Source organism: Eumetopias jubatus, unplaced genomic scaffold (genome assembly GCF_037043125.1).
Source record: "Eumetopias jubatus isolate StellerSeaLion01/CBP00866 unplaced genomic scaffold, mEumJub1_p1.0 scaffold_6, whole genome shotgun sequence".
NCBI classification, from domain to species: domain Eukaryota; kingdom Metazoa; phylum Chordata; class Mammalia; order Carnivora; family Otariidae; genus Eumetopias; species Eumetopias jubatus.
This window is the reverse complement of record NW_028274812.1, coordinates 107,159,027-107,718,123: the sequence shown is the minus strand read 5'-3', so window position 1 is coordinate 107,718,123 and position 559,097 is coordinate 107,159,027. Positions and strand designations below refer to the sequence as shown.

At 49.3% G+C, this 559,097-nt stretch overlaps 23 protein-coding genes and 1 pseudogene across 52 annotated transcripts; 15 read left to right on the top strand and 9 right to left on the bottom strand.

Moving 5' to 3' along the window:
* The first annotated feature begins 9,537 nt into the window (after positions 1-9,537).
* On the top strand, positions 9,538-79,390 carry BICRAL (BICRA like chromatin remodeling complex associated protein). Of its 4 annotated transcripts, XM_028097468.2 has the most exons (13): positions 31,675-34,645; positions 44,076-44,222; positions 45,063-45,108; positions 45,652-45,700; positions 45,789-45,857; positions 48,300-49,976; positions 66,704-66,809; positions 67,621-67,721; positions 69,465-69,526; positions 70,698-70,843; positions 72,146-72,240; positions 73,827-73,929; positions 78,006-79,390. In XM_028097468.2, the coding sequence occupies exons 3-13, from the start codon at positions 45,068-45,070 to the stop codon at positions 78,791-78,793; spliced, it is 3,237 nt and encodes a 1,078-aa protein (XP_027953269.2). In that variant the 5' UTR covers positions 31,675-34,645; positions 44,076-44,222; positions 45,063-45,067; the 3' UTR covers positions 78,794-79,390. The 4 variants fall into 4 exon arrangements, with proteins under 4 accessions (XP_087880110.1, XP_087880109.1, XP_027953269.2 ...); XM_088023984.1 differs by lacking the exons at positions 31,675-34,645; positions 44,076-44,222 and adding an exon at positions 9,538-9,617 and having other exon boundaries at positions 78,051-79,390; XM_088023983.1 differs by lacking the exons at positions 31,675-34,645; positions 44,076-44,222 and adding an exon at positions 9,538-9,617.
* Positions 79,391-88,394: 9,004 nt separating this feature from the next.
* On the top strand, positions 88,395-96,424 carry RPL7L1 (ribosomal protein L7 like 1). Of its 4 annotated transcripts, none has more exons than XM_088023982.1 (7): positions 88,395-88,593; positions 89,310-89,418; positions 90,124-90,287; positions 91,695-91,832; positions 92,783-92,892; positions 93,089-93,303; positions 94,009-96,034. In XM_088023982.1, exons 1-6 carry the CDS (start codon positions 88,586-88,588, stop codon positions 93,295-93,297), a joined length of 738 nt encoding a protein of 245 aa, XP_087880108.1. In that variant the 5' UTR covers positions 88,395-88,585; the 3' UTR covers positions 93,298-93,303; positions 94,009-96,034. The 4 variants fall into 4 exon arrangements, with proteins under 4 accessions (XP_087880108.1, XP_087880107.1, XP_027953574.1 ...); XM_088023981.1 differs by lacking the exons at positions 88,395-88,593; positions 94,009-96,034 and adding exons at positions 88,600-88,681; positions 96,197-96,424; XM_028097773.2 differs by lacking the exon at positions 88,395-88,593 and adding an exon at positions 88,600-88,681 and having other exon boundaries at positions 90,127-90,287.
* Positions 96,422-97,025, bottom strand: PEX39 (peroxisomal biogenesis factor 39). The gene has a single exon (XM_028097712.2). The coding sequence runs from the start codon at positions 96,986-96,988 to the stop codon at positions 96,749-96,751; it is 240 nt and encodes a 79-aa protein (XP_027953513.1). The 5' UTR covers positions 96,989-97,025; the 3' UTR covers positions 96,422-96,748.
* Positions 97,026-106,262: 9,237 nt separating this feature from the next.
* PTCRA (pre T cell antigen receptor alpha) lies at positions 106,263-111,482 on the top strand. The gene is made up of 5 exons (XM_088024360.1): positions 106,263-106,323; positions 108,649-108,708; positions 109,089-109,409; positions 110,290-110,334; positions 111,014-111,482. Exons 1-5 carry the CDS (start codon positions 106,266-106,268, stop codon positions 111,322-111,324), a joined length of 795 nt encoding a protein of 264 aa, XP_087880486.1. The 5' UTR covers positions 106,263-106,265; the 3' UTR covers positions 111,325-111,482.
* A 2,703-nt stretch (positions 111,483-114,185) lies between these two features.
* Positions 114,186-127,929, top strand: CNPY3 (canopy FGF signaling regulator 3). 2 transcript variants are annotated; one of them, XM_088023980.1, is made up of 6 exons: positions 114,186-114,484; positions 118,663-118,786; positions 119,453-119,549; positions 122,005-122,127; positions 122,396-122,513; positions 123,044-127,929. In XM_088023980.1, exons 1-6 carry the CDS (start codon positions 114,322-114,324, stop codon positions 123,100-123,102), a joined length of 684 nt encoding a protein of 227 aa, XP_087880106.1. In that variant the 5' UTR covers positions 114,186-114,321; the 3' UTR covers positions 123,103-127,929. The 2 variants fall into 2 exon arrangements, with proteins under 2 accessions (XP_087880106.1, XP_027953507.1); XM_028097706.2 differs by having other exon boundaries at positions 114,187-114,484; positions 122,848-127,929.
* Positions 127,930-132,972: 5,043 nt separating this feature from the next.
* Positions 132,973-135,799, top strand: GNMT (glycine N-methyltransferase). The gene is made up of 6 exons (XM_028097705.2): positions 132,973-133,246; positions 134,086-134,213; positions 134,653-134,769; positions 134,985-135,127; positions 135,232-135,353; positions 135,438-135,799. Exons 1-6 carry the CDS (start codon positions 133,041-133,043, stop codon positions 135,607-135,609), a joined length of 888 nt encoding a protein of 295 aa, XP_027953506.1. The 5' UTR covers positions 132,973-133,040; the 3' UTR covers positions 135,610-135,799.
* Positions 135,800-135,929: 130 nt separating this feature from the next.
* Positions 135,930-147,954, bottom strand: PEX6 (peroxisomal biogenesis factor 6). 3 transcript variants are annotated; one of them, XM_028097758.2, is made up of 18 exons: positions 147,027-147,953; positions 145,170-145,333; positions 144,614-144,697; positions 141,199-141,301; positions 140,981-141,114; positions 140,230-140,341; positions 139,424-139,632; positions 138,815-139,010; positions 138,588-138,664; positions 138,311-138,443; positions 138,024-138,229; positions 137,837-137,898; positions 137,492-137,600; positions 137,070-137,186; positions 136,868-136,945; positions 136,586-136,725; positions 136,227-136,404; positions 135,930-136,063 (listed from the first exon to the last, which is right to left on the bottom strand). In XM_028097758.2, exons 1-17 carry the CDS (start codon positions 147,906-147,908, stop codon positions 136,268-136,270), a joined length of 2,943 nt encoding a protein of 980 aa, XP_027953559.1. In that variant the 5' UTR covers positions 147,909-147,953; the 3' UTR covers positions 135,930-136,063; positions 136,227-136,267. The 3 variants fall into 3 exon arrangements, with proteins under 3 accessions (XP_027953559.1, XP_027953560.1, XP_087880105.1); XM_028097759.2 differs by lacking the exon at positions 138,024-138,229 and having other exon boundaries at positions 138,288-138,443; positions 147,027-147,954; XM_088023979.1 differs by lacking the exon at positions 145,170-145,333 and adding an exon at positions 145,506-145,638 and having other exon boundaries at positions 135,975-136,404; positions 144,614-144,692; positions 147,027-147,954.
* A 4,571-nt stretch (positions 147,955-152,525) lies between these two features.
* PPP2R5D (protein phosphatase 2 regulatory subunit B'delta) lies at positions 152,526-174,553 on the top strand. Its single transcript, XM_028097511.2, has 16 exons — positions 152,526-152,684; positions 157,364-157,441; positions 168,983-169,199; positions 169,454-169,653; positions 169,742-169,852; positions 169,982-170,074; positions 170,505-170,635; positions 170,770-170,829; positions 170,936-171,044; positions 171,259-171,312; positions 171,626-171,796; positions 171,903-172,030; positions 172,686-172,787; positions 172,885-172,957; positions 173,097-173,213; positions 173,356-174,553. The coding sequence occupies exons 1-16, from the start codon at positions 152,658-152,660 to the stop codon at positions 173,491-173,493; spliced, it is 1,809 nt and encodes a 602-aa protein (XP_027953312.2). The 5' UTR covers positions 152,526-152,657; the 3' UTR covers positions 173,494-174,553.
* MEA1 (male-enhanced antigen 1) lies at positions 174,435-176,158 on the bottom strand. Of its 4 annotated transcripts, none has more exons than XM_028097517.2 (4): positions 176,073-176,158; positions 175,325-175,605; positions 175,140-175,239; positions 174,435-174,832 (listed from the first exon to the last, which is right to left on the bottom strand). In XM_028097517.2, exons 2-4 carry the CDS (start codon positions 175,592-175,594, stop codon positions 174,681-174,683), a joined length of 522 nt encoding a protein of 173 aa, XP_027953318.1. In that variant the 5' UTR covers positions 175,595-175,605; positions 176,073-176,158; the 3' UTR covers positions 174,435-174,680. The 4 variants fall into 4 exon arrangements, with proteins under 4 accessions (XP_027953318.1, XP_027953316.1, XP_087880104.1 ...); XM_028097515.2 differs by having other exon boundaries at positions 176,039-176,126; XM_088023978.1 differs by having other exon boundaries at positions 176,102-176,124.
* Positions 176,159-176,327: 169 nt separating this feature from the next.
* On the top strand, positions 176,328-187,792 carry KLHDC3 (kelch domain containing 3). Of its 4 annotated transcripts, XM_088023977.1 has the most exons (15): positions 176,394-176,536; positions 178,851-179,063; positions 179,241-179,417; positions 179,577-179,692; positions 179,875-179,946; positions 180,076-180,289; positions 180,367-180,453; positions 180,586-180,694; positions 180,868-180,941; positions 181,064-181,142; positions 185,914-185,980; positions 186,055-186,159; positions 186,516-186,590; positions 186,702-186,819; positions 187,263-187,792. In XM_088023977.1, exons 2-15 carry the CDS (start codon positions 178,910-178,912, stop codon positions 187,397-187,399), a joined length of 1,584 nt encoding a protein of 527 aa, XP_087880103.1. In that variant the 5' UTR covers positions 176,394-176,536; positions 178,851-178,909; the 3' UTR covers positions 187,400-187,792. The 4 variants fall into 4 exon arrangements, with proteins under 4 accessions (XP_027953314.1, XP_087880103.1, XP_027953313.1 ...); XM_028097513.2 differs by lacking the exons at positions 176,394-176,536; positions 185,914-185,980; positions 186,055-186,159; ... (1 more) ...; positions 186,702-186,819; positions 187,263-187,792 and adding exons at positions 176,328-176,374; positions 182,426-183,062; XM_028097512.2 differs by lacking the exons at positions 185,914-185,980; positions 186,055-186,159; positions 186,516-186,590; positions 186,702-186,819; positions 187,263-187,792 and adding an exon at positions 182,426-183,062 and having other exon boundaries at positions 176,396-176,536.
* A 5,071-nt stretch (positions 187,793-192,863) lies between these two features.
* CUL7 (cullin 7) lies at positions 192,864-207,575 on the bottom strand. 3 transcript variants are annotated; one of them, XM_028097722.2, is made up of 26 exons: positions 207,225-207,574; positions 205,813-206,400; positions 205,116-205,267; positions 204,472-204,972; positions 203,825-203,963; positions 203,529-203,725; positions 203,006-203,234; positions 202,050-202,287; positions 201,854-201,959; positions 200,664-200,891; positions 200,276-200,366; positions 200,004-200,175; positions 199,730-199,835; positions 199,340-199,435; positions 198,975-199,150; positions 198,537-198,670; positions 198,033-198,215; positions 197,660-197,766; positions 197,393-197,575; positions 195,702-195,862; positions 195,312-195,528; positions 194,933-195,209; positions 194,041-194,186; positions 193,766-193,892; positions 193,484-193,689; positions 192,864-193,241 (listed from the first exon to the last, which is right to left on the bottom strand). In XM_028097722.2, the coding sequence occupies exons 2-26, from the start codon at positions 206,390-206,392 to the stop codon at positions 192,918-192,920; spliced, it is 5,076 nt and encodes a 1,691-aa protein (XP_027953523.1). In that variant the 5' UTR covers positions 206,393-206,400; positions 207,225-207,574; the 3' UTR covers positions 192,864-192,917. The 3 variants fall into 3 exon arrangements, with proteins under 3 accessions (XP_027953523.1, XP_027953524.1, XP_027953525.1); XM_028097723.2 differs by having other exon boundaries at positions 203,024-203,234; positions 207,225-207,573; XM_028097724.2 differs by lacking the exon at positions 192,864-193,241 and having other exon boundaries at positions 193,501-193,615; positions 207,225-207,575.
* Positions 207,576-207,958: 383 nt separating this feature from the next.
* MRPL2 (mitochondrial ribosomal protein L2) lies at positions 207,959-212,292 on the bottom strand. Its single transcript, XM_028097456.2, has 7 exons — positions 212,109-212,292; positions 210,069-210,237; positions 209,360-209,501; positions 209,132-209,247; positions 208,945-209,055; positions 208,565-208,638; positions 207,959-208,208 (listed from the first exon to the last, which is right to left on the bottom strand). Exons 1-7 carry the CDS (start codon positions 212,199-212,201, stop codon positions 207,996-207,998), a joined length of 918 nt encoding a protein of 305 aa, XP_027953257.1. The 5' UTR covers positions 212,202-212,292; the 3' UTR covers positions 207,959-207,995.
* A 173-nt stretch (positions 212,293-212,465) lies between these two features.
* Positions 212,466-262,686, top strand: KLC4 (kinesin light chain 4). 4 transcript variants are annotated; one of them, XM_028097652.2, is made up of 17 exons: positions 212,466-212,529; positions 214,137-214,419; positions 215,616-215,846; positions 217,240-217,321; positions 217,918-218,128; positions 218,613-218,700; positions 219,892-219,993; positions 220,207-220,380; positions 220,686-220,785; positions 221,118-221,170; positions 221,371-221,441; positions 221,603-221,711; positions 222,307-222,447; positions 222,937-223,052; positions 223,402-223,465; positions 224,145-224,214; positions 262,618-262,686. In XM_028097652.2, exons 2-16 carry the CDS (start codon positions 214,162-214,164, stop codon positions 224,193-224,195), a joined length of 1,851 nt encoding a protein of 616 aa, XP_027953453.1. In that variant the 5' UTR covers positions 212,466-212,529; positions 214,137-214,161; the 3' UTR covers positions 224,196-224,214; positions 262,618-262,686. The 4 variants fall into 4 exon arrangements, with proteins under 4 accessions (XP_027953453.1, XP_027953452.1, XP_027953454.1 ...); XM_028097651.2 differs by lacking the exon at positions 262,618-262,686 and having other exon boundaries at positions 224,145-224,607; XM_028097653.2 differs by lacking the exons at positions 212,466-212,529; positions 262,618-262,686 and adding an exon at positions 212,536-213,076 and having other exon boundaries at positions 224,145-224,607.
* On the top strand, positions 225,890-285,220 carry PTK7 (protein tyrosine kinase 7 (inactive)). Its single transcript, XM_028097650.1, has 20 exons — positions 225,890-226,114; positions 262,618-262,905; positions 263,393-263,495; positions 263,863-264,053; positions 264,147-264,297; positions 265,298-265,446; positions 265,702-265,968; positions 267,892-268,025; positions 268,178-268,313; positions 268,447-268,566; positions 270,405-270,554; positions 270,680-270,830; positions 270,927-271,054; positions 272,254-272,457; positions 273,239-273,394; positions 274,011-274,243; positions 275,446-275,526; positions 282,258-282,409; positions 283,710-283,888; positions 284,388-285,220. The coding sequence occupies exons 1-20, from the start codon at positions 226,036-226,038 to the stop codon at positions 284,546-284,548; spliced, it is 3,213 nt and encodes a 1,070-aa protein (XP_027953451.1). The 5' UTR covers positions 225,890-226,035; the 3' UTR covers positions 284,549-285,220.
* Positions 285,221-291,015: 5,795 nt separating this feature from the next.
* Positions 291,016-300,540, top strand: SRF (serum response factor). The gene is made up of 7 exons (XM_028097683.2): positions 291,016-291,892; positions 293,433-293,699; positions 295,279-295,540; positions 296,108-296,227; positions 297,253-297,444; positions 297,826-297,902; positions 298,133-300,540. Exons 1-7 carry the CDS (start codon positions 291,383-291,385, stop codon positions 298,226-298,228), a joined length of 1,524 nt encoding a protein of 507 aa, XP_027953484.1. The 5' UTR covers positions 291,016-291,382; the 3' UTR covers positions 298,229-300,540.
* A 585-nt stretch (positions 300,541-301,125) lies between these two features.
* CUL9 (cullin 9) lies at positions 301,126-338,174 on the top strand. 2 transcript variants are annotated; one of them, XM_028097477.2, is made up of 41 exons: positions 301,126-301,225; positions 302,894-303,497; positions 304,054-304,208; positions 304,543-305,052; positions 305,552-305,687; positions 305,835-306,028; positions 306,287-306,692; positions 307,079-307,271; positions 309,393-309,600; positions 311,426-311,622; positions 312,006-312,223; positions 312,886-313,132; positions 313,222-313,327; positions 313,875-314,102; positions 314,376-314,466; positions 314,588-314,759; positions 316,519-316,624; positions 317,133-317,228; positions 317,517-317,692; positions 318,404-318,537; positions 318,888-319,067; positions 319,229-319,338; positions 319,437-319,619; positions 319,752-319,912; positions 320,192-320,420; positions 320,517-320,706; positions 327,022-327,167; positions 327,319-327,448; positions 327,596-327,795; positions 328,261-328,511; positions 329,533-329,878; positions 334,209-334,349; positions 334,515-334,679; positions 334,905-335,068; positions 335,391-335,484; positions 335,939-336,013; positions 336,132-336,242; positions 336,392-336,509; positions 336,899-337,032; positions 337,684-337,757; positions 337,851-338,174. In XM_028097477.2, exons 2-41 carry the CDS (start codon positions 302,903-302,905, stop codon positions 338,035-338,037), a joined length of 7,557 nt encoding a protein of 2,518 aa, XP_027953278.1. In that variant the 5' UTR covers positions 301,126-301,225; positions 302,894-302,902; the 3' UTR covers positions 338,038-338,174. The 2 variants fall into 2 exon arrangements, with proteins under 2 accessions (XP_027953278.1, XP_027953277.2); XM_028097476.2 differs by lacking the exon at positions 301,126-301,225 and having other exon boundaries at positions 302,717-303,497; positions 312,883-313,132.
* Positions 338,175-338,611: 437 nt separating this feature from the next.
* DNPH1 (2'-deoxynucleoside 5'-phosphate N-hydrolase 1) lies at positions 338,612-341,760 on the bottom strand. The gene is made up of 4 exons (XM_028097478.2): positions 341,554-341,760; positions 339,320-339,388; positions 339,043-339,153; positions 338,612-338,865 (listed from the first exon to the last, which is right to left on the bottom strand). Exons 1-4 carry the CDS (start codon positions 341,747-341,749, stop codon positions 338,750-338,752), a joined length of 492 nt encoding a protein of 163 aa, XP_027953279.1. The 5' UTR covers positions 341,750-341,760; the 3' UTR covers positions 338,612-338,749.
* Positions 341,761-360,158: 18,398 nt separating this feature from the next.
* TTBK1 (tau tubulin kinase 1) lies at positions 360,159-394,316 on the top strand. The gene is given in 16 exon segments (XM_088024358.1): positions 360,159-360,266; positions 365,134-365,281; positions 365,523-365,596; positions 365,790-365,930; positions 366,728-366,832; positions 367,279-367,344; positions 367,818-367,910; positions 367,997-368,122; positions 369,425-369,579; positions 370,521-370,752; positions 371,005-371,183; positions 373,815-374,376; positions 378,987-379,256; positions 391,654-391,959; positions 391,962-393,241; positions 393,926-394,316. Coding segments are annotated over 16 exon segments (4,236 nt in total).
* Positions 394,317-406,297: 11,981 nt separating this feature from the next.
* SLC22A7 (solute carrier family 22 member 7) lies at positions 406,298-412,251 on the top strand. 2 transcript variants are annotated; one of them, XM_028097535.2, is made up of 10 exons: positions 406,298-406,690; positions 407,333-407,436; positions 407,575-407,729; positions 407,854-408,022; positions 408,820-408,943; positions 409,291-409,400; positions 409,909-410,123; positions 410,287-410,395; positions 411,575-411,778; positions 412,197-412,251. In XM_028097535.2, exons 1-10 carry the CDS (start codon positions 406,298-406,300, stop codon positions 412,249-412,251), a joined length of 1,638 nt encoding a protein of 545 aa, XP_027953336.1. The 2 variants fall into 2 exon arrangements, with proteins under 2 accessions (XP_027953336.1, XP_027953335.1); XM_028097534.2 differs by having other exon boundaries at positions 407,309-407,436.
* A 733-nt stretch (positions 412,252-412,984) lies between these two features.
* On the bottom strand, positions 412,985-419,244 carry CRIP3 (cysteine rich protein 3). 2 transcript variants are annotated; one of them, XM_028097536.2, is made up of 8 exons: positions 415,775-419,244; positions 415,425-415,519; positions 414,927-414,984; positions 414,699-414,830; positions 413,917-413,988; positions 413,698-413,792; positions 413,542-413,599; positions 412,985-413,367 (listed from the first exon to the last, which is right to left on the bottom strand). In XM_028097536.2, the coding sequence occupies exons 1-8, from the start codon at positions 415,902-415,904 to the stop codon at positions 413,306-413,308; spliced, it is 702 nt and encodes a 233-aa protein (XP_027953337.1). In that variant the 5' UTR covers positions 415,905-419,244; the 3' UTR covers positions 412,985-413,305. The 2 variants fall into 2 exon arrangements, with proteins under 2 accessions (XP_027953337.1, XP_087880101.1); XM_088023975.1 differs by lacking the exon at positions 413,542-413,599 and having other exon boundaries at positions 413,286-413,367.
* An 18,146-nt stretch (positions 419,245-437,390) lies between these two features.
* ZNF318 (zinc finger protein 318) lies at positions 437,391-466,074 on the bottom strand. The gene is made up of 10 exons (XM_028097533.2): positions 465,564-466,074; positions 461,808-461,959; positions 456,813-457,452; positions 454,322-455,764; positions 451,565-451,664; positions 448,689-448,993; positions 443,743-443,946; positions 443,185-443,284; positions 442,098-442,216; positions 437,391-441,803 (listed from the first exon to the last, which is right to left on the bottom strand). The coding sequence occupies exons 1-10, from the start codon at positions 466,017-466,019 to the stop codon at positions 438,471-438,473; spliced, it is 6,852 nt and encodes a 2,283-aa protein (XP_027953334.1). The 5' UTR covers positions 466,020-466,074; the 3' UTR covers positions 437,391-438,470.
* A 13,280-nt stretch (positions 466,075-479,354) lies between these two features.
* Positions 479,355-479,557, top strand: LOC148164122 (NADH dehydrogenase [ubiquinone] 1 beta subcomplex subunit 1 pseudogene; annotated as a pseudogene).
* A 40,838-nt stretch (positions 479,558-520,395) lies between these two features.
* On the top strand, positions 520,396-540,216 carry ABCC10 (ATP binding cassette subfamily C member 10). Of its 5 annotated transcripts, none has more exons than XM_028097568.2 (22): positions 520,396-520,483; positions 520,850-521,021; positions 523,051-524,269; positions 525,774-526,001; positions 526,591-526,747; positions 527,021-527,130; positions 528,409-528,488; positions 529,346-529,517; positions 530,660-530,758; positions 531,149-531,338; positions 532,084-532,161; positions 532,298-532,492; positions 532,927-533,080; positions 533,280-533,469; positions 535,771-536,114; positions 536,410-536,579; positions 537,073-537,233; positions 537,545-537,798; positions 538,750-538,895; positions 538,993-539,090; positions 539,322-539,434; positions 539,739-540,216. In XM_028097568.2, the coding sequence occupies exons 2-22, from the start codon at positions 520,861-520,863 to the stop codon at positions 539,890-539,892; spliced, it is 4,473 nt and encodes a 1,490-aa protein (XP_027953369.2). In that variant the 5' UTR covers positions 520,396-520,483; positions 520,850-520,860; the 3' UTR covers positions 539,893-540,216. The 5 variants fall into 5 exon arrangements, with proteins under 5 accessions (XP_027953369.2, XP_087880100.1, XP_087880099.1 ...); XM_088023974.1 differs by having other exon boundaries at positions 538,711-538,895; XM_088023972.1 differs by lacking the exon at positions 520,396-520,483 and having other exon boundaries at positions 520,715-521,021.
* Positions 540,217-540,330: 114 nt separating this feature from the next.
* On the bottom strand, positions 540,331-543,894 carry DLK2 (delta like non-canonical Notch ligand 2). Of its 3 annotated transcripts, none has more exons than XM_028097888.2 (5): positions 543,819-543,894; positions 543,484-543,547; positions 542,372-542,502; positions 541,784-541,928; positions 540,331-541,066 (listed from the first exon to the last, which is right to left on the bottom strand). In XM_028097888.2, the coding sequence occupies exons 1-5, from the start codon at positions 543,892-543,894 to the stop codon at positions 540,331-540,333; spliced, it is 1,152 nt and encodes a 383-aa protein (XP_027953689.1). The 3 variants fall into 3 exon arrangements, with proteins under 3 accessions (XP_027953689.1, XP_027953686.1, XP_027953687.1); XM_028097885.1 differs by having other exon boundaries at positions 542,390-542,502; XM_028097886.1 differs by having other exon boundaries at positions 541,784-541,835; positions 542,390-542,502.
* Positions 543,895-559,097: the final 15,203 nt, after the last annotated feature.

The following is a 559,097-nucleotide window of genomic DNA, read 5'->3' as shown; positions in this document are numbered from 1 at the left end:
CCCTGGTACGAGGTGGGAGGGGGGTACACAAAGGTGAGAATACGAGGAGGTGAGACTCCCTGGGAATCATCTTGAAGATTAGTCATACTCAGGACTTACCATACTCAATCAAACATTTATTTAGTGCCTACTTGTGTGCCAGATGCTAGGAATTCAGAGCAATGTGACTGAGTTTCTGTCCTAGAGGATGTCCCTGTCTAGTGTGGGGGAGCCTTACAGGACCACACGGCCGTGTGTCCCCTGAGCTCTCTTTCACCTTCCTGCAGCCATCCTTCACACTACCGCCACACTTACCCTCATGAAATTCCAGTCTGTTCATAGCAGTCTTTTATTTAAACCATCCTCAAGTGGCACCCCCTTTTTGCCTAGACAGGTGTTTGGGGGGTTGTTTTTATTTTTTAGGATTTTATTTATTTATTTGAGAGAGAGTGAGCGAGGGAGAGAAGGAGCAGGGGGAGGGGCAGAGGGAGAGGGAGAAGCAGACTCCCAACTGAGCAGAGAGCCCGATGCGGGGCTTGATCCCAGGACCCTGGGATCATGACCTGAGCCGAAGGCAGACCCTTTACCGACTGAGCCACCCAGGCGCCCCTGTTTGTTTTTTTTAAATTTTAATCACTACCACAGGACGATTTAAAATACTTTTTTTTTACTTAAGCATAGACAAAATACCATATGATTTCAGGCGCCTGGGTGGCTCAGTTGGTTAAGCGACTGCCTTCGGCTCAGGTCATGATCCTGGAGTCCCAGGATCGAGTCCCACATCGGGCTCCCTGCTCGGCGGGGAGTCTGCTTCTCCCTCTGACCCTCTTCCCTCTCGTGCTCTCTATCTCTCAGTCTCTCTCTCTCAAATAAATAAATAAAATCTTTAAAAAAAATACCATATGATTTCACTTATGTATGGAATCTAAAAAATAAAACAAATGAATAAACAAACAAAAAGCAGAAACAGAACCATAAATACGGAGAGCAAACCAGTGGTTGCAGAGGGAAGGAGGATGGAGGGATGGGCAAAATGGGTGAAGAAGATTGGGAGATACCGGCTTCCAGTTATGAAAAGACTTAGTCACAGGGATGAAAGGAACAGCAGAGGGAATATAGTCAGTGGTATTGTAGTAACATGATGCGGTGACAGATGGTGGCTACTCTTGTGGTGAGCACAGCATAACGTAGAGGGTTGTTGAATCACTGACTTGTACACCTGAAATTAATGTAACATTGTGTGTCAACTATATTGCAATAAAAATAACAATAACAAAATTTTTAAAGATTTAATCACCACCACAGTAATATATATATATTTTAATCGAAGTATAGTTGACATATGGTATTATATTAGTTTCAGGTGTACAACACAATGATTCAACATTGATATACATTACGAAGTGATCACCAGGATAAATCTCGCTACCATCTGTCAGCAGAGAAAGTTGTTACATATTATTAACCTATATTCCTATGCTGTACATTGTATCCTCGTGTCTTATTTATTTTATTTTTTTAAAGATTTTATTTATTTATTTGACAGAGAGAGACACAGGGAGAGAGGGAATACAAGCAGGGGGAGTGGGAGAGGGAGAAGCAGACTCCCCACTGAGCAGGGAGCCCGATGCGGGGCTCGATCCCAGGACCGTGGGATCACGACCCAAGCCAAAGGCAGACGCTTAACGACTGAGCCACCCAGACGCCCCTTATTTATTTATTTATTTATTTATTTATTTATTTATTTATTTATTTTTAAAGATTTTATTTATTTATTCATGAGAGACAGAGAGAGAGAGAGAGAGGGGCAGAGGGAGAAGCAGACTCCCAAGGAGTAGGGAGCCCGATGTGGGACTTGATCCCAGGACTCTGGGATCATGACCTGAGCCGAAGGCAGAGGCTTAACCATCTGAGCCACCCAGGCACCTGCCCCTTATTTATTTTATATCACAAACCAGCACACACATATATAGACGGGTTTATAATGAAAACAAATTTCACAAAAAAGTTTACACTACCTTACTACCTGTGATATATTCAGATATTTTCTATTCTAGGCTTTCATTTTTTTATGGGAAAGCTGGTCACAATCTCATGAGTTTTACAACCTATTGAATTGTGGGCTGCAGTGTGAAAAGCAACCACCTAAAGAATCACCCAGACTCCCTGCCATGAGCCACAAAGCCCCACATACAGTTCCTCTACCTGGAGCTCTCTCCTCTCTTTCCGCACATTATTTAGAGAACTCTTACGCATCCTTTAAAACCCAGCTTTAAAGTGTCTCCTCTTCCCCTCTCTTCTGGCATAGAATTGCTGCTCCCTCCTCTGGCCCTCAGAGCATTTCACTTGGTGACTATATCCCTCTTTGCTTCCAGCCTGCTCTGGGACCAGCTCCCAGAGTCCACAATACATTTTCATAAAGTCTCTCCCAATATGTTTACCAAGATGTGGAGCAAATTAGCATCACACGAATGACAGTGCTGTGAACGAGCCCAAGCGGTGTGCAGGGGGGAGTGTCGCACACAGGTTTCCTGTTGCTGGAGCCATGTGCTGCAGAAACAGGATCCCTCCCCCTGCGGGCCACTGTCTCGCCCTGTGCAGGCAACTCAGGTACATTTCGCACTAGAACTTGCCACCCGGGTTCTTTGCCGTGGTTCATTTTAGCTGCTCTGGTTTCTTTTTGTTTTGTGGTTTGGTTTTTTGTTGGTTTTTTTTTTTTCTACTTTTTTCATTTGTTTGTGTTGATGGGGACAGCCTAGTGAGAAACGGAGCTTCAGGCGGCACGCATAGAAAGGCCTCTGGACCCGCCCCAGGGAGGGGGGGATTCCTCTCTGAAGTGGTATGGAAGGAGGGTTTTGAGGTATTTGAATATTCGCTGCTAAGTATCTAAGAAAAAGATTTGTTTGCCCACATTTGCACTATCTCGGCAGGCTAACAACCTGACAAAATATTTTCTGGGTTTTTTTTTTTTTGCCTCTCCGTGGTTTTTATTTTTGAGGGGGAGAAGAATTGACACCTTTGTTCAGTGCTACAGAAATACAATGGCTGTTTCCTTTTAACTTAAGGATTCAGGCTAATATGATTCCTAAGCCCAGCCTCTTGGGAGTTGCTGATAGACTATGCTGTGAGCCATAACCAGAAAAGGAAAAAAAAAAAAGCAATTAAATTATTCCTTCTCTAGTATTCTCATTTCTGCATCTGTCAACAGCTGTGTAACTGCCCAAGGATATGTTGACTTGGTTGTGGTGTGTGCATATTTGGGGGAGGGAAAGGAGGGACGAAGACAGACTGTAAGCAGATAATTACTGTGGAATATGATAAATAGTATGATAGATGTATCGCATGCATAGAGAAGGGAGGTATTTATTCCCTTCAAGTGGTATTTTTCAAATGAGGGTCACCTCCATTAGTGGATCATGAAATCCATTTACAAGGTGGCTTAATAGCACTTCTAAAAGTGAGATAGAATAGACTGAAATATGGTTGCCCCTTGAACAACATGGGGGTTAGGGGCCCCAACTCCCCCACACCCTCCACTATTTAGTCAAAAATCCATGCATAACTTGACTCCCCCTCTATTTCTTGGGAGTGAGTGTCAGGCAAAGATGTCTGAAAGCCACTTGTAGGGGATGGAAGAAGGCACCCCAGAGGAGGTTGCATTTGAGCTGGGTTTTGGAGAATGGTGGACTTGCCCCAGAGGAGGAAGGGCATTCCAGGCAGAGGGAAAAGCTTATTGCCCACATTGGGCAGGTTTGTTCAGGGGCAGGCTGTCCTCCTTGATTGCACTGCAGGGTACTGGGAGAGGAGCGGCTGGGGGTGTTCCTGGGGGGCAGGTGGAGTAATTCATGGGCCACTTGAAAATATAAATGTTGGCCCCTCAGCTCTCCCTAGAAATTCCAAGTCTCCAGTAACGGGTTTGGCTTTGGGAATCTGTATTTCTGATAAGCTTCCTTGGGCAGTGAGGTGCTAATGGACGTGTGACACAAGCCGTGCTGGGTTTGCGAAAGGTGATTTTTGCAGTACTTTAGATACAAGATTGAATGGGGAGGCCAGGCAGAGAGATGAGGACCTGAAGTGAGGTGAAGGCAGTTGGAGAAGAGGGACTAGATTTGAGGGAGATTTGAAAGGTGGGTTGCATGGGCTAAGGGAAGTAAGAGAATGAGAAGGAATCCTAGACAATCCTAAAATATCTAGGTGAACACAGAGACCAGAGAGAAGACCAAATTCAGGAAGGGAGAGGATTACTTGAGTTTTGGTTTTTGCCCTAGGACAGGGCAGCAATAACTCATCAAGCTTTCACCAGGCCCCATGCGAACTATACCTCCAGAGCATACGTGTCCTTTGCTCAGATTACCCATCTCTGGACAATCTCCTGTTTTAGACCTGACTCCAGTTCATCTAATTCACAAGAGATTGATTCATACACGCACCTTCCTAGTTGACTGGTATGATTTACAGTGAGGGGATATATAAACCTTTTCAGGTACAAGAGTACTTACCTCTTTGCTCAGGGTGTCACCTTTATAGTATCAGAATACCTGGGAATGGAAGCAGTCATTAAGAGACGTAGGTGAGAGAGAATTGTGTAGTCTGAGGGGTGTCACATGTGGGCTCTAAAAATGCCTGATTAACTTTCCTGTGCTCAAAGAAGAATGTGGCTCTTCATTGATCAAAATACTTGCAGAGGTTACAGTGTCAATACTCCCTAAGTGTTTTTCTTCTGCGTTGAGGACATATCTCCGTGCCTGTTTAGCGCCTATTGATTTCTTTGTCTTCAGCTTGTATCAACGAGTCATCTTTTAGGGGTGGTTCCTTATCAGATATCTAACCTCTTAGTAGTTTCATTTTCAGAAAGGACACTGACCTTTATTGAGCAAGCCCCCTTTACATGGGAATCCTATCTTAGAGGCTGACTTTCTCAGCAAAACCTGAGGGTGCTTTAGAGTAGCAGCCTGAAGCCTCAGAGACCCCTGTTCTGCTGCCTCTCCTGTCCACCATCCTCCTGGGCATGGTGGTGGGGAAGGAGTGCTCTGTTTAGGACAGGTTAGGAGTTCTGGCAGAGCGCCAGAGGGGCTGGGGACTTAGCGAGTGACACATCCCAGCCATGCCTTCCAGTAGTGCTGGCATGGGGTATCTTAACCTGATGAGTGTCCTCCCCCTCTCATACTCTGTGGGGAAGCCGGCTGGATGTGTAAGACAGCAAGGCCAGTGGGAGTGCCGACTGCCTCTTTTTTTTTTTTTTTTTTTTTTATAGTTCTGTTACACTCCTTATCCTTGTACTCGAAGCTTGTGGGAGTTCAGACTTTAAAATCTGTCAAGGAAAATAACCAGCTTGAAATATGTCATGACTAGAATAGCCTTAGTCTCTACAAAGATGACTTAAAGTGTTTATATTCATGTATCAAATAATGTAGGCAAGGTTTTGAAAACAGTTGTAATCACTCCAATAAATTGCTTGTTTACCATTGCTTTGAAAACAGTTACTTCTAATGATAGCATTAACAGTCATAACACTAAGGGTAACTATTATTAAATATTTACTATATATCTGGTTCTAAAGCAAGGATTTTGTATACCTAATGTCATTTAACTCTCCCTCCACCAACCTGAGATACAGGTATTGTTATCTTCACGTTACAGATAAGGAAACAGAGGTGAGAGAAGTTTAAAAAGTTGGCAAAGAGACCACAGGGCTAAAAAGTGGCAATGACAGAGAGAGAGAGGGAGAGAGAGAGAGAGAGGAGTGGGGGGGGGGGAGGAAGAACTCTAAACTATTAGCCTCTTCTGCCTGTGATCCATCGGGCAATGGTTTTATGTGGTTCTAGGAGACTTAACTGCACTCCCTTAATATATAGGTCTCTAGATATAGATCGATTTCTTGTGTTCTTACACATCTTGTGGACTGGGCTGTTTTTCTGTTATCCCACAAGTACTGACTGTGAGCTAACTCTATACAGAATACTCTGCTAGGCCCTTAGAGAATAGAAAGCCCTTGAGGAGCTCCCTATCTGGGAGGGAACATAAGAGAGAGATAATTAGGTTGAATCATATGAGATTGCCATTGGGAAATTACAAGGGACATACTAAAATAAATTACTGATGCATAACTAAAATAAGACAATGTAATATTAGCTAAATACTGTGACATCTCCTGTTTCAGGTACCTTGCTAAACATTTTGCATGCACTAGTTCCTGAATCTTTAAAATAACTCTCAGACATGATTATAATTACCCCATTTTATAGATGAGGAAGTTGAGGCTCTGAAGGGTGAAGCCACATACCTGGTTGTGATAAAGGTGGGATTTGAACCCAGGTCAGCCTGAATACAGAGCTAGTGCACTTAAGCCCCAGACTATAACTATTTCTAGAGGTACAAATAAAGGTATACACTTTCTTTATGCACATTGGCAATTTTTCAATTTTTATTTCACACACACTATATAGAGCATTTACTAACACATCTGGTATATTTTGGCATTTCTGTGATGGGGGCACATCTGGTCATGTGCATCACCACTTAATCTCAGCATCTGCTTTCTTCCCCTTCTGAGAATGGCCCACCAACCAAGGGGAACATATGAAGGGAAAAGACAAAAAACATATATTTCAACTTGTGTTATCTGAACACTGGGCCTGTTTATTTGGACGCCCAAACACATGCTAGAACATTTCAATTATAATTTAATTACTTCCTTTTTTTTTTCCTGTGTCCACTTGCCCTTCTTTTTTTCTAAGTCACACATGCAGATGGGAATCAGGAATGACCATTTCAATTGTACATAATTAAATTACAGGCAATACTATTAAAGTTATTTGTGTACAATCAAGCCATTTTAAAAAGTTTCCTGATTTCACATTCAGATACCAAAATCCTGTTTATATAAACCATAATTTTAAATTTTATGTACAAAGTCATATCCCTTATTTAAAAATGTTAAGTTTTTTTAATCACGTGGGAAAAAAATAAAGAAGCTTTTGTTTTGCTATATTAGTAAGTGATGTCAATTTTGGTGGTGTCTGGTGAATCTGAGATTCTTCCCACTGCTGTCCCAGGATTTTGCAACACCTCCCAAAATTTAAAATTAGATTTGAGGGCTGGCATTCTCAAAGTAGGTGGTCACAAATTAGACAGTTGTCCTGTCTGCCTATGCCACAGTACTGAACTCTGTTTATATTAAAACAGGGAGGACCGCTTGTTCCCAAGATCCTTTTCAGGTCTTGAAGAGGGAAGTTTTAGCATCAACCTGACTTGGGCTCCCTCACCAGCCCTATTAGACCAATGACCTCAGGCAAATTACTGAAACCATTGGGAGTCTCAGCTACAAAATCAGGTTGATTAAACCTTATTCTACAGGTTTGTGGGAAGGTTCATCCAATAATGTATATAAAGCATCTAGATGGTTAATAGGCTTTCAGGAAATGTCAGTGTTCTTATATGTGGACATTCTTTTAAAAATCCTGCAATGCCCTATACTCTTTATAAGTATATAAATTCAGTTTTGTTTGGTGATCTGTTGAAGTCAAATTTGTGTGTCTTTGGGGTTTCGGGCGACTTGGGAGACTAGCTTTCTGAAATCCATTAATATTTCATTGGAGCTGTGGGGCCACAACTGTATAACTTGCTTGGTGGGGCCTAATTGCAGTGAATAATCCATGAACTCTTTTGAAATGTAATTCTTTGAAATAGGTATTATAATTAAATTCCAGCCAATCCAAGAGCACTTTAAAACATGTTTAAAAATTTCCCAAGCCAATTAGAAAACTGGTTGGTCCAACTGTCAAGTGTAGAGAAATATGCTAATTTATGCAAAGAGTACTATTCCAGGAAGGCCTTGGCTGAACGTGAAGCACATTTTCTGAGAAAACACCTGGATGATACTATGTGATACTAAATCACTGAATATATTTTTAAGGCATGTCCAAATACAAAGCATACATTGTGAATGACAGGGCAGCAGTTACTAGAGCAAGATATGGTTTGTTTTTTAAAAAGATTTTCTATCTGGACTATGACAACATTGTATGCCAACCTTGACATATTTATCTTGTGCAATACAGTGTAGTTACAGTATCCTTATAAAAGCAAGCAAGGTGTACTACTATTGTGTTTTTCAATTCTAAGGGAATATAGAAACTAAACAATTTCACTTAAATAATTTAAATCTAGAGATAATTTGATTTAAAACTCACCAAATATCTGGGGGACATGAGTCCGAACATTCTGTTTATCAGCAGGACCCCCACTGCTGTATGTATTACAAACTAATTTAAAATAGTATTTGAACATTTCTGGAGCTTACACATGTAGTTTTTTAAAAATCTGAGTCACATTCTTGTATAATTCATCTTTTACCTGCCCTTGGTATTTATTTAAAAGATAACAAGACCCCCACTATATTTTCTTGGATATTTACAGGAAAAGTAAATACAATTAACCTAGACACAAAGGCACCCCCTCCCAATCCACACTGTCATAATTAACATTTACATAAACGCTCTGAGGGCTAGATGGTTTATGGAGACGTCTCAACAAATTGAGATTTGAGATTAAAAACGGGTGGTAATTATAAACTTGCACCAAAGAGTGTTAAAAGATTGCGTACTCCCTTTTTAAGAATGGGGATCACGTAATGAAAATTTCACAAATTTGGAATATTGGTGATGATAAAGGATATCTACGTAAAGAGAAGGCAGAGAAGGCAATAGGAATTGGACGTTTCGAGTGACTTAATCAGCTCCTCACCTTCATCTTGGCCGCTAAAGTTGTGTTGTGTTGTGTTGTGTTGTGTTGTGTTTTGTTTTTAATGCTGATTTACAGATTTCACAGATAAGGTTTCCCGGCATTCTGGAATGGAAAGAGAGGGTGTTGCAAAGGAAAGCCTAGCACATTTGAAAGTTAGAATGAATCAGTTATTTGCCAAATAACTAAGTGAAAGTGTTGTTTTCCTTTTTAAAAAACATATGCAAAAAAGGTATTTACTGATTCTAATCAGAGTTCTAAACAAATATTGTGTTTTTTGTTTTTAACCCCCGGCGCCCCCCATCCCCTGTCGCGCTAAAACTGGAGGGAGAGAGAGAGAGGAAGAGAGAGAGAGAGAGAGAGAGAGAGAGAGAGTGTGTGTGTGTGTGTGTGTGTGTGTGTGTGTGTGTGTGTGCCCGGCGCCTGCAGAGAATAGCACGCATCTTGTAGATCTTAAAAAAAAAAAAAGCCAAATAAACCTGTTTCTTGAATAAACCAATACATTTCTGAAGTTAAAAAGAATCCCAAAGGAAACAGGAATTGACAGCTTGGGAGCTTGATTTTTGAAAAAAAAATTTTTTTTAATTAAAAAAACCCTAATCTCCACATTTTTTGCTAGGCGAGAACCGAAGTTTGGAGGTAGACGAGCAGGCGAGCGGTTTGCCCGGGCGCAGAGCATGAAGGCCGGGCGGGCGCGGGGAGCGGGCGCCCGCCGCCCGGCGCGGGGGTGAGCGAGAGAGAGAGCGGAGCGCGTGTGGCCGGCGCCGCTCGGCCGGGAGCTCCCGCGCCCGCGCCCCGCGCCCCGCGCCCGCCGCCGCCGCCGCCGCCGCCGCCGCCGCCGCCCCTGGTGCGATGGCGCAGAAACCCCGTTGACAAGGCACTGCTTTTTCATGACGGTGAGTTTCCCTTTGAGTGTATTATAATTTTGTGATAAAAATTTCAAGGAGAAAAAAAAACACACACAACCTCCTTCCTCTGCCTCTTTCCTTCGGGGAGGGGAAAAGCGAGGGAGGGGGGGCTGGAGATCTATCTCCAGACAGACAGAAAAGAAAGAGGAGCAAATTAAACACCGAGTTGCCAAAACCAGGATATTAGGTTTCAGCCCAGAGAGCTATTGGCTAAGGCTGTGTTTTTTTTTGGGGGGGGTGGGTTTGTGGGTGGGTGATGGTAGTGGTGGGTGGATGTTTAATGGACACGGAGAAAAGGGGAATCGAGTGTTTATGCCTTTCCCAGCGCCGCCCGGGCCCCGGGAAGACCAAGTTCAGTGTCTCGGGCGGGGGCGCGGGCGGGCAGGGGGCGGCGGGGCCGGGCTGGGGGCGCCTCGGCGGGGTGGGGGCCCCGGCGCTTTTTTTTTTTTTTTTTCCTTTTCCGCGGATGCAAATTTCTGGAGCGGGGAGAGGGAGAGCCTGGGAAGGGGGGTGGCGTGGCGGTTGGTGGTGGGGAGGAGAGGGGAGGGAAGCCTTTTAATGACTCATTGATTGAGCCGGTTTAAAATTAGTTGTGTGCGCGAATGTGAGTGTGTTTTCCGCCCCCCGGAGCCGCCGGGAGCCGGGAAGGAGGGAGCGGGGCTCGGCGAGGGGAGGACGGCGCGGCGAGGCCGCGAGCAGGGGGCAGGGAGGGCCAGGAGTGACGGCGGGCGAGGAAGAAAAATAAGCTTTTCCAATCTCCTCCCCTCGGTTTTCCCCCCCTCATTTCTTTTCTCTCGGCAGCTCTTGGGTGTGAATCGCATTTTCTTTCTTCTCGGCAAAATGGACCCCGCGTCTCGGGAGGGGGAGGGGAGAGGGTGGAGAGAGAGGCGGCGGCGGGCACCGGGTTTCTTTTTCATCCTGGCTTCCTCCTTTCCTCCGCTTCTGCGGGCAGCCGCGGCGAGAGCTCGGAGCCGGCCGCCCATCCCCGCCGGGGCCCGGTCCGGCCCGGTGACCGACGCGCGCCCGCCGGCAGACTGGCCCTTCCCTGTCGCCTCGTCGCCTGGCTCCCAAGCTCCGCCGAGGACCCGCGGCCGGGGCCGGATGAGCCCTCGCGCTGCGCCGAGGACCCGCGGCCCAACCAGGAGTCTCTTGCTGGGCCCGCGCGGCCGGGCCGAAGAGACGAGAGGCCGTGGCGGCACTATTTTGGCCGAGAGCGCGCGGGCCCGACGTGGTTCGCGCCCCCCGAGTCGCCCCGAATGCGGGATCTTGGGGGGGGGTGCGGCTGGAAGGCACTAAGATGGCGCTGGGCCTGGCCCGTTGCCAGGGCTGGTGGCGCAGTTGCTCCGCGGGCGCCATCTTCCCTGGCGGCGCGGGCGGCGCCCTTCGTGGACGCTTCGCCGGCCGGGGCGCCGGGAGGTCGGGGCAACGGGGAGCTACGCTTAGGGTGTGGGATTCTGTAAATGAGGACGGGGACGGGGCCGGCCTGCGGAACCCGGGGCCGCGTAGCCTTGGTCTGCCCCAGGCCCCCAGACCCCCAGACCCAAAAGACGAGGCGGCCGGCTGGGAGCGGGAAGGGGCCGGGGCTGGCGGCGTCTGGCTCCTTAGCACTTGTGTTTGAGGGAAGAAGTGGGCCAGGGGTCGGGCCTTGCAGCTGGTGGGTTCCCTCCTGAGCCCGCATCCCCCTCCGGTCAAAATTGGAGGCGAGGGGGGTTCTCGTCATCCCTCCTAGGGCCTAAAACTGGACGGCTTTGTCTTTCCCGACCTGGCTGGGGGCAGGGCATGGAGGCTTTCCCTTCACCCTCTTCCAGTTAGCTTACAAGAGTGGAGTCAAACCAGGTTACAAAATTGCAAGAAACAGTCGAGGACAGTGTCTGCCTTATAGTGACAGGGTTCTCCAAAGGCACCCTACCTTAGTTTTCTTTCTTTAGTTGCTTTATTATAAAACAACCCTGGGGAGACGTTGATCTAGTCAAACTGTGGAAAGGTTCTGTGTTCCAGTGATTTGAAACATCTTGTTGGCTTTCATCTTAATTATTCCAAATGGTAGCGACTTAGAACAGTTGGTTTTAGAACTCTGATCTGAAAAATAAAACTCGCTTTGAAACAGACTTTTTTTCCCTTTCCCTTTCTAAAAAAAGCCCTGCGCTGTTTTGTCTGTTCTTTCTTATGAATATAATAAGGCCTCTCAGTTCCCTGACTCCCTGAAGTGTTTCCTTAAAACCACCCAGACAAGTATTGATCTGTCCTGTTGTAGCTCTGTATGAAGAGGTGTGTGGGTTTTAACTGTTTTCAATTGTAACTGAAAAGATTATTGCGAGGAGGAGAGGAGGAAACAAGTCCCTAAAACTGATCTCTTTAGGAGTCCACAGAGATGGAAAGTAAGTAGTTAACTTCTAGTGGGTAAAAGTAACATAGTGGCACCAGTAGGTGCGTCCTTGTGCTTATAAACACAATACATAGAGTGGCTGTTTTAGACGCCTTAATAAGACCTGCCATATATTGAACACTGCTATATGTATGTGCCTGGTGCATTACTTAACTCTTATTTATATCAGTCCTGCAATATTGGTTTTATTATCTATTTATACCAGAGAAGGAATTAGTGTTCACCCAGATACACAAATTGTTCTAGGTCTTGCCGTTTTAAATCGTAGAATTGACATTAGATCCCAAAAGCCATGTTCTTGGCTCTACACCCGTGGTGTCCAAATCTGAGTTTCAGGAGCAAACTGGGGGGAGATAATTTTTAAATACAGATTTGTAACATCACTTTTTTCCCCATTATTTGTTAAGGCCTGTTGGGTGTGTGTGTGTGTGTTTGTGTCTGTGTCTGTGTGTGTGTGTTTCCTCAAAACATCTAGTGTGTTAGGCAATCTCAGTTTTAAGCTTCTGACTTTCAACTTTCCGATGCCCCAACTCCCAATTTTGAAATTCTGGCCCATCCAGCACCCCCTAAATCTATGTAGGAGTGTCTTATTCCAGAGCTCTCCAGGTGATTCCACTGTGACAGATGTGGAGTTGGAATATCAATGTATTACACTATGCACTGTGCTGCTGGCTCTCTTTTGAATTGGAGTGTGAGACTTGAGGCCCATATCGTTTTGAGTTTCAACAGTTATTGCTCATTCTCTTATTTTTTTCTAGCTGCCGTTTATCAAATTATTGAAACCATTTTCTTACAGAGAGAAGGTTTACCTAGTCTAAGACTAAAATCTCTGTACATTTTCAAAAGTATATCTCATTCAGCTGAGAAGTTATAAAACATGCAAGCATCTAGGTCCTTCTGGGCCATCTAGTTTAGTCCAGATAGCTGTGCAACAAAAATAGAATTGAATCTAGGATTGAGATAGAAATTAGGAATAGGGTAGAAAAGATCCTGGGGGAGAGGGGGGAATCTAGAGGTAAATCCTTGGAAGAAAGGATTTTTTTCAGAATTTTGAATTGTGAAGGTATCTTTTGTCTTTTGGGAAGTAGGATGGTGAAATTATTCTAAACATGAGACCATTTCAGGAACAGCGTATGCATACAGGACACAGGGTCAGAAAGAAACATCCAGAGCAGGTGATGAATAGCTGACCTGACCAAAATAAAAGAGAACCAAGTCAGTGATGTAATCTTTTAACTTCTCTGGAGCAAGAACCATGTATACTTACTTTGTGCTTTCCTTTCTTTGTTCTCAAATCACTGTTGTGTTTAGTAATTGCTGGGGGAATGGTTAAAAACTTTGATTTTTGATGCAGATGACAAAATTATATTATCTTTGCATATGTTTACATTTCTCTTTCCCTCCACATTTGAAAAATTTTAAAGGAACAGCTACTGAATACCTGTGTGCAGTCCGTGTCCAGTCTAGATCAATAGGCAGATGGAGGTCTAGGCTTTGACTCTCCTGTGTGCTTTTTCTCCCATTGTGTTTCATGATAAATGCCCAAGTAATTATATTCTTTGACTAAAATCCAATAAAGCTTGAAAGGAGGGGAAATCTAAAATAAACCTGCTTGAACAGGAGGTATAGGTTCTTTATTTTAAAGTAGCTTTTATTGGGGATGCCTGGTTGGCTCAGTCAGTAGAACATGCGACTCTTGATCTTGGGGTCATGAGTTTAAACCCCTCGTTGGGTGTAAAGGTTACTTTAAAAATAAAAATAATAAAAAAAAATAAAGTAGCCTTTGGTGGAATTCAAGACAGGCAAGATCTCTGCCTTCATGGAATTTATAGTATAGTGGGGAAGACAGGAAATAAGTTAAACGCCAATAATCAAGATAATTACAGATTAAGAAAAATTGTAAAAAGTTAATAAGTTGGTAAATCTAAAAGAGCGTGGTATGGGGAATGGCTTTCTTGGCTAGTGAGAGTCAGGGCGCATCCCTTTGAAGAGGTGATATTTGAGCTGAGGCTTGAAACTTGAGCTTGTGCTAGCCATGTGAGAAGCTGGGGAGACTGTGCTAGCCTGTGAACAAATGCAAAGACCTGGAAGGCCCAGAAGGGCATGGGTGTTAGAACATAGAGAGGCAAGAGGAGAATAGAATGAGATGGAAGTTGAGAGATCCTTTGGGGCTTCCTGTATTAGGCTGTACCAGGAGTTTGGGGTTTTATTTTATTCAAAATGACAAGCTATTGAAGGGCTTTCCTTAGGGCAGTGATGTTTTTGTTTTTAGAGATCACTGCCGCTCTGTGGAGCAAGGAAGGAAGCCGAGAGGGGAGGGCTAGTGCAGTGGCCAGCTCAAGACTGGTGGTATCAGGCAAATACAGTGGCAGTGGGGATGGAGCAAAGTGGATGGGGCGTTCCAGATAGGTTATGGAGGTGGAATCAGAAGTATTTACTTAATGGGTTGGCTGTGGAGACAGGGAGGAATCAAGGAAGCCTTCAGGGTTCTAGCCTAAGTGTTGGTGACTGACAGTGCCATTTGCTGGTGGAGAAGATTGGAAGAACAGGTAGGGAGGGGTGGGTAATAAGAGCTCCATGTGGAACCTGTTGTGTTTTTTAAATACTTGCAAGACATCCAAATGGAAAGTCAAGTAGGCTGTGGATAATTCAGATTGGACTGATAGGAGTGGCCTTAAATGGTGGGAGTCACTAGCAATGGTATGTCATGGAACTGGTTGAGATCATTTATGATCTTAGAAGCCTTAACCTCAAACCATAAAACACTTTCAGTGCCTCAAGGTTGGACAAAAGAAAGAAGGTTTAGCCATGAAAGTGAAAGAGTGGATTATTCTTTTCAAGAACGAGGGAATGGTCTCTGCCAAATGCTGCTGAGAAGAGACGGGAATGGGGGTGGGGGCCATGAGGTTAATCATGAAGATCATTCTTTGTCAATAAAAAATGAATTAATGGGTACAGAATCTCAAGGTGAGCTGATGAAAAATCCTGGAGTCGGGTAGTGGCAGCCCCTGCTCAGCAGTGTGAACAGACGGAAGGCCACGGAGCCGTACGCTTAAAGATGGTACATCGGGTATTTTACCCACAATAAAAATGAGTTAACATCGAAACATTATGTGGCAGGTACAGATGTTATTGGCATGCTGCCTTGGACAATTTGCAGAGTACTGTATTTTCTGTGGAAGAAAGTAGCTTTAAAAATCGAATCTCATATTCCTGGGGCTAGGGACAGCGTCTCCACTTATCACGGTCCCAATCTTGTGTGTGCAGAACAGTGACCTAGAGATTCTGGAGTGGGACCAAGAAACCTTATACTTTTTCTTTCCCTGTTCACTGACTTGTTCTGACCCTTTAGCATAGCATTTAAAACAAGCCAGGCACTCAGTAAAGATTTGGTGACTAGTTTGACAACCCAGGTAGAGTAAAATGATAGGAACCAAAGGGAAAGGTTTTTCAGATAGGTTGAGATCTACAGTGCCTTATACATTCTGATCTCTGTGGGTGATGAGAAAAAGATTACAGGCAAGGAGGGAGAAGGTAAATACTGGGGAAATCATTTTTTAAAAGTTTTTATTTGTTTTTTGAGAGAGAGAGAGCACATGCACAATATGCACGAGGGCAAGGGAGGGGGAAAGAATCTCAAGCAGATGAGCGCAGAGCCCAAGCCTGACTTGGGGCTGGATCTCATGACCCTGAGATCATGATCTGAGCCCAAATGGACTGAGCTACCCAGGCGCCCCATGGAAAATAATTTTTTAAAGATTCAAACAATACCAAGTGGTAGTGTGTAGCACTCCCCTCAACCTCCCTGTCTGCATTCTTGCCTCTGAGTGAGGTCATTGACCTTTTCATAAGGTCCTCTGTTCCCCAACTTGCCTATGGAGTAACAGTAAAATGAAATTAGAGAAAAGGAGAACAGGGTAGATGATAGGATTCAAAATAGATGTCTGTGGTCTTTACTGAGAAGATAGCAAGGTCATTTGTCAGGGGCGGAGGCAAAAGGCTTTGAGTTTAAGGAGAGAGGAGTAAACTTGTGGAGTGTATCAGATGTGGGGGAAAATGGACAAAAGAAATGGTACCTGGCTGTCATGAGGCAACGTGAATTAAGTAACGTACCAGATCCACCTACAGGGCATGGTTCCATGGTTCATAATGTTCTAGAGTAGAAGTGGAAAATACAGTAAGTGAGGGGGCTGACAGAAAAGGAGGGGTTGTTAAATGAGCGTGGGGAAGTGGCAGTGCTGACAGTAAAGGAATGGGATGTGGACTTTAAAGGAAGGCCCTGTAATGGAAACCTCGTATATGGTACCTCGCTTCGTGGGGGTAGGAGCCCAGGCTGTGGCTCTGCTGGGGATGGCTTGTCCATTTGTAGTGCAGTTCAGGAGAGCTCAGAGGGTGGTACCCGTGTTTGTATAGGAAAGTGGAAGAAAGTTGTTTTGGGGAGAAGCAGATGGAGGCTTTGATCTCCTTTTTTCTTACCTTCTTTGTGCTTGCGCTCAGGAAAAGATCCTGAGACCTCACTGTACCAGATCTTAAACCTAGGTTCCCCTTCCTCTTAATCCTCATCGACTTTATCTGGTTGTGACTAAATGATAAATTTCTTCATAATAAAGTTGTAAAGTTGAACATTTTCTGGTTTTGTGGGTTCTTTGGCTGTCTTGCAAACACATTAAACACTTATATTACCTGAAATAAAAACCCTATGTGTGAGAATGTGAGGGAATGAAGTATGAAAAGTACTGTCTTTTTAGGAAAGGCTTATCTCAGTTGAACCAAAATCCAGGATGCTTCCTTGTATCATCAGAAATTATGTTTTATGTATGTCCTGACCTGTAATTGAAACATTTTCACAAGGAGGAAAACGGAGGGAAAGAAAAAAATATTTGTTAAACCTTAACATTATTTCAGGCCCTAATGGGTGTTTAATATTATTAAATTCTCATGAATAACCCTGGAAGTAGATTTTGTCTCTCTTTTATAGATAATGAAACAGGTTTACTGAAGATAAATAACTTACCCAAGTTTGCTTTACTAAGGGTCAGAGCCGGGATCTTAATATATACTGTAGATCCGTTCATCATACATTTTGCCATTGGTATTAAGCCTGTGTATAAATTTAACCTACAGATGACTGCCTACTGAACGTTTTAATATCTTATAATTGGATGACCATTATTTCAATAGGAGGAATAGGGAAAAGTAGTGTTTTTATGGATAAGTAAAAATTGTGATTAAAAAAACCCAAGAGTCTCTTCTGGTGATAGTTAAATTCTAGGTCAAAGCAGTTATTCTCCTTCTGCAGATAATTCAGTTTTTATTTGCATAGTATGGTTAGTCAAACATGGGGACCATTTTAGCTCTATATTTGGTAGCAATCAGAGATTATGAATCATATCTTTCACTTAAAAAAAAAATCCTAATCAGAAAAGAACACTTAGGACCTTAATTAAAGATGATATGGTACAGCTCAAGTTGTTCTTTGCTTAGAATGTCAATGTAAGCACAGTAATTAGAAGTACAGATTTTGGGGAGAAAGTATTTAAAAGGCTCCAAGTGTGATTCACTTGAAGGAAATGTTCTTGTAAAGAGGCCGTACTATAGATAGAATGTAAGGGGTATTTAAGTGTGGCCAGTAAGGTAACATGTCAAAAGTAAGTATTTTTTTTCCTTTTTGACTGTACAAGAAAGCTTAGCCCTGAAAAGCCACAGTAGTAAAAGATCATGAAACATTCTCACTGTAGATTTGAGTTCACCAGGGCTGACCTGCAGCTATTGAGCCTCACGCGGCTCACCCAACAGTTTGAGGTAGTTCTTCACGCCAGGCTGCAAGCACTAACTAGAATTTTCTGCCTTGCCCAATGAGAACCAACGTGTTAGCACTACGTATTAGTGGGAAGCCTCGGCTAGGGAGATGAAGAATTTCAAAATCTTGCGGTAAGTGTCATGTCAGAGAGAATTTCAAAATTTGTTATGTGGACTGTAAATATTTTGACATAACTAAGGAGTAAGAAGACTGCTATTGTATGTATCAGAATCCACCATCCTTAAAAGTTGCTTGCAGCATATTTCAGACATGACTGCTGTTATAATGTTTTAAAAGATAAATCAGCTTATCTGGTTTCATGGTTAAATTTTTATTTTAGAATAGTTTAGTGCTCCTAGGAAATTTTTTACAGTGTTAGGGCCACTCCCATCAGTATATTTTTAGCAATAAGTTTTAAAGCCCTACGCGTTTCCCCTGAATTTAAAAAAAAGTCATAGTTGTTGAATAAGTTTAGTTTCAGTGCAGTATAACTGATAGTTTTATGAATATAAAATAAATTAGGGTAGTTTATAATTTATTTTTTTCAAAAATCATTTCTCAGGGTGCCTGGCTGCCTCAGTCAGTAGAGTATGTGACTTTTGATCTCAGGGTCGTGAGTTCAAGCCCCACACTGGGTGTAGAATTACTTAAAAATAAAATATTTTTTATTATTATTATTTTTTTAAGATTTTATTTATTTGACAGAGAGACAGCAAGAGAGGGAACACAAGCAGAGGGGAGCGGGAGAGGGAGAAGCAGGCTTCCCGTCGAGCAGGGAGCCCGATTCGGGGCTCGATCCCAGGACCCTGAGATCATGGCCTGAGCCGAAGGCAGACGTTTAACGACTGAGCCACCCAGGTGCCCAAAAGATAAAATATTTTTTAAAAAAAACATTTCTCAATAAACAGTAGAACTGGAGAAACCTGGATGCCATTTTGAGAGATTAAATTTAAAATCTTTGTGTTTGGGGCGCCTGGGTGGCTCAGATGGTTAAGCATCTGCCTTCGGCTCAGGTCATGATCCCAGGGTCCTGGGATCGAGTCCCGCATCGGGCTCCCTGCTCCTTGGGAGACTGCTTCTCCCTCTGCCTCTCTCTCTCTCTCGTCTCTCATGAATAAATAAATAAAATCTTTAAAAAAATAAAATAAAATAAAATCTTTGTGTTTGGCAAACACGTTTGTTACATACAAAGTTAGAATTCACATCAAAGAAAGTTTTCTAGAGTAAATTTTAGTTTTTTAAACTGGAAATAACCTAAGAAGTAGAATACTAGATATATATTTTTTTTAATGTGGAGAAATGTCTTAAAATTTAGAAGTAACTCTTTCCATGTAGAGACTATTACCCACACACACACACAAAATAAGATTTTTTTCCTCTGATTACTGAGAGTAAAAGTTTTTTTTTTTTAAAAGATTTTATGTATTTGACAGAGACACAGCGAAAGAGGGAACACAAGCAGGGGGTGTGGGAGAGGGAGAAGCAGGCTTTCCACTAAGCAGAGAGCCCGATGCGGGGCTCAATCCCAGGACCCTGGGATCATGACCTGAGCCGGAGGCAGATGCTTAACGACTGAGCCACCCAGGCACCCTGTAAAAGTTTTTTTTTTTTTTAAATATGGTTGATTTAGATTTTATTTATTTATCTGACAGAGAGAGAGAGTGAGAGAGGGAACACAAGCAGGGGGCGTGGGAGAGGGAGAAGCAGGCTCCACGCCAAGCAGGGAGCCCGATACGGGCCTCCATCCCAGGACCCTGGGATCACGACCCGAGGCGAAGGCAGACGCTTAACAACTGAGCCACCCAGGCGCCCCCATAAAAGTTATTTTTGTGTGGTTTTGATTTGGAAGTATTTCTTCTAGGATTTAAAATAAAAATGAATGCTGCTATATTTAGATTTGTTTTAACTCGCATTTCCTAGAAGTGCAAAGAAATATATTTAAAAATAGGTCACTTTATTCTTCCTATTTGTATTCTGATTCTCCAGATCTGTGAGAATCTCAGGATTGGAGAGATCCATGGGAGCCCAACCCCTTTTTTCTAGGTGTGATCACACTTAAAAGATGAATATTTACAACTCGATATGTTTGGAGCTGCGTCTATCCATAGACCTTAGGATGGTTTTATTTTCAAATTTTACAACTGTTTTGCTTATTCATCTGACTTTATATGGCACATGATATCCTTATTATTTTCTGTTATAGCATATATCATCTAGATAAAACAACCTGAAAGAAATTGTTAAGAATAATACAAAGAGAAATGAAATTTGGGTAACCATGCTGTTTGAAAAAAAAAAGGGGGTGGGGAGGACCTTCACATACTTAGATATGTAAAGTTGACATTATGCCAGAGGGAGGGCAGAGGGGTTGGGGGGCAGAGAGAGCATTGCAGGTAATGTTACAAAGTTGTCTCAACTGGTTTTCGGTTGAGTGTAGAAAAGGACTTTGTTTTTTACAGTGAAGAAAGTGGGGATTCGTTGGACGGTTTTGGCTTATGTTTTATTTTATTTTATTGTTTTTTTAAAGATTTATTTATTTTAGAGAGTGCACACGAGCACCGGTTGGGGCAAAGGGAGAGGGAGATAGAGAAACCCTTAGTGGACTCCGCACTGAGCTCAGAGCCTGATGCAGAGCCTGATCCTACGATCCTGAGATCATGACCTGAGCCAAAACCAAGAGTCGGACACTTAATAGTCTGTACCACCCAAGGGCCCCTTGGCTTATGTTTTAAAGGGATTATTCAGGAGGTTGGGATGGGAATAGATTGTAGGGGGTAAAAGAATGGAAGCAGAGAGACCAGGTGAGATATGGTGATGGCTTGGATTAGGAAGATGGCAGTGGCGGTGGTATGTGGTAGGATTCTGGATCTATTTGGGAAGTGGAGCCAAGAGGCTTTCTTGCTGGCTGTGGAACATAAGAGAGTGAGCGGTCAAGGGTTACATATAGAAGATGGAATTTGAACTGGAGCCTGGAGGAATTTGTTGACCATGAAAAGATGGCATAAGCAGAGGAATTTAGGTGGGCAAGAACCAAATTAGGTGAGAAGTTAAGAAAGGGGCAGGACAGTGAGGAATGCTCTTTGATGGAGTGAGAAGTTTGTAAAAGAGAAAAGAAAGAGGAGGGGAAAGACAGGCTGGGAAGGGACTTTGGGATCAGTTTGTGAAATGCACTAAATGCAAAGTCAAAGTATATGAAGTTTTTTTCTCTTACATGTTAAAAAATCATAAAAGTTTTCAAACAGGGCAGTGGTGCGACTTAGAAAGCATCACTGTAGTTAATAACAGCTTTGGAACCAGGCAGATTGGGGTTCCGCCCCTTGCTCTTTTCCTTTCTGTGCTGTCTTTGAGTAAATTACATAACCTCCCTGAGGGAATGTGCCCAGTTTCTCCCCTGGATTGAGAACTTACCATTATGAGGAAGTTTGTAAGGATCAAGTGAGATCATGCATATAAAGATTTACACAGTGCCTGACCCACATGGGTCTCAGCTATCACTGCTGTTGAAAATTATTATTGCTATAAAAAGTAACATTAAAGCAGTGTTTCATTGCACGTGTCTACTAACAGTGAATGAATGGTTCCTTTAGGAAATGAAATGGACTTTTTGTCTAAAGTGAATTATTCCTGTCAGCCAGTATTTCCTTCTAAGACTGGGCATTGCTCCTTGAAATTCCTATTAGTTGTCCAGGAGTGTACTTTTATCAGAACAGCAGGGGATGTAATGCAGAGTTTACCTGAAACATTTAGAGATCAAATCTAACAGATTCCCATCTTGATATTCCCAGTTTAGTGCAGAAAAGCCTCTGAGAAATTTAGCAGCAGAAACCTGATGTCACTTTAAAATCCAACTGTCGGGGCACCTGGGTGGCTCAGTCATTAAGCGTCTGCCTTCGGCTTGGGTCATGATCCCAGGGTCCTGGGCTCGAGCCCCACATCGGGCTCCCTGCTCCGCGGGAAGCCTGCTTCTCCCTCTCCCACTCCCCCTACTTGTGTTCCCTCTCTCGCTGTGTCTCTCTGTGTCAAATAAATAAATAAAATCTTAAAAAAAAAAAAATAAAACCCAGTTGCCAAAACTTAAGGTCCTGCTGAATGCTATTCTGCAGAACACAGATTTAGAAAATGCTGAGAAAGGGAAAAACAGCATATGGGCTTTGATTTCATTTACATATAAAAATATACCTTACATGTAAAAATGTACTAAAGAAAAAGACTAAAAAAAGCATGTTCCATGGTATCAGTTCAGGATGCCATAACAAAATAGCATAGACTTATGGGTGGCTTAAATAACCGAAATTTATTTTCTCCCAGTTCTAGAGGCTGGGTAGTCCAAGATCCAGGTCCTGGCCAATTTGGTTGCTGGGCAGGGCCTTCTTCCTCGTTTGCAGACAGCTGTTTTCTCCCTGTGTCCTCATGTGAGCGCTGGTGTCTCTTCCTCTTATAAAAGCACCAGCCTTGGGGCGCCTGGGTGGCTCCGTCAGTTAAGCGTCTGATTCTTGATTTCAGCTCAGGTGATGATCTTAGGGTCCTGGGACCGAGCCCCGTGTTGGGCTCCGCACTTGGCAGGGAGTCTGCTTAAGATTCTCTTTCTCCCTCAGCCCCTCCCCCGTGACCTCCTCTCCCTCCCTCTCTCTCTCTCTCTTTTTTTTAAGATTTTATTTATTTGACACAGAGAGAGGGAGCATAAGCAGGGGGAGTGGCAGGCAGAGGGAGAGGGAGAAGCAGGCTCCCTGCTGAGCAGGGAGCCCAATGTGGGGCTCGATCCCAGGACCCCGGGATCATGACCTGAGCCAAAGGCAGACGTTCAACCAACTGAGCCACCCAGGCATCCCTCTCCCTCCCTCTCTTAAAAAAAAAAAAAAAGAAAGCACCAGCCTTATCCTATTAGGGCCCTGCCATTATGACCTCATTTAACCGCAGTTACCTCCTAAAGACCCTGTCTACAAATCCAGTCATACTGGGGTTTAGGGTTTCAAACATGAGCTTTGGGAGAGGCACAGTTCAGTTCATAGCAGTCACCTCTAGGCAGTGGAATCATAAGTGATCTTCATTTTCCTCTTTTTACACTTCTGTACTTTCCAAACTTTCTGCAGTCGTAGGGATTGAGTGAAACTAGATTCTATTTCTAGATTCCATTTATATGAGGTACCTAGAGGAGTCAAATTCATAGAGACAGAAAGTGCAGCGGTGGTTGCCAGGGGCCAGAGGAAGAGCAGAATGGAGAATTAGTGTTGAATGTGTACAGAGTTTCAGATTTTTCGGATGAAGACTTCTGGAGGTGGATGGTGGAGATGGTTGCACAACAATGTGAATGTACTTAATACCACTAAACTGTACACTTAAAAATAGTTCAGGTGGGGGCGCCTGGGTGACTTAGTCGGTTAACCATCTGCCTTCAGTTCAGGTCATGATCCCAGGGTCCTGGGATCAAGTCCTGAGTCGGGCTCCCTGCTCAGCAGGGAGCCTGCTTCTCCCTCCCCCTCTGCCCCTGCCCCCCTCCTCCCTCATGCTTGCTCCTTCTCTCTCTCTCAAATAAATAAAATCTTTTAAAAAAAATAGTTAAGATGGTAGATTTTATGTTATGTGTACTTTTTACACACACACACACACACACACACACACACACATTCCCAAGACCCTCCATCAGAAAAAAAACCAAAAAACTTCTAAAAAAATAGATGGCTTTTAGAGTTAAAGAGGTGGTTAAGTACTAGTTCTGTGTTGATCTAGTGGTTCTCAAACTTGAATACACATTAGAATTACGCAGGTGGCTTGTTTGACACTCCCTGAGTTCCCGATCCAGTAGGTCTGGGATGGGCCTGAGAATTTGCATTTTTAACAAGCCCCCAGGTGGTTGAGAACCACTGGCTAAGAGCAAGTCTTCATTCCTGGTTTATAAAAATGGAGATGTGAGTCAGATGTGAGGCTTCCGTGAAGATACTGATCCAGAAGCTCTCAGCATCAGCTTTAGTTTCTTTTTAACAAATCGTTTGCTTGCTTTTATTTTCAAATAATTTAGTTTTGGATTTTTCCCCCATGGAATAATTATGGTCATTTTACACAAACAGAAATAACTTATTTTTATTTTACTTTATTGTTTTAGTAAGCTGTACGTGGGGCTTGAACTCAGAACCCCAGAGATCGAGTCACATGCTCTAGCCATTGAGCCAGAAATAACTTATTTTTAGAAACATATTAAAGTATTTAAATATGTGACAGGCAATGTAACATTAACTTTGTTTCTTAGATTAGGATTATTTCAGTCCAGTGACTAGACTAGGGTTATCTATTTTTTTTTTTAAGGATTTTATTTATTTTATTTGACAGAGAGAGACACAGTAAGAGAGGGAACACAAGCAGGAGGAGTGGGAGAGGGAGAAGCAGGCTCCCCGCGGAGCAGGAAGCCCCATGCGGGACTCGATCCCTGGACCCCGGGACCATGACCTGAGCCGAAGGCAGACGCTTAACAACTGAGCCACCCAGGCGCCCCTAGGGTTATCTATTTAATGATCAGCGTTGTTCTTTGTAAATCTGCACATGTACGTATGGCAGGCAGGGTTATATTCTGGTGAAAATAAGGGTTATGGCAATTCCCCTCCCTCCATTCCCTTCTGTAAAAAAAAAACGACAAAACCTCTGGGAAACCCTATGTAAATAACTAGGGTAAATATTATTCATACCACTTTAGCTGTTCTTAATTCTCAAAGATTTCCACCTTGTGGCTCTCCATAAGAGCTAACAAGGGAAAAGTGACCCCCTAAACCAGTGTTGTACCGACACTAAATTCTGTAAACATCTCTAGGCCTGGACTATCCAATATCGTGGCCACTAGCCATATATGGCCATTAGCACTTGAAATGTGACTAGTACCAGTTGGCATATGCTCTAAGTGTAAAGCTCACACCAGATTTTAAAGACTTTGTGTGAAAAAAAGGATGTAAACTATCTCATTAGGTTTATACTAATTACATGTTGAAATGATTAAATAAATATTAAAATATTAAATTAATATATTTATATTAATATTTTCCATTTAGTTCAAAATATTGTTTGGATATTCTGGACCAAATAAAATATATTAAAATTAATTACACTTAAAAACTTTTGGCTACTAGAAAATTTTAAATCAGATATGTGGCTCTCACTGACTCATTTCTGTTGGACAGCTGAGCTTCTCTAGACCTAGGAGTTTAGAAGTGTTGAGTGTGGAGTTGGGGGAGAAAGGAGGGCTCTGTGGCAAAGTCAACGTATGAAACTGAGTTTTAAAGAGCAAGAGGTCTGATATGCGTTATGAATTACCAAGAAATATATATAATATGTAGCATTTCCCAAAGTAGTTTCATTATGGAACCCTGCCATCCTTTTTTGTTTAAAGAACTCCTTTACCTGCAGTCCTACATGGAAAAGACTGTAAAATGCTACTCTGAGCCTATGTTCCCGAAGCTCCTTTCTACAGGCCAGTGCCAATATATTTCTCCTTACTCATGCATACCTTTTTATAGTGATCGGTTTAAAATAATATGCTTCACTTTTCTCAGCAAAAATACCATATAACTAGTTGATTTAAAATTGTAGAATTTTAATTGATGGGATAGTGAGGTTTTTTGCTGTGGGAGAAAATGTTTTAAGATTCTCAATTGCTATCTTTTGGCATGGGAAATGTTTCTAGAAATCAAACCTTCCAAAAATCATGATTCCACCCACAGAGATGAGAAGCAGCACAGGCTTGGGAATTAGAGATTTGAGTTCAGACCTCTGTCTTGCTACTTACAGACTCTGCCATGTTGGACAAGCATCTTACATTCTCTGTAAAAATTGGGGTAATAGTGCATACCTGCCAGGATTGTGTTGGAAGGGTTAGAACTGTGTGATGTGCCTGGCAGAGGGAAGGCACTTAGTAAATGTTAGCTATTACAATTTTTTTAAAGATTTTATTTATTTGGAAGAGTGAGCAAGCTAGAGAGAGCATGAGTAGGGGAGGAGCAGAGGGAGAAGCAGACTCCCTGCTGAGCAAGGAGCCTGACATGAGGCTCAATCCCAGGACCCTGGGATCATGACCTGAGCCAAAGGCAGACATTGAACTGACTGAGCCACCCAGGCACCCCTGCTGTTACAATTTTTATTACCTCATGTGCCTTGGGATATTAATTAATAGTACAAGGGGCTTAATATTACTGTAAATATCCATACTAGTATATGTTTATTTTCATGCATACTGTTAATGCTTTCTGTAGTTTGGAAAGTTATTTCAGATGTAGGTCTTGCCTTTCTAATAAGATTATCAGCTACTCGAGAGCTGGGACATATTATTATATTTGTTTAGCCCTCCAGGACAAGGCTTACCCAATAAATAAATAATCATTGAGTCCAGGCCTCATTGTCATTAGTACGATAAATTATAATGGTACTGCTTAATATATCATGCTATATTAATGTGCTTTCTTAAAGAAAAATTATATGGATATTAAGAGAATCATTAACAGAAGTTGCAAGCTATCATTAGAAGTTTAAGAAAAAGTTGAATAATGACAAACCTTCCTAGAGAAAAAGTTTTACTCAGTGAGGCAAAATCTAAGAACTTAAATATTTAGAGAGGGAAATAGGGTGTTCTTTAGGCAAGACCGTGAAGACATAATGAAGCAAGAAAAAATTATTCTAATTTGTCCAAAAGAATGTCCTGAATAATGGCAAGAATGGAGCTGTGGTTCTGTCCTATCTTTTCTTACTAAGTATAATTGACAGTGTTGCATTATTTTCAGGTGTACAACACAGTGATTCAACAACTCTATTCGTTATGCTGTGTTCATCGCAAGCGTAGCTACCATTCATCACCAGCCAACACTATTACAGTCCCACAATAGACTATATTCCTGATGCTGTACTTTTACTCCCGAGACTTATTCCTGTATCTCCCACTTCCCTTCACGCATCTTGCCCATCCCCCCCCCACTCACGCCCCTCTGGCACCCACCAGTTTGTTCTCTGTATTTATGGTTCTGTTGCTAGTTTTTTGTTTATTTGTTCGCTTTTTTAGATTCCACATATAAGTGAAATCATATGGTATTTTTCTTTGTCTGACGTTACTTAGCATACTACCTTCTAGGTTCATCCATGTTGTTGTCACAAATGGCAAGATCTCAGTAATATTGTCAAGTGTGCACACGTGTGCATCTGTGTGTGTGTGTGTGTGTTTATATATCACATCGTCATTCATCTATCAGTGAGCATTTAGATTGCTTCCATATCTTGGTTATTGCAGATAATGATGCAGTGAACATAGGTGTGTTCTCATTTTCTTTGGGTAGTGGGTTGTATGGTATTTCTATTTTTACTTTTTTGAGGAACCTCTGTACTGTTTTCTGTAGTGGTTGTACCAGTTCACATTCCCACAAACAGTTCGTGAGAGTTCCCTTTTCCCCACCTTGCCAACACTTGTTATTTCTTGTCTGTTTTTATACTAGCCATTCTGGCTGGTGTGAAGTGATACCTCATTGTGATTATGGTGTGCATTTGCCTGATGATCAGTGATGTTGAGGATCTTTTCATGTGTCTGTTGGCAGGCTGTATGTTTTCTTTGGAAAAATGTCTATTTGGATGGATCTGTCCTGTTTTAAATGACCAGAAATGATATAAGATATGGTCAAACAAAATGAAAAGTTTTTATCTCTTTCCTGAGGAAAAGGGTTGTGTTGTAGGCACAGATACCTCAGAAGATGGAACTGGGTTCTAAATCATTAGACAGTTTCTCCTAACATTCAGTTCTTGCACATGTGACTGCCACCTTGAGAGTGATGTGGTCTTAAGTAAATAATAGTAATAATTTATTATTATTTTATTATTTAAGGACAATTATTAAAATTATTATTATTATCATTAACCATAGTGAGTTGTCCTGAAAAGTAAATTGAGTCTTTTATTCTTAGACCACTAAAGGCTGTCTATAAGTTACCTGATTCCCTTATTTGAGGGTTCAGTAATCTATAGCTGGATAGCCCAGAAGTGAGTATAGAAAAAGGTATTAATTCAGATGTCATTCAGTTCCAAGCACTCATATAAAAACTAGAAAAGTACATGATTTATTTATGTACCTGTCTTCCACTTTGGATGTTTGGGAGAATGAAGATGTGAATTTTGACTAAGCTTTCCAGAAGATTGTTACATATTTATCAGATGAAATTTGCCTTTGCGTCTCACTCTGGTCCAAGGTTGAGAATTTGATGAGCTTTTCCACTGCAGTTTTAGGCTTTTTAAGTTATAAAATGTATTTCTGTTGTTCTCCACTGAGCATACAAAAAATTAGCTTTACTTGCTCTTTCTTACCCAGGAATTTTTTGATAAGTTTGGTGATACTGAAGACTGTCCTTTCTGCACTGTTGAATCAACAGCTTGCTGCTACCATCCTGTGTATCTGGCAGCACCTTCAGCATCTTTGCATTGCAAAAATTACACCAAACAGTGTTTAGAAATGACCAGTCTGCGCTTAGCAAGTATAAAAATAGCTTGTGGATTATATTCAGATGTTTAGAATCCCATTGTTTGTTACTGGATTGAGTTTATTCACTTCTCATGTTGAACAATGGCCCTGGGCCCTAGCAATGTGCAAGGGCCCTATGGACTGACCCCTAAGAGATCTGTGGATAGAATTGTGGGGAGCATAGACCATGACCTTGGATATGAAAAAAATTGCATGTTATTTTCTTTAGACTCCAGTGAAATTTATCATTTCCTAAATCTGTGAATGAAGGCCACAGACCATAGTGGTTATTAACAGTGCGTGGGAATTTGTTACTAGTAGAAATATTTTTTTATCGCCTTATGTTTACAGATATCTGGAAAGATTACTGTCTTCTAAATGACAGTAGTTACTAGACTCACCACTAAATCTTGTATATGAACACATTGACAAAGAATCACATATACAACCTTATCACAATTTTTAAATACCTTCTATAAATGTATTTTTTAATAAATGCATTTTTAAAAATCCTACATATATTATGCACCTTGAAATATTACTCTGCAAAGGGACCCATAGGCTTCACCAGACAGCCAAAGGCACACAGAGGGTCAAGAACCCTTGTCCTTCCTTTGGGAGATTTCTTCTCACAGCCACATCTGGTACCTGTCAGGAGTTGTGGGGTAAACTGCCTCAACTTCTCTCATCACTTACTGGGGTTAATTTTAACTGATGAGCCACGGGTCCTTCATCTCACTTCAGTGAGCATCTGTCCTAAAATTGCCAGCTTGGAGAATGCTTTTCCGGAAATAAGAAGGTTTTTTGATCATGGATCTACTAGTTATGGTCTTTTTTTTTTTTTGTAAGAATATTCATATATGCTTTATATTTTATTGTTATTATTTTTAAAATGTTTTTCAGAACAAAGTTTTCCCTCTTAGCCATTTTAAGTACAGTTCTGTGGCATTAAGACATTCACAATATTGTGCAACTTTCACCACCATCCTTCTCCAGAACTTTCTCATCTTCTCCAACTGAAACTCTGTTCCTTATGGTCTTTTGATAGGAATAAGTATAAATATAAATTCTCTTCACATGGCATTTCTTAGGGTTTACAAAAGATTTTACACCAGATAGAAGTTTATGTCTCTCTTTTTTTTTTAAGATTTTATTTATTTATTTGACAGAGAGATGAGAGACAGCGAGAGAGGGAACACAAGCAGGGGCAGAGGGAGAGGGAGAAGCAGGCTCCCCGCTGAGCAGGGAGCCCGATGCGGGGCTGGATTCCAGGACCCTGGGATCATGACCTGAGCCGAAGGCAGATGTTTAACCGACTGAGCCACCCAGGCGCCCTGAAGTTTATGTCTCTTAAATGGAATATAGAAAGATGAGATTAATTCAACTTTAAAATTTTTTGTAGAAACTGAAATCTTGTTTGGAATAATATGCTACATGTATATTCATATTCTTTCTTACGTCATTTTTAAAAAATATTTCTTCATTTTGGATTTTTTTAATTATTTTTTTAAATCAGGCTCCATACCCAACATGGAGCTTAAACTCGGGATCCTGAGATCAAGAGTCACACGCTCTACCGACTAAGTCAGCCAAGCGCCCCTTAAATCATTTTTAAGCTTAAAAAATGTTTCTCTCATTTTCTTCTCCTTAAATAATTGCTTTTGTGCACACATCTTCCTTGTGAGTCCACTTTTACAAGAGGGGACCCTGGACATCTCTTGCTTGGTACCATCATTGACTTCGTAAAATGGAATTTTGTTTGTTAATATTGTTAGTTTTTACAGGGCTTGTTTTTCTTGGAACATACCATAAAACCAAAATATTTTGAATGTTACTCATTGAGAGAGAGCAGTGAGAGTCAAGAGTTTGCATAATAACTTTAACCAGATTGCTAATAAATATTTTTTGCTTATAACTACTGCCCCTTCAAAGTATCTTTTAAAAGCAGTCCTATACATAGAGACAATAATACATACAAACTACCCTGACGGATAGCAATAGTGTCCTATTATATTTGAGGAAATATAGAGAAAGATTCATTAGTTTTTATTTTAATAGCTTAATTATTACCACACTGTATTTTAGTGAATTCTTAACTGTGGGTTGGGAAAGCAAACAGCCGTCCCTTTTACTCTTTGCTGTGACTGGTACTGTATAATAATACCTGTTGTTTTCAAAAGTAGAAAAAGTCACATTGGTAGGGTTTTTGCTTTTACTTCATTTAAAATGTTCTCTGGAAGAAGTCCCCTTTCCCTGAGGAAGAACACAAATGACTTAGATACATTTCCATTTCATTTAAAAAAAGATCTCAGATTTTTCTGAATAAAACTAAAGTCAGAAAAATATCAGCACAGTTTCTGTTTATCATTCAGGTATTTTGTTTTTATAAAGAGGATGCAAGTATGACTTGCTTTTGGTGCTTCTAGTTTTTAATTCCTACTCCTAAAAGTTTTGCTAACGTGTTTTTGGTTGTCATCTTCATGGGTGGTTAGTTTCAACATTGGCATTGCTTCCTCTCGCTAGGTCAGTGTGTCGTTGGAGCTGAGTCCCTAAATGACCGTTTTTAGTGGAAGAAAGTAGTAAATGTGGTAATCTGTGATTAAAACAGAAACTCACCTTTTATTTGGAAGTAAAATACAAGAATTCTTTAACTGAAACAATCGTGTAACCAGAGAGAACTGACTCATCTTTTTAATACATATTATTCTACATACTGAAGTACTGTGATTTATCACAAAGATAGATTCAATTTCATTTTACTTAATATTTAATAGCAATCAGGCTAGCAGCATTTCTTTGTATCATTTGTCAATCATTTCCTGTATATTGTTTTCCATAATCATTAAAATGTTCAGTCACTCTTTTTTTTTTTTTTTTTTCAGTCACTCTTAAAACGCAGTAAATTATAAAAACATTTTTGGCAGGGCATCTGTTTTTTTCCTACATTATAGAGTAGGTTTTTTTTCCTGTAAAGTCCAGTGTTGGTGCCCTCAAAAAGCCATACATGGCTGTAGCAGAGACTCTTCGACTTAGACTTTTACTTCTGAGTCTTTTAATGAACGCAATTATTATTAATATAGTAAATTACTGTGCTGGGGTGCCTGGGTGGCTCAGTCGTTAAGTGTCTGCCTTCGGCTCAGGTCATGATCCCAGGGTCCTGGGGTCGAACCCCACATCAGGCTCCCTGCTCCGTGGGAAGCCTGCTTCTCCCTCTCTCACTCCCCCTGCTTGTGTTCCCTCTCTCACTGTGTCTCTCTCTGTCAAATAAATAAATGAAATCTTTAAAAAATAAAAATTAAATTACTGTGCTAAAGATTTGGGGACTCCAAGGGATTATTTTATATTTATGTTTAGTACATAAATCCCTGTTTGAGGGAGGTTTATTTAATACTAAATAGATTATTATGGGAGGATACGCAATCTTGCCCTATGAATCTTAGAAAATGACACTTCCTTATGCCTGAGGGATGGAGTCATCTGATCTGGAGCAGAGATGGAGAGTCAGCTGACTTCTCATGGCTTTTTTTTCCCAACAGGAATGCCTGGCTAGATGCATAAGGGCCCAGCGTAAGGCTGCAAGTCCTGGGCGATGGATGCCCAGCCCTGCATCCCAAATCCTGTGCATTATGATGTGGAAAAGTGCTCGTGTGTAGCCTAGCTGCCTGTTTTTGGAAACTAAATAATAAGGAACTGACATCACCCTTAGAAAAGTTAGACCAAAATCTTAGTAAAGTAATTCAATAGAGTAAGAGACATTTACTAGGCACATTTATATCAGGCGTTGCACTAAACTCTAATAATACAAAGATGGAAAAAACTGCCCCAGCTTTCATGGAACTTGTAAGCTAACGAGGGGATCAGAAAAACACAGTTTGTCATACACCTGTCAGATGCTAGTAACACGTCAGACATGCTCTGGGGATACAAATGAGTGAACAACTAATATTACTTGGGGATTAAAAATAGAGGCAGTGTAATTTTACTCAAAGCCTTAAAAAATAAACAGGCATCATTAGTTGACCACTTGGAGGTGAGTGGGGAGGTCTTTTTGTCTTCTCAAAAAGGTGCAAAGCCAAAGAATTTAAAAAGTGATGTAGTAATTTTGAGGGATATCAAATGGTCAAGATGGCAAAGAGCCAGTCTTGGTGGGTAGAGGTTCAAAGTGAAACTAGAACCTATTGCAATGAGCCAGTATTTCCAGTTCACTGATGTCAAAAAACCATGCAGTCTAAAAGTTGCTCAGCTTTGAGATGGTGACTTACTTATATTTACATTCGAATACATTGCTCTTCATCAGTATTCTCAAAGCACTGTAGACTCTTTTTACTTAAATTTGGGCTGTGCTTTAGTTGAGAGCAAAAGATAGGCGTAATGAAGATAATCATAGAGAGCATTGACTGATCAGTGTCAAAAGACATGGTTGTGGCTTTTAGAATTCTAGCTAGAGACTCTGAAGGACCGCCCAAGGTTGTCAGAGAAGGATTCACAGAGGTAGATTCAAGCTAAATTTTGAATAATGGATGGGATTTGAATAGATTATGGAAGAGGAAGAGGAGCATTTCAGGTAAGAAGATTGTCTCCTGGGGGCAGGAGAGTGGCAGTTGGGCTAGAATAGGGTGTAGGGGAATAGCGGGAAATGACTATTTAATTCTGGGCTTAAATAGAATTATTTTCCACTTTGGATTGTTCTTGCATAGGAATAACCTCGTCTCCAAAATAAGCATACTTTCTTGGAAAACCGAAGTAGGTTTTAGGGAAAAGGGAATGAGCACACTTTCCCTGGTGTGCCTGATCCTGTTGGAGGTTTTGCCATCTTATGGCCAACATACTGGAAAGGGTGATAGATTCATTTAGAAAAATGTTCACTGACAACAATGAGATATCACCTCATACCTGTTAGAATGGCTATTATAAAAAGACAAGAGGTGTCTGACTGGCTCAGTCAGTAGAGCATGTGATTCTTGATCTCGGGGTTGTGATTTCGAGCCCCATGTTGGGTGTAGAGATTACTGAAAAATACAGTCTTAAAAAAAAAAAAGATGTTGGCAGGGAGGTGGACAAAAGGGAACCCTAGTGCACTTTGGTGGAAACGTAAATTGGTGCAGCCAATATGGGGAACAGTATGGAGGATGCTCAAAAAATTAAAAATAGAGCCGCTATATGATCTAGCAATCCCACTTCTAGATATATATAGGAAGGAAATGAAATCACTGTCTCAAAGAGACATCTGCATCCTCCCTGTTCTTTGCAGCATTATTCACAATAGCTAAGATATAGAAACAACCTAAGTGTCTGTCAGTGGATAAATGGATAAAAAAATTGTTTTACACACACACATAACACACACGTATATACAATGGAATATTACTCAACCCTAAGAAAGAAAGAAACCCTGCCATTTGTGACAACATGGATGAACATTGAGGACATAAGCATAAGCCAAGTGAAATAAGTCAGACAAAGATCAACAAATACTATATGGTCTCACTTACAGGCAGAATCTGAAAGAGTCAAACTTGCGGAAACTAGTAGACTGGTGGTTGCCAGAAGCTGGGGGCTGGGAAATGGGGAGATGTTGGTCAGAGGGTACAGACTTTCAGTTATAAGATGAATAAGTTCTGGGGACCTAATGCATAACATGGTGACCGTAGTGTATTGTATACTTGAAATTTGTTAAGACAGTAGATTTTGAATATTTTCACCACATAAAAAATTGGTAACTATGTGAGGTGATGGAGGTGTTAACTAACCTTATTGGGGTGATCATTTCACTTTATACATATATATCAAAACATTACACTGTATACCTTAAACTTAAACTTAAATCTCAATGAAGCTGGGGGTAAGGAAGAAATTTTTTAAATGTTCATTGAGCTCCCATTATGGGCCAGGTGCTATTCTGGGTGCTGAGGTTTATCGGTGAAGCTGGTGGAGCTGACTTTCTAATGTAAATATAAGTAAATGTAGTCAGGAGGGGAAGGAAGAAATAAAGGAATTATTTGATGGCAAGGAGTGGAAAGAGTGATACTGAAGGTGGTCTAGAGTAATACACTCCCAAATAAGATTTCACCTATGACATTTTCCTTCAGTCAAATTACCAAAAAACTGAACCCTGCCTCTGAGTTTGAAGAGTAAGGAGCCTCAATTTGTGTCTCTGAGCTGACCTGAGGCCGTTGTTTGCAGGGCCCACCTGACAAGTTCTCCAATTTGCCTGAAATTCGCCTGAGTATGTGTTATAGCACGAGGGAAAGAGTGACCTACCTCAGGGGGTCACGGAGAAAACCCCACAGCAACCCCAGATTCCTGGTGAATCTTCTGGAAGAGACTGGGGAAACAGGATTCCATATTTGATTTGTTTGGTGGGTTTTTGTTTTGTTTTGATTTGATTTGTTTTGTTTGGTGTACTATATTTCCTTTTAGGCTTTTTTTCTTTGTATGTATTTTTTAAATTTTTAATTCCAGTGTAGTTAACATATGGTGTTATATTAGTTTTAGTGTAGCAGGATTCCATGTTTTCAGTAACCAACTTTATATTATTTTGAATCTATCCTAGACATCATAGTAGTTCATTCATACCTATTTCAGTATTGATCTCTAAAAGATATGTGGGTATTTTTTTAATATAACCCTAGTTTCGGGGCACCTGGGTGGCTCAGTCGGTTATGCATCTGCCTTCAGCTTAGGTCATGATCCCAGGGTCCTGGGATTGAGCCCTGCATCAGGCTCCCTGCTCAGCCAGGAGCCTTCTTCTCCCTCTCCCTCTGCCTGCCATTCCCCCTGCTTGTGCGCTCTCTCGCTCTCTCTCTCTCTGACAAATAAATAAATAAAATCTTTTAAAAAAAAACCCAATTTCATTATTACATCTGAAAATCTAAATAGTATATATATCTCCCATCAGGAATTATGAAATTTCAATGTTGATTGTCTCTAGGAAATTGTAAATTTGTCAGGATTAATCTAGAATTATGTGAGTAATTATGCAAGGTCTTTGGGCACACAATCCTTGTATAAGACGCAGCTGTGCTATATTTAAACCCTGGATATTTATTCACTATTTCTTATACTTACTTATCTGCGGTTTGCTGGGGATATGCAAATGAATATGACAAGATCCCTGCTTCTGAGGGTAGCACTATAATACTGTCTTATATTGTTAATTTCTAGATGATAGTCCATTAGTAACATTTAAATTTGAAGTCAGTCTAGTCTGTTAGCCCACTATAATTTTTTTTTAAGATTTTATTTATTTATTTGACAGAGAGATAGGGAGAGCAGAAACATAAGCAGGGGGAATGGGAGAGGGAGACGCAGGCTTCCCGCTGAGCAGGGAGCCCGATGTGGGGCTCGATCCCAGGATCCTGGGACCATGGCCTGAGCTGAAGGCAGACGCTTAACAACTGAGCCACCCAGGTGCCCCTAGCCCACTATAATTGAGCCATAACTTAATACTCATAGCTCTTTCCCACTCTGAGCTACACAGTGTGAGTTAAGAGCAGCCTCCATTGCTGCAGGGTTTCGCTACTTTCAGAGTTTGGTGCCTCTTGAACCATCCCGGCTCTGAATCTAGATTCAGCAAAGACTTTTGGGACTCAGCCAATACTCTCTTTTGACGCCCTCCTTTGTTTAGACCTGGGACCCCCCACCCTGGCACACAATTGGCAACTGAGATTGAAGGAAGATGAAGAAGAAAGGCCTGGAAAGATTTTCCACAGGACCATCTTTGCATCAGTCAGACAATGTGTGCACAGGTCTTCCATCTATAGATTCCTAGTGGATCTTAAGATTTTTTTTAATATTTTTATTTTTTTTAAGATTTTATTTATTTGAGAGAGAAAGAATGAGAGAGAGAGAGCATGAGGGGGGAGGGTGAGAGGGAGAAGCATACTCCCCACTGAGCAGGGAGCCCGATATGGGACTCGATCCCGGGACTCTGAGATCACGACCTGAGCCGAAGGCAGTCGCTTAACCAACTGAGCCACCCAGGTGCCCCTGTTTTGAGAGGTCTTTAGCAAACATGTTTAGCACAATTTTTATGAGCCCTGAAGTTTTTCAGTGTGTATATTTCTGGACAGTTTTAGAATCTGTCAGTTTCTCAAACTTGAGAACTCAGACCACCTGAGATTATTTTCTCAGACCCCAGTTTGAGAAACACTGATTTGTGTGGTTAATGATTCTATAGTCAGTAAACTTAAGGTTATTGTCACTGTGTTGGAATTTATCTTAAAGAAGTCTGATTTTTTTTTTAAGATTTTTTTATTTGAGAAAGAGAGACAGATAGTAAGAGAGAGAGCACGAGTGGGGAGGAGAGGGAGAAGCAGGCTCCCCACTGAGGAGGGAGCCCAATGCAGGACTCGATCCTAGGACCCTGGGATCATGACCTGAGCCGTAGGCAGACGCTTAACTGACTGAGCCACCCAGGTGCCCCAGAAGTTTGATATGTTTGTCAAACTATATTTATCACTATTCTGTCGCTTGCTAAAATAATCATGAATGCCTTGCTATCTACGGATCCTTGGGTTTTCATTTTCAGATTGACCACTGGTGATGATCATTCTTTCACAACACAGGGCAAACCACTGCATTCTGGGAGTTGGATAAGTTAAATGGTTTTCAAACTTTTTTCTCCTAGTTGAATAAGAATTGAGTCGCTGAGATGAAGGGGAGAAGTGGGAGTATCAGAGTGTCTCTCTGACCAACAGGCCTTCAAGAAAGCTCCTGGACACCTTGGAGAATCCTAGGTCACCAGGGAACAAAGTTTAAAAATCATAGCTGTGGCTCTTAATTTCATTTAGAGATGGAAAAATGGGCCCTGAGAGATTGGAGCTTGTCGGTAACACACAGTAGTTAGGTCAATGTCAGATATCTAAAACAAGCCCTTGGTTTCCAAATTCAGTGTTCTCCCCCATACGTCCCCAGTCTCTATAAAGCCTTGCCAAAATTGGCCCTGACCCCCTGAGGTTGGCCACTCTTCCCCCCATGGTATAGCACATTGTGTAGCCAGCTGGATCGCTTATTATGTGAGGTTTATTTCTGCCCTACCTTATTCTAAGTAGGAATTAAAGCAGCTTTAAGGCCTTCAAATTCTGCATTTTGTGAGTTGAACCAAGGCCCAGCATCTTTTCTGATGGAGGAATTTTTTAATTCCCAAGTTTTTCTTCTAATAATATTTCTTAGTCTTTTCTATCTTCTCTTCATTGCTGCTAGAAAGCTATAGCCAATGACAAAATGCCGGAAGTTCTTTGTTGAATAATAACAGAAAAACTCAGAGCCCATCATGTTAAGTTTGACCCTTCTTATTGCAAATGGGTATAATTGTGAAAATATCATCATGTTTTTTTTTCTAGTAAAATGTTCTATTATGTCACCAAAAAAAAAAAAAAAAAAAAAAGCCCAGGGGCTTCACCTGAAGAAGCTTGAAAACCCCTGCCAAAAACTCTTAGCACTTGTCACATTACATTGTAATAAACTATTGAATGTCTCTCTTCCCGAAGAAAGTGAGTACCTTAAAGTAACCTTTAAGGTTACTGAAAGGTTACTTAAAGTACCTTCAGGAACCATGCCAGAAGGTTTCACACTGTGTTGCAATTATAAAATTTAACAGCGGGTAACAATCACAATAGAGTAAAAGGAGTAAGTGAGAATACTTTATATCTTAGTAGACTAACAGTTACTTGCCCTGGGTAAGTGGCTATTCTATGGCATAGCTTTTTGATCATGACACACATTGGAAAACCATTTGCTAAAACACAATAATTCACTTTTCAGCATTGCTTTGACAGTCCTACAAAAAATATTAGGTGTGTTTACATTTTTTTTTACATTTTTTGTCACACTCATTTGATAGTCCCAGCCTTAACACAGTACCTGGCACATAGTAGGTGCTAAATGTTTACTAAATGAGTAATGAATATTGTTTTCATCCACTGACCAACTTTATTAAAGATTGGAATTAAAGAAGCAGCTTTCCTCTTTCCCTAAGCTATTCTTCAGGGTAGAAAACAAAAGGAGGCAAGGCGCCTGGGTGGCTCAGATGTTAAGCGTCTGCCTTCGGCTCAGGTCATGGGCCCAGGGTCCTGGGATCGAGCCCTGCATCGGGCTTCCTGCTCTGCAGGAAGCCTGCTTCTCACTCTCCCACTCACCCTGCTTGTGTTCCTGCTCTTGCTATCTCTCTCTCTCTCTCTTTGTCAAATAAATAAATAAAACCTTTAAAGCAACAAAACAAAACAAAAGGAGGCATGGGATAAAACTGTATGATTTACTCTCCTCTTTTACCCCCCTTTCAGTATAATGTGATCTTATAATTCATGCCAATTAACTCACAGAAACTGTTGTTACCGCCTAAAGTGATTTCTTCCAAAACCTTAAACATGACTATAGGGCCAAGATGGAGAAATGGGGACTGGATTTACCTTCCTGCATAAAAAAAGTTAAAAGTTAAAATAGGATAAAATATATTAAACAGTGGCTTTGAGACATGGGAAATCAGGCAGCATGGACAGGGACTCCTGAGAAATGGCAAATGGATGAGGTGAGCCCTATATTGCCCCAGCATACTGTCTGGAGAAAGTTGCCACACCACAGCCTAGGGAATGGGATGCCAGATGGAGTCTGATCATCTTCCAGGCTTGAGCTGATGTGGCTGGTAGGTGAAAGTGGCTAAAACACATGGCAGAGTACCAGAGAGGAGAGCGCTGCCCAGAGAGAAAACCCCTGAGTCCTCAGCTGATGACTGGTCAGTACCTGGAGTGTGGGGGAGAGACCCAAGTCCTGGGAGAGAACCACCCAAAAGGATTAGAGGAAACAATACTCAGAGCACAATTTTTGTGAGCCTGAAGTTTTTCAGTGTGTATATTTCTGAATGACTCTAGAATCTGTTAATGTTTCTCAAACTTGGGAACTCAGACCACCCAAGATTATATTCTCAGACCCAAGTTTGAGCAACATTGCTTTGTGTGGTTAATGATTCTATAGTCAGTAAACCTAAGGTTATTGTCACTGTGTTGGAATCTATCTTAAACAAGCTTTTTTTTTTTTTAAAGACTTCACCTATTTATTTGAGAGAGAGAGAGTGCACGAGTAGGGAGGAAGAGCAGAGTGAGAGGGAGAAGCAGACTACCCACTGAGTGGTGAGCAGGGAGGCCCATGTGGGGCTGACCCCAGGGACCCTGAGACCACAATCTGAGCCGAAGGCAGTTGCCCAACTGACTGAGCCACCCAGGTGCCCCTTAAAGAAGTTTGATATGTCAAATCAAACAGTATTTATCCAGGACAGAAATGGTTTGTGTTCCTACTTGTGAGAGTGCAGAAATCCTTGTAATTCATGAGACATCAAGTGAAGTACTCATCAAGTGAAGAGTATTGCCTCAGAATAGGACAAAATTAGCCCTAAAGATTGACAAAACTTAAAAGCAAGCCTCAAGAGGATCAAATGATTTATAAGTAACTTAATTGAGGGGTGCCTGTCAGTTAAGCATCTGGCTCTTGGTCTCAGCTCAGGTCATGATCTCAGGGTCATGGTATCAAGCCCCACATCAGGCTCTGCACTGGGTGTGGAGTCCGCTTGGGATTCTTTCTCTCCTGCTCCCTCTGCCCCTCCCCCTACTCCCTCTCTCTCTAAAATAAATAAATAAATCTTAAAAAAAAAAAAATAAGTAACTTAATTGTGTCCTAGACAAAATTTAAGAATATCTATAGGGATACAAAAATATCCAGTACTCAATAACATAAAATTAACAATGTCTGGCATCCAATAAAAATTTATCAGATATGCAAAGCATCAGGAAAATACCACCAGTAATGAAGAGGAAAAAAAAAAATCAATTAATTGAAACAGACCCAGGCATGATACAAATGATAGAATTAGTGGAGAAGGATATTAAAAATTTATCGCTAGTTTTCTTAAGTTCAAGAAGGTAGAGGAAAGATTGAACATACTATAATGTACACAATGTTCTGTACCTTTTTCCTTTTTTTTAACTTTTTTTAAGTTTTTTTTTTTTTTTTTGAGAGAGAGAACACAAGTGGGGAGGAGGGACAGAGGGAGAGGGAGAAGCAGACTCTCCGCTGAGTAGGGAACCCAATGCCAGACTCGATCCTAGGACCCTGGGATCACGACCTAAGGCGAAGGCAGACGCTTAACCAACTGAGCCACCCAGGCGCCACGGTATCTTTTACTTTTGACCGTGTATCTTTCCAAGTCAGTTTGTATAAAGCTTCCCCATTGTTTTTTTTTTTTTAAAGGATGTTGCAGTCTTTTTTTTTTTTTAATGATTTTATTTATTTATTCATGAGCGACAGAGGTGGGGAGAGAGAGAGAGAGAGAGAAGCAGAGGGAGAAGCAGGCTCCCAAGGAGCAGGGAGCCCAATGCGGGACTCGATCCCAGGACCCTGGGATCATGACCTGAGCCGAAGGCAGACGCTTAACCATCTGAGCCACCCAGGCGCCCTTCCCCATTGTTTTTAATGGCTATGTGGGTAAACCAACCTGATTTAACAAGTCTCTCATTAGGACATCTAGGGGTTTTTTTTTAATATTTTACAAGTTATAATTTATATACCATAAAATTCACCCTTTTAAAGTGTACAGTTCAGTGATTTAATTCCAGAACATTTTCATTATCCCCAAAAAGAAACCCCATACCCATGACATCTAGGTCTTTTACAGTCTTTTGCTAAAGGCAATAATGCTGCACTGGATATTCTCATACACATATATTTACACACATGGGCAAGAATATCTGTAGGACACGTACCTGGAAATATTTGCTAAGTAGAGTGATTTGTGCACCTAAAATTTTGGAAGGTACTGCTAAATTATCCTCCCCAGAGGTTATGGAGTATACACTCTTACTAGCAAGGTATAAAAGTTCCCATTTCCCCACTTACTGATCAGCATAGTCCTTCACCAAAGCTTTTTATCTTTGCCAGTCTGATAATAGTATCTCACTGAAATTTTAATTTATATTTCTCTTATTCAAAGTGAGGTTGATTATTTTTATATGTTTAAGGGCTACTTTCCTTTTTTAATGAATGATTGTTCATACCCTTCAGTTTTCTGCAGGATAACTTTTTCTTGGTTATAGGAGCTCTTAATGTATTAGGGAGAAAAGCCTTTTGTGATATAAATTGGGAGTATTTTTCTCACTTAGATTTTTTGGACTTTTTTTAGCCTTTGACTTTGTTTATAGTTTTTTTCCTTTACCATGCAGAATTTTAAGAATTTGTCATCAGATTTGTCAATCTTTTATACTTCTGTATCTTTTGACAGACTTTCCCTACTCCAAGATTATAAAAAAACAGTATCTCGGGGCACCTGGCTGGCTCAGTTGGAGGAATATGTGACTATGCTATGTACTTATTATGCTAGTACATTAAGGTTCCCCTCCCCTCACTGCCCCCATTTAACTGTTTGATTGATCTAGAATTTATTTTTGTGTAAGATGTAAAGTATGGATCCACCATATTTTCTCCATACAGCTAACATCTTTCCGCCACTGATTTAAAATGTCATTTTTATACTGTGTCCTCTTGATTAAAAGCTATTATTAAACGTGTTGACTTGGATAAGGACAATTTCATAGTAGCTTTAATTTTTTTTTTTTAAGAGTGGTAATCAGAGGGCACCAGGGTGACTCAATCAGTTAAGCTTCCGACTTTTGATCTCAGCTCAGGTCTTGATCTCAGAGTCGTGAGTTCAAGCCCCATGTTGGGCATGGAGCCTACTTAAAAAAAAAAAAAAGTGGTAATCAGGTGTCTGGGGTAGTGTTTTCTGACCTCTTGGGATGCCTATCAGGATTCTGTAAGAACTGCAGTCTCCGTCCCTCTGTGACAAATCCTACTGTCATTAAGCTGCTGTTACTGAGGGGAATGTGTCTCGCTCAAGTGTGCTGAGCCAAGAAGTAGTTTTTAACCACTGATCTAAAGGTTTTCCCTAAGAGGGAAAAAGAGGGGGACTCCTCTTTCCCACGTTATAAATTTCATTTGTGGCGAGAAGCCCACTTAGTGATTCCAGGGTTGTTACTTTCAGGAGAAAAGAGTCTCAGCAAGGAAAGGGAGAACCTTTCCAAAGAGAACTGAACTCTTCACTTTTGAAGTCATTAGTTTCTGATCCTCAGTTTGTCTTCCCACTTCCGAATTGTCAGTTTCTACACCTCTCCTTTGGTAAGTTGATTTTGGTGGACGGTGTGTCCTCCTGGGGAAAAGAACTGCTGGATTAGGTGGAGGATGACTAATGTTTTGGCCAGACGTAGAGCTGGAGACATAGGGATAGGAGTCATCTCTTTTAATTTGAAACTGTTTAAAGTCAGAAAAGAGGGGCGCCTGGGTGGCTCGGTCGGTCAGGCGTCTGCCTTCGGCTCAGGTCGTGATCCCGGGGTCCTGGGATCGAGCCCCACATCGGGCTCCCTGCTCAGCGGAAAGCCTGCTTCTCCCTCTCCCACTCCCCCTGCTTGTGTTCCTGCTCTCATTATCTCTCTCTGGGTCAAATAAATAAATAAAATCTTAAAAAATAATAATAATAAATAAAGTCAGAAAAGAGTATCGCCCTTTAAAAAGTAGAATTCTCAGGGTACCCCTGACTATAAAGGTTCATGGAGTTCTACCCAAAGGGGGCTAGAGGCAGAGACCTGTCTGGTAGGACAGATGCCACTGACTGGGACAGACATCCCGGGGGGTGTTTTGTCAACTGTTTGAGCAGCCTGTTCGGTTTGATAGGGGAGGGTCCACAATGGCTGTTAATTTAATCCAGTATTATAAAATTGTTCTCTTACTTGTGCTACTCAAGGAGTGGCTTGTCAACTTCAAACTTTGGCAAATGTTCTCTGTGCTTGAAAGTCCCAGTGGTGGTGACACCTTGGTGGAGTGACTGGTGCTGACTTCCTCTCTCAGTGTGTTAACCCCTGGGTGTCTCCTCTGCTAGAGGAGCTCATACAGGTGTAAAATAGTGAGGGAAGCTGGGATAGTTGTGAAAGGTGGTTTTGGTACAGGCTAGTTTTCACTTACATTTTTCTTAGTTTGTTCCAGAAACTGTTCAACACTCTAAAAAATAATTTACAAAGGATATAATGGAACTCCATTTCAAAAGTCACATCAGAGTAAAGAAATAATATCCACTTTATGGGCTTGGTAATATGTCGAAATTGCCCAATTTATTCCATGTGATTGTGATATCTGGGAGACAAGCTCATGGCACAATAATGAGCTGTGGGCTGATGCAATTCTGCCGTATTAAGTATCAGGATTTAAGGGAAGCCCTTCCCACAGAATTCTATATATCTACTTAATTATAGTTTCCTCGCTTTCCCTTCCTGTGACATTTTCACTCCTCAGAAGTACTGTCGTGCTAGCATGTTCCTTTATAACTACACATCTGAGTCCTCAAAGCAGATTTCACCTGGTCTGCTGCCCCTTTCACAGTTTTAGCCTGGAAGTTACCCTTGGATCAGCTTTCCCCCTCTTCTTCTTCCTGTCCCACCAAGTCATCTCACCTCTCCACCAGAGTTCCACTTCTCATCACCCCAAGCCATTCAGCAACTGCACGAATTCACCCCCTCCCAACGGGAAGGTCTCACATCAGGGGATACTTACCCCTTCCAGACCCTTCCTGGAGGAAGCAAGTTTCCTTCCATGTGGCAGGAGCCAGTTTTATATTTGTTTGGCCTTGTGACTGATAGGATGGGGAGTTTGGGGGAACTGGAGAGGAGATGACAGTTTTAACCAAGAAAAAACATTGAGTAGAAATTATCCCTTCTGCCTTCTTCGGGCGTGTCCCTCTTCTGGGCATCTCTTCAGGATTTCATTCCTCCGTCCAACTGCCGTTCACAACTGCCCTTTCCAACTGCTCCAGAACTCTTGGCCCCGGCATTCCGTGATGTAAATTATTCCACGCATGGCTCGAAATGGGTGCGAAGCAGTGTTGCCAGGTGTCGGATCACTAGTGTAAGTTTACCGGATCTCGGGGGAGGGAGGAGAAAGGGGGAGAACTGCTCTTGGAACTTGTCCAGTTGTTATTGTTTCAGCCAGAGCACAGTAATCGAGCTGGCTGAGCTTGATGCTGTCGGTAGCTGGGGAGAGAGGGAGCTTGGGGCCCGGAGCTGGGGGAAGTTGGGGGTTGAGATTTTCTACTTTAAAGATTCTAGCGATGGGATATAGATTGTTTGGAATCAAACAGTTGGTGGTGCTGCTGCCTGGGGAGGAACCTGGGACCTCTGGGGCCAAGCCTGAGGCAGAACTGCTTGGGGCTATGGTGTCTCCTCTGTCTCAAAAAGTAGGGAGAACCGGCTTTTTCTGTTGTTGTAAAGAGAGCCAAAATATGGCAAGAAATCCAGATTGCTCACCATGTTTGGAAACAGTCAGCCATAAAACGCAACAGTCCTCTGCATACGTGAGATTTTTTTTTCTAAAACAAAAATATTATTTCTCCCCCTTTTTCATGATACATTTTGTGGAAGTGGCTGTTCCTGGTTTACAGTCCCTTTGGGGAATCTGTGTGGGAAGGGTTGCTGCCAGCTATCTTCGATTTATCTAGATTCCTTTTTGACTTGTAAGTTAAGGATTTGCATTCAATAAAAACAATTTAAATTGAATATTTAGTCTCTTGAATGACCACAAAATTTTAAAAATCCCATTAAAAACAAGCAGGTTAGAGAAAAAAACGTACATGAATTACACAGTTACTTATCTAGGAAAGTAAAGAGTGCATTTTTATGTTGTACTGATGCTTTATTCTGCTTTAATGTGCTTGGCTAACCAGCACTTTCTTTATTCCTTTTCTTATAGTTGTCATGGATGATGATGATGACTCGTGTCTCCTTGATCTTATCGGGTAAGATGCTCATTCCAAAAGCAGGGTAAATCAAATGTGTGAGGTTTGCTGTACTAAAACAACCTAATTATCATATTAAAAACTGGGTGGATTTTTGGGGTGCCCAGCTGGCTCAGTTGGTGGAGCATGTGACTCTTGATCTCAGGGTCATGAGTTCAAGCCCCAGGTTGGGAGTAGAGATTATTTAAAAAAAAAAAAAAAACAACACAAACCGGGTGGGTTTTTAAAATGAAAGTCAACATAGAATATGGATTAGCAAATAAAGAGACAAAAATATTTGGATATGACAAGGTTCATAATTAGGCCATCCTTTATTAAATTTACCTTCTAACAAATCCCAGGAGGCAGAAATGAGTGATAATAGGAAATGGAACAACATCAAGAAATCAATAATAAAACAAACTATTAATAAAATTGTTTGAAAATAGGGCGAGAATGTTTCTCAGGCTAATACGTCATTTTCTTTTTACCCTAGTGAAAATGAATCCAAATATAGGTCACGTATTTATTTGCTGTTTTCCTTTCTTTGTTGCTGTTTTCCAGAGACCCACAAGCATTGAACTATTTTCTACATGGACCTAGTAATAAGTCTGTAAGTAATATTTAGAGCATCACAGATATAAATTTTGTCTCTTCTTTACAGTTAAAGTAATCACTTTATCAAATTTGTACCTTTGCAGAGCAATGATGACTTGACTAATGCAGGATATTCTGCAGCCAATTCAAATTCAATTTTCGCCAACTCCAGTGTGAGTATTGGAAACTGAATCCAGTGATAAAGTGTTTCTGTCTCATTGATGGCTTGTGAACCGAGGCTTTCCTTGCCTTTGGATGCTGATAAGAGTTATTACCTTGTCTCTTGTAATTGACACAGAGGGAGGATCTACTGAATGGTGTTGACATTGTCTCCTTTTAACTTCGTGGACTCAGATAAGCTATATGAGATTTACTTTGCCATTTTCCGAAGCTCTCACCTGTCTTTCTAAAATGACTCCAAAATGTGATAACCTAAGAAAGTCGTATTAGAATGTTTTAGACCTTATCACAAAGCTTTAAAGAAATTGTTCTTAATTGTAGTTACTTACTAAACATTTCCATCTTAAGCGAGAAAAAAAAGGTAATAACTAAAACTTACTGAGCACTTAGTATGTTCTTGGCGCCAAGGGTTTAGCATGATTAACCACATTAATCCACACAGCAACTCCGTGAAGTAGGTTCTTTTATGATCAGTATTTTATACGTGAGGAAACTAAAGCGGAGAGGTTAGTACTTACTCAAAAGTCTACAGCCAGGAGTTGCAGAGCTAGGCTTCTCCCTCAGGTTGCCCATTCTGGATTCATATTCTCAAGCTCTAGGAGCATCTGGACAAGAGACCTGACCTCTGGGGGACAGGGAAGTCCTGTTTGTGGATGACATCCAGATAACTATGGTTAAGCCTGTGTTACTTTCATCTTTTCAAGTGCCTTCTTCTATCATGGATGGTAGCCAGAGTCAGACTGCCCAAGTTTGAATCCTCACTCTACCACTTACTAGACATGTAACCTTGGATCTATCACTACATCTCTGTAAGGTTCAGTTTCCTTATTTATGAAACCAGGAGAATAATAGAACTATTTCCTAGGTTGGTTAACATTAATTGACTAGTCTGTGGAAATTACTTGGTACAGTGCTCAATAAATGTTAACTTATCAGCGGGGCCTTTATTTTCTTCATCTATAACATGGAATAGTATTCGGAAGGTCCTTGGGGGTGCACAGTTCTTTCAAGTATTTGAGTGTGTGTAAGTTAGGTCAGATCATACCATGCGAGACACCTCCACATGCTAGGGGTGGTTTTAAAGTCACAACACTGATCTCCAGTAAGGCTTGCGAACCAGGAGCATTTCTGAAATTCATTCTGAACAAGTAATAACTTCATGTGGTGCCATGAAGCCCATAAAGTAGATATTTAGCCCGCCCCTCAATGTTCATGATTTTTATTTACCAACCTTCCTCCTTCCATGTTAGTATTAATTCTAACTTTTCAGACTGTTTCATTCAGTATGTATTTATTGGGTACTTCTATTCCATCATGTCAGGTATAGTAGAAATTTTTTTTAGTAGAAATATATTTTTTTAAAGGATTTTATTTATTTGACAGAGAGAGACATAGTGAGAGAGGGTACACAAGCAGCGGGAGTGGGAGAGGGAGAAGCAGGCTTCCCACTGAGCAGGGAGCCCGATGTGGGCTTGATCCCAGGACCCTGGGATCATGACCTGAGCCGAAGGCAGACGCTTAACGACTGAGTCACTCAGGCGCCCCCCCCACCTTATTTTAAATAGCTGTTGATGCCATATCTTTTCTTTTCTAATCTTGACCTGTCCCCATAAAACCTGCTGGACAGTGGAGTGTATCTTACTTATCATGTTCTGTTTTCTTCATATGCCTGTGTTGTCTCTAGTTGGAATGCCCATTCCTAAGGGCTCCTTGAGGACAGAAACTAACACACAAGTGGGTGCTTGATAAATAAACTGTTGATGGACCTTTACTTTTGAATAGGACACTAAAAGTAGCTTTGAAAGCGTCATAATAGGCTGATTCCTTCTAAGAAGTCAAACGACCGTTCACTCATTTTATGTGGGGAGCTTGTTTTTGTGTGAACCAGTCTTTTTTGGGGTGTTAGGGGTTAGAACGGCAGGGGGTCTGAGAAGCCTCAAAAGACAGGGCTAACTCTGGGCTACCTTCTGGACCTCTAACAGAACAATACCCAGAACGCCCAAAAGTCACTCGGACTACTGTCATACAGGGGACTAGACATGGCCATCTCCTGGATGCACACACACCCTGGGCTGAGTCTCGCTCAAGCCCTGGACTGGGGGCAATCCTGAAAAATCAAGTGTGTGCCAGTATATCAAAAAATGAAGCTAAACTCCAGGTAGTCATCAGTATGTTCCTGTTATTTATCTATTTTCTATAAAATAATTTACCAGAGCAATGAATAGATACACTTAACAGAAACAGTGTTAGATATTACTAAGGAAATAGAATATCAGAATAAGCTGAGCACTTTGGAGAGTTGTACCTGAAAAGCAGACTGTTAGGCTTTATTCTCTTCAAAAGTGAGGTGCTTTTTATTATTATCATTTTTTTTTTTTTTAAGACTCTCTTTCAAAGGTTCTATATGCCAGGTAACACACTGCTTATTCTTTTAGAATGCTGATCCTAAGTCATCCCTCAAAGCTGTAAGCAACCAGCTTGGAGAAGGGCCCAGTGATGGACTGCCACTCTCAAGTAGCCTTCAGTTTCTGGAGGATGAACTTGAGTCTTCTCCTCTTCCTGATCTCAGTGAGGACCAACCTTTCGACATTCTTCAGAAATCCTTGCAGGAGGCCAATATCACTGAACAGACACTGGCCGAAGAGGCATATTTGGATGCCAGTATAGGTTCAAGCCAACAGTTTGCACAAGCTCAGCTTCATCCTTCTTCATCAGCATCCTTTACTCAGGCTTCTAATGTTTCGAATTACTCAGGTCAGACACTGCAGCCTATAGGGGTGACTCACGTGCCTGTCGGAGCATCATTTGCAAGCAATACAGTGGGTGTGCAACATGGCTTTATGCAGCACGTGGGGATCAGTGTTCCCAGCCAGCATCTGTCTAACAGCAGTCAGATTAGCGGCTCTGGTCAAATACAGCTAATTGGGTCATTTGGTAATCAACCTTCCATGATGACTATTAATAACCTAGATGGATCTCAAATCATATTGAAGGGCAGCGGGCAGCAAGCCCCATCAAATGTGAGTGGAGGGCTCCTGGTCCATAGACAGACTCCTAATGGCAACTCATTGTTTGGGAACTCCAGTTCCAGTCCAGTAGCACAGCCTGTCACCGTTCCATTTAACAGCACAAACTTTCAGACATCTTTACCCGTGCATAACATCATCATACAGAGGGGTCTTGCACCAAATTCAAATAAAGTTCCAATTAATATCCAGCCAAAGCCTATCCAGATGGGCCAGCAGAATACATACAATGTGAACAATTTGGGAATACAGCAGCACCATGTTCAACAAGGGATCTCTTTTGCCTCTGCCAGCTCACCCCAGGGCTCCGTAGTTGGTCCGCACATGTCTGTGAACATTGTAAACCAACAGAACACAAGAAAACCGGTCACCTCACAGGCTGTGAGCAGTGCTGGCAGTAGTATCGTTATTCATTCTCCCATGGGCCAGCCTCACACACCCCAAAGTCAGTTCCTCATACCCACAAGCCTTTCCGTCAGTTCCAACTCGGTACACCATGTCCAGACCATAAATGGGCAACTGCTTCAGACTCAACCTTCTCAGCTTATCTCCGGCCAAGTGGCCTCAGAGCATGTCATGTTGAACAGAAACTCTTCCAACATGCTCAGGACCAACCAACCATATTCTGGGCAGATGCTGAACAACCAGAATGCTGCTGTCCAGTTAGTGTCTGGGCAGACGTTTGCCGCCTCTGGAAGCCCAGTGATAGTCAATCATGCCTCTCCTCAGATCGTCAGTGGACAGATGCCCTTGCAGCAGGCGTCGCCAACCGTATTACACCTGTCACCTGGGCAGAGCAGCGTCTCCCAAGGAAGACCTGGCTTCACCCCCATGCCCTCGGTGACCAGCATGTCAGGACCTAGTCGGTTCCCTATTGTCAGCTCCTCCAGCACTGCCCATCCTAGTCTTGGGTCTGTGGTTCAGTCGGGCGCAACAGGATCAAACTTTACAGGAGACCAGCTGACCCAGCCAAACAGGACTCCAGTACCGGTCAGCGTGTCTCATCGTCTTCCAGTTTCTTCTTCCAAATCTAGCAGCACCTTTAGTAACACACCTGGAGCAGGAACCCAGCAGCTCTTCTGTCAGGTATGTTTGCTTTATCATGTGAATGTTTGGAAGATTACAGAACAGAAAAATGGAATATGTATTTCACAGAATATCATTTTCATCCTAAGCTCCCAGTTTATTAACTTCCAGTTTTCAATTTATGATTGATTCCCTTTTTTCTTCCTAATTAAAATGTTTTATCCATCCCAGCATTGCGGCTTGGAGTGGGGACTCTAGAGTCAAACTCATGGATTTGACTCTAAGCTTTATGACATACAGCAAGTCTTACTTTAACTTACCTCTCTACACTTAATTTTCCTCATCATTTGAATGGACATATACTAGTACCATTCCATGAGGGTATTGGGAGGATTAAATGAGATAATCCACCTAAAGCACTTAGTGTAGTTGACCTCTAGCAGCAAATGGTAAATACTCAATGAGAGCCCACTGATACATATACTTGATGAAATGTATTATGGGCATTTAAAATGAAAGCTTAGTGTAGATTATTTACTTACATCATGGAGTAATCCACTAGGTCATAACTATGGACTGGGTGAAGAAGTTGGGGCTGCTTCTTGAGTGCCAACGGGAAAGGCTCAGGGACTCAATGTGACTCATCAGTGGGTAACTGGCCTGCACCAGAGGGATGCATACCGAGGGAAGGATCCCAGATTACCTCGGGCAGTTGGTAAACCCACAGGATTATGTTTCTGAAAAGCATCTCAAATGTCATCAGCTTTGGTTCTCAACCCGCTGCCCCCATCTGCTGATCCTTGAACTCTAGCTTCTGGTTCCTGCTCATCCTGAGCACAGCCCATAGTTGCAGCTCCACAGCCCCGCCTTCACCCCTGTGATTGGCCCTCCTTTGTCCTCCTTTTCCACTGCCTTGCTCCTCCACATCTACAGGTATTCAAAAACCTCTCTGTGCCAGGTACCTCGATATTCCCTAAGGAAACAAAGATTATTTATGATCAAGGATATTCAGTGTATTACTTTCAGTGTCAAAGGTGTATATGTGTTATGAGATCATGTCAGACTTCTAGAAAAGTTAAAGTTGCAAGGATAGAATAAGGAATTTCATATACCTTTCACCAAGATTCCCCAAATGTTCACGTTTTACTACCATTCGTTTTATCCTTCTCTTCCTCCCCCCTGCACTCTCTCTCTTTCTCTCTCTCTCACACATATACACGCAAACACACACACAATTTTGAGAGTAAATTATGGGCATGGTGCCTCTTTACCCCTAAATACTTTGGACTTCAGTGTGTATTTTCTAAAAATGGAGACATTCTCCCATATAACCATAGGTTATACAATTATCAAAATCAAGAAATTAGCATGATGACAGTATTATCACCGAATCTACAGACCTTAGCCAGATTTAGTTGATTTTCCCAAGAATGTCCCTTACAGCAAAAGGGGAAAAAAATTATATTGTTTTGTGTTTATGATCCAGGATCACTGTCTAATTTTGTTGCCATGTCTTTAAATCTGGAACAGGTTATCCATCTTTCTTTGTCTTTTATGACCTTGAAATTTTTGAAAAGTACAAACCAATTATTTTGTAGAATGTCCCTCAATTCAGGTTTCTCTGCTGTTTCCTCATGACTAGATTCAGGTCATACATTTTTGGTAGCATGGCCACAGAAGTGATATGTCCTCACAGTATGGACTTGTCCCATCGATTGAGGAATTTAGTAAATATATTGTGGAGCTGCCTTTCTCACTGTTAGAAAAGAGGAAACATGGAAGATGTTTGGAAATGGAAAAGAAGGAGACTCGAATAATGAACCCAGTGGTCCTGGATTAGAATCCAAAGTATCAATATGAACTCACTGTTTTTATTGATTGATTGACTGATAGGAGGGGGGAGGGGCAGAGGGAGAGGGAAAGAGAATCTTAAGCAAGTTCCATGCCCAGCGCAGATCCTGACATGGGGCTCCATCTCATGACCCTGAGATCATGACCTGAGCCAAAATCAAGAGTGGGATACTTGTCCCATTACTGGTGGTGTAAACTTTGAACACTTGCTTAAGATAGTATCTGATGCTTCTTTTTTTTTAAGATTTTATTTATTTATTTGACAGAGAGAGACATAGTGAGAGCAGGAACACAAGCAGGGGGAGTGGGAGAGGGAGAAGCAGGCTTCCCGCTGAGCAGGGAGCCCGACAGGGGCCTCGATCCCAGGACTCTGAGATCATGACCTGAGCCAAAGGCAGACACTTAACCAACTGAGTCATCCAGGCACCCCTCATAAATTCTTATTTTATTCAGTGAGTTAAAAATTGTTGTAGTCACTTCTCTGATGCTCGTTACTTTGATGGCCATTTGGCACCCCTCCAAATTGGCTGACTGGTCCTTCTGACACGTTTCCATCATGCCTTGAGCACTTTCTTTAATTTCTGGCAAAACAAGATGTTCCATGTTCATTTTTTACCTTCTCTCCTCTGCCCGGAAGCAACCATTTCCTTAAGGAGCCTTATTCCTTCTAGCAGAGAACAGTATTTAGAAACCAAGATCTGAGCACTACATATTCATTGCGACTGTCTTGGATTTCTTTATACACACCCAACATCTGTAGCTATTTATAGATCAATCTACAGATCAATTTATAGATCAATCAGTGTGTTAAAAACAGTGAGTTCAGGGGCACCTGGGTGGCAAGCCCCACATTAGGCTCTGTGTTCAGCAGGGAGTCTGCTAAAGAGTCTCACTCCCTCTCCCTCTGCCCCTCCCCCCAGCACATGCATGCTCTCTCTCTCTAAAATAAATCTTTTTTTTTTTAAGATTTTATTTATTTGTCAGAAAGAGAGAGAGAGCACAAGCAGGGGGAGTGGCAGACAGAGGGAGTAGCAGGCTCTCCGCTGAGTAAGGAGACCAATGAGGGACTCGATCCCAGGACCCTGGGACCATGATCTGAGCCGAAGCAGGCACTTAACCTGCTAAGACACGCAGGCATCCCTAAATAAATAAAGATTTCAAAATACTGCATTTGACAGTTACTTGGCTTAGTACTTTCCCCGCTCCCCTGGTGTAGTTATGCTATTCATTTGAAATATAGTTCTGCTTATTTGTTTCTGTTCGTATTTCATTGTAGGAGTCTTTCCCCACTATCCTTGTTGATTTTACCTATTTAATTTCTTTTGAAAGTGTGACCCATTAGCATGGTTCCAAAAGTCAGGGCTCTGCAGAAAGTGTACCTGGAGCACCTCACTCCACCCTTCTCCCAGCCTTCCATCCTTCCCCGCCAGTTCTCAGCCGCGTCTGTCATCACCGATCTCCTTCATCTCTAGTTGACTTATCCTATGTTTATTTTCATACAAATGAGTAGATACATGTATGTTTTCTTATTTCCCTTCCTTTCTTGTTCAAAGTATAGGGTGCTGTAGATACTCTTCCACACTTCAGTTGCTAAAAAGTTTTTTAAATACCCAAATGTCTAGGGACGCCTGGGTGGCTCAGTCACTTAAGTGTCTGCCTTTAGCTCAGGTCATGATCCTGGGGTCCTGGGATCGAGCCCCACATCAGGCTCCCTGCTCAGGGGGAGCCTGCCTCTCCCTCTGCCTCCCGCTCCCTCTGCTTGTGCTCTCTCTCTCTCTGACAAATAAATAAATAAAATCTTCAAAAAAAATTTTTCTAAACATAATAAAAATTAAAAAATAAAAGCCCAAGTGTCTAATAATAGAATCATGGGCTGTAATGAATGCTATGCAGCTACTTAAAATGTTTTCAAAGGGTACCTGGCTATCTTAGTGGAGTGTGTGACCCTTGATCTTGGGGTTGTAGGTTCGAGCCCCATGTTGGGCATAGAAATTACTTTAAAAAAATAAAATCTTGGGGTACCTGGGTGACACAGTTGGTTAAGCATCCAACTCAGTCTCAGCTCAGATCTTAATCTCAGGGTCATGAGTTCAAGCCTCCTGTTGGGCTCCACACTGGGCATGGAGCCAACTTATAAAAATAAATAAAACAAAATCTTTGTATATAAAAGTAAGTAAATAAAGAAAATAAAATGTTTTAAAAAAAATAACTTGGTCAGTTGAGCCTCCAGCTCTTGGTTTTGGCTCAGGTAGTGATCTTAAGGTCATGAGATTGAGCCCTGCATTGGGCTCTGTACTCAGCATGGAGTCTGCTTGAGATTCTCTCTCCCTCTCCCTACCCCTCCCACTTGTACTCTCTCTCTAAAATAAATAAATAAATCGTAAAAAATAACTTAAAAAATTTTTTTAAAAAACTTAAAGATTTGGGGAAAGGCTTACAAAATAATTTTAAGTGTACATTTAAATTTGAAATATTTAAAATGTGCTTTTAAATGTATGATAAAGATGGGCACCTGACTGGTTCAGTCAGTAGAGCATAGGACTCTTGATCTCAGGGTCATGGGCTCAAGCGTAGAGCTTACTTGATAAATGTAGGGGTACCTGGGTAGATCAGTTGAGTGACTGACTCTTGGTCTCAGCTCAGGTCTTGATCTTGGTGGTCTAGAGTTCAAGCCCCACACTGGGCTCCACGCTGGGTGTGGAGCCTACTTTAAAAAAAAAAAAAATGTATACTTCATAAACAATTTGTTTTCACTTTTAGAAAAATAATTAGGGAGAGATATTATGTTGAATTAGAAAACAGAAAACCTATTTGCTTACAAAACACACAGAAATTTCATTAGAAAGAAATGCAATATAACATTAATAGCAGTTCTCTGGATAGTAGAATTACAGATTATTCTCATTTTCTTCTAGTTTTAAAAACTTGCCCCAAGGGGCGCCTGGGTGGCTCAGTCATTGGCTGAGGTCAGGTCATGACCCCAGGGTCCTGGGATGGAGCCGACATCAGGCTCTCTGCTCAGTGGGAAGCCTGCTTCTCCCTCTCCCACTCCCCCTGCTTGTGCTCCCTCTCTCTCTGTCTCTCTGTCAAAATAAATAAATAAAATCTTTAAAAAATAAATAAATAAAGATAAAAAATAAAAACTTGCCCCACATAGAAGACATGATACCTGGACAGCATTTATCAAAACTATATATTTTTTAAAAATAAGTAGAACATGCAGTTGGTAAAAACTTAAAACAGTTCCAGAATAGTTTACGGTGAAAAGTAAGTCTTCCCACCAGTCCCCACGTTTCCCTCCCAGAGGCTGCCATCATTTCTAGGTTCTTTATATTCTTCCAGAGATGTCCTCTGCACATATGGTAACAAATATCACATAGACCTACTTACCTCTGCAAAATACCATGGATGTTTAATTACATAAATTGAGGATCATTTTATATCAGTATGTATAGTTCTGCTTTATGTTTGTTGTTGTAATTAATTATATATAATCAGCCATAGCATGATTTCTTTCTCTTTTTTTTTATTTTCTGTGTATAAGTAATGGCTTGATTAAGGAGAAAAATCTCTCTGACTCCCAAAAGTTTCAATATCCAAAGGTAACAAGAAGCCTCCACTGTTAGCTCCAAAGTAACTTTTTTGTGACTTTTAATGCCAAAAGGTATTGGGAACTAGGTCAGTTGTATTATGTCAAGTGTGTTACTGCTGTAGGTTTTCTGGAACAATTAAGGTATCAGGCGTATTGGAATAAGGAGGATACAGCCTTGGAGGCAGCATGAGTTAGAAAAGTAATGTTGAGGTGTTATCTAACATTAAAGCCCCAGGACATCCAGAAACACTCACAGTGACTCTATTTTACTTTATAATTTCTGTACAAATTACTTTATAGAATGTCATAATAAACAAAAACACCATAATAAACAACACCGTTACAGGGACTTTCCATGTTTACCTATTCGGGAAAATTTAACTCAGCAAGTTTTGATCCTAGAAAGGGTTAATTCTAGGGAGGAATAAGTTTCTAAATACAAATTTTGGTTTTGGTATAGGAAATACATTTATTTGGTTCAAAATTCAAAAGGTACAAAAAGGTATATATAATAGTGAAAATTTCCCTCCTCCTGTCCCCCAGCCACCCAGTTCTCTGCAAGCAACCAATGTAACCAGCTTCTTATAGAATGAATGTAAAAGTCCCCACCCCACCTTTTGTATTGTGAAAACTTCCCAAACCCACAGAAAAATTGGAAGAGTACAGTGAACGCATTCACCTAGATTTACCCATTGTTTTGCAACATTTGCTTTAACTGTGTGTCTCTTTCTCTCCCTCTCTCTCTCTACACAAACACACACACACACACACACACACACACACACACTCTTTTTTCTCTGAACCACCTCGAAAGTAAGTTACTAATGTCATGACCCCTTAGTCCTAAATACTTCACCAGCTATCTCATAAGAACAAGGACCTTCTTTAACACAGCCACAATATCACTATCACACCCAGAAAAGTTAACAGTAATACAGTAAAATTGTATCAGATTTCTTCCAGTCTACCTAATAATGGCCTTTCCAACAATGTTTCACTCCGGAATCCAGTCAGAGGGCACTGATTCATCTGTTGTCACGTCTCTAGGCTAGAGCAACCCAGATCATTTGTCTTGTAGAGTGGCCTCAGTGTGGAGTTGTCTGATTGTGTCCTCATGAGCAGAGGCAAGCTAAACAGTTTTGGCAAGAAACAAAGTGTCGGGTGGGCCTGTTATTGGTGGTTCTGGGTGTGATCACTTGGTTAAGGTGGCTTCTGCCAGGTTTCTCCTCCAGGTCCTATACCTTTTTCCCTTTGTAAAGCAGAAATGACCGCTAGGATAGTGCTTTGGGACCATGTGACTATCCTCCCCCCACCCCCACCTCGTGATTTGCGACTCCATAAGTGAGCCTCACCTGAATATTACATTGGTGGTTGCAAAACGGTGATTTTCTAACTGTATTATCCTATCTAGAGTATTTGGCTGGGACTGTTCCATAAAGAAGAGCTTTTTCTCCTTCTCCCGCTCTCTCTCCCTCCCTCTCTCTCTCTCTCTTTGGGGCTGTCAGCTTCAGTGCTTACTGACTCGTGGCTGTGCTTACTTACTCCATCCGTCCCCGGCTAACTCTCCCTCTGCCCAATATCATTTTGAGGCTAAGCCAGACATATAAATTCATCTGTGATATTTAGATATTTTCTCTAAAAGATCATGTATTCATTTTGTAGTTAGTGTTGCAGTCTGTTGCTTTCATTATTCTTCTTAATGCCTAAAATGTCCCAAATGTGGTCAGTGGAGGCCTGCTGAAGCTGGCTCCTATCCTTTTGATGCTGCCCCATCTATTTTGAGCTCTTTGTGGCCCAAGATATGGTGCTCATGTCTTCTGATTTTCACCTTGCCTTGGACCTAGAATCAGCCATTCCTCCAGAGAGCTCTGTGAACTTAAATCCCTTAATGCAGAGATAATTTATAGGATTTAAACTTTCTTGTAAATAGATTAATATTCAAAAGTCAGCGATTAAAGCAGGCAATTTACAAGAGTTTAGCCTATTAAGCAAAAGTAAATTATTTTAAGTCCAAATCTCCTTAGATCACTAGAAGATTTAGTAGATCAAAAATCCCTTGAGAACAATAAAAAAAATTTTTTAAAAAAATCCCTTGAGAGCAGGACCCACCCTGCTTTCCAGCCCCTCCCTGCCCCTCCCTACTTCCCTCCTCCCTCTAGCTCAGCCTGCCAACCTGACAGCGGAGCCACTGGATTTTCAGACACCCAGGCTTCGAAATCTAGGTGTTGTTTGTTCCTCACCTTCTATACTTTTAATAAGTTACTAAATTGTACAGATTCGTCTTTGAATGCCTCACACCTGTTCTTTCCAATAATAATAAAAGTAATGATCATATTATTAACAACTGGTACAGTGGCCAGAGGCTCTCCATATTATTGCTAAGCCTTACCTTGGGGCTACAAGGAGTGACTATTTCCATTTCACAGTCAAGGAGATGGAGGTTCAGAGCATGGCCAAATTGCTCAGAAAGGCAGATTTTACCTGCCAGCTGGCTCTGCTAGTACAGCATTCCCATTTCTCTCCTTTTATGCATCCTTACCCCGAGCTAGACTTTAAGAGGGACTGCAGTGTCATGGAAAAAACAAGAGTTGGGTTAGGAATCAGAGCTCGCTTGTAGGTCCCGCTCTGCCAGGGACTGATTTGGTCATCTAAGTTTATATCTTAAACTCTCTGAGGCCTAATTTTCTCTTCTCTAAAATGAGGAACTCTAGCTATGCAATTGAACCACCTGGGGAGCTTTTTAAAAATATGGGTGCTTGGGCCTCTCCTTCATAAATTCTGATTTAAATTTAAGGTCTGGAGAAAGGGCTGTAAGCATCAGCATTTTTCAGAAGCTCCCCAAGTGATTCTAAAGAGCAACCAGGATAGAGAAGCACTGGGCTAGATGATTTCCAAGGCCCATTCTGACCCTAACACATCAACAAATTTAGCAATTATCTGGGTGATTGATTTGCCTTCGGCCTCTTTGTAAAGGCAGATTTCTACCACATTAATCTTCCTAAAACATTTGCTTGGTGACCTGAACCAAATCATCTGAGACTCCCCATCGCCACAAGAGAAAGTACAAACCCCTGGCTGGCAGTTAAGCTTCTCTGGTTGGAAACCCTCCATTTTAGCCAGGCTGACCCCTCCTCCCCGCCTCCCTCATTGTGAGCCCACATCTTTACTGACACGGGTATTCATTAAACTTCCTTTCCTAGCAGGTAGAAATGTTTCCTGTCCTTCGGAGCCCCTTCAAAGCCCCTAAAAGAAAGAAGCCTTTTCCAGTCACCCCAGATATCTTCTCTGCACTTTTTGTTCATAGTGCTCACTGGGTGCATAATCACTGACAGTGCTTGCTTCCTTCCTTCCCTCCTTCCTTCCCTCCTTCCTTCCCTCCTTCCTTCCTTCCTTCCTTCCTTCCTTCCTTCCTTCCTTCCTTCCTTCCTTCCTTCCTTCCTTCAGCAGTACTTCAGTACCTGCCACAGCCAGCCCTGGGCCAAGTCCCAGGGAGACAACATTCTGTTGCAGGGTAGGAGGCAGACAGATAAACTGACAACCACAGTGCAGAGTTTTCAGTGCTCTGGTAGAAGTAATCCAGAGTGCCAGGCTCAGAAAAGAAGCCTCTAACCCAGATGGGATGGTTGGGGAAGGTTTCCTTGAAATAGTGGTTTCTGACTGAGACCTTACCCAGGTAGCAAGGGCCTGAGTGAAGAATTTTCCAGCAGTAGGAACAGCCGTGCAAAGGCTGGTGAGAGAAGAGACCGTGATACTGAGGGGACAGGAAGACCTATTCAGGTGAGGTGCAGAAGATTTAGGCGGGAAAGGCGAGCAAGGACCAAATCATACGGGACCTTTGTCATGTTAAGGAGCCAGTGTCATAATCAAAGCATGAAATACTGAAGCCCTACACCAGCCTGGTGGCACGAGAGAGAGTGAGAATGGAATGGATTTGAGATTGATTGGCTGTCGTGGAGAAATAAGGATGATACATAGACTCTTGACCGTCACACCAGCTTCACTGAGCTAGAGAACATGAAAAGAAATTGTTGTTTGAAGGGAAGTTAGGAGTTTAGGATATGTTCGTCAAGTCTCACAACCCAGGGGACAATCCAGCTGTACGGTAAACAGCTATAGTCGCCGAAGCATAAGACCAAAATGTGGACTCAGTGGGACTGACCAGCCTATAAATTGTAACTGAAGTGGTACAAATGGGTGAAATGGATTAGGGAGGGTGCATGAGTAAAGAAAAAAAGTGGCCAGAAGAGAACCCCAAAGCACCTCAATATTTAGGGGATGGACACAGAAAGAAGAGTCCACAAGTGAGACTCAGAAGGTTCCAGAGAAGAGGAACCTTTCCGCTTCAGCATTTTGGAAGCTAAGGAAAGAGAATGTTACAGGCAGGAGGGCAGAGGTCCACAGAACAAAGTGCCACTGAGAAGCCAGTGGAGGTAAGGATCAGAATGTTTCTGACAGATTTAGCAACAAGGAGACAGCTGTCGACCTTGGTAAGACTTGTTTCCCTGGAGTGTTAGGTGCAGAAGCCAGACTTAAGTAGACCCAGGAGAGAGTGGGAGGTGTGGTAATGAGTAGACAACATTCAGAAAAACGAAGGTGACTGATAGCCACAGGGTGGGTAGGGTCAAGGGAATTTGTTTTTTAAGATATGGGAAAGGCTTGAGCTTTTTTCAGAGCTGATGGCAAGGAGACGGACATGAATTCCAGAGCACTGGTGGGATTCTTTGTAGAAGAGAGGAGGGATGCGTCCACCATTGTAGCAGAAGCAAGGAAAGGTAGAATGGGGATGTGGGTAAGGTTGTAGCTGTGGCGGGAAAGAGCTGAACAAGCTCTCACCTGGCTTACGGGTTTGAAGATAATGAAATAGCATTCAGTGGAAAATGGGCAAAGGAGCTGGCTAGGGGAAAGAAAGGATTGCTGGACAGGCATGAGGGCCCAGTTGAGGTTGGAGGCCAGAATTACAGTGCACTGCTCAGTTGCGTTTGGGTGGGCCTGGGTGTTTGCTGGATGGTCAGCTTTCAGAGGGCGGACACTGTGCTGGTGTCCTTCAGCCACCTTCCTGTGGTGCCCACAGTGCCGTGTACGCCGCTGACACCCACACGCCTCAGTCACGGTACCTTAGGTTCAGCTCTCGGAAACTCATCCGAACATGTTTAGCCAAAAGGGAGAATGTCCAGGAGGTATAGTGTATCTCCTTATAAGGTCAGAAATCAGGCTCTCTGCTATTCTCTTAACCTATTCAAGATATCATGGCCTTCTGTCTGTCTTCATTGTTCTCTCTCACTCTTCTTCTCCACCAAAATGGCCACCCCAGTCCAGCTCTACATTATTATCCAAGCATTTAACAGAAACTGGCAAATGCAGTGGTTTCCACAACTTAGCAATGCATCAGAATCAACTGGAGAGCTTTTTAGATTTGTAAATTCCTAAGTCCCACATCGGATTTCTGAACCTTGTGGATGGAACCCAGAAACTTGGTATTTCTGAAGTTCCCCAGGTGATCTTGATGCAACTAGCCTATAAACCTGCATTTGAGAACCACTGCCCTTGGGTATCCACTCCCTACCACCACTCTAAATTCCCAGGAGAGTCTGGATGATGGTTCAGGAAGGCGCGTCCAGAGGAGCGGGGGCACAGGGGATGTGAGGCAGTAGCCGGACAGGGTCTCTGCTGCTCTATCCAAGGCCTTTGTTCAAATTAAGAAAAAGTGCCCCTCTGGGTAGATAAACTGCTCCACTGACAGGCTTTGTGCTTTTATTTATTTATTTTTTTAAGATTTATTTATTTATTGGGGGTAGTGAGGGGTAGAGGGAGAGGGAAAGAGAATCTCAAGCACACTCCCCCCCCTAGCGTGGAGCCCAATGTGTGGCTCCATCTCACGACCCTGAGATCACGTCCTGAGCAAAAATCAAGAGTCAGACGCTCAACCCACTGAGCCTCCCAGACACCCCAGACTTGGCACTTTTAGATGGAAGAAAAAGTGCTCCTTCCCTTCCTGAAGTTTAGCTCTCAGTGCCTCTGGCAGGTCACACATCTTTGTGTGTTCTCCAACCTTGCCGGCTCCAGCCCATTTCTGTGGCAATGGGGCAACTCCCAGACGAGAGTGTGGCTGGGGAGACTCCAAACGTCTCCCTCATTCAGTAAATGCCTGTTGTAGGATGAATCTCGTCTTGCTAGGTTGGAATTGGTTTCTTTCAAAGTGTACCACAGAAGGGGGAATTGACACATTAAATATTTTGATTTGTTGGGTTTTTCTATATGTGTATATGGTATCAAGATAATCCATAGGATCTAAAGAATTAAGATGCATACTGATATTAGCAGAGTTCTTAGAGCCAAGTTCTCAACAAAGTATCCTTAATCTATTTGTGAAGAATATATATATATATATTTTTTTTTTTTTAAGATTTTATTTATTTATTTGACAGAGAAAGAGAGCAAAAGCGGGAACACAAGCAGGGGCAGAGGGAGAGGGAGAAGCAGGCTCCCCGCTGAGCAGGGAGCCCAATGTGGGACTCAATCCCAGGACCCCAGGATCATAACCTGAGCCGAAGGCAGACGCTTAACAAGAATGAGCCACCCAGCTGCCCCATATATATATATTTTTTAAGATACAAAAAATATATATATATGTATTTTATTTTTTTAAAGACAACTGCTTTTCAAATAATACCAAATGGATTCTTTTTTTTTTTAAGATTTTATTTATTTATTTGACAGAGAGAGACACAGCGAGAGAGGGAACACAAGCAGGGGGAGCGGGAGAGGGAGAAGCAGGCTCCCCGCTGAGCCGGGAGCCCGATGTGGGGCTCGATCCCAGGACCCTGGAATCATGACCTGGGCCGAAGGCAGCCGCTTAACCGACTGAGCCACGCAACTGCCCCTATATATATTTTAGAAAATGTATTTAAAGAGTAAGTCTTCTCTACGAGTTCAAGAAAAACAATAGAATGATAAATTTTATTTCTGGAAAAGATTGTCAACTGCAAGCAACCTGAAGTTTTGGGGAATGGGGGAAAGTTGCTGTCTCCTGGGGGCGCAGGGGTTGCTGGACCGGGAGGGAGGGACAGACGCCCATGACTTCCACTGCACTCAGTTTATTTCACAACTGTTTACCGTGCACTTACCATGGTGCCAGGCCTGTTCCAGTGCTGGGAACACAGCAGGGAACCAGACGGATAAGAGGCCTGCCTGGGAATGAGTAGGCTGGGCACAACCAGTGAACTTCTAGAGACAAAGCAGTCCTGAGGCAGTGGGGCTTTCCAAACATACAGAGCCGCTGAATTGAGGTGATTCCACTGTGGGGACCGGGACAGGTTCCCCCCTTGGATCCTGATTGGTCTACCGCCACCCTGGCCCTGGCCACCCCATCCCGACCTCTGCAGTCGCCCCAAGGGAAGGGGTCCAGTGAGGAGCACAGGCAGTGGTAAGAGGATGAAAACACGGCTGGTGCCAATGCTTAGCCGCAGACAGGTGGGCAAGGGGACTATAAATCACTCCCAACTGTGCTCAGACAAGGGTGGCCCCTTCAGAGAGTATCCTTGTTTTTAGACACAACAGTGCTTCATACCCTCAATTTGATGCTGAATTTTCAGGCTTTGGCATAAGATTGTTCTGGGTTTTTTTCCCTTTTACTCTTCTGTATTGTGAAAGCCAACACATTTAGAAAAAATACGTAAAACGTCAGCGTACAATTAACAGAATTTTTTTTTAAGATTTTTATTTATTTGTGAGAGAGAGTGAGCAAGAGAGAGAGAGAGCACAAAGTGGAGGGAAGAGGCAGAGGGAGAGGGAGAAGCAGGCTTCCCGCTGAGCAGGGAGCCCAATGTGGGGCTCGATCCCAGGACCCCGGTATCGTGACCTGAGCTGAAGGCAGACACTTAACCGACTGAGCCACCCAGGCGCCCCCAGTTAACAAAGAATTATAAAGCAAATTCCCATCCATGTGAACACTCAAGAAATAAAATATTTCCAGTAGTCCCGGAAACCAGCCCCCTCCATAGGCCTTCCCAACCTCGGCCCTTCTCCTGGCTTTTGTAGTGATCTCTCCCTTGCTTTTCTTTTAGTTTTACTAATGTATGCATGGAATTTGTTTTATTCATCTGTTTAGTAGCTATAAATCATTTTAGGTCATGTCTGATTAACAAGGTAGAGGATCAGGCTGGGTAATGCCATTTTTATTAAAAAAAAAAAAAAAAGTCGGGACGCCTGGGTGGCTCAGTCGTTAAGCATCTGCCTTCGGCTCGGGTGGATCGAGCCCCGCATCAGGCTCCCTGCTCAGCGGGAGGCCTGCTTCTCCCTCTGCCACTCCCCTTGCTTCCCTCTCTCACTGTGTCTCTCTCTCTGTCAAATAAATAAATAAATAAATCTTTAACAAAAAATAAAAATAAAAAAGTCGTGTGCGGTAAAGCAATAAGGATGATATTCTCTGTTCTACGTGAACTAGGCACATTGGAAAAAATCCCCAAACTGTCGTGTACTAACAGCACTGCTGTAAGGACTATGGTCATTTGAACATCTTCACTCTGCTTCATCTATTCATCTGTGGATCTGGTTAGTTCAGAATCCCACCTAGTGTATAGCGTTGCCCTGTTAAACCGCATTTTTCCAACTTTTACCTGTTTTGTTTTTTATTCGAAGTGGCCTTTAGTGTTCATCCCCTGGAAGTATTTGTGAGGAAGGCCTGTGCTCACTGTTTGCCCCAGGCCTCCCCACAACCCCAGTGTCCTCTGTGTGAACAGCTTCCTACAGTAGGAGAGTGGAGTTACGTTTTAGTGGAAATGCTGTGAACATTGGAAAATGTTCCCCTTGTGGTTTTGTTACTAAGAATGTATTACCTGTCTGCCTGGAATGGTGCAGGTCTGACCTTCCCTGCTAATGGAAGGATGAGCAAGGTGACCATTTCCAACTTTGTAATGACCTCCTCCAGTCCTTCTTGGGTACTGTCAAATCCTTCTCCATTTTTATATTAGAAAGGGGAACCAAATAATTAATTGTTTCAAATAATTGTTTAGAATAGAAATGTTAACATGGGCTTACTTGGCCAATGGTCAGATATTGCCAAGGTCTCATATGAATGGTTGGTGGGAACATTTTATTTTATTTTATTTTATTTTGTTTCATTTTATTTTAAAGAATTTATTTATTTGGCAGAGAGAGATACAGCGAGAGAGGGAACACAAGCAGGGAGAGTGGGAGAGGCAGAAGCAGGCTTCCCGCTGAGCTAGGAGCCCAATGTAGGGCTTGATCCCAGGACCCTGGGATCATGACCTGAGCCGAAGGCAGATGCTTAACCTGGGCACCCCTGGTGGGAACATTCTCATCAGGCCAAGGTCATAGTTTAAGTCCCCCATGGGGATGGTTGGACTAAACTCTAAACCTACTTGTGATATACAAAATATAAAACTAGAGAGGGACACCTGGGTGGCTCAGTCGGTTAAGGCAGCTGCCTTCAGCTCAGGTCATGATCCCAGGGTTCTGGGATCAGGTCCCACATCGGGTCCCCTGCTCAGCGGGGAGCATGCTCCTCCCTCTCCCTCTGCCTGCCGCTGCCCCTGCTTGTGCGTGCTCTCTCTCTCTGACAAGTAAATAAATAAAATCTTCAAAACAATAAAATAAATAAAACTAGAGAAAAAACTGAAAACTTACTGCACTATGAAGTGATAATGACATGGAAGGTTAAAAATTGAAAGTAATTTAAAAGCCCTTTATCATCTTACTTTATTTTTTTAAGATTTAATTTATTTATTAGAGAGAGCAAGTGTACATGTGCATGAGTGGGGGAGGGGCAGAGGGAGAGGGAAAAGCAAACCCCCTCACCTCAGCCCTGCTGAGCAGGAAACCCAACACAGGACTCTGGGATCATGACTGAATGGAAGGCAGAGCTTAACCAACTGAGCCACCCGGGTGCCCCTATCATCTTACTTTAAATGGATAATGGGGGTGCCTGGGTGGCTCAGTTGGTTAAGAGTTGGCCTCAGCTCAGGTCATGATCCCAGGGTCCTGGGATCGAGTCCCACATTGGGCTCCCTGCTCACGGGGGAGTCTGCTTCTCTCTCTGTCAAATAAATAAATAAAATCTTTAAAAATAAGTAAAGATAAATGGATAACAGATTTTTTTAGAGCTAAAAGGAACTTGCCAGTCCTTAAACATCATCCAATTCATCTTCTTCATTTACAGAAAAGAAGCACACACCCATTAAAACATCAGATTAATTCCGTCCCCCCTCTCATGTGCTCTCTCTCTCTCTCTCGTTCTGTCTCAAATAAATAAATAAATAAATAAATAGATAAATAAATAAATAAATCTTTAAAAAAAGAAGGGCACCTGGGTGGCTCAGTTGGTTAAGTGACTGCCTTCGGCTCAGGTCATGATCCAGGAGTCCCGGGATCGAGTCCCGCATCGGGCTCCCTGCTCGGCAGAGAGTCTGCTTCTCCCTCTGACCCTCCCCCATCTCATGTGCTCTCTCTCTCTCTCTCTCTCTCATTCTCTCTGTCTCAAATAAATAAATAAATAAATAATCTTTAAAAAAATCAGATTAATTTATCTAATAGTGTTTTCCTCAGGCTAATATTCGGTTGAAATTACATTTCCCAAGTACACGTGATGTTGATATGACGTGAACGAGAGACATACCGGCGGCGGGGTGACACACACAGCAAGCAGTGAGTGCTGACAGTAGGTTTGGGGTTGGCACTTGGGCCCTGACCAGGTGCTCAGAGTCCATGCAGACCCCATATAGGATCTGTTAGTCAGATTTATAATCCTTGTAGGCATGATGGAAAATTACTGGGGACAGAAACTATTAGGGATAGAAACTGAGTTTCTGGCTCAGCCTTTGCATCTGAGTACCACCAACACAGCAGTTCCGGGGCAAGAAAGCAGTCTGGTATCAACTCAGCATCCCTGTGAATGGCATCCAGAAAATTCAACATGCCCATAGATTCTTTTTTTTTTTAAGATTTTATTTATTTATTTGACAGAGAGAGAGACACAGCGAGAGCAGGAACACAAGCAGGGGGAGTGGGAGAGGGAGAAGCAGGCTTCCCGCTGAGCAGGGAGCCCGATGCGGGGCTCGATCCCAGGACCCTGGGATCTTGACCTGAGCCAAAGGCAGGCGCTTAACGACTGAGCCACCCAGGCACCCCATGCCCATAGATTCTTAAAGGGTGCTCTTTGCAATCCTCCCAGTGTGATAGGAGAGTAAAGTAAAATTCTTGTTTCGCTTTGTAGTCTAAACTGAAGTGATGCCATGTAGGCATTAACAGGCTTGATTGGTGTTTTAGCTAATCTATGAAAACTTTTAGTCATGAAATTAACTTCTCATCTTGGCCATATTTTTCACAGGCTCAGAAAAAAAGTTTGAATCAGACTTCCCCCATTGCTGCTTCCAAGACCACAGATGGCCTGAGGCAGACGCAGATCCCTGGCCTCCTGAACACCCCACTGCCAGGTCAGGAGCCTTTGTTGTAAGCTCCCCTCTGCTGTCCCCTGTCTCCCCAAACCCATCCCTCATCCTGCTTGCAACCTTTCCCATTCCACCTCATGCCCACTCTGACCTTGCCTCCTGTATCTTTTCTACCCAAATAACAGACCATGTTGCATCTGTACCTTCCTTTTATGTACTACTAAGGAAAAAAAAAACACTTCTAATTAAATTATGACACACTAAATTATATGGAAAAAATGTGCTGCTTAGAAACAATAAAATCTAGTACCATATGGCACAGGTGACTTTGTAACTATCCTCATGTCCCTTTATTTATGTATATTTGGAATCCCCCCCAAGACTAAAAATATTGTGGGCTATGTCTTCCATTTCTTCTAATACTTTGAATATCTGCACTGCTCAATAAATACTAGAAAAGACAAAAACAGGAACACTCCTAATCAGCCCCCTATTTGGGCCTCCATCCCTTAATTTATGAGTGTTTTGGGGGTTTGGTAATACTGACAGATTACTGGTTTGAGGCTTATTCCTCAGACCTTAGATAATTTGAAACTGTAGCATTGACAGCTTTTATTTACTACCATTTATTTATGTATTTGTTTCTATTTACTACCTAAATAGGCTTTGCTAACCCTGACCTCTGCCTTAGAGCTTTTGTAGATGAATGTACTACCTGCTCTCCTCCCTCAGAGCAAGCATCCATGATAAAGAAATCCCTTTCAGAATGGTCAGTAATCCATATACATTGGACTCTACGGGTTATATAAGAGGCTTGCTTGACTGTTCCTGTTGTCTTATGTGTTCATTCTAATAGGGCAGGATTCTGGAAGCAAAGTTATGCCGGTGTCCTTAGGAACTGCACAACCACAGCAGGAAAAAGTAGTTGGATCATCTCCTGGCCGGCCAGCTGTGCAGGTAGAAGCCAGTTTGCATAGCTGCTTCTTAATGTTGAGCATAGAGAGAAAATGTAGTCATGTCATCTTCAGCTTGGTAGTTGCTGCCTGGCATCATCTGCCCCCAAAAGTGTGCTCACTGAAGACCTTCCCCTCAGCCAGGCCGTGTTATGTTCATGTTTGTGGGATTAATGTGTCTGTTCTATTTCTCACATTACAACACTGTCATTTCCTCATGAATTAATACTATACTGGCAGTCAATACATAGAAGGTACTCAAAAAAATGTAGTTTACTGTTGATCACTCATTATCATAGCCAAAGTGGATCTGTTCCTCTTGTTTCTTTAAATTAATTTATTTGAGAAAGACAGCAAGAGAGCACGCACGTGTGAGTGGCAGGGAGGGGGAGAGGGTGGCAGAGGAAAAGAATCTCAAGCAGACTCCCCACTGAGCACCGAGCCCCACGTGGGGCTCGATCTCATGACCCTGAGATCATGACCTGAGCAGAAATCAAGAGTTGACTGCTTAGCTGACTGAGCCACCCAGGCGCCCCTGGATCTGTTCATCCTAGTTATACTGAGAGGTTTCTTTTTTTTAAAGATTTTATCTATTGGGGCACCTGGGTGGCTCAGTTGGTTAAGCGTCTGCCTTCGGCTCAGGTCATAATCCCAGGGTCCTGGGATCGAGCCCTACATTGGGCTCCCTGCTTGGCGGGGAGTCTGCTTCTCCCTCTCCCTCTGACCCTCCCCCTGATTGTGCTCTCTCTCTCTCTGTCAAATCTTTATAATACATACATACCTAAAATCTTAAAAAAAAAAAAAAAAGATTTTATCTCTTTGAGAGAGAAAGTGAGTGTATGGGACGGGGGGGACGGGTAAAGGGACAAGCAGACTCCCCGCCTCCCCATTGAGCATGGAGCCCAACTTGGGGCTCCATCCCAGGACCCCGAGATCATGACCTGAGCCTAAGTCGGACACTCAACCCACTGAGCCACCCAGGTGCCTCTATACTGAGAGTTTTTTTATTTTTCTGCTGTAGCAACCAGGAATGTTATGAAATACCCAATCCCTGTGGTCTTTTAACCCAACCACTGATCTGAAAAGGAAGGAAAAAAATCTTATTTTCAGCTTACGGAGCCCTTAGTTTCTTCTTCATCAAACACCAATTAATAGTTTGAAACTTGTTATAGTCTCTGCCTGCCTAGAATACCCAGTGAAGGATCTGGTTCAGTTCTCAGGTTCTGACTTAAGTCATGTTTGTGTCCTTAACATTGATATAAGAAGTGCTACTATGGGCACCTGGCTGTCTCAGTCAGTAGAGTATGCGACTCTTGATCTCACGGTTGTGTGTTTAGAGGTTACTTAAAGGAAAAAAGAAAGAAAGAGATTCCCTACTAGATCATACACCTAGACTGTAACAGCAACTGAATTTTCAGATGTTCATGGAGTTAGTACCCACAAAATATACTTCTCCAAAAATCTAATGATACATTTAGAGAGTTGGGGTTTCAGGCTTTAAATACAAGCTGAGTCCTTCCAAGAAACTGATAGCACAGCTTTCCATGATCTTGAACACAGTATGACTTTGCTACATGGGTCTATGGCCTTGCTTGTTTTATTTTTTAGCAGGACACCTTCTACATTCTTAGACTATGCTCTTGATAAGGAGTTGAAAATATTCACAACATAGTGACCTTTATGTGTAACTGTATTCTGCATATTTTTTCTACAGAAGGGAGTAACAAGAGGTGTGTTTTGTCTTTAGGTGGATAGTCACTCAGGAGGACAAAAGCGACCTGCTGCAAAACAGCTAACTAAAGGAGCTTTGTGAGTGACCCCTGGAAATGACTCATTTTGAACATTTCTCTAGGTTCCTAACCTTCAATAACTATACAACAGAAGTCAGGTTATAATAATATATGTAATATTTTTTAAAATATGCTTTGAAAATAATTTCCTACAGTTTGCTTCTATTGGGACCCATAAATACAGTGACCCTTGAACAACATGGATTTGAACTCTGCAGGTCTGCTTATATGCAGATGTTTTCTGATAAATACAGCGCAGCACTGTAAATGTATTTTCTCTTCCTTACGAGTTTTTTTTATTATTATTATTTATTTATTTAATTGACAGAGAGAGAGACACACACACAGCGAGAGCAGGAACACAAGCAGTGGGAGCAGGAGAGGGGGAAGCAGGCCTCCCGCCGAGCAGGGAGCCCGATGTGGGGCTCGATCCCAGGACCCCGGGATCATGACCTGAGCCGAAGGCAGACGCTCAACGACTGAGCCACCCAGGCGCCCCTTCCTTACGAGTTTCTTAATGACATTTTTCTTAGCTTCCTTTTTTGTAAGCATACAGTATATAATACATATACTATACAAAATATATATTAGTCAACCATGTAATCAATAAGGCTTCCAGTCAACAGGAGACTCTTGGTAAAGTTTTGGAAAAGTCAAGTTACATACTGATATCTGACTGTGCGGGGAGTCCGTGCCCCCAACCCCCTCATGTTGTTGAAGGATCAACTGTGTACCAAATACAGTTTGAGTCTACTGTTTGCTCTTTTGTTCTCAGGGAGAATAGTTCTCTGTCTTTTTAGCATACCACATACCCTTTGATTGGCCAAAGGGTCTCTGAGGAGAAGCGTGGTTTGATAAACTCCTGTGTTTGGGACAGAAATATTAGCATAAGTTTAGTTGGCCAATGGTCAGGCATTGCCAAGATCTGTGTGAGCACCCCCATGTGAGGGGTTGGTGGCAACACCGTGGTTTTGAGGCCATGGTCATAGTGTGAGTCCCCTGTGGAGACAGTTCGACCAAACTCTACTCCCACCATGGTGTACAAAGTATAAAACTGAAGAAAACACAGAACCACTGTCCTGTGAATAATAACGTTCCTGTAGATCTTATTTTCTTGGCATGCAAATAGCCATCATGATTAGATTTCCTACCATGGATCTCCACTGACACTGGCAATTTCTCTTTTAAAGCATTCTCCAGCAGTTACAGAGGGACCAAGCCCACGCTGTGACACCTGACAAAAGTCAGTTCCGATCACTGAGTGAGGCGGTGCAGAGGCTCCTCTCCTACCACGTGTGCCAGGGCTCCATGCCCACGGAGCAAGACCTGAAGAAAGGTAAACAGGCTGCCCCCCCAGAGTGCCCCTGTCACACCACGCACCATCCTATGGATGCCCCACAGGAGAGCGAGAGCCCCGGGGCTCCCAGAGAGTAGTCGTGTTTGTGTTTTTCATTGTAGACCTAACTTATTCCCAATTTACTCAATTTCCTGATCCCTCTTTAGGGTTGTGACTTACTCTTCTCAGTATTCGGTGAGGGGATACCCAAATGTCAGAGTATTTTATTGACCAATCCGGGGGCACTGAACCCAAAACATTGTTTGGACAGCTGGCTGCAGATGGATGGCCCTGAAGGCAATACTCTACACAGTGATTTCTCGTGTTTGGGCAGAATGCGACCCCTTAGCTGCTACCAGCAGTTTTATGAATGAGATAGATACTTTAGCCCCCACAACCGTTCTTCGAGCTCCAAAGTGAGTCTAGGGCATTGCTGTATGGTCAAGAAACTGGCAAAAATGCTAAGGATAAGGGCCCCTTTATGCCAGCTTGGAATTCTGCCCGTTCTGAGACCTGGCCCTGCTGCCCCTCCCAGCTGTGCCGCTTAGTTCTACCCTCCTTCCCCCCACCCCGTTCGCAAGCCTAGACTCCATCAGTTCCCCTCCCCTGCTTTCAGTCAGGCGACTCAGCTGCCCTTGGCCGTGCTGACCTGGCTTCGGTCTCTGATCTGAGTGCAGATCGGTCCCGGTCAGTCCCCTGGGAGCTTCCCTGGGCAGTCCAGGGAGTACGGTCCAGGTCCAGTATGACACAGGGATGTGAAGACTCGGAGTGACTAGAAAATGCAAAACCTTTGGAGACTGGCAGGCAAAGGACGGAGCCGCAGCACTGTGAACTGCAAGATGTCATGAACTAGTTTGTGTCCTTACATAAAACTGATCCGCCCAGCCCAGACTATGGGACTTTCTTGTTCAACTGTTTCCGTTTTTCATACCATTGGAAGGGAGTGGAGGTTTGACCATCTAGACCAACAGATCCTTCTCTATTCATTGATATTTATTGCATGTCTGTGCTATATGGTTTCCTTTTATCGGTGATGTTAAAAGTATTCTGGTTTTGGCCTCCTAATTAAAGTTAAAATAAGCTAGTATTGGGATGAGTTGCCCAGTCACCTAACAGTGGACAGTGAGGGAAAGTGCAGAAACACGTTTAAACAAGGAAAGCTAACCTAAGAAGAGAAGATTGTTACAGGCAAGACATGTTTGAGTAATGGAAGAGTAATGCATTTCGGTCCTGAGAAAGAAAAGACCTAGTGAGTGATTTGCACTCTCTTACCATTTTCTCTCTCTCTCTCTTTTTTTAAAGTCGACAGTGAATTTGAAACAGTTGCCACTCAGCTCCTAAAAAGGACCCAAGCTATGCTTAACAAATACAGATGCCTGCTTCTAGAAGATGCCATGGTAAAATTCATGCTACTAAGCATATTTGTTTTTTAAAACCCCACAGGTCACAGCTAGTAATTCAGAGAGAAAAAAACTTCAGGGAATTACATTCTCCCAACATAATTTCAAAGGCACAGATACTGAAGATTGTAGAAAACCTTCCACCTGACTGGTACTCCTGACACTTGGCATTCGCTGCACTTGACATGTTCGCTCACACCTAATGCATGCTATGGTTCTCCTGGTTCCAAGTGAGGAAACCAGGGCTTTGGTTAAGTAATTTGCCTAACATCCTACATCAGTTTGGAGAGCAATTAGCAGAGCTAGGGGACAGACCAGGACCATCTGAGACCCCAGCCCCCATGCATACTCTGATGCTGTCAGCTACCTCTCACCAGCCCAGAAGTGTGGGGAAAACTGTTCAGAGTAACATCTGAAAAGACCAGGTGATGACAAGTGTTAAAATTAGCTTTATCTTGTTTTAAACTGAGTGATCATTAACGTGCCATAAAGTTCATGCATGATGTAAAAATGTACAACTTGATGGTTTTTAGTATGTTCATAGGGTTGTGCAACCATCAACCACTGTCTAATTCCAGAACGTTTTCATCATTCCAAATAGAAACTAAACTTAGTTTTAAAGCTCCGGTTAATTAGAGACAGAAGATAATTCAGGAAATGATAGAAAGACCAAACCTATTCTGAGATTTTAGAAGCAATTCTGAAATCATACAGGCTTTCACTTATAAATTGGCCTCTTACAAGCAGTTTCCAATTTAAGATCAACTTTGAAATGTACCTTGGGAGCTTAGTTGAATTACATTATATACATATACAATACAGTATAAAATATGTGTGTGTGTTAAATATATATATTTACTTATTTATATTTACTTAAAATTATGCTTCCAAAATTTGGAATGTTGTTCTTACATTGACAACCATTTCAGGAAAAAAATGCTGAGATATCAAAAAGACTTAACTCTTACCATTTTTGAGGAAAGGACCACTTATTTCCTCAAGTTATCTTATATCTGCTATGAATTTTCATGTTAAATAGGACTCACAATATAATTTAAGCTTCAATTCTGTAGAGCAAAAAATAATTTTAAGGAAAGCCTTACTAAAAAACACATTGAAAGTATAGTAGAATATGAAGAAACATGTTATCCTAATGAAAAGATTTCTAACGTATTGTTAGGCAGAAGGGGGAAATAAGACTGAACAGTGTGTACAGTTGCTACCATTTGCGTGCAGAAATAAACCAAGATGAATGTCAATGCATGTGTGTGCATAAAATCACTCTGTAAGAGTCTATTAAACTGCTAGGTGCAGGTGCCTGCAGAGACAGGCCGAGGAAGCAAAGAAGGCAGGCTTAGTTTTCACATGCTCTCTAGAAATCAGTGTAAATCACCTTTTCCCCAAAAATGCAATTTTAAAAAATGCATCCCTACGTGACAAGGATAAATGGGACTAAATGGGATGCTACTAGAACCTAGACACCAAATTTTCAGGTCTGGTTGCTTCGTTTGTTTCAAAGATGCAGTGGGATGTTTGCACTTTGTTAAAAAGGCATTTGAAATGACCAGACTCTTCGTTTTCAGCGGATCAACCCCTCTGCTGAGATGGTGATGATTGACAGGATGTTCAACCAGGAGGAAAGAGCTTCTCTGTCCCGAGACAAGCGTCTGGCACTTGTAGATCCTGGTAAGAAACGTCAGAGGAAAAGTAGAGGAGAGGTGCTGCCAGGGTTCCAGGCCGTGGGCCTGTGGGGAGTCTCTCTGAACCACCGCTGGGTATGAAACCTGAAGGTACAGAATGCATTCTGGGGAGAAAAAACCCAGAGCGAGAACAGTGCATGAATACTGTGAGAAGGTCCATAGTCTAGAAAATCCAAGCTGGAATTCCACATTCGTTATATGATTGTGTTTCCCCATTATAAACATTCTTTCTCTATTTCTTGAGAACTAAATTATTTTTTTTAAGATTTTATTTATTTATTTGATAGAGAGACAGCGGGAGAGGGAACACAAGCAGGGGGAGTGGAAGCGGGAGAAGCAGGCTTCCCACTGAGCAGGGAGCCTGATGCAGAGCTCAATCCCAGGACCCTATGATCATGACCTGAGCCAAAGGCAGCCGCTTAATGACTGAGCCACCCAGGTGCCCCTAGAGAACTAAATTAAGTCAGAAGCCTTCCCGGAAGCATTTAAGCCTCAGCAAATTATCGAGTTGTCTTACCACGTGCAAGGCATCCTTAGGGGCCCTGCCCGCAAGCTCATAAATTAAGATGCTTCATTAAGTACCTTTCTTTCACCCCGCAGTTTCCCACCGACTGCGCAGGAAGAAATTTTCCTCCGGCCAAGGTTTTTCTAGCTGGACAAATTAAATTTACATGAAACATATGAATAGGAGAGAAAAAAAGTTTTATTACATGTGTACAGAGGCCCAGTAATGAAACTGAAACCCAAAGAATGACCAAGGCAGGCAGTTTTTACACTTTTTAGACAGAGACAATAAATCTATGAGAAATTGACAGGATAAAGAAGACTTAACTCTGGGAGCTTCAGTTAGTAAGGAATTCTAAACAGAATTTGGACTGGAGTAGTAAATTAGTGAAACTAATAAGGACTGTTTCTACACCTCTGGGCCCTGAATTCTCTATTTCTGGTGATAAGGATGTCTCTCTCTCCTGGTACAGGGAGGGCACTTTTCACGTGGGAGATTTATTTCCTGCTCTCAGGGGGACAGAGGAGGGTCTAAGTGTCCTTCTTGCAATGGCTGGGTTTTTGTTTGTTTTTGTGCTGTTGGTTTTTTTTTTTTGAGAGAGAGAGAGAGAGCGCGCGCACACGTGGCTGGGGAGGGGCAGTAGGCAGAGGAGAAAGAATCCTAAGCAGGCTCCATGCTCAGTGTCCCCCAACACATTCTGCCTTTTAAAAATGAATCCTCAGGGTACCTGGGTGGCTCAGTTGGTTGAGCATCTGCCTTCGGCTTGGGTTGTGACCTCGTGGTCCTGGGATCGAGTCCTGAATCAGGCTTCCTGCTCAGTGGGGAGTCTGCTTCTCTCTCTCACTCTCCCTCTGTGTGCTCTTCCTCTCTCTTTCTCTCTCAAATAAATAAATAAAATTTTTAAAAATAAATTAAAATTAAAAAATAAAAATAAAATAAAACTGAATCCTCCTGGGGCGCCTGGGTGGCTCAGACTGAACCCCGTGTAGGGCTCCCCACTCAGCGGGGAGTCTGCTTCTCCCTCTCCTCCCAATGCCCCTCCCGCCGCTTATGCTCTCTCTCAAATAAATAAAAGATTTTAAAAATAAAAATAGAGACGCCTGGGTGGCTCAGTCAGTTAAACATCTGCTTTTGGCTCAGGTCATGATCCTGGGGTCCTGGGATCGAGCCCTGCATGGGGCTCCCTGCTCAGTGGGAAGCCTGCTTCTCCCTCTGACCCCCCCCCCCGCTTGTGCTTTCTCTCTCTCTCTCTCTCCCTCTCTCTCTCAAATAAATAAATAAATATCTTCAAAAAAAAATCCTCCCTGGGATGCCTGAGTGCTCAGTCCGTTGAGCATCTGCCTTCAGCTAGGGTCATGATCCCAGGGTCCTGGGAGGGCTCCTTGCTCAGCGGGGAGCCTGCTTTTCCCTCTGCCTGCCATTCCCCCTGCTTGTGCTCTTTCTCTCTAACAAATAAATAACTAAAAAAACTTTAAAAAAAAATCCTCCTTACTTTTTTCTGGCCTCTAAATTTTTTTTAAATCTAATAACATTATAACAATTCGTGGAGTATAAATTTTACCATACTTGCACCATCCTATAAACAAAAAGTTTTTATTTCTCCCAGTTTTTGTCCAGTTCTGGTTCCCATTTGCATACATCATTTATGTATACTTAAAATCATATCTACATATGATTTTGTTCTAATTTTCTTCCATTTAACACATCTGAAGTTCTTAACATTTTCTAGGGTCTTCAAAATAATATTTAATCAATTTTTAATACATTAATTTGAGAATTTAGCTAAACCATTCCCCTAGGGATGCCTGGGTGGCTCAGTCGGTTAAGCGTCTGCCTTCCGCTCAGGTCATGATCCCAGGGTGCTGGGATCGAGTCCTGCGTCGGGCTCCTTGCTCAGCGGGGAGGCTGCTTCTCCCTCTGCCTGCTCATGCTCTCTCTCCCTCTCCCTCTCTCTGACAAATAAATAAATAAATCTTTAATAAAAAAAAATAAAGGGGCTCCTGGGTGGCTCAGTCGTTGAGCATCTGCCTTCGGCTCAGGTCATGGTCCCAGGGTCCTGGGATCGAGCCCCACATCGGGCTCCCTGCTCGGCAGGAAGCCTGCTTCTCCCTCTCCCGCTCCCCCTGCTTGTGTTCCCTCTCTCACTGTGTCTCTGTCTGTCAAATGGATAAATAAAATCTTTAAAAAAATTTTTTTAATTAAAAAAAAGAAAATAAATAAACCATCCCCCTACTGTTAGACTGTTATTTTCCAGTGGCTTTATTTCCATTCCCCTAACTTCTTTTCTGACTCTTAAATATCAAGATTCTGCCTTATGTTTAGTGTGGCTCATGAAATCCCTCAAAAGAATAAATGATCCTTACACTCGGTCTAAAGGGAGAGTCTGAAAGAAATGCTGTGTAGCTAGGAGAATCCGCAACTCTTTCCAGAAAGGAAGAGAATGATGTAGGATATATTTCTGTCCCTTTTTCCTAGAACCTGCAATCTTCTATTGCCTTATGACGAATTGGGCGTTATGGATAAAGGCTCATACACTGTCCCAGCCCCCAGCCGAGGACACGGATGTGCCTCAGCCCCGTATCTGGTGCCCGCACAGCCGGTGTTGGGGGGGGTGGAGTCTTCTTTTTAGATGTGAAGGCTGTGTCCCCTACATCTCACATTTTGTGATTTGGTGAAGGAATTGACATTTTGGTTTTACAGATGTCATCGAAGCCCTGTTTCACCTTTTCTGCCCTTCTGTGACAGCAGGCTGCCTCTGTGCCCTCCACCTCCCACATCCCCCTAACATTTCTCTTGCCACCCTGGGCTCCTCAAGCCTGGCACAGTGCAGGGCTCACTCACAGACCTGGTTACTGCACACGCCATTGTCCTTCCAAGAGATATCATTTGACCATTTGTTTTGTGCTCCTGGCAGAGTGCAGCTTTATAACGCCTGGTCCCCTCACACGTGTCTACCAGGACTGAAGTGCCATCACCCAAAGACAAGCAGTTGTGTCCACTCCCCACCCCTGCCCTAAAGCCTCATTCCCGGGCCCTCTGCTCCAAGGGAGAAACCAGGCTGATACCAGCATCAAATTTGTTTTCAGACTGTTTCAAAGCAGCCATTAATAAAAAACGAGCTAAAGATAACGCTAAGAGGGACGCCTAGCTGGCTCAGTCGGTAGAGCATGCGACTCTTGATGTCAGGGTTGTGGGTTCAAGCCCCAAGTGTAGCCAATACTTAAATAAATAAGTAAATAAATTAAAAAAAAAACACTAAGAGATCAAGACAAAGCGGAACTTTTGGCCCATCTGGTTTTCCATGTGTCACCAAGCAGCTACCTTGTCAAAGAGGTTAAGCTTCGTGTCTGGAAGCCCTGGCTACCGTTATAGGAAGCCCCCTCAAGCGTTGTGCACCCCCCTCCCCCCCACCGCGCGTTCCTGGCCATGAAAGACTGGCTCGCTGGGCCGGGCTTGAACCCGACCCACTGGGGTGTCTGTTGTAGAGTTCTCCCCCCACCCCCACCCCCACCCCCACCCCCGCGTTCACTCAGTGTTCTTTTTGTTCCCATTTCCAGAGGGTTTTCAGGCTGATTTCTGTTGTTCTTTCAAACTTGATAAAGCTGCTCACGAGACGCAGTTTGGCCGGAGTGACCAGCACGGCAGTAAAGCAACCAGCTCTTTCCACCTGACGGCCAAGGCCCAGAGCCGAGACCGAGCCAGACCAGGCATGGCAGAACCCACGAATCATGACCAGTTTCATCTAGTGCCTAATCACCTCGTGGTCTCCGCAGAAGGAAACATTTCTAAAAAAACTGAATGCCTCGGCAGGGCGCTAAAGTTCGACAAGGCGGGTTTAGCTCAGTACCGGAGTGCGTCCGAAGAGAAAAGCAGCAGGCGGGAGTCGGTGAAGGCCAGCGAGTGCCCTCCCGGCCCCGAAGGGCCCCGAAAATCCTCATCCCGACTGGACCATGGTACTGACAGCAAACTCTCCAGTATCCTAGGGGAGTCTCATTTGGAGATGACGTGTAACAATTCCTTCCAGGACAAAACTCTGAAGAATTCTCCAAAGAATGAAGTTTTACACACAGACATCATGAAAGGGTCGGGCGAACCCCAGCCAGATCTCCAGCTCACCAAGAGTTTAGAAACAACGTTTAAGAACATCTTGGAACTCAAAAAGGCCGGGCGGCAGCCCCAGAGTGACCCCACGGTTAGCGGCTCTGTCGAGTTGGATTTCCCCAACTTTTCTCCAATGGCTTCGCAGGAAAACTGCCTGGAAAAGTTCATCCCGGACCACAGTGAAGGCATTGTAGAAACGGACTCCATTTTAGAAGCAGCTGTAAATAGTATCCTAGAGTGTTAATAGCCTCAGCCCTTCCCCGCCCCGTCCCGAGACCCCGCCCCGTCCCGAGACCCCGCCCCGAGGCCCCGCCCCGGACAAGTTACATTCTTTCCTGGCAAAAGCAAACGGAAGTGGTCTCCTGTCTCCAGCCAGCTTGATCTTTCATCACAGGTTGTCCTTTCTGATCTCGATCTCATTCTTTGTTTCAGAGCAATACTCGTCGTGGTTACAGGGAGATCCCTTCGCGAAACGAATCTTTGTTAGAAAGCAGTCTGATAGGCCCGACACATTTCAAGTGTTACGAAAGTGCTTATAGTCATTTCTGTGTTTGTTTACTTGTTTTAATTTTTCAAAACAAAACACCGCTGAGATCACAGTACACTTGGCCCTGGGTAAAAATCTGACAATCATAAGTCATTTGAAAGGAAAAGACTTATTAAAGAAAATCAAACAGGACCGATAGAAGCTACTTTTTAAAGAATAGCCCACCGCATCTCCCAGTTTTGCCGTTTGGGGTCTGTTGTCCTTGTTGTTGGGAGGGCAGATCGCCGGGTCATGCCCCCTCAGGCCATCTCTGAGCTCCTCTGCCAGGGTTGCCGCAAGGACGACTCCCCCCCCCCCCCCGCGCCCCGAAGCTGCCAGTAGCGCACAAGCAGGGCATTTGCAGGGTTTCCTTGCTCATCGTTCAAGTGCTTTTCTGACGCTCCCGGAGCAAAGCGTCACGCTTTTCAGCCGATGCGCGTTGAGTTTCATCTAGGGAATGCTCTCTCTGTTCTTAGTTGCAACAGCATGACTTGAGATCATTTCATCAGGCTAAATAAAGGAAAACGGAAACCAGTTAAGTGGCACAGTGTACAGGGGAGGCCGGGATAGAGCCTTGAGGAATATAATATGTATATATGTAAAAGCATATATATATGTGAACTATTGAGAAAAAAAAACAAGCATTTTCGCATTTTCTAATTGGATATAGTCAACATAATGCTATATGTTTTTGTTTGTTGCTGGGTTTCTTTTCATTTAACCTCTCTGGCCCCTCTCCCACAAATAGCCAAGCGTCTAAAGCACTTTCGTTTGAAAACTGTGTTGTAATTTTTCAGTTTAAACTTTAAGGGGACTTTGGCCTTGTTTATGCTTCTTGTCTGAGAACAGTAGTCACCCCACCACCCCCACCCCCACCCCCACCCCCGGCAGCAATCATTACCAAAACACGGACAAACCAAAGTAACCAGCCAGCCCCCCCACTGAAAGAAAAGATCTAAGACACGGGAGTCCCACTTGAGAGTCAAAGGACATGCCCTGTCATGGTCTGTGTGTGGCCCGTGTTCATATTAGTGAACATGACTTACTGCTTTATTTATTTATATTTCTTTTCAGGGAACTTTCCCCATTTTCCTTCCTTGTGTTCCTACCCCAGGTCATCCCACCTCTGCTGTTCCCTTCATCCTCAGTGTCATTGTAACCAGCCGGTCTCTCCCATCATCGGGAAGGCCACGTAACGGTATTTCATACGTGCCCTCCCCCCACGTGTGTGTGTGTACCTGAGCTGTTCAGATCCAGAGGTCACTCTGGTGACAGTGTGGACACACCCACTCTTCCTCCCACTTCCTGCGTGCACTCTCATTTCTTCGGTTGATCTCTCTGGGCTTTAGAGGTGCACCCACTGGTCTCCACTCTCACACGGTGCCAGCATCTGTTTCTGGCTGTTTCCAGAACGGGGATGACCCCCATTGTCATCATGTTGGGCGCTGCTTCTCCAGATTGGCCCGCGATGGAAAGGAAGGCTTCTGATTATTGGAAAACACCACAACAGAAGACCCAGACTCTCCCTGTCCCGCTCTGTCCCTGCACTGTCCTTGAAGGAACCCCCCTCAGACAGCCAGTCTTCTTAAGAGCAAAGTACCTTCTTCCTACCCTCACCCCCACCCTGGCCAATAGAACTTGGAAAATCTGGGCCATTTTAGGGTTCCCATTTTTTCCTTATTTGTGCCAATGTCCAAGTTGCAGATTTCCCCTTTTTCCTGTATTGTAACATATTAGAAGGATAAGTTGGTATTGCCAGTTGGAACTTTCTGTTTGGGCAGCCCTGGGGTAACACCCTGCCCTGAACCCCATGATTTCATAGGCTCTTCTTCTCTTAGGACTCGTGCTCCCCTCATTCCTAGCAAGACTTAAAGATGGTCCCTCTTAATCAAATTCTTCTCATTGTGGAACTCTCTACCTGGAAACCTTCACGTAGGCTACTAATTAATTACGCCAATCAGTGGAATTCTTAAGAGAAAAGATAAACTTCATGTACATTGGTCACCTCCCTTCCTTCCCTATCCTGCCCTGCTACCCCAGCCCCCACTTTTCTAAATTCCATCTCAAAGGGTCTTTCAAGCCCTAACACTTGTCTAGCAAACAGAGAGCCTAATTCACCAAAATGAAACTTGTAAATTTTTGTGTCCTTGTATGTAAGTTTACTTTCTATGGAGGAAAGATTCTAGATAATGACAAATGAAAATTACGAAAATGTATTTTACTCCTGTGATTAGATTATGCGCACATGGGTCCTAACTCGCACGTCGAGCCCCCTCTGGCGAAGGGTAAGAGAGCTCCACCTTGGACGGCCAACTTTCAGTTGTTTAGGTTCGTTAGTCAAGGTTAAGTTTTAGAACTACTTGTACTCAGTAACAAAAATCATTTTCTTTCTTTCTTTTTTTCCTGTTGTGGAAAAGTGTGCATTTGTTATTAAGCATTTGATTTTCTGTGTCCTTAAATACTGCCTAAAGATAAAGCAAATTTTAAACTGGCAATTACGAAAAAGAACTATTTTAGCTCTGAAGAATTTAGTAGATTTTGTTAGATTAGGGAGGCCTTACAGACTGACTTGACTTATAGAGGACGCGTCACTCACTGTCAGTGTGGTGTGGGCTTTATTTGCTTAAATACCTTCATTTGTATAGTATGTCTCACTTGAAATTGCTTTGTATACATTTTGTAAAAATATTTATAAAATGTTTTGTAAAAAAAAGTATAACAAATTGCAGTTTATTTTGTTATGTTGGATAAATACTGTTAAAAGAAACCAGTCAGTAACTATATTGTTAATCCATGGTTAGGAAATGTTTAGTTGGAGATTACGAAATGAAACAACCATTGCAATACAGCCAAAGATTTGGGAAAATGTGCAACTGTGATTGTCTTGATTTTGCAAATAGGAATGGCTCTTTCTCCAGAAGAAAAGTGTAAGTAAGTGTTCAGTGGGAGTTCAACTGAAATAGATTTACCATCCCCAAACAGGAGCCTAAACTAGTGAGGGGATAGGACTGTAATTTATTGGCCTTTCCAAACAGTTTCCAACTCAACAGGGTTGGTCAGTGAGAAAGTTTAGTCATGTACATCTCTGGCCTCCATCCCTACTCTTTTCACATGGGTCCTTAACTGAGGAAGGGAAAATGGGGTCATTTGAGAAGTTACATAAATGAGCCTCAGTCTGCAGGAGGTTTTCTCAAATCATACTTTTGTTTCAGTGAAGGACAAGAAGGCTAAAAGGGATAGGGCCGGAAAACTATTTTACACAAGACTTATGCCAGAATTAACATGTTTCTCTCTGGATTCACACATTTGATCCACTGAGAAGTACCTCTGTAACCTTAGCTGTAAAGTCAGCCCCCTGAGGCCCTTCTGAGTTCTTGCCCTCACAAGTGGGACTCTGCCCAAATTGTTAGGGAAATCACCATAGGGTGAAATGTATTTCTGGGGGTGAGGTAGAAGGCTCCTTAAATTTTTCTTTGGGGCCTAGGATTTACACTTACATTCCTTATGGTTTAATTGTGCCGCCTTCACACACACACACACACACATACACACACCCTTAAAGCAGTAGTAGTTAGGAAATCAAGATTCTGCTGTAATCAATATATATACAGGAAGTTGTTCTCCTAGAACTAACAGCAGTCAGAATCATTACGGCTAGAATAGTTACATCACTCAATGCATCCCTTAATGTCTTCTGCAGTGTTGCCCTGATGTCAAGATTCTCTTGCTAAGGACAAATATGTGCCCATCATGACATTCCTTCCCCTCCCCCTTCAGGCCATTTGCAATGGGAGTGCCCCATGAATGAAGAAGGCAGGATGATCTGGCTGCTTGATTAGGATCTGTCTCTGTTCCCCAAGGGAATGCCCAGAGGAAAGACCAGGCATCTTCTCTAAGGATGGTTAAAGCCTTCAGTCCTGTGTAGGGGGGGCTGTGTTCCAGGAAGGGGGCCAGGGGATTATTTGGGGGCAAAGAGAAAAGAAAGAAACCACAGGCTGGGGGCACTGAAACAGCATCGCTCAGGCAAGACTCTGGCTGTGCTGTCCCCCCAGGGGCTAGCTGGTTTCACGCTCTGACTCTGCTTTAGCCTGTGTATGTTCTCCGAGACACAGGGAGGGCTCCTGGGTATCCACCTGCAGGTGGAGAGCATCAGCCACCATACGTTGCTTGAGCAGTTGACAGGCACTGGGCTGGGCACTGAGGATACACGGATAATTCAGGTCTGACCTACTCTCAAGGAGCTTGCAGTCTAGAGAGGAAACAAGCACAAAAATAATTGCATTCCATTTGGGAATTGGTGAGTTCAGGAGAGAAGAAACTAGGGCTAAAATTCTTTCCAGCCTACCACTTCAGTAGAGTTGCAGTCTATATTCCAATGTCCTGCTTCTTGGTACATCCTGTATGGTGCTTTGTGCAGGAATAAAGGTAAAGGCATTTTGTAATCATAGGGTTAAATATGTGGAGAAATCTGGTTCATACAAATGGTAGGAGCACCTTTGTAGTCTAAAGTGGATTCTGTAATATGGATAGCCCGTGTCTGTGTTGCTGCCCATAAAAGGCCTTGAAGCCCTAATCTACATTTCCCATGGGCATGTGCTGGAGCCTGGCCTTTGAACACACTTGCAAAGGCAAGAAGATCCTCAGGGAAAAAAAAAATCACTTCTGTGAAGGTCCAGGGAGGCAGTACAACAAGATGGGCAGAAAGTGCCTTTGGCAGCAGAACCTAGAAATGGGTTCTAGGACCTTGTCTAACACATAGAGATCTCAGCGTAAGTTCCTCTCAGCCTCAACTTCTTTGCCTATAAAGATTTGTCATGTCCCTCTAACTCCTTACAGTGTAAAATAAGGTGTTACTGAAGAAGTGGGAAAGGTGGAAGAAGCTAAGTGCCATTACCCCTGAAATAATTCAGGGGCGGTTTGAGTTTTTGTTTTGCCTTTGGTCATACCTCCTGCACACTGCTTCCTACTCTAGCTTTCCTGGGTCCAGCCTGGCCTCTCAGAAGTCGGCTGCCCTTCACAGGTTCTGTCCTTTTTCTCACATGTTTGCCCCCTTATGCTTGTCTTTCATCAGGATCAAAAGCTGTTGGCCATGTTGTCTTCCCCAACTCTAGGCTCATCTGGCTGCTTTCACACTAATCTCTTTCCCACCTGATTCCTGGTAACCCCATGTCACTCGCTGAGGAAGCAACAAAGAAAACTTGAAACAAAACGAAGTCAACTTCAAAAAGGCTCATCATCCAAGAGGTTTGGGACCGATGGGAAATTGCAGATGGAACCCCCTTTTGGGTGCGGTGGGTGTGGTGGTTTTGCCTCACTGAGAAAGCACTGCTCAATTTATCTCCTAAATGATTCCAAATAATCCCAAAGTGCAGACAGTACAGAAGTAACTTGTTGTGGAATATGCTAGGAAAGGAACGCTGGAGTCAAGCCAGAGAGCCACAGAATGTCCTGAAAGGACTCTTAAAAAAAGAGTCAAGTGATTTCTAAAACAGGCAAATCAAAATAAACAAAGAAAAGGCAAATCAAAATAATAAACAGGCAAATCACAAGAACATAATTACCTAGACAGTTTTTTCTTTTTTTTTAAGATTTTTTTTTTTTAATTTTCTTATTTGAGAGAGAGAGCAAGAGAGCACAAGCAGGGGGAGCGGCAGAGGGAGAAGGAGAAGCAGTCTCCCCGCTGAGCAGGGTGCCGGATGCAGGGCTCCACCCCAGGACCCTGAGATCATGACCTGAGCCAAAGGCAGATGCTTAACCGACTGAACCACCCAGGCACCCGGACAGTTTTTTTCTTAAACCAATACACACGGGATAAATGAAAAAAAACAGCATAAAATATAAGTCTTCCTATTTCAGGACCCACTCCCATTTCCCAAAAATAACCCCCATCAACACTTTCTTGTATATACTTCCAAAATTGTTACATACAAATACATCTATAGCCAAAAAACAAAAACCACAAAACAACCAGGGACCACTCTTTTACACCCTATTCTGTATCTTGCTTTTTCAAATGTAACCAAATATCTCCGAGTATTTTAGCCTGGTTGCAAGCAACAGAAACTGATCTGCTTGGTTAACCAGCATAATGGAGTTTTATAGAAAAGATAAGGATTGAAGGGAAGATGGAAGAACCACTAGATTTGAGAAAGACAGGAACAAGGAAACTTCGTAGGTCTTTGTAGGTAGAAATTCTTTTTTTTTTAAGATTTTATTTATTTATTTGAGAGAAAGAATGAGAGAGAGAGAACACATGAGAGGGGGGAGGGTCAGAGGGAGAAGCAGACTCCCTGCTGAGCAGGGAGCCCGATGCGGGACTCGATCCCGGGACTCCAGGATCATGACCTGAGTCGGAGGCAGTCGCTTAACCAACTGAGCCACCCAGGTGCCCCGTAGGTAGAAATTCTTAAAAGTCTTGCCCCGAACCTCCAATGTTTCTTCCATCGTCACCCTGCTCAAGATTCAAAACCCAGAGGGGAGAAGCTTTTTGTTTTTTTAAGATTATTTGAGAGAGAGAGGGAGGGAGAAACAGCCTGAACAGGGGGAAGAGCACAGGGAGAGGGAGAGAATCTCCAGCTGGCTTCCCGATGAGTGTGGAGCCCGACGTGGGGCTCAATCCCACAACCCTGAGATCATGACCTGAGCCAAAACCAAGAGTCAGACAAGTCCGATGTTAAACTGACTGAGCCACCCAGGCGCCCCCCCACCCACAGGAGAGGTTTATAGCATCTCATGCCCCCTCCCAATGGAGAGATGGAAGGAGTTGAAAAGATCTTCCAGAGACCCCTTCAACTTATGTATTGGGAGGACATTTATATTTGATACCCTACTCCACTCCAATAATGTACATGATGAAGGAGAGACCAGTCCACAAGAGAAATAGGATACTGTTAGGAAATGGAAATGGAGATCAGCAGGCCAAAAAATAGAAAATACCATTAAGATTTCAGGACATGAAAACCTACCTCATTGCATATAATTGCATTGTCTTCCATAATTTATTTAATCATTCCCTCGTGATGGACAACGAAAGCAGTCAAGAAAAAAGAAGCCTATGACAACAGGCTAAAAGAATAAGATTCTCGGGGCACCTGGGTGGTTCAGGCGGTTAAGTGTCCAACTCTTGGTTTCAGCTCAGGTCGTGATCTCAGGGTGGTGAGATCAAGCCTGTGTGGGGCTCTGCGCTCAGCGGGGAGTCTGCTTAAGATTCTCTGCCTCTCCCTCTCCCCCTCCCCACCCCTCTAAAATAAATAAAATCTTAAAAAAAAAAAAAAAGAGGGGCACCTGGGTGGCTCAGTCAGTTGAGCATTTGACTCTTGATTTCAGCCCAGGTCATGGTCGCAGGGTTGTGGGATCGAGCCTATGTGGGGCTCCGCCCTCAGTGCGGAGTCAGCTTGTCCTCCCTCTGCTCCATCCCCTACTCTCACACACGCATTTTTTCTCTAAAATAAATAAATAAAATCGTTTAAAAAAAGATTGAGGCTGTAAACGACCATTCCTCATTCTCACTCACTATCCTCACTTTGAAATAAAAAGTCGTGTATCTTGCCTAGCCGCTGGAGCGTATGGTCAGTGCTCAGTAAACAACATGTATTCAGTTAGTGAATAATTTGGGGTTGAAGAGGTCTCAATGTCTTTTCCTCTGGATGTTTGTAGAATGATGACTTGGGCACTGAGAATAAGTACTCTCCTAGCACCATCTGCTGGCATTGGAAAACCTTTCCTGAATCATGGCCTCCAAGTCTCTTTCAGCCAGTATTAATAGCCCTGAAATGCCTCCTCTTATTACCTTCAGTACTGCAAAACTTACCTTTTATCTGTACATAGATACAGTTACAAAATAGTGACTTATTTTTGTTCCTTGTTTACTAATAAATGTTTTACACTTTGGTGATCCTTGTTTTTGCCTTTTTACAAAGTCAGACACATGTGAGACACTGAGTGAGTGAGTGAGGAGCCTCACACCAGTCTTTGACTCCAAACTGTTGTCCTTTGACGTTTGTTCATCAGGTAATGAACTCTGTGTATGGCACTATCTTTCTGGTTGGACTAGTTACATAGCACACACCGATATGATGCTTTGAGCTTATTTAAAAAAGCCCCTGTAGGTGCCCACTATTGTGACAGGAGCTATAGAAGACAAAGAAGTATGAGATAAGTTCCCTGCCTTCGGAGCACCCAATCTAATCAGGGAAGCAGTAAGTCAAACAGCACAGGACAGTCTATGGTGATGCCTGTAAGCGCCCAGTGCCGAGTAATGACACTGGAATACATACTGTGCTATGTATATATGGCACTAGACATCCAAAGCCTGGAGACATTTTTGTCACATCTGGGGTGGGGGTGCTACTGGCATGTAGTTGGTAGAAGCCTAGAATGATGCTAAACATACCACGATGCACAGGACGGCCCCCCATAATAAAGAATTATCTGGCCCCAAAAAGCCAATAGTACTGCGATTGAGAAACCTGTGCTAGACCTTTAGCAACTGCCATGAGGGAGGCAGGCATGGTCCCTGCCCTCCTAGTATCATGAAAAAATGTTGAAAATATAATAATACCGTGTTGAAGGAATTCAAAGAAAGGAAAGAGACTACTCTAGAGTCTTGTTAAAGTACAATCCATAGACCTGAAGCATGGCATCACTCTGAAGCATGCTAAAAAAGGGGAATATCAACCCCCCCCACCTCTCACTGAATGAAAATCTGCATTTTTAACAAGACCCTCAGGTGACTACTTATGCGTATTAGTGCTGGAGACAGCGCTGCACTGGAGGTTTCCAGAAGACAGGACATGAGTTATTTTTCATTGTTTTATGAAGCAGGAAAGGAAGCAAATTCCAGGTGGTGAGAGCTATATGAGGGAAGATTCTGAGATGGCGAGGGGCAATTTCTGTTTTTCGATCCAGCACTAATAACTAACATAGTGTTGCCTGCTTACAGTCAGACATTGTGCTTTATACGAAATATTTCACATAAAACTCGTAACACTATTGGGCAGGTCCATTTTAGGGGTAAAGCAAACCAAGGTACAGAGGGGTTAAATAACTTGCTCCGGGACCCACTGACCGAGCCGGGCTGATGGAATCGAAGCTGCATTCTCTCCCACCCGAAGTCCTCCACAAACACCTCCACCCACACGTGAGAGCCAAGGTCGAGGCCCCAGCTCTCTCCACCAGCGAAAAGCCAATCACGCCAGCCAGTCTTCCTTCCCGGACTCGCGCCGCGGAAGGGAAGCCGGAGGAGTGGCGCGCCCTCCACACCGGAAGTCGTAGGTGCAACGTGAGAAGTGTTTTTATAAGCCCCGCCACCGGCGTTAAACGAATATAGCGTAAAGGAAGAGGGCGGGATTTTGAGAAGCACACAGACCCTAAAGTGCTTGGAAGCGGTGCGAAGAACGTTTTGTGCAGCATTTGGCAGGAATCGGTGTTAGTGAGACTGCAGCCGTTCACTGCAGCTCGCTGGGCGCTGGCTGTTAGGGAAGTACACCCGGAGCTAGACGACACATCTCTATGGTCAGGTAAAGATAGAGTGGGCCTCTCTTCCCCCCACGTGGTGGGCCTGCGCATGAGCAGTAGCCGCAGCTTCGGAAACATGGCGGAGGAAGAGTGAGTGATTGGGCTTTGACTCTCTCGAGTGGGGTCTTGAGCATCTGGTGCCATCCACAATGTATATTCCTGAGCGGCGGGAAATAGGCTACTTGTGGACTGAAGGAAGAGAATAGAAAAGACTCCAGGTTACAGAGGGTGGGATGAGGAGGAAGGAGCCAGTCGTAGGGTTCGGGCTGACGGTCAGACGGAGGGAGCCGCAGTCAAGTTCGGGTTACCCCGAGCGGCGAGGGTTGAGTTTCTGGCGGCGGGCTGAAGAATGCCAGACTTGGGTTCACTCAGCTTGACTTAAGTATTGCTCCTGCCGATGGGACTGCACCCGTCCCAACCCCACGGAGTTTTACTAGAATCACGTAGCTGCTAGTGTCTTTAAAAGGCTGTGGCAGTAAACCTTCCGTGGAGGCGTACGAGGGCCAGTGGCTAAGGGGTTCATGACTTTTTACTGCTTTAGGGAAGAGTGAATGTTAAGGGGTCCATTTTGAGGACTGGAGTCAGAAACCACAGGTTTCAGGGAAGTCTGTCTTTAGGAATTTGAAGAGAGTGATGTTTCTCAGGCCCAGAGATGGTTTAGAAATATATTGAGATTTGTTTTTTAAACATTATAGCTGATTGCAGTTCTCTCTATCAGGCAAAGAAAAAAGATCCCATTGGTTCCAGAAAATCTCCTGAAAAAGAGGAAGGTTTATCAGGCCCTTAAAGCCACTCAAGCAAAGCAGGCACTTTTGGACAAGAGGGAGGTAATGATGGGGAACCAAGAGAAGGGAATTAGAATGTGTATTTGGTGAGTTATATCTAACACGTGTAGAACTAGACTTGGTATTGACAGCCCTTTCCCCATAGATTCTAACAGGTATACGGTTCATGTCTTCCTTTAACAGGTGTTTATAAAACACTTTCTGCAGGTAAAATACTGGAGTGGAGTTTGTTAAGGAAGTGGAGTAGAGATTGTACTATTTATTTAGGTTCATAGCAAGTGATTTGATAGACCAAACATGCTTGTGTACCTGGGAGAATATATATATATATATATATATATATATTTTTTTTTTTTTTTTTTTTTAATATGCCAGACAGTTTTTGCTATTTGCTAAACGTTTTTGGAAAATACATATTTTGGAGTCAGGAAAATGAAGCAAAGCTCGTGCTTATTCTGTACTTTGTGATGCTTAACCCAATGTTAAGTTCCATAAACATGTTGGTAAATGTTGACTAACAGCATGTAAACTAACTTGTTTATTCATCAGAGGCTTTTCCTAGTAGTTTCTGAGTTTTCACAACTCCACCTTTACTTGGGTGTCTCATTTTTCCCTTATATAGAAGATGTGCTTCTGTTTCCGGAACACAGTGGGAAATACACTCAGTCGATAGTGACTAATGAATTACTATTGTAGAAATAAAAAATAGAGGCACAAAATGGTGACGATGGTCTGCCTTCTCTGTAGCAGAAGAAAGGAAAACAGCTCAAGTTTAAGCGACTGGAGTGGTTTCTACATGACTCCTGGCGGCAGCAACGTGACAGGGTGCGCCTCAGACGACTAGAAGTGAAACCTCATGGCCTGGAAGTGCCAGATAAACATTCCTTGGCCTTTGTTGTCCGCATCCAAAGGTGGGGAGCTTGCCAGATTCCATAGGCTGGAGCAGACTATTGATTCAGCTTTAGACCCTTTCTAGGGAGATGAACTACAATAGGCTTTAAGCCACTAAGGCAAGTTGTGCTGGGAATTCAGGGTTGAGCACAACATAGTTTTCTTTTTTCTTTTTCTTTTTTTTTTTTTTTAAGATTTTATTTATTTATTTGACAGAGGCACAGTGAGAGAGGGAGAAGCAGGCTTCCCGCGGAGCAGGGAACCCAATGTGGGGCTCGATCCCAGGACCCTGGGATCATGACCTGAGCCGAAGGCAGACGCTTAACGACTGAGCCACCCAGGCGCCCCCACAACATAGTTTTCATCTTTAAGGTTAAGGGGACTGACCTTAGGCAGACAGACATGAAAATATACCCAGTGCTATGAGGGTCGTCGACTGCCGGGGCCATACTGCTTCAGGACACTCTCTAAAGAGGACCTGGAAGCTGAGACCTGTACACATGGAAGGAATTCACGAGTGTTGGGGAAAGGCTTTCCAGGCAGAGATGCAGAAAGTCCTGAATTGGGAGAACCAAGGAGTCTTTTTTGTTTTCTTTTTTTAAGATTTTATTTACTTCTTTGACAGCATGAGCAGGGGAGAGGGGCAGAGGGAGAAAGAGGCTCCCCACTGAGCAGACAGCCCTACACGGGGCTCAATCTCAGGACTCTGGGATCATGACCTGAGTCCAAGGCAGACGCTTAACCAGCTGAGGCACCCGGGTGCCCTTCAAGGAGTCTGTCTAGGAACTGAACCAAGGTCAAGTAGATGGAGCATATTCAGTGCTGGAGAGAGTTCATAAAGTTTTTTCCTCATTAGTTGTACTTTACCTGGTCTATCTGCATATACAGCCGCCTCTCCCTATTTCCTGTAGCCAGTTACCCAAACCAGAAACCTGTGGGCTTTAAATATTTTTGAGCCCTCATCATTAACCTTCCTACCACTTCTCGTAATTTCTTTCCTGGACTAGCGCATTAGCTTCCTAACTGGGTTTCCGTGCCTTTGGTGGCACGCTTTCAGATCTGTCCTATATGCTCTTCTCAGTGATTGTCAGAAAGCCGATTGTGTCTCCTTTACCTAAAATCTTTTTCGGGCTTTTACTGCCCAGAAGCAAGTCCAGCTTCTTTTGCTTGATATGCACAGCCCCACACACACACTCCCCCCCCGACCCCCCCCACACAGAATCAGGGCCCATCTCTGTGTTCCTATAGCCCTCAAGCATTACTCCACATCGTGTGAGAGTGATCTGTTTATATATAGCTGCCACTTCCTGATCTGACATAGTCTGTGTCTTGCTCTCTGGATGCCCTGTAGTGGCAAACATTACATAGGTGCTTGCTGGACTGACATAAAGTGAGTAAAACCTGACTTCCTCTGCTGTTCATTTCAGGATTAATGGGGTGAGTTCACTGGTGCAGAGGACCATTGCACGGCTTCGCCTGAAGAAGATTTTCAGTGGTGTCTTTTTCAGAGTGACCCCCCAGACCATAAAAACGCTGCGTGTAGTGGAACCTTATGTGACCTGGGGGTGAGTAAGGTTTGTGTGTGTGTGTGGATTCAGATTTGATTGTATTTGAGCATGGTGAGAACATTAGGATGCGCAGGGTGCTATTCTCCAAGGTAATGAGCTTGTGTTGCTGTGTTGAAGAAACATTTTGTTGTGACCACAGTCACCAGAAATCAGCTGCCAGCCATAGGACCTTGGAGCACGGGGCAGGTAGAGCAGGAGGTATCCATCCTGCTGCTCACGTACCATGGACGGTACCCCGAAGGGCTCGTTCACTTGCAGGCTGAGGCTGAGTAAGGGGTAGAAGAGAAATTAATTCTCAGAGTCTTGAAGCAGAGCTAGGGGCTGTGCTTGTGTAAGAGTAGTGTTCCTTCAAATGTGAAAACCCAGCAGAGGCTGGGATTTAATTTCAGCCTCTGGCACCATCTTGGGTAGAGGGTCATATGAGGCCAGAGTCCTGAACTGTAAACCAGCCCTTGTTTTATTTTTGCCTGGGAAAGTAAAATTCTTTTTTGCATGGTGAATGTTTATAGCCATACATTTTAATTTCTTTTTTTTTTTTTAAGATTTTATTTATTTGCGAGAGAGAGAATGAGAGACAGAGAGCACAAGAGGGAAGAGGGTCAGAGGGAGAAGCAGACTCCCCGCTGAGCAGGGAGCCCGACATGGGACTCGATCCCGGGACTCCAGGATCATGACCTGAGCCGAAGGCAGTCGCTTAACCAACTGAGCCACCCAGGCGGCCCATACATTTTAATTTCTAATTACATAGGGCCACTCTGGTTTTCTACCCCCTTCTTCACTTGTGTACTTCCAAGCATCCCAGCTGCAGTGTGATTGGCAGGAGATTTCTTGGTGGGAAGAAGGGGTAGTGGGAGAATCTCTCCTCAGGCAGGCTGCAGGACTGAGTGGCCAGTGTCATGCAGTGTGCCAGGGGCTGATAAGGCTGTACCTCATTCGGTCTCACATAGATTTCCAAATCTGAAGTCTGTCCGGGAACTCATCTTGAAACGTGGACAAGCCAAGGTCAAGAATAAAACCATCCCTTTGACGGACAACACAGTGATTGAGGAGCACCTGGGTGAGTGTTGCCCCTTAGGGGTCAGTTGGGGCAGAAAGCAAGGATCTCTGGTGGTCTTGATAAGGGATCTAGGTCGTATTCTTCTTCTTGGGGTCCCAAGAACCTACCAGAGTGCCCAGCTCTGGCATGTAAGAGCCTCATAGTTTATACTGGGCCAAATGTTGAATGAAGGAATCTATACTCTTACGTTTCCCAGGGAAGTATGGTGTTATTTGCTTGGAAGACCTCATTCATGAAATCGCCTTTCCGGGGAAGAATTTCCAGGAGATCTCTGCGTTCTTACGTCCTTTCCATCTCTCAGTGGCCCGTCATGCTACCAAGAATAGAGTGGGTTTCCTCAAGGAGGTGGGCTTACCTGGCTATCGAGGTGAACGCATCAATCAGCTCATTCGGCAGCTGAATTAAACCCAGGTGAGGCTGGAAACTGCCCTTGGGCTGACTTTTGATGGGCCATGCCTTGCCATTCTTTTTGCATTTATCAGTATCTGAGAGTAGCTCTGGCATTGGGGGGAGAGGAGAGACGGGTAGCTACAGGTCCAACAGAAATGTGCTTAGGACAGTGAATGCCTGGTTATGACATGGGGCTATGTGTATTCCAACAATTACAGGCTAGAAAATGTTGAGTGGCAAAAAATCCTTAGTGCTGTGGTCATTTACCTTGAAATGGGGAGAAAATGTTAAAAACCAATTTCAAAAAGGACGTGAAGATCTAAACCATCTATTTTGTTGAAAGTATCTTAACTTTTTGAAATTGCTTATTATTACTCTGAAGTGCCACCTTTCATTAAACTTCTGTTTGTTTTTTTTTAAGATTTTATTTATTTATTTGACAGAGACACAGCGAGAGAGGGAACACAAGCAGGGGGAGTGAGAGAGGGGAAGCAGGCTCCCGCTGAGGAGACCGACATGGGGCTTGATCCCAGGACACTGGGATCATGACCTGAGCCGAAGGCAGACGCTTAACGACTGAGCCACCCAGGCACCCCTCATTAAACTTCTATTAATGAAGTTTTTCTTTCTCAGAATATCTGAAAGCACAGCGCATTGGTGGCATGTGTTTTGTCTTTTGGAATGGTTACCGGTATCTTCAAAGATTATTTTCTGTTGTATCTTCAGAAACTAGAGAGAGGGTCAAGGAAAAGAGGATGATGCTCCTGGCAAGCACTTGTCATCACAGCCCAGTTCCAAGGGAAAGTTCCAGTGTGTTTTCCACATTGGCTGCCCCTACCACCTCTGAAGTCAGCGGGGGGACTCCTGCCACAGAAGAGGGAGTCCTGCTGTGTCACATCGTCTCTCTTGGGATTTAAAGTTGGTGAACGAATACCCAAGCGTGAATACAAGACAGCAGTGGACCAAGCTCAGGGACATACTTGAACCTGGGGGTTCCTGGGGCCTTGTTTTGGAAGGAACTTGAAATATAATTACAAAGAAGAGTACAAAAACAGTGCTCAATTGTCTCTGCTGTGAGTCCATGTTCTCACTCTTCAGTGACAGCTTTGCAAGTTCTCAGACTTGGCTGGCGCTGATGTGTATCTGGTGGCTTCCTTAGTGTAGCCTGTGATTGGCTTAGTCCTTTTCTTTAGCTCGAGATCTTAACTTACTCTTGGGTCTGTGAGAAGGGAAGGACCCTTTTCCCAGGAAAATACACTCAAATTTTTGCTTGGAAGTTTCTGTGTTCATAGGCTTTTCTTAGGGACCCATGCACCTTATGTGAGGAAGTCCTGCACTACCTGCATTGGTCACCTGGGCCCTGACCTTGTTAGTCTCCTCTGGTCCCTTATCCTTTGGAAGACCAAAGTTTACCAAGATAGCTTTTTCCCTTGGAGCCAATTGGGTGTTTCCCGTTAGGAACAGAGCGGTAGATTCCTGAGCCCCCTGTACCATCTGGGAAATGCCCACCATTTATTTCTGCTGGGCTTCAGGTTGGGATTTTCTTGGTTTGGCATGGATGAAATTAGTACTCTCAGGTCTTTTTAGGCTCCACGAAGGCTTAATTGGACCCTGTCCTCGCATCGTCTATCTCCCGCAAGTAGTGATGTCTACCCCCCTGGAAACAATGTTAGACCAACACTGGGGCTTCCAGGGACCTGAGACCTAAAAAGGGATCTGATCCTGCTTGTGTTTATCGTCTGTGTCCCCCTCCTAGGTGGGCCTTCCTCTGCTCCTGTCACTATGTTGCCTCAGTTGCCATCTGAGTAGTTGGTGAGGATGTGCCAGGTACAGGTTAAGACTTGAAAACATGCTTAACCGTTGTGTGCCCTGGTCCCTTAAGATCAGCTTTGCAGCACTTCTGGCTCCTGGGGCCCTCAAACATAGCTGTGAGGTTGAGTTAGAAGTAGAACAATGCCTTAAAATGTGCCAGGTTGTGAGGTAATTAATTAGGTTGGTTGGCTTAAGAGTTAACCTGCCAGGAATAGATGTTAGAGCTTACACTTAAACTTTAAAGCATTGTGAAATCAAATTACTTGAAAATGACGTATCATTTTGAATGCCTAACTAAGCCCAGGGTTTCTATTGTAGAGCTGTTTTACACTAAATACAGGAATAATGTTTCCATTCTTGCCTGCAGAATGGGGCTTTCTAGGCTAACCTGTGTGCCTCACTGAACACAGTTGTTCAAAAGGATTAAGCAAAAGAACAATTTTTAACTTAGAATTTAATGGAAATAAGTAAGTTATAAAAATGAATGTTCTGCTGTATCGTGTACTATGATGTACCATTCCCTAAACAAGTTGTGGACTTACCATTTCTGGGAAAAATGAGTCCTTATCGTATGATCTGTAGATGTGTATTTATGTGAATTGTTCATGGCCATCAATGTATATTCCTGTCAACACTTACATATGTATGTGGCAAACAGAAACCTCAGTTTCAGGAAGCAAGAGCAGGGGCAGTAAGCCACCTGGCCTATTTAAAGAGACAAACTTAAGGGGCGCCTGGGTGGCTTTGTTAAGCGACTGCCTTCGGCCCAGGTCATGATCCCAGGGTCCTGGGATCGAGCCCCACATCGGGCTCCCTGCTCGGCCGGAAACCTGCTTCTCCCTCTCCCACTCCCCCTGCTTGTGTTCCACCTCACGCTGTCTCTCTCTCTCTGTCAATTAAGTAAATAAAATCTTTAAAAAAATAAAGAGACAAACTTAAAGTGGTTGTAGGAGCTTTTCCTCTGTTCCAAAACTTAAAGCCTGACCCAACCAGTTCCCAGGGATTTTGTTGTTGGCTTCTTCAATGCTTTGGGATTTTACTGGCTTAGTGTGACTCAAGTCATTCTGGGGCCCAGTGTAATCATCAAACCTTGTATTATTAGCTGCTGATCTGGAGAATGGCTAAAATCAACACCACCTGGATCCCAAATTCATTTCCACAACCACCAGAATAAGCTGAACCGGGGAGATAAACACTGACGTTCTCATACATTACTAACGCAATTGTTCCCAGTGGGTTGGACCCCGTTAGTGTGTCTTCAGCAGTATTTTGAAAACAAAAACACATCTATGAATCTCAGTAAAGGATAAGATTTATCAAATCTCTATAAGGACTGAAACATTTTTTTAATGAGGACTGTGGGTCCAGAAATACGGATACAAGACAACCCTGACGACGCTCCCAGGAGGCTTAAGTCCAGCTGAGACCCGTCGGGGCAAATGCACAAAAGATGAATGACGGTGGCCAGTATCCGGGGTCCGAGTTGATGCAGGACGCAGTCACGCTTTCCAGGTCTAAGAGGCAAAGGACCTCGAGCCTCAGGAACCCACTCCGTGCCATCAGGAAGGCGCAGTTCCTGCCTTCGCCGCGCAGGGCCCCTCCACGCGGTTCTTCTACCGGTACCCGAGGGTCGGCGGCATCTGGGGCCCCGGGTCTAGGGCGGCGGCGCGGGGGCCTCTGCCGATCCCGCGGCCTCCCAGGGCTTGGGCCTCGGCGGGAGCCGGGACGCCGTGGGTTCGCCGTGGGTCGCCGTGATGTGGCGCTTCTCCACGCCCGGGAGTTCCCGGCCCTGCTGGACCAGCTGCAGGAGCTGCGCCAGGCTCACCGAGGCGGGGGCTGCGTGCGTGGGCGTGGGGCCCGGGCCCGAGCAGCTCCGACCGCCGGGCCGCTCCATACCGGGCCTCTCAGCCTGACCCGCGTGCGGAGTAAGCGCTTCCGGGTGGGGTGGGTGCAACCACCGTCGGAGGGAATGAAGGGGGGTTCGTAGAGCATACCAAGCCGGCCCAGAAAGGGGGGAGCACTTGAGAACCACGAGCAGCTTCACGCAGAAAAGCTTCACAAACACTGCAAACAGCCCGCACCAGAGTCTGTAACGTGCAATGCTCTAGAAGGAACTGGAAGACTTGCGCAGAACAGGCCGTGCATGCGGACACGCTGATGCAGGCAAAAAGATCCAATTTGGCACACATGCATAGGCACAAAGTACAAAACTCTTTTCTTCTTTTTAAGATTATTTATTTATAAGAGAGAGTGCGCGAAAAAGAGAAAGAGCACGAGCAGGGGGAGGGGCAAAGGGAGAGGGACAAGCAGACTCCCCGCTGAGCAGGAAGCCCCAAGGGGGCCTCCATCCAGGGACTCTGGGTCATGACCTGAGCCAAAGCCCAAGGCACATGCTTAACCCACTGAGCCACCCAGGCGCCCCTTCTTTTCTTTCTAAAGTAATCTTCTGGGGGGCACCTGGGTGGCTCAGTGGGTTAAGCGACTGCCTTTGGCTCAGGTCCTGATCCCGGGGTCCTGGGTCGGGCTCTCTGCTCAGCGGGGGAGTCTGCTTCTCCCTCTGCCTCTGGCGCTCTCCCTGCTTGTGTTCTCTCTCTCTCTCTCTCTCTCTCTAATAAATAGAATCTTTTTTTTTAAAGATTTTATTTATTTATTTGACAGAGAGAGAGGGAGACACAGCGAGAGAGTGAACGCAAGCAGAGAGAGTGGGAGAGGGAGAAGCAGGCTTCCCGCGGAGCAGGGAGCCCTATGCGGGGCTCGATTCCAGGACCCTGGGACCATGACCTGAGCTGAAGGCAGACGCTTAACGACTGAGCCACCCAAGCGCCCCAAATAGAATCTTTTTTTAAAAAATTTTTAAAAATAGGAGCGTCTGGGTGGCACAGTCGTTAAGCGTCTGCCTTCGGCCCAGGTTGTGATCCTAGGGTCCTGGAATCGAGACCCATGTCGGGCTCCCTGCTCCGCGGGAAGCCTGCTTCTCCCTCTCCTGCTCCCCCTGCTTGTGTTCCCTCTCTCGCTGTGTCTCTCTCTGTCAAATAAATAAATAAAATCTTTAAAAAAAAATTTTTTTTTAAATAAAGTCATCTGGGGAGGGGGGATTGGATAGCCCGGTGATGGGTATTAAGGAGGGCATGTTCTGCATGGAGCACTGGGTGTTATACGCAAACAATGGATCATGGATCACTACATGGAAAACTAATGATGTATTGTATGGTGAGTAACATAACATAATAAAATTTTAGAAATAAATAAATAAATAAATAGGGGCTCCTGGGTGGCTCAGTTGGTTAAGCGACTGCCTTCGGCTCAGGTCATGATCCTGGAGTCCCGGGATGGAGTCCCGCATCGGGCTCCCTGCTTAGCGGGGAGTCTGCTTCTCCCTCTGACCCTCACCCCTCTCATTCTCTCTCTCTCTCTCTGTCATTCTCTCTCTCTCAAAAATAAGTAAAATTAAAAAAATAAAAAATAAAAAATAAATAAAAAATAAATAAATAAATAAATAAATAAAGTCATCTCTTGGTTCGAACTCACAACCCCCGAGATCAAAAGTCACATGCTCCACCGACTGAGCCAGCCAGGCGCCCCGGGTACATACGTATTTTCACACCGGGCAGAAGTGCACACCTACAGGGACACATGCAGCTGTGGAGAGGATCGCCCGCAGCCTCAGGAGAACCGGGAATAAGCGGCAGCACCGCAGAGCCTCGCCACTCCCTCCCCATTTCCTGCCAAGGAGACTCTATTCCTGGTGTTCACCGAGGGGATGAGAAAAGAGGAAGGCAGGCCAGGGGTGCCACAGTCCTTCTGGCTGCTCTCAAAGTCAGTGCCCGTAATTGTAAGGTTTCTAAGTTTATGGAAAGTTCGCCTCACCTGGCAAACACTGCCTTCACCATATAATCGAAGTCTAATTACTGTTAACAGAACGAGCTGGCCCCCTGTGTCTCTGTAGGTGCGGCCCCCGAGAAGGGCTCTGCAGAGAGAGGAACACTACAGCCTTCAGTATTCCTGCCCAGAAGGCGCACTCTGAATCTAGTCCTGTGGAAATGAACAGACCAAGCAAAGTGAGAGACGTTCTGCAAATGACTGGCCTGGACACTTTATAAATGCCAGTGTCATAAATGTCTTGGGATGCCCACAAAGACGGTTATGGTAATTCTGATCAGATGGGTGACTATGCGGACTCTCTTCTGTGGCCCCTTCAGGTCCTCTCTCCACCCTTATCCACCCAGCTTCCTACACCCTGGCATCCACAGACGTCGCAATGGGCTCCCTTAACCTCTGGCTTTGGGGTCTGGCTAGTGGGGGCCCCAGTAGAAGAAAGAAGGAGAAGGAGGTCAGTGTATTTATTCCTCAGTTTCCCTCCCTCCATGATTCCCACAGGCGGCAGTGTCCCTCCAGAAGCTCTCTGGCTTTGGGGCCCTGCCATTGCTCCCTCCCCTCACCCCTTCAGGCCTGTTACCAGTTTCAGGTACCGCATGATCACTTGGGACATCCGGACATCCCTTCACCCTGCCACACCTCTATAAATAGTCCCTTTATTAAATTCTCCTCAAATTTCCCAATATACACATGTCCTCTGTTTCCTGTCCATACTCACCGATAACAGAATGGGCTCCAGGAACAGCCTCAGGCAGAATACTGAGATTGGACTGATCATAAGCCCAGAGAGTACAGGGGAAGCCTCCTTGCTGAGGGGGCAATGCACCCAGGTAATCCACTGCGTGCAGAGGTATCGCCGTTACCGAAATTCTCACTGGGGGTGGCAGGGGTGAAGTGGAGAATACTTCGTTGTTGAGGTAGGGAGATGGCAGGTGAAATGGCTGTGGTTCATATGGCTGAGGACTGGCACCAGGATGTCATCGTAAGGGTTGCCAAGTGGCAGTGCTAAGCGTTCAGCCCTTTAGGGTAGCATAGGAGTATGCTAACACAAGGGCACTGATGGGGAAGGGGTGGGGCTCTGAGATGAGACGGGGACATTTGGGCAGACATGTAGTGCCTCTGTCTCCCTGGACATCAGCTTCAGGACTCTCTCCACCTCCAGTCTTCCCTGGCTCTTCTCAAATTAGATCCCAGAACAGCCTGGGCAGAGAAGTATGAGGCCCACGCCGAGAGCAGACGGCCCAGACAGAAGGAATTACAGACCTTGCTGAACTGCCTTGGCAGGAGCCACAGCAATATGTGTGGGAATGGTTCTCAGGGAAATAGACCCAGGAGGGTGGAATGTAAGGCTCCGTTTGGCCAAACTCAAGGCCATGGATGCTCGTCCAGGACTTGGGATTTAATGTGTTGGCTCGAGCACCTGGGAGAGGCATTAATAGTCTATGAGGTTGGTTAATTAAAGCCTGGATGCAATGGTAGCCTACAGTTAGTAAACTTGACGTGCCAGAATTTCTACATACTGTAGAGGAAGGAATCCAAGATCTCAGAAAGGTGGGAATGCTGGATTAGATTTATTATGTGCCACCTGATTAGCCATCCCTCACCACATATTTTAAGAGGGTCTAGAAAACCCTCCCTTCGCCAAAGCATTCAGAAATGCTTTGGTGAGGGGCGCCTGGCTGATTCAGTCAGTAGAACATGCAACTCTTGTGCTCAGAGTCGAGAGTTTGAGTCCCACACTGGGCACAGAGTGAAGAAAAAGAAGAAGGGGAAGAAGGGGAAAGGGGGAAGAGGAAGCAGAAGAAAAAGGAGAAGAAGAAGGAGGAGAAGAAATGCATCGGTGAGAGCCACCCACATCCTTGACTTGCTCTGATGGCTGTCCTCCGTAGGCTGGAGATGCTGGTGGGGGTGCTGGATGAATCAGTGGGACTGAGGTCTACAATCTCGTTGGGCCAAATGGTGTCCTGGTAGCGTAAAGGCCAAGCGGTGATGCTTAACAGCCAAAGGCAAGGTAGCTGTAATACCTCCCATAAAGACACGGGAAATCGTGGTCATCCACTGGACACAAGGACAGTCCTGTGGACCCTGCTCAGCCTCGTTCCCTGGGCACTGTAGGCCTTGGTCAAGGGACCCACGGTAGCAGGGACAGAAGCTATGCTTTGGCTCAGTAACATAGCCTTCCCCTCTCTGAGGCTAATCTGGCTGCGGCCGGTGCTGAGCGCCCAACTTACTGACAGCCCAATGCTGGGTCCCTGATTGGGCACCATTCTCACCTGGTGGTAGACTGATCTGACTGGGCGCTCCTAGCATGGAAGGGCTGTGCTTTATCCTCATGAGAACAGACACATAGTCCAGGTATGAATTCACCTTCTCTGCCTCCAATGCTTCTGTCAGCACCACCGTTCTGCCAGCATCAGGCATTCGGACGGACAGAATACCTTACTCATTGCCGTGGTATTCCGCATAACATCACCTCCAACCGGGGCACGCATTTCATTGCCAAGGAAATGTATAAATGAGCTCACTCCCGAGGAATTCACTAGTCTTACCATGTGCCCCGTGACCCAAAAGCAGCTAGCAAGATAGGATGGTGGATGGACCTGCTGAAGGCTCATCTAGAGCAAGCTGAGACTCTACACCTTGCCAGATGCTGGGGCTATCCTGCTGGATGCAGTGCGTTCTTTATACCATACCCCTGCACAATCATATAGAGCCAAGACATAAGTAGGGGTAGTTGGAGGCTCCTCCCTATTATACCTCAAGTCTACAACCTACTGGAAGAACTTTTTACTACCCATTCCAATAATGGAATGGACTCAGGGAGCTTGGTGATCCTAGTATCCAAGGGAGAAACACTTCCACCATACAGTGATCCTAGTACTGATGAGTTGGAAGCTGAGATGGCCCCCGGCCATTTTGGTTTCTGCTGCTACTGATCCAATAGGCAGAGAAAGGTGCCTCTGGAAAGTCTTGGTTGATTAGACCCAATTACTAGAGAAAATTAGGTTGCTCCTGCATCATAGAGATGGGGCTAGATCTGGAGCCCAGGGGATTCACTGAGGTGTCTCTTCTTAGGTTAACAGGAAACTTCAGCAACCCAACAAAGTCAAGACAACCTAACGACTCAGACCCTATAGGAATAAAAGTTTGAGCCACCCACCAGGTAAAGAATCTGGTGCTGGCAAAGGATAAGGAGAATGTCTCATTGGGGGTGAAAGCAGACAGGTGTGAGTTGAACTTAGGCCTTGTAACCCCCAGTTTTCCCCTGCTAACTTCGGTAAAGAACACTGGTGGTAGCTAACAATTTAGGTTTCAGTGGGAACGTGGTCAAATTGACATCCCCTCTCACTGATGCTGTAGTTGATGGGACAACGTGTGTCGTCTGTGCTAGGGGCATGGATTTTTCATCTGGACAAAAGATAAGAGGTGGCTTCCCTGGGACCCTTTAGAAACACACACACACACACACACACACACACACACACACACACACACCAGCCCTGTGCTCTGGGAAGCTGAACTGCGTCAAAGGACTCCTATACCCTCCACTTGGATTCAGCCAAGGGGGGGCAACAACAGCTGGGGGTCAGAATATGGGAGGATGCCCAAGTCAGGGAATTTATTCTCCCTCTTCCCTAGCTGCTGGATCCACACCGACTATGTCCATTGACTGAGGGTCACAGCTATTACCAGGCACCCTCTCCACACAGCTCCCTCTGGCTCTGGGTTCCTGTAACTGCTCCCCCTCCCCTCTTCAGACCTCAGGTGCTGACACCCCACTGTTGTCAGCTCTGGGGTATTATTACAGCTCCAGCGGTTCCTTGCCACCCTACCCACACCTTTATAAATAGTTCTTTTATTAAACTCTCTTCATATTCCCCATCTGTGTTCCTGCTAGGACCCTGGGATATCTAGTATGTATTTTAGTTAAGATCAGTTTTGGCAGTGAGCATCAGAAAACCCAAAATAACAATAGTTTATTCAAGATAAACCTTTCTAAATGCTTTCTCATGTAAATTAAACTTGGCGTAAAGCAAGCCAAAGCTGGTGGTGGTTCCATGAACATTAGATCTATATATATATATTTTTAATCCTCTTTAAATTAGCATTGTAACTGAAACATTTTCCCATGTCATCATGACTTGGCTCAAGTGTCATCTTCTAAATCACTTTTCCTAATGCTCACACCAACTCCAGAAGGATGATCTCCCTCTCCCAGGACCCCACTCTCTACCTCTGCACACACACAAACACACACACACACATTTCAGTAATGGTGTCTGTTATGCTCCAAGTCCCTTATCTGTTTGTGAGCCTGTCTGTCTCCTTTCTTGACTCCTGGGAGCAACCCTCTTTGTCTTATTATCCCCAGCCCCAATTCCTGGCATAATAAAGACACCAATAAATTGACAAGGATATTTTAAGGCTTGCATAATATTTCATCATATAGAGGTACCCTAGTTTACTTAGCTACTTCCTTGGGTTTGGTTTTGGTGGGTTTTTTTTTCGGATTTGTATTTATTTATTTGATATTAGGAGAGAGAGAGTGTGTGCATGGGCTGGGGGAGGAGCAGAGGGGGAGGGATAAGCAGGCTCCCCACTGAGTAGGGGACATGGGGCTCCACACAGGGCTCAATCCCAGGACCCTGAGATCATGACCTGAGCCCAAAGCAGACGCTTAGCTAGCTGACCGAGCCACCCAGGCGCCCCTAGCTACTTCCTTGTTACTGAACATTCAGGTGATTTTTATTCTGTATTATAACTCTCATGGTAGGATTTTTATCTGATCAGTGAAATAGGTGGCCCTGTCAGTAGTAACTGGAAGAGACCTCTACTTGCTGCTTCAGCACACACACACATACTGATCTGCCCTTCTTGTTGCAATCTTCTCACTGGATGGATGGGTCAGATTCACAATCAGTAATCGCTTGGTTATAACAATGGTCTTTTTCCAATAAGCACCGCTACTTTTTCTTAATTCTCTTTTTCACATCCTATGTGGCTCATCTCAGTTTAGAAGGGCCCTTGGTTTTCTTTCTGTGCATTTGACCAAAAAAGGGGGAGATAGGGATAATCTGCTGTGTGCCAGGCACTCAGATGGGTACTCCAATTGGACAGCCTCGGAAAAAGAACCCTGGAGAGAGACCTGTAAACACGTCCTCCCTGTAGTGAACTCCCAGCTCCAACCGCTTGCTGCAGGGGAATCTTCAGCCCTGTTATCTTCCTTTTTCTGAGTCTCAGTTTCCCCAGCTGTAAACAGGGATGCGAACACCTGAGCAGGATGTTGTGAGGATCAAATGAGAGGTCTGTGAACAGGACCTGGCTCTTAGCAGCGGGTCAGCAAACAGCAGGTTTAATCCCAGTGAGGAGCTCAGAGAAGGATTTCAGCCCTGAGATTCAAGGCCGGCGAGTCGGGGCATCCTCACCGCCCTGGGCAAGGGCATCTTTAGGATCAGCAAGACTGTGGCCTCAGAGGGAGATTCTTGGGGCTCCTGGAAGGAGGGGACCTATGAGAGAGCGAGCAAGGAAAGCTTGCAAAGCCGACCTTTGCGGGGGGCGGGGAGGCGGCCAGTGGGAGGGCAGGTGAACAGCAGGAGATGGCCCCAGCCGGCGGCGGGCAGGGGAGGCGCCTGGCACCGGGGTCTTCTGCCTCCCCATCCCTGAGAAGGTCTTAAAACCCTAAGGGGGTCAGAGGGCTCCTTCCCAATTTGTAATGTGGTAACGGGGCCCCGGCCAGCGCCTCCCCAGGCTGGAGGGCGCGAGAGTCGTTAGGGACACCTGCCTCCCCTGCCCCCTCCCGGCGGGAGCCCGCGCAGACCGAGCGCACCTGGGCGCCCGCTGCGCCTGGGAACACTTGGCGCCCCAGGCCTCCAGGCGGCCGGGAGGGAAGGGGAGGGAGCGCGGCCCGCGCCGCCGGGGCTCCCTCCCCGCGTCCGAGGGTGCAATCGACACACTATTAAAGCAACCGTCCCGACGGAAATGGGGTGAGGCTGGCACCAGAATAAAGAAGAAATAAACCGGGAGCCGGGAAGAAATAAACCCACCAACATAAAAGAAATTAACACAGAGAATGTTTCACAAATAATAGGGACAGGAAAGATTATTCAATTAATAATCGGGAGATCATCAATTAGATCTTTGGGGGGAGACTGAAATTTAGATGCATATCTTGTATCCTACACCAAAATTAATCCCTGACAGAGTTATAACGGTGGTGGGGGCGTGGGGATTAAACTTCACACGCACAAAAAGACAGTAGAATGTATCGGTTCTCCAGAGGGGGGAGGACTTTTCTAGACTTAAAAGGGATGAGGTAATTCCCATTAAAACGATGGAGGGGTTGGTTCATACAAAACAGAAAACTGTCAGTTAAGAAAAAAAGTGAAATTAAAAGTAGCCAATGAATTAGGAATGGCTTCGGCAAGGGCAATATACAAGGATTGGTATGGTTGCTATGTGAAAGCGCTTACAAAATTAGTAAAACACTAGGACTGCAAGAGGGCCATAAACAATGCAATGAAGGAAACAAGGAATGAGAAAAGAATGTTGTGATCAGAGAAATGAGATACCATTTTTAACTGATTAAATTAGGATTTTTGTTTTGTTTTTTTAAGGAATGCCAAATGCTGGTGGGGATGCCTTTCATACACTGCAGTAGAATATAAATTAGTATAACGGGGGTGCCTGGGTGGCTCAGTGGTTGGGCGTCTGCCTTCGGCTCGGGTCATGATCCCAGGGCCCCAGGGTCGAGTCCCCCATCGGGCTCCCTGCTCGGCGGGAAGCCTGCTTCTCCCTCTCCCACTCCCCCTGCTTGTGTTCCCTCTCTCGCTGTGTCTCTCTCTGTCAAATAAATAAATAAAATCTTTAAAAAAAATTAGTGTAGCAGATGTATATCTGAGCCTCAGTTGCCTCACCCGTGACTTGGGGCCTACAGCAGGTGGGTGGACGGGAGGACCGGCTAAATGCACGGCTTCCCGTCCGGCCTGGTGCTCTGTAGCCTGTAGATGGCAGAGCCAGCGACCGGGGGAAGGCTCGGCCCACCGGGCCGCTCTTCCAACAGGAGGCAGTAGGGAGTGGGAGTGGCACCCTGAGTCCCCCGGCCCCTGAGAGGACGGGGTTTGAGGGCCAGGGTGGAGGCGGGAGGGGCTCCTCAGCGGGGGAAACGGCTCCGGCTCCGTGGTGGAGCAGCTGAGCTGCAGCTGGGCCTGTGGCCCGGGAGGCAGTTTTGCGGGTGCCTCCTCCCGCAGCCCACACCTCAGGTCTGCAGCTGGCTCCTGCCTCCTCGCAGGAGGGCCATGGCCGGGACTTGGCTTCTCCTTCTCCTGGCCCTCGGGTGTCCAGCCCTGCCCACAGGTGAGCCCCCTCCCTGCCTCCCTCTCTGTGCCCCATTAGTTGGCCCAAGCCCACTCGCTAGCTCTGGTCCTCTCTGGGTAGGGGTGGGATGCGGGGAAGGCAGGAAAGAGCCCTTTGGGGTCCCTGGGGAGGGTCTCCCCAAAAGCCCCCCATTCGCTTCCCCATCGTATCTGCCTTCCAGCTCCGTCACGCTGGGGCCCCGAGTCCCGCTCCCTGGAGGCTGCAGTGTTGGTAGGTAGGGCAGTCACGTCTTGGAGGTACAGAGAACTAAGAGCAAGCCGATGGACGTCCGGAGAGGGTGGAGATGGGGTAGCCCGAGCGGGGACACCGCAGCACCGTGAGGTCCTCTCCTGTCCTTCCTGTCCTGGCCTCCTGCCCTCAGATTGCCCTCTTCCAACAGGGCTCAGAATGCCTCATGTTCACCCCCTGCTCCCCTTTGGGGGAGGCCGCAAGGTCCGCATGACCTCCCAAGGGTATTACCCTCAGTCCTTCAAGGATCAAGGATGGAGTCACAGGACTTGTGTTTAGAGGAGGGAATTCCAGCTCCATCTAGAAGCATGTGCATGTTTGCACATATGTGGTGGGGGAAGGTCATCTTTTTGATCTAAAGCTGGCCCCCAGTATTGTCACAAGCTCTCCCTTGCTAGGGAGACAAACCACACCCATGTGGGGCAGGGAGAGCTCATGGCAAGAGGTCCGAGCTCTGAGGAGGAAGCAGCCAGGGTGAGGAGGAGCAATCCTGGGCAGCTTCACGGAGGAGGCACATGCTAAACTCAACCTGGGGAGTGTCTCTATCTGTCTCAAGTGAAGAGGCTCAGGAGGTCAAGGGTCCTGGAGCTCACTCTCAGCTTTCTCTATCCCCTTCGTTTGCCATGTCTTATTGAAATTAGTATTGATAATAATACTTATTTACCAAGGCGTTTGACATTCATGATCTTTATTCTTCACAACAATTTTACTGGACTGCTGTTATTAACCTCATTATATTGATGCAGCAATTAAGACTCAGTAAATTAAGCGGACAAGTCAGGAATTCGACAAGCTCAGTCTGAGACCATGTCCCAGGCTTGATGCCCTGTGTCATGTAGCAAAATTTTAGTCATCCTTCCAAGTGGAGTGGTCTATGAGAGCAGGAATCAGAGACCCAAGTTCAAATCCTGAATAGGCTACTTACCATCCACATGCTTCTAGATCTGTTCTTTGACCTTCGAGAAACCTTTCCTGAGCACTCCCCTCCAACCTCCCCTTAAGATCCTCTAGTGTCCTTTCCTGCACCCCGGGGTATTTCTTTTCTTTTTTTAAGATTTTATTTATTTATTTGAGAGAGAAAGAGACCAAAGGAGGACACAAGCTGGGGGCAGATGCAGAGAAGCAGACTCCTCCTGAGCAGGGAGCCCGACTGGGGCTCCATCCCGGGACCCTGAGATCATGACCTGAGCTGAAGGAAGCCACTTAACTAACTGAGCCACCTATGAGCCCCACCTGGGGTATTTCTTTAGCCTGGCTGCATTTAACTCAAGGTGTGAATTTGTCTGTGGGATTTTTGTTTTTGGTTTTGTTTTTGAAGATTTTATTTATTTATTTGAGAGAGTGGGGGGGAGGGGCAGAGGGAGAAGGAGAGAAAACCTCAAGCGGACTCCACCCTGAGCTCAGAGCTGACCCGGGCTCAATCTCATGACCCCAATGTCATGATCTGAACCAAAACCGTGTCGGACACTTAACCAACTGTGCTCTCTCTCTCTCTGTCAAATAAATAAATAAATAAATAAATAAATCAATCAATCAATCAATCAATCAATCAATCTTTTTAAAAAATAAAAAAATAAATCACATGGGTACTGCAAACATCTGCCCTGTATTTTCCAGGATAGTCCTGATTTTCCACAATCTTATTCTTTTCAGTAAAGACTCGGAGCCCCGAGTATAGAGATTACTTAAAAATAAAATCTTAAACGGGCGCCTGGGTGGCTCAGATGTTGGGCATCTGCCTTCGGCTCAGGTCATGGTCCCAGGGTCCTGGGATCGAGCCCCGCATCGGGCTCACTGCTCCGCGGGAAGCCTGCTTCTCCCTCTCCCACTCCCCCTGCTTGTGTTCCCTCTCTCGCTGTCTCTCTCTGTCAAATAAAGAAATAAAATCTTAAAAAAATAAAATAAAATCTTAAAAAAATGCTACAGACCTACAAAAAAGAACTGACAATGATGCAATAAACATCTATTCATATTCCACTCAGATTAACAAATGGTTTCAATTTTGCCATATTTGAATCAGATAAAAGAAACAAAAAGTTACAGATACATTCAAAGCCCTCTTTGATCTCATTCCAGATCTTATTTCCTTCCCTTCCTCCCCAGCGGTAACCACCCTCCTGAGGTTGGCACAACAAGGTAGTGTAAGAATTTGTTTATGCATCTGCTATCTTTCCCATGGGACTGAGTTCCTTGAGGGCAGGGGCAGTCTTCATCAGTGTTTTATCCCCAGTTCCTGGCACAGGTTCAGACAGGATAGATGGGTGAGGGATGGATGGATGCCTGGAAGCATGGACAGACATACAGATGGAAGGTAGAAAGAATAGATGTCGGAAAGACGGTTGCTGGGGAAAGGATGGATGAATAGATGGGCAAATGCAAAGAGAGAGGATGGATGAGTGGGTGGAAGGAGAGATAGATGGACAGAGGAAGCAAACCCAGATGGAAGGATAGAAGCCTATTATGAGATGCTGGCAGGGACAGATCTAGCCCTCCCACAGGTGCGTGCTCTCTTACAGGTGTGGGCGGCACACCCTTCCCCTCTCTGGCTCCACCAATCACGCTGCTGGTGGATGGGAAGCAGCAGACGCTGGTGGTCTGCCTGGTCCTCGATGTCGCACCCCCTGGCCTTGAGAGCCCCATCTGGTTCTCAGCGGGCAATGGCAGCTCACTGGACGCCTTCACCTACGGCCCTTCCCCAGAGGCTGACGGCACCTGGACTAGCTTGGCTCAGCTCTCTCTGCCCTCTGATCAGCTGGCAACCTGGGAAAACTTGGTCTGCCACACTGGGCCTGAGGCCAGCGACCGCAGCCAGAGCACACGGCCCCTACAGCTGTCAGGTGGGGATGGAGCCTGGGCCCCTGTGGATGCTCCCTGCCCCTCCCACACACTCTGGAAACAGGCTCTGGTGGGAGACAGGGCAGGCTCCCGTGGGGGCATGGAGGGTGTCCCCGTGCCAACCATCTGAATGAGGTGATGCCTGGGCTCAGAGCAGGGTGGCCTCAGGGTCTTGAGTCCTGGATTTGCAACTCCTTCAAATATCCAGCCTACAAATATCTGCTTCAAATCCAGGCTCTGATGCATGACTTCCAAAAGGTAATAATACCACCTCCCTCCTATTACCTAGGGTTGATATCTAGATTTATGTACCTAAGGTTAATATCTATATCACTCTATCTATGACATCCTACCTAGAAGAACCAAATGACAATCAAATAACAAAATGCTATCATCTACTTATTGTTCACACTGTGCCAGGCACTGTTCGAGACACCTTACATTCATGAAGTAGGTCATATTATTTTCCCAAATTTACAGGCACAGAGATGTTTAGGGGACACGTCCAAAGCCAGCTATTATTATTACTAGATGACTTCCTGTTTCTGGATTATGGTAGTTTTGGCATCTTCCAAATGGGAATGTTTGTTGAGTAAATGCCCTGTCTTTCAAAGAAGGCTGCTAAGAAAATCCAAGTCCTCGTCTAAAAGTGCCGAGAGACCTCAGCCTCCCCCGGGGGCACAGAGTAGTGGACAGTGGGGACTGAGAAAGATCTGAGTCCCCGAGAGGAATCGTAGCAAATGGGCTCATGTTTCCTGCTGCTGGTTCGTTTGTCCGCTTATGCAACTTGCCATGCACAGCTGCCCTGTGCCAGGCCTGGGGCGCAGAGCTTGGGTGGAGCACAGAGCCCATCCCGACTCATTCCCTTCTTCTTGGCTGCAGGAGAGGTTTCCTCAGCCAGGACCTGCCTCTGGGAGCGTCTCAGGGGTGAGTATTGGGGACCGGGATCTTGAGCCCTGTTTGGGTCTGGTCTGATGGTCCCACTGTTGTGTGTGTTTTGGGGGAGGCTTGGTGGGTGTTCCCTGAAGAGGCTGCCTTGCTGGGTTGGGCACTGACAAGCCTGGGCTTCAGTCTACCCATGCGTAAATGAGAGTGGATCCTCTGACCCCAGACTAATTCCTGGACACCAGTTGAAAAGTGTAGGTGACAGCTAACAGAAGGTTCCATGAAGCTCTCCTTGGGCAGCCCAGATGGATGGTGTCAACATCAGAGCCTTGGGAGACTGGGTGGTGGACAGTCCCACCACCCACCGGACAGAGAGAGTCCTAGTCGGGTTCTACTTCCTCACCACGCAGAGAATATGGGGCTGGTTACTCTCTGCGTCAGATGATAATTCCTGCTTGGCCTGCACCCCCCCCCCTGGTTTGGGGGGTAATAAAATGAAGGCTAGGAAGGTATGTGTTATTACTACCAGGTAGAGCTGAGGTTAGACACCAGGGAGGACTTCCCCCGGCTCTGGGGCACGGCGGGGAGGAGGACCGGCGCGGGCGGAGGGCAAGGCCCCTCCTCCCGGGAGAACAAGGCTTCTCCACCCGGGGGAACCTTCTCGGGCGGGAGGGGCTGAAGCCGGCCTCCGGGCCCCTGACGGCTCGTCTCCCTCCCGCAGGGGTGCGGGGCCAGGCGCTGCGGCTGGGGGCGCTGCGGCTGCTGCTCTTCAAGCTGCTGCTGTTGGACGTGCTCCTGACCTGCAGCCGCCTCCGCGCCGCGCCGTGCGCGCGAGGGGACCCCGGGCTGCCGCGCCCCCCACGGGCCCGCAGCCCCACCGCCGGCTCCCGCAGCCCCCCCGCTCGGCTTGCCCGCCGAGCCGGGGGGGCCGCAGGCCAGGAGCCCCGGAGCCCAGTCTGGGAGGAGGGGACGCTCTCTACCCACCGAGCTTGGGCCTGGTGCTCCATGAGCCCCCCCGTATTCCTTCCTTAAGCCTTGCGGTATTTGTGTGTGACCTGCCTCCTCCCGCAGATGGAAGTTTCTGGTGCTGGGCTCTGTCTCCCGCCTCCGACTGAGGTCTTCTGAGGGAGGAGGGTGGTGTGCCACGGGTACTGGGACATTTGAGGTGCAGAGAACTGAGAACAATTAAAGGAGAACTTAAATGACGCAAATAAAACATTTGAATTCACGTCTGCCCTGGGAGGAGGGAATTTGGCAGATTTTGAAAAGGCAGAAATCCGGGAGGGCTCCCTTGAGGAAGAGGGCTTCCTGAGGGTGAGACTCTGGGAACTGCAGAGTGATCCTGGGGTTTGGGGAGGACGCTGTCCTACCTCTGTCTCCTTCTCCCACAGCCAGGCATGAGAAGAGGCCCCCCCCTCACCTCTGTCTCCTCACCTTGGCCCAGCCTCTGCGAGAGGTCAGGGTGAGGAGCCCAGGAAGCCAGGAAGGTGGGGTGCTGGGCCTGATGTGAAGCTTTGTACAGACTTGACAGAAATGAACGGGGGCCAGGATCCCAGGGTAACAGGACCATGTACAATGCCAAGAGTATGGATGTTAATTCCAAACTTAACACCTTATTAATCAATTAGGGGTCGTTATTCATTTAACAAATATTCATTGAGCATCAACCCTGAGCCAGGCACTAAAGAGATTTTTTGTTTCTTTTTTTTTTTTTTAAGATTTTATTTATTTGACAGAGAGAGAGCACACAAGCAGGGGGAGCAGCAGGCAGAGGGAGAGGGAGAAGCAGGCTTCCCGTGGAGCAGGGAGTCTGATGTGTCTCCTGGGCTCGACCCAGGACCCTGGGATCATGACCTGAGCTGAAGGCAGACGCTTAACCGACTGAGCCACCCAGGCGCCCCTCTTTTGTTTCCTAAAGAGAGCTCTTGAGCTGATAATATACAAGTCCCCCACAGTAGAGTGTGTGGCCCGTTTCTCCAGCACTGGCAGGGGATCCAGCCTTTCCAGGGGTTCCTCTCTCCAGTAATCAACCCCCAGGAATCTCAGGTGCTTTCATGTGAATCCAGGGGTCCCCTGGGCAGCACAGGACAGTCTGCTGGACCAGTGGTGCTGCCTTCGTCTCCTTCCCCCAAGGTGGTGTTAGCGAACTATGCTCTATGCTCTAACATTCCACCCGCTCATGGTGGCAATGCCATCTTCAGCTGCCCTGAGCCTCTGTGCCCTCTCAGCTGCTGTTCCATGAAAACCCTCCCTGTCTTCTCCACGGCCATCTCTCACTAGCCGATCAGGAGATGCTCCTGCCTCTTTTTAGATTCTTCAAAGAGGCGCATCCCACAACTCCTGGGGATGAATCGGACCACCATCCCCACATGGGCTGCTCCTTCCCCAGCACACAGACTGAGGGAAGGATAGGCTGGGATGGGGTGCGGGCATGTCCAGCCATAACCTCAGATTTTCTGTGGCCACTGTCTCTTCCCAGCCCTCAGCCCAGATGCTGAGTCCAGAGCTCCTGTGAAACTAATTTGTGCCTCAGTAAATGTCCTCTCAGAGGTCCTTTTAGTCATTCTGGAAGCAGAGTTTCCTTTAGCTTCAACATCCCTCCTCCTCATGCTCCAATTCCCCAATCCTGCCCTGCCCCAGGCTCAGTCCCTACTGTGGTTGGCTTAAAGTTATCTCCCAGGAGGATTCCTGGGCCTAGGTAAATCAAGGGCTTTGGCCAGGCTCTGAGTCTCCCCAAGTCTTACGAAGCCTAGAGAAGAGGGAGGCCCTCAGAAGGGTGTCCTGATCCTGTGCGCTATAGAATTCTACATACCACAGCCCCTGCATATCCAAAGTGCCTTGTCATTGGCACAATTGTTTTGAGCAAGAAGCTAAGATCAAGAAATAAGTCAAAAGTCTGAGCATCAGTCCTCCGAAGTCTTCATAAAATAGCGTAAATATCCAACCTCCAGGAAGGAAACATAAGGCACTGGGGAACAGGGCCTTGTGGACAAAAGTGCAGACAACCTCCCAGAAAAGCAAACTTGGGGTGTGTGTGTCCATACGACACTGAGCTCAGGGGTAGTCTGAAGCAGCCCCGAAGACCCAGAAAGTCCTCCTCTTGATGACAGAGCAGATGGGGGCCCCATTGATCATCTCCTTGTACCAGACACCCTGTTATTGCTGGGGAGGTGGAAGGGAATTACAATCGTTCATAGCCAAATCCCTGCTTTGCAGGAGCTCAGAATCCAAAGAAATCAGTAATAGGGCAGAAAAGAGGAAGGAAGGAAGGAAGGAAGGAAGGGAGGGAGGGAGGGAGGGAGGGAGGAAGGAAGGAAGGAAAGAAAGAAAAAAACCGAGGCTCAGAGAGGAGGTGATTTGTTCTGGTTCTCAGGGGCCCAATCCAGGATTACTTGGCACTAAGAAAGTTGTTTGAAAGGCTGGGGACTGTTTGAGTCGCCAAGGTCTCACCCACAGCGCCTACTAGTGATTAGCAATTACAACAATAACAACAACGATAATAATAACAAAATTTAAAAACAGGTGCTCAATAAGGGTTTGCTGCATTACGACCCCAGCAGGGAAGTGATGTGCAAGGAGGCGGAGAAGGCCGAGAAGACGGCCTTCCGCACCTCTACCAGGACCCACAAGCCCGACCTCCTCCCATTCAGGCCCAGCCCGCCGCTTCCACGCTCTGCGTCCTGGTCCTCCAGACCCTCCCAGAGCCTCCGTTAGTGGGTGGGGAAAGATGCTGCCATAGGTCACTGAGGACACCATCCGCGCTCTCATTGGTCAAGACTGAGAAAAGATCGCCCTCCCATTCGCTGGAGGGCAAGCCCCGGAAAGCCCATTGGCTGCGTTGTCCGCGGGCCTTCGTGAGCTCTGGGGGCGGGCCGAGGTGGCCGGAGGAGGGAGCGGGCGGGGGGCTCCCTGTTGCCCTGGTTACGCCGAGGCACGTGTGCAGTCCCGGAAGCGGCTCCGGGAAACTGCCCAGCGCGCGCAACCGGAGGAATCGCCGCCGGGTCCATTGGGGTCGGGTCCGGCTGGGCCATGGATCCGTTGCCTGAGCCCGCGCCCCGGCCTGGGCCCCGCTGTCTTCTGCTTCTCTCCCTGCTACTGTTGCTGCTGTTGCTACTGCCGGCCCCAGAGCTGGGCCCCGGCCAGGCGCACGCAGAGGAGACTGACTGGGTTCGACTCCCCAGCAAATGCGAAGGTGAGGGGGCGGGGCCCGCGGGAAGTATCCTGCCAGAGGGGCGGGGCGTGCGGGGTAGGGGCGGGGAATGGAAAGTCCTTGGCACCTGAGCTAGAGCCTCTTCATTCATTGAAGCTACTGTGTGCCTGGCACTGTGCTGGACGCTGGGGACACAGGGGCGGGCAAGAGATCAGGTCTCGGTGCACCGGAGCTCTCAAGTCGGTACAAAAGAAGCAGTTATAATCCAGGGTGGTAGATGCCATGATAGAGTAGGTACCGGCTTTGCGGGCCGGGGAAGGAGCATCTAATTTAGCCTAGAGATGGGGGGGAAAGGCTGTGTGGAGAGGGAAGTCAGGAATTCGTATAGGAAGCCCAAGCAGTAATTAGGAGTTAGCTGGACGAAGAGACGTAAAAAGAGAGAGTCTCTCAGGAAACCGCAGATGCAGAGGCTAAGAAGCAAAGGACAAGTTTGAGGAACTGAAAAGGTCCTTATGACTGTCCTTAGGGTAGGAAAGCCTGAGACTCTCCCCTTTGTGCCCTCACCACAAGCTGATCTGTGTAATTGATAGACTTCCCCACTAGGGTTAAACTCCTTGAGGACAGGGACCTTGTCTCAGATATTTATTCACACAGTGCCTGGTGGGCACCCAGTGAATGGGGGCTTTGGGTGTGTGTGGAGGAAGGAGAAGGGTCTGAGGCCTATGGGGAGAAGAATAGAGGGCCACTTTGGGACAAGAGTAGATCTGGCCTGGGAGAATTTGGTGAGGGAGGAAGACTTTAGGAATAAGGAGAAAGTGAATCCCAAAGATATAGGGATGGAAATGTAAAACTTGAGAGAAAGAGCACCAGCACCCCCAAGCCAGTGATTCAGGACTATGAAGGGCCTACCTTTTCTCCACCCTCACCCCCACTATTTCTTTTTTCTCCCCAGACCTTTGCAATCACTCCCTCCTTGCCATCTCCATAAGCCCAAACCCCTCCAAAAGTTGGCTGTAAATCCATTTCCTCCCCATTCAAAGCATACAGCAGGCCAGATGTTCCCTAAGCGCTGGGGAGTGGGGGTGGGCGGATTGGGACACATAATCCTTTCATTTGAGAGATGAAAGATGAGATGCTTCAGAGATGAGCCGACTTCACTGGGAGGGCTCTCAGTATGGGTTCTAGCCTGTACCTTGTCCCTCACTCCCATAAATAGGCAGGCAGAGAGTTGGGATGCTTTCCTTTCACTCTTGCTCTAGTCCGAACCTATATGGTATGGTTTGGGGCTTCCACTTCCTCTCTTTGTTTTCTGTCCTGGCCCCTAAGAAGGGACTATTCTCATAGCCTGAGAACCTCACATTTCTTTCCCTTAGGAGGCATTTAAAAGGGATTTTCAGTTACAGGATGGCTTGGTAAACTCTTAGGCTCCTCTTAATAGTGTTTTGCTTTTATTTATCATTGTTGCACCTTTGTTATTAAATGCTGACTGTGTATGGCCCACAAAGCCTGCCTCCTGGCTCCATGGCCTGAGTAGAATAGGCCTTGGCACAGAGGAAGGAGGACCTGCCCGGAAAAAGAGTAGGTGGGTGTCCATGAGAGTCTGGGGTCTGTGCCATGAGTCTCCTACAAGTCTAGTTCTGGGTGGGATCCCCAGAGGGGGTCTTAAAGAGGTAAGGTTTGGAAGAGTTGGGAAGCAAGGTTGTGATTGATGGGCACAAGAGAGAAAAGTTTCAGCTCCCCAGGGCCTGGAATCCTACACATTGAGGGCGTGGGAGAAGGGGGCAAAAGAGCCAGAAAAATGATGAGCTCACACAGAATGTAGAACAGAGAGGGGGAGGGGGACAGGTGTTCCTGGCTAGAGAGCCAGGGAGGTGAGCCGCCTCAATTCATTGCAGACTCTGAGATCACAGCTTATATTTTGGAATTTTAATGTATTCCAAGTTCTCCAAGCCATCTATTAAATATGTATGTTATAAAATTTTACCAAGCAAGCCTTCAGGGGATGGTTTTTTGTTGTTGTTTTTGTTTTTGTTTTGTGGTGAATTGGTCTCCTAAACTCTGCTGTCAGTGTTATAATAATACTAATGGCATTTGGCCTACAGATCATACTCATTCAGAGGCATCAGAAGCTGCTCTATCACAAACACAGTCTCTCAGCAGTATTTATTAAGTATCCAACACAGACAGAATCCCAGACTAGAAGAATACGGAAAAAGTCCAATACATGATACTCACTTTGGGTATTGTTATAGTTATAGTGGGGGAGACACAAAGTGACCAAAGGCTCTTCGAACATGGATCCTGTAGAGACCCAGGTGAAATCAGAGCAGGTGGGATAGGTCCAGAAGAGCTTTCCAGGAGGAGGAGGCTTTTAAAGTGAGGTTGTGGGGCACCTGGGTGGCTCAGTTGGTTGAGCATCTGTCTTTAGCTTGGGTCATGATCTCAGGGTCCTGGGATCGGCCCCATGTCAGCCTCCCACCTCAGCAGGGAGTCTGCTTGAGATTCTCTGCCTCTCCCTCTGCCCGTCCCCCTGCACATGTTCTGTCTCTCTGTCTCTCGCTCTCTCTCAAATAAATAAAATCTTTAAAAAATAATAATAATGATAAAGTGAGGTTGGGAGAATGGGTAGAAAAGCCCATAGAAGGCATTAAGCGCTCTCCCAGGGCCTCGGATAGGTCACACTTTCTGTGTCAACACTCCTTACACAGCGGCGATTACTCCATTGGGCTGGATGTAGAACAGAGGAATCTGTTTTCAGCTGTGAATCCCCAGACAGTGCCTGGCACACAGGATTGCTTAGTAACTGTTTGAGGAAGAGTAAGAGAAAACAAGAGGATGAATGTACAGAGCCGGTAGGAACAAGGGCCTCTGGAGGGGATGGAGCCGATAACCTTGGTAGGAGCAGAGAGCTGGTGTTGGAACAGCATATGAAATCAGATCATAAAACAGGCAGACAAGACCTTTGGGGACAACTGGGAAAATTTGAATATGGACTGAGTAGTAGGTGATATTGGAATTATTGTTCATTTTCCAAGGATCGGTATGGTTTTATGGTTGGTAGAAGAAAGTCCTTGCTCTCAGAGATGCATGAGGACCTTTTGAGGGGTGAAAGATCATGATGTCTGCAACTTACTTTCAAAATGGTTTAGCAAAAACAATGTATATATTGTTGAGATATATTACTGTATTATGCTATTATATTATTATACTGGAGAGAGATTGTGGCAGATCGTTAACAAACTGTTGAAATGAGTGGAAGCTGTATAGTTACTCGTTGTACTCATTCAGCTTTTCTTTTTTTAAAGATTTTCTTTATTTTTTTTTTAAAGATTTTATTTATTTATTTGAGAGAGGGAGAATGAGAGATAGAGAGCACGAGAGGGAAGAGGGTCAGAGGGAGAAGCAGACTCCCTGCCGAGCAGGGAGCCCCATGTGGGACTCGATCCCGGGACTCCAGGATCATGACCTGAGCCGAAGGCAGTCGCTTAACCAACTGAGCCACCCAGGTGCCCCTAAAGATTTTATTTATTTAACACAGAGAGAGAGGGGGCACGAACACAAGCAGGGGCAGTGGGAGAGGGAAAGGCAGGCTTCCTGCAGAGCAGGGAGCCCGATGTGGGGCTGGATCCCAGGACCCTGGGATCATGACCTGAGCTGAAGGCAGACGCTTAATGACTGAGCCACCCAGGCGCCCTCATTCAGCTTTTCTGTATGTTTGAAATTTTTAAACTATTTTTTTTTATTTTATTTATTTGACAGACAGAGAGAGACACAGTGAGAGAGAGAACACAAGCAGGGGGAGTGGGAGAGGGAGAAGCAGGCCTCCCACTAAGCAGGGAGCCCAATGTGGGGCTCGATCCCAGGACCCTGGGATCATGACCTGAGCCGAAGGCAGCTGCTTAACGACTGAGCCACCCAGGCGCCCTGTATGTTTGAAATTTTAAAAATGATTACAGGGGCGGTGGGTGGGGGGGCAGGAGGGAGCTGGGAGAAATGGAGTCAGTAGGATAAGGGCCAGGACTGGACAGGGGGCAGTGAATCTTGGAGCCAAGTTTCACCCAGTGATCTCCATGTGGTGGTCTGGGGCTAACTCCTTCCCCGCCCTGAGTGTTGACCCAGTCTGGGAGAGGCACCTACCTTGGTGCATTTGGCTCAGAGCTGGCTCCTTCCTGTCAGACTCATATGCGCTCAGTAGGCTGTGCCATGTCTCCTGCCCCCAGTGTGTAAATACGTCGCCGTGGAGCTGAAGTCAGCTTTTGAGGAGACTGGCAAGACCAAAGAGGTGATTGACACAGGCTATGGCATCCTGGATCGGAAGGCTTCCGGAGTCAAGTACACCAAGTCGTAAGTGAAGGGGGTTACCCACTGGCCTGCTTTGTTCCTAGAGGCTTCGGAGGCGTGGGGTTCCCTCTCCCTTCCAGCTAGGCAAACCCACCAAAGGGAGGCAGTTCTCACCAACACCTGAGTTTGCCCGCTGGTTTTGCCCCAACTAATTGTGTGGTCTTCATAAATCCCTTCATTCCACTGAGCCTCAGACTTACCTGTCAAAGCAAGACCGTTCAACTGTATCTCATCCCAGACTCTTGGATTTCATGGGCCAATGCAATTTTTTTTTTTTTAAATAGATGACATAGGATTACCTGCTTTTAATTTTACCAGGGATAAATATTAAAAGCAAGCCAAAAAAACCCTTCATCAGCCATGATCATCCTTTCAAAATGAAATACTTTGATATCAAAATTTAATACATTTTGCCTTTGGAAAACATCTAAATACTGAATCATTTAGCTTTATAAAAGATGCCTTCCCATAGAGCTGTTACATTTTGTCTCTCTGGTCTGTGTTCCAGCATTTCAGAGCCCCCAGACCAGATGACCTATCTTCCTTCCAGCTCTGACTTCCCTTTGGTGAGATGCGCAGGTGTTGGGGTAGCAGGGCTGGAGGGACGGACCGCTAACCCATTGGGGCTGGGAGAGGAGCTCAGTCCCTCTCGTGATGCTGTCTCTACAGGGACTTGCGGTTAATCGAAGTCACTGAGACCATCTGCAAGAGGCTCCTGGACTATAGCCTGCACAAGGAGAGGACCGGCAGCAACCGGTTTGCCAAGGTTGGATTTGCGCTTGTCCTTCATCCCCATGGGGCAAGGCCTGCCTGTATCTAAGTGGTCTGCTGGTGTGGGTGTGACTTGAAGATCATGTTTGGGGAGCTTCCATCCTTGGCCTCTGCCCATTCTTCATCGATTACGGTTTGCATTTCTCACATCCTGAGTGCCCTGACTCTTCAGGGGCAGTAGGCACATTCTTTTTTTTTTTTTTTTAAGATTTATTGATTTATTTATTTGACAGAGAGAACACAAGCAGAGGGAGTGGGAGAGGGAGAAGCAGGCCTCCTGCTGAGCAGGGAGCCTGATGTGGGGCTCGATCCTAGGACCCTGGGATCATGACCTGAGCCAAAGGCAGATGCTTAACGACTAAACCACCCAGGCGCCCCAGTAGGCACATTCTTAGTGACCGGGGCCATCAGGGCCCTGCCTCAGCCTCAGCCCGAAATGCCCCTGTGGAGGCCTGAACACTGGCTCAGGGAGAGCTCAGGAAGTGCAGAACAGTGGGGTTTAGAGGAGATGTCAGAAGACACAGCAGGGTGGGGTGATTACCTAGTCCCTCTGGGCCTACAGGACACTCATCTGGACCTCTGTCAGGGTGCCTGTGTGATATTTAATGCACTTACTATGTGCACAAATGCCTCTGTCCCTGAAGAATGAGCTTCTTACTGCAGGCCCACAGTTCTTTGCTTCAACATCTTCAGTGCCTGGCACATATGGTAAGAGACTTGCCTCCCATATTTCTCCACCTAAGTACCCTTCTAGTGGAGTTGATTAGTCAGAAACCCCAGGGGAACCTAGAGGGATAGTCTTTTTTTTTTTTTAAGATTTTATTCATTTATTTGACAGAGAAAGTCACAGTGAGAGAGGGAACACAAGCAGAGGGAGTGGGAGAGGGAGAAGCAGACTCCCCACTGAGCAGGGAGCCCGATGTGGGGCTCGATCCCAGGACCCTGGGATCATGACCTGAGCCGAAGGCAGATGCTAACGACTGAGCCACCCAGGTGCCCTTTAGAGGGATAGTCTTAAACAGCAGAAGTCTTAGATTTAAAATTTAGGGGCGCCTGGGTGGCTCAGCTGGTTAAGCGGCTGACTCTCTTTTTTTTTTTTAAAGATTTATTCATTAGAGAGAGTGCGAGCGCACGTGAGCATGTGTGCGCTGGGGGGAGGGAGAGGGAGAGTCTCAAGCAGACTCTGTGCTGGGTGCAGAGCCTGATGGGGGGCTCCATGCAGAGCTCAATCTCACAACCCTGAGATCACGACCCGAGCTGAAACTTAAGAGTCAGACTCCCAACTGACTGTGCCACCCAGTTGCCCCAAGCATCTGACTCTTGATCTCAGCTCAGATCTTGATCTCAGGGTTATGAGCTCAAGCCCTGCATTGGGCTCCATGCTGGGAGTGGAGCCTCTTTAAAAAATAAAAAAATAAAGGGGCGCCTGGGTAGCTCAATCAGTTGAGTGTCTGCCTTCAGCTCAGGTCATGATCCCAGGGTCCTGGGATCGAGCCCTGCTTTGGGCTCCCTGCTCAGCCGGGAGCCTGCCTCTCCCTCTGTCAGCCGCTCCCCCTGCTTGTGCTCTTTCTCTCTCTGATAAGTAAATAAAATCTTTAAAAATTAAAATAAAATTTGTATGAATTTTGTATTCTACTCAGTAATAAACCCATGTTTTGCTTTAATATAAAAATGTTTAAAACTATTTTCCATAGCAGTAAAATTAGAAACAACCTAATCATTCACCAGTGGTTAAATAAATTGATACGGCCATTCGGTGGACAAAACAAAGAATGAGGTAGCTCTTTATGAATTGAATTCAAATTGTCTCCAAGTTCTGTTATTCAGTAAAAAAGTCAAAGGGCAGAATAGTGTGGCTGATATATACTACCACTTGTGTAAGAAGTGGGGGCAAGAGAGGAGGATATATTTGTATGTATATTTGCTTGTATTTGCCTGCATCACCTCTGGAAAGAAAGAGGAAATGGACAGTATGTAGATGGACTCTCCAGGGAGAAGACCTAGGGAGCTGGCAGAAATATTTTTACAGAACCAAGAGCTCTCCCCGCCTCGCCTGTGCTCTCTTCTGACCCAGGAAAGACACAAGCCCCAGGAAGAAGCCGGAGTGGGGCGTGGGTCTAGACATGGGGGAGCACGTGTTCCCGGCCACAGTGAGGGGAAAGAGCCAAGACACACTTAATTCCTGGAAAAGGAGTTTCCATTCAAAGGGCCTGAAGGCAAACAGCAATCCTTTTTGAAAGGTTGAGGTGTGGGGAGACATGATAGGGTGTGTGTGTAGGGGTTGTGGGGGGGCAGGCCTGAAAGGGGAGAGGAAGGTGAGGTCAAGTGTGAGAAGCCTTGGAGGGTCCTGACTCCTCAGTGCTGGGTCCTCCAGCCTCCAGCGCCACCCAGAAAGGAGGGTGGGAACTGGTGAACGCTCTCAGCCTCTCAGGCCCTGCTGCCTCTTCCAGGGCATGTCGGAGACCTTTGAGACACTGCACAACCTGGTCCACAAAGGGGTCAAGGTGGTGATGGATATCCCCTATGAGCTGTGGAACGAGACCTCTGCAGAGGTGGCTGACCTCAAGAAGCAGGTACGGGCCTCTCGGCCCTCAGAGGCTACCCTGCCTCACCAGGGTGGCTGGGGACCGGGTGTATGGCTGAGGAAGGCCACCAAGAGCTGGGGGAGGGAGGGAGCTCTGGTCAAGTCGTCTCACCTCTCTGGCTTCAGTTTCCTCAGGGGAATCACAGCCACCTGCCTGTCCTGCAGTGGGTTGTGAGACTCGGCTGAGCGCCCCCCCCCCCCCCCCGGGAGCGAGTCAGTGCTGGGGCTTTGCCAACGCGCCGTGTTGTGATTCATAGTGCGACGTGCTGGTGGAAGAGTTTGAGGAGGTGATCGAGGACTGGTACCGGCACCACCAGGAGGAAGACCTGACTCAGTTCCTCTGCGCCAATCACGTGCTGAAGGGCAAGGACACCAGTGAGTGGGAGGGAGGGAGAGGCAGGGTGGGTGGGCCCTCCGTTTTACCACTCGCTCCCCCTCAGGGGAGGTGGGTTGGGAGAGGATGGAAGAGAAATAAGAAATAGAAGGCGTCCTAGCAGCTCTGCCCCTGGGGAGCTTGAGAGGACAGGGTGGTACGGTAAGAGGTACTGAAACCAGGTGCAGAATCACACGAAGGGAACCGCAGTGAGGCAGGAGGCAGGGATTCATGGGGCACCAGTTCCAGTTGTCGCTTCCGCCCCCCCCCGCCCCGCCCCGTCAGTGCTCTGCCCCCAGCAAACCAGTCCGTTGCGGGTGTCTCTCCTCACCCCAGGTTGCCTGGCAGAGCAGTGGTCCGGCAAGAAGGGGGACACAGCTGCCCTGGGAGGGAAGAAGTCTAAAAAGAAGAGCAGCAGGGTCAAGGCATCAGGCGGCGGCAGCAAACAGAGGAAGGAGCTAGGTGGCCTGGAGGAAGACCCCAGCCCCGATGAGGATGAGGGCATCCAGAAGGCATCCCCTCTCACACACAGCCCCCCGGATGAGCTTTGAGGCTAACCCAGTGCTCCCTGTACCGAGACCCCTGACCTGAAGCTGAGGAATCTGGGACCCCACTCTGGCCGGCAGACAGCTGTCCCGCTCCAGGTGCGCCCTGCCGGCAAAAGGCACGGTGCGGGGAAGACCTCGCCTCCTGCCTCCGCCCAGCGGCTCTCCTGACCCCGGCTTCCGGCGGGCCGTGCGATTTCCCGCCTGCTGAGGACTCTGGTGTGAACTCAGCAGGGGCAGGTGTGGGGCCCATGGGGAGGGCACCCCGGCCTTCACCTCCCCTCACTCCTCCCCAGCGGGGAAGCAAGACTACAGGCCATCCCACCCCCGCTTACCCCCTCCTGTGGACACCTGGCACTCTGCCCGGCCCTCCCTAGGGCTCACAGAGTAAAAACCTTTTGGCCTTTTTTGTTCCAATTTTTGAGTCCCCTCCAGCTCCTCAGGAGGCCTGGAGCCCCTGTTGCTCTTCCTTGCCCCTCACCTTCCAGCCTTGGGGGCCGAGGATGAAGAGGCAGCTCCCATCCTCCCATTACTGAGGCTGGCCTGCCGGCTCTGGGGAACGGCAGGTGCAGGGCGGGCCCGGGTTGTTTTGGGGTGAGACCCTGCCCCTCAGCTGCCTTTGGACTCCCTGAGCTCCCCAGGCCAGGAGGGGCCTCACTTGTGCCCTGGGCACCTGGCTGCCCTCTATTCTCTCTTCTCTCCCCGAAGGCCTTCCCATTTGTTGTGTAAACTGTTTACTGATGAACTCACCTGATTCTACCCCTCCTTCCCATCTCCATCTGCCCTACTTGTTGGTCTTGAACCTTGTTCCCTGATGACCACAAATTACTGCTGTGCTCTTTCTAATTGTTGTGCCCGGAGGGGAGGACACCCCACTCCCCCAACAGCCAGTTACACCACATTCTCTGGGAGCAGGGGACGAACAGGAAGCGTGGCCTCTAGGGAGAAGTTGTGGGAGGCCCAGGCACCTCCCCACTCTGTCCCGAGGGCAGGGGTCAGGGTGCTCAGTAGCAGTAGTAATGACAACTGCACACACTCGCGGTGCTTTAACTCGAACCCTTACAACTCCCGTGGGGGTGCCATTAGCCTCATTTTGTAGAAGACAAAACTGAGGCTCAAATGAAGTGACACAGCCGAAGTCCTGCTGTTAGTAAGTGTCCAGGGGCACTCAGACTCTGGATTCAGACTCTGGGTCCGTTGTGTTTCCACCACCCCATGGCTGCCACCTTCTTTCCCCGACACCTGGCACTGGCAGCGTTATCCACATTGAATTGGTTTGGTTTCTTAGCCATAACTCCACCCCTACCAGCAAACCTCTTTTACAAGTAAAGGAGGAAGCAGCTATGGCTTCTCGGAAGGAGACAATGGCAGGAGGTCCTGCCAGCGCCAGGCCCCCACCCCAGCCTCACAGACCCCTTAGTGCTCCTGACCTGGGCCTGGTGGGCAGGGCGGGGATGCAATACTGGAGCGCCCCAGACTCCAGCTCCAGGGTCCGAACTAACTGAGGGTGAGGGGCCCCCTTGCAGCCTGGGCTCAGGCCTTCTCCCTTGAGGTGGGACAGCCAAGGCCAGAGAGGGTGGAGCAAACCGAAAGCTTTTTTCCTCCAGTTGGTGAGACTTCCAAAAGGTCCTTGGAGGATGATACTTTTTCGGTTTAGTCCCCCTGCCCCCACCCATCTCTAGGACTGGTGCTGCCCCCTGTTGAAGGCACTGTGGGCAGTGAGATTCCAGTCGAGACTCAGGTCCCGCCCTGGGCTCTGGGGGCTGGAGCTCAGGGCTGGGGAACCATTTGCAGCCCCCTGGACTGTCTAGGATTTCATGGCTATTCTCTGATAACCCCATTCTGTCACTGACCCAGAGTACTTCAGTGCCTGGCTTACGTCTGTCCCCAGAGCTTCATTGGTCCTTCAGGTAGGATGGGACAAAGACCTATCCCTTTGCTGGGGTGTGGGCCCAGTGGCCCAATCCAGGCCCGGTCCCAGACCAGAGGGCGGACAGCACTGTGACTGCTTTGCTCTTTGAACTGTGGCTGCTGGGTGAATAGCCCCTTCCTCCCCCTACTCCCCACGAGGGCCAGGTGTGTTGCGCATGCACTAGCACTCCACCCACCTAGCCCAGCGGGCAGCTTCCCCCGCACCTCACCCCTGCCCCAGCCCAGCCTAGAAGAGCCAGAGGCAAGATCCATCTTCCCAGGTTTTTCTTTTCTTCTCTCCACCACACATACAGGCCTTCCTGCACCTGAATATCACCTCCCACTTGCCCACACCCCTTCTCTCCATAAGGTAAGGGGACTGGCTGAGCTTGAGTTAACCAGATTTTAGTCCCTTTAGTAGAAATCCTGTTAGAACAGGGTTTCTTAAACTCACTTGAACATGAGTGTCATATGGAATGCCTGTTAGATGCCTGGGCCCACCTCAGATTTGCTGGCTTAGGGACCTAGGAGTCTGCTTGTTTAACAAAGCTCTCATGGTCCTTAAGATGAGGCCAGCTGGAGCCCACTACAGCAGGAGAAACAGGGTGTTGTGCTAAGAGGGGACAGGACCTCCATGAAGTCAATGCCACGGTCTTGTCCTCAGAGACACAACTAGTCAGAACTCCAGAGAGGATCTGTCTCTGCCAGGAACTTCCATCGTCCAGAACCACAAAGGCTGATGGACCAACCAGAAAGCCAGTTTCTTACACAGGCCCTGATAGTGAAATCTCAGGGGTTGGGGCTCTAGTCTCAGGGGTGGCTGCACAGGGACTCTGTATTCATTTTATTTATTTTTTATGTTATTTTTAGAGAGGGTGGGGAGGGGAGAGGGGGAGAGAGAGAATCTTAAGCAGGCTCCACACCCAGCGTGGAGCCCAACCTGGGGCTCGATCCCACAACCCCGAGATCATGACCCGAGTGGAAAGCTTAACCGACTGAGCCACCCAGGCACTCCTCTGTATTCATTTTAAAGGGCAATTTCTAGAAAGCGGTCTCCTCTATTTCCCAGTTCCTGAATGCTGTTCCCAGATCCAGAACCTTGGCTCAGCACACGGCTGGCCATGTGTCCCCAGTGGCCTTGCAGCCCTTCAGTTCACGAGTGAGAGCAAAATGCCTTTTCTTGTTTTTGTTTTTGTTTGTCTTAAAGCCTGTTTTTTGCAACAGATGCACGGTCTGCACCTAACTGGTTTAGAGGAGGGCTCCATGGGCTGGCCCTCACGGCAGAGGCCACCGAATCCCTCTTGAGCATCCCCTGATGGCTCTAGTAAGTTTCTTGGCAATAACAGCAGCCGCTAGTTTTTGTTTTTTATTTTATTTTTTTCCAAGATTTTATTTATTTGAGAGAGAGACACAGCAAGAGAGGGAACACAAGCAGTGGGAGTGGGAGAGGGAGAAGCAGGCTTCCCGCGGAGCAGTGAGCCCGATGCGGGGCTCGATCCCAGGACCCTGGGACCATGACCTGAGCCGGAGGCAGATGCTTAACAACTGAGCCACCCACGTGCCCCACAGCCACTAGTTTGAGTGCTGACTGTGACAAGCCCAGCTCACCGTGCTTTACATACTGATTGACCACGGCTATGGCCTCAAGCCCGGGGATTCCTAAAAACTACTGAAGTAAAACACACATACAGGAAAGCATACCTAAGTGGACAGCTCACTGGTGTTTTACAAACTCAACACCTGAGTTGCCAGCACCCAGCTCCTGAAAGACATGATTCCCGGCGCCCCCCTCCCCCATAGACATATCTCCCACCACAAAAAGAACAGGGACTTTTGTCTGTTTGGTTCACTCTTCTATCCCCAGCACTTAGTCCAGTACCTGGCACAGAGTAGCTGCTTAATAAGTAGCTGCTGAATGAATGAAGCACAGGAAGGTTAAGTAACTTTTCCAAGGTCACACATTCCGTAAGTGGCCCACGCAGGTTATGAGCCCCAGTGGACTGGCTTTAGTGTCTTGGGGTAGAGCCATGATGCCAGAGCACCCTGCAGCTATGGCCCGGCTTGGGCACCATCCCCCCCTTCCATGGCTCTCTTCTAGAAGCAGACAGCTACAGTTCAACGTGGGGAATGCAATTAGGAGGGAGATAATTTTCAAACCTTTCTCCCTTTTCAGAGTTTATCATTGTGTATAACTGAAAGCCAGCCTGAGCTTTACGCCGCTCTCAAGGGCTGGCGTTTTGTTGTTGTTGTTTGTAAGTAATCTCTACACCCGATGTGGGGCTCAAACTTACAACCCCAAGATCAAGAGTCACATGCTCTGCCGAGTGAGCCAGCTAATGGCCCCTCAAGGGCTGGCTCCTGTTTACAGTTTTTTGAAGAGGAAGTGAAATTTATTCATTCTTTAAAAATTATACTCTCCATCTACTAAGGTTGTACCGGCCAATAGAACTTAAACTTCCATGAAAATGATTATGATCCTTTACAAGGAGGTGTTGTTGCACGGGGGAGAGAAGCAGGTTGAGCCCGTCACCAGTTCCAGGGGTGGTAACATCTATCACCACCAACCCCCCTAAAATATATAAATATATAAAAGATTCTCTGTTCAAAAAGGAGAACAAAACAAAAAAAGATCCTCAAGGGGCACCTGGGTGGCTCAATTTGTTAAGCATCTGACTCTTGATATCAGCTCAGGTCTTGATCTCAGGGTCATGAGTACAAGCCCCGTGTTGGGCTCCACGCTGGGCATGGAGCCTACTTAAAAGACGAAAAAAAAGGGGTGCCTGGGTGGCTCAGTCATTAAGCGTCTGCCTTCAGCTCAGGTCATGATCCCGGGGTCCTGGGATCGAGCCCCGCATCGGGCTCCCTGCTCCGCGGGAAGCCTGCTTCTCCCTCTCCCACTCCCCCTGCTTGTGTTCCCTCTCTCGCTCTGTCAAATAAATAAAATCTTAAAAAAAAAAAAAAACCACACACACACTCAAAAAGCCAGAGTTTAATTTTGTTAGGAATTACTTACTCACCAAAGTGGTCTTGGTATTTTACCATTCATGTCATCAAGACAGGATGCCATATGGGACGCCTGGGTGGCTCAGTCATTAAGTTTCTGCCTTCGGCTCAGGTCATGATCCTGGGGTCCTGGGATCGAGCCCTGCATCGGGCTCCCTGCTCTGCAGGAAGCCTGCTTCTCCATCTCCCACTCTCCCTGCTTGTGTTCTCTCTCTGGCTGTGTCTCTCTCTGTCAAATAAATAAAATCTTAAAAAAAAACCAAACAGGATGCCATGTGCAAAGTCAGCTGGTTCAACAAGCAATGCTTACTTAGCCTGTTACCAGGGCTCAACTAGTGTATCATTTTTATGTGGAAGAACAGCTCAGTGAGCAGATTGGTATACACTGAAGAGATCTTATTGGACATTAGCACACCTTAAAATTACTTGTAACAAAGTGTGAAATGGTCAAAGAAAACCTTTCTTCTTACACAGTGGTGGAATTCTTGTAGGTGCACTAAGCTTAAAGGAGCCACCTTTAATTAGTGTTGTAATCCACTAATGTAGGGACCAATTTTACACTTACTTAACAGGACTTTATTAAAGCAAATTAAGTCTTATATGTTATATTAAAAAGTCCAAAAAAGGAATCCATTGTGATCTATCTGCTAGCAGAGTCCATGTGGGTGGGTGGCTTCCCTCCCCTCCCCCCGTGTCCCAGTGTTCAATCTGGGGAGACAGCAGACAAGAGGTTTCTTCCAGCAGCTTTGGACTGGAGTTTGGAAATTTGCATCCATCCTCTGAAAAATTAATTTCTACCTCTTCTGAATCTAAACAAAAACAGGATGTCCTTCACTTATGGTTACTGTACATACATACTTCACAATTCTAGGATTTTAATGTGTCCTCAAATTGGAATAGCCTGGGAGTTTGTCCAGCTGCAGCCATATTCCCAAGCAAAGGTCTTTTGGCAAACATCACACATTTGGGGATGAAGAATTTACGCTTTTCAACTAATTCCAAATAAGTACTGCATTTTATTTATTTATTTATTTATTAAAAAGATTTATTTATTTGACAGAGAGAGACACAGCGAGAGAGGGAACACAAGCAAGGGGAGTGGGAGAGGGAGCAGCAGGCTACCCGTGGAGCAGGGAGCCCGATGCGGGGCTCGATCCCAGGACCCTGGGATCATGACCTGAGTGGAAGGCAGACGCTTAACGACTGAGCCACCCAGGTGCCCCAAGTACTGCATTTTAAAAATGTCACCTATTCTTATTTTCAGTTAAGTCAAACAGTAAATTGATTTAGATTCCGTGATCTTCTCTTCCACAGCCCAAGGACTCAACATTTAGTTTCTCTAAAATTCACCAAACTAACAAGTAAAACAAAAGGCAATTTCCATATGTATCAGTGGGCGGAGGGCATGGACAATTTAGGGAAGAAGGACTGCAATTATCTGGTCCATTTTGGTGGCAATTGAAGATTACAGCACTTAGATAATAATTGTTCTACCTTGTAAGATATCAAGGAATAACATCTTCATGTAGAGAAGAATTGAAACATTTGTTTTGGGTGACAGTATCGATTAATAGAAAAATTCCATTTGAAAAATGATTTGATCATAATTATCCAAGTGTTCACTCTCTTGAAAAATTGTAGGAGCATTTTAAATGTTCAGAACTTAAGGAATGATTAAACAAGTCACAACACACCTACTCAGTGTAGCCATTGAAAGCATGATTAAGGCCAAATAATTTAAGGTCAAGAGAAGAAAACATGCTTTTGATGGTTAAAAGTTAAAAAAGAAAGGAAAGAAAGAAAGAAAAAAGGCCCATGAAATGTCATGTGTGTTATGATGTTGACATTTTTTTAAATGCCTCTGGATGAGAAAAGAATCAAATAATTATTATTTTTTTAAAGATTTTATTTATTTGAGAGAGAGAGAGAATGAGAGATAGAGAGCACGAGAGGGAAGAGGGTCAGAGGGAGAAGCCGGCTCCCTGCTGAGCAGGGAGCCCGATGTGGGACTCGATCCCAGGACTCCAGGATCATGACCTGAGCCGAAGGCAGTCGTTTAACCAACTGAGCCACCCAGGCGCCCAAGAATCAAATAATTATTAACTTTAGAACAAAAATCTTGTCTTTCAAATGGAAAGTACACTTACAAGCTACTCAAACCTTTATTATTTTTTTAAATCCAAATTTACCACCAGTATTCATTTTATTTTAAAAAATCATATTATGGCTCTGTGGGTAAAATTATATTTCTCAAAAATTGTAAGCATCAATATTTAAATAAAAGCCAAATATTTAAATAAAATTCCTTATCAGTATGGAGAGTATGGCCTTTAGCCTCTAAAGGCTGCAAACCAATCACAAAAATGTTATACAAACATTCAGAGGTGTGCATTATGCCAAAAATTCAAACAACTTTGTTTTAAAACGGGTAAGAGAAAAATAAGGGCTGAAATCACTTCTGGACAAGAAAAAGTTCCTGGGAATTGTCTTGTCTTTAAATATTGAGAACAGGGGGCACTTGGGTGGCTCAGTCAGTTAAGCCTCCGACTCTTGGGCGCCTGGGTGGCTCAGATGGTTAAGCATCTGCCTTTGGCTCAGGTCATGATCCTAGGACTCTGGGATCAAGTCCTGCATCGGGCTCCCTGCTCCTTGGGAGCCTGCTTCTCGCTCTGCTTCTCTCTCTCTCTCTCTCCCTCTGTCTCTCATGAATAAATAAATAAAATCTTTAAAAAAAAAAAAGCCTCCGACTCTTAATTTCTGCTCAGGTCATGATCTCAGGGTTGTGAGATAGAGCCCTGCATGGGACTCCACGCTGGGTGTGAAGCCTGCTTGGGATTCTCCCTCTCCCTCTGCCTCTCTGCCCCTCCCCCCTCCCTCTCTCTCTAAAAAAATAAAAAAAAATATACATATATATAAATAAAATCTTTAAAAAAAAGTAAATGGAAAAGAAAGCGGTAGTAAGGGAAAGAATAATAAATTGCCCTAGGCCACTTATCTATATATTTGTGATTCCCGGTACTGTGCCCTTCTCATCCTGTTGCCAAAGACCTGTCTATAGGGTCAGCATGAGCACAAGACTCCATTACTTGGGCAAGGCAGGCCCATTTGAGGCAGTCTGTGTGCTAAAAATAGAAAGTTAAGAATGATTATATAATCTTTGGGGTTCCTTCAGCTCCTAGATTCTACAGATAGTGAAAAGGTGAGCAGAGGGGAGCCTCCTTCATTCTACATTCCATATTTAGCTCCTTCTGAAGCCAGAAGAACAAAGATAGGTGGGGAAGTCTGTTCTCGCTGTCTTGGGCCTCACTGGGGGCATCATATTGCTGAATCCACCCCAGTCCAGGATCTTGTCCTAGGAAGAGACCTTCTGCTTTGGGGAAGAAGGGTAGAGGTACACTAACCAAACCAAGGAGCCAATTTATGAAGTGACAGTGAGCAATATAACAGCAAGGGCACCAAGCATTTCTACCCCTAAGCCTGGACTTCCCACCCTTGGGTACTTCTGTCGAAAGCAGATAGTGTTTACAAAATTAAAACTTTTAGGGGTGCCTGGCTGGCTCAGATAGTTAAGCAGCCAACTCTTGATTTTGGCTCAGGTCATGATCTCAGGGTGGTGAGCTCAAGCCGAGCCGCACGTGGGGCTCTGTGCTCAGTGAGGAGTCCGCTTGTCCCTCTCCCTCCTCTCGTTCTCCACCCACCGCCCCCTCCTGCACTCTGTCCCGTTGCCTCTCTCTAAAATAAGTGAATAGATAAAATCTTTAAAAAAACAAAAAACAAAAAAACCTAAAAGTTTTAGGGGTGCCCTGGTGGCTCAGTCGGTTAAGTGCCCAACTCATGATTTTGGCTGGGGACATGATCTCAGGGGCTATGAGATGGAGCCAGTGTCCGGCTCTGCACTGGGCATGGAGCCTCCTTGAGATTCTCTCTCCCTCTCCCCCTGCCCCTCGCCCCCCCAAAATTTTAAAGATAACAAACTTTTAGAGGCATCTGGCTGGCTCAGTCACAGTAAAGCATGCGATTCTTTTTTTTTTTTTTTAAGATTTTATTTATTTGACAGAGAAGGAGAGAGAGCACACAAGCAGAGGGAGAGGGAGAAGCAGACTCCCCACCGAGCAGGGAGCCTGATGCAGGTCTCCATCCCAGGACCCTGGGATCACAACCCGAGCCAAAGGCAGACGCCTAACTACTGAGCCACCCAGGCGCCCCAAAGCATGCAATTCTTGATCTCAGGATTGTGAGTTCCAGCCCTATGTTTGGTGCAGAGATTACTTAAAAATAAAATCTTTTTAAAAAAAAATTGAGATTTTTATTTTTATGTTTATTTATTCATTATTTAAATTTTTTTTTTTTTTTTTTTTTTTTTTTTTTGTGGTGATGGTGGGTTTCAAACAGGGTCCTGAAACAGTAAATAGTGCTTAGCAGCCTGCCTGTCGGTGAAGAATTGGGAGGAAAGGGCCGACCTCGCCTTAGCCGACTCAGGGAAAAGCTTCATGCGTTACCTCCACGACAGGGGAACGCCTGCCTCCAGGTGGGCAGATGATCCGCTGGGCCAGAACTGCTCCTGGACTTGGGTGGCCAGACTAGCATTATCCCCAGATACACCCTATTCCTGCCTTTCCTGGCTGACGAGGGCCTCCTGCAGCGGACAATCCTTCTTTAGATATGCTGATACCTTCCTTCACTTGGGGACGGTCCAGTCCGAGGCGCTGAGCTCTGTGTGGACTGGGAAGTTTTCTTTCCTTTCTCTCCAGCTTAGGTGGCTGTGGAGTGGGCGATCTTACTGCCCCCCGCTCTGCGGGCCCCTCCCCGGTCCTCCTGAGGCCGGGCTTAAGGGGCTGGGGGGCTGGGAGGGCCCTTTCCCGCCAGGGGGTCGCCCAGAGGGCTGGCTCTTCCCGCCGGCGAGAAGGGCTGGTTCCGATTGCCCCGCAGAGCCCTCCCCGAGGCCGCGAGCCCAGCAGGGGCGTGTCCCCGCGCTCACCTGCCATTGGGCAGGTGGGGCGGCCGGCCTCTGCCAGGGCCGTACTCCATAAATGCGGAGCGGCCCGGCCGCCGAGCCAGGCGCGCGGCAGGATGGTGGATAGCGTGTACCGTACCCGCTCCCTGGGGGTGGCTGCCGAGGGGCTACCGGACCAGTACGCGGACGGAGAGGCGGCGCGCGTGTGGCAGCTCTACATCGGGGACACCCGCAGCCGCACGGCCGAGTACAAGGCCTGGCTGCTCGGGCTGCTGCGCCAGCACGGCTGCCAGCGGGTGCTCGACGTGGCCTGCGGCACCGGGTGAGCCGGGGCGGGGGGGGGGGGGCGGCGGATGGCCGCGGGGGGGGGAGCAGCCTCCACCGGCGACCCGCAGCCGGCGGGGGCGGGGGGCCCGCGGGGTAGAGCGGGCGGGAGGCAGGGCCGAGGACACCCAGGGTGCGAGGGGGCTGTGGGCACCGCAGGGTGGGGACTCAGGGTGGGGACGGCCGGCTCCTCGGGGCGACGCGTAGGCCGGGCTTTGCGGCCAGACCGACGAAGCTCTCACGGGCCCCAGCTCTGGCATTGCTCCCCAGTGATGGCCTTGGGCAGTGTTAACAGTTAACATTCGTTCAATATTTGCCCGCGCCACGCGCTGTGCCAGGAGCTGTCTTTACACCAATTCTTAAGGTCCTTACAAAACCTCACGAGGTAAGGAGTGATATCCCATTTACGGCTGTCGAAAACCTGCTTCAGAGGGGCGAAGGCCCTCTACCTAGCGGAGAGGAGACTCAGACCCGCGGTGGTTAGGGTCAGGCTATACTACCTTCCCGAGCGCGGGTTCCTCGATCCCAGAGGCCGCAGGCTGCCCCATCTCTCAAAGCGGGGCTAACACCGCCTACCGCACAGGGTTGCCACGAGGCTTAGTGCGCACTGATAGAGTGCCTGGCTCTGAACGGGTGCTAAAAAAACAAAACCAAAAAGTTGCTACCTGGTGGTAAGGCACCGACGTGAGGAACCTCGTTTGAGGTTAGTGGAGAGGGCCTGGGGCGAGGAAGAGGAGGAAAGGACTCAAGACGGAAGTGTCCAGCACAGGGCCTCTTCCTTGCCTTCCCAGGCCCCCTGACTGCCCCTCTCTGCCTCTCCCCTCCGGCCCTGCCCAGGGTGGATTCCATCATGCTGGTGGAAGAGGGCTTCAGCGTGACCAGCGTGGACGCCAGTGACAAGATGCTCAAGTACGCGCTTAAAGAGCGCTGGAACCGGCGGCACGAGCCAGCCTTCGACAAGTGGGGTACGCAGGTCCAGTCAGGCCCTCCCTGCCCATCACCCTGGGCCGCGGTGCTTCCCGCCCTGGGCTCCTTTAGCTCCTGTGCCGGCGTGCTTGTTTTCCTTAAGGGAACAGCAAAATTACTTTCCCTGGAAAGGGAGGCTTAGGCACCAGAATGAGGTATCTGGTAATGCGGGGCTAGTTTTAATGATGTCTGTAGTGTCTTCTCCCTTTTCCCAAATAAAAACCGGTAAGCGCAGAGCCTTTCTTCTCAATCACAGCTTCCTCCCCCCTTGACCCCTCCTTCCCTTCATGCTCCATATCCGTAATCCCCTCCCCCTAACTGGATGGGGAGTCCCCACGTGTCTTTAAGGGGAAACTGAGACAGGGCTGCACTTGGTGGAGGTGGGTACTGCTGGGGCCGTGGTGCCATCCTGACCCCTCTTCCCCTTCCTGGTCCCAGTCATCGAAGAAGCCAACTGGATGACTCTGGACAAAGATGTGCCCCAGCCACCAGGGGGTGGCTTCGATGCTGTCATCTGCCTTGGAAACAGTTTTGCCCACCTGCCAGACTGCAAAGGTGAGACAGGGTGTGGCCTGGAGCCTGGCCCTTGCTTTGAACTATACCTCTTTCCACAGACCCCCTAGGTGCCCGCTCTCCTGCCAGAGCAGACTCTCGTTTTCTGCTCCTCTCTGCCTTGGCGTCAGTATCCCCAGGGAGGAGAAAGCTGGGAGGGAGGCTGGAGCTCGGGGCCCTCAGCAGACGCAGCCTCTCTGCCCCTGCCCGGAGCTCAGGAGACCAGAGCGAGCACCGGCTGGCGCTGAAGAACATCGCGAGCATGGTGCGGCCAGGGGGCCTGCTGGTCATCGATCATCGCAACTACGACCACATCCTCAGCACAGGCTGTGCACCCCCAGGAAAGAACATCTACTATAAGGTGGGGTCCCTGGGGGTGGGAGGCCCAGAATGGGGGATGTGATCCCGGGGTCCAGGCCGCATGGGGGTTGCAGAGGTTAATGCCGCCTGCACCACCGCCTACAGAGTGACTTGACCAAGGACATCACCACATCTGTGCTGACAGTGAACAACAAAGCCCACATGGTGACCCTGGACTATACAGTGCAGGTGCCGGGGGCTGGCCAGGATGGTTCTCCCGGCTTGAGGTACCCACTGGGCTCGGCAGGGGGGTGAAGGGGGGTGGTGCTGAGGCCACCAGTCCTCATGGCTGCTTGGGGGCTCTGTTGCAGTAAGTTCCGGCTCTCCTACTACCCACACTGTTTGGCTTCCTTCACGGAGTTGCTCCGAGCAGCCTTCGGGGGCAAGTGCCAGCACAGCGTCCTGGGCGACTTCAAGCCTTACAAGCCGGGCCAGGCCTACATTCCTTGCTATTTCATCCATGTGCTCAAGAGGACGGACTGAGCGCTGACTGTGGCCTCAGCTCCTACAACCCTCTGCCCAGGCACTGCCAGATCTGGCTGGGGAGGTGGGGGCTAGCAGCCCCATACCAAGGCCAGCCCCCAGCACAGATCCTGGGGTGTGGGGAGGGGCAGACCGCTGCTGCGGGTGCAGGGATTTGGGTTCAGGCAAATGGAAGTGTGAGCAATACAGTCTGTGCCTTTTTCAGTCCCCGCATGCCTTGTGTTTCTGTCAAAAGGCTCGAGCTCCCCGAGGTGCCCTCCCCTGGGGCTTACTCCTTCCACAAGCTTGCTCTTCCACGCTCCAGCCTTTCAGACCACAACCAGCAGGGGGCAGCATATACTTTATTTTCAGCCAAGACTCGGGGGTGGGGGTGGGGAGCAATCCCCAGAGCTCCCTCCAGGCCCAAGTTCCTCCTCCTGAGCAGAGGGTCTTTAGTCTTGGAGCCGGAGCTGGCCTGGAAGGACAAACAGGTAGGCAGGGGATGACGCCCTCTGAGCTCTTGTGGGGCTACTCAGCACCGAGGGGGTCTCCTGGAGTTAGGCAGCCTTTGGGTGCAACAGCAGTATGCAGAGAAGGAGCCCTTTGCTCTCGGGCGTCTGTGGGAATAACCTAAGTACCTTCAGCCCTTGCGGGCAGGGTCCCGGATCGCGGGAGGCTCCTAGCAGGCAGCAAACTTGCGTTGGATGCGCTTGTACCGCAGCAGTTCCTGCTCGCTGACCGAGGGCTGCAGCCGGGCAGCAGCCTGCAGCAGGTCCTCCATGGTGAGGAGCAGTGCCGCGCTCCCAGGCTCCAGCCCTGGGGGGTGGCAAGGGGGCAACAGAGGCTGTGGTCTGCGTCCGAGGAGGGGAAGGCCCTGGGGTGGGCATCTGCTTGCCCAGAGGCCCCCAAATGTCAACAGTTCCTCCTCTGATATCCAGGAGCAGACCTGGTTCCCATTAGCTTTCTGAGTGACCTCCGGGGCTGGCAAACAGCTCACCTTCCTCCAGGTCCCGGAGCCTGCGTTTGAGGGCAGCTGTCATGGCATCAGAGCAGAGGGAATAGAGGTCTGCACCCGTCAGCTGGGGAGGGCAGCGATCCAGCACGTTCACCAAGCTCACAGAGGGCTCTAGCTTGAATCTGTTGCACAGATAGAGGAAAGAAACGCAGTCTTTAGTCTGTCAAAAGGCATCCCCGACCAGCTTATTCTGCATGTTGCATTTATCCCCCTAACCATCCCAAGGCCCAAGCCCCTTGGGAGTCTCCCCCTAATGGGGCATACTTGCGTGTGATGGCACTTAGAACACGTAGCTGGGAGGCGCGGTCCTCGCTCACCCCCACAAACACCAGCTTGTCAAATCTTTAGGGAAACAGGCAGGCGTAAGTGTCAGGGAGCCCAGCGTGACGGTGGAGGAGGCACAGGATGGGGGTAAAGGGCCAGGCCCAGAAGGGCGCAGTAGAGGTGAGAGGTACGGGGCGCACACCTGCCAGGCCTCAGAAGGGCAGGGTCCAGGAGGTCTGGTCTGTTGGTGGCTCCAATCACAAACACATCCTGAGTGCTGTGAAGCCCATCCAGCTCAGCCAGGAGCTGAGACACCACCCTGCAAGTGAGGATATGGAGGCCAGAGAGTCCTTGGCCCTTCCCCAGCCTCTGCCCTACCTGTGGGGCCCCTCCTTGCAGGCCTTCTCCACGGGGCTGCCTGTGTGGTTGTGCCCTGTAGACCCCTCCACGCAGGCCCCCCTGTTCTCCTCAGTGTTCCCCACCTGACTCCACGGCCCCCCCCTCTGCTGTTACACTGTTTCGGAACTGGAATGGCAGGAACTCTTTGGGCTCTGAAGACTGCTGCAACCTGTCTCCCATCCCTCCGTCTTGGACCCCAGACTCCAATCTGGTTCAGACCCCTACCTGTCCATCACACCTCCAGAGTCTCCACTTCGCCCCCGGCTTGGGGCCAGCGAGTCCAGCTCATCAAAGAAGATAATGCACGGAGCCGCAGCCCTGGCCCTGGCAAACACTGAGGAGAGAAAGGGACCCACAGGAGGGGGAAGCTCAGGGGGGATCTGAAGTCAGGCGATGGAGGAGGGGAAGCCAGGAGTGACAATTCACCACTCCAGGCACTAGGCCACCCTGGGCAGGTCCTCTGGAGAAAGGACCACGAGACGGTGGAAAGACCAGGAGCCACCGGGGGGTGGGCAGCACAAGGGCCCAAGGGTTTGGCAAGGGCTAGAAGCCTGGCCCCTCCTCACTCACCTTCTCGCACGTTCTCCTCACTCTGACCCACGTACATGTTGATGAGCTCAGGCCCCTTCACGCTGAGGGAGAGGATGAGACTCGTCAGATGCATAAACACAAACTGACCTGTCAGCCAGCCCCGCCTGCTCCCCAGCCTGCTGCAGCTCCCAGTCTGCCCACCACCCCTTCCACACCCCCTCGCCACCTGAGGAAGGTGAGGCAGCATTCAGTGGCTACTGCCTTGGCCAGGAGGGTCTTGCCCGTGCCGGGGGGACCATGGAGCAGAAGACCTGAGCGCCTGAGGCCCAGGCTCAGCAGCTCAGGGTGCTCTAGAGGGAGCTGAATGGTCTCCAGAATCTCCTTCTTCACCTCCTGCAGCCCGCCCACATCATGCCAGGACACTGAGGGGATCTAAGAGATGGACAGTGTGTGGTTGGGGACAGGGTGGTGGAAAGAGCTCCTGTCCTACCTCGGAGGACCTGGAGTCTCTACCTTGGGGGCTCCAATGGCCTGGGAGTGGGCTGTCTGCATCTGCTCAAGTGCCTGCCCGAAATCCTCAGCCAGGAGAGGAAAGCCGGCAGCACAGAGCTCCCCCTCCTCCTCCTCACTCAAGCCACCTGCCAGCCTGCAAAGACAAACCCAGGGAGACCTCTGGGGGACCTCACCGAAAGCCTCCTCCCCATCAGGCTCCTGGCTCCTCCTCCCCCCACCCCAGCCCCACCCGTATTTCCTCTTGCCTCCTTTTCCCTCCTGTGCCCAGTTTCCTCACCCCGAGTTCTTGACCCTGGTGCAGGCTGCCCGGGCGCTGTAGGTCAAAAGGGCATAGAGATCCCCTACGACGAAGCCCTGGGGAACCACAGCAGAGGGCACGTGAGCGGGGCACAGTAGGCAGGGACCCTCAGGGGGCCGGTCCCCCAGTGGGATTAACGGCCCAGGGTTGAAGCCCCCACGGGCAGGGCAGCAGGACTGGGGGGGGTCCCCTGCCTCGGCACTCACCGCACACCGCCGTGCCAGCTGCGTCAGGTTCACCTCTTGGCCCAGAGGGAGGTGGGCGGTGAGGGCCCGCAGGACACTGAGCCGCTGCCCCTCTGACAACACGGGCACCTCCAGCTCATGAGGGAACGCTGTCTGCACGTCGGCGGGCATGTCCCGGGCCTGGCTTGCGGTGCCCACGACCATCAGGGGCGGGCAGCTGCAGACACAGAGGGGTGCTGAGGGCCAGAGTGCGGCTGGCGGCCCCTGAGTGCTGTCTCGTCACGAGGCAGGGAGGTGGGTGGGTGCGGGCATGGGGGAGGGAGGTGAGCGCCCCAAAACTTCCTGCCTGGGGCTCCATCGGCACACCTCGAGAGGGGGACCTGTGCCCCCCCCACACACACAGGGAGCTCACCGAGGGTAGAGGCTGTGCTTTTTCTCTGACGTAGTGCTCCCCACGAAATACTAGGGACTGCACTCCCCGCCCCTCTGGATACCCCAAGCTCCTCAGCTCAGGACTGTCCGGAGGACAGCCCAACGGGCGGGATGTCTGAGGAGCCACTGAGGAGGAGGGGACAAAGGCTGCAGAGAGGTGGGGGCCTGCCCTTTCACAGACCCAGCTCTGTGCCATACCTGGCGAGGGGCTCCTCATCAAGGAGGAGCTGACGCAGCGTGGCCACCACACGGGCATCCTCACCTAGCCCATCACGGTCCCGGCCCAGAAGGTCCACAGCTGTCAGCAACAGAACCACAGGCCGGCAGCGCCGGGCCCGGGAGAAGACAGCCCGCAGCTTCGTCTCCACAGCCCCGCTGCTGTCTGCACAGAGGCTAGAGCAGGACACCTGGGGACGGGGCCCCAGTGGTCTGTGAGCAAAGGGCAGGTGTGACGGAGGCAGGAAGGGCAGGGAGAGGGGCCAGAAGAAGATGCAGGCCACCTTGTTTTAGAGGGCAGAGATGGGGGGCAGTAGCACCGGCTAAGTCCTACCTCCTCTTTACCCCAACCTCACTCCCTGGACTGCCCATCACAGTCTTCAAACCCCTTCCTTTTTGAAAGCATCTTTTCGGGGCGCCTGGGTGGCTCAGTCGTTAAAGAGTCTGCCTTCGGGGGCGCCTGGGTGGCTCAGTTGGTTAAGCGTCTGCCTTGGGCTCAGGTCATGATCCCAGGGTCCTGGGATCGAGCCCCGCGTCGGGCTCCCTACTCGGCAGGGAGCCTGCTTCTCCCTCTCCCACTCCCCCTGCTTGTGTTCCTGCTCTATCTCTCTGTCAAGTAAATAAAAAAAAAAATCTTTAAAAAAGCAAGCAAGCGGCAAGCAAGCATCTTTTTGTAGCTGAGAATCACGGGAATATGTCTGACCTACTCCGGTGCCGGGGCCAGGCTGGTGGCCAGAAGGGAGAGGGGAGAGGGAGAATCTGGGCTTCACCTCACCAGGTACCCTCACCTTCAGGAGGTGGAGCCCAAGGCGGCTGCAGGCTGCAGTGACAGCTGTGGTTTTGCCACTGCCGGGGGGACCCCGGAGAAGGACACTGCTGGTTCCTGTCAACAGGGCACCTCTGCAACCAGAGAGCAGACACTTGTCCTCTCCATTCTGCTCAAACTGAAGAGCCCCCAGGAACAGAGGGACCCGTGGATCGAGAAAGCAGGCACCCTCTCTCTCCTGGCGGCCTCCCTCCTCCTCCAGGGCTGGTGCCGTAGCTCGCCTACCACCTGGGGTGCCCTGGCAGGGGCGCGGAGCGCATCCAGCAGCCGGGACAGTTCCCTTTCTCATCACTGCCTTCAGTAAAGCCTTGACTGCTATGTCTGGTCTGGATCATATGGAGAGGAATTAGGGGAGGGTCTGTGTCTACACGTAGGCCAGTGGTATGAGGAACGTTAGCTTTTGGGGCAAGGGTGGTGAAGGCCAGAATGGCTAGTGGGCTCCCCAAGGGGAAGGGCAGTCTCAGAGATAGCTGTCCCTGGTGGAGATTCTTCTTCCACAGTCAACCTTGAAGGCTGGAGGTTATCCCCAGAAAGGAGCCTAGGAATTTGCTTACGGGAAGGACATGGGCTAGCGGCCTGGGCATACTGGTTTGAGGGAGGTCCACCAACCTGACACTGGCCAGCGCATTAGGAACTGCTTGTCCGGCCCACTGCCTGTCCGGAGATGTTCCGAGCAGGCCTCTCCCCCGCACTGAGGCTGCGGCCTCACTCACCCTGGCTGGAGGCGAGGCTTCAGGGCAGCACAGAGCTCAGTCACCAAGGTCTCCAGTCCCGGAGGAGACAAGCTATTCCAGGGAGTGGATTCTCCTGAAGCGAGCCTTGGGACAGGGCTCAGGGTAGAGCCCACCTGTGAAAGGTGGGAGGAAGCTTTAGTGTCTGGAAGCTGTTTCTGTTCCTTTTCCCAGGTCTAGTCCCATCCCCAAGGCCTCACCAAGTACAAAGAGGTATGAGCGGTGTCTGCCAAGTAGGCGCTGGTTGGCCCATCCGGAGCTTCCCCAACAGTTTTCTTCACTTTAAAAAACATCTCCCGCCACCTGCAGGAAAGAAGCCCAATGAGCTGCAGACCCAGAGCCCACATACACCCCTCCCTAAGGATGAGGTGGCTGTCTCAATCATAGAGGTCGACCACAGGGACAAACTCAAGAGCAGCATGAATAACTGCCCCTAGACATGGCAGGGGGTGAGGAAGGGGAGGGGAGGAGGGGTGTAAAAGAGCACATGGCTCCGACACATTTTGAGGGCAGGAGCTCTAAGTGTCCTCCACATCCCTCATGACAACCATCAGAGTGTTGGGATGTGTTTCTCCAGGTAAATGGCCTTCCCGCCCATTGCAGTGGGAGAAGCCACAGCTGCGCTAAGCAATGATCATCGGACCATTTTCACTGGCTTCAGAATACAGTCTTCCCTTCCAATTCATACCTCCCAAGGCCTTCCAAAACCTCAGCAGGAAGAGTCCCTTGGCTCTTATCCAATAATCCACAAAATCGAATTGCAGATTCCTTATTAAAGACATCTAATGATTAATTCTCTATTTGGCTGCACATTAGAATTACCTGTGAGACTTTTGAAAAGCAACATCTCCCACATATTGTATGATTCCATTCAGCAGATTGGTAATTGCTGGGGGCTGAGGGAAGGATGGAGTAGGGTTTGCTAATGGAAAAGGGTTTTGGGGGGATGAAAATGTTCTGGAATTCAATAGTGGTGTTGGTTGCATAACCTTATGAATATAGTAAAAGCCCCTGAATTGTACACATTAAAAGTGAATTAGATCTCAATTTTTAAAAAAGCAACTCTACACCCAATGTGGGGCTCAAACTCGTGACCCTGAGATCAAGAGTTGCATGCTCTACTAAGCCAGCCAGGCACCTCAATTTTTTAAATTAGCATTTTTCTCTCCTTTCTAAAAAATGAAAAGACTGCACAGGCCCCAGCCTCACCTTGACTCTGCTCCAATAGGTCTGGGGTGGGGCCCAGGCATCTGCATTTTTTGAAAGCTCCCCCAGCCATAACAGGGCTATGCGTTCACTGGCTAGTCTCAGAGTGAGCTGGGGCTACTCAACTTACGAAGGGAGAAGAGAGTGGGGAGCAGGTAGTAGTGACTAGCCCAATCTTCCAGAAAAGAAATGATGAACTACTCCCCTCTTTAATCCTCAGGTGGAAAGGCAATCACTTGGCCCAGACTATAACTTGGGCCTTTTTAAGTTCCAGCCGGTGCAAATTCCTTTGTTCACATTGTCTCATTCATAAAGCTGCTTACTCTTGGCAGCAAAGTGGGGTGTGTGGGAATAACTCCAGGTGGAGGGGAGAAGCATACCAGATTGGTATTATGAATTCTCACAATTATTAGGGTAGGCAGTTATCGTGATAAAAAGTGGAACATAAGGAAGCCTGTGTCTTACTGTTATTCAGTATAAATGAACAGTGGGTACTTCTATCCAACTGGTAGAAATCTACCAGGCCTCACCATTTTACATGGAACCTGGCATCTCGATCCTGAGTCACAGTGTACATGGTGAGCAGTGGAATCCAAGGAAGAACAGCACTGTGGGAGGTTAGGGGGAAGTGCCCTCTCCATGGACAGCAGTAGGACCATCTCGGTAACTACAAGGATCAGACCTCTTGAACACATCTGGATATTGCTGGGGAAAGCTGGGTTGTGTTCTCAAGAGCCAGATGGGAGACAGTGGAGTGGAATCCTGCTGGCTTGCTTGGGAGAGGGGAACCGTGGAAGAAGCTGCAGAGGCTACCCCACCATTGGAATTCCATTCCAGGGATCATAGGAGCCTCCTAGCAAGGCCTCCCTGACCAGGTCTGGGGGAAGAGGGCTAAAGCACCCATCTCTGTCTGTCCTTGGACCCACCTGCCCACCTGAACCTCACTTTCCAGGACCTGCTCAGGAGGAGGAACTGTGTGCTTAGCACCCAGAGGAGGGAGGCAGTCTCTACAGGGCTGGAACAGCAGAGATCCAGGAACAGAACAGGCTTGCTCGTCTGTCTCAGAAGGGCCCAGTGCCTGGGCATTCTGTAGTTTTCCTACACAAAGCTAGCTCGTAGATACTGGCTATATTTAAGATGGGAGACACAAGTGGGAGGTGACTAATACATATCAGCCTGGCATTTTCTACCAGGCCCCAGTTGTAGATTAGATTTGGAAAAGCTCAAAGAGGTGCCATGAGCCTTAAATGGGGTTACAAAGGGTACTACCAGGCCCTTCACATGGGTACCACAGCTCTGAATGAACCAAGCTCTGAATGTTGACCAAGGATGAATCAGGCACTCTAAACTGCATCTGTCTTGGCAGAGGACCCAGGCTGGCTAGGCCAGAGGCCTTGGGCATGCCAACTCTTACACCTTAGTTCCTTCTGGCTGGCCCCACCACCTCACTGAAATCCCCTGTGGACGTTGGATTAGTGTGTCTATCAGTTGTGCTCTCCTTCTAGTACAATGCTACAGGAAATCAGTCCTGGGGTATCAGGCTACATATTCTCCCGCTTCCCAGAAAGCCCAAGCAGTCTCTGAATTCTGTGCCTCACCATTTTACATGGAACCTCTATGATCAGTGTCTAGAGGGAGGAGAAAGGTTGGACTCCTTGTTTTGGGTGCTTGGGTCACTTATGCTTGATTTCTCACTCTTTATTGAGAATAAGGAAAAAGAGAAGGCCTCTCAATGACAGCAGCAATCTGTCTCTCCCCCATTTTGGGAGATGGGATTGAAAAGCTGCATGTGCACACACCATTAATTAGCACAGAAATCAAAGCCTGGGTCTCCTTATGTTGAGTATATGGGAGGTGTGGCCTGAAAACTGGCCCAAACGACCCTGTGGTTGAGAATGAAAAGCAAGGAATCTCATGTTGGGCTAGGCCCTTAAACTTCTTAATGCTTTCCTTTACCTATAACCACACAACAATTTGAGGATAAACACCTCCCAAAGGCAGCAGGCGGTGGTTCTTAATCTTTTTTTCAGTTCCCGTGACTATTTGAGAACTTGAAGAAAGCATTTACCGTTTCTCTAGAAAAATGTTAATGACAGGGGCGCCTGGGTGTCTCAGTCGGTTAAGCATCTGCCTTCAGCTCAGGTCATGATCCCAGGGTCCTAGGATCGAGCCCCCAGTCGCACCGGGCTCCCTGCTCAGCAGAGAGTCTGCTTCTCCCTCTCCCTCTGCCCCTCCCCCGTGCTCGTGCTCTCTTGCTCTATCAAATAAATAAAATCTTTTAAAAAATGTACACGACAACCAAGTTTTCTTATATGCAAAATTATTCCACACAACTGGTGGGGAGGGGATCATAGAACTCTTGCACCCAGGTTAGGAATCCCAGCTGTAGGGTAAGAGGCAGCTGCATACCTGGGCAGTTTCTCTGGGCTTCCTTCCAGGATCTCTACTTGCCCAACTGTTGGCACACACAGAACATCCCCTTCCTGGACTGCCCTGCAACACAGCAGTGGCCCTGGTCAGCTCACAGTGAGAGTCAAGAGCATGGGCCTGACACATCCCCGCATGTCTACTCCCAACCTGCAGACCATAAGGGCCTACCGCCCACCCAGAGATTCCAAGCAGTTGTCCAGAGAACACATCTGACCTAGAATGAGCTGGAGGGAATGGCAGAAAGGCTAGAAAGGGGGAATCAGGGAGCAGTGAGGGGCAAAGCAGGATCCTGGCTCTTTGTGGGCCCTCTCATATCAAAGAGGTTTCTCAGTTTAGATTGTCCAGATTCACCTCATGGTACCAATTTCTCTTCTATTGACCACCTACCACACCAAGAAGCATCTATCCACAACATTGCCTAAAATGCGGCTTTGTAAAGTAAGGCAGAGGCTCTCTGGGACCTGAATCTAAGGCATGGGATAGGAGGAGAGCAAGGGTGAGATGCTATCCTCCTTGAAAGCGGTAAGCAGCTAACCTGGGTGTCTGAAAGTGCCGGTAAAGAACATGGTCATAATTTCCGTTGGTGCTGTAGTGGGGAGAGGACACAATTTCGATGTGTAACTCTTTGGCAAACAGAGGCCCGGGCAGCACTGAGCAGCTTCCTTTGTCTTCAGGGGTGCTGGAGCCTTCCAAGTGCCTCTATTAGAGAAATAAGCACCACCTTATAACCTTCTCCCAAGGAGTCAGGCTCTGCCCTACCTTAACTTTAGCAGCCAATATTTCTATTTGCATCCTCTAACCACAAGGCCTGTGGGAGGGGAGGCCTAAGGTAGCCAAACTGAATACCTGTATCTTCCCTAGATACAGAAACCTCTCCTTCTCATGGGCACCAGGATTTCTGACTCTAGCTCCAAAAGGTGCCCCAGTACAAATAACCTTTCTGCGATACCTTTAAGTTGACCCTGAGCCAGGAAAGTGGTAAAGACATTTAATTCCCACAAGTCCTTTTGAGTGACACCAGGCAGCAAGTGGAGTTGATATTAATTGGACATTTAGCGGGGACACTGAATTCAGGTTGTGGGAAAAGGATATGATCTCACTGAAGCTGAAAGGGTTGGTTCAGCTGAACGAGCTCCAGTCTGAGGACTCCAGTTTTTCCTCCATTTGAAAGGAAACCCACACCTGACTCCCATCCATGCATATCTTATGTCCTTCTTGACATCTTATAGCACTAATTGGCTATTCCAGCATTAGCTAACAGAACTTTCTACAGTGATAGAAATGTTACCTACACGTGCTATTGAGCATTTGACACGTAACTGAAGCAACCGAAGAACCAAGTTTTAAATTTTATTAGTTTTAATTAATTTAAAAAGCCACACTGTGGCTAGTGGCTTCCATATTGGACAGTATAGGTTTAAACCATACATCTAGGTGCCTAATTAAACAGTAGACTATATTTGTGCCCCCAAATACAACGATCTTCTTGAAGTAATCTCCTTAAAGGCAGAAACCAAAAATTTCTCTTCGGTATATTTACCAAAATATTAAAATCAAATACCAGGCACTAAAGATAGTAACAAGCCCTCCCCTTTAAGGAATTTACAATATAGGGGCGCCTGGGTGGCTCAGTCGTTAAGCGTCTGCCTTCGGCTCAGGTTGTGATCCCAGGGTCCTGGGATCGAGCCCCGCATCGGGCTCCCTGCTCCGCGGGAAGCCTGCTTCTCCCTCTGACCCTCCCCCTGCTTGTGTTCCCTCTCTCACTGTGTCTCTCTCTGTCAAATAAATAAATAAAATCTTTAAAAAAAAAAAAGGAATTTACAATATATAACTGAGGATTAGACAGAGTGCATAATCATAACGGGACAGAAATAAATGCCCTAAGAAAGGTACAAAATGCTGTAGGAGAAAGAAGTCATGTTAAATATACAGTAAGATCATGTACGGCTTTGGGAAGAAGGTGGCATCTTTAGATGGGCTTTGAAGGAAAGGATGGTAGGACTTTAACAGATGAGGCTAGAAGAACAGGAAGGAATTTGAAGTCAAGGATAAGCATGAGCAAAAGAAATGTCGTTTCATCCTCCATAGTACTCAGAACAATTCGGGATACACTGTAGCAATTCAAACAATTGATTAAGTAGATTAATATACTGTATATACCTGGTAATTTGAGGATGACTGTCCCCTTGAATAGATGAAAGCCCTTCCCATGCACCACTACACCATGGAGGATTTTATTTTGATTATAGAGAATAGATAAATAAGACTAAGAGACATTAAGATCTAAGGAGTAAGGGATCTAAATTCTACAGCTCTCTTCTTCCAATTCAATTGAGATAAGGAAGAGGGAATAAGGAGTGGGAGCATTCCTGACCTCAGTCTTGTATCCTACCTGAATTCTGAGCTCTCCCACTTCCAGGGGATCACAGCCGAGATTAAAAGCCAGAGTGGCAGGCACGAGGGCTAGTCCGTCAGCGAGGGGCTCTCCCGGCTGCCCAGAGCCGGGTCCCAGCCTTTCAGACAGGTCCCAGCGAGGCTCTAGGACCCGCACCCTGGCCAAATGTGGCTGGGAAGTGTTCGACGACTCTCCGGCTCGGGTCACCCACACCCATTCGCCCTGGAAGAGGCCCAGGCTACGGAGACAACTCCGGCTAACTCCCAGTGAATCTCCAGTCCCTCCCAGAACTCCCCGGAGTCGCCGGACTGTGCGGTTAACCGCGAAGGAGGACACCACGGGTGGGGGTGGGGGCCGGCTGTTGTCCTCAGCCTCCTGACCCAGTTTGGCCCGCCCACGGAGCTCAGTCACAGCTAGCCGCGTCCCTGGGCCCAGCAGCCCTTGCAACGCCGGCCGCGTCTCCAGCACCCGCGGTCCGGGCACTGGCAGGGCCTCTCCGCGCCGCACCAGCAGCGGCCCGACTCGCGGTCCCAGCCCGGGCCCCGGCGGGGTCCCAAGCAGCGCCCAGCCCAGCGCCGGAGGGCGCCGCACGGGCCGCGCCCGCACCCACGCCCCGGAGCCCAGAGCCAAGAGCCGCAGCAGCGCGCGGCTAACCAGCAGCTGCGGGGGCCCTGGACCCTGCTCTTCGGTCTCCGCGCCCGGCCCCTCCAGGGCCGCCACTAGCAGCGCCGGCCCTGCGGGGCTCTCCTCTGCGGGCCGCAGGGCCAGCACCAGGCCCAGCCCCGCCGCAGGCCACGGGCCCCCGGGGGGCAGCAGCACCGCCAACGGGGGTGCCTCGGTCGGGAAGGGCTCCAGGACCCGCAAGACGGCCAGCGCCATTGTGACAGGAGACCAACGAGGAAGACGAAGGAGAGCGGCTTCCGGAGCCAGACCGCAGCAGGCCGTTTCCGCTTCCGTCCGGGGAGGTGCAAGGAGAGCGGGCGGGGCGGCGGGTCCCTGGTGCGTGCTCCTGGAGGGCGAGCGGCGGCCCAGATCGGCGGGTTGGTTCGTCGGTGGCCGTAACGCGTTCACGGCCGCTGCGCAGTCTTTTGAGACTGTGTTTGCGCGGATCTGCCTTCCGCGCCTGCTAGGGGAGTAACGTCCTCTCAACTGCCCTGCCATGCACGTAACAGTTAATTTAATGATCAACGAACCGTCAGCGTGCCCAGGACCAGGGCTGGGAGCTATGGGTGGAGTGTTGAGGAAGAAGTAGTCCAGTCCTCTGTGAACTCCTACCGTTTCCACGGTGGAACTGTAGGCACTGAGGTTTGGGGGTTGTGGGGAAGGTTGCAGGAGGGAGTGGTAGGATAAAACTGTCTCAGACATGCTTATGGGTATGTAGTGGCTGCCGGCTGGATTACTACATGTGATTCATGTAGCCCTGGAGTACTTGGTGCTACCACACCTGTTCCAACACATCCTACACAAAACCCACGTCCCAGTGTTTTCTTGTCCTGTTTATTGTCCTGTTTGTTCTACTCCCACCAAACGTGAAGCGAAGACAAAGCAGCTTCGCTTTTTCATCCCTCCAAAACCAGTTGCTCTCCCCGCCCCACGAATCCTTGCAAACTGGAGACCCACGTCCTGTTTCTACTCTACGGGGTGGGGGGGATGTGTGTTTCCGGGAGGGGGCAGTAGAGCAGGCAGAAGAGAGGGGTTCAAGGCTTCAGTCATGAGCACTAACCAATAGCTTGCTTCCCAACTTTGCTGTTACTTAGATTCCATCCTTGTGTCCGCCTCCACTGCTCTGGGCAAGACACTTGGACACTGGCAGGCCACACTTCCAGTTACTAACAACAACAAAAAAATATTTGCACTTAGAATCAATGGATTGGTTGGTGGTAATCTACGCTTTCTGGACCTTGCATTCTCCAAACACTGCCTAACTCTCCTTCACCGCTGAACAACATGAGTTGTGCAGTCTTCTACTTTGTACGTTTTGAATTCCTGAAAATTTCCTGAAAATCTGAGAGTTGAATACTAGATTTACATGTTAGAAGGTATTTCTATTCCTAGCAAGACAAGAAGGTATTTTTTATGTATTTATGTATTTTTAATTTTTTTAAGATTTTTAAAAATTTATGAGAGAGAGAGCAGAAGCAGGGGTGTGGCAGAGGCAGAAGCAGGGGTGTGGCAGAGGCAGAGGGAGAAGCCGGCTCCCCGCTGAGCAGAGAGCCCAATGTGGGGCTCCATCCCAGGACCCTGGGATCACGACCTGAGCCGAAGGCAGACGCTTAACGACTGAGCCAGCTAGGCGCCCCTATTTTTTATTTTTTAAGTAGGCTCCATACTGGGGCTTGAACTCATGACCTTGAGATCAAAGCCTGAGCTGAGATCAAGAGTCAGATGCCCACCCAGGCCCTCCAAGAAAATATTTTTTAGGGGCACCTAGGTGGCTCAGTCATTAAGCGTCTGCCTTCGGCTCAGGTCATGGTCCCAGGGTCCTGGGATCGAGCCCCGCGTCGGGCTCCCTGCTCCGCGGGAAGCCTGCTTCTCCCTCTCCCATTCCCACTGCTTGTGTTCCCTCTCTCGCTGTGTCTCTGTCAAATAAATAAATAAAATCTTTAAAAAAATATATTTTTTAAATGTCTGATTATAGTTCCTGGAGTATATCTAGTCTTAAACTTGAAATTGCTCAGTTCCACTTTTTGTTTGTTTTTTGTTTTGTGAGAGAGAGAGCACAGGCACGCTTGAGGTGGGGACACAGGGAGAGGGAGAGAATCTTTTTTTTTTTTTTAAGATTTTATTTATTTATTTGACAGAGACAGCAAGAGCAGGAACACAAGCAGGGGGAGTGGGAGAGGGAGAAGCAGGCTTCCTGCCAGGCAGGGAGCCCGATGTGGGACTCGATCCCAGGACCCTGGGATCATGACCCTAGCTGAAGGCAGACGCTTAACGACTGAGCCACCCAGGCGCCCAGAGGGAGAGAATCTTAAGCAAACTCCACACTGAGTGTGGATCCCAATGTGGGGTTCCATCTTACAATGCTGAAATCATGACCTGACCTGAGCCGAAATCAAGAGTTGGACACTTAACCAACTGAGCAACTCAGGCAGTCCTCTACTTTTTTTTTTTTTAAGTAATCTCTCTGCCCAGCATGGGGCTGGAACTCACAGCCCAAGATCAAGAGTCACGTGCTCCCCTGACTTAGCCAGGCTCCTCCTCTAGTTCCACATCTTTAAAAGAGCATGCAAAAATATACTAGGGACCTGAATGCATATGGATGAAAGTTCCCATTTGGTAGTTCTGAACTGTATTATGTGGTTCTGTCCCCTTGCTTCCCAGAGGGCCCAAGGTTTGGGAGGATGGTGGTGTGAGTCCTAAAAGGATATGCCTGCTTTACATAGGCAAGTTCTAGGCCTCAGGACTACAGTGCTCCTTGAGGGCTTGGGCATGGGTAAATAAATCTGGTCTCCTGTCTACTTCAGCACCCATATAGACACAAATATCCATCCACAAATATCCTTCCTTCCCAGGCTTTTCCCCCAGCAAATAATGGTTGGGATACAGTCTGCTTTGTGTTACTTTGAAACTGTCATTAATCATTGGGAGCCAAATACTATTTCCATAAGATAAGAGCCTACATTTGTTGCCTTTACTTTCCTACCTCTTGCTCACTCTTCAACCCATTATAACCTTCCTTCCATTTCTCTAGAATTTTCCTGCAAAGATCATCTACAACTACAGAATCAAGGTGGTGGTGTTTGATCTTTACCTTGTTCAGTCATTCCCTGGAATCTGTCACTATTGACCAATCCTCTTTTACTTCCTTCGCCATCGCGACACCAGTTTTCCTCCTACACCTCTGATGGCTCCAGAAGTCATCTTCAACTCCTCCCTTTCCCTTCCCATCTTCCCCACAATTCAGTGAATCACCAAATCCTGTGGCTTCTACACATTTCTTAATTCTATCTTTTCTTCTCCCTGCCATGGCCTTTGTCTTATAACGTTGCTGTCCTGGTCAAGGGCCACAGGCTTTTTCTTGAGCCTTCTCCAGTTTCTTCATATAGTCAATAGTCTAATGGAGTCAACTTTTTTTTTTAAGATTTATTTATTTTAGAGAGAATGAGAGAGAGCGTGAACAGGGGGAGGGGCAGAGGGAGAGGGAGAGAGAGAGTCTTAAGCAGACGCCAGGCTGAGCATGGACCCCACCACGGGACTCAGTCTCCTGACCCTGAGATCATGACTTGAGCTGAAACCAAGAGTCAGACGCTCAACCAACTGAGCTACCCAAGTGTCCCCCCAAGTTGGATTTTTTTTTAAAGATTTTATTTATTTATTTGTCAGAGAGAGAGCACAAGCAGGGGTAATGGCAGGCAGAGGGAGAGGCAGGCTCCCTGCTGAGCAAGGAGCGGGACCCGGGACCCTGGGGTCATGACCTAAGGCGAAGGCAGATGCTTAACCGACTGAGCCATCCAGAGGTTCCTTGACATTTTTTTGGTAAGATTTTATTTCTTTGAGAGACAGCAGCTCTTGAGCATGAGTGGGGGTAGGGGCAGAGGCAGAGGGGAGCCAGCCAGAGGCTGGGCTCCATCCCAGGACCCTGGGATCATGACCTGAGCCAAAGGCAGAAGCTTAACTGACTGAGCCACCGGCGGGGGGCGGGGGGGGGGGCCCTGGAGTTGACTTTCTGAAACATATTCCTTCAGCCACCTCTAGGTTTGTGTAATTCATTACATTGTATCTTAAGCATCTGTTTATACAAGTCTTTGAACTTCACCAGACAGTGAACTCCCTGAGGCAGGAAATAATCTTATTCATTAGGACATTGGCTTGGGCAGGGTGGAAGTAAGGGATGCATATCCTAAAACACTCAACAATGAGGTAGCTTTTCACTGTATTCCCAAGTGTTTCAATCTACTGGTTTCCCAATCCCACGGCACTTGCAATAGGACCTGGGACCCTCTTTCCAAAATTGTAACAAACCCAGAATTTTCACCTCATCTCACCAAGGTCCCCGCCAGCCAGCCTTCCCCTTTCATTCTCTGTACGCCCCATCTAGGAAACGGATGCCGTGGAGGACTATTGGGAGCTCTCTCCACCAATTTTGCATATGCAATTAGTGCTAAGTTACCCTGATAAAGAAAGGTACCCTTCATTTTAGGGCTTCTTTCCTTCCATTCGGGCTGGGCCAAGGAGCAGAGCAGGGAAAAGTGTGAGAGCCACTTTAGGAGGGAACGGGTCTGCGAAGAATGGCCGAGGCCGACGCACACCAGACGCCGGAGTGCGGCAGTGGGTGCTAAACTGGGGCTTCCCCTTATCCCCGCCTCCTTTGTTAAGCTCGACCCACTTTAGGGCGGGACCTCCCACTTCAACCAATTCTGGGAGACGAACCCTGGCGGTTTGTACTCTTCCTTTCCAATGAGAAAAAAAGGAAGCGGCTTGGCTCCAATAACCAATCCGAGGAGGCGGCGCCTGGTTGTCAGGCAGGTTTGTAAGAGTTCGGGCCAATTGGAGGCGCAATCACCGCTCGACCCGGGCGCAGCGCGCAGGCGGTGGCGAGGAGACGCCGAGCGGGCCGAGTGCGGCCGAGCAAAGCCGGAGCCGGAGCGGGGCCGCAGGAGCCGGGCTGGGTCCGGACGGGCCGAGATGCCCTATAAACTGAAGAAGGAGAAGGTGAGTGTGGCCGTTTCCTCGCGCCTCCGCCTTGGGGCCTGCGCGGAGCTCTAGGAGAGGCCGAGCCAGGCCCGGGACAGCCCCAGACTGACCCTCCCGTCCGGCCCCCGCAGGACTCCCAGGGCCGGCCCTCCGCCCCCGCTGCTGGCCGCACCCCCAATCTGTGCCGCAGCTGGGAAGGCTTCCTCACCTTGCCCGGGATGGAGTCCCCCGCGTACACCTCCATCCTTTCCTCCCTTCATCTACCCCCGGCCCTGGGTAACCACCTCCGTCCAGATCTGCCCCACTCCCAGGTCACTCCCCTGCTTTTTCTCCACACACCCCCCCCCTCCCCACCCGTTTACCCGTTTGGGACAGCGCCTCATCTGAGACTGCACCTCCCTCCAGCCCACATCCCCCCCCCGCCCCCCATTGCGCGCAGCCCCTTCTCTTCTTACACGCCTGGGCCTGGGCCTGGGCCGGCCTTCTCCACCGTCCCCTACAGCCCCTTCTACCTCCCCGCCAAGCTCCTTGACCTAGAACTGCTCTGCTTTCTCTCTCCTCCACCGAATCTGGCCTAGGCCCCTCCCTCTAGTTCTTCCTACACACACAAACTTGTAAGCCAGGACTGAGCCCTTCCTTCTGTTGATGGAACCTCAGAACGTCAATGCTGGAAGGGACCTTTGAGCGCATTCAGTGCAATCCTTAGTGATACAGATGAGGAGACTGAGGCCCCGATAGGGGAAGGGACTTGGCCAAGGTCACACAGCCTGTTTGGAGGCCCAGCTGAAATATCAGGTCTCTTGATTTAAAGGCCTCCTTTGTACCCAAGCCTCCCTAATAGGCATCAACCGACTTGCAGGTTCATCCTAAATCAGTTACCTTTCCTAATCTGAGCAAGCTCCTCCCCTTATTCCAAATCTTAGGATAACCTTTGCATTTTTCCAATTTTGCACCAGTGCTGGATTTCTGCCTTTCTGGGCTACACTACCCTCAAATCGGGAATCTGCCCTTACTATCAGATTAGTTTTCCTTCTTACCCCAAAGGCCAGCCAGCCCCACCCCTGGACACCCTTGACTTTGTCATGGTATCCTGATACAGACTGTTTCTTGATGTTGCCTTCTTTACCTTCCTCTTCTACCTCCATACTGCCTTCCCCTGTTCTTCATCCCTGCTTTTCTCTACCTTCTATTTCCTGCTTTTGCTGAGGTCTGACTCAGAGGTGTGGTTCCTTTGAGGTACAGACTCACACAGAGGATGCTAGGATACCAGTTCCAGCCTCCCCCAGCTTCTCCCCTCCTGGGGTTGGCCCCTCGTGGTGGGTGCTGGCTCTGGCCTGGCGTTCTGCTCAGACACTTTATGACCCCAGAGGAGTCTTGCTTTCATTTGCCCGCTGATGGGCTGGGTTGCCGGGTTGCCGTCTCTGACCTTAGCGGTTCAACTCTTTACCTTGGGGCTTTCAGAGATCTGGCAGGCAGCTCTGATTCTGGGTTGTCCCCAAAAGCTCCCAGGGACAGAGGTTCTGAGTGGAGGGTTGGTGATGGTGTACTAGGCACTGAAGCTCCTGGGGTCCTGGGCTGGGCAGGTTGGTGTGCTCCATCCAGGTCCTGTGTCCTTGGGGAGTGGGCCTGCTGAGGTGGTTTGGGCAGCGTAGCTGTGAATGATGCACACACAAGTCAGCCACACCTGAGGCTAAGGGGTTCCTCCAAGGAGTGTGGAGGGGTGTGGAATTCAGGGGAAACTCATGAGGTCCCCGCCCATCTGTAGTTTTTAGTCTTGATGGAACAGATACTGTCCCATCTACAAAACACCTTCTTCTACTAGATGATTGAGAAGAAAAATTCTTAGACTTACTAGGACCATAGGTATTTGACCATAGTATTTGGCTGGGAAAGAGTATTGGAGGATTTGGGGTGCCCGGAGCCAGGCATCTTTGATTCCCTTTAAGGTTTAACTTGCTGCTTTTGATTTCCAGTTGCATTTGGCCTCCTTCAATGGTTAACGAGTTCTGAGGGGGAGGGGGGTGACAATGTGACTGAGGTTTGCCTGGATGGGGTGGGAGCAGAGAGGAGGGGTGGGTGGAGCATCTTTATTTTGCATCCATCACCTCTCCCTGTTCTCCGTCTCTGTTGCTCCCAGTCTTGGCCATCCTTCACAGCCTTCTCCCTGAAGCCTCTCCTGAACCCTCAGGTAGGAGGGAGCTCTCTCTCCTCCCCTGGATTTGCAGAACACTTGATAGGTCACTTAAGGTCTTTTTGTGTTCCCTTGGACTAGAATTTATTGTGAACAAATCTTTTCTTCCCCCTTGAGATAATAACCAAGCTCCATTTTGGTTTGGCATCTTCCTTGCACACAGTAGGCACTCAGTAGAGGGGTACTGAATCAATCCCTTGGGGCAGTTTGCTTCCCTCCTCCTCCGTCGTGTTCTGATCTGGGACATATCTCTTAGGTTCCCAGGCGGTGTGCCCCTGCTCCTTTCCACCTTCTTGTTTTGAATAATAGTAATAATATTGGCTAATATTGGGATATTCACGTGCCGGACACTGAGCTAAAGGGAATTAGGTAATATGACTCTTGTCACTTAAAAGAAGACTGAGGCTCAGAGAGCCTAGTTCACCTGCTTATGATTATAGAGCTAGTAAGAGTTGGGCCCGAAACAGAGTATGGGCTCCAAACCACTGTGCGGGCGGCACTTGACTGTGGGGCTGTGCTGGGGTGCGCTGGGGTGCGCTTTGGTGTGTGCACCCCACCTGTTCTTCCGGAGCCGGGGAGCTAGGGTGGTGGGCGTGGTTTCCCCATGCCCCCACACACGCCCATGCACGAAGGCAGCTGGGATCTCTCTTAGGAGCACTCCCTGATAGAGAGGTTTGAGCAGTCGGGCTGGTGGAGGGGTGCTAAAAAGAGAAGGAGCTTGCGGTCGAGCAGAGGGATGAAACACGTACAAAGATGGGTCAGCTTTGTCCAAGAGGCCCACGTATGGGGAATGTGCGGTCGCCTCAGTGACTCCCTGCCTGCACCCCTCGTCCTGTTCCTCTACACCCCACACTCTTAAGCCATGCTCCTTGGCCCTTTGGTGAGGGGTCAGTGTGCCCAGCCTGGTCAGTGGGCAGTGGAGAGGGTGCTCAGCCCAAAAGAGGAGCGCCTTGGGGCATCTAGAGCCGCTCCACACCTGGGAAGGGCTCTCTTCCTCCCTGCCCCCTCCTCCAGCCCACACAGAGCTCTGTTCTTGCAGAAATCCCTGTGCCCCCATAGTCACTATGACTTAACATTTGTCACCGAAGGGGCTCAGGTGCCTTCGAGCGGCAGAATTTCCGAGCTGGAAGTGACTTCAAAGGTCCTCCGATCGAGGCTTCATTTAGGGCTGGAATCCCTTCTGTCCATGCTTTAGAGGAGTCAGGAATGCTCCTTTGCTTGAAGGCTCTCGGGATTGGGGAGCTTGCAGCCCCATGAGGCAGCCAGTTTCTGTGCCGCTGCTCTAGGAGAAAATTCTTCCTCCTTTGGAGCCTCAGCCTGTCTTCCTGCTACTTTAGCCCATGGCTCTTGGGCCTCTGGATCCACACAGAACAAATTGCATCTTTAGTCCGCATGCCGCTCTTCATTTATTCGTACAACCCCTCTTGCTCACCCACCCCCGGGACTCCTCCCTTCCACTGTTAGCCATCCCAGCCTTGCAGCTGTCGCTCTCAGGACAGGCTTTTGAATCCACTCCCAGGATGGGTTGTATTTCGCCAGAAGAAAACCTAGGATTTGTCTTTGTCCCTCCCAAAGTCTGGTGCTCACGACTGAACCAGATCTTCCCAAATAGCCCCGTGAAGTGCCAAGGTCAGGGGCACTTCCCCTCCTCCCCATGCCAAGCACTCTACACTTCGGCTGTTAATTGGATGGGAGGTCATGGGGTGCTGTGGCAGCCCCGGCACTTGGATGATTTGTGTTGAGCTTGCAGTCAGATCTAAATTCCCAAGTCTTTTTCACATTTTCCCTGTCCTGTCCCTGTGCAGTTGCTTTTTTTGGCCCGAAGCATAGGAAGAGACGCAGGGCTAGCCAGAGCTCTGAGCCAGTGGCCTGGTTCCCGAGGGAGACTTCAGACTAGTGCTTGTCTTCGTAGCAGTTCAGGGTTTTTTACCCCCATCCCTGTCTCTGTGCTTGTCCACTGGGGTGTTCTTGGGATGGTTCCTATACCTGATTAGGCCAGTAGCACCCTCTAGTCTGGGGGTGATTTGTAATTTCCCAGAAAGGCTTCCAGGTCTTGGCAGATGGCCTTGGGGGAGAGTGGCGACTCCCTCCCCTCCAGCGTGACAGCCTGGGCACCTCCTTGCCCACTCTAGCCAGAAGCCAGTCTGAGTAGCTTGTTCCATGGCGCTTCCCCTTAAAGCTCCTCACCCTGGTTCTTCCTGGACGGAGGCCCTCCCAGGCCCCAACTCATACACCGGCCATGTAAAGTGACAGAGCACTATCTTACCTAGTTATCCTATCTTCATGATGTCTTCCTGACTAGATTCCAGACTGTGTGGAGGGACTGACTCTCCCTTTGTGTACCCCAAGCCCTCCTCCCCTGGGCTGGGTACAAGGTAGAATCTCAGTGATTCTGATTGATTGATTCGATTGGACAGAGGATAAGTACAACACAGACTTAAGGGGTCCAGATGAGGCCTCTCCCTCCCCTTGGCATCTGCTAACTACCTCCATCTTCCCCCTTCAGGAGCCCCCCAAGCTTGCCAAAGGCACGGCCAAGCCCAGCAGCTCGGGCAAGGATGGTGGAGGCGAGAGCGCCGACGAGGTAATGACCATGGGCACAGCCTTCGTTATGGTGCAGGCACCAGCTCCAAGTACTTGATGGCTGGTGGGTGAGGGATCCCAGGAGCCAGAATTACCCCGGCAGAAGGGACGGGGGTTTCCACAGCCTGGGAGAGGGGCTTGGTCAGCCCAGCCAGGTAGCTGCCCTCGGGCAGCCTTCCCCTTTGGCTGGTGTAGAGCAAAGAGACTCTGCAGGTCTTCAGACTCCCCAGTAATTCCCATGAAAGTCATTTCTCTGTCTACCAACTTTGAGGGATGAGAATTCCTTTCTCCTTAGGGCTGTGAGCTGCTGGGGAGAAGGGAAAAAGTACACGGGTGCTCAGTGGGCCATGAGTAGCGTCAGCATGGCTTGGGGTAGGGCATAGGATGGGGAGCGGCTGGTGTCCCTGAGTCCGGGAGGCAGGGCTGTGCCACTGCCCTTGGTTCTGATCATAGGGGAGCTGCTAAAGGATAGTCATGAGCAGAGGTCAGCAGAGCTTGGCAAGCTAGGGCTGTAAAGCAATAAATGGCAAGCCGAGAGAGCACTGGAGGGTGGAGAGACTTAAATCCAGAGTATGGCCAGGGAAGTTTGGGAGTGCGCTCAGTGGGATGCTCAAGATGGTGGCTAGTCCTGTGGGCACCTTGAGCAAGCGCCTGTGTTACTCAGAAATTATTCCTTGGTTTCTCTGCTGCTTTGCTCCTGTTCTAAACTGTTCAGAGGGATGGAGGACAATAGGAAATAGCTCTCCAATTATGGGCAGAGCTTGTGGGTTTTTTGGGAAGAAGAGATCGATTAACAAGTGTTTGGGGTTAACCCTGGAGTTAGATTTTTTCGAGGTGCTTCTGGTCTCTGTTACCTCTAAAGAGATCCAAGCACTTTTCACACCTCTGACCATCGTTTTAGGCCTTACTTAAGTAATCAGAAGAAGCAGGGTAGGTTTTCCCCATTTTACAAACACAGGAGGTGAGGACCACAAAAGATGAATTCTTCCTTCCTCTGCACTTATAGAGTAATCTGAATATATCTCTAGGATAGACCTTATCACTTGGTGTTGTAACTATTTGTCCAACATGTGTTTCTCTCCCCCAGACTATGGACTCTGAAGGGAGGAGCTGGGTGTGCTGGAGCTGGTGCATTGCTTTTCCCCCACACCTGTATGCTCATGCACTTGGTTCTTTTTTGGAGGTGGGGGGGTATTTTTATTTATATTTATTAATTTTTTTAAAGTAATGTTTAGGGATGCCTGGGTGGCTCAGTCGGTTAAGTGTTTGCCTTCAGCTCAGGTCATGGTCCCAGGGTCTTGGGTTTGAGTCCCACGTCGGGCTCCTTGCTCAGCGGGAAGCCTGCTTCTCCCTCTGCCTTCCGCGCCCCCTGCTTGTACTCTCTCTCTTTCTCTCTGACAAATAAATAAATAAAATCTTTAGGGAAAAAAAAGTGATCTCTATACCCAACATGGGGCTCAAACTCACGACCCCGAGATCAGGAGTCACATGCTTCTTTTTTTTTTTTTAAGGATTTTATTTATTTATTTGACAGAGAGAGACATAATGAGGGAGGGAACACAAGCAGGGGGAGTGGGAGAGGGAGAAGCAGGCTTCCCCGCGGAGCAGGGAGCCCAATGTGGGGCTTGATCCCAGGACCCTGGGATCACGACCTGAGCCGAAGGCAGATGCTTAACGACTGAGCCACCCAGGCATCCCTAGACGTTACTTTTTTTTTTTTTTTTAAGATTTTATTTTCCACCCAGGCGCCCCAGGAGTCACATGCTTCTACTGACTGACCCAGCCAGGTGCCCCTCATGCACTTGGTTCTTAATCATTAGTCAGTGCTCCTGGGAAACACTGCCTCTGGGCTCAGTCTCCCCTTTAGGAATGGTGACATCTGTGGGACCCACAAGGAAGGTGGTTGGGAACTGGCAACTCAGCATTCAAAGCAGCAAGAGGGACTTAGAAATAGGATTTAAAGGGACAGAAAGGAATAGTTAGGGGGCTGTTCTCATCTCTTGCCTAACTAACTCCTACTTGTTCAGTTACTAGATAGATTGGATGTCCTGTCCTAAAAGCAGCCTTCCTTGACCACCTCCCCTTCCCTCCCCGCCAGGACATGGTCGGGGCTTCTGCTGTTTGCCCTCCTGACACGCAGTACCGTGCCACGGCAGCATTGAACCACAGCTGTAGTTAAACAGTTTGATGTGAATTTGTTGTTCGTCAGTTTTAACTCTTGTGTTAGCACGTGAGCTCTCTCAGGCTTCCCTTCCACACTGAAGGGCCTGGCACACCAGAGGTACCAGTATTTGAATGCATTAGTGACCAATAAGCAAACCCATCAACTTCAAAAAAAGTGCTGGAGATAACTTTAGAGTCTAACCCTCTCCTTTCATGGGTAGGAAAATGAAAGCTCAAACAGGCTATAAGAAAGATGCTGAGACCAACTGCGGGGATTTCTCCATTGCCTCTCTGGACACATGGGTTAAAGGCGGTGGGCTGATAATAAGGCCTTTTGAAAAAGGAGAGTGCTGAGCTCACCTTGGGCTCTGTTCTATGAAATGTTGCCCAAGGCTCACCTGTATGAGGCAGTGGCAGGAATTGTGCATGATTTTCCAGGCATGTCCCCATGGGGCCCCAGGCAGAGGGATGGTGGAAAAGTTAGGGACCAGGCTCAGGTCATCCAAAGCCGTTTGGCACAGTCCTTCCCTTGCTTTTTCTAGTCCAGAATTTGGGGCTTTTTGAGCCAGATTTACGCTCTGCCGTGCATCGGCCAGAGCCTTTTCAACTGATCCTAATGATGATCGTGGCCACCATTTATTTTATTGAGCAGTTACTTGTGTGTTAGGTTCCTAGGGCAGCCGTAACAAATGACCACAAACTAGGTGGCTTAAAATAACAGAGATTTGGGGCGCCTGGGTGGCTCAGTTGGTTAAGCGACTGCCTTTGGCTCAGGTCATGATCCTGGAGTCCTGGGATCGAGTCCCGCATTGGGCTCCCTGCTCAGCGGGGAGTCTGCCTCTCCCTCTGACCTCCTTTCCTCTCATGCTCTCTCTCTACCATTCTCTCTCTCTCAATAAATAAATAAATAAATAAATAAATAAAATTAAAAAAAAAAATAACAGATTTATTCTCTCACAGTTCTGGAGGCCTGAAATCTGAAATCGACATGTCAGCAGGCCATGTCCCTCTGAGGTTCTAGGGAAGAAGAATCTCTCCCATGCCTCTCTCTCTCCCGCTAGCTTCTGATGGTTTTCAACAATTCTTGGTGTTCCTTGGCTTATGGATACATCATTCCAGTCTCCTCCTTCGTTCTTCATATGGGGTTCTCCCCTGTGTGTCTCTATGTCTGTGTTCACATTTCCTTCTTTTTTTTAAAAGATTTATTTATTCAGGGGCACCTGGGTGGCTCGGATGGTTAAGCATCTGCCTTCGGCTCTGGTCATGATCTCCAGGTCCTGCGATCGAGCCCCTTGTCAGGCTCCCGGCTCAGCTGGGAGTCTGCTTCTCCCTTTCCCTCTGCTTGTGCTCTCTCTCTCTCTCTCTCTCTCAAAATGAATAAATAAAATCTTTTAAAAAAAGGTGTATTTATTCATTTGAGAGAGAGAGAGTGCGAGCAGGGGGAGGGGCGGAGGGAGGGGGAGATAAGCAGACTCCCTGTAGTCCAACTCGGGGCTCAGTCCCAGGACCCTGAGATCATGACCTGAACTGAAATCAAGAGTTGGACGCTCAACCGATTGAGCTACGCAGGCGCCCCTGCATTTCCCTCTTCTTATGAGGACGCTAGCTATATGGGAAGCAACTCCCAACTTGATTACGTCTGCAAAGACCCTGTTTCCAAATAAGGTCATGTTCACAGGTGTTGGATTGACTTGAATTTGAGGACAGACACTGTTCAATTTACCAGGCTCTGTCCTAAGACCTTTGCTTGCATTTAATCTTTTAATCTCATTTAATCTAGACAGCACTACCCTGAGGTCATTCCATTATCGTCATCATCCCATTTCACAGATGAAACTGAGGCTTAGTGACGTTAAATAGCTTTTACTTAGCCAGTAAACAGTTGAGCAGGAATGCAACCCAGTGCGGTGTGGCTCAGGAGCCAATTCTCCCATGTTCTTAATGACATGATGCACTGGCTCTAAGATTCTTGAAGAGTCTTAGAACGGAGAGGAGCCTTGAGAGATTAGGTCAGACTCACTGTTGACCCACTGCTGCAGGCAACGGTCCTTCCTGGTCTGGCTCAGGAGAAAGCCGCTTACTGCCCTGGACCCTTCTAGGTCCTGTGCCCTGTCCTGAGTTCTGGGAGTGGGGACAGAGGGAAGAAGACATGATCCCAGTCACCCACTTTAGCCTGTCCTCCCAGTAGCCAGGGTTGTTACCCCAAAAACATTTTTTTGTTGTTGTTTTATCAATCCTCTACTTCAAAAGCACTGTTGGGGCGCCTGGGTGGCTCAGTCACTTAAGCGTCTGCCTTCGGCTCAGGTCATGATCCCAGGGTCCTGGGATCAAGTCCCTCATCAGGCTCCCTGCTCAGTGGGGGGCCTGCTTTTCCCTCTGCCTGCCTCTCCCTCTGCTTGTGCGCGCGTGCGCTCTCTCTCTCTCTGTCAAATAAATAAATAATTAAAAAAAAAACTCTCTTGGCATCTCATTGCTTACAGGCTACAATTCAAACTCACATTCTGGACTCCTGTGAGCTGACCCTACCCCATTCTTCCAGCACCCCTCCTGGTTTCTCGCCCCACCGGACTTCCCATCCTCCTCCGACACAAGCCCTTCATGACTCTGGGCCCTTACCGATGAGATTCTGTCGGTGTGGACTACTTTACTTTTCTGCTCTGTTTCTTTGCCTGCTGAACTCATGTTTGTCCTTTGAGAGCCACGTCAGAAGTCACCCCTTCAGGAGCGCCTTCACTAATAGTTCAGCCAGAGTTTGTGTTCCCAGATCCGCGGTGGCACGCTCTGCTTTGTCATTTCCCCGCTACCGAGAGCTGCCTGTGCCTTGGTCTCACCCACTGGACTGTGAGCTCTCGGAGGACAGGGGCCACCTTTTGATCTCTAAGGCTTAGCATGACGTTTAATCAATAAATGAAGGCAGCAAATAATGAAGCTCAGCTAGATAGAGCTCTGGATATCAGGATAGGACAGAATGCCTCTGTGGATCTTGGGGGTTTTAAACTAAAATGATCTTAATTTGACTAGTTAACTCATTAAGCAAAAGTGATGATGTTAATCTTTGCGTTTTTCTTAAGTTTTTTTTAAGTAGTCTCTACACCCAACGTGGGGCTCGAACTCATGACCCTGAGATCAAGAGCCACATGCTCTTCAGATTGAGCCAGCCAGGTGCCCCAATCTTTGTGTGTTTCACTGTTAGTTTTACTTTTCATCTTTTTCTTACAATACTTTTTTTTATATAGATTTTATTTATTTATTTGACAGAGAGAGAGACAGCGAGAGAGGGCACACAAGTAGGGGGAGTGGGAGAGGGAGAAGCAGGCTTCCCTCTGAGCAGGGAGCCGGATGTGGGGCTGAGCTACCCAGGCGTCCCCCTCCCCCTTTTTTTTAAGTACACTCCATGCCTACCATGGGACTTGAACTCAGGACCTCAAGATCAAGAGTCACATGCTGTACCAACTGAGCCAGCCAAGCATCCACTTAAAATATTTTTTTTTTAAGATTTTATTTTTTGAGAGAGAGAGAATGAGCAGGGGGATGGGCAAGGGAGAAGGAGAAGCAGACTCCCTGCTGAGCAGGAAGCCCGACGTGGGGTTCGATCTCGGGAACCTGAGACCATGACCTGGACCAGAGGCAGGCACTTAACTGACTGAATCACCCAGGTGCCTCTATAAAGATTTTGTTTTAAAGTAATCTTTACGCCCAGTGTGGGGCTCGAACTCACAACCCTGAGATCAAGAGTCACATGCTGCTGTACCTACTGAGCCAACCAGGCACCCCATAATCCTTTCTATAGTACTTAATTTCTTTTTTTTTAAGATTTTATTTATTTATTTGAGAGAATGAGAGAGAGAGAGAGCATGAGGGGGGGAGGGTCAGAGGGAGAAGCAGACTCCCCGCTGAGCAGGGAGCCTGATGCGGGCCTCGATTCCGGGACTCCAGGATCATGACCTGAGCCGAAGGCAGTCGCTTAACCAACTGAGCCACCCAGGCGCCCAAGTACTTAATTTCTATTTATGTGTCCTGCTTTAGGTTTAAATATTTGGGTTTGATTATTAATGGTGGCTGTGTTAGGATTGGTTTGGACTAGGATTGGTTCAGAGTGTGCAGGTTTAGTTGCAGTCTCTTGAATGTGAGCTTGGTGCATAAATTTGAAGTCCCACTTGATTGCTGGAGGCCTGAATCTGGGAAGGCTTCTTGGAGGTAGGAAGAGAAGGACCTCAGGCAGAGGAGATGGCCACTACAGAGTCTCAGAGGTGAGACGAGGCAGAACGTAGTAGGGGGTGGAGAGCAGGTTGGCTGGCTTGCCTTTGGTCAGTGTCCACTCATGCTGGGAGGGTTGCAGAATGTTCCCCAGGGGACTCACCTGCTTCCCGCCTCCAGCCCAGGTCAGTAGAGAAGTTAAAAGCTGAAGCTTTGGGGCACCCAGGTGGCTCAGTCAGTCAGACTCTTGATTTTGGCTCGGGTCGTGATCTTGGGGTCGTGGGATCAGACCCTACCTCAGGCTCCGCGCTCAGCACAGAGTCAGCTTGTCCCTTTCCCTCTGCGCCTCCCCGTCTAGTGTACTCTCTCTCTCTCTTTCTCTCTCTCAGATAAATAAACAAAACCTTAAGAAAAATTAAACTGAAGCTTTTACAGGGCGCCTGGCTGGTTCAGTCAGCAGAGCATGCAACTCTTGATCTTGGGGTTGTAAGTTCAAGCTCCATGTTGGGTATAGAGATTACTAAAAAATAAAGTCTTTAAAAAAAATGTTAAAAAAAAAAGGTGAAGCTTTTAGGAGAAACAGTTGAACATGAAGTGAGTCGCTGGCATAGCCCCATACCTCCCTTCTGACAAGCATGTTTCCCAGTGAAGAGTGAATAGACCAGGGAATGCCTCATTGAGGCTTGGCAGGCAGGCGCTCTGCTGGCTGGACCAGCTGTCTCTCAGATGCTTCTTGTGTCTGGGGCCTGGGAGCCAATGGTCCTTTTAATACCAGGGTGGCCCGGTGGGGTGGGGTGGGGCAGGCTGAACTCAGCTGCTCTCAGGCCACCCCTGCCTTCAGTGACGCAATTCTAGTGGGGAAGAGACCTTAGGCATCAACCTATTGTTTTGTTTTGTTTTGTTTTAAAGATTTTATTTATTTGACACAGAGAGACACAGCGAGACACAGCGAGAGAGGGAACACAAGCAGGGGGAGTGGGAGAGGGAGAAGCAGGCTTCCTGCGGAGCAGGGAGCTCGACGCGGGGCTCGATCCCAGGACCCTGGGACCATGACCTGAGCCGAAGGCAGACGCTTAACGACTGAGCCACCCAGGCACCCCAACCTATTGGTTTTTAAACTTTGATTTTTAGCCATGCAACCCTCTATTCTCTTAATCTTACTTGGAGATTTGTCCATTTCTCTGTTAGCAGAGAAAATTGAGGCCTTGGTTCTCCCTTTCTGGGGTGAATGCCTTCTTTCCCTGGACCTCTCCTCAGTGTGAGGTTTGTGGAGGTGCTGGGCCTCTGTCTTATCTGGGAGGACAGAGAGAGATATGCTCTTAGGGTTTTGTTCCTCATCCGCCTCTGAGCCCCTTGCTCTGGTATCACTAATGTTCCTCTCTCCGACTCTGCTCCTGACACTGCACAGTGCTGTGTTCTCATGGGTCCCGACTTGGGACAGGAAAGGCCTGGGCTTGGCCCCCTGTCAGTCAACCATCCAGACCTTCACTGAATGACTGTTAGGTGCCATTGCTGTGTGGGGACCCAGAGGGGTGCAAACCAGGGTCGTGGCTTTCATGGGACTTACCTAGTTGGACATGTGACTATTCCAAGCAAGAGACATCACTGGGGATGATCACAGAACCAGTAAAACAGACAAGTAGTGTCGAGAGGTCAGGGGCAGGGACTGGACACTGCAGGGTTGGAGTTGAGAAGGCTTTTTGGAAGAGGGTGGGGCTTAAATGGATCTTGAAAGATGAAATGCTTTCTTGGGTGCCCCCATTGTATTTATTTATTTATTTATTTTTTAGAGAGGGAGAGAGAAGGCAGGGAGGGGCAGAGAGAGAGAGAGAGAGAAACTTCAGCAGGGTCCAAGCCCAGCATGGAGCCCAACACAGGGCTCCATTTCATAACCCTGAGATCATGACCTGAGCCAAAATCAAGAGTCAGGCACGTAATTGACTGAACCACCCAGGCGCCCCTTGGGTTCCCCCATTTTAGAACAAGGAAGATAATGAACCCATAGGTACATTGAGGTGTGCTAGTTTCAGGAATTTCCAGGTTGCATTCCTAAAATCCAAGGATGGGAAATAATCATGATTATAGTAGAAGACACTTATAAAGCACTCCTGTGAGCCATATAATGTTCTCCTAAATCCTTATTACAACCTTTTGAGGTCGATACTATTGTCACCCCACTTTACAGATAAGGAAACTGAGGCAGACAGACTCTATGACTTTCTGGAGGTTACTTGGCTAATAAATGACAGAGCATGAGTCAAACCCAGGCAGTCTAGCATGAGTCTGTGCTCTTGACCCCTAAGCTCCACAGTGGATTTGGTTGTTCCTGTAACAGGAAATGAAGGCCCAAAGCAGGGGTGGGTCTGATGCACAGCAAGCTCTGGTGTCCCGCCCTTCTGCCTCTCTCCCCTATCCCTCACCGAGGTATGACCCATTTGCCATATGCAGGAAGAGAGACCCGGGACTCCAGGGTGCCTTGCACAGTCTACCCGAAATCACGCTGGCTGAGTGCTGGTCATGGCAGGAGAGGAGTGTGGTGGCCACTCTTGCCCCATTTCCTTGCACTCCCCGAGACAGATTAGTGTCTGGAGCAGTCATTTTAGGTGGAGGAGAGGACGAGATGACCAAAAAGGTAATGAGCTACCCTGGACCCACAGGCCTGCCCCGGGCTGGACCCAGTGCATCTCTCCTCTCCTCTGATCCCCAGATAGGTCACAAGCTTGACATAATTGTTTCTGTAAAAAATTCAGAGCCTACAAAGCATAGCATTTCTCTCCTCCTCCCTTCCCCCTATCCCAGAGGATCTCACATTATCGCATGGTTGTGGCAGGAAGTCGGAGTTTGGGGAGGAGGCCAGAGGGGCGGTGGGGGTGGCAGGTATGAGGACGGAAGGTCAGCCTCTCCTGTGGCGTGGGCAGCCAGCTGGACTTGGCCTTAGTCCTCTGGTCCTGCTGCAGTCTCTAGGGGCAAGGGTTGTCCTGTGGCTCCGCCTCTGCCCTCTCCCTGCAGGTGGTTACCTGACAGGACCTGGGGGTAGACAGCCCTGCACACACCTGGGTGTAGCCTTCTGAAAATGGGCTTTGTGGGGCTCCGACACCCGTGTCTGGGAGGAAGTAAAGAGATAGCTTTAAAAAATCAACGGTTTTTCTCCAATTATATAAAAGGGTCAGCTGGTAGAACATTTAGAGACATAGAAAAAAGCCATACATCATTGTGCTACAACGGGAGATAGTCATGAACACAGTGGTGGACTTGCTCTTGTTTTTCCTTCTTCACTGGGTTTTGGTTTCCGTGCATGTGTTATAATGTGGGTGAGCTCATTCTGCATGTATAGTTTTGCATTATCCTTATTTAACTTAGCATAGGAAGCAATTTTCTGTCATTACATAGTTTTAGGCTTCATTTTGTTTTATTTTAAATTTTTATCAACATGACAACATGTACGTTTTCGGGAAGGTCACGTAGTACCCTTGGCCTTGTAACGAAAAGAGCAGCGCCTGCCTAGCCCCCTGCTCTCCTGTTGCTCTGTGGCAACCACTCTCAACTCCCCTTTCCTTGGAAATTGACTTCTATTTTTTTTTTTTAAGATTTTATTTATTTATTTGACAGAGAGAGACAGTGAAAGAGAGAACACAGGCAGGAGGTAGCTGGAGAGGGAGAAGTAGGCTTCCTGCTGAGCAGGGAGCCCGATGCGGGGCTCGATCCCAAGACCCCGGGACCACGACCCGAGCCAAAGGCAGACACTCAATTACTGAGCCACCCAGGAGCCCCGGAAATTGACTTCTATACTTCCAAGGAGATTCTTTTACTGCTTTTTGTTCTTTAATTTTCGAGTGTTAGGTATTATCTATTGACTTTCTACTATGGAAAATTAAGGCCTCAGCGTCTTTTGTCTCCAACACAGACATTTCCCATGCTCCCAAAATACTTATCACCAGTTTTGGGCAAATTACTATGGCTATGTGAATGTTTTCCACAGTTGAACCATGTATGATTACATTTAGTACCTAGTTTTTATAAACATAATTTTAACTCCATGATTTTCCATCCATCCATTTATTTATTTGCTATTACAAATAGGGCTGTAAAAAAAAGTACACACAAAGCCTTCTTTTATTAAAAAAGAAAAAAAGCCTTTTATGTGTAGGATTTTTCTTTTTTTTTTTTTAAGATTTTATGTATTTATTTGTCAGAGAGAGAGAGAGAGCGCATAAGGAGGGGGAGCGGCAGGCAGAGAGAGAAGCAGACTTCCTGCTGAGCAGGGAACCCGATGAGGGACTCGATCCCAGTATTCTGGGATCCTGACCTGAGCCGAAGGAAGACACTTTAACCGACTGAGCCACCCAGGAGTCCCTCTTTTTTTTTTTTTTTTTTAAGATTTATTTATTTATTTATTAGAGAGCACACGTGTGCTTGTGGGATGGGGAGGGGGAGAGGGGAGGGAGAGAATCTCAAGCAGACTCCCCGCTGAGTGCTCAATCCCAGGACCCTGAGATCACAACCTGAGCCGAAACCAAGAGTCGGACACTCAACCAGCTGACCACCCAGGTGCCCCTGTAGGGTTTGTCTTAAGCTATATTTTTCCTAGTTAAAACTACTGAGACACAAGAATGAATTTCTTTCTTTGAACTTTTTTATGGGGGGGGTGTTTCTTTTAACTTTTAACCAAAGAATGTGACACATTCAATGAAGCAGTAAAGTACACTAATCTCAAGTATGCTGCTTAATGAATTGAATTTTCACATATTTCCGCTAGGAACCACCTCTCAGATCCAGTCAAGATATAGAATATTTCCATTACTCAGAAGGTTCCTCAGGTCCCTTCTCAGTTAAGCCCATACCCTTACCAGCCCTACTCTGACAAGACATCCACTTTTCTGACTTCTGTTACCATTAATCCATCAATTAGATTTGCTGTTCGTGAACTAGAACAAACATTTTGAAGGCTCTTGATGCACAGGCAGTGGGCACCATTTTGGAAGACACGGCTTCTTGACCACTCTCTTCTAGGAAGAGTAGACCTTAGTTATCGCCGACGCTGACCAGAGCTGCTCCAGGGTGGGAGACAGCGGCTTGATGGCCCAGGCCTGGCCAGGCATAAGCGGACTGGGGGATGGGCGGCGGCCCAGGGTGGGAGGTATACCTTGGGGAGCCGACTCCAACCAACCATTTGTTTGACTAGGCCCAGCCCCAGCCTCAGCCGCAGCCGCAGCCACAGCCGCAGCCCCAGCCCCCGTCATCCAACAAGCGTCCCAGCAACAGCACGCCACCCCCGACACAGCTCAGCAAGATCAAGTACTCCGGAGGGCCCCAGATTGTCAAGAAGGAGCGACGGCAAAGCTCATCCCGCTTCAACCTCAGCAAGAACCGGGAGCTGCAAAAGCTTCCTGCCCTGAAAGGTACTTGGAAAAGGTCAAGGGGGCCGGTGCACCAGGCCTAGGGGTCACGGGGCATTGGTGGAATGGAGGTCTGGGGTATTTTGGAGGGATGGAAGTTCTAGAGAATGTGAGAGGGAGTTCCACTGGGGCTGGGGAAGCCAGGGGAGCAGGCTGGCGGCAGTTCAGGTTAGGGGAAAGCCCCGGAAGGCAAGTAGCACATGGCAGTAAAGGGCTGGGGAAGAGAGTGTGACTGTTACCTCGTCCCCCTGCTCCAGATTCGCCCACCCAGGAGCGGGAGGAGCTCTTTATCCAGAAGCTGCGCCAGTGCTGCGTCCTCTTTGACTTTGTCTCAGATCCGCTCAGTGACCTCAAATTCAAGGAGGTGAAGCGAGCAGGACTCAACGAAATGGTGGAGTACATCACTCATAGCCGTGATGTCGTCACTGAGGCCATTTACCCCGAGGCAGTCACCATGGTGGGCACTGCGCAAAGGGGAGAGTGGGCAGGGACAGCGGCTGTGGAGAAGCCTGAACGGGAGCTCTCACCTGAGTCCTACCCCTCAGTTTTCAGTGAACCTCTTCCGGACGCTGCCACCTTCATCGAACCCCACCGGGGCCGAGTTTGACCCAGAAGAGGATGAGCCCACCCTGGAAGCTGCCTGGCCGCATCTGCAGGTATCGGGTGAGGGGGCAGGCTGGCTCTGGCTGCAGAGAATGGGGTGCTCGGAGGCCTGCAGCCAGAGTGGGGGGATCTCCCAGTCCTTGGGGAACACCCCCTAAGCGGATGCTCATTGCCCCCAACAGCTTGTGTATGAGTTCTTCTTACGTTTCCTTGAGTCTCCTGATTTCCAGCCAAACATAGCCAAGAAGTATATCGACCAGAAGTTTGTCCTTGCTGTGAGTCCTTGAAGTTCCCATCCTGCCCTCCTTCCAGTCCATGAACTCTAGCCCCATGGCCCCTCGTTGCAGGCCCCGCTCTTTCTCCATCTGCTGAATATGTGGGCTTTCAACTGGGTCTGGTACAAAGGGACTGGTGGTGGTGGGAGGGATAAACAAACCTCTCTGCTCTCAAGAAGCTTCTGGCGTAATTGAAGGAAATAAGCAACAGTTACCTGTTCCCCAGCAGTGGGGCACGTAAACGTGTGTACCCAGACATCACCCTGGGGAGAGCCGTGTGAGAACAGCACTCTGCTCTCCAGAGACTTGTCCCCACACACCCCCATCCAGAGAATCTCTGGGTGTCCCTGGCTAGGACCCTGTGTCACCCCAGCCCTGGCCCTCCCTGGCTCCTGCCTCACTCACCAGCTTTCCCCTTGCCGGCTCCCAGCTCTTGGACCTGTTTGACAGTGAGGATCCTCGAGAGCGGGACTTCCTCAAGACCATCTTGCATCGCATCTATGGCAAGTTTTTGGGGCTCCGGGCTTATATCCGTAGGCAGATCAACCACATCTTCTACAGGTGAGGCCCGGAGCCAGGCTTAGGAGCAAAGCAAGCCCCGCTAAGTTGGGGTGGGAGCAGGGGGGTAGGGGGACTCTGCAGAGTGCTGCAGGGACATCAGGGATTGTCAGGAGAGCTTTTCTTTCTTCCCGCAGATTCATCTATGAGACAGAACATCACAACGGGATTGCCGAGCTCCTAGAGATCCTTGGCAGGTGAGAGGTGGGGTGGGGGCACGCGTGCCTGCAGAAGGCTGAAGGGATTGGAGCACTGAACTTGGACGCGGCCCTTTGGTCCTAACAAACCTCCTGTAACTCCTAGCATCATCAACGGCTTTGCCTTGCCCCTTAAGGAAGAGCACAAGATGTTCCTCATCCGTGTCCTGCTTCCCCTTCACAAGGTCAAGTCCCTGAGTGTCTACCACCCTCAGGTGAGCTGCCTTCCTCCTGATGATCCCTGACTCTGGCAGCAGAGAAAAGAGAGGGAGGGGAAGGTATTCCAGCAGGGATGGGGGTGGCAGAAGGAGTGGGTGGGATAGTTCCTCTTTACACCTCTTCTTCCATTCTGGGCTCTTGCTTCTGTCCCTGACCCCTCTGAGACCTGGGCCCTGCACCTCACCTCCTTTCTCTCTCAACCTTTTGCAGCTGGCTTACTGTGTGGTACAGTTCCTGGAGAAGGAGAGCAGCCTCACAGAGCCGGTAATTCCCCTCTCCAGCCCCAGGACACCTCTTCTTGTCAGTTAGACTCGCCAGTCTGCCTATCGAGGAATGCCATAAGCAGGGGCTCAGGAGGGGTGTGGCCCAACAGGTGACGTGCTTTCCTCTCTGAAGGAGGAGTACAACCTATATATACACCTAGGAAACAGATCCAGGTCAGAGAAACGTGAGCAGTTGTGGGCGGGGGCTGCCCAAGTTGTGTCCACCAGGGTGGGGAGAGAGGGCAGGAAGACTTCGGCAGAAGCAGGCAGGTGTTAAGGGAGAATTTTATCCCCATGTCCTCCTCTTCTCACAGGTGATTGTAGGACTTCTCAAGTTCTGGCCCAAGACCCACAGCCCCAAGGAAGTCATGTTCCTGAATGAGCTAGAGGAGATTCTGGATGTCATTGAACCTTCAGAGTTCAGCAAAGTGATGGAACCACTCTTCCGCCAGCTTGCCAAGTGTGTCTCCAGCCCCCATTTCCAGGTGAGACTCAGACCAGCACATCCCCGTCCCTTGCCTTCCAGAAGCCAAGGGAGGGTTTTCAGCAGAGAGAACCGGGTCCCTGCTGAGTCCCATCTGTCCCCACCAGGTGGCAGAGCGTGCTCTCTATTACTGGAACAATGAGTACATCATGAGCCTGATAAGTGACAATGCTGCCCGAGTCCTCCCCATCATGTTCCCTGCCCTCTACAGGAACTCCAAGAGCCACTGGAACAAGTACGGGGCTGGGGCAGGGCTGGGCAGTGGGGCTCTGGTTTTGGAGCCTGTGTGGGTGGGGAAAAACTGAAGAGCCAGTGGCCTCATCTGGTCACTGAGCAGGGGGGCTTGTGCCCACTGCATACTGATAGGCCCTTGAGGACCCGCCCAGGGAGAAGACAGCTATGTGAGAGAGGCTGCGACACCATACAGCAGAGCAGGGCTTGTATCCTCTCTCCTTACGGTCAGATAGTCTGCGAATTTGTGGAGACCTAATTCCATGCTCTGGAGAGGCTGATGTGATCTTTTTAGTGTGTGCTGAACGCCAGTGTTGTAGAGGCTTTCCTGCTGAATGCAAGTGCACTGTGCTGCAGACGCCATCCATCCTGCTCCTGGGAGGCCGTTAGCATAGGCCAGAGAGCAGGAAGTGGTGGGAAGAAGGTAGGTCTTGGAGCATGGGGTGAGGCGAAGGACGGACAGGCAGACTAATAGCTATAAAGACCCTGAAACGCCGATCTCCACTCACACGATTTGGCTAGAGAGAGAAGCTTACACTGCAGAGGTCTGTGAAAACTCTTAGCAGAGACCCCCTCCTAGGAAAGAGCAAACTGGGGTCCTGGCACTGCCCTCGGTGTCGGTAAGGCCTCCTACACCCGATCCTTCTTCTTGGTGGCAGGACAATCCATGGACTGATCTACAACGCCCTGAAGCTCTTTATGGAGATGAATCAGAAGCTATTTGATGACTGCACACAACAGTACAAGGCAGAGAAACAGAAGTGAGTGTCTCTCTAACCTGGGGGCTTCCATCTTCATCCCCTGGCCCTTTTGCTTCTCTCCCAAGCCCACCCCCCCATCCCATCCTTGCTCTCTCAGGGGCCGGTTCCGAATGAAGGAAAGAGAAGAGATGTGGCAAAAGATCGAGGAGCTGGCCCGACTTAATCCCCAGGTGAGGTTTTGCTGCCACCACCCTGAACCAGGGGCCCAATTTGGCTGAGGGAGGGTTTGTTTGAGGAGGAACATGAAGCAGACAGGCCCGCCAACTTCTGAAGTGGCTCTCACCACCTGCCCGTGCCTCTCCTTATCAGTACCCCATGTTTCGAGCTCCTCCACCACTGCCTCCTGTATACTCGATGGAGACAGAGACCCCCACGGCAGAGGACATCCAGCTTCTGAAGAGGACGGTGGAGACAGAGGCCGTGCAGGTGGGAAGGCACCGAGGGAGTAGGGAGCAGAAATAAAAGCTCTGGAAGGGAGAGGAGACAGGAGCCCAGGAACAAGGGAGGAAACCATAGAATCTGTTGGGAATTGGTCGGCATCCCTCACCTTCTCTGTACCCACACGCAGATGCTAAAGGACATCAAGAAGGAGAAGGTGCTGCTCCGGCGGAAGTCAGAGCTGCCCCAGGACGTATACACCATCAAGGCGCTGGAAGCACACAAGCGGGCGGAAGAATTCCTAACTGCCAGCCAGGAGGCTCTCTGACCCCCTCACCGTCCTACCACAGGGCCATGGCCCACTCAGCCCTGGGACGCTGCCCTAGCCCCCCACCCTCTGCTCCCCACTGGCTGACTTGGGGCAAGGCAGTGCCTCTCTAGCTACTCTAGGGAGGGGATGCGGCACTTGAAGCGGGGACCCTCACATAGTGGTCCCTCTTCTCCCCCAAATGTGTTCATGCCTCCCCGTGGCTAGTACAGACAGGCTGCGCACCGAGCTTCTCAGTGCTCAGACAACTTGGGGGTGCCTGGCCTCCTCCTGCTCCTAACCCCACAGCTACCTGAGGCTGCTCTGAGAAATACACACGGGAATACATATGCTCCTCTCCCCTTCCCTTCCCCCTCCTTTGAACTTCAGGTGTCTCTCCTTCTCTCCCTCCCCTGCAGAAGCATATAGGGAGCAGTAGGAGGTTACTCTCACCAAAGTTATATCAAGCCCCATTGGCCCCTGGAGTAGCTGGAGGGGAGCCAACCCCCAACAGGCACAAATAGGCCCCCAGCCCCAGCAGTGTGCCGGCTGATGGGGTTGAATTACTTTCTTTTACCCCCTGCCTGACCAAGACAACGTGGGAGGTCAGAAGGAGAAAAGCATAGGCTATGGACCACAGGTGATGAATACAGGGCCCAGATGGACCAAGAGAAGGGGGTGAACAAACACCCTACCCTGTGCCCCCTCTATGGTGAGCAGCAGCCCTGGGATTACAGACATGCAAGGGACCACCCTGGGGTTGACTGCTTTCCTGTGCTGTTGGTTCCCAAAGCTAGGAGGAAGCAGGGAGCAGTGCCCCAAGCATGGCTCCCCGAACACCTATTTATTTCCTTGTTTATGCTGGTGATGGGCAGGCCCCCACTTGTCCCTTTTGGACACGTTGGAGGGGTGAGGGGCTGAGGAGGGCCAGACCCAGGTCCCAGGGGCCCAGGCGGTACAGCTTTTGGCTGTGTACATAGGGTGCTTTATTCTCCACAGAGTGATACATGCTAAGATGGGTTGGGCTTGGGCCAATGTCCCCGTATGTACAGAACTGAATAAAGTGGGTCTCTGAGAAGAAGTCTGATTTGCCTTGATGTGGAAAGGGAGATGGGAAAGATGGAGATGGACGTTACAACCAGGGATGTGTTCAGTCCTGTGCTGGTTCTGGCCTGGAACGCAGGGAGATAAGGCAGCTCTCAGGCTAGTCACTTCCAGGCTGGGGTCCCCTGCCGGGCTTGAAGTGCCTTCTGTACCACATCTTCCCACTGGGCATCTGATATCTCCCGAGCCCAGGCAGGAACCCCTGGCGCAGGCAGGCTTACTCCAGCCATCGTCCTTTTCACCAGCTCCACATGTTCTGAAATCACAGACAGAGAACAGTCAGGGGATAGAAACTATGGGACCAGCTCTGCTCCCCATTCCTTGAATTAACCCATAACCCCTGGGCTAGGAGGGTGACCAAATCCATCTTGTTATTTCCAGGCAAGCCTGCCCATCACCCAAGTCTAGCACAATAGCATTTCACCTGGATTCTGAAGTGTGTAAAATCTTAGAATACAAACTTGTTTTAGGAACAGGGTGTTCCTCCGTGACTCCCCTTTCCTAGGTCTGGCCAGTCCCTTTCCTCCATCATTATTCCAGAATGAAAAAAATGCTCTCTTTACCTGGGTCCATGGGAATGGAGCTGTGATTGCTCAATCCTGTAGCTCCCTCCTCTTCATCCTCGCTCTCTAATGGTGGGTCTGGCAAATGAAGCCCCAGGGCCTGCAGAGCCAGAGAAGACAGTTCAGGGCCAGCCCTTCCGGGATCCCAGCTTCACCTGGCCAGAACAGTGCCTCCTCCACCATACCTGGATCCGATCCTGAATATCAGCAACTACATCTTCTCCATCCCCCACCGGTGCTAGCTCCACCTCCTCTTGTTCAGGATCTTGGTTCAGGGGCTGATAGGAGTAGCCAGCTGGGCCTGCCCCCGTTTCCTCCTGCTCTTCCTCAGGCTCCTCGCTGCTCCAGTCCCCAGTGCCTTCCGTAGGGCCCTGGTGCGGCCCTAGTTCCTCAGTCTGATTGGGGAAGATACGCTCGGGGCCCATGGTGTCTCCCCCTAGAACTACTGCTGCCATCCGGGCAGGGGCTGCAAGGACAGGGATCGGATGAAATTAGGTCCACCTTCAGCCCCTCATCCAGTTCCTTGTGGTCTCCTGGGTCCGTAAAATATTCAAACGCTCCCAAGCTTCCTGCACCCCACCCTCTCCTGGGCCCTCCACCTTTTAAATCGACTCATATCTTGAACAGAGGCCCACCCGACTTGCTCTGCCAATTCTTAAATAACAGCCCGAACGGAGTCCACGCCACCTCCCAAAAGACACTCCGTCCAGAACCCCGCCCTCCCCTACCCCCCGACTTGGGAAATCCGGGTCGTCAAACAAGCTCCCCCAGACAGGGCGCACCCGCCCCCTTCTCCCCTCTCCAACGGGTTCCCTTCTGTACCGCCTGACAAACGCCCTTCAGGCCCCAGGGGCTCCCCTCAAATGACCCCAGCTGCGGCGTCCGCCACCCGCCCCCACCGATTGTCGGCGCCGGTGTTTCCGCGCGCCTCACCCGCTCGGAGCCCGCGGCTGAACCCACACCTTCACTTCCGGCGGGGCAGGACGTACTCGGGCGCCTGATCCTCCCGCCCCGCCCCGTGCTCATGATTGACGAGAACGAGGACGAGCAGTATGCCCCTTGTCCCGCCTCCGCCATCCCCTGCCCAAACAACAAAGGACTACATTACCCAGTGACCCCCCACGGGTTTTGACACATATATGCACATGCGCACAATCTCCTTCGGCTTCTGTCCACTCCTTGGCCCTTCACGACTCTCCGGAAACCCGTGGACTACAAGTCCCGGTAGGCTTCGGGTACGTAGCTCTGACTGCACGTGCGCACACGGCTGCCCGCCGGAAGGACCGAGCCTGGCTGTGTTTATCTCGTTGGGGACCGAGGTGTCGGTTGGCGCGCAACGGGTTCTAGACTGCAGGCAGCGCGAGGACCCGCGGCCCCGCCCCGGCCCGGCCTGGCAGGTAGCCCGGGATGGGTTAAGGGACAAGGAAAATAGGAGCGGCTGGGGTCGCCCATACCTGGCTCTGGAGTCGTGGGGGAGGGGCCTGAGAGTGATGAGGTGGGGGTGGGGAGGGAACTAGGGGGATGATGGGAAAGGAGAGTGTTAATGGGGAAAGAAGGGCTGGGGGAGGATGGTGAGGAAACGGGTGGTGGAGACCTGGTGCCTGGCGGAGGCACTGAAGGGAATTGGAAGGAAGACTGGGCTATGAGGAGAAGGGGAAGCTGAGGATGATGGAAGAAGGGGGGGGAGGGTCTAGTATTGTGGGGGAGGGGAGGTTGGGATGACTGGAAGAAGACTGGGATAGCGTCATGTAGAGTGAGGACTATTCCTGGCCGAAAGGGGTCAGTGAATATTAGCTTTTTCTCCCTTAGTGGAAGAGGGAGAATGGAGGGCTGTTGGGGTGGAGCTTGGTACGGTGGGAGAAGGAAAAAGGAGAAAACTGCAAAGCTCTCAGGAGATCAAGAAGGGCCAGAAATGGGGAGTGAACATTGCAAGAGACCAGGGAGGGGGGTATGTACATGAAGGGGATGGAAGAAGCTTGAGAATGCAGCAATGATGAAGGATCCAGGAGACCCAGAGATAAGCGGGGACCCTGAGACAGTGGGGGCTTTTCTCCATGAGTTTGAGTTGTCCTTGTGAAAAAGCTACGATTCTGTCCACCTTTGGATGGAATTGCTTCTCTCTTCCCCTGTGAATTCTTTACTTTACCTTGACATAGTTGAAGGGGGGGAGTAGAAGCTATGAGGGAAAATGAAAGACTCGAATTCCTAAACCCTTCAACCTCCTATCTCCCCGCAAGCCCAGATCCAAGATCTGTTGGATTGAGGACAGGAATAATGAAGTGAGAGTGGCTTCCTGCTGGGGCTATTTCAGGTTTGGCAGGCTGGCTATTTAAAGCATGGGATGGGGAGTTGAGGGAGGTTGAAGGGGGAGGGGGGTGGCGAGCCAGCTGAAAGCCATGTCTCTCTCTTTCGAGGGGCCTCCCTTACTTGCTTTTTCTGTGTCTGAGGTTCTGTCAGACTCTTCCCTCTGCGAGGGCTTCTTGAACAGGGAGCAGATGATCCACTCAAACCCAGCAGGTGCCTGCCAGCGAAGGCAATACCAGTTGTCTGACAGAGCCTTCGAATGTACCCATTATCTCTAGGTTGGCAGGTCATGCCTGGGTCTATTTATTATCCTGCCCAAGGGTGTTTTTTGTTTGTTGCCTTTTTTTTTTTTTTTTAAGATTTATGAGAGAGAGAGAGAGTGTGAGCATGAGTGGAGGGGCAGAGGGAGAGGGAGAAACAGACCCCTGATGAGTGGAGAGCCCGCTCTCTATCCCAGGACCCCGAGATCATGACCTGAGCCAAAGGCAGATGCTTAACTGACTGAGCCACCCAGGCGCCCCTCCTTTCTCTTTTCTAATGCACCCCTACCCCATCCCCATTTCAGGGATCCAAGTGGGAAAAGAGCTGCTAAAATAGCTTGTTTATTTTTACAATAGCAGGGTTGGGGAAGTAGTAGGAGGGGAAAACCCCTCCTCTTCACTCCCACCCCCTCAGTCCCCGGCAGACACATACCTTTTTGGCTTGAGTTCCTAGTCTTGGCAGGATACCAGGCACAGCTGTCAAAGGAACTCTGAGTGCCTGTGAGGGGCCCTGGATGACCCTGATGACAACAGCTCAGCTTGACAGGAGCTGCCTATGAGGGGCTAACCATCCATGGATGTCCCTGCTGTGAATCAATCCCACCCTGTCCTGGATAGGGGGACTGTTTCACTCTAAAGGTCTAAAAGCTTTTCTGCTTTGCCAGCTTTCAATGGACCGATTGGGGTTGGCTGGGCTATTAATAGTCCTGAGTATTTTGAGATCCCTTTCCCCACCTTAAAGAGCAGAGATTCTTAGAGAGGTGGCAGTAAGCGGAGCAGAGCCCGAGAGACAAGAGAATGCACTGCCTTAGGAAGGAGGATGGGGGATGGGGGAGCGGGGGAGCACTTGGAGCTTGTGCCAGGCCAGGGACACGATGGGGCCTCCATGAGTAAATGAGGATGACCATGCCGAGCACTTGATCAGCAAATTCAGAGCTGTCAGTCAGGTCGGAGCGGCCCCACCCTTCACTGTTGGAGAACACGGGGCCAGGGCAAGCTCCCTGACCTCTGCCTCTCCCCTGGGCCACGGCCAGCCACCTGAACTTTGGAGGGGTGGTGTGGGAGGGCCACCAGGGTGACACTTGGAGTCACAGTGAGCCAGACAAAGGCCTTGCCTGAGGAGCCTGTGGCCCTAACTTGTGTGCAGGTAGCAGAGGCAGCAGGCCGTGCCGGGGGGGCATGTTGCTGTAACCAGTGACCCAGGGGATGTTACGGTGGACAGTGCACCTGGAGGGCGGGCCCCGCAGGGTGAACCATGCTGCAGTGGCTGTTGGGCACCGGGTATACTCCTTCGGGGGTTACTGCTCTGGTGAAGACTATGAAACACTGCGTCAGATTGATGTGCACATTTTCAATGCAGGTAAGCTAATGCTGGGACCATCCCTGGGTACCCACATCAGGGAGGGGAACGGGTAGCTGAATGATGTTTGGCGGTGGTCCCCGTGGCCAGAGGGGATGGGGGAATGAATATCTGGTTTGGGAAAAGGTGAACAGCCTGGAGGGAGCTTTCCAGGGCTGAGCAGATCTGTGCCCACAGTGTCCTTGCGTTGGACAAAGCTGCCCCCAGTGAGGCCTTCCATCCGTGGTCAGGCTCCTGTAGTGCCCTACATGCGGTATGGACACTCAACCGTGCTCATCGACGACATGGTCTTCCTTTGGGGCGGGCGGAATGACACCGAAGGAGCCTGCAATGTGCTTTATGCCTTTGATGTCAGTGAGTATGGGTCTCAGAGAGGCTGTATTCTGCCAAATGATGCCTCAGGGAAGTGGGTGGGGAAAGGTGTGGGCTGAGGCGGCTGGGAATAGGGCACCCCAGAGTCGAGGAGGGGGCGTCAGAGGTTGCTTACCTGGCCCATCCGCTTCTCTCTTTCAGATACTCATAAGTGGTCCACACCCCGAGTGTCAGGAACAGTTCCTGGAGCCCGGGACGGACATTCAGCTTGTGTCCTGGGCAAGACCATGTACATTTTCGGGGGCTATGAGCAGCTGGTATGTCTGGGAGGAAAGTAGAGGTTTAGGGTGGGCATGAGAAAGAGAAAGGGAAATTGAGGGTCATGGAATGGGAGGCTTTGCCTTGTTTGTAGGTTTTGAGGGGACAGGTGGAGGGTCAGAGAGTGACCACTGACCCCATCTTTTATTCCTTTCTTCACTTCCTTTCTCTTCCCACTCAGGCGGACTGCTTTTCCAATGACATTCACAAGCTGGATACCAGCACCATGACATGGACCCTTATCTGTACAAAGGTCTGCTCTTTATAATTTCTCCCAGATCCTTACCCTCAGTTGAAAAAATCATAGGAAGCTCAGTGAGAGCAGATCCCCTCCTAGCCACCGTGTTGACCCCCTCCCTCTCGTCTCTCTGCTTCTACCCAGGGCAACCCTGCACGCTGGAGGGACTTCCACTCGGCCACAATGCTGGGCAGTCACATGTATGTCTTTGGGGGCCGTGCCGACCGCTTTGGGCCATTCCATTCCAACAACGAGATTTACTGCAACCGCATCCGTGTCTTTGACACCAGGACTGAAGCCTGGCTGGACTGTCCCCCCACTCCGGTGCTACCGGAGGGCCGCCGGAGCCACTCAGCCTGTGAGTGTCTGTCTGTCCCTGTGGGGCCCCCCTTTCTGCACGTTGTCCTCCCACCCCACGTTGCTCTCTCCTTCCAGTTGGCTACAATGGGGAGCTGTACGTCTTCGGTGGCTATAACGCAAGGCTGAACCGGCACTTCCATGACCTCTGGAAGTTTAACCCTGGTACAGAGCACTGCCTTTAGGGGGAAAACAAGGAGCGATTGATGGGGGAGGGAAAAAAATGCTAAGAGGGTGGGGGTGGAGAGGATATCTGGACTGGGCAGATATTAAATCTCCATATACACTTCTCTTCAGTGTCCTTTACCTGGAAGAAGATTGAACCGAAGGGGAAGGGGCCATGTCCCCGCCGGCGCCAGTGCTGCTGTATTGTTGGTGACAAGATTGTTCTCTTTGGGGGTACCAGGTTAGGAGGAGAGCGGGGAGGCCTCAAGGAAGGGCCCAGGTCTGTAACTGCATGGGAGTTTTGGCCATGCGTTGAGTCCTTTCTCCCTCAAATGCCAAATGGGAGGCATTTGAGCAAGAGGGTCTCATGGGTAGTCTTTCCTCTTTCCTTCATCTCTTTTTTGATTTCTACAGTCCATCTCCTGAGGAAGGTCTGGGAGATGAATTTGACCTCATAGATCATTCTGACTTACACATTTTGGACTTTAGTAAGTACACATATTCCCAGAGTGCTGCTGCCACAGGGTCCCTGGCTTTGGGTGGTGACATTCAGGACTGGACCCTTTCCTTGCCTCTGACCATCTCCCTCTCCGTGACTTCTCCTTTAAAGGCCCTAGTCTGAAGACTCTGTGTAAACTGGCCGTGATTCAGTATAACCTGGACCAGTCCTGTTTGCCCCATGACATCAGGTACAGTGAGTGGTTGGAGAGCAGGGCTTGGTTGAGGGTGAGTGGGCAGCACAGGCATGATCTGATGAGCCTGGTCTCAGTATAGAGGGGACAGAGGTTTTTGTTCTGCTGGAGATGTAGTGTACTTGTGGAAAGTGAGAGGGAAGGAGATTCAATTCTGCCCCAGTTATCAGTGGGTAAATTATATGGGGGGAAAAAAATCTGGTGTTTCAAACCAAGCTCAGAAGCATCATTTTTTTTTTTAAATAAGAGACTCTTTTTTAAAAAGAATATTTTATTTATTTATTTATTTGAGAGAGAGAATGAGATGGAGCATGAGAAGGGGGAGGGTCCGAGGGAGAAGCAGACTCCCTGCTCAGCAGGTAGCCCGATGGGGGACTCAATCCTGGGACTCCAGGATCATGACCTGAGCCAAAGGCAGTCGCTTAACCAACTGAGCTACCCAGGCACCCTAGAAGTATCACTTCTTGAGTCCCAAGCCTATTCAGTTGTTTTTAGCATGCTGAGAAAGTTTGATTAAATTTTCAAAGAAAGTTAGCTGCGAAGTACCAGCAAGTTTAGGAATCTTTGGATCATATTAGTTCCAGAATTAAGGGAGGTCCTTCCTAGCTACTTCCTTTGAATTCCATTCTTAGGTCCAAATCAAGCACCAAAAGTTATTTGGTGTACAATTGTGTTTTCCTGGGTCATTCTGGACACTTCCCTCTCCTTGTATCAGTTCAGTTTAACTCTTACTTGCTGAGAGGGTGTGTGTTCAGCATCTGGTGACAGTGTACAAGGCATAAGGAGGTACTTGGTAAATCTTTGTAGAATGATAGAATTGTCAAAAAGAGGGGGAAAAGGATTTAATTTTTATGTGGTGGGAGGGGCAGGGAAGGCTTCTGGAAGCCTAGGAGAGCTGAGTCAGGCCCTTTAAAGGGATAGGAGTGGAGAGCAAAAACAGGCATTCCTGGTTGGATCTGAGCAGAGGATGAAAGGTAGGTTGGGAAGTTTACTGAGCTGTACACAGATGATTTTTTCCAGGTGTTGGGCACAAGCACACATAAACATAGACAGGAAGTCTACATGAGCTTGCAGGTGGAGGAGTGGGTGATACTGGATTTGGTGGTGGGTGGGGCCTGATTGTAGGGCCCTAAGGAAGGAGGTGGCTGTGGGTGGTTGAGCTCTCAGATGTTGAAGGGACTGGTGTGTTCGTAGCTTTGAGCAATTCTGGCCTTGGGGGTGGAGGCTACCCCCCATCTCATGCGTTGAGTCCTTTCTGCCTGTCATTGTTGGCCTTCCAGGTGGGAGCTGAATGCCATGACCACCAACAGCAATATCAGTCGCCCCATTGTCTCCTCCCATGGGTAGGAGAAAGTTGCTGCCGCCTCCCTTTCCTGAGCCTGCTATTCTCTTCACTGCCCCTTCCCATCCCTCACCTGCCTGCCCCTTTGGACCCTGGACTCGGTATACCTCTGCGTGGAGTTGTTGGACTAGAGGTGTTTCCTGTGCTGTGAACTCAGTGGGGAGCTGTAGGGGGGAGGGCGAGATCCCTCCCCCCACCCTCGGGCCGAGGGCCCCTTCCCCTTGGTGCTCTGTCCCATACACCTCCTTCCAACTGCTCCTGGGCCTCTGCTCTGCCCCAGGCCAGCCAGGCTCTGCTGGGAAGCAAAGGAAATGGGGAGAAGGGAGAAGCAAGCAGTGTCTGAGCCTCAGGAGCTTCCCCCCCAACCCTTGTTTCCACCCCCTCCCCTGCTTGAGCCATGAGCATCGATTGGGAGCTGAGAGGAGTTGCAGCTGTTGCCATGAAACCTGCTTCTCCCTGACCTGGGGAGGCGAGGACCAGCAGATAATCCCACCCTTCCCTGAGCTGTTGCTGTTCCCTGGCACTCCCAGCCAGCTCAGATTTTATAAAAATGAATTAAAAAGCTCGAAACGTGTGATCTGTTTTTGTGGAATACGATGGGGGTGGATGGCACAAGCTGTGCAGAGGGGCAAGATGCTGAGGTTCTGGCCTCTCCGCCACGAGCAAAAGGAAACCAAAACCCACCAAGGCCCGGCCCTAGTTTCTCTTGAGCGCGGAGTCCAGCGCCATGCGACAAAAAGGTGGCGACACTACCTCGAGTGGATGCCCGCCAGCGCGCGGGCCCGGCCTTTTCAACGACCGAGATGCGCAGACGCGGCCTCCGGGTGAGGCCGGAAGAGGCGGGGCGGGAACCGCTAGGGCGGAAGTAGTGACTTTCGGTCCCGCGGCGTCCCACGAGCCGATGCCGAGAGAGAGTTCCCGCGCCGCGGCGGCCGCCGGGTCTCCCCGCGGGACCCGGAGCGGCGGAGAGGACGCCGGGGGCCTGCGGCAGGGTGAGGGCCCGGTGCCGGGCAGAGGCGCGTGGGGGGCGGGGAGAAGGGCAGGTGGCGGCGCAGTCACCGTGAGACTGACAAGTTCTCTGAAAAGGCCGCCGACGCATTGGACAGTGAGGGGGCGCTTCCTGGGTTAGGAGATCCTTGGGCAGTTTCTGAAAAGGAGGATGAGGGTTTTCCGCAGGGAGAAAACGCGTGTGTAAAAGTACAATCAGGAGAGGCATGGGTTGCTGGGAAAGGGTTAGTAGGTCAGGGTTCACCAATTTCAGAAACATTTGTTGAACATCTACCGTGTGCAGGCTGTTGCAAATGCCGTTCTAAGCTGCTCTAGTTACAGCGGTGAATAAAGCAATCAAAAACTCCTGTTTTCGGGGCGCCTGGCTGGCTCATTGGCCAGAGCATGATCTCGGAGTTGTCAGTTCAAGCTCCGCACTGGGTGTAGAGATTACTTAAAATCTTAAAAGAAATCCTGTTCACATACCTTTCAGAAAGGGTGAGCAAAAAAAAAAGTAAAAAAAGGTAACAGAGCATGGGATTGTGTGTTTTTTAAGGGTGAATTCTATGACATGTGAATTATATCTCAGTTTTTCAAAAAGTTTATAAGGGCTATGGAGAGAAAGCAAGGGAGGGGTTGCAATTTTAAGTAGTCAGAGAAGACCTCACAGAGAAGGTGACATTTGAGCAACAGTTTGAAGGAGCTGAGGGAGCAAGCACTAAATATATCTGGAGAAAGTTTCCAAGCAGAGGCAATATCAAATACAAAGGAACCGAGGCAGGAACATAGACCTTTTTGCTCAGGAACTGCTGGGAGACCAGTTGACTGGAGAGGACTGGGAAGGACATGAGATTAGAGATCACATGGGGTCTTTCAAAGCATTGTAAGGCCTGTAGCTTTTACTCTGATCAAGAGGAAGCCATTGAGGAGTTTTGAGTTCTGGAGTGATGTGATCTGAAGCATATATATGTGGAAAAGAGATGGGAGTGATGAGATTAGCTTTGCAGTTTATTTTCTTAATGATTTTATTTATTTATTTGACAGAGAGAGACACAGTGAGAGAGGGAACACAAGCAGGGGGAGTGGGAGAGGGAGAAGCAGTCCTCCCTGCCAAGCAGGGAGCCCGATGCGGGGCATGATCCCAGGATCCTGGGATCATGACCTGAGCCGAAGGCAGACGCTCAACGACTGAGCCACCCAGGTGCCCCTCAGCTTTGCATTTTAGATGCCTCTGTCAAACCTGAAGTGGGAAGCCTAGCTTTGGGAGGAGACAGAGATTGGGAGACCAGGTAGCAGGCTAGAGCACTGGGTACGGTGAGAGGTGCTGAGAGTATGAAGCAGAGCACTGACAGTGGTCATTGAGCAAGGGAACCGTGCCCTGTGGGGAAGCCTGTGGAGACATGATTCAAAAGAGAAGATGACTGTGGCTTGGCCCACCTCCAGCCTTGCAGTCCTTCGCCAGGTGAGGCCCCAGGTGTCTGGAGTGGTTGGGAAGTTAGGTGTCAGTGTAGCACCATTATGACCTGTGCTGCCTGGGGCCTGTAGTGATTGGTCTGATGGGGGTATTGGAAAGGGTCAGTTACCTAAGGAATGAGGGTGGGATGAGGTCTTTAAAGCACTAGGAGATGCTTTGCTGAGTTGTGTCCCCACCCCTCTCTCCACAGACACATCTAACATGTCATTTGAAGAGCTGTTGGAATTGCAGAGCCAAGTGGAGACTAAGACATACAAACAGTTGGCAGCTGGAAACAGTTCTAAGAAGCAAGGTTCTAGACCACGTGTCCAAAATGCATGTGCTGCGGATAAGCACAGGTGAGGAGCAGGGCCTGCTCCAGGAACTGGAGAATACCTGGGACCTTGGGTAGGTGTCTGAATTCTTAGGTGGGAGGCCTTTGATCATGTTTGGAGACCCTGGGGCGCCTCTGTGGCTTGGTAGAGCATGTGACTCTTGAGCTCAGCGTTGTGAATTCGAGCCCCACATTGGGTGTAGAGATTACTTAAAAATAAAATCTAAGGGGGTGTCTGGGTGGCTCAGTTGGTTAAGCATCTGCCTTCGGCTCAGGTCATGATTCCAGTTCCCTGGGATCGAGTCCCACACTGGGCTCTCTGCTTGGCGGGGAGCCTGCTTCTCCCTCTCCCCCACTTGGGCTCTCTCTCTCACTCTCTCAAATACATAAATAAAATCTAGGGCACCTGGGTGGTTCAGTCAGTTAAATGCCCAACTCTTGATTTTGGCCCAGGTCATGATTTCTGGGATGTAAGATCGAGCCCTGCATCAGGCTCTCACACTGGGTGTAGAGCCTGCTTAAGATCTTCTCCCTCTCCTCTAGCTCTCCCCCCTGCTCATGCACATTCTCTCTCTGTCTCTCTCAAAAATTAAAAAAATAAAATCTTAAAAAAGACTGGAGACCCTAGACATGTTTTTTAATTTCTCCGTAGGCCTCTGGAAATGTCAGCCAAGGTCCGGGTGCCATTTTTGCGTCAAGTTGTCCCCATCAGTAAGAAGGTGAGGAGGAGGCAGGAAGAAGTGTCTCAGGGGATCCGGAACAGTCCTTTTATACTCTCTCATTCTCTCCAAAGGTAGCCCGGGACCCCCGCTTTGATGATCTGTCAGGGGAATACAATCCTGAGGTGTTTGACAAAACGTATGAGTTCCTGAATGACATCCGAGCCAAAGAAAAAGAGGTTTGGAACATGAGACTGGCTCATGGGGATTCCGAGGGGTGGGAAACTAGGGTACAGGTTAGTCAGAGGGGGACAGGGAGTATGGTGGGGGGCAGATTTATTTCTCCTTGACTGATTTAACTCTCCCTAATTTGCTTCCTGTGTTCAAATCCTGGCTCATTAGTTGACTAGCTATGTGACCATTGGCAGGTTCCTTAACTTCGCTGTTTTCTAATCACAAAAAGAGGTAATAATAATGCATATCTCAGAGTGTTATTTGCATTAACATGTGTGAACCTCTTAGAATAATGCCTGGCACAGAATTACAGTTAAAATGTACAGACCGCTAACCATCATACTCATTTTGCACTGTGGAGCTGGTGAAAAAGCAGTTGAAGAAGCACCGTTCGGGGCAGGAGCATGAGAAACTGCACCAGCTGCTTCAGAGGATGGTGAGTGGGTCAGAACTGCAGGTGGGTGGTGGGAACAGTTCAAGGCAGTCAGGAGGTGATTCCCAGTCCCTCCTGCCCACCCATCTCACCCACCTCCTCTTGGCTTCTCAGGAGCAGCAAGAAATGGCACAGCAGGAACGCAGGCGGCAACAGGAGCTGCGCCTGGCCCTGAAGCAGGAGCAGAGGGCTCGGGCCCAGCAGGGCCATCGGCCATACTTCCTGAAGAAATGTGAGTGGGGCACGGCTGTCTCAGGCTGCTTACAGGGACGGGCTTGGGTGGCCATGGAGGCAGCATGCTGTGTTGGGGGTCCATGAGCTCCCTGAGGGAGGCAAGAAGGCTGGATGCCATGGGAAGGTGGAGGAAAGTAGAAATGGTAGGGAGGAGTTATTTGTAACTATTCTCCTATCCCTAAGTATAGATTACGAGCAAGGAGTGTTGCATTTATCTCTCTCCTGCCTCCCCTCCATATGCTGCGCCGGGCACATAGAAGGAGCTCACACTTGGTGTAATAGAGAAAGCAGGGGATCATAGAAAAAGTCCACGTGCTGCACTTGCCAGTGAACTCCAACCAAGTCATGTATCCCAGCGTAGTGGTTGAGAGGTACAGACCTGGGGAAAGGGAAGCGTGCCTCCTCCTTTGCTTACCAGCCTTCTTTCTCCCTGTCCTCTAGCTGAGCAGCGCCAGTTGGTCCTAGCTGAGAAGTTCAAGGAGCTAAAACGCAGCAAGAAGCTAGAGAGCTTTTTGAGTCGAAAGAGGCGCCGAAATGCAGGCAAGGACCGGAGACATCTCCCCTTGAGCAAAGAGTAAGGAACTGTCCTGAGCTCTGCCACTGCCCCAGTGAGAAATGGATCTGTGGGGACAGACCTGGGCTTGGCCTGTTCCGGTTCTTCTCCATTCAAAGGCAAGGATCATAGCTGCCCTTGAGCTAGATTGGCTCAAAGACGACTGGAGGGCTCTTGGACTGCCCCAGCATTGGAGAAGAAGAGCAGCTCAACCTTGTGCTATGCCACACTTCTTCCGCTTGGGTCTGGTTCATCATGTCCTCATGGCCTCCCATCCTTGCTTTAGACCAGTGATTGTGGTATAGAAGAGAAAGGGCCAGTGAGTGGTCTTAAGGCTTGTGAAGGCCATGAAGTCCATGCATGGCTCCTTGGGCTGGGACTTTATGTAAGAGCCAATTTATAAACATTCCTGTCATTCTTTTTTTTCCGCTTTTTTGGTGGGCTTTGTGAGTGGCCTAGAACTACTGTTTCAGTGGGGCCACTTGTGGGGGCTGGCAGCAAACATAAGGCTCCCACAAAGAAGGAAGTCAGATCAGAGACTCCTCCTACTTAAACCTCAAAGAAGACACAGTCATTGAAAGAATGAACCACTCCCACAACTCACCTACTTAGCTTTGGTTTTGGATACAGGGGGAGGTAGGGGGTGAGGACAAAAAGTTTCCCCCGAGGGGCGCCTGGGTGGCTCAGTCGGCTAAGTGTCTGCCTTCGGTGCAGGTCATGATCCCAGGGTCCTGGGATCGAGCCCCACATCGGGCTCCCTGCTCAGCGGGAGGCCTGCTTCTCCCTCTCCCACTCCCCCTGCTTGTGTTCCCTCTCTCGCTGTGTCTCTCTCTGTCAAATAAATAGATAAAATCTTAAAAAAAAAAAAAGTTTCCCCCGTAATGTGTCAACACAGCTGGCTCTATTTAATACTATTTGGGTCTAGAGTTCGGATTACCTGTGTAGACTGGAAAATCCTCAAGCTAATAATTCAGTTTGAAGTGGTCTCAGGTTGGTAGTGCTCTCAGGCACCTGGCAGAAGCAAACGTAATCTTCTCTTGAGGTTTGTACTTTAAACCCAAGCCTCAGGGCGCCTGGGTGGCTCACAGTTGGTTGAGCGACTGCCTTCGGCTCGGGTTGTGATCTGGAGTCCCGGGATCGAGTCCCGCATCGGGCTGCCTGCTCAGCGAGGAACCTGCTTCTCCCTCTGGCCCTCCCCCCTCTCATGTGCACTCTCTCTCTCATTCTCACTCTCTCAAAATAAATAAATCTTTAAAGAAAAATAAATAAACCCAAGCCTCAGGGAATTCCTTCAGATAAAATTTGAAGGAATGTGTGCTTTTGGTGAAAATACAAAGCACACAATGAAAGAAATCACCATGAGTAAGAGTCATTAGGAACAATAGACAACAGAATCAGACCAGCAAAGACATGTTAGAAATATAAGATACAAAATGGGTGCTTGGGTGACTCAGTAGGTTAAACGTTGGACTCTTGATTTTGGCTCAGGTCATGATCTCAGGGTCGTGGGATCGAGCCCTGTGTCTTGGTCCTCATTCAGCAGGGAGTCTGCTGGAGAATCTCTGCCTCTCCCTCTGCCCCTTCCTCTCTCTCTTTCTCTATAAAATAAGTAAATTTTAAAAAATTACAAAATATAAAATACCTTATATTTAAAGAAAAAGTATGAAGAAAATATCTAAAAGGACCAAATTGGTTTGATAAAAAAGTAAAGCTTTTAGACATTAACAATACACTATTTGAAGTTAGAAACGTCATGGTTAAACAACAGATTTGACATACCTAAAAAGAATGTACTACAAGTAGATCTGAAGGTACACAGGTGCAGCACAGGAATGCAGAGGTACGGAAGCTAAGGAAGAGGTTCAAAAACATGGAGAATACAAAACATGGAAGATAGATTGACGTGATACATAGAATCAAAGTTCCAGAGGAGAGAATATTTTAAAGAGGCTGGGTATTTTGTAAGATGGAAATTTATAAACCCTAAGCCTCAGAAAGCCCAGTTAATTCTAACTGGGCTTGATGGCTGGCTTAGTTGGTAGAGTGTGCTACTCAATCTCAGGGTCGTGAGTTCGAGCCCCACATTGGGCATAGAGATTTTTCTTTAATTGATAAATCATAAGAAATTGCAGAATATCTGTAAGACATCTAAAAAGCAGCTATCAGAAAAAGGAAGAAGCGTTTGATGTTTTTGCGTCTGGGTTGGGGGAAAAGATGTAACTGTGATGACTGAAATGTGAGATGAGCATAAAATATTTGTTTTCCAGTGACTGTAAGCCAAGGAGTGAAGCTACCAGGATAGTTTGCCTTGCCCAGAGGGATCCAGTGCTGTGGGGTCCCTGATGTCACACGTGTCAATCCTACTTTAGAGCCAAAGAACAGATTCTGGCTGATAAAAGCAGAAAAAGACGAATTCTTAAGGCTCACAGAAAAACGAAGGCTTGAGAAAAGTTTTTTTTTTTTAAGATTTTATTTATTTATTTGACAGAAAGAGACACAGTGAGAGAGGGAACACAGCAGACAGAGGGAGAGGGAGAAGCAGGCTTCCGCAGGGAGCCCGATGCGGGGCTCAATCCAGGACCCTGGGATCATGACCTGAGCCAAAGGCCGACGTCTAACCGACTGAGCCACCCAGGAACCCCAAGGCTTGAGAAAAGTTTAAAAAAAAAAAAAGGAATGGTGGTTGGCAGATAAGTCTGAGCCTTAAAAGCACCCTAAATCCTACATGGGAACCAGAGTGTGGTGAAGATCTCCTGGCTGCCACCAGAGGTATTTCGCTTTTCCTTCCTGCTTTGCTCTAGATTGAGAAAGTCCTGGCAGGGGCATTTTCTTGGCTAAGCCGTGGTTATATGGCTGCAGGGGTATAGCTGGGAAAGCCAAGTATCTAATCTTGTATGTGGTGGGAGGTGGGCTCTGTTTCCTTTCGTGATTTGTGTGGGGTTCCCAAGTATGAGAAGGGGCTTCAGATGAACGGTAGTCAAAACACGATGCACATCCACCACCGGGTTGTATGCTGCCCTCACCCCCAGGCCTTCAGACGGCCACTTTTCCCCTTCACCAAGGACCCACGGGAGACATTGGAGAGCTCGGAGCTTTAGCTACGGGTTAGTTGGTCTGCTTGTTTCTGGTTTTTATTGGCAACATACTGAGATATAATTCAGTTTACCCATTTGTACAATTTGGGGGTGCCTGAGTGGCTCAGTCGTTAAGCGTCTGCCTTCGGCTCAGGTCATGATCCCAGGGTCCTGGGATAGAGCTTCGCATTGGGCTCCCTGCTCCGCGGGAGGCCTGCTTCTCCCTCTCCCACTCCCCCTGCTTGTGTTCCCTTTCTCGCTGTGTCTCTCTCTGTCAAATAAATACATAAAATCTTTAAAAAAATTTTTTTTGAAAAAACATTGTACAATTCAATGGTTTTTAGTCTATTCAGAGTTGTGCAAACATCACAAACATTTTCGAGTGTCTAGCAGACACTCCTCATTTCTTCCCAATCTCCCTAGCTCTAGGCAGCCACTAAACCACTTTGTCTCTAGATTTGTCTATTTTAGAACATTCCCTGTAAGTGGAATCAATATGCGATCCTTTGTGTACAGCCAGCTGTCTGGGATATAAGGAACCAAGGCTGTGAGGAGGGTCTCACAAGGGGGGCAGGGGAGCAAACTTCTGTCCGAGTCAGACAGGAAGCGTGTGCCCTGGACGGACGGCAAGTCCTGAGGGCAGGGGAGGAGGCTCATGTTTTCACTGGTGCTGGTGAGCGGGCAGTCGGGACTGCTCACCTGGGTGGCTGCGTTTGGACAAATCAGGCCAGAGTGGAGGTAGGGTTACATTGTGTGCTGAGGGCACAGGGGCTGGACTGCAGGCAGGAACATGCAGGGAACTGGGGCCAAGACTGGTGTGTTCTTCCCCTAAGAATTTGCAAGAGACTCATCCATTACAGATAAGCAGGTAGGCACCCTGTGGGAGGCTGAGGGGCAGGGAGACGAGCAGGACGAATGAGGGGTTGAGCCTACAGCCCCGCGGCCCATGCGGGAGCCTGTGCGCACAGCAGCAGTGCAGGGGGGCAGCAGGGGAGCAAAGTCCCCTCCTGTCCCCTGCATGTGCTGCATTCTGATCTGGCTACTAGAGCCTGGAGCCTCTCTGGGTCTCTGATGGAGAAGGATAGGCTCAGAAAGAGCATGAGAACCCAGAAAAGGGCAAAAAGTTCTGGCTCCTAAGACCTAGCTCAGTAAGGGCATGGCCTGGGCCCATAAAGGAGCTAGGCCATGATCTCTGGCACAAAGGCGGAGAGGTACCCAAGTGACAAACTTCAACAACCCCGTGTGCCCTGGGGCCCAGTGCTGCCCTGGCCTGCTGCCAGTCTCTGTGTTGTGGACTAGCGTGGACCAACCAGATATTCTGCTCTGAGAACCACCCACAGCACCATGGGGGCACCATACTGCAAAGAAAGCAGGCACGGGCCCTCCGTGGCTACCCTGTTTGCCCTCTGTTTTGCTGTCTTGTCCTGGGCGTCCTGACTCTCCCAAGCCCTGGCCTTCTTCCCTTACAGATTCTATTCCAAATCTCTGTCTTGGGTAGCACCCAGTTCCCTCTGTCTGGCCTCTGGGCCCTCTCTCACCACGTGACTCCCTCACTCCTCCCCCACCTTTCTTCTGTAGCCTTCTCCTAGTCATCTCTTGGCTGCAAGAACCTTGGACTCAGGAGGCCTGTGTCACTCCTTCCTGACCCCTGGAATAGCGCGTGCCAAGATGCAGTGCTCCTCCCCTGGCACTAGGTCCCCTAGCGCGCCCTGCCCTGCCTCGGTGTGGGCGGGGCTAGGGGAGTCAATCAGCAGCACAGAGCAAGCCTCCCCAACAGTGGCCCGCCTATGGTGCTAGTGAGGGTCTGGCTATGGCAAGAGCAGCTCTACAGGACCCAAAGAGGGCAGTGAGGAGGGGCTCAAGGAAGCTGCAGTTCCTTCTTGGTCTGCTTCCAACCCAGATCCTAAAGCTTTCGGATGGAATGCATATTCAGGCTCCTGGGTGCCTGCAGTGGCCACAAGGGTCCTTTATCTTATCGTGCATTACACTCATTGCTGGGTGTGGTGGCCAAAAGAGGGATTCACTGGCACGTCAAATGCTCCCATACCTGGTGCTCGTCAGAACCCAGAGGGACTCTGGTCCAATTCCACAAATGAAAACGATGGAGCCCTGCTTAACAATCTGCCCAAGTTATAAGCCACTGAGCGTGTGGCAAGGGGAACTTGGGTCTCCAGCCTGCCAGGTGAAAGCACTTCTGACCACATACTCTCTGAGAAGGGCTGGAGGTCCATCCCTGTCTACTTACCCCCCACCCACACCTGACTCCCTCCACCGCTCTCCCCGGGCTGCCAACTTCACCCTAGCCAGTGACTCTCGGCATGGGATGACGTGGCCTCAGAGCCAGAGGGCTCCTCTCTCCAGCCAGAAAGTCTCCACGGCCCCGTCAGAGCCTTAGCACTCACCACACAGGCCATGTAATCAAACTCCTGCATTTTATTTCCGTAAAAAGCACTGGTCCCATCTCCAGGGCTACCGGAAGGTAGAGAAGCTCTGGGTGCCGCTGCAGGAGGCGTAGGGCACGCCCCGAGAGCGGATCTGCAGGGTATGGAAGGTGAGGGGTGGGTTGGGGCCTGAAGAGCCTGGGTTCAGGGACTCGGTGTGAGGCTCCATCACCGTCACGGGGACCGCATAGGACAGTGTGTGGGGCCGGTCATCATGGCGCCTCACGGTGCCCTGGCCCAGGAGGTGCAGGATACAGGAGAGGACGTCGGTACTGCTGCAGGCAGACCCCCTACCGAGGCTGCTGACCAAACCCCTGGGAGGACATGGGCCCTTCTGCCAAGCGTCCAGGACCTGGGAAGGAGAGGGAAGGGAACACGGCAGGTGGGAGATGCCCAGCTGACTCCACCTTGAGCTCCCACTCCGGGCACAGGCTCCCAGCCAGTGAGCTCTAAGGCCTTTAGGCGTGCCCCAGCCTCCCCCCTCATCCACCTACAGGCTCCACGGTGAACCAGATGCTTCCAAGGTGGACAGGCCTCCTCCTGTGGGCTGCCTCCGACCCCGAAGCGCCCTCCCCCCCACCCACCCCCACCTACCCGACAGACAAGCTGGTCGATGTGCAGCCCCTCGTCCCCGTGTGCCTTGAGCATGCGGACAATGAGGCAGTTCAGAAGGTTCCGTCTCTTCTCCAGGTTCCGACCCTCTTCATCCTCAGCTTTCAGGTACGTCTGAGGTGGGATAAGCCACACGTTGCCCCTCCTTGGTCTGGGCTCCTCGCTGGCATCTCGAATCTTGAGCACCCCTGAAATAAGCGCTAGTCACCAGTGGGGGGCCCACGAGGAGGCTGAGAGCAGAGGTCCCTCTCCCCAAGTACATACCTCCTGGGATACCCTTTTGCTCCTGAAGGTCCAGGGGGCCTCTCGAAGAGGTAAGAGGCCCAATCGCCTGATCGAGCATGTCTGGAGAGAGCCCGGAGAGCGCCAGCAGGCTCTCCACGGAGACAGCCTTAGAGAAGATGAAGGAAATACTCAGGGCTTCCCCAAAGAGTGGAGCAGAAAAGGGAGAAGGAGGGAAGATAGGGAGTCGAGGTTTAGGGAAGAGGGGTGGGGGGACAAGGTACAGAGAGCAGGGCTGCCTAGCTGGGCTGGGCCACCTTCAGCTCGTTGAGATATAGCAGCAACCACATCTGCACGGTGGACACATGCAGGGTCTGGTCCCCAAACTGCAGCTCAGCCCGGCCCAGCCACGTCCACTGCAGCCGCCGATGGGGTCCCATGTCCAGGGCTGGGTAGCTCTGACCTGAGATGGGTCAGGGAGAGAAGGGGGTCAGGGCTGGTGAGGGAGGACTGTTGGTTGAGCCCTGCCCCTGCTAATCTCTGCTGAGCGTGCACCCCAGTGTTTATGGATCCTGTGCTTCCTGGTCTGAACTTCCAGAGCTCAGCCTTCGCCGTGCCTGCCTCTTGGGTAAGCCTCAGGTGTCTGGCAGCCCACCCTGTGCCTCGCCTTGTGCCAGGGGGCTCTGATCAGTGCCTTCCAGAAGTCCCCCCCCCCTTTTTTTTCCTAGGGAGACAAAACCATCAAGTGAGGAAGGCCTGGGGCTCTCACCAAACTGGACTATCCACGATGAAAGAGGGAATGAGGTCTCCCTGGTTAGTGTGGGAGCCCCCCAACCACCCCCCCGAGGGCAGGGTCTGAGTCTCTTCCCCCTGTGTTGCTTCCCAGCCCAGGATCAGCCCCCAGTGGGAAGCTCAGGGGACGACGACTGACCAGGAGCCAGACCCCTGCCACTGGGGGCAAGTCCTTCCTGGTGGCCTCAGGTGCCCCTGCCTCCATCCTCTCCACCTCCCACTCCCTAAAGAGAGTCCTGTGTTTGTTTTCAGGACAGAAAAGGCAACAGTCTGGGGACCTGGTGCTTGATAGCCCCAGCCCTCACCCCAAACATAAGCTCTTTTCTTCTCAAATCCACTCCACTGAGGCTCTCACCCCAGGGCCCGCCCCCACCCGCAGGCTCCCTCCCCGAATGCCTCCTCTTCCGGGCTCCTCACTCTTGCTGTAGAAGTTGGAGTAGCGGTTCAAGGTGCCCCTGAGGTAGGAGGGCAGGCAGGTTCGGGGGTTCAGCGTGTGGCGGATGGAGGCAATGGGCCAGCAGCGTGGGGACAGGACGAGCACGGCCACTTCGGGCATGGCCCCCTCGTAGTAGAGATCCTCATCTTCCTCCTCCTCGTCCTCCCCCGCCACGTCTGCGGCCACTGCTGCCCCAGCTCCCTCTGCTTCCTCTGCCTTCTCCTCCTCGTGCTCCTTGTCACTGGCCTCGGGGCCCCCCTGAGGAAGAAACACGGGGTGCCCGCCAGCCGCTGGGCCTCCTCCGGTCTACTCCTTGCCTCCCTCCCTTCCCACCCTCCCTTGGCCGGCGCCCACGCCCACCTGCATCTTCTTCTCGGTGTCGTCCAGCTTCAGGAGTTCCTGATCGAGCTGCTGGAGCTGGTAGACGTGAAACTGGCGCTGCAGTTCCTCGGAGGTGCTCAGGCTGCGCAGCATCTGCTGGGGGAGGCGGTTGGGGAAGCAGGGCCCGATCTGCTCCAGCACAGCCCCCTCCAGCCAGCTCGAGCCCACGCCCAGGAGACGGTCTGCCATGTAGTGCCTGCAGCACACGCAGAGCAGGGCCGAGCCTCAGTGTGGCGGCAGCTCGGCCCGGCCCCCCGCCGCCCCCCCCCACACTGCCCAAAGTCTGGACTCCCTGGGCCTGCGAGCTGGCGCCAGCCCTGCCCCCGCCCCTGCCATCCGTGCCCCCCCCCGCCCCAGATCCGCACTCACTGGTAGTAATGCTCAAAGGTGGTGGCTATCTCCAGGCCGGAGAAGATGAGGACTGTCTCCAGGCACCGCTGCAGCTGCACCAGCATCTCCATCCCCCGGGCTCCGCCGATCCGGCTGCCCTGGATCCGCTGGTCGATGTGCCGGGCAAACTGCTCACTCACCTGCACACGGAGAAGGGCACAGGGAAACCATGCACAGGCGGCTGGAGGAGGCGGGCGGGGGCAGAGAGGAAGGTCTGCGCAAGTGGACAGAACAGCCGAGCTGCTTCCCAAGGTGGGCGACACTTTTACAAAACACTTTTATAAAAAAGAAAAAGAAAAAGATAGCAGGAGGGGAAGAATGAAGGGGAGTAAGTCAGAGGGGGAGACGACCCATGAGAGACGATGGACTCTGAGAAACAAACTGAGGGTTCTAGAGGAGGGTGGGGGGATGGGTTAGCCCGGTGATGGGTATTAAGGAGGGCACGTTCTGCGTGGAGCACTGGGTGTTGTGCACAATGAATCATGGAACACTACATCAAAAACTAATGATGTAATGTATGGTGATTAACATAACAATAAAAAATAAAAAACTTTTATAAACCTGTCAACAGTTGTGCAAGTTAACAATTAGGAGGTTGGTTTTTTTAGAGATTTTATTTATTTGACAGAGAGAGACACAGCGAGAGCAGGAACACAAGCAGGGGGAGTGGGAGAGGGAGAAGCAGGCTTCCTGCTGAGCAGGGAGCCCGATGCGAGGCTCGATCCCAGGACCCTGGGACGATGACCTGAGCCGAAGGCAAACGCTTAACGACTGAGCCTCCCAGGAGCCCCAGGAGGTGTTTTTTTCACACTGAATGTTTCTAAAAATTAATCACAATAATTTAATATGAGGAAATGATTTATGTGCACAGAGATGGTCCCACTGCAGTGTCACTGATCAGACAGAAGGACCGGAAGCAACTCGAGCAGCCGCTGTTCAGCCCCCTGCCGCGCTTAGCCCGGCTGACTTTATCACCTGCCCAACCGTGCGCCTTCCCAGGAAGACTGCAAACTTTGAGGAGAGGGACTTTGTCTATCTTCAGCTCTTATCACAGTGCCGGACACATTTGAAGTGCTTATTACACATCTACGGAATGCTGGGAATGGTGGAGTAAATTCTAGTACACCCATTAGATGGAATTCATACAAAAATAAAAAATACGGACAAAGCAACACTGAAAAAGGCTTTTAACGTAACAGTCAAGGGCGCCTGGGTGGCTCAGTTGTTAAGCATCTGCCTTCAGCTCAGGTCATGATCCCGGGGTCCTGGGATCGAGCTTCGCATCGGGCTCCCTGCTCGGTGGGAAGCCTGCTTCTCCCTCTCCCTCTGCCCCCACCCCCACTCATGCACTATCTCTATCTCAAATAAACAAACTCTTAAAAATATGTATATATAACGGTCCAAAGACAAGAGCATAAAGCGTTTTGGCTACTTGTGGGTAAAGTGTTAAACCGTGCACACAAATAGAAACAGCAAGCATGTCAAGACAATATTAGACGAGCACCTTGCAGGCCACTATCTGTGTCTTTGGTGTTTGAGTTTTCAAACACATGGTTCTATGCAAACCCCGGTCCTTGCTGAATGGGCACAGAAGGGAGGCCGTTGTGAGGAGGGGGGCACAGAGTGATTTCAGGGAGGCGCCCGGGGCAGAGGCAAGGCGGGAGGCTCACGTGGGCAGCTTTGAGGAATGGGAGCTTCAGCAGGCCGCCAGCACAGCCGTTGTGCAGCGCCAGCAAGAAGGCTGCCCTGGGCCCAAATAGCTCGGAGCTCGACTTCTGCAGGCTGTGAAAGTGTTCGCAGTAGCGGGGCACGAAGTCGTCATCCCGCCAGCGCGAGGTCAGGAAGCTGTTCACCTGGAGGGAGGTGGCTGCGGCGTGAGGGCACGGCCCAGCAGGCCGCCGTCCGCCCTCCCCTCCCTGGCACCTGCTCCTGCCCACCTGCTCCTCCACCACTGCCCGCCAACAGCGGGTCAGGTTTCTCACGATGCTGCTGGGAAGCCCCCGGGTGGCCAGGGAGCTCCAGTCGTGGCTGCGGTTTCTGCCCTCTGTGGAGACAGGGGAAGGGGCGGAGGCAGGGGCAGCCCCTTAGCTTGGGGGTCCCCAGACCAGGGTGAGCCCTGGGGCCTTTCCTGACGTGCTGCCCGCCCCCTCCCCGCCGTGATGCTCCTGGGTGGGGGTGACACAAACCGGGAAGATGAACAGCTGGGTGGGGAGGGAAAGTGTGAGGAGGGACAGAAGGCAGTAGGGTGCGAGTGGGGGTCCACAGAGAAACGCTTCTCACCGACCTCCCACCGGAACTGCAGGTACTCACTGGGCCGGGGAGCGGCCATTGCTGAAGGGGGCGCCTCGCAGGGCTCCACGTGCACTAGCAGGTGGGTGAGGCGGCGCACCCGGGAAGAGAAAGCAGCCGCGCGGCTCTGGGGGTTGTGGGCCGCCTCCCGACACTCCAGGTACTGGTCCAACAGCCAGCCCAGGGGGCTGATGCCATCCTCATCTGGAGGTGGGGAAAAACAAGCCAAGGAAGGGCGTGTCTCCAGGGCAGTAGGAGAGGCTGGACTGGACAGAAGCACCGAGAATGAGGGCTCAGACAGAAGGTACCGGGTGGTGGGGGTGGGGGCAGCTAGCAAGGCCCCCTTTATGGTGTCAGCTGGCACCTGGGAGACATGGGAAAGGAGATGGCCCCTGGGCTGGGAGGAGAGGGGCACTGGGGTACCAAACCACTGCAGGTACCAAATGGGCCAAGAACATAATGCAGATGGCTCTACGGCAGAGCAAGAAGGGGCTCGTTAGTGGGGCCAAGGGTCAGGACCGTTACCGGGGGAGGTGATGTTCTGCACCAGGGGGCTGACCAGGGCCTCCCAGCAGGTCTTGCCCAGTGCTTGGGCGGCCTCGTCATCAGGGAGGAAGCGATCAGCAAAATTCTGCTCCTGGCGCAGAGCCCCGTTGAGTCTGGGGGAGGCAGGTATCAGGGGCTCGAATTACCCCAGCATCTGCCCAGCCTAAGACGGCCCGGCTAGCCCCTACCAACCAGACCCAATCTCTACCCAGTACTTCGAAGCTCCCCTGCGTTAACCGGCACCTCCCACCCCCAGCCCACCAGAGAAATCTCTTCTCTCCATTCTTTCTTTCCTTCCCCAAACTGTAGAACACCCCAGCCGCCTCTCCAAGCATGTTAACCCTCCATCGAACCCTACCCAGGGTACTACTCTTCCCTTTCACACACACAGAGCCACACGCACATGCTCGCACACACCTGGAACTCAGGTGCAGGAGGCTCCGGCGGTCCTCCGCTATGTCCTGGCTCCAGGCCTGTGCCCGCACCATGTAGAAGAGGCGTGTGTGACGGCACAGCTGCTCCCGAAACACCGGCCAGAAGGTGGGCTTGGGGCCCAGGACCTCCAACCCCCGGATGCGCGTGTCGATGCCACCCTGCAAGGGATGCAGGCCTGTCTTCACCTGCTCCACGTTCCCCTCAGGGTGCGCTGGGGTCAGGCACACCTTTGTGTCTTACTCCTGGAGTTGCCCTTGCCCCGGGCTAGAGCCCTGACTCAAGATCTGCAACAGTTACAGAACCCAGAGCTCCATACCCCCAGACCACACCCCAGGCCCCCGGCAAACCTGCTGGCAGCGCTTTATGCGGATCTGGATGATGGGCCAGAAGCGGTTCAGGTTCTCCAGGAGGATCACCCGGCTGGCGGAGGGCATCACATTGACCTGGTGCGGGGCAGAGGGGGCTGTTGTCAGCTCCCCGTGTGTGGATGGCAGTGCTGGCAGCACCCACACCTGCTCCTGTTCCCTCCTTCCCTCAGCCCAGGCGGGTGTGGGGTCCTGAACAAGGAGTCCCAATGCCACCCTCACTCTTGGGGCCTGATGCTGTCACAACGGCACAGGGAGAAAGGACTCTACTTTCTAGGGGGCTCCAGACGGGGAAGAACTTAGGTGTGTTCAGGAGTCTGGGCAGGAGGGCGGGCCCTGTGAAGGCTGATCTAATGGCATGCGGATCCCTACCGAGTTGAGTTGTGTGTTAAGAGAGCTGGCACTGTCGCCCCCAAACACCACCACCCTGGCCGGCATGTAGCTCGAGTCTTCACCAGCCACCAGCAGAGTTAGCTGCCTGGGAGCAGGGATGAGGAAACCATCAGGACCGGAACGAGTCGTGTCCTTGTAGACACAGCCAAGGGGACTCTGGTCACGTGTGGGCTTGAGGGGGGCCCCGTGGTGCTTCCCCCAAGACAAACACAAGGAAGTCACGACAAAGTGCGTACGTTGTGGGGCACGTTACCTGATGAGGACGCCCTGGCGCATGTGCAAGGTGATGTAGTGGGAGCCGGTGCTGCCGCTGGACTCCCAGTAGGTCTTGGGGTTGCGGTCCGTCAGCTTGCTGGCCCGGTGCGGGTTGGAGGACACCTCCACCTTCTCCCAGCACTTGTCCTCCTTCACTTCCACACTGGAGCCTGGGGGCGGGGGGAGGGGCGGCCGTCAGAGCCCGGTAGGTGTGGAGGGAAAACGGACACAGGTGTAGGGGTGTGGCATAAGGCGGGGACAGGCACAGACCCTGGCACAGGTATCTGAGGAACACGTCAAAGAAGGGGATGTTGATGGGTCGGTGGGTCCGTCTGTGGTCTTCGATCTGGCCCAGCACCATCTGCAGCCGGAACATCAGAGAGAAGGGCGCGGGGAGGGGGGAGGAGGGAGGAGGGAGGAGCACACGTGGAGAGCACATGCAAACACGCATGGAAGAAAGACCCAGCAGCAACGGGACTTCCTCCAGAACCCTGGCGCGGCAGGACCCGGTGGGGAAAGGGGTGCAGAGAACAAATGCCCTTCCTCGGGTTCACTGGACTCTCCTGCCTTTCCCAGCTGCAGGAATACAGCCTCTTCCCCCACCACTGCTCAGGGCTCATGGTCTTACCCAGAGGCGAACCCTGCCCTCCCTCCTGACCTGGATACAGCCTCCCAGGATGTTGGTGGTGAGTTTCCGGTAGAGGTGGGCATGCTTCTCACACTTGAACACCATGTCCCGCAGCTCCTGAGCCAGCTCCAGTTTTCCCAGGTGCTTTTCCAGGGCCTTGGAGATGGCATCTCGGGCTCCGAGCTGATTCAGCACCACGGCATAGTCCCTGCTCGCGGAGGCTAGGCGGTGCAGGAAAAAAATCAGCTCCTGGAGCACCTGAGGTGGGGACAGCGCTGGTCAATACAGGGGATGAGGCCCGGGCCACAGGGAATCTTCTGGAGTATTTACTATGCACCCACTGTGGTGTATAGGTGCTGGGGCTACCACAGGAAATGGACAAGAGGAACAAGGGCTGGGTGGAGTTGGAGAACCCAAGGCAAACAGACACGGAAAAGCTAAGAGATGCTCTGCCATCCTGGGGTGCTTGACGACTGATTATGTTGGCAATAGGTGCAGAGAGCTTCCCAGGTGGTTCCTTCTTAGGCCATGTCCCAAGAACCAGCTGTGGGGCTGCATTTTGAGATGCTCAGGCCCCAAGCACAGACACCTGGTGGCGGGGGGTGGGGTGGAGAGGGACGCTCAGTGAGTCTACCTGTGAAATGAAAATCTGGGTAACCGCCAAAGGTGTGCACTGCAGACACACCCTACCAGGCCTTCCAAGCCCAGGACCTCTCTGTGGCGGGGGACCCTGAGATATGATGTCCCCTCTGCCTCTTGCATCCCCCCCGTCCCCCAACAGGCCCAGCCAAACAGGAGCTACTGAAGCTTCTCATGTAATATAGCCATAACCTTTTGTGTAAGAAAGGAAATGGCAAATAAGATCATACGCTTGGGCTTATTTATATTTGCATAAGGCCCACAGGAAGGACACATTAATTAATATGAGTGGTAACCAATAAGGGACTTGGGGAGAGTCACTGGGAAAATTAGATGGAAGTGAGAACAGTGGAAGTGAGAATTCTCAGTGTAGACCTTGTTCTACCATTTTGATTTGTAACTGTATGAATGTATTACCTATTTGAAAAAAAAAAAAATTCGATTTTAAAAACAAATCCCAAACCAGGAGCACAGAGGCTCCATTTTGCCCTCCAGAGCCTCGCCCAGGGGGCCTGCCTCATCAGAGGCTGCCTTGCGGCCTCTCCCTCCAGCAGCATCTCCGCAGAGCAGGGTGGGGGTACCTCTCGGTCAGTGTCTGGTGACCGCAGGCAGGCCATGCAGGCGTCCATGGCCTCGTGCCAGGGGAGAAGCAGTGCCTCGGGGAAGTCCACCAGCTGCATCAGGATTCTGGGGAGTGGGGGTGGGGAGGCAGGAGGAGAGAGATGTGCAGCTAGCCTCAGAGACCCCTTGGCCCCATGCCCCGCCCCACCCCCTCACCTCAGAACGGTCAGGTGCAGGGGTTTGTTGGCCGCCGGGCTGGCCAGGCTCCGCATCAGGGTAAGGAAGGGCTGGGGCTGCCGCTGCAGCTGGAGCAGGAACGGCCTGATCTCTGTCTCCTGGGGCCGCCCCGAGCTGAGGGCTCGCTCCAGGTCCAGGAAGGTTCTCCCAGGCGGACCGCAGCCCTCCATCAGTCGCCGCAGAGGAGTGTCGGGATACTGAGTTGGGGGTTCTTTTCCTACAGGAAGGTGGACGTCACAAGAGTTGGCCGTGGTCGGTGAGGTTAAGATCAGAAAAAGATAGACACAATTATAGCTCCCAATTTCTCCTAAAAATGTTTTTTTTGGGGGGGGTCCCCCTAAAAATTAGCTTGGGGATCTTAGAGCATCTCTTAATGTATTTATAAGACTGCTCTGTGACAAATCTTGTGTTTTATATTCTTAAAATAGCAAAGGAGCCTTCCGTCTGCAAATAACAGAGCATTTCCCTGTATCTAAAAGCACGCAGGGCACCTGGGTGGCTCAGTTGGTTAAGCGACTGCCTTCGGCTCAGGTCATGATCCTGGAGTCCCGGGATCAAGTCCCGCGTCGGGCTCCCTGCTCGGCAGGGAGTCGGCTTCTCCCTCTGACCCTCCCCGCTCTCAAGTACTCTCTCTCTCATTCTTTCTCTCAAATAAATAAAATCTTAAAAAAAAAAAGCATGCAATACTTTGGCTTTCTCTACAACAGAAAAAGTTCAACGTGGAGGCTTTATGAGGCTTCAGATCTCTTTCAATGTTCTGACTTTCCATCCTCTCCTGCTCACTGGAGGGAGCCGCTCTACGCTTCATTTTCCTCCTTGGGTGCCAACTCTTCCAGACAGGAGGGCACCAAAATTGGCACAGACACCTCTCCTGGGCTGAAGCCCTCCTGGAGGCCAGCCTACAGAGCTGCTGCAAAGTCTGTCTAGCGCCCCACCTTCCACTCTGGCTGCACCTGCTGATTCCTGAGGCTGGGCCTGGGCTTCCAGCAGGGTTGGGTAAGCTGGCTGCCTCGCCAGGGCCTCGGGCCCATATTTCCTGTAGACACGGCAGTTGAGCAGGTCCCTGAGAGTGCTGTCATCGAGTCGCTGTGGCAGAGCCAGCAGCAGGTCCTGGGCCAACTCTATGGGCACGGCCAGCTCAGCTAGGATCTCGTCATCCAGAACCTGTCGTTGGGGAGAAGGTCTCACTGTGGGTAGCCCTGCCAGCACAGAAGGCTCCAGGGGCCACTTGGTAGTGGTGCGGATCTCCGCACAGGCCTTCTCCATCCTGAAGCTCTCCTGGCTGGCAGCTGCCTCCTCCCACACAGCTTGCCAATGCCTCTGAACATTCTAGATCCCTCCCCTGCAGCCCCTTACACTGTGGACCTCCACTCCCCATCCTAAGCCTCCCAAATGCTCTATCAGTCCAGCCCTTGCCGTGAGCCCTCCGACTTCTGGGTGTCTCCAGGCTGGCTCTACCTCCCCATCCAGGTTCTCCTGGAGGATCTGGAGAACCTCCTGATGGTCGGGGCCATCGAGCTTCTTGATGAAGAAGAGGAGCTCCCACCACTCCGCCTGGGACAGGTGTTCACTCTCTTCAGCATCCTCATCCTCAGGCAGAACATAGGGCACTGCATAGAGCTCTGTCATGGGCTTCCACCGCCAGGTGGGCAGAGCTGTGGGAACAGGTCAGAGGGCCCGAAGATGTCATTGCCTGCCGGGCCAGACCACTGCTCCTGTACTCAGCGCGGACCCTGCTTCCTCTCCGGGCTCACCTACACCCAGGGCTCCACTGACCGCTGCCCCGTGGTACTCATCAGCCTCAACCACATCCTCAATGTCTTCCTCAAAGCCCAGAATTTCCAGCATGTGCCAGTGTACCCAGTAGGTGCGGCCTGTCGACTCCCACAACACCTGGAGGATATGGGGAAAAAAGAGAGGGAAAGGAAAGAGATGGCTCACTTAACGGCTGGTGGTGGCCCAATGATGAGAACATACAGCTCTCTGGCTGACCACCCGGCCAGGTTTGGAACAACCTCCAAACAATACAATGCTGGCCTATGGAGAACACGAACATACCCACAAAGGCTGCCTTCTCCTATGGGAATAGGCTCTGCTTCTCCTCCCCCCATCCTTGATGGCTTATGCCGCCCCCCCCACTTCCTCCTGACCTCAGCTACTCTCTCCCTGACCCCGACCTTTGGGACAGTCTTGCTGTATCTGTTTCTTCCTGAAGAAGAAACAGCCCCGATTTTCTCGGCCCTCCAAATGGCCCCCCTCTTACCTGCTGACCCCCTTTAACCACTGCAATCCCCACGGGGTTTTTCTCCCGGGGTGGCCTGCCAGAGCCCCCTGCACAGCAGCCCCAGTTATGCTCCCCCAGCTAGATCCCCACCAGCGTCCCCCACGCGCCCTCACTCACCTGCACGGGGGGCACGCCACTGTTGCTCTGACGGAACTCGCCCTCGTCCCCAGCGCTGACCTCCTCGTAGTCCTCCAGCATGCGCACTCGCATCCCGGCCTGCAGCATCTCTCGCACGTACAAGGCATAAGTGTTGCCACTTGCAAACTCAGTGCGAGGGCGGAACCTCCGTGACCTCCTAATGGAGGGCTGGGCCCGGGTGGGAGGCAGCCCCGGGTTGGCCTCTGCCAGCTGGGGCTGGAAGATGGAGCAGGAGGACCGTGCCGAGGGCCCCTGTCTGCTCGAGGCCCAGTCCCAGCGCATGGCCTGCACCAGCTCTGAGATCAGGGTGCCCATGGCCATGCTGAACTCCAGCTCCAGTCGATCCCTTTCCCCACTCAACTCCTCAGGAGCAGAGTTGTTCTGGGCTCCCGGTTCTGCAGCGCTGTCATTCAGCTGGTCCAGAAGGGAAGTGACATGCAAATAGCGCTTCACCAGGGAGAAGAGCAGCCTTCCTGGGACCTGTGGGATGCAACCTTGGGCCTATATCCACCTTGTTCCAGCTTTAGCTCATCTTTCCACTCCATCCTTTAAGGACGGGTACAAAGTCCTGGTCCTTATATCTTGTTTAGAGCCCCCGCCCCCAATACCCCCCCACAGAATACCTGTGGCAGCTGAATGCCCTCGAAAGACATGGGGTGTTCAGAGAGTGTGGCCTGTGCAAACAGGGCTAGCAGAGCACAGCGGCTGTCAAAATCCAGGTGTTTCTCAATGGCCTCTTGCTGGCTCAGCGAGAGAAGGATCTGGGTCCGTGTCCCTAAAACCCACACCCCAGTCAGTAATGGCTCCCTCACATGCTCTTCCCAGGCATCCCTCCTAGACCCTCTACCCTCTCAGTCCAATCCCTTTGTCACCACGCATTAGGGATGACATGATTTGCTGATTTGCTTCAAAAGCAACAACTTACTATCTTTTCTATATATGTATTTCGTATACGTATATATCCTGCAATAGTCTAGTATCTTAACTCTTCCTTTGCATAGAGATCCAATTAATATGAGGTTCTTGAGGATTCAGCCCTTCCTCTCTCTCTTATTATTTTTTAAGTAAACTCTATGCCCAACATGGGGCTTGAACTCACGACCCCTGGGATGAAGAGTTGCATGCTCTCCTGACTGAGCCAGCCTTCCTCTTCCTATAGAGATGTCCCCACCTACCTTCCTACCTCCTTTTCTTCCACCTCAAAGAGAAGGGCAACAGAATCATTCAGGCACTGATGAGGCAGAGGCTCCTGCCACAGTGTCCTGTGAGGCCCTGGGCTGACCTAGCTTCCCCTTCCTTTGGCCCCACACCGTTCCTCACCAGCATCATGGGAGGCCAGGGCTTGGATCATCCGGCCCGCACTCCAGCGGATCTGATAATCAGGACTACTCAACATGTGCATGAGCAGGTCCAGGACCCTTGGGTCTTTGAACACCCCAGTCAGGGGCTCGATGCTGGCGTACGCGCTGAGTACGTGGACCGTGTGAAGCAGAGGGGCAGGAGGGATGGTGCCCGCACACTCCTCCAGCTGCCGGAGGGCCCTCTGAATCAAAGACTTCACATCGGTTTCCATTTCCCCCAGCACGGATTTGTCCAGGGCCCCAGCGTCCCCTGCAATCTCCTGCGAGGGCCCGATGACCTGTCCGTCCTCGTCCAGCATCTTGTGGCAGTTGGCGTAGATCTCGTCGTTGGACATCCACAGCAGGATGTGCTCAGCCTTGCAGTCCACTTGGCTAGAGCCCCCTTCCCCGTCTTCCCCGCGCCGGAGGACGAGCCAGCGGATCTGGTACTCAGGATGCCCATCGTGGCCCACCCGCTGGCGGATCAGCTCATCTGGATAGGCGTGCAAGCCCGGCCCCAGGGGCACTCTGAATTCCCTGTAGCGGAGCTCCCCTACCATGCCGGCACCTGAGACACACAAGCAGAAGAGAACAGGCAAGCTAAAATGAAAATCAAGGACATCCAGGAGTTGGGGAAGCAAATGTGGTAACAGCTGTCCCGTTGACTGGGGTAAAGCAGGGCCCAGGAGTTGCCTGCTGCAGGCTGGGTGCGGCCAGGCCTCAGCAGGGGAACACTGGGGTGTTTGTTCTAAGAACACAAAGTTTGGTTGAAAGGAGGGTCCGAGGCCCGGCAGCCTGGAATGGGTTGGTTTGGAGCAATGGGAAGGGGACAGTGGGGGCAGGGCAGCCTTGGAGTTACAAGTGAATCCCAAGGCCCTGGGACAGGCAGCAGCCCTGAGAAGGAGATACAGGACACCAGGAGGGGTGTGTGTGGGGTGCGGGGGGGGGGGGGGGGGGGGGGCGTTGGGGAGTGAGACCCGAGTGTGTCTGGGAAGGGACGCCAGGTCCAATGGTTGAAGCACAGGAGTGTGTCACAGAGACAAGAGACCCGGAGAACTGTTGGTGGAGTGGGGTGGGGGGAGGGCAAGGCGCGATGGGCTGGGAGAGGCTGGTGGGCTGCGGGCGCGGACTGGAGACGCTGGAGCAGCAAGCCGGAGGGGGCGGCGGGAGACCCAGGCCAGGGTCACGGGAGACCCGGTGGGTGAGCGGCGGGAGCAGGTGGGCGCGAGGAGCCGGGGGCGCGCGGCAAGGTGCGGGGGAGGGGGCCAGGCCACATGAACGAGAATCCCAAGGCACTGTGGAACTGGGGTGGGGGGGGTGTCGCGGCCGGTGGGCGAGTGTGTGGAGGAAAACCCAGGGTAGGGGCAGGGGCCGCGGCGGGGCTCTGGCCACCTCAGAAGTCGATGGGGGTCCCGGCGCGAGGCCTGTCCTTCGCTGAGCTAGGGACGCGGCGCAGACGATGGCGGCGATGCTGGCGGAGATTTGGGCCCCGCCTGGGCCCCTGAGGGGGTCGAAGCGGAGAGGCGGGAGGGGGCGTGCCTCCGAAGGACAGGCGGGCGGGCAGGGGGCGTGGCACGCAGGGACCGAACACCTCGGGGCGGCCACTGTCACCGCCCGCGCGCACAAGGCCGCCGGGGCGGGCCAGGGCGGGGTGGGACCGGGCCCAGCCAGCGGCGCCGCCCGCCCACCTCCGGGAGCTCCGTCACCGGCCCGGAGCGGCGGCTCGTTTCCGCCGGGCCCAGCGGAAAGCTGGGGACCCTGGGAGAGCGCCGGGGCGGAGTCGCCGGTGCCACCTCGGCGACGCGCGGCACCTCCTCCTCCGCGCCGCCTTTTCCTCTTCCTTTTCGCCCTCCCTCCTCCCACCGGAAGTGCTCTCCCCAATTCCCGAAGTCAGAATTGAAGAAGACCTTGGAGGTCATTTATTTCCGCCCCCTCAGTTGCAGAGAAAAGAAATGAGACGAGGGCGGCGGGGGGGGGGGGGGGGCGGCTGGAAATGAGAGGGGAGCAGCTCCGGCCCTTGCCGCATATTGTCCTTTCCTTTCTCTCTCCCATCCTTGTTTGTGCCTCTGTTCCCCCCCACCCCGTCTAGTATGTACCACCCTCCCTCCCAAAAAGACAGTAACAGATAAAAATGGGGGGCGATTTTATTAGAATCCAGGGATATCAGCCCTGAGCAACTACCGAGGGCAGCTTCACATAACTCTTCATGGGGGGCAGTGGCCGAATCTTGCGGCCAGCCCAGCCCCCCTTGCGGTGCCATAGCCCGCTGGAAGGCCTCTTGCCCAGCCAGCGGTTCCGCCCAGCCTTGCCGATGACGCGTTTGTTGTGATCGACGTTGGACACCCGGCCTACTGTTGCCACGCACGTTTCCAGAACCTGACCGAAAAAGCAGATGGAAGAGAATGCACCGCGGGGAAAGAACCTGACATTGTTGCCTGCGTGACTCTGGGGAGGCTTCTTCCCCTCACCGAGAGAAGGGAGAGGACAGGAGAAAACCACAGCATAATTGAACCTGAGTGCAGGTCCTGTGGTAGTTGAAAACAAAAGGCACTGTTCCCTCACCCATTATAGTGCCAGCCTGACAGGGCATGCCTAGTCACATGGCAGAAAGGGACACACCTAGCTCACGGTGGTTCCTAACATAAAACACCTGTGAACTATCCCAGCCAAGAAAGGTACATTCCAAAAATTCCTCCTTTGCTGATCCCTCCCACGTGTACCCACACACACACCTGCATCTGTCTTTTGGAGGGCAGCTGGATGATGGCCGTCCCATTCACTTTCCGTAGCAGCACACCACACGTCCCTGGAGAAGGGAGAAGAAGCAGCTTTGCCACCCTGCACAAGGTTGGAGTTGGGGGCAAATTTATAGGGGAACATACCCCATACCGTGCCCTTGCTTTGCCCTTTGGGAGCAGACACACTGAAGCAGGATGCATGCAATGTTTTAGGTCAAAACACAAGCACCTCTCCACCCTTGTTTTCCGTGTTTTTTCCTTCTTTTTCTCTGCCAGTGGACCACACCTGGCCCCAGAGGTTCAGAGCATTGTGACTTCAGGTACCCTTTGGCTTCCCAAATTGTAAGACCCCCAAGTAGCTCCTTTCCTCATACCTGCAGCTCGGATATACTGGGCCCCCCGGCCTGGCTCACTCTCCACATTGTTGATGAGGGTCCCCACAGGCAAGGCCCCAAGAGGATGTGCATCCCCTTCCCGAGCAGCAACTAAAAGACAGAATTTCATCAGCCCTAGACCCCTTGCAGCCTCCAAGCCCATACACATCTGGCAGCCATCTCTTACCTGCCATTCGGCCTATGTGGTCAGAGTTCAGGATGATATCTCCAGCCTGCATGTTTTCTGTGGCAATGATCCAGCGTTTCCGGCTGCCCCCCGCAACCAGAGCTATGTCTGCTGATCTGTTCAGGGTGAGGGACATATGAACAGACCATCTAGGCAGCCCTACATCTTCTGAAAAGCCATAGAACAGTCATGCAGCCACACCATCATTATCTCACATCCCAAACTTGCCTACAGGGATCATAGCGGACCACGATGACCTTCTCCTCAAACGGTCCTGGCTTCGTTTCCAGCTCAGGCCGGAACCGCAGAAAGTCAATCATGCGATAACGCTGCTTATGGCCCCCACCAATACCATGCACTTGGATTCGGCCTGTGGTCAGGAGAGTGCAGAGACATGACCCAAGTCAGATGAATCAGTTCCCAGCAGTGGGAACAGGCCCATCCTGGGCAGAAAGCAATACTTCCTAACATTATGACACAAGCAGAAAATAATAAAAAATTTGTACAGCACAGTGGGGTAAATGGGGGTGGGGAAAGACCTACATGGAGCTTGGTAAAAACATAATTATAGGACACTGAAATTATATGAAACCTCCAGACAAAATCTCTACAAATTACTGAATTCAGTAAGTTTACCGAGAGTGATGTAAATAGTGCTCAACTGTTGTAAATTTCTGAAGGACATGAAGAAGAATGTCATGAACTTCATGTGTATGTTTGGTTTTCTGCAACTACCTAGATCATCTTTAGGAGCACAGACCACCTTTCTGTTGCATTGTATTCTACTCTCTCGTTCTTACACACATACTATATACCGAAGGAGTCCAATAAATGCTTTTTATTTACATTCCTCTCCCTGTCAAGAAATAGACCTAGAATCCTAACATGCGTTTCCCCTTTAATGCTTAAATCCTCTTGCTCTTGCTCTTGCTCTCACCTGTGTGGTTTCGGCCCCCAGACTTCCTCATCTTCACTGGTGTAATGGTGTACTTGGTACGACTCTTCCAGGACACAAAATTGGCACTAAGGGCCATGGAGGTAAGCAGTGGGCGGCAGGGGAGCAACACTGAGGAAGAGGGCAGCTGGAGAAGGGTAGTATTTGTCACCTAGAGATAAAAACAGAAATCTCTTTGACTTGAAAGGTAACTGAAGGAGAAGCCCCAGAGAACCAAGGGTGAAGGCATAGACCAAGTAGCCTACTTCCTTCTAGGAATGTCCCAGATTAGCTGTCCAAAAACTCCACTCTTCACTGCTTGCATACATACCAGGGTGGAATGTTTATCTAGGTGTATGTGTGTTGATTATCTCTCCTTATTTGATCCTTTAACTTCTGAAGTATTCTTCAATGGAATGGTCTCCCCTTGGTGCATCTCCTTCCAAATTTGGCTCAAAACTCTCCTTCTCTGGGAAACTCTTCCTTCTTTAAACAACTCCCTTTTCCAACGCTTGTAACTTTCACACATCCATATGCCACCACCAGCACCAATGCCTTTTGCCCCTCTGCATTATGTTTCTGGGAGTTTTCCTGGTGTGAATGGAGGGGAGGGATGATTTCTGTCTTGTTCCCTGCTGTAGTCCCAGCATTTTAAAGTAGGTTGCTTTGGTTTTGAGTTTTAAGTATGCATCTGCTAAACTCCACCATCATCCAGAAAGATCCAGAGGAACAAGATTTACACTTTTCTTTTCTGTGACTCACCAATCACCCACTAGGGACATTGAGGATAACTTCACTTTAGGCTCCTAATCTTGTTACTTTGCCCTGCATTCTCTAACCTCAGCAATAACTCATCTTCAGTGGTTAAGAACCCAGGCTTTTTTTTTTTAAGATTTTACTTATTTATCAGAGAGAGAGAGAGAGAGAGAGTGCGCGTGCGCGCGCACAAGCAGGAAGAGGGGCAGACAGAGGGAGAGGGAGAAGCAGGCTCCCTGCTGAGCAGAGAACACAACATGGGGCTGGATCCCAGGATCCCAGGATCAGGAGCCCAGGTTTTGAAGCCAGACTGTCTAGCTTCCATACTTGGTGTATGGGGCGCCTGGGTGGCTCAGTTGGTTGACCGTCTGCCTTTGGCTCCAGTGGTGATCTCAGGGTCCTGGAATCGAGCCCAGCGTCAGGCTCCCTGCTCAGCGAGGAGTCTGCTTCTCCCTCTCCTTCTGATCCTCCTCCCCACTTGTGCTGTCTCGCTGTCTCAAATAAAAAAGAAAAAATCTTAAAAATTCCCGGGTGCCTGGTGGCTCAGTTGGTTAAGCAACTGCCTTCGGCTCAGGTCAGGATCCTGGAGCCCCTGGGAGTCCCGCATGGGCCTCCCTGCTCAGCGGGGAGTCTGCTTCTCCCTCTGACCCTCCCCCCTCTCATGCTCTCTCTCAAATAAATAAATAAAAATTATTTTAAAAAATACTTGTGTATGACCTTGGACTGATCAGTCTTCTCATATGTAAAATGGCAATGATAACTACCTTATACAGGGGTTGAAAGGAGCTGATTTATTTAAAATGTCAATTACTTATGCTTGGCTTATGATTGGTGCTCAATGTCAGTTACTATTGAAACCTGTAAAATACTTTCACTTCCAATATCTCGTCTGAGGAATCCAGCGGCCCTGTGGGACAGTAACACTTAATAGAAGAGAAAGCTGAGGCTGAGAGTGATTTATCCAAAGACCCAGGCCATGGGCGCCTGGGTGGCTGGTTGAGCGTCTGCCTTCGGCTCAGGTCATGATCCCAGGGTCCTGGGATCGAGTCCCGCATCGGGCTCCCTGCTCCTTGGGAGCCTGCTTCTCCCTCTGTCTCTCTGTCTCTCTGTCTCTCTCTCTCTGTCTGTCTCTCATGAATAAACAAATAAAATCTTAAAAAAAAAAAAAAACAAAGACCCAGGCCGGCGTGATTCCTGACCAGACTCACATCCTCCGCCTCCCATCCCAGGGTGCCCTCTCCGGCGGCCCGAACACAACCAGCCTCATTTCCAGATAGGGTGAATTACCTGGGCGGCCGGGAGCAGGCTGGGGCCGAGGGCGGGTGCTGGGGGCGTCAGGCTCAGGGAGCCCAGAGCGCGAGTCAGTACCCTCAGAGCCATGAGGGCACCCAAGCTCCGCCGGGGTCAGCACACCACCATTACTTTTAGCCAGGCCGCCCGTCGTCTTTAGATGACGCTAACAGATCTCGGTGCCGTCGCTCCCTCCTGACGTAAGGAGGAGGACCGAGAACCCGAGACGAAGGTGGATATACACCTCCTTTCCTCCTTGCGCGTGGTCAAAGCCAATCCTCGGGCGGCACTTACGTCGCGTGACTGGGGAGCAGGCCCCGCCCCTCGAAGCCGTCAAAACAATTGCCTCGAGCGGCAGCCATGATGAATTTAAAGGGGCAGTACCGGCAAGGGAGGCAGCCAGACCGACAGACTGCGGGTGAGTCTTTGAGGGTACTTCAGGGGCTGAGGGTTGAGGTCCCGCTACCTCTTTTCTGCATTCCGGGACAGATGAACAAACCCCCACCAGCCGACCTCACACAACTCCAGACGACCTGAAAAACTCCGCCCCTTGCGAGTCTTCCCGCCCCTCGGCGTCCAGACAGACAGACAGACGGCCTGCCCCGCCCCCTGCGCTACAGATCGTCTCATTGACCTCTAGTACCCCTAGGTACTCGCCCGTGACGCGGAGCTCGGCGGTCCACCCGCACCTCCCCCATCGCCCCCGCCCGTCTCACTCTGTCCCCACCCCGGGCCCCAGGGCAGGTCGACAGCCGGGGACATTTCTCGACCGCATGCCCAGGCTGGGAGACCAACTCCCAGCGCCGCGTTTCCTTGTGACCCTACAGCCGCTCAGAAGACCTGCCATTCTTTCCTGCATCATCAGGCGTCCAAGAGGCACCCTAGGGTGACTCCTCTCAGAGCCTGTTAGTACGTGGTCATCACAGAGACAAAGCCACGAGAGTGAATGGGTCAGGAGTGACCAGGTCTGCCTCCTCACCTTTTCCCAGCACGCCCCTTGCTGCAGGTCTCAGATCAAGTCTCATTCCCTTCTTAGGAGAAGATAGCTCTCGTGGACTGGGGTGGGAGGTTGCCTTCGGGTAGGAAGAGGGACATTGGTCGCCTATGAAAGCCTGTAGGTAGAGAGAGGGAGGGTGTTTGCCCTGAGTAGGGCTCTGTGCCAGGTCCTCTGGGTGGCTGTGAAGTGGTGAGAGAAGGGTTGGGAGGCTGGACTTCTGGACTTTGGGCAGGGCAGACCCTTGTGAGTACCTGGCTACAGAAAGAGTTTCTTCCGGGCTCTGGCCTGAGTGCCACATGCGAGAGCTGCGCTCTGTATACTGGTAAGAATACGGAAAGGTGAGAAACAAGGCTCTTTTGAGGAAGTAGGAAGAGAGCCTGACGTCTGGGGGTTGAGAAGTATGGATTGAAGGGCTAGTGGGGAAAGAGGCAGAGTTTACTAGGTTTGGAGATGCTGGCCTTGGCTCTGAGGGTGACGCAGTCTGAAGACCTTGAGCTTTCTGGGGCCCTCCCATCTGGGTCCTGCAATGAAGGCGCCTTTCCGCTTCTTCTCTCCCTCTTCCCTGTAACTTTGAAACCTGTACCTTTTCTATTTTCTGAAACCTCTGCACCATTTTCTTTATATCTCCTGTCTGCTTTAACCTTGTTTCCTTTTTGCAATGTTTTCCAGACACCCTCTTGTGTTCCCTACAGTGCTGTCTCTCATCTGATTGCTTTTCCTATTTCTGACCCAAGCTCTCTTTCCAACAACTTTTGTATTCTCTTTCTGAGTTCTAAATCCATCTGCTAGTTCTCAGAGCTTTTGTTCCTTCAATAGTCTTTCTTCATTCAAGTCAATTCCTCTCCCTCTCTTTCCCACAACCTTAGCTTTGTGCTTAGTCCCCACTGGTTACTCTCTCTCCAATTAAACCAGAAGGTCACCCATACTCTCTTTCGTCCCTTCCCTTGGATCCTCACCACCCTCTAACCAAGGTACTCAGCCTCTCTTTCTTATCTTTACCCCCGCTGAGTTCTGTTGTTTCTCCTCAGCCCAGGCAAGGTCCCCCTGGCCAAGATGTCAGGCCTGGTGTTGGGGCAGCGGGATGAGCCTGCAGGGCACCGGCTCAGCCAGGAGGAGATCCTGGGAAGCACTCGGCTGGTGAGCCAAGGGCTGGAGGCCCTACACAGTGAACATCAGGCTGTCCTGCAAAGTCTGTCCCACACCATTGAGTGTCTGCAGCAGGGAGGCCATGAAGAAGGACTGGTACACGAGAAGGCCCGACAGCTGCGACGTTCCATGGAAAACATCGAGCTGGGACTGAGCGAGGCCCAGGTGAGCGGAAGGAGGTGATGCCAAGTGGCCCTTGGAGGAGCATTTGTCTGATTGGAGTTTTGGGGTCATTTAGGATCGCCTTGTCCTAGATGCTTGTATTCGTTCATGCAGTAAATATGTATTAAGCCCCTACTTTGTGCCAGGCACAAGTCCTCTGGGCACTGGAGGAACATCACTGAACACGACAGTCAAAAATCTTCACCGTCTCAGAGCTCACATTCTAGCTGCAGGAGGCAAACAATATGCAAATAAGTAAAGGATTCCGTATGTCAGAGTGACAATTGCTAAGGAAAAGGGATAAAAATAAAACAGAAGGGGGCTAAGGGGTACAGAGAGATGATACAACTATAGATAGGGTGGTCAAAAAAAGTCTAACTGAAAGGTGTCATTTGAGCAAAGATTTGAAGATGAGGGAGTGAGTCATACAATAAATGGGGGAAGAACATCTAGAGCAGAGTGGGTAGTACGTACAAAGGCCCTGAACTGGATGGAGCGTATCCGGTGAGTCCAGTGAGGGACCAGTGTGGCTGCAGTAGAGTGGATGAGGTGAAGCAAAATAGGAAATGAAGTGCAGGGGCACCTGGAGGGCTCAGCTGTGGAGCGTGCGACTCTTGATCTTGGGGTTGTGAGTTCGAGTCCCACATTGGGTATAGAGATTACTTAAAAATTAAAAATCTGGAAGGAAGCAAGAAAAAGAAAGAAAGAAAGAAGAAGGAAGGAAGGAAGGAAAGAAAAGAAAAAGAAAATGAGGTGTAAGAGGTAGAGGGGTTAGGAGCCAAGGGGACAGATCATGTGGAACTTGCAGGTCATCACAAGGATGTTGCTTTTACTTTGAATGAAATGAAAGTTATTGGAATATATAGAGCAGAGGAGTGATGTGGTCTAACTTAACATTTTAAAAGGATCATCTGGCTGCTGGGTTGAGAACAGACTCTAAGAAAAAAGGGTAGAAACAGGCCAGTGAGGAGGTGATGGTAGTCGCCGAGGTGGGAACTGATGGTGACCTGGCCCAGGGTGGTGGCTATGGAGGTGGTGAGAAATTGGATTCAGGATGTATTTTGAAGGTAGTACCATTGCTACCCAACCCCGCCTCCTGGCCTCTGCCGGTCTTGTTGCCTCCCGGTAGGCTTCCCTCCCACTTAATCCCAGAACACTCCAATCCGGATTTCTGGCGCTCATGGGATGTGCCCACCTAGGTGATGCTGGCTTTGGCCAGCCACCTGAGCACAGTGGAGTCAGAGAAACAGAAGCTGCGGGCTCAGGTACGGAGGCTGTGTCAGGAGAACCAGTGGCTCCGGGACGAGCTGGCGGGCACCCAGCAGCGGCTCCAGCGCAGCGAACAGGCTGTGGCCCAGCTGGAGGAGGAAAAGAAGCACCTGGAGTTCCTGGGCCAGCTGCGGCAGTACGATGAGGATGGGCATGGTGTGGTAAGCGCACGCCACTGAGGCTGGCTACGGGGCAGACAGCTGGGAGTCACCAGGGACATGGGGGTAACTGCTCATCAGCTGCAGGGACCAGCAGTGCTGCACGACTTGCCTCCACCCGGCAGAATTCAGGTCCTGACACCAACTCCAAATAGCAACAAGGCGGAAACAGTCTTAACTCATTCAATCTACATTTAGTTACATGACAGCTGTGTATGCCGGGCACTGCGCACTCTGCTGGGGATGCCACAGTGAACGAGGCAGACAGAATTCCTGCTCTCCCAATTAGAGGTTTTAGGATTGGGGGGAGACACATAAGCACCCGGACAATTCCAGTCCAGAATCCTAAGGGCTACAGTGAGGGAAAGCATCGCACAGTCGAGCAAGACCCTCCTAAAATTTGCTCTCAAGATGTATGAAATATAACCCTCACTCAACAATCATGTACTTATCTCTCTGCCTTAGGCGGTACAAGAGGATGTATGTGGGGGAGATGTAAAGAACTATGAGAGAGTTCTGCCCTCTCAAGCTTATAATGTAGCTGTAGGGCCAAGGCTTACACACGAGAACACGTATGTGACGACACTTCAAATGCTCAGTACTGGATGAGTGGTTCAGTCAGTAATGGGAGGAATTCCAAGATCGGTTCATGGGGACTAGAATGGCCTGAGAAGGATTCACAGATGAGGTGGGGTACAGGGATGGGTAAGATTTAGGTTGGATTTTTTCCTTGTACAGGTTAGGAGTTGGGCTGGATTTTGATGGATGATGAGGGGAAAGGAGGAGCTTTCTAGACTGGGAGTAGGTATGTGTCAATAGATAAGGCTCCAGGGCTGGTGAGCTGATCTCTCCCAGGGAAAGTGGGGTGATTTGCAGGGGACACATTGACGAGGCTGGGTGGGAGGGTTGGAGGTGTTTACACAGGGCTGACGTGCCTGGTGGGGCAAAGCAACTTTCCCCATGTGGAAGTAGGTGAGACAGTGAGCGTTGGGCACTGAGTTGAGAGGGAGTGATGGCAGATGATGGGGACGAGGCTGAGTTAGACACTTTGGGTACGTGTCAGTAAGATCAGACACACTCCCTGCCCTTAGGAAGGATAGGACAGACATGTAATCAGTGTAAACACACAGGGATCAGCACTGGGCTATAATTACAAGAACTGAGGGGGAGAGGGGTGGAGGCTAGAGAATGAGGGTGCTTAGGAGGCTCTCAATGTGAAAGAAGGAGACTTAACAAACAAGAGCGGGGTGAGATTGGCAGGCAGATGCCGGCATTCCAAGCGGCGGGACATGAACAAGAGTCTTCTTCACCTGTCAGTGATTTCATGGGTTAGAGGGGCCCTGAAGAGGCTCCTGGGGATATCTTGGCCTTAGACATTCTGCTTCTTCCCTTCCAGGAGGAGAAGGAGGGTGATGCCACCAAGGATTCCCTGGATGATCTCTTCCCCAATGAGGAGGAAGAAGATTCCAGCAATGGCTGTGAGTCTGCCTTTGGAGTTGGAGGGTAAAGAGGGGCAGCAGAGGGCTGGTCCCAGCTGTGGCCTGCCTTGCATACGGGATGCTTACCATCCAGAAATAGGTTCTTCGCTTCCCCTGGAGATAGGGCAGGGACTGGGCTACTGCCCCCATTTCCTCAGCCTCCCCATTATTCACCAATATTTATTACATAGTTAACGTGTCCTGGGCCCTACGGTAGGCACTAGGGATACCGAGTTGAGAATGACAGAGTTCTTGCCCGTAAGGAGCTCAAAGTCGAATGGGATAATGACCCTGGAGTGAAAGAACATGAGCTCCTCGAGGGAAAGAACCAGGTCTTTCTTTCTTATTTTCGTATCCCTGACACAGCCCCTGGCTTATGCTTGCTGAGTAAATTTTGTTGAATGAATTGAGTGATTGGGTGAATGAGTGGGGTTGTGAGGGGCACAGGGACCCAGGGAGTGGGCGAAGGAGTGCCTGGTGGGAGGGTGGGCACAGGCACAGAATGAGATGCAGGGCGGGGGTGAGAAGGGCAGACAGCAAAGGGGAGAGGGAGAGTGCCCTGAGGACGTCTCCTGTTCATTTTCTGGGACGGTCAGTGTCCCGTGGCCAGGGCACCCAGCACAGCGGATACGAGATCCCAGCGAGGCTGCGGACACTGCACAACTTGGTGATCCAGTACGCTGCCCAGGGTCGCTATGAGGTGGCTGTACCGCTCTGCAAGCAGGCACTGGAGGACTTGGAGCGCACTTCTGGCCGCGGCCACCCTGATGTCGCGACCATGCTCAACATCCTGGCTTTGGTGTATCGGTGAGGACTGGCCTCTTCATCTCCCAACTCTGCCTCCGGGTTCCCATCTTGATCCACCTTTGGCTCCCATTCCTCCTCTCCAGAGGGTACCTCTTCTCCCTGCTGGGCCTCCCAAGTGACCCCACTAGGGGCTTTTTCCTGCACCAGCACCCTCGTTCTTTCCATACCTGAGTCCTTGACCTCGACCTCAGAGCCGCTCATCTCTCAGGCTCTTCGCTTCTCCATTCCCTCCTTTGGGAGGGTCTCTTTCTCTCTCTGTTTCCATCTCTTACATCCTATAACTGGTCTCCTCTTGGCATGGCAGTGTTCTGCATCCATGTACAGGCGTGTTGGTGAACTCTCACTGCTCGCCGCCGGGCTTCCTGTCTCCTCTCTAAGGCCCCAATCCCTAAATGTACCTCATTCATACGGAAGGGAAGGAGGGAAAGAGATGCCCTGCGGACCAAATTCAGGGTAACCCCTTGTCACTTCTCTCCTCTTCCAGGGACCAGAATAAGTATAAGGAAGCTGCCCACCTGCTGAATGATGCCCTCAGCATCCGGGAGAGCACCCTGGGCCGGGACCACCCTGCTGTCAGTACTCCTCGCCCTCCTTGCCTCCTGCTCTTTTGGCTTCTCCTGTTCATTTATCCACTGCCCTCAGCCCACTCACTAGGGGTGTTCAGGGAGGAGGTGTGAGGGCTCCTTTTTACCAGGCCCTGTCTGCTAAGCCCAGTGGTTCTCAACTCTCTGAGACACAATGATTCTTTCTTATAATTAGTATTTTTCTGAAGCATAATTCATAGATGCTGTAACTGACTTACACATACAATTCCAAAAAATGTTGAGTGATACCTTATTCATACAAAAATGAGGAAAGTAACTTACAATAAAATAATATGTAGGATATGTTACAATGAAATGAAAACATGATGCGTTGTTTTATTAAGTACAACTACAGTAGAAGACATAATATAGCAGATAACTTAAAATATAATGTGATCTACAATTTTAGATTTAGAAAAAGTGAGATCAGTAAGACATTGTATGCAAGTATTAAAAAAAAATGACAGAGCAGGGGTGCCTGGCTGACTCAGTCAGAAGAGCCTGTGACTCTTGATCTCGGGGTCTACGCTACACCCCACGTTGGGCATAGAGATTACTAAAAAAATTTAAAAATGACAGAGCAGAAGTATTGGTGGACACAAGATTAAAAACCCATGTCAGACTCAGTAACGACAGGCCAGATTTATTCGTATATGATGAAAGTAAGAGAAGTGATAGATTGTCACAGTGGAGAAAATGAGAAAAAAGATTTTTTTTGCAAATGAGCCGACTTTATGAAAATAATTCCTTATGTTACAACATGTGATAGGCAGGGATGATGTAGCTGAGAAAACAACCCCCCCCGATACCCCACTAAGCATCGAGGCTTACACTGCTCTAATGTCTGGCCGGACACTCCAGAGTTAACAGAGCTGTCCCGCACGTGCAGAACATCTATACCATCCTTACCTTCCCGAAGGTGATAGTGCCCCTAGTCTTCATGGCAACCAAAAACCACACCAAACCCCACTTCCAGAAATATCTACAAATCCCCCTAGAGGGCGATCCCACCCCCAGAGAGAACCTCGGAACCTCCAGGTCAGCAGCTCCCCCCCCCACCTCTGCCGTCCTCAGGCTGGCTGAGTCCTCTTCTCTTGGGAGTCATGCAGTGTGGGGCCCTTTTGTGCAGGGGGAGAACCTCCAGGCACCCATGCTGAGGGGACAGGCCTGTCTTCCCAGGTGGCTGCCACACTCAACAACCTGGCTGTGCTCTATGGCAAAAGGGGCAAGTACAAGGAGGCCGAGCCACTGTGCCAGCGAGCACTGGAGATTCGAGAAAAGGTGCCTGTGTTCTCTCATTCTTCCCGGATGCTGTGGCCCTTCCTCCACCATCTCTCTTCCAGCCTACCCTCCTCCCTCATGTTTTTCCTTACCCACCTTTCTCTGCCTTGTTGCCTCTCCTGTCACTCCCTTCCCCTGCTCCCACATGGGTATGTGCGCATATGGTTGTACACACACAATCATAGCCATCCATCACTCCTTTACTCCTTCTAGGTCCTGGGCACTGACCACCCAGATGTGGCAAAGCAGCTGAACAACCTGGCCCTGTTGTGCCAAAACCAGGGCAAGTATGAGGCCGTGGAACGCTATTACAGGCGGGCCCTGGCCATCTATGAGGGGCAGCTGGGGCCAGACAACCCTAATGTAGCCCGGACCAAGAACAACCTGGTAAGGGAGGAAGGGAAGAAGTCAGTGGAGGGAGGGGAAGGGAAAGCACCCTACTGTAGTACACTAACCTTGTCACCTTTGTGCATCTGGGGCTGCCTTTGGGGCTGAGGGATCTGCCTCATTCCAGTGGGAAGGCGAAGACCCGTAGCCTCCTGGGAGTAGAGTGAACACCCTTGACCCTGCCGCTAGAAAAGGCAGTATGAGGAGGATCTCTGGGGAAGGTTATAAGGAGACCAAGAAGTGGAAATCCCTGAGCCCTGCTGAGACCTTGTCTCCATCCTGTGGTTTTGCCTTTCTGCCTACAGGCTTCCTGTTACCTGAAACAGGGCAAATATGCTGAGGCTGAGACGCTCTACAAGGAGATCCTGACACGTGCACATGTGCAGGAGTTTGGGTCTGTGGATGGTGAGTGGGGTGGGCCTGGGGAGGGAGCTGCAGGATGGTAAAGAAATGCAGACCAGGGGTGCCTGGGTGGCTCAGTTGGTGGAGCATCAGACTCTTGATCTTGGCTCAGGTCTTGGTCTCAGGGTCATGAATTCAAGCCCTGCATTGGGCTCCACCTGTGGAGCCTATTTAAAAAAAAAAATGCAGACCAAAGGTAGGGGGTTAGACCCTAGTGCTTCCCAGGCAGAGTCAGACCACTTTAGTTCAGCCCCATGGGCCTCGGCTCTTGGCTCCCCACCATACTGTCTAGCTCAGGTCTCTAACCTTCACCCCATCCTGTGTATCACACCTAGATGACCACAAGCCCATCTGGATGCATGCAGAGGAGCGGGAGGAAATGAGCAAAGTGAGTGTGGGGCCCAGCCTGGGGAGCCTGAGGCTACCAGGGCCTCTGGCCTTACTCCTTGCATGAGCACAGCTCCTTACCTCTTTCCCACCTGACCACCAGTCCCAGATGCCCAGTGCCTTCCCCAGCCCAGCCCACACCCTAGCCCCCAGCCATCTCTGTGCTCTCATCTCCGGCTTCCCCTCCACTATGTTCTGCAGAGCCGGCACCGAGAGGGCGGCACGCCCTACACTGAGTATGGAGGCTGGTACAAGGCCTGCAAAGTGAGCAGGTGAGCTGCTGGTGAGAAGCTGGGTTGGCCTCCCACGCCCTCCATCCAAACCCTGAGCCTGGCCTCTGGGACCTTTTCCTTTCTTCCCTTTGGCCTTCCCTTGGCTCTGCTCCCTCTCTCTCCTGTTTCTTTCCTGAACCCATCCTCACTCCTTCCCACAGCCCCACAGTGAACACCACTCTGAGAAACCTAGGAGCTCTGTACAGGCGCCAAGGAAAGCTGGAGGCAGCTGAGACCCTGGAAGAGTGTGCCCTTCGCTCCCAGAAACAGGTCAGTGGTCCGGAGGGGAAGGAGGTCCGGAAGGTAGGTCCTGGGGATGGGGGACCACAAAGGCTTCTTTAGAGTCTCAGAAGAATAAGAGGAGAGGCCGAGGAGAAAGCCAGGAAAGGGAGGTGAGACTCTTTTGTGGTTGTGGTTGGTTTTAAGTGTGTTCTTACCCCCCCCCCCCCCCATTGCCCTTTATGGTCAGGACTCCAACTTCAAGGTTCACATCACTAAATGGGACTATCAGAAGGAAAGCGATGTCCTTTGACAATTTGACGAATTTACTGAGGAGGGCCATGGGTGGTACAGGTGAGGGGATTGAGGTTGAGGGGAGCCTGAAGTCACTCTCTCAAATTGTGGGTCATGACTCATTAGTGGGTCTTGAAATCAATTCAATGTGGACCATAGTGAAAATTTATATCTATTTGTAAATAGGAATGCATCGCAAAGAGAAGAGGCGAGTACTTTCCAGTATGTGTGTACTAGGACATCACAAGGAAAAATGTCTCCCCTGTTGGGGCTGATGGTGAAAAAAAGTTTGAAAGCCCCAGCCTGAGGAGCTAAGGAGTGCAGATTCCCAGCACCTACCTTTTCCTTCCAGGGCACTGACCCTATCAGTCAAACCAAGGTGGTCGAGCTGCTTGGGGAAGGTGACAGTGGAAGGACCTCTCAGGAGGGCCCTGGGGGCAGTGTGAAGTACGAGGGAGGTGAAGATGCTTCTGTGGCCGTGGAATGGTCGGGGGTGAGTCTCATTATTGCCCCTTGATCTCTCCGGCTCCCTCCTGCTGGTGGTGGTGAGAGGCTCTGGGCCTGCCCACGTAGGACATTAGGGCATGTTGTCCACACTGCAGTTCAGTTTGCCCAGCCCTCTCTGGGGGATCTGCAAGTCATCTACTGATAGGGTTCTTGTTTTCTTTTTCTTTTTTTAAAAGATTTTATTTATTTATTTGTCAGAGAGAGGGCACGAGCAGGGGGAGTGGCAGGCAGAGGGAGAAGCAGGCTTCCTGCCGAGCAAGGAGCCCAATGCGGGACTTGATCCCAGGACCCTGAGATCATGAGCTGAGCCAAAAGCAGATGCTTAACCAACTGAGCCACCCAGGCATCCCTGGGTTTTCAATCACTAGGCCTTTGGGGGAGGCAGGATGGTATGCAGGATAAATGGCAGCAGTAGACTCAGAAGGCAGTCTGCATGGGCTCCCCTTAGGTTCTGTTCCCTATCCCTCTCTGCCAGGATGGCAGTGGGACCCTGCAGAGGAGCGGTTCTCTAGGCAAGATCCGGGATGTGCTTCGTAGAAGCAGCGAACTCCTGGTGAGGAAGCTCCAGGGAACTGAGCCTCGGCCCTCCAGGTACATAGTGAGACTGAGATATGGCAAAGCAGACCAGTAAGCCCTTGCCTCCAACTGCTCTTGGCCCCCCATCTCTGGAGAAGTGTCTTGGAGAGAAACATGGAGGTCAATGGGATGGCCATGGCGAAAGAGTTTGGGAAAAATGGGTGCCCCAGAGGTCGGGAAAGGTGCCTGAGGAGATGCCAGTTACTGCTGAAGATAAGAGAGTGTGCATGTGTGCGCATGTGGGGGGGTGTCAGACGGTGAGTAGGCCGTGATCTGATGCGTGCGGCGGTGCCCAAGAGGCCCATACTGTAGGGCCTCTAATAGGGAAGAGAAGGGGCCTCAGTTCTTTCTTTTTGCATTGTAGCAGCAACATGAAGCGGGCAGCCTCCTTAAACTATCTGAATCAACCCAGTGCAGCGCCTCTCCAGGTGAGAGCAGTGCTCAGGAGCATATTGGTGGGTGAGCAAGAAAGGGGAGCCAGGGGACCTGTGCTGCAGGAGTTAGGGAAGAGGAGAGAGTCCTGTGGGTCGAAGACTCCAGCAGGGCAACTGGAGTTGGGTAGACGAGAATCAAGCAGACACCTTGTTGGGGGTGGTGACCACTACGGGACAGTTTGGGGCCAGAGATGGTAGCGAATAAATTAATCAGGAAGGGAACAGGAATTGATGTTCTCTAAACTGGTACTTTGGAATTATGAGTAATTCAAGAATGATTTGGGGATATCACCTGCTCTTTCTCCTGCAGCCACCATAGTCTTCATCTTGGGGACTCAGTGGCAGATGAGAAGGGAAAAAGAAAAAAAAGTATTAAATCATCTACATTTGAGAAAACAATAACAACATGTTAACTGACCATTTGTATCAACACATTCAGAATATAGGCTGATACTCATACGGCTCTTCCGAGCATTCTCTCCCCCAGATCGTGGCCTTCTTGAACATCCTAGCAAAGGCTACAACAGCACAGAGCCCCAGAGCTTGGGATTGAAGTTACAGGCTCCATCTTAGCTCTCGAGATAGACTGCAGCCATGTAATGGGTAGACTCCAGGGGATAGTCTTTGGGAGGCCGAGGTCCCTGGGCTGATGACATGGTGTTGTCTGTTTCAGGTCTCCCGGGGCCTCAGTGCCAGCACTACGGACCTCTCTTCAAGCAGCTGACATTCAACCCACCCCCCAGGTCTGCTGGGTCCCCCCCCCCCACAGCCCTCTCAGCATTCCCTATTGCTCCTGGCTCTTCCAACCCCAAGGTGGGACAGGGAAGGGAGAACAGTTAACCAGAAGATTGCTGCTGCCCTTAGGGTCTTGGCTCCCTCCTCAGGAATCCCCCTCAGGAAGGACCCTCAGGACATCCTCTCCCCATAGTCCTCTAGAGTGGCTAGCTCTGAGGCCCCCAAGATGCTTAAAGAGCAGACATGCATCTCGGAGATGGAGCCTGCTGCTGGCTTTTCGGTCAGAGGTTTTGGGGCTGGCCAGCCAAGCTGCCTCGCTCTGGCCTCTCTTGTTCCCTCTGCTGCCTCACTTCAGGTCCGTGTATTTCACTTTTCTTAAATAAAGAATCAGGTAACCGTTACGCCACTTGAGTCCTGACCGAAGAGGATAGGGAGCAAGGGTTGTGTTGGGGCCCTTCACAGAAGGGCAAGGGGCAGTGATGGATGGGGCAACACGAGAAGTGTTGATTCTTGGATCTCTCCTCTCTTCCTTCCCCTGTTTGTATCCTCTGCAGCAGGGCCTGCAGGAAGGCATCTGGGGGATGGGGGAGGAGGCCCACAACCCAAGAAGAAGGTGCTATGGACTGGGTTGTCAGGGACATGTGGTGGCCATGTGGCAGGACCCTGGAGTCCTGGCGCCACTGCTCCCGGCCTGTGAGGCCCTCTGTGGCTGCCCCTCCTCCTCCCAGCTGTTTGGGGGAAGGGAGGTCTAAGCAGGCCTGGGGGGCCCTCCTGAGCCAGAGGGGGATGAGGCACTCACTATCCATCCCCTCTCAGCATATCCTGGAGGCCTGAGCAGCAGCTGGGGCCCATCTTCTAAGGCTTGACTCCTTCTGACCCGCCTCCTACACCCCTTGCTGCTTTCACAACAAAGAAAGAATGTGGGGGTGGTGGCGCTGGGAGTGGGGGGGTGCCTGGAACAAGGGCTGCGCTGCGCCTCCCCACAGCTGGAGACTTGGCCATGCCCTGCAGCCCAGACTGCCTGGAGATGGACTTGGGATAAATTTGTCAGTTTAACAGCCTTCAGCCAGGCATTCAGAGCCCAGTGTGTTTCTACCTTTGGGTTCAGATTGGTCCAGAGCCAAACCAGACCCCAGCCATGCACTGGTCCCTCACTTCTCCAGGCTGTATCTCTCCTGGGGTTCCACAGTATCTCCAGCTTACCTTGCTTGGGGACATCAAGGACACCCTTCTGTTCTAGGTCTCTCTCAGGATTTTAGGTCGTTGGAGAAGAGAGCCAGAGCCTTTCCCCTTCCTACCCAGAGAATTTGGGGGGGAACTGTTGTCAGAGCCCCCAGGAAGGCCCAGAACTGAATGAACATCCTCTCCAGGGGCCACAAAAGTCACTTTGGTTCCCCGCGTCCCTGCAGAATGGGCGGTAGGCACAGCCTATGCTCCCCTACCTCGCTCAGGTCCCCCGCACTCCCCAGGGCCTCCCTCCCTCTGTCCCCTAGCCATCTCCAGACCCCTCCCCCTACTGCGAGCTCCTCCCCGCCACGACGGGGAGGGGGCGTCGAAGGGGCGGGGCGCCGCGCGGCTGCCGGCGGGGAGGGGGCATCGCGGGGCGGGGCCTGGCGGCGGCGGCGACACCAACAGCAGCGGCGCCGCGCGAGGGCTCGGAGGTACCAGGGGCGCGCGGCTCCGGCTCGGGACGCCTCGGGCTCGGGCTCCGGCTGCGGCTGCTGCAGCAGCGCCCGCGCTCCGGTGCGCTCGACCTCCCGGGCCCGCCGCGGAGCGCAGTTTGAACGCCCGCCGTGCGCCGGCCGGCTCCTCTTCCCGAGCCTGCCGCTATGGCAGCTGCGCCGGGAACCCCGAGCAGTCTCCGCCGGCTGCCCCTGCTCAGCGTCCTGTTGTTGCCGCTGCTGGGCGGTGAGTCGCGGCGAGCTGCGGGAACGGGGCTCGGGAAGCGCGGGGGCCCCGCGGGCAAGAGGGGGCACCCGGGAGGTAGCTTTGGGCGGCTGGGCCGGGCAAGACACCCTGGAGTGGTGGAGAGGCGGGCGCGAGGTCCCGGCGCCGGAGGTGGCGAAGCCCCCGCGGACTCGCTCGGGCCCCTCTTCCTTCGCCCGCGAGGACCCGTTTCCAAGCCGCCGCAGAGTTTTCCCGGCCTGAGCGGAGAGTTTGTTCTGGAACTGCCGGGAGTTGCTGGCTCCCGGGCCCCGGTGGGGAGTTTCTTTTCGGGAGGGAAACCGCTCCCTCCCCACTTAGGGGGGCGCGGTGAGGTGGCTGGCGGCGAGGGAGACGGAGTCCCCCCAGCAGTCTCAGCCTAGGTGAGGGGGGCCGGCCTGGGGCCGGATGCGGGACCGACCTGCGCGGCGCAGAGCGCGGAGCTTTGTTACCTACGCCGGCCAGACGCTCCCGGCTTCCCTCCTCCAAGTTCCCGGGCCAGGCTGGGACCCCTGATGGCCCTGCTGGTGCGGGCGGGAGAAGGGCAGAAATAGGGGCCGTCCCATCTCCTCCAGGTCCTGGGCCCGAGCCCCGAGCCCACCCCCAGCCGGGTCGGATCTGGGGAGCCGAGAGTCCGAGGCTGTCGTGGTGACTAATGTGTGAAGGCCGCTGCCAAAATCGGGCATGGCCGGCTTGCAAAGGTGCGGACGGGGTTTGTTCTTCTCCTTCCTGGATTTCCATCCTGTCTCTCAGCACCGAGGAAAGAAAAATCTCTCGTTCTGCGGGCAGAAAGGCAAAAAGAGTTCATTCTGCCCTTTCTTGGAGGGCCTCAGCGTTTTGATGAGGGTGTGGCTTGTATATACAGGGCAGACAGGACCCGACCCCCGCTTCCCCGCGCCCCCCCCCCCGCCTTTATTTCCTGGCTTGATCATACCTGAGAGTCACCACTGAGGTGTTGAAGTGCTTTACAGGAAAGCACCAAGCTACCTGCACACCACAAACGGCCTGACTGGAACCCTCCCCCCCAAAGAAACCCACAACACAGGCAGTCTTTGGTGATGATCCTGGCAGCAGCCCTTTCTGGGGGGAACTCTGCCCAGGACACCTGGTCCTAGCTTAATCACTTTCCTTTTTCTTGGAAGAGTGGCCATAGGGCGGGTGGGGGTAGAGAATTGCCTTTTCTGACGTCTCCCTGGCTTGCCAGCTGGTGAGGGGTTTTAGTGGTGATGGACTTAACATCTCCCCCAGCCCTAGTTTAAAAGGAGAGGTAATTGTAACTCAAGACGGAGAGGTAAGAACAAGCTCCCGGGATTCGTAGGAGGTGTTTCTGGAGCTGCCCTGTGTTCCTTGTGATGTGTAGGGTGGTTATTGCTCATGGCAGAACGCACATCTGCTCCCAGAGGAAGTATGGAAGTTTTTTTTGTGCAGCCAGGATCGGGGGCCCAACCATATGGACGAGCAGCCCCAGCTCATAGGCTTCCTAGGTTGGTGGCTGTTTGGGTTTGGGTTGTGTGGGTCACCTGATCTGGCTGTCTTCACTGCTGATGTTTAGAGTTCTGGAGTCAAGGGGCGATTCTGGTGGAGACCGGGTCCCTTGTTCGTTCAACAAATACTAAATTCCTAAATTCCTTCCGTGAGAAGAGGACTCTGATGTTAACTGATGTTAATCTGATGACGAGTGTTTAGTGGAGGGGGGAGGTCCTGTGGGGGAAAGTTAGGGCAGGCTGAGGGCTTGGGACTGGAGGTCTGCAATCTCCTCTGGGGGTGGGGGAGATGTCTTGTGCTCAACAAAGGAACATTTTAATGAGAGCCTTAAATCAGTTTCACCAAATGTGCCTTGGTGTGGAACCTGTCCATGTGCTGTAAACAGTTTCAGCCGGGGCCGAGGCGCCTGCTGTCTTCTAGTGAAATCCAGGACTCAACCCACCCCAGGACGGCATGACTTCAGGGGGCAAGATTTTTTTTATAGATTACAGTAGAATTTTTCCATCTCATTGTTTAACTGTGTCACTAACTGGAGTTTAAGTGAGACCCTGCTGTTAATAAGGCCAGAGTGAGGGACCTAGGCTAGCTTGGTTTGTGGATTGGACCATTTTGAAGTTTGGGTAATTCTGTAAATGGTTGAGTAGCATTCCAAACTTTTGAGATTCCTGTCTTGATAAATACGGTGGAAGGGGAGGAGAGGACTTGACATTGGAAATCTGGGATTCTTAGCCCCAGCTGTTTTGTGTGGTCAGTTGTGGTCACTACCCATTCCTGTCCCCCCCCCTTCCTTTCAGGCTCTTGTGTCTTTGGGGAGATTGAGTTGTCACATTAAGAGTTAGGCTGTCCTGCAGATTCCTTGAGGCTCTGCAGCCTGTCATTGAGGCCTAGGAGTTGCTTTTATCAGTGATGGGTTTCCTCAGTCGTTGGGACGAGGGAGGGCAAGGGTGATCTCTCTACATCGCTTGCTGAAGGATCTAGTCACACTCCTGGCGTTCAGAGAAGGGCTGAGTGGTGGAGAGAGCTCAGGCAGAGGAGACGAAGTATTTGGCAAAACAGCAACTCAAACTTTGACAGGCCCCGTGGCCCTGGGCAAGTTTCGTGACCTTCCAGTTTGCCTCCTCTGTAAAGGGACTTACTTCCTGGAGTTGTGGGGAGGATTAAATGTAATGAAGTCTATAAAGGGCCCATTTCTCGTTCTTCCCTCTCCTGGGGTATGCTTCCCACATACTTTTCCAGCCTCACAGTCACCCCCAACAAGAAACGTTTTTCACCTACTGGAGCCTTCCATTGCTACGCAATGAGGCAATTTACCGTCCCCTGAAACAGGCGTGGTTTCTCAGCCCTTTTTCTCAGGCCAGTCCTTGGTATGTGTTGCCTGGCCCATCTCTCTCTTGCCCAGCCCCACTTCCTCCCCAAAGCTATCCCTGTTCTCCTGCCAGAAAGAGGCCTGTAGAACTTTTGGACTCTGTCATTCTTACGACACTTCCATATTTTTGCCGCATTTTGAGTTTTACCTAAAGCGCTTCCCCCTTGTAGAATTCATTATGGGATCACTTATAATGGGTCCTTCTCTAGATTTATTAAAAAGGTGAATGAACCTTTTGGGTACAGGGCAGAGTAATCACGGGCAAGGGTAAACATCCCCTTTGCCTCCTAGCTGTTGGGGGTCTTTTGTGTCCCACCCAGCTTCTCTGGGTTGGGGCTGCCTGTTGTTCCTCCTTGTGCCTCTTCTACCGTGATGGAATCAAGGGACCAGACCTTCCCTGTTTCTGGGCTGCCTGTTCTTTGTGGTGGTTTTCAGAGTTTGATGTGGCAGGGCTTCTGGCTTTCTCTAAGAGTTCTGGGCGTGGGCAACCACCTGTACCTATGAAGCTGACCTGCCTCGAAGGGCCACACTTCAAAAATGGTGAACTATGTAGGGGCCACTCACAATAAGCGTGGCATCAACATCGCCTGGGAGCACAAATCAGAAACCCAATCTGCATTGAATACGCTACCCAGGTGACTGCACCCCATAGTTCCAGAAGTCCTGGTCTCCCTTTTTTTTTTTAATTTGAGAGAAAGAGAACACGAGCAGTGGGGAGAGAGAGAGAGAGCGAGAGAGAGGGAGAGAGAAGCAGATTGCCCACTGAGCAGGAAGCCGATGTAGGGCTCCATCCCAGGACTCCCAGGAGATCATGGCCTGAGCCACCCAGGCGCGCCCCAAGTCCTGGTCTTATAGAGAAACTTGAGGTGCAGAGCTTTCAAATTAGGGGCCCTAGATCTTGCACAGTATTTGAAGATTTACCTTAAATAACTTTTAATTCCTGTGAACACTCTTTGGTTTGATGTCTGCAGGTAAAAATTGCCTCACCAAAAAAAAAAAAAAATTCACTTTGGGTTGAATTTGATTTAGATTTTGTCAGGAAACTTGTCCATTAAACGTGGGACTCTGGAAGGTATGCAGTGTTACATGTGGTGTTCACTTCCTCTTGGAGCCTCAGCTTTTCCTCGAGGAGCGTATGCTCATTTTATAACGAAAGGCAGTGGAGAAATTGGATTTGTGAGGCAGAAATTTGGTGGGCGGGTGACCTTTCAGGAATACATTTGATTCCTAAAGGGACGCAACAGCGTCTCTGCTGGGCTTTGGGGCTGTGGCGCTGTTAAATCTTCGGAGGACTTCGTATTTTGGAGTGCGGGGCTTTGTGTGAGTTTGTGTTTAAGCCAGTGGAGCTTCCGTGAGACTCATCTGGGATGGATGTTGGCCGGTTCAGACTCTAATATTTGAGCCAAGAGCGGTTTGGGGCCAGGGATTCAGTCTTGGGTGTTCTCCTGACAGAACAGGCCTCGGTGCCCTTGGTCTGTACCCCCCAGCCTCTCTGCTGGCCCTAACCTCAGTAGCATGCTTCTCGGCGGCTGTGCTCCTGGCGCCGCCCTTGGCGGAGCCACGTGGTGGGGTTACAGGCTCGGGGCCACGCTTGCTGGCGCCCGCGCTGGCCTTGCCTCTCTCCTGGGTTCCTGCTCTGCCCCCCTGGTCCCCCCATCGCCTGGTCCTCTTGTCCCTGACGTGGGGCAGTTCTGCCGTGGCGGCTGGGTGAGAGTCCTGTCTTGGGGTTCTCCGAGCTCAGCACGGAGTGCACACTGGGCCCTGCCGAGCCCCCTGGCGCTTTGTGGAGCTGGCCCAGGAGCTGTTACAGCTAATCCGTGGTTTGAGGAAGCCCTCTGCAGTATGTCACTTTTTCCATCCTCTTCTCTGCGTTTAGGCCATTTCCCTCCTGGTAATGCTGCACAAGCAGCAGTGGGCCAGGGAGGAAGCTTTGTTGGAAGGGCGGACACACGCAGGCGCCTTGCCCCTCTTGGAGCTGGGGTTGGGGTCACCAAGCTCCGGGGAAGGGAGACACAGGGTGAGTGGGACACAACCTACTGGGTGTCCTGCCCATCCTGAGTTCCTGCCTGATGAGCAAGGATATGCATTGGCTGGGTTGCGGGGGGGGGGGGGTGTCTTTAATTTCTGAAAACTAGGCCCTGAGTCATGGGGTAGGGACGGTGAGTCACGTGTCAGGAAGATGTAGATTTGTGGTCCAGAGACCATCAGGTAATACGGTGGAAAGGCAGGTAACCAGAGGACCTATTTAAAATTTGAGCCGTCTGGGCCTGACTGCAGACCTGCCCATCAGAATCATGGGGGAAGGAGGCAGAAAAGGTATTTTACTTGCTTATTTGTTAGATTCTGTCGCAGTTTTTGAATAGTCAGTCCAGTCCCAGTTCAATCTCAGAAGAAAACTGCGTTTTAAAATTGCTTCCCAGGAGAAGTAAAATAAAACAAAATTGCTTCCCAGGAGATTCTTACCGACATTCAGGTTTGAGAACCCCTGGGTTGCCGTAAGGGGTTCATCAGTTAAAGTGGAGGTGTAGTGATGAGAAAGATTGATGTTGAGGGGCTTAGAATGGGGTCAGTTCCAAGTGTCTTTGAGTGTCTTCTGTGGGTGAAGTGTCTAAGTTGGGGCAGGAGGCAGGAAGGAGACACCATGGAGAGATGGGAATCACAAGTGTAGTGAAAGACACCACTTGGTAAAATGCTAAATAGAAGACCATTCTAGAACGTGTAGGACAGTAAGTCCATGACGCAGGAGCAAATGGGGAGGGGAAAGGCTTCAGAGAAGAGAGAGAATTGAATTGCTAGTAGATGTAGGCTGCGGTGACTGATCAGAATGACATAAAGGCATTGGACGAGGAGTCTGAAAACTTGGCTGGTTCTTGTCTAACGTCACACACATCCGTGCATGATAAAGGAGGAGAAGCAACATCTGTGGTCCTGTGACACCTGCTTTTCTGTATTCTGGTCCTGGCTCAATTGCTGCCTAGCCCCATGACCCTGAGCTGGTTAATTAACCTTTCGAGCCTTAGTTTCCTCCTCTGCAAAGTACAAGTGCTGCTGATTGCTCCCTTGCCCACCTCCAGGAAGTCGAGGGAGCATTCCCCCTGGAGATGGTTGACCCAGGGGTGCAGCCCCTCCTGCCAGCCCTCATGTCTCTTCCCAAAGACTGCCCTGGCCCTTTGTCTCCTTTTAGGGTGTCAGCCTTTCTTTCCAGTCCTCTGTCTCTAGAATGGTTTGCATGGGCTCGACAGAGTTGCTTTGGACCTGCTGCTTTAGAAATGGTTTCCTTATTTGAGAGTGCCAGTGTTCTAAATGGGTCTCAGTATTCCAACAGCGGCCCAGAAAGGTGGGCACAAGCACTTTGCATTTCCTGGTGGGAACTCTTCTCCCTCTGTCCTCCTAGCAGATTCTCCCAGAGTGGTCACTGCTGGTTCAGAGCCGCCGTCTCCCTGGGCGTGCCGATGTTCTTCTAGGGAGTGGGTAGTGAGCTGTGCTTCGTGCACCCAGGGAGGGGCTTCTGTGATCACGGGATGGCTGTGAGGTTTCCCCCAGTCACTCTGAGTAGCTTGTGTGAACTTCTGTCAATGCCATAGGGAGGTTCCCGAGGTGTGGTGTGCTCAGGGATGGATGGCTCTCACTGTGGGTGGTTAAGGAGGCCAGAGCGGGCACTAACATGCACTGCCTCTCCCCCTGGAGATACACTGGCTCCTTTTTGCCCCTTCTGGGGTGCCGTTGGTGAGGCAGTGAAGAGAATGATGGTCTGTTTGGAGGATGACTGAGGTGTCCCAGCAGCTAGCTCATAGAGTGCCTTTGTGCGCATTAGAAATAGGTGCCCTTCCTCCCAGTGAATGCAACCCTGCCTCAGGACCCAGGGCAGTATTTCAGTATTAACACCTTGGCTGGGCATCTTGAGCAGTGCACAACCTATACAATCATATGTGGCTATCCCGTTGGAATGAGTGGCTCTTTGCTTCTCAGCTGATGGGCCAAGATGATTTTGGTGACCTCTAATCTGTTTTAGATGAGCCATTTTCTCTACTATTCGCCTGCCTCCTTGGGCGGTGGGGGGGGGGGGGCGCTGGGACACTGCTGCTCATCCCATACTGTAGGAGAAGCCTGGGAGGCTGGGGCCCCAGTGCTGTACCGGCTCCACAGTATATGTCTGTAGCTGCTGGGATCTTGGTCTGTTTCTGGGCTCCTCCCCCCACCGGAGGATTTTATTGCCTTGCACTTGCAGGCTTCTAACGCCTTATATAATAATTTTTTAAAAAGATTTTATTTATTTGAGAGAGAATGAGATAGAGCATGAGGGGGGGAGGGTCAGAGGGAGAAGCAGACTCCCTGCTGAGCAGGGAGCCCGATGCGGGACTCCAGGATCATGACCTTAGCCAAAGGCAGTCGCTTAACCGAGCCACCCAGGCGCCCCTAACGCCTTATATAATAATTAATACGGAAGGCTGGCTGAGTCTTCAGGGAAGAGGGGCTGCTCAGAGTTTATTCCACATCTCTAAGAAGAAGTACCAGGCTTGCCTCTCTCCCTGGACACACTGGAACCTCCAACGTTAAGTGCGTAGGCTTTGTTTTAGAGGAAATCCTGCAGGAATCGTAGAATCTCTTCAGTAGCAAAGATGGGTCTTGGGCTGTAGTTCTGGGTACCCTGGAAGTGTATCTCCCTCCTCAGGAGGCACTGGGAGGGAAACATGGGTCCTGCTCCCACATTTGCCCCAGACTGCTCATGTGACATTGGACAAGTCCCACCTGCCACTCAGGCCTCAACTTGAGGACTCAGGACCTTGGAAGACCTTTAATGTGGGGACCTTTGGGGGCTGACCCAGTATTGCCAGACATAACCTCCAGCTGTGTTTCTCACACCTTACAGGCCCTCTTCCTCACCCTTGGTTTTGGGAAGAGGACTTTAAGGGCCGTATTTTGTTCTGAAGTCTCTATTGCGTGGGCACAGATGTGTTTAGACTCGATCAACTGGTGATGTGGGTATTAGGGTTTAATTCTTTGGGTGCAAGGGGGAATGGAGTAGATTCTAGAAAGGTTTGGGAGAGAATTCTTATGAGGGGGAAAAAAAAGTTTGTGTGGTTTTTTTAAAAAGATTTCATTTATTCATTTGAGAGAGAGAGAAAGAGAGCTAGAGTGCAGGAACAGTGGGAGGGACAGAGGGAGAGGAGAAGTAGATTCCCCACTGAGCAGGGAGCCCGATGCGAGGCTCAGTCTCAGAACCTGGGGACCATGACTTGAGCCCAAGACAGATGCTTAACCAACTGAGCCACCCAGGTGCCCCCAAAAAGAAGGGTTTTTATCTGAGTAAAAGGAGGCAGGAGCTTACCTGGTTAGTCCTCAAGTACTCGAGGGACTAGTGCTTTGGCGAGGAACACATTTTCCTTTGCACAGAAGCAGGAACAACTGAAGGGCGGCTTCTAGCTGGGAGAAGTGGCTGGGTGTGCTTTGGGAGAGCCTGCTGTGTAATCCCAAGTGTACCCACCATGGCAGTTGACAAAATGCTTTCACTCACACTGATATTTGATCCTATTAACATGGCTCAGCGGCAGGCAGGATGAATATGGTTGGTTTTGGGGGTGGGGGGAGCGTCAAGGGATGGGAGGCATTTGACAAGTAGAGAAACTGAGGTACAAAGTAAGATCCGCTCAGAACTGCAGAGCTGGTAAGTAGGAGAGCTGACTTTGTGTTCCCGTATGTCCTAGGGGCTATGAGGTGTTACACACACGTGCCTTGGAGTGGGGTGAACGCCGGGCAGTGGACTTGGCAGACGAGATAACTGTCTGGGTGGGTTTAGGCGCAGCCCTGTTAGAATCGGAGGGTGGAGGAGCCTTTGCTCTTTCTGCATAAGGAGTGAGCGGATCAATAACTACGCACCGAGAGACCTTTTGCACCTCAGCATTCAAGATTGCCAGATTTTCTCCCTCTTTTAAAAAATTTGTTGTTGTTACAGAACACGGTTACCGTTTTCAGTGGCCCATTCAGAGGTTTGTGTACATCCTAAAGTTCTTAGAGTTATGGTCAGGCTGTGTAATCTAGAAGTCCAGAACACTGCCTCAATCCCCACGATTTGAGCGGAGTCCTCCATCTCTACCAGCTGGCGCTTCTGGAAGGTCGCGGGCAGTTGCAGGCCCTGGCTTGCAGGGGTGCCGTCACATTCCAGACCCGTGTGCCTGCTGGGAGGTGTATACTGGGTAATGCTGTGCGAGAGACCACGTAGGTGGTAATAGTCATCGCTGCTGTGGTTAATAGAGTTGCTGCCTTTCACCACTGTTGTGTAGATGGATGGGCCCACACTTGGTGGTACAGGCCCTGGCACACAGTAGGGATGAGATGGACGTAGGTTTCCCTTCTATTTCTGATTTTGGAGGCAAGCCTTTTAATTCTCAAGAGATTCCAGAATTGCTTGGTCAGTGACCTCTGGCATTCTGGAACATACACGCGTTTTGGTGCCAGGTAGATCTCCCTTTAGCCGGAGCTGCTAACCGCTCTTGGCTGACCTGCTGAGTTTTGTTCTTCTGCTTCCGAGGCTCTCAGGTTCCAACCTGGGAACCTGGGTCCCATCGCTGAAGGGTACAAAGTGATACTCTGGTGTTCTGATTCTGTTGTAGCTCATCTGTTAAAAAAAAAAAAAAAGAAAAAGAGAGAGAGAGAGAGGATCCTTCACATCAGCAAGTCCTTAGAGAGGAAATGTGCTAGGATAGCATTTGAGATCCCAAGTTCATTTCCAGCTACCCGAAAAACAAAACAAATCACAAACAAAGAAAATGGTTGTCTTGCAGCCTTGGGAAAGGGGTGGGGGGGTGGTGAAGATTTGCTGTTGGTCTTGTAGCTCTAGCTACAAAGAGCAAACCATTCTATCTGTTTGGTTAATTTAGCAGATTAACCAGTTGTTAAACTGACCAATTTAAAAAATGCCCAGCTTGCTAGCAGCTTTGTGCCTGTGATCTGGCCTGTGATCCGGGCCCCTCCTCCACCGCAGGGGTCCGGGCCTCCTATAGGAGGAGCTTCCAGGGGAGGAGGAGTGGCTGGGCCCCCAGGGAACAGCCCCGGGGGGCCTGGAGGAGGATCTCCGTCTTCCTTTACCATCACCCCCACCTCCTTTCTGAAAACTCCTTAAAACAAAAGGCTTTTATTTAGTAAACATCGCACCCTGCCTCGAAGAAGTGTCCTGAGTTTTGTTGGTGGGGTGCAGGGAAAGGGGGTGGCGAATTGGCCCTTTTGTTTCTGGGTAAGGGGCTGGGGTGCTTCTCTGGCCTTGCGTGCCTTTTTCGCTCTTAACTCTACCTTTGTTCCCCGGCCTCTTGAACCTGGTCTGAGAGGTCCTGCTGATCAGGCCTGCCCTGTCTCTCCATGAGCCTCCCTGGGAGACTTCCCCAGATTGCTGCCGTGGGCAGTCCAGAAAGGAGGCCGGCGAGCGTGGGTCCAGCCAGGCCTGAGCTTGGGTGGTACCTCTCTCCGTCCCGTCCCCTTCCCACCCAGCCCGGATCAAAGGAGCCTCCTCCGGCAGCAGGGAAACACTTCTCCCAATAGCCCCACCAGTGAGTAAACAGCCAGGGCCGCTTGCAGCTTTTGGAAGCGTGGTGCTTCAGGCCGGAGGAATGCAGAACATTTCATTTTAGGAGTGGACTTAGGTTTCCACTGCTTTCGGTATTTGCAAATTTGAAACAAATGCCCTCATTTAGCAGCAGGCAGGCTGGGCAGTAAACGGGGGCTGTTTAAGGGCGTTTATGGCGGTCACAGGTATTTGTGGGTAGGGGGACCCCAGCAGGTTTGGGAAAGGACAGAGGGTTTATGGTTAGGTGGGTTGTACAAAGACCCCAGCCAGGTCTCCGGTAGAGGGTTGTTGTTAGGTGGGCTTTGTCATAAAAAGCTTTGCCGCCTCCTGCCCACGGCCCGCCCCCCCCCAGGAAGTATCTCCTTCTGACAGACAAAGAGGTTTGAGATGGTGTTTATTCCCCTGGGGCTGATGCTGAGGGCCTTGTCCCTCTCGTTTGGCTGCCAAAGTATCAGATTTCCAATGAACCCTGCTTCTCCCACCCCCGCAGCTTGAAAGGCTCATTAAATGTGCTTTATGTATAACAAGTTGGCTGAGAGGCCCCCCCTCACTTCCAGCCAGTTTTGTGAGGAAGGAGCTAGGAAAACCTGTTTTCCTTTTGTTGTTGTTTCTGGAAGTAGATCTGTGAAGGAGCAATTGCAAAAAGACCCTGATTTTAGCAATCAGCCAAGCAAGTGTTATTTGCCTTTGATGGGGCAGCTTAGCTGGGGATGATCTGCCCCAGGCCTGGTGGGTGCCACCCGCCCGCGCACAGGGAAATTCAGAAATCTGTTTAAGAAGGGAGTTCTGGCTTTATAGCTTGCTCCCTCAGAGACCCGAGATAGTTCACTTCCCCTCGCTGAGCCTCAGTTTCCCTTTTGTAAGATGAGGGTAACAATACCGCCCCCTTTAGGGTGCTTGTAAGGATTCCGTGAGATAGTACTGTCTTTCATCAACTCGAAAGTGCTCTTTTTTTTTTCCCCCCAGTTTCACACCTTTGAAGCCTGGTGGTAACTTAGTCAATTATGTAGTATTGTGTCTTAGTTTAACTGGGACCATCTCCTTTTAGCTTAACACAAATAACAGTGCATCTTAAAATTGGTGACACCTTTGAAATTCAGTGTATGGGAAGGACTTAGTCTGTCAAGAGTGAATGCTTCATAAAAGATAGTTATCATATGATGAGGGTGATTTATTTACAGGTCTGCTTTTGTTTGCTGTCCACCATTAACTTTCAATAGCAACTGTTTTCCTTTTTAGTCTGGCACGTAAATAACAAATGATGCTTAAGGCATAAGGCATCACGCTAGGTTGTGTATGTGAGAGAGATTGTCTAGAAAAGGAGGTGGATGTCCCTAGGAGGGCAAACAGTCAATTATGGAAAGAAAATGCCTTTCTGATGGTAGAGTCTCCACTTTAAAAAGCTGGGCTATTCCTGGGGGAGACTTGAGACTCACTCCAGGAACGGATTGTCTGGTAGGCACATCAAGACAGAACCAGAAGAGAGTGATTAACACGGCAAGGATGCAGAGAAGCACCGAACAGGGGGGACCCAGAAAATGCCAGGCACTCGGAGGATGGAGATGTGAGTGGGGGCAGGCAGGAGAAAGACAGGAGCTGGTTGCATTTCCTTCCCCTCCCAGGCTGCACAGTTGTGTGGGGTTGATCCAAGCTTTGTGGAGACAACTGGGGCTATTCATTCTGCTTTGTGCTACCTCAGCATTTGTCTGAGGGCACCTTCCTCTCCCACCCCCAGGACAAAAGTGGCCCAAAGGCTGGGGAGTTCATCATTTGCTTGAGTTCTGGTTTAGTTGATGGTAGGATGGATTAGCTGTGGGGTTGGGGTTTAGATGGTAGACAGAGAGAGATCTTTTTCATATGCATTAGTGAAAGTGAAGAGCAAAACTTTTTTTTCTGTTTTTTTTTTAATAGGATGCTGTGTAGATTTTGTGCTCCAAGCCTTCCAGATGTTCACTTCTACCTTATAGAAGTTTCAGAATACATTCTTTCTGTGTTGTCCAGAATTTTAGCCCTCGGTAGGTGTGCCCAGCTAGGAAAGCGTCTGATTAATGGATCACTTTTGGAAGGCAAGAACTCAGAAGTCCCAGGGTCTAGGAGATGCAGCTCCTGTATGAAGTGAATGCCCTTTTTTGCTTCCTTTGGCTGCCTTTGGCAGTGTCTTGAAGAATAAGGTATTGTAACTGATGTGTCTTGAACAGGAAGAATGGTGTTGAGGTTAAGAAAATTCCAGTGCTCTTCTCCTAAAAGCCTTTGATGTACTGGTATTTATATCATTAAAAAAAAAGGCATTTTTGGTGATATAAAACTTACTGGGGAGGCCCTCTAAAACTCAGTGTGAATTTTCTTCTGAGGAAGCCAGTCTCCCCGGCTTCTCTGTCCTGTGAGGATTGAAAGAGGCAGTGGTTCTTTTCAAACCAGGTCAACAAATACTTTGGAGCCCTTCTTATATCTCAGGCACCCAGAGAGATACCTGTGGGCCCTCAGTGGTCCTGAGTTTGGTCGCTGCCCAGTTTGGCTCTGACACCCCAGATTCCTTATTTACACCCACGACCAGAAGAACCTAGAGAGGACTTGGGATGGGCCTCCGTGGGTCTCTTGCCTGCTGCTGGCCTTGGGGGTGATGGCTGTGGCGTTAACAGCTGCTTGTTTTGTCCTAGGCTGCTGCCCCAGCCCTGGGAACAGGTGTTGATCAGGCTGACTGGACGGCAGATCCCCCTGAACCCTAGGTTGAGCTAAAGCTTGCTCTTAGACTCCTGACAAATTGCTTTCAGTTTTTGCGGCCAAAAGAGAACTCTGAAAACGGTGTAAATTGGGTTATTTACACTACCTCTGTTTTTGTTGCTTCCATGAAGTTGGTGAAGGAGGGCACGGATCCAAGTGAGCTTTTCAGGTTCTTGGATGCTCTGTTCCCCAGGTACCTGGCATCAGGTGAAGAGGAGGGGGTGGGTGGGCACGTCAGGGTGTAATGCGCTTGAATGCAGGAAGTGTGGTGACCGGACAGGCCTTTGAGGTACCCGGGACCAACCCCTTTCATTAGATCAAAGACATACCTTTTGTTTCCCCCGCTCACACTTTCCTCTCCTGGAGCCAGAGTTGTAAAGAGGTGGAGTTGTGAGGGTCTGCATCTGGTGGCTGGGGTGGCAAGTGGAGTGGGGGGGCAGAGGGAGGGCCCCTTCCTCCTGCTGAGCACTTCCTGCCTTCTACGCTTGCTGCCCTCCGTGTGCAGGGGTCTGCCTGGGCTAGCCTGGGCACCTCAGGCTCCGCTGGGCCGCTGCCCGGTAGGGCCCTGCCTGAACTGGGCTGTAAGCTGGTGAAACCAGCCGCACAAAGACGGATTTCACTCCGGGCTAAGTGTTTTGTTGCTGAATCATTTGCATTCATTAAAAGTAGTGAAGGGCCAGTGATATTTAAGGCAACACGCCGGGTTTGCTGGAGGCCGCTGCCTTAGAACCTCATTAAGAATTCTTGGGGCGGGCGAGAGGATGGGTGCAGCTCATTCAAAGCTTACTTAACTTCTGACTGCTTTGGGCATAGGCCAGCTACTAAAATATGAAAAATGTCTGCCCAGCAGCCCCCAGTGCTTGGCCAGACTGCCCTGGCCAAAGAAAACACACACTTACAATTCATTATTTAGTCTCCTCCTGAGAGCAAGCTCGTGTCTCTTCCTCCCATGGGACCTTGCTGAGTTGGGGGCACAGCGGTGGGGGGGGGGCGGCAGCGGTGGCTGGGGGTCGGCGCGGGAAGATTCCTACCTATTTTAAGAGGAAGCTTGGCTGAAAGCAAATGCTGTCTATACTCACCCTACCCCACCCCTACTTCCCTTCCCTAGGTTATTTCACTCATTCCCTGCTGAGGGATTTCAGGGTGTTTCTGAGGATTTGCTCTTTAAAACAATGCCACCACAAATGTCCTTGGTACCTACCTTTGCCCTTGTGCTTGTGTGTCTGTAGGATAAAGCCCCAGATGTGGAGCTGCTCTGTCAAAGGACATGAACATATCAAAATTGTGTACAACATTCTGCATTTTTGTAATTTTTCTGAAGTGGGAGTTTATAACTTTCATCACATTTTCTTTTTAAAAAAGATTTTATTTATTTTTAAAGATTTTATTCATTATTCATTTGAGAGAGAGGGCATGGGGGGGGATGGAGAGGCTGAGGGAGAAGCAGACTCCCCACTGAGCCGGGAGCCTGGTGCAGGCCATCCCAGGATCTGGAGATCATGACCTGAGCCAAACGGCAGATGCTTAGCCGTCTGAGCCACCCAGTACCCCTTTAAAGATTTTATTTATTTATTTGAGAGAGAGAACCGGAGCAAGGGGAGGGGCAGAGGGAGAAGCAGACTTCCCACTGAGCAGGGAGCCCCGACTCTATCTCAGGGCTCTGAGATCATAACCTGAGCTAAAGGTAGACGCTTAACCGACGGAGCAGTTTCATCAAATTTCTGAATCACCGCTCTACAGTAGGCCTGTGAAAAATCACACGGGATAACGTGTGAAAACTGGTAAGCATGGTTCAGATGTGGAGCATTGCTAGGGGGACCAGAGAATTTATCGTCCAGACGGGGACATTATTAATAATTATGCCAAGAGAGCCAGCGCCAGTCAGGGATGTTCCAGAGAACTTGGGAGTGTGGTAGCCCAGCGCCCACCAAGGCTCTCATTCCCTCATTTCTGAGACCACGTATGTTCTGTCTTCTACACCACGTAGCTCTGAATTACCTGCTCCTGTTCATTTCCCATTCTATCAGATGTATTCTTTTTGTCACCCCCAACTTGATAAGCGTAGTGGCTTGTGTTCTGTTCTGTTTTCCCACCGGCCCGGTTCCCCAGTGTTCCATGTTTGCTCAAGAAGTTGGATTCCACAGACCAGAATTCTAGTTCTGGAAGCAGTTTAACTTTTCTGAGCTCCTTTCTTCATCTGTATGATAAAAATGATAATGTCCAGCTCATAGGCTATGGTGAGGGTCTTTGCAGGAAAGTTTGTCTGGAGTTCGGGGCGGGGGGTGGTTTGTGGTGTTGCCATGGTGTCGTGGCAGGTGAGCTCCAGGGACACTTACAACTCCTCATGGACATATGCTTGGAGCTTTAGGCTCTGCTGGCTGTCTAGGTTTGTTTTTTCCGCTTCTCCATTTATTCCTGTCCCCTTCATCGCTCTCGTCGCTCTTCCCTTCCATCCCATTGCCCATGGCTTAGTTCAATTCTTGTCATTTCTCTGTGGAATACTGCTGGAAAAAAGAAGTGATTTTTTTTTTTAATTTTTTTGAAGGCAGCACCTTTTTCTTCCCTCCTCAAAAACATCAAGAAGATACGTACTTTATGAAACCTGAGATTAAAAAAAAAAAAAAATCAGATGAGAAGCAACAGACCAAGATGAAAAGGAAGCTGACCAAGAGGGGTGAGGAGATAGATAGGGGACGGGCAGAGATAGCGAATAAGTATAAGGAAGCACGCATGCAATGGCAGGATTAAGTTTCCGGCATCATCTTTAAAGGGCCTAATGGGTTGCACGAGTAACCTAATCAATGCCGTGTTGTTGTGGAGCTCTCAGAATCCAGAGGAAAATGTACAGCGAGATGAAAATGATAAAAAAATGTGATCATTAGAGAAATATAGTCAGATTTTAAAAAGCAATGAACAGGGGCGCCTGGGTGACTCAGTCGGTTAAGTGTTGGACTCTTGGTTTCAGCTCAGGTCATGATCTCAGGATCGTGAGCTCGAGCTCCACCCCATGATGGGCTCCTGCGCTCGGGGTAATCTGCTGGAGATTCTCTCTCCCTCTCCTGCCCCGCCCCCATTCTTTCTCTCTGTCTCTCTCAAATAAATAAATCTTTTTTTAAAAGAAAGCAATGGGGGGCGCCTGGGTGGCTCAGTCGTTAAGCGTCTGCCTTCAGCTCAGGTTATGATCCCAGGGTCCTGGGATCGAGCCCCTCATCCGGCTCCCTGCTCATCCAGGAGCCTGCTTCTCCCTTTCGCGCTCCTCCTGCTTGTGTTCCCTCTCTAGCTGTCTCTCTCTCTGTCAGATAAATAAATGATCTTTACAAAAAATATAAAAGAAAGCAATGAACAAAGAGTATATTAGTCAAATTAAAAAGCAAGAAGTATATCTTGTAGATCCTAGGAGGCAATGAAAGCAAACAAAACACAGTACATACAACAAAGGAAGCATTGTGGTATTAGAATGTAAAATAGATAAAAGCAAAGACAGATATGTCAGTGGTGATGGTAAATTTCAGTGGAATAAGTTTCCCGCTGAATTAAGACAAAACAAAGATGAATAAAAAAGTTTCATGCTCTTTATCTGGGACAAACCCAAGATAGCGATAAAGTGTGTTTTATTGTTCTTTTTCTACCTTTAGACAAAGAGCTTAATTTATTTCATTGTTTAGGAAATCATTTGAGTTTATTTTCTTCGAAATACAGCTTTGAAATTAATTTGAAATGAAAACATGTAGAATTGGTAACTTAAGATCCTTGCCTGAAAGAAAATAATGAAAGAAAACTTTGGCAAGTCCAATCAAGAAAAAGAGAGAAAAGGTCACTATTAGGCAAAACAAGAAAGGAAAGAGAGGCTTTAACCTCATTCTTGGCTTTACAACAGTTTCTTGAGCACATACTGGGCACCTGGGAGACACTGGGGACACGTAGCAGGGAATGAGACGGAGCTCACTGTTCAGTGAGGGGGGCATACGGAAACGTTTACTAGTAATCACAGTTGTGATCATTGTGATGGAAAGATTTAAAAAATTTATCCCAGGTTACCCTGTTCAATGCCATGCTAAGTAGTCTACGCAAGGAAAATATAAATTGCCACTGTTTATTCAGGAACCGTTAGAATGACTAAGGACCGGTGTCTATTGAAAACAGTTGGAAGATCGTAAAAACAACTAAACAAAACCCAAAGTGGTTGTATCTGAAGGCATTGACAGGAAATTTCAGAAATGCTGAGGAAATAGAGCTTTGTGATGCAAAGACTGTCACGGAGCCCAGGAACAGATGGATGGCCACCCCACGCCTGTCACAACGTTGATACAACCTTCCTTCCAAATGCTGACTAACAGTGTAGAAAAGAGAAGCACGCTGCTTAGAGAGCCATGTAAGAGTCTAATATAAAATACTGTCAGCTTACATCTAATAATATGTTAAAGGATAATCTACTATAAACAACTAAAGGATTCATTCCAAAAATGCACAGGTAGTTTAATCAAATAGAATTCGTTAAAATAAGAAGACACAGTCACACAGTTATTGCAATAGATGCAGAAATGACATGAGATACAAATTAACATCCATTCTTGATTTATTTTTTTTAAGAAAAAATTTTAATCCACAGCCCACATTACACTTAAAAATGAAATTATAGGGGCACCTGGGTGGCTCAGTCAGTTGAGCATCCAACTCTTGATTTTGGCTCAGGTTATGATCTCAGGATGGTGGGTTGGAGCCCCATGTGGGGTTCCTCATTGAGTGGGGAGTCTGCTTGAGATTCTGTCTGTCCCTCCCCTTCTAATCCTCCCCCTGCGCTCTAGCTCTCTGTCTCTCTCAAATAAATAAATAAATCTAAAAAAAAAAAACCAAACTATAATGCTGTTCTCATTAAAATAAGGCATTATTACACTAAGATAATATCACTACTATTTTAACATTATCCTGGAATTTCTACTTGAAATAATATTGTAAGAAAAATGAAAGTCAAAGTAAAGTTAGTGTTTTTTTTGTAGATGGCATCATTTTCTTTCTTTCTTTCTTTCTTTTTTTTTTTTTAAGTAGGCTCTACACCCAGCATGGGGCTCAAACATACAACCCGGAGACCAAGAGTCACATGCTCTACCGACTGAGCCAGTCAGGCCCCTTGATTTTTACATGTGAAACTCAAGCATCAACTGAAAACCACTAGACTCAATGAGAGAGTTCACTCATTTGGCCAAATACAAAACCCAGGTTTGCTACTTATCAGTAAATAGCCTTTGAGAAAATACAAAGAAAACCTTTATCCCATTCACAAAATCAAAAATCAAAATACTCAGGCATAAAGCAGTTATCATGGAAACTGTATGTTGAAGGAGTCTAAATATCATCCTTCTTCCTCTGAATTTGGTGTTGTGGGGGGGAACACAGACACAGGAATTGGACAGATGGAAATCAGTATATCATCTTTATTATTGATAAAGGCCGGATTGAGGAACAAGTTTTAAATCTGAAGAGGATAAGCTTGTCTGATTCATCCCTGAGTGTGTGTGTGTGTGTGTGTGTGTGTGTGTGTGTAGGCTACCTATATAAAATGTGTCCTGTCTGCAAGGGGGTGGATCCCTTAAGTGGGTTGGGGAGGAAGGGTCAGAGCCAACTTGCCCAATCAGACATCATCCCTCCCTGGGGTTCATAGGAGTGGGGATCCACTGGCACCCTCTCTGCTGTGATGGTGAGGAGTTACTCCTTCTTCAAACTTCCTCCCTTTGCTCTCAGAACTCACTGGGGCTTAATGGTCCTGTCCCTAGATGCCTGAGGGTGTGGGCACCTGGGGGTGTGGCTCTTCCCTCCAGGGAAGGGGCAAAGCTGTACCTCAGATATTCTTGCCTCCACTTTACTAACCACCCTGCTCCTTGGTGGATCCTTCTAGGACCCCTGGAGAACAGAAGGCTCTCATAAGGATGAAAACGGGACAGTATTTAAATGAACTGGAAGGAACTCAGTACCCAGGGGTGAGAATTCGCTTCCTGTCTATTTCTGAGCCCAAATCATGTGCAAACACTTTTTCTTCTGAGAAGTTTAACAGCTGAGAACAGGAACCTTCATTGCTTTGTTCATTACTGTATCCCCAGCACTTAGAACAATGCCTGACACGTGGTAGGCGTTCAGTAACTTAATGACCGTTCTCAGGAGGGAGAAGTGTAACATGTAATGCAGCAAAGGCCTTATAGTCTTGATCTTATTGATTACAAGCTAATAAAGAAGAAAGTAGACATGGGGCACCTGGCTGGCTCAGTTGGTAGAGCATACAACTCTTGATTGTGGGGTTGTGAGTTCAAGCCCCACGTTGGGTGTAGAGATTACTTAAAAATAAAAAAAAAATCTAAAAAAAAGTAGACAACAAAATTGAACAGGAAATGGACAGTAAGGGTTGATGGAGGGAGGTGGGTGGGGGATGGACTTCATGGGGGATGGGCCTTAAGGAGGGCACTTGTGATGAGCACTGGGTGTTGTATGTAAGTGATGAATCACTAAATACTACTCCTGAAACCAATATTGCACTATACGTTAACTAGAATTTATTTATTTATTTTTTCTTTTTTTTAAAAGATTTTATTTATTTGACAGAGAGAGACACAGTGAGAGAGGGAACACAAGCAGGGGGAGTGGGAGAGGGAGAAGCAGGCTTCCCGCCGAGCAGGGAGCCCGATGTGGAACTCGATCCCAGGACCCTGGGAGTATGACCTGTGCCGAAGGTAGACACTTAATCGACTGAGCCACCCAGGTGCCCCTAACTAACTAGAATTTAAATAAAAATTTGAAAAAAAAAAGGAAATGGGCAGTAAGAAATTCAGCTAACCAATAAATACATGAAAGATTGCTTTATCTTGTTAAGGACAAACTAAATGTGTCGAATGAATTACAGATTGCAACAAATCATTATTTCACTTCTCTCAAATTGACGAAGATTAAAAGTGTCAGTGTGGTGGACGCGTAAGTTGGCACAACCTTTAGAGCCATTTGTCATTTATCAAAAACTTGAAATCGTATTCTCCTTGGTCCAAGGGGGTTCTGTTTCTAGGAAGTCATCCTACAGAAACACTCATTATTAGTGTGCATAGGTGCCTGTACAGAGAGGTCTAGTTGGAGCATTGTTTGTAATGGCAAAATATTAAGCCATCCAAATGTTCATAATTGGGGATTATTATGGGATAATGCCATATCTGTCCTATTCTTTCCCTAGGGTGCTGGACAAATAGATCATGGGTCACTGATGCCGTGAAATAATACACAGCGGTGGAAGTGAATGAACTAGAACCATGTGGACAGACACAGGAAGATACATGTAGTTAACCGTACAGCGAAAAAAGCAAGTGGTAGAGTAGCAGGTGTTCGGGGTTGCACTGTGTTCCCCAAAAGGTTAACGTCCAAGTCCTAAACCCCAGTATCTGTGAATGTGACCTTATTTGGAAATAGGAACTTTGCAGATGTAATCAAGTTAAGGTGAAGTCATTAAGGTAAGTTCTAATCCTCTATGACTAGAGGTATCCTTACAAGAAGAGACACAGAGAAACACACTCAGAGGAAAGACAGCCTCGTGACGGAGGTAGAGCTTGGAATGATGCATCTTCAAGCCAAGGAATGCCAAGGATTGCCGGCAACACCAGAAGCTAGGAGGGAAGCGTGGAATAGACTCTGCCCAGAGCCTCCAGATGGAACCAATCTTACCAACACTTTGAGCTCACACCTCAGCCTCCAAAACTGTGAGAGGATAAACTGTTGTTTTAAGCAACCCAGTTGCGGGAATTTGTCGCAGCAGCCCTAGGAAGCAGATAGGACAGATAAGGCATTATCCCATAATCATGCCTTCTGTGGGTGCACCTGCTGCTCTGTCTGTGACAGAGTGCTCTTTCAATCTGTCTTGCACACTAACAACTACCTTGTCAGAGGCAGGGACCTGCTGGCATGGTGATTTTTTTTTTTTTTTTGCCAGACAGCCTGAGCAGGGTAAATTTATGTCTCACTTTCTTTGCCTTCTCCTGCACTCGTGTCTAGTGGCCTCTTGCTGTGGTCCCCCTTATTGCCTCTTAAACTCTGAGCATCCTGAATTACCTGGAGTTCTCTGACCATGCTTTGTCTTTGTGCTTCAGTCTTGTACTTGCCAAGCCCCATTCTTTGTGAAAAGCTTGTTTTGACGAGCCTTCCTCCAGGATTCTTCTCTGCTCCCCTCTTCCCCCCACTTTGAGTTAGAAAGCTTGTCTTGTGCATCCACCCACAGCATTGTGTGATAATGTGGTAAAGCTTTGATGATGATCGGGTGTCCTCTGCAGGCAGATGACCTGAGATTTGAATCCTGCATTTGCCACTTAGTAGCTGTGTGACCTTGAGCAGGTTGCTTACCTCCCTGTGCCTCAGTTTCCTCATCTGTACAATGGGGATCGCAGTATCTACTTTAGTGGGTGGTTGTAAGCATTAACAAGCTAGTATGGTTAAAATGCTTGGAACAGTGCCTGGGACATAGGAAGCGGTCAGTAAGTGTTAGCTATTACTGTAATTACATGTTTACTTGTCTGACTCCTCCACTATACTGAGATACTTAAAGGCAGTAATTGTGTGTTTTTCTCTCTCATCCCCAGTGTCTTGCAGAGTACTTGGCACATGGTAGGCTCTAGATAAATGTTTGTTGAATTAATAATGATAATTAACATAATTGCCTACGAGGATCCCATATTGGGCTTTGACCTTCTGCTTATTCCACATCATGCAGGGATAATGGAGCTAAATATGGCTCAGTAAAACCACCACAGATCAGTTCGTGTTTCCTGAGCACCTCCAACGGGCAAGGCACCCGCAGTGGAGGGGAAGGATGAGTGTGAGGCCAGCCCTTGTGCTCAGGGAGCTTAGAATCTAGTGGGGAAGACAGGTGGTGAGCATAGGAAATGTTTTGTTAACAATATGAGGTTTTAATAACCATTTGTGAGAGCAATAGAAGACACAGGAGGTACATTCATGGTTATTATTTCAGTTGGTGGCACATTGTTACCTACCTTCTTACTTGTTTTCCAAGTTCATTCTAGAAATTTTCTTAAACTTTTTAGTAAGGAAACAAGTCTAGAGGCTTCACCAGATTCAATTCGATTTTTTTTTTCATGTGTACTTCCCTCTGCAGACACAAAACATCTGGTTGTCTCTAGAATTAGCAACTATCAGTAATCATTGCTGGATCCATTATTTCATTAGGGGTTGTAAAATGGTGATATGGTATTTATCTAATCTGGAGACTCCTGTAAAGACAAACCTCCCCTCGTTGGCTGGTTATCCTGAGGGGTAGCTATTCAGAAAGGGAAAATAAAGCTTGATGCTTAACCAGTTTTTAAAATAATAAGTTGTTTTTCTAGCATCCTTCAGAGGTGACCAATGGGAGGCGTTAAGGCTGTTTAATTTTTTTTTTTATTTTTAAATAATCTCTACACCCAACGTGGGGCTCGAACTCACAACCCTGAGATCAAGAGTTGCACGCTCTACCGAGTGAGCTAGCCAGGTGCCCCATTTTGGGCTTTTTAAAAACATCATTATGAAGTCATGGATTTTAACTTGGTGTGTGTAAGTCCATGTGGTTCTTACCTTTGGATGCTTAGTCCCGTCTTTGGCCTGTGGGAGCCTCTGCAAGCTGGTCCTGAACTGTTTGATGTGACCTTACTGGTCTTTGCACGTTCCCTCGTATGGGATGATGTTTTAGGCTTGTCTTGTGCATTTCCTGCCCCAGACCTGGAATCAGGCACTTCTCCAGTGAGGAAGGGCATGAATTTTTTAAGATATTGGTCCAATTTCCAAACCACTTTGCAGGAGGGAATTATTATAATTTATACTCCCATCAGCAAAGCATGAAGACCATTTTCTCCATATACTCACCAATGTTGAGTGCTATTTTAAATATCTTTGGTGTTCATTTGATGGGCAGAGTAACTTACTCTAATTTGCATTTCTTAGATTCCTAGTGCTTTGGAATGTTTTTTTTTTGTTTTGTTTTTAAGATTTTAGTTATTTGAGAGAGTGACAGCATGAGCTGGTGGGGGTGGGGGGTGTGAGGGAGAGGGAGAAGCAGACTTCCTGCTGAGCAGGGAGCCCGAGGAGGACGCAGAGCTCCATCCCGGGACCCTGAGATCATGACCTAAGCTGAAATTAGACCCTTAACCGACTAAGCCACCCAGGCACCCTTAGAATGTTTTCTTATATTAATTTTTGCTTTGAGAACTCTTCATATTTTTTGACCATGTTACTTTTAGAATTTTAGTAGTTATTATGATTGATTTGTAACTGTGTATCAAGACTAGCAGTCCCTCTCCTGCCAATTGCTGGAAATAGTTTTCCTAATGTATTGTTTGCCATTGAGAGTTGTTTACAGCTCCTATTTTATGTAGTCTTTTCCTTTACAAAGCGTAGAATTTTCCAGGCCTCTCTCGTGAGGGCCTTATGGAATCGGAAAGCTGCAGCCTAGTACTGATCACCAGGTATTAGTCGGCACACAAACGTTGACTGTGCTCTCCTTACCTGACTGCAGCTGTGTTCCTTGAGGCCAGAGACCTGCCTTGTACCGTGAGGGTCAGGATCCTTTCTCACCCTGACAGGCTTGCTCCGATTCTTTCTTTTTTAAGGTTTTTATTTATTTGACAGACACACAGCGAGAGAGGGAACACAAGCAGAGGGAGTGGGAGAGGGAGAAGCAGGCTTCCCGCTGTGCAGGGAGCCCGATGCGAGGCTCGATCCCAGGACCCTGGGACCATGACCCGAGCTGAAGGCAGACGCTTAATGACTGAGCCACCCAGGCGCGCCGCTTGCTCCAATTCTTGTTCATGTCAAAGGTGCCTCTTACTTTAGCATCTTTGGGAGGGGAGTGAAGGACTCTCTGAGCAACTGCTCATCTGTGCACAGCCCGTAGGCCTCTAGGGCAACGGGCAACCGAATGCCAGGTTCCCAGCAATTGGCAGCTACTCTGTGGGGCTTCACCCATGCAGGGCAACCCCCCTCGAACTATGGAGCCCCACAGGTTTGTGTCCTGTGATGAGGGGGCTCTCAGGGTCTGTTCAGAGAGAACCGCTATGCTCAGATGGCAGCGATTGGGCGAGTGACAAATCAGACAGGGCACTTTGCCGCTCCCAGCGGTCTGCATGAGATGCCAGCAAAGGCCGACACCAGGTGAGGGATGTTTGTGACGGCATGTAGTTCCTAAAAGATAAAAAACATCTTGAACATAATAAGGACAATAAAGGACTCACATAGTCCTTAACTTAATGCATGCCAGGCACAGTTCCAAATGTGCTACATTTATTAACATGTGAATTTACTTTTCACAAGCCTGTGAGGCAGATAATATTATTTTATACATTTTATACAAAAGTAGAGGCACCGCACACACGGGTAGACAGCTTGCCCGAGGACATAACACTCGGTGAGTGGAAGAGTAGAAATGGATTGCGGGCAGCCTGACTCCACATTCTGGGCTCTTGCCACATCTCCATCCTGCCTGTACTTCAGAGGCCAGGGTCTTAAAGTTGTGTAGCTCTTCAACCGTCCCGGAGGGCACTGCATCCTCCTAAAGGCCTTGCATGGTAAAGAGCAGCTGGCTGATTTTACAAATGGGGAGGCGAAGGCCTGCAGAACAGAGTGACTTGCTCAGAGCCAAGTCTAGGATGCAGGGTTTTGTGCATTTGGTAGCTGACTTTCATCTGGCACCAAAGTCAAACCCTTTGAACTTCTAGGAACAGAATTACCCTTAGATACAGGCAAAGGGATAGCCTTTTCCGTTTGAGGGGTGCCGAAACCTTCAGGGTCTGGTGAACACGGGAGTTTTACTCAAGACTCTTTCTGGGCATCCCTCTGACCTCGCAGCAGGCTCTTGAGGGCTGTGTGGGGGCCTTCTCTTGAGATCTTGTGGTGCGAACCCAGGCCTGGCCCCTTGTGGAAGTCGAATGCTTTGCCCTTGCATGAGGAGCCACAGACTGAGTTCCAGAAGCACTGGGACTGCTGGGTCAGAGGTTCTGGAAAGGTGGGGTGGAAATTGCCCCACTGTCTTCTTGCTCCTGGCCTAATGGCTCAGACCATTTTTAGATGTCAGGAAGTATAACAATATGGTACATTTATCTTGGTGAATAATGGATGAGCCCCAGGAAGGTACTGTACTTTTCCTGGTGAATTATTTACCAGGAGCCTCTAATTTGAGGGCTCTCCATTATAAATGGCCTGAATCTGGTATATGGAGAGCTCCTCCCCCTTCGCTACCTTCCCCAGGTCTCCCGCGTAAGCTGTAACCTTTCACATCTAGTGAAAGAGTGAGTAGCCCTGGGGCCCAAGCCAGGGACTGTCTGAGTTTGGAGTCCCTGAGGCTGCTGGGAGGGGTGGGGAGGACCTCCCTACTAGAGACAGGGACAGACCTGCCAGGGGAACTTGGGGTAAATGTGGGGCCGGGCCCTGCTCTACAGGCGTGAGGACCCCATGCATGCCTCCATGTGTGTGCAGTCGTCTGCTCTGAGGGTTTTTGTTTTTCTTGTCCCTTTCTCTGGGTCTCCATGACTCTCTGTTACCCTGTCTCTCCATGTGTCTCTGCCCATGTCTCTACCTGTTCACTTCTCACCTTCTCCTCCGTCAGGGTCTGGGTTTCTCTCTCTTCTCTGCCCGTGTCTCTTCCTAAGTCAGCCATCTCCCGCTGTCTCTCTGTCAGTTGTTAGTCTCTGTCTGTCTGACTCTCTCTGTCTCCTCTCTTTTTCTGTCTCTGTCAGTCTCCCTCCAGCTCCCTTCATCTCATCTCCCTGTCTCTCTCCATCAGTGTCTACTCGCCTCCCCCCCCCCGCCTCGCCTCCCTCTCTTCCTCTTTTTCCCCCATCTCCTGCCCCCCCCACCCCTGTGACTTTAAAGGTCTGTAAGAAGCACCTCCTGGAATGGAGGGACAGCCAGTTCCAGACTTAAGTGAAGCCAGATCCTGGTGCCTTCCAGACCCTGACTCAAAGATTGACAGAGTAGGCATGAAATAAACTTTAGGCCTTTGTCATTTTTTTGGTTATTCAGTTCAGTTATTGCATCAGCCACTCTTAGGGGCTTTTTTTTCCCCTTCAGCTATTTGTGTGTGCTTTATGTTTTATAATGTTTTCTCCCCAAAGTCGGTTATCCCTAGGCTTGAAGCATCTGGTGATGAGTTGCAAGTTTTTGCTGCTTTTAAAAATAACTTACAAGGAATTGTTTCTATTATTCATCAGTTTGTATTTTTTTCATCTGTTGTTATTGATTTGAGGATTGAAATATTCATTTTGCCATCTTTAGCCAGAATGCTTTCTTTAAACAGCTGATTTTAAAAAATGACTCTTTTTTGGTTATTTTCCTTAAAAAATAAAGGAGCAAATCACTAGTACTGATTTTCAGTTAAGAGATTAAATAAAAGAATAAAATTGGGGCACCTGGGTGGCTCAGTGGTTAAGCGACGGCCTTCAGCTCAGGTCATGATCCTGGAGTCCCGGGATTGAGTCCCACATTGGGCTCCCTGCTTGGCGGGGAGTTTGCTTCTCCTTCTGACCCTCTCCCCTCTCATGCTCTCTTTCACTCTCAAATAAACAAAATCTTTAAAGAAAGTTTATATTTTAAGCAGGAAAATGTGGTTTATAAGGAGTCTAGGAAGTATCTATGGTTTGATTTTTAACTCAGCAGCTGGTCTGCCTTCCACTTCCCCTCTGTCCATGGCTTCCCCTCACCTTGTAACACCAGGCCAGATCCCGTCACATCGGAGTAATATTTGAGCAGTATGTTCATGGCTGCAGGATTTGGTCCCCGCTACAAGACAGTCTTCCCTCCAACGTTTTTTTCCAGCCACGTGTGCTAGCATAGGTGGCTAAGAGAACTTTTGATGGTGGGAGCAGATCTGTCTTCACAAGGAGGCAGTGGGCGCTGTAGACAGCCCTGCCCCCACACCTGTCCCGAGCAGCCTAAAGCCCAGGAGGGCACCCTTGTCTCCTCAAGCCAGTGGTTCTTCTAAGCCTCCTCCCTCAGTCTGGATCTTTTGTGTCCCAGGTTGAGGCCTAAAGCCTTCAGCATCCCTTTCTCAGACTTGTTCCTCTCTGGAGAGATGGGTTGGTTTCCAGAAACGGCTGTTGGTCAGACAGGTGGAGAAGGAAAGGAAAGAAAAGAAGGCTGGGGGAGGGGCACTTTGCGGATGGTGTCTGCTTCTGACTCCTGGGCCCTGCCTTGTGCCCTGGCCCCAAGAGGACAGCCAGGCCGCAGTGTGTGTTGTCCAACGGGGTCTCCTGCAGGCCGCCCAGGGGCACATTCGTTTCCTGCACATGTGTTAGGCATCGCCGCGTGTCACCGGCTGTGTGGCAAATGCAGCCCGCTGCCGCAGGCCCTGAGTGGCTCGTGCTTTCCACATCACACATAGCAAAGCGATTTCCTCACATTCCCCACTCTTGTCTGCTCCGGGAAGTGGTTTGCAGAGCACTTCTAAATATAAAAGTCTGAGACCGACTCTTTCTCTTATCCCTTTGAAACCAGCTGAAGTCCAGCCTCTTCAGGGACTTTCTGGGTTTATGGGGGAGGAGGGAGGGAGGCAGGAGAAGCAGGGGTCTGTGTGTGTTCCACCAGGTTCCAAGGACACCCAGCGGGCAGAGTGGGACCAGGTACGGTGATAGAGGCCAGGGTGCAGGCTTAAAGACCAGTCTTCAAACTGAACAGCTATGTTCGGCCACTTACTTCTTTTTTTAAAAAAAAATCTACTTGCGTCTTCTGTCTCCAGACCTAACAGCCTGTTCATCTATTGGGAGAACAGCAGGAGGTAGGAGATGGCCACAGGGAAGGATCTTCAAAACACAGCGCTAAATGGAAGAAAGTAAGGAGCAGAGTGAGGGATAATGCAAGACCACTTACAGAAGTTAAAAGTACCCGCCCTGGAACTGATCACATTTTCCCAAAGCACATGCAGTGGAAAGCATTTACATTAAACACGATAGAAGGGTTGGGGGAGGGTGTGGATCAAAGGGAATGAGTGAAAGGAGAGAAGCAGCCAGCGTGGCATCGTGGAAAGAACGCAGGCGGACACAGACAGGCAGACCCAGGGGCAGGACAGATCCAGGGGGTACTTCCAGACCCTGCCGTTTATTGGGATAGCCTTGACTCCACTTTGCTCCTCGGGAAGATGAGGCTGACCCAGGTGGGGGGTTCTTTAGGTTAGAAATAACGTGCCTGTGCGTGGGGCTGGCAAGAAGCCGGCAGTTAGAGGAGCGAAGGCAGTGCCGTCTAATGGAGCTTTCTAAGGGGACGGAATGGTTTTATATCTGCACTGTCCGATATGGCCTCAAGCTAGGTGTGGCCCCTGAGCACTTGAAATGAGCCGATCGATATGGAGGAGTTTAACTTTCAATTTTATTTCATTTTAATTAAGTTACATTTTGGGAGCCCCACATGGCTAGTGGCTACCATATTGGACAGAGCAGGTCTAAGGGATAGTTCAACTTCTTTATGGGTCAGGGAGGATATTCTTTCTTTCTTTTTAAGATTTTATTATTTATTTGAGAGAGAGAGAGCACAAGCAGGGGGAGCTGCAGAGGGAGAGGGAGAAGCGGACAGGGAGCCTCATGTGGGGCTCGATCCCAGGACCCTGGGATCATGACCTGAGACCAGAAGGCAGACGTTTAACTGACTGAGTCACCCAGGTGCCCCAGGAGTTTTTCATCGAAGTAGAGGCTGCTCCACCTAAAGGGCAGGGAATCGTGTCCTCCCTCCCACAGGGAATTTGGGGTGAACTGCTCTGGCCGCTCTGGTTAGGTCTGAGATCTGTGTTCACTGCCTTATCAGCCTCCCAGGGAGGAGGCAGAGATGGGTAGAAAGAGCTCAGAAAGCAGAGTCTCCCAGAGTTTTCTGAGCCTGCCTTGAAAATTAATAAACTAAGGCCCGGCCTCCCCAGTTGCAAGGTGGTAGTCCCCAGGGGCGCCTGGGTGGCTCAGTTGTTAAGCGTCTGCCTTCGGCTCAGGTCATGATCCCGGGGTCTTGGGATTGAGCCCCGCATCGGGTTCCCTGCTCTGTGGGGAGCCTGCCTCTCCCTCTCCCACTCCCCCTGCTCGTGTTCCCTCTTTCGCTGTGTCTCTCTCTGTCAAATAAATAAAATCTTAAAAAAAAAAAAAAAAAAAGGTGGTAGTCCCCAGGCTGTCATTTAGTTTGTTCCCTGCCTCCCCAGGAAAGACCACAGGATGCTCCCCAGGCTCACCTGGTGCTGTTCTCACTGTGCTGGAGCCCTTACCACTGCACCTGGGAATCTAATGAGTGGTTGTGGAGCCTGCAGCCAGAGGCTGGGCTCTCTGTCCCCTCGGGAGCCCCGAGTGCACTGACTGAGCAGCCCTGAGGTCTTCCTGGGACTGAACCCTGGCTCATTTCTCAGTGCCCCAGTCCAGCAGCTCTGTCGCCTTGCCCAAAGTGTGTATTATTTCCGCAGGCCTCTGACTGGTGTCTTTAGGGACAGCTGGTTGCTGTCTGTCCTCTCTCCTTGGGGCAGAGAATGGATATGTCCCCAGGCAGAGAGGGTGGAGAGAACTCCTGGTGCTCCCTGGCAGGTCTGTTCCAGCAACCCCCCCCCCTCCCCGTTCCATTCACCAAGGCTTTGGACTCCTCGGGCATCACCTAATCCAAGGACATTTTATTTTTTTTTATTTATTTTTAAAGATTTTCTTTATTTATTTGACAGAGAGAGACACAGCTAGAGAGGGAACACAAACGGGGAGTGGGAGAGGGAGAAGCAGGCTTCCCGCGGAGCAGGCAGGACCCTGGGATCATGACCTGAGCCACCCAGGTGCCCCTCCAAGGACATTTTAATCTGGGGTCCCTGGTTCCCCAGCCCTTCTGGGGTTTTTTTACTTCCCTGAAAAGTATGCAGACTTGTGTGTGTCTGTACCTAATGTGTATTTCATTTTGAATATTGTTGACTGTCCTAGGAATCCAAAAAAAATCACTAAAATCGATTCCAAAGCTGCCATTCTCCAGGAGAGGAAACTGAGACCCAGAGAAGAAAATTAGGTTGGCCAAGATTGGATAAAGGTAGCCCTAGGACAAGATTTCAGGTCAGACAGACTCTTCAGTGACTTCATTCCCCCATAAATGCTAGTGGGGTATTTACGGTGCCCAGGTGCGGCGAGGGACACAGCTGTATCCTCTTGGGCACCAGTGTCTGCGCTGTCCTCAGGCTTACAGCCTAGCTTGGGGGTGCAGCTCTCAGTCACAGCACAGATGGGACTCTCGGGTGTCACAGGCAGTGAGCTCTCAGTGCAAGTGTGTGGCCAAGGCAGAGGCCAGATCTCATGGCGAGGCAGGATGTAAGCTCAGCCGTTGGAATGGGAGCAGTTTGTCAGAAAGTGGTACTTGGTCCCTGCTTGCAACCCCCAGCTGCCTCCGACCTGCACACCTGCCATTTACAGCATCGCCCTTCATCCTCCTGGGCCCTGCCCTGCCTTTACCTTCCGGCGCTGGGGCCTGGGGGCTGGCGGCTGGGGTGGGGGAGGGGACTGAGCCCTTTGTTTCTGTAGCTGCCTTTGAGGCTCTTTGCAGCTAATCCAGTGCTGGGTCTTGGGGACTGTCCCGTTACATCCTCTCGTTTATTTAATTTTATAGGCAGTAAATCTGCCTGGGAAGGATTGGTGATTGGCTTGGGTCATTCTGCTTGTTAGCAGTTGTGTGGTGGAGACTAGAACCTGGGTCTCCCCGCTGCCGTGTTCCTTCGGCCTGATCACACCACCTCACGGGGCTGGATGTTTAATTCATTGCTGCTTCCTTGAAGATATCACAACCATTTAAGGTTACCAAGGGTGAGAGATGCATCCCAAGTATGGCCCTCCCAGTCCCAGCAGAAGACAGGCTGGTTCCGGGGACCAATGGTGTGGCCAAATGCGTGGCCACTGGCTAGGGAGCATTGTAAGCCTCATTTGTGGGCGTATTTGTCCCTCTGGCTTGGATGCCACATGATGCTGGACCCAGGGACCTGCTCCTGCCATCAGAGGTTGATCTTCTCCCTCCGGGGCCTCCCAGGAGCGGGCAGGACAGGTTTGAGTTGTGGTTTTTATCTAAGGTAAATGAGCTGGCCACTAGGTTGTTTCTGCCCTAATCTCTGGTGATTTCGTTCTGTTCCTCTAATCTGGATGTGGGAGCCTCTCCAGATATTTACAGTTAAATCCCAGGCTGGGTCCCTGGCTTTGCTCCCTCCTGCACTGCTCAGAACAGGGACTGTGATGGCTTGCCAAGGGCTGCGGGGCTCCCATCCACGAACCTGGGGCCTTTCGTAGACCCTGGAAAGACAGAAGGGGGTAGAAACTTTGTGCTCTGCCTCTGGGTCTCAGTTTGCTGTGGTCGATTTTCAGTGACTCCCTGAATCCTTATGTTCTGGGCTTATCATTAGTCTGGGTTGCTGGTGCTAAAACCACATACAATATCTTGCTGGTATATACTGGTGGTAGAGAGGGACATTCCAGATCCCCAAATTCACAAATACCTCTGTGGCATTTGTGTTTCTGCTGACCTGGGTGAATAGGTGAGGGGTGGGGTAGCTGAACTTGCTGTTCATCCATTTGACTTATTCGTGCAGCAGTTGACATTTGTTCTTCAACAAAATGACAAATGTGTATGAGCCATGGACCTTTGGAGTTGTTCAAGGGCAGGGGAAAGTTAGGCCAGTTAAATCCAGGAAGGCCAAGGGTCTGCAGTCCGGTGGGTTGACCCCTTGGGGAGGACGTTGATGCAGGGATCCTGGTACCCCTGGGGCCTCTTGTTGGCGCCCTTAGAGTTCCTTGGATGGGGGAGACTTGTGAGGAGGGCTGTCCTCATGTGGGTGAGGGGGCCTGAGTCTGCTGTGTTTCCTGGACCGTTTGTGCCTCTTAGGTTGAGGACTGCCTCTCTTGGCCTATGTCCTGACGCTGTTGCCCAGACACAGCCCAGGGTGTTGGCAAACCTGTTCCTTGGGGGTTTGTGTGCTTTAAGAAGAGCCGCCTCAGTCTGGGCTCTGGAGGCCATGTGGGAGTAAATATGTCCCCCCCAGGGACCCAGGCTCTGGAGCCAGAGACTGAGTCTTAGGTGTGGAGGAGTCGGCCAGCTCTGTGTGGCTGGTTGGCCTTGGGGGTGATCCCTCATATGGTCACACATTACTGTGCAAAATGCCCATGTCAGGGCCAACCAGCGTCTTGGTAGCTCAGCGTGGCCCTGAGGCATGTGTCTGAAAGGTGGCATTTTCTTTAGTAAAAGGGAGAGAACATAGATAGAATCAGCTGGTCAGGTTTGGCAGGTTCTGGGGCCTGCACAGGTCCTGGGGTGTTCTTCCTCAAGCAGGAGGACCAGCCCAGCCCCCCTTTGAAATGGGTAGTTAAGTGGCCCAGATGGATGCTTGGACCAAAGTAGCTGAAATTACTTCAGAGCAGAAAAACTTCCTGCTGCTCTCTGCTCTCCATAAAATCATGTTTACACACATGTGTGTGCACACATGCACACGTAGACACACATGGGTCTGCTGGGCCTGGAGCCCAGAGGCAGCCAGGAGGGCGGGGAGCGGAGTCGGTCGCTGCCCACACAGCCTTTCTACGGGGGCTGGGGCCAAGGCGCGTGCATAGAGATGGCTGTTGGGGGAGCCGAGGAAATGGCTCGGAAAATGTCCTTATTGGGTATTTGCAGCTCCAGCTTTGTTGGGGTTGACACCTGGTGTGGGCAGATGGTTCTGCCTGCCTGTCGTTGCGGGGAGACTGCTTGAGCCCACTGTACCTGCAGGGCAGCCCTGTACCCTCCACGTCCTCTGTGCTGCGCTGCGGGCTCTGTGTATGCGAACCCACTTAGCCTCACATTGCCTCAGGGGTAGGGGCGGTGTCCCCATTGCACAGCGGGGGCAAGGGTGCGGGGAGGCCAGGCTAGGGTGGCATGAATGGGAGGCCAGGGGCAGCACCGGTGGGCCGGCCTGAAGTGGCTGCACGGAGCGGGCTGCCTCAGGTGGCACACCAGCCTTGTGTTCTGGGGGGCCTGGGTGTAGGAGGCACGATGCATGGTGTGGTTGGACCGTGAATGAGAGGGCAGCTTTGGGAAGCCCTGACCAGTGTGCCACCGGAGGAGGCCTTCCCCAGACCACAGCCCTGGGGGCATCCTCAAGTCAGTGGTGGTACAGGGACAGGAGTGTGCTGGTGACTGCACCACCTTGGGGCAGGTACCACCTCGGTGCCCAAAAGCCTTCTGCCTCTCTGTCGTTGCTGTCCTCCATGTCTTGTTGTTGGGACCAGCAGAAGCTTCTGAAGAGTTTCTCACTGCCCAGCCCCTCCTTTCCTGGAGTCTGGCATTTCTGCCAGGGGACTCCTCCATCTGCCCCTGAGCCTTCTGCCCACTTTCCCCCCTAAGCAACACAACCGACCGAACTCTCTTGCTCTGGGTATGCCTCTGGTCACCTTCTCAGCAAATGTGGGTGCCACGGCCCTGGGCCAGCCTCCCAACGGCGGCTCGGAGCAGGGGCTGGGGGCTTGGAGAAGGCCCGGTGGCTGTACTCCCTGCCTTTTATAACATCTAAAGTCTGCCCCAGCCAAGCACTAACCAGGACCTGCTGTGAGCTGACGTCAGGACAGAGGGCCCCTCAGGGCCAGCTTTGATGTTTCCCAGGCCCTGTCGTGAGGGCGCAGGAGGCTCTGAGTGGCAGTCTGGGAATGCAGCATCTCTCACCACAGCGACAGAGCAGTGCTCTCCCCAGGAGGGGATGCCGGAGGCTGAGCTGGGGTCCCTCTGAGTCATGCCATCTCTTCTTCCAGCTCAGATTTCTGTGGCCAATGGTCTGTGGTTCCGGCAAGCCCATGGCCCCTTTCCCTCCATCCCACCCCCACCTGATCATTCCCCTCAACCTTATCTGTTGCGGAGGCTCCTCCCCGTCCAGGGTCTGGGAGTTGTCCTGGGCCTCTGGAGGGGGAGTTTCCTAATGTTCTTAATATGAGAGTCCTTGGGCAGGATGGGTGATGGTGGAGATCGGAACAGTAGCTACCGTTCCCTGGTGTCCGAGTCTCTTCACACGAGTTTCTGCGTTTGTGACACATGACAACCCCATGAGAGAGGCAGAGGGAGCCGAGGCAGAGACCGTCTGCATTCCTTGCCCAAGGTCAAACCAAGCATGAGGGGCAGGAGTTGAGTCCGACCTGTCTGATTCCACACCCTTAACTAAGGTGCACGGGCGAGACTCCTGGCTCCCCGGGTCTGGAGAAGCTGAGTGGGAAGTGGGGCGGTTCACCTACACTTTGACGGCAGGTGATCTCTCTTTGGCCTTTCATAAGCATCCTGGAGTTCAGGGTTGAGGGCCCCAAGAATTTGGTGAGTCACGTTTGTAGAGGCCCACTGGGTCTTCAGCCTGAGTCTGCCCATCTGCCTCATGAGAGGTGGTCGGGAAGTGTTCCAGACACCTCAGCGTTTACCAACTCTTGCCCCACACTTCCTTAAGGTTACCTCAGTCAGCCAGTTAGCTGAGCGCCTTTGTGTGTCTGCAGTGTCTGCAGGAGGTGTGTCTACCTCTCTCCATGGCCACGGGAACTGAGCCCCATTGTGGGATCAGCCACTTCCAGGTTGGTTTTGAGTTTGTGGGCGGAGCTGGGAAGAGCATGGGGCTAGGAGTTGGCTTCCTTGGATCATGGTCAAATGAGCTGTTTGATTTTGGGCAAATCCCTTAATTTCCCAGGACCTCAGTTTACCTGTCGGGTCTACAAAGAGGTCGTACCAAGTTGCCCCGTGGGGGCAGGGCCACATTCCTGTGTGGTGATTGGAAGTGAGTGGGGTGTTTGGGATGTCAGGGTGATGGGGAGTGTGCTTGGCAGCGCCCCGAGGACAGATTTGTTAACTTGCACAGTGGGTGGGATAGCCCAGCATTGAAGGCAATGGTCCCACCTGGAGAGCCAGCAGGGCCCCACTGAGAAGTAATGGAGGTGGCTCTGGGCCCCTTCTGGCTCCATGACTGTCTTGTGGGCTGGCACCTCTGACAGTGTTGGGAGACGGACCAACACTAAGGGTAGCCCCTCATCTGGACCTCACTCTGAGAGGTCCAGGACTCATCTTGATGCTGACTTTATGAGGAGACTGGCTCTTAGGTCCTCAAGAACCAAACTCCACCGTCAGGGGCTTGGAACAGCACTCTTTGGGCCACGATTAGCCTCCATCGGTTTGGATGGGGATGGCAGGACCCCATTAGCCTCTTCTTGCCCTTACCAGGCCCAGTTTGGTCAGAGGTAGAGCCTGCTGCTTCATGTAGCAGCCCCAGGAGGCCTATTTCTTCTTCCCAGAGGGGCTGCACATCCTCTTCTGTGTTGTCACCCACCCCTGGCAGGTGGGCCGGTGTTCTTGGCCCCGCAGCTCAGGGCCTCTGCAGGGCGCCTACGTGGGCCAGGAACAAAGCCCAGAGTGTTATTCCTGCTGTCACCATGCCACCTGCCCAACCCTGCCCTCCACCCCCTCAACCCATCGGCTGATCAGTACAGGTTTCTCACTTTCCCTTTGTTCCCACTGGCTCTGGTTCCACCCTTGGTTGCAGGGCCCCCCCTTCTCTGTGGGTGCCCGTGCGGCCCCAGTGGAGCTGAACTGTTGCAGTGCAGGAGGGGGAATGGATTCAGGTGACAACCTGGAACCACTGGGCTCACCTCTCAACCTCGCCCAGAACAGCCAGCCTTGGCCAGACATAGTCTTAGCGATGGAGTGTATGACGTGGGGGTGGCACTGGCGTGCCTTTGGCAGTAGCCCCAGATCTAGAGAATATTGGCTTCTCCTGTGATGGGATGGGTTTTCCCAGAGAAGTCCCTGGAGGACGCTGGGCTGCAGAGCATCTGTGGGTGGAATTCAAAGCCATCTCTGATGCTGGACCCTCAGTGGGGCCGTGAGTGTGAGTAATCCTTCCAAGATTCTCTGCGGATCGCGACTTAATTCTGCTCAACATCCTGGTTTCTGAAGATTGACGGGGAGGGCTGCCTGCTAATGTCCCCTGCTCCTCAGCCCAGCATCAGAACCTGCAGGTTTGAAGCTTCTTGTAGGGGGCCTCCCTGGTGTCCCTACCCCCTACCCCAGCCCTTGGAACTGCCTCTCTTTCCTGGCTGCTTGCACTGTTCACTGGGCCCGAGCCTTGCCGTGTTCTGCGTAGTTGCCCTGTGCCCCCTACCAACTGGTGTGCACTGCGTCTTTGTATCCTGCAGAGCACCCAGCGCAGTTTAAGAGTTTCTCAGTGGACACTTGGCAGTTGTGGTCTCATGATCCTTCTCTCCTGCGCTTCCTGGACACCTCCTGTGTGCAGAGCCCCTTTCCCCCTCCTGTGCACAGGGTGATGGGTGACCTGCGTGAGGACGGTGGCTGTAGCTCCTCCTGACGGTGCCGCTCCCATGTCCCCATCTGCAGGTGCCCAGGCAGCCATTGTCTTCATCAAGGAGCCGTCCTCCCAGGATGCACTGCAGGGGCGCCGGGCGCTGCTCCGCTGTGAGGCCGAAGCTCCAGGCCCGGTACATGTGTACTGGCTGCTGGACGGGGCCCCTGTCCGGGACACCGAGAGGCGTTTCACGCAGGGCAGCAGCCTGAGCTTTGCCGCTGTAGACCGGCTGCAGGACTCTGGAGCCTTCCAGTGCGTGGCTCGGGACAATGCCACTGGAGAGGAGACCCGCAGTGCTAATGCCTCCTTCAACATCAAATGTGAGAGCCGGGGGACTGTGCTTGGTCCCTGCTAGTCCCCCCGTTACTGAGCCCTGTGAGACCCCTCCTTTCCCTCAGCTTCTCCCATTTCCAGTTGAATGGGGCAGGCAGAAGGTAGTTGCGGTCCGTTCTTTCTGTGTGTGTGGAGAAAAGTTTTATTTTTTCCAAAAGATTTCCCCCCCCCTTCAAGTCGAGGACCCTTGACCTGCTGGATGCTTTTGCAGATGGCAAGGGCAGCGAGGCAGCGTGGCCAAGCGTCAGGGTTGACCCGCTGCAGACTGGGTGGGCGCTCTGTTTGTGGCCCCTCACCCCACGCCCTGTGTGCAGCCCTGGCCTCAGCTCTGCAGGGCTTCGCTGCGCTGTCTCTTGGCTCCAGAGCCTGCGGGCCTGCGTCCTTTTCTGATTTTCTTCCTTCCCCTCTGCCCTCCCCACCCCCTTGCTCTGCTCTGCCCTGCCCCTCACTCTGCAACCCTGGCCTCTGCTGCAGGGATTGAGACTGGTCCTGTGGTCCTGAAGCATCCAGCCTCAGAAGCTGAGATCCAGCCACAGACCCAGGTCACACTGCGCTGTCACATTGACGGGCATCCTCGGTAAGGAGCTGATTTTGAGGGTGGGAACGGAGAGGGTTATTCTAGACCAGTAGGGGTATCTCCCCGAAACCCGGACTCTATTCAGAGGCACCTCGCTTCATTCGGTAACCGCCCCTAGTGACCCGAGGAGGAGCAGCGTTGTGCTGCAGCATGATCCTGCATTCTGGGAGCAGAGAGTTGTAGAAACTCAACCTGATTCTGCCCTGGAATTGTTTTGTGCCCTTGCGTAAGATGCTTCCCCTCCCAAGCTTCAATTTCCCCATTTGTAAACTGAGGGGTCTAGCTCTGACCCTCCGATTCTGTATCTTGTCCGCCGGCCACCTGAGTACCCCCTGCCTCCCTGCTGCTGATCCCCTCGGCCCTGCAGGCCTACCTACCAATGGTTCCGAGACGGGAGCCCCCTCTCCGATGGCCAGAGCAATCACACGGTCAGCAGCAAGGAGCGAAACCTGACCTTCCGGCCGGCCAGCCCTGAGCACAGTGGCCTCTACTCCTGCTGTGCCCAAAACGCCTTTGGCCAGACCTGCAGCAGCCAGAACTTCACCTTGAGCATTGCCGGTGAGCCCGGGGTGGGGGTGGAGAAGGTGCAGCAGGGATGGGAGGGGCCTCCCCACTCTGCCTGCTCACATGCCTGTGCTCCTCCCACCCCAGACGAGAGCTTTGCCAGGGTAGTCCTGGCCCCTCAGGACATCGTAGTGGCAAGGAATGAGGAGGCCATGTTCCACTGTCAGTTCTCAGCCCAGCCACCCCCGAGCCTGCAGTGGGTCTTTGAAGATGAGACTCCCATCACTAACCGCAGCCGGTAAGGCATCTGTCAAGGGGCCTTCAAGTACGGTGGTATGTGTTGTGTACTGCCCAGGTGCATTCTCTAAAAGGATGGGATTAGTATTGCAGACATGCTAGATCTCTGCATGTGTTACTTCAAGTTTCCAGCAGATGGCAGTAGAATGTTTTGCTGTTAGAAAATGAGTTCCACAAAGGGAAGCCTCCAGGAAGGGCATCTTTTTCCAGTTCACACAGCGACAACGTATGACCTAGTGGTGGCTCTGTTCTCTCCCCACTCCCCTCCTGCCAAGTGGGGCTTCTGGGATGGGGAGTAGAAATTCAGTTTGGAGGGACACAGGGGACCTGGTGACCATAGTCTGGGTGGCAAGGTTACCTTACACACACACACACACACACACACACACACACACACACACACACACTTTTTGGAGGAAGCAAGCATTTCCAGAAGGTTCTGGGTTGTGCCAGCTCCTTTATCTGGACTTTTGTCCTTCCCCGGGCTGTATGAGAGCAGAGAGCACCTTTGTGGTGCCAAGCATGGTCTTGGCCCTTGGGGTGTGGCTCCCTAGACTAGGGAATCCCACCTGGCTTCAGCCCTGAAGATATCATCAGTAGTTCATCTGGTGTAGCCGAGGGGCTTCTGGCTGCTGGGGCTGGGGGCCTTCCTGGCAGGCTGGTGTTAACCTTGCAGGGAGGTGGCTCTCTGTCTCCACAGCTGCACACTGTTGATGAGTCACTGTCTCCCACTGACACTGTGGCTCACCTCACCGCCCCAAAAGCTGAGTCTCCTGTAGGTGGAACACACCTGTGCACGCTCGTGAATGTGTCCACGCGCGCACATGTACACATACACCCACACACCCTGACGTGGCACGTGGGCTCCCTTCTCTCTGTCCTGTTCCTGGCTGATTCCTTCCTACACCTCTGACCTTTGCAGTGTGGGGCTCCATCTCATTCCCTTCCAGAAGGAGGCCTGTGGGCCACTTCTTCCAAATAGCACTCTCTTCTCTTCACAGTCCCCCGCACCTCCGCAGAGCCACTGTGTTTGCCAACGGGTCCCTGCTGCTGACCCAGGTCCGGCCGCGCAACGCAGGGGTCTACCGCTGCATAGGCCACGGGCAGAGAGGCCCTCCCGTCGTCCTTGAGGCCACACTTCACCTGGCAGGTGGGTCCCTGGGTCTCGGGTGCTGAAGTGGGGGTTGCCTTCAACATTGTGGGCTCATAGAGAGTTAAGCTCCTGATTCCACTCAGAAAGCAGCTTGGCAGGCAGAGAGAGGAAGAGCATGCTGGGGGCAGGAAGAGGAGAGACAGTGTTCTAGGGGTTTGTGCTACAAAGGGCCAAAGCTTGCTGTGGGAGAGCATGAGGAACCCTGAGACCCACGGTAATCGGGTGGTTTGCCTTCTGCTCCCCTCCCTACAGAGATTGAAGACATGCTACCACTTGAGCCACGGGTGTTCACAGCCGGCCGCGAGGAGCGTGTGGCCTGCTTGCCCCCCCAGGGTCTGCCGGAGCCCCGTGTGTGGTGGGAGCATGCGGGAGTCCGGCTGCCCACCCACGGCAGAGTCTTCCAGCAGGGCCACGAGCTGGTGTTTGCTGGTACCGCCGAGAGTGATGCTGGTGTCTACACCTGCCACGCAGCCAACCTGGCTGGTCAGCGGCGACAAGATGTCAACATCACTGTGGCCAGTGAGCACCTGTGCCCCGGGGGGCGAGGCGTGGTGGAGGAGAGCCCAGGGCCCATGACGAGGCCTTGGTCTCTGGGTGCGATGTGCAGAGGCTTCCCTGGTGCTCACCTGAGGCCCTCTCAGCTCTGGGTTCTGCACGCTTGGGACTCAGTCAGCTGCTGGGAGGTGATGTTGGGGTAGACTGTGAAGAGCCAAGCACAGAAATTGGGGTGACAGCCCACACAGAAAAACAGCCCTCTGGCTGCAGAGCAAGGGCAAGGTCCTGCTCTTTCCCCAGTGCATGGAATGATGATATGTAGCAAGCCACCTGCTTTGCCAGGGCTCAGTTTCCTCATCCACAAAATGGAGCTAATAACCCACTACCTATCCTACAAGATAGTCAGAAAGATCAAATGTGCTTGCGGTCAGCTGGGAGGTCGGCTGGTGGCTGGCCATTCCCTGGTGGCCTTATTCGCATGTCTTGAGGTTGACGGAGGATGGCTCTATCGGGGTGCCTCAGGTGTCTCCCCCATGGCTCCTGCAGCAGGCCAGCTCAGGCCTCCTCACACAGTAGTGGAAGCCACAGTCCTTCTCAAGCCATCCACTCAGCAGTTGCCTGGCCTAACCACTGGGTTCTGTGTTGGGCCAGGCCAGTCATGGGCCACCCAGACTCTAGGCAGGAGAGAAGTAGACTGTCTCCTGATGGGGAAAGTGGCAGCAACACAATGCAAAGAAACAAGGGATGGGAGAACCATTTACGACCATCTTTGCAAACAATCTGCCCCCCCAACATCAGACAGGAAGTCCTTGTAGGGTTTTGAGTCGGAGAGTGATAGTCGTGAAAGATCATTCTCCACTGTTCTGAGAAAACCAAATGTTAGGGGCAGGAGTCAAGACAGGGAGCCCAGTTAGTAGATGACTGTAATCACCCAGGGGAGGTGTGGGAGGGCCTGGAACAGAGCGGTAGCAGTGGAGGTGAGAGAGGTGGTCAAAGTCAGGACTTCAGGGGAGCTCAAGTAGATGGGGTTAGTGTAGAATGGATGTGACAGGGAGAGGGAAGTCAAGGCTAGGTTTTGGCTTCTACTGTTGGCTGCATAGGGGCAGTATTTACTGAGACTGGAAAAACCAGGATGAGCCGGTTCCAGGGGAACTCACTTGTTCTCTTTTGTACATATAAAGCTTAAGATGCCTGTTGGATATCCAGTCGGAGATGTGGTAGGCAGTTGGGTTTGCAGGTCTGAAGCTCGTGAGGGGAGAGGTCAGGAGTCAGGGTATAGGTTTGGGAATCATGCACTCCTATGGCATTGAAGGCCACGGATGGGCTGAGATCATTCAGGGAACGAGGATGGCTAACCCCGAACAGGGATCTGAGGACCAAGCCTTGGAGCGTTTCAGTGTAATAAAAAGAGCAAGGGTTGGGTGCCTGGGTGGCTCAGTTGGTTAAGCGACTGCCTTCGGCTCAGGTCATGATCCTGGAGTCCCCGGATCGAGTCCCACATCGGGCTCCCTGCTCAGCGGGGAGTCTGCTTCTCCCTCTGACCCTCTCCCCTCTCGTGCTCTCTATCTCTCATTCTCTCTCTCTCAAATAAATAAATAAAATCTTTAAAAAAAAAAAAAAAAAAAAAAAAAGAGCAAGGGTTTTGGAGGCACATGGACCGGGGATTTGAATGCTATCTATCAGGTATTAGCACATCACCATTACTACTTTAAACCTGTCTTTGCTGTAAAATGGGTATAGGAATACATATGTATGGGGTTTATTGTGACCATTAACTAAGATCACGTTCCAAAGGTTGTCCTCACTAAGGGGCCATGGTTGCACTTTTACTGGAGCAGATGGGCTTCTGAACTCGGGGTCAAGTGTGGGATTAGAATTTTGAGGGATTGGATCCTTTGGTTTTGCAGACATGTTCCTCGGTCTTCTTTTCCCTCCCTGTCCCTCTAGCTGTGCCCACGTGGCTGAGGAAGCCCCAGGACAGCCAGCTGGAGGAGGGCAAGCCAGGCTACTTGCATTGCCTGACCCAGGCCACGCCAGAACCCACAGTCATCTGGTACAGAAACCAGATGCTCATCTCAGAGGTGAGAATGAGGCTTGCTCCTGGCGGAAGGGGACAGAATCCCCTTCCAGGGCTCTCCTCTGGGATCAGCTCCCTAGCACTCCTTCCCTTGAAGCTCCCCTGAAGACGCTTGGGGGGCTGAGACCTCCCACAGTTCCATAACATGTGCCACAGGACTCGCGGTTCGAAGTCTCCACAAACGGAACCTTGCGTATCAACAACGTGGAGGTGTATGATGGCACATGGTACCGCTGTGTGAGCAGCACCCCAGCAGGCAGCATCGAGGCCCAAGCCCGTGTCCAGGTGCTGGGTGAGTGCTTGAGAGCGGGGAGAGCAAAGGGGAAGGAGCAGCAGGGGGCCCAGATCTTCAGGCCTGCCCTGGCCTATCTAGCCACCGCAGTTCCTCCTCTTGCCACTCACCCACCCTCCCTCTGCTGAAACAGAAAAGCTCAAGTTCACACCACCGCCCCGGCCGCAGCAATGCATGGAGTTTGACAAGGAGGCCACGGTGCCCTGCTCAGCCACAGGCCGAGAAAAGCCCACTATTAAGTGGATTCGGGCAGGTGGGTACCATGAGGGCATGGAGTGGGGGCAGGTCGGACAGTCCACTAGTCAGATGTGTGCGTGTCTGAGGACCAGCCGAGGGCCCGGCACCATGCCGGGAACCGTGGGAAAGACAAGACATGTGGGGCCGATTTATAGTCCAGGTAGGAAGAAAGGAGCCAGACACCAAGGAGGTCAGGTTATGGCATTAGACATCATTGGCGATGATTGAGGCAGCAAGTGATTGGCTTGGCCCAGATGGGGCTGTGAAGTCTTCCCTCTCCCTTCAAAATAGTCATCCTCAGGGACAGAAAGGTAACATGGGCTCCCTTAGAAAATTTGTAGGGGCACCTGGTGGGCTCAGTCGGTAGAGCACGCGACTCTTGATCTCGGGGTTGTGAGTTTGAGCCCTACATTGGGGGTAGAGTTGACTTAAAAATCAAATCTTTAGGGGCACCTGGGTGGCTCAGTTGGTTGGATGTCCAACTCTTGGTTTTGGCTCGTGTCATGATCTTGGGGTCGTGCGATCGGGCTCTGAGCTGGGTGTGGAGCCTGCTTGGGATTCTCTCTCTCCCTCTCCTCATCCCCCACCTGCATGCACATTCTTTCTGTCTCTAAGAAAAAAAGGAAAAAAAGACAACTTTAAAAAAATAAACAAGAAATTGGGGGGGGGAATGCATAATCCCACTATCCATTATCTTTGGGTGTGTGCCCCCTTCTTTTTCTATGTGTATCTTTCTGTTTGCACATAGCAATTTTATTGAATGTACAATTTTCACTTGTTAAACTTACATGAGTTAAGTCATGCTTACTATAGAAAAAGAAGATACAGTTAATTATGTAATTTTACATCCTTTTTTCTCTTCACATTATCAAGCATTTCTACATGAACGTTGTTTGTTTTTTTTTTTAAAGATTTTATTTTATTATTTATTTGAGAGAGAGAGAATGAGAGATAGCACGAGAGGGAAGAGGGTCAGAGGGAGAAGCAGACTCCCCGCAGAGCAGGGAGCCTGATGTGGGACTCGATCCCGGGACTCCAGGATCATGACCTGAGCTGAAGGCAGTTGCTTAACCAACTGAGCCACCCAGGCGCCCGAACGTTGGTTTTGATGATTGTAATAATACTCTGATGATTGGATTCACTGGAATTTACTTAAATATTCCCTAAATGTTGGAGATTTGGGTAGTTAACCATGCTCCCTCTCTCCCTCTCTGCCTTTCTCACTCTCTCGTTTTATTGCTGCAATAAACATCTTTAAGCCTAAGTTTTTTCTGGATTTGGGTTTATTTCCTTTGGGAGAGATTCCCAGAAGTGGAATAATTATGTATGAGAGGGTATGCACGCTTTTGCAACCCTTGCTGTAAATTGCCAAGTTGTCTGTCAAGGGGCTGGACCAGTTTTTACGTTTCCATGAGGAGTATGAGCGAGAGAGGAGGACTGCAGGTTTCAAGGAAGAAGTGGCCTCTCTCTGCTTGGGTGGTCGGGGACAGCTTTCTGTTGGAGCTGGAGCCCCAAACGGATCTGCAGCCTGGTTGGCTAAAAGCGGGAAAGGATTCTAGGAGTGAGAAGTGACAGGCGGTGAAGATGAGAACAAGGTAAAGTGGGGGCCCCTTCGGAAGTCCGGTTTTGCAGGAGTGAGACGTTGTATAGGGCAGCGGAAGGAGGTGAGACTGAACAATTGGAATGGGAGCAAGTAATAGGGGGTTCCCAATGCCTGGTTCAGGAGTTGGGACTTTGTGGGTTGTCAGGAGCAACGAACAACACCTTTTTGAGTAGAGGCAGGTGACTGAGCGCTCTGCCAGCCACCCCTGTGACTCGGGTCAAGCCTGTAATTTCCCTCTGTCGCCCCCACAGATGGGAGCAGCCTCCCAGAGTGGGTGACGGACAATGCCGGGACCCTGCACTTCTCCAGGGTGACCCGTGATGACGCCGGCAACTACACTTGCATCGCCTCAAATGGGCTGCAGGGCCAGATCCGTGCCCATGTCCAGCTTACCGTGGCAGGTGCGACCGTGGCAGGGCCCTGGGGCTGGGCTGGTGGGCCCCAGGGTGGGGGTGGGAGGCAGTCCACAGCCTGCCAGCCCCATGGCTCACTGCTCCCCGCCCCTTGTTGGGCTCTTCCCATCCAGTTTTCATCACCTTCAAGGTGGAACCAGAGCGCACGACCGTGTACCAGGGCCACACAGCCCTGCTGCGATGTGAGGCCCAGGGAGACCCCAAGCCACTCATTCAGTGGAAGGGCAAAGACCGCATCTTGGACCCCACCAAGCTGGGACCTAGGTAGGGCCGTCTGCTTCCCTGGCCCACCGCACCTCTCCTACAGCCGGTCTTCCCAGGAGCTGGTGAGGTGGGCAGCGCTGTGGTTTCTCTTGGCAGAATGCACATCTTCCAGAATGGCTCCCTGGTGATCCATGATGTGGCCCCCGAGGACTCGGGCCGCTACACGTGCATTGCGGGCAATAGCTGTAACATCAAGCACACGGAGGCCCCCCTCTATGTTGTAGGTATGTGCTGGGGAGCGGTGTCCTGCACAGGAAATGCTGGGGCCAGACTTCTTTCTTATCTTTGTCTTCATCAGCCCCCTGTATACGGAAGACACTGAAATCATTTTTGTGTTGGGGGCTGAGATTTCAGCTGGGTCCCCTCCACCATGCGTGGCATAGTGTCAGGTTCCTTGCCGGGCTGTTGCTGATTTAACATTCTACAGCTGGTGTGCATGTTGGGGGGCCCTGGGGATGGTGCTCTTGTCCTAAAATGTTCCTTCCCAGGTCTCCTGCAGCAGCCACACACATCTCTAGGTGGGCAGGGAGGGGAGCAGGCCAGGGTGCAGCAGGGAAGGGTTCCTTTGCCCTGCAGGCCCAGAGAGGATGATGCATCAGGTAAAAGGCTCTGCCGAGAGTCAGGGACTTGGGGTTCAGGTGTGGCCTCTCCTGCTCACCAGCTCTATGCCCTTGGAGGTGTTATTTCCTCTCCAGGGGCTTGGTTCTGCATCTGTAAGATGAGAGTGGTTTCAATGAGAAGTTCTCAGACTTGTGGTTTAGCAGCAGAACTGTTTTTCTAGACAAAATATTCTGTGGAACTTTGAATGGATAATAGCGAAGTGACAAGGCCCCTTGGTTGAAGCATTAGGTGTAGGTGAGAGTCGGGGGATCCTGCATGGTCTCTCCTACGGGCCTCTCTCCCTCAGTTTCCCTAATGATTCCTGGCTCCTCTTTCACCGTGAGACCCTAGGCCATCGAGAGCCCCTAGACCAGAAGATCCTTTCCACAATGTTTCTTAAAGAACTTGCTCGGTGTCAGTCAGTGTCCGGGGTCCTAAATCAGGAATTCCCAAATGCTGCTCTTCGGGGCCTGGTTCACAATACCAAGTCACTTAGGAAGCTTATTAATGATAGTGTGGGTTTTTGTTAGCATCCTGACAGGTGTGTTTTTTATGTGTGTCCCTAGCCTCAAATTCAGATGCATTCCAGCTTGGGAATCACTGGCCTCATGTCCGTCAGAACTCTCTGTGACCTTGGTGGGGCCCAAGGACCCACCCCTTGTTAAAGCCAGTGACGTGGTGACCCTCCCTGGTTCTCTGGCTTGGTCAGGCCATCGAGTGTCTGGGAGGTGGTCTTCCGTGTAGGGTGGGAAGGGGTGGTAGCGAAGGAGGGCTGGGTTTGCTTCACTGGCCCCTGGTCCAGACCCTTCTGTGTGTCTCTCAGACAAGCCGGTGCTGGAGGAGTCCGAGGGCCCGGGCAGCCCTCCCCCCTACAAGATGATCCAGACCATTGGGCTGTCCGTGGGTGCTGCTGTGGCCTACATCATTGCTGTGCTGGGCCTTATGTTCTACTGCAAGAAGCGTTGCAAGGCCAAGCGCCTGCAGAAGCAGCCTGAGGGAGAGGAGCCAGAGATGGAGTGTCTCAATGGTGAGGGGCAGTGGTGTGGAGGCGGGGCCGGTGTGCAGGCGCTTAGTGCCCCCCGGCGGCCACAGAGAGAGCTGTTGGCACTGGGGAGCCGGGACTCTAGCAGAGCTGCCCCACCCCTAGCTGGAAGCCTGGAGTTGGCCCATTCCCAGGCCGTGGGGGCTGAGCAGCCGGGCTCAAGACTTCCTCTTTGGAGCCTCGGGGCCAGCTTCTACGTTGCCTGGCTGGCTTCTCCCTGTACCGCTCAAACACAGGTACAATTAGTACTCCCATTCGTGTGTCTATGGCACATCTGTCTCCCCCCATTCGTCTTCTGAGTTCCCCCAGGGGCATTCAGTCGATTTCCCTGCTCCTACCCTTCTGCTCAGAGGCATTGCTGGGTTGCCCCTCTCCATTTAGGCATTCAGGAGCAGAGCCTGCGTCTCCTTCATTGCGATTCCCCTTTGTGCCCAATCAGGGCTTTGCACAGAGGAGGCCCCATGAAAGCAAAGCCCCTTATATTGATGTAGTGTCCAGGGGCCGGCGGACCAGATGAGACTTGTGCACCTCGTTCCATTTCGGAGGTGGTAATCAGTTGCATCAATCAGTGGTTGTACTCTAAGGGATGCCTGTACCACCTACTCCATCAATTCACCAGTTGGACTGGCCTTTTTGTGTGGAACACCATGATTGGACCCACTTGATGGAAGTAGAGGTTTGGGGGAGAGAAGTGAGGTCCTCGTGGTGGCCAGAGTGTCCGGTCTCATGTGGCTACCTCCCCTACCACCATGCCCCTTCTTCCCAGGCGGGCCTTTGCAGAATGGGCAGCCCTCTGCAGAGATCCAAGAGGAAGTGGCCCTGACCAGCTTGGGCTCCGGCCCTGCGGCCACCAACAAACGCCACAGCTCGACTGATAAGATGCACTTCCCGAGGACCAGCCTGCAGCCCATCACCACCCTGGGTATGCTGCCTTGGCCACAACTGTCACGGCTTCATGACAGGCCTGTCTGGAGGCTAGGTTAGGGCTGGTGGCTCCGAAGTCCCTCAGACCCAGCACCTGGGAGCCGGGGTCGGGAAACAAGAGGGGAGATAAGTCCGCTCTGCCCCCAGCGCCTGTACACGGCTCACCTCCCTGGCTTTGGTCATTCGTGAGCATTATTTGCTTGATGTTTCCTTCAGATTGGCTGCCTTTAAAAACAAAACAAAATTAATGCAAGTTAGTGTTGTTCTAGTAAAAAATGTGAGAAATTATCGATTTGTGGTAGTTACATTTTTTCTGCATATACATTAAATTAATCCATGTAACTATTAACGTGTTTATCAGGAGCCACCTAAAATTCTCATACAAGCCATCCTTTGGAAAATGCTGGATATTAATTCCAGCCCTTCATTTTACTGTTGGAGACTGTGAAGCCCAGGGTGGGGTGGGGAGTGGTCTGCTCAGGGTCACCCAGCAGGTGGGTGGGGTGCAGTGAAGACTTCCCTCTGTGTGACACAGAGAGGCAAGGCACCCTCCCAAGTCGGGAGGTTCCCTGTTGGGGTGAGGGTAGCTGGCTGACCCCAACCTGTACCCACAGGGAAAAGTGAGTTTGGGGAGGTGTTCCTGGCGAAGGCGCAGGGCTTGGAGGAGGGGGTGGCAGAGACCCTGGTGCTTGTGAAGAGCCTCCAGAGCCGAGACGAGCAACAGCAGCTGGACTTCCGGAGGGAATTCGAGATGTTCGGGAAGCTGAACCATGCCAATGTGGTGCGACTCCTGGGGCTGTGCCGGGAAGCCGAACCCCACTACATGGTGCTGGAGTACGTGGACCTGGTATGCTGGGGGGCACCTGGGAGTCTCGGGCAGGGCAGTGCCCTGCCGGCAGGTTGCGGGGGGTGCTCACCCTGGGAGCCTGGTCTCCTGTGGTCTCAGCCTGCCTGCTCTTACCACCTGGAGATGCTCAGCCTCCCGTCCCCGCTAGCTCTCTGACACCTGTTGTTCCTTGACTGGTACTCCTGCCTTCCTGTCTGCCAGCCCCGTGTGTGGGGGCCAGTCCCCAGTTCTTCCCAGCTTCTCACTCTGCGCACCATACAGATGCATCCCAGGTCTTCTTCCTTGACTCGGGTTTTCTTTGGTTTGTCATTTTTCCTTCCCTGCAGGGCTCATCAGCCCTTGAGAATAAACTTAGCAGACCCAGCTTTCCTTTCTCGAAATCCTTCCTGGCATCCCGTCCCATCTGGGGCCCCAGTGTTCGCCCTGGCACCAGCTTTCTCTTTCCATCCCAGCTGTCATGCCCTGAGCTGCCCCTTACTCTGAATTCCACAATCTATCTAGGCCTTACTCCCTTGCTCCTCAAGCTGCTGCTTGTCACATCCTCCAGCTTGGCAGGAAGGAGGAGGAGCAATCCTTCTTCTTGTCATTGGCAAGAGTTTATGACTACTTTATGTATGTTGTTGTTGCTCCCTCAGTATATTTCTTAGATGATAAACCCCCGGAGGATAGGGTTTCCTCTCCGGTCTGTGAGGATTGGGATCTGTGTTTTCCTCTTGGTTCCCTGAGGGCAAGAGCCTTGTCACCACCTGTCTGGGGCTCCGCTGAGGGTAGGAATGGCAGTCCTGTCTTTCTGACTGGGAGAGCTTCTAGAAGCCATCTCCTATATATATATATATATTTTAAAGATTTTATTTATTTATTTGAGAGAGAGAGAGAGCACATGAGGGGGGGAGGGTCAGAGGGAGAAGCAGACTCCCTGCTCAGCAGGGAGCCCGATATGGGACTCGATCCTGGGACTCCAGGATCATGACCTGAGCCGAAGGCAGTTGCTTAACCAACTGAGCCACCCAGGCGCCCTCCTATATATTTTTTAAATTCCCACTGGACTTCCCACCAAGGGAGGGGGGCTGGCTGGGGTGAGGGTGCAGGGCCAGGGGTTCTCTCCTACCCAGGTAGGTGCTCTGGGAGCCCCTGCTTGGTTTAATGCTTTGGAGATAATAGTTTGACTCTCACCTGACAGAGATGCTTGGCTTTTCCCTTAGGGAGACCTCAAACAGTTCCTGAGGATTTCCCAGAGCAAGGATGAAAAATTGAAGTCACAGCCCCTCAGCACCAAGCAGAAGGTGAGGAGGACAGGGCGGGAGAGGTCCTCAAGGGTGGGCCAGGATCAAGGGCTGTCATAATGATAGAGGTGCAGTGGATGGAATGTTCCCTGAAGACCAGGCAGGACTTTACATATGTTATCTCAACCATCACGATAGTCCTCCGAAAACAGATGTCATTAGGCCCATTTAGCAGATAAAGAAACTGAGGTCTAGAGAGGTTAAGGGACTTGTCCCAGAGCACATAGCCCCCTTATGCCTTTGTGTTGCTGCAGAGCCTTCATTTGGAAGGGCTGCTCTTCGCCCTTGCCACTAGAGCAGGACGTCTGCCCCCTGCAGTGAGCGCTGAACTGGGGCAGCCCAGGTGACGGGCAGGGCAGGGTGTGGCTCTGAGAGTGTTTTGCCAGCTTCTGAGCGTGGAAGACTCTTCTTTGAAAGGGCTGCTCATGTTTCACCCACTGTGGTTTTCACATTCTCCGTCTCACTTGGGCTTTGGGCTGCCCAGCCTTTCCTTCCGGTTCTCCTCCCGCCTTCTGGGCACAGATCCCTGGCTGGGGCCCCACGGTGGGGCAGACCTGGCTTGAAACAGCGAGGAAGGGAAGGCTTGCCTACTACCCTCTGCCCACCTCAGACGATACTTCTGTGGCCCAGCTCTTCCTGCCCATAGCCTCCTTCCCTCCCCTCTGAAATGGGTCCGCCTCCTTCTCTGGGACTGGGTATCCTGCTACCAAGCTGACAGCAGAGTCACCTCAGAGACCAGTCACAGCTCAGGGCAGGCAGGCAGCGACTGCTAGGGCCCTCTCTCCCGGGTGACCGTTGCTTGTGCCTTGTAGGCCGATCCAGGTCACAGATTCTGGGGGCAGGCCAGAAAGGCATGGCTGGTTGATCAGGCGAGTGGGACCCTGGTCACCCCTGGTCTCTCTGGGGGAAGTCGCTCTGCGCCCCTCAGGCTGACCTTCTCATAATTATAGGTGAATTTACTGTAGCCCACACAGGACAAGTGACCTGGCCCCACATCGCCCACAGTCGGCCTCCTGACGCCAGGCCCTTGCCTCCATCCCCATGAAGCTGCAGCCGCTGTCTGCAGTGGCTGTGGATGGAAAGCCGCAGGACAGAATGTGCTCCTGTCCCTAAGTAGGATGTCAGGACCCCAGAGTTTACAAATCAGGACATGCAAGGAGCCCGTGAATCTCTACTGAGCCAGTCATGGCCATAAGGGCCCTTGGGGTTACAAAGTGGAAACTGCCAGGCATCCTTGGGCATTTAGGATCTAGTGGGGGAGCTTGGGACAGTGAATATGGCATGTACCTTGCACACTTCAGGGACAACACAGAAACTGAGTGAGAGACAGAAATTAGGAGACATCGAAGACCTCCATGTCCTTTAGGTGGACAGACGGTGTGGTTAACAAAGAAGATTTCCTGGTCAGAGAAGCAATTTGAGTTCAGTTCTCAAGGAGAGGAAGTAGTTGAATGGCAGGAAGGGGATGGCTTCAGGAAAGAGGGGAGTCAGGTAGGTTTCTTTGGGACCGGGTCGTAGGCAGGCAGACAGGAAGTCAGTTACCTCTGTCACATGACCTGAAAAACTTTTTTTGGCTGAAAGTCATTACCACCTGTGCTAAAGATCTGTCCCCCATTTTTCTCCCCTAGCATCATAAATCTGATGGGGGAGCTGTAGTAAGTTGGGTTCTGCACACTCTTAGGACAGTATTCTGTATCAGATGGGAAGTGGGGTTTGCATAAAATAAAAAAATGCAGGTTTCTAGAGGGAATTGGAATATCAAAGGATGGAGCCAGAACAGAGAGAGCGGGCTGACGGGAATGGCAAGTCCAGTGAGGGCACATTGCAGAAGGCTTTGTCCCTTACAGATAACCTGGCAAGGCTGGGCAGTGCCCTGCAGTTTTGAAGCCTGAAGTAGAGCCCGTCTGCTCATGATATGACCACTTCTGTGGTCATCTGGCCCTTTGACCACCATTGGCACGTGGGGCATTCTGAGGATGGCAGTCTGCAGGTGATTTGGGGAGTGTGGTGGCCTCAGCTTTGCACGCCTCGAGGACAGTGATGTGTGTGGTCAGATGCCGTAGCATGAGAATAGCAATGGTGTCACGGGTTAGCCAGAACGTGGGCAAGCCCTGAGACTGGCATGTTGGAAGGGAAGGGGTGGGTCTGGCCTTTCCCAAAGAGCAGGCCCTTACGGTGGTATTTGAAAATGAATCCTGTGGCCGTCTGATGGCATCTTAACCAGCAGTAATTGGCCAGGGTCTAACAGAATTCCCTTTTACCGTCTGCACTTAGCCTGTGTTTCCAGAAGCACTGCCCCTCTGGAAAGATAGCAAGTTAGTCACTGTGCCAAGTCCACTCTCTTCTGTTTCCCTTGACTAGCAGCAGACTGTTGAGCTAATGAGCCAGAACAGAGAGAGCGGGCTGATGGGAATGGCAAGTCCAGTGAGGGCACATTGCAGAAGGCTTTGTCCCTTACAGATAACCTGGCAAGGCTGGGCAGTGCCCTGCAGTTTTGAAGCCTGAAGTAGAGTCCGTCTGCTCATGATATGACCACTTCTGTGGTCATCTGGCCCTTTGACCACCATTGGCACGTGGGGCATTCTGAGGATGGCAGTCTGCGGGTGATTTGGGGAGTGTGGTGGCCTCTACTTTTCTGTGGAGACACAGTGGCGGAGCGGGGGGCGGGGTGGGTTCTGTACCCAGGGGGAATCCGTCATCCTGGTGGACCTGTTCACCTGACCTTTTCTTAAACCCTCATCACTGATTTTACGTGTTTGGTTGGAAGCTGTCTGGAGATTTTGTGTCTTCACTTAAGATTAAGGAAAATACACCGAGAAGATGAGATCCTTTCCCAGTTCCCGTTGGTGTCCTTTGTTCGGTACCTCGGCGTATGCAGTGTCAGCCAATATGTTGGATATGTAGACAGGTCCTGTGTGGTGGTGGCTTGGATCAGCGCTTCTAAAGAATTTCTGGCCACGATGGCAATATTTTGTAGTCGCTGCGGTCCAGCGTGGTAGTCACTAGCCTCGTGTGGCTGCTGAGCATTCGGAATGTGGAAAGACTATGGAGGAACTGAGTTTTTAATTTTATTAAGTTTTAATTCACTTGAGTCACACAGGGCGAGGGGCTACTGTTTTGGACAACATGGGTTTAGACCATTGTTTCATTTTGTTTTTTTCTGATGTTAACAAAGTATAGTTTTAATGTAACTTTTTAACATGTTCTGCATCCATTTTGCTTTCTCCCCAAAACCATTTCTTATGTATGACTTTTAAAATTTTTTAATTAAAAAAGAAATTTTTTTTAAATTTATTTTAAGTAATCTCTACACCCAATGCAGGACTCAAACTCATGAGCCTGAGATCAAGAGTCTCATGTTCTACCAGCTGAGCCAGCCAGGCACCCCTATTTTCAGGTTTTTGAGGAAACTCCATACTATTTTCCAGAGTGGCTGCACCAGTTTCCATTCCCATCACCGGTGCATGAGAGTTCCTTTTTCTCCACACTCTTGCCAACATTTGGTATTTCTTATCTTTTTGATATGAGCCATTCTGACTGGTGTGCGCTGATATCTCACTGTGGTTTTGATTTGCATTTCCCTGATGGTCTGTGATGTTGAGCATCTTCTCATGTGTCTATTGGCCATCTGGACATAGCACGTTATTTTTAAAACTTTTCTTGACTGAGACCCAGTCGCAAAAAAACATAATTTTGTATCACAGGCCGTCATGTGCGTGTATATATATGTATTTTTTAATGAAGTATGTATATATTTTAATGAAAACAGTTTTATGAATGATATTTGCCCTTACTAAGTATTATGTACTCTGATATTTTCTATTCCATTTAAAAGTTTTTATTGCTAGTTAAGATTGACTGAATTGGTTTTGTGACATACTAATAGGTTCTGACCACAGTTAGCAAACCACCATTGGAGGCAGGGGGTCCACAGGGATGTCACTGGTCAGTGCACACAGATTGAGATCTGTCTTTGGAGTGACCCCCACCTTGGTGTGCGGGCTTGGCTCCTCTGCCGGCCTTTCCGTGACCCTGGGAGCTAGCCCAGTGAAGCGGCTCAGAGCCAGCCAGGAATGCTAAAGGGTCCCTCTGTAGCCAGCACCCCACCCCCGGGCTTGCTGATGAGCAGACAACCCTTCCTGTGCCTGCATCACGCGATATGACCCAGGAGAGGTAGCTGCTGCATTGAGGAAAGAGCTAGGCTCTGGCATTGGGGGGTACAGAGCCTTGCATGGGACTGTGGGTAAAGCTGAGGATGGCCCCCACCCTACACAGAGTACAAGCAGGCGAGGCAGCCAGCCTTGCTCAGGGCTCGGCACATGGCAGGTACTCAACATGTTCCTGTGCCCTTCTCTCTGATTGGGTGGCCTTCTTGCAGCAACCCCCCTACCACTCCCATCCACTTGTTTGCGTTTTTGAACTTCAGGAGCATAGAAGCAGATTGACCAGGGCGCCTGGGTGGCTCAGTCGGTTAAGCATCTGTCTTCTGCTCAGGTCACGATTCCAGGGTCCTGGGATCGAGCCCCACATAGGGCTCCCTGCTCAGCGGGGAGCCTGCTTCTCCCTCTGCCTGCTGCTCCCCCTGCTTGTGCGCTCTCTCTCAAATAAACAAATAAAATCTTAAAAAAAAAAGAAAAGATTGACCATAATCTTTGTAGCTCTTTTTCGTTTTTAAGATTTTCATTTATTTGAGAGAGAAAGAAAAAACGAGTGGGGCGGGGCGGGGGGAGGGACAGGGGAAGAGAGAGAGAGAGAGAGAAGCAAACTCCCCACTGAACAGGGAGCCTGGCTCGAGGTTCGATCCCAGGACCCTGAGACCGTGACCGGAGCCAAAGGCAGACGCTCAACAGACTGAGCCAGCCAGGTGCTGTGACCGTAATCTTTGGCTAACCTATGAGCTACTGTCATTATTGGTCCACACATGGGCTTTTACTTAGTGCTGTTTTTTAATGTGGTTATTGGCCATTTGTGTGTGCATGTGTGAATGCGTGTGTGTGTTTGGTAAGTTTTGTTTTGATATTTCAAGCTTAAAAGAGTGTAAGAATAGTTCAAGGAATTCCTACAAACCATTTATTAAGAGATTCAATTGTTTGCATTTTGCCCCATTGACTTTATCATTTTCTCTCCATTGATACATGGATATTAGTTTCATGCATTTTTTTTCCTGAACCACCTGAGATAAATTGGCGGCAGCCTTTTGACCTTTCACAATCGGATATATGTAAAATGATATCACGGGGCCTTGATTATTATTTCCTTGCTGACGTCGGTCACTGGCCACATTCTCATCATCGCCTCTCCATGATTTCATTAGGTGGGGGGTGACTTCTCCCTTATGGATCCTGAGAGTGATCCTGTATGCCAGGATAAACACACAGCTGGCCAGTGACTTGTTAAATAATCTACCCTAGGAACCTCTCCTCATTTGTTTGCTTTGTTTTTGTATACAAGGAAATGCTTCAGATCACACACGTCCCCAGTGGTTGCTCCCGAGGTTTGGATATAAGGCGACAGAGGGGCCATGGATTTTTACAACCACTCTTGTGGCCTTCTGCTTTTCCCCATGTGGCATGGGCCATCGTCTCCCTGGTGGTGGCAACCCTCCACGGATACGGTTCTCACCACCCCTGTAGACCACCCTCTTGCCGAGAACCCTGTCCTACCATGCCTACTGTGTCCCACCGGCATCCAGCAGTGTACTGTGTACGTTAGATGCTCAGTATTTGTTCAGTGCATTGGTACATACTTTGAAAATGTTAATATAACTTAATCGTAATTCCATTTAATATGTAATGTATTATATGTGACATCATACACATGGCTCAACATTTTAAAAAGGTTATCAGTAAAAAACATCCCCCAGAGAAACAGGTTCCCCGCTGAGCAGGGAGCCTGAAGCGGAGCTTGATCCCAGGACCCTGGGATTGTGGCCTGAGCAGAAGGCAGATGTTTAACCGACTGAGCCACCCAGGCATCCCATTTCCCTACTTTTCTACTCTGTAGTCCCCAGTTCCTCTCCTGGGAGGCAGCCAGTCACGTGTGTTTGTACAGTCCCACACACGCACACATGCACACGCACGCACACACACACACATTTTGTTGTTTTAAACACAACTAGAAGAAAATTCATAATTTTGATGTAAAAAGAAACAACCTATAAACATGTAAGCTATGATTACTGCCCAGTTATTTTTCTTTTTTTCTTTTCCCTCTTTTTAAAAAAGATTTATTTATTTATTTGAGAGAGAGAGTGTGTGTGAGCGTTGGGGAGAGAGGCAGAGGGAGAGGAGAGGGAGAATTTCAAGCTGACTCCCTGCTGAGCTGAGGCCAAAGCAGGGCTGGACATGGAGCTCTGATACCATGACCTGAGCCGAAACCAAGAGTCAGTTGCTTGACCAACTGAGCCCCCCAGGTGCCCCCTGCCCAGTTATTTTTCACCCAACAAGGGGTTACTATGTGTTCTCCCTGCCCCCTGTGCCGTTTACCTAATCTAACACCTGCTGCGTGTCAGAGTGGTTCCAAGAGCTTAATTTCATTTACCTCCGTTCTTCTAACAAGCCAGCGAGACAGGTGCTGTTAGTATCCTCACTTTACAGAGTAGGAAAGCGAGGCTGTTAGTGTCTTTGCTTTCGGGCTTCCTGTGCATCACACTGATGGCACTGAGACCTCACCAAGGGTTGTACGAGGACGGTCGTCCTGGGCTGCTCTGACAGGCCCCTTTCTCGCTGCAGGTGGCACTGTGCACCCAGGTGGCCCTGGGTATGGAGCACCTGTCCAACAACCGCTTTGTGCACAAGGACCTGGCCACTCGAAACTGCCTGGTCAGCGCCCAGAGACAGGTGAAGGTGTCGGCCCTGGGGCTCAGCAAGGACGTGTACAACAGGTAGAAGGGTGCCGGTCGGGTGTGGTGAGGGGCAGAAGGCAGATGGAGCCTGAGGGGGGTGTGGGGAAGGGCTTCGAGTCTGCTTGGCCCAAAGCTGGAGGGCTTGGAAGGCACAGAGCCTCCCCACCCTTCCTCCATAGGGGCAGCAACCTTCCTAGCCAGTGGGCCCTGACGCTTATAAATTTTCTCTGGGGGCAGAACATTAACCTTTTTTTAAAAAATAACTAGTCAAACTCTATAACAGTTTATGTGTAATTTATTCATATGGCTCCCTCTGCAACTTGCTGAATTCGGTAATCGTTGTCTCGAAGCCCAAGACTTCAACCTCAGCAGCCACGGCCAGAGATTGCTCTGGAAGGCCTGCACACACCACATGGCCTCCCGGGGACTTCCCTGCGAGTCACCCCGGCTCTGAGTCACCACAGCTCTTGTCTGGCTGTTGCTTTAGTCATAATCGGTTTATCGCCAGTCAAGCTCTTTAAGTTTTCTTTCCACTTAACGTGTTCTCGTTTTTTACATTTTGTTTTAAACAGAAAAATATATGATTGTTAGCTTTTAAATCTACTAACATTGAGGCAAATTTTGATTCTTCCTTTTTTTTTTTTTAAGATTTTGTTTATTTAGGGGCGCCTGGGTGGCTCAGTCGTTAAGCGTCTGTCTTCGGCTCAGGTCATGATCCTGGGGTCCTGGGATCGAGTCCCGCACCAGACTCCCTGCTCAGCGGGAAGCCTGCTTCTCCCTCTCGCTCCCCCTGCTTGTGTTCCCTCTCTCACTGTGTCCCTCTCTGTCAAATAAATAAATAAAATCTATTTTATTTAGATAAAATATTATCTAATAAATATAATTATCTAATATAATAAAATATATTAGATAAAATAAAATCTATTTTATTTATTTATTTGGGAGAGGGGGAGAACACCCAGGCAGAGGGAGAGAGAAGCAGACTGCCAGCTGAGCAGGGAGCCCGCCGCGGGGCTCGATCCTAGGACCCCGGGATCATGACCTGAGCCGAAGGCAGACGCTTAACCGACTGAGCCACCCAAATAAATTTTGATTCTTAGTGGAATTTTTAACCGTCAGACCCCACATGGATGCCTCCAGATTTTCATCCAGCGTACCCCCGTGCTCAGCATAAATGCTACCAATTTCTCTGAGTGCCTTGATGGAGAAAAGTTGGGTTCTAGCCTGGGTATGAGAGCCAGACCTGGGATGAGGTTGGGGATCCCAGGCCATGTACCCCATTGCACCCCGTGAGCCATGGAGGTCCCACCCCATGCCTGTGTGTGCTTCTCTCCTGCAGCGAGTACTACCACTTCCGCCAGGCCTGGGTACCGCTGCGCTGGATGTCCCCTGAGGCCATCCTGGAGGGCGATTTCTCCACGAAGTCTGACGTTTGGGCCTTTGGCGTGCTGATGTGGGAAGTGTTCACCCACGGAGAGATGCCCCATGGTGGACAGGCAGATGATGAAGTGCTGGCAGGTAGGCACTTGGTGTTTCCGAAGGACGATTCCAGATGTTCTCCAGGTGCAGGGTCTGCTCAGGGTCCTGGGACCCGCTAAGCCCACCTCATTTCCCAGGGCTGCTGTTAGCAGATGTGCAGATATGGCTACTCCAGCTGAAATACTACTTAATACTTTTACACTGGTTGGTGAATAGTCCTTGACCCCAGTGCCCAGTCCAGCCACTCTGATGCCTGCCCATTGACCCCGCTTCGGTCCTCATGCATTGACTGCCTCCTGTGGACCCTCCCCTCACCAGCCAGAGAGAGCTGGGGCCAGGGTCATGGGAGTCATCCCCTGTGATTGCAGGGGATACTTCCCATATGCCCCTTGAGTCAGTGCCCACCCACCACTCACTGGCCCTCGCCCCTGACCCCGAATCGCCCTCCCGTGGCTGCTTGGGGAACTACAGGCTCCGCAGAGTTGGACAGGTGGTGAAATGTTTTGACTAAACGCTCCATCCACCATCTTCCCTGCAGATTTGCAGGCTGGGAAGGCTAGACTCCCACAGCCTGAGGGCTGCCCTTCCAAGCTGTACCGGCTGATGCAACGCTGCTGGGCCCTCAGCCCCAAGGACCGGCCCTCCTTCAGCGAGATTGCCAACACCTTGGGAGACAACCCCGCAGACAGCAAGCCATGAGGAAGGAGCCCAGGCAGGCTGTGCCTCAGGATGGCGTGGGCAGGGGAGGACTTCTTCAGGGGTGCCCACAGCATGATGGGCAAGATCCCTGTCCTCCTTGGCCCTAGGGGCCCTGCCCTGGGAACACAGGCACTATTTAGGTCTGGGCAGGGCCTGGGCTTTCCTCCTCTTCCCCATCCTCAGCCCTTGGGCAGGCTGATTCAGACCCAGACTAAGTGACTAGGGCCTTGAGCTGGGCAGCATTCTCTGCCACCCCTTCCCCCATCAGGGACAGTGTGGGTGCCTCAGGTAACCCCAATTTCTGGCTTGGGTCTCCTTCCATTGACCAGGTCCAGTTCTGCCACTCACCTGCCAAGTTGGCCTAGGGAGGGCTAGGCTGGAGATGAGCTGGGTCTGAGGGGAGTTCCTTAATATACTCAAGTTCCTAGACAGTTCTGGTCCCTGGGGCCCACTTTGGGGTGTGCACCAGGGTTACGGAGGATGCGCCAGTGAATCCTCACCCCATGGACTTGTGCACGCTGACCCAGACCCATACCTCCTCCCCACCCTTCTCTCCTTTTCTCATCCTAAGTGCCTGGCAGATGAAGGAGTTTTCAGGAGCTTTTGACACTATATAACCCGCCCTTTTTGTATGCACCATGGGCGGCTTTTGTATGTACTTGCAGCGTGGGGTGGGGGGCATGGGAGGGAGGGGTGGGCCACCCCTGCCTCACACCTTTATTGTTGTTGTTGTTGTTCGTTTGTTTGTTTGTTTTTTTTATTTTAACACTCGCTGCTCTCAATAAAGAAGCCTTTTTTACAATCTGCTTCTGATGCTCATTCCCTCCCCTTGTCCATGGATAGTGTCCCTTCATCCCTCACTTATCAGAAGTGTCCATGTGCCATCATGAAGTCTAGCAGTGTTTGGACGGGAATAACAAGTAGACACTGGCCTTTCTCGTTCGGGGAGCAGTTGAGAATATGGGCTCAGAGGACACAACACCACCTATTGTCTATGCGACCCTGTGTTGCTCTGATTGCCAACTACTTATGCTTTGCTGGCTGGCTTAATTCTCATGCTGGGGACGCGGGGAGGTAGAAGGCAGGGAGGGGGACACGTTAGAGTACGATTGGAGAAGGAGTTAATGACGGATTCGGGCCTCTGAATCCCTGTAAGACTCTTGGAGAGAGATAGAGCAGGTAGAGCCAAGCAGAGAGGTGGTGCTCGATGCCTCACTGATGCCCTTGTTGAGGGCACTCAGCTGGTTTGATTCTCAACCCTTTCTTAGTTAGACCTGCTGTCATCAGTCACACTCTGCCTTATTCCAATAACTTCAGCCTGGTTCTCCATCCAAGAGAAAGTAGTCCATAACTCAGTCTTAACTCTGAAATTGCTCTGGTTCCTTCTGTTACCACACTTCTCAGTAATGAAAATAGCAGCTAATATTTATTGGATACCTGCTTTATACCAGTGACTTTGCTAAGCACTTAACATGTGTTATCTCATTTAATCTCTGTAACTACTCTAGAGCCAGATATTCTTTTTTTTTTTTAAAGACTTTATTTATTTATTTGAGAGAGAGAGAGAGAGAATGAGAGATACAGAGCACGAGAAGGAAGAGCGTCAGAGGGAGAAGCAGACTCCCCGCTGAGCGGGGAGCCCGATGCGGGACTCGATCCCGGGACTCCAGGATCATGACCTGAGCCGAAGGCAGTCGCTTAACCAACTGAGCCACCCAGGCGCCCTAGAGCCAGATATTCTTGTTCCCGTTTCTCAGATAAGGAAACTGAAGCTCAGGGTGGTCAGGTAGTTTCCCCAAGGTCGCACACCTAGTAAGCGAGCCACTTACTTGTTGATACACAGTGTGTTCTATCCCTCAGATGTGTTGGGGTGAAAAAAACCCAAGAACAATTTTTCTAGAACATTGTTTTTCAAAGTGTGGGTTGCAGCCAGTATTCAAAAAAGAATGAAACGGGCACCTGGGTGGCTCAGTCGGTTAAGCGTCTGCCTTCGGCTCAGGTCATGATCCTGGGGTCCTGGGATCGAGCCCTGCATTGGGCTTCCTGCTCGTGGGGACTCTGCTTTTCCCTCTCCCTATGTGCTCCCTCTCTCTCTCAAGTAAATAAATAAAAATCTTTTTAGAAATAAAAAAGAATGAAACAGTAGAAGCTATCAGTACATTATATACCTTAAGGGTAAGTATTCTTTTACAAAATTTTGTTTGTAATTTTTTTTTAAATTTTATTTATTTATTTGACACAAAGAGAGGGAGACAGCCAGAGAGGGATCGTGGGGTCATGACCTGAGCCGAAGGCAGATGCTTAACGACTGAGCCACCCAGGCGCCCCTTGTTTGTAATATTTGATACATGTTTGTGTGTCTTGGATTTTGTCAGCTATTGGGGAGGTGATGCTGTATAATAACCCCAAATCTAAGTTCTTGAAACAATTTAGTTTTGTCATTCATGGATCTGCAGGTTGGTGAGGTTCGGCTGATCTTGGCCGGACCTGGCAGAGTTGAGCTGGGTTTGGCTCCAGGCTATAGGTCTAGTCTGGGTCTACTCTGCAGGCCCCAGAGCACGGTCTCCTCTAGGGGCAGTACCAGAAGGGGTCACGCCAGATCCCACATGGACATATATAACCATGAGTCTGTTAATGTTTCTTCAGCCAAAGCAGGTCACATGTTGAAACCCAACATCAACACCAGTAGGAGGCACTGCAGAGTTACGCGGCAAAGGATGTTGGATGTCTAATTCCACCCACAGGGTGTGAAGAATTGGGGGCAGCGATCTAATTCACCATAAGCTGTGATGTAAAATGAGTTTTTACTGTGGGTTGTGCTCAGAAGTACTAGGAAGATGCTACTCTAGAAGGTCAAGCAGTAACCCTCCTCCCACTCCTGGTCCTTAACCACTAGGCCATGGCTACACTGCTCGTCACATCTGCCTTTTCAGACTCCCCTCTCTTGACTTTGGTGATGGTATACCATCTCCACCTTCTGCCTGCCTGCCCCAGAGCCAGCTGTTCTGGATCCTCTCTTTGGATTCGCTCTCCCCATGTGCTCATCCTCAGGAATCTCATCTCACCTCCTGTGACTTTAATCAGCCCTTCAGGGTGGTTAGTTCCCCAGAGCATTAGCTCCGGTTATAGCTTCTGCCTCAAGCTGCAGACACACACTCCCCATTTCCTACAGGACATTTCCCACTGCCTGCTTCCCGGGACCCTCACTGAACTCTCTCTCACAGCCCTGCTTCTCCAGCCAGGTCCTCTTTTTCTATCAGTGGTACCGATTTGGGGGTGATAGTCACCCTTACTCCATCCATTGTGAGCCCTCCTCTCTGTGAACCCCCTTCCCTGTGCAGCCCGTCATTAAGATCCATTTATTCTACCTCTACCCTGTTTCTATCCTTGCTTAATTTTAAGAGAAAAAAACACATAAAAAATAGTAATGATCATGGAAGAAGTCAAATGGAACACACTTGTATAAAGCAAAAAACACTCCTCTCTCTCTGACTCTATTCTCCAGTGGGAAGCACTAGTAGTGTCTGGAGTGTGGCTTTCCAGACTTTTCCTGGGCACACTGACTCAACGACTTCTTTTCCTTTCTATTCTCTCTAATGCTGCCATCACCATTGAGATCTCTTCACAAAGAGTCCTCGTGTAAAGGTTAATTCCAAATGCAAACACTTTTAGAGTGGGTAGTTTTTGGTTTTCTTTTCTTTTTTTTGTGATAGTCATTTTTTAAAGCAATCCTTAATTTTTGTTCTGGTATAACTTGGGTGATAAAAATCCAGAGAAAGAAAGGTCAAGGTGGGAATGGTGTGGTATCTGGGGCATCTGGCTGGAATTCTGATGCCCCTCTGGAGGTCCTTCATGGTCTGGGGTGGACATGAGCTCCCATCTTCCAGGGGGCTACTGTGATACAGGCCTTATCTGAGAAGCAGCAAACTCACATTCCAGAGAGGCCAGGCCAGCCACTTATCTGAGCTCAGTGAGCTGTGTGGAGCCTATAGTGAACCTGAGAGCAGAAGCCTCTGCTATGGCCACCGCTCAGTTCAGCTCCAGGCTACAGTGCTCTTGTGGGTACAAGACCCAGAGTTGCTAAAAACTCTTAACGTGTCGAGAGAATCCAGATTTTTATGTAAAGCTTCTGATTTCAAAATACTATATGGCTCGAATAAAACACATCTGTGAGCCAGTTTTTGATTTTGCCTTTATTCATATCGACAGTTTTGGCTCCTGAGCCTGCAGTAATCCAGTCTGATGTGACTGTAGTGTGTCTCCCCCCATCCCACCCCCCGTGGTGACGAAGGAATGTGAAAATGAAGCCATCCCAAGCAGGCAAAGGAGCTGGGGCACTAATGCTGGTGTGCAGTGGCCCAGAGATTGGGTGAAATGGGAGAGATCAATCTATTTGAAGGGAAACAGAACTGTGTTCATTCCACACACCATGTCCAGTGCATGTGGCAGACAGTAGTTGTCCTCTGGAGTGCCACTGCTAAGGCTTGTCAACCCTGCATGTGTCTAAATTAGGCGGTCTCAAAAAAGTCTTTGGAAGTTAGGCAGGAATCAGCACAGGGCTGTGGTTGTAAGACTGCACTGCTCAGACAGATCACAGTCCCAAGCACCATTTGTGGCCCCTAAAGCTCTTCTGGAACCTATTCATGTATTTGACCTGTTCTTCCTCTTGAGCTAACACATTCCATATGTTAAACTACCTGTTATGTAAATTAGGAAAAGGAAAAAAACCCTCTGAAACTACTGGGAAATGGGGAAGAGTAGGGCTCTTAATTCCTGTAGTTAGGGGTTTGATGAGCATATATATACACACATTAGTTCTCACAAATCACTTGAACATACCTTGTTTCCCTATTTCTCAAAGTCCTTGGACTATGACTCAGTAGGAAATGGAATTCACATTGTTATCCCGTACACACTCACTGAGCCATATGAAATCAACAATATGCTACCCTCTTGACCTATAAACTGGCCATTTTATGATTCAACCTAAACATAATGCAAACAAAAGTTTTATGCAAAAATATTTGCCCTTGTGTTTTGTAATACTCTTATTTTAATGCTCATTGCAGTACACTAAATTCATTTCATTACCACTACCACTAATGGGTCACAACCAACTGCTTTATTTAATCTTCACAAAAACTTTTAAGGCAGGAATCATCATTCTCCAATCCCCTTAAAGACAACCCGATATTTATCCCAGGGATGAGGTTATTACCCCAGTAGCTTCTATTAACTATTCACTGACCACTTACTCTGTGCTTTAGCCTTTATCTCCTTTCATCTGCATTAAGATCCCAACATGGGATGGGTACCAACAATGAGGAATATGATGGGATTTGGAGAGGTCGAATACTTGTTTCCTGGCACAGGGCTAGAAAAATGCTGATTCCAGATTTGAAAAATTTCTGTAACACAACACAAGGCCCAGGCTATTTTCACGGCTTTGGAGCTGAGACCCCGACCCACACCCTGAACCTGGGCTTTGCCCCGCTCCAGTTCTAACCCCCCCCCCCGCACCCCGACCGTGGGTTATCCACAGAAGGGTGTGTGTGTGTGTGTGTGTGTACACACACGCGTTGGCTGGCTGGCTGGCTTACTTGCTGAAACTTCCTGCCTGGCTCTACTTTTTCCCAAGCTTTTGCACAGGCGGTGGGGTGGGCTTTATCCTCAGGACCACCCCCTCCCCCAGCCCAGCCCGCAGCTGGAAGTCTTCACAGATCTTCATCTCGTCTCCCTGCCCCCTTCGGGGACCGGGAGGCCGACTGTCTCCCTCGGTCTTTTCCAGATGTCCGTCTGCCAAAGATCCCTCCAGTATAGAGGATGATGAATGAGGACCGGGGAGCCGGCCTGGTGGGAAAGTGTCGTCGCCTTGAAAAGAGAGGGAAAGGGAAAGGAAGTAGGGGGGAGGGGAAGGGTTGGAGCCGAGCGGCGGGGAAGCGACGAGTCTGGACACCGGGGACCCAAGCCTCTTCTGTCCAGCCAGTAAATTTGCCTCCCTCAGGAAGGCGTGGGGAAGTGCTCCAATCCCTGCACCCCCTTGGAATTTGGGCTGTATTATATCATTTACTGCAACCCGCACAATCCACTCAGGGACTACTCTAGCGTTTGCTTCCAGAGCCGGGTTCCCAGGGCTGCTCCCATTCCGCCGCAGGACCGCGTTTGGGTCCACTCCCAGTCTTCCTCTCCTCAGGTCCCTCCCAGCTCCACCATTCTCTGGTCAGGGGGGCGGAGTCGTACCTCCTCTCCTGTTCCTTTAAGAGGCCTCGGCTCCTCCCCTTTCGGAGTCGCCGTCTGACGCGAGATGACAGCAGCGAGTTCGGTATGTCTATGCAAATAAGAGCTCCCTGTGGGCCAATGGGAAGCGGAGGTGCCGGAACCGCGGACCAATGCGGCGGGGGCGCAGGGGCTCACCATATAAGGAGCGGCCTCGCCATAAAAGGAAACATTGTATCTCTTTATATGGGGGGAAGGGTCGGGGGATCCCTCCGCCGCCAGCGCGTGGTCCCGGCCCCCTCCACCCGCAGCCTCGGCCGCGGCCAGCAGCCCCTGCCCCCCGGGGGACGCTGACGGCCGCCGGGCGCGCCGCCCTAGCATACGGACAGGGGGCGCTCCGCGCGGCCTGGGGCAACCCGGGCCACAGGGGCAAGAAAGTGAGGGCCCAGGTCGGCCCGGGCGTGCAGGGGCCCCGGGTTCACGGCGGCGGCGGCGGCGGCAGCGATAGCGGCTCCAGCAGCAGCGGGAGTGCAGGGTTGAGCCGGGAAGCCGATGGCGGCGGCGGCGGCGGCTCCGATTCCTCGCTGACTGCCCGTCCGCCCTCCTGCATTGAGCGCCATGTTACCGAGCCAAGCTGGGGCCGCGGCGGCGCTGGGCCGGGGCTCGGCCCTGGGGGGCAGCCTGAACCGGACCCCGACGGGGCGGCCGGGAGGTGGCGGCGGCGGGACTCGCGGGGCTAACGGGGGCCGGGTTCCCGGGAACGGCGCGGGGCTCGGGCCGGGCCGCCTCGAGCGGGAGGCTGCAGCAGCAGCGACAACCACCCCGGCGCCCACCGCGGGGGCCCTAGTCTACAGCGGCAGCGAGGGCGACTCGGAGTCGGGCGAAGAGGAGGAGCTGGGCGCCGAGCGGCGCGGCCTGAAGCGGAGCCTGAGCGAGATGGAGCTCGTCGGTGGGCCCGAGGCGGCGGCGGCAGCCACCGGAGGCTATGGGCCGGTGAGTGGCGCGGTGAGCGGGGCCAAGCCGGGTAAGAAGACTCGGGGCCGCGTGAAGATCAAGATGGAGTTCATCGACAACAAACTGCGGCGCTACACGACCTTCAGCAAGAGGAAGACGGGCATCATGAAGAAGGTACCGGGCCCGGAGGTTGGCCGGCCACGGGGGACCGGGAGGGTGGGGACACGCAAGGGGAGCCCGGGAGGAAGAGCCGAGGCGGAGGTGAGAGGCGGCGAGTCCGCAGGAGGTGTGTGGGAGGGGATGGCTGTTACCCCGGGGGGGGCGAAAGGGGAGGGGCCGCCGGGGAAATGTGGGGAGAGGGGAGATGCCGGAGACGTCCAGAGAAGAGGGGAAAGGCGCCGAGGTGGGAGTGACGGGCGCGAGAGAGGAACAGGGCCCTTGTGGAGTGAAGGGGTGAAGAGTGGTAATGGGAGGCTGCTCGGGAGGTGGTTAATTAGACGCGGGGGTCACTAGATCCAGTGCCTTCTGGTGTCCCGGGGAAGGTGCCGGAAAAGCAGGGAGCCGAAGGGAAGGTATGGAGGTGAAGAGGCTAGAGCTCTATAACAACAATGAGCCAGCATGTGTGGGAGGAAGGTGGGCACCACAAGAGTAGTGCTGGCTGGGCTGATGACCGAATGGGGCTCCAGAGCCCCAGGTAAGGGAGCCGGGCAGAAGTACAGATGCTGCCCTGAGCAGCAGGGACTGAGTCCCACGATGGCCATGTGTCTTCCCTTGCATCCACTCCCTGGTGCACTCCCTGCAGGACAGCCCTCAGGACCATCTGCCTTTGGCACAAGTGGGATTTCCAGCCCCACAGAGAATCTGTGCATGGAGTTTGGGGGAAGGCAGGGAGGTTTGTAGAGGTACCTAGAAATTCTTCCTCTTCTAGCCAGCTATCCAGTGAAAAGGAGTGAGGAAAGGAGCCGTCATGAGGTGTAGAAGATTTAGGAAGGGATGGAAGCAGATGAACAAGAAGCTAGAACCCTGGGGACATGGGCTGGTGTTTATTTCTGCCCCATATAAAAACCAGAGCTGCTTCCGAGGTGGGTTGTGGAACTTTTTTGGGAGTAAGGAGGCCATCTGTGAGACCACCCTTGAAGGTCCCCTCCCTGGGGTCATGGCAGGGTAGTAGCTGCTAATCTAGCCCCCATCTCCCATCACTCCATACCCTGTTGCATCAAGACAAAGAAAGGAAAAAGCTGGTAGCACAGTGTTCTAGGGCATAAGGACAAAATGGCAACAGGTTAGGACCTGTGCAGTTTCTGGGAAGAAACATGGGACAGTTTAGAATTTATGTGACCCCCTTATCCTTAATGTCTTGTGGGACTTCCAGTGAGATAGCAACTTTATTCTGTCTGGTTCCTATGACAGTAAAGAGTGGGTGTGGGAGCCCTCTCTCTGAGGCTCCTGGCACCTCCGTGTCCCCTGAGGTTATACATTCTGTCACTAGGGGGCTGTGACTGTTTGCTTGGGCTATCTGCAGGTCAGTGGCTGCTCCTCAAAGGAGGAACATGGGTAGTTTTCCTGCTCTCTAGCTCTTCTTCAGATATTTTGATTGGGGGCGGGGGCGGCAGGGGCTTGAGATCTCTGTGTATTTCCTCTCTTCCCTACTTCCCAAGGAAGGTAGAGAGAATAAGTTTGGCTGATCTACCCATCTCCTCCCCCCTACCCCCAGGCCTATGAGCTGTCCACGCTGACAGGGACACAGGTGCTGTTGCTGGTGGCCAGTGAAACAGGCCATGTGTATACCTTTGCCACCCGCAAACTGCAGCCCATGATCACCAGTGAGACTGGCAAGGCACTGATTCAGACCTGCCTCAACTCGCCAGACTCTCCACCTCGCTCAGACCCCACCACAGACCAGAGAATGAGTGCCACGGGCTTTGAAGAGACAGACCTCACCTACCAGGTGTCGGAGTCCGACAGCAGTGGGGAGACCAAGGTGTGTTTGGGTCGCCTATCTGAGGGGAAGGAAGGGGAGGGACTTCACCAGCAGAGAGGGGAGGGGGTGGGTGCCTCTCTCTCCCTCACTCAGGATAGGTGCCCACTGATGTGGAACGGAGCGGGGTTAGTGCCCCTCATCCTAGGGGACAGGTGTCCATCCTCGCCATCCTGACAGGAGGCCGGCCCCCTAGATAAGCGGGCGGCCTCCGTGCCCTTATAAGGCCGGCTCCGGCTCCAGGCCGGCCTCCCGCCTGCAGCCCGCCCGCCTGGCAGGGCCCTTGCATTCCTCCCGCCAGCTGTCTCCCTGCTGGGGGCGGGGGCGTAGCTTAGCCCTGCCCTCGCGGCTGCCTGGGTTGCCAGGGAGTAGGAAGCACTCGTGGGCTCCAGGGTCCTGGGAACCCAGTACTGTCGGCAGGCGGGCTGGTCGACTGGGCTGGAGACTACCTAACTAGCCAGCCGCCTACCTCTTCAGGATGTCCGGGCCTGGGCACGTTTAGGGAGTGTATTCGCGGCTGCTAGAGATGCCGGCCCTAGTTACGCCTCCCCCTTCCTTTTCCCGGTAAGGAGAGGAGGCGGGGCTTCCTCCGTTGCTTCTCTGGGGAGCTCCACCTTCCGGGTGGCCCTTCACTAACTGGCCAGTCAGAAGAAGCGGCACTGTTTGCCTTAGCAACGCCTTCGCCAATCAGGGGCCTTAAGCTCGGCTGCCTAGCAAACATCCCGCGCTGACCCACCCCCAGTATTTGAACCCCCTCAGTTCTCTGGGCTTGGTTCTCAGCTCGTGGCTTCCTCCTTCCCCTTGTAAGAACAAAGGCTCGCCGAGGGGGGAGTCAGTGCTCCAGGTGCCACCCCCTCTTGCCAGCATGTCATATGTAGTTGCAAACTCTTTTAAGCAGTAGGGCTCATTTATTCCCAGGGAATTTTGCTGGAGGAATAATTCCTTTGGCAGTTTAAATCTTAAGTATTTGGCATGAGTGCTTAATTGCCAAACACTCAAGATCTCTCTGAAACCCTAAGTTCCCTGAAAAACTCCGTCCCTGTCTCAGAAGCCTGGCAAATCAGAGCCGGAAACGACGTTTTTAAAGAGGATATAGTAGCTCAGCCTCCTCATGTTTACAGACCAGGAAAACTGAGGCTCAGAAAGAGGAAGTTGATTTCTCCGGGATCACACAGGTGGTCATTGCCAGAGCTGGGAATAGACCCCCCTGCTTGATTCCCCAGCCAGGGTTGATTACCGTAATCCACTGGGGAAGAGAATTCAGGGACTTATCAAGATGACATCATCATCATCATCATAAGAGCAGCAAAAACGTACTGCTCCTTTTAGGTGTCGGGCACTTTATTTATGTTCACCTGTTAATCTTCACAACACCTATGGGCTAAGTCTTCTCCTTTTACGGACAGGAAACTGAAGTTCAGCAGCTCAGTAACTCACGCAGGGCTCAGACAGCAGGCAAATGGCAGAGCTAGGGTTTGAACCCAAGCCCACTGGTTCCAGTCTGGGCTGTCACTACACACAAAGTTTCTGCAGGGGCACGGTCTGGTAGAGGCTCACTGCTGCATCTTTATTCTGGGTGTAGGACACACTGAAACAGGCGTTCACGGTCACCAACCTGCCGGGTACCACCTCCACCATCCAAACAGCACCCAGCACCTCTACCACCATGCAAGTCAGCAGCGGCCCCTCCTTCCCCATCACGAACTACCTGGCCCCAGTGTCTGCTAGCGTCAGCCCCAGCGCTGTCAGCAGTGCCAACGGGACTGTGCTGAAGAGTACAGGCAGTGGCCCCGTCTCCTCCGGGGGCCTCATGCAGCTGCCTACCAGCTTCACCCTCATGCCTGGTGAGTCACAAGGGGCAAACTGAGCATGCCACGAGTGGATTGAGGGCTGGTACAAGGAGAACCTCTTTCCTTGCTCAGAAGGAGGGTGGACAGGGGCCAGCCAGAACCTGAAAGAAGCCTCTTAATGTCCCATTGGCAGGCATGCCTTTCCCCCCACCCCCCGGGACCCCTACTATCCTTGTCAATAAGTTTCAACCATACCCTGTGGCCTTTTCTAGCAACCCAGCCCTGTGCCCCCTCTGCCACAGGGACAGTAGACGTTGCACCACCTCCCTACCTTGAGTGAGGGACAGGGCATGTTCCTGTTGATTCAGTGCCAGAGCATAGGTCACCCAAGGAGGCAGAGGCAAGGCCTGGGGTGGGAGGAGGGGGGAGGGGCGGGAGGAGAGGGCAGAAACCCCTGGAGACAAGATTCAGGCCGTGAAAGGCCTCATTAGCCCCCAGGAAAGATAGCTATGGGAGTTGGGGAGCAGCGTGCCGGTCCCTGGGCCTGGGGGTGTTTGTGGGTGCTTGGTGCAGATGGTGGCCGGGTAGGACAGAGCATGAGTAAGTCTCTGTGTCTCCTAGGTGGGGCAGTGGCCCAGCAGGTCCCAGTGCAGGCCATTCAGGTGCACCAGGCCCCACAGCAAGCGTCTCCCTCTCGTGACAGCAGCACAGACCTCACGCAGACCTCCTCCAGTGGGACAGGTATTGCTGGAAGCTCTCCCCTCCCTGCCCCACCCTGCAGTACCCCTCCTGTAACTAAGGTCAGAGAATTCCTTAATGTGGAGATGGAGGCTTTTGGCTTAACCTTTATCCTAATCCTTATGAGATGGTCAGGTGAGGATGGCTGGGTTTGGAATCCTGTCCTTCGGTAGGGCTGTGGATTTCAGGAGGAAATTAGGGACCATTGGAGCCACCGTTCTCCTCATTCAGCTGAGAAGCTATGGGCCCAGAAAGGAGAAGTTACTTACCCAAGGACACACGTTTGCTTAATTACCAGGAAAGATTTATAGAGCAGTTGTCCCCTTGTGGGAGAGCATCCTAAGTTTTGAGTAGCTATAATTCTAATCTAGTCATTTCAGAAATAATGAAACACTTTCAAAATAAAATTACTTTTAAGTTCCTGCTCTTGACAGCCTTGTTACACGAGATGTGGTCTATGGACAGAGGACCAGGATCACCTGGGAACTTGATAGAAATGCAGACTCTTAAGCCTTACCCCAGATCTGCATTTTAACAAGATCCCAGGGGACCTTATGCACATGAAACTTGGATGTTTAAAAGATAAGTTTGTTAGCCACACGTTTAGGAAGAGGGAGGAAAAGTGAGAACAAATTAAAAAATGGGATGATGGAGCCCCCTAAAAGGGGAGTATCTGAAAAATATAAAATAAAATAAAAGGGGAGTATCTGAGTTTCCCTAAGAGTGAGTCAGTCATTGCAATCCTTGTTTCTCCCAGGGCCTTATGGTCTTGGAATGAAGAATTCAGCTGATAGAAAATTGCATAGTATAACGTGATAGGATACAATTAAAGGTTGGTGCTCCTGTGTTCAAGAAAAAATAAGGCTTTTCTTAGTCGATGACACAGGGAGCAGAGGAATGAGTCTTGTCAAGCTTCTGACCTGGGCAATAGCATGAGGGCTCCGGAGCCCTGGAATTCCTGGAGGTGGGATTGGGGACATCAGTAGGGACCAGGGCCAACCTCCTTAATGTGTGTCTGTGTTTGCCAGTGACATTGCCTGCCACCATCATGACGTCATCTGTGCCTACAACTGTGGGCGGCCACATGATGTACCCTAGTCCCCATGCGGTGATGTATGCACCCACCTCGGGCTTGGCTGATGGCAGCCTTACCGTGCTCAATGCCTTCCCCCAGGCGCCATCCACCATGCAGGTGTCCCACAGCCAGGTCCAGGAGCAAGGTGAGTTGTGGGGTGGGGCTGAGGAAGGAGGACCATTTCCTCCCTTAGACACCCACACGTTCAAATGCGCCCCCACATACACACCTAGATGTCCACACTCACACACCACATACACAAACTAGGCTGCCCACACATAGCCCTACACACGCACACACGGATGCTTGCACACATATTCCAACACCCATGGCTGTCCACTAGGGTACTCATGCACACTTGAAAACTCACGTCCACATGCACACATGGACACATTTGGACACTTGCCCTTGGGCACTTGCATCTGAGACTTACCGGGTCACTTGTGCATTTATCACCACTTCTCCAGTATCTGGAAGTTTCTCTCGAGCAAGCAATTTGAGTATCTCCTGTGGTTTCCCAATGCAGGTGGCGTTCCTCAGGTGTTCCTGACAGCGCCGTCTGGGACAGTGCAGATCCCTGTTTCTGCAGTTCAGCTTCACCAGGTAGGTGGGGGTGGCACCCTTCACCTCACGCCAGCCAGCCAGCCAGCCATTTCTTTATCTTGACCCTGGGGATTCCATTTACCCATTGGTCAAAGCCAAGATCCCTAGGCAGGAGGCCTGTCTGTTTTCCCCGGTCAGGCCTGTGGTGGACAGGCAGGCAAGCGGGGCGGGGGCTTGAACTGCCTGGTCAGCCCCTGCCCCCTCTTCCTCACACACCTCCTTCCCTCCAGATGGCTGTGATCGGGCAGCAGGCTGGGAGCAGCAGCAACCTCACCGAGTTACAGGTGGTGAACCTGGACGCCGCCCACAGCACCAAGAGTGACTGATCCGCCCTGCCACCCTGGACAGATGGCCCGAGGGATGGCACCACTTATTTATTGTTGCCTTTTCACGTTTTCTTTATACACACGTTGACGGGCCGCAGGAGGGAGGCAGGGAGGAGGAGTGGGCAGCCGCAGGACTGAGCCCTCTCACTCCAGCCAAAGAAATGGGCCAGCCTGCCCTCCACCCCATCCTCCCTCACCCTCCCCTCCTTCTAGCTCCACCTCCCGTTTTCTGTTGATGGTGGGGCCATCCTCCCTCCTCAGACTCCCCTCGCCAGCTTGGCGCCATGTTTGCCATGAGTATTAGCTTATCCAATGGGACCGTGCCCCACCTTCCCACACACAGGCCCCTGTGGGACTAGGCACCGTGTTCCCCCTGAGGAAGCAGTTGGGGTCCTCTCCCAGCCTCCTTGCTGACCCCAAGTCAGCACTGTGTCTGTCACAGGCTGGGTAAAAAGAGCCCTACCCCTGCCCCGAAGGGAGCCACCTGGGGAGATGGGGCTTCTTCCCTCACGCCGCCGCCCTGTTGTCCCTGCAGCTCCTGAGAGCTGGGCCTGTGCACAGAGCAGGTTCCCGGGGCCAGCTGCCCTGCCCTGCCTTGCCAATCCCCTCGGGACTCCAGGGACTCCTGGGTTGGAGGGAACCATCAGGGTTCCCTCTCACCCTGTCTCCCCCTGCCCCCCAGCTGCTTTACTTAAAGTTGATTTTGAACTTTTTATTTGAGGAGACGAAGTGAAATCTATAAATATATATTTTTAAAATATTTAAACTTTTTTTTATGGCGTTTTTCTCGTCCCCCTCCCTGCCCGAGCTCCCCTTCCCTGGGGAGCCCTGGGGCTCCCCGGAACTGGCTGGGCCTCTGGGGACAGAGCCACCCCATGAGCTCGGGGCCCGTCAGTGTGTAGGGGAGATGCTGGGATTGCCCGGTCCTGGGTTGTTTCCAGGAGAAAACCGGGGGAGGGGCCCTCAGGCCATGCCCCAACGGGGTGGGGAGGGTGACCCACAGCCCTGGGTCTCTTTTTGCCCTTTAGGGCTGTTGCAAGGGAGAGGGAAGAGGGAGACCAAATGTGGGGGTGGGGGTGGGAGGGTGTCAGGTAGAGGCAACTGACTTCATTTGTGCCACACGCATGGGCATTGCAGCCTTGTGCTCCCCCAGGCCTGCAGCTGCCTGGGGCCCAAGTTGCAGTGAGCAAGGTGGGGTCTGGGAGGGGGTGAGAGGCAGGAATGGGGGTCAGAAGAAATGGGAGCAGCTCTTGGGCTGAGTATAGAGATAGGGGAGCCAGAAATGGGCAGCTCTCCCAGGGAGTGAGCAGCTACTGTAACTTTTTTAAATTAAGACAAAAAGCCTTGAAGAAAATGACTTTATTTTTCTAAGTGTAACCTCAGTATTTATGTAATTTGTACAGGGGCCGTGCCCTACCCCATTCTGCCCCCTTTGGGGTAGACCTTGAGGATGGGCCAGCATAGGGGGAAGGTCTTTTACCCTGTGTCAGAGCCTACCTTCACCCCCTTTATCCAGAAAGGGAGCTTTTTCAGAACAGGGCAGCAGTTGGGGTGGAGTTTTATTAACCCCCGTGACTGCCTTCGGGAGGAACAGTCCTGCTTCTGTGACTAGGTGAAGGGGTGGGGGAAGTTTTTGCGCACAGCCTAGTTAGCAAGGGGATGATTTGCCGGCGCGTTTGAGAAACCCCGTAACCTCTAACCCCCATTGCTGTCTTGCCCTGTTTTGGGGTGCCAAGATGGAAGTCACCATTCTGGGCTTTCTCCTGGAGATAGCTGGGGCTTATGGGTGGCTTACAAGGCTGGTGCATGGCAAATCAGGGGCCAGAGAGTGGGGTAGCTTGGGACTCAGGTCTGTAACTGCCCAGCCCCCTTTCTCTGCTCTTGTTTCACTCCACGATCACTCACTCACTCCCCACTCCCCAACCCAGGGGAGGAGACTGATGAATTCCTCCTCTCCTTCCCACAAGAGACAGACCCAGTGAGTGAATCAGGCAAAGTGCTTATAATGTGTGTTGTGTGAGCGTGGCCTTGGGAGAACATGTGTGCATCAGGGATGAGGTGGCATTTATATGTGCAGCAACCCTTGGTGTTTCCCTTCCTTGGTGTATCTGGGGTGTGTGTGCGTGCATGTGTGTGTGCGCGTGCGTGTGCCTGAGTGTGTGTGTGTGTGAATGTGGAGTATGTCAGTGGTTTCTACTTCCCCTGGGATGCTGACCCAGGAATAGTGGACATGGTCACAGTCCTATGTACAGAGCTTTCTTTTGTATTAAAAAAAATACTCTTTCAATAAATGTATCATTTTTGTGCACAGACTGTGGGGTCTTTGCCTCCGTTTTTCTGCATAGGGAGGGAGGGAAGTATCAAACCCCAAACGTTGCTCTGAGAAGCAAGCCTGGCTGCCTGATGAGAACAACGGCAAAGCTAAGGGGTGCTTTGGGCTGTGGAACTCTGCGACTTAACTGAAGGAACATTTCGGGGAGTTGGAGCCTTTGTCTCTGTGCGTGGCTTTGTTAGGTTTTCAGGCCAACACAGATATGAGCAATTTTAATTAATAGGCAAAGTGACTCAACCAATCCAAAGCACTGCCGAGGGGTTTGGGAAACTCATGGCCACGTGACCTAGTGAAAACTAAGGACAGACAGCTCCAGGGATGAGAGTGCAGGTTTCAGGGGGATGGGGAAGGCCGACCCAGGAAAGGCGACGGGGGCTTCCAAGGTGAAGGAGGGAAAGTGCTGCGTACTTCTGCGGCGAAGAGCAACGTGACTGTGAGCGCGGGCTCCGCCCGCAGCGCGCCCCGCGCGCAACGGCGCGGCCACTACGCATGCTCCACTGGCGCGCCCTTCCGCCACGCTCGACTGTGGGCCGTCGGGGCCCCCGTAGAAGCCGGACTGCGCCCGCCCTGGCCGTGTGACCCGGAAGGGAGCTGCTGAGGAGGCGGGGCCAGGACGGCGGGACCGGCCGCCTGCTCCCAGCGAGGGCCAAGCCGGGCGGTGGGAGGTGAGAGGAGGGTCCTGCGGCGACCCGGTCCCTGCCGCGTCCCCCTCCCGCTCCCTGACCCACTCTCCGTGGGGCCGATGACGGGAGCCAGGTCTTTTCTCCGAGATTCGCCCGGTCCTGTCAGCCTCCGCGGACCGCACCCCCCCTCCTCACCCCGCCCCGAAAGCCGTTCCGCTGCCCTTTGGCCTCCCCCGGCACCGCTGATGGTCTGCAAGCTTGGGTCTGACCTTGCTACCTGCTTCTACCTGCTGTCTCATCCCCAGCTCCAGACCTCACCTCCACACCTCAGTTTACTGCTCCTGTTCTAGGCCCATGATAGTTCCCCCTCTCCCCCCCCCACCATTTAGGCCTCTCAGTTGTTTTACTTCACCCTGCTCCTCGGTTGTCCACTGCCACATCACCGATTACCTCCCGGTCTTGCACCCCTCCCCATGCTACCCGGACCCCTGCCCCCATCGAGGTCCACATCCCATGTTTCCTCTCCTCTTCACACCTTTCTTCTGTCATCTTTTATCTCCCCATTCCTACTCTCACCACTCCCCAGTTACCCCCATATTGCTACATACCACACATACCTTTTCCTGATCACCAGCATAGCCGTCTTCCTATTCCCATTTATCATTTTCCGGCTTAATAACTCGATTTATCTGAGGACTGCCCCTCCCTTCTTCAGCTAAGAATAATGATATTAGATTGTGTTTAGGGAGCGCTCACTGTGTGCTAGCGGCTATTTTAGGTGGTCTGCGTACATGATCTTCCTCAGTTGTTTACAACTTTACAGTACTCTCACCATGTTGCAGAGGAGGGAACTGAGGCTCAGTGGTGAAGTAACTTATCCAAAAGTACTCTCGGAGTAAGTCAAAGAGCCAGAATTCAGAGTCACACCTGAGTCTCACCTGTGCTGTATTGCCTCTCTAACATCTTCACCATCTCCTGACCTCATCTCTTGCCCTTCAGCTGCATGATTACCACCTCCCTATATATCTACCTGACTTAGACCCTCACCAGACATACAACTTATGTGCCAGGTGGAACCTGGTCTTTTTTCCTATAATTTTATCTGGCCCCCTCAGCCCCTCTCTTGCTCACAATACGCTGGTACACTTTCCCCATCCAGCCATCCGGATGTGGGGGCCCACCGCCCAGCCTTCTTTCCTTTCCATTCTCTCTGCCATGGCCCACTCCTTTATATGTGCATTCCAGCTTTACGCTATCATTTTTACTCCCTGTCCTGCCTCTCCTCCACCCTGCCTTTCCTCATTTCTTCTGACTCCACTGTCCCCCATGCTGCTGTCCTGCCTGCTCACCCCTGTTACCCTTCTAAGCCTTGATCTGTATCCCTCGGCCATCCTGCTCTTCTGTCCTACCTAGCTGTCACTCTTTTTGTGACCTCCTTGTTCTTACCCTCTTTCATAACCTCTTCCATTTCTTAACCCCCTTCATTTCATCCTCTTGCCATTTCCACTGCATTCTCCTTCCTTCTAAATCCCCAAATGTATTCAAGTTATGTATTCTGTCTCATTCTTGGCTTTTTCTCGTTGGTCTGTAAATTCCATCATGCAGCCTACCAGTCACCCTGCACCTGATCTGTGTCTCAAGGTTCCGTCCCCTCCATGTAGTCTTTTCCCTTGCCCTCATTGCCTTTATCTTTCTCCTTCTGTGTCCCAGGAGGTCAGGATGGTGGGGGAACGGCGCGCCGGGGACCTCATGGTGCCCTTGGGGCCCCGGCTGCAAGCATATCCTGAAGAGCTTATTCGACAGCGGCCTGGGCATGATGGGCATCCTGAATACCTGATCCGATGGAGTGTTCTGAAGTGTGGGGAAGTGGGCAGAGTGGGTGTGGAAGAGGGCAAGACAGAGCACATCCTCATGTGGCTGTCAGCCCCCGAAGTCTACGCCAACTGCCCCATGCTGTTAGGTGAGCGGGCACTATCTAAGAGACCTCAGCATGAACCAGCTGGGGGCTCAGGAAGCTTTCCCCGAGATCCAGGAGGTCTGGATGACACAGCAATGGGAGAGATGGAGGCTGATGTGCGGGCGCTGGTGCGCAGGGCTGCCAGGCAGCTGGCAGAAGGTGGGACCTCGAGCCTCACAGCTGCTGTGCTCCACACCATCCATGTGCTCAGTGCCTATGCCAGCATCGGGCCCCTCACTGGGGTCTTCAGGGAGACGGGAGCCCTGGACCTGCTCATGCACATGTTATGCAACCCTGAGCCTCAGATCCGTCGGAGTGCGGGCAAGATGCTACAGGCTCTCGCAGCCCACGATGCTGGTAAGAGACAGCCAGGGGAAGAAGGAAAGCACTGGAGAGAATGGGGCCACAAGGAGTAAGAACAGAAAGAGGAGGGATTTCCCAGCTCTGGAAGAAGACCTAGCATTTGGTGAATACCAATTTATTGCCAAAAAAAAAAAAGTATAGATTAATAAACTATGACAGTTATATAAATAGAATAAAATAATAGTACCCAGTTCATCTGTCCATTCTCAGTGCAGTGGCAGAGAAGAGAATAGGATAGGTTTATATTTTTAAACGGCAGGTTGAGATTTATTCGTTGATTGTGAAATCAGTTTGGTGGGTTACAACCAACATTTTTTTTAATGTAAAATAACTAGCAGGTAGCATAAGGTAAGTTTTGTAGCATTAAATGTATGTTTCAGTTGTACTTGGGTATGTTTGTGTCGGGTTACCATGTAAAATCTATACATTACCATGAACCTCAGTCACAAAGAGGTTTGAAAACCTCTAGGGTAGGGGATAGATAGTCTAGGAGAGGCAGGGGAAAGTCTTGGGGATTGAGGAGAAGGTACAGATTGGGTGTGGATTACAGGGAGTCGGGCTCACGTCCTTCTGTCACTGAGCCAACAAGATGGCATCGAGCAGCACATGGATTTTGACAGCCGCTATACTTTGCTGGAGCTGTTTGCAGAGACCACCTCCTCTGAGGAACACTGCATGGCCTTTGAGGGCATTCATCTGCCTCAGGTACTCTGGCAGCTATGGGGGAAATGCCGTGTACAAGGCCAAGGGCATCACTCCTGAAAGCATGGTTCAGGATTATGCATCAGCACCAGAGCCACTTGGGGAGCTTGCTAAAATGAAGGGTCACGCTTGCTCCCCCACTCAGAATTTCTGAGATTAGAACCCAGGAATCTCTCTTTTAAGACACTGCTTGTGTGTTCTATAAATCACAGTTTGAGGCCTTCTCAGAGTGTGGGGCTAGGCGTTCATGTTTCTCTGTAGAGGATGATATTATGGGGAAAGGCGAGGGGCTGAAGCTGGGAGAAGATGAACCTACACCACAGACTGTGTCCTACAGATCCCAGGAAAGCTGCTCTTCTCCCTGGTGAAACGCTACCTATGTGTCACCTCTCTGCTGGATCAGCTGAATAACAGCCCAGAGCCAGGGGCTGGAGACCGAGGCTCCCTGTCCTCAAGGGAATTCGGCCGGGAGAAAAGCCGGGGGCAGCGGGAACTGGAGTTCAGTATGGCTGTGGGCAACCTCATCTCCGAGCTGGTGCGGAGCATGGGCTGGGCCCGGAACCTCAGTGAACAGAGCACGTTGCCACCGCGGCCTGCCCGCTCCATCTTTCAGCCCTGCGTTTCAGGCCCTAGCCTTTTGCTCCCCACCATGGTTGCCGCCCCCAGAAGGCAAGAGCGGGCCTTCCGCCAACGCTCTGAATTCTCAAGCCGCTGTGGCTATGGTGAGTACGTGCGAGAGACGCTGCAGGCCGGGATGCGAGTGCGCATGCTGGAGGACTACGAGGAGGTCAGCGCTGGGGACGAGGGCGAGTTCCGTCAGAGCAACAACGGCGTGCCCCCCGTGCAGGTGAGCGAGGGCGCGTGGGGGACGCTGGTGGGGATCTAGCTGGGGGAGCATAACTGGGGCTGCTGTGCAGGGGGCTCTGGCAGGCCACCCCGGGAGAAAAACCCCGTGGGGATTGCAGTGGTTAAAGGGGGTCAGCAGGTGAGAAGGGCTTGGGAAAATTTCGAGGGCTGAGAAAATGGGGTGGGCTGTGAGGTCAAGCAGAGACCCACACCCAGGAAGCAGAGCTGTTGCATGGAGACACTCCCTGCACCTGCACCCGTGGAGTTGGTTAGGAGGGAGTGTCAGAGCAGAGGCCATGAGGGTTAGGAGGAGGTGAGTGGCAGGGCCCACCCCATAGGGGAAGGGAGCCTTTTGCTATATGGAGGCTTTTCCGAGCCTAGCCAGCTGTGCATCTGAGGACCGTGTGCCCCGGCTCTGGGCCCAGCCTTGTCCTCTTGAGCCTGCACCACCCAGGGCTCAGAAGCCTGTTCTTTGCCTGTTTCTTCCTCCCTCCATACAGGTCTTCTGGCAGTCGACGGGCCGCACCTACTGGGTGCACTGGCACATGCTGGAGATCCTGGGCCCTGAGGAAGCTGCTGAGGATGCGGCTTCAGGAGCTGTGGAAAAGGGGGCAGGGGCTCCTCTGCTGGGCACAGGTGAGCCTTGGAGGGCAATGGACAGCATGTCTCTGAACAGAGGAGCATGACTGGGATGCAGCCACTCCTGAGCAGGAGCTGCCCCAGAGATTCAGAAATGTCCTCTTTTCCCATTGGATGATGGCACCCCTGTTCCTGTATCCTTAGTGCTTCCCTCCTGGGACTGGAAACCTGTGGATGGGCTCTACTCTTTGCCATACCTCCAGCCCGAGCCCCAGAAGAATGAGCAGTTGGGATACCTGACCCAGGCCGAGTGGTGGGAGCTGCTCTTCTTCATCAAGAAGCTGGATATATGTGAGCAGCAGCCAATTTTCCAGAATCTTCGGGAGAACCTGGATGAGGTATCATAGGCCTGAGATACTTGGGTTTGGAGTGGGTTTGGAGGTGGGGTTCTCTAAGGGAGTTCTAGATAAGGGGGTGCTTAGGGGGAGGCTGGAGCTGGTGATTAGAGAGTATGAGGGGGGCCTGCTGGGGAAGGAGACAAGTGCTGTGAGGTCTGGTATGCAAGGCATGGTGGGAGGCGGCCACCTTCTCTATTTGTGTCCCCAAGACCTTCGCATCTGCTTGTCCCTGAAATGCGTACCCTCTTCTGTTGACAGACCCTGGGTGACAAGGCCCTGGGTGACCTCTCCGTACCTGTGGAGATCGCTGAGGGTCTGCTGCAGGTGCTCAGCAGTCGGTTTGAGGGCAGCACCCTCAGTGACCTGCTCAACTCCCAAATCTACACCAAGTATGGGATGCTACCCGATGAACTAAGCATCTCGTCCTCTTTACGAAGTCACTCCTGTACCCCAGATCCAGAAGAGGAGTCCAAGTCAGAGGCCAACTTCTCAGAAGAAAAGACTGAGTCGCCCAAAGCAAAAGCTGAGCCCCCAAAGACAGATTCAGAACCTGCCAAGGGAAAAACTGAGCCCCCTGTGGCACAGAGTGATTCACAGCTGTTTAACCAGCTTCTGGTGATGGAGGGGATTGCTCTGCCCCCTGAGATGAAGGAGGCAGCCAGTGGTGAGTCAGGTGCTGGGGGAGGAGGGCAAAGAAGTTGGAGCAAGTCCTGGCCTCCAAGAAATAGGGTAGAGGAGAGCTGTGGACTAAGGTTGCTGTTGCATGGGAAAATGCTCTGGAAGCATGCATCCATTTTCCTTCCTTTGACCTTGAGTATATCTCTAACCAATCACTGCTCCCTTCATATACCTGGAAAAGGAGGCTCTGCTTTCCAGAATATCTTCATCTTCAGTGTTTGGCTATTAAATCTCTCACACAGAATTGGAAAAGCTTTGAATGCAAAGCTACAGGAATGAATAATGTATTAGAATATCATTAGAATAGCTGGGCTTGACCTTTAAAGACTTCCAACTTTTTTTAAGCCACTACCTTTCCCTCACCAATTTCAGAAATGGCTAGAGGCTTGCGGGGTCCTGGTCCGCGCAGCTCCCTGGATCAGCATGTGGCAGAGGTCGTGGCCACTGTGCAGATATCCAGCTTGGACACAAACCTGCAGCTTTCAGGGCTCTATGCCCTTTCTCAGGCTGTGGAGGAGGTCACTGAGCGGGACCACCCTCTGGTCCGTCCCGACAGATCCCTGAGGTTAGTTAGAATGGTGGGGGGGGGGTGTTTAAGCTGCCATAGTGGGAGGATGTAGGGTGGGAAGGAGCTATATCAGGAATTTGAAAGGCTGAGGGTGAAAGAAGGGTCGGCCTGAGGAGTAGCTGAGCAGAAAGATGCCATATTATAACAGAATATTATAACATCCTTGGAGGTCTTATTCTGTGCCAGGCTCTGTGCTTAAAGTTTTACATGTGTTCTCTCATTAAATCCCCCTCTGTTTTCTTTCCTGAGGAAGAGTTGATGCTACGCGCTTATGCCATTGTATGGGTGAGGAAATGGAAGTATAGAAAATTTAACTCTCGGGTTTTTTTAATACACAAATACATTTTCATTTTAAAAGATCTGAAGAATGTAAAAGAGCATAGAAGGAAAAGACAGAGTCCCTTTTTCCAACTGTTGTCAGTCTGCTGTGGATTCTTCAGACCTTCCACAGATTTACGTTTGTCAGTGTGTTTGAAAATTGAACATTTTCTGAGTTTGTGTTTAAATCTGTGTAATCACGCTACATGTTTCTACAACTTTCCCCCCACACTCAGTATGTCTGAGAGGGCTCTCCATGTCCATCCACATAGAGATGCTTCATTACTCTCACTGCTGCGTAGGACTTTGCAATAGGATTATCTCCAAGTTCAAGTACAGTGTTCTACTGGATCTGTTTTCCTCACGTCTGCCAACACTGGATATTATAATTTTTTTTTTTTTTTACTCTATCAGATTGGCAGAATTTTAAACGATTGGTATCTTTGTTTTAATTTCTTAGTGCTGGTAAGTTAAGCATATTTGCATGTATTTGTTGTGTTTCTTCTTGTATAAGTAATCTGTTCTTATTCTTTGGCCATTTTCTTACTGGGTCTTTGTTTTTTTTCTTACTGATTCGTAGGCAATCTGGATATTAATCTGTTACTTATGTTTCGTATATCTTGCTGTTTTTTTTTTAAAACCATATTAACTCTTTCCTGAATACAAAATAATATATGCCTCCTATAAAAAAATTAGAAAATTATGAAGATAAAAATAATCTGAAAGCCCTTTGCAGAGAGAGTCACTGTTAACATTTGGTAAACGTCCTTACTTATATTTCTATATCCATTCATATATATGACTTATGTGGTATTAACTTGTTTATAATAAATTGTGGCTACAGAAAGGGATTTATATCTGAAGCACATTTGATTCATGTTGTTGTCATCATAAAGCTCATGAGAAAAGACAAATAAAGACAGAACTTTCCCAGGCCACCTCCTCAAGATGCATCTCTCTCACTGTGGAGAAAGATAATTCCAGTTTTTTCCTTCTTACGGTGCTCATTGTGATCTAGGGACTCTGGAGCACTTCTTCTTTCCCTTCAGATCAGCATTTCTGTAGGACTCTCTCTCCCTCACATTGCTTCTCTCTTAACTTTGTAGACAGCGTCTTTCGTTGTGCTAAAGTTTTAGAATTTTAGGTTAGATTGTTTTTAAACTTTTTAATGGCTTCTAGGTTTTGAGTAGGTCTGTCCTATTCTAGGATTATAAAAAATATTTCCCTTTATTTTCTAAACATTTTAAAATCTGTTTGCAGTGTCCTTATGCTGATGGAAGGAGGCAGAGTCCCAGCTATAACTGTTTCAGGTGTTTCTACCTCATGGGTTGCATGGCCTTTGCTGTTCTCACTGGCTGGGATGCCACCCTTATCTAGCGATCCATATCTGCCCTGTGTCATTTCTTAGAGTTTTAATTTTCACGAGTTTATATTTTGATAACTAGCACACAAGTCTACCACTCTCTTTCTAAACATTTCTTGACTGTTCTTACGTATTTTCTCATCCTGTGCCTGAGTCTAGTGTCCCGTGTTTCGTGAAGAACCTTTTAGGCATTGTGATTAGAATTACATTGAATTTTTAGATTTATGTGCAAAGGTGAGCCAGAGTTTGTAACCATTTTGCCCTATGGCCTCCTTCACGTGGCGAGGGGCCAGAGGCGGTCAGCCTGCAGAGGAGAGGGGCTGAGGAGAAGAGCAGGTTGGAGAGGGGTGGGGGGGATGGGTCTTGGTGGAGAGGGTTGGGCAGGGAGTCAGGTGTGACTTTTGGGATGGGGAACTCCAATGTCTCTTCTCTCTAAGAGAGAAGCTAGTGAAGACGCTGGTGGAGCTGCTGACCAACCAGGTGGGAGAGAAGATGGTGGTGGTGCTGGCCCTGCGCCTCCTCTACCTACTCATGACGAAGCATGAGTGGCGCCCACTCTTTGCCAGGGAGGGTGGCATCTACGCTGTGCTGGTTTGCATGCAAGAATATAAGACTTCAGTCCTGGTGCAGCAGGCGGGGCTGGCGGTGAGTGGACTGGGCCTGGCGGGAGAGAACGATGGGCAAGAGGGGCAGGCTGGGGGCTGCTGATCTTGAGGAGGTGCTGATCTGAGGAGGAGATTTAGACCAGGGAAGAGACCTTGGGACAGAAAGACGTACGGGGGTTGAAGGTTCCAGCTGGACAGTCTTGGAGATTGAGTGAGTGTTTAGAGAAAGGGAGAAGGGTGTTTTTAAGAATGACTCCCAGGTTTAAAACCGAGCAGCAGAGGGAGTGTGGAGGCCATTTACTCAGTAGGGGAATGTGGGAGGAGGAAGAAGTAGGGGGAGAAGATCCAGAGTTGAGTTTTTGGGTTTGTTGCATTTCCTGTGTCTTTTGAGTTACAGTTAAGTGTTTGGTTAGAGACTAACTTTCTTCATGTGACAAAGTAATTTTTTACCCTTTGATCCGAGTGGTACCCTTATGTAGAAAATACCCCCTGGCTAGATGTGGGAGCCTTGCCACCCGGGGCCTACAGGATGGGGAAAGGTGGCCCCGTTCAGGGACTTCCTGACTACCCCAGACACAGTGCTGGCTGGTAGGAGGTGTGGGCAGGGTGTGCTCTGTATAGCCTGGGGTCCCTGAGGGGACGGGTAGGCCTCATCCAGATCAGTTCTGAGACTGGATTCCAACAGTGTAATGGCAACAACACAGACAGGAACACAGGTCCCCTTAGAGCTGGCTGTTCCAGGGCGAGGCCAGGAGGCTGTTTCCTGTAAGGGGCCAGCTAGGTGCTGCTCCTCTGAAGAGCAGCCGGGCATTCATGTCTAGGCCGTGTTTGCTCAAAGAATGCCTTAACCCTTTCAGATTGCATGGCCAAAATACAACATTTGCCCCTAAATTCAAACTCTTGCCCCGTAGCAGAATTGCATCATCTTGTTTATAACTTCAGGTTTATGGAATTCAGCTAATTGGGGGGGGCGGGTAACGAAAGGGAGAAAGCCTCATTATGAGGCTTATTAGCCTATGCATGGAGGGTTCAGGCCTTATAAGGGACAGTGTCCTGAGAATTGGTTCTAATCTCCGTCCCTGGCGGGTTTCTTCTCAAGTGTCAACCCTTTCTCCAGGGACGGTAGCCTCCACTCTAATGGTATGGCAGTCATCTTAATTGACTTTTCTTTCTAGTACCAGCGAGCAAGTTCACCGATTCCAAGTATTTTTTCCTATAATTCCAACCGCTCTTCCTATGAGATAACCCAGGTAGTCTTGTTGAGGAGAGTTGACTACTGGCTCTGGAGGCCAAGAGACATAGGTTTGGGGGTGTCGGCCTATTGGTGGTAATTGAAGCTGTGGGAGCAGATGAGGTTGCCCAGGGAGAGAGTGCAGAGTAAGAAGGGGACGGGAACTTCTATGTTGAAGGATTAAGCAGAGGAACTCCAGAGAGGCAGGCCAGCCAGGAGGCTATGGAGTCTTGGGACTCGAGAGAAGGGAGGTTTTGCAAGGGGAGGGATGGTCCAGGGAAATGGAAGACAATGTCAAGGAAAGCCTATGAAGACAACTAGATGCTGTGACAGATTCCCCCCACCCAGAGGAAGCTGCGGGAGGGGGTGGCCATGCCACTCGGCCTCGGTGCTGGCAAGTGAAGGGGCGGGCTGATTTTACTATTGAGCATCATTTTTTCCTCTGCTTTCTTTCCTTCTCTCTCTTTTTGTTTGTAGCGGTTGATATCCCATCACGACCTCTTCCGTCTCCTACTTGACCTATTTGCAAACAGCTCTGCCCCAAAGTTTGGAGTCGAGAATGAGGACTTGGCTCTCCTCTCTCTCTGCGTGGGGACCCTGCCCACAACTAACTGCTTCCACATCCCCGTTGCAGGCACTGAAGATGCTGGCCATTGCCAGCTCCTCGGAGATCCCCACTTTTGTTACTGGCCGAGACTCTCTCCACCCTTTGTTTGATGCCCAGATGACCAGAGAGATCTTCGCCAGCATCGACTCAGCTACCCGGCCAGGCGCTGAGAGCCTTCTCCTTACTGTCCCTGCAGCCGTGGTCCTGATGCTGAACACAGAGGGGTCAGGGCATCACCCTCCAAACTCCCGCTAAGCCCCAAGCCCCACTGCCGCCCCACCCACATCTCATGGGCTTCACAGAAATTCCCTTTATGTTGTTACCTCTGGATGAAACGTCGCTGGCCCTCTCTGACTGTTGTTGGTAGAGGGGCCAAGTGATTGGGGGGAGGGAGATCCCCAGAGAGAGCAGTGGCACCCTGACCTTCCTTCCTGGGGTTGGGAGGAGTGACCTGAGGTCAGGGAGCTGAATGTCCTGGCCTCAGAGGGAACCCTGGAGCCCTTGCCTCCGTCCCCAGCCGCAGTCCCCCTCCCCTCTGTACTTCCTTTCTGCTTCCATTGCGTTCACTCCCTTTCCATTTCTTCCCGGGATACCTCCCTCCTCCCAGGTGCTCCTCTGCAGTGAGAAATGGTCTGCTCCTGCTCAACCTGCTTCTGTGCAACCACCACACTCTGGGGGACCAGATTATAACCCGAGAGCTGAGGGACACCTTGTTCAGGCACTCCGGGATAGCACCGGGGACAGAGCCCATGCCTACCACACACACCATCCTCATGATGCTCCTCAATCGCTACTCAGAGCCACCGGGCAGTCCTGAGCACACAGGTACCGTTGTGGAAGGGGTGGTTCTTCTGAGGAACCAGGCAGTGCTGGCCTGTTTACATACTAGCACCTTCCTGGAAAGACACGATGAACCTTCAGGAAATGAGTAAGGGTTTTGGCGTTTAAGTTAAATAGAACTTCCTGATCAAAAGGAGGAGACTCTAGAAGAGCTAAGGAAAATTATATATCTAGAGCCAGCATGCGGGGCGCCTGGCTGGTGCAGACAGTAGAGCGTGCGACTCTTGATCTTGGGGTTGTAAGCTCCAGCCCCACGTTAGGTGTAGAGCTTACTTACAAATCAAATCTTTAAAGCCGCCATGCTAGGTAGTAGGGGGATGTAATTATAAAAGCGTATATTTATTGGCTGATGTAACAGCATAGCTACCATTTGATAAGAACAGGTGATTGTATGACTATATGAGATTAAAAACGTCCGTGTTGAACATGACAGTGTTTGCCGTACTAAACTTTTTTCCAGATGCAGCTAGCTATATATTTGGGGCCAGAGAAGAAAATCCCCCACAGTTTGATACAAACTACAGACATCCTCCAAACAGGAGGAGAATTTGGGGGTGATTTTCTGGACCTGCTCAATTCTTGGTTTGACCAACTTGCATGACTCCTCTTCATACTTGTTTTTTTCCTCCCATGTGTCCGGGCAGCAGCACTGGAAACCCCTGGTGCCCAGGGCCAGGATGGGTCCCCTGAGCGCCTGATCCGATCCCTGGTGGGGGGCCCATCTGCAGAGCTCCTTCTGGGCTTGGAGCGGGTGCTGTGCCGTGAGGGCGGCCCAGGGGGTGCTGTGAGGCCCCTCCTCAAGCGCCTCCAGCAGGAGACCCAGCCCTTCCTCCTGTTGCTGAGGACTCTGGATGCCCCGGGGCCCAACAAAACTCTGCTGCTGACCGCACTGAGGTGAGGGGCCTGTTGGGGCACCCGTGTATCAGAGGTGAGTGGGGGCCCACAGACTGCAGGGACTTCGCTTATTTCCATCCCCTCACCAGGATCATGACCCGGCTGCTGGATCACCCTGAGGCGATGGCCCTCCCCTGGCACGAGGTCTTGGAGCCCTGCCTCAACTGTCTCAGTGGCCCTAGCAGTGACTCTGAGGTACCAGAACCCTGGTGTGAGCGTGGGGGAGGGAAAGGCCGCATGTAGGGCACCAGCTACCTTGTGAGGCTCTGCAGGGCAAAGTGGCCTTTCTGGGTGGGTCTGAACAATGAGAGGGGTGGAGAGGAAGGAATGTCATCTGAGAGTCCTCAGAACTGGGGCCTTTGAAGTATAAATCTTTGGGCTGCAGCTGGATTTTAGATTCTGGGTTTAGGAGAAGCCCACACTCACCAGGCCAAACATTCCTGACTCTCCACCCTTCCGGATTTGTGCGTTGTGGACCAAGGCTCAGGCCCCAAGGTGGGCTGTTGAGAGAGCTTCGCCCTGGCAGGAAGAAGCATCCGAAGCTGTGCCCAGGCTCTGCCGGCTTGGGAGTCCCAGCACCCTACTGCTCTGTCCCAACCTTCTTTGGTACTCTCCTTTCCCTGCACTTTCCAGCTTCTCCAAAATCTCATCCACCACATTTGCTTTTCTAAACCCACCCCTCGTCCCTTCTGGGGCCCGCCCTTTGTGTCCCATACGTTAATCTCTCTGGCTCTGGGCTCAGATTGTTCAGGAGCTGCTCTGCTTTCTGCATCGGCTGGCCTCAATGCATAAGGACTATGCTGTAGTTCTCTGCTGCCTGGGAGCCAAAGACGCCCTCTCCAAAGTCCTGGACAAGCACTCGGCTCAGCTGCTGCTGGCCTCTGAGCTTCGGGACCTGGTGACAGAGTGTGAGAAACATGCCCAGCTCTACAGTAACCTCACCTCCAGCATCCTGGCTGGCTGCATTCAGGTGAAGAGACTCGGGGAGCCAGAGCTGAGGGAGAACAAAAGCCAGTAGCAGGGGAAGGGGATTCAGTGTGGGTCCCGGTTTGGCACAAGTGATAGCAAATCTGGGGCACTTGTTTCCCAACCGTTACCCCACGTGGTCCTGTTCTGCCAAAATGTGTGAAGAAAGGGTTTGAGTGTTTTGCTGCCCTTGGCTTGTTCTCCATACATGTTTCTCTATGTTCTTCATATTCTGCCTTCCTCCCTGTGCCGCTTCTCTCTGATGTTCCAACTGCAGATGGTGCTGGGCCAGATCGAAGACCACAGACGGACCCACCAGCCCATCAACATCCCCTTCTTTGACGTGTTCCTCAGGCATCTCTGCCAGGGTTTGTGCCCCCATCTGCTTCCTCCCGGCTCGCACCCCAGTATTTGTTCTCCCTGTCCCTTGCCTTTCTTCTCTCTCACCTACCGGGCTCTGACGGCCGCCCCCCCCCTCCCCGCCCCCAGGCTCCAGTGTGGAAGTGAAGGAGGACAAGTGCTGGGAGAAGGTGGAGGTGTCCTCCAACCCGCACCGGGCCAGCAAGCTGACGGACCGCAACCCCAAGACCTACTGGGAGTCCAACGGCAGCACCGGCTCCCACTACATCACCTTGCACATGCACCGTGGTGTTCTTGTCAGGTGGGAACATGCCCACATGCGCATGTACATGCGCGTGCGCGGCTATTTTGACACACCCCCAGTACACATTCTCCAAGCGCCCACATACGCAACTTCTGTAAACCCGATGCATGAGGGACCCACTCAAACCCATTTTGTGCAGTGAACAGATAGACACATTGATCCGCATTCCTTGTGCAGTGTAGACATCCTCGTTCCCTGAGCCTGGTGACATGCTCCTCCCACAGGTGTCACTGCCCTGTGCATGGTGTTGAGGGAGATTGAGAACTTTCTCATTCACTCTTCCCATGGGTGTTTGTTTAATGTATACTCTGTGCCAGGCCCTGGGCCAGGGTCTGGGGCTATAAGGACAGTAAGATACGGTACCGTCTTCGGGGAACCTGTGGTCTTGTTGGGGAGCCAGCCTGGAAAATCAGGAAGAGTAAGAAGAGGTGGCATGGACACTGAGGCCAAGTGAGAGGCTAGAGAAGGCTTCCAGAAGGAGGGGTTAAATGAGCTGAGCTTTGAAATTAGCTACATAAAGAGAGGGCAGTCGCTAGTCCAGGCAGAGGGACAGCATATGTGCAAAATGGAAATAAGAAACACAACGACGTGTTTGAGGGAAGTTTAAGTGACTGTGTTTGGCTGGAATGTAGGGTGTGTGTTGTGAAATGGCAGGAGACAAAGCCAGAAAACTAGGCAGAGCCAGACCACAGAGAGTTTTGTGAACTAAGAAGTTTGAGCTTTATTCTGAAACTGGGGGAGCCACTGAAGGATTTTTAAGAAGAGAAGAGGCAAAACTAGATTTTTTTATTATTGTTTAGAAAAGTCACCCTTGGGGTGCCTGGGTGGCTCAGTTGGTTAAGCATCTGCCTTTGGCTCAGGTCACGATCCCAGGATCCTGGGATCGAGCCCCGCGTTGGGCTCCCTCCTCAGTGGGGAGTCTGCTTCTCCCTCTGCCTCTCCCCCTGCTTGTGCTCTCTCTCTCTGTCACATAAATAAATAAAATCTTAAAAAGAAAGAAAGAAAGAAAAAGAAAGAAAAGAGAAAAAGAAAGAGAGAGGGTAGGAGGGAGAGAGAAAAAAGAAAGAAAGGAAGGAAGGAAGGAGAAAGAAAGAAAGATAGAAGGAAGGAAGGAAGAGAAAAGGAAAAAAAGAAAAGAAAAGAAAGAAAAGAAAAGAAAGAAAGTCATCCTGGCAATTATGGGAGTTTGGGTTGGAGGCCAGAGAGTTGGAAGGTTTATGCGGTGGTCTCATTGAGAAACGAATGCGCTCAGTTAGGCAGAGGGAATAGTGAAGGGGTGGCGAACTGACACATCTCAAGGGCCAGAATCTTCAGGCATGACATAAGGGAAGCCATGAGCAGGAGAAGTCACGGTGACGGAGCACTCTAGGGAGATGGCAGTTTTCTTCCCAGGAGGAATGTAGGAAGAGGAGCAGGCTTCTGTGGATGGATGATGCTTCCACTTGGGCATGTTGACTTTGAGGTGCCTGTGGGGTGTGACATGGAAATGTCTATTTGGTACACAGCATGAAAGCTGAGAGGAGCTGTCTAGGGTAGAGATGTGGATTTGGAGTCATTAGGGTATGAGTTTTTGATTGAAACTATGGTTTTAAATAAAGTCACTCTGGGGGAAGATAAGAGGAAAGCAGAGGCCCGGGGGAAGACTGACACTTAAGGTGGCAGACGGACAGCAGGCTGAGGAGGAAGTGGTGGGTTGAAGTCATTTTGAACAAAGACCAGGGCCCCAGTTCTAACTGATTGCTTTCTCCTCTCCCAGGCAGCTGACTTTGCTCGTGGCCAGTGAGGACTCGAGCTACATGCCGGCCAGGGTGGTGGTGTTTGGGGGCGACAGCGCCAGCTGCATCAGCACTGAGCTCAACACGGTGGGGACCCTGGTGCCCCCCGCCTTGACCTTACTCCCCATCCTTCTGTCCCAGGACCTCCTTCAAAAGAGTCAGTCCCTGGAGGATTCCCACTTTCCTTCCCCCAGGCAGGCTTTGCCTCCGAAGCAGTGAGAGCAGAGATTGGCATGCAGATTTGCACGGGTCTGTGGGCTCAGTGCAGAAGTGAAACGCACACACCATCACAAGAGTCAGTTGCTGGGCGCCTGGGTGGCTCAGTTGGTTAAGCGACTGCCTTCGGCTCAGGTCATGATCCTGGAGTCCCAGGATCGAGTCCCACATCGGGCTCCCTGCTCGGCGGGGAGTCTGCTTCTCCCTCTGACCCTCTTCCCTCTCGTGCTCTCTTTCTCTCATTCTCTCTCTCTCAAATAAATAAATAAAATCTTTAAAAAAAAACAAAAACAAAAACAAGAGTCAGTTGCTGACAATAGTCCCTCCAACCCCACTGCCGGAGGTGACAGTCCTCTCTCCTTCTCCCCTACCCCGTCAGGTGAATGTGATGCCCTCCGCCAGCCGGGTGATCCTCCTGGAGAACCTGAACCGCTTCTGGCCCATCATCCAGATCCGCATAAAGCGCTGCCAGCAGGTAGGGTGAGGGAAGAGGCTCAGCTGAGGATCACGGGGGTGGGGGGAGGGGGGCACAGGGTCTTCATGGTGATTACCTCCCCCAGCATGTGGGGGCCAGGCTCAGGCCATGCATGTACTGGGGGGATGGCCCAGGAGCCTGTTGAGTTCCAGAGATGTGGGAATGTCTCACATGCCTCCGGGAAACTCAGGACCTGAGGCCTGGCTTTTTTTTTTTTTTTTTTTTTTTTTTTGGTAGTGCTTGGTGGCTGGGTGGCTTAGGTGGTAGACAAGTCTGTGCATGTTACAGGGTGGCATCGACACCCGGGTTCGAGGCGTGGAGGTCCTGGGCCCCAAGCCCACTTTCTGGCCACTGTTCCGGGAGCAGCTGTGTCGCCGGACATGTCTCTTCTATACCATTCGGGCACAAGCCTGGAGCCAGGACATAGCGGAGGACCGCAAGCGCCTCCTCCAGCTCTGTCCCCGGTAGGTGGAGCAGGCAGTGGGCCGGCTTGAAGGGAGGGAGGAGAGGGTAACACAGCAGGAGGACACTGTTAAGAAGTAGGTGGTGGGAGGGGGCACCTCGGTGGCTCAGTCGGTTGGGCGTTGGACTCTTGGTTTTGGCTCAGGTCATGATCTCACAGTCATGGGACCGAGCCCCACGTTGGGGTCTGTGCTCAGTGTGGAGTCTGCTTCAGATTCTTTCTCCCTCTCTCTGTCCCACTCACTGTTTCTCTCTCTCAAATAAATAAATAAAATCTTTAAAAAAAAAAAAGTAGGTGGTGGGTGACTTCTGCAGGAGTCTGAAAGGTGAGGCAGCAGCTAGGACACAGGGGAAGGGGGCATGGGGACAAGTGTGTGCTGGTGGCAGCAAGCTGGTTACGGGACCAAGCACAGCAAGAGTGGGAGCTGACTGCACTTGAGTGGAGGCCGCAGAGAAACTTGTGTCTTTTTTTTTTTTTTAATATTTATTTATTTATTTATTTGAGAGAGAGAGAATGAGAGATAGAGAGCATGAGAGGGAAGAGGGTCAGAGGGAGAAGCAGACTCCCTGCTGAGCAGGGAGCCCAATGTGGGACTCGATCCCGGGACTCCAGGATCATGACCTGAGCCGAAGGCAGTCGCTTAACCAACTGAGCCACTCAGGCGCCCGAAACTTGTGTCTTCAACCCTTGACCACATGTTCCTTATTCCCAGACTCAACAGGGTTCTGCGCCACGAGCAGAATTTTGCTGATCGCTTCCTCCCTGATGACGAGGCCGCCCAGGCACTGGGCAAGACCTGCTGGGAGGCCCTGGTCAGCCCCCTGGTGCAGAACATCACCTCCCCGGGTAACCGTCCCGACCCCTGGCCGCACTAACCAGCCCCTTGTGATGATTCCCAGGGATCACCTGAGTAATCACCTGTTGGTTCTCTTGGTCCCTGTCTTTGTCCCTGAAGGCCTGTCGCCTCAGTGTTCCTCTCCTTCCTGCCCCAGAGACTGCTCCCTGAGACTCTGGTATTTGAATCCTCTCCTCCACCCCACCCCTACCCAGTTAGCACCCACCCAGACTCCAGCTGAAGTAAGCCTCGGCCCAGCTGCCCCCCAGGCCTTTTTGTGTAATTGGGCCTTCTCTCTCCTCTTCCTGGGCTCTCTGTCCCCCTATTTCCCATCACCTGTTTCTGACCTGTCTTCTTTTAGATGAGGAGGGTGTGAGCTCCCTGGGATGGCTGCTGGATCAGTACTTAGCGCAAAGAGAGAGCTCGCAGAACCCACTGAGTCGAGCAGCATCCTTTGCCTCTCGAGTTCGTCGCCTTTGTCACTTGCTGGTGCATGTGGAGCCCCCGCCTGGGCCTTCTCCTGAGCCATCCACTCGGCCCAGTAAGTCCCAGCAATGGCCTGTTGAGCTGGCTTCTCCCTGTCTTGGATCTTACTCTCTCTGACTGCTCTGCTCTGGGCCTTTCCAGGGGTCAGTACCCAAGACCCCTGGGTCTACTCTAGGGCTGAGACCAAGCCGCTTCCCTTGCCCTCTTTCTTCACAGTCAGCAAGAACAGTAAGGGCCAGGATCGGAGCCCTGGGCCCTCAGCAGCCCTTCCAAGCAGCAGCCTGAGGAACATAACGCAGTGCTGGCTGAGCGTGGTGCAGGAGCAGGTGAGAGCAAGGAAGCTGCAGTCTGGTCCGGGGAGGAAGTGGGGGGAGGCGGGGCAGCGGCCAACCTCCTGCATCTGCTGTTCCTTCTCTCTTCTCAGGTCAGCAGGTTCCTGGCCGCAGCCTGGAGGGCCCCCGATTTTGTGCCTCGATACTGTAAACTCTATGAGCATTTGCAGAGAGCAGGCTCAGAGCTCTTTGGGCCTCGGGCAGCCTTCACGCTGGCTCTGCGCAGTGGCTTCTCGGGCGCCTTGCTCCAGCAGTCCTTCCTCACCGCTGCCCACGTGAGTACCCCCGGCCTCCTGGTCACCCGGTGCAAGCTCGCCTCTTTCTCTGCCTCTCACCTCCTCTCACCCCCTACTCTCCTGCTCCACGCCCTCTTCATGCTTGGCCGGTGCCCTTTCCATTGCCCCCAGGTAAGTGAGCAGTTTGCCAGGCACATCGACCAGCAGATCCAGGGCGGCCTGGTTGGCGGAGCCCCTGGAGTGGAAATGCTGGGGCGGCTTCAGCGGCACCTGGAGCCCATCATGGTCCTTTCTGGCCTGGAGCTGGCCACTACTTTTGAGCACTTCTACCAGTGAGTGCAGGTCTGAGAGGTAGGGGAGGGGAGGCCTGGAGTCTAGAGAGGGTGAAGGTTTGAGTCTTGGTGGGAAGACGGGGGAGGAGGCAGTGGAGAGGAGAGATTAAGATACAGAGATGGCCGAGGCACTGGTGGAAGGGAGTAGGGAGGGAGAGGGGAGGCAGGGCCTGTGACCCAAGCCTGCCGCAACAGAGGAACCTACAATCTGGAGGGGCAGGCGGGGGGCCGGGCCGAGCTGCCGCACTGAGGCTCGGCCCTGCTCTGCGTGTGCTGCAGGCACTACATGGCAGACCGTCTCCTGAGCTTGGGCTCGAGCTGGCTGGAGGGGGCTGTGCTGGAGCAGATCGGCCTCTGCTTCCCCAACCGCCTCCCCCAGCAGATGCTGCGCAGCCTGAGCACCTCCGAGGAGCTGCAACGCCAGTTTCACGTCTACCAGCTCCAGCAGCTCGACAAGCTGCTCTTGGAGCAGGAGAATGAGGAGGAACAGGGCCTGGAAGAGGAGGAGGTAAGAGCAAGGGAGATGAGTGGGTGAATAGGAGAGCAAAAGACTATAGACCAAAGAAGGGAGCCCAAGAGCCCTTGAAATCCTTCTGTCTCTCAGGAGGAAGCAGAGGAAGAGGAGGCTGAGAAAGAACTATTTATCGAAGATTCAAGTCCAACAGTTTCCATACTGGTCCTGTCACCACGCTGCTGGCCGGTCTCCCCACTCTGCTACCTGTACCATCCCAGAAAGTGCCTTCCCACTGAATTCTGTGATGCCCTTGACCGCTTCTCCAATTTCTACAGCCAGAGTGAGGAGATAGGGACAGGCGATTGGAGATTGGGGTGAGACTTGGGGTGGCAGGAGAGGAAGAGGAGAGGCCCTGTGGACAGGAGTGCGTAGATACGAAGAAAAACGGTCTCTAGGGACAGCAGTCTCCTAGGGAAGGGGGGAAAGGTGGGTTAGAGCTTTCTTAATGTCTCTCATCATTGCCTTCACTTTTGTGTGGATTTGTTCCATTTTTCTTTTCTAACTTCAAGTTGCATGCTTACTTAATTTTTACCCTTTTTAGGCTTCTTTCCAAGTAAAAATGTTTAAGGCTATTCATTTTCCTCTCAACATTACTTTAGCTGCATTCAGTTTCAGGTGTTTTTTGTTTTTGTTTTTTAGATTTATTTTTCTTGTGGTATAGTTTTCAGTCAAGTAATTATGACTTAATGAATTTTATATACACATATACTCCCATAAGCACCCCCGGAGCATTTCCAGCACCCCAGAAGACTTCTTGCTTCATGTCCCTTTCTAGTTAGTTTCCAAGAGAAACCATTGTTCTTCCTTTTATCACCATAGATTCTTGCCTGTATTTGAACATCATATAAACGGAATAATAGGGTATATACTCTGCTGTGTTCGGTTTCTTTCAGTGGCTGTAATGTCTGCAAGGGCTATCCAGGTTGTCAGTTGTATCACTACTTTGTTCTTTGTATTGTGGATTCCTTTCCATTGTATGAATATCTTTACCGTTTCTGCTGTTGATGGACATTTGGGATGTTGCCTAAATTTTTATTATGCTGTGTATATTTAGTATTTTTTTAGTTCTGAGGATTTTCTAATTTCCATTATTATTTCTGCTTTGATCTATTACTTTTTTAGAAGTCTATTTTAAAATTCCCAAACCAGTTTTTCTTCGTTAAGTTGGGTTTTTGTTTTAGATTTTAGACCTCATTCCACTGTGGATAAAGAACATGGTTTCTTTGGTTCTGAATCTTTGCAATGTCTTGAGATTTCCTTTATGGCCTAGTAGATGGTCAGATTTTTTAAGTGTTCATGTGTAATTAAGAAGAATGTGTATTCTTCAGCTGCTGTTTAAAGGCTTTTACACACATTCCACTAAATTGCCTTTGTTCATTGTGTTCTTCAAATTTGCTGTAACCTTACTCATTTTTGTCTGCTTGATCTATTACTGAGAGAGGTGTATTAAGATCTATCATTATGATAGTGAATTTTAAAAAGATTATTTATTTGAGAGAGAGAGTGTGCAAGTATGACCTAGGGGGAGAGGCAGAGGGAGAAGCAGACTCCCTGCTGAGCAGGGACCCCCCCCCCCGCCCCGACTTAGGGCTCTATCTCAGGACCCTGGGATCATAACCTAAGCTGAAGGCAGCTGCTTAACCGACTGAGCCACCCAGGCACCCTGATAGTGAATTTTTAAACTTTTCATCAGGTCAGCATTGCTTTATGTATTTTTTGACTGTGTTGTTAGATAAAAGTTTAGAGGTACCTGGTGGGTGGCTCAGTTGGTTAAGCATCTGAACTCTTGATTTTGTCTTAGTTCATGATCTTAGGGTTGTGAGATTGAGCCATTCTTTGGGCTCCGTGCTGGGCGCGGAGTCTGCTTAGGATTCTCTCTCTCCCACTGCCACCCCCCACCCACTGCAAGCTTGCACTGTCTCTCTCTCTCTCAAAATTAAAGTTTAGATAGAGGCGCCTGGATGGCCTAGTCAGTTAGGCATCCAACTCCTGGTTTTGGCTTAAGTCATGATCTTGGGGTCATGGGATCAAGCCCTGTGTTGGGCTTCGTGCTCAGGGGGGAGTCTGCTTGTCCCTCTCCCTCTACTCCTTCCCACCAACACACCATTCCCTCTCTCTCTCTCTCAAGTAAATAAATAAAATATCTTAAAAAATAAAGTTTAGATAAAAGTTTCAAATCATTTAACAGTGCTGTCCAGTAGAACTTTCTGCAGTGATGGAAAAGTTATTTTCTGCACTCTTCAGTATGATGGCCATTTGTGGCTACTGAAATGTGACTGGTTCGACTGAGGAATTGAGTGTTTAATTTTATTTACTTTAACCAGTTTAAATACCCACATGGGCTACCATAATGGACTATGCAGGTTTAAAATTTTAATTAAACTTTATTATTATGAAATGACCTTCTTTCTTTCTAGTAAAGCTTTTTCTCTCAAAGTCTATTTTTGTCTGGTGTTAATAATATACCAGCTTTCTTTGGTTAGGGTTTTTTCAGAATATCTTTCTATCCTTTTACCTTGTCAGGGGAGAATGATAATTCTTTTGGGTTTCTTTTATTGTGGTGAAAGATGAATATAAAATTTGCCATTTTAACCATTTTTTAAGATTTTATTTTTAAGTGATCTCTACACCCAATGTGGGGCTCGACTTACAACCCTGAGTTCAAAAGTCATATGCTCCACTGACTGAGCCAGCCAGGTGCTCTTCCATTTTAACCACTTTAGGTGGACAATTCAGTTATCCTTTTACTTAAAGTTTTTTTTTATTTGGAAATAATTTCAAATTTACAGAAAAATGGTAAGAATAATACAAAGAACACTCACATACTTTTTTTTTTTTTTAAGACTTTATCTGAGAGGGAGAGAGCAAGCACAAGATGAGTGAGGGGCAGAGGGAGGCAGAGGGAGGAGCAGACGCCCGGCTGAGTAGCGGAGATAATGACCTGAGCCAAAGGCAGACACTTGACTGAGCCACCCAGCCGCCCCAGGAACACACATACTCTTTATGCAAGTTTACCTTTTGTTAACATTTTGCCGTGTTTGCTTTTAGCATTTGCTCTTTGTGTATATATACATTTATAAAATGTGTATTTGTGTGTGTGCATACACACACACACACACACACACACACACACATTTTTCCCCCCTGGACCACTGAGAGTAAATTGTATATATGCTGGCCCGTTGCCTCTAAATACTTGGATATATATTTTCTAAGAATCATGGTACTCTCTTACATAATAATAGTTCATTTATCAGTTTCAAAAATTTAACATTGGTGTAATACTTTAAATCTGTTTTCCACGTTCCGATTTTGTCAAGTGACTCCATAATGTCTGTTATTTTTTTAGTCCAGGACAGTATCCAGTCTAGGATCATCTATTATATTTAGTTGTCATGTCTTTAGTCTCCTTAATGTGGAACAATTCCTTAGCCTTTTTTTGTTTTTTATAACATTAACACCCTTGGAGAATATAGCCATTTAAAATTTTCTAAACGTTTTTCATTTTAAATTTGTACATTTCCTCATAATTAGATTCAGGTGATACATTCTGGGCCAGAATCCTAAGTAAGTGACATTATGTCCTCTGCGTGTTTCATTTGGAAGCACACAATTTCCATCTGCTCCTCTTTTGTGATGTGATTTTTGACAACCTGATCAAGAGGTAGTTTGATTTCCCACTGTATAGTTAATATTTTCCCCTTGCCACTATTAATAAGAAGTCTGTTGGGGATATACTTCCAAACGATGCCTATATTCTGCTCTCATCAGAATTTCCCCCAGTATCATTTACTTTTGTCCTTGCCTCTTATTTTAGGCAGGTGTCTTATAAATACCTAGCATTTGTTTGTTATTCAACCTAACAATCTCTCCTTTTGAGTTGTCAATCTTAGCCTGTTTATAATTAGTATGAGTAAATGATATATTTGGCTTTTATTGCTAAACTCTTAAACATTTTAGTTTACCTTATAATTTTAAATTTTAGTTAGTTCGTATACACAAAAGAATATATAAAACACATGTACAGTTAAAAGAAGAATAATAAATTGAACACCTTTATAGATATGTTTCTACCTTAGGTTTTGTGCATTTTTTTCTCTTCTTTTGGATTGATCTTCTTTAATTCCTTTCTTTGTCTCTACCAGTTTGGGAAGTCACGCATTCTGTTTTCATAGTTGATTACCCTAATGTTTGTAACCTGTATGTTTGACTTGTTAATATCACTCTCCCACCTTCCTGAGCAATAAAAGGACCATAGAAAATCTTTTTTTTAAGATTTTATTTATTTAGGGGCGCCTGGGTGGCTCAGATGGTTAAGCGTCTGCCTTCGGCTCAGGTCATGATCCCAGGGTCCTGGGATCGAGTCCCGCATCGGGCTCCCTGCTCCTTGGGAGCCTGCTTCTCCCTCTGCCTCTCTCTCTCTCTCTCTCTCTCTGTCTCTCATGAATAAATAAAGAAAATCTTTAAAAAAAAAAAGATTTTATTTATTTATTTGAGAGAGAGTGAGAGGGAGAAGCAGGCTCCCTGCTGAGCTGAGAGCCAGATGAGGGACTCAGTCCTGGGCCCCTGGGATCATGACCTGAGCCGAGGGCAGACACTTAACTGACTGAGCCACCTGGACGTCCCAGAACCATAGAAAGTCTTAACTGCAGTTCTCACTCCCACCTTAATTGTTATTGTTGTTTGATACTTTAGGATTATCTTTTTTTTCCCTACTTTCTAAAGAGTCATTATTATTATTGTCTTATTCAGTTGATGTTTAGATTTGCTATCATACTAGTTGCTTCCATCACTAATCTTTTTGCATCTTGATCCTTCTTTCTGAGTTCAGTCTCCTTAAGTATATCCTTTAGAAGTCTCTTCATTGAGGGAGTATTGGTGGAAAACTTTATCAGTTTTAGAGAGTGGCTTACCTTCACTCTCATTTAAAAATTTTTTATTATGATAAATTTCAGATGTACACAAAAGTAGACAGAATGTGGGGCGCCTGGGCAGCTCAGTCAGTTGAGCATCTGCCTTCAGCTCAGGTCGTGATCCCAGGGTCCTGGGATCGAGCCCCGTATTGGACGCCCTGCTCAGCGGGGAGTCTGCTCTCCCTTTCCTTCTGTGCGCGCTCTCTCTCCCTGTCAAATAAATAAATAAATCTTAAAAAAAAAAAAGGTAGAATAAACTCCTGTGTACCAACATGGGTCAGTTCATGGCCAGTCTCATTTCTTCTGTACCCCCACCCACTTTCCCCAGGTCTACAATTTAAAAGATTAAGGATTTTATTTTTAAAAGCAAGGACACTACAGTGATCAAACTTTGAGAAATTAATAACAGTTCCTAATATCAAACAGCAAAGTGTCCATATTTCCCCCATTTTCTCAAGTTTTCAAAATTAGTTTTTTGCTTATTGGGGATCCACACAAAGCCCACACCTTGCATTTGATTGAGCTCTATCTTCCGTCTCCATTAATCTATAGGTCCTGCTTTCTGTTTTTGCCCCCTTAAAATTGTCTGTGGAGGAAACTGGATTGTTCGCCACACAGAGTTGTGCACAGGCCGGATTTTGTTGATCGTATCCACATGGTGTCCTCTGGCCTGTTCCTCTGTCTCTTTCATTTCCGGAAAACAGATACTTAGATGTGGAAGTTGATTCCGATTTGGGTGTGATTTCTGGGGCAAGAGCACTTCATAGGTGGTAATGTGTACTTCCACCTGTCTCTGGGATGTTGTAAGATGGGTCAGTGGATTTCAGTGTTGCAAGTCTGATCTGTACATTATATAATTTCCTGTCAGCTGTTCACGAGGCGGTCACTCATTACCATTGCTTAGCTCTGTTATTTCATTAGGGCAGACAGATTGCGCCATTCTAGTTTTGTCATACCTTCTTCACATACCAGCTGGAGCGTTTTCTCTTTGAAGAGAAACTTCCTCTCGGCAACTTTTTGGTCACACTGAGGTACGGTTTATACTGGAAAGGCTTGATTCTCTCCGCTTCCCCCTTATTTTCAACCAGTTCCTCCAACATCCTCCAAAGAGATAACCAATGTGGTCTTTTTAAAAAAAATATGTCATTATGAACTCATACATTTTAAAATATTTCATGTGTTTCAATCCAGCGCAGATGTTATCTTCTTGATGTTCAAACTGTCCCATCTTTGGCCAGAGAGCACCTCTCAGATTGTCTCCTTTTGATATTCTCTGCCTTTGACAGCATCCTTGCTTTCTAGTATGAGTGAACATCCAGGCTCATCTTGCCTGAGTTGTGACACAGGAGGAGGAAGAGACGCAGCCTAGTGGGTCTTTAAAAACCGTCAGCTCCTTGAGGGCAAAACCCAGGTCTCTTCTCTCTGGTGTTTCTTTCATGGAACCTGCCTGGTGTGGGGCGAGGCACAGGGTGGGCTCCCAGATACTTGTGGCTCCTCCCCTCACCAGGGAGGCAGAAACAGAGGAGGCTGAGCTCTGGAAGCCTGACAAGTCACTTCTGTGGGGACCCTCCTCCCCACAGAGATCAGCAGGAGCAAAGCTTGACTAATAGTACACCCTGGCCTCAGCCTCTAGCCCCCTCACTTCCCCTGCTCTTTGTCTCTTCTATTCCGTGCTTTCCCAGGTCAGAATCATCCAGTCCTGGACGTGGGACCCCATCGGCGGCTGCAGTGGACGTGGCTGGGCCGGGCTGAGCTGCAGTTTGGGGACCAGACCCTGCATGTGTCCACCGTGCAGATGTGGTTGCTGTTGCATTTCAATCAGACAGAGGTGCCTCAGCTCCTCAGCCTCTCTCTCTCTCTTCTCTTCCCCCTGTCCATCACTGTTCTCCTAAACTCTGCCCCTTCTTCCATCCTTCCCACCTCTTATTTTCCTTTCCCCTGACTATCTACTCCTGACTGGCCCTGTTTCTCTTCACCAGGAGGTGTCTGTAGAGACCCTGCTGAAGAATTCTGACCTCACCCCAGAACTACTGCTTCAGGCACTTCTGCCCCTCACCTCAGACAGTGGCCCTTTGACCCTGCATGAGGGTCAGGGCTTTCCACACAGGGGTAGGTCAGCAGGGGCTGGGCTGTGCCGCTGCTCCTACAGGGTGGGGCGCTCATGGTGGGCGTGCGGTAGGGAATGAATGGGCTCCCCTTTGCCACCATTCACCTCTCCCTTCCCCTCCTCGGGTGCTGACTGGGAGTGAGTTCCAGGTGTGCTGCGGCTTCGGACGCCTGGGTCTCAGCGCTCTGGGGAGGCCCTGTGGCTGATACCTCCCCAGACGTACCTGAATGTCGAGAAGGATGAGGGCCGAACTCTGGAACAGAAGAGGAACCTCTTGAGCTGTCTTCTTGTCCGTATTCTCAAAGCCCATGGGGAAAAGGGCCTCCATATCGATCAGCTGGTTTGTCTGGTAGGCCAAGGGGACCGTGAAGTTAAGGGAGGGAGAGAGTCAGGCTCAGGGTTGGGGCTTAGAGCCAGGGATCATCACAAGGGAAGGTAAACATACTCAGTACAAGACCTCATAGGGTGACATTTGCATCTGGGTTTTCTCTTCCTGACGGGGCACTTAGTTAGAAAGTAGAGATGAGACATGAGTGTTCACCATGTGCCAGGCCCTATTCCAAGAGTTTGCATGATTAAGTCATTTAATCTGCACAACAGTCTTATGGGTTAAGTGAGGGTGGTGGTGTTACTACTATTATTATTATTATTATTTACTGTTATTCCCGTTTGACAGAGAAGAAAAGTGAGGCATGAGAGTTAGTAACGCATCCATAGTCACACAGCTAGTAAGTGGAAGAGCTGAGCATTGAACCCAGGCAGGCTAGCTCCTCTAGGTAAAAATGGCCTACCTGTTTCCTCTTCTCCCATCCAGGTGCTGGAGGCCTGGCAGAAGGGTCCAAATCCCCCTGGAAGCCTGGGCCGCACTGTTGCAGGAGGCGTGGCCTGTACCAGTACAGATGTCCTTTCTTGCATCCTCCACCTCCTGGGCCAGGGCTACGTGGAACGGCGCGACGACCGGCCCCAGATCCTGATGTATGCCACCCCAGAGCCTACGGGGCCTTGCCGGGGTCAGGCAGAGGTCCCCTTCTGTGGCAGCCAGACCACCAAGACCTCCAAGCCTAGGTAGCCATCCTCGGTCCTGTTCCCCAGCTGCAGGGGCTCCAAGCCAGTAGGGAGGGTTGGGCTCCCCAGGACAGGTGGTGCTGCAGTGACACAGGAGGAGGTTTAGTGCCAAAGTTAGGCTCTTTTGTGGAAAGACGCCTCGTTTTTCTCTTTGTCTTACCCCATTTTCCCTGCCTCTGTTATTTCTCCCCCTTTGCTAGTCCTCATTCCCTTGTCAGCACTGGCACTCCCTTCTCTGCCTTCCTAATTGGGGGCCTTGCTGTCCCCATCCCCCGAGAGCCAACCCTTAGGCAAGGGACCCAGACACATAAGCTCCTGTATAGACGCCTCTTGTTCTAAGCAAAAATGAAATACCATACAGATATGTACTGAGTGCTGATGATGCACTCTGCTCCATGAAATGTACAAACTCTAGTTTTCAAGAAGCGTGTTCCACAGAGGAATTTTCCATAGGATCCCCCTAATTAGCTGGCACCCTAAAGCTTGCCCCGTCACATCCAATTCACGAGAAGTATGTTTCAGCACCGTGTGTAAAGTGAGTTCTCTAGAGGAATCATTTGCATACACATCACGGGGTGGGGGTGGGAATCTCATTAAAAAGCAGATCCTGAGTCAGTAGAGCTCCCTGTGGTACTCAGGCTGCTGGTCCTTGGCCCATACTTTGAGTAGTGAGGCTGCAGACTCCAGTTTCTCACCAGATGGACCGCTGGTGTTTGGGGTGGGGTTTACAGTGGGATTATCCCATCCACGGTGGGGATCCTGTGCACACTTAGCATCCTGATCCCTGCCCACCAGATTCCTGGAGTACCCGAAATCACAGTGACAGCCAGCCCCAACCCTCACTTACAGATGCTTCTGTGGAGAGGCGTGCTCTGACAGTGGGTTTGGGTGGTCATCCTGAGGCTGGTTAAGCACACACAAGCAGGGGTGCACAAATGGGGAGCTGAGGGCCGGGGTGGGGTTTGTTTAGTAGATAAGCAGGGCAGGGAGACTGATTGCTGCCTCTTCTCTCCCCCTCAAGCCCAGAAGCTGTAGTTGCCTTGGCAACTCTCCAGCTGCCTGCAGGCCGCACCATGAGCCCCCAGGAGGTCGAAGGGTTGATGGAGCAGACAGTACGGCAGGTGCAGGAGACGCTGAACCTAGAGCCAGATGTGGCTCAGCACCTTTTGGCTCATTCCCACTGGGGTGCTGAACAGCTGCTGCAGAGCTACAGCGATGACCCCGAACCCCTGTTGTTGGCGGCTGGGCTGTGCGTCCCCCAGGCCCGGGCCGCCCCTTCCCGCCCCGACCACTGCCCTGTGTGTGTCAGCCCCCTGGAGCCCGACGATGACTTGCCTTCCCTCTGCTGCATGCACTACTGCTGTAAGGTGAGGCCCGCCTGCTTCTAGCCTGCCCCCGGCTTTCCACCTTCAACACGGTTCTCTGGCAGCTCTGGGGTTCTACCCCAGCACTGCCATTTCCTAGCCGGGGCAATGTTGGACAGACCACTTAGTCCCTCTCAAACTGGTTTTGTCATCTGTAAGTGGTGCCACCAGCCTCAACAATCTGGGGAGTGGTTGTCAGGATCCAGCAATAATGCATCAGTGGCTGTAAAACTTTGCTGCATATTATAATCACTGGGAGCTTTAAAAAATCCTCATGCTCAGGGCGCTTGGGTGCCTCAGTTGGTTAAGCATCCGACTCTTGATTTTGGCTTAGGTCATGATCTCAGGGTTGTGAGATCGAGCCCTGCATTGGGCTCCATACTGGGCGTGAAGCCTGCTTGGGATTCTCTCTCTGCCCTTTCCCCCACACTTAAAAAAAAAAAAGAATCCTCATGCTCAAACTGTAACCCAGACCAATTAAATCAGAATCTCGAGATGAAATCTAGACATCTGGAGTTTTATTTTTTTTACGTTTTTAAATTTTTTATTTTATTTATTTTTATTTAAAGATTTTATTTATTTATTTGACAGAGAGACACACTGAGAGAGGGAACACAAGCAGAGGGAGTGGGAGAGGGAGAAGCAGGCTTCAGGCAGAGCAGGGAGCCCGATGTGGGGCTCGATCCCAGGACCCTGGGATCATGACCTGAGCCGAAGGCAGACACTTAATGACTGAGCCACCCAGGAGCCCGTATTTTATTATTTTTTAAGATTTTATTTATTTGAGAAAGAGAAGAGTGGGGGGGAGAGGAACAGGCAGACTCCATGCTGAGCACAGAGCCCAATGCAGGGCTCCATCCCATGACCCTGAGGTCATGACCTGAGCCAAAATCAAGAATCAGATGCTTAACTGACTGAGCCACCCAGGTGCTCCTATTTTTCTTTTTTTGAGATTTTATTTATTTATTTATTTATTTATTTAGAGCGCAAGCAGGGGGAGGGGCAGAGGGACAGGGAGAGAGAGAATCTCAAGCAGATTTCACCCTGAGCACAGAGTTCCATGCAGGGCTGATCCCACGACCCTGAGTTCATGACCTGAGTCAAAACCAAGAGTCGGACACTTAACTGACTGAGCCACCCAGGTGCCATAGGCATCTGGAGTTTTAAAAACTCAGGTGATTCCAGTGTTCAGCCAAGTTTGAGGACAACAGATAGGTAGATAGATAACTCACACACGTAAACCACACATCAAGGCATTTTATAAATGAGAAGTGTTATTAAATTGGTAATGACAGTAGGTTTATGGTTTTCTTATCACCAAGTCTCTTTATCTCAGAACATCAGCACTTACCATATATTCTCATTGAGTATAAAAATGAAAAAAGTGGTGTAAACCAGAGAATAGCGCAGAAGTAGAGGGAATTATGGGAAGCCAGGTGTTGCCACTGTGAAGCGGAGCAGAGCAGGCTGTAGATGGGGGAGTGAGTGGTCCTCAGTGACGGCGGAGAGGGGCCAAGGTGCAGGGAACCGGGGTGCTGAGTGTCGCATATTCCCTGCCTCACAGCTCTTAGAACTGGTGCCAGGCCCAAATACCTCAACGTAACAGGACAAGCATGCTTGTTGCCATGAATCTAGCTGCCTCTGCCAGCAGCGTCTCCACAGGGGTGGGTGATCTGGGACGCCCCCTGGCATGTATATGGGTACTTTTTCTCCCTCCCTTTTTCTTGGCTTCAGCTTACTCTTCTCACACTGTTGCCTGTGCTCCCTTTTTCCAGGTCCTTAATTATGTCCTTTCCACTTTCACTTTATCATTCAACTAATACTTGTCATGAACTCACTGTGTGCACAGCACTGGATGCTGCTGTAGGAGGAGGTGGGGAAATCCAAGCAAAAAATAACCCAAGAGCTAATAATACCAGCAGCTCATACTTATGGGGGACACGTTCTGGGCTGTTCCGCTGTGATACATGCGTTACCTTGCTTAATTTCCATGGTAGTTGTGTGAGGTAGGTATTTTTACTGTCGCCATTTTGCTGGAGACAGATGGAGGTGCCCGGAGAAGTCACCTGCCCAAGGCCAGGATTTGGACTTGGGCGGTCTTGCCCCAGGGCCCTCCCTCACGCTCTCATGACACGTGCAGGAAGGAAATACAACAGGGTCACGTCATAGGAAGTGACCGAGGTGAGGACTGGGGGAGGGGCCTGTCAGAGTCTTAAGATTGGGGAGGTCAGGGAAGGCCATCCTGAGAAGGTGACAGTCAAGGGGAAGAGTGTGGCAGACAGAGGGGACAGTGAGTGTGAAGAAGCTGAGCCTGGTGGCTAAAGCAGTGACGTGGTGGGACAGCTGAGGGAGAGATTTGGGAGGGAGACGGAGGTCCATTTGGGTTGGGATTGACAGACGGTAGGCTGGACTTTACGGAAAGCCACGGTGGGGTTAAGCAGGGGAGTGATAGGAAGGATCTGATTTATATTTTTGAAAAGATCACTGCGTGTGGAAAAAAGGCTTGGGCGGATCAAGCGTGGAAGCAGGGGCATCCATCAGGAGACTGTTGTACCAAGAGCCAGGAGGTGGTGGGAGTTTGGCCCAGGGTCAGCAGTGAAGAGAGAAGTGGATGGGTTGGGGTATAGTATCAGGAGGCAGAGCTGACAGGGCTCAGTAGAGCCAAAATGGGGACTTAGGACAAGGGAATCAAAGGTGCTTCTTGGACTTCTGACCTGCGCATCTGGGTGGATGAGATGTGTCATCCCTGACTTGAGCAAGATGGGGGCTGGGGCTCAGTGTGGAGGGCAGGTTTTCGAAGGGAAATTCAGTCTGTTCCGGCCATGTGAAGTTTGAACTTCTTGTTGGACACCTGTCTGGGACTGGACAGGGGAATTTGGAATTAAGTGGAGAGGCCTGGCTAGCATTCTGCAGGGAAAGAGAAGCAGGCCCAGGGTGCCGAGCTGCACAGACACCCCTGCAGAGTTGTAGAAACAGGGAGCCTGGGGAAAACAGGTTCACTGGACAAGTCTCAGCCAAGGAGGAGCCTGTGAATAAGTCACAACTGAGCAGCACAGCGAAATGCAAGAGAACTCAGAGAAGGGAAATCCTGGGGCTTGGGCCTGTCCCAGGAGGCTTTTGTGTGTGAGCCTTGAATGACAGGCAGGGTTGGCAGGGGCAGGAGGGGAATACAGGCTGGAGACTGCATTCCAGGTGGGCCAGACAGGGAGGACAGCAGAAGCTAGAACAAGCCCACAGCAGAGGGGCTCCTTAGGGAAGCGGGATGGGCTCCAAACTGAGAGGCCAGCCTTTGGCCTCTAGGCCGTAAGGGACCCTGTGTGCCTGCAAGTGTGCGGTCTGAATTTGGAGCGGTTTCCTGTTTTATCTCAAAAATGCAGGAATTCTGCATTCAACTTCCCAGTTTACCTGAGTTTGTTTCACTATAAAAAGGGTTTTGTTTTGTTCTGTTTAGTACTTTGCTTTGAGTAAACATAGTCTGGTAAGGCACTTTTCATTTACCCTGGAGCTTTGGTACCACTGATACGGATTCATGCAGTCTCTCGGGGTCTAGACGCATCATCTTGGAAAGCTCTGCAGTCGGCAGTGTGAAGGAAGGGAGTCATTAATGGGGTATTTTAGGAGGCTCAGGCTGCTGATCACGCCTGAACCAAGTGGATTGCATGGAGGAGGGATTGGGGTAGGAAGACCATTTATGGGGACAAGCTCTTGCTGCAATTTAGGGGTGAGGGGATAGGGCCTGGTTTCGGGTGGTGCAGTGACATGCGAGCTAGAAAAGGATCGAGAGATGTGAGGCTTCCAACACCGGTGACTGGGGTTGGGGGATGCAGTGGGCGAGGCTGTTTTGTGAAGAGACTGAGTCTGGGGAGATGGGAGCACCCAGGAACCAGGTGAGCAGATGGAGCTGGGAGGAGAGGCCACAGCAGCGTTCACGGCATCCAAGGCCAGCCACCGGGTGGGGGAAAAGGCTCCCTACTGCCCCAGGCCTCCCTCTCTGACCTTCTTGCTTTCTCCAAATCTTTCTTAGCACTTGAATCATCTCCTTTTTCTTGATTCTCTTACCCGTTCCCTCCATGTCCATCCCAGCAATAATTAAAATGAGGTCACCATCCCGACCCACACATTCTCGAAGGCAACTGTGATTTGGGCAAATCCCTGGAAAACCCATAGAAGCCAGAAAGGTTAGGATCCATTTTGAGGTGGCTCCGGAGCAGGCTTTTTTCTGGCCTTCCATATTGTTGGGGATGGGTGCGAGGTGGGTTACCAGGACACCGGCGTCCTGTACTGCATCCCCACTGTCCCTGAGAAGCCTCTCCTTCCCCCCCTGCCACCCCAGTCTTGCTGGAACGAGTATCTGACAACTCGGATTGAGCAGAACCTTGTGTTGAATTGCACCTGCCCCATTGCTGACTGCCCTGCGCAGCCCACGGGAGCCTTTATCCGGGCCATTGTCTCCTCACCAGACATCATTTCCAAGGTAGCCCCTCTTCTGCGGGAGACTGCCACGTGCAGCCGGAGGGACAGGCCCCAGGGAGTGGACTGGCGTGCAGAGGGTGGGGTGGGGAGGGGAGGGGTGGTGGTTACAGAGGTGTGGTGTCCTGGAGAGCCGTGCCCTTACCTAGGGTGCCTATGTCCCCCACAGTACGAGAAAGCCCTCCTGCGTGGCTATGTGGAGAGCTGCTCCAACCTGACCTGGTGCACCAACCCCCAGGGCTGCGACCGCATCCTGTGCCGCCAGGGCCTGGGCTGTGGGACCACCTGCTCCAAGTGTGGCTGGGCCTCCTGCTTCAACTGTAGTTTCCCTGAGGTGGGTGCCTGCCCAGCCCTGCCCCGGCCAGCACCTCTCTCCGCACCCCCCACACACACACTCACACACTCACACACTCTGCCTTGTCCTCCCCTCTGCCCCTGGGTTGAGCTCTGTTTCTCCCTATGCAGTTCTCCACATGTGACCTCCCTCCCTTGCACACCCGCGGCGCCACCCTTGGCCAGGGCTCAGGGCTCAGCCGTGACCTCCCTGCCCCCTCTCTAGGCGCACTACCCTGCCAGCTGTGGCCACATGTCCCAGTGGGTCGACGATGGCGGCTACTATGACGGCATGAGCGTGGAGGCCCAGAGCAAGCACCTGGCCAAGCTCATCTCCAAGCGCTGTCCCAGCTGCCAGGCTCCCATCGAGAAGAACGAGGGGTGTCTGCAGTAAGAGGGGTTACTGTGGGCATTGGTGGGGTCAGAGGGCATGGGAGAGGGTGGGAGGCCTGGCGGTGCGGAGGGCCCGTGGGGCTTCCCAGATGGCTGGGCGAAGGAGGGCAATCACTCACTATCCCCAGCGTGGCGCCCTCCGGTGACGCCTGCACCTTAATGCTCCTTGCCTTGCTTTTAAGTCTGCACCACATGGGGCTCGGAAGCGAGGGCGCGCTCACTAGGGGTTGGTAAGGTTAAAGAGACTGTCAGGGCCCAGAGGGGCCAGGGCGGGTTCGGTGGGGCCTCCAGCCCTCTCACCAGCCAGCTTCCTCCATAGCATGACCTGTGCCAAATGCAACCACGGATTTTGCTGGCGCTGCCTCAAGCCCTGGAAGCCAAATCACAAAGACTACTACAACTGCTCTGCCATGGTAAGGGGCCAGGGCCAAGGCCGGAGGGCCCAAGGGCAGTCAGGATGGGACATGGCTGCAGGCCTGGGCAGGGAGGGTTCTGTGTCCTGAGCTCTTGGGACGGGGCCTCCATGTGAAGACAGAAGCCTCCTGGGCCTCTAGGCGCTGGGAGTTCTGTCCTGGGAGGTGTGTGCATTCTCCGAGGCACCAGGCCAGAGCAGAGCAGAGCCTGTCCCTCGCGTCAGAGCCTGGCACCCCTGCTTAGTAAGTGGCTTTGGGCCAGTTTCCTTGCCCACGCCTCGGCATCCTCCCCTGCACAGGGGGAGAGTAATGTGACCTACTTCATGGAGTTAGGATTAAATGAAAAGGTCTGGGTGAAGAGTCTGAAGGCCTGCACGCGGGGTGCCTTGTGTGTTCGCCCCGTCCTGCCCAGCAAAGCACCCAAGAGCCCTCCCTCTCCACCTGTCCTTACCAGGTCAGCAGAGCAGCTCGCCAGGAGAAGCGGTTTCAGGACTATAACGAGAGATGTACTTTCCATCACCAGGCCCGGGTGAGCTGGGAGGGAACGGTTGTGTGGGTGAGGAGGTCAGAGGGCTGGGGTGGATGGCGGGGCAGGGGCCCCAGATTCGAATCGGGTGGGTGGCGCTGATCCGCCTCACCCTGCACAGGAGTTCGCCGTGAGCCTGCGGAACCGCGTGTCTGCCATCCACGAGGTGCCACCCCCCAGATCCTTCACCTTCCTCAGTGACGCCTGCCGGGGACTGGAGCAGGCCCGCAAGGTGGTGGGGGTGGGGGCGGGGGGATGTACCAAGGGGTTCTGGCGGGCTCGGCTGCTGGCCTCTAACCCTCAGGAACGGACGGAATGAGGCAGCGGGGAGCGGGTTGGTGCCAAGGCTCAGCAAGGAAAGGCTGACTTGGGCTCCCGCAGGTGCTGGCCTACGCCTGCGTGTACAGCTTTTACAACCAGGGCACGGAGTACATGGACGTGGTGGAGCAGCAGACCGAGAACCTGGAGCTGCACACCAACGCCCTGCAGATACTCCTCGGTGCGGCCTGGTCCCCCGCTTGCACACTCCTTTCCCCTGCCTGTCCACCCCCACGGCATCCCCTCCCAGCAAACAGTGGGCAAAGTGGCACCTCCACCCCAGTCCTCCTCCTCCTTCACAGCCTTATGCGATCAGCCTTTTAAAATTCAGGTATGAAGGTATGTGGTACTTGCTGTAGGTGCCTAAGGGCACAGGCCTTCACCTGACCTGTTCGATTCCCATCTGCTCCCTCCACTGGGATGGAGGCCCCATGAGAATGAATATCTAGTCTAGAGCCCTGCCTGGTAGGTGTGGGTAGGACTTGGTAGATATGTTCAGTAGGTGTTTGAAGGGAGGGATGGAAGGAAGGAGCGGAGCAAGGGAGCCCCTGTGCCCTGCCCCCTCTGCAGAGGAGGCGCTGCTGCGGTGCGGAGACCTGGCCTCGTCCCTGCGCCTCCTGCGGGCCGACTGCCTCAGCACCGGCCTGGAGCTGCTCCGGAGGATCCAGGAGAGGCTGCTGGCTATCCTGCAGCATTCTACCCAGGTATGTGGCCTGCCTGACCCTGGGCCTCCTGGGCCCAGCACAGCCCCTGCCCTGGGGGGGGTGCAAGAGGAAAGGCGGCTGTTTGGGAGACCTGAGCGTGCACCCCAACTCCTGGGCCGGCCTGCCGGATGTGGTGGGGCTCTGCCACCTAACCGCCTGGCAAGTGCTACAAAATAGTCAGTGCGCATCAAGGGTATTAGCCCAGATGCTTGCTCATCAGAATCACCCGGGGAACTTTTCCGTACCTCCCCGGTAGGAACAGTGGGATGGGGGCCCACTGGGGTTCTTCCCAGCTCTGATACACTGATGCTGTGTCTGAACAAGGAGTCCCGCCCTCGGGGAGCTTACAGAGGAGTAGGTAACTTGGGTAGACAGGACAGGAACATACACCGTTAGCTCCTGAAGCACAGGGCCGGGTGCCTCGCTGGCACGACCCGTGTCCCCCGGAGTTCCATGACATGCAGGCTTGGGGCTGTGGAGTCCCAGGATGAGGGAGGGAGAAGAGCTAGGAGCATCTGTGCCGGTCGCCCCCCCCCCCCCCCCCCCGCACCTAGGAGGCCGGCAGAGAAATGGTGGGTGAAGGAATGCTGGGCAGAGGCCCAGGCCCTCCTCTACTCTCCGACTTCCCACATGTCCCCGGCTCCTCGCCAGGACTTCCGGGTCGGTCTGCAGAGCCCATCGTTAGAGACCCGAGAGGCGAAAGGATCCAACGTGCCTGGCAGTCAGTGAGTGTGATGGGCAGAGCCCCCGCAAGGGTGTGGGACATGCATGGCTTCGCCTCAGGCTGAGCGTGGCACCCTCCCGCCCACCCTCCCCAGGCCCCAGGGCCCCTCTGGGCTGGAGGTGGAGGAAGAGGAGGAGGAGGAGGAGGTGCCTGAGTGGCAGCAGGACGAGTTTGATGAGGAGCTGGACAACGACAGCTTTTCCTACGACGAGGAGTCTGAGAACCTGGACCGAGACACTTTCTTCTTCGGTGACGAGGAGGATGATGAGGCCTACGACTGAGGGGCGGGACACGGGGGAGTCCTGGGGGCCGAGGGGGGGAGGTCACCCCTTCCTGCCGTCTTCGGGGGAGGCGATTCCCAGTGTCTACAGTACCTTCTGTTTACGGAATAAACTTTTTTCCACATCCTTCCCTGGAAGCAGGCTGCGCAGCTGCGTTCCTAAGGGCTAACGTCAGCTCCCGGCTCCCTCTGTATACCCGCACCCCTCATTCTTCACTTTCCTTTTAGACCTCCGGACACTTGTGTTCTCAGAGAAGGCCCAGAGCAGACCCATTTGGCCTAAGCTGGACAACGGGAAATGAAAGGTCCGCATGGTCCAGGGCCAGGTGCAGGCCTGCGCGTGCGTCCCGGAACCCCACCCAGCATCAGAGGAGACCGAGAAACGGCCACCCTCCGGGCCAGCCTTTCCCAGACTCTTGAACATTCCTGGCACGAGTCTGAGGGCGTTAGGAAGTACTCTCTTTTGGGGGCCTACAGAATGTTAACGGGTCTCTCTACATCTTGAAGTGAAGCAGGAAAGAAAAAGATATTCCTGAGGACCTCTCCCGCCCTATCACTCACAGAGACGACATAGGTAGAATTTTAAACATACCTTTTAATTTGGTAATGGGGCGAAGAGGTACGAAGGGTACCAGGGCAGAGTCTGGGATTAGAAGAATTAACAAAGTGGGGTTAAATCAAGCAGCTGGGTCAGGGGAGGCAGCAGCCACCTGCTAGGAAGGGTCACCCTCAAAGTATTGATCCAGCATGGCCTCCACCTGGCCCTCCTCGTAGTCCAACACCTGGAACCTCGAGCCGTCTGCTGCTCCCCGGATCATGGCTGAAAGCACTGAGAAGGGCGGAGGGAGGTGAAGGTGCCACTTCCATCCGCACTTCCCCTCTCCGCTCCCTGCCCTGTCCCGTTTTGGGGATAGGGCACTGTCCTGAGGCCCCCCCCCCCCCAGGGCTGGGTCTGCAGAAGGCTGGGGTGGGAGGAGGGCCCCCCCCCCCAGGGCTTAGTGCTCACCTCGGCCAGACTGCGGACGGAAGAGGCACAGGATCCGCTTATTGAGGGCCACGGCCCGGCCCAGCTCATAGCCCACACCCAACGATGGCTGGGTCACTTCTGCCACCACCACTGGGAAGAAACAAGAGACCAGCTCAGTATCTGGGGCTTGTTAAGGGACAGATGACAGAGTCTGGGCGTGGCGAGAAGGGAACTCCCTCCCTGATGTGGACGACAGGCATGTCCAGGGGATCTAACATCCCAGAGAAGTTTGTGGGTAGGAGGGGGGACCACTCACCATCTGCCTGCTGCAGCCAGGCCAGGTCCCGCTCATGGATGAGCCTGTCACCCCCAGCAGCCTCTTCCCCTGTGGAGGAAGGAAAGCTGGTCAAGGCCAAGCCCCTGCCTGGTCCTCAGCACTCAGTACCTCTCCTGTGCCCTCGCCACCCCTCTGCCCTGCTCAGCGAGGGGGGAAGGCGTGCCAGGTGACCTCTGAGGACCCAGGGAAAGGATGAAATGGAATATAGCCACAAGAAAACTTCCAGGAGAGCGTGATTAGGGCCAGATGAGGGGCACAGAGGAGACTACGGGAAGGACTGTTCCCTCACTGTGGGTCAGGGATCAGAGATGGAGAGGAGGATGAACAACCAGAACCCAGCTGAGCGGCTCACAGGCTTTGGTGGGTGCCGCATCAGCTGAACGCTTGATATGCTTGATAGGATGCCCGGCTGCCTCAGGAGGTCTCCAGGCGATTGGGAACCCCACCAGACTTTGAGCACCAGTGCAGGAATACAATGCATGACCAGTAGGAGGTGGTGGGAAGGAAGGTAGAGGGGGGGCTCTTCCTGGGGTCAGAGGATAAGGCCCTCAGTTCTGGCTTGATGGAATGTTACTGCCCGCATCAGAGCAGAATCCCTGGAGAGCTTGTTAAAAATACATCCTAAGCCTTCACCCCAGACTGCTATGTGAGCCTGTATTTTAAACAAGTTCCCTCAGATGACATTCGAGCACACTAAAGTTCCAGAACCACTGGGTGGAGGCGTGGACAGGACCTGCCCTGAAACCAATGAACCTTAAGCTTCAGGGCCCTGCACTTGTTGAGGCCCCTTCCAGCGCCCTAGCAATTTCGCTTTGTGATTTCATCTGATGAGGGAGCAGAAGGTAAGCTGAGGACAAAGCACAAGCTGACACAGGGCAACCCTCGCCCCACTGCCAGGCGGGATCCCTACGACCTTCCCCAGGCACTCCCCGCTGCTCTAGGTAGAGCTAAGGGAAGGGAAACACAAAGGGTGAATAGAGATCACAGTCCTGCAGGACAGGAGCCTTCCCTTGGTTTACCGGTGTCTTAGTGATTTACAAGAAAAAAGCATTTGTATCAATAACCTAACTTCCAGAGACCCATCACTCCATTTCCTGGAGCCCTAGCATCACCCTCCCCTCCACAGTGATGTGGGACACAAAGGTAAAGGAAATGCAGGTAAAAATTAAATATCCTTAACCTGCAGCCCATTGACAAATACTTGCAGGCAGGGTATAACGTTCCTCCAGGAAGCTCCCAACAGTCTTAGTGCTTTGCTAAAGGGGAAACAACCTTAGCCTGACAAGGGCAAGGCCTCCAGTATCTTCTTCAGAACATCAGAGTCCTCTCCGGCACCTTCCTTTCTCCTTACCTCCCCCAACTCTCAAGTATATAATCAGCCACTCCTCAAAACCCCAGGGCAGCAGCTCTTTCTGCCCACGGGCTCCTGTCCCCGTGCTTTAATAAAATCACCTTTCTGCACCAAAGACATTTCAAGAATTCCTTGTTGGCCGCTGACTCTGCACTCCAACCTCACCAACATTCCAAAAACTACATCACACCTTTTTAAAGAGGTCTCCAAAACTGCATTAGGTCCCACAAACCCTGGATCCGCTCCTGGGGCTGGCGAGGGGAAAGCACTTAAAGGTTTTCTGAGCAGAAGTACAAGAGTTCAAGCACGACTTTCAAACTAGAAGACGCGCGGAGATTCCAGACCAAAACTGATCAAAGCGGCGCTTTAGAAAGACCCGGAAGCCAGGAAGTAACAGCCTGATGAGAGGGCATGAGAGAGATGGTGGTGGTGAAAACTGGGGTCCTCGGGGTCCAAGAGAGGGCGGATACCCTGACCGCCAAGGGGGAAGCAGGAGGATAAACTCTTGTCTTAGGTGGGGGAGCAGATGCCTGCGGGTGAGGCGGGAACTGCAGCTGCCCCATTCATTCCTATTCTGCTCCTCCCTGCTCCGTCCCTGGAAAGAGGGGAAGAAAATTCTCTAGGAAAGAATCAAGGTCAAGAGAACAAGTGAATGCGGAGACCGGGCTCCCACCCGCAAGCTCACCGGGACCCTCGCTGTCCGAGCCCCGGCTCCCTTTTCCCGGCTGGGCAGGAGGGGACTGGCTCCGGGCCAGGGGGACGCGCGGCCGGCTGTGGGACGGCCGCCGCCGGGGGTGGGGAGTGCAATCTCGGTATCCGGGTGGGACCGGCCCGCCTCACCGCGCCCCGCCGCCCGCCTCACCGCGCGCGCCCAGCTCGGCGGCCGCCACGTGCTCCGTGAGCACCGCCCCGAAGCGCCGCAGCCGCGACACGATCCGCCCGTACAGCGCCCGGTCCTCGCGCCCGCCGCGGACGCTCCCGCAGAAGTACAGGGCCCGGCGGCCCGGCTGGCCCGGCTCCCCGCTTTCCCGCGCTCCGGGCACCGCCGCCGCCGCCATCCCACCGCCGCCGCCGCCACGCCCCTCCCGGCGCCAGGGGGCGCCCGCTCGCGGTCACGTGACTCGGCCCACCCCGGGAGAAGGTGCCTGCGAGTGAGCGGGGCGAGCTGCGAGCCCGGCGTTAGCCTCCGGACGCTGACGACCGGATCTCGTCACTGCAGCTAGTGGTCGCCCACACCCCACCCGCTCCTGCGCCCCTCGGGCCCGGGCCTTCCCCGTCTCAGCTAGACGCAGGTGTATCCTCTGGTGACGCCACCTCCCTAAGCCCACCTCCTACTACTCTCACTCTCCGCAGCCACGCTGGCTTTCCTCAAGCATGCTGGCCATGCCCTTTGCATTCGCTGTAGCCTGGAACCCTCTACTCCCAGGCAGCTCCCCGGAGCACTTCCTCACCTCTTCCAAGTCTTCACAGGTCACCTTCCCGGACCATCCTATTCAACATGGCAGCCTCCTGTTCGCAGTCCTCCCTATTGCCCTCCCCTGCCTTACCTTTTAGCCTTCTCCCTAGCATGTTGATGAATTTTTTAAAAAGATTTTATTTATTTATGAGAGAGCATGAAAGGGGTAGGGTCAGAGGGAGAAGCAGACTCCCTGCTGAGCCTGAAGCGGGACTCGATCCCAGGACTCCAGGATCATGACCTGAGCCGAAGGCAGTCGCTTAACCAACTGAGCCACCCAGGCGCCCATGTTGATGAATTTTGTTGTTTGTCTTTCTATACCCAGTAGAACGTAAGTCCCCAGGAGGGCAGGAACTTTTCTCTGTTTTGTTCACTGCTATATCCCTAGCTTCTAGAACTGTGCTGGACACATAGGAACTATTTATCAAATATTTGTTGAATGAATGAGTGGATTCAGATGAGAAGTTATATTTGCCAGCACTTTGTAATCTGTTCAGCCCTATAGTAGGCTGATAAAAGCAGGGTCTTCAGGGAGGTTGGCAAACACACCATTGTTCACTGGTAATAACAATGATTTCCCCCTCATCATGTGATGAAAATATACAAACATAGGACCAAAAAAAAAAATCAGATGGAACAAGAGAGTACTCAGTGGAAAGTGAGTCCTGAGACCCCAATCCCATTCCCTAGAGGAAAGTTCTGTCATGCTTCCTTCCGAATTCTTCCTGAATGAAAACTATAAAATACCAAGGTATGGGGTTACAGGGCTGACAACAATAATAATTTTTAAAAACACAAAGACAGGGTGCCTGGGTGGCTCAGTCGGTTGAGGGACTGACTCTTCATTTTGGTTCAGGTCATGATCTCAGGGTCGTGGGATCAGGCCTCGCTTGCTTGCACACACTGTCTCTCTCTTAAATAAAGAAATAAATCTTAAAAAAATAAAAATGCAAAGGCACAGGGGGGCCTGGCACGCTCAGTTGGAAGAGCATGCCACTCTTGATCTCGGGGTTGCGAGTTTGAGCATTGGGTGTAGAGATTACTTAAATAAATAAACCTAAAAAAAATGCAAAGACACAAAGAGAAGGCAAAGAGATTTTAGGATATATCTCTGTCCTCTGGTGGGCCCAGCCACAGGTACCCAGACCATGGGGCAAACATATACGCAGAGCCGTCCGCTAGGGCCCCAGGCCCCCCCCCCCCACACACACCTTTAAACATCTTTTGGAAAGAAGCCTTGTGTGCCAGACCTCGTGTGCCAGATGACTTGACGGGCAACTTCCTCTACCCTCCTTATGCTTGCTCACGCCTTCCCTCCATTCTTCCCACAGAGAGGGACCCACATACACATGTACACACAGAGCATCCTATTTCTGCCTCTGTGTCTTGAAGAAAGTAAACCAGCCTCTGTCTCCTTAGGGCTCACACTGGTGATGTGGCTGGCATCCCCCTTCCACCTCAGGCTGAAGGAGAAAGAGTAGAAGGACTGGCAAACAAGACCCTGAAATTGGTTCTATGTCCCTATCAGGTGGGGGAGGATGCAGAGCTAGCCGTGGCTTGCAGGTGCGATCCTCCAGCTCCATGGAGAGAGGCCCGAGGTGGAAGGTTGGGGCACTAAGGGGTGGGATGGGGGAAGCAAGGCAGGTGCACAGTCTAGTGAGGCAGCCTGATGGGGGGCGGTATGGAATCCTAATTCCATTAACTACTTGTCAGACAAGTTACTACTTGCTAGCTCTGTGACCTTGAGCAGGTCCCTTAAAGCCTCTGAGCCTCAGTTTCCTCATCTCTAAGTAAGAAATGTTCTCCTGCCTTACTTACGCAGTTTGTTTGAGTATGGTGCGGTTCCGATGAAGTATGTGAGAGCACTTTACAGAACACCAGGTGCTCTACAAATGATGTCATTGTTCAGTTCCACAGAATTGTTTGCATTACAGACAATGTCAAACTTATATACATAGTGCATAATTTCATTAAGAATTTTTTTATGTAAGTTTTTTTTTAGAGAAAGAGAGCACTCTTGGGGGAGGGGTAGCGGAAGAGAGAGAATATTTTTTAAATTTAAATTCAATTAATTAACATATAATGTGTTGTTTCAGGGGTACAGTTCTGTGATTCATCAGTCTTATACCCAGTGCTCATTACAACGCATACCCTCCCCAATGTCCGTCACCCCATTACCCCATCCCCCCACCTCCCTTCCTTCCTCCCCTCCAGCAACCCTCAGTTTGCTTCCTAAAAGAGTCTCTTATGGTTTGGAGAGAGAGAATCTTAAGCAGTGTTCCGCGCCCAGCAGAGGGCCTGACATGGGGCTCAATCTCACAGCCCTGAGATCATGACCTGAGCTGAAATCAAGAGTCCGACCCTTAACTGACTGAGCCACCCAGGCGCCCTGTAATTCCATTTATTTTTTTTTAAAGATTTATTTGTTGGGGCGCCTGGGTGGCTCAGTCAGTTAAGTGTCTGCCCTCGACTCAGGTCATGACCCTGGAGTCCTGGAATTGAGCCCTGCATTGGGCATCGGGCTCCCGGCTCAGCGAGGAGTCTGATTCTCCCTCTCTCTCTGCATCTCCCCCTGGCTTGTGCTCTCTCTCTCTCTTGCTCACTCTCTCAAATAAATAAATAAAAATCTTTTAAAAAAATTAAAAATAAAAGATTTATTTATTTATTTTAAGGGGCGGGGCAGAGAAAGAGGGAGAGAGAGAATCTTTTTTTAAAAGATTTTATTTATTTATTTGAGAGAGAGCACATGAGGGGGGAGGGGCAGAGGGAGAAGCAGACTCCCTGCGGAGCAGGGAGCCCGATGCGGGACTCGATCCTGGGACTCCAGGATCATGACCTGAGCCAAAGGCAGACAGTTAACCAACTGAGCCACCCAGGTACCCTGAGGGAGAGTGAGAATCTTAAGCAGGCTCCACGCCTAGCACAGGGCCTGACTGGGCTCGATCTCACAACACTGAGGTCATGACCTGAGCCAAAATCAAGAGTCGGACACTTAACCGACAGCCACCCAGGCGCCCCAGGATACTTTTTTTTTTTTTTAATGTAACCAAAATACCATTATCCCAACTAAAATACTTAACAAGATTTTTTAACATCATCAAGTATTCTACCATGGTTCAAATCTCCAGTTGTCTTAGAAATGTTTGTTTACAGTTTATTTGTTTAAGAGCAGAAGCCATGGGACGCCTGGGTGGCTCAGTCGGTTAAGTGTCTGCCTTCAGCTCAGGTCATGATCCCAGGTCTTGAGATCAAGCCCCACGTTGGGCTCCGTGATCGGCGGGGTGTCTGCTTCTCTTCTCCCTCTGCTCCCTACCTCGTGTGTGTGCACTCCCTCTCTCTCTCTCAAGTAAATAAATATACCTTTTGAAGAAATAAAAATAACTAAAAAAATTAAACTGGAAACCACATAAAGTCCACATGTTGTGATTGGTTCATATGTCTTTTGAGAGTATTTTTATTTTATTTTATTTTATTTTATTTTATTTTAAAGCTTTTGTTTGTGAGACAGAGAACACAATCAGGTAGAGTGGCAGGCAGAGGAAGAAGCAGGCTCCCCGCTGAGCAAGGAGCCCGATGCGGGGCTCGATCGCAGGACCCTGGGATCATGACCTGGGCTGAAGGCAGACACTTAAATGACTGAGCCACCCAGGCATCCCTTTTGAGACTATTTTAATCAACATGTTGCTACTGCATATTGTCTCCCCCCAGTCCCCTTATTTGTTCTGCTGAGTTTCCTATAGTCTGGAGTTTACTGATTATATACCTGTAGTGTCATTTAAAGGGTTCTTCTGGGGCACCTGGGTGGCTCAGTCAGTTAAGCATCTGCCTTTGGCTCAGGTCATCATCTCCAGGTCATGGGATCGAGCCCCACGTCAGGCTCTGCGCTCAGCAGGGAGTCTGCTTTTCCCTCCCCCTGCTCACTCTCTCTCTTAAATAAATAAATAAAATCTTTTTTTAAAAAGTGTTTTTCTGTCTTATAAATTGGAGTTGGATCTAGAGACTTGATCAGATTCAGATTCCATTTTGGGCAAGACTATTTCACAGGTGGTGGTGTGTACTCCCATCTTGGGGCATATGATGTCTGGATGTCTCTCTTTTGATGTTAACAACCACTGATGTTCAGTGCCCCAACTGATTCATTCACTCATTCATTCATTCATGGAACATACCAATAAAAATGTTTTTATTATAAAATAAAATCCACTTGCAGCAAGCCACTTTAAAGCAAATTAATTATTATAAGACACTCTTGTAACCACCACCCGTGTCAAGAAATAGGTCTTTAGCCACCCAGAAGTTTCCATGTGCCCCGTCCCAGTCACAGGCTCCTTCTTCCCTCCAAAAGTAAACACTGCCCTTACTTTTTTTTTTTTTAATTTTTTTTAAAGATTTTATTCATTTGACAGAGAGAGAGAGACAGCCAGAGCGGGAACACAAGCAGGGGGAGCAGGAGAGGGAGAAGCAGGATTCCCACCAAGTAGGGAGCCTGACATGGGGCTGGACCCCGGGATCATAACCTGACTGGAAGGCAGACGCTTAACGACTGAGCCGCCCAGGCGCCCCGGCCCTTACTTTTATAGTAAGGACAAAAAATGGGCATAAATAAACTTCTTTATGTTTCTTTATGGTCTTATCACCCAAATGTGCATTCCTAGTCATACAGTTTAAGCCGATTCATTTTTTATATGTTTTTAAAGTCTCTTTTAATCTCCAGCTTCAAGGGTATATTTTTTTGAAGCATTTGTTTTGTGCGGGACACTCAGTGGGCACTAGAGGAACTACACAAAGGAGTAAGGACTGAGACTTTAGACTCTGGTCTGGGAAGGGCCAGCCTTGGCTCAAGAATAGAGGTCAATTTAATGCCAAGCAGCAAGGTACAAAGTGTTGAGCAATTCAAAGAAAGCAGAAATCAAGTATGTGGAGCATCCCTTCCAGTTTATCCTCACACTCCTGCTGGTTAACACCCAGAGCAAACAAACACCTGCTTCTTCAGCAACAGGGAGGAGCAGGAACCAGATTTACCCTCCCGTGTTTTGTGTTCATTTGTTTTTCAAATGTGATATTGCTTTCTCAGATTTGTTGTAGAGAAAGGAGGGTTGAGGATCTCTGCCCTAATATATACTGTACCCACCTTACCTGAGTACATTCCGAGTCTCCTCCCTCCGTCCGTTCCTTCCTTCCTTCCTCCCTCCCTCCCTTCCTTCCTTCCTTCCTTTCCATCCTCCCTCCCTCCTCCCTCCCTTCCTTTCCTTCCTTCTTTCCTTCCTTCCTTCCCAAAAGCTCTCTGCCCAGTGTGGGGCTTGAACTCACGACCTTGAGATTAAGAGTCACATGCTCTACCGACTGAGCCAGCCAGGTGCCCTCTGACTCTTATTTCCTCACCATCCCAGTTGTTAGGATGTTTTCTTATGATGGGGATTTTGTGCAAGGAGGGAGCATCTGGACTCTTCATCTGCTCTTCAATGTCAGGCATCTGTAGAGGCCAAAACGGGGAGTTCGGCCTTAGTGCTCCAGTTTAGATTTTTTTGTGAATAATTATTAATTTAAAAACTTATTACAAAATATATCAAGTATGAGTAAAGTTTGGAGAAGGGTATATCATAGATCCTTGTGTCCACTACTCAGAGTTATCAGATCTTAAAATTTTGTCATATCAAAATCAGATCTATCTATACATTATATATATTATAATATCTATTATAACTATTTTCTGTTATTTTTATAATAGATATGTATGTATATAAAATCTATTTATAATAGATATCTATGTATCCAACAGATATCATATCTAAATAGATACAACAGGTTACTTATATGTAATCGTCTATACACACATGGTTATATTTGTATTTTTCAAATCTTCTATATCTTTACTTTTTTAGCATTTATCAATTACTGAGGTAATTTTTTTGAAATCTCCCTTTGACAGTGGATTTAAATTTCTTTCCTTGTAATTTTACCTATTTTTACTTTTGTATTCTGAGACTATTATTAGGTGAGTACAAGTTTAGAATTTCTATATGTTCTTGGTGGTATACTTTTTGTCCTCATGATGTGACCCACTTTCCCCAATAAGTTCTTTCGGACTTACATGTTTTTACATCTTCACTTTTAACCTCTTTGTCTCTCTTAAGCACCTTATACCTGCATTTTTACAAACCCGATGCTCTATCAATAAATTTCTTCCATTTATATTTATTGTGATTACTAACAGATTTGGATATTTTTCTCTTATCCTCTTTTGTGCTTTCTATTTGCCATGCTTTTCCTTGCTCTTTCTGTTGTTTGTCATGCTTTTTTCTTCCTGTGATTTAAAGAAAATTTTCTTTGGCATTGCATTAATGTTAGGTGTACAACATAATGACTTGATATAAGTATGTGCTATGAAATGATCACCACAATAAGTTTAGTTAACATTTATCACCACATAGTTACAAATATTTTTTCTTGCAATGAGAACTTTTACCATCTACTCTCTTAGCATCTTTCAAATATACAATGCAGTATTATTAACTAGAGTCACCATGCTCTACCTTACATCCCCAGGACTTATTTATCTTGTAACTGGAGGTTTGTACCTCTTGACCACCTTCTTCCACTTTGTGCATTGTCCCTTGACTCTGATAACCCCCCAGTCTGTTCTCTGTATCTATGAGTTTGTTTTTGTTGTTTTTTCTTAAGATTGAATATAGCCATTCTAACAAGCACGAGGTGACATATCATTGTGGGTTTTTTAAAAGATTTTTTTAAAAGTAATCTCTACACCCAGCCTGGGGCTCGAACCTACAACCTCGAGATCAAGAGTTGCACACTCTACCGACTGACACCCAGGCACCCCAAAGGTTTTATTTTTAAGTAATCTCTACACCCAATGTGTGGCTCAAACTTATAACCCCAAGATCAAGAGTTACATGCTCTACCGACTGAGCCAGCCAGGCACCCCTATCATTGTGGTTTTGATTTGCAGTTCCCTAATGATTAGTGATACTGAGCACCTTTTCATGTTCCTGTTGGCCATTGTACGTCTTCTTTGGAAAAATATCTGTTCAGGTCTTTTGCCTATTTTTAATTAGATTATTTGGGTTTTTTGTGCTATTGAGTTATGTGAGTTCTTTATATATTTTGGATATTAACCCCTTATCACATATATGATTTACAAGTATTTTTTTCCCATTCCATAGGTTGTCTCTTCATTTTTCTGATTTGGGGGGTGGGGGGTGGGGTTTTTGTTTTTGTTTTTGTTTTTTTTCTGTGCAGAAGCTTTTTAGTTTGTTGTAGTCCCACTTGTTTATTTATTCTTGTTGTTGACTGTACTACACATGTCATATTAAAAAAATCATTGCCAGGGCGCCTGGGTGGCTCAGTCAGTCGAGCATCTGCTTTCAGCTCAGGTCATAATCCCAGGGTCCTGGGATCGAGCCCTGCATTGATTGGGCTTTCTGCTCAGTAGGGAGCCTGCTTCTCCCACTCCTCCTCCCTCTCCTCCCCACTCATGCTCTATCTCACTGTCTCTGTCTCTCTCTCTCAAATAAATAAATAAAAAATCTTTAAAAAAATCATTGCCAATAACTATGCAAAGGAGCTTTTCCCCTATGTTTTCTTCTAGGAGTTTTATGGTTTCAGGTCTGACATTTAAGTCTTTAATCCAATTAGAGGGGCACATGGGTGGCCCAGTCGGTTAAGCATCTGACTCTTGGTTTTGGCTCAGGTCGTGATGTCAGGGTCACGGGATCAAGCCCTATGTTGGGCTCCGTGCGCAGCTCAGAATCTGCTTGAGATTCTCTCTCTTCTTCTGCCCTTCCCCCTGCTTTCGTGCTCTTTCTCTCAAATAAATAAATCTTAATAAAATAAAATAAAATAAAAAAGAGGGACACCTGGGTGGTCAGTCTGTTAAGCGTCTGCCTTCAGCTCAGGTCATGATCCCAGGTTCCGGTCTCCTTGCTCAGTGGAGCCTGCTTCTCCTTCTGCCTGCCACTCTGCTTATGCTCGCTCTCATTCTGACAAATAAATAAAATCTTAAAAAAAAAACCACAAAAAAACAGAAAGAAAGAAAATTTAAAAAAAAGTTTAATCTGAGTTAATTTTTGTGAGTGGTATAAAATAGGGATTTAGTTTCACTTTTTTTATGTGTGAATATCCAGTTTTCCCAGCACCATTTATTGAAGAGACTGTCTTTTCAAAAATTTTTTTAATTGAAGTATAGTTGACACACAATGTTACGTTAGTTGCTGGTGTACCACATAGTGATTGGAGAAGTCTAGATGTCCACTCACCGCAAGCATAGCTCCCCTCTGTCACCAGACAACGCCGTTACAGTACCAGTGACTATATTCTCTGTGCTCCTCCTTTCAGCCCCATGACTTATTCCATAACTAGAAGCCTGTATCTCCCACTCCCCTTCACCCAGTTTGTCCATCCTCCTACCACCTTCCCCTCTCAGCAACCATGTTGCTTTATATTTAGGAGTCTGTTTCTCTTTTATTGTTGGGTTTTTTTTAATTTGTTTGTTTTAGATTCCACATATAAATGAGATCATACAGTATCTGTCTTTCTCTGTCTGACTTATTCCACTTAACATAATGCCCTCTAGGTCCATCCATGTTGTCACAAGTGGCTGGCAAGATCTCATTCTTTTTTATGGTTGAGTAATATTCCACTGTCTCTATATACCACATCTTTTTGTTTGTTTGTTTAAAAATTTTATTTATTTATTTGACAGAGAGAGAGCACAAGCAGGGGGAGTGGCAGGCAGAGGGAGAAGCAGACTCCCCGCTGAGCAGGGAGCCCAATGTGGAGCTTGGTCCCAGGACTCTGGAATCCTGATCTGAGCCAAAGGCAGACACCCAGCCAACTGAGCCACCCAGGTGCCCCACATCTTCTTTATCCATTCCTGTATCAATGGACACTTAGGTTGCTTCTATATCATGGCTCTTGTGAATAATGCTGCAATGAACTACAGGGGTGCTTATATCTTTTTAAATTAGTGTTTTCATTGTCTTCAGGTAAATACCCAGAAGTGGAATTACTGGGTCATATGGTACTTCTATTTTTTTAGGGTTTGTGTTTTTTAAGATTTTATTTATTTATTTGAGAGAGAGAGAGGGAGTGCACAAGCAGAGGAAGGAGCAAAGGGGAAGGGAGTGGGAGGGAGAAAGAATCTCAAGCCGACTCCAAGCTTAGTATGGAGCCAGATGTGGGGCTTGATTTCATGACCCAGAGATCACAACCTGAGCTGAAACCAAGAGTCAGACACTTAACTGACTGAGCTACTCAGGCTCCTCTGACTGACTTATTTCTCTTAGCATATACTCTCTATCTCCACCCACATTGTTGCAAATGGCAAGATTTCATTCTTTTTAAACATTTTATTTTTGAGTAATCTCTACACCCAACATGGGACTTGAATTTACAATCCTGAGATCAAGAGTCTACATGCTCTACCAGCTGAACGAGCCAGGTGGCCCTATTTTTAGTTTTTGGAAGAACCTCCATACTGTTTTCCAAAGTGGTTGCACCAATTTACATTCCCACCAATAGTGCGCGAGGGTTCCCTTTTCTCCACATCCTTGCCAACGCTTGTTATTTTTTTGTCTTTTTGATACGAGCCATTCTGAGGTATAAGATGATATCTCATTGTGGTTTTGGTTTGCATTTCCCTGATGATTAGTGATCTTAAGTATCTTTTCATATGTCTGTTGGCCATCTGTATGGAAGAAATTGTCTTTTCTTCACTGAGTATTCCTGGCTCCCTTTTCAAATATTAGTTGGCCATATATGCATGGTTTTATTTTTGTGCTCTTTTTTTTTAAAGATTTTATTTATTTATTTGCTAGAGAGAGAGAGCATAGGCAAGAGAGAGTGAGAGAGCACAAGCAGGGGAGCGGCAGGCAGAGGGAGAAGCAGACTCCCCGCTGAGCAGGAAGCCCAATGTGGGGCTCGATCCCAGGACTCCGGGATCATGACCTGAGCTGAAGGCAGCCGCTTAACCAACTGAGCCACCCTCCAAAATAGGCACCCCTATTTTTGCGCTCTTGATTCTATTCCATTTGTTATGTGTCTGTTTTTATGCTAGCACCATACTGTTTTGATACTCTAGCTTTATAACATAGCTTGAAATCAGAAGGTGTGATGCTTCCCACTTTATTCTTCTTTCTCAGGATTGCTTTAGTTTTTCAGGGTCTTTGTGGTTCTATATATACTTTAGGATTGTTTTTTCTACTTCTGTAAAAAATGTCATTGGAATCTTGATAGGAATTTCATTGAGTCTATAGATGGCTTTGGGTAGTATGGTACATTTTCATATACCTATTGGCCATTTGTATGTCTTTTCTGGAAAAATGTCTATTTAGATCCTCTGCCCATTTTTAATGTGGACTGTTCTCTTTTTTTCCTATTGAATTGGATGAGTTCTTGATATATTTCAGATAGTAACCCTTTATCAGATCCATGATTTGCAAGCATTTTCTCCCATTCCATAAATTACCTTCTCATTTTACTGATGGTTTCCTTTGCTATCGAGCCTCCCATGTTTAACAAGCAAAAAACTGGGCAGAATATATGAAACAATGTTTGAACATTGGCCATCAGGCAGTGTCGGACAGCGATCCCCAAAAAACCAAAAACAGCCAGGTGAGCTTTTGTTTGCCCCAGCATTGCCTGCAGGTTTTCTGGGCTTCCCGCGGGAGGAACCCAGGCTGAGCCCAGCCATCTCCTGGAGCTGAGACAGAGTGGCGAGTCCACGGAGGCCAAAGCAGCTGGTGTGTGGAACAGAGCACAGGACAGAAGAGAGAGCTTTGGAACCTTCAGACTGATCTATGTGACAGTCAGTTTCAGACCAATCAGCACATGTGTGTGAGGAAACTCACTGAGGCAGGAAAAGAACCACCTGAAAGCAGCAAAGTGAACAATCTCCAGAGCTCACGGAGCAATGGAAAAAGTGCCTGTTCCCTCCAGCTGATGTGGAAAACCTCATAATTCATGGGGCATGAGGTAAATTATGCTGAAGCCTTTTGCCTCTGGGGTGGGGAAAATGATCCTGAGACTAGAAGCTACTTAGGTCCCACCTAATAAAGCTTAACAAATAAGCCTTAATGGATCAAACTGTTTCTGAGTAAATTAGTTGCATTCTAGAACAAAGCTTAAGAATATTTGCTAAAATATAAAAATGTTGTATACAAACAAAAACACAAACCCAACAAAGTAAAAATCACACTATTTGGCATCCAATAAAACACTATGGCATGGAAAGAAGCAGAAAAATATGACCCAGAGTGAGAAGAAAGATCAATTGAAAGCGGAAATTTTTCAGATTATAAAATTTGTAGGCAAGTACATTAACATAGTTATTATAAGTATTATATATGCTTAAGAAGTTAGAAGAAAAATCGAACATGAAAGATTTTTGAAAGACTGAGATTGTAAGGTGCCTGGGTGGCACAGTTGGTTAAGCATCTGATTCTTGGTCTTGGCTCGGGTCATGATCTCAGGGTCATGAGATCAAGCCCCACGTCGGGCTCTGTGCTCAGTGTGGAGTCTGCTTGTGACTCTCCCTTTCATCCCCTGCCCCTTTCATCCCCTGGCTCATGCCACACACACACATACTCTCTCAAAAATAAATAAAACTTAAAAAGAAAAAAAAGAAAGAAAGACCCAGATTAAATTTCTAGAGATGTAAACTAGAATGAAAAATACATCAGATGGGATTAATACCAGCTCAGATACTGCAAAAGATAAAATTAATGAACTTGAATACTTAGCAGTAGAAACTATGCAAAACAAAACACAGTGAGAAAAAAAAAGACTGGAGGGAAAAAGGAACAAAAGCATCGGTGAGCTGTGGAAAACTTCAAGTGGGTAACTGAACTCTCTGAAGGAAAGGGAAGGCAGAAAAAATATTTGAGAAAATCATGGCTGAGATTTTTCCAAACTTGATGACAACTATAATCTCACAGATACAAGAGCTCAACAAACCCCAAGCACAAGAAACATGAAAAAAACTGCGTCAAGTCACATCATAACCAAATAGCTTTAAAACCATGATAAAGAGAAAATCTTAAAAGTAGCCACAGGAGTAACATATTACATACAGAGAAACAAAGATAAGGATAATTGCCGAGTTCTCATCAGAAACAATGTAAGCTAGACCTACATTTTTATAGTACTGGGGACAAAATTGTCAACCTAGAATCCTAACTCAATAGTCAGATCAGTTCTTCAGTGGTTTCCTGTCTGAAGTTCCAGTTCCCCTGGCATTGACTCTGAGATGGAGAGGATCATGCAAGAAGGTGATCGGGAAGTAGTCTGAAGATCAACATCTGTGAAGGAGTGAAGAAAGCAGGATTGGGCAGAGCTTTGATGCAGCCTCAATAGAAACCTCAGCTGACCGTATTAGTTTTGAAAATGGATGTCCCTTCAGAAATGTCCTGAGTTGGAGTGAGGGGCCAGGCCTTTGTCCTCACAGGCTGATCATCAGTTGGATATGGGTTGCGCCTGAAAGGGTGCATGATTTTGAGTGAGGCAGCATCCTTGGCCAGGGGCAATTTCCAGAGATGGAGTCAGCTGAGAGCACTCAGACTTCAGCACCCCAGGCAGCCGAAGGAATGAGGATTCTGGAGGGGGATCTGGTTGGTTCATGACACTACCCACTACGCTCCCAAAAACTAAGTGGAGAAAATACAATCTTCTTAGCATGGTGCACAGGGCCTTACATGATCTTGTGCATGCCCACCCCCAGCTCACCTCATGCCCTCTTCTCAGCTTGGAAGTCTCTCCCACCCTCTGCCCTTGCCCCACTTGTCTGTTGCAAAACTCCTAATCCTTCAAATTCCAGTGGACTGCACCTCCTCTGAGTGGTTTTGCTGACTCAATGGTCCTTCCTCCCAGCATCATGGTTAGGAGCATGGACTCTGAAGCCAGGGTTTGAATCCCAGCTCTGCCACTTGCTAGCTGTGTAACCTAAGGCAAATTACTCAACTTCTCTGTATCTCCATTTCCTTCTCTATAAAACGGGTGTAACATTAGTACTGCTGCATCATAGGGTTGTTATGAGGATTAAATGAGTTGATATGTGTAAAGTTAGAACAGTGTCTGGCAAAAGTAAATGGTTGCTGTTTGTCATTGTTAATGGAGGCCTCAGTATGCATTTGTTGAAGGCACAAAGGATGAGAGAAACAAAGTGCAAAGTATGTTCAGAGAATGTTGAGTAATCAAATTTGTCAAAAGGGTGGTAATAACCTCTATATGGTATTATTACCATGTTGGGAAGAATTTTTAATGTCACAGTAAAGAGTGTGTATCTTGGGGCGCCTGGGTGGCTCAGTGGGTTAAGTGTCTGCCTTAGGCTCATGTCATGATTTCAGGGTCTTGGGATTGAGCCCCACATCCGGCTCCCTGCTCGGCGGGGAAGACTGCTTCTCCCTCTCTCACTCCCCCTGCTTGTGTTCCCACTCTCACTGTGTCTCTCTCTATCAAATAAATAAATAAAATCAGTAAAGAGTGTGCATCTTGGGGCAGCTGGGTAGCTCAGTCCGTTAAGCGTCTGCCTTCAGCTGAGGTCATGATCCCAGGGTCCTGGGATAGAGCTCCACATAGGGCTCCCTGCTTAGCAGGGAGTCTGCATCCCCCTCTCCCTCAGCCCCTCCTCCCCATCCCCACCCCCGCTTGTGCTCTCTGCTCTCTCTCATGCTCTCTCAAATATATAAATAAAATCTTTTTTAAAAAGAGTGCATCTTGGGGTGCCTGGGCAGCTCACTTGGTTAGGTGTCTGCCTTTGGCTCAGGTCATGCATGATCTCCAGGTCCTAGGATCAAGCCCCATGTCCTGGCTCCCTGCTCAGTGGGGAGTCTGCCTGTCCCTCTGCCCCTCCCCCTGCTCCTGTGCTCTCTCTCTCAAATAAGTAAATAAAATCTTTAAAAAAAATAAAAATAGGGGCGCCTGGGTGGCTCAGTCGTTAAGCGTCTGCCTTCGGCTCAGGTCATGATCCCAGGGTCCTGGGGTCGAGCCTCACATTGGGCTCCCTGCTAGGCGGGAAGCCTGCTTCTCCCTCTCCCACTCCCCCTGCTTGTGTTTCCTCTCTCGCTGTCTCTCTCTCGGTCAAATAAATAAAATCTTAAAAAAATAAAAATAAAAAGAGTGCATCTTATTTGTAAGCAGAATGACAGAATTTGCCAACAGGTGGGACGAAGGGCCAAAGACAGAGAGGAACGGGTTGAGCCAGGAGGTAAGGCATACGTGTGGGGAGGTGAGTTCTTGGCGAGGGATGTGTGAGAAGAAATGGGGGACCAGGACTATGGAAGGATGGTACAGGTGAGGGGAAAGGAGTTTAGAAGAAAGTATGAACACATGGAAGGTGCAGTGGGGCAATCACGTGAGGCTGATAGGGACAGGCAAGGAGTGACAGGGACGTGTTGGGAGGGGAGAAGATAAGGGATGATCCAGACAGATGAGGTCTGTGGGGACAGGTAAGGAGGGATGGGGCCCTGCCGGTGTGGGGGGTGGCGGTCAAGTGAATGGCAGAAACCAGCGAGGAGAACCGAAGAGCTGGAGCGGGACCATCTGGAGGAGAACCCTAAGGCCGCAGGTGTGGAGAGAGGAGCGGAGTGGAATGTGATGTCAGAGAAAGGGCGGTGATGTAAGAGCCGGGCGGTGGGGCGGTGATGTCAGGGCTGGTGCTGATGCTGGAGGCGCAGTGCATTGTGGGCAGCTCCCCGCTCCGCCGCTGCCTCCGCCGTCGCCCGAGGAGGATCGGGGCCGGGCCGGGCCGGGCGGGGATGATCCCGGGCGGGAGGCCGCCACCGCCGCCGCCGCCGCCACCGCCGCCGCCGCCGGAGGGAGCGGGCCGCTCCGCGCCGCACTGAGCCACCCCCGCCCCCGCCCCGCCCCGGCCCCGGGGGATGCGCCGCCCCGAGCCGCTGCCTCCGCCGCCGCAGCCGCAGCCGCAGCGGGCACAGAGCAGGTGAGGCGGGGCGGGGCCGGAGGCCAGCCGGCGGGGTCGGGGCGGGGGCTCCCCTGCGGGCTCCACGGGCCTCGGGCCCGGCTCGCCTCCCAGCGCAGCCTTCCCCAGCTCCCCCTCCCTGGGCCGTGTCCGCCCGAGCCGGGACGCCCGCCGCTGGCCTACACAGCCTGGGCCGCATCCCGAGGCCTGGAACGGCTCCCTGCCCCCCACCCCACACACACCCGCCCTCGCCAGCCGGCCCCCCACGGCCTCTGCCCATCCCCCCATCCCCACGGCTTCACCCTGCTGTCACCCTGACAAGCCCTTCCCAGCTGCCTCCAAACCTCTCTCCGTCGTCCTCACTCCCTCCGCGTCCCGCCGGCTAGCTGCCTTACCTACTTCCTCAGCCCTTCAGCAGTGCCCAGAAGCCCCTCCTGGGGACCTGCCGCTTCCTCACCTGCCATCAGGATCGCTCATCACCTGCTTCTGTCTTACCCAACCCCCTCCTCCGATCCTGTCACCCCCCCCATCCCTTCCCTTCCCCTCTGCCTCCTTCCACATCTCTCTTCACCTGTTTCCACTATCCCTCGCTGGGCTCCTTCACCTCCCTTTACCTGTGCTCCCAGATTCCCACAGACACCTGGCTCACACCTTGCATAGTTACACATCAACACCTCGACTCACACACCATGATGAGCTCCCTCCCTTGCTGTGTCTCCCTCCCTGTCTCCCCACCCCCCACACACACACACTTGGCCCCACACTGTCTGACAGATATTCATAAAAACCTCTTCCACAAGCCCCCTCACAGGACACACCCATGCCTCCACATACCCGAAGGGTCCTGAGGGGGCAGTAATGGGGCAGCCAAGTTTCTTGTGGCCTGTCATCCAACCTAGTCTAAGCTGAGTGCAGTCCTCAGAGGCAGAGAGTGAGGATGGTGGACAGGAAGAGGCAGGGAACCCCCATTTAGCTTCCTGCTGCCACTCTCCCTTTTCCCACCCCACCTGTTCCTTCTAGGCTTGCCCATCTTGAAACTGGTTGCTGCATCCCCATTTCTCTCATCAACCTATAGAATCCCCCAGCACAAGGCTGGAAGGCCCGCCAGAGGTCACCAACTGCTCAAGGCTCTCTCCCTGCTGGTTCAATGGCTTCTTCGATCTTGTCCTCAACTTCTTTCCACCTTTATTCCAGAATCCCCCACCCCCTACCTCTCCCTTTATCCTGCCATTGCTCTCACTGCCCTCTGAATTCCTGATGCCCCACATGGCACTCTGGCAGAAGGTGGGCAGCGGCCTATCTGACATCCCCACAGTTCGGATGCTCTGAAGTTGGGTGGGTTGGAGGAATGAGTCAGCTGAGTCACTTGAAGAAAGACAGGACAAGAGTGACAGTGTCCCTCTGCACGAAGACCCGTTCTCCACATGTCCCTCACGGTGCACCATGACCTGTTGAAGGTTGTTCCTATGCCTTTACTACCCCACGCTGCCCCCTGTGTCAGGATGACTAGACACAGGATCCCGGGGGAAATAGCCCCATCCCAAGGAGAAACAGCTCTATGGAGTTTCGGCCCCGTCCATAGATACCTTAGTCACTTTCCTCCTCCCCACCTCCCTTCCACCCCACCTCGTCCCCAACTCGAGTAACTGCCTTCCAGCTGTGACTGTCCAGGGTCTCCGTGAGGGCAGGGCAGTGTGCTTATCCAAAGTGTAGGGGGAGAGAAGAGAAGAGAAGATCCTGGTTCCAATCCTATACGGGGTTGACAGAAATCTCAAAAAACGGCCCCCTGCCTACACCCATGCACATCACAGACTGACACAAAAACACGCATAAGCACACGCAGACGGATGGACGGGCACAGACACACACACACACACACACACACACAAAGACACACAAAGACATATATATATACCCACGGAAGGCCACACGTGCGGATACGCACGCAGACACATACACGTGCACACACATCTATTTCCCCGGATAACACGCAGACTTCCCCAAACCTCACACTCAGGACACTGTCTTTGATATACAACTGCTACCTCTATGCCAGTGCCATCCTCCTTCTTGTTCTGGAGCAGACAGAAGGTGTGGCCGGAGCTCGCTCAGCACACGCCCACCTCGACCTTCCTCCTGCCTCCTGTTAGACCCGTCTCACTCCCTGTTGTCCCCAAGACGCCCCCCAAACCACCACCCAGTTCAGCCTGTCTCTCTCCCTTGGAGTGGCAGCAGGTTTGCGGTCCCTCTAAAATCCATGTGCTGAGCCATCACTTTACGTTCACCCCTTGGCTCACATCCTTGCTTCTGAACCCCACGGCTGTCAGTGAGTTGGGCTCACCCCTGAGAATGGTGTGTGCCTCACACAACTGCATCGTCCTCACTTAGCACCATCCCCGAGGGGCTGCCGTGTATCTCATTTTCTTGATTATCCCGTGTCCCGCGGTTGATTAGCGTCACTCTGGAGTGGGTCTCCCAAGGGTCACCCCTTAGTCAGCAGGTCTCCCCTTTTAGTAAGCTTCAGATGCACAGCTCCGTGGGCATTTGGTGGCACCTCTGCATAGGAATGTGTGGGTGTTGGGGGAGCCTCGGATCAAGTCACTCAGACGGGTCCTTCTTGGCCCAGGTGTCCCCTATACAAGCATGGGTCCTAGATTAGTACGCCCCTCCCTGGGGGCAGTTAGCAAGTCTCCTCCACATTAGCATCTCTCTCTTGGGGAAATGCTGTCCCCATAGCCTGTTCGCTCGGCATTTTCCTCTCCTTTTTTCAACATGTGCGTCCTGTTGGGTTTCACATCTCCAGTTTGTAGTCTGTGTCTCCCTTCCCGTGGATAGTATTTCTGTCTTCTCTTCTGACCTCCACCTGGCTGTTTACACAGTGCTTCCCCCAGTAACCCCTGGAGCATCTGCCCAGCGGGCCCGGGAAGGTTGCCTGCCAGGAGAATGGCGCTCCCCTCCTCCGTATCTACGAGCCGGTCCCGGGTGCGTTGCCTGCCCCACTCACAGCCCCTCCCCAATCCCCCAGGTAGATGGCCCCCCCAGGGCAGGCCCTGCGGACACCCCTCCCTCCGGCTGGCGGATGCAGTGCCTAGCGGCCGCTCTTAAAGACGAAACCAACATGAGTGGGGGAGGGGAGCAGGCCGACATACTGCCGGCCAACTACGTGGTCAAGGATCGCTGGAAGGTGGTGAGTTACCCAGCGGGGCCAAGGGAGGGGTGGGAAGCGGAGGGGAAGGGAGGAGATGAGAGGACCGGAGACCTGTTAAAACAGTTGCCCCCAACTCCTCTCCCTTAAGAGGGAGGTGCCCCCGAGTTCATCTGCGTTCTGCTTGCCGTCACTGTTTTGGCGCACACTTGTGGACAATCGCTTTCTCCCAGCGCCCTGTCTCATGCCTTTCCCGGCCAGGGCACGTTACTCGGGCCCAGCCTGAGCAGGAGCTGCAGAGCTCTGTGGGGGAGGCGGGCGGGGTGGGGGCGGGGGCTCTTTCGTTGCCGGACCTTGGAGAAGGGCAGTAAGTGAGCACGTGTCCCTCCGCTTCCGCAGAGGACAGAAAGGCCTGGCTTCGGGGAAAGAGGCCCTGCGGGCGCTCCCACCGCAGCCGCACTCCATCTTCTCCTTCCACCCTCCTCCCCTCACTGGTTCCTGCGGCAGGTGCAAGACGCCGAGACTCCATGTCCCAGCGTGCCTTGCTCCTCCAGCCCAGGACTTCGGGCTGTTCGGCCTGCTGGGAGTTGTAGTCCGAGGCTCCTCGGGGTTTGGGCCTGGATGGGAGGGGGACATGTGAGGGGTTGGGGGAAAGGCAGTGTCTGGGGAGCGGGACCTATCGTAAATCAATCCCTGTCCATCCCCCCCCTTTCCTTCCGTCGCTTAAGAGCTCTCTGGTGTCCTCTTATCATTGTGGGGGCCGGATGGTGTAGGGTGGATTGCGGGGTGACGGTGTGTGAGCTTGTGGGTCTGCACGGCTGAGTGGAGAGCCTGGAGGAGAGGAGGGAGAACAACACAGGCCTACACTGAGCCTCTGTGTGGGGGTGTGTGGGAGTTGAGGGGGGGCTCAGCTCACCTGGGCTGCAGGGTTGAGGGGAGAGTGGGGCCTGGGTGCTAGCTGGTCTCCATGGCAACAACCACCCTTCTGGCAGGTTCCCTAAAGGCCCAGGGACAGGGGCAAAGGTGGCAGCGTTGTCTGAGATGTCTCTGGGACTGGGAGAGGTGGTGGCACCGGAGGGCCAGAGAGCTGAGGGGAGGGGCCATCTAGGTCCCAGAGGGGACTTCCTGAGAGGGAGAGTGACAGGACAGAAATTGTGGGAAGAAGAGCCAGGGCGGTAATCAAGGGAATGAGGGTCTGGCAAAATGAGGAGTGTTCCTCCAAAAACCCTCTGGGTCCCCTGACAGGAGAGCTTAGTTTCTGACAGATTGGAGACAGAATTTTGCCCTGAAGAGGTAAGAAAAAGATGATGTTCACACCATACTGAGTTTGGGTTAGAACTTTCCGCTGCTTTTTGAGGGAGGTGGTGGGAGATGAGTCGGGAGAGACATGGTGGGGGGGTGTTGGGGGAAGGGGCAAGTGTGTAATCTTTGCCAGGCTGACCTCTCTTTACCGTCACTCCCTCCCTGGCTCCTGGAGAAGTAGGGAGGGTGGGGTGCCAGATGCCTCCCCTCAGCCATCTCCCCGTGAGGGGTGGGGGACAGAGACATGAGGCGGAGCTCAGGAACCAAGAACACGCTGTCCAAAGAGAAAACGAGCCCGGCCTGGAGAAAGGGAGGGGCGGTGGCACTAGGTGGAGTGTTTACAAATAAGAACATTTGACTCTTCTTGAGGGGTGCTTCTCAGAATCAGAATAGCAAACAATACCACTGCTAATAAAAACAGCATTCGTTTTGAGCACTTACTCTTGCCAGACACTGTGCAAAATGCCTTACATGCATTATCTCAACAAACAGTGGAATAGATGTTATTACCGCCTTTTCACAGGTGTGGAAACAGGTACAGAGACTGGTTCACCTGCCACGTTCTCATGATGGCTAGGTGGAACCAGGTCTGTCTGACTGCTGGGGCGCCAGTCACTAAGCCGTGCTGCTTCCCAAGAATCAGCCCACCCAAGAATCAGGAGCACAGAGACGAAGGAGTCTTTGTGGCCAGTTCTAGAGCAACTCTTTCATTTGACAGAGGAGGAAAAGTGGAGGCACAGAATTTAAGAAACTCACTCCAGGTGACCCAGAGCTGGGCCAAGAAACTAGGTTTCCCTTTTCCTAAGTGAATGCTCGTCCTATTGTGTCATATTAGCCCTCCAGTAGCCCTCCTTTGACAGGGGAGGGGATCCTTAAAAAAATTAGGAGGGGAGGAATAGGGTCGGGCAAAAGGAGATTGAGAGAACATTCTGGTTACCTGGCGTGGACAGGGCTGCATTATGACTTTCATGGGCCCTGGGCACTTTTGCTTTCATGGACCCCTTTCTCTATAATAAAGTACTAAAAGCCATATTTTATGACCGCATTGGTATAAAGAGGAATGAATTAATATTATATATTAAAATGTTTTGACCTAAGAGGTCATTTGTTTTCCTTCTGAATTAAAAATATTGAAACATTTTTATGGCCCCCTAAAAGTATTATGGGCCACAGTGCCTGCTATGCCCGATGGATAAGTGGGGTCTATAGGGCCTGGGGAGGAGGAGTGTTAGGTGAGTGGGTGAGTGCAGACCCCCAACTTGCTGTCCCAGGGAGGTTCGGTAATGGGTGGGGGGGGACAATGAAGGGGTCAAGGGAGGAGAAACAGCCTCTGTTTGGAAGTGAAGAGGGCAAAGACATACCATTGACCACCCTTGGAAATTGGGGAGTGGGTATGGGAAATGTCTTGGCTGCCCCGAGCCCTCCTTACCACCTCGGGTGAGGATTTTGGAGCCTGGCAGATTCGGGCTTGAATCTCAGCACTCACACCTTTAAGCTCTGTGCAGTCACCAGTTGCTGTGATACGGCAGTTAAGAGTATGGGTTCTGCATCGGAGTGCCCGGGTTTAAATGAAACCTGGCGTTGCTGCTTACTAGCAAGTGTGACCTGTGACTACTTCACTCCCTGCGCCTTAGTTTTCCTTCTGTGCAAAGTGGTGACTTTTATGCATTTCTGCACCTGTGTTGTCAGGAACCATAGAGGATGAGCTCAGATGATGGCTGAGAGCCTGGAGCACATAACCCAAGATGTGGTTCTTGTTCCCTCCCCCTTCCCCCTTTCTCCCATGCTTGCACACAACAAACCATAAAGGATTCTAGAAGATACTAGAATGTCCCCTGAGTTTAAAGTTCTCCAGAGGGAGACATGCCACTGCTTTCCTTGAGTCTGTGTCTATCCCCTCCTGATTCTGAAATTCTTCCAGGAGGGGCGCCTGCGTGTCTCAGTCGGTTAAGTGGTTAAGCGTCTGCCTTCAGCTCAGGTCATGATCCCAGGGTCCAGACGACTCCCTGCTCAGTGGGGGGGCCTGCTTCTCCCTCTCCTGCTCCCCCTACTTGTGCTCTCTCCCTCTTTCTCTGTCAAATAAATAAATAAGTCTTTAAAACATTTTTTTTAAAAATGAAATTCTTCTAGGAGTTTGACTTAACTTTTGTCTCAAGTCCTGAGAGACTGGTTTCAGACCATCCTGCCTTTCTCTTTCCCTTGTCTCCTTCCTGGGCAAAAGAACCTTCAGGATGCAGCCAGACGTCCACTTTTCTTCTAAATCTTCCCTTTATCCTTCTGTCTTTTCTTGGAGTGGTTTCAACTGTAACCCGCTGGGAACTCCCAGTCCTGGGCTCTGCCCTGCCCCCTTCCCCGCTCCATCCCCATGCTTCAGCCACCATTAAACTATTAATGGGACCTGAGTGCTGAATAAATGCTAAGGGAAGGGCTTGGAGATGCAAGAGGCTCAGAGTCAGTTTACAGGCTGGCTGATCTGAGCAGCCTCCGCCCAATCCCTAGCAAGCCCAGCTGTGCTGGTGAGTTAACAAGCCAACAGGAGGCAAGTGAGTGTTCTGGAAGATGTTCCGCGAAGGCAGGCCACCCGTGAGGTGAGCTCTACATCTTTTTTAACCAACTGAGTCCCAGCTTAGAACTCAGCACCTTCCCTTTGTCCCTCATCATTGCCAGCAGCACATTGGCTCTCCAGGAACCCCGGCGCCTCTGACTTGAAATGATTTTAATCCTTCCCCATCACTCAGCTTTGCTCATCTCCCCTGGCCGACCCTTCCTCCAACTCAGTTCTCCCCTCTGCCTTTTCTCACTGCCTGCCATGGGATGCTGGAGGAGGAGGGCCTAGAGGGTCAGGTCTGTACTGCCTTGCCCCCTGGGGGGGGCGGGAATAGCTGGACTCTCCAAACCTGCATTCCCACCAGGGTCCCGCACGCCCCCTGCCCCCAGAGGAGGCTCACCCTGGTTCAGGGCATCTGACCAGGGGTCTAGGGAGTGTCGTGAGCTTCAGCAATGGGCATGGACAATGAATACCCTTCCTTTGCTGAGTCTCCTCCCCAAATACTCCTCTCTCCCCCGCCCGCCCCATTACTCTCTCCCTTTAATTACACCTGTCAGGAGACTGCCCACCTGAGGAAGGGCCTGCTTCTCTGGAGGATCCACCCTGAGGCAGGGAGGTTCTGGAAGTAGTTTTCCTTCTGGATGGTGGTTATTCAGTCTAGTTGCAGGGTAGGGGAAGGGTGATATTTCTTGTCCTTCCAGAGAAGAAAAGTTTCACGATGGCCCATGATCTCTTCAGAACCCTACACAGGCTCTTCTCCATGTCTGTGTGGAGTCAGAGGTCTCATACCCTCTCCCACCTCCCACTGTGACATCTCGCCGTGTGTGCGTGCGTGTGTGTGTGTGTGCGCGCGCGCGCATGTCCATGAGCTGAGCTGTCTCTGGCACTAGGAGAAGAGGAAGGGGCACTGGTGGGTGGGCCGGGGAGGCAGACACAGGGTCCTCCCCTTCAAGGCTAGCCCTACCCCCACCGATAAAGGGTATGAGCCAGCAGTGGATGGGATGAGGAGCTGCTGAGCCTGATCCCCGTGTTTCCTATCCCCTTCTTCCATCTCCGTAGCTGAAGAAGATCGGGGGCGGGGGCTTTGGTGAGATCTACGAGGCCATGGACTTGCTGACCAGGGAGAACGTGGCCCTCAAGGTGGAGTCAGCCCAGCAGCCCAAGCAGGTCCTCAAGATGGAGGTGGCTGTGCTCAAAAAGCTGCAAGGTGCTGGTCAGGGGCAGGGGGACGGGAGCGGAGAGGTGCCGGTTGGAGTCTGGGGCTAAGGGAGAGGTGATGGGGATGGTGAGATGGGGCCAGAGTCTAAGGGTGGTGAGGGAGAGAGGGGCAGGCGGAGGTGGTGGGAGAAGTCATGGGACCAGGAATCGAGAGTGCACCCGAGACACCTGAGGATCGGGAAGTGAGGAGGAAGGAGCGGGAGTTGGAGACCCCTGTCTGTGCCCCACAGGGAAAAGCCACGTGTGCAGGTTCATTGGCTGTGGCAGGAATGAGAAGTTTAACTACGTAGTGATGCAGCTCCAGGTGAGTCTCTTGGGGTCCTCCCTCCACTCTCCCCCAAAAGCTTAGGTTGTGACCTCTGGGGTGGGGAGTGGGCACAAACCTTTGGGGATGAGGCTGGGCAGAGTGTCACAGTGGTGCAGCGGGGAGGGGGGCAGGGCAGGCGAGCCTAGCCGGCACCCCCCGCCCCCCCCCCCCCCGCCGCCACCACCCCCAGGGCCGGAACCTGGCCGACCTGCGCCGCAGCCAGCCGCGAGGCACCTTCACGCTGAGCACCACGCTGCGGCTGGGCAAGCAGATCCTGGAATCCATTGAGGCCATCCACTCCGTGGGCTTCCTGCATCGTGACATCAAGCCGGTGAGGGCTGCCCTGCCTGGCCCCTCCTCCAAAGCACCCTCCCCCACACCTCTCCCTCTCTGGGTCCCATGGTTTCTCCTCCAGAGCAGTGGTTGGAGCAGGAATAGCCTCTCCTACCTGCTCCTTCCTCCTGCTCTCCGCCCCAAGCCCCTTCTCCTCCTCTCCCCTGCCTGCCAAGAGCACACACCCTAGCCTGCCCCTGGCCCACATCTCTCCTCTGTTCTTCTCTTCTTCTCCCTTACCCCTGCCCTGATTAGTCCTTGAACTTCAGAAGGTGCAGGGGTTGGGGAAGCACAGAGGAATCTCGAGAGAAAGGGACCGCGGGGCTAGGCTTGGTGAGGAATTCCAAGTAGCTGATTGTGTGGCATCTTGGATCCCGGTGTTGTAAAGACCTCCATTTTAAATAAGGGCTGACAACTGAGGTCCAGAAAGACTGGTTGAACGGCCTGAGGTCACACAGCAAGAACAATGCAGGTCTTCTGCTGCCTCAGAGCGGGACAGTGTCACTAAGCCACATGGCCCTGCTGGGGCGTCCCAAGGATTGAGGGCAGGACACACACCTCGGTTCAACCCCCAGCTGGGTCATCCCCTGCTGTGTGATCTTGGAGAAGCCACGTAAGCTCTTTGACCTTCGGTATCCTCATCTCTAAGATGAGGGTGATCCCACCTACTTCTCAGATGGGATACGATGACCTGCGGTACACGGTGGTATTTACACTTAAACATGGTTCCTGGTGCCCCTTGAGTTGGGCCGGGTGGGGTTGGAGCCCCACGGTCACATCTACTGTCTTCCCCAGTCAAACTTTGCCATGGGCAGGCTGCCCTCCACCTACAGAAAGTGCTACATGTTGGACTTCGGGCTGGCCCGGCAGTACACCAACACCACGGGGGACGTTCGGCCCGTGAGTACCGCCGCTCGCGGGGATCCCTGGCCCCCCTGCCTGGCTCCCCGACCTGGGGACCCTTCATCAGTTTGTCCTGCAGCTGCCTAAGCAGGCCCGGCGTGGGTTCAGTATAAGCAGCACCCAGCTCAGTCTACACTTGGCCCGTCCCCCCAGCTCCTGGGGCTCTTGGTGGATGCCATAGCCTCACCATGTGATCCACACCCTGTGATCTGGCTGCCCTGATTAGTCCTTGAACTTCAGAAGGTGCAGGGGTCAGAGATGGACACAGGGGCAGTGAGCAGGGTCAGGAGGCAGGGGCAGGACTGGGATTGGTGTGTCAGACTTGGGGGAGGGGGAGGGAGTCAGGGTTAAAGTAGGCGGAGTTAGGCTCTGGAAGCAGGGTGGAGATGTGGCCAAAGTCAGGGGCGTTGGGTGAGGACCCTGCTGTGTTCTCCCTTTTGCAGCCCCGGAATGTGGCCGGGTTTCGAGGGACTGTTCGTTATGCCTCAGTCAATGCCCACAAGAACCGGGTGAGTGGCAGAGCCGCACCTGAGTGTGGGGGGAGGTCAGTAGAGCCAGGGGCAGGGGCAGAGTGTGCAGCTAAGGAAGAGGGTAGGGCGGGCAGCTGTCGAGGTGGGGAGAGAAGTATGGGGCAGGAGCTGGGAGCTGCCACGCCAGAGACCATGGCTGGAAGAAGGCTCTGTTGCCATCTCCCCGTGACTTCACCTTCGTCCTTGTTTTGGGGGATTCCCTGCTCTCTGGTCACACCATCAGTCTGTGTGGGGTACAGAAGCATGGACAGAAGTTTTGACACTGGGATTCTATGCGTTTTGGAGGGTCAGGGATAGAGCCATGGTTTCAGGGAGACCTCAGCTCTGCCCACGGGGATTTGGGTGTCAGGCCTCTCTGAGGTATCCCCCTCAGGAAGGGTCAGCCCCCCCAAGTCCCAGGGAAAGACCTGAGAGCTGTGGGTGACTCCCCTCGCCGCCGCCCCCCCCCCCAGGAGATGGGCCGCCATGATGACCTGTGGTCCCTCTTCTACATGCTGGTGGAGTTTGCAGTGGGCCAGCTGCCCTGGAGGAAGATCAAGGATAAGGTGAGCCCCGTGCAGCTGGGTCTGAGGAGGTGGGGGGGGGCGTGGGGGCATGGGGGCCCCATCACCTTGTGCCCTCTTGCCTCCAGGAGCAGGTAGGGATGATCAAGGAGAAGTATGAGCACCGGATGCTGCTAAAGCACATGCCTTCCGAGTTCCACCTCTTCCTGGACCACATCGCCAGCCTTGACTACTTCACCAAGCCTGATTACCAGGTGGGAGCCTGCCACCTGGCCCCCGCACCCCTGGACATCTCTGTGGGGGTGGCCATCCCCAGCAGCACCCACACTGCTGAGCCCCCGTGCCGGCTGAGCCCTGTGCGTCTCCCCCGGTCTTCCAACTGCATGACGCTGTTCTGTGCTCTTGTAAACGGTACTCATGGCTAAGAGTTACCAACAGCTTACCCTCTTCTCGGTGCTTTTCATGCATTAACTCATTTAAAATTCAAAACAAGCCTTTGGTGAGAACGTGTGTTCCTTATGTGATTATTCTAACACTTAACAATTAATGAAGCCAAGTGCTTTCAAGTACTTTACACCAGAACTCTGCATTGTCCCCATTTCACAGATGAGGAAACTAAGGCCTGATAGCATGGCTGGGAGCAGGGCTGGGCTCAGGCACATCTTCTGACTCCCAAGTCCAGTGCTTTTTCCCAAGGTGCCACCATCACACACCTAGGGGACACACTTAGACCCTGACAGGTTGGGGGGGGCAGGATACATCAGCAGTGTTCTGCCCAGGACCCACTCTGTGTCAGGCACAAGTCTACACGCCCCAGGGAGCACAGCGACAGGCACGCAGGGGGCCTCCGTGAAGTGGGTCCTGCCAACAGAGAGACCCTGCCCTGCATTCTGGAGAGAGCTAAGTCAGAAATGGAATGGTCTGGGGGCCTCCGATGGTCTACAGGTGCCCACCGTGTCCTGAGCCTAGAGCCCTGGTGGTTGGCAGAGGTGCCTCCCTTGGGCAGTAGAAGGCCCTGCCCACCAGTTCTCCTCCCAGGGTTCCGCAGGCCAGACAGCTGCAAGCAAGCGAGCACACAGTGTGCTGCCTGCTAGGAACGGAGAGCGGCAGATCGGGGAGCGCGTGGGTGGGGGAATCCGGGAAGGCTTCACAGAGGAGAGGACTGCTGGGTTAGGCTGTGGCGCTGGAGGCAGCAGCCCGTGTGGAGCATGACCCCAGGTGGTGGCTTTGGGAAACTACCGGAGCTCCCGGGCTGCTGAGGCTCCCCGAGATGGTGGGGATGGCAGAGCAGGCTGGGGGTAAGCAGGGGACAGATCTCAGAGGGCTGGTGCCCAGCCGTTGGGGCTCAAACCAAGACGGTAATTTGCATGCTGATTAACATATCATGTGCATGTTTTCATTTAAAATCAATGTGCCCTTCTCCTTCCAGTGCCCCCTCTCGGCCCATTCTTGTCCTGGAAGGTCCCTCTCTTCCCCCTGCAACCCTGGCAACTGCCCCCTCCTCCTGGCTAGCCCCCGGGTCACCTCTATGTCCTCCCGCCACCCCACTCCTGCAGTTGATCATGTCGGTGTTTGAGAACAGCATGAAGGAGCGGGGCATCGCTGAGAATGAGGCCTTTGACTGGGAGAAGGCGGGCACCGATGCCCTCCTGTCCACGAGCACCTCCACTCCACCCCAGCAGAATACCCGGCAGACGGCAGCCATGTTTGGGTGAGTCTCAGGAGGGACGCTGGGCCAGGGGGCCGGGTGACCCACGACTGCCACCCAGAAAGCCCTCTCCTCCTCTTCCTACCTGGACACACCTGGCTGTCTTTCCTATTCTTGGTGCTCAACAGTGGGGTTCTCGAACACCAGGCAGTTCTGCCACATCTCCACCTTCAACGTGGGGATAGAGTGGGTGTCCTCATTTGGAATTTTTGACCTTACTGGGGAGTGGGGAACCCTGAGTGAAACTACCTGAGCCCCATAGTTTGTTGCTGTTGCTCACGCACATTCCTTTAGCGAACATGTCTTGAGCCTGTGTCCAGGGCCTTTGGGGCTCAGAGAAAAAACTTGCAGCCCCTGCCCTCAGAGTGCTCTCAGGTCTGGGGTATTTGTCACGGACACGTCCATGATATCAGAACCAGGTGACCAGCACAAAGACAGAGGCACCCAGGGAGGGGCCAGAGTGAGGAGGGGCACCTCACCCTGCCCCGGGGAGGAGCCAGGGAGAGACATGGGCAGGGGCTCCAGGAAAGAGATTCCGCAGGGCCTGATGGCACACTGTGGTGCCCCCGTTCGGCAAAGATACCACTCAAGGAGCTCCCAAGTGATTCTTCTCTTTAGACCCATTCGTGGTCTAAAGGAGGCCAGTCAGCAAACTGCAATGGAAATCTGGCAGGGCCAGGAAGGTAATGGGTCTCCTAAATTGATAGGGTGACGTGGCGCCCATGCTGGGCAGCCACATCTCCTTGCTGCCCTGTGCCGGCCTGAGGACGGCCTGCTTGCCGGCTTGGTAAGCCGGGGATGGTGATGGGCCCACGGATGCCCCCACCCCTGCCGAGGCCTCCCCTGTGCCCGCTCCCCGGGGGTGGCAGTGATCTGCGGGGCCTGTGCTGGGAGGAGAGAGCACCCCTGCCAGCCTTGCCCATGGCCCCTCCCGGCCTCTCCAGGGTGGTCAACGTGACGCCGGTGCCCGGGGACCTGCTCCGGGAGAACACCGAGGACGTGCTGCAGGGCGAGCACCTGAGTGACCAGGAGAATGCACCCCCAATCTTGCCTGGGCGGCCCCCTGAGGGGCTGGGTCCCAGCCCCCACCTGGCCCCCCACCCTGGGGGTCCTGAGGCTGAAGTCTGGGAGGAGACGGATGTCAACCGGAACAAACTCCGGATCAACATCGGCAAAGTAACTGCAGCCAGAGAGAAGGACGTGGGTGGCCTTCCCCCGCTCCCACCCTGGTTCCCAGCCCACGGCCCCCTTCCCCCTCCTCCTGTGTGCCCTCTCCCCAGCCATACGCCCGCTGGCCCTGCCTCTGAGGCCTCGCCCCATGTCAGGATCGCCAGTGCCGACCTCCCTCTATCTCCTTCACCCTGGGAAAAGCACTTGACCCACAGCCACCCTGTCGGCCCCTGTTCATGGGACTCCCCTCTCCTGCAGACCCCTTGTGTGGTGGAAGAGGAGCAGAACCGAGGTGTGGGGGTCCCTAGCTCCCCTGTGCGTGCCCCTCCAGACTCACCGACAACCCCAGTGCGTTCTCTTCGCTACCGGAGGGTCAACAGCCCTGAGTCTGAGAGGCTTTCCACAGTGGATGGACGGGTGGAACTGCACGAGAGGAGGTAGGTCTGGGGCCGGGGGGCGGCCAAGGACCCCCTGGTCCCTTCAGCCTTCACGCGGCTGCTCTGCAGGAGAGATCAGATGCAAGGTGGAGGTGGGCGGGGCCCCTGGGAGTGTTGAGGGGCTACCCTTGGGCCTGGGGTCGGACTTGGTTAGTCAGTGACAAGGCCTGGAGAGGGGTGGGGGGTACAGGGGTCCTAGCTCATGCCACGAAGGGATGTGGGGTGGAGGCGGGCTGTAGGAAGGGTAGGCTGGGTCCCCAGGCCCAGGAGGAGGTGAGGGGTGAGCCGGTAGGTGGGTGTGCTTCCAGAACCTCTCCCTAGAGACTAATTACAGATGCCTCAGAGCAGCTGACTAGGCTCCCTTCAGCTTTGGGGGAGGGGCCTGGGAGGAGAGCCCAGGGATCGCTCCGCAACAAAAGGGGGTGGATCAAGTTTTGAGGGTCAGGGGCTCAGGGATCTGAATATCATGGGGGAGGACCTGATTGGTGGGACGGAGAGTTTAGAGCCAAAATGAGCCTTCAGGATGGGGGGATGTGAGGGTGGCCCACGGCCATCAGGGACCAGAGTCAGAACCCCCCACCTGAGGCCTCTGAGAGACGTCCCCACCCTCACATGGCTCTGGGTGGGGCTTCACCACACAGCAGGGCTGCGGTCTTCTCTGCACCAAGAAAGGGGCCTTTTCTCAAGGCCCAGCTCAGGAGGATGGGGTGCTTTTTCCCAACCACGCAGTGTGCCTCCTCATCCCCACCCTACCCACGGCCCCTCCTCTGGATTCTGCTCCAAACTGCACCCTGCCTCTGGGATGGGACGCAGTGTCTTTGGAATGTGGCAGTGCTCAAGACAGGAGAGGCCTATGCCAGTCCCCGAGGCAACCCCAGGACAGAGGGACATGGGCCCTGGGCACAGTGCCCAGGTTGCCGACAGCCCTCACACTCACACGCACACAGGTCGGCCTCCCTGGAACTGAAGACCACGTTTGCATCCACAGTAGCCCAGAGGGTTGAGGAAAGGAGAGCCGAGGAACTGTAGTGTGGAAGGGGTATCAGTAGCCAAGAGAGGTGGGAATGCCCCGAACAGACAGTCCTGAAGAATAGATGGGCTTGACTCGGAGTGAGCCCTTCTTTCGGGGCTAATGGGAAGAGGAGAGATTTTCTGGAAGGGAAGGTTCAGGATCTTGTAGGGCAGGGCAGAGGGTTTGGGTGGGTTCTGGGGCTCTTGGGAGCGGGAAAAAGTTTGAAGCAGATGGGATTGGATTGCCCACCTTCCTCCCCTTCCTTCACCCCCTTTCCCGACCTTCAGCCCCTCTCCTCCTTTGGCGCCCTCTCTCTTTTCCGTCCACCAAAACAAACCATGTGCTCAGGAAAGGAAGCCACAACAGCCATTTACATGGGCGACCCTGGATAGCCTCCCTCAGGGATGTACGTATTTTAAGCCTTATTAAGTCAGTAAAAATCTTGTGGAGAGGGAGGAGGTAAGTCCCACAGACCAGGGCGGGAGGATGTTGAGAAGGCCCCACAGTGGCTCTGAGCTGCACCCCTTTCTCACAGGCTCGAGGCCTGGGGAGAATAAAAGTCAGCCCCCTGCCCACAGCCCGAGCATGAGGGTGTGCACAACCGGAGGAAGCTAAGCCTCCATGGTTCCCAGTGGGGGGCGCCCTTCCTACAACCAGCAAAACCTTCACCTCTGGGCTGGTACCCAGCCCCCTCCCAGGTTGAGAGCCTCTGGAAGTAATGTGAGGTTCACCACACAGCGGAAGGTAACAGTGGAAGAGATGTTCCAAGGTAGGATCACTGGCCCATAGTGAAAAGTCAGATGGGGCCCAGTCCCTGCCTGGCAGGGCTGGGAAGGCAAACTAGCAGCCCCACCCCCCAGCAGGATGGAAAGGCTCCTCGCAGGTGGTGACTTCCATGCCAGGTGGGACAGCAAAGGGTGTGCGTACAGTGACAGGTGAAATGGCACCAAAGTACGAGCACATGGGCAGTTTGGGGAAAAGCTAGTGAATCGGAGATGGGTCTGGCTAGGAGAATGGTGAACCTGGGCCTTGGTCTGGCCACTTGAGTGCCAAACTAAGTGCCAAACTAAGGAATATGGACTTTGTCCTCAAGGCTGGGAGCCAGTGGAGTTTGTGGCAGGCCTGGAGGGTGGTGGTAAAAGAAGCTAGAAAAACCATCTGCGCACTCGAGGTCCAGGTGGGTGCGTTTGCCCTGACGGCAGCAGGAGTGAGCCTCTGATAGGGTGTGAGCACCAGACCGGGAGCATAGAGTTGGCTTTTGGGAGATTAGGTTTCCCTGGTGGTCCAGAAGATCACTCCTTGGGCACAGAAACCAGGTTTTATTTTCTGCCTGTTTGTATTCCGGGAACACAGTAAGCATCCAAATCCGTGTGTTGAGTGAATGAACGGATGGATGGATGGATGGATGGATGGTTGGATGGATGGATGGATGGGATTTCCACGGGGAGTGAGGTGGGGGGAGGGGGTGGTAAGCCAGGAGGTGACCAGGCCTCGCCCTGGGTGGCAAAGATGCTCTGGTCAGCGGGTTCCAGGCGGCATGTCCCACCTGGCCACCGGCTTGAGTCCCTTGGAGATTTGGAGAGGCCGGGCACTGAGCCTCACTCGGGGTGGCTTTGCAGGTCACGAATGGATCTGCCCGGCTCCCCCTCGCGCCAGGCCTGCTCCTCGCAGCCGGCCCAGATGCTGTCAGTGGACACGGGCCACCCCGACCGGCAGGCCAGCGGCCGCATGGACGTGTCGGCCTCCGTGGAACAGGAGGCCCTCAGCAACGCCTTCCGCTCCGTGCCGCTGGCTGAGGAGGAGGACTTTGACAGCAAGGAGTGGGTCATCATTGACAAGGAGACAGAGCTCAAGGACTTCCCCCCGGGGGCCGAGCCCAGCACGTCGGGCACCACGGACGAGGAGCCTGAGGAGCTGCGGCCACTGCCTGAGGAGGGCGAGGAGCGGCGGCGGCCGGGGGCGGAGCCTAGCGTCAGGCCCCGGGGCCGGGGCATGCAGACACTGGCCGAGGAGGACCCTCGGCAAACTCCATTCCAGCCCCTCCCACCCCCGCTGAGCCAGGCCGAAGGCCGGTCAGAGACGTCGCAGCCCCCCACGCCCGGCAGCCCTTCCCACTCGCCCCTGCACTCGGGACCCCGCCCTCGACGGAGAGAGTCGGATCCCACAGGCCCGCAGAGACAGGTAAGGCTGGGCTTGCACCCCACCCCCCACCCGTGGATGCCCATCGTTTTTGCCTGGAGTGCCCCCCGTGGGCTCCCCGCGGGCTCCATGGGGGCTGCTGACTAGCGCCCAACAGTTGCACGCTGAGATGAAGGTAGACAGGTTTAAAGGTCCAAAACCATGCTTCCGGGGGCAGTCAGAGCTTCCCAGAGGAAGCGCCCTCCAAGTTCTCAGTTGAGTCTTGCACGATGAGCAGCGTCAGCCAGGTGACAAAGCAGGAGAAAGGCCTCCGGGGCCAAGGGGACCGTGTGTGCAAAGGCCCGGGGCTAACAGTGAGAAAGCGCTGCCCTGATGGCATGTTGCAGAGCAGATGAGGCTGCGAGGCAGGTCCCCGGCCCTGTCCCGGAGGGCCTTGGGGAGAAGCTAATGGGTTAGGGTTTGATTCTGAAGGCTCGGTGAGCCACCCAAGGCTTTTAAACAGGGGTGTGCCATGATCCCATCGGTGCTCTTGAATGATCCCTCTGGCTACTGGGTGAAAACGGAAGAAAGGGCCCAGAACTATAAGCAGGAAGTCCCCATGGCAGGCGCCAGCAGGAGAGCACCCTGGTGGCTGGGACCAGGGCGGGGGCTCTGGATGTGGGGCAGGGTGGGCGGAACCAAGAGGTGTGGGGGAGAGGACTGAGGGGCTGTGAGCAGGGGGTTCTCGGCCAATGCTGAGAGTTCTGCGTGGACAGCGGTGACATCGCTGAGTGGTTTTGAAGGGAGCAAGGCCCCTTAGAAGGGCCGGGGAGAGCCAAGGAGGTGACGCTGGAGGGCTCTGGGGCTGTGCCGCGTTCCACTCAGTCACCCCACGTCAGGGGCATGTGCCAGGTGGCTCTGGTTCAGGGCCAGGGTCAGATCAATCTGCTGCATGCGCAGATTGGGAGGCCTGGCCTGGGAGCACGCGGGTGCCTTGGAGAAGGGCAGCCCCAGGCGGGGCTGTTTAGGCTCCATCCCCTTGTCTAGAAAAGAGGGGCCTCTGAGCTGTGATCCTCAGGGGTGTGCATCCTAGCCGTGCCGCGGTCTCTGGAAAACTGGGGACTCGGAAATTGGGAACTCTGGAATTACGGCACCCAGAGAGGTCCTAGCCAACCTGAGTTGGAGGTTCAGCCAGGGCAGGGTTGGGCCGGCATAACTGGATTGGGGTCCTTGTTCCCAGCAGGGCCAGCACCGGAGAGAAAGCAAGATCTGTTTCGCTCCTCTCTCATGTTTTCCTGCATTCATTCATCTGTTCCGTACCTAGTCTTTCCACACTTGCTGAGCGTCTAGCCTATGCCGGATACCAGAGGCATCAGAGGTCATATGCACCCACAGCAAGTGCAGAGTCTAGGAGGGGAGACTGACAGAGGTGGTGTAGGGTAGAGAGACAGCCCAGAATCCAAGTCAGGCGGCCGAGGCTCCGGACCTGGGCCATCTGCTGGTCCCCTGCTGATGACTGCAGGCCAGTTGGGTCTCAGAAACGGAGCTGAGCTATCTGGGAGGTTTTCCTCACCTTCAGATTCCTCCCGGGTCCTGGGAAACGTCCTTACAGGGGGGACTTGCAGCCAAGGGGGGAAGGAGAGAGAGTCAGAGAAGTGGGCACGGGCCTCTTGTACAGTCTCAGTCTTGGGCTCAGGTCCTGCTTGTGCTGTGGGCAGGCGGTGAGTTGCCTGTGTCTGGAGGGCGTGTTAGGTGTTGGTGGGCCTTGGTTTCCCCAGAGCACATAGCAGCGAAGTCGGTTAGCCTTCTTCAGCTGTGTGCGTGTGTTTCTGTGTCCGCGTAGCTCAGGAGGGCACACGGGTGTGGGTGTGTGCACACAGTGGTGTGTCTACGCAGCGTGCAGACCCTCTGTGGGAGCGCAGAGAACCCTGGAGGCGGGGATGGGGATGACAAAGCTGGAGGGCTGAGAAGGATCAGAGCCGTAATTCCAGGGATAGCAACCAGAGCTGCACTCTCTCAGCACCTCCACACGTCACGTGTGTCTTCCTTACAACAGTAACGTGAATAAGGCAACCACCCCCCCTTAAAAGGTAAGGAAACCGAGGCTGGGAGGAGCTAAGCCTTTAGCCCAGGGTCGCCAGTGGGCCAGAGGTAGAGCTGGGTGAGCGCTGCCTGAGGCCTGTGTGTTTAGGAGAGGAGCAAACACAGGCCAGAGGGAGCCCCAGTGCGTGGGGGGGTTGCATGCGCACGTGTGTGCGCCCCTGGCTGGGCCATGTCAGCAGGTGTGCCTTGGGCACAGCAGTGTGCACGGCGGCCTGTGTGTGTGTATGTGAGTGTGAGCACACGGGGAGTGACAATACCGAGCATTTCGGTACAGCACAGTACAGATGAAGCAGCGACCTTCCTTGTCAAGGGCAGAGGAAGATGGAGAAAGGGACTGGCGCATTTGTTCCTTCTTTCTTTGGTGTGGAGGGAGTGCTGATCTCAGCCGATGTGGGGGCTCCCAAACCTGGCCACTGCCTGGCCTCACCGTTTTCGGACTCCCCACCCTGCCACCTTTCTACAGGGAATCCCCTCCTAGATCTCGCTTGCTCTGCTCAGCGTCTGATGTGTGAACTTCCTCATAACCGTGATCCTTAAAGATATGAGCCCTTGAAACGCTGTCATCTGCCCCCCACCCCCATGGGGAGCAGGAACAAGGATAATGTGGAACAAGGCACAATTTTAGAGCATCTATTGTTCTTTGGTGTGAATGCCATGATACTTTAAACTTTTTCTTTACACATACCTCACTTTCTTCCCCAAGGAACTGAAGGTGCAAATTAGAAGTGGCTGGAGAGCTAAGGCAGAGGGGAAGGCAGCAGACAGAAGGTGTGATTTAGGGGAAGGATGTTTGCCGTCCTTTGCCGGTTGTCTCTGGCTGATAACACAGCAGGTCAGCATTCTCTGAGTACGTGGACATTTGCTTGGCAGCCACTAGAACGTTTCTCTGCCACGTGCCGGGCAGTGTGCTGGGGGCAGGGGGACAAAGATGAACAAGGCTTCGCAGTCCTGCCCTTTCGGAGCTCATAGAGGTGGGGTGGGGTTGCCAAGGTGTGGACATGGATGTTTATCGTCAAGGGCCGTAAGGTAGATCTTTGCTAGAAATAGGGAGCCTGCCTGGGAAGCTGGGTGGTCTCGCAAAGGTGGTAGTTCAGCTGGGCGTGGGAGGCAAGTGAAGGGGCAGGAGCATGCTGGGATTAAGTCCCCCCGGAAACTGACCAAACTCTGGCTGGGGTGTTAAAACTCAAGCCACGCACATGTGCTGTGGGAGGAGCTGTGGGCGGCTGTTGGTACGCCTGTTTCTTGGACAGAGGGTCTCAGACCCCTGTTCCTCAGTGCAGCTGGGACTACCTCGGAAGGATTCTAGACCTGGCCAAAGAGAAGGGGAAGGAAAAGCAGGGTGGGGGCAAAGACAATCCTATAGAATCTTCTCTCTCCTCCCCTCTTTGCTGGAGGTTCCACGTTGGCTCCCTCTGCCCCCATTTGACATCTACAAGGGGACACTGGAGCTGAGTGTCCTGGGCCCCCTCCTCTTCAGCTCTCTGGCAGCTGGCCCAGCCCATCCTCAGGCCCCACCAAAAGTTATTTAAACTGGCTTCAGGCACAGGAAGACCTAGGGGTCAGGGTAGGAAAGGTCTGGTGACACCCAGGCCACCATTTCCATCCCCACAGACCTGGAACGCACAGGCCCACTTTCCCTTTTCTCTCTGAGGGTATGAGGGCAGGAGGGCACAGACAGGATTCTTCCTGATGTCTGTGATGCGGCCGAGGCCCTCCCAGCGGCTGCCTTGTGGCTGGGCTGGGAGAGGACAAGGAAAAAGTCACTTTGGAGAAATGGTTTCAGTTTGCCCCTCCCCCCTCCCACTCCTCTATTCCTCCCCTCACTCTCAGGAGTGACTTAAACGATAATCAGACAGCTCACATGACAGAGCATTTACTCCACGGCAGTCCTAAGTGTTGTGCCCATCATAACATCTAATCCTTATAACAACCCTATGAGCTGGGAAAGGCTGCTGCCCCCATTTTACAGGTGAGGAAGCTGAGGCATGAGAAGTGACTTGCTTGAGGTCACCCGGGTAGTAAGCGGTGGAGTTGGGACGCAAATATGAGTAGCTGGACTCCAGAGTCCTACCCTTCTGTGCAGCCCTTGCCCCCCCCCCCCCCCCCCCCGTGATGGGGGCAGAGGGTGTGCAGGGAATGTTCTCCTGCCCCTCCCCCCCCCCCCAGGAGTCGGGAGAACAGCTGGGGAGGCAGATGGCAGGTAGCAGTTGCAGAAGGGCCTTCCTGCCGGGGAGGATTCCTCAGCCCAGAGGGAACTCTGAGCTGGGAAGGGCTCAGGCTGGAAGGCTGCCCAGGGGAGGTGAGCGACCAAGGTCTCCGCAAGGAGACCATGGTGTGAGGAGTGCCAGACAGGAGGAGGACTGGGAAGGGAACTGGCGGCCGGAGTCCGGGTTCTGAGGCCGGATGGGGCGGCGTGCACCCCTCCACGTGCCCGACCCTAACCCCCTCCCCCCCCCCCCGCCCGGGACGCCAGTGCCGCAGGGGCTGTGAGCGGTGGGTGGCCCCCGACACGGAGCTGTCGAGTCTGTGCCTGACGCCTCTTTTCCCTCCACTCTCTTGGTCTCTTTCAGTTGGAGGAGGACAGACTCTCGGGGCACTCCCTCCCGCGGTACAGCCCTCTGCGACGACTGGCGTCCTCCGTGTTCTCCTCCTCCACGCTGGAGACCGAGCATTACCCTCACCCTGGCGGCGGCGGCTCCTCCGGTTCCCTCATTCAGCGCAGCCGCTCGGCGGAGAGCAGCCCCGTGCGGGCGCCCCACCGGCGCCACGCGCCCCTCGCCGCCGGCAACCACAGACTCGTGCCCTCGGTGCTCCGCATCTCGCGGTCCCAGCTGCAGCAGGTGTGGGCCCGCTTCACCCACAAGACCTAGGCTGGGCTCCCCCCCCTCCTGGAGGGGGCAGGTGGGGGGGGTGGGGAGCAGGCAGAGACCATGTTTCCTTCCCAGGACGCAATAATCACACACTCACACACCCCATCCCACCCCACCATGCAATACAGCCCCTATAACGTTGGCCCAAGGTACTGTAATGCCCACCCCACCCCCACGTCTCCCTTTGCTTGGTGCCAGCCAAATGGTGCAGGGGGGTGGGTGGGGCTGTCAGTGCCGCTTCAGGGACAGGACAGGGACTCCCGGCTGGAGCCACCCATGGGTCCAGAGTCCAGTGGAAAGCAAGGCATCAGGGAGATAAGGCATGCTGGGTCAGAGTCAGTCTGGCATGGAGTTGATTCTGTTTAATCTGTGATTTCTTGGCATGGTGGGGCCTGGTTCACCCCTGAGGATGGGTGGCAGAAGACGGAGACCCTCCTGGGGTATGTCTGTCTATCTGCGTGGGGCGAGGCATGTGCCCCTGTGTACGAGATGTGGGCCTGGTCAGCCGGGTCTGGGGTTTGGTAGGGAGTGCCTCCATACTCAGTGATGTGGGGGGAGGGGAGGGAGCAGTCCTGTGACCCAGTGAGCCTACCGCATGCCACTGTCACAGAGGACAGAGCTCCTGCCTCCCCCATCTGACCCAGGAGGCCTGGAGCTCAGTCTACTAGGCTGCCCTTCACCCAAGGCATATATGCCATCACCCGCTGCTGGGTTTGGTGGCCTGGCCCAGCTCCTTAGGAGCTGAGGATGGATGAACGGGTGCCTGGCATTTGCCCCTCAGAGGAAGCTGGAGCCTAGGGGTGAGGGGACCCAGTCTAGAAGCTGTAGCAGAGAGAGTAGGTTATTAAGGATGAGGTAGAACCTGTGAGCTCAGGACAAATCCCAGACAGCAGCAGCCCCACCAGGGCCCCCTTAGAGGGTGACTCCTTCCTGTAGGTGCTCAGCCAAGCCAGTTGGCCCCCAGGGGCCATGGTGAAGACAGAGAACAGGGTAGGCAGATCAGCCAGCGATATAGAGATGGGTGAGGGGTCAGGATGCCAGATCGCAATGTCCTTTCTGCTCATTTCTCAGCCCCCAGCCTGTCACTGCAGGGACCTCCAAGGTTCCCTTTCCTCATTCCTGCCCCTGTCAGCCAGCACCTCTGTTTCCCTGGGCAATGGAGTAGTAGTGAAGAGGGTGCCAGGAAGGGTAGTGCCTCTACAGAAAGGGAAAGAAGGGATGAGGCCTGAAGGCTTGCAAAATATTTATTGCAGTGGGACCGTATCTGCGTATATGCTTGTGTGCATGCATGTACGCTTGTGAGTATGAGTGTGCTTATATATGAGCATTTGTGCATGTGGCAGGGCTGCCATGGATAGATGCTCAGGCTGTGCACTGCACAATTCCGGGGAGGACAATTTACATTGACCCCAGTGTGAATGACACCACTGAATTTGCAGTGTTGCAGTCCTATGTGTGTGGGTGTATGTGAGGGCATACTTGTGTGTGTCAGGGAGTCAGAAAAATATTTGTGCAGTCCTTGGTAGTTTCCTATGTACCTACTCTCATCTTGGCTCCTCTCTCTACTGCCTTTTCCCTTTGACTCTTCTTCCTTACCAACTCAACTCCCTTCAACTCCCCAGCTTTCTCTGGTTGGAGTGGAGGCCTCAGGGTCCTTGCCTCAGCTTGGGGAGGTCATAAGTGGGTGGGCAGTGCTATTCGGCTGAAATGTCCTCATGGATGGCTGGCACTGTGTATAGCTCACTCACATGAGCTATGCCCACACTCACTACATTCTTTTCTTCAAAATCTGTACTTTTTGGAGGATGTCTGGGCCAAGAGCACCTTCCTCATCTAGGAATGAAAGCCAGATTTGTGCCCTAGTACTTGTGCCCCACCCCCACCTCATCCTAGCTGCTCACTTTTGAGCCTCCCCTAGGTCAAGCCTCTGTTGCCTCCAGTCTGTTCTGGGTGGCTCTGCATCCTGCTCTGGCAGAGGGTAGAGGAGGGGTCAGGGTAGACACTTTGAAAAGAAAGGACAGAAAACACAAAGCACAAAGGTTAGGGGGTGGGAAGAACAGTAGCCCCACTCCCGAGCCTACCGAATTCTGGCACTGCCCCCTTGTCTCCCCCCTCCCCTCTGGCCCTCTTCCCATCCTCCCCAGCGAGTGGCAGGGGATGAAGTGAAGGGGAGTCTGTCCACCAGCAGCTCCAAAAGTCAGCAGCCGTGGGGTGGGGGCAGGACCCATGCTATCTGGGGTTAGGTGAAACCAAGTACTCGGTTATCCGGCATTCCCTTTCGGAGGGTTCCACTACCTGAGCACGGCTCCCACTCAGTGACCAGAGCCCTGAGGTACTCTAAGATCCCAAAGTGCCTTGTGACTTATCAAAGATGATGGCACTAGCTTCAGCCTTGTTTTAGCATTAAATACTATTTCTATTTCCAAAGCCTTTGGAGGTGGGGAATCCTGTTAAGCATTCCAAAACTGGCTGAATTTTCACAGAGATACAGACACAAACACACACACCCCAAAACTGATACCTGTGGGAGAGGGTGTGTCCTTTAAATTAAGATCATGATTCAGATATTTTGTCCTTTGAGGGACATCCTTTTGCATACCCTCTGTGGTGGCGGGAGAGCATCTTGTAAGCCATAAAGCTCTGAGCCAACAGGAGGGGATCTTGGTAACATGATTATCTTTTGAGGGTGGCCCCGATTTCTGGAAATAGCGAAGGCCATTTGAAGCCATGTGTGTTGGGTCAAGTTCACGTGCAGCTCGGCAGAGCTGTGCATGGTTTGGAGTAAGTTCCTTGTCTCTAGGTCCCAGGTTGGGTAAGGAAGTTGTGAGTCTGCAGTGTTGTCAGGCTCTTTCCCTGAAGGGTTTCCCAAAGGGGAGGTCAGAATGTTTCAAGAAATGATAGACGCAGCACTCTTTGTTGTACTTTGAAAATGGTGTTTTTGTACTTTATAGTCATGCCCTGCATATAGTGGTGGCTTCCGATTATTAATTTATTATTTTATTAAACGGTCACTGGCACACAGTGCTAATTATGTGCCAGGCAGTGATCTGAGCACTTTACAAAATTAACTCATTTAACCCTCATAATAGCCTATGAGGTCGATTCCAGTATTATCTGCATTTAATGGATTAATCAGAATATTTCATTTACAAAAACATAAAAACACCTGCCAATGCCGAATAACTGAAGTCTTGTTTGATAGGAGTTTTAGAGCCTTTTAGTCTGTGTAGTGATCTATTTCCTGTCCTTTCTGCTTGGCCCCTCCTCACTCTATCCGAAAGGAAGGAGTTGTCTCGGAACCAGACTCTCCTTCCTTCTCCATTTCCACCTCGGTGTGGGATGGTGGGGGGTGGGGGGGTCACTCCAGAGTACCAGGGTTGGTTGAAGTGGCCCACCCTATCTCTCCAGAGACCCCACCCTCTCCATCCCAAGCACCCCAGAACAGCTCTGGAGATTCAGTGGGTGGAGGAAGAGCTACAGTGAGAAGGCAGGTGCTCAGAACCATGAACTCAAGGTATTGGTGGTGGGGGGTGGGGTGGTCCTGGGCTTCGCGCTCACAGATAGGGCAGGTACTGGCATGGGTGAGCACTGGCCATGGGGACTTGAGCCCAGTGTCACCAACTCACACCACAGCAGGGACCAAGCCATGTCAAAGAGTGGCCTGGTTTGGGGACTGTGGTCAATGGGAGACGCACTCCCCCCATCCTCAGCTCAGCCAACTGTGGCCACTATCTTCCAATTTTTATGTGAAATCTCACAATTTTTAATTATTGGCATCAAATTTTAAAAAACAACTTTTTAAAGAAATATCACTCTGAGCCAAACAAAACTGGCTTAAGAGTAGAGACTCTGAACTCAGTTTGCAACCTCTGTGAGCCTAAGGAATCCCCACCCCCTTCTCCCATCCAAGGCTGCAGCACTTCAAGGGGGATGGTGTTCTTCCTGGGAACTCAAATCAGGTGGGCTTCTTAGAGGCAGCAGCTCACGGCCAGTGGGGATGTGTGGTGTGTGCTTTGTGTACGTGTCGGTGACCTCATGGTTTGTGTTCCTGAATGTGTGTGCGGGCCGGTGGACTTGTTTGTGGTGAGTGGGGTCCTCCTGGCAGGACCGGTATTTTCTCTGACAGCACAGGACCCTGGGTCAGTAAAAAATGCTCTAGTGAATTCTCAGTAATCAATAGACACCCCCACGCACTCAAGGCAGCTTGGGTCACAGCAATAACCACTCAACACTCATCCCAACCACTAGCATCCTGAACCCATCAATCTCCCTCTGCGTTTCCAGTTTTGGGGAAAATGGGCACAGCCTTGCCCAGCACGTGGGGGAATGATGGCACCTTTGAGCCATGCTGGTGCATTAACCCTTGCTTCCCCAGCCAAGAGGGGTGGGCCAGACCCCTTCAATCCCAGGAAAAGGTAGGGTTCCTCCTCTCTGTAGAGGGTCCCAGGACCCTCCTTTTCTCTCCTCTGCCCTGCCTAGGTCCCTTTTTCTGGGGAGGGGTGGTGCTGTCTGTCCAGGCAGTGGTGGGGGGAGCTTGGGCCACTGGACGCCAGAGAAGCTGTGGCAAATGTGTCTATATTGAGTGGCCAGGGGAGACCATGCTGAAGAGTGTGTAGGGACCCCTGGCGGTGGGAGGATGGAATATCCTCTGCTGTCTTTGGGTTGCTTTGGTACCTGAGGATGGAAGCATATAGACCCCTAAGGAGGGCCTGAACATCACCCACCCTACCCCAAACTCCACTGAGATTCCAACCCAAAGGGCAGGAATCAGCCCACCCCATAGGCAGTCCTTGGTAACAAGGAGTGTGGCAAATCACTCTCCTTAAGTTGGGGGGCATGTCCCCAAAGTTTGCATTATTCCCATTAGGGAGAGAAGTGTCCCCTGGGACTAGTGGGTCAGCCTCTGAAATTTTTAAAGCATCCTTCTCCCTAAGGGAGAGGCTCCCAGCCTGAGGACCACATTCCTCAAATATCCCCAGCGGTTCTCCATACCACCCAGTCGGCTTCCCAGCTCAGGGTTTCCCGGAGCCGGAATGGGCCCCGTCCCCAAGTAGAGTTGAGAAGCAGTGGGGGAGGAGGGGCAACGAAACCCAAAGGCCTATGGGAACCTTCCTGGACCTCTCCTAGCGCTTGGCTCCGCCGTCAGTCCCACCACTTACCCTCCCTTCTACTTGCACAGGCTTTGCGGGTGCGGGGGAGGGGTTCACCTTGCCACGACTAATTGGCCCTCACGCACACGCACACACACAGTCCATAGCTGCGCGCACGTTTCATCCACTCTCCGGACAGCAAACTAGCAGCCCCCAGCTGGGAGAGCACAAAGATCGCGTTTCCGGGCACCTCTCGCAGGTTTCTAACTCTCCTGTAACAGGACCCCAACCACCATTTCCACTCCGTTCCCGCCCCCGGGACCCGCCCCCACACGCCTGCCCCCGCGGCCCGCGCGCCACGAATGTACGGTCCGTCCTTTTAACTCGCTGCTACGCGCGCGACCAGGGTACCGGCCGGCCTCCGAGCCCCGCCCCCCGCCCCGCCTCCGCGCGCGCCCCCGCCGAGCTGCCTGCTGCTAAAGTGTTCCCCTCCCACCCCGCTCCTGGGTTAGCCCCCCTGCCGCCCCGCCCTCGCGCCAACTTTGTGTTTGCTTTCCCCTCCTCGGGCTCGCGGCCTGGGGCTCGCCCCTCAGTCCTTCCTGGGCCGGGGTGCAGACAAGGGGCTGGGAAGGGAGCTGGCGGGTTCTCCCGGCTCGAAGGGCCCCCGTCACCCTACCCCCATCCGTGTTACCTCACCGTCCACAGCCTCCCCCCGCCCCCATAATTGGCCTTGCAATTGGATGCCAAAGAGCCCAGAGTTGAGGGGGAGCCAAGCTTTGAGCCTAGCTAGGTCTCTCAGAGCGACCCAACACCCCCTTTTTGCCCTTGCCTCTACGTCCGTGTCTCCTGCCCCACCCCACTCCACGACTGAGGGCCCTGGGGGTCCCCAAACACGCCCCCACTTCTAGCTCTTCTCCCTCCCCAACCCCCAAAAATAAAACTCAGGGACCAACATCTGCTTCCTTTGCACTTGCTCCGTCGACCCCTCCCCCCCTCATTGGAGGGGCTTCCGTGGGGGAGCAGGCGGGGTTGGGGGCCCTAATGTTTGACAGTATTAGCAAGGAGAGGGCTGGCCCCTGCCCCCTGAGAGGTGGGACTGGTGGGGGGGGAAGCTCAGCCGGGGCTCAGCTGAGCCCCTTCCTTCCAGGGACCCGACGATCCCCTCCCAGCGTGGGGAGACGCTTCCTAATCGTGGTGGGGAGGGGAGCGAGGAATGGGAAGGGGGTTGGGGAGAGGACCCTTCCGGAAGTCCCGAATTCCAGCCAGTTTATTCCTAAACTTCCCCCCATCATACCCCTCCCCTTTTTGTACTGCAATAATACTGTATTATAAGCTTGCACTATCCCCCGACCCCGGCCAGCGTAAGCATGCACGAAAAACTCAAAACCACACACACACACACACACACGGGACGCTTTTTTTTTTCTTCCTCTCTCTCTCCGGGGTGCGTCCTCAGTGTACATAGCGGCGTCAGGGGGCCCTGGGCCCGGGTGGGAAAGCATGCACTGAGCCCCCGCCCCTAGACTGCGAGTACTGTACAAATCCAACACTTGAAACCGACACGCACACGCGCGGCGCCGCCACGGGGGTGGGACACGGACACGCACCCACGCGCACACGGCCGCGCACGGGCGGGGGTGGGGGCGCCCCGCCGTCACGCGTCGCTGTGCGAGGGATCTTGTGCCTTTTTAAGTCCCTGTATGTTAATGCAGACAATCCGGAGAGCTTGTGTACTACCAAATCCTGATTAAAGACGCCTTCCAGGAACCAGCGCCTCGCCTGCTTTCTTTTCATCCTTCTTCCTAACCCACCACTCTATGGGCGGAGGGCGGGGACCCTTGTGTCTGGGGTCCCGACTCCAAATTGCCAACTTGCTGGAGGAGGGATGGGAAGTAGGGTGGTGGGCACCTAGATCTGTTCTCTGTGGATCTCTATTGAAGCCGTGTGTGTGTGTGGTGTGTGTGTGTGTGTGTGTGTGTGTGTGTGTGTGTGTGTGTGTACAAGTGCGCGTGGTGGGAAAGAGGCCAGGAAGCCAGAGAGCCCTGTGAAGGGACCCTGCGAGCCTTTCCCTGCCCCTCTGTTCTGATGGGGGATCTGAGATAGCTCTGGCCTGGGGGAGAATGGTCTGGGGATCAGCCAGAGAGCGGATTGTGCAGAGCCTGGGGGTGGGGGGGGGTGCTGTCCCCAGGCCACACTTTACTCCTTGGGGCCTAAAGTAAGTGTGGGGGCAGAAGAAGGGCAAGCTACAGCTGCATTTCTTGACCCCTGGAGCATTTAGAATGTTCCCATGCTGTCAGCTCCTTGCCCAGGGCAGGTGAGGATGGGTTGGGGACACTGAGATCTGGGAGTCAGGTGTGCGAAGATCTGTAAAGACCTAGGGCCGCAACAGCCGCCTTCTCTGGTCATCTTAGTCCTTCCACCCAGATGACTGTCAATGGCCAGTGTGCCAGAGTGGGTGGCACTCCTGGGTGTGGGGTGGAGGAGCAGAGAGAGGGCTCCTGGCTTGGCAGATGTGGTTTGAGAGTGCAGACCCAGACAGACAGACAGGTGAGAAATCTGGGAGAGGTGGTGGTGGGCAGAGGGGGCTGCACTGCTGACTTCTCCTGTTTTCCTGTGGGGCAATGATGGCAATTGGGGGCTCCCCTGGGGAGGAGGAGAGATGGGAAGGGTGCTCGGGGTGGCTGCTGAGGGAGCAGGAAGGGGCGCACTGCTGTGAGAGGCTTGCTGGGGAGGGGGAAGGGATCAGGGCCCATCCTCCAGCTTTGGTCACTCAGCAGCCCCCCTTCTTTGACCTTGGGACTGTGGGCCTAAGTGCAGTGTGCAGTGTCTGGGCTTGGCCAGGGTCCAAGCAGGAGAGTCGCTCTCTGTACTCTGTCTGGGGAATGGGGCTATGCAGACTAACCCGCCCCTGGTGTCTGGTGTCACTGGTGTCAGACAAGTCAAGGCTGAGGAGAGCCGGGTTGGGGTGGCTGGGAAAGATCAGAGGCTGGTCCATCCACCTCCCTCCACTTTCCCTGCTGACTGGAGTAAACATGGACTTGGCTGGGCTCTGAAGTTGGTGAGGCCACAGCCTTTGGGTCTGGGCTCAGCGGAGGCAAGGGGAGGGCTAGGGCTTTCCTTCTCTCTGAGGGTCTCAGCTCCAGTGGCCTGCCTCCCCTCCTCTATGATTCACCCCTACCGCATCCGCCTTTGGCCAAACCCCAACAGAATCACCAGGGAGCTTTTAAACAGAGATTTCTGGGCCTCCTCTTGGACCTACAGAATCTGGGGGCAGGGGGAGTAAGACTCAGGGCTCTGTGGGTGTAAAAAGCACCCCCAGATAATGCTGCGCCAAGCCAAGCTGGAGAACCACAATAAGCAAATTTGAATCATAAAGGGTCGCTGCTCTGGGAAGGGAGTAGGAAGCTGTGAGTTCCCCCAGGCCCTGATTTCCCCTTGCTGACACCCAGTACACTTGTTGCCTTCTGAGCTGGAATGGGAGGGCGTCACTGGTGTCCCCCTCCCGTGGTGTTTGCAAGCCTACTGGACCAAGCACGCAGAGGCCATCTAAGGATCACTGGCTGAATGAATGAGCACAGGTTGGCCCCGGGGGAATGACTGAATATTTGCTGGGCACGGGCATTCAGAAGAGGCTGGGAGAGGGTGAAGGAGGACTTCCCACTCTCCGAGGAGGGAGGACCTTGAGCCCAGGCCTGCCCTCCCCAACAAGGAGCCAGATGGGGAGGGGTGGAGGGATTCTGAAAGGGAAAACCCAGCAGGTCCAGGTGCCCGTGGGTTTGTCAGTGATACTTAGGGCAAAGCTGTCCCCACTCTGAGGTTCATGGCTTTTCCTGCTAAAGGGCACAGGGTCCCGGGTTCCCTGCATGGGAAGGTGGGAGGCCAATGAGGTGATGGAAAGAGTTTGGGGTTCCGAGCCACCTTGGTCGATGTGCTTTGTGAAGTGGGCGTGCTTCTCTCCAGGCTGTGTCCTAATCTAACCTTGTCACTGCTGCCTGATTTCGGTTCTCATTCCCCCTCCCGCGTAACAGAAGGGGAGGGCTTTGAGAGGGTTCCAGCTATGATCATCTAACAAGGACACTGTGAGCGGAGGGTCCGTCCTATGGAGGATGGGGCTTTTCTAAAGAGATCCAGGGCCTGGCCAGAGAAAAAGGTAGTTCTGCCAGGGATACTCAAAGTGTCAGAGATGGGACAGGAAAATAGGCAGAGGTGCTGGGTGGGATGCATCTGGTGTTGGGTGGGTGAGTTCTGAGCTGGATAGGGAGGGAGACATGATCAGAGCTCCGTGTCTGTCTGTAGCACCTACACCACAGTCACGACTCACCCAGGATCTCACGGCACCCCCTCCACCTCTGCCTAGTCATCTTTGGCCTTACTGTTGGTAACTAAACATGGCAGAGGGCCCCAGCACACGGCCTGGCACAGAACCAGGGCTTAATGTTTGCTGAATGAATGAATGAATGAAGAATGAAGGGTGTAGAAAAAGAGAACAATTACTGGGGACTTCCGGCCTGGATGTGAAGAAGATAAAGCTCTAAGGAAGTCCTCTGCCTGGCTCAGACAGGGTGGGCAAGGGTCCTGTCTGGGGTCTGATGCTACCCCATCTTGCACCCCCCCACCCTTATCACATCCTCCTGCATGGTCTGATCATGAGAAAGATCATGGCAGTTGAGGAAGAGAGAAGTTGCAGCCTTGGGCAGATCCTCAGCTGTGGGGACTCCTGCCTTCCCCTCCACCCGCCTTTGGGCTGTTTGCACAGAGACCTCAGCTGAAAGAGCCCCTCCTTTTCTCACCACTCTCTCTGCCATGAGTGTGGCGTCCAGGCATTGCTGGGGCTGGAGAGGGAAGCAGTGATCTCTAAAGCAGAGGAGCAGGGCAAAGGGGCGGGAAGCAGGGTGGGAGGGAGCTGACATTTATTGAGCAACTGCTATATGCCAGACCCATTGCTTGTCTGACCTCATTTATGATCACAACCTCTGTGGAGTGCGCATTATCCCAATTTCATTCCCCCCCCTTTTTTGGTCAAATGTAGTGGTTTTTTTTTTTCAGTTAATTAACATATAGTGTATTATCGGTTTCAGAGGTAGAAGTCAGTGATTCATCAGTCTTACATAACACCCAGTTCTCATTCCATCACGTGCCCTCCTTAATGCCCATCACTCCATTGCCCCATCACCCACCCCCTCCCCTCCAGCAACGCCCAGTTTGTTTCCTATGATTGAGTCTCTTATGTTTGGTTTGTCTCCCTCTCTGGTTTTGTCTTATTTTATTTTCCCCTCCTTTCCCCTATGATCCTCTGTTTTGTTTCTTAAATTCCACATATGAGGGAGATCATATGATAATTGTCTTTCTCTGACTTATTCCGCTTAGCGTAATACTCTCTAGTTCCATCCATGTCGTCGCAAACCCATTTCATTTCCTAATAGAGAGACGGCTATACTCTGTGAAAACAAGGACCACATCTGTCTTGTTCGATACATGATCTGCAGTTTCACAGCCTCTACCACGGTGGCCAGGACAATAGACATTCCAGGACTTCTTCTAGAAAGAAAGAAAGAAAAAAAAAGAAAGAAAGGAAAGGAAAGGAAAGGCCAGGCCCTCAAGTGGTTCAGTGAAGTGTCTCTAGAGGAAGGATGTGGGAAAACAAGTAGGAAGGAGGGTGACGATGCCTGCTTGGCTGGTGGACAGGAAGGTTTTTGGGAAGGCTGGTTGAGCTCAGTCCTGGAGGAAGGACAGGTATTTGTCATGTGAATAGAGGGAGTGACAGGGACCCCAGTCAGAGGGATAGACAGCGGTGTGAGAAGCTTCGAGCACTTAGGGAACTGCCGGGGGCATCAGCATGGCAAGTGCCCAGGGCAGGGATCCCAGGGCTCTGCTAGAAGTGAGGGCAGAGCAGAAGGGAGGAGCCAGACCACAGGGGCGGGTCAGCATTGCCATGTGCCAAACCAAGAATTGGAACTGTCCCCCGAGGACTGTGGGGGCTACTGTAGGCTACTGCATGTTTGAAGCAGAGAGATAGGATCAGCTTTAAGTTTCAGGAAGATTACTCTAGCAGCTGTAAGAAGGATAGTGGGCAGTGCGGGCGGGAGAAAACAGGTCAGTGGCTGGGAGAGCCCCAGGCAGAATAGGGCGGTGCCCCTGGAGCTGACGCAGCAGCCGCAGATGTTGAAGAATACTCAGCAGGACTCCCTGCAAGTCTGCATGGCACCTGCAGGTGTTGGAGGTGTCAGATCTCTGGGCCTTCTGATCTGGATGGGCTGTGTTTAGGAAGACAAGGTCCAGCATGTTCAGATAGGCCAACAAAGCACTGGACGCCGTCAGCACCATCCCGACCTGAAACAAAGCGGTGTCAGCCCTGATGAGGCCTGGTGCACTGGGGGGTGCCTGGAGTTGTGCATGTGCGTGTGTGTGTTGACTAGGGCAGAGCTGGAGAAGATGCAAGCACTGAGGTCCTGACAGGGTGTTCAGGCCTTTCTAGTCTGGAAGGAAGGCGGTTAAGGGGAGACGTGGCAGGAGTCCAGAAAGCTAAGAACAGGCCATCACATTGCCAAGGGCTCAGCCCAAAGCTTCAGAAGGGGAAAACTTAATCAAGTGGACAGAAACTGCCCTTCATAAGCTGGCTGCGGATTCCCGGATGAGGTGTGCACTCAACACACACTCAGAGAGGGCTAGACAATTCCTGACTGACAGGCCGGGAAGGGGCAGGAGGGAAGGGGGGGCTGGAGCTCCAGGGGCGCCCAGCCTGCATTTGGGGGTGTGGAGAACAGCCGAACTTGGACCTGGTCCTGCATAGGCTCTGATGGCCCTGGTGGCCAGCTCCCTGGCTGCAGAGAAGCCGTGTCCTGACCCGGATGCTTGCTGCTCCTCTTTGGGCCTGGTTTCCTCCTCTGTCAAAGGGAGAGTTGATCTACATGGTGGCTCTGACGCCTTGCAGCTGTCATTGTCTTCTATTGACTGAACTAGAGCTTGCTCTGGGGAGGAGAGGGAGGGAGATGGGAAGGAGATGGGAGACAGGAGACAGAGAAACCTCAGGGGAACTGGAGCGTGCACACACTCCTTCCTCAGAGATTTCCTGAGCACTCACTATGTGCCAGGGACCCTTCCAGGCCTTGGGGGATAGAGCAATGGACAAAACAGACCCAGTGCCCATCCTCACAGAGCACACACTCTGGTGCATGCGCCTGGGCACATGGGCCTCCCGGCTTGTGGGTGCAGTCCCCATGCCGTTGGGCCCCGTAGGGCGGGTGATGTCAGCGAGTCCCTGTGTGTGCCCCTTGCAGGTGTTCTCCGTGGCGCCCCCGTTTGAGGTCAATGGTCTCCCGCGAGCTGTGCCTCTGAGCCTGCCCTACCAGGACTTCAAGAAAGACCTCTCTGATTACCGAGAACGGGCTCGGTTGCTCAACAGGGTCCGGAGGGTGGGCTTCTCCCACATGCTGCTCACCACCCCCCAGGTCCCACTGGCAACGGTTCAGCCTCAAACTAACGGGAAGGAGGAAGAGGAAGAGGAGGAAGAAGAAGAGGAGGAGGAAGAGGAGGAAGAGGAGGAGGAGGAAGACGAGGAGGAGGAGGAGGAAGAGGAAGAGGAGGGGAGGAGGAGGGGGAGGGGGAGGAGGAGGAAGGGGAGGAGGGGGAGGAGGCAGTGGCTCTAGGGGAGGTGCTGGGGCCTCGAAGCGGCTCCAGCAGTGACGGGAGTGAAAGGAGCACGGACCGGAGTCAGGAGGGTGCCCCATCCACGCTGCTGGCTGACGACCAGAAGGAGTCCAGGGGCCGGGCCTCCATGGCCGACGGGGACCTGGAGCCCGAGGAGGGCTCCAAAACGCTGGTGCTCGTCTCCCCTGGCGACATGAAGAAGTCGCCTGTCACTGCCGACCTGGCCCCCGACCCTGACCTGGGCACTCTGGCTGCCCTCACTCCTCAGCAAGAGCGGCCCCAGCCCACTGGCAGCCAGCTGGACGTGTCTGAGCCGGGTACCCTGTCCTCTGTCCTCAAGTCTGAGCCCAAGCCCCCTGGACCCGGGACAGGGCCAGGGGCTGGGGCAGTGACCACAGGGGCAGGAGGAGTGGCAGTCACCTCCTCACCCTTCACCAAAGTTGAGAGGACCTTTGTGCACATTGCAGAGAAAACCCACCTCAATGTCATGTCTTCCGGTGGACAAGCCTCCCGGCCTGAGGAGCTGGGCGCTGGGGGTGAGCTGGGCCTGGAGGCGCCCTCTGATGGGAGAGCTGTGGAGGAGGGGGACTCCGTGCCCCTGGAGAATGGCATCGCCCAGGCAGGGCTGGAGAGCTGTGCTCCGACTGGCCCCCCCGGGGACACCCCCTTGGAGGTGGCCACAGACTCACTGCTCAATGGCCCAGCCCTTGCCAACGGGCCGGCCCCAGCGTCCCCGCTGGAGCCAGGCCCCGAGAAACTGGCCACCATCTCCCCCAGCCGCCACGCCATGGCAGGCCCCCGCCCCAGGAGCCGGATCCCTGTCCTGCTGTCCGAGGAGGACACGGGCTCGGAACCCTCCGGCTCCCTGTCAGCCAGAGAGCGGTGGGGCAAGAGGGCCCGGGCACAGCAGGACCTGGCGAGGCTGGTGATGGAGAAGAGGCAGGGCCGCCTGCTGTTGCGGCTGGCCTCTGGGGCCTCGTCCTCCTCCAGCGAGGAGCAGCGCCGGGCCTCAGAGACACTCTCGGGCACGGGCTCCGAGGAGGACACGCCTGCCTCGGAGCCCGCTGCCCCCAGGAAGGTCGGGCGGGCTGCCGCCACCCGGAGCCGGATTCCCCGCCCTATCAGCATCCGCATGCCCACGCCCGCCGCGGCCCAGGAGCAGTCCACGGGCAGACCCCATGGCGCTGCCCCCGCCTCCGACACAGCCATCACCAGCAGGTGAGAAACGGCTGCCAGCCCTAGGGTGGGCAGAGGGTGACCACAGAAGGCCTCACCGGCTGGAGCTTCCCCGGAGCCAAGATCAGGGCCTAGTGAGGATGCAGGAGGGACCGTTGGCCACCCCTCCTCTTCACCACCTCCCCAACTAAGCACCTCTTCTGACTCAGGTTCCACCCCTGTCACTGGGCTCAAGGGAGTGGCTACAGTGCACATGTCTAGAGGGGTCGCCAGGGAGGCCAAGCTTGGGAAAGGTTAATGGGGGCCAGTGAGGCTCACACACAGCCTCTGGTGTGCCAGGAGGCATTTGAAGCCAAAGGATAAAGACCAGAGTCATTGGGAGAAAACGTTATTCATACCAGTGTAAACATGGGTATGTGATAGAGTAGAATGTAAAATCCATGAGAATTTTAAAGATGAAACAGGTCCAAGAAAGCCTGCAGCAGGCTCTCAGGTAGCAGCCCGGGAGCGTGTGGCCCCTAGAGGTTCTGCCCCGGAGGATGGAGCACCAGCCCTAGTTTACCCACCTGTGCCGTGGTCTCCACAGCCTCACCCAGCTCCGAAGACGCAGGGCTCCAGGGCTCAGTGATTCTGAAAATGTCTCTCCTTTTTTGTTTCTTTGCCCTCCTCTTTTCTCTTGCCTTCTGCCCGCCCCCCCCCCCCCCCGCGCCCCGCTCCGTCCCGCAGGCTCCAGCTGCAGAAGCCTCCAGGGTCGGCCGTGGCTGCTGACCTCCGCCCCAAACAGCCCCCCGGCCGGGGTCCGGGTCCCGGGAGAGCCCCAGCCGGCACCAGGCCCCCCGCCCCGCGCAGTCCAGGCTCCTCCGCCTCCGCCGCGCCGCGCCACCCCAACGCGTCCCCCCGGAGCCAGTCCCTGTCCCGCAAGGAGAGCTCCTCCCCCTCGCACCAGGCCCGGCCCGCGGGGCCCCCGCCCCGGGGCGCCCCGCAGGCGCGGGCCCAGCCTGATGGCACCCCCTCCCCGGGGGGCCCCAAGAAAGGACCCAGAGGGAAACTCCAGACTCAGCGCGCAGCAACCAAAGGCCGGGCGGGGGTCGCGGAGGGCCGGGCCGGGGCCAGATAATGACGCGCGCGGCTTTCCGCGGCCCCCCACCCTCACCCCGGCCCCCCACCCGCAGGCGGCCACACTGAAACAGCTCCCAGCACAGCCTTACGCGCCTGACGCGCGCCACCCGCGGCCCCAGCTTCCCGCCTGCACCCGCGAGGACGCGTGCGGGCCCGGCCAGAGGGGGCCGCCGCGCTGCGGGGGGAGGGCCCGCCTCCCCGTCCTCCGCCCCCTCTCCGTGACCCCTGCCCTCCCCCTGCCGCCCTTCGGGTGGGGCAGGCTCACCCTCCGCCCCGGGGAAGGCTCAGCCACTTTTTCACCGAGGACTCCACTCATGGGGACGCCCCCCCGCGCCCCACCCCCCGCCAGGCCGCTGCTACTCTCCGTGCTCCCCCAGGGACCTCTGCTTACACCTCCTGCGGCGCCTTTCCCTCCTCCCGGCCTTCTCCCAGCCCAAGCCTACCCACTCCTCCTTTCAGAAAGGCAGCCTCAAATTCCGGAAGTGGAAGCTTCAGCCTACCCCCCACCCCCCCAGGGGCCAACCCCACAATCTCCTGGGAGCTGTGGTGGTCCAAAAGCCCTCTTCTCAGCTGCCAGGCTGGGGTTAGGGAGCTGGGACCTAGGGGCCATTGGTCTACTCAGGTGTGAGGGGGCAGGTCTGACCAGCCCCAAAGTCAGCTCCATCCTGGACACCCCTGTGGGAGACAGTGGGCAGATGATTGGGGGGCTGCTCTCCTGCACCCCTAGGGTGCAAAGTCCTCCTCCCCCAAAATTTGGGTGGGTCCTCAGTGGGAACCATATTGTGTGTGTGGGCTGCCTTCCTGGGCACGTGTTTCCCAATGGGAAGTTGGAGGGGGGCTTTAAAAAAGGTTTCACCCCCTCCCTTGGCCTCCTGATCTAGCGCTCAGGACCCCTCACCACCAGGAATTCCTTCTTGCCATCTAACCTCAATCCTGCCTGCTGCAGTTTCAGCCGACTTCCCTCTCTCCTGAGTTCAGTGGAGGTGGAGAATGGCTGGTTTTCATCTTCTCTGCACTGGCCGTTTAGAGATTCAGGGACTCAGTTCAGGTCGGGTCACCCTTTCTGTCCTCCTGGGGGTGGAGAGAGGGCTGGATCAGACCATTATCCCCCCAGTGGGCAGAGAGAGCAGAAACAGGCAGACAGAGAGCTGGCCCCTGGACTCAAGGCAGAAAGGCCCTTCTAACTTCCAGATTGTGTGCTTGTGTGATGGGTCCGGCCCAAGTCCCCTTCTCCCCCAGCTAAGCCTTCAGCCTGTCCCCTCTTGTACTAACCCCAACCCATGCAGCTGAGCTGTCCCTGCAGAGGGTGAGGGCTGTGCTGCTCCATGAATGGAAATGGGGCTTCCTCCTGGGTCTGGCTCCTGCATGGCTCATCCCACCTCATCATGAGCCTCAACTGCCTCCGTCTGGGCCAAGCAGCACACTGGCTGCGGAAGGGACAGCCAACTCTATCTGGGACAGGTCCCCTACAGGCCTCCTCCATCCTCAGCACCCTCAGCCTCTTGTCCCCTGGCCTGGCCCCTCTGTTCTTCTCTGGTTCCCAGAGAGCAAGGCAAGGCAAACCGGGGAAGAGGAGGAAAGGCCCCGACATGCCCCAGTGGTCTGGCAGCATCCAGCCACCATCGCTTAGAAGGACGCCGGTGAGGAAGTTGGCTCTGGAAGCAGTCTGGTGGTGCCAGCTGAAGCCCCTCTTGGAGAGTCAGCAGGCTTGGGCAGCTGTTTCCACACCAAGGTGGTGGCTCCTCTGCAAACCAGCCCAGGGGAGGACTCCAGGGTGGACGGCCTTCGAGGTCCATCTCATGCTGACGCAGAAGCTCCCAGAACACTCAGGAAACCTCTCCGGACAGAGCCCTTTTTGTCAACTGAGACCCTCCCAAGGCCTCTACTGCCCTCTGGGTCCAGCAGAGGGGGTGGAAGAGGGGCCACTCCCTCCCACCTAGAGCTTCTCCGAATGACAATCAGCTCGTGCCAGGTGGGGACCAGGGCATGACCCCTGGTGCCCAGGTCCTGGGCCTGCTCCTTGCCACCAACCGAACCGTGAATGTAGGGCCCCCAGCTTCACCCCTGCCCCAGGACCAACAACACCCTGGTATGGTGTTGGGAGGAAAAGGGGGCCGCCTGAGAGAGCCCCAGACCTATCCCACCCCCAGCTTCACCCAGCACTGGAGCTGGGCAGAGACGCAAAACCCTGTCTGCTCTTGGGATTCCAGACCTCCCTAGGGCTCCCATCTGACCTCAGGCCTCTGCGTCATTGAATGTCACCAAGGTGGGGGAGGAGGGGAAGGGGTGAGTGTGGGAGGGGACCAGGGGACTGACTCTGCTCCTCTCCCCAGGAAGGATCCAGGGCAGAGGAAACCACACCTCCCAGTGTCCCCACCCCCAGCTGCAGCCTCTTCCCCCTCAAGCACCCATCCCTTCCACCAAGCCCTCCTGGTCCTGAACCCCTTCCCCGTAAAAGAGTGTCACACCACCACCTCCACCACCACTTCACCCTTCTAGCACTTCCTCATCGCCACAGCCTGTGTCATTGGCTCAGATGCAGGTCTGCTCACCCCCAGAACATGCCTCCCCTCCCAAGCCACACTGTGCACGAAGCGGGTGCAGGAGAAGGGTCGTGCCCCCGGTACATGGGCTCCCCCTTTCCCAGCCCCTCACTGGGGCCTGGCTCAGTCTTCTCAGCTCCGGGGATCAGCCCTGGCGGGCATGGAGTGGGGGGCAGGAAGATGCCCTCCCCCTCCCCCAGGGAAGCCACTGAAGAATGTTTACACGCCAAACAGAATGTAACACCCTCCCCCACCTTCTCCCAGTCACTGCATGGCCTCTGCCCATACCCTGCCCCTGCCCACCCCCACCCTGACACCCTGGAAGCCACTGTCATGATTAGATTGGGTCTTGGAAGGGAAGTAGCCATCACACCATTAAAAAGCCTGTGGACCTTTCGTTCTGTTGGCCTGGACTCTTCTTCCTTTGGGGAAGAGGGCAAAGCCCAGGTCCTAGGCCTGGGGGCGGGCAGGGGAGAAGAGTGCAGGTTGATGGGCAAGTTGGGAGGGACTATCATGGAGGCAGGTTTTCTCTACAGAGATGGAAACAGAAGCTGAGGACAAGACAGATACAGGGTCACACCAGATGAAGAGGGCTGCCCTCTGTCTCTGACGGCAAAGCCTGCATGCTCTCAGCTCCCTGGCTGTCCCTCCAAGGGCCAGAGACTGAGTGCCCTAGCTTTGTGCCGGCTGAGAGGGAGGGAGGGAGGAAGGAAGAATTTTCATGGCCCTGAAGTTAACAGACACAAGTGAGTGTTCGGAAAATCATAAAGCTAAGCAGCTCACAGGCAAAGAGAAACAATGGTCATTATTCTGGCAACATCTATGGAAATTATAAATGAATGTAGCCTATGACCTAGCATCTCCACTTCTAGAAACGTATCCTATCATGGCCGTATAGACCTGCAAAATTCCATGTGTCCAAAGTTCCTCACTGCAGTATTTGGCACGGAACTCCACAAAGCCTCAGGGCCTCAGCCACAATCTCACACTCAAAATGTCTGGAAATGGGAGCTTTTTTGTTAGACTGGCACAAACTCATCTGGTATATTGATCTCGGGGTCGCGGGTTCTGGCCCCATGTTGGGTGTGGAGACTTCTTTTAAAAAAGTTCAGAAGCAGTCTAAGTGTCCACTAATTGGGGCTGATTAGTACAGAGTGACCTCCCGCACAACGGGGATCCCATCGCAGAGTACTGTGAGGCTCTACGGTGAAGGAGGTGTATACACTTTGTATACACTTAAGGACTGGTGTCCAAGACTAAGAGAGAGCCGCGTGTACAATGTGCAGCTATTTAGATGAGTGAGAGGTGTCTGGTTGCTTCAGGGAGGAGGGCTGGGGGGAGGGAGGCTTTTCTGCAGGGTACTTGCTGTACCTTTTGCCTTTTGGACCCTACGTTCAGTGGGTGTAAAATTTTCACCTAGGCAATACCTAGACAATTTCTGTCCCAGGACACGCTCCTGGCTGTGCCTGGGATCAGAGGTAAAAGGGCCCTAGGTCTAAAGTTCTGCTTTCCCTCTGAGAAAACCACGCAGGTGCAGCTCAGACGTTCCAGAAGCTGTGTAACCGTCTCTTGTTCCTGCTCTTGCCTCCTGGGATCCCCTTGCTTCCAACATGCCTGCCAGGGGGCTCTAGGTCCTAATTTACAAGACGTCAGTGGGGCTTCCACATGCTTTCAGCTTCCTTCTTGTTTAGAAATGTCAAAAGCATGGGGCGCCTGGGTGGCTGAGTTGGTTAGGCATCTGCCTTCGGCTTGAGTCATGATCCTGGGATCCTGGGATCAGGTCCCGGGTCTGGCTCTCTGCTCGGCGGGGAGTCTGCTTCTCCCTCTCCCTCTGTGATCTCTCTCACTTTTGCTCTCTCTCAAATAAATAAATAAAATCTTAAAAAAAAATGTCAAGAGCAGAGGCTCCTGGGTGGCTTCGTCACTTAAGCGGCTGACTCTTGGTTTCCATGCAGGTGGTGATCTCAGGGCCCTGATCTCAGGGTCTTGAGATCAAGCCCCAAATCCGACTCTGTGCTCAACGGGGAGTCTACTTAAGACTCTCTCTCTCTCCCTCTACCCCTCCTACACCCCCCCACATGCATGTGCTCTCTCTTTCTCTCAAGTAAATAAATAAATCTTAAAAAAAAAAAGGTCAAGGGGCACGTGGGTGGCTCAGTCTTTAAGTGGTTAAGCGTCTGCTTTCAGCTCACGTCATGATCCCGGGTCCTGGGATCGAGCCCTGCATCGGGCTCCCTGCTCATCAGGGAGCCTGCTTCTCCCTCTCCCTCTGCCTGTGGCTCCCACTGCCTTTGCTCTCTCTCTGTCAAATAGATGAATAAAATCTAAAAAAAAAAAAGTTAAAAACAGATCATATTTACAGTATAAAGACAAATGTAAACAGCATATAAAATAAAACAGGAACCCCCCCATCCATGAATCTGATCATTTAGAGGTAACTCCTGTGAATGATTTCTTCTTTTTTTTAAGATTTTATTTTGTTTTATTTTAAGATTTATTTATTTTAGAGAGAGAGAGAGAGCGCGCTCGAGTGTACGTGCAAGTGGAGGGAGGAGGGGCAGAGGGAGAGAATCCTCAAGCAGACTCCCTGCTGAGCATGGATTCCCAAACAGGGGACTCAACGTGGGGCTTGATCCCACCACCAATGAGATCATGACCTGGGCCGAAACCAAGAGTCAGATGCCCAACTGACTGAGCCACCTAGGCTCCCCTTAAAGATTTTATTTTTTAAGTAATCTCTGTACCCAACGTGGGGCTCAAACTCACAACCCTGAGATCGAGTCACATGCTCTACTGACCAACTGAGCCAGCCAGGCTCCCCAGTGACTTCTTTTTTATGTTCAATTTTTTTTAAAATTCATTTCAGACAGAGAGATACAGAGCGAGAGAGAAAGCAGGAGCAGTGGGAAGAGGCAGAGGAAGAGGGAGAAGCAGATGCCCCGCTGAGCAGGGAGCCCGATGTGGGACTCCATCCCAGGACCTGGAGATCATGACCTGAGCTGAAGGCAGATGCATAACTGACTGAGCCACCCAGGCGCCCCTTTTTTATGTTTATAATAATAGCTCTCTCCCAGGGCGCCTGGGTGGCTCAGTCAGTTATGTGTCTGCCTTCGGCTCAGGTCATGATCCCAGGGTCCTGGGATCGAGCCCCGCGTTAGGCTCCTTGCTCAGCGGGGAGCCTGCTTCTCCCCTTCCCTCTGCCTGCTCCCCCTGCTTGTGAGTGCTCTCTCTCTCTCTGTCAAATAAATAATACAATCTTAAAAAAAAAATAGTTCTCTCCCTCCCTCCTTCCCTTTCCCCCCAGAAATAGAACATGTTATACTTGTTATTCTGAAACATAATTTTGATGCCCAACAATATGTCTTAAAATATAGTTTGTAGTATATTCATAGAGTTGTGCAACCGTCACCACAGTCAATTTTAGAACATTTCTATCACCGCCAAAAGAAACTCCTTATCCATTAGCATTCACTCCCATATCACCCCAACCCCTCCAGCCCCAGGCAGCTACTAATCTAGTTTCTGTTTCTATATAGATTTGCCTCTTTTGGACATTTCATATAATACATGAAATACATTTCATACAATATATGACTCTTTATGACTGCCTTCTTTCACTTAGCATTGTTTTCGAGGTTCATCCCTATTGTAGTATTTATCAGTATTTCATTCCTTTTCATGGCTGAATCATATTCCATTCTATGGACAGACCATATTTTATCCATTCATCAGTCAATCGACTTTTGGCTATCATGAAAAATGCTGCTATGAATATTCTTTTCCAAGTGTTTGTTTGGACATATGTTTTCGTTTCTCTCGGGTAAATACCTAGAAGTAGATTGCTGGGTCATTTGGTAATTTTATGTTTAACATTTTGAGGAATTATCAAACATTTCTACAGTGGTTGTGCCATTTTACATTCCCACCAGTAATGTATGAACCCTCATGTTCTTTTTAATGGCTACATAGTAGTCCATGGCATGAATGTTCCATAATTTATTTAACTAGTCCCTTAGTTGATTTTTCATTAGATTCTTTCCAACTTTTTACTATTTCAAATAGTGTCAGAATTAACATCCTGGCTCCAATCTTTGCTTACCTCTTCAAGTCTAGTGCTCGGAAAAATCCCCAGAATAATCAAATAGATGAAAAATGGTCTCTTGCTCTACTTTTGAGAATGAATGCCAGGGATTATTCATTCATTATTTAGCATTCTTTCAATCATTCATTCATTCAACTAATTCTTCAGGCCATTGCTGAGCTCCACATGTATCAGAAGCTATGCCAGACATGGGTCTTTATCAGAGAATTGAGACAAAGCATACTGTTCCCTCAAGGAAGTGGTTTTAAATTAACTTTTACTTAGCATGTGCTACATGCACTCAGGCAGAGACTCTGGGCCCAGCCTGGGAGCTTCAAGGAAGGCCCTCGGATGGATATGATTCTTAGACTGAATTTTGAAGGACAAACTGAAGTTGGACTGATGATGAGGAGAGGAAATTCCTGGCAGGAGTAGTGTGGGCCAGGTGTGGAGGTGTGAGAGCTGCATGTGGTTCAGTGTGGTGGTTACAGGTGTGAATCGAGGAGTAGAGAGAGGAGTGAAAGGCAGTGGCACCAGGCCTGAGACAGGGGTAGGCTATGCCAAGGAGGACAGCTTTAGAGGGTTATAGAGAATCCGTGCCCTCCTCATTCCCCAAGCCTGAGGCCTGCCAGGCATCCTCACGTCCTGAGGCCCAACACAGCTGTCAGAGCCTACCTGATGCTCCATGGGTGAGGACCTGCCCAGGTCCTGGCTGACCTTCTCCTTACTTCCCAAGAAAGAGATTTCTTTTTTTCTGTCCTATGGCCCAGAGTGCTCTGAGGACAGGGGCACAGAGAAATAAGTGACTTCATCGAGGTTGCTCAGTCAGGGGCTAGAGGGGGGCCATAAGATCAAGGACATTGGAGGGGGCTTTATTAGTAGAAAGAGACCCTTGGGGATTACCCTGGAGAAGAGAGACAGGGTGGGAGTGTGGAGGGTGTGCCTCTCATCATCAGACACAGGGGCCTGCTGAGATTTTTCCACTGGCTAATCAAGAGTCAAGGCTAGAATAAGAGCTGAGACCAACCCAAGACTGAAGGATGGTCAGGATGATCTTCTAAGTCCTTAGAAGATGTCAGTGCCCATGGTGATGAGGTGATGGGGGAGGGGAGACTGCATGGTCATGGGAATGTGGCCATAGGTCAGGGGGACACATGATATAAGCCCATTTTCATCAACTCCAGGTGGCATCTTCTCCATTCCTTCTCATCTATATACCATTAAACCCAAAGTGGCATAACATCCTGCCCATTACCACCACCATCAATTTTACCACAATCACTATCTCTATATCCATTACCCACCTCTAACTCTATTGCCAGTACCATCATTACTCAAATCACAGATACCTTCTCCCAAACTAGGCTCCATTACCACCATCACCACCAACATCACCATCAATGCTACTAGCCCTTGATGACATAATGATTAACAAGAGAGATAGGATTCTTGCTCTCAAGGAGCCTACACATCTTCATCATGACCACCACCACCACCATCATTACCATCTACCATGTCACCACCACTGCCTTATAACCAACCACATCACTATTACCACTGTCCTACCCCATACCCCTTACCCCTACCCCAATCACTCCCATCACCATCAGTTTACCATCAGTATTCCCATTCGATCATGATTACACCATCCCATCACCATACTTATCACTGCAATCGATACCATCAGTTGGAATTCCACCATCATTACCACCATCATCATTGTAGGAAATAATTACATGGGTTGTAGCCATGGTTAATGGTCAGTGAAGCCCCAACTAAGATGGGGAGGTCATCTGAGGTCACTCAAGTGTGGAGAGGGACAAAAGGGTAAGAAGTCCTGAAGTGTAAGAAGTCCATATTGCAAGCAATCCCAAATAGGGAAATGTTTATCCTAGGAATTTATTCTTCCCCAAACCCTCCAACAGTTCTAGCAATAATTTCAACTAAGGAGTTGCTATTTTTTTCCAGTGCACAAGGCTCTCCTTCTCATCTAGTCTGGTATAAATGAATGCTTCCTCCAGCTTGGCCTCTGAGCTCAGGTTTGGATTCCCAGGTTGGAGAGGAAGGAGGATAGTTAAAAATTTAATCAAAATGAGCTCTCAACTGGTGATTTAGAGCTGACCTGCCCTCTGGTTAGACCCTTGGCATTTCAAACCTTGCCTGTCTATTTCCATCATCTGCCTCCAAACATCATGGTCACTGTCACCAGCACTCCTTGATGACATTAGAGAGGAGAGATGCCATATGGGGTGGGGGCAGGGAATAAGATGAAGCCAGGAGTACAATTAATACCGAATCACTCTCTATAGAAAGGGGCTAAGATTCAGATCTGAGTTTCTTAGGAGCCAATGCATAAGAGGAGAGATAACCACTGACTATCAGCTCTTTCTCATGTTATGGTAGGAGAGAAATTCCCATTGTGGGGGGAAAAAAAAACCCCAAAATGCACCACAGCCAATGCCCAGACTTGGCCTCATTGGCAGTTTCTTTGGCTGTGAAAACTTCAGAGTGTTCCCTATGGAGCCGCTGCATGGACCACAGAGGTAAGATGTCTGCAAAACTTAGTTCTCTAAGCTGCAAAGGGCTGTGGTATTTTATTTGTTTGTTTATTCATATTTATTTATATTTACTTATTTGTATTTTATTTTAAAAAAAATTTTTTTAAGATTTTATTTATTTATTTGAGAGAGAATGAGAGACAGAGAGTATGAGAGGGAGGAGAGTCAGAGGGAGAAGCAGACTCCCTGCTGAGCAGGGAGCCCGATGTGGGACTCGATCCTGGGACTCCAGGATCATGACCTGAGCCGAAGGCAGTCACTTAACCAACTGAGCCACCCAGGCGCCCTACTTATTTGTGTTTTAAGTAGGTTCTACACCCAACATGGGGCTTGAACTCCTGACCCTGAGATCAAGAGTCGAATGCTCTACCAACAGAGCCAGCCAGGTGCCCTGGTATTTTATATTTTTACATAAATGATATGATTATGTGGTATTAAATGAGGGAGGAACCAACAATGTAGAGGTCACATGTCAGGGAGAGCAAGAGGGGCAGGGGTTGTGTCCCTCTTGAGCTGGTCTCCAGGGCAGCTTGGGCAGCCACCAGGTGAACAAGAGGGAGAGGCCAGGGCTGTCCAGGGGACCGCACCAAGGTGTGAGGTGCCGACAGGCTGGTGTGTTTGGGGAACTGGAGGGAAGTGAGGATGCCGGGGAAGGGCCAGGAGGAAGTTGAGGGGGAGCTGAGCTTGGGGAGAATCGTGTGGGCCAAAGGATGGAGCTGGGCTTTCACCCTCCAGCAGGGGGGGTTTTGCCCCAAACCATTGCCCTGTCAGCTTTGGGTTTTAAAATGTCCACTGTGGGGGCACCTGGGTGGCTCAGCCGTTAAGCATCTGCCTTTGGCTTAGGTCATGATCCCAGTGTCCTGGGATCAAGCCCCACATTGGGCCTCCAGGGGAAGCCTGCTTCTCCCTCTCCCACTCCCCCTGCTTGTGTTCCCTCTCTCACAGTGTCTCTCTTTCTCTGTCAAATAAATAAATAAATAAAATCTTAAATAAAATAAAATAAAATAAAATGTCCACTGTGGCAGGTGTGTAGAGAGTGGGCTGAGAGGGGTGACACCGGAGGCCGGGAGGTTTGTTCGCATGGTTTTAACCCTCCCGCTAGACTGTGCGCTCACTGAGAGCAGGGCCTGTGCCGAGTCACCTGGGTACTCACAGAAGGCTTGGGTATCTTACTATTATCACCTCCTGTCGCTGCCCTTGCTCCCATGCTATTAGCACCACCCTGACCACACACCGTGTCACTGAGTTAGTTCCCTTCTGGAGCTTTCTCAGGGAGCCCGGCAGCTTGGGCCAAAGGCCTGGGCCAGAGGCAGGGGTCCTGGTCCTCTCTCCAGCTGTGCCACTGTGTGGCCCCAGCAAGCACCCCCCCCATTTCCTTAGCTGTTCAAAGTGAGGGCTAGATTAGACTAGGGGTTTTCACACTTTTGGAGGGGGGTTTACAAGTCTATTTGCTTAGAAATCTAAGGAGACCTTAGAAAAAAATCTGACGTCCTCCCAGCTCTGCGAACCCAGAGTTTGGAGAAGCAGATCAGAATAAACCTGATCCTGCTGGCCTCTGCTGTGCTTTTGCTGCAGATGCCATGAATGAGAACTGAATGCGGAAGATCAAACAAACCCTGAGTCTTAGGCATTGCAAGTACCCATGGCAGGACCATGGTGAGCCCTCTCTTTCCCTACTCACCCAATCCCCCAAGGGGAAGCTCCAAATATAGGGGCCGAGGGGGGGGCAGGCAGGAGGGACTATGTGTATGGGAAGTGGGAGAGTGATGGGTCTGGGATCACCCAGATTGGCCGGGCTGCCCAGGCAGTTCCAGGTGTGTCTCAGGCTGGGGCATAAGCTCCAGCTGGCAGCCTAAGGGTATATGGTGGCTTTGTGGCTCAGCAGAAAGAACTCTTCACCTGGTTAGGGCCTGGCCTTCAGTATTTATGTATGTATGTATGTATTTATTTACTTAAGATAGAGAGCACAAGCAGGGGGAATGGCAGGCAGAGGGAGAGGGAGAAGCAGGCAGGCACCCCACTGAGCCAGGAGCCAGACCTGGGGCCCAATACCAGGGTCCTGGGATCACAACCTGAGCCAAAGGCAGTGAGCCACCCAGGTGCCAACCCCCCACCCCTTTTAAAAAAAAGATTTATTTATTTGCGATGGAGAGAGAGTGAGTGAGGGGAGGGGCAGAGGGAGAGAAGCAGACTCCCTGCTGAATGACCCATGAGATCATGATCTGAGTGGAAATCACCTGCTGGATGCTTAACCAACTGAGCACCCCCAGGCGCCCCCTGGCCCTCAGTCTGGAATCCTGGGGGTCCAGGCAAGCTGTGCCTTCATTAGGTAAGGCTGACTTAAATCTTCCATAGAACAAAAGGCATCCCAAGAGAGTTGTCACCATGCCCCAGAGGACTCCTCCTCTTAGGAAGTCTTGGAGCTCTGTTGATCAAGGGGCTAGGGGCTCCCTTCCCACACACCCAGCTACCCCGTCATGGCAACCTGAGGCTGGCCCACTTGGTCCCTGAGCACTGATCTGTAAGTCCCAGAGCCACAGAGTCAGTGACCTCTGAATGGATGGTGGCCCCTCCCCCAGGCTCTGGGCCCAACAGGCAGGGATCTCTGAAGACCTGGTGACCAGGGAGGGCCCAGTCCTTGCCCAGCCCCCAGGGCTGGATTCTGCCTGCAGGCTCTCTGCTCTTCAGTCTAACTGCTCCCGCCTCCAGAGTCCAAGGGTCCAAGTGGCGGGTGGGCTGTGCTACCCTGAGCCCTACAGAGGAAGGCCACACTGAGAACCGCTGGTGGGTGAGCAGCATGAGATTTGAGGAGCTGCTAGACCAGGTGGGCAGCTTTGGGGCCTTCCAATTGTGGAACGTGGCCCTGCTGGCCCTGCCCCGGGTGCTGCTGCCCATGCACTTCCTCCTACCTGTCTTCCTGGCGGCTGTACCTTCCCACCGCTGTGCGCTACCCGGTGCCCCGGCCAACTTCAGCCACCAGGACGCATGGCTGGAGGCCCACCTGCCCCAGGAGCCTGATGGCACCCTCAGCTCCTGCCTCTATTTCACCCACTCCCAGGCCCTCCCCAACACCACGTTTTGGGGAGTGGGTCAGAGCCCTGGGCAGCTGGAGGGTGAGCCCTCCACAGCGCCCTGCCCTCAGGGCTGGGACTACGACCGCTCTGAGTTCTCCTCCACCATCGCAACCGAGGTACCTGAATGTGAGACTGGGGGCACGTGAGTGGGATGGGCCTGCCACTGCCTTGGGTGATGACTATGTGGGCATGAGACACATTGCCTTACTTCTTAGAGTCTCAGTTTACCTATCTGTAGCTGGGATCTATGAATTTAAAGCAGTGAGCTTCGTTCCTGGCCTGCAGTAAGGAGCCCATACCCGGGAGCTGCTATTATCAATTGGGAGGTGGTTAAGGGAGGGAAGGGCTAAGATGGCTCCAGGGAGCTGGGGGAGAGAGTTGAGAAAGGTGTTTCTAGAGTAGTAGGAGGAGAAACGACACAGGCCTTCTTTCTCTTCTTCTTTTTGGCCCCAGGTCTGGGATTTATATAATCCATCTAGAAGTGAATGTAGATGGGGGCAGTCTGTCTGGAGAGGAGCAGACCTGTTGTCAAAGTGAAGGCCCTCCATGGAAAGAAACTGAGGCTGCAGGATTGGGGAGGAGCAAAGTCTCTTACCCCTCAAGTTGGGGTGTAAATAGTTGAGGGTTTATTATCTGACGTGGAGGTACCAGGATGGGACCACTGACCTCAGAAGGCCCCAGAGTCTGGAGAGGAAGGGTCGGTGCTAACTGGAGAGGGCCTGTGCCCATGGGAGGCCCCTCCCTGTTTGTCCCTGCAGTGGGACCTTGTGTGCGAACAGAAAGGCCTGAACAAAGCCACTTCCACTTTCTTTTTTGCTGGTGTGCTGGTGGGGGCCGTGGCCTTCGGATACCTGTCTGACAGGTGGGGTGCAGTGTGTGTGGGGGGCAACAAGGGAGTGGGTGGGGAACCCTCTCCCACTAGTTGGGGTATGGGCTTGGTCTATCTCTGTCGTGGGACCTCCCCTCTACAGGGAGCTGACCCTGCATGACCCCTGTGCAGGTTTGGGCGGCGCCGTCTGCTGCTGGTGGCCTACGTGAGTTCCCTGGTGCTAGGCCTGGCGTCTGCAGCCTCAGTCAGCTACGTCATGTTTGTCATCACCCGCACCCTCACTGGCACAGCTCTGGCTGGCTTCACCATCATTGTGATGCCACTGGGTGAGGCAGGCAAAGGACGGGCAGGGCCTAGAAGACTGGAGGGAGGCAGTTGTCAAGGCTGAGACTGAACCCATCTGGTTCTTACTAACTTTCTTCCTGTCTCTGGTTCCTGCCCTGGGCCCAGAAATGGAATGGCTGGATGTGGGGCACCGCACTGTGGCAGGGGTCCTGAGCGGCACCTTCTGGACAGTGGGCGTGATGCTGTTGGCACTGGTCGGGTACCTGATACGGGACTGGCGATGGCTTCTGCTGGCTGTCACTCTGCCTTGTGCCCCAGGCATCCTCAGCCTCTGGTGAGGACTGTGGGCTGCTCGGGACTAGGTGATAGAGGAAGTCAGAGACAGAATTAATCAGAGGCTGAGATTCGAATACAGAGTGACTGAGAGATGAAGAGAAAGAGAAAGTCAGCAACCGAGAAACGGAAAAAGAGAGAACGAGAGACCAACCGATACAAAGAAGATGGCACCGGACATGAGAAGCAGAGAAACACAGGACAACATGTAGAGAGACTGTGGAGAGACAGAGACAGAATCAGTGAGAGGTAGAAAGTGACAGAGACCAAGACTGAAAGGCAGATTCAGAGGGACAGATAGAGATGGTTGAAGCAGGGACAAGAGAGGCAGGGATGGACAGACAGGGCCAGCACAGGGGTAGGGAGTCCTGGCAGGAGGGTAGGAAGCCAGGCAGGGTGGGCATTTCATCACCTCCCAAAAATGAACTGGCTTTTGATGCCCTTCGGGGATTTCTGTATGTCTGTCTCTCCTTCATCCTATGCCCTCCTGTCACCTGTGGGAGAAGTGGGTGGCTGATGCTGGGGGCTGAGGTCTTGGCAATGATAGCAATCCAGCTGAATAGAGAAGGGAATCCTCGGCTGTGGCGGACCTAGGCCTGGGCAAGGAAGTGTGGGAGGAGGTGGCTTTTAAGTTGGGCCTTAAAGGATGAGTAAAAGTTTATCAGGTGATGAGGGTTTGGGCCATGTTGAGGGACTGCATGAGTAAGAGCCTGGAGGTTGATAGGCTGTGGTATACGCAGGAGGGAGATGTGGCTGCAGGTGCTGGCTCTGCCTGAAGGGCCTCCTGCTGTCCCCCAGGTGGGTGCCTGAGTCTGCACGCTGGCTTCTGACCCAGGGCCGTGTGGAGGAGGCCCACAGGTACCTGCTCCGCTGCGCCAGGCTCAATGGGCGGCCCATAGGTGAAGATGGCCTGACCCAGGAGGTGAGGGAGAATGTGTGTGTGAGTGCAGGCAAGTGCATGTGTGTGTGTGTGGGGGGTGCATGTGTGTGTATGCACTTGAGTGTGTGAGGCCTACGTCAAGCTCCCCCTTCCTGGGGCCCACTGTATGAACAGGGAAAGCTCCTGGCCCCCAGTGGAGAGTTCCAAACTCTTCAAGATGTCCTACCTGGCTCTGGTGGGCCACATCCTTGACTCAGCGCCCACATTACTCAGCTTGCAAGTGCATCCCCAAGAAGGAGGAGGCAGAGAGACCTGGGGAGATCAATGTGCCTAGCTAAGTCATGTGCCTAAGCCAACTGACGTCACAAATTCTCCTTCTCTCCTGCCAGGCCCTGGACAAAGTGGCCACTCGGGAGCGAGTGGTTCGAAGACCCTCGTACCTAGATCTGTTCCGGACCCCACGGCTCCGACACATCTCACTATGCTGCATGGTGATGTGGTGAGGAGAGGGCCTGGCCTGGGCAAGCTGGGTGGGGATGGGTGGACGAAAAGGCAGACTCCAGGATGGCGCTGAGTGTGAGAGGAAGATGGACAAGTGAACTGTAACTGTGCAGGGCCGGAGGACCTGCCTCTGAGGGCATGGAGCTCTGGAAAGTCACAAGATGGAGCAGGCATCAGAGGAAGGGCTCAAATGCAGGTTCTGCCACCTCCTTACTGTGAGACCTTGGGCAGGTCACTTAACACCAAGCCTCAGAGTCCCTTCTGCAAAACAGGACGCTTTTAGTTCCTACCTCACAGGCTTGCTGTGCAGATTAGGTAAAGACGCTTTGGCCATTGGCAGGTGCTGCACACTCCCGGGGGATTATGGGGACAGGAAAGGCGGTGGGCAGTGGGCTCTGGAGGTGGGGGAGGTGATCCTTCTAAAAGGCCAAGCCTCCCTAAAAAGAGAGGACAAGGAGTGGAGGGTGAAAAGGAAGGCCCCTGAGTGGCATCACGACCCCCTTCAGGTTTGGAGTGAATTTCTCCTATTATGGCCTGAGCCTGAATGTGTCGGGCCTGGGGCTGAATGTGTACCAAACACAGCTGCTGTTCGGGGCTGTGGAGCTGCCCTCCAAGCTGCTGGTCTACCTGTTTGTGCACCACGCGGGACGCCGTCTCACGCAAGCAGGAGCGCTGCTGGGCACCGCCCTTGCTTTGGGGATCAGTCTGCTGGTGACCTCGGGTGAGCCCCGCCCACTCCCCGGAGGCCCCGCCTCCTGCCCAAGAACGCCCGCCTTTTTCCCCGGAAGCCCCTACTCAAAGCCCTCCACTAGGGGAACCTCCCATCCTGGGAGCTCTGGGTCTCCCACAAGGCCTGCTCCCTGCCTGAATCCCTTTTCTTCCAGGGATGGGGCCCTGGAGCACCGCCCTGGCGGTGACAGGGAAAGGTTTTTCTGAAGCTGCCTTCACCACTGCCTACCTGTTCACGTCGGAGTTGTACCCTACTGTGCTCAGGTGAGGGGAGCCTGGGTCCCAGGCAACCCACCTGGGGGAGGGCTTGTAGTCACATCTTTTTACCAACACCCGACACACACACACATACACACACACACACACACACACAACACTCTGCAGCCCAGTTCCTCCCACCCATTCCTCACACCAGACACACACACACACACACACACTCTGAAGCCCAGTTCCTCCCACCCATTCCTCACACCAGACACACACACACACACACACTCTGCAGCCAGTTCCTCCCACCCATTCCTACCAGACACACACACACACACACACTCTCTCTCTCTCTCTCTCTCTCTCTCTCTCTGCAGCCCAGTTCCTCCCACCCATTCCTCACACCAGACCCAGAATACAGAGCTAATCAGAGCCATCTGTGCATGCTTAAATCTGGGAGAAGGCTGAGCATTTTATCTTTACTAAGTGACCCTGAGTGAGGTCACACTTCTCTGGGCCTCCTTTAAAACAAAAGTCACAAAAAGCGCCATCTGCCCTTCCCTTCCCATTCACCACAGCCCAGGCAGAGCTGCCCTAAGGGGTAATCTCTGGACCTAAGGCCTGAGGCCCTTTTTTTACTTTTTAAAAGATTTTACTCATTTGAGAGAGAGAGAGAATATGAGTGAGGAGAGGGGCAGAGGGGGAGGGAGAGGGAAAAGGAGAGAATCTCAAGCAGAGTCCCACGGAGCTGAGGTGGGGTTTCATCCCACAACCCCCAGATAGTGACCTGAGCCAAGATCCAGAGTGGCCATGCTCAACCGAATTAGCCACCCAGGTGCCCCCTGGTGCCCTTTCAGCTAGCTATCAGCAGGTGGGGAGAAGATTGTAGGCAGCTGGGTATGTTTAGAAAGCCTTGCTCCTCCTCTACCAACATGCCAGGGTCTGTAGGAGCTGGGACCCTCTTCCTTCCACACTACCCTTTCCCCACCCCTTTTGTGATGACTTTTCTTTTCCTTCAGCAGTACCTGATTGGTTCTGTCAGAATGGGAGTCCCATTCTCTGGTGAATGCTGGCTTGGGGACAGGTGGGAAGACCACCCAAAAGAAGCCTCAGCTTTCTTAGCCATCTGGGGAGAAGGGGATGTCAGGACTTGCCAGCCCAGGATGGGAACCCTGTGAGGCATGACCCTAAGTAGGTGTGAACACCAACCCCTTCCCCCATCCTCTCTCTGAACAGACAGACAGGGATGGGGCTGACTTCACTGGTGGGCCGGCTCGGGGGCTCTCTGGCCCCACTGGCGGCCTTGCTGGATGGAGTATGGCTGTCACTGCCCAAGCTCACTTATGCGGGGATTGCTCTGCTGGCTGCCTGCACTGCCCTCCTGCTACCAGAGACAAGGCAAGCACAGCTGCCGGAGACCATCCAGGACGTGGAGAGGAGGTGTGTGCACAGAACTGTTTGTGTCTGTGTGAGCACATACATGTGGGAATGAGTGCTCAAGTACCTGACGCCTTAGGTAGGATTCAGAGAAGATGACGTGTCTGCATGTTCTGTGTCTGGTGCTTCCATGCAAGTGTGAGTGGGTGTATGACTTGAGGTTTGTAAAAGTATACGAGTCCGTATGTGTGTATGTACATGGATATCGAAGACTGTCCAGGAAGAGGTGGATGTGTGCACACTCAGGTATGCCTATACATCAGGGATGTATATATAAGCATGTGTGGGAGTCACCTGTGGGAGTACCCATGTTTGTATACCAGCAGCTGGGGAGAGATGTAGGCCAGCCCTGATGGGGCATGCTCGGGTGGGAGGCCCAGGGGCTAAACCCCACCATTGCGCATGACTCCTTCCTCCACAGTGCCCCATCCAGCCTTCAGAAGGAAGAGATACCCATGAAGCAGGTCCAGGACTGAGTGGTATCAGGGGCAGGCCCTCCACAGAAATTCTGCAGCAGGGGCTGGAAGACCAGAAGGGCAGGCCCTGTGGCTGGGGCTAGTGGCATCAAGCCCCGTCCCCAGGGCTGGAGTTGCCACCAGTGCCCCCTCTCTGTGCTCATGAAGCCTTGACTATTTGGCCTTCAGCAACTGGGTGACTGAATGCAGTGGGCTGCTGAATAATTCTGGTACCCTTTTCGTGGCTGGGGGAGTTCCATAAATGAAGGTGCCCCATGGGTTTGGTGCAGCAGTGAGTTGTGGGATGAGCCCTGGATAGGAAGCCAGTCTGACCCTGGGATCTGATCCCAACTTTGCCATTGATTTGCTGTGAGACCTTAGGTATGTGGCTTTCCCTCTCAAGGCTTCAGTCTGTTCATCTCTCAATGGATAATGAAGCCTCTTAGCAGACCTCACCACAGGATCTGTTGTCATGCTCAAACGAGATGCCGAATAACGTGCTTCTTCTAGAGACGGTGCTAAAGAAGGGATTGCCCTATGATGACTTCTGGCACCAAAAGGCTGGTGGACATGCTGTCCACTGTGTGGTACTGGGAGCTGCCCAGGACCAGGGTACCAGGAGAATAGAGCTCTTTGTTCCCATGGCTGGCCCCGTACCTACCAGGCACTTTGCAGGGTAATGCATCCTCCACCCCACACCTCCCATCCTCCAACCCATTGTTTAGGCCTCATGCCCAAAGAAGAGTTGAAGGCATGGGAGCCAACATTTTATTGGAGAAGCCAGAATAAACACGTTTTTTAAGTACCTTGAAGTTAAAGAATTTGCTAGGGAAAGGGACTGGGAAGGCCAGGAGGCTACCCTTTAAAATATGGTGACCTATGTCTCCTAACCAGATAGGAACAGGAAAGGGAGGAATCAGCAAAGTCTAGACTCCCTGGTCTACCATGGAGCCTAGGCCCAGGCCACTGGAAGACCATCTTCCCCCTGTGGGACTGGAGAATTCTGTAGCTCCCACTGCATCATGGAAGGGATGGTATGAGGCCTGAGTTAAGAGTGACCTCTCCTGTGAGCATCTCATTTGGATTTTATCTCCACGGGGTCATAGATGTAGCAGCCCACATCACCAATGTTCACACCTGAGGGAGAGAGCCCCATCACCAAAGGCCTTGGGGCTGGGGGGTGTTGGGCTGAGGGATGAAGGGAATTGGGAGGGACCTGGGGTGTGTGTGACCACCCCAGTTTTTGTCCATACATCCCCACAGACCCACATGCCATACTTTAGGCCCACTGTCTGGGGTGGGGCCGCCCACCTTTGGGGCCAAACAGGTAGCCGTAGCAGGGGATGTGGCAGTAGGGGACGCCGTCATGCTGGGACATAGAGAGAAAGAGAGCCATCTCAGCTTGACTCTCTTCCCAGCTCCAGCCTCCCTCCTCCCAACATAAACACCCATCCCTGCCCTGTTCACCTCAGCATGACTCCCAGCAGTCAGGGTCTTCCGGCAGCGCTGGCACCTCAGACAGGGTCGGTGCCAATTTCTGCCCAAAGACATCACCTTCTCAGCTGGTGGTGGAGAGAACTGGTAATTCCAGGGGCAGGGCAAGGAGACCTACCTGCTTTGCACCACCTCCTTACACTTTGATGCCCAACCTCTGCCCCCCTCCCCAAGCTTTCCATTGTCACTTACCAAAATAGACAGGTTCCTCACAGCCAGGGCACAGTGAAGTCTCCCCAGTGAATGTCTTCATGTGGGGAGGGCCTTTAAGGGGAAGAGGCCCTGGCTAGGGCTGAGGCAGGGGCCAGGCCTAAGCAGGGCCCATCAGCACCAACCTTCCAAAAGCCAGGCTTATCCCAGAGCCCCCCACCCAGCTGGCCATGAGTCTTTCTTGGGCAGAGCTGAGTCTCCTGTGACCTCCACCTCCTGCCCCATCCCTTTCTGCAGAAAGGACCACCTGCTTCCTTCTCCTAGGGGATCAGGTACCCACCAGCTCAACCCTGTCAGCAACTCAATCCTCAGGAAACCTGAGCTGATACAGGAGCGGGCCTGTATGGGTGTCAGGTGTTGGGGAGCATGGTGTCATTGACCACTCTAGGGGATGGGAGGAAGGAACAGAGAGAGGGGAGAAGTGGAAGAAAATGAGGAGCTGGCCCTGTCTCAATGACCTCTTACTCCTAGGTCATTCTTTCCATGGCCTTGGCCTGGGAGAGGCCTGAATTCCAGGCCAGCTTTGCCTCTGACTTGCTGTGTGACTGCACGAGGCCACTCGCTCTCTCCAAACCTTAGTTCCCAATTTACCTCTTAACTCAGCAGCTGACAAGAAAGAACCCCCCAAAAAGGGCCATGAATAAGAGAAGACTTTGCCACAAAGTTGTAGGAATGTGAAGCAGAGGACTAGGGTGGGAGACTGCCACCTGGTCTACCTGTTCCAGCCCGGGGATGAGGAGTAGCTGGGGCCCAACTTCACTTACTTTTCTTGCCCTGGGGGAGGCCAGTCCTGGGCCTGGGGGTGCTGAAACTGCTGGGGCTGAGGGGAGTGGTGCTGGCTGGGGTGGGAGTGGGAGGGTTGTAGAGGTAGGAGCCCACACCACCAATGTTCACCCCTGCAGAGAAAACAGGGGCTGTCAGGCTTGAACCTCCAGCTCCCAGCCACAAAGAAGGTCCTGCTGTCCCCTGGCCTCTTCTAGGTTGGTACTTACCCCTGGGTCCAAAGAGAGCCCCATAGCATGGCTTGTGGCAATACGGCCTCCCATTGTGCTAGACACAAGCAGAGGAAAGAGGGCTGCTCAGGGCTAAAGAAGCGGGGAGGGGAGGGCGCGGGGGGCCCTCCTGTTGTCCCACAGGCCTTCCCTCAAGACAGACTGCCAGGTATGTCTGTCCATTGGCCTCGGCTAGTGGGGTTGGGAAGGGTGGAGGGTGACCTGGCATGTCCGAATTGCCACTGTGGTCAGGAGAAAGGGCAAGAGCAGGTCAGAAAACTGCTGCTTCCCTCCCCTCCCACCAAAAGGCATGGGGTCTACCCCCCACCAGCACAACTCAGGTGTCCCAATTCCTGGCTGGTGTGGGGCCCTCCGGGTAGGTGGTCTTGGTATTTGACTGTGGAGGTTGCCTTTAGTGAGCCTCCTGAGCAGAAACTGGGGGCTGGTGCTTAGGGGACAGTGACAGACACAGGGCTGTGCGCCCTGGCCAGGCCTCACCTCTGCATGCCCTCCTGGGGACAGGACGCTGTGGCAGCGTTCACATTTCAGGCAGAAGCGGTGCCAGTTCTTGCCCAGGGAGCTCACCTTCTCCGCTGTGGGGGACAAGGTGGAACCGGACTGTGGAGAGCCAGGCCACGTAGCGGGCGCCCCCTGTCCCCCCTCAGCCCCCTCCCCGCCTGCTTCCTAGAGACGATGGGGAGTGTCGGGCCGGGGGGGGGGGGTCAGCTCCAACCCAAGTGCCCTGCGCCCCAGAGGTGGAAAGGGGGTCTGAGGCCACACCGTCGTCAGCTTCTCGAACGCCCCGGCTCACACTCGCCCCATCTCCCCCTCCTCAGCCCCGGCCTCACCGAAGAAAACGGGTTGCTGGCAACGCGGGCAGGTCCAGCTCATGGCTCCGCACAGGACAGCCGGCGCCACACACTGTAGTAACCACCGAGGCGGGGCTCCGTTCCCGCCCCCTTCAGTGGCTCCGCCCATGGCTCCGCTGTGAGCCTCATTGGGCAGAAACCGCAGCTCCTCGGCGCCTATTGGCCGTCAGAAATTTAGAACAACTTCACCTGGGAGACGCCGGCGACCTCGCAGGTCCTTCCAAAAACTAAAGCCTCCGACCGGTGGAGATGAGAGAGGGACTTGAAGCCCGACGGGAAAGGAAGCGAGCAATGAGGACGACTGGAAGGGTGGCACTAGTTTCTGGCTTGGTACAAAGGGAAAACTGTCCAGAGTACAGAGGTCATAAAAACACGGTAATTTCCTCAAAGCGAGGGGTCAGGCATTCTTTGAAATGGCTTAATTCCGCCTTGACAGTCTCAGGTGGTTAAGAGCGTCGGAATCTGGAGCGCATCTCTGCCACTTACTCTCTGGCTTCAGGCAAATTACTTAACCTCCCTCTGCATCCATTTTATTTGTACAATGAGTATGATGATTAATCTCTACCTCATAGGATTGTTGTGGAAACTGAGTTAGTATGTGCAAAGGGCCCAAACAGTGATTGGCACATAGCTGCTATAAAAGCGATAGCTATCATTATGATAGATCCCATAATGAACTCAAGACTCTTTGGAAGCCTCAAAATGTGGTCTGGATACAATGGTTTTCTTGTGAAATTACAATGCTTATTAAATTTAAATGTATAATTCAGACACCAATTATATAATCCCAATTTAGTTTTAAGGTGTTTTAATATTTGTTACAAGTAGCCCAAGAGTGCTTCAAAGGACACTTCAAGAAAACCCACAGAGAAAGGAAGAAAATATTTGCAAACAGTATCTGGTAAGGATCCAGTATCAGAATATATATAAAGGACTCTTACACCTCAATAATAAAAAGACAACCCAATTTAAAAACAGGCAAAGAATTTGAATAGACATTTTTCTAAAGAAGATATACACATGGCCAACAAGCACATGAAAAGATGCTCAACATCATTAGTCATTAGGGAAAGGAAAATCAGGATCACAATGAGATACCATTATAGACCTATTAGAATGGCTATAATAAAAAAATGAGTAACAACAAGTGTTAGGATGTGTCAAAATTGGATTCCTCATATGCTGTTGATGAGAATGTAAAACAGTACAGCCCTTTGAAAAACATTCTGGTAATTCCTTAAAAGGTTAAAGAGAGTTACTGTATGATCCAGCAATTGCAATTCTGGGTATATACCCAAGAGAAATGAACGCCTATGTCCACATGAAAATTTGCACATGAATGTTCATAGTACTGCTATTCACAACAGCCAAAAGTCCATCAACCGAAAACAGATGAACAATGTGGCATATCTGTGATAGAATAGGATTCAGCCATAAAAAGGAATGAAGTACTGATGCACAACCTGGATGAGCCATAAAAACATGCTAAATGAAAGAAGCCAGACACATAACACCACATATTGTATGATTCCATTTATATGAAATGTCCAGAATAGGGAAATCCATAAAGACAGAAAAGTGGATTAGTGGTTCCTAGGGGTGTGGAGGAGGGGCAATTGGGCATATCTGCTAAGGGGGTATTAGGTATCTTTATGGGGAGATGAAAATGGTCTGGAATTAGATAGTGATGATAGTTGTAAAACCTCATGAATATACTAAAAATTAATGAATTCTATACCTTAGAAGGGTGAACTTTATGATATGTGAATAATTTCACAATAATAATAATAATGATAATGGCTGAAGAGAACTTGTTTTTTAAAAAAGGTAGCTCAGGGAATGAGGGGCAGGAAAGAGAGCTGATTACTATGTGCCAGTGCCCCAGCAGAGAAAAGAATTCCTCGATGAAGTATTAGGTGGTGAAATGAAGAGTTTTCTGGAGTATCTTTGTTTTGTCAAGTCAGCTCAGAAACAGCTCAAGGGTGTGTGTGTGCTGAACTTAGCCTTCAGCTGCAGTGGGTGAGCCCTGCTAGGTGAAAGGAGTCCTATTTGTGTCTCAGGAGTCTGAGACCCTCTCTGGACTTCAGTTCCCTCACTGGGTAATGGGATAGGACTGGTGTCTGAATTTCCACTCAACACTCCTGTTGCCTCACTTGTCTCCATCAGTACTTTCTCCTTTTAACACTTGTTTTATCCTCCCTGTTGACTTCTAAAGGTGGAAGCCTGCACACAATGAAACAAACTTTTCTATACTTTCTCAAAATTATCTGTTTCTTGTTTTGGGAACTATTTCAAGATCCTTAGTTTTATAACTGTTTCTTGATGGGCTTCTTTAACAACCTTGGAAAAATATTAGTCTCCACCGATATTTTACTTTTGTGTTTCTGCCTCTCATTAGTTTCTTACAGAAGGTGGCTTGAGGTTCACCGTTTTTTTGTTCTCTATGGCTCTCATGGAGAAGGTCTTACTTCAGGAGGTTGGGAGGACTTCATTGTAGTCATTCGTAGACACTGCATTTATTCTCCTTTAGAAAGGTTAGCTTTATTTGCCCACAGAACTATCCTTAGAATTTCTGGGGCATGTCAAATTATCTTTCACTGAGGCTCTGTAGCTCTTTCTGTGTGGGATCACCTTGGCCACACACCTCAGCCTCCTAGAGAGGTCATCTTTACCAGTGCATCCAGCACAGGGCCTCACACAAAGAAACAAGTGTCAGAGTGTGAGCGCCATGCTGCCTTCACACAACTTGCACTGAGTCAGTGGGGCAAGTGCTATACTGCTCCCGTCTTCTGCGGCCTTCCTGTGTTGTATGGCTATGACAAACACAGTATGCCTTGTCTCTTCTAGTTCAGTGCTTAAAAAAGACTAGTTGAGGCTCCTCCTTTTCAAATATTGGCCATTCATTTGCAAGTACAGTAAAATCACAGTATTCCACTCTTCTTCCTTGCCTGGCTTCTATTATTCTGTCTCTAAAAGAGGCTTTGTAAAGAATGCTAACAGGGGGGCGCCTGGGTGGCTCAGTCAGTTAAGTGGCTGCCTTCGGCTCGGGTCATGATCCCTGGCTCCTGGGATCGAGCCCCATGTCTGGCTCCCTGCTCAGTGGAGAGCCTCCTTCTCCCTCTCCCTCTGCCTGCCGCTCTGCCTACTTGTGCTTTCTCTGTGTGTCAAATAAATAAATAAAATCTTAAAAAAGAAAAAAGAAGAATGTTAACAGGGAAAATGAACACCTCTTGTAGGAATGTACTTGTAGGAATGTACTGACAGTGGCTGTTTCGAATACTTGTGTGACTAAAGCCTGTAACGTGATAGTTTAACAAATACCACAAATGGTTAAGTCCAGTTGAGTGTAGGAATTACCTAATCAGCTGTCAGGGTGGAGTCTGTTTTTTTTTTGAAGATTTTATTTATTCATTTGACAGAGACAGACACAGCGAGAGATGGAACACAAGCAGGGGGAGTGGGAGAGGGAGAAGCAGGTTTCCCACAGAGCAGGGAGCCCGATGCGGGGCTCGATTCCAGGACCCTGGGATCATGACCTGAGCCGAAGGCAGACGCTTAACAGACTGAGCCACCCAGGCGCCCCAGACTGTTGGTAGTTTTTGATGAATTGACCCTTTTATTGTTATGAAGCTGAAGAAACAACCTTTTCAACTCAAGATGAGTGGTGGTGAAGATAATGGCCCCAAAAACCTGAAGGCTGTCACATGGATGAGGCATTAGGAGCACTACTGAGACCCCAGGATAGAGGTCACAGAGAAGCAGATTGGGATTCTGTCCAAGAAAAGAACCTTCTTACAGAGCCCAAACATGGGGTGGCTGCTTCAGATAGTAGTGAGCTTCCTATCTCTGGATGTTATAAATAACATTGGAGAACAAACCAACTGATCACCAGTGTTGCAGAAGGGATGCCAGCATCATACACAGACAGATATTTGAGTTTTCCTCACAATTTAGCAGTATATGATTTTGTGATTCTATTACCAAAGAAGAGTTTCAAATTTGTTAGCAAGAGAGCACTGTTAAAATAGTGACAGCTACCACCTATGGAGTACGAGTCCCAGGCACTTTACTTGTTATTTCTGATCCTACAAGAACCTGGTGAGGGGTTTAAATGCTACATTATCGGGGCGCCTGGGTGGCTCAGTCGGTTAAGTGTCTGCCTTTGGCTCAGGTCATGATCCCAGCTCAGCAGGGGAGTCTGCTTCTCCCTCTCTGTCTGCCCCTGCTTTGTGCTCTCTCTCTCGCTCACTCTCTCAAATAAATAAATAATTTTTTTAAAAAATGCTACATCATCAATTGTACATAAAAAGAGAGTGGCTTGGGGGTGCCTGGGTGGCTCAGTCATTAAGCGTCTGCTTTCGGCTTAGGTCACAGTCCCAGGGTCCTGGGATCGAGCCCCGCATCGGGCTCCCTGCTCAGTGGGAAGCCTGCTTCTCCCTCTCTCACTCCCCCTGCTTGTGTTCCTGCTCTCGCTATCTCTGTCAAATAAATAAATAAAATCTTTAAAAATAAATAAATAAATAAAGGAGAGTGGCTTGGAGAAGTTAAGAGATTTCTTCAGATCATACAGACCTAAGACTCTCAAGCTCATACTCTTTCCACTCCCTGCTTCTAAGCATAGTTTCTGCTAAGCTGCCCATGTGTTTGAGTCTGAATACCACCTTGTCTGCACAGCACCTCTGTGCCTAAAGGTAAGAGGACCTCTCCAGGTAAATAATGGGTTGCAAGAGACAAGGGAATGTCATTAAAGCTTTTCCACGGCTTCTCAGTGCCCTCAAGGTAAAGTTTTTAACTTGGTTCTAAGGACCTCACCTTTCCAGTTCTAGCCATTTCTCCTGTTTCTCCCTCCAGCCACACTAAATGTAAACCTGTGAAATCCTTTCCTGCCTCAGGACCTTTGCAAATGCTATCTCCCTTCTGGGAACTTGCTTCCTCATTATCTTCACCTCACTAATTCCTGCCTAACTTCAGGTCCCCCTCACCTACTTAATACCAGGCTATTGGCTCCAGGCATTCTCTACTATAGCATCCTGTGCTGGAGGGCCAAGGGGGTACAATCAACAACACCTGTGTTTTCCCTACTTGAGAGCTCAACCAAATGAGGAAATAAAGGCTACATCTGTAGCTTAGTGGTAGAATAAAATAGGTTTGCCAACTTCCTGCCCCCCCCCGGCCCCCATCCCCGAATTTAGGCTTTGTTAGTCTGTGAGCTCCAAGAGGGCAGGGACCAGGAATGCTTTGCCAAACGCTGTGTATGCTTCCAATGCCTTGCTTAATCTCTGATACATAGTGCTCAATAAATATTTATTGGTGAAAGAATATTAAATGTTATACATAAGTCTCCCTCAAATGTGAGTAGATGAGGGCTAGTGAAGAGATGTGGAGTTAGGAGGGGACTGGTAGGAGTTAAGAGTTTCATTACAACAAAAGCCCTGGGGAAGGGAAGCTTAGGTGGGTAGGAGTAAGAATTTAGGAGTTTGTTTCTTCATACCCATAAGGATCAGCATGTATGAGGCAAACCAGAATATGATTTAAACTGATCCTGATTATAAATACTAGATAACTAATAAAAAGAGAACTGAAAATCTGCTTTGGCAGCAAACCAGTCCCACTAATTGCAGTCATTCACAAGAACTTACTAATTAAGCTTAATTACCATGTGGCACAATTATGTATGTCATTAAATATATGGCAAATGAGAGAATGTGGGAAAGTGTTATGTAAACTGTAAAGCACCTTACAAATACGACTGCTATAATGTGTCAGGTTAGCACTGAGTTTTTTTTCTTTAAATTTTTTTATTGTTATATTAATCACCATACATCATTAGTTTTTGATGTAGTGTTCCATGATTCATTGTTTGAGGTTGGCACTGAGTTTTTTTTTTTTAAAGATTTATTTATTTGAGAGAGCGAGAATGAGAGAGAGTACATGAGAGGGGGGAGGATCAGAGGGAGAAGCAGGCTCCTTGCTGAGCAGGGAGCCCAATGTGGGACTCGATCCCGGGACTCCAGGATCATGACCTGAGCTGAAGGCAGCCGCCCAACCAACTGAGCCACCCAGGCGCCCTAGCACTGAGTTTTGATTACAACTATAAAGTCCACTTATTTTATATCTTTGTAGGCTTGTCCAAGTATATGGGCATATGCTTATAACTTTTAAGGCATTATCAAAAACTTTGTTCCTCAGTGACTCTTGAAAGGTTTCACTCAGTTCTGGTATGTTAATGAAAAATTAGTCTTACCTCTTGATCACACCGTGTTACTTCACCTTTATTACCCATACATAACCTGTGTGCTTTCTCATTCCATCTTCTGAGTTTCTCCTCTTACCTAGAAAGCTTTACTTTCTGCCATTTATGTTACTTAAAAAAAAAATAGAAACACACACACAAGACAAAACCAGACTGAAATGTTTTCTTAAAAACACACCAGCAAGTCTGTTTGACCTTTTTCCTTATTTTCCAGCATCCACTTGCTGCCATTACATGAACCTGTTGAGAGCGTTCTGTATATAGCTACTTGTGGTTAGCTGCTTGGGGTTATTGACTGGGCTACATTTTGTGATTCAGTGGCATCAGCTGGGCTAATTCAGAATCAAGGCTGCAGGAAATGACCCTCTGATCTCTCACCATGGTTGCCTTCAACTTATGCTCATGAAGAAATCAACAACAGCTTTCAATGGTGGTTTTCCATACAAAGATGGGCCTAGTTTCTCAAATATCATTTGGAAATGTGTATTTCATCTAAAAATATATAAAAATAACTACATCCAAATAATTTGCAGCATGAAAAATATATCCATATGCTGGAAACCAAGAAAACAAAAACAGTGAAACTTGGTGGTCAGCTTGCTTATAGGTCTGACAGATGGTGACAATGCTCTGTGATGTGAACTACTGGCAACTTCCTCATCTCATTTTTTATAATATAGAAGCATAGTCCTTCCAGGTCATGAGACTATGTTAAGGAAACTAAAACAGTTTAATCTTATGAATTCAGAAAAATGCAAAAGCTTACCTTTTTATAGAGGAGTTTCTCAGTTCCTCTATGAAACTCAAAATCACAGAATCAGAAGTCAAGTTCCAGGCTCTTCCCAGCTCCAAAATGACTGGGCTTTTTCTCTTCTTCTCTGGAGCTTTTGGAAGAGGCAGAGCTATAACATCTTTATTCATACTACATTTATTACTACCAACCCCCACCACCAAAAACAGGGCAGCAATTACCAGTATCTTGTGGGGACAAGAACTTTGTGATAAAAAGCCACAAAGAGGAAGGCTATAAAAACCAAGGTGGCACTGAATCTTTGCAGCTGTATAGGGGACACTTAATTTTTCTACTTAGAAAGATTTCCTTTGAAGAACCTCATCTCCCCCCCTTCTAGATTGTTTAGTAGGGTAGATCTTGTCTTTCTATGGTGAGCTTCTGACCAGGGCCTGGTCTGAGTACTTTATCCACCTGTCCACAGTAATTGTTCAGGGATAGAAGTGTGGCCCAAATCACACTCATCCTCTTCCCTGAGACTTTTTGGTGTTATTAGGCAAAATACACTTTCATTTTCTAGATAGAAACCTTATAAGGCCATAGTAACATGAGACTGCAGAGGTTATCTTACCCCTGAGTGAAGAGAAAATGAGGCCAAGCAAAGCTGAGAGGAAGGGGAAGGGAGGGTCCTAATGACATCTCTGACCTCCAGGATCTAACTCTGCCCCAGTTTCCCAGTATCACATAATAAATTATCCCCTATCCATTTTTTTTTTTAAGATTTTATTTATTTGAAAGAGAGAGAGAATGAGAGAGAGCACATGAGAGGGGCTAGGGTCAGAGGGAGAAGCAGACTCCCTGCCAAGCAGGGAGCCTGATGCGGGACTCAATCCCGGGACTCCAGGATCATGACCTGAGCCGGAGGCAGTCGCTTAACCAACTGAGCCACCCAGGCACCCCCCCCCCATCCATTTTTCTTAAGCTTGTTTGAGTTAGGTTTCTGTTACAACCAAGAGTCCTAATTAATACAATGTGCATCTTTATACAGTTCTTGTGCTTCTTCTTGTATTTAAGAATTGCATCATGTTGTATAAAGTTCTGACACTGTAAATTGCTTTATATGCATATTTTCTTAATGCATGATTTTTAGGATAACCATGTAAGAAAAAAGACTAGAAAATGATATATAAAAAATGGATCTTAGACAAGTTATCCAATTAAATAACAGGCAAAGAATTTGGATATTTTTCAAAGAAGAAATACAAATGGCCAATAAGCACATGAAAAAATGCTTGACATCATTAGTCATTAAAGAAATGTAAATCAAAACCATAAGGACATACCATTTTTATATCCATTAGGATGGCTGTAATCAAAAAGGAAAAAGAAAATAACAAGTGTTGGAAAAGATGTGGAGAGAATGAAACCCTCACATTTCTGGTAGGGGGGTAAAGTGATGCAGCTGCTGTGGAAAACAGTTTGACAGTTCCTCAAAAAGTTAAATATATTGTGATTTCACAGAAATGGCAGAGTAGGGAGTTACAAGAATCAGTCCTCCACTGAAGCTATCATTAAGCTAGCAAAAACAGATAGAAGCAACTTTTTCCAAACTCTGGAATCCAATAAAACTTAGAGTGGAGTCCAATCAGTGGTGTGCTTAATCAAAAAAGAAGCTGTTAAATTTCAGTAACAAAATGTTGTGGCATTTTTGTTTACCTGTCTACCATCCCCCTATTCCCCAGTTTGGTGGTGACTGTGGGAGAGTAGTCCATATTCCTGGTGTGGCTTGCTAGTGCCAGGGGAGGAGAAATGCACCCTATTCTCAAAAGACTGTAGCTGTCAATTTTGCCCTGTCTGGTGGTTCCCTTCGGGACCCATGCTGAGTCTAACCTTTGTTTTGTCCCCTCAGCCTGGAGCAGCTTTCCAAGCTGCTGGTGACTGCCTAGTGCAAGAGACAGAGAATTGAACAAGCAGCAGATGGATCTAAAAGCCTGACAAGTAGGAGACAGAGGAGGAAGCTACACGGGGAAATAAGGACTCTGAAGGGCTACTGTGTGATTGGGGAAATCCATCATACAAAGTGCATGCCCAGGGATAGATGCATGTTCAGAAAAGACCTGAGAGGACCCTAGGCTTGCACCTTTGGCTGATCTTTGGGCTCCATGCAATCAGGAGGTGAAGGCTAAGGCAGAGTTTCAGGCAAACTGGCTTAGCATTGAAGTAGTGTCCTAGATCAGAGCCAAGCTACAAAAACCTGGAGAGGTGGTGGTGGTGTTTTTACTCCAGCCATTTAAGGAAATCTCTGTCAGGACACTGACTGCTGAGATAATGGAACAGAGTTTCAGTGATCACACACAACAAGAAATGCAGTCTTAGCAAAAATAGTTTAGAAAAGTCAATGAACAAATGGATGACAACAGCCTTCAATAATCAAAAACAACAAACCCTGGGAAGGGGATGATTCCCAGATTGACACACTGTAATATTCAAAATGTTCAGTTTTTTTTTTTTTAAAGATTTTATTTATTTATTTGAGAGAGAGAGAATGAGAGAGAGAGAGAGCACATGAGAGGGGGGAGGGTCAGAGGGAGAAGCAGACTCCTTGCTGAGCAGGGAGCCCGATATGGGACTCGATCCCGGGACTCCAGGATCATGACCTGAGCCGAAGGCAGTTGCTTAACCAACTGAGCCACCCAGGCGCCCCAAAATGTTCAGTTTTAAGCAAAAAAAAAAAAAAAAAAAAAATCACAAGGTATAAAAAGAATAAAGTATGGTTCATTCAAAGAAAAAAAAAAGAGAAGTTTATAGAAACCATCACCAAGGAAGCCCAAACATTGGACTTACAAGGCAAATATTTTATATTTTTTTAAAGATTTTTTTAAAGTAATCTCTACACCCAACATGGGGCTCAAACTCACAACCCCAAGATCAAGATTTGCATGTTCTGGGCGCCTGGGTGGCTCAGTTGGTTAAGCGACTGCCTTCGGCTCAGGTCATGATCCTGGAGTCCCTGGATCAAGTCCTGCATTGGGCTCCTTGGTCGGCAGGGAGTCTGCTTCTCCCTCCAACCCTCCCCCTCTCACGTCCTCTCTCTCTCGTTCTCTCTCTCAAATAAATAAAATCTTTAAAAAAAAAAAAAAAGAGTTGCATGTTCTAACCACTAAGCCAGCCAGGCACCCCATTTGGCAAATATTTTAAATCAAATGTCTTAAATATGCTCAAAGAACTAAAGAAAACAACAGACAAAAAATCTAAAGGAAACTTGGAGAATGAAGAAATGAACAAATAAAGAATATCCATAAAGAGATATACATTATTTATATTATATTAAAATACATTTATTATTATAAGAACCAAATAAAAATTCTAGAGCTAAGAAGTATAGTAGCTGAAACAGAAAACTCATTACAGGGATTCAACAGCAGATTCAAGCTGGCAAAAGAAAAAAATGAGTGAACTTGAAGATAGGACTACTGAAATTATTCTGAGTAGGAGAAAGAAAAAAAAGAAGACTCTCAACCAAGATTCTATATCCACAAAACTATCCTTCGAAACAAAAGGGAAATTAAGACCTTTCTAGAGAAACAAAAGCTGAGGGAGTTCATCACTAGTAGACCTGTCCTACATGAAAAGCTAAAGGGAGTCCTTTAGGCTGAAATGAAAGGACACTAGACAATAACTCAAAACCGCATAAAGAAAGAAATCCAGTAAAAGTAACCATGTAGGTAAATATAAAAGCCAGTATTATTGTATATTTGGTTTGTAACTCCCCATTAGTTTCCCATATGATTTAAAAGGCAAATGCAGGGGCGCCTGGGTGGCTCAGTCGTTAAGCGTCTGCCTTCAGCTCAGGTCATGGTCCCAGGTTCCTGGGATCGAGCCCCGCATCGGGCCCCCTGCTCAATGGGAAGCCTGCTTCTCCTTCTCCCACTCCCCCTGCTTGTGTTCCCTCTCTTGCTGTGTCTCTCTCTGTCAAATAAATAAATAAAATCTTAAAAAAAATAAAAGGCAAATGCATAAAACAATACTGTAAATCTATGTTCATCAGAACACAGACAAAAACCTATGTTAATCAGCACACAATTGTAACAAACACCATAAGGATGGAGATGAACTGAAATGAAGGGAGAGAGAGTTCTACAATAGTAGTTGGAGATTCCAATACTTCACTTCAATAAAGAACAGAACATCTAGACAGAAGTTCAATAAGGAAAGAGAGGACTTAAACAACACTGAACTAAGTAGACCTAACAGACATATACAGAATACTTCATCCAGAAACAGAATACACACTGGACTCCTGGGTGCCTCAGTTGGTTAAGTGTCTGCCTTTGGCTCAGGTCATGATCCCAGGATCCTGGGATCGAGTCCCACATCAGGGTCCTTGCTCAGCAGGGAGCCTGCTTCTCCCTCTGCCTGCCGCTCCCCCTGCTTGTGCACACTCTCTCTCTCTGACAAATAAATAAAATCTTAAGAAAAAAAAAACAGAATACACACTCTTTTCAAGTGCACATAAAACATTCTCCAGAATAGATCATATGTTAGTCCACAAAACAAAACTCAATACATTTAAAAAGACTGAAATCAGGGGCGCCTGGGGGGCTCAGTCGTTAAGCATCTGCCTTCGGCTCAGATCATGATCCCAGGGTCCTGGGATCGAGCCTCACATCGGGCTCTCTGCTCAGCGGGAAGCCTGCTTCTTCCTCTCCCACTCCCCCTACTTGTGTTCCCTCTCTCCTGTCTCTCTGTCAAATAAATTTTTAAAAAAACTTAAAAAAAAACTGAAATCATACAAAGTATCTTCTCCAACCACAATAAAATCATGCTAAAAATCAGTAACAGAAAGAAAACTGGAAAATTCTCAAAATGTGGAAATTAAACAACACACTCTTAAATAACCAATGGGTCAAAGAAGAACTCACAAGAAAATGATAAAATACTTTGAGGTGGATGAAAATAAAAATACAACATATCAAAACACATGGGATGCAGTGAAAATAGTGCTAAGAGGGAAATTACAGCTATGAACATTAAAAAAAAAAATCTCAAATCAATAACCTAACTTTACATTTTGAGGAACTAGAAAAAAAAGAGCCAACTAAAAGATAGTAGGAGGAAATAATAAAGATTACAGCAGAGATGAACAACAGAATCAATGCAACCAAGAGTTGGTACTTTGAAAAGACTGACAAAATGGCAAAACTTTAGCTAAATTAAAAAAAAAAACTAGCCAAATTTACTTAGAAAAAAAGAAGATGCAAGTAACTAAAATCAGAAATGAAAGGACATTACTACTGACCTTACAGAAAGAAGAAAGTGTTATCATACTATGAACAACTGTATGATTAAGTAGGAACCAGACAAGGATGTCACTTTTACCACTGCTTTTAAACATTGTACTGAAGTTCTAGCTAAAGTGATTAGGGAAGAAAAAGAAATAAAAGGTATCCAAATTGGAAAGGAGGAGGTAAAACTATCTCTATTCTCAAATGACATGATCTTATAATATACAAAATATATATTATATATATAAAGAATCCACACACAAAAAAAAACTAGAAGAAATTGGGGTGCCTGGGTGGCTCAGTCGTTAAGCGTCTGCCTTTGGCTCAGATCCTGATCCCAGGGTCCTGGGATTGAGCCCCGCATCGGGCTCCCTGCTCGGCAGGAAGCCTGCTTCTCCCTCTCCCACTCTCCCGCTTGTGTTCCCTCTCTCGCTGTCTCTCTCTCTGTCAAATAAATAAAATCTTAAAAAAAAAAAAACTAGAAGAAATTAACAAGTTCAGCAAAGTTTCAGGATATAAGATCAACTCATTAAAGTAATCTGTGTTTCTATACACTTGCAATAGGAAATTAAGAAACAATTCCATTTACAATAGCACACAAAAGAATGAAACACATAGGAATAAATTTATTTTTTTTAAAGATTTTATTTATTTATTTATTTGACAGAGCGAGACACAGTGAGAGAGGGAACACAAGCAGGGGAGTGGGAGAGGGAGAAGCAGGCTTCCCGCGGAGCAGGGAGCCCGATGCGGGGCTCGATCCCAGGACCCTGGGATCATGACCTGAGCTGAAGGCAGATGCTTAACAAATGAGCCACCCAGGTGCCCCAGGAATAAATTTAGCCAGGATGTGAAAGACATACATAAAACTACAAAATACTGCTGAAAGATATTAAAGAAGACCTAATAAACAAAAAGGCATCTATGTTCATGGATTGGAAGATCTAATATTGTCAAAATGGTAATGCTATCCAAAGTGATCTACAGATCTAAAACAATCCCTATCAAAATTCCAATGACCCGTTTTGCAGAAATGAAAAGCCAATCTTCAAATTCATATGAAATTCAAGGGACCCCAAACAGCAAAACAATCTTAAAGAAGAACAAAGTTGGAAGTCTCACACTTCTCAATTTGAAAACTTACTACAAAACTACGTGATCAAAATAGAGTACTGGCATCAGGATGACATATAAGCCAATGGAATAGAACTAAGAGTCCAGAAATAAACCCATACATCTACAGCCAATCAATTTCCAACAAGAATGCTTAGACATTCAATGTAGAAAAAAGTCTCTTTAACAGATGTCCTGGAACAACTGTACTTCCACATACAAAAGAATGCAGTTGGACCCCTACCTAACACTATATACAAAAATTAACTCAAAATAGGTCAACAACCTAAACATAAGAGCTAAAACTAAAAAATTCTTAGAAGAAAACATAGGGATAAATCTTCATGGTTTTGGATGTGGCAACGGTTTCTTAAATATGATGCCAGAACCACAAGTAATAAAAGAAAAAAATGGATAAATTGGACTTAATCAAAATTAAAATCTTTTGTGCATCAACAGGTATTATGAAGAAAGTGAAAAGACAACATATAGCATGGGGGAAATACCTGTAAATCATATATCTGATAAAGGTCTAGTATCCAGAATATGTAAAGAATCCTTACAATTGTAGAACAAAAAGACAACCCAATTAAAAAATGGGCAAAGGACTTGAGTAGACATTTCTCTAAAAAGATATATAAAATGCCAAAAAGCACATAAAAGATGCTCAATATCACTAGTTATCAAAGAAAGGTAAATCAAAACCACAATGAAACACTAGGATGGCTATAATATATAAAAAAAGAAATTAACAAGTGTTATGAATGTGGAGAAATTGGAACCATTGTACATTGCTGAAAGGGATGTAAAATGATCAAGGTGCTGTGGAAAAGTTTGGCAGTTCCTCAAAAAGTTAAACATAAAATAATCATATGACTTAGCAATTCCACTTCTAGTTACATTCTGAAAAGAAGTGAAAACAGGTACTCAAACACATACTTATTCATGAGTGTTCAGAGCAGTACTATTCACAATAGCTAAAAAGTCAAGATAACCCAAATGTCCATCAATGAATGAATGGATAAACAAATTGTGGCATACACATACAATGGAATATTATTCAGCCATGCTACAACATGGATTAACCTCAAAAACATTATGCTAAGTGAAAGAAGCCAGACAGAAAAGGTCACATATCCTAGGGCTCCATTTATATGAAATAACCAGAATAGGTACATCATAGAGACAGAAAGCCGACTGGTAATTGCCAGGGGCTGCAGGGAGGTAGGAATGAGAACTAACTGCTTAACAGACATAAGGTTTTATTTTGGGGTGATGAAAAGGTTTTGGAACTAGACAGAGGTAATGGTACCACAACATTGTGAGTGTACTAAATGTCACTTATTTTTAAAGTGGTTATTTTGTTATGTGAATTTCACCTCCTTAAAAAACAAAAATAAAAGCAAAATCACAATACCTGAGATAGCAGTAAGAAAAGTGATTACATTTTGGGAAAGTAGTGACTGGAAGAGGACACGAGAAGGGCTTCAGGGTTGTTGGTCATATTTTATTTTTTGATCTGGGTGCTGGTTACCCAGGTGTGGTCATTCTGTTAAAATCTTGGGGCTTAACAATTGTGATGTGTGTACTTTTGTTTTTTATATGCACCTTGTACTTTAAAATAAAACTTTACTTTAAAAAGTTAAAGAGTTTCCATGACCCAGGATATACCCAAGAGAACTGAAAAACTTCTGTCCACACAAACACTTGTATACAAATGTCCACATTCACAGCAGCATTATTCATGATAGCCCAAAAGTGAAAATAACTCAAAATTCCTCAACTAGTAGAGACACAAAATATGGTATATTCATGCAGAATATTACTCAACTATAAAATATAGTGAAGTACTGACACATGGTACAATATGATAATGAACCTTGAAAACACGTTAAACGAAAGAAGCCGGACACAAAAGACCACACGTTGCAGGACTCCATTTATACGAATTTCCCAGAATAGGTAAATCCACAGAGATGGAAAGCAGATTGGTGACTGCCAGCAGCTTTGGGGTAGGGAATAATTGGGAGTGTCTGCTAACGGGTAGTGCTTCTTTAGGGGGGGTGGTAGATATGTTCTGGAATTAGATAGTGGTGATAGCTGCACAATCTTGAAGATACGAAAAATCACTGAATTTTACACTTATTTAAAAAAAGATTTTATTTATTTATTTGAGAGAGTGAGCAAGAGAAAGAGAGCATGAGCAGGGGAGGGGCAGAGGGAGAGGGAGAAGCAGGTTCCCCGCTAAGCGGGAGGCCCCACGTGGGACTTGATCCCAGAAACCTGGGATCATGACCTGAGATGAAGGCAGATGCTTAACTGACTGAGCCACCCAGGTACCCTGGATTTTACACTTTAAGATGGTGAATCTTATGTTACAAGAAATGTAATGTTATATGAAATATATTTCAATAAAAAATCTTTTTTTTAAAGATTTTATTTATTTATTTGATACAGAGAGAGAGAGAGAGAGAGAGAGAGATCACAAGTGGGGGAGGCAGAGGGAGAGGGAGCAGACTCCCCACCAAGCAGGGAGCCCGATGTGGGGCTCGATCCCAGGACCCCGGGATCATGACCCAAGCTGAAGGCAGACACTCAACCAACTGAGCCACCCAGGAGCCCCTCAATAAAAAAGATCTTAAATACTTTTATAATATATGTTAACTCTAGCATGTTAAATAAAAGAAGTTCAAAGGGAAAATATTACTCTGGAAATGTTCCCTTTCCTCCTGCCCATCCCTCAGATCAGCACATCTTGGAGGTGGACCTCAGATACCACTGGAGAATGGGGGTAGGTGAGTCGCAGTTGGGAATGAAAACTGTGACCAACAGCCCTGATTGTCCGTGAGCAGAGGAATGTGGTAGCTGACGAGAAACAGACCTTGGGCTAGAGCAAGGGAGAGAAAGTCAAAAGTGGTTGTGACAAAGTGTTGGCAGCCTGGGCACCAGAACGCTTTCCATTGCTTCATCCACAGGGTTGATGCCTTAGGAATGAATAGTCCTTAACTGATTTCAGCCTCAACAGCCAGAGGCCCTGAGATACTTCTTAACCCTTAACTCCTTACTTCTTACTCTTTTGATGGCTCTGGTTGGATACTATGCAGTTCTTTGTACTTGTAGTGTTATGATTATTTCCAAAACCTACCCGAACTATATATTTATTTGGGTAGACTTCTGGGACTCTAAAAATGCCTGGATTTACAAATCAGGAACAAAAGTAGGCTAACAGTTTTAAGGGTAAATCTGGATGAGGGGCAGCTCAGATTTAAATGAATCTCAGAGTTTAAAGGACTTAAAGGTCAGCTCAATTTTATTTGATTTTTGTTCTCATCCTCCACGGTCCCAAAGTGCAAAAAGGAGTAAATGAAGCACCTGCTGGTGTTTTAGATAGAGAGGAAGGGGTTTCCTTGGTAGTTTGAAATGATGCTTGCCTGCTTCTGTGTGCCAGATGTTTCAATGTGTATAGGAGAGATAGTAAGACTGAATGGAAACTGGTAGACAGCTGTCCTGAAGTCTGAAATCCCAGGATTTTTTAACCACCACCTTTGTGGTTGTCTCCCCTTCCTTCTACCTCTTTTGTCTACTCATACCCCACTCCTCTAACGACATAGCCAATTTTTACCTTGATTCTTATATGGACCAGTAATGAAACTGAAATAGTAGATGTTCTACTTGCTGGGAACACTGGGGCCCGGGCTCCAGGAGGGATGAGAAGATCTGAAAGCCACAGCTTTAACATAAGTATCATGGCACAAAATGAGAGATGGAAGTTAGGAGATAAAATTGAGATGAGTGGCAAGCTTAAAATATACATCTCTATGCCCATCCTTATCTTGTTCCTCTTCTACTGCTACAAAGATACAGATATACATACACATTTGCTCATCCAACTTGCCATTTCCTGGCAGCTGAGGGCCTTCTCCACAACCCATCCCTGTCCCGGCAACCATACCTACCTTCTGGAAGTCAGACCCTGGAGGTGACTGCCTCCTGACCCCAGGGTGCTCATTATTTCTTTGGTCTCTGTGGCTTCTATCCCTGCCTCCCTGAAGCAAAGATGTCTTCTACAGTCCTTCCTTCTGGAAATGTGGACTTCAGCAACTGCTCCTGAAAAGAAAGGAAGAGAGGTAGGCAAGAGTCAGTAAATGTCTTTATAGTCATCCTTGTATATAGGTAGGCTATAGGAGAGCTGAGTAGCAATTTAGCAGGGACAGAGCATCAGAGAGATCAAAGAAAATAACACCTCAATATGGTTGATTTTGCCCCTTTGCAATCTGTCTCTATACCCTCTGTCATGTAACTCTGCCTCTTTCATCCTTACTCGCTTCCCTTAAACATGCATTTCCATTGCTTTCTACAAAATATTTTCTCTCCTGATCCTCCACAAGTGGAATGAACAAAAGCCTGTAAAGCTTTTAATCTATACATCTAGATACAAATTATCTTCTACTCTCTTGCATGCAACAAAGACTTTGTGGTATCTTTTTGTGTACCTGCATTAAAGGTAATGTGAAGACAGGCAGTTTGATTTATAGAATTTCATGTCCAAATGCTTGTATACTTGGAAATGCATAACCAGCTGAACAGAAGTAGGGGCAAGAGATAGGGAAGAGGAAGAGAGGGAAAAAAAAGAATAATATTCTTCAAGAATGGAGACTGAATGAATGCTGCCCAGCCTTGATGGGAATAGAGGAATTTAGGGAGTCTTGCGGGAAAAGCAGCAGGACCTATTTGCAATGATAGAAAACTGATGAGAGCAGTGACAGAGATGCATTTAGTAGGAGACACACACCTAAAAAAAAAAAAACCCCACACTATTTTTTAATATATAAAAGTACACAAAAGGAAAAAAAATAAACCCTGGTCTATAATTCCACAGCACCAGATAACCCTTCCTGACATAAAATTACATATTTTACATGTGTGTACATATTTTATATGTGCATTAAATATTTATATTTTAAATGCATTTTATGGTCAGGATGTTGAAACAAAAAATACAGAATAAAAAATGAAAGCATTCCTCTTCCTTCTACCAACAGCAACCGTTTTGCTTTTTTTTGTTTCCTTCCAGAAATCAAACTGGCAGCTTGATTTAGGGTTCTGATGAGGTGACAAGAGGATGTTGGGCCAAATCAGAGGTCTGGGGTTTGACTGACTGATTTCAACATGCCTACAAAATCTGGCTGGAAGGAGAAAGGTAGCCATCTGAATATCAAAGTTCCCAAAGCCTTTGATTGCTAACTCTAAGGTCAGTTTACCCCTATTCCCAACCTGTTTTTCTTCCAGGAGCTTCAGGGGCAATGTGTCCCCCTCCTGGCCTGACACCACTATTTCAGACTGCTGCTGAAATGGAGGCCAATGACAGCCTTGATATGCACTCCCTGCCATAGACAGTGCTTTGTATACAAAGATCCAGGACAGAAGCAGGATAATTGGCTTCTGGAGTGCTAAGTATCCAACAGATACAATCAGCAACTTGTAGCTTTTACCCACTTATAAATTGCTGAGTATTCAGTTAATAAAAAATAGCTATTATTACCACATTGATTCTTTTAACAAATTTTTATTCAGCACTCTGTCAGGCAACTGTGCACTGGGAAAACAATGAAAAACCAGTAAGCAAAGAGACTTCCTGCTCTGGAGAGTTTATAATCTAGTTGTGGGGGGAGGGATCTATTGATCAAATAAACACATAAATGTAAAATTAAAACCACACTGTTACAGTGAAAACATACATGGTCCTTTCAAAGTGTATAAGGGTTATGGGCAAATCAGCATGGCAGTGTTGTTTTTTTTTTTTTTAATGATAGATCTTCATTATCAGTTCAACTGCTTGGCTTATCAATGAATACTCTGAGTGCATACATAATTTTTTGATTAAAAATTACACAAACATAATAAAATTCAACTCTATAAAGAAATGTGTTCACAATCACAAACTCTTTTCATTTGTCCATGTTCTCACAAAATTGTTAATAAATGACCTTGCTTAGGTTCCTTCTTGCCCCAGGCCTTGGTAGGCATGTTTGTTAATGTGAGAACCGAGGTTTATGAATATATATTTTTAAGTAAGCTCTAGGCCCAATGTGGGGCTTGAACTCATGACCCCCGTATCAAGAGTCCCATGCTCTACCAACTGAGCCAGTGAGGCACCCTAGGAATTTATTTTTAAAAACCCATCTTTCTTTGTAGGCTGTCTCCTCTCTAAACCTGCCTCCACCTTTTTCTTTTTAAAAAATACACTTAATGTCCCTGTTGGATGCCTGTATCTATATGTCCAACCCTCCCCGCCCCTCAACACCTTACCATTCTTCTTCAGTCCCTGAACCTGGCAGCCTGATAAATGAACGTATGTCCTGGCATGCTTTGATACCAAACCATTAGCTAACCTTCTGACTTTTACATTTTTTTTTTAGAGAGATGGAGCTGTATTAGGTACATTGGGAATACTTACCAGAAAGGTTGAGTCTTATATGCCCTGAAGCTAGCTGTGAATAGGAGACAGATGGTTTATGAAGTAAGAGGTCTCCATTCACAAAGCCAAGGGGATTTCTGGGGGGGTTATTTACACAATTTAGGCAAAATTAGGTGTTTGCCCAAATTTAAACCTAACTGCTGATGATGTATTCTCACAGTCGAGGGAGTCTAATAAAAATTTTCTGATGTTTGCAGAATTTTAAAGTAGTTATAGATGATACTGTAAGCGACATGTAAAGATTAGGGCCCCCTCCTTGCATGTGCCTTTATCTCCAAAGGTGAACATTTATTCAGTGCTGTGATAGTACTGAATAAAAAGAAACAGGTCCTACCTTTAGGTGCTGGCAACTGGGTTACAGTTCTGCCTTTCCTTTCACAGGGCTTCTCTGGATGGGCTCTCCCTCTACTAGTTCAAGGCAGATATAGAGAATGCCATTGCTTCTTACAAGTAAGCATTCATTATTCTAGAAGAAGCATGAAGTTATCAAGAGAATACAAGAGTAATAGCTCAAAGTACTCCAGCCCCAGCTACTTGAATTAGTTCTGTACTTCCTAGATTTTGCCTCTCTTCCCTTCCCTACCCTACCTTTCCCAAGAGTCCCCCTCTTAACCTAAAGAATAAAATTCTGACTCCCTCAGAGAAGGAATTAAGGTTACAAGTGAGATCTGAAGAAGACTAACCCCACCCCACTCTAAACCCACCCATCTCTCCCCAAAAGGAGGTGAACTATCAGTAACTGGCATTTTAAACTTGTAGGTTCTCTGAATTCCTGTAGATAGGCTGCTAGACTAGGGAGGGAGTAGCTCTCTAGAAAAACAAATATATTTTGAAGCTCATGTGGGTTTACGTTCGTCTAAAGGGCAGCTTCTGAGTCACTCTATGGTTTCCGGGGCAGAAAACTGCCTAAAAAGCAGGCCTAGCAGGAGTACTCAGGATGGTATGATCCTGGACATATTTGGGGCTGAGATGGAGACAATGATCCTCATTTTAAAGAAAGAAAAAAAAAATCCCTGTGGCACAGTGAGGTTTAGTAACTTGTCCAAAATCACAGCAAGGCAAATGGCTGAGGAACATTCACGGACTGAACTCTGGTCCCAAATATGTGCTCTTTCCACAACATGATGAACAGAGGCCAGGACATGTTCTAAATAGACATTAGTCAAGGCTCTAGAAAAACTAAATGGCCTCCCCAAGTCAACATAGGATTCTGCAGCTCTGCACCCAAGTTAACAGAGAAAAAAGAATTCTTAGGGAAAAAGATCAACTTTGCATTATTTTTGAGTGGGGAGAAGACTCTGAAGCCTCTGTTGAGCAAGGTTATAAATTTCTGCCAACAAGGATGTCAAAAGGAAACCAGGACAGAGACTAGGAAATTTGAGAACTAAACTCTCTGATCCCTAAGGATGCCCTCAGCAAGAACATGAATATTCTTGGGGGAGGAGTTCAGCTTCCAGAGTAGCATAGGGAGAGCCAACATAAGGGTGTATGAAAAGCTTCACAATAAGAGGATGCCAAAATCAGACCACTGTCGCCTACTCACTACCCATCCGGGCAGCACTGGGGCATAGATTACATAATTTCACAATCTGACATGAAGAAAGTAGCCCCAACAAGTGGGGAAAAAGAAACTGGGAGGGAGGAGATAGACAACAGGACAACAGGAGTTCATTTTTCTAGTTTTCCTGTGGAGTTCAAATGTGTGTGGTTTCAAAACAAAAATCCAGAAAGAAACATGAGGTTAATGCATTTATTCCAAGTAATTAACACGTTAAAAATAAAATTAAACTTGTCCAAGCCAACTCATAAATTCTTTAATCTTTTGAACAAAATGTACAACCCAAAACATCACACTATGGTGGAAATAATTTGGGAAAGGGAGAGGTAGAGGAAGGAATACATATGGATTATGGAACAGAGAATGAGTCCAATCCCAAAACAAGTTTCAGCTCTTCTACCTCTTCAGAACAGAAATGGCTGCTAAACAATTTAACACAAAGTGTTACTGGATCACAATACAAAAGGCCATTTCAAAAATAAAAGTGACCCAAAAAGCATATCTGCACCTGGCATTCAGCCATGAATCAGCCTTACCGATTTGTCGTCTTCCAAAAGTGAACCTGCTAGATTTTCTTCCACGTTTATTGAGGCCATTTCCAATCAGGTTTGTGGGTTAGCAGGACCATCTCAAGCAAAGGCAACAGAATAAAGAAGTACGGGGTTGACATGGCACAAGGAAGTAAACAGTAAACAAAAGAGCTACTCACGCTGCATTTCAAACAATGTTAAGGCAGGCCCATCCAAATGGAAGCCTAAGAGATGAACAATCCTTCCTTCATTAGTAGTTTTCCATTTCAGCAGGCTTTCTGGTGTTTCTCCCAGAGATCGATCAGCTGCCCAGGAAATTGGGTAGGAATACAACATAGCAATTGGAGAAGTCAGCTCTGTCTCCCTCCTCCCCCATATTCCAGAAATGGTAGAGTCAAAGCCAAAATACAATCAAAGCACACTACGTGGTGAGCCAGACAGACATTTGATTTTAATGACAATGTAGGAGAAAGTAAATTGAAAAAAAAAAATAACAAAATACTTTTGTACAGATATGTATAGAAGTTATGATTGATTTCTCTATCTTAAGAAAAAAAAAACGGAAAAGAGGTAAACTTTTTGGCTTCCATGAACATTTAATGTAAGATGGTGACTGTATTTCTTGGTGTAGGTTCCAGATGAGATAGCCAACTAGTCCTGGATCATCTGGGCACCTGATTTCTAGAAGCCAATTTGATTCATCCACAAGTAGCTCTGGATGTGTATTCTCAGTCATGAACACTGGATGCTGTGTGGTCCTGGGTGGCAGCAACTGGAGCTTCTTGTGCAGGTATTTCCTGAGGGACCATATTGCCTCCAACTACTTGCTCCCTTGTAGGGGACCCTGAAGCCAGAGATTTTACCAAATTCAAAGGGTGGTCACTGTCCTCATCTACTTGAGGAATTGCTAGCTGTGTTATGGACACTTTCGGTATTTCTAGCTGTAGTGGACCCATCTCCAGGGAACTACACTCAGGAGGGTCACCTGGCTCAGACAGAGGAGAACATAACTTCTCTTTTTGAACTCCAGGTGTCCGTGTAACAAATTCAACAAGGTCTGGAAGGCAAGGAGACGGCCCAAGGCCTGCAGGGTTAATTGTTTCCGATTCCAATCTGAGTGAATCTTGTTTCTCTAATTGAGAAGTTTCTTCTACTTCCTCAGGCATCATTCCTCCTGCTAATAGGTCAAGTGCTTGGTGTGTTCCCTCTAGGCTCCCCAAGCCAAGGTCAACATTTTCTACAGGAAGTCCAGTTTTCAAAATGTTAGGAGTGATCCTTCCACTTCTGGGATTAGATGAGTTTTGTTCACCCGTTGCTCCAAAGTTAAGCACCAGGGTTTTGGGAGAATCTAATGGAAACTCAGAGAAGGATGGGACTGGTTCCAAGTCAGTGAGAGTGGAGGGATTACAACCTATAGGTGACATAGAATTTTCTTCACGTACTTTCTGAGACAGGGCAGTTGGGGATCTATGTGCTTGGTCTACCCGAGTATTGCAGAAATCAACACCCATATCCCCCAGGTTCCCCAGGGCAGCAAGCTCTTCTACTTTTAAGTCTGTAACTTCAAAGTCTTCTAAGGCCTTGCTTTCTACTGTCACAGTTAATTCTGAACGGACATCTCGTAGCTCCGGGGCTTCTGTTTCTGGTTTCTCTGGGCTCTCCCAGGTCTCTGACTTCTTCTTATTCTCATCCCGAACAGCCAATTCATAAATCCTTTTACCTTGAAAGTCTTTTGATCTTTCTCTCTTGAGTTTGAGGCTTCTGTAACTAGTTCTGGAAGCTGATTCTGGAGCTGAATTTTCTAGCCACTCTTCACTACCAGTTGAAACTCCTTGCTCCTGTGCACTATCTGTTAAACACATATCTGATCTGGCTGGGGACTGGAGAAGCAATCCTGGGGCAGAAATTTTCACAGGTATATCTTGTGGGTTCTGGAGTAAAGATCTAGCTTCTGACGGAAATGAGTCTATTTTTGCTTTTGTGGAAGAAAGAGCCTGTGCATTCAAGTCAATCACTATTTTACTTTGAGTTTCACTTCCTGTCGTCAATTTCTTGGACTGTTCAGCCTTTTTGTCAGTCATTTGTAACTTGGGCTGTTCTATTTCTCCCTCCCATGCACATCTGTTCCCATGGTTCAAATTAGAATCCTCTATGCTATTGGGCCCAGCACGGGTACCTGTTCCCTCTCCTACCGTCCCCTCAGAAAGCTTTGGTCTCTTTTCTTTCAGTTCATTGTTTGCCTCTACCTCACTTTCCCCACAACCCTTAGATCTGTGGAGCTCTTGGCTTTCCTCTTCCTGGTTACCAGATTCCGTAAGGTGAGTTTCTACCAATTTCTGAGATTCCATGATATGACAGTGTATATCTGACAGCTGAGGGCCTGGCTCTACACCTGGTGGCCCCGGCTCTCCCAGGTCAAGTTCGATTCTTCCACCTGGAGATATATCCCTATTAGCGTCACTCTGGAAGGAGCTACAAGTCCACATGGCCAAAGTGTCTGTCTTTGGGGTAACAGTTTCATAAGGCCTGCTTTGGCACAACCTCGTCAGAGGCTGTAGGAAGCCATAGCCACCACCTCTGCTCTTTGAATCTGTGCATTCTACAACTGACCATTTCCCTAGAGACACCAAAGTTTTTGCAATGGGCTTTTCAGGGATGCTGACTAAAGGAGCAGAGTTCAAACTTCTATCTGGAGGCAACTCCTCTTGGGATGTACTGTTGTTCAAAGTAGAAGTGGAAGGGGTATCTGAACTTTCGACTCTAGAGAGATTGCTGTTTTCCCCATTGGCCAATAGACCACCACTCAGCTTAGTCTCAGGGGCCCCCTTTCCACCACTACTGTAGAATATATCATACAGATCCTTAGCATTGGCTGTGGCTAAGCATGAATTTCGTTTTTCCAATTTTTTGGCTTGTTCACTGAACACACTTGAGAGGGGAGGTGGAGGACGCACTAACACAGAGAAAAGGGTCTGGTCCCTGTCACTCTCACTCACCCCAGGAGCCGTCTCATCGGAAGGAATGGCAGCTGGCTGTGCTGAGGCCATGATGGCTACTGGCAACACAGGATTCAAAATGTTAGGACCCAGGAAGCCAGGGCTGAGAGTGTGAGATATAGCTGGGTTTGATTTGACCGGCGCCAAGACAGCATTTGCTTGAGCAGGAGATGGGGAAGCTAGATGAGGTATAACTGGGGGTGGCGGAGGTGGTGGTGGAGGGGGTGGTGGAGGAGGTGGTAGCATTTGCTCAGGTATATGGGATGGTTCATTCTTTTCAGCCAGGACCATTTTTTCCTCTGGAGACCCTTTTAGAATCACCTCTTCCCCTCCAAATGCTTTGGAGATGATGTCAGGAGGCAAGAGGAGATCAGCTGAAGACTCTTTAACCACTGGCAGAGGCTTGGCGGTAGTTCCAGAAGACTTGATGGATAGAAAGGTGTTAAGAGGAGCTGGCTTGCTCACTGTGGCTGAACCTGACTTGCGGAGTACTGTGGATGGGATCGGCAGGTTGGGTCGGATCTTTGTCTGGGCTGAAGTTGTCACAACAGGCATCCACGGGCTAGTATGTGCAACAACCGTTTTCCCAGAGAGCTTGATTTTGATGGGCTTTGCCTTCCCAGCCTCAGCCCTGCCATCCTCTTTGTCCTTACTGTTTTCCACAACCTCTTCCTTGGGAATACTTGTGGCCATTGAACTTTTTTCCTCTTCTTTCTCTGGCTTCTTCCAGCTGAATTTCCCGAAAGAGGAAGATGCTGGTGATTCTTTCTTTACCTCTTCCTTTAATTGGAGTTTGATGTTACCCTTCCTTTTACTTTCAGCCTTTTCGGGGGAGTTCCCACCCTCAGAGAGTTGGTCCTCTAGTTCTTCAGAGACTTTGTCATCCTCTTTTACTTCCTTCATGACCTTTGCCTTTTTCTCTTTCTTTTCTTCCTTTGGTTTCTCACTAAGTTTACGCTTTAGCTCACTCTGTCGTCGCCGTTCTGTCTCTAGGACCACAGCCAAGCCAGCTTGGCGGTCCAGATTCCGCCGCTCCTCATACAATGGGTTTTCAACCACATATTTCTGGGAAGAGAAAAGATAAAGGCTCAACAACTGGTCAAAATACAGTAAGAAAGAAAATCTTGGCCCTGTTACCGCTGGAATTCAATTGGTAGAAACCCCTAAAGTAGAGTTATCTTCTTCAAGGATACAGATGGTTCTACCAGGTCAGCATCTCTTAATAGGATTGAAGAGACCTGCCTAGTAATTACATGGAATTTAAAGTCTTAATGAGTTTTTCTGACTCTGAAGTTGTTTGACAGAGTCAAAGGATTACTGTAGAAAGTGGAAAACTCCACAACTACTACAAAGACCAACCTTGTATTTCTCATTGTGCTGGTGACCCTTCACATGTTGCTCTCCAGAAATTGGATCCCCCAAAAATTCCTCACAGAGCTGGCAGTAATATCCAGTGATGGGAATCAGAAACTCAGAACCTGAAAGAACAAGTCAAGAAAATAAGTCATTTCTACCTAGGATGTCAGTAAAGGAAATCCCACTTCCCCTTTGCAATAAAAAGTTAATGGTATACAGGACCTTACCCACTTTCAAGTCAGAAGTAGCGTTTAGATGAATCTAAATGGCACAGTCTTTCCAATTTAAAACTTGAAACTCAGGATAGCCCTTCTCCCTCTTGGGAACATTGCCTAATTAATTCAGGAGTTTCCTGTGCCAGACTCAGTTCTGTTGTTGATGCTCCTCAAACTCCAACTACCACTAAGCATTGTAGGAAATTTAAAAACTATACTCCCAAACAGCTCAGTACCATTTGTATGAGGATCTTTCATGCTGGTATTAATTACTCAGGAATCTACCTTCTATAGATTAGCACGGACTACTTAATGAAGGTAAGAAATTGAGAAGTATAAAGACAAACTTTCTACTTCTCAACCTACCCCCAATAACAACTATTCAAAAATATTTTATAGTTCTCAGGTGAAAAAGCAGTTAAATTACTATACCTTTTACTGTTCTTTTACCTGGATTTCAAATAAATAAGATTTTGGTACATAAGCCAGTGACAAAGAAAGTTATATATACATTAAAAAAAAAAATTTTTTTTAAGTAGGCACCATGCCCAGTATGGGGCTTGAACTCATGACCCCAAGATCAAGAGTTGCATGCTCTGCCGGCTGGGTCAGCCAGGCACCCCTCAGTTATATTTTAAAGTGGGTATGTACATGTTTAACATTTGTTAGAATTTTGGCCATATGGGTGGAGATCATTTTTGTCCTACAGATCTCTTTATTTCTTCAGGATCTATTTTGCACATAGAAGGCATTCTTACACCTTTGTTAACAGAATGGTTATGTCTCACCCTATGCTGCTTCCTAGCACCTTAGTTCAGGGGACTCTTATTTGGCTAAATGTAAGGAAACTACAAAGGAGGCAGGGGGGATCATACCTTTTGCAGGAACAGTTATCTTGTCAGTACGCTTTACAGCATCTTGCTTGGCCTCACTCTGGGTCTTTGAAGCCCAAGGTCTGTTGTAGGGATCCAGTGTCTATTTGCAAGAGGCAGAGGCGCTCACACAACAGCACTAAAACTCAATAACCCACTTTTCTCTCTTTTTCTCCCCCACACCAGGGGGACCAGAAACCCCCAGCTACCCACCCCCACCCTCTCTGCCAACTGTTTAAACGGAAATCACCTGTGGAAAAGGTAAACATATGTTAGAGCAAGTACTAGCAACGGATAAAATGAAACAAATAATCAGGTACTCAAGGAATCAAAAGAGGCAGAAGCCTCACTTACACTTGTCATGGTGTTTAGCTACAGGCAGGTCCCCTGGACTGAGTCCTGGGGATGGTGTCTCCTTTGTTGGTATCTCTTGGCTCTTCAGATTGGGGCTCCTGCCCATATGAGAATGTCTCATTTTCCAGCTTTGTAATGCAGATGGGGGTGTAGAAGTTTGAAGGGAAGGAGGGCGAGAATGGAAATAATAGTGGGCAAGATACCTACCTGTGTGTGCTTCTTATTGTGCATATGAGTGAAGAAGTCAAACATGGTTCCACAGATGGTGTTGCAGTCTTTGCACCAGTGATTGCCAGCATCATAATACTCATAGGCAGCAATAGGCTGATCAGACTGCTTAGCAGCTGGCTGGGGGCTCTCGGAAGGCTTGGGGCTCTTAGTATGGGAATTCTCACTGTTTACCTTTGATTCCTAGAGGGAAAACACCTGCACTCAGAAGGAATTCCAGATCTGTCTTCTCTCAGAAAAAGCAGGTAGCTTACCGCAATAATTGATACAGGGCCAAATGACCATATTTTCAGTGCCTACAGCTATATAAATGGGGAAAACATCATGAGAAATCTGTCTACAAGGCTCAAACGGAACTATAATGCTACCTGATCATGGAGAATACATCATAATGGCAATATATTTACTTATATATCCTAAACTATTTAGAAAAATACTCAAGATTATGGAAACACTGGCTGCCTCTGGAGAGGAGAAGGAGAGAACAAGGATGGACAGGAGTCTTTTTACTATACAGCCTTTAGTAGATGTTGAATGTGTTCCCTATGCAATTAAATACATTAGTTAAACTTAGAAATCAATGATAACTAAGAAGAAAAGAAAAAACAACATGGAAGAGGTAACTGACAGGTTAAGCAAACGCAGAAAACACATAATAGTGAACCCACTTATCACAGACACATCCTGGTATGCCAAACTGGAGAGCAGGGCTGGTGTTGTGCATAGATAAAGCAGACAGTCATCTACGTGGGATGACTTAAAAGAATCTGGGTAACATATTTCAAACTGCCTAAAATACCATCATTAGAATTTAACACCTCTGAGTTAACATGAATCCTCTTTTAAAACATATCAACTCAAAAAAAAACCCATTATCAACTCTTCAGATTGAGTTATCAACAATAAATACTTTAATATGAATTCATGTGTCAGCAAGCTGGGAACAAGGTACTTAGGAAGTGAGAATTTTGGTAATGTTGGGGAGGGAGGCATAGAAAACAAATAATTTGGAACAGAGGGAGGGTAAGTATGAATGAGGAGAAAAGATCAGAGAACTGGGCACATGGGCTGGTGGGAAGAGGAAGACAGGCTGGAGAAAGGGAAATTAAAACTTCAAAGATAATCTTTCCCTACTAGAGTCCTGTTCAAAAGTCACTAAAGAAGGGCGCCTGGGTGGCTCAGTTGGTTAAGCGACTGCCTTCGGCTCAGGTCATGATCCTGGAGTCCCAGGATCGAGTCCCGCATCGGGCTCCCTGCTCAGCGGGGAGTCTGCTTCTCCCTCTGACCTTCTTCCCTCTCATGCTCTCTCTCTACCATTCTCTCTCTCTCAATAAATAAATAAAAATCTTAAAAAAAAAAAAAACAAAAGTCACTAAAGAAATCATACCCAGCAGATAAGGGATGGGCACACGTACACATGGTTGGCAAGTATTAACTGGCACCATCTTTCTGCAAGATAATCTAGGAATACATATTACACACCTTAAAATTCTTTATACCCTTTGACCTAGCAATTCCATTCCTTGACATTTATCTGAAGTAAATTATTACGTCAAACAGGAGGCGATTTGACTGGTTAAGATTTTTTTTTTTTTTTTAAGATTTTATTTATTTATTTGACAGAGAGAGAATGAGAGAGAGAGAGCACAAGAGGGAAGAGGGTCAGAGGGAGAAGCAGACTCCCTGCTGAGCAGGGAGACCGATGCAGGACTCGATCCCGGGACTCCAGGATCATGACCTGAGCCGAAGGCAGTTGCTTAACCAACTGAGCCACCCAGGCACCCCGCGATTTGACTGGTTAAATAAATGTTGGTATTCGTGCAACAATAAAAAAATAAGGTCATTAAAAATGATATTATAGAAATCTATTAACATGGAAAGATGTTCATGATATACTGAAAAAATCAAGTAACTAAATACATTTGAATAATCAACAAAGATATGTAAATAGGCATAGAATGTCAAGTGTCACCTTATCTGAATAACTTTCTGTAACTACTCTATATCCCTTACCCTGTTTTCTTTTTTTTTTAGACACTTGTCATTACCTAACCTGTACTTGCTTATTGTTTATCTTCTCCTATTTCATGAGAATTAGAACCTTGTCTATACAGTTCCCTACTATACTTCCCCCCCCCCATCTAAAATAGTGCCTGTCACTTTCTTGGAGATCAACAAATATTTGCTTAATGAATTAATAAACAGAATTAGTTGGAATAATATATACCAAGATATTAATGATAGTTGCCTATAGGTAGATGAATTGTGGAATTGTGTGTATGTGTGTTTATTTTTATGACACGAATAGAAAAAGAAAACCTTAAACCAACTATGCATTTTAAAGAGAGGCAAAGAAAGAAGAAATACCAACCAGGTAGGAAAGAGGTTGTAGACACATTCCTTACTACTGAAACGAATACTGAATTGTAACATATCCATGTTGGCCTCAGAGAACATGAAGTCTCATTCAAATCAAGGTGATCGGTCATTATGGGGCTGGTGCAAAAATGGACCCCAAATAATGGATAAGTCAACTAAGGTCAGAACTTTCTTTCTTTTTTTTTTTTTTTTAAAGATTTTATTTATTTATTTGGCAGAGAGAGACACAGCAAGAGAGGGAACACAAGCAGGGGGAGTGGGAGAGGGAGAAGCACGCTTCCCGCAGAGCAGAGAGCCCGATGTGGGGCTCCATCCCAGGACCCTGGGGTCATGACCTGAGCCAAAGGCAGATGCTTAACGACTGAGCCACCCAGGCGCCCCTAAGGCCAGAACTTTCAAGCTCTTTTCCCATCAAAGGCCCTGAACTCAATGCCCTGGTATAAAAAGAGTATAGTCCTACCTGACTGAAAAAGAGAACTCTCCCAGAAAGGATGGAAAAATTAGAGCTTGGTTGATAGAGAATACAGAATATCCTCTTTTCTATCTCCCCAACACTAAGTGAGTATCTACTATATAACAGACAAAGTGGATGCCATTGGAAACACAAAGATACATGAGTTCTACTCTTTTATTCTCAGAGAGTTCTTACTTAGTAGAAGAGATGGGCATGAGAACAGACATGATCTTAATCAAGTTTTTTTTTTTAAGATTTTATTTATTTATTTGAAAGAGAGATAGCATAAGCAGGGGGAGCGGCAGAGGGAGAGGGAGAAGTAGACTCCCCGTGGAGCAGGGAGCCAATGCAGGGGCTCGATCCCAGGACCCTGGGATCACAACCTGACCTGAAGGCAGACGCTTAACCAACTGAGCCACCCAGGGGCCCCAAGAGAATCTGTCAATCTTGCACTTAGATGAGATTTGAATTTAAAACTGAACTCACTGAGTTAAGTGCAGAGGAGGCAAAGTGTGAAGTATCTACTTTGCTGCTGTGGATCATGGCAGGAAAGAAGAAACGGCCAATAATGAAATTATAATGAGCAAGGGGGAAAGAAGCATGAAATGAGGCTGAAGAGGTAGGCAAGGGAATACTGCAATCACTGGCTATATGTGGAGAAAGGATTAAGAGTGTAGTCATACAAGCAGGAACTGTAGGTGGCTTGGATGTCAATAAAGATGGTGAGATGGATGAAACCGAGATTTACATCAGAGGGAGAACTGAAAGAATCTGTCTTTGATTCAGTATGGAGCAGTTAGGGAGAGGGAAGCACTAAGAAAGGTTTTCACGTTATTGGCATGAAAACCACTGGACAGTGGGGCCACTGAGATGGAGAACACTGAAGGCAGGAAAGAGGGAGGATGCGTACATCATTAGCTTAGTTTAGGATGTGTTGACTTTTTTTTTTAAAGATTTTATTTATTTATTTGACAGAGAGAGAGAGCGCGGGCACAAGCGAGGGGAGCTGCAGAGGGAGAGGGAGAAGCAGGCTCCCCACTGAGCAGGGAGCCCAACATGGGGCTCGATCCCAGGACCCTGAGATCATAACCCTAGCCAAAGGCAGACACTCAACCAACTGAGCCAACCAGACGCCCCAGGATATGTTGATTTTAAAGTGTCTATGATACAATGAAGTGGAAATGGTGAATAAAACTGTTGGACACTCAAATTTGGACCTCACCAGACTCATTTGAGCTAGAATATAAAACCAGAAGTTGTCAGCATGGTATTTCAGCATAGACCTGGATAAAATGACCTAGGGAGAGAGCAGAATTCTGGAGAACTGGGCTGCGACTGAGTCCTGCAGAACTAAAATATTTAAAGATTAGGTACAAGATAATAGACAGTAAAGGAGACTAAGTAGCAGCAGCCAGCATACTAGGAGGAAAAGAAATGTGAGAGAAGCCAAGGGAATAAAGCATTTTGAGGAGACAGTGGTTCCCTGTATCAAATACTGATTTGAGAACTGAAGTGTATTCATCACTGGCTATGCAGCATGGTGGTGACCCTGTTGCTAACTGTGAATGCACAAACTGGTAAATAGAAGTTGCAAGAAGAGGGCATCTGGGTGGCTCAGTCGTTAAGCGTCTGCCTTTGGCTCAGGTCATGATCCCAGGGTCCTGGGATTGAGTCCCGCATCGGGCTCCCTGCCTGGCAGGTAGCCTGCTTCTCCCTCTCCCACTCCCCCTGCTTGTGTTCCTGCTCTCGCTATCTCTCTCTGTCAAATAAATAAGTAAAATCTTAAAAAAAAAAAAAAAAAGTTACAAGAAGATTAGAAAACCATGTTGGAGTGGGTTAAGGAGTAAAGGCTAGAACAAGAACATAGAAAGCCCTGAATGCTATGGATTTGGGATTCTACTCTGTGGGCAATGGGAACTACTAAAATTCTGAAGTAGAGTCCCATGATCTGATCTGTGCTTTACAAAAATAACTCTAGTATGAGTTAAGAACAGGTTGGAAAAGGAATCTAAGGAAATGCTTAGTTAAAAGACTCCTTTAGGAGTCCATGGAAATAAAAGATATAATAGAAACAGAAAAGCTGAGTTGTTACCTTGCTGTTGGAAGAGGAGTTTGAGGATGATGACACTTTTTCTGGGCTCTTAGATTTTTCTGCTTTCCCAGACTTCTCTGTAGTCTCTTTACTGTCATTTGAAGACTTTTGGGATTTATCCAAAATGTTAATTCCCAAGATCTGAGCCACTTTGTCCAGTTCAGACTGCTTCTTTTCTGCCTCTTCTGCCTCTTGTCGAAGTTCTGCAATGTCCTTCATAATGTTATCCTGAAGCCGACTCACCTCCACGAGGAGCGGGTCTTTGTGGCCATCCTTCTCCCTTCGTTTCTTGCGTAGCATTTCCCCTGAGTAGTTAAATGTCAAAAGAAAGAAACACAAGGAAAGTAAGTTAAGACAAGTCATGTTTCCGTTGTAAGTAGTAATCTCCCAAGAGTTCACGGTGACAAAATCTTTTCCCTTAAAAACATTCCTTCCTCGGGCGCCTGGGTAGCTCAGTTGGTTAAGCGACTGCCTTCGGCTCAGGTCATGATCCCAGGGTCCTGGGATGGAGCCCCGCATTGGGCTCCCTGCCCGGCGGGAAGCCTGCTTCTCCCTCTCCCACTCCCCCTGCTTGTGTTCCATCTCTCGCTGTGTGTCTGTCAATTAAATAAATAAAATCTTTAAACAAACAAACAAACATTCCTTCCTAAAAGCAAGACTCTCCTTCCACATGGGCTAGTTTAGGTGAAGTTTCATTTCTTTCTTCTTCTTTTTTTTAAAATTTTTATTTATAAGAGAGAATGAGCATAAGCAGGGGGAGGGGCAAAGGGAAAGGGAGAAGCAGATTCTCCTCTGAGGAGGAAGCCTTACTTGGGGTTCCATCCCAAGACCCCAGGATCATGACCTAAGCCAAAGGCAGATGCTTACTGACTGAGCTACTCAGGCACCCCTAGGTGAAGTTTCTATCGAGGTAAAGATGATTACATTATCTCTTATGTAGGAGTTACTAGCTAAGGATCTAAAGGCAGGCTTCAGGAACTCCATGAATCCCCAAGATGGTATATACAAGTTTGTATGCATTTGTCCTTATGTTGTTAACTATGAATCCAGGGGCACCTGGGTGACTCAGTTGGATAAGCGTCCAGCTCTTGGTTTTGGTTCAGGTCATGATCTCAGGGTCCTGGGATCAAGCCCTGCATCGAGCTCTGTGCTTAGCTTGGAGTCTGCTTAGGCTTCTCTCTCTCCTTCTCCCTCTGCTCCTCCCCAGCATGCCCTCGCTTCCTCTAAAATAAATAAATCAATCTTTAAAAAAACCCCAAACTATGAATCCGGTGGCAGTCTTCTTCAGAAAACTGAAGTATTATTCAGAGGGCAAAAACCATTCAGTCACATATTTGACTTATCTGATGTAAGGATCCTTCACCAGTACCTGCATTGAGTGTTAGGTTTTGCCTCAGGTTCATCTAATGTTATCTCCTATTCTAAACTGCAGGTTCTCATGAAATAATCCTCACCGGATTAGTAACTAAATTTCTCATCCCTAAACAGTCAAAACCCAAACAGAAGAAACTGTATCTTCTCCCATTCTATTCTGCCATGCTATCATCAAGCTATAATATTTAGAATCCTTGTTATGTTCTTTCCTCAGTGTGTATGTGAATTCCTAAAAGCACAAATGAAGAGATGGAATCAAAAGAGACATCATGAACATTTTTTTGTGCCAAAAGGAAGTACTCAAAAAATGTTGGGGACATATCAAAGGACACAGAAGTCAACTCAAAGGGGCTCCCACTGGCGAAATCTGGGACACTTTGGGCGTGAAAATGATTGACAGTAAATTATTAAAACTTGTTGAATGGAGAGTCCATGGGTTCACACCAAAATACATGGATCATGAATGGGAGAAGAGGGATGGGCAGGAAGCTCTTCATCACAGGAGAAAGCCAACTAATAAAAGTAGAAGGAATGATGAAATTAGAAAATCACTATTTAACATCCATCACAACAACTGATTCAGTAAAGAATCACCAATGAATGCTAAAACCAGTCAGAGGAAATCTGAGGAGTAACTGATTATTTATTCCTATAAATATCTCTCCTATAAAGTTACTTACTAATTATAAAGGATAAAATAATAACTTTCCAGTGAAGAAACCCTTGAAGACACCACCTTAACCAAATGATAAAAGTTGACATCACCAGTAATGGGACTGAAATCAACACCTGATATGAACTCAGCATCACTTCTGTGATGTTCCCGTCAAAAATGCCTAACCTAAATTTAACTGTAAAGAAACATCACACAAACCAAAATTAAAGGACATTCTACAAATATGTGACTTCTTTTCTTCTAAAATGTCAATGTCATGAAACAAAGATTCAGGAACTGTTGTTACAGAAAAAGAAGAGTAAAAGAACATGACAACTGAATGCAATGCATAACCTTGCATTTTAGGGCATTATTAGGACAACCAGTGAAATAGAAATTAGATCAGTAGACTAGTATTATATTATGGTTAATTTCCTAATTTGATAAGTATACTATGGTTATGCAAGTGAATTCTTTATTGTTAGGAGTATGCTCACTTCATTTTCACAATGAAGTATTTAGGAGTAAAGGAGGATCATATCTAAAACTTACTCTTAAAGAATTCAGGAAAAATCACACACATACACACACCAAAGATTGAGAGGGAAAAAAGGGTAGAGCAAATATGGTAAAATGCTAATAATCATAGAGAATACTTGAGAATTCTTTACACTATTACTGTAACATTTTATTGCAACTTTTCTCTAAGTCCAATTAAGTCAAAATTTTTTTAAAAAGTAAGGCTTCAGAGGTCACTGAACCCGTCTGAGAGTCCTCACAGCTCTCTATTTGGGTCTCCTACTCAAGTTACTACAAAAAGGCAGTCACGCACAGGAGTGTCTGATACCTTGTTGTTTATGAAGCCGCTCCAATTCAGTCCTGAGGTAGTACATCTTCTTCTGGCGAGCTTCCCGGTCACTCTTTAGCTTTTCCCTCTCTTCAATAACCTGCAAAGTACAACATCCTTCAGCCTCCAACATCTTTTTTTTTTTTCTTCCAAAGTCTAAGAAAGAAGATTTAATCTAGTAATGATTTTTTTTTATTTTATGTTAATCACCATACATTACATCATTATTTTCTGATATATAACAAACGTATATACATCATTAGTTTTTGATATACAGCAAAGTGTATAACACCCAGTGCTCCATTCAATACGTGCCCTCTTTAATACCCATCACCAAGCTAACCCATCCCTCCACCCTCTCCCTTCTAGAACTCTCAGTTTGTTTCTCAGAATCCATGGTCTCTCATGGTTCATCTCCCCCTCCGATTCTCCCGCTTCATTTTTCCCTTCCTATCTTCTTCTTTTTTTTAACATATAATGTATTACTTGTTTCAGAGGTACAGGTCTGTGATTCATCAGTTTTACACAATTCACAGTGCTCACCATAGCACATCCTCACTTTTCTATTGCTGTCTTCCATAAGCCTTCACGCTAGATGATACCAGAATCCAAGGATCCAAATGTCTGCACACAAAAGTTCTTGACTTTATATCAAAGGTGATATTTCATTCTGACCCAAATTCCAGAATAAAATTATCCTTTTCAGAGCTACATTGCCCCAAAAGTATTATTTTTATGCAGAAAGCACTATATTATTTTTTTCTTGGGGGGCGGTAGCAGGGGCAGATGGAGAGGGAGAGAATCTCAAGCAGGCTCCACACCCAGCGTGGATCCCAATGTGGGGCTCAATCCCACTACCCTGAGATCGTGACCTGGGCTGAAATCAAGAGTCAGTTCAACCAGTTGAGTCACTCAGGTGCCCCAGGAAGCACTATACTATTAATGTTAACCTAAAGTTACTGATAGCAACTATTAGACAGTGGTTCTGAGCTCAAAGGGAACCATCAAGAAGGGCACTAATAAACGTTATAGGGGATACGCTGTGTTAATTGCATTACATACATCATCTTATTTAATTCTCATGACATTATCTCTGTTTTATAGTAAGAAAACTGAGGTTGCAAAAGATCAAGTAACATACCCAAGGTCATATAATAAGAAAATTTAAAATCCAGGGCTCCTGGGTGGCTCAGCAGGCTAAGTGTCTGCCTTCAGCTCAGGTCATGATCCCAGGGTCCTGGGATCAAGTCCCACATCGGGCTCCCAGCTCAGCGGGGAGTCTGCTTCTCCCTCTCCCTCTGCCCTTCCTTCCCGCTCGTGCTCTCTCTCAAAAAAATAAAGAAATATATATTTTTTTAAATTTAAAATCCAGGTATATAAATCAAATCAAGTCAAATCAAATCCAGGTACATATAGCCAAAAGCCCACAATGTTTCAACTGTATTACTACTACTTGATGGAAAAAACAAATACAGCTTGTCTACAATGGACTAGTGTGGAAAAGCTGTGTATTAGTGCTAGGTTCTTGAAGGAGAAGTAAAGGGAAAGCATTCAGTCTACAAACAGTGTCTGTGCAGTCTCAGGTTTTGTCTGTATTGAACCTATCCTCTCTTCTTTCTGGAGTTCAGAGTATCTAAGTACAATGAAAAATTAAGAAGTGATTTCTGTCTTCTCAAGAATTAGCTAAATTTCCTTTAAACCGGAAAAAAAAATGATTGGCCCTCCATTTTTTCCCTTTTTATTCTCCTCAGGTTTTCATTCTTGTATTAGCAAACCAAATTTATATATTACATTTTTATGTTCCTAAACAAAGTGAGTTATAGTTACTAAGGACCTCTAAAATTAAGAGAATGCATTAATTTTTCCATTTGAATTTCTGCTATTCTGTATTCCTCATCCCTATTTAATTTTTACCTACTGTTTTAAAACACCTAGAATTATTACATCTTTACCCCAGCCACTGCTCCCTTCCTATACCAGAGAACACAATGAACTTTGCAGTATAAAAACTACTTTTTTTAAAGTGTCATAAAAAAGTATTGTTGGGGCACCTGGGTGGCTCAGTCGTTAAGTGTTTGCCTTCAGCTCAGGTCATGATCCCAGGGTCCTGGGATCGAGGCCCGCATCGGGCTCCCTGCTCCGTGGGAAGCCTGCTTCTCCCTCTCCCACTCCCCCTGCTTGTGTTCCCTCTCTCGCTGTCTCTCTCTCTCTCTGTCAAATAAATAAATAAAAAATCTTAAAAAAAAAAAAAAAAAGTATTGTTACTCCTGGACTCTAAAACAAACCGGAACAAGCAAAGCTTATTTCTTGGGTTTAATTACCAAGCAACAACCAGGTATTAGCTTTTAACCCTCATAATCACTATAGGAAAAGGATCTAAAACTCACTAAGATGAAAACAGGTTTACTGATTCTCCTTCACCCAATCCAGTTTTGGTTCCTCATTCCCTGATGAGGTCATATTTGAAAACTTTAAGGCTCTCAACTCTTACCCATAGTGTTCTAAGCCCAGTAATTCTGATAGAGACACTTTAAAAAGAAAAAAGAACTCACAGTGGGACCTAGGGCCAGAATTTAATTTAGTCCTAATGAGAAAACATGAGAAAAACAGAGGGGGTATATACATTACTTAGAGAGCGAGGACAGCAGCCTCCAAAAACTTAAAAGTAAAAGGACCTTACTCCCTCTAAAAGACAAATAACCAATTTATGTTAAAATAGGAAGGCTCAGGCACAAGATGCCCAAAGCTAGTGTTTACCTTCTGCTTCTGGGAAGCACGGTTCTTCTCATCAGAGATCTTCTCCGGATTGTATCTTATGAGTGATGGGATGGACACCTGGACAGGCACTTGAGCAGTAGGAATTGAGCTTAGCACTGACTCCTCCTGTTTGGGCTCATCAGGAGTCACAGTGGGTATCACACGGAGATTGGGACGGCTACGAGTAGCTTGTTTGGTAATGGGTATTACCCTGTGTGGTTCAGGTAGAGAGTGGTTGGATGGTTGAGAGGCGGGGTACATGGGCCACCTTGAGGCTGCATATGCCATGTAATGCCTGTAGGCATCAAAGGAAGCAGGGGGAATGGCAGGTCCCTGGTAGTTTGGAGGTATCCGAGCTGCAGCAAACTGAGAGGCCCTTGGCATATGAAACTGAGATAATGAAGCAGGATGTGGAAGTCTAATTGGGGCAGATGGGGCTGATGGTAACATGCATCTGACAGCCACAGATGACTGAAAACCACTGCCAACTACCTCTGGCCCTGCAATATGACCCATTGAATGGTCAGACTTGAGGAATGGGGGGCTGTTTTTTGTGAGGAGGTAAGGATCTACAGGGGAGACTGGATGTGGATGGGATACCTCTGGGGAGTGGGTATTGCTATGGTGTGCCTCCCTGCTCTCCAGTCTGTGAGGATCTGAGGAGTGCCGATCAGCTGAGAAATGGTGGTCAACTGAGGAACAGCGGTCTGCTGAAAAGTGCCGGTCAACTGATGAACGGCGGTCAGCAGAGGAACGTGACGGTTTCTTGCCATGAAGGCGTTCCTGGGTGCGGGCGGCCAGTTTACTAATCTCTGCTACCCCGATATCCAGCCCTATGGTCTTGAGCAAGTCATGAATCTTGGCATATTCTGGATTGGTCTCTTCTATTGATTCTAGTTTTACAGCTGGAGCTGAAGAGGGCAGGGAGCTTGCCTTCTGTCTCAAGACTTCACTCTCAGAGCCCCCAAGGGGCTTTGGTGGAGATTCTGCCTTTAAATCCTCTTCTTCATCCCCATAGAGAAATTTCTCCTCATCCTCAATGTCAGGGAAACTACGGCGCCTTTTTTCCTGTGTACTGGTAGAGTCTGCCAACATGCTCAAAATGCGGGAAAAACCACTGCCATCCTGGCTAGCCCTCTCATGGGGGAGCAAGAAGTCTGTGTGTCGCTCAGGCCCCTCAGCCTTCATATTCAGTTTCTCCTTGTGGCAGAGAAAACTTCCAAACTTCTCTCTGAGAGGACTGTTGTCTTTGGGCATCCCAGGGAGAGGACCCCATTGGTAGAGGCTGCCCTGAGGTTCCTTCAGGGTAGTCTCTACCATAGTTCCCTTGTTTTCAATCTCTGAGGCAAAAGCAGCAATAGCACCACTTAGTGGAAGAGATGGGTGACCAGAGTAGACAGGGTGATCCTGGCTGGAGCTGGTACTGCTGGAAAAACTCTCAAGCTGCAAAGACAAGCACAAGTGATTTAGCCTCTATGCAGAATCTCAGAAAACTAGTAATTGAGATAAATACTTAAATACTTGGTTTTTCTTGAATTAATAGGGGAATGACAAGTATGAATGAAAGGGAGGTATAGTATCCTTAGGCAGGGTCAAGATTTGGGTCTCCATCTCTCCAGATGCTTCTGCTGAAGCAAGTGGAAACACGAAATAAGGCAGACTGGCATGAATCCTCACCTTTGCCCATTTGTTGCAGTCCTTACCAAGGAATATGAATTCAAAAGGACTTTAGAGACACTCTAGCTTTTCCATGGGTCCCTCAAAGGAGGAAAAAAAGACATAAAAGTGGAGCTGCTTTGGTTGAAGTGGGAATAGGAAACTGTGAAACCCTAACTGATCAGCCTCCCCTTGCTTCTTTCTGTGCCCTTAGGTACTTCTTCAGAAACCTTGGACTCCTAATAGCTAAAAACTAGTGTTCATGCCTGATCATCTTTTCAAAGATGAGGAAAAAATAACAAGGCCCAAAATGGTGAGGTGACTCGCCTAAAAATCGCACAGCAAGGGGGTGGCAGTGGGACCAGAATCAGAATCACCTGATTTCTGGTCTAGTGACCTACCACTCATAAACCTTGTCTTCTCTCTAAAGAGAAATGAGGAAAATTCAGATCATCTCCTCTCTTTGCCCTTTAAGCTTAATTTCCAAGATATCCACATTCAAAGATTCCTACAGGGCTACCCAATTTAGAGAAAAAAGTTCAATAAATACTCAAAAGTATCTGTATTACCTATTTACAGCATCTGTATTACCTATTTAGAAAAAGCCTAATATATGACAACAGAAGCCCACTACTTCGAGGGCTTCGAAGTATGATTGCACTGTAAGGCCTACAGTTTCCTTTGGAGAATCCTGGAAGATAGAGTTCATAGGCATAATAAGGTTGGTCCAGGATATATTACAAAGATACTGTTAGGGACACACCCCCCCAGGAAAGTAACAAAGTTTTAAGATATTAGAGGGACTAGCAAGAGATCCTAGAAATGAAGCAGAGACCTGAATGGAAGGCTCCATGTCCACCTCAATCCGTTTCTTCAGAATTGACTTCTTGGGCATCACAGATACTTCCTCAGGCCGATGTAAAGAATATCCTGGCTCTGATGCTGTTAGGACACCCGATAGTCCAGGAATGGGACAGCTAGTGTCACCACCATCAACTCCAACCAGCTCCTGACTCAAGCTCCTACTTCGTTCCTCCTCTTCCTCTCGTTTTCGCCTGGCAAGGTCCAGCTCTCGAAACTCAGGATCTAGAAACCTAGGGCTTGGGCTTCGTCTACGCTGTCGATAGTTGCGGGTCCCTGATGTAAAACCTGAGTGATCACCTCCCATGCTGTGTATCTTCTCTGTGTCATCATAACGGGGCCGTTTGGCATCCCGACTCCTTTCCTCGGGTCGTATGGAGTAGGAGCCTTTGAGTTTATCTCTATTCCTTTCTGTTCCCCGCAACAGCTCATCATGACAACTGATATGGGGACTATAATCAGAACGATGCAGGAAAGTTTCTCTTGTCCGGTAGTCCTCATCAAGTTGTCCTAAGAACGGACTAAGAGGTCCCTCCTCCCGGGAAATATATCGTTCAAGACCTCGAGAGCATTGGGAACTTCGAGTGAAGACAGAATCATCAGTCAGGTCATCCCTGAGGAAAGAGAAAAGCATCAATGAATACAATGGACTTGGAAACAGCAAGACCAGACAAGACCAAGAGCCTGACATTCAGCCAAGGGGCTACAGAATACTTAAGACAAAACACAATCATTAAGTTCAAGAACAAACCTATGGAACATTTCTTTTCCCTTTCTCCAGGGCACAAGCAGCTTCAGCCTCTAACCAAGGAGAGATATTACTAGTCTGTCTAGACAGAGCTCTTAGGCTAATCTCTTTGACTAGACTTTGGAGATGCAGAATATCACACTAGGGTTTGGGAGATGTGAAAATATCACTACCAGACTACAAAAGGCCCTGGACTGAACAACTCCACACTAGCTTAAATTCTAACTCTTTGCTACCAAAACTGTGATCTGAATCAGCAGCATCTGTATTACCTAGGAACTTTTTAGAAATGTGGATTCTCAGGCTCCATCCAGGCCTCCTGAATCAGAATCTTCATTTTAACAGAATCTCCAGGTGAAAGGTATGCACTTTAAAATCTGAGAAACACCAGGCCAGATCAATGATTTTCAAGCTATGTTCTTTTTTTTTTTTTTAAACCTAAACTTTTTTTTTTTTTTAAGATTTTATTTATTTGACAGAGAGAGAGAGTACAAGCAGGGGGAACATCAGGGAGAGAGAGAAGCAGGCTCCCGCTGAGGTGACCGCCATGGGGCTTGATCCCAGGACCCTGGGATCATGACCTGAGCTGAAGGCCGACTGAGCCACCCAGGCGCCCCTCAAGCTATGTTCTACAGAGATTCTGAAGTTTACTCAGGAGCTGCCTAAGAGAAAGACATGCTAAGAAAGCAGAGCCTGGCAGCACCTGGGTGGCTCAGTCAGTTAAGCATCTGACTTCAACTCAGGGTCTTGGGATGGAGCCCCATGTTGGGCTCCACGCTCAGCAGGGAGTCTGCTTCTCACCCTTGGCCTCCTCCCCTCCCCTTGCTCGTGCTCTCTAATAAATAAAATCTTTTAAAAAAAGAAAAGAAAAAAAAGCAGAGCCTGCATGGCTCTGGGCCTTCCACCTCACCAAAACTGTACTAGCTCCAATTTTATCTGTTTCTGAGATAAAGTTCTATGTATCATTCAGAAAAGAAGTGTTTCACTATGGGGGAAATTTTTTTAAACTACTGAGCTACCTAACTGGCATTTTCTCACAAGTTTTAGAAGGTTCTCCAATGCTTTGTTTTGCTAGTTCACATATTAAAAACCACAAAATTCCTTCCACAGCCTGTTTAATTCCCTTTTTCTACTTTGCTTGGATATCCACAAGCATCTGCTAATCCTGGGTGTGGGAAAAAGTATGTGGTGGTTTGGCTCACTATATATTTTCATTTCATAGAAATAAAATGGTCTTGGACCTTTGTGGCGTGAAGATAAAAATATAGGCTGGGACACTTGTTCTTTCAGTTCAGAGCTCTATACCACACACAGTAGTCCTAATCTTTTCGGGTACCATGGTCACAGAGCTTCTACTGCCCAAAAAGAAAATTTCTGATTTAATTACAGATAGACATAAAGATCCTACAGCACTTTGAGCATACAACTTTTAAATAATCTGAATGAAAAATTTACAGGTTACTCACATTCCACTCACACTGGTGTTTGCTACAGTTTCTAGTACCTACCTCTATTTTTTGAAAGTTTCTAAGAAATAACCTTTCTTTCCTTTTGTCTGTTTTTTAGTTGCTTTCTCTGGGACTGAGTTAGCAGAACATCAAAGAGTTGCCTTTTCTTATTCACCAGTCCTGCCTTTGTTCAAAGTTTTAGACCTGGATAACAGCTATAAATAACTTTATGAAAGACTATTAAAGATAAACTTTATCACCTCCGCTAAAAGAATGCCACCCATGGGAATCCAGGTTCCTATAACTCACCTCCTTCCCCAAGAGTCTGGGGAATTTTGAGGTTTCAATATAATATAAAATAGGAAAAAAATGGGATTGAACAAAAGATGATCTCTGAAATCAAACATAACTAGAGTAAAACATTTTACTCTATAGGTTTGTCAGCCATGAACATACCTATTTCCAGGGAGGAATGTCCATGAGTTGCTCCATTGCTACACCACCATCGACCATAAAAAGCTCTCTGATTGTGTTAGTGTCAGGGGGAAAAAACACAAGTTCCACAGGTAATGGCAAATTCATCCATACTTCCATGTTCAGCTCCACACTAAAACTATTACATATTACCACCAAATGACATACCAGGTCAAAATCTAATCCAGCCCTAAATATCAAGAAGTCAGAAATAACGAGATGGCTCCCAGAGAGTCTCAGTCAAAACTTGTAATCTCCAGCAAAAGGAGGCAAAAAAACAATGAAAAAAGGCACATTAACAGTTAAAACAATGAGCTATCATGTAAACACAGGCAGAAATTAAGTTGCTTATTAGAAGCTCATGTCCTCCTTTCCCAGATCTCCCAAAGGATAAGAGAAAGAACTGGCTGCAGTAAAAGTAAGCCCTAAAAAGGTCTCCATACCCTGTAGCTCAGAACAGTCCAGGGACACACTCTGAAAGCTTTAGTTAAATCCAACTCTTTTCTAAAATAAGGTCTATCTATTTAAAAAATTGACTGTTGGATGTAGGTGATGAGTACACGGGGGCTCTCTGTACTATTCTACTTTTTTTTTTAAGATTTAATTAGCTTTATTAAGCTATTCATGAACTGGGCAGCATCTCATCTAGCAAGTAGAGGGGAGCTCCCTCTCTGTACTTTGTATTTATGAACAGGACAGAAATGGCGTGGACCTGGAAATGGTCCAGCTGAAGACTAGACACACTATCAAGAGACATCCTGAGAACGCCAATGGTTCTATGACCTGGTTTTAGTAGACAGTAATTATCTACACAAACCATATTGAGCAAAAGTACAGGGAACAAAAATCTAAATAATGGACTGGTACCTCCTTCTATTTTTCTTCCTTTTAAGTAATCTCTACATCCAACATGGGGCTCAAACTCATAACCCTGAGATCAAGAGATGCATACTCTACCAACTGCACCAGCCATGTGCCTCACCGGTAGCTCCTCTTAGAACCTTAATCTCATTTTCTCTAAAATAGCCTTGTCTCTCTGAAACACTTAATTCTGGAAAGAAAACTACTGTCCCAAACTCCCTAAAAGGAAAATTTTAATTTTTACAACTTAAAAAAAGACAATTAGCTCTCTGAAGCACACGTGCATAACGAAGCTTATGGAAAGGGGAGGTGACAGCCTAGACATAACAAGAGGAAATGCTAAAGTTACCTCAAAACCTTAACAAGGAAGGAAGAGAGTCACACCATGCACCACCTACTCAATCATCTCCCAAAATAGAAGCAGCCAGAAGGGCAAGGGCTTTTGTCTCAATTAAGGGATATAGCCACATACCTTGAAGCCCTATCTTCAGAAGCTTATGTTGTATGACATAGAACTGTCCTGCCTTGCTTTGCCACATCAAAATGCCACTGCAGCTTTGAAGTAAATATTACCAAAGGGTAACACTGGTCTTCAGACTTCCTGTCCAGCTGTCCCCCACCTGTCTGCCTATGCTCAGTGTACCATTGCATGGACAGCCTCAGTTTGTAAGAACATCCCATTGATTTGTTGCTTCCACTAATCATTTGTTAAAATTCCCGGTATGCTGGGCAGAGACGTAACAGACATGGATCCCAGTTCTCAGAAAGAGTGCTTTCCCTGTACTCCCATTCTTATTTACTTTCGTGAGGTGAGACACACCTAATGTGATTTCTTCCCATATATAGTTAAGCTCCTAACACCTGGGACCTATATTTAACACTGTGGAGCGTATTTGTCCTTCCTCAGCACTCCAACAACTGTAAAGTAGTAACTAAAATTAAACATTTTTAAAGAGCTTTAACTTTCTATTAAAGCTTATATATTTAATATAGATACATATATTAGACATGAATTTATCTAAGCCCTTTCTGAACTTCTATTTCAACCTGATCAAGCTGAAAAATAACACCACTAAAACAAGATTTCCTATTTTGTCCAGAACTTCCCTTTGTAGAAAGGATCCTAGTTCCAGTATTTTAGAATCCTTATCATCTCAACTGTTTTTAATCTGGGGAACTCTGTTTATGTCCCTTCAGCTTTCCAGTTGGACCAGGATGACATTCTAAAGTCTTTTCTTCTACATAATTCTTTCAGCAACAGAATCTATATCAATATGCTCTCCCTACTCAGAAAGCCTTTTCCAATGTTATACCTTGTACTGGACAGAGGGCATAACTTCAGTGCTGGCACCACTCTTTCAAATGCATTATTCAGAAAAGAGCAACTTTTCTACGTTCAAGCACTATTATAGTGTGCCTTGCCTCAAATGAAGCCTACCTGTCCACGTCCTCCAGATTATCCACTGGTGACCCCAGTCGATCACTAAGCCGCCGCCGTTCTGGTATGCCAACACAGAAATGGTCATTACCAACAGTGATCCTTAAGCTCTGTTCCAAAGAAGAGTCAGAACGCAGACCAGGAGAGCGCCTCTACAAAAGTAAAAGATAATGTTAATAGTCTATAGGGTGAAGACAGCCCAAAAATGTACTCCTCCTTATAACTTAAGTTGTCTATAGGGTGAAGACAGCCCAAAAATGTACTCCTCCTTAGTGATAAAGTTGTCACCCAACAAGGAAAGAAATGGCTATGGTAAGATACTACCCCAAAAATAAAGCACATTTAAAAAGTCATCTTCTGGGCGCCTGGGTGGCTCAGTTGGTTAAGCGACTGCCTTCGGCTCAGGTCATGATCCTGGAGTCCCGGGATCGAGTCCCACATCGGGCTCCCTGCTCAGCAGGGAGTCTGCTTCTCCCTCTGACCCTCTTCCCTCTCGTGTTCTCTATCTCTCATTCTCTCTCTCTCAAATAAATAAATAAAATCTTAAAAAAAAAATAAAAAGTCATCTTCTTAGATGAAAGACCACACTTCCAACCCTCCCCACCAGTGACCTTTCAGTCTTTCATTTACTAGTATTGGACATGGGATGAGAAGAGTAAACTGAGTCTGTTCTCAGAATCTATACATTTCTAGTGAAGCAAGCAAGCAATCAAAAAATGGTTTTAAGTACTTCTGATAGCAGTAAGTGCTATAAAATCATTAAAACATGATAACATGGAAGAGATTAAGGAAAAGGAGCTACTTCAGATAGAATGGTTAAAGAAGGCTTTTCTGAGGTGATACTATTTAACCTGACGCTTGATGAGATGTCAGCCTTGCAAACAGATGGAAGGATGTTTCAGGCAAAAAGAACAAGCTCTGTAATGAGCTTAGCATGTTTTGGGTAACAGGCAGCCAGTGTGACTGCAGCAAAGTGACAGAAGACAGGCAGAAGCCAGTTAGGAAATTTGGATTTTATTCTTAGTGTAGTAAGAAGCCACAGAAAGATTTCCAGCACAACAGTGATATACTCTGACTACATTCTTCCTCCAGATGCTTGCATTGCTCATACTCTCATCCCCTTCAGGTCTTTATAAAGTCACCTTCCCAGGCCATCCCTGGCTACCCTATTAAAAAGTATTAACTCCTTTCTCTGTTTTTGTTTGTTCTTAGTACTTAATTCTATTTAACATGTCAAAATAGTTTACTTCTCTATCTTATTTATTATCTGACTCCCTCTCGTAGAATATAAGCTCTACGAGGGCAGGGATTTTTCACTGTTCATGTTGTATCCCCAGTGCCCAGAACAGAGACTAATATATGCTAGACGTTTAATACTTCTCAAATGTATAAAATGGACATTTAAAAAAATTATTTTGGGGCGCCTGGGTGGCTCAGATGGTTAAGCATCTGCCTTCGGCTCAGGTCATGATCCCAGGGTCCTGGGATCGAGTCCCGCATCGGGCTCCCTGCTCCTTGGGAGCCTGCTTCTCCCTCTGCCTCTCTCTCTCTCTCTCTGTCTCTCATGAATAAAAAAAAAAAAAAAAAAAAGTTTTAAAAAAATTATTTTGAGGGCGCCTGGGTGGCTCAGTTGGTTAAGCGACTGCCTTCGGCTCAGGTCATGATCCTGGAGTCCTGGGATCGAGCCCCACATCGGGCTTCCTGCTCAGCGGGGAGTCTGCTTCTCCCTCTGACCCTCTTCCCTCTCGCGCTTTCTATCTCTCATTCTCTCTCTCTCTCTCAAATAAATAAATCAAATCTTTAAAAAGAAAAAGAAGTTTAAAAAAAATTATTTTGATTGCTGGGTACAGAATAAACTGGGTGGTAACAAGAGTGTAAAGGATCCTAACAGACAGGAAGTAATAGGACTTAGACTAGGGAGATGGTAGGACGACAGTTTGGGGGATGTATCCTCGAGTACAGCTGACAAGTTCGATGAAGTGACTGATAGCCTGGACTTGGGAAAAGGGAGATGATCACTGTTTCTGGCTGAGCAATGGGTGATGTCATTTACTGAGACAGAAAAGCCTGGAGCACTGGAGAAAAGGGAGGTTATGGAAACTAGTATTCAACTTTCTTTGCTTCCTCTGTAGAACTGCATGCTTCCTCAGGCTATAGCTGCTCAGCTGTGAAAATCTTACAACATATGACAAGTCAATTCACCTATGAGCAGAGTACCTAGAATACTCTGATACTTTTAGACAGCCACCCCACCCATCCCACCCAAGAAAACAGAAACTTTGTCATGGGGTTTAAAAAAAAAAAAAAATTGGTGAACTGAAAATAAAAACCAATTCCAAAACACCAGCCCCAAGCCAGAGGTGGTTATGGTGAAAGGTCAGTATCACATCTAAACTAAACTTTTTTTTTTTTTAAGATTTTATTTTGGGGGGGGCACCTGGATGGCTCAGTTGGTAGAGCATGCGACTCTTGATCTCGGTCATGAGTTCGAGCCCCACATTGGGCATGGAGCCTACTTCTAAAAAGGGAAGGAAGAAGGATGGAGGGAAGGGAGGATGGAAGGAAGGAAGGAAAGATGGAAGGCAGGCAGGCAGAAAGGCACACAGAAACACAGAAAAATTTTGTTTTAAATAATCTCTCCACCCAACCTGGGGCTTGAACTCAAAACCCTGAGATCAAGAGTCGCACCCTCGGGCGCCTGGGTGGCTCAGTCAGTTAAGCGACTGCCTTCAGCTCAGGTCATGATCCTGAAGTCCCGGGATCGAGTCCCACATCGGGCTCCCTGCTCGGCAGGGAGTCTGCTTCTCCCTCTGACCCTCTTCCCTCTCGTGCTCTCTCTCATTCTCTCTCAAATAAATAAATAAAATCTTAAAAAAAAAAAAAAGTCGCACCCTCTACCAACTGAGCCAGCCAGGCACCTCTAAACTAAACTTCTTAACCTCATGTTCTGTCCCTTTTTAGCAGGGAAACAAAACCGTTAAAATCATGCGAGCCAGGAACCAGGTAGATACGGACTGAATCACAGCTACACCACTTCTTAGCTATGTGACATTAAGTTGCTCAAACCTCTCTGGATACCTCAGCTATTCAATAAGGAACAATTTTCACTGCCTCTCCTCAAAAGGTTGTGAGTGTTCAAAGAGATGTGTAAAGTGAAGGGCTAGGCATAATCCTGCCACATAACTCTGGTGGCAGTTATTACAATGTAGATACGCACAGTTCATTTCGGAGAAGCAGCTCCTATGTGCTAACAGGTTACACTCAAGGTGTCTACGCTGATGGGGTTTAAGCAACCCTAACTGGCCACAAAGACATTTCAGCTTCTTTTCTAAGATCTAAGGGGGCAGCTCAGGTCTAAGGGGATACCAAACCACGGAACTCTGAGGAAACATCGACTACTGAACAAGTACCAGGCACACACACGGTTTGGAGGGCATTCCCCTCGCCCTGGCAAACTTTTCCGCATCTCACCTAGAGTGAGAGAAACAGCCTATTCCTGAAATGGTGCAGTGCCTCCCGACCAGGCGCCCGTACGGGTCCCGAGTCCGTTATTGTGCAAAAGAGGATCCCGGGGCTGACAGGGAACCTCCAGGTTCGGGCGTCGCTGAGGTAGCCCGTGGCGGGTGGAGGGCCCTCGATCCTGGGACTCTGGCCTGGAGGCCTCGGGGCGCCTGTGCTGCGGGAGTTTCTGGAAGTGGGAAGCCCGGGTGAGGGGGCTAGGGTATAGAAGGAGTCCCGGTCGAGGGGTGCGATTACCCGGCTGCCGCTGTCGCCTGGATGGTCTCCGCGGCCGTCCCGGGCGAAGTCGGCGCGGGACTCCCCCCGGCTGCTGCCTCGGAAACCTGCCGGGCCCGGCGGGAAGAGTCGTCGGCCCCGCGGCGGCGACGGGGAGCCACGACGGGCCCGCGGCGGGGAGGGGGAAACGCGACGACCCCGCGGCGGGGACGGCGAGGCCCGGCGGCCGCGGGGCGGGGACGGGGAGCCGCGGCGACCCCGCGGCGGGGACGGCGAGGCCCGGCGGCCGCGGTGCCCTGAGGGCGAGCGGGGCCGGCGAGCGGGATTCCGCGACGAGGAGGAGCCGGAGGGCGGCGGCGAGGTGCGGCGAGCCGGGCCTGAGGAGGAGCCGGAGCTGCGGCCGGTTCGCGGGCCGCCCCCGCCGCTCTCTTTAGGCCGGTGCGAAGAGACGGAGGAGCGGGTGCCACTGCGGTACATGGCTCCGGCAGCAGCGGCCACGGCGGCAGCTCCGACCCGGCGGCGCCCTGGACGCGGGGCCCCAGCGCGCCGCTGCAGCTGCAGCCTCGGCAGCCACTGCCGCCACGCGCCGCCCCCGCAGCCGGAGCCGCCCCCTCCCCTCGGCCCCGCGCCGCCCCTGGGGCCCGGCCAAGCGCGCGGCCGCGGCTGGCGGTTGGACGCGCGAGCACGCGTCCGACACACCCCCCCTCCCTCCGGGGCTCCCCGCTCCTCCACTCAGGGAGCGGCCACAGAAGCCAGAAGTGGGGAGGAGCGCAGTAGCCGGAGCGAGGCAGGGCGAGGGGCGGGGAAGCGGAGCGCGCGACCTGCGCCCCGCACGCTCCGCCCCAAACCGGCAAGATGGCGGCGGGCGAGCCTCCCACTTCCCATCCCCCGGCGACCACGTGACTCCGAGGGCTCCGCGCGGGTAGGCCCTGGCGGAAGAGAAGGGATTAGTCGGAGCTAAACTGGCCTTTCCGGGGATGCTCGAAGCCTAGGGACGTGGCGGGAGCATCTTAGCCCTGTCCCTGTCCCCTAAACCTGTTCATTTACATAGGGACAATAAATGGTTATAACTTATGGGAATACAAATAACCCCAAAACGTTAGGTATGGCGAAGGTATGGCAAGAATGACCACCAACTCCCCGGTCCCCACAGAAGCCACAGCCAATCGTTTTACTTTCCATTTTGCCTGAACTCTGGCATAGAGATTGGGGATGGGATAATGCAGAATGGGGATGGGTTGGGGGACGAAGAGTCAAACCCAAAGCAGACATCAGAGTAATCTGTTTGCTCTCTCAACCAGAATTCTTCTGGTCATGGGGAAAGTCACTCACTGCCAAAGGGTCTGTATCATGACAGGAGGCCTGGAGAGTTTTTGTGAGCGATTCAGAACCCCCATCCTATGACCAGAATTTTCCTGGACGCCTCGCTGCAGTAGTCCCCAGTTTCAGCCTGCAAACTAAATGCAAAAGTCAGGAAAATGTCAACACGTGAAAGAAGAAAAACAGTGGTCGAAACATGAAAAAAAAAGTTGACCCTAACCAAACTCTTCCAAACAAAACAATGCCTTGAAGGTTTTCATCTATCAACTAGAAACACAAAATCTGAAATTGGTATGAAAATGAGGTTTTTGATTCCAAAGCAAAGGCAGAAAAAAAAATTTTTTTAACCATAAAATTCTCATTTTCTATTTTGTTTCCATATTAAATTTAAAATATATCCAATTTCACGTGTTTGTATAATAGCATTTGCTTATAACATAGCTCAGTAAGAATAAATTCTTTTTTAAAATATTTCTTTTTAAAAAATATTTCTTTAATATTTTCTTTTTTAAAAATTATTTATTTATTTATTTATTTATTTGCCAGAGAGAGAGAGCACAAGCAGGGGGAGCAGCAGGCAGAGAGAGAGGCAGGCTCCCTGCTGAGCAAGGAGCCAGAGGCAGGACTTGATCCCAGGACCCTGGGATCATGACCTGAGCCGAAGGCAGGCACTTAACCGACTGAACCACTCAGGCACCCCAGGCATTTGAATTTTTGACTTTTGGGTTTCACGGCTTAAGGTCTTCATCATGTCAAGGTTATTAGTATATTCCATATATTTTTTTAACACTTGAATGATTTTGTTTTCCAAAGTTAGTTTATCTGGAATTTTATGTGTGAATCCTTACATAATCTATTAAGTTAACATCTAAAATTACTTTTCATGGATGGATAGTCAGTTTTGTTCAAACATGAATTGGTATTACCTGTATAGTGGGAAGTAACAGTGAGGGAATGAATGAAACTTGCCAAATGCTCATCATCCACATCTCAGTCCACATCTGTTGTTTTCTTTTCTTTTTTTTTTTTAAGATTATTTATTTATTTATTTGAGAGGAAGAGAGAATGAGAGATAGAGAGCACGAGAGGGAAGAGGGTCAGAGGGAGAAGCGGACTCTCCGCTGAGCAGGGAGCCCGATGTGGGACTCGATCCCGGGACTCCAGGATCATGACCTGAGCCGAAGGCAGTTGCTTAACCAACTGAGCCACCACCCAGGCACCCTACATCTGTTGTTTTCTTTTAGTTGTGTAATTTAACAGTGAAGAGATTTTGTTAATGGGATTTCTTTGTGAAAAGAAAACAAAATACCAGTATCGATGGAAATATCGATCACTGAGAAAGTGATGGCTCTTAATCAGAACATATGAGTTATATGTAAGATTTCTGTACAGTTTAAAACATATTTCAGGGGCGCCTGAGTGGCTCAGATGGTTAAGCGTCTGCCTTCGGCTTGGGTCATGATCCCAGAGTCCTGGGATCGAGCCCCCTCATCGGGCTCCCTGCTTGGTGGTGAGCCTGCTTCTCCCTCTGCCTCTCTCTCTCTCTCTGTCTCTCTCTCTCTCTGACTCTCATTAATATATAAATAAAACATTAAAAAAAATAAAACATATTTCATAATGTGTCCTATGCAACAGAGACCTCCATTCAGAGATTTGATTACACCAGCTAAATAGCATAAAAGGCCTGTCAGAGTGAAAATGGGGAAAACTGCTCAAAATATAACCTACAGCCCGTTTTTTTAAACAATAAACTTCCTAATTGTCTGCTTCCAAACAGAGGCAGCCCATAGAGCACATCATAAGAATGGATAATGGCTTCTATATATGAAAGCTCCCGGAGGTACTAAAGTAGATACTTGCTTTAGTTGTTTTCCAGAAACTAAGAGGCCCAGTGCCATCCAGTTCAGATGGGTCAAGACCTTCTTACTGGGCTTGTGCAAATGTCCACAGGTGACCTTTTGACGTGGAGGAGACTGAAATCTCTACTCCCCGATCATGTCAATACCCCATCTTTGAACAGGCGACCTAGGAAAAAGCATGACGGTGGACTGCGCCTGCGTAGATCAACAATTCCTTGACCTTTAGTCACTCTTTCTACCTTCCAATCCCATTCACCCATGCTCTCCCTAAAATCCCATAAATGTTCAAGACCCCTTCTCACAGGAAGGGAGCTTTGAGACTTGTTCTCCCATCTCCACGTTTGGCTGCCGTGCAAATAAATTCCTTTCTCTGCCACCTATCTGCAAGTCTCAGTGATTGGCTTGCTGAGCATGGGGCAAACTGAACCTGCTTAGGTAACAACTGAAGGGTGACAGTGTATGTAAGTTAGCTGCCATATAAAATAGTCCAGGGGCGCCTGCGTAGCACAGTTGGTTGAGCATCTGACTTTCGGGTTTTAGCTCAGGATCGTGAGATCCAGCCCCACCTGGGGCTCTCTGCTCAGAGCCCCAGAGTCTGCCTAAGACTCTTTCTCCCTCTCCCTCGGCCCCTCCCCCTGCTTTCTCTCTCTCAAATAAATAAATAAATCTTAAAAAATAAAATAAGATAATCCAGAGAAGATTATTTTAGTCATCTCTGGCTTCGTGAGATCAAGAGATCTGGGAATCTGGCAGACCTTAGCAGGGCGCATTGATATCTGTGTTTCCTTTCATTTGGGGCACAAAGAAGGATACTCCCTTCCTTCTTTCAGAAAGGGGGCCATGTTACTATTTCTATCCACCATAGACTGTGAATGGAAGCACTTCCGGGCCCAATCAGGAAAGAATTGTTGTAAGATTTCCATGCTCTCTCCTCCCTTGCTGTGGCAACTGAGAAAGCCACATGTTCCAGATGGTACAGCCTGTCAGCCTGGGTCCCTGAGTGACTGTGTAGAGCAGAATACCACACCCTACCCTGAGTTGAACATATACCATGAGCATGAAATAAAGCTTTGTTGTGTAAAACACTGAGATTTTGAAGGATAATTTGCTACCGCAGTATAACCTCCCGAATGTGACTACTATGAAGGTGTTTTTTGATGGTTTTGTTTTTTTCTCATTTGTATTTTCTGACTTTTGGGTTATTTATATAACATATAAAATTAAAAAACCCATTAAATTACTTTGATGAAAAAATAATTGAAAATATGTGGCACCTGGCTGGCTCAGGTAGAGCATGCAACCCTCGATCACACTTCATGAGTTCAAGTCCCACTTGGGTGTAGAGATTACTTAAAAATAAAATCTTTAAAAATAAAATAAAAATTAAAAATCTGCCAGAGGTCTATACCCTGTCTTTATTAGCCTATATATGAATTTTGGTTACCCATGCTGAAGAAAATGTTAATAGGTGTTTACAGATACTTGGAGTCGATATATATTTTTTTAATTTTTAAACATTTATTTATCTTCTTAGTAATCTCTATATCCAATGTGGGGCTCAAACTCACAACCCCAAGATCAAGAGTTGCATACTCGGGGTGTCTGGTTGGCTCAGTTGGTTAAGTGTCTGCCTTCCACTCAGGTCATGATCCAGGGTTGGGATCCCTGCTCTGTGGGGCTTCTCCCTTTCTCCCTCTCCCTCTGCCTGCCACTTCCCTTGCTTGTGCTCTCTCTCTCTCTGTCAAATAAATAAAATCTTAACAAAAAAAAATCTCTCCTCTTTAATCCTTCTCTAATACTGGATAACTATTTTTATCAAGGGATTTGGCCTCCATGGGATAAAATTGGAAAACTCTTCTGCTTCCCCTTCCTATCTTCCTTCCGCATAGTTTTTTCCATGCCCTGCATGAAACCTCTTGCAGATCCCTTCACTTGTTAAGTATTTTTCAGTCACAAGAGTAGTCTTACTGCAGTAGTGAAGATATCTTGTCCAGGGTAACAAGTACAACTCTAAACCTCATTCAAGCTAACGGTTCTCCCCTTCCCCAGCTCTTGCTGGCTACAGATGTGATACTTACTGTGCTGAAGGGAGGTGTGCCGGGCTTCTCCACATCCCTGCCTTCACTCCTCAGTGTATATTTGTCCTCTCTCGCTGGCCAGTTGCTATTTCTGAACTGCCCTCCCCCAGCCTTTGGTGCAGGAAAAGAAGGGATTAGGGGGAAAGGGCAGTCTTTCCTGGATGGTGCAGGATACTGTCATTTTCGAAAGTTGGTTCCCTGTGGGCATGGAGGATTCACAAATGTTGGCTCTTTCTCTCCTATGTCACCTTCGTAGGCTTTTTTCTGACTCTCCTGCTGGGACCTAGGTACTGTCTCTTCTCTGGTTGACTGCCTATTACTTTTCTCCTCCCAGCCCCTGGCCTTGTAGAACCTCATCCCACATAAAACTCACTCTCCTGGGTCTCTTTCCTCTCCCGGCACATATCACAGGAAGGATTGATTGATTGATCGATTGATTTTAAAGTTTTTATTTAAATTCCGGTTAGGTAACATACAGTGTAATATTAGTTTCAGGTGTACAATTTAGTGCTTCAACATTTACATACAACACCTGGTGCTCAGCACAACACGTGCCCTCCTTAATCCCCATCACCTATTTTCCCCATCACATCACCCACCTCCCTTCTGGTAACCGTCAGTTTGTTATATAGTCTGTCAAGAGTCTGCTTCTTGGTTTGCCTCTCTCACTCTTTTTTTTCCCCATGCTTGTTTGTTTTGTTTCTTAAATTCCACATATGAATGAGATCATATGGTATTTGTCTTGCTCTGACTGACTTATTTCGCTTAGCATAATACTGTCTAACTCTATCCACCTTGTTGCAAATGGCAAGATTTCATTCTTTTATGGCTGAGTAATATATATATATGTATGTACACACACACACACACACACACACACCCCACATCTTCTTTATCCCTTCATCATTTGGACATTTGGGCTGTTTCCATAATTTGGCTATTATACACAATGCTGCTATAAACATTGGGGTGCATGTATCCCTTTGAATTAGTGTTTTTGTATTCTTTGAGGTAAATACTTAGTAGTGCAATTGCTGGGTCATAGGGTAGTTCTATTTTTTACTTTCTGAGGAAACTCCATACTGTTTTCCAGAGTGGCTGCACCAGTTCACATTCCCACCAACAGTGTAAGAGGGTTCCCCCTTCTCCACATCCTCACCAACACCTGTTGTTTCTTGTGTTGTTGACCTTAGCCAGTCTGACAGGATCCTTTTAAAATGATTCCAGGTTGGTTTCCTTCTACGTGCACTTGGCCTACAGGACAATTTATGCATCTTGCCCTGCTGGAAAGGGCAGTGCCGCTCATTCTCCATGCCACATACCTTACTTGCCATCCCAGTGAAGCCAGTCAGCCCGCATCTTGCTTTTGGAATTCATCAGGTGAGAGTTAGGATATCACTCCCTATGGACTGCCAAACCCCACACCAGGAGATATAAGCCCAACATTCTGAGAGGTGCTAGTGGAGGCCTCTAACTCACCTGGCTTTAGGCAAAGGGGACAACCCCTCTCCCTCCCCAGAGTGGCAGAAGAGAAAATTCAGAACCCATAGGTAACTCTCCAACACAATCCTCTTTCTCGTATACAAACTGTAGAACATTAGTAAAGCTGGCAGACTTGGTCACAATCTCTTCTCATCTCCCTTTGAGGTGGTGGTGGGGGAGGGGTACCTGGTATCTACTGTGTTGCTTTCTGCTTTTGAGGCCTTTGCTGAAACTCCAAAGACAACGGGAAGAATCTAATTAACATCGTGTCACAACTGTTGTCTGTCATCAAGAAACTCTTACTAGATGTCTGTTTTTTTTCTTTTAAGTAGGCTCCATGCCCAGCATGGAGCCCAAAGTGGGGCTTGAACTCATGACCCTGAGATCAAGACTTGAGCCAGACCAAGAGTCGGATGCTTAACCAACTGAGCCACCCAGGTGCCCCCTCTAACTTTACTTCTGATGAAAATAGTGAGATGGGTTTACACACACACACACACACACACACACACACACACACACACACACTGTAGCAGACAAATAGCAACGACAGATAAAATTTGAAAAGGGAAGGGGCACCCTGTTGGCTCAGTCGGTTAAGTGTCCAACTCTTGGTTTCCAAGAGATTGGGTCGTGATCTCAAGGTTCTGAGATCAAGCCCCACATGGGGCTCTGTGCTCAGTGTGGAATCTGCTTAAGATTCTCTCTCTCTGGGCGCCTGGGTGGCTCAGTTGGTTAAGCGACTGCCTTCGGCTCAGGTCATGATCCTGGCGAGTCCCACATCGGGCTCCCTGCTCAGCAGGGTGTCTGCTTCTCCCTCTGACCCTCTTCCCTCTCGTGCTCTCTATCTTTCATTCTCTCTCTCTCTCGAATAAATAAAAATAAAATCTTAAAAAAAAAAAAGATTCTCTCTCTCCCTCTCTCTTTGCCCCCCCCCTCAAATAAATAAATAAATAAATCATTTTTAAACATTCGAAAAGGGAAAAAAGACCTAGGCTTTAAAACGAGATAAAGCTCCCCTATGAATATGCGCAAATCTCACAGACCCCCTAGGCCTTGAAATAAGTCTAGAAGTAAGGGTAGCAGTTAAGAGATTTCACTCCTGTGTATGGAGGTATAAGTGCGTCCCAGGAGGTGGAGGATCTGGGACAGGTTTTCAGCTTGAAGCAAAGGACAGTCCCACCCTTACATGCAAGCTGAACACAACTATTGCCAACCTTCTGCTTGGGTTTATAACTCTACAGAAGCTGTGTGCCAAGTCAGTGCGAGGACAAAAATGTTGACTGTCCTTAGTTGAGAACTGAGCCTAGGCACTTGCTGCTCAGTGAATGGAATGGCAGGACTTTGATATCACTAGTTTCTATATACTAGCAATAACCAATTAGAAAATATGATTTTATGTTAAACATGGTGGATTCAACCCATGCATTATCACTATTAAGTCCCTAAACTCCTCTAAAATGACAGTAAAGGGTTTCACTTGTCTGATTTTTAAGGCATATCCTCATACATGCAACCTGTAAGTGTGAAGGAGATAATGCCAGGTGGGGTGGAATTTTAATCAGTGAAAAGCAAGAGCCAATGAATAATTTTCTTCCACTTCTTCTATTACCTCACCTCTCCCAGGATGGTCTTGAGAAGCCATTTGTTTATTGAGGACACAGTCCCCAGATCCAGCAATCACTTTGATTTAGCGGCTGAAGCTGATAAAACCATCCTCCTGTTGGTTCTCCTTTCTTTCCTGCGTCACTCTCCTTGTCCCTCACACCTGTTCCCTGGACTCCCTAATAATACAATGAGGCTCTGGTTTCTGGGGAAGCAGGCTGACACAACTGACAAGGAAAAGATCAATATATTTGACTTCATTACAATTAAGACCTCCGGCTTATCAAAAGACACCATTAAGAGAATGGAGTCAGAAAAGGTATATGCTGCAAAGAAAAGGGACTTACAGCCACAATATATAAACAACAGTTGTAATACAAGAAAAAGACAGACACTTTGATCAAATTATGGACAAAATACTTGAGTAACTGATCAAAAGTGGAAATCCAAATGGCTAGTGAACATGCAAAACCTTACAAATAATCAAGAGAATGCAAAGTAAAACCATGACGAAATACCACTTTACACTTACTAACAGGGCTAAAATTCCAGATGTTGGTGAGGATATGGAATAAGGGACATTCACATTTACTGCAGTTGGGAGTGTAAGTTGGCACAGCCACTTTGGAAAACAGTTTGGCATTATCTACTAAAGTTGAAAATGACTATATAATTCTATTCCCAAGTATATATCCTAAGAAATGTATGTGCAGGTCTTAGAATTACTGTACCGGGAGATGTATATAAGAATGCTCACATAAGGGGTGCCTGGGTGGCTCAGTCAGTTGAGCGTCCAACTCTAGATTTCGGCTCAGGTCATGATCTCAGGGTTGTGGGATCAGGCTCTGTGCTCAGGGGTGGAGTCTGCTTGGGATTTTCTCTCTCCCTCTCACTCTGCCCCTGCTCCCAGTTTGCATGTTCTCTCACTCTCTCTCTCTCTCCCAAATAAATAAATTAATCTTTTTAAAAAAAAGAATGTTCACAGAAGCTTTATTTGTAATAGACAAGCAGTCCACATATTCTTCAACAGTAAAATGGATACATTTTGGTATGTTTATAGAACGGCATACTATACAGAGTTGAAAATTAACAAACTGCTTAATTCAATAACATAAATAAATCTTAAGAACATAACACTGAGCCAAAGAAAATAGTTACAAACTACTACATACTGCATGATTCCATTTATAAAACATTTTTAAACCGGCAAAACTAAACTATAGTGAATAGGAGTGCATCCTTAGGTGGTACAATATAAAGAAAAGCAACCTGAAAACCATAAAAATCAGCATGTGGTCATCATAAGTATGGTAGGGAGGGTGCTGTGATTCAGGAGAATGAGGAGGGGTTTCTGGATGTTGGCGTTGTTCCATATCTTTACTTGGGTGATTGTCCACAGATAACAGCTTTTAGTAAACTTAGTAAACTGCACATTTATGTTTTATGCACAATTAGGTACAGTACAAAAATTTTTACAGTATAAAAGGGTTAAATTTTTACAATATACAAGGTAGCCTATGAAATTTGAAGTCCAGGTAGTATTATTTGTGTGCTAGCAAGCAATTTATGTTCCTAAGATGTGGTAGCCAGCCCCCAAAATGGCCTCTATGATCTCTGTCTCTTGGTATTCACACCCTTGTATAGTCCCTTCCTATATGGTAGCAGGGTTGGTCTGTGTGACCAATAGAAAAGACTGCTTATAAAATAATTTTTAAAAGATTTTATTTATTTATTTGCCAGAGAAAGAGAGAGAGAGAACACAAGCAGGGGGAGTGGCAGGCAGAGGGAGAAGCAGGCTCCCCGCTGAGCAGGGAGCCCGATTTGGGACTCGATCCCAGCACCCTGGCATCATGACCTGAGCTAAAGGCAGACGCTTAACCAACTGAGCCACCCAGGCATCCCTGCTTATAAAATAATTTATTATTTATTTTATTTTTTAAAAAATATTTTATTTATTTATTTATTTGACAGAGAGAGAGGGAACACAAGCAGGGGGAGTGGGAGAGGGAGAAGCAGGCTTCCCATGGAGCAGGGAGCCCGATGCGGGGCTCGATCCCAGGACCCTGGGATCATGACCTGAGCCGAAGGTAGACGCTTAACGACTGAGCCATCCAGGCGCCCCTTAAAAAATAATTTAAAAACTAACATTAACAGGGGCGCCTGGCTGGCTCAGTCGGTAGAGCATGCAACTCTCGATCTTGGGGTTGTGAACTAGAGACCCATGTTGGGTGTAAAGATATATAAATTTGATATGCAAGTCATTTTTTAAAAGCTATTTCTTTATTTACCTGAGAGAGAGAGAGAGACAGAGAGACAGAGATAACAAGAGAGAGAGTGCGAGGTGGGGGCAGAGGGAGTGGGAGAAGCCGGTGCCCGACATGGGACTAAATCCCAGGACCCAAGGATCATGACCTGAGCTGAAGGCAGACACTTAACTGACTGAGCCACCCAGGTGTCCCCAGATTTTATTAAGTAATCTCTACACCCAACCTGGGCCTCAAACACACAACCCCAAGATCAAGAGTTGCATGTTCTTCCAACTGAGCCAGCCAGGTGCCCCTAAAGTTGACTTTTATTTTATTTATTTATTTATTTATTTATTTATTTATTTATTTATTTATTTAGATTTTATTTATTTATTTGACAGAGAGAGACACAGCGAGAGAGGGAACACAACCAGGGGAAGTGGGAGAGGGAGAAGCAGGCTTCCCACAGAGCAGAGAGCCCGATGTGGGGCGGATCCCAGGACCCTGGGACTATGACCTGAGCCAAAGGCAGATGCTTAACAACTGAGCCACCCAGGCACCCCTAAAGTAGACTTTTAATAATGTTAGGGAAACTGTAGTATCGGTAGTATTTTTATAAGAAAATTCATGAAGGTGCACTTCAAATACATAAGGATTGAAAGGGGTGCCTGGGTGGCTCAGTCAGTTGAGCATCTGCCTTTGGCTCAGGTCATGATCTCAGGGTCCTGGGATCAAGCCCCCGTCAGGCTCCCTGCTCAGCAAAGAGTCTGCTTCTCCCACTCCCTCTCCCTCTGCCCCTTCCCTGCACTCATGCTGTCTCTCTCTCAAATAAATAAATAAATAAAATCTTTTTAAAAAATAAGGATTGGGAAATACCAATTTGTAGTCACTGTGCTAGCTTGAGGGAATAAAACGGTGAGCAAAAGCTCATGGACAAAAAAAAAAACCCAAAAGAAAAGAATATACAAATAAATTATTTTAATACATAGTTGGATTTATCAAAGTCATTGAAAGCAAGGTCAATATACAAAAATCAATTGTATTCCTATATACCTATGAAAAGAAAAGAAAATTTGAAAAACAGGTCCATTTATAATAACATCAAAAAATGCCAAATACTTCAGAATAAATCTAATAAATGAAGTATAAAATCTCTATACAGAAAACTATAAGACATTAATAAAAGTAATTAAAGAAGATCTAAATAACTGGAGGGATATACCATACTTATGGACTGGAAGATTTACAATATTGAGGAAGACTCAATATTGTAAAAGTGTTAATTCTCCCCAAATTGATCTATAGAGTCAATGTAATCCTAATATGCTTTTTGATAGAAATTAACAACTTGATTCTAAAATGTGTATGGTGGGGTGCCTGGGTGGCTCAGTTAGTTAAGCGACTGCCTTCAGCTCAGGTCATGATTCCTGAGTCCCAGGATCGAGTCCCGCATCAGGCTCCCTGCTCAGCTGGGAGGCTGCTTCTCCCTCTGACCCTCCCACCTCTCGTGCTCTTTCTCTCTCTCATTCTCTCCCTCTCAAATAAATAAACTCTTTAAAAAAAAACACTTTAAAAAAATGTGTGTGGAAATGCTAATAGTCTAAGAATAGCAAAAGCACTCTGCAAGAAGAATGCTACCAGATATTAAGTCTTATCAGAAATCTACAGGGGCGCCAGACCGACTCAGTCAGTAGAGCATGCGGAGTTGTGAGTTCGAGCCCCACATTGGAAATAGAGAGTTACTAAAAGAAAGATAGAAAGAAAGAAAGGGGGCGCCTGCGTGGCTCAGTTGGTTAAGCGACTGCCTTCGGCTCAGGTCATGATCCTGGAGTCCCGGGATCGAGTCCCACATCGGGCTCCCTGCTCAGCGGGGAGTCTGCTTCTCCCTTTGACCCTCTTCCCTCTCGTGCTTTCTGTCTCTCATTCTCTCTCTCTCAAATAAATAAATAAAATCTTTAAAAAAAATCTATTTATAAAAAAAAAAGAAAGAAAGAAAGGAAGGAAGAAAGACTTATTAGAAAGCTATAAATTAGGGTGCCTGGGTGGCTCAGTTGGTTAGGCGACTGCCTTCAGCTCAGGTCATGATCGTGGAGTCCCCGGATCGAGTCCCGCATTGGGCTCCCTGCTCAGCAGGGAGTCTGCTTCTCCCTCTGACCACCCCCCTCTCATGCCCTCTCTATCTCATTCCCTCTCTCAAATAAATAAATAAAATCTTTAAAAAAAAATAGAAAGCTATAAATTAAAATTGTGTGATAGTGACACAATGAGACAAATAGACCAATGAGTACAATTCAGAGTCCAGGAACAAATCCATGCTTGATTTAGGACAAAAGTGGCACTGCATGCACTGGGGAACAGAAGATATTTTCAATAAATGGTGCTGGGTATATAACTACAGGTAAAAAATGAATCTTGACCTTTATGTAATACCATAAACAAAAATTAATTCCAGGTTGAACAGTATGGAGGTTCCTCAAAAAGTTGAAAATAGAGCTACCATACAATCCAGCAATTGCACTACTGGGTATTTACCACAAAGATACAAATGTAGGGATCCGAAGGGGTATGTGCACCCCAATGTTTATAGCAGCAATGTCCACAATAGCCAAACTGTGGAAAGAGCCAAGATGTCCATCGACAGATGAATGGATAAAGAAGATGTGGTATATATACACAATGGAATATTATGCAGCCATCAAAAGGAATGAGATCTTGCCATTTGCAACGACGTGGATGGAACTGGAGGGTGTTATGCTGAGTGAAATAAGTCAATCAGAGAAAGACATGTATCATATGACCTCAATGATATGAGGAATTCTTAATCTCAGGAAACAAACTGAGGGTTGCTGGAGTGGTGGGGGGTGGGAGGGAGGGGGTGGCTGGGTGATAGACATTGGGGAGGGTATGTGCTATGGTGAGTGCTGTGAATTGTGCAAGACTGTTGAATCACAGATCTGTACCTCTGAAACAAATAATGCAATATATGTGAAGAAAAAAAAGAAGAAGATAGCAGGAGGGGAAGAATGAAGGGGGGGAAATCGGAGAGGGAGACAAACATGAAAGATGATGGACTCTGAAAAACAAACTGAGGGTTCTAGAGGGGAGGGGGGTGGGGGGATGGGTTAGCCTGGTGATGGGTATTAAAGAGGGCATGTTCTGCCCAAGGCCGCAGCTTCCGCCGGCGCCGGTGGTTGGGTCGTCGCTGCCCTTGGTCATGGGGTCATTTTTGGCATCAAGGCCGCAGCACTCAGGATGAACGTAATTCAGATTGTTCGTGACCACTGTGTACATATACTTTCCCCATGGGGTTTGTCCTTGGATGTTATCTAGATGGAAAGAATGATGAAAAGCTGACTGCCTTCCGGAACAAGAGTTTGTTGTTTAAAAGGGAATTGAGACCCAGTGAAGAAGTCACCTGGAAGTAAAGGCCCCATGATTGAATTACAGAATGTTCATATTTTAAAAATTAGGAGAGAAATAACACATTCGTTATTTAGTTTGAAGTGTGATTCTTTTTATGCCGAAGCAGTCTTCCACATTTCAAGTAATAGGCACACTTAGCTTAAAAATAAATTATTGAGTACTTGAAAAAAAAAAAAGAGGGCACGTTCTGCGTGGAGCACTGGGTATTATGTGCAAACAATGAATCATGGAACATTACATTAAAAGCTAATGATGTAACGTATGGTGATTAACATAACAATAAAAATTTAAAAAAATTAATTCCAGGTTCATCATCTACATATAAATTTTAGATTGTAGAAGATAAAACAATTAGGGGTACCTGGGTAGCTCAGTCATTGGGCACCTGCCTTCGGCTTGGGTCATGGTCCCAGCGTCCTGGGATCGAGCCCTGCATTGGGCTCCCTGCTCCGTGGGAAGCCTGCTTCTCCCTCTCCCACTCCCCCTGCTTGTGTTCCTGCTCTTTTTTTTTTTTTAAAGATTTTATTTATTTATTTGAGAGAGAGAGAGAGAGACAGAGAGCACGAGAGGGAAGAGGGTCAGAGGGAGAAGCAGATTCCCCGCCGAGCAGGGAGCCCGATGTGGGACTCGATCCCGGGACTCCAGGATCATGACCTGAGCCGAAGGCAGTCGCTTAACCAACTGAGCCACCCAGGCGCCCTGTGTTCCTGCTCTTGCTATCTCTCTCTCTGTCAAATAAATAAATAAAATCTTAAAAAAAAGATAAAACAATTAAATTTCTAGAAGCTAACATAAGAGAAAATCTTCATGACTTTCAATAAGTAAAGAAAGATTTCTTAAATAGGACACAAAAAGCACTAACTGTAAATGAAACAACTGGTAAATAAGACTGTATTAAAGGAAACTTTTAGAAACTTTGGGGGTGCCTGGATGGCCCAGTTGGTTAAGCGGCTGACTCTTGATTTTGGCTCAGGTCATGATCTCGGGGTCCTGGGATTGAGACCCACATTGGGCTCCTCGCTCAGTGGCCAGTCTGCTTCAGGATTCTCTCTCTGTCTCCCTCTGCTCCTCCCCTACTCTCTAAAATAAACAAATAAATACATATATCTTTTTTTATTTTTTAAGATTTTATTTATTTATTTGACAGAGAGAGACAGTGAGAGCAGGAACACAAGCAGGGGGAGTGGGAGAGGGAGAAGCAGGCTTCCCACGGAGCAGGGAGCCCGATGTGGGACTCGATCCCAGGACCCTGGGATCATGACCTGAGCCGAAGGCAGACGCTTAACGACTGAGCCACCCAGGCGCCCAAATAAATATATCTTTAAGATTAGAAACTTTGGTCAATCAGAAGACACCATTAAGGAGAGTGAAAACATAAGTCATGGAATGAGGGATTATATTTGCAAAATATTTAACCAACAGAGTGCTTGTACTAGAATATATAAAAAACTTGTACATCAATAAGAAAAATATAGGCAATCCAATTAAAAATGGGCAAAGGACTTGAACAGTCATTTAACAAAAGCAGCTATCCAATGGCTATTAAATATGTGAAAAGGTGTGGGGCACCTGGGTTGCTTAGTCAGTTAAGGGCTTGACTCTTGATCTGGGTTCAGATCATGAACTCAGGGTTGTGGGATCAAGGCCCATGTCTGGCTCTGCACTGGGCATGGAGCCTGCTTAAGATTCTCCCTCTGCTCCTCCCACCCTCTCCCTCTCTTAAAAAAAAAAAATGCAAAAAAAGTATGCTAAACCATCTTAGTTATCACAGAAATGGAAAAAGATACACTATACTAAATACTTACCAGAATAATTAAAAGACCAGGGTGCCTGTGTTGAGCTTCTGACTTGATTTTGCCTCGGGTCATGATCTCAGGTTTCTGAGATGGAGCCTGGAGTTGGGCTCCAGACTGGGTATAGAGCCTGCTTGGGGTTCTCTCTCTCCCTCTCCCTCTGCCCCTCCTCCCCACCCCCCACTCTCCCCACCCCTGCTCACATGCACACACACAGTCTGTCTCTGAAGGAGAAAGGGAAAAAAAAGAATAATTAAGAGATTAATAATACCAAGTGTAAACAAGGGCATAGACCCATGAGAACTCTCAGACAGGGCTGGTGGGCATGTAAATTGGTACAACCACTTTGGAGAACTGTTTGGCAGTACTTACTAAAGTTGAACATATTCTATGACCCAGCATTTCTAAGATATATGCCCATTAAAAATATGCACGTATGTTCATCAAAAAGACATGTACAGAAAAAGTTCTGGAAATGGATGGTGGTGATAGTTGCACAACAATGTGAGTATTCTTAATGCCTCTGAATCCTACACTTAAAAATGGCTAAAAGGTTAAATATTCTGTGTGTTTTCCCACAATAAAAATGACACAAAGACATTCTTATGGCATTATTTGTAATAGTCAAAATATCACTATATAATGAACACATTATAGTATGTTCATACAATGGAATACCATATAGCAATGCAAAAAATAGACTACAGCTGTTTGCAATAACTATATGAATTTCACAGATACAATGTTGCATCAAAGAAGCCAGACACACAAAAAATACAAACTGATTTTGTTTATACTGGGTTCAAAAAGCAGGCAAAATTAATTATGATGTTTGAAGTTCGATGGTTATAGGAGGGGGGCTTCTGGAATCCTAGGAATGTTCTATTTCTTGACCAAGATGTGTTTACTTTGTGACAATTCATCAAGCTATACATTTAAGATTTTGTACTGTTCTGTATGTTAGGTTTCAATTTTAAAAGTTTGTAAAAAGGAGGAGGAAGAGGAGATGAAAACCCTGCTCTCATACACCTTAAGGTCAGCTAGGAGACATAGATAAACATAAAATTACAACTGTGATAAATACAATGAAGGAAAGGCACGGGATGGTCTGAGAACATAGAGTAAAGAGATCTAACGTGATCAGAGAGGTTAAGGAGGGCTTCCCAAATAAGTGATGGTGTTGAGTTCTGAAGGTGAGTAAGAGGTAGAAGAAATGCAGAGTAAAAAGCCTTCTAGGCAGAGGGAGTCCTTTATCTAGTGTTTCCCAACATTTACATGTTTCATTGTCTTTGGCTCTGTCCGCTCCAGTCACCTACCTACCTAAATCTCCACCTATTCTTGCTCCAGGACTAAGAAGAATAACTTCTAGACACACTTGTAATCCATTCCTGACATAAGGTTGGGAAACAAGTTGCAAGTTATACAATTTATAGAGCTTGTATTTGTCCTCGAATGGTTTGAGAGCAAATTGCTACCCCACTGTTCCTGGGTACGTCAGTAGGTGTTGCCTAAAATAAGGACATTGTCTTACATAACTCCAATACAATACAAATTAACATTGACCTATAACTACCACTTAATTCTCAGACTCTGTTCGAGAGTCTCTGGTTGTCCCCAAAAGATCCATATCATAATCATACACTGCATTTCATTTTTATATCTCTTTAGTCTTATTCATCAGGAACAGTTCATCCTTTGCTTGATATTCATGACTTGACATTTTAAAAGATTATAGGCCAGTTATTTTATGTGCCTCAATTTGGCTTTGCTGGGATTTCCTTGTGGTTGGATTCAGGTTATGCATCCTTGGTAGGAATACTAGAGAAGGGACGATATGTTCCTCTCATTGCATCCTGTCAGGTGGTGCGAGACTTCAGATGTTCTTTCCCAGTGCTGAAAAGTTTGTACTTTCATCAACTTGATGAAGGTGCTATCTGCCAGGCTCATCTACTGTGAAATTTCTTTTTTCTTTAGGAATTTGGAAGTATTTTGCGGAGAAGCATTTGAAACTCTCAATGTCCTGTTCATCATATAATCCACTCATTCTTCTTTCCACTAAGACTTGTGGTTTCCGATTATATTCAATGAGCAATAATCTGTTACTACAATTATTTATTTTGATCCTCAAATTGTCTCCAGTTTGACCAGTGAGAGCCCATTCTGTGTTCTTCTGACACATTTCCATTATTCTTTGAGTACTTCCTTTCGGGCACGACAAGATGTTCAGCTTAGCTTGTACTTTCCTTCTTTCCAGTGGTGGAGTCAGCCGCTCCTGCAAGAAGTCCTGGCTCCCTTCAGTGAGAAATAATGTTTAGAATCCAAGAGCTATGCCGTAGGTGTGTTCATTGTGATTGGGGTGTCACCACTTCCTGGCCTTCCCAGTGCACAGAACCAGAAAATGTATGTATGTAATACACACATATATACATGTATATACATACATATATTTACATATCTACCTATCTTATCTTTCTTTCTATCTATCTACCTACCTATCTATCTATCTCCTTCTTGAATAATGTGAGTTCACAAAGATATCTCTAATTACAGTATAACTCCACAGGGCTCAATTTTATTTCCTCCCTTTTTATATTTGTTACTCTCTTCTGCGACACTGAGAAACTTGGATCCTTAATAACTTTACTTATAGATCAGCCTCTCTGGATGTAACCAGTCTCCTACTTCCATCACCATCCCTTCCCCTGTACAGATAGATACCCTTCTCCCTCTACTTGGACTCTGACATCCTGTTTCAGGCTGATGCTGTCAGGCCCTCAATGTGAACACCCTCCTATGACAGCCCACATAGGGCCACCACATTAATAGAAGCTCTCCTTTCCCTCAGGGGCTCTAACTCCAATCCCAGGCTACCCTTGCCTGGACAACCTCCTTACCCTGGTGCACATGACAAGCTCAGAGATTCTTTTTTTCTTTTTTCTTAAGATGTATTTATTTTATTTTAGAGAGAGAGAGAGAACGTGAGTAGGGAGAGGGGCAGAGACAGAGAATCTTCAAGTAGACTCCCTGCTGAGCATGGAACCCAACACGGGGCTCGATTCCAGGACCCTGAGATCATGACCTGAGCAGAAACCAAGAGTCGGACGCTTAACCAACTAAGCCACCCAGGTGCTCACATGAGTGGGGCTCAATCCCAGGACCCCGGGACCACGACTTGAGCAAAAGGCAGACCCCAACGATTGAGCCAGGCGCCCCAAGGCTATAATAATTTTTGACCAGATATCTGGGCACCTTATGGCCCAGTCAAGTTGACACATAAAACTAATCATCATCACAGAGACTTTGTCAGGAGTCAAAGTTTATCTGTCAGACATGCTACTCACTTAGAATGAGTTCTTTCCCAAGGATGGTCCCTAGACTAGTTTATCAGGTCCTTGCCACTGGTTCATCAGTCCCATGGCTAGAACGAATCTCAGAAGCAGACATAATAGGTTGGATCTCCTTTAGATTATTAGTTGTTGTGGGGTAAGTGCCGAGGAATTAATAATTACACCTCAACTTTCTTGTCCTCAAAGAGCTTATGGTCAAGTTGGGACCAAGAAATAGTAGCTTGAGAAATGAAATTATAATATTCTTCACATAGTATACCATAATTTGTTGTGGTCTTCACAGTGATTAATCCTTCTCTGGAAACCCCAAAGAGGTATGTTATTCCCAACCATGTCTGTGTTCTGTGGTCAGAGTTGATTGAAACATAGATAAGTATCTGATTCTAGTGAGCCAATCACTTCATCTCTCCTGGGAGTTTTAACAGTGAGAGACACCAATGAACAGAACTGTTACAAGCTAAGTCACATCAGTGGCAATGGTCTAAGTAACTCTAGATGCTTATATTCCAGAAGTTATCCTGGCTCTTTTTCTTTTAAAGATCTAGTTATTAAAAATTTAGTAGTAGGGGCACCTAGTAGGCTCAGTTGGTAGAGCATGTTACTCTTAATCTCAGGGTCAGGAGTTCAAGCCCCACATTGGGCATGGAGCCTAATTAAAATAAAAATAATAATAATTTAAAAATAAAAATTTAGTGGGATTTCATGACATAACTCTCGAATTAATCCTGGATAACTCTTTTCCAACACCACTAAGCAATTCTCCAATTCTTAAGGACACCAACTGAATGTCCTACAAATTTAACTCCATTCTGACACTGTCCACCTACAGATGGTGTCAGATCCCATGGGCCCATGGGTTAAGGGCTCCATCCCACAAAACTGCCCCCACGTCAGATGCCATTCACAAGTCCAGGTTGTCACCTGGGCTTCTGACTGGCCATAAACCAGGGGGCCCTATAACTCCCTCCTCAGATTCGATAACTTATTAGAATGGCTCACAAAGCTGAGGGGAACACTTCCTTACATTTACCAGTTTATTATAAAGGATATTACAGGTGATACAGATGAACAGCCAGATGAAGGGGTACTTAAGAGTGAGGTCCAGAAGGGTCCTAAGCACAAGAGGTTCTGTCCTCATGGAACTGGGGTGTGCCACCCTCCCAGCTTATAGATAATTTTACCAACCTGGAAGCTGATCAAATCTCCTAATTAAAGAGTTTATAGAGGGGTGCCTGCATGGCACAGTTGGTAGTCTGTTAAGCGTCTGCCTTCAGCTCAGGTCATGATCCCAGGGTCCTGGGATTGAGTCTCCAATCGGGCTCTTGGCTCAGCAGGGAGTCTGCTTCTTCCTCTACCCCTCCCCCCTGCTTGTAGGCACTCTCTCTCTCTCTATGGCAAATAAATAAAATCTCTCTTTTTTTTAAGATTTTATTTATTTATCCGAGAGAGAGAAAGAGAGAGAGAGATCATGAGCAGGGGGTAGGGGCAGAGGGAGAAGGAGACTCCCCGCTGAGCAGGGAGCCCCATTCGGGACTCGATCCCAGGGCCCCAGGATCACGATCTTAAGGGAAGGCAAATGTTTAACTGACTGAGCCACCCAGGCCCCCAAGTAAATAAAATCTTCAACGAGTTTATAGAATTTAATCTGCAGCTCTTCTCCTTCCCCTTCCCTGAGGTCAGTGGGTGGGGCTGAAAGTTTCAACTTTCTAATCACTTGGTCTTTCTGATGACCAGCCCCATTTTAAGGCTATCTAAGGTCCCACCCTCAGTCACCTTATTGTCATAAACTCAAGTGTGCTCATTAGGGGCTCCTTGTGAATAACCAAAGACACTCCTATCAGGAAATTCCAGGGGTTTTAGGGACTTTGTGCTAGAAATTGGGGGAAAAGGCCAAATACATTTCATACCACACACAATAACCTAATAACTTCTGTATTAGTCAGGATTCTCCAGAGAAACAGAACCAACAGGATGCGGATATATATAGAGATTTATTTTAAGGAATTGGCTCATGCAATTGTGATGGCTTGGCAAGTCCAAAGTCTGCAGGGTAGGCCAGCAGCTGGAGACCTGGGGAAGAGCTGCACTCAAGTCTGAAGGCTGTCTGCTGGCAGAATTTCTTCTTGCTTGGGGATATCACTTTGTTCTACTAAGGCCTTCAACTGATTGCATGAGGGCCACCCACATTATGGAAGTAATATGCTTTACTCAAAATTCACCAATTTAAATGTAAATCTCATCCAAAAAAACACTTGCACAAAGACCTCCAGAATATTGTTTGTCTAAATATTTGGGCACCATGGCTGAGCCAGGTTGACACATCAAATTAACCATCACACCATCTAATTGATTCCATTTTTAGTTTAAACCAGCTCAAATCGGTGCTGTTACTTGCAAAAAGAAAAAAAAAAAGTTAAATATTCTTGAATTGTTTTAAAACTCTAATAATAATAGCGGCCAGGAACACAGTTAGGTTTTGCTCTACAATGATGAATAAGACATGGTTCCTAGCTTTGAAAAGCTCATAGGGTTTTGGAGGTATTTTTTTGCTTTTTGTTTGTTCGGGTTTTTTTCTGTGGTGGTTCAAGATATTGTAGCCGGGCGCAGGGGTGCAAGAGTCTCTGGCTCGGGGGGGTTCCCAAACAGACTAGTAGTTTCAGCCACTCGCTGCCAACAAAATCCCAAAGGCAGAGAAACGAGTGGTGGTGAAACACGAAAGGAATTATTTCGGTGAGGCCACCACCAGGGAGACCACGGACTGGCATCTCAAAGACTGTCTCCAAAGTGCCGAAAATATTTCCAGGTTTAGAAAAGGAAAGTGGGGGACAGAGGTCAGTGGGTACGTGCAGGTGGGCGGGAAAGGGCAGGTGGACCGCTGTCTTGGAGTCACTGACGCAGGGTCTCGCCGGCTCAGGGCAGCCGTTATTGCTTGGGCGGGAGGGGTGGGGGGCGTTGCTTTGCCTGCAGGGTCTTTTGCCTGAGTTAAGAGATAAGCTGGAAAGAAGAACTTAATCAATTAGAAAGTACAGACTGATGTCACCATGGGGGTAGTTGGAATCTTGAAATACAATAAAAAATACATACATCATGAGGTGGTGAATCATTAAGTCCAATTGTCACAAACAAGAGTTCTGTGTATGGAGACCTCTTTGAGGACTGGATGGTCAAAGGCTATACTCCTTTGTCCTGAGAAAAGGTTACATTGCAATGTTCTTAGTGATTCGCTGGGCACCCAAAAGACAATCTCACTTGAATGCTGGATTTTTAGAAGGCAGCAGGCAGACACATTTGGAAAGCCAGCTTGGCATCAGCCTGGTGAGAACCTTGCACCTCAGACTAGGGAGTCTAGAATTTTCCCTGTCAGTAGTGGAGAACCCTTTGGAGGTTTCTGCATGACGAAATAAGGTGATCTTATCCTTTCTGTGTTTTAGGAAGAAGAAACTGATAGGTGTGAAGAGAGAGGGGGAGGGATAAAGCAGGCTGGGAGGCTGTGTCAATCAGGGTTTTTAGGTGTAAGTAAGAAGTTTCAACTCTTGGCTAACTTAAGCTGGAAATAAAATGATTGAAAGTAAATTGTGCAGTTCACAGTATTGATGAGAAATATACAGAACAAGTCTCCAAAAATCCCTCCTGTTGCTTGCTATCCACATACATTCTTCTCCTATACTTAGTCTTCCAAAAAGTAATTCTGACACATTTTAGATATTCTCTCTCTTTTTTTTAAAAGATTTTATTTTAGGGATGCCTGGATGGCTCAGTCAGTTAAGTGTCTGCATTTGGCTCAGGTCATCATCCTGGGGTCCTGGGATGGAACCCCAAGTCAGGCTCCCTGCTCAGTGGAGAGCCTGCTTCTCCCTCTCCCCCTGCTCCCCCGCTTGTGCTCACGTGCTCTCGCTCTCCAACAAATAAATAAAATCCTTAAAAAAGAATTAAAAAAAGATTTTATTTTATTTGAGAGCGAGAGGGCGCGTGCATACAAGCACAAGCAGGGTGGGGGGGGGCAGAGGGACAAGCCAACTCCCCACTGAGCTCTCTACACAGGGCTCAATCCCAGGACCCTGAGATCCTGACCTGAGCTGAAGTTGGATGCTTAACTGACTGAGCCACACAGGTGCCCCTAGATATTCTTTAAACAAATGAAATCATTCACTCTCTCATCCCAAAAAGACAACCTCAGGTTTCAACAGTCACTGCATCCAGCTCCAAGTCTACTGTAGGCTGATGCCCACTTCTTCCCTCCTAGTTCTGCCCAGGCTCATCCTCTATTTCTGTAAACTAACTTGTAAAGTTATCAATCAATCACCAATTATGGCATTTATGTTTTTCAAAAAGTGGGAAAATAGGGGCACTTGGCTGGCTCATTCGGAAGAGCATGTGACTTTTTTTTTTAAGATTTTATTTATTTATTTGACAGAGAGAGACACAGTGAGAGAGGGAACACAAGCAGGGGGAGTGGGAGAGGGAGAAGCAGGCTTCCCGTGGAGCAGGGAGCCCGATGCGGGGCTCCATCCCAGGACCCTGGGATCATGACCCGAGCCAAAGACAGATGCCCAACAACTGAGCCACCCAGGTGCCCCTTTAAGATTTTATTTTATTTTATTTTATTTTTTTAAAGATTTTATTTATTTATTTGAGAGAGAGAGAATGAGAGATAGAGAGCGCGAGAGGGAAGAGGGACAGAGGGAGAAGCAGACTCCCTGCTGAGCGGGGAGCCCGATGTGGGACTCGATCCCAGGACCCTGGGATCATGACCCGAGCCGAAGGAAGCCGCTCAACGACTGAGCCACCCAGGCGCCCCGCATGTGACTCTTGATTTCAGGGTCATGAGTTCAAGCCCCATGTTGGGTGCAGAGATTATGAAAATAAATAAACTTTTTTTTTTTAAGTGGGAAAGGAATTCAAAGAAAAGAGAAATTAATTTATTATTTTTTATTTTTTTTAAAGATTTTATTTATTTATTTGACAGAGAGAGAGACAGAGAGAGCAGGAACACAAGCAGGGGGAGTGTGGGAGAGGGAGAAGCAGGTTCCCCGCTGAGCAGGGAGAGAAATTAATTTAGATAGATGAATATATTTAGTAAAAATTGAGGAAGGAAATATGGGTGGAGACTACAATTCTCATTTCCACAACAGATGGTGTAAGGCTGTGGATATTTATGACTTCTGCCCTCTCTAATTGGTCCATGTTCTCTATGCCTTTAGGCAGAACTTCAGCCGGTTAATTTTCATCCAGGGTGTGTCCCAAATCTCATTTCTGAGGGATCCAAGCCCTTGGTGGTCCTGCTTATATTAGAAGTTGAAGGAGTCTTTCATTAACTTCTAGTACTGGTCATGGCTGTGTAAGGATGTACCCCTGGGGGCCCTCTGGGTCCCATCCATATGCCTCTTGACCCCATCTTGTAGTCACAAACTTATTTCTCCTTGAAAATTAGGATTAATGATTCTAGTCAATGCTGGAAACTTTACTTTTCCCTGTTGGCCCACTGCAATGAGGAGTCCAAAATGGCGAAGTGGCAACCTGGCCCTCTCTAATGTGCCAACTTGGTCAAACCAAACCTTTCCTACTAGCAGAGCACAGAGTTGATGATGTGGTAGGCAGAATAATGGTCCCCAAAGATGGCTTTGTCTTAATCCCTAAAACTTGTGAATATGTTAGGTTGCATGGCATGAGGGATCAAGGCCGCAGATGGCATTAAGATTGTTAATCAGTTGACCTTGAGATGGGGAGAGTGTCCTAGATTATCCAGGGGCCCAATGTAATCACAAGTGTTTACGTTATAAATGAAAGAGGGAGGCAGGAGATTCAATTTCAATGATGAAGCCTGAAAAAGAGTTGACCAGCCATTACTCGCTTTGAAAATGGAAGGGGTCGCTTCCATAATTTGGCTATTGTAAATAATGCTGCTATAAACATATGTGTGCATGTATCCCTTTGAATTAGTGTTTTTGTATTTTGGGGGTAAATACCCAGTAGTGTGATTGCTGGATTGTAGGGTAGTTCTATTTTTAACTTTTTGAGGAAACTCCGTAAAAAGTTTCTACAGTGGCTGCACTCATTTGCATTCCCACCAACAGTGCAAGAGCATTCTTTTTTCTCTACATTCTTGCCAACATTTGTTGTTTCTTATCTTTTTGATTTTAGCCATTCTGACAGGTGTGAGGTGATATCTCATTGTGGTTTTTGATTTGCATTTCCCTGATGATGGATGATGTTGAACATCTTTTCATGTGCCTTTGGCCAGCTGTATTTCTTCTTTGGAGAAATGTCTCTTCATGTCTTCTGCCCATTTTTTAATTGGATTATTTGTTTCTGGGGTGTTGAGTTGTAGAAGTTCTTTATATAGTTTGTGTATTAACCCTTTATTGGACATATAATTTGCAAGTATCTTCTTGCATTCAGTAGGTTGCCTTTTAGTTTTGTTGTTTCCTTTACTGTGCAGAAGCTTTTTATTTTGATGTAGTCCCAATAGTTTATTTTTATTTTTATTTCTCTTTTGCCATTTGCAATGACATGGATGGAGCTAGAGAGTACAATGCCAAGTGAAGTAAATCAAAGAAAGACAAATGCCATATGATTTCACTTATATGTGGAATTTAAGAAACAAAACAAATGAGCAAAGAAAAGAGAGAGAGAGACAAACCAAGAAACAGACTCCTAACTTTGGAGAACAAACTGATGGTTACCGGAGGGGAGGTGGGTGGGAGCATGCGGGAAATAGTTGATGGGGATTAAGGAGTGTGCTTGCTGTGATGAGCACAGGGTGGTGTATGGAATTGTTGAATCACTATATTGTACACCTAAAACTAATATAACACTGTATGTTAACTATACTGGAATTAAAATAAAAAATAAATAAATAGCGGCGCCTAGGTGGCTCAGTCGTTAAGCGTCTGCCTTCAGCTCAGGTCATGATCCCAGGGTCCTGGGATCGAGTCCCACATCGGGCTCCCTGCTCGGCCGGAAGCCTGCTTCTCCCTCTGACCCTCTCCCCTGCTTGTGTTCCTGCTCTCGCTGTGTCTCTCTCTGTCAAATAAATAAATAAAATCTTAAAAAAAAAAAAGAAAAGAAAGAAAGAAAGAAAGGAAGGAAGAAAGAAAATGGAAGGGGGCCATGAGCCAAGGAATGTGGGCAGTCTCTAGAAGTCAGAAAAGGCAAGGAAACAGGTTTGCCCCTAGAACCTCCAAGTCATACAGCCATAATGTCATTTGATTTTAGCTCAGTGAGAACCGTTTCAGACTTCTGACCTCCAGAACTGTAAGACCATAAATGTGTTGTTTTGGGCCACTAAGTTTGTGGTGATTTCTTACAGATACAAATGTACTTTTAAGAGGCACCACTTATGAATTCTGGGTATGAGAAAAATAGCTCCATTATAGTTGGTCACTGGTGTAGAGCACATGGCACATTCTATCGTATAGCACTCTAATATTACAAGATGTTGTCTTCTGGTTGGCAAAATAACTAAGACTTCAATAGGTCTATTTTATAAGGCCAGCTAGAATACATGATAAGACAAAGGAGTACCATAAGGGTTAATTTGTGTATCCCGACTGCCCTACTTTCACTGTGAATTCCCTTGATCAAAAGCAGTGATGTGTGGAATGTCATCTTGATATATAAGGCATCCCATAACTTCCTGGATGGTGGTGCTGGCAAAAGTATGGTAGGCAGGGAAAATATATAGAAATCCAAAATAGGTTTCTTCTACAGTGAGGACATTAGTGCCCCCTCCTAAGGGGTCCAAGTTGGCACTAGCCAAGTCCATCTTAGTATGAGAAAGTCCATATTGTTGAGCCCTTGCATAACCCCCACCAATCACCCCATGACCCCTTTGTTCATGAGCTCTTAGAGCAAGCTCTGGGCTAACTAGGGTTGAGGCTGGACACCATTCACAGAACAGGTCATGTTGTCCACCTGTTTAGATTGTTTAGAGCCTCTTCTACACCTGGGACATAAATATTCTCACTACAGTAGATTGTTTGCTCAACACACATTCCAACCCCCTTCTAGTGTGCCTTTCCTCACAGTCGGAAAAGCTAAAACTAAGTCTTAAATCCTGTTGCAGTTAGGGTTTCAGATGTGATGGAGAATCTATCTTTTTTTTTTAAGATTTTATTTATTTGACAGAGAGAGAGTGCACACACGAGCAGGTGGAGTGGCAGGCAGAGGGAGAGGGAGAAAGAGACTCCCCACCAAACAGAGAGCCCCGAGAGCCCTGAGAGCCCCAAGAGCCTGATGACGTGGGGCTCGATCCCAGGACCCTGAGATCACGATCTGAGGTGAAGGCAGATGCTTAACTGACTGAGCCACCCAGGCACCCCAAGAGAATCTGTCAGTCTTGCACTTACATGAGACTTGAATTTAAAACTGAACTCACTGAGTTAAGTACACAGGAGGCAGAGGGCAAATTATCTACTTTGCTGCTGTGGATCATGACTGAGAAACCAGCTTTGTGGTTACTAGTTCACTAATTTGATAGTTTCCTGTGGTGGCAGCCATAGCTTACCCAATCATAGCCGAATCGGTGAGATTCTAGGGGCAGGAAGTTACTCTTACAAGTCCCATGTAAAACTTATTCCTCTAGCCCTTCCAAATATTGTATAAGCCACCTAATCCCTGATAGTAAATCCCTTTTCCCTTCAACTAGATAGAGTGATATCTGCAGTCTGCAACTGAAGCCTGACAGATAGTCTCACATTCGGGACCCTTCTGAGAGTTTCATCTATATTCTTCCTCTCCAAGCTACCCCCCATTTTTTTTAAGATTTTATTTATTTATTTGTCAGAGAGAGGGAGAGAGAGTACAAGCAGGGGGAGCAGCAGAGGGAGAGGGAGAAGCAGGCTCCCCGCGGGAGCAGGGAGCCCGATGTGGAGCTCAATCCCAGGACCCCGGGATCATGACCTGAGCCGAAGGCAGATGCTTAATGACTGAGCCACCCAGGCACCCCAGTCCATATCTTTCTAATGCCTGCATATCAGGTAAAGGCGGCTACAAACTAATATTGATGTCTTTCTACCATAGCCAACTACTAACAGGGCACATCAGGTCATAGTGATGGAAGCAGTAACACAGCAGAGATAGGGTATGGGTACTGTGAGCCGCTTGTGGCTTCAGGATCTGCTCAAGCATCACTTTGTACAGATCATTTCTATTTGGTGATACCCGCTTCATGTTTAGGAGGACGACAGAGCTCGTGATGAGCAGCTTGAGGTCCACAGTAATTCTGTGTCCATAGCCCAGCAGCAAGCCGTGAGCTGATTCTCAAAGAGAAAATATTTCTTTGTCAAAGGTCACGGGCAAGGGTCTCTGTTTCCATTCTCCTGTCAGAACTCTCCACAGGCTCCACACAGGACCTCTGCCACAAACACTGTGCACATCAAGGGATCATAAGGACCAGGCTGCACTGCAGACTGGACCAGCTGGAGAAGCTTCCCTTCCTGAGTCCCACTCAAACATGGCTTCATTTTGGTGACCAGGTAAGGAGATCAGAGTAGTACACCTAAATATGGTAAACACTGTCTCTAAACTCATCTGAGTGTTGTCTCTTTGTTTTTTTCATTTAGTGGTAGATAGTACAAGTAAAGCAATTTGTCCTTCATTTTGGAGGGGATGCCTGTATGCAAAACCACAAAATAGCTCAATGAAGTGAAAGCCCTTTGTACTTTAGTCTCCCAGCCCTTTGGTATACATGTGTTTCCTAAAGCATGTAAGGCACTTGCTGTTTTATTTTATTTTATTTATTTATTTGAGAAAGAGAGCAAGCATGAATGGAGGGTGGAGGGGCAGAGGGAGAGGGAGAGGGAGAAGCAGGCTCCCCGCGGAGCAGGGAGCCTGACTCAGGGCTGGATCCCAGGACCCCGGGATCATGACCGGAGCCCAAGGCAGATGCTTAACCGACTGAGCCACCCAGGTGCCCCCCCTTCTCAGGTTTGATAATTTGCTATAATAGCTCATAGTACTCAGAGAAAAACTTTACTTAACTATTACTGGTTTATTATAAAGGATACAAATAACCAGCCAGATGGAAGGGACACATAGGAATGGATCCAGAAGGATCCTGAGCACGTGGTGCTACATTTCTGGTACATGATGTGTTCACCAACCTGGAAGCTCTCTAAACCCTGTGGTTCAGGGCTTTTTACGGAGACTTCATCACATGGGTTGATTACTAACTCAGCCTCATCCCCTCTCATTCTCCAGAGGATGGGCTGAAAGTTCCAAACTTTTAATCATGGCTCGGTCTTTCTGGTGACCAGCCCCTATCCAGGAGCCTACCAAGAGTCACCTCATTAGAACTAAAGGCATTCTAATCATCCAGGAAATTCCAAGGGATTTCAGAGCTCTGTGTAAGATGCTCCTATCACCCCATTACTCAGGAAATTACATGGGTTTTAGAAGCTCTGTGTTAGGAATGAGGGCAGAGATCAAGTACATATTTATTATATCACATCTGGCAAGAAGTCTTGTGGGATGGGTAAGATGGTCAAAACCCCTATGTACTAAATTGTGGCATGAGCCAGAGAATTTATGTAACCAAGAGATGATACGATAAATGCATATGGTTATGTATTACATCTATTTTCTCTTAATGAAGCCCAAGAAAAAGACTTCACCATCACAATATCCTCTTTGCGCACCTCCTTTTTCAGTAACGCTCCCCTCAAGATGAAATCAGGGGCGCCTGGGTGGCTCAGTCAGTTAAGCGTCTGCCTTCGACTCAGGTCATGATCCCAGGGTCCTGGGATCGAGTCCCGCATCCGGGCTCCCTGCTCAGTGAGGAGCCTGCTTCTCCCTCTCCCTGCTTGTGCTCTCGGTCTCTCTCCCTCTGTCAAATAAATAAATAAAATCTTAAAAATTAAATTAAATTAAATTAAACTAGAAATTTAAAAAAAAGATGAAACCGCTATTCTGACTTCTAATACCTTGATTAGTTTGTCCTATTCTTGAACTTCACATACCAGCAGCATGTGAGCATTATAGCTATAAAATCTTTAAAAAAAATAAAAATAGGGCACCTGGGTGGCTCGGTCGTTAAGTGTCTGCCTTCGGCTCAGGTCATGATTCCAGGGTCCTGGGATCGAGTCCCACATCGGGCTCCCTCCTTGGTGGGAAGCCTGCTTCTCCCTCTCCCACTCCCGCCGCTTGTGTTCCTGCCCTCGCTATCTCTGTCTCTGTCAAATAAATAAATAAAATCTTTAAAAATAAATAAATAAAAAATAAAAATAAAATGGTACATCTTTTCATATGTTTATCAGTCATTCACATATCCCCTTGTGAATTGCCTGCTTAATTTTCCTGCCTACTTTTCCATTGGATTGTCTCTCTTTTTCTTTTTTTTTCTTAAAGATTTTTGTTTATTTATTTGTCAGAGAGAGAGAGAGCACAAGCAGGGGGAGCAGCAGAGGGAGAGGGAGAAGCAGGCTCCTCACTGAACAAGGAGCCCGATGCGGAACTTGATCCCAGGACCCTGGGATCATGAACTGAGCCGAAGGCAGACGCTTAACGACTGAGCCACCCAGGCGCCCCTGTCTCTCTTTTCTTTCAATTATTTTTAAAGATTTATTTTAGGGAAAGAGAGAGAGAGCAAGAGAGTGCAAGCAGGAGGAGGGGCAGAGGGAGAGAGAGAATCTTCAGATTCCCCGCAGAGCGCAGAGCCCCACTCGGGGCTTGATCCCAGGACCCTGAGATCCTGACCTGAGCCGAAATAAAGAGCTGGCCGCCTAACCAACTTAGCCACCCAGGAGCCCCTTTTTCTTATTGTAGAGAACAGAATGGAGTTTCTCATGTCAAGCAGGAGCCTGGGTCAAGCAACGACGCAAGCAGTTAAAGGTACTGCAGCTAGGAGATATTGCTGGGACCCACGTCAGCTGACATCCCAGAACTGATAACGAGCAGAACCAGAGGAGGTCTGTGGGGACCCGAGACCAATTAAATCCCTTTAAAAAGGTAAAAAGGAAAGGATTTGGGCAGCAAACTGTTAGACTCTTCAGACATGACCCCTCTATGTCTGACCATTTAAAAAAGACAACTGACGGGCGCCTGGGTGGCTCAGTTGGTTGAGCGACTGCCTTCGGCTCAGGTCATGATCCTGGAGTCCTGGGATCGAGTCCCACATCAGGCTCCCGGCTCAGCAGGGAGCCTGCTTCTCCCTCTGACCCTCTCCCCTCTCATGCTGTTTCTCTCTCTCTCAAATAAATAAATAAAATCTTAAAAAAAAAAAAGGCAACTGCCATGGAACGCTCTGCCCGATTGATCTCCAAACAGAACCAAGATCCTTCCCTGCTTGAACATCAGAAGCAGTGAGGGCCAAGGGCTGGCTGGACCAGACCAAGGCCTTATCTCAACTGCGCACCCACAGACAGACTTCGCATTTGGTTCGTTCACTTACTGCACCCTTCTGTTATCTTGTTTGTTGTTTGGTTTGTCTTCTGTCCTGCTCTGTGTACTGTGTAGGAAGCCAAGTTTAATCATATGGTGAAATGTCATTGAGTTTGGAATCCTGAACTTGCTTTATAGTTGTGATTTAAAGTTTCTTTTTTAGGGGCACCTGGGTGGCTCAGATGGTTAAGCGTCTGCCTTCGGCTCAGGTCATGATCCCAGGGTCCTGGGATCGAGCCCCACATCGGGCTCCTGGCTCAGCGGGGAGCCTGCTTCTCCCTCTGCCTCTCTCCCTGCTCATGCTCTCTCTCTCTCTCTGTATCTGTCTCAAATTAATAAAAAAAATCTTTAAAGTTTCTTTTTTAAAAAGATTTTATTTATTTATTTGACAGAGAGAGACACAGAGCGAGAGGGAACACAAGCAGGGAGAGTGGGAGAGGGAGAAGCACACTTCCCGCAGAGCAGGGAGCCCGATGCGGGGCTCGATCCCAGGATCCTGGGATCATCACCTGAGCCACAGGCAGATGCTTAATGACTGAGCCACCCAGGTGCCCCCATTGTGATTTAACTTTGCTTTATGATTGGATAAAGCTGACATTGTGGAAAGACACAACTTGTGTGCGCGCTTTCATAGCATCCTCATGACACTTAACCATTTTTAAGAATTCTTCATATATTCTGCCAAGTCATTTGTCAGCTATATGTGTCACACATAGTTTCTTCCATACAGTGGCTTGCCTTCTTACTTTTTTTTTCCTGCCTTCTTACTTTCTTAATGGCATCTTTTGATGTCTTAATCAACTCTTGCATTTTAAAATTGCTTTTTTAGGGGCACCTGGGTGGCTCATTTGGTTGAGTGTCTGCCTTTGGCTCAGGTCCTGATCCTGGGGTCCTGGAATCGAGCCCCACGTCGGGCTTCCTGCTCATCTGGGAGTCTACTTCTCCCTCTCCCTCTATGCTCTCTCTCTCAAGTAAATAAACAAAATCTTTCTTTAAAAAAAAAATTCCTGAGTCAGGGAAGAAGGGGAAGTCAAAGGTAAGGCAAAGAACTTGGACTTTCAGAGATTTAAGAGGTGGGTGACTTGCATCTCTATTCACCTTCCTCCCTTGCCATGCGTAAAAATGTAGACGTGGTAATGTGCCCTAACTAGGTAAAGAGGGCATGAAACAGCTTCCGAAGTTTCCTGAGACCCCACAGTGTTTCAGAAGAATCGTGTTTCAGCTTGAATCTTGAAGGATCGTTCCAGGACATGAGTGAGACTCAGAGAGATCCTTAGAGCCAAAAGGAGCCCATATGAGACAGTTATTGGTGGAGGTACCGCTGAGTCATAACTGAACCAAGAGATTAGACCAACTCTTCATCACATGCAGACTTCAAGGGCAGTAGCCAACAAGGTTCCCCAGTGATCAGAAAGGCAGAAAAGGAAAACTACTTCAGAAACCGGGGGTGCCAGAGACCCTGTGAAAGCAGATCTAAGACTCTCTCTCCCCATTTACCAGGAGGTCATACAGCCATTGCACACTCCAGAAGACATATCAGAAAGAAGAGGAGGAGACAATCTCAAGACCTTAGAATTTGCCGGAAGGAATTGTTTTGCCACAAAGAATCTGTTGAAACCGAAAGACACAGAGATTCTATTAATTGGCAAGTTTAAGGTACCAACACACTAGTGGTATTGGGCTTGTGAAGATTTGATCACTCACAGAAAATGAACTGTTTTCTTAGCACATGTGATTGTGTAATTTTGTAACCACATACTCTTGGAACGGTAAATGATTCTAATTGCTTTCCTGCCTCTGGAGGGCGCTTCTTTCACAATTATTCTCATTCTTTGGTACTAATTTACCAGACTCAACCTTCTTGTGAAAATAAAAAAACCTAGCACAGTTAGGAGTTTTTATGTTTTGCATTATGCCAATCATCCTCTTCTGATTTGAGGAGACAGTATTTATTTATTTTTTATTTTTTTAAAGATTTTATTTATTTGACAGTGAGAGACACAGCGAGAGAGGGAACACAAGCAGGGGGAGTGGGAGAGGGAGAAGCAGGCTTCCCGCGGAGCAGGGAGCCCGATGCGGGACTCGAACCCAGGACCCTGGGATCATGACCTGAGCTGAAGGCAGACGCTTAACGACTGAGCCACCCAGGCGCCCGAGGAGACAGTATTTATACTTAGAGTATTTGCAGTGTTTAGGAACATAAAAATAGCAATTAGCACAATATTATTAGGGCAATAAATCAAACATATGATCAAGTAAGAAAACTATTAAGAACCATAGGTTTATTTTGTAAGTGATTTTCCCAGGATAAAAGTCTTTTATGACCCCTTTATTCAAATTACACTTCCAAGGACATATTTAAATTAAGAGAGAACATAGCAAGTTGATAATAGTTATCATCACCAAGTCTCCAATTGGCACAAATGGAAATGGAAAACAAGACTGACATTTTTTTTTTTAAGATTTTATTTATTGGACGCCTGGGTGGCTCAGTTGGTTAAGCGACTGCCTTTGGCTCAGGTCATGATCCTGGAGTCGCGGGATCGAGTCCCGCATCGGGCTCCCTGCTCAGCAGGGAGTCTGCTTCTCCCTCTGACCTTCCCCCCCCTCTTGTGCTCTCTCTCTCTCTCATTCTCTCTCTCTCAAATAAATAAATAAAATCATTTTTTAAGATTTAATCTTAAAATATAATCTTAAAATATAATCTTAAAATCTTAAAAAATGATTTTATTTATTTGACAGTGAGAGAGAGAACACAAGCAGGAGGTAGCTGGAGAGGGAGAGCACAAGCAGAGGGAAGTGGCAGGCAGAGAGAGAGGGAGAAGCAGTCTCCCCACTGAGCAGGGAGCCCCCCAAGACCCTGAGATCATGACCTGAGCTGAAGGCAGACACTTAACCGACTGAGCTACCCAGGCACCCCGAGACTTGCTTTTAAAGGCCAGGCTCTGGCATTTCATTAGTTAGCATTAAAAGTGAAATTCAGTCCGTTAAATCAAGATTTAACGGACTGAAGAAACAGATGGAAAGATTTTCTTTAATAAGGAATATACAGCAGAAATCTACCATATTAACCTTCCATGTTAGTGACTCTCCTCTTCTCCTGTTCATTGACTCCTTTTTCTCTGTCCTGTAATATGCAGAAATCTTATCTCAAAAATTACCTGAACGTGATATATCTAAACGCTGGATTACTACTCACAACAAAAAGGAATGAGCCACTAACATATATAAGAGAATGTGGATAGATCTCCAAAACATTGTGCCGAACGGAAGAAATCAGGCCCAAGAGTCCATACTACATGATTCTGATGAGGGAGCAGAAGGCTAGCTGAGAACAAAGCAGAAGCTGACACCCTACACCTCCCTCCCCCCATGTGGTATGTGTGACATTCCTCAGGTACTCCTGGCTGCCCTAAAGGAAAAACAAATGGTTAACTGATAGAGATCACAGTCCCGCAGGACAGAAGTCTCCCTCAGTTTACAAAAGTCTTAGCAATTTACAAGGACAAAGCATTTCTATCAATGGCCTAGCTTCCAGAAGGGAATGTAGATAAAATGAAATGTCCTTATAATCTGCAGCCCATTGACAGACACTTGAAGTGGGCAAAGTGTAAGGTAGCTCCAGGAAGCTCCCAACTATCTTACTGTTAATGCCCTACTAGAAGGAAAAACAACTTGACAATGGCAAGGCCTCTGGTATCCTGTGAGTCTTCTTTAACATACAAAAATCCTTTTGAAACCCCCCTTTTCCTTACCTCCCCCAACTCCCAAGTATATAATCAGCCACCCCTCACAACCCCAGGGCAGCAGCTCTTTCTGCCCACGGGTCTTGTTCCCGTGCTTTAATAAAACCACCTATTTGCACCAAAGATGGCTCAAGAATTCTTTTTTGGCCATCAGCTCCAAATCCCAACCTTCAAACTACATCAAAAAGATGCTCAACATCATTAGTCACTGAGGAAATGCAAATCAAAACCATGAAATACGGGGCACCTGGGTGGCTCAGTCGTTAAGCATCTGCCTTCGGCTCAGGTCATGATCCCAGAGTCCTGGGATCGAGCCCCGCATCGGGCTCCTTGCTCGGCGGGAAGCCTGCTTCTCCCTCTCCCACTCCCCTGCTTGTGTTCCCTCTCTCACTGTGTTTCTCTCTGTCAAGTAAATAAATAAAATCTTTAAGAAAAAAAAGAAAACAACCATGAAATACTACTTGACCCCACTAGGATACTTTTTGCATCAAAAAGAATAAATTACCTATGAATAAATTTAACCAAAGAGGTGAAAGATCTGTATACTAAAAATTATAAGTCACTGATGATAGAAATTGAAGAAGACGCAAATAAATGGGAAAAAATTTTTTTAAGATTTTATTTATTTATTCACAAGAGACAGAGAGAGAGAGAGAGAGAGAGAGAGAAGCAGGCTCCCCACTGAGCAGGGAGCCCGATGCGGGACTCGATCCCAGGACTCTGGGATCATGACCTGAGCCGAAGGCAGACGCTTAACCATCTGAGCCACCCAGGCGCCCAATGGGAAAATATTCTGTGCTCATCGATTGGAAGAACTGATACTGTTAAAATGCCCATACTACCCAAAGCAACCTACAGATTCAATGCAATCCCTATCAAAATTCCAATGGCATTTTTCACAGAAATAGAACAAAAAATCCTAAAATTTGTATGGAACCATGAAAGACCCCAAATAGCCAAAGCAATCTTGAGAAAGAAGAACAAAGCTAGAGGCATCACACCTCTTGATTTCAAAATATATTACAAAATAGGGGCACCTGGGTGGCGCACTTGGTTGAGTGGCCCACTCTTGGTTTCACTGGCTCAGGTCATGATCTCGGGGTTGTGAAATCAGGCCCCATGTTGGGCTCCGCACTTAATGAGGAGTTTGCTTGAGTTTCTCTCTCCCTCTCCCTCTGCCCCTCCTTCCCCACTCTCTCTCTCTCAAATAAATGGATAAATCTTTAAAAATATAGATATAGATTACAAAATATATTACAAAGCCTTAGTAATCAAAACAGTGTGGCACTGACATAAAAATAGACACCTAGATCAAAGGAACAGAATAGAGACCCCACAAATAAACGCATGCATATATGGTCAGTTAATTTATAACAAAGGAGCCAGGAACATACAATGGGGAAAGAACAGTCTTTTCAGTAAATTGTGTTGGGAAAACTGGATCATCACATGCAAAAGAATGAAACTAGACCCCTATCTCTCACCACACATAAAAATCCATTCAAAATGGATTAAAGATGAACATAAGACCTAAAATCATAAAACTCTTAGAAGACATAGGGGGTAAGCTGGTTGATATTGGTCTTGGCAATGATTTTTTGGATTTGACACCAAAAGCAAAGGCATCAGAAGCTGAAATAAACAAGTGAGACTACATCAAACTGAAGAGCTTCTACAGAGCAAGGGAAACAATAAATTGAAAAGGGCAAACTACAGAATGGGAGAAAATAATTACAAATTATTTATCTGATAATGAGTAAGGGACAGGTGGGGCTAGGTAGGGAGAGATAGATAAGGGGCTATGTGATCAGGCTCACAGAAATCCCCAAAACGCAGAGGTATAAGGAAACCAGAGAAAAAGGAGCACACCAGACCACCCTGACCTAGGGGGCTTATTTATGACAGTCTCCTGTGGTCAACAGAAAATAACCAGGCCCTAAAAAGGAGTAAGCCATTAAAGATGTTATCACTAGTCCTTAATCAGTGGTGCCGCCAGTAGAGAAGTCAAAAAGATTTAAGTTCTGGGGCGCCTGGGTGGCTCAGTCGTTAAGCGTCTGCCTTCGGCTCAGGTCATGATCCCAGGGTCCTGGGATCGAGCCCCACATCGGGCTCCCTGCTCAGTGGGAAGCCTGCTTCTCCCTCTCCCACTCCCTCTGCTTGTGTTCCCTCTCTCACTGTCTCTCTCTCTCTCTGTCAAAATAAATAAATAAAATCTTAAAAAAAAGAAAAAGATTTAAGTTCCCTGGTTAGCCTTCAATAAGAGAGCAACCCTAAAGCCCTCAGTGGCAACCCTCTCGGGATCCTTCTCACCCCTGAGAGCTTTCTCTATATCCTTAATTAAACTCTATCACTTTGCTCACTCTCCTTTTCTGCAAGATTCACTCTTCAACTCCATGAGACAAGAACCTAGCTCTCCGCTTCAATAAGAGATTAATATTCATATTATAAAAGGACCCATATAACTTAAGAGCAAAAAAAAAAAAAATCTGAATTAAAAATGAGCAGAGAAACTGAGTAGACATTTTTCCCAAGAAGACATACAACTGGCCAACAGGTACATGAAAAGGTGCTCAACATCACTAATCATCAGGGAAATGCAAATCAAAATCACAATGAGATACCACCTCACGCCTATTAAAACGGCTATCATCAAAAAAGCCAAGAGGGACGCATGGCGTGGCTCAGTCGGTTAAGTGTCCGCCTTTAGCTCAGGTCGTTATGCCAGGGTCCTGGGATTGACTCCTGCATCAGTCTCCTTGCTCGGTGGGGAGCCTCCTTCTCCCTGCCTGCTCCTTCCCCTGCTTGTGCTTTCTCTCTGTGAAATAAATAAATAAAATCTTAAAAAAAAAAAGAGAGATAAGTGTGGTTGAGAATATGGAGAAAATGGAATTCTTGTGCACCATTGGTGGGAATGTAAATTGCTGCCACCACTATGGAAAACAGCATGAAGTTTCCTCCAAAAATTAAAAATAGAACCACCATATGATCCAGCAATCCCACTTCTGGATATAAATCCAAAGGAAATGAAAACAGGATATCAAAGAGATAACTGCATTCCCATGTTCACTGCAGCATTATTCACAGTAGCCAAGATAGAGAAACAAGCTAAGTGTCCATCAATGGATGAATAAAGATGTGATTCTATATACGTGGAATATTATGTAGCCATGAGAAAGAAGGAAATCCTGCCACTTGCAACAACATGGACAGACCTTGAGGGCATTATGCTATGTGAAACAAACCAGAGAAAGATAAATACTGCATGGTGTCACTTAGGTGTTGGGGGGGAAAATCGAACTCAGAAAGAGAGAATAAAAAAGTGTTTGCCAGAGGTAGAAGTGGGGGTGGGGGATGGGAGCAGGAGGTAGGGAGAGGTTGGTGAAAAGTTAAAAACTTTCAGTTATTAAATAAATAAAGTTCTGAGGGTCTAATGTAAAACATGGTGACTGCATTTGATTACACTATATTGTATAATTGAAATTTGCTGAGAGAACTTAAAAGTTATCATAAAAAAAAGATAAATATGTGAGGTGATGGATGTGTTAATTAACTAGATGGGGGTTCCCTTCACAATGTATCCATATATCAAAAGACCATGATGTACATTTTAAATGTCTTACAAGTTTTTTTTCAACTACCTCGATAAAGCTGCAATTAAAAAAATAAATGCAATCAATGTACTTATAGAACAATTATACTTATGTTTGAGAGCATAAATGTATTTTATCAAAATAAGTACTAAAATTATGTATTATCTCTGTATTTCCTTTGTTTACAACTTGTTGACAAAAATAATTTTTTTTTTAAAGACTATTTATTTATTTGACAGAGAGAGAGAGAGCACAAGTAGGGGGAGTGGCAGAGGGAGCTGCAGAGGGAGAGGGAGAAGCAAGATCTCTACTGAGCAGGGAGGCCAACGTGGGGCTCGATCCCAGGACCCTGGGATCATGACCTGAGCTGAAGGCAGATGCTTAACCAACTGAGCCACTCACAAGCCCAACAAAAATAAATTTAAATGACATTGTCACGAGCTAGTCCCCAAGACCTGATCTTTACTGCCCACCTGCTTGTACTCACCGACCTTTGTCCCACTTTTTCTTTAACCTCTTCTTTCCAGCTTATCTCTTAACTCAAGCAAATGGAAAGCAAAACTGCCCATGGAGCAATAACGACTGCCTTGACAAGACCTCCAACCAGCCCAGATGGCCCAGACCAGTTTGAACTTAACCCTGACTCACACCTGCACAGATAGACCATGGAAAGACCACGGAATGACCATGGAATGATTGACAACTACTTTTATCTCATTATAATACTAAAATCTCCACCCAAGGAGGAACACAAGCCTCATTTACATAACATACAATGTGTGTAGGCATGTTTCCTTATGCACATGCACAACCTTATGCCACCACTACAAATTACAAGCCTTCCCTATCTAAATACTCATCCTAACCCTAAATTAACTCAACCTGGTGCAGTTTCTGACCCACTAAGGAAGGAACTCACGTAGATTCCTTACAGAATCATACAAAAAAAGGAAGGAAGAAATATGTTTGGTCTTTGTCCCCAGTTCCTGGCACAGAATTTCTAAAACCCTTGTAATCATCTGAGTGATAAGAGTATCTTTATATGCTAATGAGATGACTAGTGGCTGGGAACCTATAAATGGCTTGGGGTGGGGGAAGGGGTTGGTTGCCAAAAGACCAGGGCTTCATTAGAGGGTTGGAACTTTCAGTCCCATCGTCCACTCCTCACCTCCAGGAAGGGGAGAGGAGCTGAAGATTGAGTTAATTCCCAATGGCCAATGATTTAATCAATCATGCTTAAATAATGGGACCCCTAAATGATGGCTTTGGGAGAGCTTCCAAATTGGTGACCACATCAAAGTGCTGGGAGGGTAGCATGCCCAGAGGAAGCTCCTTGTCCCTCACCCCACATCTTGTCCTATGTGTCTCTTCCATTTGGCTAACCCTGAGTTGTGTCCCTTATAATAAGCCAGTAATAGTAAATAAAGGATTTTCTTCAGTTCTGTGAGCCATTCCAGCAAATTATTGAATCTGAGGTGGAAGTTGTGAGAACCCTCACAAGTTATAGCCAGTTGGTCAGAAGTGCAGGTAGTAACTTGGAACTTTCGAGGGGTGTTTGCAGGCAGGGCAGTTTTGGGAGATTAAGCCCTTAAACCTGTAGAGTCCAAACTTACTCTAGGTAGTTAGTGTCAAAAATGAATTGAGGGAGGGCGCCTGGGTGGCTCAGTTGGTTAAGCGACTGCCTTCGGCTCAGGTCATGATCCCGGAGTCCAGGGATCGAGTCCCACATCGGGCTCCCTGCTCAGCTGGGAGGCTGCTTCTCCCTCTGACCCTCCCACCTCTCGTGCTCTCTATCTCTCATTCTCTCTCTCTCAAATAAATTAAAAAAAAAAAAGCTTTTGCACAACAAAGGAAACAGTCAACAAAACAAAAGACAACCGACAGAATGGGAGAAGATATTTGTAAATGACATATCAGATAAAGAGCTAGTATCCAAAATCTATAAAGAATTTATCAAACTCAACACCCAAAGAATAAAGAATCCAATTAAGAAATGGGCAGAAGACATGAACAGACATTTCTGCAAAGAAGACATCCAAATGGCCAACAGATACATGAAAAAGTGTTCAACAGCACTCGGCATCAGGGAAATCAAATCAAAACCTCAATGAGATACCACCTCACACCAGTCAGAATAGCTAAAATTAATAAGTCAGGAAACGACAGGTGTTGGTGAGGATGCAGAGAAAGGGTAACCCTCTTACACTGTTGGTGGGAATGCAAGCTGGTGCAACCACTCTGGAAAACAGTGTGGAGGTTCCTCAAAAACTTGAAAATAGAGCTACCCTACGACCCAGCAATTGCACTACTGGGTAGTGCAATTGCTCCAAAGATATTTACTCCAAAGATACAAATGTACTGATCCAAAGGGGTATGTGCACCCCAATGTTTATAGCAGCAATGTCCACAATAACCAAACTATGGAAAGAGCCAAGATGTCCATCAACAGATGAATGGATAAAGAAGATGTGGTACACACACACACACACACACACACACACACACACACACACACTGGAATATTATGCAGCCATCAAAAAAAACGAAATCTTGCCATTTGCAACAATGTGGATGGAACTAGAGGGTATTATGCTAAGCAAAATAAGTCAGTCAGAGAGAGACAAGTATCATATGAGCTCACTGATATGAAGAATTCTTAATCTCAGGAAACAAACTGAGGATTGTTGTGGGAGGAATGGGGTGCCTGAGTGATAGGCGTTGGGGAAGGTATGTGCTATGGTGAGCGCTGTGAATTGTGTAAGACTGATGAATCACAGACCTGTATCTCTGAAACAAATAATACATTATATGTTAAAAAAAAAAAAAAGAAGATAGTAGGAAGGGAAAAATGAAGGGGGTGGAAATCAGACGGAGAGACGAACCATGAAAGACTATGGCCTCTGAGAAACAAACTGAGGGTTTTAGAGGGGAGGGGGTGGAGGGATGGGTTAGCCTGGTGATGGGTATTAAGGAGGGCATGTATTGAAAGGAGCACTGGGTGTTATATGCAAACAATGAATCATGGAACACTACGTCAAAAACGAATGATGTAATGTATGGTGACTAACATAACATAAAAAAAAAATTAAAAAAGGATGTTAAAGAAAAGAAGCCAGACACAAAACAATCCATGCTGTACTTACATAAAATGCGGAAGCTAGCAAAATCAATCCATGGTGATACGAACCAGAATTTTGGTTGCCTCTATGCGGGGCCATGAATTGATTAGAAAGCAGTAGGAGGGAACTTTCTGGGGTGATGAAAATGTTCTAGAATTTGATTAGGGTGATGATAGTATATACTTGTCATAACTACTCAAACATTTGAGATCTGTGCATACATATGTGTATGTAAATTATATCTGAATGAACAAAAACAAAAAGGATTTTTAAAAGATTGTATGAGATACTACCTATAGCCACCAGTTTCTTAAAAATTAAGAAGTCTCATAATGCCCAGTATCAGAAAATTTATGAAATTCTTAACCACTCCTAATGGGAGTGTAATTCGGTTCAACTACTTGGCAAAACAACATGACACCATCTTGTGAATTTGAACACTTGGGAACCAATGACCCAGCAATTCTACTCAAGAAACACTTGCACACGTTAACTTAACTGACAGGCCATGTGGATTAAAGAAGATCCAGATAAAATAATAAAAATATTAGAGGAAAATCATGGCAAATATTTGTATAACTTTAGGATGAGAGCAACTTTCTGACGCAAGAAGGAAAAGACACACTTAACAATGTAAAATTTAAAATTGTATTGCAAAAGACACCATAAACAGAGTCTAAAGACAATAAACTGGGAATAAATATTTGCAACACATACGACAGGTAAAGGGTTAATACCAGTAATCAGTGAAAATCACCTGTAATTCCTGGGAGAAAAACACCTCAGTAGAAAAATAAGCAAAATATATGAATAGGCAGTTCACAAGAGGAATACAAGTGTCCAAAACAAAATAAAACAAAACACTGAAAGATGTTTATCTTCATGAGAAATCAAAACACATTGTGGGGCACCTGGGTGGCTCAGTTGGTTAAGCGACTGCCTTCGGCTCAGGTCATGATCCTGGAGTCCCGGGATCGAGTCCCACATCGGGCTCCCTGCTCGGCGGGGAGTCTGCTTCTCCCTCTGACCCTCTTCCCTCTTGTGCTCTCTGTCTCTCATTCTCTCTCTCTCAAATAAATAAATAAATAAATCTTTAAAAAAAAAACACACACATTGTATGAGGTGCCTGGGTGGCTCAGTCGGTTAAGCGTCTGCCTTTGGCTGGGGTCATGGTCCCAGGCTCCTGCGATCGAGCCCCATATGGGGCTCTCCACTCAGAGGCAAGTCGGCTTCTCCTTCTCCTCTGTGATCTCTTTCACTTTTGTTCTCTCTCAAATAATCTTAAAAAAAAAAAAAAAAACACGTTTTGTTTTTGTGATGATTAACAGAGGCAAACATTTTCAATATTTTTTAAAGATTTTATTTGTCAGACAGAGAGAGAGAGAGCACAAGCAGGGGGAGCGGCAGGCAGAGGGAGAAACAGGCTCCCCACTGAGCAAGGAGCCCGATGCAGGGCTCAATCCCAGGACCCTGACCTGAGCAGAAGGCAGACGCTTAACCGACTGAACCATCCAGGTGTCCCTAAGATTTTATTTATTTATTTATTTATTTATTTATTTATTTATTTATTTATAAAGATTTTATTTATTTATTTGAGAGAGAGAGACACAGCGAGAGAGGGAACACAAGCAGGGGGAGCAGGAGAGGGAGAAGCAGCCTTCCCGCTGAGCAGGGAGCCCGATGCGGGGCTCGATCCCAGGACCCCAGGATCATGACCCGAGCCGAAGGCAGACGCCCAACGACTGAGCCACCCAAGCGCCCCCCTAAGATTTTATTTTTAAGTAATCTCTGCACCCAACGTGGGGCTTGCCCTCACAACCCCGAAATCAAGAGTTGCACATTCCACCAACTGAGCCAGCCAGGCACCCCTCAATCTTTTTTTTTTAATATTTTATTTATTTATTTATTTGAGAGAGAGAATGAGATAGAGAGAGCATGAGATGGGGGAGGGTCAGAGGGAGAAACATACTCCCTGCTGAGCAGGGAGCCCGAAGCGGGACTCGATCCTGAGACTCCAGGATCATGACCTGAGCCGAAGGCAGTCGCTTAACCAACTGAGCCACCCAGGCGCCCCTCCCAACGTATGAATCTTATGCAGACCTCACCTGTCACTCTAGAAGCTGAAAATGCCAGGTATGTGCTTGCCCAGCCCCTTCTGCAACGGGTGCTGGCACTGACCTGGGCTGGGCTGGGCTGATCAGATGCAGGTATGGTAGACTTTGACTCTGGATTTACTGGTGGAAAGAAGCAGAATCAATGGAATGGTGTTCTTGGCAGTTTCCCTGGCAGTCCTGTGGAGCTCGGTTCTCAGCCCGACGGTGTCAGCGGTATAAGGTGTGACATCTAGTGGACAGTAGTATCTCACCAATCAGTGTTTATGGAGTGATTTTTGGCTGTGGTTTTAGCCATTTAGGCTCTGAGCCTGGTTCTCCAGCTTTCCCAGTGATTCTGTGAGCTATCTATAGCTTAACTTAAAAAATCAGAATCTATTTCCATTGCTTGCGACTGAGAACTCTGACAAATATAGCATGTTGAAAAGCTGTCCTCCATTCTGTTTCTCTATACCACTTAAAACCACACTTATCTACCTTCCAAACTTCTTTTTTTTTTAAAGATTTCATTTATTTATTTGACAGAAAGAGACATAGTGAGAGCAGGAACACAAGCAAGGGGAGTGGGAGAGGGAGAAGCAAGCTTCCCGCTGAGCAGGGAGCCCGATGTGGGGCTCAATCCCAGGACCCTGGGATCATGACCTGAGCCGAAGGCAGACGCTTAACGACTGAGCCACCCAGGTGCCCTATCTTCTAAACTTCTATTTTAAATAAGCCATGAGGGCGCCTGGTGGCTCAGTTGGTTAAGCGACTGCCTTTCGGCTCAGGTCATGATCCTGGCGAGTCCCACATTCGGCTCCCTGCTTAGCAGGGAGTTTGCTTCTCCCTCTGACCCTCCCCCCTCTCATTCTCTCTCTCTCTGTCATTCTCTCTCTCTCTCTCTCTCAAAAAAAAAAAAAATAAGCCATGAAACTTAGCACATTATCATTTGCTACCTTATACTTTTTCATTTTCATGTTTATTACAAGCCCTGTTATGCCTATAAATTATGTCTAACAATACCATGAACAATGAGCACAATTACAGTGAAAGATCACATAGCCTTATATATTTGCTAATGGAGATGACGGGAACAGGACAAACTAAAAACAGAGGGGTGCACGGCTGGCAGGTGCAGTGTCCCTGAGCAGTGGAGAGAAGAGATCTAAAACCCAACTCAAGGACTTGGCCTTGGGAGCAGAGACGGTCCAGCTGTAGCAGGAGAAGGGCAGACAGAGTGTAAGTGTACAGATGCTTTCAGTGGTAGGTGTGGTAGTGAGTGCCTTAATTTTCTCTGTGCATTAGGAAGCAGTGTCAAACAAATGAAACTATCCAAATTTCCATCAACAGGTGAAAGGATAAAAGAAATTTTCACCTACTAACCTCCACTCTTCTGCTCTCTACTATCAAAGCTCCTCCTGAGGGAGGGTCCCACGAGAACAAAGCAAACAGAATGTAGGTAAGAAATACAGCAGATAAAGTCACTTTATTTTGTTCAAGGATAAATTCGTGGCAAGAAACCATATCTTCTCAGGCTACTTAGCCGTTAAACTTCAGAATGAGATATTGTTGTTACTACAGGGCCATCTTTAACCTGTTTATTTCAATTGGAAGACAAAGTATTTGACAGAGGACAGACTTTGTCAATACATTTAGCAGACACTTTCCGTAGATTTAATGAGTTAAAAACATACAGCTCTGAGACTTTGACCAAAAAAAAAATGTATTTAAAATATGTCATAAGATAAACATGATGTATTGTAAATATTTTTTAAATGTTCTGTAAATTACGACATTTTGATGTATATTTGACATTATGACGTTAAAAAAACCTTTCTGGCTGGGGAGAGACTGCCCCTCCCAGAGTAGCCTACAAGCACGCCTTTCGTATGCCTACCAATCAATTCAGAGTTTATACTCCCAACTACCTTCTGATCTAACTCTCACACACTAAGCCAGTGTGGTTGGTCCTTGAACAACACGGGTTTGAACCGTGCGGGTCCGCTTATAAATGGATTTTTTTCAATAAATATACTACAGTACTATAAAGGTACTTTCTCAGTCTTCTATTTTCTCAATAACATTTTCTTTTTCTCTAGCTTACTTTATTGTAAGAATACAGTATATAAAATATATAACATACAAAATATGTGTTAGTTGACTGTTTATGTTAGTGGTATGGCATCCAGTCATCAGTACGCTATTAGTAAAATTTGGGGGGAGTCAAAAGTATATGCAGATTTTTGACTGTGCACAGGGTGGGAGACAGGGTGTGCTGGTGCCTCTAACCTCCACGCTGCTCAAGGGTAAACTGTATTTCCCTTGCCCTAAATGATTCCAGATCCCAGTACCAGGTAACTAGGGACCACAGCTGACCAAAATTATTTCAAAACTAGCCAGTCCTAAACTGTTCATCCTGCCTTGTCTTTTCCATGGAAAGCCCAGTAAGGGCCATGGACGAGGCTCTACCTTCTGATCAATACCGGTACTTGCTATGTGGCCCTGCGTAGTGTGCAGTGACCTCTCTCTAGGATATGGGAGTATAATGATTTTCTTCCTTTTGGGGTACCTGGCTGGCTCGGTCAGTAGAGCAGTGACTCTTGATCTCAAGAGATCCACAATGGGCACGGAGCCTACTTAAGAAAAAAAAAAATTCTTCCTCTCAAGCCTCATTTGCCTCCCCTCCTGTGGTTATACTGACTTTACCATACCATATCCAACATGTACATTCTTTCTTTTTATTATTATTATTGAAGTATGGTTGACACATAATGTTACATTAGTCTCAAGCACGCAACACAGTGATTCCACAAGCCTATATATTATGCTATGTTGACCACAAGCGTAGCTACCATCTGTCACTGTACAATGCTATTAAAACATAGGTCTTGTCAAAACAACACAATTTAAAAATGGGCAAAAGAATTCAATACACATTTCACCAAAGAAGATATATGAATGGCTAAAAAGCACATGGAAATAAGCAGTTGAGGGGCACCTGGGTGGCTCAGTTGGTTAGGCATCTGCCTTTGACCCAGGTCATAATCTCAGCATCCTGGGATCGAGCCCCACGTCAGGGTCCCTGCTCAGCAGGGAGTCTGCTTCTCCCTCTCATGCTCTCTTTCTCTCTCTCTCAAATAAATAAATAAAATATTTTTTAAAAAAGAAAATAAGCAGTTGAAAAAATGTTCAACATCATTATCCATCAGGGAAATGCATATTAAAACCACAATGAAGAAAAAAGAAACCACAATGAGATACCATTTTGCACCACTGGAATGACTAAAATTAAAAAGAGAAACAATTAAGGGGCGCCTGGGTGGCTCAGTCGTTAAGCATCTGCCGTCGGCTCAGGTCCTGATCCCAGGGTCCTGGGATCGAGCCCCACATCGGGCTCCCTGCTCCGCGGGAATCTGCTTCTCTCTCTCTCCCACTCCCCTTGCTTGTGCTCCCTCTCTCGCTGTGTCTCTCTGTGTCAAATAAATAAATAAAATCTTTAAAAAAAAGAGAAACAAAAGTGCTGGCCCACGAAGAGGAAATTAGCAATGGTTATCTCTATGAAATGGAATTTTAGATATCGATTGTGTATTTTTGTACGTTTTCATATGTCCCTAAGTGTCTTTAATTAAAATGTCTTTAATCTGTAAAAATCTAAAAAGAAACGTTATTATTAATAATTTTAAAACTAATCTGGGGTGCCTGGGTGGCTCAGTCAGCTGAGCGCTAACTCTTGGTTTCAGCTCAGGTTGTGATCTAATGGGTCATGGGACAGAGCCCCGTGCTGGGCTCTGTGCTCAGCGAGGAGTCTGCTTGAGAGTCTCTCCCTGTGCCCCACCCCCACTCACACACACTCTCACTCTTTCTAAAATAAATAATTGTATTTTTAAAACTTAAAAAAAAAAAGTGCTGGCCCAGATGTGAAAAAACAGGAAATCTCAGACATGGAGAATATAAAACGCACAGCAACCTTGGAAAATAGTCTGTCAGTTTCTTAAAAGGATAAACATAAATTTAGCATAAGATCTAGCAATTTCACAACTACGTATCTACCCAAGAGAAATGAAAACCTATGTCCACACAAAGACTTTTACATGAACGTTTATAGCAGTGTTATTCATAATAGCCCAAACTGGAAACAACCCAAATATCCTTCAATGGATGAATGGATGTACAAAATGTGGTATATCCATACAATGGAATACCATTCAGGAATAAAAAGGAAAGCACTACAATGCCAGGATGGTTCAACATCTGAAAATCAATTCATGTAATACATTCTGTTACTAGAATAGAAAAAAATGACATGATCATCTCAATATACAAAGAAGAATTTGACAAAACCCAACACTCTTTCATGATAAAAAACACTCAACAAATTAGGAATAGAAGGGAACTTCCTCAGGGTGCCTGGGTGGCTCAGATGGTTAAGCGTCTGCCTTCGGCTCAGGTCATGATCCCGGGGTCCTGGGATCAAGCCCCACATCAGGCTCCCAGCTCAGCAGGGAGCCTGCTTCTCCCTCTCCCTCTGCCTCTCTCCCTGCTCATGCTCTCTCTCTCTATCTCTGTGTCTCAAATGAATAAATAAAATCTTTAAAAATAAATAAATGAGACCTCCAAAAAAAAAAAAAAAAGAAGAGAACTTCCTCAACCTGATAAAGGTCTTCAATTAAAAACACATAGCTGAGGTGCCTGGGTGGCTCAGTTGCTTAAGTGTCTGACTCTTGATCTTGGCTTAGGTCTTGATCTCATGGTTGTGAGTTCAAGCCCTGCATTAAAAAAAAAAAAAAAAATCAAACCCACACAGCTAATATCATACTTAATGGTGAAAGACTGAATGCTTTACCCCTAAGATCAGGAACAAGATTAGGATCTCTGCTCTCACCACTTCTATTCAACATTGTACTGGAGGGGCTAGCCAGGGCAACTGGGCAAGGAAAAGAAATAAAAGTCATCCAAATTGGAAAGGAAGAAGACTATCTCTTTTACAGGTGACACGATTGTGTAAATAAGAAATCCAAGGAATCCACCAGAGATTATTATAACTAAGAAACTAGTTCAGCAAGATTGTAGGATACAAGATCAGTATTTTTTAAAAGATTATTTATTTAAGTAACTTCTACACCCAAAGTGGGGCTCGAACTTACTACCCACAGCTCAAGAGTCACATATTCTTCCAACTGAGCCAGCCAGGTGTCCCAAGATCAATATTTTAAAAAATTATATTTTTATACACTTGCAATGAACAACCCAGAAATGAAAGTTAAAAAAAAAAAAAAGGTTAAGTGGAATAGGCTAGTCACAAAAAGACAAATTTGTATGATTCCACTTGTATAAAATACCTAGACTATTCAAATTTATAGAGATAAAACAGAATAGTGGCTGCCAGGGGTTGGAGAGAGGAGGAATGCAGAACTAGCATGTAATAGGTATAGAGCTTCAGTTTGGGAAGATGGAAAAAGTAGCATAGATAGATAGTGGGGATGGCTGGACAACAATGTCAATGTACTTAATACCACTGAACTGTATGGACAGTTAAAGTGTTTAAAATGGTAAATTCTATGATATGTGCATTTTACCACAATAAAAGGAAGTAAGGAATGAAGTACTGATACACGCTACAACTTGCATGAACACTGAAAACATTATGCTAGGTGAAAACAAGTCAGTCACAAAAGTTCACATATATGGTGCCTGAAAGTCTAAAACAGCTAAATCTATACAGACAGGTAGAGTAGGGCTGGTGGGGGGGGGGGCGAGAGGAGGTGATGAATAAAAGATGGATAGCTAAAGGGTACTTTAGGGTTTACTTAAGTACTTTAGGTATTTAAAGTGTTTCTTTTTGAGGTGATGAAAATGTTCTAAAGTTCACTGTGGTGATGATTGAATATATATGGGAATACAGTCAAAACCACTGAATTGTACACTTGAAGTGGTACAATTTGAACGAATTGTTTATGTGAATTCTCTCTCAATAAGGCTAGTTTTTTTCGTTAAAGATTTTATTTATTCATTTGAGAGAAAGAGACAGAGCACAAGCTGGGGGAGAGGCAGAGGGATAGGGAGAAGCAGATTCCCCACTGAACTGGGAGCTCAATCCCAGGACCTGGAGATCATGGCCTGAGCCAAAGGCAGAGGCTTAACCATCTGAGCCACCCAGGTGCCCCAGTAAGGCTTTATAAAAGAAGAATGGGGGCCCCTGGGTGGCACAGTTGGTTAAGTGTCCAACTCTTGGTTTGGTTCAGGTCGTGATCTTAGGGTCATGAGATTGAGCATGCATCAGGCTCTGTGCTCAGTGCAGAGTCGGCTTGAGCTTCTCTCTCTCTTCCTCTCCCCCCCAACCCTACTCTCTCTTTCCCCCACCTCTAAAATAATAAACAAATCTTTTAAAAAATAAATAAAAGAAGAATGAACTATCAATATATACAACACTGGTGAACCTCAAAAACATTATGCAAAGTGAAAGAAGCCAGACACAAAAGGCCACATATTGTATGATTTCATTTATATGAAAGATCATCTTTGGGAAAGAGAAGCCGATGACTGGTGGGTTGGGCAGCCTTAGTTCCTATTGCCTTCCTAGTTCCTATTCCCTTCCAAGCCTTCCGACTAGCACCACTCAAGTGACTTCTCAAATGTGACCTGGCATGAAGAAGATGTGGGTGGGATGAACACCTGGGTGAGGCGAGAAACTTGCGCAGATTCAGCAGTAGCCACACTTGCCCCTTTACTCTCCAGCAAATCACCTTGCTGATAACTGTGGAGCAAAGTGCAAGCAGCAAGGAGAAAGCAAGCCAAGAGGGGACCTGGGAGACAGGACCTATTTCCTTGGGAAGCTACCATCTGAGAAAGCTCTTCTTCATTCCTCAGGAGTACCTCTACTGCATTCTCTTCCCTCCCAGCCCCTTCTAGGCACGCAGTTGAATCTGCTCACACCCACTCCCTCTATCTCTGTGAGTGCTTGGGCACCCATGCTCAGTTCTGTGAAAATGAATAAAGGAAACCTCCTTCAAAACGGAATAGGGAAGCCACGAAGCGGGGGGGGGCTCTCATGCACCACGACTCATGGAAGCTTGCAGAGCTCAGTAGGAAGAAGGAAGGTTTCCTCCCGGCCCAGCAACAGCAAGCTGCCCTCACCTGCAGCCACTTCAAACGCTCATTTTCCTCCAGTGGATTTGTGTTCAAAACCACCCCTTCCAGAGTCCTCCTTTCCTCTATAAAAGGACCCTGTCCTCCTCTGTTCTCTGCACGTGCCTAGGGTTCGCCATCATTTGGGTGTCCTGAATTGCACCTCCTCTGCTATTCCTGAATATACTCATTTACTGCTCCATAACCTTTGTTTAATTTTTAAGGTGGATGGGTCACATCAGATCTGGATGAGTCTGAAGTCAGTTTTCAAAGTTGTACAATCTTCCTTTAGCCATCCAGATTTTGGAGAATTTGGCCATCCTTACTCTATGGAATGTGAATTATCTAGTGACCAATGACTTCCTCTTCTCTCACTTCACCTCGTATTCGCACCTGGTGGTCGCTCCACTTACCAACCACTCCCTAAAGTGTAAGGAAGAAGACAAATTTATACTTTTAGCCTCATTTTTTAGAAACCATGGTGTAAAATTTCTCTGGGAAACTGGATGAAATTAAGGGGTCAAATGACACGGACTGGAGAGATTATTTGTTTCAAATGATCTTTCCTCCTCTATGTTCTGGGAAAATGTAAATTATTTGGTTGTTTGTAACAGTCAGAAGTTACCCTGTCAGTAGTGTGACTCCTTTGCCAAACTTCCTATTGAAAATTAGGGCATTAGAGTGTTATGCAAATGAGGGGGCTTCGGGGCGCCTGGGTGGCTTAGTCGTTAAGCGACTGCCTTTGGCTAAGGTCATAATCCCAGGGTCCATGATCCCAGGGTCCGCAGGAAGCCTGCTTCTCCCCCCCCCCCCGCTTGTGTTCCCTCTCTCGCTGTGTCTCTCTCTGTTAAATAAATAAATAAAATCTTAAAAAAAAATGAGGGGGCCGAATTCTGCACCACCTTCTTCAGATGGGCAGTGGGAACTTGGGCTCTCCCATTGTGCCTGAGCACCTAGTTGACCCCGGGTTGGGGCAGAAGGTGGCGGAGGAGGAGTAATCTTTAACAGAAGCGTTAACTGTTCCTCTTATCCTCTTTTTAGAAGTGGCCTCTCTAAAGAGCCCTCTTGTCCTCTGGCACTTAGATTTCCACACTTCACTTCACCCCATCCTGCTTGGATAGAGGCAATGAAACACCCTTTAGCTCAGACCTCTGGATGGGATGATGTATTTGTCTCCAGTGGCTAATGTAAGTTTGCAAACAGCTGCTCACTTGCAAATAGCCCTGTAGTATTGCTTAACTGTCTCCTGTATTTCTTGCCAGTAGATAATTAGAGGGGCTTGATTCATTTTTTTTTTAAAGATGTATTTATTTTTGAGAGAGTGAGAATGAGAGAGAGAGTACATGAGAGGGGGGAGGGTCAGAGGGAGAAGCAGGCTCCCTGGGAGCCCGATGCGGGACCCGACCCCCGGACTCCAGGATCATGACCCGAGCCGAAGGCAGTTGCCTAACCAACTAAGCCACCCAGGCGCCCTCAAGTTAGATTTTTTTGACAAGAATATTTTTTCACCAGGAAGCATACAATGTCTGGTTGTCTCTCTTTTTGTGAGTCAGCAGTCATTGACAGTTATAGCCTAAATGATCCATTAATTATTAGCAGTTGTGAAATGCAAATCTACATTTTGTTATTTTCTTTCTTTCTTTCTCTCTCTCTTTCTTTTTTTAGAGAGAGAGAGAGAGAGAGAGAGAGCCTGGGGGGTGGTGAAGGGGAGCGAGAGAATCTTAAGCAGGCTCCATGCTTAGCGCACAGCCCAACTCAGGGCTCGATTTCAGGACCTCGAGATCATGACCTGAGCAGAAATCAAGAATCTGACGCTTAACGGACTGAGCCATCCAGGTGCCTCACAAATCTACATTTCTTTTTTCTTTTCTTTTTTTCGGAATCTAATCTTTATTTACAGGACACTGCAACATAGGAGATTCCACATAGAAATAAGAAACCCACTGAGAGGAGGAGCTTCATATAGTTTGCACAGTTTGGAACTAGTCAAGTATAGTTTCATTGTAAAAAGTGCTACAGTAACAAAACACATTTAAAAAGAGTTCCTAGTAGAGAAAGAGTAAGACAAACTTCTACCAGAGTACACAACAAACAACTTTCTGCCTCGGCTGTACCATCTAAAAGCTAAAGGTCCCAGGAGTGCCATCCTGAACCTGGAACATATAGCCTTCAGAGGTAGTTTCTGGCACAACATTCTGATTTTCCTCTCCCTCTACAGAGTAACACTTCTCAATCAAGTTTAATGAAGCTTCGTACAGAGGCTCATTTTCATGGTTTTGCAGAGCTTCAATTTTGTCCAAACCTCCACATTCTTCAATCATTATACTAAGTTTCCCAGTTTCACCTAATTTCTCAGCAGCCTGAAAGATGTTTGAAATGGCATCCAGAATAACCAGAATAATTTGGTATCTTTTGCAGTTAAGAGGTTCATCGATGGTTCTATTATGCCACCATGAATGAGGTATACAATCTGTTCAACTGTTCCACTACTCGTATAGTTGGTCACAGCCCAGACAGCTTCCTTTGGTGTCTTAAAGTCTGCATGAGAGAGAACACCAACGAGGAATGGGACTAATCCACGATTCACAGCTTGCTGTATCTGGTCCCGGCGACCAACTGTGATGTTTGACATTGTCCACATAACTTCCTCAGTTTTGGGGTTCGTTAGCAGGCTAGGAAAGACAGCAAGTGCTCCTGCATCTATTATAACCTGAGTCTGTTCATCTGTCCCAGTGACAATATTTCCTATGGCTCTTAGCACAGAAGTCACAGTGGGCAATTAGGTAGCTCCTAGAAGCCTAAAGTTACCTTGCTTCTGTTCAAATCTATATTTCTTAATTTGTAAAAATAGGAATACTAATACCTGACATTAGAGATACCAGGTTTCTTACTGAGATTAAATGGGATAATTATAGTTGTTGAGCTGTTTTTCTTAGGATGCTGACATACTTTCGTAAGGTACCAATACCATGTCCAATAAACGGATAATAAAACTAATATGAAGAAGCCACTTGCCAAAGATCACACTGCTAAATATTGGTGGAGTCAGGCTTTAAAGCCAGGTCCGTCTAACTACAAAGTTTATGTTCTTCCCACTGCTTTTCTAAAATGTATTTTATTGTGGGACTACTCTCAGCAAGTCAATTGCCCTAAACATTTTATTCAACTCTCTCATCAGTATCTTGGTATTGGTATTGCCCACTTTGCACGGACAAAAAAACTCCTGAAGTTCAAAGAGGTCAGGTAACTTCCCCAAAGCCATGAAGCCCTGGAGTAAAGAAGGACATGGCCTAAGTGTCCCCAAGTGGCATTATCCGTCCGTGGAGCACGCACGTCTGGCTTCTCAGTTCGGTAAGCTTTTAAGAATTAGTGCAATGCACGTGCCTGCTAGTAAACAGGAGACAGATGGGAGCGAGTACTCTACCTGAGCGTGTATAAATGACGTGCCACTAGAGCTGACATCAGTTCCTATGCAAATAAGGTACAGCATAAACCCACTGAAGCACAAGGAAGCGCCGGCAGCAGCGCGCCGGCTCTTTGAGACCCTGGGCACAGCGGAGAAGCGCGCACGCGCGCAGAAACCCGGCGGAGGGGCGGGGCGAACGGTGCCCGAGAGGTCATCCCGCCTATAGGGGGTGCCAGGCGAGCCTGGCTAGCACCCTAAACCCAGCAGCAGGCTCTTCTGCGTTCACCAGTCAGTGCTCGGGATCTTGGGATCCGGTGGCAAGCAGCTCCTTCAGGTAAGACGTTCCGGATCTCTGGGGACGGAAACACCGCGAGAGGGGGAGAAGCGAGGCCGGGTAGGTGACCAGTCCAGAAATCGGCCAGCTCCGAGGAGCCAAACCACTTCCCGTAGAGGTAACGCGAGAATGGGCGGGGTCTGGCCTCGGGGCCCAAGCGAGGGGAGGTGCCGGTTCTGGGGGCGGGGTTGGAGGCGGGGAGACTCGGCTGGCAGGGCCCGCCCACACCAGCCCGGCTTCCGGGTCTGCGTCCCCGCTGGGTCCCACCGGGTGCCGGCTCCCTACCTGGACCTCGCAGTTGGGAATACGGATTTCTCCCTCTCTGGGAGGACCCTTTCCTCCCTCCACTCTCAGCTATCCTCTTAGGAGAAGCTGCCATGGAGCGGTTCCTGGCCCAACTGTGCGAGACCAGTGTGTTGCAGCCGCTGCCGGTGTGGGAGGGGGACACCACGGGCCACTGCTTCACCCAGCTGGTGCTCGGCGCCCTGCCCCATGCGCTCCTCGCCGTGCTCAGTGCCTGCCACTGGGGCTCTCCGAGGTGGGTAAAAGTAGGTGCAAGACATCTGTCCATGTGTGCCTGCGGATCTCAGCCGAAACCCACATCTCCGCGGTAGAGTAACCAGAATAGTGAGGTCTGTGGAGTGAGGCAAAAATAGAATAAAATCTGCGCATTAGCACCTTGCAGCAGCGTGGCCGTTTTGGGTTGAGTTACCTATCTTCTCTGAGCCTCATAGCATTGTTGGGAGGTTTAAATCAGATAATGCATTAAAGCATATAGCGCAGTGCCTGGTACTTTTTTAAAGGCCGGATGCGTGATAGAAAGCATAACGTCTGTAGATTTTCAGATGCCCAAACACAGCTGTCATGATTGGAGGCAAAATTGGCTGACAAAGGTTTTCAGCCAGAAAGGATAGCTTCTGTTGTAGTTGTAGGACCAGTTTCTCACCACTTCCATCCATGAAAACTCCGCGTTCCCTAGACTGAAGAGAAGTATATGTACACAGCTGGAAAAGAAGCAGTAGGTAGAAGAGAAGAGCAAAATCAAAACCTTAATCTTCCTAGGTTTGGGGCTCTACCATGCAAGTATCAAACTCCCCTTGATTTTGTATTTATTTTCTGTATGGCTAGATATGTCTGAAGTTATTCACTCTGGCTACTGACAAGGCAGGAGAGAAGTCTAGGCTCTGCCTTTTGGAGTCCCTAGTCTGATAGATGGAATGTGTCCCTATCCAAGATGAATCAGGGGGCTGATGAATCCCTTCCTTGAGGAGGAGAAGCTTGGGATCTGCTTGGTCTGGGGGGAATCCTGATTTGCCTTTTACATAGAATGAGGCAGGAGTCTAGGGAGGGTTAATCAGTTAGCATAAACACCCAAAGCCTGCTCAGAGGAGTATGTATTTAAAAATTGACACAGTGCTTCCGGGAACCCACAGTCTAAGGAGCAGGCAAGAAAGACCATCACATAATCAATAGAAATTGCGGTTTTTGCACTTCACTTATCAGACTTTTTGTATATTGCTGAAAATGGTTAGAGAGATCCAGAACCTCAGACAGGAAAGGACCTGAGAGGACTCTGGGTCCAGGCTCCTCCCTGCTCACCGTACTGATAAGGAAAATGAAATGCAAGAGGGAAGGAAACCTTACCCAGGGGCATAAGAAGACTGGATGATGGCCAACTTGGGGCCTCCAAGGGCCCAGTGTTTTGTCCCCACATCTTAGGAAATAAGATTCTTAAAGGTTAGCTTTTATCCCAGTATAAACCGTTCCACATTACTGTGATTAACTGGACTTTTTAGAGGAAATCCAAAGCATTTTAATTTAGGATTAAACTTTTTCAGTACCCCAGCCCTGCCAACAAAGGGAACAATAGATTTAGTCTTCTCATTATGTAAACCTTCAAGGCGTTCTAATATTCACTGCTACAGGTGTATTATCCTGTACTTGATTTTTAAAGTAGACAGATCGCCCTTTTGTTGACTGAAAACATTTTTTGCATGCCAGGAAGATAGAGACAAAACTAAAAAGAGGTTTTTGTTCAGTGAATGGAGTCACAAATATGATCTATACCACCTTCTACAACCGTTGGAAAGAGAGTAGAATATTCTGAGGCTTCATAAAATTTAGGCTATTGTATTAGAGTGTAGAAGCCGTATATAAGTCAAGTTTTTTATTCATCTAATAGTGCCTTGGATGAATTTAAGGGTTATTTTAGGTAGATACTTTTATAAAAATGAATACTCATCTCTTGGTTGTTATCTGTATGAAAACTTAGGATTTTTTTTCTTCTAATTAGTCTGCACCTTCCAGACATCCTTAACTAAAAATTGTTAGTTTCTGTGGCAAAAGAATGATCAGAAATGGTATGGGTAGATTGGAAAACAGATTAGGTTGTGCCAGGAAGACTTCCTGGAGGAAAAGCCCTGCATTTCAGGGTAAAATGGGATAGAAGTAAGGTATAAAGGCAGGAAAAGGAGCTGATTACCTCTAGGTAAGTGAGTTATTAGAGGTGTGTCTGGCCCTCAGTCAGCCATTATGTGCCTCCTTTTCTTTTGCCCCCTTGTCCCTAGGAATCCAGGTTACATCCTGCACTGCGGGCCCGGCTGGCGCCTCCGACTCACAGCCTCCTTCCTGCTCTCCGTCCTTCCACTGCTAGACCTCCTTCCAGTCACTTTGCCACCTGGGGCAGGCCCAGGGCCCGTAGGGCTAGAAGTGCTGGCAGAGGGGGTGGCGGCAGTGGCCTGGATCAGCCACTGCCTGGCCTTGTGGGCCTTGGCTCATTCCCCTCACAGATACTCCCGGGGACCTTTGGCCTTGGCTCTGGCTGCCTTCCTGCCAGCCCCGGCCCTGGTTTTGACCCTGCTATGGCACTGCCAGCGAGGCACACTTCTGCCCCCGCTTCTCCCAGGACCGCTCTCCCGCCTGTGCTTTCTCATCCTGCAGCTGGCTGCGCTCTTGGCCTATGGACTGGGCTGGGCAGTCCCCGGGGGGCCACGGGAGCCCTGGGCCCCAGAGCCCCTCCTGTCTCAGGGACGGGAGCCTGAGGTAGCTGAAGATGGGGAGAGTTGGCTGTCACGCTTTTCCTATGCCTGGCTGGCACCCTTGCTGGCCCGAGGGGCCCGTGGAGAGCTCCGGCAGCCCCAGGACACTTGCCGCCTCCCACGCAGGCTGCACCCAATCTACTTGGCTCGTGCCTTCCAGGCACACTGGCAGGAAGGGGCCCGGCTGTGGAGGGCCCTGTATAAGGCCTTTGGCCACTACTACCTGGCGCTTGGACTACTGAAGCTGGTGGGGACCATGCTGGGATTCTCAGGGCCCTTGCTCCTTTCCCTCCTGGTGGGCTTCCTGGAGGAGGGGCAGGAGCCGCTGAGCAATGGACTGCTCTATGCCCTGGGGCTAGCTGGTGGGGCCGTACTGGGCGCTGTGCTGCAGAATCAGTACGGGTATGAGATACGGAAGGTGACGCTTCAGGCACGGGGGGCTGTGCTGAATATTCTGTACCAAAAGGCTTTACAGCTGGGGCCGAGACGCCCTCCTGCCGGGGAGGCCCTGAATCTACTGGGCACTGACTCTGAGCGGCTGCTCAACTTTGCTGGGAGCTTCCATGAAGCCTGGGGCCTGCCCCTGCAGCTGGCCATCACCCTCTACCTGCTGCACCAGCAGGTGGGTGTGGCCTTCGTGGGTGGTCTGATCCTGGCACTGCTGCTGGTCCCTGTCAACAAAGTGATTGCCACCCGCATTATGGCCAGCAACCAGGAGATGCTACAGCACAAGGATGCGCGGGTGAAGGTGAGGGCTGCTTAGGGTCCCTCAGCAATCCGGAGACCCCACCCAGCATCCTGGTCCCCAGGTCCTCCCATGCCCAGTGCCCGAGGGTGTGAGCATGATCTAGAAGTTAAGAGCTCAGACTGGAGAAAGACAATGGTTCATTTTTTTTTTTTTTAAGATTTTATTTATTTATTTGACAGAGACACAGCGAGAGAGGGAACACAAGCAGGGGGAGTGGCAGAGAGGGAGAAGCAGGCTTCCTGCTGAGCAGGGAGCCCGACGCGGGACTCGATCCCAGGACCCTGGGATCATGACCTGAGCCAAAGGCAGACGCTTAACAACTGAGCCACCCAGGCGCCCAAAAGACATGGGTTCATATCCCAACTCTTCTACCTACTAGTTTAATCACCTCAGACAAGTCGCTTAATCTCTGGCCCTCTGTCTCCTCATCTGGGGAAAGGACCGTAATAATAGCTTGCTTCATAGGGTTGCCGTGAGGATGGTATGAGGTAACTCTGGGTATGGGGCCAGACACAAGTAAGCACTAAATAAGCATGACCTGTTAGTAATACTATAGTATTAGCTCATGCAGCCCTAAGTGGCAGCCCTAGGAGGTAGGAAGCAGCCTGTCTGGGACCAAATGGGCTTTTAGTATTAGTGTCCGGACACGAGTCTTCTACCTCTTCGTCTAGGGCAGAGACCGTCCCATAGCCACATGTGGAGAGGCCTAGGAGAACCCCAGCTACCTCTAAGGGGTGGGCTGTGGGGAAGGGAGTAGGTCTGCCTGGGCCAGCTATAGGTGTTGAGGGTCTGGCTGAGTCCCTTCTGGGTTCTGCAGTGACTGGGGGATGGCAGTCCTGGCGATCCACACAGCATAGTTGTCAGCCTCTTATGGGGCTAGCTCAGAGTGCTAACAGGTCCCTCATAGTTGGTTATGGCCCAGGCCCTTTTCCCCTACCCACGACAGCTACAGACTAGGCTCCCGGTGCCTCGCTGGCTTGCAGGCTGGGGATGTGTGAATGTGGGGGTGCAAGGAGTTCCTCTAGCCCTTGCCCTTCTTTTCTGGACTCGTCTGACCCTGGGCTGTGGTGTGGGCCTCCTACACCTGTACGCTCCTACAGGAATAGTTCCCATCCCACCCAAGCCATGGGCCAGGCTGGCGACTAGCTCCCGAAGCCCTCTACTTCTGGCTTTGGGAAAGAGTCCTTAGTCCCTCATCTCACGGAAGGAGTGCTTTTACCCCAGTGTGGTAACCCCCCTGTATTTTTACCACTTCCTCTCCTAGGAAGGTGAGGTGATTCCAGCTCTGACTTGGTCCCCGCTCAGGAGCACACATGGAGGAGAAGTAAAAGACTGGCAGGAGAAGCAACTCAGGGCTGAAGGAGATTTGACGGCAGGATTTCCAGAAAGGGCTGAGATGAAGAAGGGAGGGGGCTAGGGAAGTACAGAATATCTGGGCGCTCAGAGAATGGACACACAGTAGCAGGGTCTCCACTTCACAATGCTCTCTTGTCTCCATCCCTAGCTCATAACAGAGCTGCTGAGTGGCATTCGGGTCATCAAGTTCTTCGGGTGGGAGCAGGCGCTGGGGGCCCGAGTAGAAGCCTGCCGAGCTCGCGAACTGGGGCGACTCTCGGTCATCAAATACCTGGATGCAGCCTGTGTGTACCTGTGGGCCGCCCTGCCAGTTGTCATCTCCATTGTCCTCTTCATCACCTATGTCCTCATGGGGCACCAGCTCACGGCCACCAAGGTGAGGGCCAGGAGAGGAGGGGATGGCTGTAGGAAAGTGTGGAGAGAGGCAGCAGCAAGGAGAATGCAGTGGAGTTGGGAGGGGGGCTCAGTCCCTCGGGGCTGCTGGGAAGGAGGATCTCTGGCTGCCTTAACCTTTCCCAACCCAGGCGGAATTCGCTGAAATTTCTGGGGCCTCGGATATACAACCCTTTCCTCTGTGAAGGAATTCCTTTTGTCCCTCTCTTCCTTCCTCCTTGACTTTAGCTCCAGGCTCCATGTTAGGTCCCCTTACCTTCATTTCGATGACTTGGGGAAAAAAATCCATGATCCAGTGCTGGCCCTGGCCAGGGCCAGACGATGGTTTACTTCAAAAGTCTCAGCATGCGCCTGGACTGTGTGCTTATCGAGGGGAAACCTGGATCTCTGGAGGAACATCTGGAATTTCTAGGGTTCTGAGGTGGCTCCCTTTGCCGTCTCTAACCCAAGGATTTTCCTGCCAACCCCTCAGTTCCGCTGCTGCCCCATTCTTCCCTCCACTCCCCTGTCCCCAGGGCCACTCATAGAGCAGGACTTCAGGTGATGCTTCATCCCCCTTCTGCCCTACTTAGGTGTTCACGGCATTGGCACTGGTGCGCATGCTCATTCTTCCCCTCAACAACTTCCCTTGGGTGATTAATGGCCTCCTGGAGGCCAAAGTGTCCTTGGACCGGATCCAGCGTTTCCTTGACCTTCCCAACCACAGCCCCCAAGTCTACTATAGCCCAGGTAATGGGGAGCTAGAGGGAAGAGCCCGGCACAGGTGAGGAGGGAGCTGTAGCCCCTAGGGTGCTGTACACAGGTGCTGGCAAGAAGAGCCAGAGGCCCCAGAATTCAGGCAGAGCAAGTGGGGGAGAACCCTCAGACCAGGACAAAGGCTGACTTAGCCCTGGGCCGGTAGATACAGGACAGGCAAGCCAACGACACACTCCTGGTTTACCCTCCCCAAGTAGGGAGGTTGTGCCTGAGAAGCCCACATCAAGTGGCTTTTTCCCTCTTCAGATCCCCCCACAGATCCATCTACAATGTTGGAGCTGCATGAAGCCCTGTTCTCCTGGGACCCGGTTGGGAGCAGCCAGGAGACCTTCATCAGTCACCTCGAAGTGAAGAAGGTTTGTTGGTTAGACCACCTCGGGGAGTCCCCAGGTGAATGAGAGCTACAGACTCAGTGACAGATAAACACGCCCAGGGCCCATCATAGCTAGATGGACTGCAACTCGAAGTACCAAGAGAAAGACTGGAGGGGCTCTAGTGAGCAGGTTCTGAGCTCCTCTCTGGACATCATCCCACTTAGCACAGTGTTCTCAGAGTCGTCTACTTTCTCCCTGGTCTTTAGACCACTGTATCCACCTTGTCCAGGCCAACAAGTACGTCTGTCTCTCCATTGTCCCTCCAAGGCCAGCAAGTTCAGAACAGACCCCAGAGCTTATTCAGCATCTGCCCCAGGCTGGGGACCAGGGGAAAGGCCCAGCAGCCTCTTCTGAGAAGGATTTTGCAAATGGGGTAGATAATCCTTTATTTAGCATGCTGAAAAGGGATCACACCCTGTGACTCACACCACCGTATATACATCATACATCGTCAAACACTTGAAAGAATATTCCTGGCAGGACAGTGTTTACCCCAGGCCTGAGTTTTCCCTCTCCCCTGACCCCTGTCCAACCCTTTGCCCCACAGCTCAACTCAGCGTTCTCTCATCTCTACCACATTTGGCTCACATTTCTGGCATGGGCTGTATATTTTGTTTTTCTTCTTAGTTCAGGCAAGACAAGGCTGGAATTTTTCAAAGGAATTTTACTAATGTTGTCAGTTGGGGCTTTTTTGGATATAAGTCATAGAAACCCACTGGAGCTAGCTTAAGCAAACAAGAATTTATAATAAGGATATAGAGATGAATTGCAGAATTCAAAGGCATGCATGCAGCTGGATCTCAGCAGCAGCCCAGAATCAGGATGTGACTCGAAGAGCTCTCCTTCTGTCTGCTTTTCTCTGTATCTGCCTCATACTTCTCTTTCGGTGGACCTGCTCTCTACTGAGCAGAAGCTGTGACTGCAGAGAGCCCTCCCACTTGCAGGCTACCGCCAGAAAGAGGGAGAATTCCCAGGGGAGGGTCTCAGCTTGGTCTGGTGCCCCTTGGAGATGGGTCAATCCTGGCTGACAGATTGGGGGCATCACAGACAGAGCTTCTGAGAACCCCACCTGTTTCTAGAAAAGCACTGTACTTCTCTGGGTCCTACATGGTGTCACCCAGTGAGGTACAGCTCAGTTTGTGGGCTGGAGAATTCTTTCCTTACAGACTAACTGGGACCTAGAGAGAAGCTTCTGTGGAAGGATTGGCAGCCCAGGGCCTCAGGAGGGAGACCTGATGTTACTGTTTGGCTTCTTTGCAGGGTGCCTTGGTGGGTATCGTGGGGAAGGTGGGCTGTGGGAAGAGCTCGCTGCTGGCCGCCATTGCTGGGGAGCTCCACAGGTTAGTAACCTCTAGGACCCCCCTGTCCTCAGCTTTGACCTTCAGCAAACACTTGCCTAGCCCCTACCATGTGGTGGACGCCGTTTTAGGGTCCAGGGATGCCAAGGGTCAGAGATGAACAAGACCTTGTCCCTTTCTTGGGAGAGTTTTCAGTCTGGAAAGGGGAAGGCAGTCAAGAAAGTGAGTTATCATAATCCTCACACCAGAATGTTGTGAGTGCTATAATAGCGAGTAAAGAAATGAATGGAAACATCCCGCAAAAGCTCCTCTTTCAGAAAATGTGGTTATGCGGGGAGGGATCCAGGGAGGAGCAGAGGGATGAAGGAGGGCCTTCTTTTTTTTTTTTTTAAAGATTTGATTTATTTATTTGAGAGAGAATGAGAGAGAGAGCACATGAGAGGGGGGAGGGTCAGAGGGAGAAGCAGACTCCCTGCTGAGCAGGGAGCCCGATGAGGGACTCGATCCTGGGACTCCAGGATCATGACCTGAGCCGAAGGCAGTCGCTTAACCAACTGAGCCACCCAGATGCCCCAAAGGAGGGCCTTCTTTACAGTGAGGATGAATGAGTGCATGGTGGCAGCCATGCTTACCTCTGAGCTTCTGAGCACATCCAGATCTGACAGGCGCTTGCCCGTAGCCAAAGAGCAATTTCTTCCCTTCCCAGTCCAGAATGAGCCTCCAGCCTCGTTAGGACCCCTCAACCCCAGTGGCTGCCCATCCAGAGACCCATGTGACATGAAGGGGGACCTGACATCGAAGACAGCAGTCTGGAGAGGCTTCTGGGAGGCCAGGGGCTGGTTATGGCAGGACCCCGTTGGGAGCTGGCCCCCACATGCTGCTGGCCTGGCTCTCTGCAGGCTGCATGGGCGGGTGGCAGTGTGGGGGCTGTCCAAAGGCTTTGGCCTAGCCACCCAGGAACCCTGGATCCAGTTTGCCACCATCCGAGAAAACATTCTCTTTGGAAAGACATTTGATGCCCAGCTGTACAAGGAAGTGCTGGAGGCCTGCGCCCTCAGTGATGACCTCTGCGTGAGTACCTGGCCCTGAGGCCTCCTGGCTGCCTGCTTCCCCGTGTTCTGACACCTCAAGTCAGAGACTCGCTTCCCTGGGAAGGGGTTGCTTCTGCTCGGGCACCATCAACCTAAGACTTGCTGTTGTCAGGCTTGGCCCTCCCAGAGTGTCCAGTGTGTGGTTCCCCTTTCCGAGGAGGCCCCAGAGGGATGGTGGTGATGGGGAGTTCCACACAGCAGCCAGGGGAACTCTGAGGCCGCTAGGCTAGGGTTCCCTTGGAGGCTTTAGCTCTAAGTAGGTTGGGCTAGTGGTTCTGATTCAAGAGGCTCTCCCCCACCTCCCACTGGGGAGGCTTCAGAGTCAAGGTTACTCTAGGCAAGTCCATTAGATCCCCTATGTCCAGAGTACTAAATTTAGGGGAGTGAGATTCCAGATCACCATGGCCTCCCCACTCAATCCCCTATGTCCCCTGCAGGACTGTCCTCACCACTGCCCTGTCCAAGTAAATGTGGGACTTCCCTGGAAAAGAAGACCTTTACTTTCACTATGGGGTACCCTATACCCATGTATCATTTGTTTCTAGAGCAAGCATTTCTCAAATGCCTGTCGGATACTGGGAGCAGATCTAGGCACTAAGAAAAGAGGTGAATTACCAAGCTTTTCCCTCAGGGGGACTCACAGTCTGGTAGACCAGAGGTGCTTCCGCTGGTGTGGGTCCCCCTGAGCTAAGGAGACCGCTCCTGAGGCCACACAAAGGCTTGGGGTACAGTCCTTGTATAAAGACCTGTGAAAGCTTTCACATTGGATTTGCCCACCTTCATCCTGGCCTTTAGAAAGGCAGGACAGTGAGTGTGTCGGGGTGGCTAAGAATCTACATGTCCTGCCAGCTTACTAGCTGTGGGACAACCTGGGCCAAGGGAGTCACCCGGAACTTTGGTCTCATCTGTGAAAGAGAAATAATACCAACTTCATAAGGTTGTCGCGGGGATTGGACTGTTGGAATTACACATTATCCCCTGTGGCTCACTCACCCCAAATTCAAGTCCACTCTCCTCAAGCTTCCTGGCTCTCTCGACCCCCTCCACCTCTTCCCTGCAAAGGGATGGAGTAGAAGGTATTGGGGAGACCACTGACCAATGCTGGGGCGCCTGTCCTATCAGATCTTGCCTGCTGGCGACCAGACAGAGGTGGGGGAGAAGGGTGTGACCCTCAGCGGGGGACAGCGGGCCCGGATTGCCCTTGCTCGTGCTGTCTACCAGGTAAATTAAAAATGGGGGAGTCTGCAGTCTTGGAGGGAGGGATGTTTTCCTCAGCATCTGGTTTCTTTCCTTCCCCCCTTCATGTTCCTGAGGTGTTGGTTGCTTGGCCATCCATCTCCCTTTTGCAGATTGGAGGCAGAATTAAACACCCTATAAAAAACATATGTGACTTGAAACACTGGGACCCAGTAAAGCTGAGCACTGGCCTTGCTTGACTGGAGGGGAGTTCACCCTCCAGTCTCACCTACTTCTCTACTGCTCTAGGGGTGGTCCCCAGAGTTCCTCTCAACTGTCTTCTCTGACTGCCTCAAGATCGTGTCCTGGGAGAGGGCTGGGTTCTGACCAGAGGACCTGGGACTTGGTGCCCATGGTGTCCCCACCTCTTCCTAGGAAAAGGAGCTCTATCTCCTCGATGACCCTCTGGCCGCTGTGGACTCAGACGTGGCCAACCACCTGCTGCATAGGTGCATCCTGGGAGTGCTGAGCCACACCACCAGGCTGCTCTGCACTCACCGGATCGAGTACCTGGTGAAGGCGGATGTGGTGCTGCTGATGGAGGCCGGGCGCCTTGTTCGGGCTGGTAATGGGGGCCGCCAGGGTGGGAGCCCAGCCAAGGGAAGGAGCTGTCTGCCCAGGTGTGACTCTGAATTGTCAGAGGTAGACTCTGCCACCCCTTCCATGTGTGGCCTGGGCCCTGTCCTCCTCCTGTCTCACGGGAGACCCTGTCCTGCCTCCACAGAACGGGTGTGAGGCCAGAGAGAGAAAAGAGCACACTGGTGCAATGCCAGGGGATTTGGGACTTGGGCTGTGTGACAGAGGCCCAGGATCTCTGGGAACAGTGATGTCCTTAGAGAAGAGACAGCAGTCAGGTTTAGAACAGTCTTTTTATTAAAAATACAAACAAAAATAAACAAAAAGCCCACCACTGATGGATTAATATCCAGAGGGACATAACTCTCTGCAAGTTCACTGGGAGAGAACCAGGAGGAAATGAGGCTCCACCAGAGTGTTAGCAACGTCGTGAAGCATGAGGAGAAAGCTCTGCAGTAACAAGAGGTGACTCTGGACAGAGTGCTCTTGGGTGGCTGTGACTCTCCTTATAGGGGTGAACGTGTTCTGTCTGAGCTGGTTGGACTGCAGACACAGAGGGATGGACTTGAGGGTCCTGCTCAGAGTCGGGAGGGTCCGGGGCAGGGCCCTGCTAGGGAGGGTCAGGGAAGGGGTCCAAAGAGAATGGGAGGTGGACTGGCCCACTCAATGAGAAAGGCAGAGCATATAGTATACACCCAGGACAGGCTCCCGATGATCTCCCTGCTACCTTCCAGGACCTCCCTCTGAGATCTTGCCATTGGTCCAGGCTGTCCCCACAGCCTGGGCTGAGGATGGACAAGAGGCTGACTCAGGTATGGCTCAGGGCTGAGGAAAGGACTTGCCCTTCACCACCACACCGTAGAGATTCGTTTTCCTGTCTGTCTGAAACCCTGAGCTGTCATCCCGCAAACTTAATCCACGCCCTGCCCTCCCCTTGCATCCTCACAGCCACAGTGCAGTCAGCTGGGGACCTGGAGAAAACAAAGGAGGGGCTAGGAGGGGAAGAGAACACGTGTGGCTGCCTGCTGCAGGAGGAAAGCAAGAAGGAGGGTGCCGTGGCCTTGCACGTGTACCGAGCGTACTGGAGGGCCGTGGGCTGGGGCCTGGCCCTAGCCATCCTCCTCTCGTTGCTCCTCATGCAAGGTAGGAGTGAACCCCCGAGCCCCTCATCCCACTGCAGCCCGAGGTCCCTGTCACAGCCATCGCCCTGTACTGATTGCCACAAAGCCCTGAGCCTCCCCAGGCATGGGCAGCAGCTGGGATGAGAGGCAAGCCCCCAATTCTGAGAGAGTCCCAGGGACCCAAGGGGTGCGCTCTATAGCCATCTTCCGAATCAGCCCCCACAGCTAGCTCCCAATATGCACATTCCAGATCATGCATTCCTCAGAGCTAAAGGGTGAGGGGCCAAGGAAAGAAGTGCACACTAGGGGCATGGGAGGACATGGGACAGTGGCAAGGTGGAGAGGGCCAGGGCGGGTGAAGAAGACGAGAGTCAAGGACAGAGGAAGGGGCTGTTGGAAAGGAACAAAGGGATGAGTAGTCTCTCTCACAGCTTTTCCCTCCCCATCCCCACCCAGCCACGAGGAACGCTGCTGACTGGTGGCTCTCCCACTGGATCTCCCAGCTGAAGGCCGACAAGAATAGCTCCCAGGAGGCGCCAGCCCCCACCAGCCCGGGATCCACAGGGCTCCTCTCTGCCCAGCTGCTCCTCTTCTCCCCCGGAAGCCTCTAGTGAGTGGCTGGGGCTTGAGCAAGCCTGGTGCCCTTGGAGGGGTGGCCAGGCAGGGACTGCGGGGGCGGGGGGGGGGGGGAAGGCCGGGGTTCCAGGGGGTGTGTCTTCTGGTGGGGAGAGCTGCGGTATGGGGGAGAGGAAGGGACCCCCAGGGGGCCCCTTCTTTTGGTTATCCACAGCCCCCTCCTCACCCCCCAGCACTTCAGTGTTCCCACTGCCGAAAGCCGCCCCCAATGGCTCCTCAGATATCCGTTTCTACCTCACCGTCTACGCGACCATTGCTGGTATCAACTCCCTGTGCACGCTTCTCCGGGCAGTGCTCTTTGCAGCGGGCACCCTCCAAGCGGCCGCCACCCTGCATCGCCACCTGCTGTGTCGAGTCCTTATGGTGAGGGGATTGGGGGGCACGGGAGAGCCCTCCCAGCACCTGAGCCCCGTCGGGGGCCCCATCCTACCTCCTAGCCCTCAGGAGAAGACAGCCCTCCCAGGTGGGTGCAGCATTTCGCAGCTTGAGACCTGGAGAGGCCGAGAGCGGAGCGGCTGCCTGGGTTCAAACCCAGCTCCTTAAGCCTGTAGCTTTCTCATCTGTAAAATGGGGAGAAGAGAAGCTTGCTCAGAGTCACTTTTGTTCTGGCCTGAATTACTCACCTCTTACTCACGGGACATGGGACACCCCTTAGATCATGCAAGATCCCTTTTTAATTTTATTTATTTATCCATTCCCTTTTATCTGCGTACCCTATTTCCTTTTCCCCTCTTTTCCTTGATAAGCAACCGTTCTAAGTGTGTTTAGTAATGTACCTTTGTGTTTGTGTTTGGTTTTATTTTGCAAAATGCCTATGTTTTGTGTGCCGGTGTTTTTATTCATTTCTTACAATTTTTATTTAGGGCTGTTTCTAAGATCCATCCCTGTTGCTATGTGCATGTCTAGTCTGTTGCTGACCCCATAGACTTATTATGAGGATTAAATTAATTAGTACATGGAAAGTACTTAGGATAGTGCCGGGCACACACTAAATACTCAATTAGCAATTACTGTTAATGATGTTGTTATTATTATAAAGCCCTTTCTTGTCCATTATCCTTTTTTTTTTAATTTTTATTTTTTAAGTAATCTCTACACCCAGTGTGGGGCTTGAACTCACAACCCTAAGATCAAGAGTCTCAGCTGCGCTCCACCAATGGAGCCGGTCAGGGGCCCCTCTTGCCCGTTATCTTATCAGGGCCTCATAAACCTCTGTGAGGTAGGTACTATTATCCCCATTTTACAGATAAGGAAACTGAGGCTCTGAGAGTGTAAGTGACCTGGGCAAGGCTAGTTCCGTGGAGAGCCAGGCTGGGAACCTTCCCGTTGCCTGTCAGGGAGCAAGCTGCCCACTATTCTGCCTCTCCTCCGGGACCAGGGCCTCTTCAGGCTGTGAAGGAATTCAGTTCTTTTTTATTTATTTATTTATTTATTTATTTATTTATTTATTTGACAGAGAGAGACACAGCGAGAGAGGGAACACAAGCAGGGGGAGTGGGAGAGGGAGAAGCAGGCTTCCCGCGGAGCAGGGAGCCCGATGCGGGGCTCGATCCCAGGACCTGGAATCATGACCTGAGCCGAAGGCAGACGCTTAACGACTGAGCCACCCAGGCGCCCCAGGAATTCAGTTCTTATAAATTGGCATTAGGCAGTGTTTCCAAAAGTCCTTTGCCCTCGTCCCCTGCCCTAAGAGGATTATTCCCCAAGTACAGGGAGAGAGCTGGGGGATGGAGAAGGTGAGGAAGGGGATGGGCTCTCTCTGAGACGGTCCCTCCCAGGAACAATCTAAACAGCTGGTGGCTGCTGAGCCCTGAACTCTGGGCCAGGCAGACTGTGCTAAGCACCGGCCTGCTGTATATGTGGCTCTCAATCCTGCCAGCCGCCTGGGAGCTGCAGTTGTGTTGTTATCCCTGTTTTGGAGATGAGGAACAGGGCCCTTTAAGAGATGAAGCTCCTGGGCGCCTGGGTGGCTCAGATGGTTAAGCGTCTGCCTTCAGCTCAGGTCATGATCCCAGGGTCCTGGGATCAGGTCCCGCATTGGGCTCCCTGCTCAGAGGGGATCCTGCTTCTCCTTCTGCCTCTCTCTCTCTCTCTCTCTCTCTCTGTCTCTCATGAATAAATAAATAAAATCTTTAAAAAAAAAAAAAAAAGAGATGAAGCTCCTTGCCTGGAGTCTCCCATCCAGTAGGTGGCAGGGCTAGAATCCGAGGGGCAGTCTGATTCCAGAGCCTCAGTGCTTAGCCATGAGATCATACTGACTGAGACTGCTGTCCAGCCACGGGCAATTGGGATGATCCTCCTGACCTCCAACTAAATCCCACTCATTGGCCTCAAGTCCCCTTCTTCTGGAGAGAGACTGGCTCCCTGCCCTGGAAAGGGGAGTAGGCCTGTCTAGCACAGAGGTAGAGGAATGGCCAGCATGGCCTCTCAGGGTCACCACTGGCCAGACGGATGGGAGAGTCTCCATCTTTCCCGCCCTGGGAGAGTCTCCCTCCGAGCGCCCCCAGCCCCTTCTCTCTGCCCCCAACCTCTGGGGACACTTGCCTCCTCTCCTGTTCTCTACTTTGGGCCTCCCCTCCCACGCCTCCTCCCATGCCTCCTCCCCTGCCAGGGCTGTCCCCAGGCCCGGCCCTTGCCCAACCACCGCCCCCCCACCCCCGCCAGGCACCAGTGACTTTCTTCGCCTCCACGCCCACTGGCCGCATCCTCAACCGCTTCTCCTCAGACGTGGCCTGTGCCGATGACAGCCTGCCCTTCATGCTCAACATCTTGCTGGCCAATGCCGCCGGCCTGCTGGGCCTCCTGGCCGTGCTGGGCGCCGGGCTGCCCTGGCTGCTACTGCTGCTGCCGCCCCTGAGCATCTCCTACTACCGTGTGCAGCGCCACTACAGGGCCTCCTCACGGGAGCTGCGGCGCCTTGGCAGCCTCACCCTGTCACCCCTCTACAGCCACCTGGCCGACACCCTGGCTGGCCTCCCCGTGCTCCGGGCCGCAGGGGCCGCCTGCAGGTGTGTGACGTCTGCCTGCCCGCCATAGCAGGGGCAGGGGGGGAAGAAGGGCACGGGGTCGGGGTGGGGGGCAGGTCTCCCGAGAAGGGAAGGGTGGATGCGTGCCCTAGGGGCAGAGGAAGGACACAGAAAAATGGGATAGGGGTGAGTAGGCAGAACACTGGCCCCTCTGGACCCTTCTGTACAGCCCCAGGGGTGTAGGTCAGCTCCAAGAGAGACGTGTTCTGCGGGGAAGGAGTCTGCGTGGGTCAGTGTAGCGATGGAGTGGCCTCACTTCCCTCCTGGTCTCTCCCAGGTTTGAGGAGGAGAACCAGAGACTCCTGGAGCTAAACCAGAGGTGCCAGTTTGCCGCCGGTGCCACCATGCAGTGGCTGGATATCCGGCTACAGCTCATGGGGGCCACGGTGGTCAGCGCCATCGCGGCCGTTGCCCTGGTGCAGCACCAGCAGGGCCTCGCCGACCCAGGTGCCACCCCGGGGAGCCTCACTCTCACCTCAGAAGCATGTCAGCCCCCTGCCCCAGACCTCTCCCTGCACTCTCCCTGCAACATTTCACCTCCCACCCAGGGGTCCTGTGAGGATGTGTTGTGATGGTCATCGCCTCCATTTTAGAGTTGAGGAAACTGAGTCCCGGGGAGAAACTTGCCAGGTGTGGGGGGTCTGGGACTAGAACAGGTCTTCCGATCTTCACCCCTTCCCTGCTCCGCCCCATCCCCACCACTCTGCCCAGCCCATCTTCCATTGCTTTCCCTCGAAGGCTCTCCAGGCCCACTGCTCTCCCTGGTGGCTCACTTCCTGTGGTCTCCTTCTGGGTTCCGGGCATCTTCCTGCTTCTCTGTTGGCTTCCTTTACATGCCCGCAGTCTGCAGCTTGGAATTCTCCCGTTCTGCTCCACTTGCGCGCCCACATGCATCCCAGTGTCCAGGCATCCCCTAGCGGCTTGTGCTTCTCTGCCCTAGGACTGGTGGGCCTGTCACTGTCCTACGCCCTGTCCCTGACGGGCCTGCTCTCGGGCCTGGTGAGCAGCTTCACGCAGACGGAAACCATGCTGGTGAGCGTCGAGCGGCTGGAGGAGTACTCCTGTGACCTGCCCCAAGAGCCCCAGGGCCAGCTGCCACAGGTAGGCCTGCACCCCCACCCCGGACCTGGGCACCGGAACCCCAGAGGACCCTCCTGACAGTCCCCACCTCCCCTAGTTCCTTTCCTTTTGCTCCTCACTGTCTTTCTCAGCTCCTCCCATGTCGCCGTGTGATCCCACCCTCTTCCCGGTGCCCCTCATCTCTGTGTCCGTCCAGGGGGCCCCACCTCTGCTGCACGTGCCCTTTCCTCTTGCGCCAACCCTTTCTCCTTCTTCTCCCCCTTTTCCACTCCCCATCACCCCTCCCCCTCCTCACCCATCTCCCTCTCTCTCCCCACCACGGACCCCACCAGCTGGGCATCGGCTGGCTGACCCAGGGGAGTGTGGAGTTCCAGGATGTGGTGCTGGTGTACCGGCCAGGGCTGCCGAATGCCCTGGATGGGGTGACCTTCCGTGTGCAGCCTGGAGAGAAGTTGGGCATCGTGGGCCGCACTGGCTCTGGCAAGTCTTCCCTGTTGTTGGTGCTCTTCCGGCTGCTGGAACCCAGTTCGGGGCGAGTGCTGCTGGACGGTGTGGACACCAGCCAGCTGGAGCTGGCTGAACTCAGGTCTGGGGGAGGGAGAGGAAGGGAACCAGACTACTGGCCCTTGGAGGAAGGTCCAGCTAGGAAGGCTTTATATCAACTCAGGGCAGCCAGGGCCAGTTCAGGGCAGGATGGAGGACAGAACTAGCAGGTGAGGACAGCAAGCTCCTAGTACCGGGGTCCAGACTCATAGCTGTGGGCTCAAGGTCTGCAGTCTGACCCAGGCCCACCTTTCCAGCTTTGCCTTATACAATCTCTGCTCAAGACTGCCACTCACTGCCTCCTGAGCCAGAGTCTTCCAGGGGCAGTGCCCCATACTGATGTCCTCAGCCCTGAGGCTCAGCAGGCCGTGCTTGGGACAGCTTGGGACCTGGGCTGGTTGTCCCCGGCCACAAGTGGCCTCTTCGGGGCCTAATCATCTCCCTACCCCCACCTCCAGGTTTACCTAGTATCATTTTTGCTGAGTCCCGTGACATGCACGAGGTGGGGCAGCTCTGTCCTAAAGCCCATGGCTGATCCCAAGCCCCGGCCCTACTCTTCCTGCCTTAGCTTCTTCCCTGTGGTGGCCTTACCTTATAGCCCAACCATATAGCTCCTCAGGATCCAATTCCAGGCCCGCCTCTGACCTTGAAGTGACCGCTCCCCATTCATTGGTCATTCCTTGCCACTGCTGCCCCAGCAGCTGCTGGAGTTGGGCCCACACAGTTTAGCCCCCTCCTGTTTTGTACCTCACTGAGATGTAAGCTCTTTGAGGATAGAGTCAAGGCCTTTGGTGTCTTTGATATTTCTTGTAGCACTGGCACAGTTCTAGGTACATGGCTGCCCAACTGGGGAGCGGGGGGTGGGGGGTTGTTCAGGTCTTACCCCCAAGCTTTTCCTGGAAATGCCTGCTAAAAACCTGAGCTCAGAACAGAAGTGGCCACATCTCCATTCTAGACCCCATGTCCTGTTCCCTCCTTCACCCCCCGCCCCCAGATCCCAGCTGGCTGTCATCCCCCAGGAACCCTTTTTGTTCAGTGGGACTGTTCGGGAAAACCTGGATCCCCGGGGCCTACATGAGGACAGGGCCCTGTGGCAGGCCCTGGAGCAGTGTCACCTGAGCGACGTGATTATGTCCATGGGTGAGTCTAGGCCCTACCCTGAAGGGTGGCAAGAGGGAGCAGGGAGGGATCGGGGAGAGGTCTGGTACCCCGGGAGTGAAGATGCTGTTCCTTGCAGGTGGTCTGGATGGTGAGGTGAGTGAGGGGGGCCGGAGCTTATCCCTGGGGCAGAGGCAGCTGCTGTGTCTGGCTAGAGCTCTCCTCACGGATGCCAAGGTAAGGCAATAGGAAGAGACATTCAAGGGGGCCAGGAAGAAGGCAGGGGACAGTCAGGGTGAAGAAGTGGGTTGGGGAGAGGTTTCGGGGCACTAAGTTAGTTTTCCTTTTAGAGCTGGAGGTGGGGAGTTGTAGGCTGGCTGGGCCAGGAGGTGGGTCCTGGTGCTTGGGTAGGAGTCAAGGTTAACCCTCTTCCTCCCTCCCCTCCCCAACCCTCTGCACATGTTCCAGATCCTGTGTATCGATGAGGCCACGGCAAGCGTGGACCAGAAGACAGACCAGCTGCTCCAGCAGACCATCTGCAAACGTTTTGCCAACAAGACAGTGCTGACCATTGCCCACAGGTGTGCAAGCATCCAGAGGGAGAATCTAATCAGGGGCTACAGTGACATGAACCCAGAGCCTCCCTTCTTTTCAGGGACCCCACGGGTCAGGGCTCTAGAGATTCCAACCCCCGATGAATCTAAGCTCCTTGTTCTCCAGGTCTGCGGGTATCTGCAGTCCTCCCCTAGCACAGAGCCAGGGGCTAAAGCCTGCGGGGGCAGCTCTGTGCTGTCCAGGGTGAGGAGAAGAGGGAAGAGCAGGTCAGCTTTCTTCTTTAGGGCCTTGCCCTCCATCCCCTTGCACTGATTGCCCTCTCTCACACAGGCTCAACACGATCCTGAACTCTGACCGGGTGCTGGTGCTGCAAGCAGGGAGGGTCGTGGAGCTGGACTCCCCCGCCGCCCTCCGCAGCCAGCCCCACTCACTGTTCCAGCAGCTGCTGCAGAGCTGCCAGCAGGGATCCCACTCCTCTCGCTGAGGGTCCTGAGCCCGACCCCCCTGTCCTACAGGGTCTCCCCTCTGTCTTAGCCACTCCTGAGCAGGTGCAGGGGTGCCAGCTGCTTGTTTACATTCTCCTTTGTGGCTCTACCTCTCCCTCACTCCCCAGAGGGGAGGAGGGTACCCTGGGTTCTTCAGAAACCATGTTCTCATGGGGGGTGGGGCAGAGTCCTGAGGCTTCTCCAGAACCAGGCCTCCACTCTGGTCCTCTCGCAGCTGGGACTCCAGGCAGGTGCACTTTCATAGTTTTATTGGATAAAATTTCCATCTTACATTCTATGTATTAAAAAAATAGTATTTCTGGTGTGAGGCTGAGGTCCCTCTGTTTGTACCCCAGGAGAGGAGCAGCAGAAAAAGGCCTACTCCAGTCCGAGAAGCTGAGGAGGTGAAGGTGGGGGCCGGAAAGCCCCCACCTCCATCACAGTGCTGTGGTCTTTCCAGGCTCCAGAGGCAGGTCGGGCGACAGGGGGAGCCCTGCCGGCAGCATGCTAACCTGACATTCCTGGTCCTGGCGTGCTGGGGCATAGTGTGGAGCAGGGCAGCAGCAGGGTCCAGGGGGACAGACACCCCGGCGCCAGGCCCTCAGGGTCAGCAACATGGTGGACAGGACCAGGGCGGCAGTGAGGGCCCCAAACACCACCACGGCCACCAGGCTAGACGCGCCCAGGCCCACCTCTTGCCTCCGTACCACCTCCTTCACTGAGATGCGCAGCAGACCCGCCCCCACGCTGTGGGGGGCAGGCCCTGTGGCAGGTACCACCATAGCCGGGGTGGGCCCCGGGGGGGTGTCCGCTGTGGTGGCGGCATCTGGGACCCGTAAGATGAGCTCACAAGTCTTGCCACCGTAGCCACTGGGGCAGAGACAGTCAAAGTCGTGGACACGGTCCCGACAGCGGGCCCCTCTCTGGCAAGGACGGCTGGCACAGTCATCCAGGTTGATGGTGCAGAAGCGTCCAGCAAAGCCCTCAGGGCAGAGGCAAGAGAAGCGGTTTATGCCATCCAGACAGGTGGCGCCATTGGCACAAGGCCGCATCAGACAGTCGTCGACATTGACCTCACACCGGGCACCCACAAAGCCCGCCAAACAGCGGCAGGTGAAGTTGAGAGCAAAGCCCTGGTCGTCCTGGCACTGCCCGCCATTCCGGCACGGGGAGCTGCAGTGGGAGCGAAAGAGGTCACTGAGGCCAGCTCGCACCTTCAGGGTAGCCCAGATCGGCATCCTGACCACTGCCGCCCTTCTACACCTTTCTGGCTTTGTCACCATGAGCTCCTCTCTCTGAGCCTTGAATGCCTTGTTTTAAAAATGAGAATAAGAATAGTCTCCTGGCTTCCCAAATTGTGAGGGTTAAATGAGATAGTCCAATGTCAGGCAGTTAGCATGGGGCCTGGCCCAAAGGCAAAGCTCAAAGGCAAGTGTGCTATTATTCTCCTTGAAGGCTCTCAAGCCTGAGGCTGAAATAAGGACAAGTCCAGCCCTGCCAGCCCTGTTTCCTAATTCACAAGTGAGGCAGAAAGCTGCCTTGTGGATGGAGCTTCAAGCTGGCTTTCCCGAGGGGACTAGGGGAAGCCTAGGTGCTCAGCCTCCCCACACCCACCTTCCCACCCAGAGCAATCACATATTGATGCAGTACCCCTCCAGCTCCTACAGATCTTTGTTGTTGGAGAAATGGTTCAAATGGTACCCAAAAAGTTGAGAAACCCTGAACTAGGGACACTTTGGCAGGCTGGGGTTTTGTTGTTGGGTACTCCCGGGAGGGACTTCTGACCCTCAGACCTAGTTCTTCACCACCACCCTCTCTACACTCCCTCTCTCTTCTGCCACCAGCTTCTCCCATAACCTCCCTCCCACCCACCCACGGGCCAGTACTCACCCTGCCTGCTCACAGGGTCCAGCCTTGCGCTCGCAGTCACGCCCGTGGAAGCCTGGTGGGCACACACAGTGGTACTCGCCGCCCCCGTCATAGACGCACTGGCCTCCATTCCGACAGGGGGTCTGCGTGGTACAGATGTGCTCATCTGCAGAGGAGACTGGGAAGGCTCAAGGAGAGTCCCTCACACCTGGCACCCAGACCTGCCCCCCAGGCCCATGACCCATACTACAAACCCACCCAGAGCGTGTATGGTGTAGTGGGGGAAACCAACAACACTGAATTGGGAGTCAGGAGGCTCCTGGCCCTGGCACTGTCAGTCGGCCTCAAAGTTATTGGGCAAGTTGTATCTTGTCTGTGGGTCTCAGTTTCCACAGCTGTAAAAGGAGTACGTTTTTGACAGCTGCCTTGCCCACCTCACAGGATTATGTTGAGAACCAACTTAGGTAACAGGCACGAAGTCTAAAAGGACAAAATACCATGTATTGGGGGGTGTAAGCCAGGCACATTAGGTGCTCGATAAATATGGATGGATGTTCTCCCAAGACACACGGGGCCCCAGCCCAACAGCAACCCTCTCTGCTCCCCTACCTTTGTCACAGAACTTGCCTGCCCAGCCAGTATGACAGATGCACTGCCAGGGCTGGTGGCAGGTCCCGTGCTGGCAGCCAGGCATTCTTACACAGCGCTCACAGTGCAGCCCTTCCCAGCCCGGGTCACACCTGATGGGGAGAAGCACAGGGGCGGGGCTCTGGGGAGGGGGATCTGAGGAAATGGAGGAGGCAAGACCAGAGCTTCTAGAAAACGACATCTGAGAACCCCTAAGGGAAAGCAGGCCTACTCCAGGTAGGTATAGGGTTGTACAAGGTCATAGGATGTACACACGGAATCAGACCCTCAGATACCAGCATTCAAGTCCTCGTTCTGCGCTTTGTCTAACCTTTCCGGGCCTCAGTGTTCTCATCTGTAATGGTTTGGGTTGGGCTGGGTTGAGGAAGAAATTAAGATGACATTTGTAAATAACCCCAGTACCATTCCTGGCATGTCTGAGGTGCTCAGAACCAATTTAAAAAGAGTGACCTTGAAAGGTCATAAGGACCCTCTTCCCATCCTAATTCCAGGACAAAGACCTAAACTATTTCAGAGTGTCCCAAACACAGCCGGCCCCTCCAGCACCTTGCCCTGTCAGCTCCTTTTTTCTCCTGCTCCAGAATTTGCCCAACCCCCACTCCCGTGAGTCAACTACTCAAATTCATCAAGAAAGATCCTCTTTTGTAAGTGTGTCTCCCCAGCAACCCTCCCGCAGCCTTTCTTTCCCAGCCTAAACCCGTTCTCTGTATATTTTTATCTCCCCCTTTCCTCATGGTCCCCAATCTCCAAACTCTCTCAAGCTTCAGGTCTTTCTCCTGGTATCCTGAGGAGGAACGTTTCAGAATTCCTGGATCAGCCTTGGGAGAGTAAAGGAGTTTGGAGTGGGGAGGCATAAGCAAGAAGAAGCAAAAGAAAGGCAAAGCAGAGCAGAACTGGGGGCCAGGCAGAAGCTGGCCAGTCTGCCCTGTGGCCATGAGGGGATGGCAGGGCCTTAAGCCCCTAGACACTCTGCCCTGGGGCTTGACCTGGTTGTGGGTGTGGACCTGCTGGGAAATGGGCAGCAAAGGGTTTGGGAGCACGTGAGGGAGAGGGAGAGAGAGAGAGAGAGATACCTGCAGGAGCCGTCCGGTGCACAGCAGCCGTGGCCCAGGTCACAGTGGGAGCTGCAGTCATCCGCTGCAAAAGAGATTGACGTGGGAGGGGTGAGCCCGGGTCAGGGTTCGGCTCCCTGAGACGCCGGGCTCGGAGGATGCGGGGTCTCAGTCATTGGCTGGGCTCAGCTCCGGGCTAGGGCAGAACAGAGACTCCTCATTGCAAGGGGACTCCTTGGGTCTGGGTCAACCCCGCGGGTCGAGCGGCTGCAGTGCCGTCTCTAGCCGGCAGAGGTCAACGCGCTAGCGAAGGATGGCCGGGCAGGGCCGCGACCTGAGCCCGGGGGCGCGCTCACCTCGGGCAGGCTGAACGGGTGCCCCCAGGATGCACAACAGGCACACGAGATGCAGACAGCGGCAGCCGCTGGGCATGGTCAGCGCCGGCCCCAGGAGGGACGGACGGATGGACGGCTGGACGTGCGGACACCTGTGGGACGGCACAGGCTGGGAGGCGGCCGGACCCGGAGATGGTGGCACGGATTCCGGTTCCGAGTGACAGGAGCCCAGGGGGAAGAGGGGCGTCCGGACAGAAGAAGGAGGTGGGGGCAGCGGGAGGGCGGAGGAGGGGAAGGCTGAGCAGGAGAGGGGACTGGAGACAGGAGCCCCGGAGCGGGCTCTGTAGGAAGGAGGCGAAGGATGGGCAGCGCCGAACGAGGTCCAGGCGCCGAAGGGGCCCGGACTGGGAACGCAGTTCGCACGGAGGACTCCGCGGGAATGGGGACAGCGCCGAGAGGCGGCCTTGGGCACGGAGGGGACGCGGGGGTCGGTTCCCGGCAGCGAGCAGTCTCCGCCTCCCACCTCGACTCCCCCACCCCCACCCCACCCCACCCCCCCGGACATGCTCCCACGTCCCCTTCCCATCTCGGTCGCCGCGGCCTGGAATCCCCAGAGCGCCCCTAGCCCCGCGCGCCCCAGCCCTCGCGGTCCTCACCTCGGGCTGGGAGGCAGCGCGCCCCGGGACGCAGAGCGGGGCCGGATCCGACGGGCTCCGCCGAGGGGCCGGGGCGCGGGGCCGCCCCTAGCGGGCCGCGGGGACCGGCGCCGAGGCGGCTGCCATGCGAGCGGAGCGCTCGGGAATCTGGGGCTCAAGGCGACCCCGAGCGGCGGCTGCGGCGGCGGTTCCTCGCGCGCGCTCAGGCCGCCTGCCAGGGGCGGCGTGTGCCGGCGGAGCCCGCCTCCCCCCTCCCGGAGCTGCCGCCGGCCCGCCCCCCACCCGCCCGCGTCCGGCGCCCTCCCCCCTCAACCCGGCGACGCAAGGCTCACACCTCGCCCCTGCGCTCGCCTGTTCCCCCGCGCCCCCGCGCCACCTGGGGCCCCACCCTCCGCTGCCACCTAACCCCTCCGACCCTCGCTTTCTTCAACGAAAGGAGGAAATTAGGGGAATCTAAAAGGGAGCCGACTGCCAAGTGCCGGCCGAATGTGCACAGCCGTTATTCTCCCATCTTGCATCCCTGCTGTCCTGACCCGCGCCCCTCATCCTGTGCCCCACCTCTGCTCTCGCCAGTCAGCTTCCCATCACGCTTCTCTTTTATATCCCAACCACGCTCAGGGCACCCTTGCGGCTCCAGGCCCTCCTCCTGTCACCAGCCCACGCCTCCTCCGTTTGTACATCCTACATCACCTGCTTCGTCTGTGTGCTCCTCTCCTCCTCCACGCCCTCCTCTTCTTTCTCTCTTCATTGCCATCCACAGCCTTCCAGGATCGACCCATGCCTATCTAAGGATCAGCCTGGCGCACCGCTTCCCCCCGCCCCATCCCTCGCTCCGTCAAGACTGTCTTTTCCACCCCATTCCTTTCTGCGACCACTACTGGGAAACCTCCCTGAACTGGGAACGCCCCCGACTCTGTAGAGGTACCTCCCAGGTTCACACTTCTATACCCTGATCACATCCGTTCCTGATCTCGGGCTAATGGTCAATTGCCCAAACCCAGAGCTCAGACTGAGAGAGTTGGGGGGGGAGGGGAGTGGGGGAGGACTACTCCAGGTTAATGGCTAAGAGACACCCGTGCAAGACAAGGACAGAAAACAATTCCTTGTCTCGTAGGGCAAGAGGGCAGAAGGCAGGAATGCCACTGCCCATCTTCTAGTCCTTCAGATCAAGAGTTCCCTATCTTTAATTTCAAAACATTGGAAGGAGGGGTCCCTAGCCCATGCAGAGCAGCTGCCTACAGACGCCACCAACACACACAAGGGCGGACTAATTTTTCTTGCAGCCACCGTTGGCCATAATAGCCACACCCACCCCACCTCTCTAGCCAACTTCCCCGAAACTCTGATCACCTCTTTTCTGAAGAGCTTTCTGAATTTGAGTGACGGCGTGGCTCTAATCATTTGTTTGGTTGTTTTTTTGTTTTGTTTTGTTTGTTTGTTTTTAATGAAATATTGCAAACGACCTATACTGTCCGAAATTACTGTAGGCCAAATAGATTATGGTATGTAAACACTATATGACTACTAAAAATCACCTTTTGAGTCTGAAGATGTCCAAAGAGCTAAGAATATGTTAAGGGTGTGTGGAAGGGAGCAAGAACAAAGAAAAACCTTTCTCAATGTTGGCAGTGATTTTTTTTCCCGAATGATGGAATTATAGACTTTTTTAGAAAAGATTTATTTATTTATTTGTGAGAGAGAGGGAGAACGTGAGTGGGGGGAGGGGCAGAGGGAGAGAGAATCCTCAAGCCGACTCCTGGCTGAATGAGGAGCCCAAGGGGAGGGCTTGATCCCAGGACCCTGAGATCATGACCTGAGTGGAAAACAAGAGTCTAATGCCCAACCAACTCAGCCTCTATTTTTTTTCTTAATTGATGCTTTTCAGCATTTCCCCCTTTTCCACAATGGATGTGTACGACTTTTTTTATTATTGTAAAAGAAATTCAGGGGCACCTGGGTGGTTCAGCTGGTTAAGGGTCTGCATTCCTCTTAGGTCATGATGTTGGTGTCCTGGGGTCCAGCCACCCGCCCCCCCACCCCACCGTGGGCTCCCTGTGAGCAGGGAGTCTGCTTGTCCCTCTTCCTCTGCCCCACCACTCATGCTCTCTCTCTCAAATAAATAAATAAAATCTTTTAAAAAGAGAAAAGAAATTCCATGATATTAAAAAATGTTTAGGATAAAACAAAAAGAAAAAATCACTCATGATCCTCTTGGCATGATAAAACCACTCGTTGTTTTGAACTCTTTTCCTGTCCAGGTGTTTTTATACGGTACCTGTAATGTATCCTGCTTTTTTTTTTTTTTTAAAGTAGGCTCCACACCCAACATGGAGCCCAATGCAGGGTTTGAACTCATAACCCTGAGATCAAGAGTCGGTTGCACAACCGACTGAACCGCCCAGGCGCCCTATCCTTTTTTTTTTTTTTTTTACTGTATGTCATATATTGATGGTCCTCCAAAGCATAGTTTTTTTATGGCGGTGTGACATTCCATTAATAGACCATCATTTTTATTTAACCTAGCTCTCACTATTGGATATTTCTGTTGTTTCTGTTTTTGCCATTATAAATTCATTCAACAAATATTTACTGAGCACCCATGTGCTAGTACTATGTGCCAGACAGCATCATAGGCACTGGGGGTATGGCTCCCAGATAAATAGTAGGGCCACAGATTATCATGCCTATAGTTTTTTTCCATGGTTTAGGTTCCTTTCTTAAGATAGAGTCTAAATTGATGAGTGACTGAGTCAAAGAAGTTGTGAAAAATGAACAGTGCTTTTCCTTAATGAGATTCATTGACATTCACTGATGAAACAGTAGATATTTGAAGCTCTGGGAGTTGATGGCATCAGATTACATCACTCCCGCCTCCCTTATGCTTTGAAGATTTTAGCACCTGGCTTATTGTCACTCTCTTTACTCCCACTTGCCTCAAATTTTTGGTGATTCTTTTTTTTTTAATATTTTATTTATTTATTTGAGAGAGAGAATGAGATAGAGAGAGCTTGAGAGGGCGGAGGGTCAGAGGGAGAAGCAGACTCCCTGTTCAGCAGGGAGCCCGATGCGGGACTCGATCCTGGGACTCCAGGATCATGACCTGAGCCGAAGGCAGTCGCTTAACCAACTGAGCCACCCAGGCATCCAATTTTTGGTGATTCTTGATGATTTAGTATCACATAGGCAATTCTTCCAATACGCATTAACAGTTTGTTTGCAAAGATGGTCGCCACACTGGCTCTTGCCCCACATGACCCTTGGCAGTGATTTTGCCACTTCTCCCGGCAAGTGGAATCTGTTTCTGTAACCCCTTGAATCTGGGCTGGCCTTATAACTTGCTTTGAGTAACAGAATGTGGCAGAAATGACACTGTGTGAGTCCCCGGAGTCTGGACCTCAAGAGATCTTGCATCCTGCCCCTTTGTCCTCTTAGAAAATTCATGACGTAAAGAAGTCTGGTCTGGCCTTACTGGAAGACGAGAAGCCCCATGGAGGAGAGCTGAGGTGCCCTGGCCAGCCACCACCAGACACATGAGGTCCTATTACCCAGCCCCAGTCAAGCTTCCAGATGACCACAGCCACATGGATGAGCCTAGGCGAGAGCAGCGGAAGAATTGCTTAGCAGAGCCCAGCCCATATTATCAAACTATGAGCAGATGAATGGTCGTTGTTTTAAGCCACTCAATTTAGGAGTAGTTTGTTAACATGGCAATAGATGACTGATAAAACCAGCTTCCCATTTCCTTGATTTTTTTCTTCTCCGCCAACGGGAAGGATTGGTCACTAAACTTTGTTACTATCAGTAGTTTCATGCACTTCATAATCTCAGTTTTAAGTATCACACTTTCTTATTACCAACTCTTGTTTTCAGCCCATGCCCTCTAGTACCTGGACTCAAACAATTCTAGATTTAGATTACATTTAGCAAATATTGAATTGGATCCACTGGGATCACTTTAAGGGCCACATTACAATTTTTGTGGGCTCTGGGCACTTCATCTTCATGGGCCTCTCGGCAAAAAGATATTAAAAATTATATTTTATGGGGCACCTGGCTGACTCAGTCAGTAGAGCATGAGACTCATGAGTTCAAGCCCTGCATTGGGCATGGAGCCTACTTAAAAAATAAAAAACAAAAATAAATCAGTTACCAAAAAAAAATTATATTTTATAATCGCATTGGTAAAGAGATGAATACAATCCAGGCTGGATTTGACATTATATATTCATTTTTATTATATTCATCTTTTTCTTCTGATTTTAAAATAAATTAAAATTAAAACATTTTGTGGGAGGATGCCTGGGTGGCTAAATCGGTTAAGCATCTGCCTTCGGCCCAGGTCATGATCCCAGGGTCCCGGGATCGACTCCCTCAGCGGTTTGGTTCCGGCTGCTTGCTCAGTGGGGAGCCTGCTTCTCCCTCTGCCTGTCGCTCCCCCTGCTTGAGCGCGTGCTCTCTCTCATTCTCTCTGACAAATAAATAAATTAATTAAAAAAAACACATTCTGTGGGCCCCTAAAAATATCGTGAGCCTCAGGCATGGTGCCTCCGGTGCCTAAATTGGCCCTGTCTCTTCTCCATTGATACTACCTCCTTTTGGTTGATCCCCTCTCCCCAACCACCCTTCCCTCCTGACCCAGCTCTGATTCCATGATTTATTATTATCATCTGTCCCTTGCCCCTTTCTCCCATTGTATTCATCTGGCAAAACTCCATCCCTGTGCCTTCTCCAGCCTGCACCCAAGCAGCTGAACGTGGCTGGAAAGAACATGTCTCCAGGCTGACTTGTCTCCCCTTAAATTCATGCCCCTCAAAGGTCCTTTGCGTTAACCTCCAATGCTCCTGCATTTCCTCATTCTGTGCGTTCTCCCACGCCCCCCCGAAAGCTGTCTTTACCTTCTCCTCTGTCCTCCAAAGTCCAACCACTCCTCCTTTCTCCTCACCCTGCTGGTGGTCTTGCTTCCAACTTCATGGAGAAAATAGAAGCAGTCTGAAGAGAATTTCCACGGGCTTCTATCGCCTACATGCAGCTGTTTCCATAAACCCTGCCCTCCCTCCTGTTACCATAGATGCACTGCCTGCGTTCTTACCGAGGTGAGCCCCTCCACGTGGGTACTAGTTTCCATCCTTCTCCCTGTGTAACTACAGGGCTCCCCAGTTCTCCCCCATCTCCGCCGCATCGTCAGTCTGCTATGGGATCACTTCCAGCAACCTCTCGCCCATCTTAAAATAAATGTCCTCCTTCAATCCCATATTCTCTTCCAGCTACATTTCTCTGCTCCCCTTTACTAAAAACTCTTGAAAAATATTTGTCTGCGCTTTCTGTCTTTACCTCTTCTCTCATGTTCTCTTGAACCCTCTCACCCCACCCCTACCACCGGAATAACTCTTGTCAGTGTCCTCATCTCGGTGGCCCGGTGGCCGGGTAAAGCTGCGTCTGACACAGCTGTCACCCGGGCTTCTAGGATCCCTCTCACTGGCTTTTCTACCTACTTCAACAGCTTCCCCTCCGGTCTCCTTTGCTTTTTCTTCGTCCTTCCAACTTCTTCCACATCTCAGGGCTCGACCCTCAGACCTCTTTTCTACCTTCACTCACTCCGGTCATGATCTCATTCAGCCTAATGGAGTCCTAATTAAGGCCTAGCTAGAAGCTGAGTTCCTATTTCCCGAGTTCATGTTTCCAGCCAGGATTTCTCCTTGAAATCCAGACTCATGTATCCGATGGCCTACTTGACACCTCCCCTTGGATTGCCCACAGACAACTTGAACTTAGCCTGTCCAAATGCAAACTCCTGACTTCCAGCCTCAAACAGGAGGCTTCCTACGTCAGTCTACTGAGATCAGTAAATGGCTATTTCATCTATTCATTGTTTGAGACCAAAGTCCTTGGTGTTGTACTTACCTCTCCTTTGGCTCTCACATCTCACATCCTGCAAATCCTGTCGGCTCTGCCTTCAAGTTCATCCAGAACTTGACCACATTTCACAATCTGACCTCTGACATCTGGTCCAAGCCCCATCATCTCTTGCCTGGACTACTGCAACAGCTGCTTCTTCTTCTTCAGAGATTTTATTTATTTATGAGAGAGAGAGAGAGAGAGAGAGAGCACAGGGGGAGGAGCAGAGGGAGAGGGACAAGCAGACTCTACCCGGAGCACAGAACCTGACACAGGGCTCGATCCCACAATCCCGAGATCCTGACCTGAGCCGAAATCAAAAGTCGGATGCCTAACCAACTGAGCCACCCAGGCGCCCCTACTGCAACAGCTTCTTTCTTTTTTTTTTTTTTAAGATTTTATTTATTTATTCATGAGAGACAGAGAGAGAGAGAGAGAGAGAGAGAGAGAGAGGCAGAGGGAGAAGCAGGCTCCCAAGGAGCAGGGAGCCCGATGCGGGACTCGATCCCAGGACCCTGGGATCATGACCTGAGCTGAAGGCAGACGCTTAACCATCTGAGCCACCCAGGCGCCCAACAGCTTCTTTCTTAATGGGTCTTTTGTTATCATGTAGTAGCCGGGGTGATCCTGATAAAATAAGAAGCCAGCAAAATGTGATGTGGTGCACTAAATCCTAAATCAGATTCTGAAACAGAAAAAGATCATCAGTGAGGGGCGCCTGGGTGGCTCAGATGGTTAAGCATCTGCCTTCGGCTTGGGTCATGATCCCAGGGTCCTGGGATCGAGCCCCACGTCCGGCTTCTGGCTCAGCAGGGAGAGCCTGCTTCTCCCTCTGCCTCTCCCCCGTGCTCCTGCTTTCTCTCTCTCTCTTTCTCTGTATCTCTGTGTCTCAAATGAATACATAAAAAAATCTTAAAAAAAATCATTAGTGAAATAACAGGTGAAGTCTGAATTAAGTCTGGAGTTGAGTTTACACTAGGGTACCGCTGTTGGCTTCTTCAGCTTGACAAATGTATCACAGTAATGGCTAACACTAGGGGAATCTGGGTGAATCGTACATTCTTTATTATCTTTGCAGCTTTATTGTATATCTAAATTTATTTGAAAATAAAGAGTTTATTTAAAAGATGGAAGTTAGATTATGTCATATCTCTGCTCAAAACCTTCCAGTGGATCCCCTCCGGCTTTATCCCCTATACTTTCCCTCGTTACTCTGTTCCAGCCAAACTCGCCTCTGTGTTGATTATTGAACATCAAGCGTATCCCCTGCTTCAGGACGTTTGCACTAGCTGTTTCCTCTGCCTGGAATGCTCTTACCCAGATCTTTTCACAGCTCACTCCCTTATTTTATTCAGTTCTCTGTTCAAGTTTCATTGTAGTAAAGAGGCCCACCCTGATCACCCTATGTAATAATCCCACCCTCACTCCGGCATATTTCCCTTATCCTACTTTATTTTTCTTTACAGCACTTTTCTCTACCTGACATACATATCTATTAGCATATATTTACATGTTGATAGGTTCCTTTCATTCCATGAGGGCAAGGGCTTTGTTTTAAGTTTTTCTTTTAGGATTTTATTTATTTATTTGACAGAGAGAGCGCAAGCAGAAGGAGCAGCAGGCAGAGGGAGAGGCAGAAGCAGGCTTCCCACTGAGCAGGGAGCCCGAAGTAGGATTCGATCCCAGGACCCTGAGATCATGACCTGAGCCGAAGGCAGACGCTTAACGACTTAACCACCCAAGCGCCCCTGTTTTAAGATTTTTTAAAGTTTTTGTTTATTTATTTAAGTAATCCCTACACCCAATGTAGGGCTCAAACTCACAATACCGAGATCAAGAGTTGCCTGTTTTCTCGAAGAGCCAGCCAGGGGCCCCAGCTTTGTTTTGTTTACTGCTATAGGCAGCTCTTGATTTATCATGCCACATCTTGTACTGTTTGGCACTGAATTTGCACTCTTATTTGTCTCAGTTTCTGTCTTTATTGAGATTTGAGTCTGTTTCATGGGCAGGAGGAAGGATTTTGGTTGATGGTGTGCTCAGTGCTTTCTCATAACCCAGAAGAAGAAAAAACAAACTTTCTCTGGGCCAGGCCCTTCCCTTGCATCCTCACCACAGCCCTGCAAGACAGACATTACTATTATTTCAGTTTTATGGATGAGGGAGGAGAATTGAACAAGGGCTTAGGTGACTCCCCCAAGGTGACAGAGCTAGCTGGTGATGAAGCCATGGTTCAGACCCAGGCCTGCTTGCTCCCCTGCCATGCTATTGATCTAGGCAATTATGCATGGGGGGTGGCAGAGGGTATTTTCCAAAGATGGCTGCCATAGATCTCCCACCCCACATGCTCTTCTTCTAATGTGACTTTGACATTCCTCCCTTTGAGAGGTAAGTTCTTTGTTCCCCTCCCTTGACCTCAGGCAGGCTTGTAACTGTGGTGGAAGTGATGCCCTGTGACTTCTGGGGTTAAGTCACAAAAGATGATCCAGGTTTGATGTGATTCTCTTGAGACACTTGCCTTTGGAGACCAGAGCTGCCATGTAATCCGTGTGATCGCTCTGAGGTCACTGTGAGGAAGCCCAAACTCGCCCCAGTGGAGAGGCCACAGAGAGAAGACCTGAGACTGTGGAGAAAGAGAGAGGCCCAGGCAGCCCATGAGTGCTCCAGGTCCTACTGTTTCAGCTCCAGCCGCTGACTGACCACAGTTTTATTCATGAGGGACAAAGTCAGAACTGCTCAGCTGAGGGGCACCTGGGTGGTCAGTCGGTTAAGCGTCTGACTCTCGGTTTCAGCTCAGGTCACATGATCTCAGGGTCGGGGGGATTGAGCCCCGAGTCGGACTCCACGCTCAGCATGGAGTCTGTGTGAGATTCTCTCTCTCTCCCTCTCCCTCTGCCCCTCCCCCAACTCGTGTGCATGCGTGCGTGCGTGTGTGTGTCTAACTAAATAAATAAAACTTTTTTTTTAAGATTTTATTTATTTATTCATGAGAGACAGAGGGAGAGAGAGGGAGAGAGAGAGAGAGAAGCAGAGGGAGAAGCAGGCTCCCGCTGAGCAGGGAGCCCGATGTGGGACTCGATCCCAGGACCCCGGGATCATGACCTGAGCCGAAGGCAGACGCCCAACCATCTGAGCCACCCAGGTGCCCCTAAATAAATAAATCTTAAAAAAAAAAAAGAACTGCCCAGCTGAGCCCTTCCTAAATCCCTGACTCACGGGAATCTGGGAGATAAAAAAATTATTGTTGTGGGTGCCTGGGTGGCTCAGTTGGCTAGGCGACTGCCTCCGGCTCAGGTCATGATCCCGGAGTCCCGGGATCGAGTCCCACGTCGGGCTCCCTGCTCAGCAGGGAATCTGCTTCTCCCTCCAACCCTCTCTCCTCTCATGCTCTCTCTCACTCTCTCTCTCTCTCTTAAATAAATAAAAATCTTTAAAAAAAATTATGGTTGTCTTTTTTTTTAAGATTTTATTTATTTGACAGAGAGAGACACAGGGAGAGAGGGAACACAAGCAGAGGGAGTGGGAGAGGGAGAAGCAGGCTTCCCACAGAGCAGGGAGCCCGATGAGGAGCTCGATCCCAGGACCCTGGGATCATGACCTGAGCCGAAGGCAGATGCTTAATGACTGAGCCACCCAGGCGCCCCAAAAATTGTTGTCTTAAACCATTAAATTTTGAAGTAATTTGTTATGTGCAGTGATAAATAACTGGAGCAAAGGGATGACAAAGTGTCAGAGGTATTCAGTGGGCAAGTCCCTTCTTTCTGGGCCTAAGTTTCCCTTGTAAACAGTAGGCGTTAATTCCATGGTCTCTAAGAGTGGTTCCAACCCTGATGTTTAGTGCTTATCTATAATGTTGCCACAGCTTCAACTGTCCATTTTCACTGCCTCCTTAATACTAGGTCATTATCCCACCATTCTGTTACTCCCAGAGAGAAAGCTAATGCCCTTGGATGTCAAGGGATGTCCCTGGGCCTCTGGCCCCAATCTGCTTGAGATATCTTAAAGTGGAGGTGTGGTGTACTGAAGTAAAATTAACAGGATTTGGAATTTGGTCACTGATTGACATTGGCTGTGTGATGTCTGAGAAAATCTCATAACATTTTTGGGCCTCAATTTCCTCATCTGTAAAATGCAGAGAATAGTGCCAGCCTTACTCCCCATTGGGGCGGCTGTAAGGAGAGAAGGAGATAGTGTGTGTGAAAGTGCAGGTGTGTTAACCGGAGGCAGGAGAGTAGGGCCTGGGGTGAGTGGTTGCTGAGGCTTTGGAGGTCCCTGGTAAAGTCTGTTTCCTACCCTGGAGTAGGGAGAGGGTTGGTGACTAGATCAATGATGGGAAGTTGAACTGGGCTGTTCTGAGCTATGCTGAGTTTGTCTCTTAGCAACCGTTTGGTTTTTTTTAAGTTTTATTTATTTAAGTAATCTCTACATCCAACTTGGGGCTCAAACTCATGACCCCGAGATCAAGAGTTGCATGCTCCTCTGACTGAGCCGGCCAGGCACCCCTCTGATCCAGTATATATTTTTTTTTAAGATTTTATTCATTTATCTAAGAAAGGGAGAGAGAACAGGAGGAGCACAGATACTGTGCTGAGCACAGAGCCCGGAGCCTGACATGGGGCTTGATCCTAGGACCCTGAGATCATGACCTGAACCAAAATCTAGAGTTGGACACTCAACCAACAGAGCCACCTGGGCGCCCCTGATCCAGTATCTTTGAGAACCCATCTACTACAAGGGGTGGAAACCCCTTGGCATAACAGGCAGCATTTAGTCTCTGCAAAACAGCTTCTAACACACACTGCTTCCCCCATTTATTTATTTATTTTTTCAAGATTTTATTTATTTATTTGACAGAGAGAGACACAGTGAGAGAGGGAACACAAGCAGGGGGAGTGGGAGAGGGAGAAGCAGGCTTCCCGCGGAGCAGGGAGCCCGATGCAGGACTCAGTCCCAGGACCCTGGGATCATGACCTGAGCTGAAAGCAGACACTTAACGACTGAGCCACCCGGGCGCCCCTGCTTCCCCCATTTAACAATCCCCCAAGAAAGAGGGGCTTGTCTCACTGCTTGGATTTCCAAGAATCCTCAGGACCAATCACCTGTTTCTGGCAGAGATCCTGCTATTCTCTGGGTAACTGAGGCTTAAAACCTTGAGGCCATCCCTGACTCCTCTCTTTTTCCCATTCCCCTGTTCCAGCTGCTCCCTAGAAGTTGTCGGGGAGCTTTCTATCCCACTGCCCCAGTCTTGTCAACACCTTCCTCACTACGCCAGACTCATGACAAGCATTTCCTACAAGGTCCCTCGTAGGGACCCCGGGCCCACCCCTTTCTCCCATGCATCCATTCTCCAAAGTGCCTTGAAGATGAGTGTTCTTACTCCACCCTTGTCCACTCACTGCCTGGCTCTGAGCAGCCCAGGATCGCTCCTGCTTCTCTCCAAGCTGTGTGATGTCAAGGCAAAAGTACCATAGACTGCTCCATCATCCATAGCTGGGTGACCTTCAGGAGACATCTAGCTTTTCTGAGCCCCAAGGGCCTTGTTGGTAAATAGATGGGTATCCCATGCACCAGGCACTCTTCTAAGTACTTTACGTGCATGAATGCATTTGAGCCTCACAACAACGCTGTGAGGTAGGTACTATGCTTAACCTGTTTTACAGATAGGAAAACTGAAGCACAGAGAACTTCAGTCATTTGCCTATGTCCAGGCAGCTAGTTAAGTGATAGAGCCAAGATATGAACCCAGGCAGTCTACTTCAGAGACCTTGCTCTTAAACACTGTCTTATTCTTGGGAGAAGTGACTGGTACAGGCTGTGTGGTGGTGAGAGCCCCCCTGGCTGATGCTAGCTAACTTTTAGCTTTAATTTTTGCTTCACGGTACAAATTAGGGAGGACTTTGGCAGTGGATTGGTCAGGAAGCCTGATGACTTTACGGTTCTGTTCTCCTAAGCCTACCTTAATAGTGGCCTCTGTTTTGGGTGGGGTGCTGATAGACATATGAGGTTCATTTCTGGCTTTGATCCAGACCCGAATGGTAAACTCCTGCTCTAGAACACCCCATTCTCCCAAGCCTGTGGGGGTTCCCCACTTTCCTAGCATTTCTTTCCTGAGCACCTGCCAATAAATCCCTCCTCCAGGGCCCCCAGGCACATGGATTCCTCTTTCTCGGCCTCTCTGCTGCTCACCTGAGGGGTGGGTTCTCACATTACCCTCCTCTCTCCCTAGCCTCCTTTCCAAACAACGAGTTATGTGTATTACCAAGACAAAATGAGGGTGCAGAGACAAGAAACTGGGGAGCAAGGTTAGGTACTCATTCATTCACACATTCATTAACCCACTAACAAATGTCTCTCCTCATCCCTGTCGGAGCCTAGCATGATAGTCAGCACTGTGGTCAGAGGTTAGAAGGAGACCCCAGAAGCTAAATAAGCATTCTTTAAGTGAGTGAATGAATTAATCTGAATGAAAAAAAGTGCTGGACCCTGACTTCAAACAGCTTATAGACTAGTAGGGCAGGCACACCCACTCACTGCCACACACTCCAAATTAAGGGGGACCAGACACACCTGCGGGCCCTGGACCTCATGGAGACCCAGGGGCATGCAGGCCTGGTCCCAGTCCTCACCAGCTAAGGGCCAATCAGCTACCTGATGGTTTTGTCCTGCTACCATCTCTCCAAGCCAGTCTGGCCAGCCCATCAAGGGGAGGTTGCAAGTGGGAGCTGAGCTGGTACAGAGAAGCAGTCAAGCATGTCCAAGTAGGCCACCTTCCACTGAGACTTTCTGCCAGAGCAGGGCCTTTGGGCATGTCCTCCCCACTGGTTGTTTCCTGTCCTCCACCCTCACTCCAACCTCACAGAAGGAGTTGGAGCCAGTTGCTCAGTTGCTGAAATCCTTACCAGCCATTGTGCCTCAGCTTTTGGCTGTGTGTGATTCGTGTATGTGTGTGTGTGTGTGTGTGTGTGTGTGTGTGTGTGTGTGTATGTGTATGTTGGCAGGGCCTACTGTGTGCCTCATGGGCTGGAGTGCCAGGTCTCAGGCCCTTGGATGCCAGGCTTGGGGCACCAGGAGATACCTGCTCATGGAAAGGGAAGAAGCTGGGCAAGGCCGACACTGACTGTGTGCTTTGGGGTTAGTTGAGAAGTGGCCAAGTTTCAGGTGCTGATTTAACAAAGAGACTGGGGGCCGCAGAACTGGCCAGCCCCTCCTGGCCCAGAGTGAAGCAGGGCCTGACAAAAGGGTCCCAGTACCATCCAGAAGACAGAGACAAGCTGTTTCTGCTGCACTTTCTGAGCTTCCCCAGGACTCAAAATTGAAATCTGAGAGGGGAGGCACAGGATTGCACCTCAGGGTACCCAAAGTCTGAAGGGAGAGACCTAAAGTCTGCCCCAGGGGGTCCCCGCCTTAGAGTTGGGAGAGATGAGACTCCACCAGAAGCCAGAAAACAAGATGGAGCCACCCAGGCATCGCACCATTTGAATCATTTTTAAGTGTACAGTTCAGGGGATCCTGGGTGGCTCAGTTGGTTGAGTGTCCAACTCTTGATTTCGGCTCAGATCATGATCTCAGGGTCCTGGGATTGAGCCCCGTGTCGGGCTCCATGCTCAATGCAGAGTCTGCTTATCCCTCTCCCTCTGCTCCTGCTCCCCCCCTCAAATAAATAAATAATCCTTAAAAAAAATATAAGTGTATAGTTCAGTGGCACTGACACTGATTACCAACATTCACGTTGTTGGACAACCATCACTAATATCCAGCTCCAGAACTTTTTCATTAAACCCTGTACTCATTAAACACTAACTCCCTATTCCCCTTTGCCCCACCACTTGGCAACCACCATTCTATTTTCAGTCTCTAAGAATTTGGCTATTCTAGGTACTACCTCATATGAGAAGAATCATATAGTACTTGCCCTTTTTTGACTGGCTTATTGCACTTAGCATAACGTCCTCAAGATTCATTCTGTTGTAGCATGTGTCAGAATTTCCTTCCTTTTTATGGCTGAAAAATATTCCTGTATGTGTATACCACATTTTGTTTATCCATTTATCCACTGATGGACACTTGGGTTGCTTCCACCTTCTGGCTGTTGTAATAATGCTGCTATGAAGAGCATTATTGCATATATGGGTGTAGAAATATTTATTTGAATTCCTACCTTCATTAAGTATTTTCCAAGAGTTAAGTGGCTTTAAGAATATTAAAGAATGCAAGATCCCACCAAGTTTCAAAGTCTTTAAAATGATATTTCTGGGGCGCCTGGGTGGCTTAGTTGGTTAGGCATCTGCCTTCGGCTCAGGTCATGATCCCAGGGTCCTGGGATCCAGCCTCACATTGCATCGGGTTCTCTGCTCAGTGGGGAGCCTGCTTCTCCCTCTCCCTCTGCCCCTCCCTCAGCTTGTGTGTGTGCTTGCACATGCTCTCTCTGTCAAATAAATAAATAAATAAAATCTTTAAAAAAATAAAATGACATTTCTTAGGCTCCCATCAAATTCAACATCTTGAGTTAGGAAAAAGACATTTACATATAATAAAAGCTTATCCACCAGGGTGGCAGTTGTGGATTTCTATTAATAGAAGAATTAGGAAATATGTATTATTTAAATTTGGAAAGCAGACTAAGTTATCACCTCCTGAACTTTTGAAATCATTCTCCAAAGAACCATGTAAATAGGGTCCAGCATGTCCAGCCAGGGTCATAAATAAGAATATAGGCAGCCTCCTGTCTTCAAACTATTAGTACATAATGTCA

Bases quoted from the DNA above. Each gene is read 5' to 3' on its own strand.
- BICRAL (XM_088023983.1), top strand. From the start codon at position 45,068: ATGGATGATGATGATGACTCGTGTCTCCTTGATCTTATCGG. The intron at 45,109-45,651 runs GTAAGATGCTCA...GCTGTTTTCCAG, and splicing joins TGTCTCCTTGATCTTATCGG to AGACCCACAAGCATTGAACT. The intron at 69,527-70,697 runs GTGAGTGACCCC...TCTCTTTTAAAG, and splicing joins CAGCTAACTAAAGGAGCTTT to CATTCTCCAGCAGTTACAGA.
- RPL7L1 (XM_088023981.1), top strand. From the start codon at position 88,641: ATGAGCAGTAGCCGCAGCTTCGGAAACATGGCGGAGGAAGA. The intron at 88,682-89,309 runs GTGAGTGATTGG...TCTCTCTATCAG, and splicing joins GGAAACATGGCGGAGGAAGA to GCAAAGAAAAAAGATCCCAT. The intron at 89,419-90,123 runs GTAATGATGGGG...CCTTCTCTGTAG, and splicing joins CACTTTTGGACAAGAGGGAG to CAGAAGAAAGGAAAACAGCT.
- PEX39 (XM_028097712.2), bottom strand. From the start codon at position 96,988: ATGGAGCGGCCCGGCGGTCGGAGCTGCTCGGGCCCGGGCCCCACGCCC.
- PTCRA (XM_088024360.1), top strand. From the start codon at position 106,266: ATGGCCGGGACTTGGCTTCTCCTTCTCCTGGCCCTCGGGTGTCCAGCC. The intron at 108,709-109,088 runs GTAGTGTAAGAA...GCTCTCTTACAG, and splicing joins CCTGAGGTTGGCACAACAAG to GTGTGGGCGGCACACCCTTC. The intron at 110,335-111,013 runs GTGAGTATTGGG...TCCCTCCCGCAG, and splicing joins CCTCTGGGAGCGTCTCAGGG to GGGTGCGGGGCCAGGCGCTG.
- CNPY3 (XM_028097706.2), top strand. From the start codon at position 114,322: ATGGATCCGTTGCCTGAGCCCGCGCCCCGGCCTGGGCCCCGCTGTCTT. The intron at 118,787-119,452 runs GTAAGTGAAGGG...CTGTCTCTACAG, and splicing joins GGAGTCAAGTACACCAAGTC to GGACTTGCGGTTAATCGAAG. The intron at 119,550-122,004 runs GTTGGATTTGCG...TGCCTCTTCCAG, and splicing joins GCAGCAACCGGTTTGCCAAG to GGCATGTCGGAGACCTTTGA.
- GNMT (XM_028097705.2), top strand. From the start codon at position 133,041: ATGGTGGATAGCGTGTACCGTACCCGCTCCCTGGGGGTGGCTGCCGAG. The intron at 133,247-134,085 runs GTGAGCCGGGGC...GGCCCTGCCCAG, and splicing joins GACGTGGCCTGCGGCACCGG to GGTGGATTCCATCATGCTGG. The intron at 135,128-135,231 runs GTGGGGTCCCTG...CACCGCCTACAG, and splicing joins GAAAGAACATCTACTATAAG to AGTGACTTGACCAAGGACAT.
- PEX6 (XM_028097758.2), bottom strand. From the start codon at position 147,908: ATGGCGCTGGCCGTCTTGCGGGTCCTGGAGCCCTTCCCGACCGAGGCA. The intron at 138,665-138,814 runs GTGAGTGCCGAG...GTGGTTCCCCAG, and splicing joins AGCTGGCACGGCGGTGTGCG to GGCTTCGTCGTAGGGGATCT. The intron at 136,946-137,069 runs GTGTGCGCCCCG...GTTTCCCTAAAG, and splicing joins GCCCTTCTGAGGCCTGGCAG to ATTTGACAAGCTGGTGTTTG.
- PPP2R5D (XM_028097511.2), top strand. From the start codon at position 152,658: ATGCCCTATAAACTGAAGAAGGAGAAG. The intron at 169,654-169,741 runs GTGGGCACTGCG...CCTACCCCTCAG, and splicing joins ACCCCGAGGCAGTCACCATG to TTTTCAGTGAACCTCTTCCG. The intron at 171,797-171,902 runs GTGAGACTCAGA...TGTCCCCACCAG, and splicing joins TCTCCAGCCCCCATTTCCAG to GTGGCAGAGCGTGCTCTCTA.
- MEA1 (XM_028097517.2), bottom strand. From the start codon at position 175,594: ATGGCAGCAGTAGTTCTAGGGGGAGACACCATGGGCCCCGAGCGTATC. The intron at 175,240-175,324 runs GTATGGTGGAGG...CTGGCTCTGCAG, and splicing joins ATATTCAGGATCGGATCCAG to GCCCTGGGGCTTCATTTGCC. The intron at 174,833-175,139 runs GTAAAGAGAGCA...CTGTGATTTCAG, and splicing joins CTCCATTCCCATGGACCCAG to AACATGTGGAGCTGGTGAAA.
- KLHDC3 (XM_088023977.1), top strand. From the start codon at position 178,910: ATGTTACGGTGGACAGTGCACCTGGAGGGCGGGCCCCGCAGGGTGAAC. The intron at 179,064-179,240 runs GTAAGCTAATGC...CTGTGCCCACAG, and splicing joins TGTGCACATTTTCAATGCAG to TGTCCTTGCGTTGGACAAAG. The intron at 186,160-186,515 runs GTTTGGAACATG...TGCACTGTGGAG, and splicing joins TCCGAGCCAAAGAAAAAGAG to CTGGTGAAAAAGCAGTTGAA.
- CUL7 (XM_028097722.2), bottom strand. From the start codon at position 206,392: ATGGTAGGGGAGCTCCGCTACAGGGAATTCAGAGTGCCCCTGGGGCCG. The intron at 199,436-199,729 runs GTAGGGATCCGC...GCCCCGCACCAG, and splicing joins TTAACACACAACTCAACTCG to GTCAATGTGATGCCCTCCGC. The intron at 193,893-194,040 runs GTGGCCCAGCCC...ATCTTCTCTAAG, and splicing joins TATATCTCAACGAGCTGAAG to GCTGTCTCCGTGGAGAGCCT.
- MRPL2 (XM_028097456.2), bottom strand. From the start codon at position 212,201: ATGGCTCTGAGGGTACTGACTCGCGCTCTGGGCTCCCTGAGCCTGACG. The intron at 209,056-209,131 runs GTAAGAGATGGC...TCTGTCTTTTAG, and splicing joins CCACATAGGCCGAATGGCAG to TTGCTGCTCGGGAAGGGGAT. The intron at 208,639-208,944 runs GTATGAGGAAAG...TCCCTTCTCCAG, and splicing joins CCAGTATATCCGAGCTGCAG to GGACGTGTGGTGTGCTGCTA.
- KLC4 (XM_028097652.2), top strand. From the start codon at position 214,162: ATGTCAGGCCTGGTGTTGGGGCAGCGGGATGAGCCTGCAGGGCACCGG. The intron at 220,381-220,685 runs GTAAGGGAGGAA...TTCTGCCTACAG, and splicing joins CCCGGACCAAGAACAACCTG to GCTTCCTGTTACCTGAAACA. The intron at 221,171-221,370 runs GTGAGTGTGGGG...TATGTTCTGCAG, and splicing joins AGCGGGAGGAAATGAGCAAA to AGCCGGCACCGAGAGGGCGG.
- PTK7 (XM_028097650.1), top strand. From the start codon at position 226,036: ATGGCAGCTGCGCCGGGAACCCCGAGCAGTCTCCGCCGGCTGCCCCTG. The intron at 270,555-270,679 runs GTGCGACCGTGG...CTTCCCATCCAG, and splicing joins TGTCCAGCTTACCGTGGCAG to TTTTCATCACCTTCAAGGTG. The intron at 273,395-274,010 runs GTATGCTGCCTT...CTGTACCCACAG, and splicing joins GCAGCCCATCACCACCCTGG to GGAAAAGTGAGTTTGGGGAG.
- SRF (XM_028097683.2), top strand. From the start codon at position 291,383: ATGTTACCGAGCCAAGCTGGGGCCGCGGCGGCGCTGGGCCGGGGCTCG. The intron at 293,700-295,278 runs GTGTGTTTGGGT...TTCTGGGTGTAG, and splicing joins ACAGCAGTGGGGAGACCAAG to GACACACTGAAACAGGCGTT. The intron at 297,903-298,132 runs GTAGGTGGGGGT...CCTTCCCTCCAG, and splicing joins CTGCAGTTCAGCTTCACCAG to ATGGCTGTGATCGGGCAGCA.
- CUL9 (XM_028097476.2), top strand. From the start codon at position 302,732: ATGTATTCTGTCTCATTCTTGGCTTTTTCTCGTTGGTCTGTAAATTCC. The intron at 317,693-318,403 runs GTAGGTGGAGCA...CCTTATTCCCAG, and splicing joins CTCCTCCAGCTCTGTCCCCG to ACTCAACAGGGTTCTGCGCC. The intron at 319,913-320,191 runs GTGAGTGCAGGT...CGTGTGCTGCAG, and splicing joins ACTTTTGAGCACTTCTACCA to GCACTACATGGCAGACCGTC.
- DNPH1 (XM_028097478.2), bottom strand. From the start codon at position 341,749: ATGGCGGCGGCGGCGGTGCCCGGAGCGCGGGAAAGCGGGGAGCCGGGC. The intron at 339,154-339,319 runs GTGAGTGGTCCC...GTTTCTTCCCAG, and splicing joins CTGGCTGCAGCAGGCAGATG to TGGTGGTGGCAGAAGTGACC. The intron at 338,866-339,042 runs GTGAGCACTAAG...CGCCCTTCTCAG, and splicing joins CCGTCCGCAGTCTGGCCGAG to TGCTTTCAGCCATGATCCGG.
- SLC22A7 (XM_028097534.2), top strand. From the start codon at position 406,298: ATGAGATTTGAGGAGCTGCTAGACCAGGTGGGCAGCTTTGGGGCCTTC. The intron at 408,023-408,819 runs GTGAGGACTGTG...GCTGTCCCCCAG, and splicing joins CCAGGCATCCTCAGCCTCTG to GTGGGTGCCTGAGTCTGCAC. The intron at 409,401-409,908 runs GTGAGGAGAGGG...GACCCCCTTCAG, and splicing joins CTATGCTGCATGGTGATGTG to GTTTGGAGTGAATTTCTCCT.
- CRIP3 (XM_028097536.2), bottom strand. From the start codon at position 415,904: ATGGGCGGAGCCACTGAAGGGGGCGGGAACGGAGCCCCGCCTCGGTGG. The intron at 413,793-413,916 runs GTAAGTGACAAT...CTCCACCACCAG, and splicing joins TGAGGAACCTGTCTATTTTG to CTGAGAAGGTGATGTCTTTG. The intron at 413,368-413,541 runs GTGGGCGGCCCC...TCTCTCCCTCAG, and splicing joins CTACCTGTTTGGCCCCAAAG to GTGTGAACATTGGTGATGTG.
- ZNF318 (XM_028097533.2), bottom strand. From the start codon at position 466,019: ATGTACCGCAGTGGCACCCGCTCCTCCGTCTCTTCGCACCGGCCTAAA. The intron at 457,453-461,807 runs GTAGGCTTCATT...CTCTTTCCTCAG, and splicing joins AATCTGGAGGACGTGGACAG to GGATGACCTGACTGATGATT. The intron at 443,947-448,688 runs GTAACAACTCAG...TTTTCCCTCTAG, and splicing joins ACTCCTCTTCCAACAGCAAG to GAATCAAAGGTAAACAGTGA.
- ABCC10 (XM_088023974.1), top strand. From the start codon at position 520,861: ATGGAGCGGTTCCTGGCCCAACTGTGCGAGACCAGTGTGTTGCAGCCG. The intron at 526,748-527,020 runs GTAATGGGGAGC...TTCCCTCTTCAG, and splicing joins CCAAGTCTACTATAGCCCAG to ATCCCCCCACAGATCCATCT. The intron at 530,759-531,148 runs GTAAATTAAAAA...ACCTCTTCCTAG, and splicing joins TTGCTCGTGCTGTCTACCAG to GAAAAGGAGCTCTATCTCCT.
- DLK2 (XM_028097888.2), bottom strand. From the start codon at position 543,894: ATGCCCAGCGGCTGCCGCTGTCTGCATCTCGTGTGCCTGTTGTGCATC. The intron at 543,548-543,818 runs GTGAGCGCGCCC...TCTCTTTTGCAG, and splicing joins ACCCGTTCAGCCTGCCCGAG to CGGATGACTGCAGCTCCCAC. The intron at 541,929-542,371 runs GTAGGGGAGCAG...TCTCCTCTGCAG, and splicing joins AGGCAAGTTCTGTGACAAAG to ATGAGCACATCTGTACCACG.